Source organism: Athene noctua, chromosome 4, assembly GCF_965140245.1.
Source record: "Athene noctua chromosome 4, bAthNoc1.hap1.1, whole genome shotgun sequence".
Taxonomy (NCBI): domain Eukaryota; kingdom Metazoa; phylum Chordata; class Aves; order Strigiformes; family Strigidae; genus Athene; species Athene noctua.
This window is the reverse complement of record NC_134040.1, coordinates 48863443-49306323: the sequence shown is the minus strand read 5'-3', so window position 1 is coordinate 49306323 and position 442881 is coordinate 48863443. Positions and strand designations below refer to the sequence as shown.

Genomic DNA, 442881 nt, shown 5'->3' with positions numbered 1-442881 from the left:
TCGCGCTCTGCCGGGGACAGGCTGCGGGCGAGGCCGGAGCCACCGGCCGGAGACTGGCCCGGAGATGTGTGTGGGGAAAAGGTGAACTCATCATCAGGACGGCCCCTGCCCCATCGCCGCGAAGCCTTTCTCCGCTCGCTACCTGTGACTGCTCTGTTGTCACCGGGATTGACGTGCACGCCTATTTATGATACACTGTGTCTTGCTGCTGCTGTTTGGCAGGCGGCGGTCACTCAGTTCCACCCACAGCCGGTGCAAACTATGTGCATGATTTTAAGTCGCACTGAAATCCTGAAAGCACGCTGCCAGGATGGCTGTGGTCTCCTGTGCAGGCACCTCTTGCTCTGAGAAGGAAAACTTAAAACTTAAGGGTACTGTGGCAGGCACCCCTTGAGTTGAAGCAGGCCTGAGATGGCTGCCACCCTTTGCTGCCCAATTCAAATTAAGGTTTTTATCCAAGGTTGGGGCTTCCAACAATCTATCTGCTAATTTGCACGAGAGTACTCACCTGACTTTAAAGTTGTGGCAGCATTTTGGGTGAATTTTTCTTCATTTTTCCCTTCTGCCAGGACATTTAAGGCACCAGCTCCATTGCCAGCCCCAGCGATTGCCACTTGGTTAAGAGCTCACTGTGAGGTGGGCTACCCAGGGAGGGCCCTGACACTGGACGCACTCTATCCATTTTATACGAGAGCAATTAAAAATAGAGCACAAGTACCATCACCTACGAAATTCAGCATGTTATTATTTAACATAAACAATAAAAATTAATGTATTTGCTTACAGTCTGGTCTCAATTCATCTCACGGTCAGTCCTAAATTGCAACTGACCTGCAAACATTTCTATCTACTGCAGCATACCCAGCTCTTTATTTGATCTGCAAGTTTTGACTTGCTTTAGTGTCTCCTCTATACTAGTATGTAATTGTAATGTATAGTGATAACTGTGTACTAACTCTGGTTATGATGTTGCTAAGGTCTGGTGCACTAGGTACGCTCAAGTTCCAAGTGCCTGGCCCAGGCAGTGACAACCGGGATTTTAGGAGGTCACCAGTGGGAAACTTTTCTGGGATTTTTAACAGAATAAGTGAAGTCCCTATGGTGGTTTTTTCATGTCAGATGGAAAAGCTGAGAATCGCTGAGGACCTGCAAGGCTGTGTGGGTGTTCTTCTACTGGGAACGCCAAAGCTGGTGACAGTTTCCTTAATCCCCGATGGGTAAAGCAGCTGGACTTGTGGACTTCACCCTGACATGAAGGAGAAAATTCAAGGGTTCAAAACATCACATCCCTGAAGTAAACTTTCCAGCTAAAAGTACATTTAGCAAAGTAAAAGGGAGAAATATATGTAAAAAAATACGATTTTGTAGCTACTCCTAAAGACTGTTCATCTTTTGCCATTTCAGTACCCAGAAAAGATGCCTGCCAGGAATCATTTGCATACACCTGGATGTTTTATTTGCTCATTTGTTTCCAGCAGGTTATTTTTTAACCAAATTGCCCATGTTTGTGGCACTGCAGCAGAGAACTTAATGGGGTAAGGCAAAACCTCCAGTGAGGCAGTGGACAATAAATCTTTCCACCCGAGAGCTTCCCAAGGGCAGCACGCACCATGTGCCTCCAAGAGCCTAAGGCAGACCAATACTTGCCATAAAAATCATCCTATGGCTTCTCCAAAATGACCAAATAAAGTGCATATTGGGTCTCAGGAGGTTATGGTGCAGTGTTAAAACAAATGCTGAGCAGCTTTTATTTATGTCTTTCAAGTTTTTAAAGTTTCCTCATTATTTAATACAAGGAAACAAAATCAGAAAGAATGCCGTGTGTTAACATGGAAGTCTCACATCACTCCTGCTGGGAGAAATGCCATATTCCCCAAGGCTTGCAGCAAAATCAGAGCTGTTAGCAAGACAGTTAAGCTAGTTAGTTACATACTTGCTAATAAGTCTATTATTATCCTAAGTTTTAGATTGGCAGCAACTTTCCTGTAACTACTTGACAACCCCTTTCTATCCCAGTATGTGGAAACATATGTTTACGTATCCATGTATGCATACACTTTGGTGATGTTTTACTGGTTCCTTACCACCATTAAAATGTTTAATAGGAAAAGCCCCACTAGAAAGCTTGAATAGATATATTTCTCTTGGCTTCTTATCAGGAACTAAAGAGGTTTCTTAGGTATTGGTCCAAGATGGCGGGTCCTCTCCCCGCTGTCAGCAAAGGACCAGCAAAACCTCACACCTATGGCTGTTGCAGCCTGAACCAGGATAGTCCTCGGAGCAACCCAACAGACTGAGAGGAAGTGCATCTTAGCTCCTCGGCAGGAAAGAGAGGAGTTTGAGGTTGCATGCTGGGGTCTGAGACTTACCGATCCCTCCTTGGCCACCGGGCAGGTCAGCTGCCACGGTCCCCCTTATTTTGCAGTGGTGAATTTTCCTCCAGTTCCTCAGCTTTTGGTGGATGGGCAGTGAGGGGATAGAGCGCCCTTCCCTGGCACAGACAAACTTCATGTGCTCAGTGGTCTGACTCATTCTCACAATACGAGCCATTTTCCCCACATCTTTCCTGGCAGCTGACTTTAAACATCCAAGCAATCCCATAAACCAGCTGTGGCTGTGGTCTAGTTGGCTACTGGAGATGGTCAACGCACTTGTTCTTCACAAGGTCTCTCAAATGATCTTTCAGTAACGAGAAGGAAGCCGTTTGCTCTTGGCAGTGAAGTATCTTGGGGAGAAGTGATAAATCAAACCACAATAAGCTCCAAAATCTTTCTGACCCTACTTTTTTTGCTATTGAATATTTTAGGAAGCGAACCATTTCACACATCACGACTACCTCAACGTGAGTCTCAACAGCTTCAGGATTTATGGTGGCCTTACTAACGCTGCCTTTCTTCACCCAGTGCATTCTCATCAGCAATCAAAAGGGTGCTTACACCTTCCTCCTGCAAAATCTGATAATACTCGTTCAGGGTCTCAAAATGCTCCCTACATGTCACCATTAAGGATCTGCAGCTTCCTGAGATCTGCAGGGTGGGCTTCTTCCAGCATTCCTCCCAGGCAGCAAATACCGGGATGTGAAATCAGAATTTTCTTGGGTGTGACTTTCATAACAGCACAACACCGGGGCTTGGCATTTCTTATCCATCCTGTTATGGGGGTTCCCAGTTTTAAGCTGACAGATCTCACTGGGTTTGGACAGGGCCTCCTGTTCGAGTTCAGAGAGAAGCTGTCTCTTTTCCTCCTCATCAGCCTTTTTAGAAGACGTCCTTCTATCTTTCCCAAAAAGGCTTTTAGCCACCTCAAAAAATATATGCTGTGGGCCAAAGAATGACACCCTCAGGGCTGTGGATGCCAAGTCTTGGTGAAGGTTGCCTTTTGCAGAAAGCATTTCTGTTAGGAGCTGCAGCAGGCAGCAGCTCTGGCCCCTGATTTTTGGGGGACACCAGGCTCCCACCTCCCTCTGTCCAGAAACAGGGAATTTGCTTGGGATGCTGGGTGGCTTTTTTCCTTTTTTTTTTTTTTTTTATCATTTGCTCTGAGATTCCCCTGGCGTGACAGCCCCTGGCCCCTGGCGCTTTCCAGTGTTGAGTGAGTATATTTTTACCACCTTCTCTAAAATCTAGTAATTTCTGTGGTAAACCTGAAAAGTCAATGCTGATGAAAGTGGCATAAAAGGCCGCAAAAAATAGATAAATGCTGGCTCTGTAACATTAAACCACTTACTGGGTACCCTTGCTTTCTTATTTTTGTGATTTTTTCCACTGAAACTTGGTCTTCTAGGGTGTGATACAAACCACAAGGGAACCCAAATCAGAAATAATTACTTACTGCCACCACTGCCTATGGAATACATTGCCTGGTCTTATCCACTGCTTCCCAAAGAGTAATGTATGCCTAATAGTACACCTGCATTTTAGAGAGGAAAAATCACCCCGTGAAAAAAAAAAAAAAATCAGCAAAGTCCTTTCTTTTGTCAGCAGCTGAGGGTGCACAAACCAGGACATGTCCTCAGACTAGAATCACCACACAGCTTCTAGTAGCCACCCTTGTGTGGAGGCATAAAACCCATGAAGAAAAAAGGAGCTACTTGAATTTCCTTTTTTTTTTTTTTTTTTTCTTCCCTATTTGGGCCCATCCAAATTTCCCCTGATGCAACTTTTACTGCAGGGAAGTTAATCCACCCTGGAAAATAACAGCTCCTGGTGGCACTGTGCCCATCTCCATGGGTGGAGAGGTTGCCAGATGGATCTCAGATGGTCCCAGTGTGACCTGCTCTGGGTGCCCCCTGAAGAGCACCTGACCCCCTGGGAGGGTGCAGGGGAGCACCAGGGTGCCCAGGGGTGCAAGGATGAGGACCTACCTGCCCCGGCATGCACCCCCACTGTCCCTTTTCCCCTGACACCCACCCCATGTGTTATGTGCACCCTCACCCCAAGCCCCCTCCATGTACTCCAGGGCCTTACATGTGCAACCTGGGGCTCCTTGCACTGAACAACAGGGCACCTTGGCCCACGTGCCCCAAACCACCCCCCTGCCCCACATATCCCCCCTCCTCCATGAGCCTCTCACACCCTATGGTAGTGTACCCCATATCCCGCAACTTCACTCCATGCTGCATGGGCACCCTGGGGCCCCTCACATGCCACTGTGGGGCACCTCGTTCTCCCCTGTGCTCCCCTCATGTCCACATGCACCCCAGACCCCCTGCACCCCATGACAGGGCACCCCATACCCCTCCACATACCCTCACCCTGTGTCCCACACGGATCTGTGTCACCCCACAACCCCCCAAACTGACACAGCATCATCTCAGGCCCCATCACCCATACCCCCCTGTCACCCCACATCTCTTCCACAGCACCTGCTGCTGAGCTGAGCCCTGGCACTTTTGTGACAGTGGTGGCACAGTCACAGGAGAAGATGCACCAGCAGAGCTGCCCTGGGGAAGGGTGCAGCTGCCAAAAATCAACTGGGGAAGAAAATCTGCATCCTTTAGGGTGATGTGCCAATGCTCAGTGATCCCGGGGACTGAGCAGAGCCCACTGCTCCCTGATTTGAATCTAAAAGGCAACAAAGGAGTGTTTTGGGCTGTTTTGAGAATGGAAGACAGACCTACCCAATGGCACCCTGCACAAAGCCAAGTTTCTTGTTACCAGCTTCTCCCCACGGGATTCATCTCTGCTCCCTCCTTTACCTGCCAGCATCCATCACCATAGGCAGTGCCACTCATACAGCGAGAAGCAGCAGGAAACATCTACAAAACCTTGATAAACTGGGAAAAAAAGCCAGAGAGAGGTCAGAGGGCAGGAAAGAGGCAAAGAGAGGGGAGACAGTGCCTGAAGAGGGGGATAAATCACTGAAAATGGGCTCTGTGGTCATAACATATGCACAGGGGCAGTTACTGATGGGAAGGAAGGGTGAAAGCCCAAGCCCTTGCATGGACTCCCTGAAATGTTCCTCTTAGATAGAGAGACATCTTTAAGGGAATATAAAATGCCTTCTTGCAGCAGCCTGAAAGATTTTTAATCCAAAAATAGCCTTTTTGAGGGAAAAAACCCTCAAAACCTGAGAGTCTTGCAACAGATTTTGTTCGCAAGCACACGCAAATCTAGAATATTTGCTTATCCCTTTTATTGAACCCGCTGGCTGATTTGATTACGTCCCCGGAAACGCATGTGCAAATCAGTTTTCCAGCCTTCTGAGGGCACTGCCTTCCGCCGCGACGTCTCCAGCAACTGATGCCAGCTGCACGCTAATGCAATGTGCTGTAAGATTGAACCGGTGTTAGATGCTGATGTCCACAGCTTTCGGCCTCTCATTGCTTTCAGTGAGCTCATAGCCATAAATCCCTTCATTCTCAAATGTAAAATACTGCCTTCGGAAATGACTTACCCTCAAGAAATGCGTTAGCAACAATTTATTCTCTTAAATTAAGCGGGTTGAAGCACGGCCGTTCCTCTGTCGCACACTTACCAGATAGAAGGGTCTGATGATGAAAGACTGGGAAAAAAAAGGGCGTCAAATTGAAAAGCCCTCGGGAGATGAATGCATGATAACCGAGAGAGAAACATTTATAGTCTGAGCCTCAGCTGAAATGATTTCCCCTCCCGGGCAGACAGATTTCCTTCTCGCCTTCATGGGAAGCACCCAAAGGAGAGCCGCCATGCAGGCACGTTGAAGGGGCAATAAATCCGATTATAAGAATCAGAGCAGACAGTTAAGACTACACAAGTAAGCAAATTTATTTTAAGACAGAACAAATATTGTGGCAAACAACAATATGCAAATTCAGTTGAGAACAGGGGTAAATATCAGACTTTGTTTTCAAATCGATATAAAATATACTCAGATTTTATTTTGTCCAAAAAGCAGCTCGCATTGTTGGGGGGGGTTGGGAGGGAGTGAGTCTGTTCATGCCATCCGAGGTGTGTGTCACCTGCAAAACCTCAGGCTTGGGAGACGGCTCCTCTGCCAGCAGAGATGAGTGATGCCAGGAGGAGATGGAGGTGCCTTTGGGAGCAACAGCAACCCTTGACTCCAATTTTCTGCCTCCATTCTCAGAAAAAGCCTATTCTTGCCTCAAAGCAAGGAGCAGGTTCATCCCATCTGAGACCCTCGGTGCCCACCTACTACCTACGTATAGATAGGGCAGTCATGGGGATGCCAGCTGCTTTTTACAGTCAGGCATCTTTGAAGGCACCTGCACCTCCTCTTCCTCGCTGGCTCCTGATGGATTGACCTCCTGTGGCCAAGCCTGAAAAGCCAGTGAGGGAGCAGCTCACCTCAGATGTCAGAAAAGCTGCTGCGGCATGAACGGGACAAAATCCCCTCCCGGCAAGAAGGTGCTGGCGTGCTGCTTTCTAGAAAAGCCATCCCAAATAAAAGCAGACATAGAAAACATTAGATTGTCAATGATGCTTTGAAACAAATTCAAGTTTATCTTTTTTTTTTTTTTGTGAGCGTGTGTGTGAGTGTTGACTTAATACAAACAGACAAGAAAGACGTTGTGAACTTCAAGCTCTGGATCGGCATGTCGTCAGTTAGCATCCACAGAAGCACCATCGGATACGGAAGAGTTAGCACCAGAGAGTTTGGAGGACCTAACTGATAACATGCGTCATTTGGAAAACCTGGGGATGGGTTGGGAATGGGTGGTGGGGGGACATGGTACAGTCCATTAGAAACAATACAAGGCAATTCATGAGTTTTCATACAGTACAATACAGTCACTGATCAATTAACCCTTTCAGTACAGTACATGACAAGTAACACTTTGTACCCTGTTAACACTAGGACTTTGGGCTGGAGGGAGGTGGCTGGTAGTTTAACCCTTCTGCCTTTTAATTTCAGGGTCTGCAGATTGCTTCGTCGGCTTTTTAAACATGCCTCTGTCCCACCTCAGCTCAGACAGCCCACCCCCAGCCTGGCTCCCAGGGGGATGCGCTGGGGGACCGGGATGCCGCCAGTCCATCCACCCACAGCCAGGTCTTCACCCAAATTGTCCTGGTTTGGACAGGGAAATGGAGAGCCACCGCCCCTCTGCCCTGCACCAGCCACCGAACTGATGAGAAAACCTCAAATTTGAGTTTCCCCCTGACCAAGTCTGGTGCCAAAACATGCAGAAAGGATCCATAAGTCAAGTCCAGACTGCCCCACAGTCAAACCCACTTCTTCCCTTGGGTGTAGTGAGAACAGGGTCCACTGGAAAAGTGCTAAATTACAGTACATTGGCATTTCCATATGTCAACTACTGAACAGCAAAACAGATTGTTTGAAAACAGAATCAGTATCGTACAGTAAGTTCACACTTAATTCTTCACCGTTTCTACACTTGTAACACATGCATTTTATTTCCATTAGTTGAATGCCAGTATGACCAACATCCTCCAGAACAATGATCTAACATTAAACAAAACTTCCTAAGAAAAATATTAAGCATCACATAAAGTTTCAGAAAAACCTGTTAATTAGCATCACAAGTTACTCAGATTTACATTTAGGAGTTTTCATGCCATGACTTTAAAACACCTTTTGGTTAATATCCCGGGGGGTGGGAGGAAACAAACCCAAAAAACAAACCAAACCCCCCCCCCCCCCCCAAAAGGAACAGTTGGGAAATAATATATCTATCTATATGTATACACACACACACACATGCACGTACACACAGATAGGTGCATGGGTGCATGTGCATTTTGAGACTGCTTCCTGCAATGCACAATTTGTTTTGATAAACTTGACTCATTTCAAGGGCATTTGCATGGGTCCAAAAAGACTTTGAAGGAAATGAACTCTAAACTATTGAAGTAAATTAAAAAGTCTCTCTTGGAGAAAAAAGAAAAGGTTGGTAAAATATCACTTGTGTGTCATTACAATGCACTTCCCATGAGCTATCTTAAAACCCAAACAACTAAAAATCCCTACAAGAGCTTTTTTCCACCTAAAAGGTCCTTCCAAAGCAAGAGGTGCTGTGCTAGGCTTTGCATTCAGGCCTCATATGTGCCATGCAGGAGAAAAAGCTTACTTTTACCTTCCTGAAGGATGAGATGCCAACTCCAAGGGGCAAAAAACTACACCTGTGGGGGAAAATAAATTTTAAAAAAGGCCTGTTCCAGTGTTCTTGTTTCTTGTGACCTCAGTTTCCAAGGACTCAAGGAGACTGGTGAGCTCGTCTAGGATAGAATTTTTCAAAGGGTTCACCTATATCCTCGTGACACTGAGCGGTACGTAGACTCTGTGTCACTGAGGTACTTTCTGAAGAGGCTGTTCCCTTGGCCGCTATCATTTTGGGGGAGTCAGATATAGCAGTGACACTGCCAGGCACTATTTCTTTAAAGCTAGATTTGCATGGTTAATTTGGCTGGGGGGAGAAAGAAAAAGAAAAGAAAAATCTGGATTCAATTTACCTTTCCATTTTTAAATTCAATGATAGAGGATATAAGAGCATAATAGTTCTTGCAGCTGCTCAAAGTTCGTGTTTTTTAACCACCTTCAATTCCCACTGAATACCCAAACCCATGAAGGTCTATTGAAGAAGGAAGCTTGAATTGAACCCAAGCAAAAGCAGCCACCAAAACTGGAGTTGGTCAAGAAAAATACTTCATCTGCTGCAACAAGCAAACCCAATGCACCTATTGGTTTTGTTGCTGAAGGTTATTTCCATGATGTCTGCTTGCTAGCAGTGAACGAGAAGACCTAATTCATTTTCTCCATTCAAACTGATCATGCTGTAATGACAAGGTTTATCCATCAAGCATCACCAGGGAGAAACTCCCACCAAGCACTATTGCCAGAGAAGGACTTGGATCGACTATCAGCTCATCACTGAGAATGAGCAGGAGTCCCAAGTGTGGGTACCCCAGTGTGAAGGCAACACAGCACTCTCGCTACCACCGTGATTTATTTGCTGCTGTGGAAAATCCACGACGGCCCTTAAAGAAGCAAAACACCATCAGGTGGTTGAGAGTGGACGGTTTGGGACATCAAAACCCAAATTATTCTGCATCCCAGGGATCATCATCCCATTTCAAATCCTAGAGATTTATGACTGTGTTTACAACAAACTCTACCCTACCAATTTCTTGCTGGCAAGGGAGCTTTGGTCCCCAACCATCTGTACTGAAATACCACAGGAATTTAACAAGAATAGCAATGCACATCTGAATTGCCTCCTAACACAAGACCTGATCAATTCCTAACACCGCTTTTCAAATTCAACAGCAAACCCCATGGTTATTATGCTCCATCTTCTATGCTCCATCATCTGTAAATCTTTTTACTTAAAAATACCTTTTGTAGTTTAAGCCCACAATCAATCTCAACAGCATTTTCAGTACAGGCACAATGATGGCTTTTATTGCAATGGCTTGAGCGCAGTCTTTATTGATACCAGCATCTCCGACTGGTTTTAACTTCGCTATCCCGTGGACTCACTCTGCTAATGCAGACCAGGATCTCATACCAAAAACAAGAGCTTCTGCCCTATGCTTCTCACTCCAGGTCTGCTTTACATCCTGCGGTCTGCTCAATTCCAAGTGTAAATTAGACAATCTTGCACCATCCCAATCCCTTTTGAGATTTCTCCTGTATCTTTGGTGTTTTAAAAAGTCATGCGCTTGGGTCTCCAGATGACCTCAAAGTTTACAACAACCACGTCTGCCTGGACATCAGTGAATTAGATGTTCATTCTGTTGTGTAAAATAAGCTTGGATGGGTTTAGTTCTCTAATTTATAAAATTGCTAACGGATATGTAATGGAATTCAGGCACCAGACAGTTGTCACATACACCTCAAAATCATCTTCTGATGGCCCCTAAGAAATTAACACTGTGCCTAAGAGGCTAAATAGACTGGGGAAAATAAACAATTCAAAACTCAGTGCTAATAGTACTTACAAAAGTGCAGTGCTCAATATAGTCAGAAGCAAAGTGACTACTAGTACTTAAAGTGCTAGTTTCAAAGTTGGTTTGGTTCAGTGTCCGAAACACGGGTAGAACATGGGGGATAGCTAGGGGTGAAATTAAAAACAGACAGCACTGCAACTGCACATGCCACACCAAGAGTGCTTCAAATCACACCATTGCGGAGAGATGCATAATGCTACGGCTCAGCTTGTGAACACATACGAGCAAACGACTGACACCTTTTAGGTTACAATAAAGAACAGCTCCATTAACTCCATCACTACATACCCATTCAGAAAGCAAGTGGTCACAGCTTACAGAAAACAAAACAAAACAAAACAAAACACCCCAAAACCAAGAGTCTCTCAGAACATTTACGAGTCTTTGCAACTATGATACTCAAAGTCTAGCAAAAGCAACCCTGGAAAGCCTGCCCAGTGTCTGCAACAAGCTTCGCCAACGCTTATCATGCACTTTATAGAGGAGTCATGCTGCAGACTACCTCCTTTTACACGCTATCTTACAGTTAGCCTATTTACCTATTTATTTGTGGTTTGCTTTTTTTATTTTTTAGCTTTCTGACTATGCATTAAGCTGGCTTTTTTCTCTTAACCACCCTACCAGTCAAAGGACAATTAATGCAAGAACAAGACAACGAAGACAGTCTAGTAAACACTGACGTTCCTAATGTCCCGTCTTCATTTTCATGAAGAAAAATGGTCTGGAGAAGGACTTTGGATCAGCACGCTCCTGGAAAGAGGCTGGAAAAGGAGAATTCATTCTGATGAACGTTGGGCACTTCCCCTTTCTCTCTTGAAAAAACGCCCTTCCAACCAACTGCCTCATCGCCTATTCCAGCTGCTAACATCTGCTTTTTTTGTTCTTTTGTGTCAAACTGCAAGCCCAACCCTACCTTTATACTCATGCTGGAAAAGCAATGACTCTGCTTGCTGGAAACGGGGTGCAGGAAATCTCCCCATTAAGGTCTGTGTTGGTCCCAGTCCTCACCCTGGGCTGGAAGCAGCTCTTTGCAAGCTGGGACATGCTCCAGCAGTGCCCTTCTGTGCCCTTGCCTTGGGAGCTCAGCACTTGCGAAAATAGGGTGTTTTCTCCCAAAATGAAAGTGCCAGATGAAAAAGGGAAAAACAGACCTTAAATTCTCACTATGTTTCAGTAGGACCCCCCCCCAAGAAAAGGTCACTGAATAGCGTAAGTGGCTCCCCAGGCCCCACATGCATTGCTGTCAGCTCTCCCAAGTGTTATACAAGGCAACATCTGGCTGTCCAGCATCTGTTGTGTCTGAGACTGTTACAAATCTTTTTTATGGAGAAAGCTCTTTTTAAAACAAACAAAAGTATTGGCTTGCTGGAGTTGGCAGGGTATGTTGGGTATGCTTCAGGTACAGCTACAGACATTTTCCTAATCAGAGAGCAAGCACTAGGGAGATGTTTTTTCAGAAGCAGGTAACACTAATACTCCAGGGGAAAAAAAAAAAGAGTTACAAACCCGGGTCACTTATTTCCACTATTGCCACAAAGACCTCTCTTTAAACAAGCAAAAAGCAAGGCAACTATGGATCTAGAGCCACCTTTGCAGACATACAACTGTAAAGAAAGGAGCCTGTGGGAGCCTGAGAAGAGCAGTGTGAGATTGGCAGTGCCCCGCAGTGAGGAGGGCTTGTGATTTCTGCAGGCGTATGGTGGGAAAACACAACCATCTCAGTCCACAATCCAGATAAGAAAACTGCTGAAATGATACATCCAGTCTTGTTGCCAAAGCCAGCAAGGTCTGGGGAAAGTATATGAGCGTGTGTATGTAGTCACGACCCTGCCACCCAGCGAGGAACAAGTCCATCAGTAAAGGAGAGCGAGTGCTACAGGGAAGCCTGCCAGCTTGCACACCACAGCTTTATCGTAAATGATGGTGGAGTCTTGCGGGATTAAAGGCAATTGTTGATCATTATGCTGGGCAAAGCATCATCTTGCAGGATCATATGCAAGCCTGATCTTGCAAGACTGTCACATATCCTCATTTCCTATATGCAAGCATTGGGATAACATTTGGTTTAAGTACTGATGACCTCAGTGTCGGGACAAGACCAAACACTGTATGTACAGAAAACTCAGCACTGTGAAAACTCCTGTACCAAAATTTCTCATTTTCCAGGTCTCTTTATAACACGTTCTTTCCTGTCTTCCAATTGTAAAGATTTTTGGCAGATGAGTTGGAAATGGATAATAAATCTAATGCTAGGACAATGCATCAGATTGCACAGTAATTTCCTGCACCACTCTCACAGGGAAGTTTTCACATCGTGTTGTATTTTTGCCGCTTTAGTTTGTGCCAAGGACACACCATTGGCCACATCTGTGACTCCTTGCAAGTTTGCCTCCACCTGGACTGGCTGGCAACCCACTTAAATTTTTAAAAAGAAAAGCTATTACAGGTTTTCTGGGAGAAAAGGTTGCATGCTAGCCCATGACCTCACCTTCAGCCTGAGCTCTGGATTTTAAAGGCATTTGTAAAATCCTGCTTCAGCCGGCATGCTAGATTTTAATCTAAATATTCTTGGCAACTTTTCCAGTCTCCAAAAAACAACTCATTTGAAAGTTTATTAGAAGCAATGTTTTATTTTTGGAGGCAGAGGCTTTTGCTGTGTCAAAGCCTGCAGATATCTATGCACCACAATTAAATGCTGAATTTCAGTGGTGAATAAAGTGATTCCCAGACACAGCCTATTGCCGAGTAAAATGCAATCCCCAGATTGCTCAGTATCAGAGGCGTAATGCGAACTGGAGATGCGGGGCCATTTTTAATTCTATGCTAATTATCGCAACAAAAAACAGATCCTGCAGCGGAAGACCAATTCCGGGAAGAAATAATCATCCATCTTTTGTAGTCCTAGCTGTGCTGCTCAAGAAGCAGCTTATTTACAAAATGGCAATCTTCAGAAAAAGGCTGTGTTATCGTTGCCTGGAAAAGCTATATATTCAGATACGTACTGCTACTGTTCTGAGGGTGCTTTGCCTGGGAAATTCTGCTTTGAAACTAAATGCTACAAACTTCAAGTATGGGAAACTGCACCCTGTTCAACAAATACCAGCTGTAGGGCTAAGGCAATCCACCGTACCACAGAAATCATGCTTGGAGATCCCTGCTTTGAAATTCATGCTTTTGGTTTAGAGAAGGAAAATCGTATGACCTTTCAATTATTTGTATGTTAAAAGATGCTTTCAATAAAAGCATCAATGATGTGTAAACCAAAATGAAATTCTAAAAGGAGACTTTCTGCATTTTGTATAGTTACTTATTTGTGGACAAGAAGCATCTCCCCCCCCACCCCCCCACCCCCCGCACAAAAATATCCACTGTGCAGGATGACATTAAAATGCCCTTTTTTGTATGCAGGAAACAAAAAAACAATGTATAAAACCATGAACCTGCAGGGTAGTTGTGAAAGGGATGGAAAAAACCCTAAGTAGCAGGCATGCAATCTGTTTCTGTTCCCCCACGTACCATCATAGTCTCTGAAGAGGCTCTAACACAAGATTGCACTGCAAGACTATCTCATGGAGATGTGAACCTGCAATTTGGGTCACAGCCAAACAAGACACCAAGCACCTCAGCAAGCTTTCCCACTGCAGCAGTTTTTCCTTGACCATCAAGATACAGTCTTCACCAAAGAGCAAACATGTCCAGGGGGGCAGTGTGTACATGACAAATTTATTCATGGGGACCTCGCAACCACAGCTGCTGCTTCTACACAAGGATGCCACTACCACCAACTTGCCACTGCAGAAAGGGCTCTGCTCAGTGTTCTCCATCTCTCCTTGCTGAGTATCCACACGCACTGCTAGACATCGATGATGCCTGTGTCCAGCATTACGAGGCGCGTTCCTGGGGGGCAACAGAATGACTCCAATACATTGCCCTGCTGTAATGATGGTGCCTGAAGACGGGAACATTGGACCACAGGGACCGCATGTTGAAAGCAAAACATTTTATTACCATCGGTTAAGCTTCATAATGCACACTTATGAGTAAGACAGAGGTTATATGGAGATCACTTTGCTCACTACCAACTACAGCTTCTGGGATTAAATGCAGCAGCTGTTGAGCGGTGCATAACAGGACCAGTGGAAAGAAAAAAAGAGACTAATGTACAGTTGAAAAGGCGGGGGGGGGTGTAGCTTGGCAAGAAACAGTCCCCTAACAAAATTCAACCAGAAACCTTTTTTTTTTCTGCTGTACAGAAAGCCACAGCATCTTAAAACAACAGCTGGTGACCAAGCACTGCTCTCAAAATGCACCCTCCAACAAAACGCCCATCTCAGCATCTACCACCTTGTACGGGCACCACAGCCTGACACAACATGGGAAGATCGGAGGGGACTGCTTTCACTTGAGGGCGATGACACCTCTACAGTCAATGGATCGAGCCTAGGTGCAAAGCAGGATGCTGCAAATACAGGAGATCCTTGCTTGTCTAATTGCAACTCCTTCTCATGGTACACAGGTGTTTGTTGGAAATTTTGCATCGCCCTGAGGGCAGAAAGGTGGATTACAGCTCGTATATAACTCAAATTCAGTGTGATTGGCTAGCTCAGTGGCAATGCTCTGCAAACACTTGCCTGGTGTTGATTCAGATGTGTGATTTTTGGTTTGCTTTCTTTAAGTTTCCATGCCATGTGTTTGACAGTAAACGCCATCCTGAGATGGTTTCTAAGGAACATGTTTCTTCTAGCATGAATTATACCTTCAATCTAGGATCAAAAATGTGGTTATCTTTCCTAGAGGTCAGAGGTCACAAAAAAGCTATTTTGGACCATCTACTAAAGAATCACTAATATAGTTTAACAGCACCAGCTTTTTCAGCACAAATCAGTTTACCTTGCAGCCAATCTTCTACAAGCAGCTTCAAATTGCATCAAACCCTATCCAGAGGAACGCTCTGTTCTGATCTCCCCTTTCCCAATATTACAACTCTTATTTCACAGTAGTTTCTGCATTCATACAAAATTCAAAGGAGAGGGAGAAAATGCCTTCACTAGTAAAAGAGGACTCCAGCTAAAACAAAAGTACCGATTTTTCTTCTAGAAAACAAACTGCTTGGCTAGAAAGGAAACTCTTGGAAGACTGAAAGGCTGGGGGAGGCTGGTGTTTAGGCTGAGGCAAGTGAAAAATACCCATGGCTTAGCCTCTTGCTTGTTCTCTTTTGCACAGTACCTTCAGCCTTGCTGAGAGGAAGAGGTTGGCATAGGTTTTGAACAAAGACAGAGAGCATCTCTAGGCCTTATCACAACAGCTCAAGGGCTACAGTATGGAGGAGGAGGAGGAGGAGGAGGATGAGCTTCACTTTGTGGAGAGCCTGACAAGGTGAGGAAGTTAAGAGGACCTTCCAGTTGGTGCTCTCTCTTTCTCCTCCTGTGGCACAGAGGGGCTGAAAAGGCTGCATCTCTCTGTAGGAGGGAACTTCAGAGCCTATCTCAGGAGGAGGTGTGGAGACAAACAACGGGGGTGGTAGAGCAGTGTACCCCAGAGAGTCACCACGCTCTCCAGAACAGCCTGCAAAGTCCAAGCTGTGGCTCAGTCTTCACTGTTACCTCTTGGCTCATGCTTTACCTCTTGCTTCTCTAACTTTCTGCTCCTCTTTTGGGGGACTTGCAGAAATACTTTGGGGGTGCCATCTTCTTCTTGATAGGTTATCCAGCAAAAGCAACTGCATCTTTGCCAGGTTTGGAGTTGCAGTTCCTTCCTGTTCTTGGATCACCTCAGGAATGGTAAGAAGCCTGCTGTTGAAACCTTATGAGGCTGTGGGTTGTCTAAAAGAGGGATAAGCACACTTAGGGAGGTTATCCCCACTTTAGAGGGTGTCTCCTATGAGCAGAAAAGAGGTGAGAGAAGCAACAGGTTAAACTGCAGTTTGCTGCTGCAGGGAGAAGTAAGTGGGCATCACCTCTGCCTTACGCTCTGGATTGTGGGTTTTCTTGGGGATGCACACATATCAGCACAAAACACGCACTGCCAAATAAACTGACAGTTTTAAGCTGTTTTTCAAAGAAAAGCCTCTGTAATCTGCCTTCACCAAGATAACCCACAGTTAAAAGCTGGCAGCATCTGTGAAAATGTTCATCAGGTGACTCCAGCACCTCCCTCTTCTTTTTTTCTTTTTTTTTTTTTTCAGTCAGATAGCTACAAAGAACTCAGGGGCACCCCCAACAGCGCTGAGGGATAACTGTGCTGGCAGAAGCACAAAATGCAGTTACTGAGCATGGTGACCAGGATGCAGTAATCTTACATGCAGACTGCATGCTGGCATGTGCCAATCCCAGGTTAGAAATGTCTGTACACTCTCCAAAGTGACTTGCCTTACTTGAGCACCAGGCAAGTGTTAGAAGTCCCACAAGGCAGAAAAGGAAGGCTAAAATAGTTGGGCTCCTGCGGTATCCAGGATAATGCTGATTATACCTTCCTTTTGTAGTTATACTGTGACATCCTGGTGGCTCCCTGCATCGTCACCCACTGCAGCAACTAGAGCCAGCACAGGACTGTAAGAGAGTAGACAGGAGACTTGCCAGAGGCACAGGTCTTATCTTAACACTTTTGTAGCTACTTTGCTGTGGATATGCTCATCCCACGTACCTGAATTTACTAACCCACACCAAACCCTTAGGTCGATTCTCACAGTGATGTGGAAGCGCCTTGCTGTTACGCATGCATGAAAAAGCGACTCTAATTATTCTGTGACCACTTTAAATGTCCTGGGGAGGATGAAATCCTGGCAATGTTTAGCTCAAGACAATACTTCCAGACTGAAACCTACTTCTGTGTTCAAAGAAACAAAACTAAGGTCACATGTAACAAAGGATCCAGGCACAGCAACGAGTTGTGGCGAGCCCCACTGTCCATGCAATGGCTGCAGAAGCAGATGAGAGCCACAAAACAAGACGCCTTTGGTCCCTGGAATGGTTAAGGCCAAAACATACCAAAATAGACACAGAGGAAGATGACTGCCTGGGAAAAATATAACCAGCTATGTGTCTTTTTGTTCTACATTGGCTGCAGCAATGAGCAAACACATGGGGATGGAGGGAACCGAGGCACATCTCGGCTTTGCACATTTTCAGAGAGGTTCATAAGCAACGGCTTAAAAAACAGGTGGCAAACTTCTGAGGAAAAGCCTGATTTAGGGCTCTCGAGCCAGGCTGCCCATGAGACATGAACTGGACTGATAAATACTCTCAGTGGTCAAACTGAGGAAAGGAACAGCACAACCAGGATGAGGCCCTGCAAGCAAAGCGAGAGAAAAATGTACCTATACATAGAGCAATATAAACATCTGTAGGGGTTCCTACCCACACTGCTTGACATTTGCAACCAGACCGAGCCAGAAATAAGATGCCAGTTTAAAGGATATGCTCTGAGATAAGAAGCAGGAGGTTTGGTTCACCTCGTGAAACATGGTGCCTATTCTCAGCTTTATAAGTAAGTGTTTGAGCCAAAAAACTCTTTCCCTAATTTTACCAGGATGGGGGGACTATTAAAAATGTCTAAAGCAGAAAACTTCACCACTAACTACAGTGATGTGCACACAACCCTGGGAAGGGTTCAACAAAACTTTTTATATATCAGAAAGGAAAGTGATCACATCAACAAGAAACATGCTACAGCTTTAACAGACTTGAAAGTAAAATAATTGTGATGATTAGGGGTGGAACGGGAGATGGACATGTTAAATTGACACCAGCTGACAAAATCCCCTTGCCAGAGAGCTTTTAGAAGCTAGAAATGCATAAATGGTTTAGTCAAACAAACTTTTAGGACTGGCCCTTGGGTTTAGTTCTTCCCCTTGTATTTACTGTTGTGAATTTGCAAAAGCATTGGAGCTCAGAGAAACACAGAAGTCTGCCCCAAAATCCTTGGCAAATTGGAGGACTAACTCATAGACTCAGGCACACTAGTATAATCCTGCACCTGCCATGAAAGATGAAGAGGGAAGAAAGGCATTTGGCCTGCGTTAACTGAGTTACAGGATCTAGGGTAAATACTGCCGCAAAGAACTGAATCAAAGCCTTGCCCTCTGTTCTTGGCTGTCAATGGCCTCTGCTCATCCCTGCTGCGAGACCTAGCTGGGAAAAAACTCTTTTAAAAGTGGCACCAGCACAATGCTACAGTTTTCAAACTCTTTCAGAGTTTACTGGTGTCTCAGCGAAGTGACTGTCCTCAGAGGCAGCTCAGTTCCCTTGCAAATATCTGTTCTGACCAGCACTATAAAGATCTTGGGAGTGTTCAAAAACCCAGAAGAAAAGAAAAAGCAGCTATTGTGAATGCATCCCAAAGAGAAATACATCTGTTGACTGCACACTGAGTTTCATTTAATCCAGAGTACTGCTCCGTCACCTCTCCTCTGCCTGAACCGACATGCTGTCTCTGGCCTTAGATTCCCCCTGCAAGCTTCCCAGAGGAGAGATGGTCTTACTGCATCAGGTAGTTCCCAACCATGCAGCAGCACAGCAAACTCCTCTATGCTATGCTCAAAGCAAAAATGACAATTTGCAAAGCAGCAGTGGTCTAAGGGGAACTTCCAGGGACAAAACAGCTTCTGCTCAACACCAGTTACCGAAGGAAGCAGGGGGAGTGATGCAAACGTCAGACCTGGCCCCCTGCGAGCCCTGTAGTTTGCTCCCATGCTGTGAGGCTGTCGGGGTCTGCCGCTGCCAGCACATGACACGCTTCAGCTCACCCTATACAGCGTTAACATTGAACAGCAGGGATAATTAATTTATGTTGAAAATACCAGGACTGCATTGCCACATTCAGCCCTTCCCTGAGGAAGAGGAGGGAAGAAAGACCAACTGCTGCTTGACAGATGTTAGTCATATGCTTAAATGCACTTCTAGAAGGCGCTTGGATATGCGTGTCGAGCGATTATAAAGCAGTGTGAGAACCTGCATGGAACAGGAGGAACTTCTCTACAGTTATACCTACACAAAACTCTCAGATCTCCTTGCACTAAAAATGTTACTAAGGAAAATCCAATTAACTTTCAGCATGGTCAAAGCTTCTGGGAGTTGGAAAAAAACCTCCAAAACAGGGTTCTTCAGGCAGTTAGCTGGCACGGCTGTGTGGGCACCACTTGCAGCACAGCTGGGAAGGAGATGGTGACACAATCATATTAAGACAAGGCAGCTGAAGGGCTTTCTGAGCAGCATAACATATAGCTCCCCACCCAGGAAGTCAATAGAAGGGCTTAAAACTTTTCTGGAGGAAGGAGGGACATCCCTGTGGAAGGTTGAGCCACCCAGGACTGAATGCCAACACAGTGTCTTGCTCACTTGGGGATTTTTTTTTCCAGGTCCCCATAATGACCTGATCCTCTGACTCTTGTTCAAAGCAGAACGAGCTCTTCCTCTGCCAAGTGTTTTACTGCAGGCAAGACTGTGAAAACCTGAAATTCAAGTGCTGTCCACTTCTGCTTTGAGATCCAATTTGTAAGTGACGAGTAACAGCAGTGCCGAACTAATGCTGCAGAAAATCAGAAAGCCCATTAGATGTTAGAGGAGGGAAAGATGGAGCATGAGCACAAATGACAATGGTAGAGAGGAAATGGGAGAGGCAGAATGAGCAGAGAGAAGGGCCAATTCAACAAAATCATAGTTAAAGCTAGCGAAGTTCATGTAAATATTTTGGTGACTATTCACATTATTGCATGATGAAAACACACTTTGCAACAATCCTTATAGATTTGGGAACACAAGGGAAAGCTGATATTTCCAAATAAATTGGCATAGGGAGCTTATATTGTCACTAGATACATTCTCTACGTTTGTGTTTAAACAGGTATCTTGTAAGTGCTAGAGTTACTGCTTCTATGGTGAAGATGGAGAGAGTGTCATAACATTTAGTATTTAGGAGGGTATTTAATATTTAGGAGAATGCCTGTTGATGGGCTATTTTTTCCATGTCCAATTCAGAAATAAGCAGAGGAATGGATGATAGATGGTGTTCTGCCACTCCACCATGTACAGAAAAGATTTCTGTTACAAAGCTTTGTGAAAAATGTTTGCTCTGGTATTTTAATAGTCTGATTTTTCTAAAACTATTAAAGAAGTGCAAGAACTACAGTACAGACAGTGAGAAAGGACTGCCCTGGTAGTGGCTCTACCAAAGAGGACCTGGGAGGACACAGAGTTACAAACTGGTCTGGAGGCAGCACGTACGCTGTTGAAAAAACCCAGCATATTGGGTGTACAAAACCTTGTCTCATTTGCAATCCTTCCACTCGAAGCTGGTAAGATTGCAGAGAAAATACCTGTCCTGATTTTGGATTCTGTAATTCTGGATTCACGAAAAAGACAGACTCATCAGAAAGCAGCAAGAACATGACATGGGCTAAAAATTACCCTTAGTGGAAGGCTTTGTATTTGCTTAGACAAGGATGCAGAAGAGACCTGACAATGGTCTTTAATTATGTAAGAGAGCTGCAGCAAGGAAAAGAACAAACTGTTTCCATAACTCCTCTCAGGAGCATGGCCTCTAAGGCAAAAAGTGATAGAATTAAATGAAAGCAAGGGACACATGTGCTGGACAGCAGGAAAAGTATCTGAGAGTAAGCAGGGTGTACCACTGAAGCAGCTTGTGGAAGGAGGCTGGGAATATCAATCACTGGAGATTTAAAAGAACAGATTTTTCCCAGGTTGTTCAACTTGGGAAAAATATAGATGCTTTTTGCTGTGTGGACCCTGAAACGTACTGTTAGAGGCACCCTAATGCCTGCAAATTTAAGTTTAGAGTCAGGTAGGTTACTCCTTTGTAACTTTCAGCAGACTACTGAGCACCAGCCTGGCTGAAAATCAGTGTGAAAAACAGGGTGGGTTTAGCTAGTCCCAACTCTGAACAGGTGACCAAACACATCTGATGTTCTCCATAGGTCCTTGCCAACCCTACTGTAATACATCTTACACAGTGTCCTCTCATCCTCCTCGCCGTCAGACTTTGCTCTTTCCTCTTTCTCAGAGAGGGAGTCGGAGGTGGAGTTCTCGCAAGGCTTGTGAGACTCCATTCTGGACTGAAAACCCAAATCTATTGAACAACCTGGTGTTATTGAATAGTATGCCAATATAGCTTCATACAAAACAGCAGAGAAAAAAAGTTGGAAAACCGTGCAATCAAAGGTCAAGAAGTGCCAGAACTAAGGATTATCTGAGTAACCTCAGTTCCGACTGCTTCGGACACATGCATAGAGAGCTAAATTGCGCAATCTCTTACAACTTTCCCTCCTCCTCTAGCATATGGGTTTCTTTTTAATTCATCGTTCTGTATGCAGTCCAAGCCTTACCTATGCATACCTTTCAAACACTGCATACGTATCTATTCAGTACACTTTACAGAAAATATATTCTTGTTTTGCTTTTGGAGATCATCAGTATTGATCACCATCAAATCATCACAAAAACTCTTAACACCAAATGAACTCATCTTTATCAGACCCCTTTGAGGTAGGGAGGTATCATTCACCCCATTTTATCAGTGGGGAACATAGGCACAGGCAGAATAAAGCCAAAGTGATCTAGCCTCCATTATCAGGAGGCCCAGCTTGAGATACTGACAGCTTTTCCAGAGTCTTCGCAATTATTACAGCACTTCATTTGTTCAAAGCACAGCTTTCAACAGCTGTTAACACCGACCGTTTCTGTACATCAGGCCCCAGAGTACCAACGCTGGTGCCCAGAAAAACAAAGACGATAAAAGTGGTGATCATCTGCAAAGAGTCTTGTTAAAAATGACACAAACCCCTTTGCAAAGACAGGCACAGAGTTTGTTTCTTGAAAGCCACTTTCTTGCCCTCCGATCCCCACCAACCTTCACCAACACCTTTCTTCTGAAATGGAAAAAAGCTGCTGCCCCATCAATAACATAACCCTCCATCACGCAGCTCTGGCTAGTTCTTGGAGCAGGAGACAGTCAGAGCAGTGTGCAGAGCAAGGCTCCAGTGAAAAGCATGTGCAAGCATCCATGAATTGGGATGGCATAAGCAAACCTTACAGGCCACCAACACTTCTATGTACCCCTAAGCTTCTGCAGATATTCCTGGGCAAGCCTCCCCGCACAGTAAGAGCCAAGTCACTCGAGTCTTATAAAGCAAGCTGCAGAAGCTGCTTGGCCCCGATGGGTTTGTCGGCAAGACTCGATGCTTGCAGAGTGTGTTACTGCCAGACAGATGTGCCGCATGGAAGAAGACCCAGCCAAAGAGACCCACACTGGTGCCTGACAGGAGCGTTAGGATCCAGGCTTTCTGCCTCCTTCCCCAGCTCTGCAGGACTCCAGCACTGACAGTGCCACCTATTCCTCCTACCGCAGATAAAACCATCATCATGCTCTGCAACTCCCTGGAGCACGAATCTTGTCTTCACTTCCCTCCGCCTCCTCCTGCCTTTTCGTTCCTCTGCCTCGGTGGGAAGCGCTTATCTCTGCGCTTACTCCCCCTCTCCCTCCACACCGTGCCAACAACATGTGCTCGGAACAACGAGCAGATGGGAATACTTCTAAAAGCCTGAGGTTAACCCGTGTCTTTTATCCCACATACTCTCTGCTGTTTTGAAATGCAGATTCTATTGCACGCGATTTGTAGTATAAAGATTTTACATTAATAGTATAGTATGTTGATATTGCTTGTGAAATCTATCTCCCTGCTTGTATTGCACGTTGGAACATCTCTGATATGGAAAAGAGAAAAGACAGCTAACATTTCAACATCTCAAAAGGGAAGGACCTTTCGGAAATGGGAAAAAAATTACTATTTTCCATATGTATATGCATATATATATATATTTAATATTCCTCCATGTTAATTTGTGCATCACATAAATTCACAGATGTTATATCATCACTGTGCTTAGTGGTGTTGGGCAGAGAGCCTTAGCTTTAGCTGTCTTCCTGCAACTGACGTGAAGGGCGATCTTTTACTCCAATTAATCTCTGCATAGCAAATGATCAAGATGAACAAACAGCTAGATGAAGACTTCTGCCTGCAGGATGGATTTTCCCCACTGCAGTTAAGAAATCTGTCTGACCAGTTGCATCTCCAACAAACAACTCCAAGGCAGGAGCCATTATCCTGCCCCGTTGAATACTAGTATGTAGGATGGGTCTGAAACATCTAAAAGACAGAATATGTCTTTTTTTAATTTATGGTGGCTAATCTGTACAGAGCTAGCAATTTCCATGTGCCACTCCAAGCGTTGCGAGGTAGCCTATCAGTTAGGAAGATGAGTTGGGAAACCATTAATGACAATTTGATTGGGGTGGCAGCCAGGCACCTCAAGGCTAGGCCCATACCTCTGGGATAGAGTACAACACAGAACATGTCCAACAAGCATGAAAAGGCCAGAAGGTCATCCAGCATACACCTTTCTAGAAGTTAATGTACATAAGACAGCCCAGAGGCTGCAGATTCATGTTTCGCATGATGCCTCAGCATGTAGAAGGAACAATCTAATTACAACCATCAGAGAAATGCCAAAATGAAGTCTACCTTCTAAAACTTCAGTTTGTGCTTTGACATTTCTGGAAAAGCAATTTTTAATCCATGTTACTTTATTTTATCTTGATGCTTTAAAATACTGTTGCCTTTATGGAGGTACAGGTGGGGAAGTGATCATGGGCGTGACAAAATATTAGGAAGAAAAATCAGTGTCGGCCCGTGAAAGCTCCTTCAGATTTTGGAGAAACAAAGTGGGAAAAGATGTGGCTTCAGTTTTTTCCAAAACACCCAAGTCCGGAAGCACTTTATCCCCCGGCTGGGGATTTTTTTCTGCTGTCATGACAGAATTCAGACATTTTTAGGCAAGACTGGATCACCCCAAAACATCCCAAAAAGCCATGATTTTGCTGCACTGACTGGCAAAGCGATAACGAACTGCAAGCGTGTAGGATGCAGAGGGCAATGGTGACCCTTCACACAAACCACAGGTTTCACTTCTACAGAGGAGAAAAAAGCCCAATGGGTGAATCTTTTTTCTCCAGATACTTAAATTTGCTTGGTTTTGCATCTACACAATGAAATTTTAATGACTCCAGAAGAAAGTGAAAGGACAGAGAGGTTAACAGAAGACATCACCACACCAGCATTAATAATGTAAAGACAATACAGCCATTGCCCAATGGAGTATGCCCCACAGCCAGGAAAAAACTTGTGTATATGGCATCATCCACAGGTACGAGGATGGCTTAAACCTATTGCCACCTCAAGTCACTGCCAACATGTCCATCCAAGGGGACAAGGTCCATAGTCCCAGCCTGCCGGGCATCTATGAGGATGCATCATGCTCTCCCAGGAAACCTTGGGTATGCTGGACAAGCTTTGCTCCCCAATGCCAGCGTTCACACTGGCGGGATGATTTGTTTTGGCAAAGGCTATGGGGCAACAGCCTTGCTTGGGTTTATGCAAGTAGATTATGGTATGTCAAGTGTAGCCTTTATTTCCACTCTTACTTGGATAAACTCTTTATTTCAAATACAACCTTTACTTGAAAAGGTAGGGGAAAGGTGAATTTTAGACATGACAAAATGCTAAGTAATTAAAAATAAAGCGTATTTTAATTTTGGAGGAAGCTCCATAGAAAATTAAACAGAACATATACTTTTCTTTAAGAATTATTTTATAAATTGTATATATATATATATATATGTGGTATGTACAGCAAAAGTATGAAAGCCATGGAACTAGAACCACTTACTAATTAATTTTTGACCCGGTGCAAAATCTGCCTAATAAAAATACACAATAATAAACCCTTTTCTGCTATAAAAATTACTACACTTGGATAAAAGGGCTGCAAGTCAAGTAAGCAGTAGGCTTCCTAACCACTACCAACTCCCTTCCCTGTGAGTTTAGGGAAAAAAATGATCCAATCATTAGACTATGACATCTTTAGCAGAAAAAAAATGTGCTGACATTGATTTTGGTAATTGCTTGCGCTTTTTTTGTATAAAGGACAGGTTTTTAATACTCCTACTTGGGATTTTATGAACATGGTAGTACAGGTTTGCAGAGCCAGGGGACAGTAAGATGGCATTGAAACGCAGTGTGGCTGGCAGTACCTGCAGCTGCCTTTTTATAGCTCTCACCTCACCTCAACAACACCTCCAAGGAAGAGTTCTGCCTTCTTTTGACTACGTTTTCCCTTCCAGCCTTGCCAAAAACCTAAGAGATGAGAGTGCTTAAAAGCAGAAATCTTACAAGGGCTGTGACGAACAGCACGCAATCAGTCTCGGTGAAATAACGTGTTTATCCAGACTGGTAGTAGGAGAAAACTGCCCCCTCTTTAGACTGCGTACTTCAGATAAATAAGATTATTTTGCTACGAGCTACCACAGGCTACAATATACTCACATAAATATATTAATGCCTATATGTGAATATGAATTTGTATATATTGGATACAGATAAGAAACACGACGACGAGTAGATTACCAATAACCGCTGCAGCTCCTTGCTGGATACAGTCTGTCATCCAGACTTGATGTGAAGAACCCGCAACAGCAGGTTTTGCCATCTCCTCCAGAGTGCCTGGAGAGTTACCCTCACCACAACAGTGCAAAACACTTCCTGGCCCTTCACTAGCACACCCCTGCCTCCGTACTTTACAGAGAAGGACGGCTCAATGGGCTGGACTCAAAACAAAACCCCCAGCTGCAAGGCAGAGGAAGCCCCCACAGCCCCTTCCACCCGGGATAAGCTTTTTAGGGACTGCCCCAGCTTCTGCACCAGCAGTGGGGAAAGCCAAGTATGAAGGAGCTGCTGGACTTGACTTTGTTGAGACTGTATGTAAAAAGCTTGGGTTTAAGCCTCAACAGCAACACTGAGGGTCTGATTCGCAGAAGGGACGAGGAGCCGCAGCAATGGCAGAGCTGAGGATGCTCAGCAGCTCTGCAAATCACAACTTTTTTTTTTAAAAAAAAAATCATCCCACTCTTGGTGGTTTGAGAGGATCCTCAATATAGCGCCTGTCCTCCTCTAACATACGAGCGGAGCTGGACCAAGTAAGTACAATAGGTCTCTAACAGACACGTGCATGCAGGAGACGACTTCTTTCAGCATTAGACTATGTTACCGAAGCATCCCCTTACCAGAGCGGGAGCAGAAATGTGCTCCTAGTATTATTTACACAATATAAAGTGCATTACGATTTAATTATTGAACTGACAGACTTTCTGCCGGGACCATACAATTTTGAAACAGAGGTGAGGGCTTGAATAGGAAATTCTCTCATGAGAAAAAAGAGGTTCAGACTGGTGCTCTTCACCCTGTCCTCCTAAGGATTGTTTTTGGCCGTTCTTTCTAGTGCAAATAAGCTTGTGTTTTCTCAAGTTTAAGGGACATGGCAGTTTCAGGGCATCAGGAATGAACATTTAAAACGCATTATGGATTCAGCATTCCCGAGCATCTTGATGGGCCCTTTTGCACGCAAGCAGCCCGTCTTATCGCCACTCTCGGAAGCTGAAGATGCGCTGCCAAAAAGAACAAGGAATCCATTTCCAAATCTCACCATTAAAAGCCTTGCATTGCTACATTTCGAGTGAGTCTGTATTACCCTCCAGCGACATCTGCAAACATCGGTGCTTTCCACTGCAGTGGAAACCCGTGGCTAGTGGTTTACCCATGGGTGATAGGCTTATGAACGTGACGATCCCCATCCAGTTTTGGATACTAAGGTGCATCCCGCGTCAGGGGAGTAAACGCATTAGTGGATCCTATGGGATATCTGTGTGCCAGAACCAAGCCCAACCTGGTAGCCAGCAGACACTGAATTCCTGGGTGTTATTTACAATAAATGAATGCCATTGGAAGGCCAATTCATTAACAAAAGATAAAGGTTCGTTTTAAAACAATGGGCAGCAATAAGGAAAGCCATTTTGCATCTTTTTTTTCTTTTAAAACGGTGAAGAAACTATCCCTTTCCAATCACTTTGCCCGTTGCAAGTATTTTCCTCACCAACGCTACAGGAACACAGGGAAGGCATGATCACTTACAACACACGCGGTCACTCGGGCTAATTCCAACATAGGAGCTTTTACAATACCTTGAGACAAAGGTAGACTGGGACTGGGAGATGTCAAGATCGTAGGGGAGGAATGCCACACAGAAACGGGAAGAGTGTAAAAAGTTTGTACATTCATAGCTCCAGTTTGTTGGAATATAAGTTAATTTTTTACTCCAGGCACTGTGACGGGCAGCAGCAGTCAGCAATATGCTAACGTACACATCAAGGACTCATTCACTAAATTCTGGTTTCACACCAATAAAAGGATATAGTTATTTTAAAGTTGGTTTTGCTTTTTTTTTTTTAATTGACCTGTTAAAACCATTGGGACCAAAGCCCTAAGAGCGATGATGAACCAATATGTTTAACCTCCAGCTGATTCATCATGATCCGCTAACTGTTTGAGTGGTGGAGCGAGAACATCTCTCCGAGAGTTGAAAAAGTACCTAAAAGAATGATCCACACAGAAATAATGGGAGTTTTTGACACTAAGCCAAAAGCTTCGTTGCTGTAACCGTTATGTGTGGTTTTACCTAAAGGGGGAATCACCTAAAACAGTGAAATTAACTTTTCGTACTTCTTGTCACAACCGTAACATTTTCCTAAAGGTTCTTTGGTGACTTTGGTGCAAGCTTTTATTTTTTTTCTTTTTTCTTTTTTATCTTAAAGTTAAAACAGATTGACTAGTTTTAGTACCCAAACTAAAGTCCAGATTATCCTCTTGGTTCCCACCCCTGTCTCCCCAACTTTTCTCGTTATGGTTTATGATGTTAACAGGTAATAGCATTTGATTGAGTGTGGCCATTCAGCGTGCAGGTGGGTCCAGACTAAGATCGATGAATGGTCTGGTTGGAGATAAATACGTTTCTCAAGAGATTAAAAAAAAAAAAAACATTTAACAGTTGCATGGCAAAATAGCTGGTTCACGTGCACACTAGGCCACTCTGTAAAAAACTATTCAAATTATTATAAATATCTGATTAGACACAGTAATGCCTACTTAAAAAAGATCTTAAAGGTGGGCAACACGTTACTGGAAGTACTTGGAGCTCAACCAAATTCCCGCTGGTTTCAGAGGGGAAGGAGCTGGTCACCCCAAGGCTAGAAAAGCCCGTTATGTTTTAAGTATTCATGTTTTAAGAAATGACAAAAAATTTTCAAAATCTTTCGCCAACCTCCGAAACAGGTAATTGTACACATTTTCCCTCCAGGCAGAGAGTTTATACCACAAGATGTAAAATTTACATTACAGAGACTTTAGCGGGACAACACTGAAACCTGGGTGGGGGAGTTCGGGGATTGAATTGCTTGATGACAGTCCCAGTTCTGAGTGGGTGGGAAAAGGGTGATGGCAGGGCACAGATACTATCTCCTAACACCACCTGTAAAATCAGCATGACAGAAAACCCAACATGGTGTTAACCATGGTTTCTGAAATGCAATACAGGTAAGTATGAGACAGATGCCTTTTTACACATATCTAATGGTGCACCAAACCCCACAAAGGTCTTTCTCGCAGCAGGAGAAAAACACCCAGGTGTTCTCCTCACACGGGTAATATCACAACTGCATTAATCTCATGTCTGGGAGAGAAGCTGGGAGCATTGGTTGTGGTGGTCCCTCCACCTCCAAATACCCGCTCCACAGCTGCCTGCTGGAACCCATAACACCCCTAATACAAAAATACCTTTGGAAATTATGGACAAATGCATTAAAAATAAAAAAATCACCAGCCTCACATGGGCAGAACACATAGATGAGGAGTGGGTTATTCATTACTATTAACTCAGAAGGCTTAGCACTCGAGTAGAGCTTTGATATATTCTGGGATACTTGGGTTATATGGTCAGCACAAAACTATGAAATGAATAAGAAAACTTCCATTCTTCACCAGCACGTTATAAAGGTCTGACCAGTTATCAAGGTTTTACCCACACAGAACATCGTTTCAAACTCAGTAACCAGCAGATGCCAATTTTAAAACCTCTAACTCTCCTCATACACATACCAGCAATTCATGTGAAGTTGATTTTTGTCATAAATGCCCTAGAGCTGTGCTGCTCAGCCTTTTGACCAAGTACAGGCAGAATTCAGTCCTGGAAAACCCATCATAAGCAGAAACTGATACATTTCAGCATAAGGTTTGGGTTGGTTTTTTTTGTATCACGTTGAAGTGCAACACAAGCCTTATCTAGACTATTTAAAGGTCAGAGTGCTGGATTTTTTTTGTGCTGATACGTGTACTTCCATAGTCTTCAACACTCGAAGCAGCTGACTCATACGGACTCGGGAGGTTGGTACTTTCATAAGACATACGGAGATGTTTTGGGCATAATTTAACATGATAACCAGACTCCTATAGCATTACAGACTGGAGTTAGCAAGAACTACCAGAAAAGGACTTTACAAAAAAAAATGGGGCAACTTGAAATTACTATAGGTCAGTCCCTCTCACCAATTTCTACTTGTTTTGTTTATTTTGCCAGACAGCCAGTCCAATGCACTCTATTCGAGACCCTCTTGCTCTTCACCACTGTCCCCTCTGGCATCCATTCTTTTTTCTTTATGGCTGTTGTAAATTCTCCTCATCTCTTCTTCGTACTTGATAAAATTTTCCCCAAACCGTGTCCATGCTTTGTATGGAACCGTGATGGTGTTACGGTAGGGCGGCCTCACCTCACTTACCTTCAGGAAAATGCCGTACCTGTTGGATCCCACGTCGAAGTAGAAGCGCTTGTTGTCCACTCGAAAGGAGGTGCCCTCTGGGAGCTCCGGGGGCTCGTCATCTGCCCCCCGGCGATCCTCTATGTCCCCATCACCGTATTCTTCAATCAGCTGGACCAAAGCATCCCTGAACTCAATCATCCCTTGCGCTGGAAGGACAATTGTCTGCTCCTGTCCCAAGCTGTGGCCAAAATAACCCATCATGCCAGGTCCCCTACTCATGGTTTGTCTAATCCGCAAGAAGCGCCCCCGCTGATTCTCCTTCAGGTCCAGGTAATACTTTCTGTTGTCCCTCTCGATGTACTCTGTTTTGAGGACGCTGTGAGGGTGCTCTTCAGAGCCGACAGACATCGGAGGTGAAGGTGGCGGGTGCTGCTGTCGTCTCCGGGGATGCTGTTCTTTGCCATTGCTGTGCTCGTGCCGGTGACCGTGGCCGCCTTTCAGGCCCAGGTGGGCATAGTGCTCGATGAAGTCCCCCAGGCAGTCCTTCAGCTCAGCGGCCACAGACAAGGAGAGGGTCAGTTTGCTTTTCCTGATATTGTCCTGCCTGCCTCTTCCTATCCAGACCTCAGCAATCTTCAGGAAGCGGCCTCGGGAGCTCTGTTTCACATCCAGATAAAATCGCTTCTTCTGGATGTCCACCCTCTTGGAGGCCAGCTCCTGGATCTCCATGCAGCTCCCCTGGGAGGAGGCCGGGTAATGGTACTGCTGCTGGGACTGGGAATAAATGCTCCTGTGCAGGCCAGAGCTCCCCAGGTTCCTTCCTCCTCCTCCTCCTCCTCCTCTCCCTCTTTCCATCTTTACCAATCAGCTGGAAATAATACATAACAGAGACACAGATGACAACATCAGCATCAGGGGCCTGCTCGGCTTCTCAGCGGCGTCTCTGTTCAGCGCTGCTCTCCCTACAAAGACGCCTGCATCTATCTTGGCTGCCACAGCACGCAGCATCGCAGCAAAAGGATCTCGGGTGCTCTTCCCCTCCCCTGCTCCAGCTCCTGTCGGCCGGCCACGTCCTCCCAGACAAGGAAGCAGCACACTGGCCCGCTAGCCTCGCTGTCTGTTCCTCCCCCCCCGGCCCTGGCAGCCCTCCCTGCCCTGCAGCCCTCCCCATGCCCCCCTGGCCCAAGCACGGCAGCCTGCCTCCCAGCCCTGTTCCTCTGGCACTGCAGACCCCTCCAGCTGCTACACTGTCCGCTCCCCTGCAGTGGGGAGCCCCGGGGTGTGTGTGTGATGGATTGGGGTGCCCCCGCTGGGAGGTGGTGTCTACCCCCGACGGGGATCCCGCTCCCCGCTGCAGGGTCCTCCCCCATGCCGCTGTGTTTTCCCTACATCACCCGCCTCAGCCCTTCCTCCCCAGGGCACTGGGGGGGGGCATTGGAATCCTTTCCAGCACTGCCCTACTGCTCCCCAGTGCCCCCAGTACTGCCCCTCCAGTGCCCCCCATCGCTGCATCTCCTGTTCAGTATCCCCAGAGCTTCACCTCCTTCCCCCCGATCCTGCTCTCCCGCCGCCAGTACTGCCCTCCTGCCCCCGTCACTGACCCAGTATTGCTCGCCAGTGCCCCCCATCACCTTATCTCCTGCCTCAGTGCCGCCGGAGATTCACCTCCTGCCTCGCAGCGCTCCAGCACTGCCCCCCAGTTCCCCAACACTGCCTCCCAGTGCCCCCCATCATTGCATCTCCTGTCCCAGTATCCCCAGAGCTTAACCTCCTTCCCCCCCAAGTGCCACCAGCACTGCCCCCCTGCCACCCCAGTGCCCCCATACTGACCTCCTGCCCCCCCAGTGCTCCAATATTGTCCCCCAGTGCCCCGGGATTGTCCCTCCCGTGCCCCCCACACCGCATTTCCTGCCCCATCGCTGCCCCCCGCCCCCCCTCCGGTACCGACGATCCCCCCAGCACTGCTCCCCCGCTCGATAACTCACCCCACAGCGCCCATCGCCGCCGCCGTTGCCCTTCAGCCGCCACCGCCACCGCCGCCACCACCACCACCACCACCGCCGCCGCCGCCGCCGCCACCGCCGCCGCCGCCGCCACCGCCACCGCCCGCAGCCGGCGGCCCCGCCGCCCCCCCGCCGCGCAGAGCCACGGGCTGGCGCACCCCCGCCGCCCGCTCCGCCCCGCCCCGCCCCGCCCCGCCGGCCCGGCCCGGCCCCGCCCGGCCGAGGACGGCGGCGGCGGCGGCGGCGGCGGCGGCAGCGCGGTGGGCACCGTCGGCTCGCCGGAGGGTGCACGGCCCGCCCGGGCCCGGGACTACATTACCCACAATGCCCCGCGGCCGCCGGGCCCCCCCGCCCTACCGCGCATGCGCGTCACCTCGGGTAACCTCCCGCCGCCACTACTCGGGAAGACGGCGGGAGGGAGCCGGCGGTCTCGGTGACGTATTAATTGCGCGACGCGCCGTGACGCTGAAGGTGCGGGCCGCCGGCGTTCTGGAGATCGGTGCTCTCTGAGCCGAGGTCGTGTTGGGCCAGCACCGGACCGGGCGCCCCTGAGGGGCGGCTGAGGGCTTCTAGCCGCCGCCGCCTGTACTCGGCGCACGGTGCGGCCCGGGAGGAGGCCGGAGCGCCGGCGTGGGGGGTGGAACGGGCGGAGGTGGACGGCGCCTCGCTGCCTGTCCCGGCCTCCTGCGGGCACCTCCCGCACCCTTGGGGTGTCGGGGCATTTGTGCTCTGCTGTACCGGGAGGCGGGGGTGCAGGCGGATTGGCCTACCGGGGTGAAGCTGCCCCCCCCCGAAGGAGTTCCTGCTGCGGGGGTGGGCTGGGGGTGCTCACTTCTGCTCAGAGGTGAGGCGCGGTGAGACTAACATTTTCCTGTGAAGCAATGAGGCGTTTTGTCGCCTGTGTGGAGACTTTGCTGCGGCTCTGTGTCTGCTGCCGGTTGTCCCGAAGGGACCCATGTTAACTTGGAGCAGGTCTTGTCGTTGGTTGGCAGCTGCCCATGCAATGCTTAGTGCTTGCAAGTTCTTGCTTTAACGCTGGAAAGGTGGGTGATGACCCCGTGAGCAGCTCGTGTGGTGTAGTTACCAAAGGCACTCTTCAGTTCTGTCTTTTAGAAAATGTGTTGCTAGAGCTGTGTGGTGGGTGCTACAACTTTTTTGTTTGTTTCTCGCCTTTCTACTGTTTTATTTTGTTTACAGCAACTGCAGCTCCCAGGAACAGAGTGGCTTTGCTTAAGTCATCTTCCTAGTGGCTATTTTGTGACTGGTTTAGTATTCAAATACTTTTTGAAGTTGTCTTTAAGGTGGTGGTTTGTTATGCTACTGCAGAAGTAGACAGATAACCAAGGGAGAAATTCTGCCTAGCCTAGATAATCAAAAAATCAACAGGTGTTTTTGAATACTGAAGAACTGAAACAGCACAATTTGCCTAGGGTTTGTACTTTATCGTTGATGAGGAAGTGTAACTGAAAAGCATGTTCTTACTAAGACAGCAGTGGCATGATTTTGTTGTTAAAGTGCATTGAGCACCTGGGGACTAGTGGGAAGAAGCAGGATAGCATAAATTTCCTATGTGAACTGTTTTCCTCCATCTCCAGGAAGATTTCTAAATCACATTAGAAGCAGCCTAGGGAGAAGCTGGGACTTTCGATGCAGTCACTGTTTGCTCACAACTATAAAATCCTGCTCCACTTCCCTGAAAGAAAAGCCCAGTCATCTTCTAACTTCTCTGTGGAATGTGTTCCCATTTCAGGGGATGCACCCTGCTTCCTGATGTCCTGGAAATAGGCAGCCTCTGCTTGGTGAACTCATTTTGTTTGAATCCAGGGCTGGTAAATTCATAAGTAACCTCAGCAAGTCCGCACCAGACAGCATAGCAGCATGTGCCTAGCTGGCTTTAGTGTGCCCTAGAAATTTGGCATGTTTTTTCTTATCTTGGTTGTGGGCTCACAGCCCTGAGGCCCTGTGCAGGGAATTCAGGCCTAGGGGCAATGTTTCTGAGTCTGGTAATTGTTGTTTTGAATTTTTCTGACTGCATTTGTCAGTAAATGCAGCTGACTGCTTTTAAGCTAGGTGGCTGGTTCCTATGCTGTTACCTAGAACACCAGATACATTTGTCTGATGAGGGCTGTGTTGCCCAGAGGTGGCAGTAGGTATACTCTCCTGTTCTGAGTCACTGATCTCCATAAAAACTAGACAACTTTTTTCCCAGAAGGACTTCAAGAGGTTTTCATATATGTTTTATTCTTGGTTTTCTTACTGACGTGTGAACAAGAATATAATGCCTAAAGCCTTTCTGCCATTTAATGTGGGCAACTCTAAATACTTGTGCACAAAGCATTTTAAATTCAAGGTAGTGATCTTTCTTAACCTTCTTCTGGCCTGATGATAGCAACAGCTCATCTTTATACAAATTATTGACTATTCTGTTTTTTTGTTCTTTTTTTTAAATTCAAATGTAACAGAAATGTGGGGAAAATGAATAAAATGGATGTGCTAACTACTAGTCTGCAGAATAAATATCCACAGTGGATGCTTACACAAAACCAAGAGGGAGTTTTGGATGATAAAAAGGTATGTCATTGCATGGGAGAATTTTAGTTGTTGCAAGCTGCATAATTAAAGAATATTGGACCACATGGTTTTAGTTAGACCTGTGCCTCTGATATTTGTGAATATTTGCTGCTGTTTTGTCCTATGAATTGTAATTAAGTTTAGGTACTCTTGTGTTCTTTCTGGTTGTTAAAGTATCTTTTTTTTAATTAAAATATCATGCATCGACAACGGCTGTTGTTGTTACCTCTGTGGAGATTTATTCCAGATAATCTTGAATTTTGGTGACAAAATCACTGCAGTATAAGGGAGCTTTTGGTGCCTTGTTCACCCAGTATTGTGGGCTGTATAGCAGCAAGGACTGGGGATTTTTCATCTATGTAATTTGAGAGTTTGAGTTGTAGCCTGACAGCAGAATTTGTTCTGGTAAGGCCATCCAGCTTTCTGTGTTTGCATGTATTCAGTATTTCAAAAAGTTTTGCAACTCGGAGGTATCAGAAGAATTAATTGATCATCAAGATTATGTCAGTTTCTGGTGTTCCAAAAATGTTAATGTGTCCTTGGATGTTTTTTTGAATATATGAGCAGTTTCAGTATAAAATTTCCTGCTGGAAGGGACCTCCCCCCATAACATCTGAAACTGCTTTAAAAATTACAAAAGTAATTGATGAGAGAAAAGCAGATAATCCAGTTCAGCAATTTTCTTTCTATAAAGTGAGAGTAAAGAATTAGTAGCATGGGGAAAAAAAAAAGTCAGTTAAAACCAACATGACTTACTTTGGCTGTGGTGTACAACTTGTACTGCAGCACCCTGCCTCAACAAGCTCTTTGAGGAGGGTTTTGATTAAACTTTCACCCTTCATCAAATAGAGGAAATGTGGTGGTGAGCAAGCATTAAGTCAGCAGTATTTTTGTTTCAGAATCTCCCTCTTCCAGGCAACTTACTATTTCTGAAATTGTATTAAAACCTGTTTTTTGTATTGTGGCCTCTTTTGAGTGACAAGATTTTTTGTTTTTCAAGTGTGTGATACTTAACCCTATTTGTGATTACTGGCATTGTAGGTGCTTGCATATTTTTAACCAGACGGAAGGTTTTTCAGGTAGGGTGATGTAACTTGCAGTTCAAGTATATTTATCAGGCACTAACTTTTAGTAAATATGCTTCTGAAAAGGGGAAGAAAATAGTGTTACATTTCACCTTACCGTGTGTGCTTAAAACTTCAATTTGTAAACCAGTATTCATCAGCTGTTGGAGAATATTGGTCCTTTTAAATATTGCACATAGTTTTAAATCAGTGGAGTTTACTTAGACCTTTGAAGTTGTTCACACATATCTGGCAGGGCTAAGTGAAGTAGGCTGGCTGAAATGGGGGATGAAGGAAATGGGGAACAGCTATTTCACTACAGCTGTATGCAGTAGAGATACATCAGAGGGTTTTAGCCTGACCAGATTTGAATGACTTGAGAAATGACTCATCAAATTCATGTCCATTTTTTAATATCTTTTTTCCTCAAATTTGAGGCATGCAAGTGTGGTGCAGCATTTGAAGTAACGTTGAGGGGTTTCTGACACTCAAAAATGGATGTTTTCCCTCACCTTGTTCTTGGAAAGCTACTGAATCTCTTTGGTGGGAAGACTCCAACTAAATTAAATTGAGCTGAAAACTCAGCCTGCATGATTTCAGTCCAAGTGTTCAGAGTTCAACAAAGAAATTGGGGCATGAACCTGAATGTTTTTATTAAGGAGGGGGTGTCATGCTATTAGTTGACAGTGATACAGGCCCTGCATGTGGAGCACAGTTCTGCTGCAAGGTTTCAGTAACCACCAGTGCCAGCCTTGCTGGGATGCAGCTTTGAAGTCTCATGCAGCATTTGCAGTGCTGATGTATCTCTGTGGCTGGTAACAGAGCTTCTTCCAAATGTTGTTTGACAGAAGTCCACTGTTCAGAGGAGTGTTTTGGAAGATGGGCTGCCATTCCTAGAGTTCTGTGGCTCTATTGTTTACAGCTACGAAGCCAGTGACTGTTCCCTTATCTCAGAAGATATCAGGTAATAGCCCTTTTTTTTAATTTTTATTTTTGAAACGGACTTGGCTATTCTCTCTCTCTTTCTGGCTGTGCATTTGATGTGTCCAGAGGTCAACAGTTCAGCCAGAGAAAACATCTGGTCATGTTTGCTCTCTTGTTATGCATGGCAAATGTGTTGTACTGGTTGCAAGCACAAACTGAACCTATTTCTCATGATGGTGAATTATCCCTGTGAGAGAGATCCCTGGTTTCGCTACAGTGTGTGGTGGTTTAAAAACACCTCTTTGTGCTATGCAGTTAATAGTTTCCCATTTGGTCTTTTTATGAGAGATGCCATCACTGGATCTTGCAGTCCCTTTAAGCAGAAGCAGTAAAGGCTTGAATGCAAGTCATTTGCCTTTTGTGGTATGGATAATTCCATGAACTTCAGTGACTTCACGGGGAGTATGAGCTGTAAGAAATCAAGCATATGTGTTAGTTCATAACTGGGGACTGTATATTTGAAGAAAAGGTAGTAAATTCATTATGCAAACAGATTATTTTCTTACCACCTTTTTGCATAGCTTAGCTCATATTACTGGGAAAGAAAATCTGTACAAAACTTCCAGTGTGGTGGGATAAAGAACAAACTTTCAAGGGAATATAAACTATTCCATCACCTCCTGACTATTTCCTGAGGCTTGCTATGCTACTACTTGCATGCAGTAAGATCTGCTAAGGTTTGAAGGGTTTCTTGTAGCTTTTGGAACCAGCAGGGATTTCACCTCCTTATGGTCTTGGTTTTTTTGTATCTTGTATATGTGAAAGGAAACATGTGCTGGCTGAGATTCTCTTAATCATCTTTATGTAAGATGACTTAAGCTTGATATTTTAAATACAGGTAGAAGAACAGTTAAATGTGAAGAACATGCATTTCTTTTCAGGCAGAGTTTATCAGATGGGGCTGCAGTTGGATTTGATATGGAATGGCCACCATCATATACTAAAGGAAAAATGGCAAAAATAGCTGTAATACAGATATGTGTAACTGAGGAGAAATGTTACTTGTTTCATATCTCTTCAATGGCAGGTACAGTACTTCCTCCCTTCTTATTAATTACGGCATGAGTTGCCCTCTGTTTCTTGTGATTAAGTTTGAATTTAAGCCTTGATCAATAGCTGATATTTCATACTATGTTGGATAGTAGAAATCTGTTCTCCTCCCCTCTCCCACCTCTAATAAATGCATCTCTTCTTTGAGTATTGCCTATACATATCAAGGGGATCTTAGCCTAAGCCTTGCAACGTGTGCTGACATAGAGCATTTTGGGTTCTGAACAGAGCAAAAGAATCTTGGGATTATTTTTTCTCTTTGGTAAAGAATATTTTAATTCAGTTTTAAAAATTTAATTCCTGCTCATACAATGAGCTTTCTGTTAGCACCAAAATAAACAGACCTAAATTTAGCAGGCTGTATTTCTTTTTAATTTGGCTTCAGTAACAAAAACCCTCAAAAATGGTGGTGGTTGTGCTGTTCATTCCTAATACCTGCATTTTGTGACATTGGTTTTCAGGAAGAATACTGGATACCTGGTGTGATGCAGCTATGGGGAGAGAAGGGGGTGTGCTCATCAGAGTCTGAATTCATTATGGTTGTGAATAAAAGCTTCCAAATAGGAATGAGGGAAGGAGGCTGCAATTTTATAACCTTTGGTTTGAATGTTAGATTGAAACTATGCCTGTGAGATGTCTCTGATTTCCCTGGGGTATGCATGCTGAGATATAATAGCGATAATTTTAATGTTGGTGTTCAATCCTTTGTCATTTATAGCAAATGGGGTGGAAAATTTAATTGCTGGCAGCTATTCAGTCTGGGAGGCAGAAAGGTACAAGTGCACAAAAGAAAAAGATTTGAGGAAAGGAACCTAAGAGAAGAAGAGGCATAAGGAGCTGAAATGCTTTTGATTCTGAAAGTGAAGATGTTTGTGTGTTGATACTGAGTACGGTTGCATGTGGGCTACTGCGTGTTACAGCAGATGATGATTCCTTCCGAATAATTTTCTAAAATTTCTGTTCTTGCCAATGGGAGATGCATTTTGAACTGAGTAAGACATCAACATTTTTACAGGGACCACAGCCAATTTCTGCTTATTATGCAGAATACATTTGATACAGAAATGCAGATGTTGGCGGAATTAGTTAGGTGCATAAGATTTACCTTTTTTTGTGACAAATAATGCTTCCTTCTGAAGGAGGAAGAGTGGAGAGTTCTTGGACTTTGTGTGAAGGCCAAAATTATATGTAGTTACTGGGAAGGTTCTTGATAATTTTCTATGTCTTCCCTTTTTTTCCTTGTAGACTTCTAAGAAAATGTGGCATGTTTCTCAGATTGTAGCCTCTGTATAGTCTTGAACTCAGATTTTTCTAGTTTGTATGGTTACTTTTCTAGAAATGAGGTGGTGGAAATGGAGCACAAGTACTCTACTGGGAAGGTCCCATCCTTGAAGGTTTTCTTGATGATATTCTTAAGTGAAAATCACTTGTTCGGTAAATCAGCTGCATGTTGCAGGCTTTTATTCAGATCACCTATATTTATCTCCTCTGCAGAGAATTCTCCATATTGTGTTATGGCTGAGGTACTTTGACAGTGTTGTACTTTGTCTCCATCTTACAGCACCAGGCTACTACAGTTTTGTGAATTTTTAACAGTCGTTTTCTAATGGTTTGAATTGGACCTGCAGCTTCACAGTCCACAACACAGCTGGTGGTGGCTGTAGTTGCAAAAGTGTCTGTATAATGTGTAGCCATTGAAGTGTGGAGATAGTTCTGTAAAGATAAAATCAGTCATGCAAAGTGCTTGTTGAAGTATATACCCGTTACAGTAGTGAAAACATGAAATTTTTCAGAACCAAGGCAGATACAAAGTTCTATATTTTTGTGCAATACTGCATGTTTGTAGGTGCTGGAATCACACTTAAGGCTAATTTAGGGTGTCCAGCTGTGGGTTCCTGAAGGTATGTATTTAAATAAGATGCTCTGAATTTTAAATGCAAACACACATGGGGAGAGAACGGCTGCTTTTGTTCAAGTATAAAGTGTTGTGGCTGTTTCCTTCTGTAGAAAACCAGATATGAAAGCTGCATGCTTTTATTCAGTCCTGTAAACTTGAGAATATCCTTTGATCCAGGATTGCTGTGCCATCAGTTTGGGATAAATCAAAATATAATATTTAGCATCTGTGTATATCCTTGAATATTTTTTTCTTACTTACAGGACTGACTTGTCTGGGCTTGGTGGAGGATCTGGTTGGCAAATTCTGTTTTCCAGATGCTATTGTTGGATAAGCCTGTTGTTTGTTAGCACTGTGTGCCTCCACAGAATCGGTTTTCCTAGCGATTTCCCATGTGTACAGTTTAAACTGTTTCCCGGGAATGTGAAATAGCAAAAACTGGGAAGGAATTCCTGGGAAGGAATGTGGAAAATAGTGAAATAATACTGCATTTGGTTTCATGAGTGCCCAATTCTGAGAATTAAAATATATTTTTCAGTTAGAAGTTGGCTTCTTGTTATGTGATTTTAATGATCAGTAAGACAAATGAAATAAGGTTGTTGAATTTTTTTTCCTTGAACTGTTTTCAGATACAGAATAAATTTGTGTATTTCAAATATTTTATTCCTGTTTGTCTAGAGATGATAAATTACAATCTATTGATGTTTCCAGTCATTCCGGATTATTAACAGTCACATAAACAGAGCAACTTTGGGGGGCTCTTCCTCTAAAAGAACAGGTTTTTGCTGATGGCCTTTGTGCTAGGATTTTGTCATTTCTATTAGGCTTTCTGGCATCTTCCAGTATTTAGTTTCTCATGTTTGGGCTTAATCTATTTTAGGTTTTCCCAAGGGACTCAGAAGACTGCTTGAAGATGAAACAATTACAAAGGTTGGCGTAGGAATTGAGGGAGATCAATGGAAGCTGATGAGTGACTTTGAAATCAAACTGAAGAGCTTTGTGGAGCTGGCTGACGTTGCTAATGAGAAAGTAAAACTTAAAACCTTTTTGTTGTGGGAGGGGATCTTGTTATTCTGCTGTGCGAAAGGAGGCTTCCTTGTCTTCATAGCAATTTAATTCTAATAGCAAACATTCTGTAGAGTAAAGCAGAGATGTAACTTATTTTTAAAAATAAGTTCAGAAAGCACTTTCAAAGTCTGCAGAATAAGTTCTGGCTTTCAGTGAGCCAGTTCCTAATGAACCCTTGTCTCCTTTCAGGTCTCTTTGCCTTTTGCGTTTACAGGGTATGGCTTTTTAATTCAGCCACAGATGCATTTTCTTCTTAGTGATGAAAATTGTCAAATTGTGTTGTCAGAGTTCGCTGGTGATGGTGTACTTGTTCCAGCAATGGCTGAAGCTTTTGAAATAAGGTGCAAGAAATGCTGTGGAGGCAGTGAAGAACTGATGCCTGTTTGAATGAAGGTAGCCTTGCTACCATGGCTTGCTTAGTGCTGGAAGGAAGCATCAAGGTCTTCCCTGAAGTCTTTCATGCGGAGATGTTTCCGCATGATCTGGAGCCATAGAAATATCTTTTTTTTCCATGACTGAAGTTGGTGTTGCCTCTGCTGTCATGTGGGTGCAGTTGCCAGCACCTGATGACCAACTGTTTAGAAGTGGTGTTACATTTGGCACACCCTGAATTTCAGTTTAGTTGGATTTTTGTTAGATATTATTTGATATAAGGAGATATGTGTTGTCTTATTAGGGAGGAGAGCAAAAGGTTCATTACCTTCCAAATCATCCTGCTACTCTTTCTTTGTACCATGTCCCCTCAACTTTTTCTGGTTTTGTATCTGCAAGGCTTTTCCTTACCTGTACTCAGTCTCTCCATGAACTTCTCTTTCCTTCTGTGTGTGGGGTTTTTTTTTTTGTTTGGTAGGATAGTAGCAACAATTGTCATTTTCTGGTGGAGGACAGAGACTTATGCCCAGATATAATACTACTTACACCTTTTTCTGTTCTGTGCTTTATATACCCTGCATAATTAAATCACAATGGGGGAGCATGATATATCATCAGCATTTGGGGCAGTGCTCTCCATACGAGCCACCCTGAAGTTTCAGTTCCTAGTGGGTTGGAAGTTGTACAAATTAAACTGTTTTGCTCAAGCAATAGAAGGAGCTGTTTTCTTCTGAGTTGGAGTTTCCTCAGTTCATCCCCCTTCTTTTTCTCTTTTCCCAGCATCTGACTCCAGGATAATTTGTTATGAAGATGAGCAATGTGATTTCTGATAGCAGCTTTAAAGTCTTCTGCTAAAGAGCAAACCAAAAATAAACTTGAAAGTGAAGCTTGAGAGAATAAAGAATAGGGTTAGATATAATGGCACAATGCAGGGGGGAGGTCTAGGGGAACCTAAAACGAACAGTGGGTAGAGGGGTTTTTCTATACCAGATTTAAGGAGATGAGCTGATAATGCTGCACTGCTGCTGTTAGGCTTGTCAGTTCTGCATGTTTTTGCAAGTTGGAATAGCAGAAGGCTGTGCCTGTGATGTCCTGGATCCGTGGGGTCTGAAGGAAAGTTTCCCAAACTGGCCATTAAGACAATAGCATGTAGCAACTGTGATTGACAAATACAATTATAAAAACAATTGAAAACAGCAGTGTGGTGGGGTGACTTCTAAAGACTTATGAACTGCTTCCCAGCGGTTCATAATACTGAATGGTGGTTAGCATAGTCTGTAACTGTGTTCTTTTGCTTGTGCGTGGTTTCAGATTTGCAAAAATTTACAGGCAAAATTTAATCTTCCTGTATTTGTATTATATAAATTCCTGGTGTTTGACATCGAGATCCTCTAATTAGAAAGGCAAATAATATAAGAAAAATCTTGGAGGAGAGAAGGGTTGCTGTTGAAGTCTACAGCTTTGATTTTTATCAACCCAGACACTACACTGTACAGACTTCCTATTTTTGGCAATACCACCTCGCATTGTGTGAACTCATCTGGCCCTAATGCCATCTTTCCAGCTTGACAATGGAGGTTTCTCCTGTAACAGCGCAGTTTCAAGGCAGGGAAGTACAGCTTTGAATGGCCAAACTACCCTTTAATGTGATGTGAGCAGAATTAGGCCAGACAAACAGTCACTGCTTTGAGAAACTGATTTGTTCTGACTAACCCAGAGTCCTTTGCTTCTAACAAGGGATTAAGTGCACTTTGCCACTTCTAGGAATACATTCTGCTAGGTCTAGTTGCTTTCCCCATTTAAACAAGTCCTCTTTTTTTTTTTCTTTCCCCAGCTCAAGTGTAAGGAGATATGGAGTCTAAATGGTCTGGTAAAGCACCTTTTTGGCAAGCAGCTTTTGAAGGATAAGTCTGTCCGCTGTAGTAACTGGGAAGAGTTTCCACTCAATGAAGAGCAAAAATTGTATGCAGCCACAGATGCTTATGTACGTACAAGAAGGGATTGCCATTCCACCCATATTCATAAATTCCTTCTCTCATGCTGTTGGCTGCTTGTTTTAATGCCTTTCTGCTACAGAACATAATGAATGTAAGAAGACTCTGAGCTCCACTGTGGATATGGAATGCTTAAAGGTGGAAGTGCCACCGAGTAGGTGTCTGTCTTAATTTTTTTTAAACCTCAACGTTCATCCAGAGCTTCCTAATATCTTCTCTGTTGTTGAATATGGTGCTGCCTGTACCTGACTCTGTAATGTGTATTGTCGGTGAGATCACTTGAAGAGGATATTGTGTTGAACATTTCATGTAAAAAACTGAATGTAGGTGAGAGAAGGCAACATACCTTTCCACAGCATCCTTGAGCCTCCTATGAGTTCCTTACCTCTTAATATTTCATGCTGTTGCAAGATTTGCCTTTTTATTGAAGTTTACTCATGAAGCAGGGCTCCTGGAAATTCTGCTGTGATCCAAATGTGCCAAGTAACACAGGTCCTGACAAGTCTGAGGAGTATCTGTGTATTTGGATTCACTTCTAAGTTGTCACCTCAGGGAAGTGAGTTTTGATGGACCGATCAGGTGAATTTTATATCTGTATGGAGTAAACCTAGATTGTTGCAGCGTGATTATCCCATGTAGGTGTAACATGGCTGTTGTGTATTCAAGTACAGTAATTGCTTACAGAAGTGAAGTGGGTAATTTTTTTTGTTTCCTCTTCTGCAGGTATTAACTGTAGCTTGTTCGCACTTCTGGATGTGTTTTCTAATGGTATTTTGGTCATCTTTCTTGAGCTGCTTAAGAACCAAAACCCTGCTAAATATAATATGAGAGATAAAATTAATAAGCAGCTTTGAAGAAATACAACCTTCTCCAGTGGCTAATACAGCAGAACTAGTATGGATTACCAGGAAGAGTAATTTAGTTGCATATGAGTTTTTGTAGCTCTGTAGAAGTCTCTGCTTTTTCACTATTTTGGAAAGAGTGTAGTTTTTCCACACTTCTGTGAAGGGTTTCACCAATATGCTGCTGGGTACTCCCTGCTTCCTGGGAGAAAAGTGTTCTTTATGGTAGCAAAACAAAATCGCCTCAGGCTTTTATTTCTGTGATAAGGTTAGATAGAGGAAGGGAAGTCAGGCAGTGGTTTCTGTTTTCTGACTCAGGAAACACTGCATATTTTCTAGTTTAGGTAAATTTTAGGTAAATGTTAAACTCTGGAGGGCTTAGCACTTCTTAAGACCCAGACAAATAAGGACAGGAGCTGTATTTTTTTAGTGCCTGGTGCAGCTGCTGTAGCCAGCTTTTTCCAGGCAATGCCTCTTTATTGTTCTGTTCACCTGGCCTGCCTTTTGGAGCCTCACAGGAAAGCACGAGGGAGTAACTTGTTTCTTTCTGCTTCCTCTTTAAGACGTTTTGGTTAACATGTGTAGCCTAATTAGCACATTCCTAGCTTTAGGCTGCGTTTTCCTGTTAGAACTTATTATTCATATCAAGGGAAATATTAAGCACACAGAATCTATATTAGTAGGTTCATGGCTATTCACATGGAGCGCTACATAAAATCTGAATGAGGTGGAGCAGATGGTGAGAATTGGAGATCTCTTATTTGCAGCTTACTTTAATGTAACCATGCTGGGATCTGTATAAGAGTATCCACTGCAACATAGAACCGCAAGTCAGGACTTTAACTTTTGTGGAGCATTCTGTAAAACGTAATGTTGTTGTGATGAAAAATGCAGTAAGGCAGACCATTGCAGTTGTACAGCATGGGCGAACAACTCAGAATTTGATGTTCACAATTTATTCATGCCATGGTTTGAATTAAATCTTGGGTTTTTTGTTTATTGTCTAAGACGTTGTTTCTCTGCAGAGTACTGAGTACTAATTTTTTTCCTTCCTTTTGCAGGCTGGCTTAATCATTTATCAAAAACTGAAAAATATGAATAACAGTGACCGGAAATTATTTTGTGTAAGAAGAGGTAAATTATACATTCAAGTATAAGGCATTTATTCAATGTACATATGAATATTCTATTTCCCAACAGGTTTTTTCATAGTATCTCTGTCAGGATTGTCTGGCTTCTTGGTGATTAGAGATTGCTTCTAGAGGGAGCGGACTGTAAAGGCTCTTAGATGACCTGCATTACCATACTGTGTAACTATTTTCCATAGTAATGTAGGAGTGTAGTCTTGGTATGTAGTTTGTTTTTGCTGTATGCAGAAATGGTAAGAACTCCTGCTGTCATTCCAGTTTGTTTAGGGAAACACTTCAGTGAGTTAATTTAAATTCTGCTGATGCAGGAACAGAAATCTAGTTTAAGAAATAAGACCACAAAAAAACCCATGTTATGATGTTATGTTTTTCTTGAGGTGTACAAATAGGACCCAAATTTTTTAGAGCATCTTAGCATTATTTACTTGATTAGAAAAGTGATTCTAAAATCTTAGGTTTTATTCAGTTCCATGCTTCATCAGGAAAGCTAAGTATTGCATGTAGCCTATGGTTGCAAAAGAGGCAGGAGGGAAGTTTGTTTCCTTTTTGTACTGGCTGAATTTTAATTTTCTATCAGGCAGAAGTGGCAGTACTATCCCTTTAATATGAAGTGCCATTTTTTGGCTTTGGTTTAGTCAGCCTATGTGTGTTAGCAGCAATCTTACGGAAGCTGGAAGGGTATACTGGGGGAAGATGACTTCTTAATGGTCCTGTTCTGTATCCTTGTTCCATGAATGCATGTAACACGCCCCTGGAAGAGATGCAGTGCTGAAGTACATGGAGTCTTGGCCTGAGTCCGTGTACTTGGTTTTGAAGCACTGGAAAACACTGTCTTATCAGCTGTAGATATTGTAGAAATGCAGTTACTTGAATGGAACTTATTTATGTATAGATGTTAGACCTCAGTTATTGTGAAATAACTCTGATGGCCCTTCCTGTAGATGACATGATGTTAGAGGGTGTGAAAGAGCGCTTGACTTCACTAGCAGAAGAGATAAAGGATCTGGCTTCTCACATCCCTGACTCTTTTGGACAACTTGAAAATTTGCCAGCCAGGTTAGTTTTTTGTCAGCCTGTCTCTACTTTACCTGTAAGATCAGTGTTTTGGTTTTGATCCCTGAGGTTCCATGCAACAAAATATGTGTGTTAACAGCAATCTGTTACTTGTGTGTCCTTTTCCAAGAAAAGAAAGCATAGTACACTCAATGGGAAAATACTGGTTTTATACATAGGAACATAGGTTTTAACTGGTCTAATTGCAGTGGGTTTGGCACTGAACTTTGCTGCATCTGTTTCTTGCTGAAATGCACAGTGAGACCTTCTTTCATAAATACTCAGGACTCTTGCATGACTAGCGGTTAGAAGTCTGGACTCTTGATATGAGGAACATCATGTGGGAGCAGTATCACTGGGTTTTTGGAGAGTCTTTATAGATTTTCTTCAGTGTAAAGAAATTTAATTTTATTCCCGCCGAAGTGGAATGCCAATAGCATATGAGTGAGCCTATGAAGTTTTGGACAAATGCTATCTGAAGAAACAGACTACTTTACAATCCTCAGTTCTCCTTCTGGCTGAGATGTATGTAGTAACTACCTTTATCATTTTGGTTGAGCTTTCTTGCTTTACCTTCTAGGGCTACAGAAATAATAGCTGCCATATCGGAGAATGTAAATGCCTTAAGAAGCACACTGTTTGGTTCAGGTTCCCCTTCTGTACTGGAGAGGAGCTGTGGCACAACTCCAACAAATGTTGAAGCAGAGTCAGCAAATGTTGTAGCACAAAAAGTTGAAATGCCTGAATTTGCTAAACAACTTGAAGGTGACTTCAACATCTGCTCTGATGCTACACTAGCTGCCCTTTGCGAAGGTGATGGTAATGAAGAAAAGGCAGAGAGAGGTGACACTGTTGTGGAAGAGAGAGCTGCAGTAGCCAGCTCTAAGGACAGAGCAGATGGAGATGACTTCATGTCGCTAGACATTACTGAGCAAGAACTTCAGATGTTGGAACATCAGGCTGCAGAAGAATTGGTCAACAAAACTGTGCCTGAGGTAATAAGGAAAGTCCTTGTTAATCATGGACACTCAGCAGAGGAAGTGATCTCATCCTTAATTTCCCCCAAGAATTGAAAATTCTATTCCTGAGAGAGTATCAAGATGGGCTGGAAGAGAAGGGCTCAGTCTAGAAAATATTTGTGGAGGTAATCAAGCACTGAGCTGCTCTTCAGTTGTGGTTGGAAGGATTAATAGTGAATACAGAAACTCCAGATAGTCTAAATAGTTTTCTTCTTTCAGTTGTTAATATGTTATCAAAGAATTTCTTGCGGTATGGGAACAAATTCTGCACTTGAACATCTCCAAGTTGGTCATGAATAAAAAGCAGATCTTTTTCTAAGGGATCTATAAATAGCAGTCCTAGTGACTGCTGAATGTGAATTGATGCCTCCTAAATCAGACTATAATTTCCTTATGTTCCAAGTGTTTCACACATCTGGTGATACTACTGTTTTTGTCTTGTACTACAGGGCCTTGTATGTTCTAATATTTCTTTCAGATTTTTTTAATAGGTACATTTCAGAGCTGAATGTTGAGCTTAGTTATTTTTTGTAAGAAGTAAAAGCATACAGGGAAGTGGTTTATAGTATGTACAGGAGGTTGAAAGGTGGTAAGTGAAATAGGAATAATTTTGCTGGTAACAAGAAAATCTTTTATTTTTTAGGAGGCATACTCCACAGACAATGAACAAAATATTTCCTCTGTTATTGAAAGTGATGAAGAACTGGAAATGGAGATGCTTAAAGTGAGTACTTTGGGCTTTTGTTTTTACTTTTTTTTGCTAATGATGATGCTCTTGGGTCCCAGTGTAGTTGAGGGGAGGGAATATGAAGCAAAACAGTGTTGCTTACAGAAGGCAGACAGAAGACATGAATGTGTTGATACCTAAAGGATTCAATTTACTAGTGTTAGACTTTGAATATCACTTGCATCCTACCGCATCTTTACTATACCAGCTTTGACTTGATCCATCCCCTTACTGCATTTGTGTAGGTTCTAATTCATAAACTGATCTGCTCCAGGTGTCATGCTTCAAACCCTTGTCCAGGGGGTTGAGCCAGCAGGGTGGTTTGTGCACTGCAGGTGCTGCTAACCTTGGCTGTAGCTCAGATTGCTTTGTAGACATGTTTTGCAGGCCTCTTAAAGTGGTTTTACTGGTGTAACTTTTGTTTCCTGAAAAGATTTAGGTGTTGAGTCTTATTTTTCTTTATATTGGCTTTCTTACTGATCCACCAGAGTGTGCTATATGTATTTCAATTCAAGTGACTGAGCATTTCTGCCAGAGCAGTCACAAGTGTTTGTGTGCTTCTACACATGTGAAGGTTAAATGTGTTGCTTATACCTCAGCAGGAAGCAATACTCAAAGCTCTGAGAAAAGAGTTGAATTTTCTTCTAGGGAAGGACTGGGTCTCTTCTGGATGGTTCTCAGTGCTGCAGGTCAATGCTCTATAAATCAATTTTGGTTGAAAAAGTTAACGAGTACAAAAGGTTTAGTTAGTGTTACTCTGTGTACCGTGTTTTGGAAACAATGAATGTAATGTGACATTGGGATCCCATCCTTCCTGTCTCTGTTTTTTGTGACTGGCATCTTAAGTCACTTCTCAGTGAAATTTGTGCCTTCATCTAGTTGAAAGTAAAATAAACCCAAAAAACCCCAAAAAACAACCCTCAAAAAAACCAAAACAAAACCCAAGCAACCCCCCCCCCCCCCAACTGTTGGTTTTATTAAATAACAGACTTTAATGTCTTCAAGATGTTAAAAACTCTTTTGCAAAGAAGAAACAAAAGCTATTTTAATGGTACCCAGGAAATGGCTCCCGGAATTTGAATGCTACTGGTAAAGTATTTTGAACACTGTGCTTTTCTCTGTGCTGTGTGCCAATAGATCTAAGTGTTATGCATTAAGTAGGTCAAAATTCAAGTGTCCCAATATCATACTACCTCAGATATGTGTTTTATCTACCTTCTCATGTTCTAAAATTTTTTTCTCCTGATTTCTCAGTCTTTAGAAAATGTAGATGATTCCAAAGGAATTTTAACTGAAATAGAGTCCAATAAATCCAGGAGAACTCCTGACAAAGAATTGACCATTGCACCAGATGGTGATGAAGATGAAGGCATTGAAGAGGAAGAAGAATGTTTGGGTATGTTTTAAATTATAGTACATGATTAAATAAGAAAAAATCCATTGTCTACTGAAGGAAACGAGGAAGAACAGTGACACTTTGTGCTTGGTTTCTCAAAGCAGAAAGATTATGCAGGTTTTGAAAGAAGTATTTGTCTGTGTGTCAAGATGAAGATTTAAAGGTGTCCTTGGCAAAGCGTAGTTTTCTTCTGCCATGATCAGCAGACGTTATGTATGCTTAATGGGACTACAACTGATCTAGGGATGTGGAGGTCATGTGGAATTGAGGGGACTTATTCAGAACACAGCAGAGGGGAAGATGGTACCTCCACTACATGTTTTTGTTTTGTTGTTCCACTAGTGCTGCTTTGTGGTACATTTCTTAGGGAATTCTGGCTTGGGAGTGATCTTGACCTAATGCTTTGGAGGCAAATCAAATGGGGACAAGAGGCTGAAACGTGAGGTGAAATACACCTTGGCTTGTTTGGACCCATCGCTGTGTGAAGGCTTCCTTCCCTGGTTTTGTAAGTTAGACTGTGGACTTTGTCACTGAAAGTAACAGCATCAGTCAGGAGAAGACTTGCTTGCTTCTTCCAAGCAGAATGTGGGTGCTAGATAGGGATGAATGAGTTAATTGTTTCTTTGTTCAGTTCATCTCTTTAACAGTGACCACACAGACTGTTACAGGGAATGGGTGCCTGCCCAGCAGATACAAACTAGGTGGAAATGTCATGCTTTCTACTGCTCGATATTAATTATAAATTTCAGCAGAGATCTTGAATATGTTTCTTCAGTCTTCACAGCAAGGTCAGGATCCCCTTGTATGTCATTTTTGGACCATGACTTTCTTAGCAACTTGCAGTGTCAGGTATTGATTAGTGTAACTTCAGTAGGGTCTTTTAAAGGCATACTTAATAAAACATTAGTACCTCATCTGAACAAGTTCCAAATAATGCAGCTACGCATTACTGTACCTATTGCTTTATCTCATTAATCAGGATGTGTTCCCTTTGTCATGCAGGATCTCTGAGGAGCCTGTTTCCTGTTTTAGTCCTTTATTCTAGCCCATAAATATCTCTAGAACTTGGTGTATCTCTTTTCACTGGAATTGCCCAAATCCTAGGCCCTAGTCATCACTAACCATGACCAGACTGCTGTTTGTCAAGACAGTGCTTTGTCTCTTAAAAATTTAATCACAGATGAGGTTTTGTCTCCTCTCTCCTACTGAAGATCCATTGTTGCCAGAACCTACTGAAAGCCACATCACATGTCTGAAGACGTATTTTGGGCATTCTTCTTTTAAACCGTAAGTATATTTTCTGTTAGAATGTATGCTCTAAGATTCATTTTCTTTCTCTTCTTTCAACTTGGATGGTTTCTTTATTACTACTTAAAAAATCACTAACAGACCAAGACGTGTGCAAAATCACTAGGAAAAGAAAAGCAGCCTTTGCAATAAGATGATGTCAAATCTTGTGGAGCATTAACTACTATACTGTACTCTCACAGTAGTGGATGAGTTTCTTGACTTCTCTGGTGGCATACCACCTGTGGTTGGAGCTTTATTTTATTAGGTGTAGTTCAAGTGTTTTAAACAGCAAGCAACAAACAGCAAGCAACAAACTGCACAGATACTAATCTCAGTATGATAAACTGCCTGAGCCTGGTTATCCTTTGTTACGTGTCTCTAAGGAGGGACAAGCTTCTGTCTATCTAGTGTGGCATAATCTCAGTGTAGTATGTGCTTATGTACTCATGAGCATTGCTGTTACAGTTCTTAAGTTCATGAGAATGGGGTGAAATCTTTGTGGAAGACTAGTGGTGGAATGTTTTCTGTATGAGACACAGGCTAAGAGCAACACTTGAAGGGGAAGTTGGTTTTGGTCAGTTAAAATATTTGGTAAACTTTTGGAAATGGGAGTGGAGGGATTTTTTTTTAATTGACTGCAGTTATGTATACTTGTGAGGCCACAGAAGGAGGAAAATGCTTTGGCAAAATCAAGGTACTGTTTAGAATCTCTTGAATTGAAGGTAACTAGTTTTCACAGTGTTTGTGGATCAGTTATTAATGTATTGGAGACATGGTTTGTTTTGTGATCTTCTGTGAATGACTGCATCAAATGTTGATTGTGTTAGTCTTGTTAGAGATCCCCACTGTAACACTGGTGGGACTAGCTGCAGCAGTTGGAGTGGTTGCTGCGTGCAAAGACAACACCCTAAGGTAGCCAGAAGGGTTTCTTTTAACTGGAAATTCAACTGAATATGCAGTTTGACAAAACTTATATGTTGTGTGGTGGCAGAAATAAAATATTCCCCTTGGTTTATTTTAAAGGGTCCAGTGGAAAGTGATCAATTCTGTTTTAGAAGACAGAAGAGATAATCTTGTTGTCATGGCAACTGGTAAGTTACCTTTACATCCTAAGAAGTAGCAAAAAAATCTTTTTCGTTTTTGGGGAGAGTAGGACTCAGACTTGGAGACTGTCCATGTGGCTCATATGAGTGGGGTGCCCTGATTGAGACTGCGTAAATCTGAGCTAACTTTGCTGGCTATTTGTTTTTCTGTCACAGTCTTTGTCACTGACCTTGGTGTAGAAAGGGCTATCAAATTAATGCTGACCATGTTTATCTTTCACCTTTGTTCCTCTACTAGCAGAACAAACATACTTTTTTTTTTTTTTTTAGGGCTGAACAAGGTGTTAGAATTGTCTTCTATAGCTGTATGTTACAACTGCTTAGAAAGCATGATGCTTCACTTCTGTTGTCTTTTCTTTAAGGGTATGGAAAAAGCTTGTGCTACCAGTTTCCTCCTGTTTACACTGGATATACAGGAATTGTCATCTGTCCTCTTATCTCCTTGATGGAGGACCAGGTGCTGCAGCTGACGTAAGTAACACAGTAGTAACAAGCTGCTGCTGTATTTCCTGTGGAAACCCACGGATTCTGCATGTGGCATTTCTTGGTGTTTAAGGTTGCAGTTTTGTACAGCAAGCTGTTTGTGTGTTAGCTGGAAAGCATATGTTTCTTGAGGAACACATACAAACTGTGTAAATAGTCTAAGATGACTGGATTTGCTAGTTACGTGAACTGTAGGCTGAATTAGCAAATGATCTATGGTAGTGGGTGGTTCCTGAAGGTGGATCCTTCTCAAGTATTTCTGGATTCACAGGCCCTTTTTGCATAGACCAAACTGATGGTGGAGTTTCACAGACTGTTTCAGTCTGTGAGAGTTATTTCAGAATTTGGTAGGGCTTTCTTTGGGTCTGAGAACTAACATCTGAACAACGTACAGCTGGAAGCTGTAGGCCAGTCAGATCAAAGTTGTGACACAGACTTTTAAGACGGACAGTGTAGTAGGTCTCCTAACGCCTGGCCTCTTCACTTCTTAAAAGGTCTGATTGGGGAACTAGGGAGTGACTGAATCACTCTTACATGAGCCAGTTATAGGTGTTGTCAAGATAAATCTCTTTGATTTTAATATCTGATAATGCTTTCTCTTCATGTACTTGCTTTCTGTTATAACAGCTACTCACTTCTGACATTTTTTCATTTAAACTGTGGAAATCATGCTGAGTCTAGTTCGTTCCCGCCTTGCCTGACTTAGAAAGAACAAGTCTTTTGTGAAAAGGGGATATGAAGATTTTTTGAAGTAAGGAACATCAATTACGCATGGTATTTTCTGCTGCACATCATGACTGCAGTGAATGGCTGGACAGCCTATGCTGGTTATATAGCCAGCTCCTAGACTGAGTATTAATCAGCAGGGTGTCTGTATGTATTCAACTGCTTCTTTGACTTTTACACGTTTTCCTCAGTGGAAAGGGTTTATTCACTACCTTCTCAGTGGGTCATTCATTCTGAAGTCTTGGGAGACTGAATTTCTACAACCTAATGCTATTCAGTAATTGTCTGTCAGTCTGGGTGCAGTTCTGCCAAGGGCTGAAGCACAGAGGAATAAGAGGGGAGAAGCTATTGAAACGAAGGGCTGTAGTAAATGCAGTAAATAGCCAAGAGGACAGGGATTGCAGGGTCCTGAAAGAGGTCAGATATGAAGTGGCTGAGGTGGTAGGCATAATTATTGAATTTGTCATTAAAAAGCAGCCACCTGATTAGAAATTAGCAGATGCAGCACTAGTAGCTCACAAAAGATTGAAAGGTGAGACAAAAAATTGCAAGCTAGTAAGACTTAGGTCCAAATGTGATGAACTTCATAAGATAATAGCTAAAGAAAATACACTTACCCTATTTTCTTCTTTTGAATTTTTTGTTAGTAAACTTAACTCTTGCACAAGGAAAATGGTCTTTATTTCTCTGATTCCTTATTGCACTTACCAATTGTGTGTGTTGTGGGGAACAGCTGGAGGGGAAGTGGAAGAGCATTTGGGTGGCAGGAATAGGCACTGACCACTCTTGCTTCTTCAAGAGGTTTTTTCCACAAAGATCCTTGGAAGAAAGTAGTCTCTGACCTCACAGCTTGAACTTCCTTTATGAAGTGCTGGCATAGGCTGAAAGCTAAGACAGAAAGCATTGAGAGTAAATCTGTTCATAAGTGTGCTTTTTATTTCTGCAGAATGTCAGAGATTCCAGCTTGCTTGCTTGGTTCAGCTCAGTCGAAAAACATCAAAGAATGCATCAAAGCGTGAGTCTTAGCTAAGCTTTCTGGGACTTCAGGGTCTGATGTAGCTGTATTTGAGAGGTAGGATGTCTCCCTGATCTTTCGTTGCTGAAACTCTAGTTTCTGGCCCAGACCTGGAACCTGGCAGTCAGTGATACTGCTTGCATTCACCCAGGCTGAGTGTGTGGGAGGCAATAGCCACCCTATTGTGTCCTCTGAGGAGATGGTGCCTGTTGACTCAGCTTTATGTCGTGCTTTATACATGATTTGACATAGGTCTTAGACCTGTATTTGTCACCAAGTCATCACAACAGTCCCTCTTGTTCTAAAGGCTGGTAAATATCTGTGCTGTTTTTCCTTGTAATGCTGTGTACTGCCTTGCTTTCCTACTGCTCTGGAATGCTTTCTATAGTCTTCACTTCCTCTTGTTCCCTATCCAGAAGTCTGCACTTGTTCTCACTTATATCTTCTAGACAATAGTGGGTTTGTTTCATTTGGTTGAATTGCCAGGCTTTTCCTTCTGTGATAGTGTATTTTCTTGATGTTTCAGGGGTCGGTACAGAGTCATATATATGACTCCAGAGTTCTGTTCGGGGAACTTAGAGTTACTTCAGGATCTTGACCAAACTATTGGTAAGTTTGGAATAAGGTTGTGGATGAGTTGGCAGGCAGCTAAAATTGGTAATTATGTTTAAACCTTTTTTAATGCTTGAACATTTTTCACCGATTTCTTAACACTGGTGAGCTCAGAGGCTAGTGTAGTGATTGCCAATAAAAGGTGTCAGAAGATCTTGTCATTGATGAAAAAAGATCATATGTGAATAGTGACTTTAGTGTGGTCTTGGCATGGGAATATTAAACAGGCTACTGGGAAAAGAGGTGCTAAAACACTGATCCTTAAATCACAGGAAGTGAAATGTATATCACTAAATATTTTAGCCTTTTAAGTATTCCTATTCCAAGGTCTCTAATCTTTCTCAGGATGTAACAATGAAACAGTGTTTTGAAATGCTGTAGTGCGTCTTAAACTCTCTTTTCATGATGCAGATGATGCATCTCTTATAGTAGGGTAAATTCAAGGCATGTTCATGCAAATAACTTTTTTCTTACTAAGGAACTGAGTTTCTAGTGCTGTAGGCAGGGAGAAGATCAGCCAGCTGAGTTTCTGGAGTCCTGAGAAACTGTATGCTTGGTCTCTCTGACAATTAGGGCACTTTGAACATACAGATTAGAATGAGATATCTGTACTCAAGTGGAGGGCGTTTTCTGATGCAGAAAATTTAAGGTTATTTGCCAGGGGCATCTTTAGCCCCTCTCCCCTTGTATTTTTCTGGAGTTTCACTTACCTCTTCAGTGAAAACCTGAGACACTCAGGCTGTGTTTTACAATCCAGAAATAAAGCTAATGACATGTAAGCTGTATTTGTGACTATTGTTAAGGAAGTCTGGGGAGCAGGGTGTGGGAAAAGGTCCTGTCAGAGGTAGCTTGAGTTTTTGACCCATCATAAGGAGTGTTGGAGATTTGGAGCTGGGAGAAAGAAGTAGACTTGGGGGTGTGAAGAGTCTGTAAAAGCTCTTGGGCCTTTTTACAAAAGAGTCCGTTAGAAAAATGAGTTTGGGGAATTGATACAGCAGAACATGTTCTAGAAACAAAAATATAAGTAGACTGCTGGTGTCTTCTCAGGAAAGCTTGAAGTTGAGCAGAATAGGGTGTTCGTGTTTAGTCACCTCCCATGTTGCTTTGTGTTAATGTGTCTGTGCTGTGGTATTGTGCCCACCAGGTATTACCCTCATAGCTGTTGATGAAGCTCATTGCATTTCTGAATGGGGCCATGACTTCCGACATTCCTTTAGAAGTTTAGGCTCGTTAAAGAAGGCTCTGCCATCGGTGAGGTTTTGATATGTTTGATTTCCAGTATAAGAAAAGGATACTATCTCATTTTATGATAGTCTGAAATATCAATCTTTTGATGTTGCTCTCTGGGTGTACTGACCGTGCACGTTTGGAGTTTGTGCAGCCCCTGTCAGTAATTGAGCTTTGTGGGTTTTTTTCCAAATGCTTAAATGAATGGTATTCTGAACCTGGACTACCAGAAACTTCTGAAAATTAAATTACTTGATTGGATCCTTATGCTATAGAAGATGATGTCCGTAAGCTTCTGGTTTAATATTGAGGGACTTCAATTTTTTTTTTTTTTTTTCAACTGGCTGGGTGAGTGGCTTGCAAGAAGAAGCAACTCTGATTTCTAAACACTCCTCACGCATTTATCACATAAGCTTGAAAATTTATACCTGAAACTTACGTGCTGCTCTTGGAAGTTTTGTCCCATGCTCCCTATATTTAGCTGACCACATAAGAAAAATCACTGGAGATTCGTTGAAGATGTAACTAAAATAAGCACACAATCAGGAAAAAACAATGTTTTTCAACAGTGTTCTGTCCCTGTCTACTCTCCTGAATAATGTGGACCAAAGCTCTAGGAAACCAAGTATTAATTATGTTTTTCAAATAGGTTAGCTGATCCACTGATCATAAACAGATTAAGGTGCCTGTTTACATGCTATTTCAGTTTTGACTCGTGAGTTTTTAGTTAAATATCAGTGAGAGTTCTCAGACTTTTTCTTCTAATTTCATTGCAGGTTCCCATTGTTGCTTTAACTGCAACTGCAAGTCCATCGATTAGAGAAGATATAGTGAATTGTCTGAACCTGAAGAATCCCCAGGTCACATGTACTAATTTTGACAGACCTAACCTGTATTTAGAAGTTGGACGACGAAGTGGAGATATCCTTAGGGATTTGAAGCAGTTCCTTACTAGAAAAGGAAGGTAAGAATTTAAGCCTGTCTTTGTTGATCCCTCAGATATACTTCGGTGCTTTGGTAGTGTGTACTAAGAATTTGTAGTAGTCTTAAGCTGATTTGGTGAGGAGGAGCCTGCGCTTTGTCTGATAACATGCTAGTTGTGTCATGTCCCATGTTGTGCCTACCTCCCTCTCCCAGTTTAAAAAAAAATGGCTTTTGAGGCAAGGAGCGATGGACTCTTGCTGTTCACATGTTGCTAACATTAAGGATCTTCAGGATCTGCAGATCCTTGCAGGACCTGCTGGCACTGTGGCAATTTGAATAATGATCATGGATTGGCTAGTGGGTAACCTTCCAAACAGTATTGTGCAAAATGTGTGTGAATCAGTTATAAATCTGTGGTAAGATTATTATTTTGCAAAGCTAATCTGAGCAGGAGAATTGCAGTCGCTTTCTGTTAGCAGACCCAATGGTGTACCCATTCTGGCCCTGTTCTCCTTGTTGCAAGCTACAATGTGTGTCTCTCTCTAGGAATATAAATTAATTTCTTATTGTTCATTTCTGCCTTGTTACATAACTACAAACCTTTCAAAAGTGACAGATGTAAAAGTGTATTTCCGGATGATTTTAAGGAAATTCAGAGACATTATTCTGCTGCTTCTACAGAGACCAAAATCATCTGTGTTTTGCAAAATAAATTTAAGAGCACCAAATAACTTCCAAGTGCGTTCTTCCAAAGGACAGACAATTTTTGTATGAGTGGACTAATTAAAGTATCTTTCAATTTCTAAATCCTCAAGCAGGTGAAGTGCTGGAAAAGCTATGTTGTCTTTTTCAACTAAGTTTAGTTGGACTTTTTGCAGAAGGGTGACTTCTGTGACTTTACATGTTGCTATTATTTATAGCAGTTCTGTGTACGAGTTTGAAGGCCCCACTATCATCTACTGCCCTTCAAGAAAGGCCACCGAACAAGTTGTGTCTGAATTGATTAAACTCAATGTGACCTGTGGTGCATACCATGCTGGTATGGGAATCAAACAAAGGAGAGATACCCATCACCAGTTCATGAGGGATGAAATTCAGGTATGTAGGAAACTAAGTCCACTTGGTCCTATTTATAATCACAGAGTTTCTGTTAGAGGAAAGAATTTGGCAATATCATAATGTTTTCCCTGTTTACTCTATTTCCAGTTCTGGGCAAAGAAATAGCTGATCTATGCTGACAGTAATAGGATTCCTGGTTCATGTCTCAAATTCCTTTAAGTCTTAAAAATGCATAGCATCTGAGGAAAATAGTGGTAGCTGGAACAGTATTATTGCAAGTTCTGTGAGCGGCTTTCTTCCTTCTGCAGCTAAGCAGGCAAAGAGTTATCCTGGGACTTCTTGTATTCCTCTTCACAACAGATTTTGTGCATTTTGAGAATAATTGTTGGAAAATACTCTAGTATTTGCCACAAAACATGATTGCTGACGTGTTTATAATCCTGTGCTTTTGACCTGATGAAAATCAGACTTAACAGTACTGTGGAAGTTGAGTGTGAGTTTAAAGCCATTGTAATGTAGGCTGAATTTGGAGTCTGTAGCAAAAGGTTGTCGCCAAGTGTGTGACCATTAGTTCAGCCATATTCTTGATGTGCATTTCAAAACATTCAGCATGTGGCTCCTGTTTTGTAGTGTGTTGTGGCTACAGTGGCATTTGGAATGGGCATCAATAAAGCAGATGTCCGGATGATTATTCATTATGGTGCCCCTAAGGAAATGGAATCCTATTATCAAGAAATTGGAAGAGCTGGTCGTGATGGGCTTCCTGCTTCTTGTCATGTCTTGTGGACTGTGACAGATTTGACTTTTAACAGGTAAATAACTGAAGACAGCTGCTTTCACATGGATAGCCAAAACATACTGAAAGAAAGAGGAGGAGGGTGGGCTTTGAAAATGTGATTTATTTTTCATTATGGTTCCATGTCCTTCCCTGCATACACACAGTATGAAGTATGACACGCTTTTTCTGGAAGATAACCAACAAGTTCACTGATGTTAATGAGTTTGTTTTGTTCCAGTTCTGAAGATGCATTGTAAGACAGGCTGTAGTAAGACTTGATCACTTGTCTTATAAATTGTCTGACCTGGTTTTAGCCCTGGCTGACCTGGTTTTAGATCCATCATCACCCCTTAAGAGTGCTGATGCTTTAGAATGACTTTTTCTCTCTACTATTTAAGTGTCTAAGTAGAAAAATACATTTATTTTTTTCTGGTGGGGGAGTTCCAGTTGTAAAGATCTCCTGTTAGGTTTGTCTGTAGCTGGTATGAAAATGAAAACCACAGAAAAGTCTGAACTCAGTCATTTGAACTTGTGTCAGCAGATTGCCAGTCTCTGAAATAACATACTTCCCGACTCTTTCTTTTCCAGCCAGGCAAAAACTGTCTTAGCTTAACTTTGAGCTGGAATGGTATAGCTGCATTAATGTGGTGCCCAACACCTGTGGTATTGGCTTGTTTTCCATGCCATGTGGCACAGTGAGGGTGGTGCAGATGGTAGCTCAGGTTTGGCTCGTGCAGCAGCTCAGAGCATGGGCAGAGTGAGTGTTCCATACACACATCAAGTACTTGCATGCTATTTTTCAGTTGGATGCTTCCAGTGATTGCTATAAAGGATGTTAAATTAAGCAACAGGTAGTTGTGTCGACATACCACCTCTGAGTTTCTTGAAAGAGTGATGATATCCTAGCATGTTTTGTAAACTGGTGGTGGCATTAATGAAAACTTGCCAGAATTTGGAAAAATAGTGTGAGAGAAACTGCCCTCTGTCAATGCCCTCTGCCTGTTCTTCACCCCTCTGTGCCTTTTGGCATGGATTTCTGAAAATCAGTGGCCTGTGGGGTTGGAAGAAACAACCTGTCTCCTGCCCTGTTTAGAATAATCATTATATTTAGATGAATATGGATAAGGTGCTCTTCTGAGTATGCCCTGTGCTATAAGAATCAAGATTGTGGAGAAACAGGCAGGCGGTTTGGGTGTAGTTTTAGTGGGACATTTTTCTAGCTGTTTCTGGTTAATTTGAAACAGTTGTCTGGCATATTTGATTTCAGGTGTGGGCCAGGGGAACAGTGGTCAGTATTTAAGGCTGCTCTTTTTCTTTTCTTTTCTTTTGACTGACAGACATCTTCTAAGTGAGATACACAATGAAAAGTTCCGGTTGTACAAACTGAAGATGTTGGCAAAAATAGAGAAGTACCTCATATCAAAGAGCTGCAGGAGGAAGTGAGTACTGGAATCCATTTAATGCTTAATGTCATTTCAGTCAGCTTTGATAAGGGCCATTGTGACTTGGTTACAACTGGGCATTGTAACCAGAAGGCATCTTGTACTCGTGTTCTTCAAATTATGTTTTATATTAAAAAACAGCATAAAAAAGAAATGGCCCTCAGCATATTTATACGTATAAATCAACTGTTTCCTTATTTACTTTTCAAAAAAACCTCAACTTTTTCTTTAGAGGAATCGAGGCCAAATAATTGGCTCCCTGGTGGATTAATTAATGATGATGATTTCAACTGTTTTCTGCAATAAATTTAATGTATAAATTCTTGGTGTTTTATTTAATTCCCTGCATTCCCTTGGGTAGAGTCATCCTGTCTCATTTTGAAGACAAACGACTCCGAAAGGTTTCCTCTGGCATCATGGGCACAGAAAAATGCTGTGATAATTGCAGATACAGGTAAGCTTTCTTCCCTGAAGACTGATACAAGAGGTTACATTCTCTCAGGCTGACTTACAAGGCAAATTAGCTAAAAGAATTTACTTTTTATGCATCTGATCTACAGATGTTCAGCCTGAAGTTTATCTTTGAACAACTGTCTTAAACCTTCTAAATAGTTGAGCAAGCCATGAGGCAGTCTATGATCTCTAAATTAGGCTGTGGGAAAGCTTGTAAACAAAGTATGGTCACAGTTCCTAAAAGGCTTTAGAGCAACACTCTTAGACTGAAATACACTTTTCATCAGTTTAATTCCTTTTAGGTAATTAATCCCAAAAGAAAACACTTGTAAGTGGAGTGCGATACCATGTGTCTAAGGTTAAATTGCCCAAGTGTTAAGGGAGATGTTCCTGTTACAGCGTGTGCTGACATATGTTCTTTCTAGCATTACTAATAATTTCATGGATGTGCTGAAGGGAAGTCAGGGGGTTAGTAGTCACACAGATATGAGCAGAAACACCTTCCTCAGTTTCTTCTGTGTGCACATATGTGCTTCCCTTGAAGTTAAAGGATTTCTTGTTCTTGCTGGTAGCCTCATGCTTCCTGGTGTTCTGTGTTGCTTTCTGCTATCACTTCAGCTAAACTTACTGTATGCTCAAGGACCTTTGCCTGGCCTCTACTAAAACTAACAAAGAGAATTTGAGAGATTACAGTGTCAATCTTTGCAGTCATGTTGCTGTGCTAGTAAAGAGCCACATAGTAAATTTGTATCGTAGAACTGAAATCACTTGAAATAGATAATTGTTCTCCTCTTCTGAAGTGATTTATGCCAGTAATTATTTGATGGTTTCTTCCAGTCAGTAATAAATGCATTAACAAACCCTAGAAAATTTTTAATGGGGTTTCTCTTTCTTTCTGTGTTTTCCCTTTGTTGTTTTTTTTTCAAAAAGACAAAATCCTCTTTGCTATGAGGTGCAATTAAAGAAATGTCATGTATGCTTAAAACAGTCCAAATATTCAAATACTGAATTCAAAAGATTGCTGAGACAATGTTGTTCTGCCACAGCAAGTACCATGAAGAACTGCTTTTTGTTGGGTTGGGCAATTGTCTTAACTGCAAGTGATTTTGACTTGTTCTCATGTTTTCAGTCCTAGTTCTTTATACTTAAACATCTTTAATTGTTTGTATTCATGTAACTAAGTATTTATTTTATTCAGTTACCACCTGATAGACAATATTTGAATGAGGGGGAGAGGGCTTGATTTGTATGTGTGTTAAACTTGGTTTTCTTTGTGCATTTCAGAGCTACTTATCTTGCAGTCGCCAGTGACTCAGAAGGTGGTTTACAGGACTTTGGGAAGCAAGCATATCAGCTGCTGTCTGCAGTGAGTGCCCTGGAAGAGAAGTTTGGAATTACAGTTCCCATCCTGTTTCTTCGAGGGTCTGTAAGTGATAGTAAGAATCCTTGTATGTGTTGTGGAAGTGGAGGGACTGTTACAGTGTCCATCTTTATTGATACACCAATGAATACATTGATATACATACACATAAATGTGTGTAGACACACACACATATTTAGTACCTTTTTCTCAGGGAGCTGGATGTCTGTAGAGAGGTAGTCTAGACTTTCTAAAGCTGCTCAGCGACAGTTCCAATGCAGTGAACTAGACTGTTGTCTTTAAAGGTAATGGCCATAGAAATAGTGGACTTCCTAAGCATATTGTACTTAATTTCATGCACATACAGCAAAGGAATAGTTTCTGCCTTCAAGCTCTTGCCATCTTAGTTCTGTTTTTCCTAACAAGGCAATGTTCAGCCATCTATGGCCCAAGAGTTCAGCTTAGAAGTAGTACCTGTGATTTGCCTTGTCTGGAGCTGTCCTGTATTTTGTGGATTGGTTTGAGTTGGTTATTGACAATTGTGTGTTAAACACATGAATGCTAGCCCAAGTATTGGCAGAGGTTCTAAAGCCCTTCCTGTGAGGCTTGAGCTTTTGGTTTTTTCTGTGGTGAATTTGATGCTTTCATGGAGACAGTTAAGTGTTTTTTAATGAAGATGCATGGTTTCCATTATCCTGAAAGGAATAGCCTTTTCAGAACGAAGAATAAACACATCTTTGTTTGGTAATCGGTTAGATTTTATGTTTGAATAAAGCAAATAATGGCTTGCCTTCTAGCTTTGTATTGTTGGCTGACTTGGAGTAGTGAGATGGAAAGTAGGATACTAGAATGAATATAAATGACTTCTACATACCTTTACTTACAATGTTTTTTAAATACTAGGCAAGAAACTCATCAGAAATAAAATACGAGAATAAGAACAGAATTTGTTTTTGTGTTTACAACTTGGAAAAATCATCTGTAGTACTTCAAAAAAACTGGGTGAATGAGCTCCCTCTTTTTTCATTTTAATAAGAAAGTTAAGTTGCTAACTGTCATACAGGTGTCGAGGGGGAAAATATTCTGTTACAGATTTTAACATAGTCTTGGTTATTTGTTAGACATTACTGGAAGAAGTGAAGATGATGCTGAACTTGCACTGTAATACAAAATAACCTTTTACTGCCTACAAGAATAACTTTTCTGGGCTAACATAACTAAAAAAAAGTTTCTTCACTGCGTCAATGTGTAGTCTAGAACGAATGTCTGAAATAATTGATATCACTACAAGTTTACATGCTATATCTGACCGAGGCTGATAGATAAGTTGCTTAAAAAGCTTGTCAGTAGTTGATGGAGGATTTGTGCTCTTTTTAAGTTAATGCTATATTTTTGCAAAGTCCAGATGGTCTCCAGCAGACTTTGGGTAGACCACAAGGGAGACCACATTTCACTTAAGATCTGAAAACTGAGTTGGACCATGAAAGTGAACAAGGTCCTCTGGGAAACTGAATTAAAGCTGCATTGACAGAAATATTATACTAACCCTGCTAAGCAAAGAAAAATATGCAACTTTTAAAGTCTCCTATCAGCAAACAGGGGAATTAGTAACTATTCCAGCAGTTACTGTTAGTGGTCTCAGTGACTGAGTGGCTTTTAGTAGTACCTCTATCATTTAATAATTTGTATGAAGCTGAAATTGCTGGTTTGGTTTCTGTTGGTCAGACCTATGCCAAACTAATTACCAGTGTTTAGCCCAAACATGGACACACAGTTTACTCTTGCATCTTATTCCTTTTCTAGTTATTTCCATTTGTTCTGTCAAAACCATGCTCTAAAAATGTGCAGCCATTGGAGTAATTACTCCAGCATAACTGAAAATTTAGGAATGTAGTCATGCTTTAAAATTAATGCCTGTTAAAAGTTTAATGAGGGCTCTCTAGAAGAGAGGACATGAGACCTGGCACTTTCTCTTTGCCTGCTGAATAGGTGACTAACTTGTGTTGGCTACCAGGACTCTGTGCCCTGGTCCCATCTGGCAGCAAGCTGAGTCCCTCTTGCCTGTGGTTGGCTGCTGCAGCTTCCATTCTCTGCTGTGAAAGGTCTGAAACAAGCCTCTCCTCCTGCCGTTCCTCTCGCTATGTATGTATGATAGCAGCTCCTTGGCTGTCTGAAGTTCTTCAAATTGCTCCTCACTGAGATCACTGGAGATGGTATGGAGCTCAGCAGGCCACCATGTGCTGACTGCTGTCTGTCCTGGATTTCCTTTACTTGGCTTTCTCTTTTCTACATCAGCCTCTTCTATTTTCCTTTATGTGGAAAACTGCATTCTTGGGGATAGATGCTCTGTGTTTGCATATTGCCTAGCATGAAGAGATTCTGGTAGAAGTACTAACAAGAATTTGGAAAAGCTGCCTTAACCAGACATATTAATGGCAGGAGGTGAGCTTACTCCCCACTGTCTCTTGTTGTCCAAGATTATAATTGTTGGTCACATGCCCTGCTTTTCTTCCCACCACCCCTTCCTATGGGATGTCCTTATCTCACCAGCATCACACATACATATATGTATATATGCACATACATTCTCTGGATGGTATGATTGGTGTATATACATGCACATGTGTATATATAAAAAAATTACTTGTTTGACCATGGAGTTTCCCCAGTGGAGAGGGTTTCAGCAAGTCTACAAATAGCAGGGTCTATTTCATATTCTAGCAATACACTGAAACTTCTTTCTGTCTGAAGCACTTTTATGTGCTAATGCTTAATTCCTTGTTACTTCCCTGTTTTGGGAAAGTTCTCAAACTTCAGGCTCAGGCCAAGAGTTTTTCTTTATGAAAGGAACTCTAGCCCCTTGCCATCCATTTGGGCCCTGAGTTCAGGGTGGGATAAGAACCCATCAGACAAATTAATTGGCTTTTTTTTAGTATGACCCATTGGTAAGAGAGGAGTTGGTCAGCAACTTGTTTGTTAACATAATAAACAACATTTCACGATGAAGGAGGAGGAGGGGCAGAGCAGATAATTCTAGTGAGCTTGTTTCTGGCTTTGTACTCCTGTCCTGGGATTTAAACAGGATTTGTCAATTTACTTCTCTAGGCTCTTTTTAATTAAACAGAAAAAGTAACTGCTGCTGTTTGAACTCATGCAATGTAGGATTGATGTGAATTGGTTGAATACAAACTGCACTGGATGACTTTCTTTGCTGCTGTGGGTGGCTGGGTCATCCCTGCAACCTACTCTGTTATAGGAAGGGAGATATTTTAACGGTTCTGTGATCTAAGTGTAGGTTTGTCTGGGGTATTACTACAAAAGGTAGTCATGATCTTGTCACAGCCTTGGTAGAAAGCACAGGAGTGGATTAGGTTAATAAAGGTGAAACTGTTCTTCAGGTGACCTGAATGAGGCAATAGGCATGGTTTATTACCACTGAGGTGTGGTTATTGTAATGGGTATTATGTGAACTTGAATAAAATACTTCGGCTTGTGACTTACAGGGAAGTTCTTCTATAGAGAAATGTTCTTGAGGACATGCTCCTTGCATCTCCAGGTCTTTGATTTACTGGTTGGATTGGAAACTTTCTTCCATAAGAACTGGAGAAGCCCGACCAATTCTTTCTATAATTTCAGAGTTCTCAACGCTTACCAAACAGATACCGAAGACACCCTCTCTTTGGTAGCGGAAAAGACTGGCCAGAGAACTGGTGGAAATTGCTCTGCCAACAGTTGGTAATGGAAGGATTCCTCAAAGAAGTCTCTGGACATAGCAAGTTTGCAACCACATGTGCACTTACCCAGAAGGTACTTTTTGGTATGAAGCTACCTATCAGAAGCTTTTTGGAGTAATCTATAGCTAAGCTATATGTTTTATTTCTTACAGGGTAGAAACTGGCTATTAAAAGCTGGATCTGCCTCAAGTCCAAGTCTTCTGTTACAGTCCAGTGAAGACCTTAATCTGCAGAGACCTCTTAAAAGGTGATGATAGTATATGTGTTCTCTTGAGCACTTTTTAAATTAATTTAACATCAGATCAGTTTCTGAAGCCTGCTTCTGGAGGTATCTAGGTTGGACAGGAGACTTCTGCAGTTGATTTTTCTAGCTAAAGCTTTCCCTTAAGCAGTATCATAATACCAAAAAACCCTCAGTTGTCACGTCTGGCTAGACACCTTTCCTGACTGCTGATAGGCCATGTTGTCTAGTCCTTCTGGGAGTACATGGCTCACAGCTTAAATGTGACAGTGCCTCATCACCAAGGTCTTCAGTGGAACTAGCTGGATGGTTGTGTAACTGGGAAGGTTAATGGAGAAATGTATTTTGGAGAAACTATCAAAACTAGTCAGAAGGTGTGTCTTCATCAATGATTCTGGGTAGCCTGAAAGAATGTTGTGGTAATGCATCCTCATGGAGAAAGCAATCAGCTAAAACCAAGACATGGTAGAGGCAAATCTGTCAAGATTTATGTTACTTCTAGTGCTCATGAGTTAAACTGTGAGACTTTAAATAGAGCAGCTAACAGCTTGTTTTCCTCACTATGCATGTGACCTACTTTTTAATAAAATTTAAGCTGAGAATGGAACTCTTTCATTTTAATAAGAAGTGATTCAACACATGTGTTATAGTTTTTGTCTTTGTGTATTTCTTGGTGAGTATGTCTGTAAAAGTGGGGTGTTTCTTCAGTGGTGGTCAGGTATATGCTGTCAGAGTACATAGCTCCAAGAAAATAGCATGGCAAGTTTTGCTTCTAATCTTTTGCTTCTGGTTATATTTAATAAACAGTCTTGTGCTGGTCTTCACAAATACTAATTCTGACCAACCCTTTTGGAGTGAAAGATAATGAACTGGAGGTTGCAGAGGCTTTGCTATGACAAAAAATCATATTAGAACAAAGCTCTTCAGTGCTGGCCTTAGGAGCCTGTTATGGTGTAGATTGTCATTACCCGATTTACTTATTTTTTTAGCAATACTAAGACAAAGTACCAGTTTTCTTTTGCCTTCTAATATTCTACTGTTGGGGCTCTTTCAGCTACTGTCTACAGGTCTTCTAGAAAAAAAAAAAAAAATTGCTTATGACAAAACAGTAAGCAACTGCAGAAGCTGTATGCTTAATGCAAATCAGAAAGTTGATACTAATTTTTTTCCTCCAGTAATGGGATCTTTAAAATTGAATGTTTTTCAAGTGTTGTCACAAATTCCTTTTTGTCACCAAAATATTTCTTCTTTCCATAAGACAAGCTTCCTTTACTTGTTAAAGTTTTAGTATTAACAGGCTTTGAGGTCCTCAGTGTTTTTTCACAAATGGTGGTGATTCTAATAATTATAAAAAAAATCAGTAAGAACTTGTGATTTGCCAAAGATATCCCTGTACCAAGTTGAAATCAGTTTGCTTAAAGTGTTAATTTTTTTAAATGGCAGTGTCACTATACAAATGACTTGGTCTGGTTTAATTAAGATATATTTCATTTTATTACAGCAGTAGACCTTTACCTGTGCTCTCAACGCAGCGCTCCCCAGACATGAAAGGAACAACGCAGTCACCAGTCAAGCAGGTCTGTATGAGTACAGCTACTCTTGCACTCTGTGGTCAATCCTTGGTGGGTAAAAAAAAATCTTGCGAGTGTACCATAGCGTCCCAAATGAGTATTTTGCTGCAAACAGCAACTTCCCTGGAAAGACTGGTAAATCAGTATTTGTTTGTCTTGTTCTGCTATTTTTTTTTTATAGATGTGTCTCTATGATATGTTTTCAAATGAGAGAAAAGGGAAAACTCCTCCAAAAAACAATGTGTTTAACAGGTACAGTATTCTAAATTTAAACAGATTTACCTAATTTTGACTGTGCTAACAGGGATACTGTTTGTAGGATGATACTTAAAACCAGCATTCTCCTATATGAAGTGAAGGTAAAAATGTTTAATATATTAAAGTCAAGTGCTTAAAATTTGATGTATACTGCATTATATTTCGAAACATTGAACTATTAAAGCATTTAACAGGCTTTGCTGAATTTGACAAGTTCTGTATACTTGTAGTGTCACAGGCAAAGCAAGCTTTATTGTTGAAGTACAAACTTTCTCACTGAGAACTTTAAATCCAAGCAAGAAAAGTAGCAAATGTTGATAAAAATGAAGTAATAACAGATTTGTATTGGACACTTTTACTGGGCCCACGGTTAGGTTTTTTTCAGTCTGTCTTCGATGTGGTGATTGAAATTGTAATGGATTTTAATTTGTGATGATTTAAAATAAGAAATAGAGAATATCTCTTTTCCAACAGTTTGCAAAGATAATTCAGGCACACGAGTGACAAAGCTGTGACTCAATGTTAAAGCTGGAAAAAGCGAATGTATGCCTTGTGCAGGGACTGTAAATGAGCATGTAGGTTTCTGCTTTTCTATGCTAGTTGGGAGAAGGCTGAGATTAGTTGAGGTCCCCTCAGGTCAAAAGAAATAAAACAAGCTTTTGCAAAAAGCAGACCAAGTAATTTGTTTCCCTGGCTTGTGTGGTGCTTCAGATTAAACCCACCTTGCATTTCTGAGCTGTTTGATCCCTCCTTCAGGCAAGCAGCCTGATGCTGGCAGACAGGAAAATAGGGTATGTCACTTAAGCTGAATAATTGCCACTGTAGCCATGTGAAGAAAAATCCTTTTAGAGACAGCTACAATCCAAACCCAGTGTTATTTCACACTTTGCATAGGAAAGGATGCTTCTATTCCAGCTTGTCTGCTAAGAAATATTGCAGTATAATCATAGCAGTCTAATTTAGGGGTAAATATCCTGAAGTACATGAGCCCATGGACTGGTAACTGTGATGCTGCTCTCTAGGCAGGCATGCCTAGTGGTAACATGAGCTAATTCCGCTTACAGCGCAGCAGCTGTGTTCTTGTCACTGATGCTTTTGAAGTTATTATCTCCTTTTGACTGGGATTAATGTTATCAGCCATGGGGAAAAATGTAAGGTATTTCTCGTGGGATGCTGTCAGAATTATGTCATGAATGGACAAGTGCTTGCAAGAACATGCTTTTGTTAACAATAATGGGAATTCAGTTGCTGATAGGGATATTGATGGGTTGGTTTAGGTTTTTTTTCTACAAAACTGCAATTTCATCTGCTTGAGCTCTGTACAGTGGGAGGACCAGACACAGGAGTTCTGTTACATTAGGGATACTACTGATTCTGCTCCAACCAGCTCTAGTCCTGTATGAGTGTGGCGCTAGCATGAAGTGCCAGACCACAGTCTGATGGTGCTGTCAGAGCAGGCAGAATAAGCTGGGCTGCTGCTCTCCTGAAGCCTTATGTAAAGATCCTGAATAAATTGATCTAACACACAGCTTGCTTCACACTTCTTTTAGTGCTGCAGAGCACTCGCCAGTGAAATCTTCTCCTTTGAAGCCCCCAGAATCTGTTGTTTCATCCCAAGAAAAAGAACTAGAGGTAAGTTTTTGTAAGAGGGATGATATCTGTGAATTGCAGTCAACCTGTAGACCACAGTCTTCCTGTATTGGAGTGGCTGGCTTGGGCAGCTCTTAATATTTCAAAGATGTTTTGAACAGAATTCCCTGAAGAGGATTTAAATATGTTAAGATGGATTAATGGATTGCAGGTTTCTCATACGCTAGTGGAAAAATGAGTGAAATTATAACTTATCCTCTCATTAATTATACGTACATGAGTGATCTGGAGCTGCTTCATGAGAATTTGGCGCTCTTCTTCACAGACTGCTCTGTATGGCAAGTTGCTGACTGCTAGACAGAAGGTAGCTAATGAGAAGGCAATTCCTCCAGCTGTCTTGGCAACCAATAAGATCCTGGTGGACATGGCCCGAATAAGGTAAAGTCAGCACGCATACATGTTGTACAAACGGAGAAGGTTGCAAGCCAAGTCATAAATCCCTTTTCTGCTTCTGTTTAGAGAGTATGCCTCATTGGTAGAGGAGCAGCTCTTTTCCTCAGGAGCTTTGTTTGCTCTAATATCCTTGTACACCATTGACTGGTCTGTTTTGAACAGTTACTGACATAAGACTTCATTCTAGTTATTTAAAAAAAAACCCCCAAATGACAACTTTGCCTGTCTTTGTATCCAAACCTCCTGTCATGTTGACCAGTCAAAGGAGGGGAGGCGTGTGTTTTCTACTAATCCTTACCTTTCCATCTTCTCCAATGTGTGTTCATCATTTTAGAATGCCCTCATCCTGCTAAGGGTCGGCTACAGGTCAGCAGTTGTCCCTTACCTTGCATTAGTAGCTCTGTAGTGTAAAAGAATAAGCACAATTTAGTGTTGCTTTCAACTACTGAAAGCAGGGGGTGGAAATTCTTCATTGTCTTATTGTGTAAAAGGGTATTGTGGGGCAGCTCAGTTGGTAATGCATCTGAAGTGCCTTTGCCAGCTACACAATACTGCTTGTGTAATGTGTAAGTTATTCCATGGAATAGTTCTGGGTTTATGTGCTCTTCGGAGGTAAAAGCAAATAAAATGTATGTGGTAAACCAATCCTCCAAAGTATTAAGCAGCAAACTTGGAAGTATTTGCTGTGGTCAAGCTTCATATTCAGAAGTGACAATAGTGAACTTAATTAGTTGCAGAAATGCTGAAGGTATAGCTAATAACACTTTCAAGTATTGAATAATAGATCTGTAGTCCAAGCGTGTGTCCTCACGGACACTTGATGTTTCAGCATTGGCATAGGACTTTTTCATAGTTTTTATTACCCGTCCTAAATCAGGCCTACGAATGTTGAGAATGTGAAAAGAATTGATGGTGTATCTGAAGCAAAATCCACCATGTTGGTCCCTCTCCTGGCTGAAATTAAGGACTTCTGCCAAGTGAATGGTTTACAGGTATGACTTAATAAAGTGTCTGCTACTTTGTAAGAGCCTTACAGACATAGTTTTGTCTGTAGCTGTCAGATTTCTCCTTCAGAGTTTGTTCTAATCACAGCTATTCAGCCTAAGCATGGCAATGAATCTTGCTAGCCTTGTGAACAACTAGGCTTCCAAAATCTGAATATGCTACTTGGCAATGACATTGGGACCTGGCTGGGTGTTCCAGATTAGCATGGTCCTTTTGAAAGTACAGGATATTCTTATAAAGGTCTCCCATCTGGCCAGGCTGAGTGTCTAATAGATGCCATATTATTGAGAGCTTGCAGCTAGTTACTGATCTGGGGTGGAGACCAAGGGTATAGTAAGTGTTCCTTCACGATGGTTTATTGACTCTGGAGGGGGTAGGGCTTCGCTTCCTCTAAGTTTCTCCTTAGGAAACTGGCAAAAGAGCTTAGGTTTCCAGCTGTTGGAAATAGTCCTGTTCGGTTCTTTTTGCAGTTGATTTTCTTCTATCTGAGACTATAGAGTGGCTCCTCATCAGTCCCTATAGTGAGAGACACTGCTAGGGAGGGATCATGGAGCAGAGGATTAGAGGAACTATGAAGCAGTTTTGCTTTGTGGATCTTAATTTCTATGTAAATCTACGGTTAAAAGGATTTATCTAGCCTGGAAACCAGGTAGAGCAGCAATAATACTTCTCTGTAATGCTTCAGAACGTGCTGTGGAGTCTTCAGCTTCACAGAAAACTATCACAGTCTAGGAATGGGGACCAATAGCATTCTTAATTTGGTTTTGGTTTTTAAGAAATCTGTGTTGAGCAAAATATTAAATAGAGGAGTTTCCCATATTAAGTAGCAGACTGAATACTAGTTTTTGTTCTGCTGCAGTAGTTTTACATGTAGTAAGCAATACCTACGAAGTTGTGTTGACCTGGACACTATTCTTCTGGTTTGGTTTGGGTTTGGTTTTTTTGCAAGTCCCTTTAATCACATGCCGCTTTTAGGATGGGCAAATATGTGCGTGTCTGTCTGGATTCCCTAGTTGGTTTTGTGGAACATGGACTTGGTGTCAAAACCAACCTCCATAGAGATGAACGAGTCCACTTATGTTATTCTTTCAAACAACTTTGGATAATGGGAGGGTGATCCATTGGTTGTCACTGGGATAAAATTCTTCTAAATCCTCTTTATCTCACTTAGACTGACACATTCCCCACATCTGGAACTAAAGATCAGAAAGAAGCCTCTCCCTGGAAGTGTAATAGAATCCTCTCTCCCTCAGAGCATGTCACGTATGTCCTGTTTCAAGAGAAAAATCTCTCTGTGGTAAGGTCCCTTTTTTAAAGCTAACAGCAGAGATGCTTTGTCTAGAGGGAGGGGGATTTGTAGGTTCTCTTAAATCTACCCCAGCACTGGGCAGAAGGTTTCCTTTAAAACACTGAGTCAATATATTTCCTGGCAAATGGTAGCTCATCTAACTTATCTTTATGGACTGGTAAAAATATGAAAAATCTGGCTTGCTGTGAGGTAGGGTATGGTGAGATAAGATCCAGCTGCCTAATGGTCACTCTGCCTGCACAGCTTGGCAGGGCATCAGGCAGAATTGTTGCTGTTACTTCATTGGCCTGTTTCAGTACAGTTGTGCAGTGTGCTTTTCTATTGCTGGTGTTAGTTCTGCCTGCCTGTTTCTGTATGTTTGTCTTTACACAGTAGTAAGGGCATACAGGAAAAACTTCCTGATCTGGTAGCCTGCTGGCAAGGATACCAAGCATGGGGCTGTATCTAGACAGGTCTTTAAGGTTAATAACACTGGGATAAATGTCACTACACTGTTCCTGGTTTAGGTAGCAAATCCCTATTCCTTTCCCTATGCCATATCAATGCGTGAGACTTGCATGTCAAGAAACAAAGCTCATGGAAAGATTCAATGCAGAACTAAAAAGTGCTAAGTATTATTGTGGCTTTCTAGTTCAGATCTTTGAAAGCTGTGTTTCCTGTTAAGGAACAAAAGTTGAGCACGAGCACAAGTTACCTGACACATGTAAGTTGAAGTGCAACAGGCCATGTGCCCTGTGACGATGAGCCTCATGAGTTGATGTAGTTTTATTTAGTGCTTTTTAATTCTACAGTAGGAAACAGAAGTTGCTTTGAGTTTCGCTTTGCCTCTCCCAAGAGTACAGGTAAACCTTATTAGATAGTCCCCAACTTAAAAGCGTACCTAAAGAGTAATTAACAAGGAGCAGTTGTATAACTGTTAACAGGTAACTTGATGCTCTGTATCGCTAATCCTGCTCATTATATGCACAGTATATATAATATGTGGGGAGAAATGGATAGAAGATTGAAACCTGTTCTTTTGAGGAAGAAAAATAACCAGTTTGAAAGCTGTCCTTGAAAAGTACAGGTTTAGGTAGATAGAATTTGAGATGGTTTTTTTTCAAGGAAAATCTGTTGAGAGAAGATTTCATCTAACAGATGTGAAAATGAGGGCAATTTTTTTTCTGCCACTGTTACCCATGTTCTGCATAGATTTATTGAATCAAATGGGCTGCTGGAAGGTCAGATGCATCACAGCAACTTAGCAGGAGACATCTGAAGTTTTGACACAAATCTTGTGAAGGAGCTGGGCTGATACTCTGAGTTCACTGAAAGGCAAGAGCATCAGTTTCCTTTGTGGTGGAAATTGCTGGGACTCAGCTGCCACAGGGTGGAAAGGGGGTGGTAGTGAGTCTTGTGACACAAGGGATGTGAGCTATAAGCAGGCTCTAGTGAGCCTTTGAGGTGGCCACACAGCACCCTTCCGGTGCAGAACCTCTCTTCATCTGAAGTAAATTCAAGGTGAGATGTTGCACTTGAGTGGAGAAGAAGTAGCCTCAAGAGAAAAGGGCTCCTTACAAGCTGGAAAAGAAATGAGAACTGTTAAGAGTAACAAACCATTTTGGGGAGCCGCTTGGCACTGCTACGTGCCAGTATCCTTTGACTGCTTTTTCAGAATGGGAGGTTGACAGGTTTTGAGTTTTCAGTTGTAGTTCACTTATACCATCTTGGTTCCTTCTGCTTTTGTTTCCCTAGAGGACTATAAGTGAGACCAGATCTCTGCCTCTTTCTGAGGTTGGCACTCACCTCTTCCAGGCAATGAAAGCTGGCTACCCTGTCAACCTGGAGCGAGCAGGTTTGACTCCTGAAATTAAACAGATAATTTCCAATGTTATCCGTAATCCTCCCATTGACTCAGGTAAGCACTGCAGCTTCTATCTGAAGCTTCTTATGACAGTGGCATACAGATCAAAGGAATGAAAAACTGACAGCTCAGCTGCTTGTTTAGGTAGAACCCATAGTTTCTGAAAGGCCTGTGGCAAGGCAGAGCATAGCAATGATAGGGTCATTGCTTTCTTCTCAAGGTTAAGTTGTAAAATAAGGCAATTGTGACTTTATTAAAGAGCAAAAGAGGGTAACCGTTTACAGATCCCTTTACACTCAGTTGTATTGTATTTATATTTTTTTCCAAGACACCACTGAAATACAAGCTATTAGAAAACTTGTTCCTGCAAATATCGAACTGTATCTCATCAGGATGACTATTGCATTACTGGAGAAAGAGGATAGGACTAAGTCTCAGGATGGCTCAGGTGTCAAAAGGACGTTGGTGTGGTCAGATGGGCCGCAAGAAAAAACAAGAACGGATGAAGCAAGCAAGAAAGATACCATGTTGAGTAAAACAAAGGTTAGTAAAAGAAGGTATGAAACTGGTTTTGTGAAAATAATGTTTTCTCTTTGTAGGAACAGACTAAAAGCCCTTCTCAGCTGTTGCTTAGTGTCTCATCTTCACAGTCCCCTTTTACTTCCTCTTTGAGTAGAACTGCCTCACTCTGAAGTGCTTCACTCTGCTCAGAGGAAAACCAGAGGGTTCCTCTTGTCAAGTACTGACCCAGGAAGAGGGCTGCCCTGTGGAGCCTAACAGTGATCTGTTCAATGTGTCACCCAGGTTGGTCTGTTCTGACATGGGACTGTCAGCTTATCTCTGCCATAGTAAATCCTGGACATGCAGCTCAGGAAGATCAGGCACGTGATGGTCCATCACAAGTGCGGGTTCATAGTGGCCTTGGAGAGGGGGGATGAACACTTCATCCTGTTGTTCAGCCCTTCGGGATGTGGATGCAAAAGGTCCCCTGTAAAATCCCAGATTGACAATAGTTGGGCAGCAGAGGGAAAAATATGAATTTCCAAGTTTTCCCCAGAATGAAAACCTTGAGTAAGCTGGCAAACCATAGCCACAAAGTCCATGTTCTGCCCTTGTGTTGTTTCTGTACATTGGTATCTGATCACCAACCTGATATGGGAAAAGTGATTCTCTCAGTGTGCAGAAAGCTCTAAGATAGAAGGGAAGTTGAGTATATGAAAAAAAAGAGGCAGTGCCTGCCAGAAATGTGTCCCCAGTCTTTCATGGGTTCCTCTGTTGCTGAAACTGCTGGGTATAGCCACAATAACAAGAAAAGTATGCTGTAAGTCTGACTCACTGGGGAGAAATCTCAGGAAATAAGGAGCTCTTTGTTGCTGTTTGAGGAAGGCCAGGCTAGTCTTCTGAGCCCTTGGATGGCTTCTGTGTCTCCCAAGTCCCCATTTAGCACCTTGTACAAAAGATGACCCTGGACTGAGTGGCTCCTGGTGGGAATGATAAAAAGAATTCCACTCTATATCTTTCCACTGCCTGTGCTAGAATTTTGACTGTTCCTTACAGGGTTTGGGGTTGACTTCTTAAACTCTGGCTCAAGCCTTGCCATTTTGCCAAACTGAATGTTTCTTGCATCCCTGAGTGGTGTTTTGTTCCTACAATATCTGTGTCTGAGCCTTCTTTTTCCTGAAGTTGACCTCCTGGCAGTCCAATTGTGTGAGCTCTAATTACACTTTTTCTGCTACTGTTAGCTGCTGGAGCTAATAACAGGAATGACATGCTATTAGAAATCAAATTAATATTGTATAAATGAGCAAACTGCAATCCAAAAGCTAATCCAGATAGTCTTTATTTACTTCTCCTTCAGAAAGTATCCTGGTTCTAATAATTCCCTGTAGCAAACAGCTTTTAAATCTGCTAATGAATGTTCTTGGGTTTTAACAAGATTATATTACGCTGCTTTTACAGGGTAATTTGATCAATCCGATGTTGAAGGAAGGAGCAGAGAAAACCCATCTGCAGGTGCTGCCTTCAGCTTTGGTAAACAGATGTTCTTACTGTAATAGCAGTAGACTTGACATTAGTGATGCTCTCAGATGTGTAGCTAATCTGAAAAAATTACAGCTTGGCTCTTCCAACCTATGACCAGCAGGCATTATATAGAAGTGAGAAGTTAATATCTTTGTGTCTACTATGCAATTTTTACCTGATACCTTTGCTGTAAAAACACATTCGAAAACACAGGACTTAGGAGTCGGAAGCAAGCATTTCAAGTTCCCAGAGCCAAAGAGATGGAGGAAGTAGTCTTCTCCACTACAAGTTAAAATGAATTAAGTTCCAGTTCTCTTGTATTTGAGCGGATGTACTTCACTTGCTCAAATTTTATTGTGGTGAAATGGATAAGAAAGAGCTAGTGATATCATTAAGCAGTGGTATTCAAAGTCTGTCAGTTACACAAATTTAAAAAAAAAAAACCAGACACCTCCAAAATGAAGCCTTTGTGTTGAATCTGGTTTGTGCAGACTTAAGTTTTAATACTGTGATACACATAACAGCCAGCTTCTTTACTGTCACATGGAAAGGATGTGCAGAGAGTGGATGACAGCCAGCCAGGTAGCAGAGCAGCAGCAGGCCGCCTGAAGCCCGTCATGCTGGCCTCCTGGAATCAGCCTGCCCTCAATCCCAATGAGAAGGAACTGTTTGCTGACTCTCAGCCAAAGGTGAGACTGCCTGTAGCTCTGCTAGGAACAGAGCCCAGACCTGATGATCTGGGTGTTGATCTTTAACGAACTGGAATCCCAGCTTCTGTCCGGGTTCTTCACTGTGCCAAAAACCTGGCCTGGATTGCCACCCAACTTCTCTTAATATCCTTGATATAGTGACAACATGCTGCTTTTATTGCCCTTGCTATGCCTGAATATACCTCTCCACAGCATCAGCCTGCTGCAGAAATTTTTTTCCCCAGTACATCTTGTCAGCCATCTAGTGGCAAATGCTTTCAGCTCTTTAAGTGAACAGTTGGCTCCCTTTCCTCTTTCAGGTATAGGGTTGAGTGGTATTGTATGCTGTTCACAACAAGGATTTTTGCACAGATGTTTATATAAACACAAGTTGTATGGGCATACATACAGTGTTTTTCTAAAGGGAGCTTGTGTGGCTCTGACCAGCATGACTTGCTGTACAGCTTGCTTCAGTTTGAAGCCGGATATTGTTGTAAGTGCAAAACATGATGTAGACAAATCATTCTTTATCTGGTTCGTATTAGATAGCTGCTGTGTTATTTAGTATTTATACCTATCTTATTTGAACACTAAACATGTTACAACATTAGTTTTTTGATTGCTGGTGATAGCTTCAGAGAACTCCAGAACATCAATTCCAAGTCGAGCCACTTTGTTGTGACACAGGAACAAAGCACAATCTGTGTAATGGTCTCTGCATCCTTCCTCCTTCACCCGGCCTTGGGCTGGGAGTCCTGGTGTTGTGCACATACTTCTTGATGCAAGCATTGGAGCAGCCTCTTTCCTGACTATAGATCAGACTTCCTGATGTGTTTCCCAAGGGCACCTTGCTGCTTCACAATCTTGAAATGAGCATCCAACAGACACTGGTCTTCCATTATTTGAAAACTGGTGGCTAAAGGATGAGCAGAAACCCACTTATCATAAAATAGAATCACAGAATGGTTTGGGTTGGAAGGGACCTTAAAAACATCTGGTTCCAACTCCCCTGCCATGGGCAGGGACACCTTCCACTAGCCCAGGTTGCTCAAAGCCCTGTCCAACCTGGCCTGGAACCCTGCCAGGGAGGGGGCAGCCACAGCTGCTCTGGGCAACCTGTGCCAGTGTCTCACCACCCTCACAGTAAAGAATTTCTTCCTAATACCTAATCTAAATCTACCTTCTTTCAGTTTAAAACTGTTAACCCTTGTCTTATCTCTACACTCCCTGATAAGGAGTCCCTCCCCATCTTTCCTGTAGCCCCTTTTAAGCACTGGAAGGCCATTCTACCTGGAGCCTTCTCTTCTCCAGGCTGAACCATAACTTTCAACCTGTCTTCATAAGGGAGGTGCTCCAGCCCCCTGATCATCTTTTTGGCCTCCTCTGGACCCACTCATGCAGGTCTGTGTCCTTATGTTGGGGGCCCCTGAGCTGGACACAGGACCGCAGGCGGGGTCTCATGAGAGTGGAGGGGGAGAATCCCCTCCCTTGACCTGCTGGCCACACTTCTCTTGATGCAGCCCAGGACATGGCTGGCTTTCTGGGCTGTGGGTGCACATTGCTGGCTCAGTTTTCCATCCACTAATACCCCAAGTCCTTCTCCTCAGGGCTGCTCTCAATGCACTCATGGCCCAGCCTGTATTTGTGCTTGGAACTGCCTCAACCCATGTACAGAACTTTGCACTTGGCCTTGTTGATCTTCAGGATGGCCCACTACTCAGGCGTGTCCACGTCTCTCTGGATGGCATCCCTTCCCTCCAGCATGTCAACCATACCACACAGCTTGGCAAACTTGCTGAAAGTGCACTCAGTCCTGCTTGCTGTTATTCCCTGTGTGTAAGCTCTTACAGTAATTCATGGCTTTGTGTTGCCATAGTATCTCTTCCCACCCCAGTGCAAGAGATGCACTTAGCAGTCATGGAGAGCACTGTGTGTTCAGACTCTCCTTGGGGGACAAAAACCTGCAGAGCTCATGCCCCTTGTGAGGAGATGGAGAGAAGAAAAGGCGCCTTGCATTGTTGGTGATAGGCACCCACTGCTGCGTTTGTGGGTTTCAGAGTCTCTTTTCTCAAGCTGTAATTGGGGGAGGGGGTAGGTACTGCTGCTGTACTGTCAGTTTGGGGCATCCATCATTCCCTGTCTGGGGCTTTAGTTCTTTTATTTGAAGTCAGGGCTTTTTTGGGTTTGTTATTTAAAGGCAATTCCTGAAGGTCAGTGCAGTACTTCCAGGGTGTACCAGCCTCAGGTCAGACGTTTCCCAGCCTTGGTTCTTCCCACTGCCCTAGTTTGATTCTTAGTCCCTCAATTACTTGAACAAGGTGTTGCATTTAAGGGAGCCAAAACCTTCCATTAGTAATGCAGACAGTTCATGTCCTGTTGATGACCTTAATTTTGGGAAGTAGAGATGTGTAAATTTAGTCAGCCTCTACCTACTTGCTTTTTTTCACATTTGTTTTCTTTTTTCCAGAGCTCCCAGCCCCCTGGTAAGAGGAAGGTGCCAGAATGGTTTGGAACAGCCCCCGATACAGTTCTACCTCTAACCCAGATGAAGAAGGCCAAAGCCGAGACCAGAAAAGGGATTTTTAGTTGAATACAGGAATGAAAATTTATTTTTCTTACCTTCATTCTCCTTATAAAAATCTTTTTATGTACAGACTCCTCTTTTTCTGGTGTCATTACTCTTCCTTCCTTGTCCCTCCTGTCTTCCTTGCGTAAGGGGTGAGGGACAGGGTTCGGGCAGCACTTTTCAGTGTATAACAATAAAAATAAATTAAAAAGCAACCAGTCACCACGTTTTGCAGAGGGCTTCAGTACACTCTGGCTCCTGCCGTTAAGGGCAACAGGCTGCCGCCTCGTCAGGGCAAGGCCGCGCCCACTTCCGGGGCGGAGCGCGGGGCCTGCCGGGAAGGCGGCATGGCCCAATAGGCGGGGGGCGGCGGTGCTCGGCCTGCGGCTCGCGCTCCGGCGGGCGGGTGAGCGGGGGGTGCGCGGGGCCCTGAGGTGGGGGGAAAGGGCGGGCGGGGCCCGGCCCCCTGCCCGCTGTGGGACAGGCGCTGGGGAGGGCTGCGGGCAGGCTCCGGCCTTGGGAGGGGGGCGGCTTCCCCAGGCCCCTGCCCGCCCGGTGTGGGGTAGGCGCTGGGGAGGGATGGGGGTTAAGTTCCGGCATTGGGGGATAGGGGGGCGGCTTTCCCTGGCCCCCGCCCGCCGTCGGCGGTTCGTACTGTCCTCCTCTGCCGTGGGTGTCGGTAAACGGGGCGGCGGGGGCACTCTCGGGCTCGTTTCCGGGCGGGCGGTCGCCTTGCTGCCGAAGTTTCCTTTCGTGTCGGTGACTTGAAAGTTTCTCGTGAACGGTGGGTGCCTTTGAGACGGGCGTTCGGTTTCGGTGGGCGCTGAGACTGGGTGCGGAGCCCGCAGACTTCCCCAGCCGGTTTCCCACATTGACGTGGGTTTGGGGGCTGGTTCAGTAATCACATTCTCTACCTGCAGCTTCTTCCTTGGGGTTCAGGTTGTGTCCTGACGCTTTAAATCCTCAGCTAAGTTATTTCCTTAAAGTCCATGTGCACGAAGAGAAGGATACAAACAAGAAATAAACAACTTCATAAACTGATATCTCTACTCTTAAATATCTTATTAATTCTAATACTTATTCTGGACATTTTCTTCTTGCTTCTGGTAACAGAATTATGGATCCAAGCTTACTGAGAGAGCGAGAGCTATTCAAAAAGCGTGCCCTCTCCACACCCGCAGTAGAAAAACGTCCAGCGCCATCTTCTGACTCCTCCTCTTCCAAAAAGAAGAAAGCAAAGGTAGAACAAGGTGGCTCATCAAGCTCAAAACTAAACACAGGTTGGTGCAAGTCTCCCGTTCAACAGCTGTTTGGTATTTTCTACTGTCTGCCTCTAAGCTGCGGTTTACTAGTATGAATCAATCTATCTGTGCATTTCGCTGTTGAGTCTTGTCATTCTTTCTCTTGTCACTTTTTGTTAAGAATTCTTTTATGCGATGGGAAGAACCTTTTACAGGTAGGGCCTCATCAATGACTTGTTTGCTGTTACTTAGTTGGAGGAATTGCTACTGCTAAAATATTATTTTATATGAAGCTGATTTGTGGATTTTAGTACTTGCTGGACCCAGAAGGCAAGCAGTAACAGTGGTCTCATTCTTTTGGTCTCCTCTGTCTTTTTGGCAAGAGGGCGCCTAAAAATTTTGTTAACTGTAAGTTGTAGGCTGTCCATCTACGAGATGGATTTTGTAACTTGCAACTTGTCTGGCTAGCGTATTGTGATTAGCGGTTGTTCTTGTTTTATTTGGGAGCTGCTCTTTGTTCATGAATACCAGGGCTTCCTTAGGTTCTGGTCTGCTTCGGTCAGTTTTGTCATTTCCCTGGGGTGGTGGCACTGATAATGCATCTCTCAATATTAAATAAACAGCACCAAAATAGTGGGAGCAAATGAGAAGTGCAGAAGATTTGTGTGTATGCAGCATCATGCTCTGTGTTTGCTTCCACTGTGCAAGGCACATAACTTGGGGGGGCCTTTTCAGTTTTCTGAAAGCACTGACAGTTCTCCGATGCACCCTAAAGGTCAAATCAAATGTCAGGAGTTACTAAAACACAAAATACCCTGTTGTACAAATTCATTGCATGCTCGTATTTTGAATACCATGTGTGGCTCTCTTCTCAACTCCAAAACAAACAATAGAGTTAAAAACAACAGAGAAAAACATCAAGGACAATAGGAGGAGTGGAGCATCTTTTGTCTGAGGAGAAGAGTAGGGAGTTTGTTTATGTATCTCCAGCTTCTCAGGGTACCAAATAAAGTTATCAGTCAGGCATTTTAAAATATACCAAGGGAGGCCAGGTTTTCATCGGTCCCTTTGCCACACTCTCCTCTCCAAGTAAAATAAAATTCTATGTGGAATATCTTAAGCTGCGTATCCTGAGTGAGGGAGGTTTGCTGGGAAGGAGGGATGGGGAGGCAGGAAGAAGGCAGACAGTTTAAATGCAAGTCGGATCTGGAGGACTTGAGTATATATGTGGCCAAGTGGCAGAGCAGATAAAGTGTAGTTTCTTTTCCGTGCATTTGTGGTCTGGGTATTTCATTAAGTGCTTTTGCAGCTGTCAAATGATTAGCTTACACAAATAGGAATGCATGGATCTGAGGAAATATGCTTTATCTTTTATGCTGCTATCTTCATTCCAGACAGTATCAGACAGGTTTGGGGGTTTCTCTAACATTTTTATGCAGGATTGAGTTCAGTCTTCATTTTCCCCTGGAGAGTATTTACTCACTACTGAGGAACCAGTAAGGATGGGAGAAAAATAATGGAGACCGAGTGGACCAACTTCTTTCCTCTTGTTCTTAGGAACTGTCTCAGAACAAGTGTTCAGGTTGGCAAGCGACTGAATGGGCTAAGCAGCCACAAGCAGCACAAGTTGCCCTGTGTTGCTGCCGAGTCAAAGCCCTTTGCCTCAAAACACGCTTTTTGTTTCAGTCAACAGATTGTTAGGTGCCTGTCAGGATATGCGTGTGTCAGAGATGAGTCTTGGGGAGGTCGAGTAAAAACCTGGTCTTGGAGAAATCCCTGTCCCACCCACCCTGAAGAAATGAATATTAAGATGATCAGTTCTAGTTTTTTTGTATAGCAACCACAAAGACAATAAATTATATCACAGTGATTGTGTGTTGGCATTGATAGTCCCTGGGTGAGTAGCACCTGCCGGTTCTTCTCTTTCTGTGATTTTTATGGCTCAGAGAACCTGCCCTTGTCACTTTCTGGGTAGGAGAGGCATTGTGATCATGCTGATCTTCAAACGACTGCATAGCTAAATGTGGCCTGTGTGTGAACATGTATTGTGAGCTTTTCAGTGAGAATAGTTATTAGTATAGTTATTTGAAGTCATTGTTCAAACAAGTTATTTGAAAAAATTTGTTTGCTCAGTTCAGAATAGTAATTGGAAAAACAAATGAAATAGATCATATCTGTTTATTTATTTTTATTAACGAATAGTAAGTTGTGGCTAAGATCTTATTCTTTATCTGAAGACCTTAGTCTTGATGGTCTTAGCCAACAGTAATCAAGAGCTGAATCTCCAGGAGCTGTCTCACAACTTAGTCTACATGTAGGAAAGAGTCACCCTGAGGCTCTAGGGTGTGCAAGGGAAGATCTTTGTCTTCTGTTCCTTGTGCAGACACCCAGCTCCCTTTTTAGATCTGGGAAATAAATAGCTGGAGTGAGTCCCAAGATTTTTTGTTGTGTGTGCTTCTCGGGAAGGCATAATGACATGAAGCCAGTGTGGTAGAGGCTAGCCTTGGTTACTTCCTGCACACTGCCTTCTTGTGTGCATCCACGATGATTGTTTTGTAGGAACACTGCAAGTGGACAGCAGTCCTGCTGTTTGGAGTGTTTGCTTTCAGGAAGGAGGCATGTTAGTTAATTCAGTGCGTCATGATGACTACTCTTGCCTCTGTTGAGCAGGACACCAGTCTTTCAGGGCTTGATACTGTCAAATGCAGCAGAAGATAGAGGCATCTACTCAGTGTCCCTGACAGTGGAGGGCATTATCATCACTAATATTATCCTCATTGTATGTCTTGGTGTGAATGCTAAGTTGTCTTGTACCTGGGGTGTCAAATTCCATGAATTGTGCTTATAATTTGATTTTTAGCTGAAAACATCTTCACGTGGGACTGGTACTGACATTACTTCACTGTAATAAGTGTATCTGAGATGAATGGTTGCAGCAGTAGTTGTGTTGGTTTGTGATTGCAGAAGGCAGATTGCTTCTCCAGGTGAATCACTGGACCAGCTGTGCTGGTTAGTAGTGGCCTGGGTGTCTTGTGGCTCCATCTCACCAACCAGGAAGAGCATGAGTCAAATTAGCAAGTCCTTCATTGTGTCCAGATCTTCTGGAGTTTAGGCATACTGGTCTGATACAGGGAGTTTATGTATTAAAAAAAAAGGAGAGATAATTACAGATACTGGCCATAACAAAAAGGTATTTCTGACATGGATAGACTCTGAGATCAGTGTTGTAGCTTACTTGTCCGTTTGGCCATTAGGTGGGTTTTGTTTCCCTAGTGACAGGAATATTATTTGTGGTTTATATAGTTAAATATCTTGTCCCACATGTAGCTTTGGTCTAAGATGTTTCTTGCTGGCCTGCTTCTCTGGGTTCAGGAGTGTGAAAGACTTACTCATCATTACTGATGACCATGCTGTTGGACGACATTGTTACAGTTGTAATTTGTAACTGTGGAACTTCCATGGTTTTAAAAACCAGAGTCACAACACAGCTCCAGAAGAAAAATATTCTGGTGAGATAGAGGTCTGAGTGTTACACGGTCTGGTCAGTTTGCGAGAAAGCTGTGAGGGTGAACTCTCTGGGATGCATCGTCAGGCTGATGAAGGAAGCTGAGATTCTCTTGTGCAAAATGAAGTCACTTCTCACTGTGCATCCATCCTGCTGTCTCTAGTGCAGGCTTATCCTGGTGTGGCCTCTTTTATGAAGCATGTCGACACCTGAAAGCTGCATGCAGGCTGGGCAAAATCGCTGTCATTGGTGTGGGAGGTCTGCAACCCATTTGCTTGTGTTGCTTGGCAAGAACTCGGTCAGCTCCAGTTCAGCTCTGAAAAGTTAAGATGATATATCCAGCATGTCTGACTCCCTGTGGTGTTGTTACCATAGAGGCAGCAGCCTTGGGCAGAAAAATGTCCCTGTTTCTTCTAGAACATAGTACCACTGCAGTATGCTTTTGTGGAAATAGTCAGATATTCTTAAGGTAGTGCATTAGTCACATCTCGATACCCAGAAGTTATTAAACAGGTTGAATATGAAGTAAGGGGAGAGCTGCCCCTTGGAACTGGAGAAGGGGGCAGATTGTACCACAGAAGGTTAGAAAAGACCATTTTAGGGATACATTTCACGTTGGCTTACTTTTGTCCCACCACCCTCTCTTCTGAAAATGAGAAACCTGTAATAAGAGCTGCCGAAGGCAAGAATTCCCGTAAGCCCCTCTGTCTCATGGGATCTCTTGCCATTCAACCCTTCTATCTCATACATTTTTTCTCATCCCTTGTATGTCTTTCCTGTGTCTGTGTGGTTGACCTCAGTGGGAGGACACTGCTGTGTCTTTGCCCTGTGTATGATCAGATTGTTGAGCATTTTTATAAATGTTTTCTCCAGTTAAGCAACATAATTTTATGCGTTAGGCAACATTTGTTCTTTCAGGTAGACAAAGATCTATGCTAGTAAATCAATGTAAACAACAAAAGTTCATTTATAAACAAAAATCTTTTCTTCCCCCATAACATTACAACAGATCATGGTTCTGCTAAGCCTTTGCCAGTTATTCAAGTTCACATCCAGAGATAAAATGGTAACGGTTGCTGTTATATTTAAGTCCAAAAGAAAAAAAAGCATGTGACTTGCTCATTTGTAAGGTACAGGGGGCTTCATTCAAGGTGTTAAACATTCTTCAAATGCTGATGTTCAGTCCTTACTACACCACCTCTGTTTCATGCTTCCTGAAGCTGTTCATCATTGCTCTAACAGGATTGGGTTCGTTCTCCAAGTCTTTCACAGTTTTATTTTTCACACAGCAGCAACAGTCTAGCAGTTCATAGAGGAAAGCCAACACCACCAGAGAAACTACTGTAAAGATGAATATGATCAGAATAATAAAGCAGGCAGTGTTCCAGTTATCATGGAAAGGGTAAATTTTTTGCACTTGAAAGCCCAGATACTGGGAAATGGATGTAGTCTCATTCCAGTGCGTGGTGTTGAGGGTTGCCATTCTTGAAGAGTTGTCTTAGCGTGCTCACTGTCACTGTTATGGGGGCTGAAACAGAAAAACAAAGCTGTTGAGGACTCTATTGATCAAGAACATGCTGTGATTTTTATCCCAAACTGTAAGAACTTAAGCTCAGACTAAGTGCTCACACCTCCTACAAGCATGGGTTGTTGCATACGCGTATTTACTCACAAAAGTATCAAACTCCAAATGCACAACTTTGAATTTGTCTGGGACGTTTGTTTCAGTGATGACTGATCCATGCATGCATCATGTAGTATAAATTATTCTGGAATGAGAGAGAGCTTTGCTTCTTTATTTCAAGTATATACAAAGACAAAAAGATAATTTTCAAGGTATGCAGTGTTTTAAACAACATGTCCATCGTTAGTCTTGAGGTTGGTACTTACATGGTGTGAAAGCCCTCAGCGCTTTTTCGGCATTTTTAGAAAAACGGTGCATCTGTGTACCACCCTCCCATACCTGAGTGATTAGAAGAAGTTACTACATATTAATGTCATTGGAGTTTGCTTGCTTGTTTGTTGGGTTTTTTCCCCTATTTGGGAGAAAGACATAAATCACTCTTTACAAAAATGTGTAAATCATAACTATTTTGGAGGATGTTTTCAAAGAATGGGACTGAACTTTTGGTTCTTCTTCTAGCACAAAATAACAATCCTGGTTCCTTAAAACCCATTGTTTTACAATCGCCTGTTAGCACAGACTTGTTAACCCTGCAAAATGCTTTTGACTTAAGAAGGCCAGATTTCCTGACGTGTTCATTTCCCTGCTGTTCCACTGCTGAGTATAGAAGTTTGTAATCAAGAAATCCCAACTGCTTCATTCCGCTGCCTGAATGGCACTGAGCTCATGTGGAAATCTCAGCCCACTTGTGGTGTCATTGTCATTAGGATGGGTAAGAAGGAAAACCCAACTCTTTCTGAGGAGTTCTGATTTCTTATTTTCAACTACATTTTCTGCTTAACTGCTAGGAAAGGAATGTCGTCTTTGGTCCAATACTGTCTGTACCCAGCTGAAGAAAAGACTGCTTTGTGGTGTGGGGGAGAGATGAAGCAAGGAGTTGGCTGCCTTTGGCACGAATGGTGTTGCTGTCGAGACATGCTGTTTCAGAAAGACCATTGCTTTAAAGTGTGAAAGTAGGCTGTGCCTCAGCAATTTCTGTAGTATATCTAGAACAAAAAAGCAGTTTCGTCTGTCTCTGAATTTCTCTGTGAATTACGGATAAGTAGGCAGATGCGGTGTTTGGCAATAACATCTTTACAGTTATGTGTGTCTCTTTCCCCCGGTTTCCTTCTTTCCCTGGCTTTGCTTCCCAAAACTGAGGGAATGTACAGTACTTTTGGTATATAGTCTAATGTAGTAAAATATGTCCAAGGAGCCACACCAACTTCTGATTACCTGTCGTAGCATACTGTAGGACACCTTAATAACGTTTGAATCCTTCAGGCAATTTAAAACTGGGTGTGGGAGAAGATCGAGTCTAATCTCCATACTCCCTTGAGGAAACAGCAAGGAGCTTTTAGATGAAACTTGGTGGCAAGTAGCACTGGCAGACCAGCCTGTGCCCCACATGTAAGCCTGTTGGTGAGTGTGTGCTGGCTAAGGGGCATCTTGCAAAATGTGCTTTTGTCTTCTGAGATGCCCCAGATGATGTGGGAATATGGAAGGGGAAGAGAGAGACAAGATGGTAATTTTGTAGAAACCTGGAGTCTTATTTCCATGCCTCAGTGAAAGATTTTTTGCTTTGAACATAAAGCAAAAAGTGAAAACTTAACTATGTTAATTACAAAATGGTCCTGGCTATCCACATTTAGTTTAATTTCATACAGTAATCAAAGCTACAGAATGAAAGGACAACGCTGATGTTTTGTTTGTTAAACTGTGCTCGCAGGTAACACTTTAATGAACCTTGCGTATCCCAGATAAAATTCTGCAATCAACTTGTTTAGACAGTGAAAACTAGAAAATGCCTGAATAAATGGGAAGTGATAAAGTGTGATGGTATCTACTAAACCAGATTACTTAAAGCAATCTAAGCTACTGTCATTATTTTTGTGTCATTATTTTAAAAAAGTATATTGTGCAAACCAGGATGATGCAGCCAAACCTGCTTGCTTGCAATTTATGTCTTATTTTTACTGTTCAAATATTATACATTTTGTTCTTTATCCTTGTGTCTTTGATGGATTTAAAATGAAACAGAACACTTTTATTGTTGAGAAGATACCTGACATTAGCACTTGATACAGACAGTTATTGGAGCAGTTGCAGTAACTTACTGTTTTGTCTGTTAAATCTGTAACTGAATCCACAGATTTGTAATTGAGTACACAAAGTATGACTGAGGTGGGTAGGATTCATTAAATTGTTGGGTTTGCTGTTGTTTTTTTTTTCTTAAACAAAAGTTTACAGAGCAAATCCAAGCTAAAAATACTCCTGAGTTGAGTTGGGTCCTGGCTTTAAAAGTATGGCTTACTTTGGTCATGGTCTAGGAAGGAAACTCAGCTCCTGTTTTATGGAGATAAAAGTCAGAAGGGTTTTTGAAGGGGTTGTCTGAAGACTTACTTGAAAATCAGGGGTTAAGGGGGGGGGGGCGGGGAGATGAATAAAAGGATTTTTAGTCCCCTTTGAGGTGTAATTAAAACAAGCAGTATTTAAATGTGTATTTTAAATGGCAAGAGAATATCCTTGGGAAAGAAAGGAGGTTTGATTTGAACTTTTTAAACGGATTTCCAAGACCAAGGATTTTGTTGGAATCTGTTACACATAAGTTTGCTCACTCTGTAATCACCAGGCACAAAAATTAACTGGTTTTGCTGATGCAAAATTTAGTATTTTAGTCACTACTAAAAGTGATCAAGAACTGAGGCCAGTGAAGAGACTGGGCATGTTTACATTACGTAGCCAGGACCCTTTGCTGGCACAGCTCTCCGCCAAGGTGGTAGCTCTGTTCCCAAGAGCGAGAGGAGCATCTTTGGTGCTCCATGGCTCCCCAGGCAGGAGTCCCTGCTGCTCTGCTGCCAGCACAGTGCAGCAGCTGATTCCTTCCCACTCCACAGCCACCATTAGGGCAGCGGTTTGCACAGCATAGAGAAGCTTGTCATTATGCAAGGAGGTGGTATTTAATGTCGTGCTAGAGGTGGTTTGTGCTTCTTGAGGACGATGATGATGATATCCTTAGATCTGAATGAAGCAAGGCAGATAAATATCAGCTACTCGTTGCTGTAATTAGTAAAATACAAGACTGAAGTAGCCATTGCCAAGCCTTCAGAATTAACATATCACTAGTAAGGTTAGCGTCTTTGAAAGCTGTCAGAAATTCTGTGGTTTCATGCAGTTTTACCTGTTCTGTAATGGCACAATTTAAATTCATGTTGTAAGCTGATCTGATTTGAATGCAGTTCAGCTGTTGTATGCATTCAAAATGCAGTGAGTTAAATATTTAATGAATTGGCTTCTGTAATATCTGTATTAGGTTTTAATTTAAAAGCATCATCATCTTTAGGCTCTGCAGAGGAGCAGCTTTATTTGAAATCATATTCATGGAGCAGAGGGAAATGACTGGCAAAAAATCATTTCAATGCAGTACTGAGGAAGTCCTGTTTAAGAAACCACTGAATAGACATCTTGGGGTAATAGCATTTACAAATCTCAGATGGATTCTAACCTGTCGGTTTGTACTGTATTGATTACTGCCTCAGTATTTACAAGGACAATAATATGCAACGGGATTTTCTTCCTACTCTAATGTACCAAATTTCTAGAACAGGTTTCTAATGTATCCACGAACATAGATCTTTTTTAGGCAGCTTAATTGGTACAGTTTACAGAATACCCACTTGAGACATACATTTCTTAAATTTCAGGTTTAGCTGTCTTTGTTTTAAGGAAAATCCTTTCACTGTCATTTCTGTAAAAACATATAGAATCCAATTACAAGGAATGTGAGGCTGCAGGAAACAAGCTACCTCCCCAGTAAGCAGCATGAAATCCATTTTGTTTACTGAATCTTAGCTTGGTGTATTAGCTCTTCTGTAAGATGGAGTGGTCATCAATTTTCCATTAGTGCACAGATGGTGAAAGTGCTTGTCTGATAGTGCAAGACAAGCTCCTCTGTGTTCAGTGCAATAACATCCTGCTAAACCTAGAGAAAAATCATGCTGATTCTAAGAAGCTTTTTACAGGCTCATAGGTTACAGGCATATTTTCTTTCAGTAATCAAGATAAACCTAAGACAATGTTATAAAATGATACGCACCTACCTCTTGTCTGAAAGGATGCTGAAAGAGCGCTGTTCTGGTGCCTTTTTTTAACGCAGCCTATGGCACAGCTAAGATGGAGCTTGCCTGCCATTGGCCAGAGCATGATGCTGCTGACAACTTCCTTTATGCTCATTTGCATCAAGCCCTCGACCCCAGGCGTAAATCATTCATAAATTTGATTCTTACTGTCTTGAATAAGAAACAAATCCATTCCTGCTCTCATTTTTGGGATGTTCTTTGTGCGTAGTGAGCTTGTTAGTGGAGAAGCACATTGGGAGCGCGATGTGGCCGTGACCCTGCTTTGCTTTGCGCTGGAAAGCAGCCGGTCAAACCATGACGTTTGAAGTGTTAATATCTGCAGATTTCCAGCTTCACCATGTGGTTAGATTTACTTGTCATGAACTATAGCGGGCTGTAGCCAGGCAGATTAAACAAGATAATCTTCTTGATTCAGTTGACAGAAATACATGATAAGTCGTCTTAACTATTTGTTGTACTCTGAATTTATTTTAGTCACTTTAGACCTCTTCTTACATGTATGGTTTTTTATTTTATAAAATGTCCTGCATATATATTAATTTTTAATGATAAAAGGGGACCCTGTAGGGGAAAATCCCTATAGACTGTATTTTCAAGGGTAGAAGGCTTTTGTTTTTCTCTCTTTTTCCATCTTAATTTAGTAACCAGAACAAAATGTTCTTCTGTAGCTGGAGTTATTATGATTCTTCTATGTTAATTTTAGAATTGTGCTATGTAAAGCCTCTAATACAATGTCATGTAATAGCTTCACAATTACCAGTTGCAAGTTTTAAATTTGACATTTGTTCTTTCGGTATTATGTTTTTTACTATGCTAGCACCAGTTTCCATGAAGTCTTCCCAATAATTATCAAAAGTGGATGTGTTTGAAATTTGAATACATCCAAAATTTCCACTTTGTAGTTGCCTTTTGTAGTGACTTACAGATCAGTTTAGAAGTAAGTTGAGATGCAGTGGGACAGACATGAAAAAATTCACCTGAAGCATAGGGACTTTGGAAACTTAATTTGAGTTTCCTGTGAATAACTTGACAAGGATATCTAAATTTAAACACAGTGAATGTAGCAGACTTTCTCTAAGCCAGCCGCTTACTCAGTGGAGGTGATGGGTCTTTGTCGAACACCTTAGGTGCATTTTCTAGAATATGATGATTCTTTTTTCTTAACTTTTTTTGCTACCACAAACCCCTGAGCCATTCCACTCCTCCTTATCACCACTCATCCATATGTTCCAGCTGCCCAGTAAAAGCTTTGCTTAACAGCTCTGTTCAGCACCCATTGCAACTTCTCCCTCAATTAATGCACTAACTTTAATTGTTCTTTTCTGTCCCTCAACTGATTTTTCCACTCACGAGCTCAGTATCTCTGAGATACCTACTGTTCTGTCAAATGTGATTAGAAATCACCAGTGGATAAAAAAATTCCTGTGATGGCAAAGAGGAAATGTTCTTTTTCTGGAGTAGCTGAAATTCTGAAAAGCTGTTTCCATTAAGGTTGAGCCATGTTATGATGGTAATGGGCCTGTGGCTTTTGATAGTGGTTTGTGGATATTTCTATTCAGTGTGATGTTCCAATAGCTAAAGTTAATAAAACACTCATTAACAGCCTTGCCAGAATTTTTGAAACAAGATTAACACAGTAGCAAACCTCATGATACATTAAGACAGAACCAGATTTGACAACAGAGGGGATTCTGAATTGTTGTTCCAGTGGTGCAACACACCAAGTTGTGTTGTTTTGGATTTATGGGGGGTTTTTTAATACATTCTCTACTAGAGCTATTTTTATAAAAGCCCAGCACAACAAGCACAGCCTTCTTTTTTACCTGGTATATAACTGCTGAATACCGTTTGGGAGTAAGTGAAACTTTCTGCCCCTAGCTCAGCAGCATAAAGCTATCAGTAGAGCTAGTCACTGGGCAAAAATGCAGTGCATTATTTCAGTGTGAGTTAATGTAGTGTGAATGATTATGATATGTTAAGCCACAGAATTAAACATGTCCTCTTATGGTAGTAATGTTGCAGTTGTTTGCTATTTTCTTAAAGGTCGAAGTCCCCGTGACTGCATTTGTGGAGCTCTGCTTGGCAGTGTTCCAGAGCCATGTCTGTTGACAGGTAACTGCAGGTTTGGATCAACACATGTGCTAGCACAGTCCTCTGAGGGTGACCACTCCTGAAACACACATTTCTGTTCATTCTGAAAGCTTCTGGAAGTAGACTGAGAAAGAGATGGAGTGCCAACAGGTTGTTGTTGAAAGCATCATTTCGTTGTTTGTTTCCTCCTTTTGTAGATCACAGCAATGGATCATTTAACTTGAAAGCCCTTTCTGGAGGCTCTGGCTACAAGTTTGGAGTCCTTGCTAAAATAGTGAATTATATGAAGGTATGGAGTTTTGATGTAAAATTACAATGTTTTTAAATACTTTAGTTATTTATTCTCCTGTGGTACCTGAAAGATGCTGAATGTTTCAAACTCTCCAATTCTTTTACAGCAAGAGTGAGAATTTCAGGAATCATAGAATCACAGCATGGTTTGGGTTGGAAGGCACCTTAAAGATCATCTTGTTCCAACCCCCCTGCCACAGGCAGGGACACCTTCCACTAGGCCAGGTTGCTCAAAGCCCTGTCCAACCTGACCTGGAACAATTCCAGGGAGGGGGCAGCCACAGCTTCTCTGGGCAACCTGCACAGTAAAGAATTTCTTCCTTATATCTAACCTAAATCTACCCTCTTTCAGTTTAAAATCATTACCCCTTGTCCTATCCATATACCCCCTGATAAGGAGCCCCTCCCCATCTTTCTTGCAGGCCCCCTTTCAGTATTGGAAGGCCACTATAGGGTCTCCCCAGAGCCTTCTCTTTTCCAGGCTGAACAACCCCAACTCTCTCAGCCTGTGTTCATAAGGGAGGTGCTCCAGCCCCCAGATCACCTTTTTGGCCTCCTCTGGACCCGCTCAGAATCACAGGATCGTCTAGGTTGGAAAAGACCTTGAAGATCATCCAGTCCAACCATTAACCTAACATTGACAGTTCCCAACTACACCAGATCCCTCAGCGCTATGTCGACCCAACTCTTAAACACCTCCAGGGATGGGGACTCCACCAACTCCCTGGGCAGCACACTCCAACACCCAACAACCCCTTCTGTAAAGAAATGCTTCCTAATATCCAGTCTAAACCTTCCCTGAGGCAACTTGAGGCCATTAACTCTTGTCCTATTGCTTGTTACTTGGTTAAACAGACTCATCCCCAGCTCTCTGCACCCTCCTTTCAGGTAGCTGTAGAGGGTGATGAGGTCTCCCCTCAGCCTCCTCTTCTCCAGAATAAACACCCCCAGTTCCCTCAGCCGCTCCCCGTACGACCTGTGCTCCAGACCCTGCACCAGCTTCGTTGCCCTTCTCTGCACACGCTCGAGTCATTCAATGTCCTTTTTGTAGTGAGGGGCCCAAAACTGAACACAGGAATCGAGGGGCGGCCTCACCAGTGCCGAGGACAGGGGTCAGATCCCTTCCCTGTCCCTGCTGGCCACGCTATTGCTGACACAAGCCAGGATGCCATTGGCCTTCTTGGCCACCTGGGCACACTGCTGGCTCCTGTTCAGCCGGCTGTCAGTCAACCCCCCCAGGTCCCTCTCTGACTGGCAGCTCTCCAGCCACTCCTCCCCAAGCCTGTAGCGCTGCTGGGGGTTGTTGTGGCCCAAGGGCAGCCCCTGGCATTTGGCCTTATTGAAACTCCTCCAGTTGGCCTCAGCCCATGGCTCCAGCCTGTCCAGGTCTCTCTGCAGAGCCTCCCTACCCTCGAGCAGATCAACACTCCCACCCAACTTGGTGTCATCTGCAAACTGACTGAGGGTGTATTTGATCCCCTTACCTAGATCATCAATAAATATGTTAAACAGGAGTGGCCCCAAAACCGAGCCCTGGGGGACACCACTCGTGACCGGCCACCAACTGGATTTAACTCCGTTCACCACAACTCTCTGGGCCCGGCCATCCAGACAGTTTTTTACCCAGCAAAGCGTGTGCCCATCCAAGCCACAAGCAGCCAATTTTGCCAGGAAAATGCTGTGGGAAACAGTGTCAAAGGCCCTGCTAAAGTCAAGGTAGACAATATCCACAGCCTTTCCCTCATCCAATACGCAGGTCACTCTGTCATAGAAGGAGATCAGGTTTGTCAGGCAGCACCTGCCTTTCATAAACCCATGCTGACTGAGCCTGAGCATCTGGTTGTCCTGCATGTGTTGTGTGATGGTACTCAGGATGAGCTGCTCCATCAGCTTCCCAGGCACCGAAGTCAAGCTGACAGGCCTGTAATTTCCCAGATCAAACTTTTGACCCTTCTTATATATGGGTGTCACACTGGCCAATTTCCAATCAGTCGGGACCTCCCTGTTCAGCCAGGACTGCTGGTAAATGATGGAAAGTGGCTTGGTGAGCACCCCAGCCAGCTCCTTCAGCACCCTCGGGTGTATCCCGTCTGGTCCCATAGACTTGTGTGTGTCTCTGTGATGCAGTACATCACTGACTGTCTCCTCCTGGAATGTGGGGGGTCATTCTCCCAGTCTCTGTCTTCTGGCTGAGGAGGCTGGATTCCTTCAGTACAACTGGTCTTGCTATTAAAGTACTGAGGCAAAGAAGGCATTAAGCACCTCAGCCTTTTCCTCATCACTTGTTACCATGTTTCCTCCTGCATCTAGCAGGGGATGGAGGCTCTCCCTGGTCTTTCTTTGGCTGTTCACATACTTACAGAAACATTTCTTGTTGTCCTTGACTGCTTAAGCCAGATTAATTTCCAGCTAGGCTTTAGACCTCTTTGATTTCCACCCTGCATAGCCTCACAGCATCTTTGTAATCACTGTGAGTGGCTAGCCCCTTCTTCCAAAAGCCTTAAACTCTCCTTTTCTCCCTGAGTTGCAGCCAAAGCTCCCTGTTTATCCAGGGTGGTCTTTTCTGGTGCCGGTTTCTCTTCCAGCACCTGGGGACCGACTGCTCCTGAGCCATTAACACTTCCTTCTTAAAGAGCGTCCAGCCTTCCTGGACCCCTATACCCTTCAGGACTGTCTCCCAAGGGATCCTGTCAAGCAGGTGCCCAAACAAGACAAAGTCAGCCCTTTGGAAGTACAGTATGTCAGTTCTGCTGTCACCTCTTCTGGCCTCTCTAAGAGTAGAGAACTCTTATTATTTCATGATTGCTGTGCCCTAGTCGGCCTCCAACCGCCACATCATCCACCAGTCCCTCTCTGTTCACAAAGAGGAGGTCCAGCAGGGCACCTTCTCTGGTTGGTTCTCTCACCAGCTGTGTCAGGAAGTTGTCTGTCACACATTGCAGAAATCTCTGGGACTGGTCCAGCTCTGCTGTTGTATTTTCAGCAGATGTCTGGGAAGTTAAAGTCACCCACAAGAAGAAGGGCAAGCGATCGTGAGATTTCTCCTAAATGCCTATAGCATATTTCATCCACTTCGCTGTCCTGGGTGGGTGGCCTATAGTGGACTCCCACTACATCATCTGCCCTGATTCTAACGCCAAGACACTCCACCCTGTCTTCACCACACTTGTACTCAAAGCAATCATAACAGTCCCTAACATACAGCGCCACCCCACCACCTCTCCTTCCTTGTCTGTCCCTCCTAAAGAGCTTGTAGCCATCAATTGGCACACTCCAGTCATGGGAGACAACCCACCATGTTTCTGTAATAGCCACTACATCATAATTTTCCTTTTGCATCACGGCTTCAAGCACCTCATGTTTCTTACCCATACTGTGTGCGTTGGTATAGATGCACTTCAGATGGGCTGATGTTTTGTCCTCTTCCCCCTTCAGATCTAGTCTAAAGCTCTGTCAATGAGCCCAGCTAACTCCTGCCCCAAGATCCTCTTCCCCCTCTGGGACAGGTGCATCCCATCTCTAATGCCAAAAGGTCTGGTGCCCTCTATACCAACCCATGATTGAAGAATCCAAAGCCCTGACAGTAACACCAGTCTTGGAGCCACAAGTTCATCTGTTGAGTTCTCCGATATTGTTCTTCATCCATCCCCCCAACTGAAGGGATGGAGGAGAACACAATTTGTGCCCCCGACCCCTTAAGCAGTTTCTCCAAGGACCTGAAATCTCTCTTTATTGCTTTAGGCCTTCTCCTGATAATGTCATCACTACCTATCTGAAAAACCAGGAGAGGGCAGTAGTCCTTGGGTCTCACTAGAGCAGGGAGTTTTGCTGTGAGGTCCTTTACGCGGGCCCCAAGGGAGGCAGCAGAATTCCCTTTGGAGTGGGCCTGGTCTGCATATGGGGCATTCAACACCCCTCAGAATCGAGTCACCCACTACAATGACTCTTCTGGGGTTCTTTTTAGAACTGGTTTTAATACCTGGCCCAGAACCACCTAGCCTTCATGGACTTTTGTCTTCCTCTTCGTTTGTCTCATTTTCTTCCTCCTTCTCTTCTTCATTCAAAAGTTCCAGGGTCCCGAATCTGTTGTGAAGAGACACCATGGAGGGTGAGGGAGGTTGGGAGAGGATTTTCCTGCCTCCATGAGCAGACACCTGTTTCCAGGCTCCCTCGTCTCTTAGGGCCCCTCCTTCTGCCTGGTAGCAAGAGGATGAGGGATTACCTGCCTCGTTTGGAGCCTCCATTTGCTCCTGTTGCTTCATGGGTGCCAAGGTGCTACTCCATCAATCAATCTCCCTTTCACCCTCCCTAATACTTCTTAATCTTGTGACCTCTTCTTTGAGTTCCGCCACCAGACTGAGCAGGTCATCCAGCTGATCACAGTGCACACAAGCGTCGCAGCAGCCCGGGACCTGGACCGCTGCATGTTTGTGTGGCAGCTCCGTCTGGGTCACCACGTTCTTTCTGGTGGTGGTTTTGATGCAAATGGAGACCATGGTTCAGTCTACTCATGGAGGACATTAAGATGAAACTAGCTCAGATGAGTTCTAGACCCAGATGGACTGCTCCCTGCGCAAACTGACACACCACAACCTTCTGATGCGCCACACCTTGTTTGCTCGCCTTGTTCACCATGCTCCGGGTCGCTCGTGCTCGTGCTCCCTGGGGGCTGCTCTTGTATGTGAGGGGCGTGGGGCACCATTACTCCGGTCTCCACACACTCTGAGTCCCCGCTGCCCTTGTTCGCAGCTCACACTTCCCGCTCAGGGGGGAGGCGACTGGAGCAGGTCCATATCATTCTTCTGTTGGGGGCCCCACAGCTGGACACAGCACTGCAGGTGGAGTCTCACAAGAGTGGAGTAGAGGGGGAGTATCCCCTCCCTTGACCTGTTGGTCACACTTCTCTTAATGCAGCCCAGGATACAGTTGACTTTCTGGGCTGCAGGTGCACATTGCTGGCTCATAGTTTTCCATCCACTACCACCCCCAAGTCCTTCTCCACAGGGTTGCTCTCAATGCACTCATGGCCCAGCCTGTTTTTGTGCTTGGAATTGCCTCAGTCCATGTTCAGGACCTTGCACTTGGCCGTGTTGAACTTCATGAGGTTTGTGCAGGCCCGCTACTCAAGTGTGTCAGGGTCCCTCTAGATGGCATCCCTTCCCTCCAGCATGTCGACCGTACCACACAGCTTGGTGTCACTGGAAAACTTGCTGAGGGTGCACTCAATCCCACTGTCCATGTTTCCAACAAAGGTGTTTAACAGTGCTGGTCCCAGCACCAACCCATGAGGAACATCACTCATCACCATTCTCCACTTGGACATCAAGCTGTTGACTGCAACTCTTTGAGGGCAAACATCCAGCCAATTCCTTATCCACCAAGTGGTCAATCCGTCAAATCCATGTCTCTCTAATTTAGAGCCAAGGATGTCATGCAGGATAGTGTCAGATGCTTTGCACAAGTCGAGGTAGATGACATCGCTTGCTCTTCCCTTATCCACCAGTGCTGTAACCCCATCGTAGAAAGCCACCAAATTCGTCAGGCACAATTTGCCCTTAGTGAAGCCATATTGGCTGTCACCAATCACTTCTTTTTTTTTCATGTGCCCCACCATATTTTCCAGGAGGATCTGCTCCATGATCTCACCAGGCACAGAGGTGAGACTGGCTAGCCTGTAGTTCACTGGGTCTTCTTTATTTTCCTTTTTAAAAATAGGGGTTGCGTTTCCCCTCTTCCAGTCAGCGGACACTTCACCAGCCTGCCACAATTTCTCAAATATGATGGATAGTGGCTCAGCCGCTTCATCCACCACTTACCTTGACCCATGGATGCATCTCATCAGGTTCCTTAGATGGTCTTAAACCTGATCTCCTACAGTGGGCAGTTCCTCATTCTCCTAGTACCTGCCTTTGCCTTCTGTGTCTTGGGCAGTGTGTCTAGAGCCCTTGCCAGTGAAGATTTGGGCAAAAATGTCGTTGAGTACCTCAGCCTTCTCCATATCCCAGATAACCAAGTCTCTTCTTTCTTTTTGGAGAGGGCCCACATTTTTGCTAGTGTTCCTTTTATCACTGACATAGCTATAGAAGCTTTTCTCATTGCCCTTGATGTTCCTCACCAGATTTAATTCTATCAGGGCTTTGGCCTTCCTAACTTGATCCCGGAGTACTTGAACAGTTTCTCTATATTCCTCCCAGGCTACCTACTCTTGCTTCCACCCTCTGCAGGCTTCCTTTTTATGTTTGACTTTGTCCAGGAGGTTCTTGTTCATCCATCCAGGCCTCCTGGCATTCTTACCTGACTTCCTCTTTGTTGGGATGCATTGCTCCTGAGCTTGGAGGAGGTGATCCTTGAATATTAACCAGCTTTCTTGGGCCCCTCTTCCCTCCAGGGCTTTATCCCATGCTACTCTAACAAGCAGATCCCTGAAGAGGCCAAGGTCTACTCTCCTGAAGTCCAGGGTAACGAGCTTGCTGTGCACCCACCTCGCTGCCCTAAGGATCTTGAACTCTTGAACTACCATTTCATGGTCACTGCAGCCAAGGCTGCCCTTGAGCTTTACACTCCCCACCAGCCCTTCCTTGTTGGTGAGAACAAGATCCAGCCTAGCACCTCTCCTCGTTGGCTCCTCTATCACTCAGAGAAGGAAGCTACCATCAATGCATCCCAGGAACCTCCTGGATGGCTTATGTGCTGCTGTGTTGTCCCTCCAATAGATATAAGGATGGTTGAAGTCCACCATGAGGACCAGGGCTTGTGAATGTGAGGCTGCTCCTATCTGTGTATAGAGGACCTCATCTGATGGGTCCTTCTGGTTGGTTGGTCTGTAGCAGACCCCCACTATAACACTTCCTGTCCCTGCCCTCCCTTTAATCCTGACCCATAAGCTTTTGGTTGGCTCCTCACCCATCCCCAGACAGAGCTCCATGCACTCTAGCTGGTCAGTGACATATAGGGTGACCGCCCCACCCCTCCTCATCTCCCCTGCTTGTCATTCCTAAAGACCCTGTATCCTTCCATTTCAACACTCCAGTCATAGGAGACATCCCACCACATCTCCATGATGCCAATAAGATCGTAGCCCTGCAGGTGTGTGGACGTCTCTGGCTCCTCTTTGTTTATTCCCCATGCTACATGTGTTTGCTTAGAGGCATTTGAGTCGGGCCCCTATGAAGCTGATTTACTGCCTGGAATTCCTTTGTGCTGCTCTTTAAGTGATCTCCTGCTGAGCTGCGATCCCTCTCCAGGCTCTGGGCATCTATTGCTGGCACTGGTGTCAAGCTGGTGGGATGAATTGAGGTTCCCCTCCACCAGCAAGAAACTGCTTGTTAAATTCAAAATGCTTTACTAAGCAAAACAGTCAGCATATTGTTCCATTGCTGAAATCCTAATTATTCCAGGTCACTTTAAAACCAGGGCAATGTTTTTTATTTGCAGTAGATACGGGAATTGCAAGATGCTCTCAGCTTTTAGGCTTCATGAGCTATTTATCAAAATGTGTAATTTGGTGCTTGATGGATGACTTTGACATCAGTATTGGCTGGTAATAATTTATTTCTTCATATTCTCAAAACCCCTAAATTGAAACTCATATGCTATGTGTACTGTGTCTGTCCTGGTTTTGCAAAAGTTGTTTTGTCATCACATTATACCAGTTTTAGTTACTTTATGATAATTGAGTTGTTGAATAAAGTTCAGAACTCTAATAGATCCTATTTACTTTCCCAGACTCGACATCAGCGTGGTGATACACATCCATTAACCCTAGAAGAGATTTTGGATGAAACACAGCATTTAGATATTGGACTCAAACAGAAACAATGGTTAATGAGTGAGGTAAAGAAAACATAGGTCTAGATTTTAATTAGAGATAAAGGATTATGATAAACCTGAATTATACATGTTTATTTAATTACAAGCTCTATAAATATATAATCCTCCCTTTAAGAAACTGCATTGATTCACATGTCTGTCTGTTTTGTACCTCCTGCTGTTGAGGTAACTGTGAAATGAAAGCCATTCTGACATTTTTAAGGACTTGTTAGAATTGTTACACAGAGGGTATCTTTTATGTTATTAGTTATTGTGTATTTAGTTATTAGTTAAAAATAGTTATTTCATTACTAATTCTATATAAACAAGATGTTTTTCTTAGGGAATTTATTTTCTAAAAAATTTCAAGCAGAGAGCTCATCCAGTATCGAGGATGTTAAACTAAATAAACCAAAGGAGTATGGCACAAAATTCATAGGCTTATGGTTCTTTGTTACTTACTGAAATAAAGAATTCTGATGTGAAATTTATGTCTGAAATTGTGGGGTAATAGATTTGCAAATTCCACTGCTGGAGTTCATTAGTCTAACTCTATATGCTAGGTTTCATTGTTACAGATTCACCATAACTTGCCACCATACTCATCTTCATGCTTAATTGATCTGAATGTCTTAATGGAATTTAAAGATTAATAAATCAACAAAATCTGTTTTCAGTATTTATATTTGATTGGCGTACCTGGTTTCACTCATATCTTATTTTAAATCCTCGTAACAGGATGGTAAAGGCTGTTGAGACATGGGAAAAAAAATCTCTGCGTAGTAAAACTAGGATGGTTTTAAGTAATACAGCCAGTCACGTTCCTTTGCTGTACCAGTACTAATATTCTGGGGTATGGAAACTTCTAATCCGGCAGTGTTGGTTGTGATGGAAGCTTAACTTTGCTGAAGTCCTTTTGAAAAGTAGCTCCAGGTTGTTTCCATAATGAACCAGAATATCAAGATGGAATGAAAAAGGTCCTCCCAAGAAATATGTATAAAATTGTCACTGAATTGTTACTGGATGAGAAAAGGTGAACAATACCCTGCAGCACCAAAGTTAGTTACCTTCTCTGTTACAGTTTTTTTCTCCCTCCTTTCTTCTTTCTGTGTCTCTTCTCTTTCTCCTTTCAGGGTCAGGCTGGCATCTGCAGAAGAAACTAAGTAGAGTTGCCCTCTGTTACAGGTGAACATCCATTGTGATACTGGCTGCACAACATCCATTGTGATACTGGCTGCACAGCAGAACTGATTTGGAGCATATCTTAAATAGTTTCAGTTGTCCATGAACTTCTGGCCAGCCTCACTCTGAAGCTGGCATCATCAGTAAAATCCTACTGTGTAGGGAGGTCTGCTCTTCTCAATTTCTTCTACAGCTGCTGGTGCCAACTGACAGCAGTTGGGGTAGACTGACTCCTGTTTTATTCATCCCAGGTTAATGCCTTTCACGTTCGTAACATCCATATGACCTGAGCCTGATATGCTGCGTTGTGCGTTTGCACTTTATATTCAGCCAAAGCACACTTTTTTGTGTTTCCTCTTCTTTTTATTTTCATTCCTTTCTCAAAAAGGAACACATGCGGCTTTCTGCCATAAGAGGTTACATGGACCTTCGAGCCCAAAGGCATTAAGTGAATGATGTTAAGCCTTCTTTGGTGCTTTCTGCTTTATGTTGTGGTGAATTATGCCTAGGCTGGTAGATCTAGGATCCAAGGATTTAAAATCCATTTCAGACTCAAACCTCCAAATGGGCAGCTGTAATGTGTGGCTGATATGCTCTAACTGCTTTCGAGCGCACTAGGAAAAGACGTATTAGCATGTGCTCTTTTTAAAGGTTTAAAATTTATGTCCCTATTACAGGCTCTAGTCAACAATCCGAAAATAGAAGTTGTAGATGGGAAGTATGCTTTCAAACCCAAGTACAACTTGAAAGATAAAAAGGCTCTGCTCAGACTCTTGGACAAGCATGACCAACGAGGGCTGGGAGGAATCCTTTTAGAAGATATTGAGGAAGGGCTACCCAATGCACAGAAAGCTATAAAGGTGAGTAGCACATGTCTGTGGTTCAGCGAACCCATTCCGGTTAGCTTCTTAAAGGGGATGCAGAGGCTAAGGGAGAGTTTTCTCGTGAGTTAAACAACTGTTTCAGAAGATAATGTTGCACCTTTTTCTGTATTTCATCCTTTATTTTCTGCTTTGGCCTGATGTCTCAGCACAGCTGTCAAAGCTCTTTCTCACAAAACACTCTTGATCTCTCACATTCCATCTGTAGGCATTTGGTTCTGCTTTTATACCTTGATCTCAGTCCTCTGTATCTCATCTGTGATTTATTACTTGTTGTCAGTGTCCACTTTGGATGCTTTTCATTGCCAGTTACTTTGCTGCTTCTCTAGTGCTTTTTGTAGCACAAGATCTGGGTCTGTTGTTCAAGCTGGAATCCTTATTGTTGGAAGTGAAGTGATTTTGAGGTGTTCTTTTGCATTTGTTTTCAAGGCTTTAGGGGACCAGATCATCTTTGTTAATCGCCCTGATAAGAAGAAAATTCTCTTCTACAATGACAAGAGCTGTCAGTTTACTGTGGATGAAGGTAGGTGTTTGTTTATATATCTTGCTGTGATAGTTGATTTGAATTCATCTTAAGCACCTATATATATAAGCAGTCTTAAGGTATAGGAGTCTTTTAAGGTGGTAATGAAATATTAGGTATATCCAGATGTGGGGAGAATGGTTGACATCAACATGAGGCTAACAAGACTAATGAGTGAGTTCAGGGGTAACATCCTCTGTTTTATAGTAGATACACTAGACTGTGGCACCAGGAATCCAGCAATTCTCAAGTGTAGCAGTACAGACTAAAAATCAGTTGACTGTGACTAAAATGGCATCTAACATTTTGCATACAAAAAACCCCTAAAAGAATGGCTTCTCGGTGCAAGTTTGTTGGGTGGTTTTTTTACAGTTTATTAGTCATGTGCCTTTTATTGGTGTATACATAAGAAGCCACAAATGGAATAGAAGGAGGAAGCAAAAAGGGAAGAGATATGAGCAGAAGTCCTGAGAAGGGGTAGTTTACAACTGGGAGGAGAGCAGCGCAGTTGTGGGGTAGTGCTGTTGCCTAGAGCTGGAGAGGATTTGGGACTTCAAAAGTTCAGTATGTGTTTTCTGTCTAACAGGTAGTGCTAAAATCCTCTGGTGCAATGTGGCTGTTTATCCACAGAATTAATTACACAAACTGGGGTGTGTTCCAGTAATGACATTTATGCCAGCATCAGATGCCTGTAAGTAGAGAAAGGAGAAGGCCATCTGTGTCAAAAGATCTTATTTTAAATGACTCAACAACACTGAACGCTTTCTGTTGTTAACATAATTGTTCTTGTAACATGCCACATAAAGCCATCTTACCATATCACATTATGGTTAAAAAAAAGGGAAGAGTTTTGATAGAAACTTGGAACTGCTCTACTTACAGGACCATAGGACAAAGAATAAAGCCCTTTTTTTCTTTGACTAGCTCAGAGAGACTCTTTATTTTCAATAGAATTAAGCTACTGGAAATGTGTATCATTAACTTATTTGTTATGTATCACGCTTGTACTCAGTAATAATAGCTTTCTTCCACAGAGATAATTAAGTAGATGTGACATGTACAGCATTTAAAAATACAAAAATTGTTTCAAAATATTGAAGTGAATCTCTTTTTAAACCATAATTTCTGTCATTTCTTGGTAGTGGCAGTCAGAACTATATGTGAAATGCAGAATAATAAGCCTTTAGTCTGCATTCACTGGGGAATTTCTAACCTTCCAAATGCCTGTGGCCAAAACATTTAGAAATCAGTGCTGTTGCAGTAACTGTTAAGACAAAGCTTTTAAGTTTTTTAGCAGCTACTGTTTGTATTACAGTCATGATTGCTGGTCATTTCTTCTTGCACATTTTTTTCCAGATAACTGGCACCCAACCATCCGAAAAGAGGTATCAGGGGGAGATCACTACCTGTTGCTCTTAGCTTGTAATAGCCCCAGGATTAACTGTGGCATTTAATAAAAGAGCCCATTTTATTGAGATGTAGCAAGAGACATCTGCCAACTCTTCATCATGTAGTCAGTATAAATCCAAGGTGTTCATACATAATACATAATGCTTTAGCACACCCAGCACTGCTCTGTGTTTAAGAACAAGTAGGACAGGCTATTGCTATGAAAGGAGGGAAGGGGTTAAAAAAAAAAAAAAAAAGCCAGTCTAAAACCCCTTGAAACAAAACGTTTAAGCCGTTTGACTCAATCTCATGATGAAGGCAGAGATTTAGGCCTGCAGTGTCTAAAGGAGGGATTGCTTAGTGTGCAGTGTGTTTGTAGTTCAAGGTGGCTTTGCTTTCTTTCATCCGCAGGTGGCAGCATGTTCCTATCTGATCAAACAGGTTGGCGTTTTTTTTGGGTTTGTTTTTTTTTTTGTTCCTGCTGGTTTTGGTTTTTCTTTTGGTACGGTTGATAATGCTTTGTTCTGAGAGGGCATAAGAATACTTTCTCTTTTGTGCATTTTATGATCTGCCTGCATATGCCACAACTCTGAAAACATCCCTGAGTGGGTTCACTTACTTATTGCAGCTGGAACAGGTCCTTTTTCCAACCATGTTATCTTGTGATGAAGAAAACCTATCCTTCCTGAGCAGTTTTGCTTTACAATTCTTTCCAGAGCACCAGAAGCGTGTCTCTTAGGGAGTCATTGGCAGAATTGTCTGCATACAGGATGAGTTATGACACGTTTCTGCGTTAGCAGTGCTATTTCAGCTCATTATCTCCAGCAACATTAAAAGGAAGTTTTTAGAAGACTGCAAAATAAGCCTTGAAGTGTTGTCAGACTCTTTGATCTAGCAGCTGATGACAGTTCAAAATATGTTTCTAGTTTAATGTTTATCCTTAGAAATAAGAGCTCTGTGCTCCTTAGCACGTGATTCTGCCATATGACACTCTCCAGTTTCAAACGTGTGTTGGTTGGGAGTAACATCCTCTGAAAGTTAGGTGTCCTCTCCCATCACTTTCTGAGCGCCATCAGTAGTCAGTAAAGAAAGAGGAACTGCCAGGGCAATTTGGAGCTTGCAGTCTAAAGTAGTGTGAGGAACTGCTTTCTGGCAGTGCCTACCTCTGCCCTTGCTGCAGTTGTTTTGATGGCTGAACAAGCTTTTGTTTCTCCCCTTTTGAAAATAAATCCCAAGGTACTGCAGCAGTGATGCAGTACCTATATATCGTGATCTCAAGGGTACTGGAGAAGGTTTTCGCAGTAAGGAGCAGCTTTTGTTCTTCCTTTTATGTGATTAGCCAAGGAAGGTTCAGATTGCATGTGTTCCTTCTTGACTTCCTGACTAATTAATCTTCTGTCAGTAGTGTGTAGCTGAAAGCGTTTATAAAAGCCGGGCTAGATTTCAGGTGCTTCAGCCAAGGAAAGCACTGCTTTTTTGTGCTGGGGCTAAGCACTTTGCATGTGAACCAAGCTTTCACCCTGTGCGGCTGAATGCTGAAAGGCCGGTCTGATTGCTTAACTGTTGGAGATGCTATCTTTCACATCTGAATGCAATATAGGAAGTATTCTAATGCCTAGAAAGTTCAGATGCTTAATTATACATGTTTTTAATGTTCTTCCTAAGCACCTTTGAAGAGATTTAAAGAATGGCCAAAGCCTCTTAAATTTAACAGTATAAAAATTGCTTGGGATCAGCGTGATTTATGGCTCTGGCTTTGAATTCCAAGGTGGTTCAGGGGGCAGTACAGACTTAATATCAAAGCACCTTTTCTTTCTGGTGTAAATCTAGTACTGTGTTCCCTGGCACTATTAGGAAGCAGAACTCCATCTTCCCCACTACTTGGTTGTTTCTTCTCTTCTGCCCTGTTATTGTCTGTTGTTGTCCTGTGCTCAGCTCAATGAAGATTTTTAAACTGCTTTTAATATGTGGCAGATTTTATTACCAGTGTGATATAGCAGTTTATCTCCAGAAGCCATCTCAACCTTTTTGCAAGAGCAGGTGAGGCAGTTAGAAGTGCAGGATGAGCTGCACTGAAGTCACCATGCAACCATTTATCCATGACTTTGTTCCACAAATGTAAGCATTTATAGAAGGAGAGCATGTTAGTGTAATCACTCAGGGAATGTCAGTGCAAATTGGTTTTGTGTATAAGGCACCTCATGATGCAGTAAAGCTGAGGTAACTGTGCATTCTTACCCCTTGGGTATTTTGGAGAAAGAAGGTGTTTGCAAAACCTTTGTTAATGCTGCCCTCTGCTTTGCTGTGTGTAGGTTACTGCTGGTTAAAGCTCATTGCTTTAAGTCTGTGCATGCAGCCATCGTGATGCTGGAGACTTCAGCAAACATCTAAACTGGCCTTTCAATCAGCCCATGGTCCCACTCCTTCCTCTCATTACTTGAAAGACCAGAAGTTAGCTATCTGGAGGAGCAAGGGAGTAGCCTGTGAGTAGTGTTGATTCTGTTCAGGCTTCTGAGTCAGAATATTTTAGTCATGATATTGCATATAGGATTTGTTCATAGTCCAGGCAAGAGACCAAGCGCCTGCCTCAGGTACTGGGATTACAACATTCTGCCTCTTCTGGGGAAGATCTGCACTGGCATCAAGACTTAAAAGCTCTGCTGAAAATGCGCATGTCTCCTTGAGAGTTCACAGCACCTGTGCTTTGGCCAGAAAATCTTTGGAAATTTCTCCTCAGGGGACTTTTTTCTGGGTTCTGTCTTGTCATAGCAGCTGAAGCAGTAGGAGAAATTGTCAGCTTGGCTGAATGCAGCCTGCTGTAGCCAGGTGAAGCCTTACTGTCTTGACTACTGGACAGTTTTTTTCCTTCCGTAGCTATTATACGCCTGTTCTGGCTGATCTATCAAATAGTTTAGTGGCTCTGATAGAGTCTTTCACTTTCACTGTGTTCTGATGGTGTAGAGATCACCTAGTGGTTGATTGGACATGAAGGAGGAAAGTTGAATGTGCTCTCTAATCGTAATGGCTACATGCGCTGCAGGAATGTGTGCATCTGAACTGGTTCTCCGTGCCTGGCTGAAGCAGGCCAGCATGTGGTGAGCTTTCTGCTCCAACAGTCCCCTTACTGCTTCTCACACCAGTACCGAACTCTCTGTGCCCCGTCCACAGAGCAAAAAAAGGCATTGTGAAAAATGGATCTGGTGTATTGAAACCATCGTTCCTAGAGAACGTTCCTAGAGTGCTTTCCATCACTGTTGTCTGCTCTTCAGACACATCAGCTCATCACAGCATTTTTTCTTCCTCCTTCTCCCCGCCCCAGAGACAGACCATCCCACTGGATCCTTCTGCCTGGCCAACCATAGGTGTGGATGCTGCTCCAGAGGTGGTAGAGCACAGTAATCAGGTTGTTGTGTTCCATTTTCTCTGCTCTGACCCCTCTCATGAACTACTGCTTTTAACAAGTGCTGACCCCCTTTTCTTGGAGCCATACAGAAAAGGCTGAGGTGACAGTATTTCAAATTCCTCAAAGAAGCTGGAGAAATCTTTTTCTATCTTGGGTCAAGGGTATAAATTTTGATGTGCACAAATACCACAGCTACAAGTGCAGAGTGTTGTTTCTTAAGAGCTGTAGTTATTGCCAGCTTTTCCCATTGGCTCTCGTATTTCAGAGAGGATGTAGCAATAATTCAGATAGCATATTCCCAAGCTCTAAACTTTCACTAGCTGATAGGGGCATAGTCACTGGAGACTTCTGAATAAATCTGACAGGTTATGTGGAAATGATTCAGTGCCAGCCAGACAGCTGCACTCTTTTTTCAGTTCTTGCATTTAGTTCAGTGTGCGGTGTTACACCAAGTCAGTTTTGTGATGAGATGATAGGTGATTCTCCTTTTCCCTTTAGATGGCACCCTAAATGCAAAGCAACTCTCTATGTTTCCCCACCTTTATCCTGTGCTTTTAGTCCTGAACCAGTCCTTTAACAGCAAGTATTTCTGGGGCTGGGAGGGGATACACTGTGTTGTTGTGACTCCCCCCGCCCCGTTCCTAGACAATGTGAGGTATTTTAATGCCCTACATGGAGCCTCAGCATGAGAAGGTTTATTTGCAGTTGCCACAATCAAAGCAATAGCATTGAAAGCAGCCTGATTTATGAAGGAATTTTTAGATGGAGTTGCAGAAGACTGTATAGTGACTCTGGTGGGGCCAATTAGTGGATTAAATTATCTGTATGTAAAGCCCATTTTAGCTTTACCGTTTTGATTCTTGGTAACTGTTACATTCATATTTCTTGGCCAAGTTTAAAACGTGAATGTGAAGCTGTGATGATGGTATAACCGCTGCATTACAAGAAATGCAAAACTCTGTGGTTAGATATTAACTGTGATCTGTGCATGTTGATCCTTGAAGAGCTGACCATTTATTTTCTAGTGTTTAATTTTTCACTTCTGTTCCCCAGAAGAATGTAGACCAGTTTAACCTTAAGCACCTATCCTCAGCCAGCCTTTTTTTTTTTTTCCATTGGTGCATATTTGTCCATATATCATGAACTCTAATAAGGAGACCCATCATCTGTGTTTGTGGCAGAACATTATACATAAAAGGGACACTGTCATGTAAATGTTCAGAGTTATCAGGTCTCTCATCTGCTGTCTCCCCATGTATATGCGCCTGTTGTATATCTTGGAGGGCTGACCTGCATCTCTTAGCTCCCATGGGAGTCGTCTGTGTGAAGCCAAAGGCAGTATAGCACAACACAACCTCAAAGTGTCTCTAACCAGGATCTGTTTAATAGTCATGCCTTTATGTGTGGCCTTGCCACTTCACATGTGAGGTGCAGAAACATGGGATTTGAAATACGGTTCCTTGCAAAGTGCAATACTGCATTTGCGGACCCACTGCCTGATGGATCTTTCCAAGCACCACAGGGTCTTGGTGTCCAGCTCAGTCTAGCTTGGGTGTTCAGGACCGGGAGGGGACATGCACAGAAAGGAAATAGATTGAAAGAGCGTGTCCTGCTCAGTCTGGAGGATGCAGTAGGACCCTTAATTTGAGTGCTCATCACTGAGAAATCTCTCTTGCATGTTCAGCTTTGATCATAACACAGCCTGCTTCCATCTGCAGCAGTAGGATTAGGTCAGAGATGATCTGTGATAGCAGGCACTGCAAACTATGCTGAAAGCCTGGAATCACACTCAAAATGGATGAGCAGAGGGAGAATGTATTGACTACAGTCAGTCCTTGCATTAAGTTATCTGAAAACTGCAGTCTCAATGATCCCGCTGTGCTGTATAGTCTGAGAAACAAGCTGACTGCTGTCTCCACATAACCAAAAGTGGTGTTTTGACAGGATTTAATTCTCCTCAAAAACACTGCGTTACCAAAAATGAACATTATTGTTCTTTACTGGCAAAATTCCTTTCTTTTCTTTCCTGGAAAGCTTGGACAGCCCCTTATTGTTGGCAATGGGAAGAAAAGGAGAACCTGAGACTTAAAGCGTGTAGGTTCATAGAAAAACAAGATGCATTAGGAAGGGAATTGGTCCAAGTGCAGGAACCCAGTCTGTTATGTACAGTGCCATTTTGTTTCAGCGTGTCTAGAGGCAGTGTATCTGTGGCAGACTGTCACTGGAGTGTTTCATTGCCTGCTGCATAGGACAGCTTCTTAAGCATGCAGAAGTTGTGGTTGTTTTGACAACTGTATACTAAATTTATCTGGAAATAAAGGGAAAAATTTAGTCTTGCGTTGCTATGTGTGCCTCCTGTTTTATTTATAGTTTGTTAGCCAAACCTGCTGACAGGATATATCTAACTTACTGCCTGGGGAATGAAGGGAGGTAGGATTGTACCAGCCGCTGCCTGGAGAAGGCATTCCAGAGGCTCTGTGAAATTTTACATGAGGCAGAAAGTGTGCAGGCAGATGGCAGCTGCTCTAATTAAGACTTACTGTCTCTGTCTTTTTTCCCGCTGCTGTGGCTTTTAAGGTATCTCTCCTCTTTTTAACACCAGAGGAATTTTAGTAATTTATTATCTGTACAGCACGGTATGTATTATATTACAGTGATAAACGAGCTTAAACACACTGAAGTAAATGTCTTGAACCTTCAGTAAATTGGACTATGAGATGACAAGTCTCCCAAGGCAATGGCAGCTGAAGATGTGGAAATGAAGTTTCCATTTATGGTTAAGTACTACCCTTCACCAGGATCTTTTGAACTGAGGCTTATAAAACACGTTGACATTCTACACAGCTATACAGATGCTAGGCAAAAAGAGACTGTAGCAAATTAACATTAAAAGCACAGTGTGCCTGTGGGTGCTCCTGATGCTGGGATGCTGGAGCAAAGTTAGCACAGATGAGAATCAGCTCATCTTCTTCCATTACATGTTAGGGGTGTTTTGTTATTGTTTTGTTGGTTGGGGTTTGGGGTTTTTTCACTTGTGTGAGTTTTTTAGAAGTGCGTTCCGCATTTGGAGTGGGTAAAGGCTGTGCTAACTGGGTGCCTGCTGGCAGCAACCACTGCATCTGTACGGTCATGGACCAACATACCAGAATACTGCAGAGTTTGAAATCAAGCTTGTTTCTTTCCCTTCATTTGGGGGCTTTTCCCAGGGTTTGTTCACTGAGATATAAAATAAGGGTTTGTTTGGTGTTTCAGAATTTCAGAAGCTGTGGAGGAGCATTCCCGTGGATTCTATGGATGAGGAGAAAATTGAAGAGTATCTGAAACGACAGGGTATTTCTTCCATGCAAGAAACTGGACCAAAGAAAATAGTAAGAGATACAAATTACAGACCTTTCTAGGAGATTTCCCCTTCCTGACCCCCCAGTGTTAATGGCAAATCATGTAGGTGAGGTTATGCACAGCTGCTTTGTCTAGCTCATGGGAGTGTGACCGATTTTAAGAAGTTGCAGAAAACAATGCTGTAGCCAGCAGTCAGTGCTTTTATAACTTGTTTGAGCCAGTGTAATCCAAGCAGCATCAAGAAGAGGGCAAATGCCAGAAATCCCTGTGAGCTCTGAAGTGGAAGCTTCTGCTTGAAGCTGTACATTAGGAGTAGAAGAACAGTTACTTTTTCGGGGAGAATGATTTTTTTTTTAAAACTTTTTATTTTCTGATAAACAGTTTTGAAATCCTGATGGGAACTGTGTAATGTGCTTCTCACCACACACACACTGTTCTCCAAGCTGGGTGCAATATGCTTGTGTTTTACTGGGGGGGCAAAATGGCTGCAAGCTCTCCAAAGATGCTTTCTCCCTGGCTTCAAACAATTATTATTTTTTATAACATTTATTTGTATGTGATATACGATGTCTTTTCTCTTTTGCACTTGGCTTCAGACTGTCCTTTCCTGAGAACTTTTCTACCCAGGACTTGTTCTTGGTTTCTGCTTGTCCCTACACTAGATGGTTTAATGCCTGTCTTCATGTAGGCACTCCTCGTGGATTCCTTATAAGCTAAATGTGTCTTGGAGGATATAACTGTGGATAGAATTACGGGGCACGTACCTGCTTCTGTAGCTGTATGGGAGCATTTGGAAATTTCGCTTACAAACGCCAGCTTTACTACTGTGCATGGCTAACGGACTCTGCTCTTTCCCCAGGGTCATCTGCCTGCCTGGATTTGAATTGAATGCTGTTGCTTTTTGCAAAAAACAAGCAAGCACCTTCCCTGCCAGCCCACCCCTGGTTCAAGCAGGGCTCTTCTTCTCATAAGTGATGACTAGCACAGGGTCACACATCAGGTCAGATGTTGCAGCTGGAGGGCAGATCTTTTGACTATTGTTTATTTCTTCTTGTAGGCTCCTATTCAGAGGAGGAAGAAACCAGCTTCTCAGAAGAAACGTCGATTTAAGACTCACAATGACCACTTGGCTGGAGTATTAAAAGATTACTCCGATGTCGTTCCTGGCAAACAGTGACGGGCTGAATTCTGGAGTAAACGTGCATTTTTATACAGGCTTTTTGCCACTCGGGCTCAGTGTCTGCTCGCAGAAAGACTGACTGTATATAGTAATGTGATGTGTTTCCCCCATCCCAGCAACTGCCGAGATGAAACAGGTCAGTTTAAGAGCAAGTATGAACTACTAAATTTAATTTAATTAGCTAATGGGAAATGTGTCTTTAAGTAAGAGGTTCTCACTAGTTGTCTCTTGGCATAGAGTGATAAGTGGTGCTCAGCATGTAATGCAGGAGTTCCTGTTCAGTGCTTAACTCTGCTTTTACATTGCTTAATGGGTATTTACCTGGAATTACTTACAAGGGGCTTTCTAGTACAATTGAATACAGCATTTGTTTTACCTATTTCAGGAAAACCTTTTCCTGAAATCACTGCAGGCAAGTTTCTTTCACAGTCAAATACACCCACGGTTTGTATGCTTCTTCCCTGCCATGGGACTGAGCTTTACTGAACGTCAGTGATATCTGAGGCTCAAACTCAGAAAAAACCCTCTCCTGAACTCCCAGGAGGCTGCAGGATGGCACTGGAGCTGGAGCTTCCTAATGCAAATCAGAAATTGCCCTCGGCGATTTCTTGTCACTGTAGGGGTTGCACGCGTGTTGCACAGTTCTCTATGGACAGGAGGCAAATGAAATGACAGTGTAATACTGAAGCTTTTTTTTTTTAAAGTAATAAATTTACAATGCTGGTTTCCAGTGTTACTTCCTTAAAGAATGAGAGAATCAAAATCTTTCATGCTTGCTGCGTTTTCCTTTTCAAAGAGGTAGAGGAATCTTTATATTTTTTATATTTTTATCTTCTCAGTGACCTGTTGTTCTGGGCTAACACTCATCTTTTTATCATTCTTTGTTGGGGAGGGGGGAGGAACCACCTTAAATGAAAGCTCCCTGTAGATGCCTGATGTTCTGTGCAGTACAGACCAACATGGAATGTGGCCAAATTATGTCCTCTTGATAACTTATTTTTATGTACTAAACCAGAGTCGATCAATGCTGATACTGTTCTCATGGCACTGTGGGAGAGGAGCTCTTCTCTGCTCTTGTAGGGTTAGGATCAAAGATAAAACAGGTGACTGCAGTATCCCACTGACAGTAGATTACGTGCATGCTGTTGTCTTGCTTGATGTATCAGGGGTTGAAGCAGAGGCCATTGGCTCTGGACACATGAACAGATGAAGAATAAGGCTTTGTTGCTGTCGCACTGAACAAGTTATGTCTGCTTGGGGAAGTGCAGGAGGAGAAATATACTTCTGGACGTGTAGCATTTATTCTCCTGATTTTAAAGACTGCTCTTTTGAGATATGGACAATACTTCCAGCATTGCACATATCAGCCCTGTTTAAAGAGTTGCTAAATGCCTGTGGGAGGTTTCTTCTAATTTTTTTATGCTTTTTAAATATATATATATATGTGTGTGTATAAAAAAGCATGCTGCTCCAGCTGGTTTTGAAACTCTTTTTCTTTCCTCTATCTTCTAGGTCAGCACAAGCAATTCGTCTTGGAGCTTTTTAGTTTTGTGTTACAGCTCTGCTTTAAAGCACCCACGGCACACTTGCAAAACTATTCACCTCTCTTCTGTCATCTTCACTCAAAAAAAAAAAAGGTTCCCTTCCATCTGCTGCATTTTTGAGCAGTGATTTTTTGGGTGGTAGGACTCAGACAAAAGCAGAGCTCTTAGTGAGCTCTGAGTTGCCTTTCATACCTTTGGGGTGGTTTAACTTCCCAGTCATCTTACCTAGCATTACCTTTTCTCTATGAACCAAAGCTTGCAAAGCAGACCATAAGGTAGGCTACCTGTTTTGTTTCTCTGCTCAAGTAATTAAGGTAATAGGGGGTTCTAAAGAAAACGCCTCCAGCTACTTTCAAAGATGAAAAATATGTTAGGTCAGAAAATAGGAGAGCAGGAAAGGAAGACTGACTGCTGGCTCTGCGTGCTGTGCTGGCATTGTCAGGCTCCAATGTTCAAAGGAACAAAACGATCCAGTTGATGTGCAGTTGGAAAGACTGGATTAGATGCTTTGTCTCACTGGAGAAAGTCTTCTCTGCTGTACTAGCAGAGAGGGCATAATGAGTTTTACAGCTTGTTAGGGTACAGACTCAAAAATAGCTGAAGGGATGCTCACACTGGCCTGTTAGAGGTAATAGGGAATATCGACAAGCAGTCGTGAAGAAAACAAGTTCAGAAAATAAGCATGAGCTCCTCTCTTTTGTGTGGGTTTCAGGAGTTGGGTTTTGTTTCTCTGTCGAAGATGCTCTCAGCATTCCTTACATTTTTTTTCCAAGACCTCTTAAAAATCAAATGGTACAACTTGAAAACGTCTCAGACTATATCGATGGGAGTCTGTTTGTTGAAACCATTTTAGTACTGCTCCAGTCCACTTCAGTCTCTTCACAGCATAATATTCAAATCAGGCTTTTCAATGAAGTTCAGCATAAGAGTTCACAGCTGTTAAAATCTTAAACCTAATTCCTCTTCTTCCAAGGTATTCTCATGTATTTTGTGTCTGGCAAGATGGTTCTCCCAGTGGCCAAAACCATCATGCTCTCAGCTCACTGTCTTTGGCAAAATCCTTCTTCCCTCAGTCTGGCAGTGCCAAGGGCTGCTGAGAGGCATCATGCTCTCTCCAGGGGGCTGTGGGCCTCTTACTCCATTTTTCTTTTCATTCTCTGGAGGCATCTGCTGCTAACCAGGAAGATAAGGGGACTCAGGCTGCCCTTGACAAAGACAGAACATAGAATAGATTTCAGTTGGAAGGGACCTACAGTGATCATCTATTCCATGGCAGGCACCTTTGTTTCATGCATTTCAGGAAGGCTCTTTGGCAAACCCATCTCAATGCAGTATTTACCTGTCCGAGCCAGGTGAGGACTGGCCGCTTCCACTCTCCTGAGGCTCCTCGGGTGATGCATGTTCCCTTAGCTCCGGGATTTGGTGTGTCAGTCCTGGCAGGGCTGTCATTTGAGCCTTTCTAATCTTCTGGGGTGATGGAGGAATGCAGGCACTGATGAGCAGTTCTTCTGATGCAGCATCCTTCTCTTCTTGCCCTGCCCTATCAGCCAGGAGCAGAGAGACATCCATCTCCCACCCCTGGTGATGCTGATGAACATACAGACAGGGCTCTGGGGAAAAGACAAATGCTCTTTCTCAATGATGAAAGCTCTCTGAGCTGTATCTTAGCTGTCTTAGATTATCCTTTTGCTTGCACGATTACATCTTGAGCCTGTGGCTGCGAGGACAGTATCTGCAGCAGTTGCTAGAGCTATTCCCAAGAGAACACAGCTCTTGAGGTCTGCAAGCAGACAGAGACATGCACTCAGGCCTCTTGGCTGCTCAGTATTACACTAGTTCATCTTGTTGGGAGGGAGGTGTGCCAATTTCACTGTGATGAAACTGGAAGGAGTGAGCTGGTGGGGTAAGCAGGGTCACATCGCTGATAGCTTTTCCTCTCTAGCCGGGTGTTGCCGGTCTAGGATTTGCTTCTGAAAAGGTAACCTCATAGGTCATGTCAGCAAACATGCCCGTGGGGATGGGGGGCTGCACTGGCCCTTCAGGAGGAGCTCGTTAGGACTTCTTTGTGTCTGTCTATGTGAACGAGACCTTTTATTTTGTCTGTTCCTCCTCACCCCCAAAATAAAAGCACTCTTGTTTTTTGAAAGTACAAGCTGAATAGCCTATGGGTGTCACATCTCTAAAGACAGAGCTCTACTGGCTTCTCTCCTGAAAGTTGCTCTAACTGAAGAGTTATTCCACCTCCTCCTCAATTACGATGATCATTCTGGAAGGGGATGGAAAACAGCAGGATTTTGTATGGTTGAATGAGAAAACTGACATAAGGCAGTGTGTACCAGAGCTAATCTATAATTCATCATGATCATTCAAGGCTTTTAGAGAGCAGAGGAGGGAGAGGCAAGGGAGCCCTGACAAATGGTATAAAGACCCTGCACGTGGATGTAGCCAGCGAGGGCTGTCACTTCTGATGAGCATGGGCAGGCGGTGCGGGGCCACCAGGGAGAGCTGGGCTCCCGGTACCTGCTGCTGAGGAGGGGCTTGCATTTGCAGATGACTAGAAGCAACTCTGGTACTGACGTCTCATTATTTCCAGCTTGGTTGCTTGCTTTCCGGTCGCTGCTAATGTACCAGGCCCAAATTCCTTTGTGTGTTACTGCCTCGGGGGCCTCTGGCAGCTACTGCATCTGGGGGAGGATGTCCAGTAGAGTTGAGTGCTTACTCTTGACTGGTTAAGACCATCAAGGCTAACCACTAACAACATCAGGGAGAGGAGAGTACAGACCCCATTATGCTGGGTACTGGCTTTCTGGTGCTGGTAAAGTCAGTGATATGGCTGGATTGTTGAGGCCTGCTGCCAAGTTATCAGCAAGAGAGGGATCAGACTGAAAACAGCGTTCCCGGCCACCTCAGGTAGCTGGCACTGCTACAGCCCTGCCCACTCTGGCTCTAGAGATGCTTGCAGAAGGCAGCGTCATGCCAGCTGAGAGCCCTGGGCCGGCACTTTGTTGTAATGCAGAAGGCCAGGTGGTTTGGGGATCAATCTCCTCCCAGGGGAGAGAGGGGCTGCTTCTCGGGTCTGTTGTTCTGGCTTCGTAGGTGAGTTCCTAACCATGTCTGTCTTGTCAGTCCTGCACAGGCTCTCTGGACACATCCCCTTAAAGCAGATAAGGAAGAATGGCAGTTCCCCAGAAGAGAGGGCTTGTCTGGACACAGCAGGACTCTTGGCAGGAAGGCAGCTTCTCTGTTGTGCTGGGTATCGCATAGCTGTAGCTGCTCTCTTCCCCAGTGAGGCAAGTGCAGCCTGTGCCACTCCAGCAAGGGCCAGCAGAGCAAGGAGAGCTGTTGGCTCTCTGTTCAACACTGGGGAGGTCACACCTGGAAACGGTGTCCAGTTTGGGCCTCCTGCTGCCATTCAAGAGGGATGCAGGGATGCTGAGGAGGGTCTGGCTGAGGCTTCTGCGCCCATCAGAGCTGGGGACAGAGGGCCCAGGAGGAGACTGGGGAGCTGGAACAGCTTGGTGTGGTCAAGAGGTGGCTGGGAGCATATCTGATCACGGGTACAGCGATGTGAAGGGCAATTAGGAAGACGATGTGGTCAAACTCTTTTTGGCAGCCATGGCAGATGATATAATAGGGGAACGTGGGAAGTTTGGCTTGGTTATTAGGAAAAAAAAGCTGGTGGGGAGGTGACTCCATCCATGGAGGTTTCAAGCATTGCCCAGACAAGACCAGGCTGCTCAGATCTCTTACTCATGTTGCAAGAGGGAGGTTGCGTCAGATCCCTTGTGGCCCCTTTTACGCATGTGCTTCTGTGGGTCTGAGCCCTGGTTCCTTCAGTGCTGCCCAGCTTGGTGGAAGAGCAGTTCTTCTTGCTTCTCGCTGGCTTGCTTTCTGCTGCTTTGGTTTGCAAGTGTGTGCAGTAGCCTCTGTGTTACCTAGCAGCCCAGAAAAAAGCAGCTGTGACTGAAAACCCATCAGTGCCTCTGTGGTTGGGACCCACGTGTTAGACTCCCATCCTCAAGGGTTGGACATGGTGCAGAGTGCAAGCACAGCAGGGGAAAAGGATGGTTAAGGCAGGAGCTTGTTCTTCCATTAAGTTAATTTTTTGACTATACCTGCACTTCTGGGCTTATATCCAAGGCCTGAAGTACTTGTGCGATTTCCTCCTGCCTCCGTCAGTTAGGTTGTATTCTCCATTCCCTCCTGAGCTAGTTATTAATTATGGAGACTGCAGAGATGAAGTCCAGACTCTGCTAATGGTTGACTTGCCCATGTTTTACAAGAAGCATTTTGGGCATCTGATAATGGTATTTCTTAGCTTTGCTTTTTAAGCTCCACCATCATCTTGGTTTCTAGCATGAGCATGGCAGAGAGGCAGATAACAGCGTAGGGCACGCATCTGCAGCACCCTGCTCATCTTCCTGGGTTGAAATGTCTCCCTGGTGCAGGCACTGCCTGGCCTGGGAATTGGCTCTCAGCTGCAGGCACGATCCCAGGGCAAACTTCAGGCTTTTAGGTGCACTGTGCACGCTGTGTACAGTTATCCCCGTCCTTCCCAGGGCGGTGGGACGGACGATGCTCTAGCGGTGTGCTTTCGCCAGTGTGTACAGCATTTTCGTGCTGGCAGGGAGCACAGATCAGCCTTGCCTGGCAGCATTCAGGCAGGGCAGTGACCCTTGCTGGCTGACACCTCTCAATTTCCCCAAGCTTTGAGAATCTGGAGCAAATCCACGGTGAGTGCTGCACCCTCACCCTAGCCTCGGCTGTCCTCACAAAGCCATCTCTTTGCTCTTCACTGCCGGCTTCCCTCCCAGCCTGTGTCTCAGCCTCTAAAGCTGCCTGGCCAGACTCAAGTGCTATCTCATCTTTCCTCTCCCAGTCTTCTTACTGCTTCCCCCCACCTCTCCTGAGGAGGCCCTTGGATGCTAGGCTTGCTCCTCCTCCCCATCCTGTCCGGGCTGCGGGTGCTGCCGGCCGGCTTTGGCGCCGGCTCTGTCTGCCCTTTGCTCTCCCTGCCCCGGCTGGCCCGTCTTCATTCCCGCGGCAAGATCCCCTAGTCCCTGCCACTGCTGCTTGGCTGCCTGCCCCCCCATACAATCCTTTGGGAGATACAGCTCTCCTTCTCCTGTCTTGTTCCTGTTCCTCTGCTGCTCAGTTGTGTGTGTCTGATGTGGGGAGTTAGCGCTGTGTTTTTCTCTGCAGACTCTGCTGACCTGTTCCCTGCCTTGTCCGTTGCTTTCAGCCTGCTGCCTGCTGGGATACAGGGGTGGGTAGGAGGAAGCCGCTCGCATCCTGCATCCCTCCCCCCCTCCCCGAGTTTAGCCTTGGTGTTAGGGGGATGGGGAGAGAAAGGCTTGGGAAAGTGGAAACAATGAGAGTGCTACATTTTCCAGCTCTGCCTGTTCATACCCCCAGGGTTTACCCCTGGTATTGTATGCCAGCACTGGCCTGGCAGTCCCTGGTCCCGTTTTGCAATCTCCCTGTGTCAGCCAGCAGCTCAGGCCTTCCTGTAAGCGCCCTGGTGGTCACAGGGAAGGATTGTTCCCCTGGCCACATGGGGAAAGGTCACCGCGGGCAAAGGGGATGCTGGAGCCGGGTGAGTGGCTTGCCTTTCCCACCCCTCACCAATGAGGGCAATGCCAGTCAGCATGGAGCCAAAAACTTTTTGGCTTACAGGGGAAATTAAAAAAGAAAAAAGTTTCAAGATGTTAAATATTTTCAGCAAGGCCCCGCTTCCTTTTGCAGGGCAGATCTTAAAGCAGATGCTGTGCCCAAGCAGAGTCCCGGAGGATGTGTGCGTGTTTCATCGCTTTCGTAGCTGGAGGATGTTTGTTGTTGAATCCGCTCCCAAAAGCATCTGCGTGTCTTGCTGAAGCGGTGCCTGGGACAGTGGTGTCGGCCAGTTACCGCCGCTCTGAATAGCAGTTGGGCTGAGCAATATGTTCGCATTGCGCTCGCAGCTTGTCACTCTCTTCTCTTCCTACCCCGGGCCTGCCAACAAAGCTCTCCCCTGAATGCAACTCGGAAAGAAAGCTGTGACTTGGGGAGGCTGGGGGTGGATTAGCGTCCAACATTAAGGGCTTAACTCCCCAGCTCATCCCTGCCAGCCGGGGGTTTCGAGTGACACCACCATGCCTTTTTCTTCTGCTCTCAACAGTTTGCAGCCTGCTTTAATAATGTCCTTTGCACGCTGTTCTCTGGGCTGTGTTTGCTAAGCTGAAGCTTGCTCCTGGTACTTTGTTTTCGGAGTCTGGCCTGTTGGCTGAGGCTCCTGAGGACGCTGGTCACATTTATCAGGGCGGGGGCGGAGCGGAAGAAGGAGGAGGAATTTCTAGGTTGGGCTTAGGAACAGAGTTTTTCAAAAATTCTCAGCATGTTAAAAAAAAATAAAAAATCTGGCCATTCGTCTCTAGGTTACATTTGCCTCTGCTGTGGCTGAGCTCATGGAAAATCGCAGCTTAGCTCCTGTGCTCAGTGCCAAGATTAGTAGGTTTAAAAACTAACTGATAACATCTTTGTAAACTTGGAGACATTTCTGTAAATCCTGCTGATCCTTCCAGCCTGGATTTTGGAGCTTTCCTAGAGATCCAAGTGGGACGATGGTATCTGCCCTGAAAAATCACCCCATCCCTCAGGAGTGTTGCCTGCAAATACCCAAAGGGAGGAAGGAGGCTGCTGTTCCCCAAGGCCCCGAAGGGTGTGTGTTGGGATCCTTCTCCCTGTTCCTAACCAGATACACAGCACATGACAATGCTCTGCATGTAACTTATAATAATCACTGGTTTTATTTTTAAAAAATTACAATAGAAAAGTACCTTTAAACATATTTCCAAAAGCGAGTAGACAATGTGGAAGCTTCTCTCCTCTCCACAAGACAAAGTACAGGAAATAGTTTGCTAAAAGAGTTAGTCCGTTGCTTGGAAACGCTGGTATCGTTCCTTTTAGAGCTGCTCAGAGGTTTGTCTTGGAATTGATTTCTTCTCACGTTGCCTTTATCAATCCCACTTTTTACAGAAGACTCTAATGGGACAGTTTCCCATTGCACCATCTCACCCCCCACCCCGGCTTTGGCAGCCAAAATCTCAGCCGTCTTATTTTGGCCCACCCGCAGAACAACAGGAAGGAGGAAGAAAAAGGTTATTATGGTTAACAAGGCCATGAGCACCCTGTGTCTTCAGTGCAGCTGGGAAACCAGTTATGGCAAAGCCTGGGCAGCGGCTGAGCTGGGTCTACTCTGCAGCAGGGATGGGGTGGGGGGGAAAGGCAATGAAAGGAGAAGTTTTGTGCCTCCTTTTGCAAGAAACAGAAAAGAGGTTTTGGTTTGCTTTACTTTGCTCTTTTTCCAAATTCCTGCTGGAGCAAGGAGGAGAGACTAGTATATCAGGCAGTCTCTTTGCTGGTATGCTATCTCTGTAAAGGTTACAGTTACTACCCCAAGGGTGTTAGCAGCCTCCCTTCTTGTCTTTGCACATGGAAATGCTATACAGCAAGCCGCTAGACCGGCATAACCTTGACGCTAGAACCCCAGTTCAGCCCAGTACTTTGGCGTAATGGTAGGCACGTGTCTAAGCCCCTCGGCGTGCTCGGGACTCGTGCCCAACCTCCAGTAAGCTGGCGAACCGAGGGGTTTATTGTTTTTTTTTTTCATACAGCAGTTTATGTTGCCCGTAACAACTTCAAGCAGTCATGGCAGGAGGAGGAGGCAAATTGTCACCTTGCTACATGTGCGGGCTGTCTCTGCCCATCCCTGATCCGAGCCGTTGTACCATGCCGAAGCTTTGCGCAGCAAGCTAGTAACATAGCCCTAAGGTAAAAAAAATCACCATAAGAAAGTTTCTGATTGTCCTGCCTGGTTGTCATTTGGTGCAACTGGGAATAAAAGGGTAATACTGTAAGTGTCTGCAGAGGTCTTGCCGACACAGCCGGAGCACGATTCTTACAAACTCGAATCGTGCATCTCAACATCTGCACGTACGTGAATCAACATCATGCCTTCAACATGCAGATGGGGCGGGGGGGGTTGACAGTCTTAATTACACGCATTCGAAAGTCAAACACAAATCCTGTGGTCTGACCCAGTGTAAGATTGTCCTGTTCAGGAGGTTTGGTATAAAAATACTTGCTCTCATTTTGCTTTTTTTTGTAGTCTGCTTTCCTATGGTTCTGTTTGAAAAGACTTTTCAAACGCTACAGCAATGCCTGTCAAACCATGCTTTCAGAAGTAACACACTCTTTCTTACAAATATACAGTGTAAAAGAGGAAAATATTATTACTAGTTATGCTTTTCGTTTTTCTTCTAGGAGAGCAGATGTGTGATAGAGGCTGTGGGAAAGTCTTGGAGGAATCCAAACTTGTGTGAGGTGGTTTTTTTTTTCAAGCCTGTAACAACAGAGAGAGGTGTTAAAAGGAAAAAAAAAAAACAAAACACAACAAAAGCAGCCGTGATCTTGGGCTGAGACAAAGCAGAAAAGGGGCTGTGGTTAATCTCTCTGCCTTTGTGGGGAAGCGTGCCACAGCATCGGGAGAGGGAGGCTTGTTTTGGAAATGGAAGAGAGAGCAGCTCGTTCTGGCATTGTGCTCCAAGGACAGTTGTTTAACTGGGAAAGGTCAAGGTGGGAAATGCCTGTGGGGAGAGCTGGGTCTGTCAGCACCCCAGGGTGGGCCAGGCAGAGGGGAAGACCCCGCTGATCCCAGTTTGCTCCTCCCGCTGGCTGTAGCCCCTGGGGTTTTAACTTGAGGAGGCACCAGCTGGGAAGCTGAGAGTTAAGTCCCCAGGTGAATTTTGCACTTAAAGAGGAATTCAGTCTCTGTTGATCCAAGGCAGGAAAGGAAGCGAGGACGGCAGTGAGATGAGATTACCGGGGGTAATTCAAAGCCGAGAGGCATTCCTCGGCTGTAGAAACTCTGGCCCCAGATAACAGCGATAAACGCGGGAATGGCAGAGCCACGGTTTGGTCACGTCGTCCTGTAGCAGCAGCAATACCACCCTGCAGGGATAATCCCAGGGACACGCCCACCTCACTGCCCCTTTCCTTGGGTACATGGCGTTGGCTTCCTCAGCCCTCTACCCCCTCCCCAAAGCAGCAAAGCCCCAGGGGCTGCATCCCCCTGGCGCAGCCGGGCACCGTGCTGCAGCCTTACCAGCACACTGTGGTTTTGCGGAGAGCATGCCAACCCAGTAGCCGCCTTGGAAGACTCCGTTAATACCCACAAGACTGACTGTAGGCCACCATCACACACCTGAGACCTGTAAGAGGACACAGCAGAGGGTTAGGGACACTGGCAGGGGCAGCCAGGGGCTGAGGTTGCTGTGCTGCAGCAAGAGGTTATTTTGCAGTGACCAGGGTCAGCACTTCCTAACAGGGTAGTTTGCAGCTTAACCTTGCCCTGATGAGCTTTACATGGCAAATATGGGTGGGATGCAGGCAGGAGAGCCAGGAGGGCAGCAAAACCCATGGCTGCCTGGCTTGTAGCCCCTTCCTGGCTGGAGGAGCCTAGTGGGGAGCCAGGGGGTCCCCAACCCTCCATCCTTAACCACCCATTGCGACTACCAGGGTTGCTGCAGGCAGATGGATCTGTTCCAAGGGATTCACTCATCTCCACTTCCCAGATACGGCTCTGCTTACATTTTAGCTGAAAATATTGGCACGTTCCATATTCTGGAAGAACCACTGGTTCCCAAATCCTCATTGCTCCCTATTTGTATCTGCTGGGCTTAAAAAAGGCAGTGAATGCTTTGCGGATCCCAAGTCTTGGGTCGGCCACAGCCACAACCAGTCCTCCTGCTCTCCCCGCGTGAGTGAGCCTCATGGCCGCAGCGCAGGGCTGCAGGGGCCAGGCAGAGCAGTGGCATGGGAGCATGGGCAGCCGATGCCGGAGCCTCGCCACCTCCTTGGATCCGCAGGGGTTTCTCCGCAGGTGGGTGTGGACGTGGCGCAGGCTTCCCAGCAGGCAGCGGCAGCATGGGGGGATGGCAGCTGGGATGGTCCAGGCAGGCTGGGATCACAGGGCAAGCGATGTCAGCATCAACTGAGCCTCCTTCCCCTCTTCCATTTGAATCCTCTTTATTTATCCACGCAAGGCTGAGTTATTTGCAGAGCATATCTTGCAAGGCTTTTTCCATCTGAAGACATCCTAGGTTTCATCAAACTGGGCACTTGATAAGGCCATGCCTTTCATTTTGGCAGCCCCACCACCCCAGGCTGCCAGGAGAGTTTTCATGAAGGTTTAATGTTTGTGTTGCACTGGGAGGTGGAAGGTTGCCTTCAGCTGAGCAGCCCTGTCCTTCATTTGCAGGACCATGCCATTGCTACACTCCCTGGGCATGCAGCCTCCACTGCTGCAACAGCTTGGACCTGCCTTTCCATCCTGCCCCAGGATATCTGGGAAAGCTTTGGGGTAGACGGTGGCAGAGACGTCCCCTTCCTGGGGGCAAAGAGGGTGCCTGGACCTATGGTGCCTGCCAGAAATTGGCCTCACCAGTGTGGGCATAGGGTCTGGCCACCCACCCTGAGCTGCCAGAGACCCTGAGAGCTGTGGAGGGGGGAGCTCAGGGTAGGGATGGAGGTGGCCCCCAGCCCACCGTGCCAGCACAGGAGGACCGGAACAAGGACGTGACACTCACCCGGCATTCAGCAGAACTGACGGGACTTCCAGCCCTGAGAACCAGCCTCTGAGGGAGGGAGCCAGCGCATCTGCAAAGACAAGAGGGGCACAGGGTGAGAGGGGTGATGGCCACTCACCCTGGCAAGAGCAGGCTGCCCTTGGGCTCCCCTTTCCTGGCCTTCCCCAGGCACACGGTGGAGGGATGTTGAAGTGCAAACACTACAGCCACCCCAGCTCCAGTTCAGACAGTAACACTGGCAGGGGCCGAGTGCAGCCCCCGGCATCACTGCTTGCAGCAGGACCAAGTGGGGACGGCAGGGCAGCACTGTGGCCCCACTGCGCAGGCAGTGGGCTCATCCCCTCTTAACGCCTGCAAAGCCTGCATGAGATGGGGGGAAATGTCAGACGCCAAAACCCAGCGGCTCTCAGCACCTGCCCATGGGCGCTCAGTGCTTTGCTGGATAACGCCACGTCAGCCCTGCTGTCCCGAGGTTCTTGGTCCCGCCACTCTCTGCAGGACCTGGCTGGAGAGGCCACCCTGCAGCAAGCAGCTCCAGTTCAGGTGGCGGCACCCCTCTTCAACACTCCCCACCCAACCCGCAACGCTGGCAGCCATGTGGGGGACAGGGACAGGCTGCGGCCCCCAGCAGAGGAGCGCTGCGTGCTTTGCTGCAGCACCCTGGGGCAAGGGGGAAGGTGCTACCACCATCCTCCCCACCACACTGGCTCTATAACCATGACAGGTAATATTTCTTCTAACACTGTCTAGCATCAGGTCTCAACCTGGGTTTTCCCAGAGGGCCTTCAGAGCCTCTTCACGCCTCCATTTCCTTTGCTGGCCATTTCCCCAGCCCCCCAAGCAGCGCAGGTGCTGCCTGTTAGCGGTTATTTGACAAGGCAAGTATGTAGCTGCAATAATATTTACCACTGCTCTTCCTATAAACAGCAGGGCCTGAAAAGCTGGAGTTTCATCCAAAGGCTGCGGCTGGTTTGTACGCCAAGCGCTCTTCCTCACCCTCCCACTCAAGCCAGTCCCTGGCTGCCTCCGGCTCCCAGTGATGGCGGCTCCAGACAACCCAGCTCAATCCCAGTGGGCCAGGGCCAAAAGCCTTTCGGATGCAGCTTATCTGGCAAATCTGTTTCCGTGTGCTCATTTCCTCCTGCTCACAGCCAAGCCAGAGCTGGCAGTGAGAAGCGAAAACTGGGATGATGTCCGGCGTGGCTGCTGGGGAGGCAGCTGCCCATTCCTCCCCTCATGGTGCGCATCTCTTCCCGGTATCCCCGCGATGCTGCTCTGGGAAACATCCCAAGGGCTGGCACTACAAAGAAATCCTCCGACACCTCCATTTCCACTTCTCTTCTTTTCCCCTCTCCTCTCCCAGGGCAGGTAGTTAATTTTTAACAGCCACGTGCTGCCACTGGCGGTGGCAGCCAGCAGAAAAGCACTTGTGACAAGAGAGCGCCTCGTCAATAAAAGATGGGTCCTCCATTTGCGCTTCGCTTGCCCTCTCCTTCTGTCAGAGTCGCTTTGCTTCATGCCCCGCGTCCAGCAAGCCGCATCCCAGCGATGCTCAAGGGGCGGCCAGGGCCTCGGCAGCCCCCGTGCTGCACCACGCCGGCAGCCAGACTGGTCGTTGGGTGCCAGGAGCGATGGGGATGGTCCAGCGCCAGTGAGATCCCCCATCCCTCCCTCCCTGCCTGCTGCTGGCGTGGGCGAGAGTGAAGGTAGGAAGGCAGAGAGAGGTGTTTGGGGAGAGGCAGGCGCTGTCCGCTGCCAGCGCTCCGCTGGGCTTGGGTGCCATCCCTAAAATCTCAGGGAGGGGGCAGTGAGTGCCTGTTAGCGGGGCAGAGGTTAGTGGTGCTGCGAGCACCAAGGGGAAGGGGGTCTGGGGCGGGTGGGAGGGTGAGTGCAGTGGTGGCGGATGGGTCTGAATTACCTGGGCGTGCAGCGAAGCGGGATAGGTGAAAGCAGGAGGAGGTAGAGCAGGTGCTAACTCCGCTGGGTACAGAGGGTACGGCCCCCACACTTCAGGGCTACTGGGGTAAAGTGCAGGCACTGTGAGCTCATCTGCAAGAAAAGAAGAAGGAGAGTTAACGGTGACCAACGGGCGGCGGCCCACGCCATGCCACGCACTGCTCAGCAGCACAGCTGGTCCTTCCTTCTCCCTCCAAAGCAGGTGGGAGCAGGAGCAGAGCTTCCCCCGGAGAAGTGCAGCGTGCCAGTGCCACTGGCGAGAGCCGACCCACAAAGCCAACACGGGGCTCAGCTGGCCGCAAGCGATGCTGTGGGGCTGGATGCGTTGCCAGGGGAGGCTGGGCTGGGCTCCTTGTCTCTGAGAGGTTTAATTACCCCAGGGATCCAGCGTCGGCAGGCACAAGAGAGAGTGTGCGGCTCATGCCTGTGCGCAGCAGCAAGGAGAGGAACCAGCATCCGCACGAGAAATGCTCTTCCAGTAGCGGCAACAAGTACGACGCAACATTGCCAAGGTCTCTGCCAAGACCCCTAACCATGACTCGGAAACCCCGGCGCGGTGAAGCAGCACCACGGGTTCGTCCCACTCCTATGTGCTGTGCTGAGCCAGCTGTCACCTGCCCCTGGGTCCTCTCCAGCGCAGGCAAGCCACCTTTGAGGACCCTCGGCCACTGGCTGGCACATGCCACCAAGCTTGCGGCAAGTACATGCTGCTGCTTCCAATTTGACCTGGCATTCCCCATCACCACCACCCTGCTGCATCCCTGCTCCCTCCAGCATCCCGCCCTGGGGGCCTGGCATCACTCCTTCCACCCATAATCTCTGCACAAGATCAAACTGCCTGAATAAAGTGTTTTCCTGAGGCAAATGAGAATGGGGACAACCCCCACGCCTGCCACCCCAAAAACTGACGGCACTGCCGTGGTGGTGGGTCGGAGGGTACCGTGCAGGGCTCCCTCAGGAGAGCCAGAGCCAGTACTTACAGGGCTCCCGGGCGATGAACTGAGGTACAGCGGTGGGGAGAGGCGTGCTGGGGTTGGGGGTGCCCACCAACTTGCTCTTGGCCATCTTGGTGTTCGCCTTGGCAAACTCCAGCCGCAGTGTCTGGGGGATCTCGGGGTCGAAGCGGATGCCCTGCAGGAGGGAAGGAGGCACAGCGGGTGGGCAAGCACTGCCGCATGCCAGCCCCGCAGAAAAAATAACTCCCAATTTTTATTTTTTTTTTCTACTTTCAGCCTTGAAATGAGCTAATTTGCCGGGCCCCGAGGCAGCTCGCATTCCTCCGGCATCTTTAGCATCGGCACCATATTTGGCAGTCGGCATCCCGCAAGGCCGAACTCTTATCCAGAGGGATTAGTGGAGCCAAAAAAAAACCTTTTACATTGAAAATGAAGACAAGGGGAAAAAAAAAAAACAAAAAAACAAACCAACAAACCAAAACCCGGGGAGGAATTGGAGAACAGACTCCACGCGGTTCTCCCCGTGACTGTTTTCAGGCGGTTAACTCTGCAGAGGTAGGAGGGAGCTGCTAAAGGAAAAAGCTGATTTTTCTTTTGGAGCTTTACTTGGGATTTTTCCCACTGAAGAAACAGGAGAGGCTGGGAAAGGCGTCTCTCACTGATTCATATCTAAAGCTCTAATCCTGAGGGTTCAAGCCCTCCCAGATGGCCCTGGGAAAGGCAAAAGGGATACAGCCCCCCCAGGAGGGAGGATGCAGATGGAGATTGGCTGGAAGGATGGGGATGCGGTGAGGCCAGCTTGTGCGGGAGACATACGTTTCTGGGATGGAGAAATTTGGAGTATCCAGGCATGGGGAAATGAGGGGAAAAAAATCCTGAAAAAACGAAGCGGCTGGGCGCACTCACGTTCAGCGCGTTCTTCGCCGCCTCTGCCTCGGAGCGGCTGTCGAAGCTGACAAAGCCCACGGGCTGCGGAGGAAGGAGAGGAGGCACCATCAATCAGACTGGCAAGGAGCAGAGGGGGGACCCCCCCCGCCCTGCAGACTGGTGGTGCCGGGGGAGGGTGGGAGCATGGCGTGGGATGCTCAGCCTGTTTTGAGCAGCTCCTACCTGCTTGGAGGTGAGTTTGATGAGAGACCCTTCGTACCCCTGCAAGAAAAGAATAAAAAAGAATGTTTGGTGGAGATCCCTGCAATTCAGCTGCCCCTTGAAGAGAAACCTTCTGCATCCATCACCCAGCAGCCCCACGACTGGGGGGCATCAGGTGGGCACAGGGGGAGCTTGCCAGGGCTCAGCACCAGCATGGGGTCTCGCTGCTGCTAGATTTTTGTAGGGATGCTGAATGCCTGATAATGTCATCCTTCATGTTTGAAAAGCGATGGTGTCTGAGCTGCAGGTCTGGCAGGGTGAAGAGACTGGAAAAGTTTGCAGCCAACACACTTTTGCTGCTAAATGGGGTGCAAGTCAATGTGCAATTAAAATGCCAGTGTAATCGAAGTGCCCAATGACATTTTCCTATGGTTTACTGGGACAAAAAGGTGCAGAAACTTGTTTCTGTGAATAAAATGACTGAATTAGAATTTTGGGGGGAAACCAGCTGGCTCCCAGATCCCACCAAGGTTGGTGGGGCCATGGGGATGGGGCAGGGGGTCAGCCCCATGCTTCCAGCCCCTCTCTCCTGTCCCCAGTCTGGTACCTTAAAGGGCCTGAAGAGCAGGTAAAGTTCCCGAGGCTTGATGTCCAGAGGCAACCCGCTGACGAAGAGTGTCCTCACCTAGAAAAGAAGAAAGGAGGTTCCTGGGAACCCTCCCTCATCCCTAACTTAGGGATACCCCACGCCTCCCACAGCCTTAGGTGGCAGCACACCAGAGGGACAATGCCAGCCCGAGGGGAACCTCATGGGCAGCTAAAAGCCTTAAGGCACACTTGGGGGATGTAGCAGTTTGGGGAGAGGCATCCCCATCCTTCTAGTGACCGCAGAGCAAGCTGCTGAGACACCACAGAAAGGTAACCGAGACCCGTCCTCATGGCACTGAGCGCTCTCCAGGTGGAAAAGGCTGCCAGCATCCCAGCACTTTCCCACCCCTGTCTGGCAAACAGGATCTCTCCTGGCATCCCCAGCAGAGCCCTTACTCTGCAGACAATGCCTGTTGTCTCTCTTCAATTGCAGCAGCTCATTAAGGACCAGGAGAAGCAAACCCAAACTCTTCCTCCTGGAGGAATGGTCCTATTTTGGAAGAGGCTGATTTTAAGCAGCCTGTCCCTGATTTATAAAAGTCACCTTTTAAGGGGTTTTGACTCTTTTTGGGTGGATCTAATGTTTGCTGTGGTGCAGCATCCTCAAAGCTGGAGTTGCTCGCAAAAACACTGCTTCGGCTGACCCTGAAGGGGGATATGGGTCTCCTTGGGGATGGGCAAACCCCACCTGGGCAAGGTCTATGCTCAGACAGTTTTGCTTTACAACCAACTTGTAACTGAGGGAGCGGTGTGGGGCGAGAGAATAACGGCTGGATCTGCTGCCGGTCCCACTCTCCTCATCCCCAAAATCTCATCCAAACACTTTGGTGACCGATAGCCAGGGGCCTGCAGGAGCCTGGGGCTGATGATGGCCCCAACCAGTGCCACCTGAGCCCCCTCACCCACACACCCTGCCCACGATCCCTGCACTGTATTTAGGCTCAGACTTTACTGCAGGGGGAGCTGCTTACGTAGCAAGGCTGAAGCCTGTGTGTGGGTCTGACCCTGGCTGCTGTCACCTGGCAGCTCTGCTCTCCCTGCAGCACCCAAGGATGGTGCCTGTATCAGTGGCATCTCTGCCTCGCTGTCCCCCTCAGCTGCAGACTTGCTTGTGAGCCAGCCCAGCTCCTGCTGCTTCCCGTAGCATCTTACTGGGAGGTAATCTGTGGTATTTGATAGCTCTAGCTGATTTTTTCAGGCACCCAAATGCATTGTGAGAGCTTGTCTGGAGGGGCTAGACCAAGGTCACCCACCCTGGGTGCCAAGCTGACAGATTTGGCCCGAAGGAGGGGAAAACCTTGATTATTTTTATTTATTTTATTTTTGGCCAGGCACCCTGCCTCCCCCGTGAAACAGCCAGCCCAGGCCTATTCTTCTGCTGACATTTCTTCTTTCTCTTGCAGATAAGCTATCTACCCCATCTCCCAGCCTGGGAGCAGCAAACATTCCTGCTTTGTGTAACAAAACCTCTGGCTGACCTATATCTATTAAATAACAAAAGGTACTCGAGGCCGTTTGCATATAGCCCTTGTGTCAACAGCTCCAAGTGATACCCATCGCTGCTGGCACCCACGGCTGCTGGCACCCATTGCTGGGTGCATGGGGGCTGCCAGAAAACAAGCTAGCCATAAACGTATGTCCATCCTGTGCTTGGTGCTTGACTCCTCTCGGAAAGCAAGCCCTGCTCCGGCCAGGAAAGGATGCGCAGAGCCTTGCCCAGAGGGATGCTGAGAGCTCCACGCTGGATAGGATCAGCGTGGGCATGTCCTCCCCCTTTCCTGAGCCAGGGCTGCAGCTAGGCACAGCTGTGGTAGCCCACCCCTCTACTGGGACCATCCACAGTCGGCTGGAAGCCCCCCCCTCAAGGGGCCTTGGGGGACCCCTGCCAGTTTTCTGCCTATCTGAGGGAGGATCCCAAGGTGTTCAATGCTGCACAGTCTCCCAGTGGAGACACTGCCCGAATTTCTTCTGGCAGGGCCTGGGGAGGGATTAATCCGGAGGAGCTTCCCTTGCATCCATGAAATTGGACATATAGAAGGCAAATCTATCCTTTCCTAGGGAAAAAAATATTCCCCTTCAGACAGGTCTGCCTGAGCATGACTGCTATCCAGGGAATCAGCTCACCAGACACATCCCAGCTCCCAGCTGGGTTTGTCTCCCACAGAAGCTGATCATCCCTGCGTGGTGTGTGTCTCCCATCTCCATCATCCCTCGAGCCTCTGGTCCTGCCCAGCACACTGGCCTCCTGCCCCCCCTCTCCCCCAGGAGCTGCCTGAAACACCACAGACATCAGAGACAGCTCCAAGGGGAACCCACTGCCAATTTGCCTGAAATCCAAACCTCTACAAGCCCAGCTTGCTAGGTCATTTAGCCCCATAGCCATGTGGCAGAGAGATGGGAGAGATAAAAGACCCTGAAAAACCCTCCGAAATTCAGCCTCGCAAAGGAAGGGCTTCTCTTCGGTAATGACTTGTTTTCTTTGAAAGTTCAAATGTGGGTCGGCCAAGTTTTAAACCGTAAAATTATACAGCGGCGAGTGAGAGAGGGAGAAGGGCTCCAAAGGATCCCCCAGCTGGTTTCCAGCCCCAAAAGGACGTTTTGGGGCCAGGAGGGAGGGAGGGAGGGAGGAGATAAGAGATCATGGGTGCTTCCTGTCTGCACCCCACAGAAGGGTGCCAGGGGGCTGGCATACCCAGCCAGAGATGTTTGAGTAGGTCCTGCATAAACAGCATCCTTTTGCTGGGCTGGGTAACAAGCAGGTGGGAGGATTAGGGCTGCGTTAAAACGAGGTGGGACTGGCAGAGAAAAGGAGAGTCTTCGGGGATAATTCCCAGCAGGCTGGACGGATATCCTTTTGCCAAGGGAAAGATTTTAGGCGGAAATATTACTCCTGCCCTTAAATGGAAGAGGAGCTTCAGCCCGCAGGGAGCTGCTCCAGGCTTTCCTGTGCTGAGAGATCCCAGGGGCTCAGCCTCCATCCTCTACCAGAAAGGCTCCCAGGGCAAAATCCTGCCCTTGAGGGGGAAAAAAAAAGCCTTATCAGATAAGTTGCTGGCCATCAGGCAATCATATGTTCTTCCACAGAGAAAAATGACCCCTTCTCGGAGGTGGATCAGGCAAGACGTGCTCCCAAATGTCTTGCAGGACAGGGCCAGACCTACAGCTTCCAGAGCAAGGATTAGCAAAGGGCGCTCGAGCATGGCGGTGGGATTCCCGCAGCCCAGAGACCCCCAGTCTAGGACAGCCCCAGCCGTTTCATTTCAGTTCTGCTGTGCAGACATTTTTCAGTTTCTTCTTGGTGGAGCATTTCTCCATCTCTCCTTCTTGTTACAATTTGGAGTGAAAACAAAGGTTTCTTTCAGGTCAGAAGTGCTGATGTTTGCTCCAGGAAGCTGCTGGCCATGGGTGCAGGACCTTGCAGGTGACCACCACACTGATTTCCTTCAGCAGAGATGACAGCTACTGGATGGCACAAGGAGCACACAAACAAAGTCCCCTTGCTACGGTCCTCCTCTGCTCCTGCTGCTGTGCCCCACAGCTCCCAGATTTGCCAGGGGTGCTGGATCCCAACTCGGCCGCTTTGCTCCTATTTTGTCCTCTTCTGGCTTTTATTGTCCCCACAGAATGTCTTCTCTTAGCCTCTGTTACTCTGCTCTCCCTAGGAAGCCATCTCCATCCTGCTTCTGGCCTGTCCCTCTCAACTCTGCTCCTCTGTGTCCCACCATCACCTTAGGCTGTCCCCAAAATACCATGTCCCATCTGGGGCCAGTTTAAGGGGTGCTGGAGAAGGTCGGGGCAGGGGGGTTTGCTGGGACAGTCAGGGCTGGGGACACGCAAGGAGAGGTGTGGACCTGGGCCAAGAGGTGACTGGGGTCTCCAGACCACAGTTTAAGGATGGCCACAGCTTGGGGAGGTTCATGGCAGAGTGCTGGCAGCCCTCCTCCTCCCTCACATGAAGCCACAAGCCAGGTTTGTCTCCTGAAGGTAAGCAGGAACCAGGGAGGCATTTGCCTGCCTTGGACCCCCATCAGATGCCGGGTGCCCTGAGGGATGCCGGGTGCCCCACTGGCATGGTCACGCTCCCTTGCCCCTGCGCAAACCACCCCCAGTAAACGTTAACAGGCCAGGGGCCGGAGGGGAGAGGCAGAAGGCGTCCGGGTGATTCATTCACAAGGCATTTAATCGCCTCCTTCAGCCCCAGTTCCCTGTCCGCCACCTTTCAGCAGGGGCTCGCTTTTAATTCTCCACCAGCCGATTAGTCGCTTGACTGCCCGCCGCCGGGGAGGCACCGCCGGGCAGCCGGAGCAGGAAGGCGATGGCACGGGGCTGCGATCGAGCCGTAAAACAGGGCAAGCGGAGCTTCCCCCCGCCTCCCCGGCAAAGTGGGGTGCTGCCTCCCCCGCGGCAGGATTAGTCCTTGCGTAAATACTCTCTCTGCTAATGGAGCGTCCTCCTCAGCTGGGTTTAGATTCCCGGGCTGTGTGTACGCACGCCATCAACCCGCAAAACTCCCCGACATAAACAAGTCTGAGGCCAAGGGATGCTGGCTCTGGCTCCTCCACCCTGGGATGCGGGAGGAATGGGCTCAGCCTCCAACCCTGCCACCCGTAGCCATTTCTCCAAACCAGTAGCCAAACATCCAGCAGAGGACGGGGGGGAGAAGAGCAGCCCTTAGGGAAGAGCGAGTCCAGAGCTGCTGGGGCTGGAACGAGGAAGCAGCGGAGGAAAAGCCAGTGAGAAGCCAAGGGAGCAGATGGGGGATTGCAACAGAGCAGAGGAGCAGCGGGCACGGGTGGGGGTCACGCACGGCTGTGTCCCGCCCGGGGCTTGTTCCCAAACCCTCCAGACCCCGCGCTTAAAGGAGGAAAGAAAGCAGGGCATGGGCGGATGCCACACAGGGGTCATGGGGGCAAAGCTTATCTGCTCATTGGGCACCTTCTCCCCAGAAACTGTCCCTGGGGTTGCCTCCCCACACCCGGTCTCCCGGGATGATGGATCTGGCATGGGATGGGGACAAGGGCCACGAGCTGGGCTCTCCGGAGCCGCTCTGCTACCAAATAAGGCCTCCGTCGAGCCTTTTACGTGCTGTTGTCACCCGGCTGAAGTGACGTGACCTCCTTTCCAAATTGTTCTGCCTTCCCCCGACAGACTCCTCTGTTGGGAACCCTCCCCAGCAAACAGCTCCCCCGCACCGGGGGGGGTCCTTCCCGGTGTGGGGAGGCGAGAGGATGAGGAGGCCACCCTGGGGTGCTAGGAGCAGGCAGCAGGACTCCTGCCAGCCTGGGGAGGAGGCAGGAGGAACGGGGCCAAAGCCAGGACTTGTCCCACCTGGCAGCAGCCTGACTGACCTCCCTAGCACGGGTCCTGCTTGTCCCTCTTTTTTGGGGGGACATGAGGCTGGAAGGCAAGCCCCGGGGAGGGGAGAGGTAGGGCGCAGTAGCTGGGCAACCCCCTTTCCCTGTGCTTAAGCAAACACTCATCAGCACCGGCTCTTCCAGCCAGGACTAGCAAAAACTCGTGCGGGGAAAATACCTGCCTGGCACCAGAGGAGCCCAGTGTGCAAGCACGAGCGGCCATCGCCCTCCTAACACATCCCTGGCATGGCAGGGGACTATGGCACCTCACAGCTGTCCCCTCCAGGAGCTCCTCATGTCCAACTTTCCCCCGGGGCAAAGCTGCTCACAAGGTCAGGGGGTCCCCAAGGGCCAGCAGTGTGATAGCTGGCCGCTTGCCCCCCGGATCCAGCTGGGAGCAGGGCAAGGGTCACCCTTTGCCAGGGCAGCATGTGCCACGCCACTGTGAAAGGCAACAGGCCCCCATGGACATCTCCCACCGCCGTGCCTGTCTGAGCCACATCGCCATATCCCCCCCACAGACCTGGCAGCATCATCTGCCTTGCACCCGGGGAGGCCACCAGTGGAAAAATTCCCCATTATTGGCACGCTTTGGGAAAACTTTGGGAAGTTTCAGGCCGAAACTGCCTCTAGAATAAAAAAAATCAAGGTAGGTGACAGCAGGCAAGCGGAGCTGTGGCGCATCCCGACGTTGTGGATCAAGCTGAGACCCCACCGAGAGGCCGGTAGGGACGTGCCAGAGCAGCCCAGCGGGTGAAAGGCGAGGAGGAGATACTATCTGCCTGCTTTCACCCTCCCAAAGTCCAAATTCCCATCTCAAGGTCATGGGCAAAACCAGGAACTTGGCGGCTGCAAGGGAGAAATCCCGCTCTCGTCTCCGTGGCGGGGCGTGGGGTTTGTCTCCCGTGGGGACGAGAGCGTTTCGTACATCTTTGGGGTGAGAGACGCAAAGTCTTGCTGGACGCGCGGTACCCACCGTCACTGTCACCCCCACAAGCCACCCCGCCAGCGCCCAGCACCGGCCCCGGGTGCTGGGGGTGAGGCTGTTTTGCCCCCACCACCACCCCGGGGAGCTGCATATCTTGAGCGGGGCTCCCCTGCGCCCGGAGGGCTTCCCCGGGGAGGCGGAGGAGTGTTCGCGGGGAAACCCGAGGGGATGCGGTGGCCCCGCCGGGGGGGGTGTGGGTGTCCCCGGGAGCGGGAGATGCGCTGCCCGCCGTTCCTGTGTTTCCCCCCCCCGCCCCGCGAGCAGCCCCGGGTACCTGGGGTCGGGAAAACCGACGGGACCCCCCCGACGCGGCCCCACCCCCCGCCTGGGGTGCGCGGGCACCCGCGGAGCGCAGCCCCGGGATCGCGGGGGGGGCGGGAGGTGCCGGAAACTCTCCCCCCCCCCGAAACCCCCGACCCCCCCCCCAACCCCCCGCCCCCGCTACCTCCTCCTCGGGCAGGCCGGTGTCGGCGGGGCCGCCCTCCCGGTCGGCGGGGAGACTGCTCATGGTGCGTCCGGCCAGGCTCCTCGTCCCGCCGGCGGCAGCCGCGTCCGGGGCGGGCGGTGCGGAAGGCTGGCCGGCGGCGGGCAGCGGGGGGGCCGGGGCGGGGCGGCGGGGACCGGGGGAGGGCCGGGGCGGGGGCCGGGGACGGGGGAGGGACGGGAAGGAGGCGGCCGGAGGGGGCCGGGGGGACGAAGGAGCGATGGAGGGGCGCGGGGGTGGTGGGAGGGGGGTGCTGGGGACGAGGGACACGGGGTCACGGACACGGAATGTGGGAGATGGGGTGTGTGATGCAGGGCGAGGGACACGGGATGGAAGGCTGGGGACATGGGGGACAGTCTAGGACACAGCGTTGGGGACACGGGACACAGGCTGGGGACACTGGATGCAGGGTTGGGGATGCAGGACAGAAGGCTGGGAACACGGGACACAGTCCCAGGGACACGAGGCTGGGGAGATGGGACCCGGTTTTGGGGTCGTAAGACGTCTGGGGACGCGAGACACAGTCCCAGGGACAGGGCTGCAGCAGGGCTGTGGGGCAGAGGAGGGGACAGTGTTGGGGACACAGGGCACAGGAGGGGGGACACAGGGGCAGGGCTGGCTGTGGGCCAGGGAGCGGGGCACCAGGGGCTGGCCACGGTGGGAGGGAGGTGACATTAGAGGAGGGTCCCCACTGTGTCAGGGTGGTGGGGGCTCATCATCCCAACCAGCCTCACCCGGGCTCTGAGCCGCCCACAACCCCTCCCACCTGGCCCACGGCCACATTTAGGCTCCCACCCTGCTCCCTGCTTAGGCTGGGCTTTAGGTGAGCCTGAGGTGGGCCTTGCCTCCTCCTCACTTAATTTCCTATCTTGCTTTTGGGCTGATCATATCCCTGTTGCATCCCCATGGACAGGACTGTGGTCCTGAAGGGTTGTGCTCGGCTCTGGAGCAGCGTGACGGGGACCCTTGGGGCAAAAAACGTTTCACCAGTGGCTGCATCCGGAGCAGATGCTGCCCATGCACACCACACAGGGACCAGAGGTGACGCCAAGGACATCCTGCCCGTGGCAGAGGGCTCATAGCGAACGGGTGTTTAAGGTCATGGCTCGCCTTTCCACATCTCAGCGGCCAAAACAGATCTAGGGGCAGCTGCCCGCATGGACTCAGCCCGGCCGCCGGCTCAGAGCCGAGGGTTTCCAGGCTGCCAGCAGCGGTGATATACAGAGCAGAACCTCTTGTGCTGGGAGGGAGATGGACAGGAGCTGGGCTAGCGGGATCTGGGGGAATAGGAACCGGCTGGCTCCCAGGGCAGGCAGCCTGGAGAGGGAATCTAAGGCGCCAGGACTGATCTAGTTACCCAAATGGGAGCCTCTTGCTTTTGGGGTAAATTCCCAGCAAAAGATTGCCTTATCTTCTGGCAAGGGGAGAAGCTGGAGAAGAGAGATGTGTTTTCCCTTCCGTGGGTATCTCTGGAAAAAGCTTTGGCTGGGGCTGCTGGGGTGGGCCGGAGAGGCGGCGGTGGCTGGCACAATATCCGCAGCCCTCCTTTGGGCTTGGCTTTGGGGAAGAGCTGCAGTTGGATTCACAAAGCCAAAAAAAGGTGGGTTTTCATTTTTGGTATCCCTGCACCTGTACTCAGGGAGAAAATCCAGTTGGCTCCGGTGGGTGTTGCATCGCTTTTGTGCCTTGGTCTGTCCCTCCTGAAACCCCTGGTCCCAAACCAAAACCCCACAGCCTGCAGCCCAGCTGGTGTTTGGGCTTCCTCTGTGGGCGGCTGCTGATCATCTGCTCCTCTCTCTCTTTCCTACAGGAATTTCTGCTCCAACGTCAATTTCCTTCCGTGCAGAGACAAAACGTCAGGCTGTGTTGTAGGAGGATAGAAGGGGAAGTTGTAAACAACATCCCTGGGGAATCTCAGCCCGGCTGGGAAGCGGGGAAACATCCGAAGCTCACCAGAACGGCTGACGCCGGGAGGAGCTTCAACGCCGCTCTGGGAGGGGGAGGCTGAGCCAGAGGCAGCTTTCGGGGGCCAAGAGGGTGGCAGCAGTGCTGGAGCCTTTCCCACCCCACGACCCGCAGGGATTTGGGGGTGCAGGGCCAGGACACGCCTCCCTCTGAGGAGCACAGCTGTCCCCCGGTGTGGAGCCATCCCCCTCTGCCGGCAGGCTGGGGAAGGACTGGGACTGCCCCCGAGGGACAGGGACACCCGCCCCGAGGTGAGGGAAGGGGAAAGCGGCCATGTCAGCCCCTGTATGACAGGGCACAGCACCCTGCGGCCCCACCTCACCCAGAAAGGACTGCAGTCCCCCCTTGGCAGAAAAGCAGATGACATTTTATTCCCAAAAAGAAGCACGTACAGTGGAGTTAGCACAAGGAGCTCAGCTCTTGACAGGCGTGGACGTGGCCTTCATCGTTTTCTTTAGGTGATGGTAGTTTGGCAAGATCTTCATCAGGAAATCCAGCTGCAGCGTCTGGGGCTGGGAACAGAGGTAAGGGAGGTCAGGCAGCGGCCCCGCTGTCACAGCGAGGGCGGCCTGCAGAGGACGGGAGGGTGACAGCGTGTCACCCATGTGTCACACCCACCTGTGGCCGCTCGGTCTGGACACGGCGGAGGCAGTCGGCCCCGTAGATGACGGTGTTTTCAGGGATCACCTCGTAAGTGTTGATGTTGCAGCATGCCCCGATGATGCAGCCACTCGTCAGGATCACGTTCCTGCCGACAAATGCTGCCAGAGAAAGAGGAATCCCTGAGAGTCGTGCCCGGGGTGTGGTTAAACCCCGCAGCACCAAACACCAACACCACCAGCTGCTCAGTGCCAGAAGCCAGAGCTAGCTCAGCCCAGGTCCCACCAAGGCAGTATCAACACGTGGGTTCTGTGTGAAAATCACAGCTTTGTGACAAGCTGCGGTTTGGCCTCAGCTAGAGCAAGACAACCCCATGTGAGCCTCCGCTGTTCCCAGCATCTACAAGAGCAAGATGATAAGCCAAGACGTACCTTTGGATTCGATGACGTTGTTATCTCCCACCTTCATTGCTTGGGAATCTACAGATCCTTGTTAAAGAAAACTGTAACATGTTTTGCTTTTATTTCAAAAGATAAACCCCAACGCTGTTTTCAAAACAACACCCTGCATCTTAAATAACCCTCGGCTGTTTAAACCCCAAGAGAGCTCACACATGCTCCCCTTTGTACCGACCCAAGAGTGTGGTGTATCAGAGGGTCTGTCTCGCTGCGCAGCAAGGATACAACACCCAACTTCAAAAACATTGTTGGTGCCAATGACCATTGGTTTGGGCTCCACCTCTTCAGTTTCTGGCGTAATATTTTCTGGATACCTACAAAGACAGAAGAAGGTATTTCAAGTTTTGAGATCACAAAGACACTGTCCTGTTTGGCAACTCAATTTTGTGGGAACCACGTATATCCTATTCAATCCAGCCAGACTGTCAGGGTTGCGAGACTGCTTGCTCTTGCACAGGGTCTCTCACTCTCAGGATAACGATGCTTCTCCTCTGTCAGCAGGAGAAGGATTCACAGAGGGAGCACTTCTTCCCCAGGCACAGTGCCACATGCACAGCCAAGCTCACAGCAGTTGGTTTTGCTGTGCCAGGAGGGTTAGCGGTGTTGACTGCCCTAAAATGAGATGCTGGGCTGGGAAACGACCCCCCCTTGGAGAGCCCTGTGCGCACCGTGCAGCTTTTTACTGACCCATTTATGATGAGGGCCTGCTCCTCGATCAGGTTGCCCTCCCCGATGACGATGGGCCCGGCTTCGGCGATGATCCTGGCCTTGGGGTGGATCACGGTCCTGGGCCCTGCCGAGAGCAACAGCCCCGCGTCACCCCACGGCCGGCCCCGATGCCCACAGCAGCACATCCGGGTGGGCGGGAGGGGTCTTACCGATGGTCACGTCCCCGCGGATCTCGCTCTCCACGCACACCACGGCCCCCGGCGCGATCTTCACGCTGCGGGAACGGATGGGGGGTCTGTGAGGGGAACGGCCGGGGCGCCCGCGGCGGGGGACGGGGGCGTTAGGGCGGGATCCGCTGAGGGCAGCGGGCGGAGATGTGGGGAGGGAGAAACGGCGGGAACCTCGCCGCGTCCTGGGGGGGGTGTGGGGGCGGCACCGGGACTCACCTCTTCTGCACCTTCTCCGCCATGACAGCGATACCGGCGGCGGCGCCTGCGCGGTGCCGGGCGGCGGGTGGGGTGCGCCTGCGCTGGGCCGAGCAGCGGGGCGAGGACTGCGGCGCTCGGGGTCGTGCACCGCGGCCTTGCGCTCTGCCCTGGACGCGGGGGTCCCCCGTGAGCGGCCCTTCCCACCCCCCAACTCAAAGGCAGGCGGGGTTTGCCTGCACCGTCCTCGGCGCTGCCGGCGGGCGGGCGGGCGCTGGGACCCCGCAGCAGATGGGCCGCCCCGCCCCTGGACACGCCCCCGCTAGCCCCGCCCCGCCCGCAGGGCCCGCACCCGCGGACCCTCCTCCCCCCGGGCGTGGCCGGGCCCCAGAGTGGCTGCGTGGGGCGGGGCCCGGGGAGTTTTGGCCCCCGTCGGCCGCCGTCGCCCCCAGGCCCGGTGGGCGGGGCTGCGGCCAGGCGGTGTCCGCCCCCCAGGTGAGGGGGGGCGATCGGCCTGAAAGGGCGGGGCGGGGGCGGGGCCAGCGGGGCTGCTCCGGGACGCGGCCTGGCCCCGGTGGCGTAGTTGCTGCAGGGATGGGATGAGGAAGAGCGGGCGCGCTGCCGGTAGAGGAACCGGCGGGTCTCGGGGCGCCGGGGAATAAAGCCCAGAGGGCCGGAGCCCGGCGCCGCCCGAGCTGCCCGCAGCCACACGGGGCCGGGCCCGCCCCGCGGGTCCCCCCGGCCCGTTCCCGAGCACCGCCCGCCCCCGCCGGGGCTCCCGGGCCCGTCCCGCCGCCACACGCGGGCCCGGGGGGCTCGGGACTCAGCCGCGGGGTGTTGGGGACTCGAATCTTCGGGCCCGTTTGGGGTCACGGCAGCGGAGGCTGAGCGGTGGGTGCTGGGAGAGGAGACCCCCGGCCCGGGCCGGTCCTGGGGCTCGGAGCAGGCCCAGGGGGGTGGTTTGGGGCTCAGGGCCGGGCCCAGTCCTGGGTTTTCCCCGAGCAGGAGCTGGGCTGGGGAGACGGGAATGAGCTCAGGGGGCTCCAGAGGGAGGGGATCTCCTGGGTTTGGGGTGCAGAGGCTGAACCAAGGGGTTTCTCAGCTCAAATCCAGGCTCAGCTGGGGGCTCAGGGACTGTTAAAGGATCCCGTTAAAGGATTTCACCAGACTGGGGGTATCTCTAGGCTTGCTTTATTAACAACTCAGAGTTGGGCTATCACCTCGGTGAGTGACCAGTGTCCAAAGACTTGCAGTTTATGTACTATTTCTAAATCTATTACCTAAGTGTAAAGTCTTTGTAAGTTTCCACTCAGTCTTTTAGTTCTCGATTCTCATAATTTATTAAAGTTCACTACAGTCCCCTGTCTCAGCCAAATTCTTCTCTTCTGGTTCCAGTCCTTGCTTCAGTTTCGGGGTCATCTTTTGGGTCATCCTCTTCTTCATCTCTCTTCCACTAGTTTTCAGCTCACACAATTCTGAGAAAGACTTTGAGATGTTCTATTAAAATCTTAGGTAGAGCAAGCAGTTTCTAGATACTAAATTCTCTTAACCTAGCAAAACACCTGTGTTTAGTCAATTAATCATCCTTTGTTAACACTGTCTCTATATGATTAGCTTGGCTGGGTTTGAAACCAGCCTTGGTTGGGACTATACAAGCAGCAGGCTAAGAACACTTTTCAGACCTGTGGAGCAGCATTCTGGTTGCCTTGGTAATATTACAAGATAGCTAAATCCTGAACGCATTTCACTAGGCCTTAAAATCTATTTCAAATATGCCAGAGGTTATATTTAAAATTCTTCTACAGGTCAGATCCAGACACATGGGCTAAAACCTGTAAAATAGATGTTTTCAGGGCTTACAAAGGAAGACTAAGCCCTGCATTTCTGGAACTTGAAAACTCACTTCAGTGGCTCAAAATTAGAGACTAAGTCGTGCATTTTCAGGGCTTGAAAGCAGAGTTCAAGTCCTGCATGTGTTGGCCTTGAGAATAAGCTGAATGGGTAGGTTTGGGGGCTTGAAAAAGGTGACCAAGTCCTGTGTTTTGGGGATCAAAAAACAGTGATTGTGCTGCGTGTTCAGGATGTGAAGCCAGGCTCATGAGGCTTGAAACTGAGATTAAGTCCCGTGTTTTCCAGACTTGGACACAGGTTGGGGCGTTGCAAAACTCTGCTCACTTGACCCAGGGAGAAGTGAGGGCAAGTCATGGGGACTGGGGGTCAGAAACAGGCACGTTGGGGTGGGGCTGAGCTGGGCACCCCCCCACAGAGACTAGCCCGATGGTTTGGGGCTCAGAACCAGGCTCATCTGGCCAATTTGGGGTTTCTGAGATGGAGACTAAATCTGCGTGTGTGGAGTGCGAAACCAGGCTCATCTGGGCAGATTAAGGTCTTGAAAAGCAGCCCCAGCGCCGCCCGCGGTTTCCAGCCTTTATTCGGTGTCTGCGTGGGGCGCCCGGTGTCTCTTCCGTGACACTGACCTCAGCACCGGCAGAGCCCTGGCAGGGACCGTGCCCGGAGCTCCAGGCAGGAGCGGGCAGCGCCGGGAGGGACCGCGGGACTCCGGCCGCCGGTCCCCGCTCTCGGCCCGGGGCAGCTCCCAGCTCGGGCCCGCTCCCGGTCCCGGAGCGCGGCTCCTCCTGCCCGCGGCACCGGGACGGCGAGGGAGAGGCCGCGTCCAGGCCCGGTCCCAGCGCTGCCGGACCCATCGGCTCTGCGAGGCGGGACAAGAGCCCCCGTGCCCGCCCGCCCGGGGAGAGGCGGAGACCGGCCAGGACCGCCCTGCAGATTCCACGCACACGCGAGAGCCGGTCCCGTCCAAAGCCCCAGCGCTCCGCAGGGCCCCGAGAGAAGCCCCCGGGACTCCATCCCCCCGCTCCGAGCGACAGGTCCCGCATCCGCAGCGGAGAGTCCCGGCACCGCTCCGGCGGGGAAAAGACTGAGCGGGGCCTCGATGCGCCCGCGCGGGGCGGGGCCGGGCACGGGTGGGCGGGGCGAGCTGGCGGGATCTCGCTGCGCCTGCGCGGGGCGGGGCCCGATAGAGGTGCGAGGGGGCGGGTGGCCAGTGCGCGTGCGTGGGGCGGCCCGAGCTGGTCTGAGCCCGCGCGGCCGCGCCGGAGCCCTCAGTCGGTTCCTGCCCGCGGCGGCGGCGGCCGGTCCGGGCTCCCGCGGCGGGGCCAGGTGAGACGGGGGAGCCCGGCCCGGGAGCGCGGGGCCGGCCGGCGGGGAAGGGGCCGCGGCGCCGGAGCGGAGGCCGGAGGGCAGCTGCCGGCGGCTCCGCGGAGGCGCCGGCGGGTCTCGGGGCGCCGGGGAATAAAGCGCCGGAGCCCGGCGCCCCCCGGCCTCGGCGCAGCCGCCCGCGGCCGGGCCCGCCCCGCGGGTCCCTCCGGCCCGTTCCCGAGCACCGCCCGCCCCCGCCGGGGCTCCCGGGCCCGTCCCGCCGCCACACGCGGGCCCGGGGCGGTCGGGGCTCAGCCGCGGGGTGTTGGGGACTCGAATCCTCGGGCCCGTTTGGGGTCACGGCAGCGGAGGCTGAGCGGTGGGTGCTGGGAGAGGAGACCCCCGGCCCGGGCCGGTCCTGGGGCTCGGAGCAGGCCCAGGGGGGTGGTTTGGGGCTCAGGGCCGGGCCCAGTCCTGGGTTTTCCCCGAGCAGGAGCTGGGCTGGGGAGACGGGAATGAGCTCAGGGGGCTCCAGAGGGAGGGGAACTCCTGGGGGGGTGGAGGGCAGGAGGGGGGTGGGAGCAGAAGGGGGGGTGGGCAGGGGGCACAGACCCCCACCGGAGGTGGGGGGCAGGTCGTGTTGGTCCCCGAAGCCAGGGAGGCTGGGATGCACCAGGCCGAATTAAACGTCTGAGATAATCTCTGGGGCAAAAGACACTTTTCACACCATCTTTGCATGTCCAACTCTTTATTCAAGGAGTGTACAAACACCAGAATAGTCACTGAACAATAAACACAAAGTAATTAGTCAATGTGTCGACAGTTATGACAGTTCATATTCATATACAAGTTATGACAGTGATTGATTTGCAACCTTGCCAAAAGCCAAGGTGGTTTTAACAAGGACAAGCTGTTATGGCTGGAGCCAAAATGAGGTGAAGAGGAGCTGGAGCTTCAGGCAATCTGGAGCCGAAGTGAACTGGAGTCAAAACAGCTGGATCAGGAACAAACGGAAGCTGCAGAGGAGCTGGAGCCGTCCATGAGCTGGGCCTGAAACCAGAGCAGAAAAACTGGTACAGAAACAAACAGGAGCCAAAACTGAACTGGGGCTGAAACAAAGGAGGACAGAACCAAGCAGGAGTCTGAACAACCAACCAACAAAAGGGGACCCACAAATTGAGCTGGGCCCAAACAACTGACCTGGAGCTGCATGGTCCCCGCAGTGTCTCCGGGCAGGTGCAGACAGGGCTGTTCTCTGCCAGGAGTGGGCCTGTGAGTGGCGCAGGCAGCCCAGCTTCTTCCTGGGGCTCCACATGGCTCCTGGCCTGGCTGATGTTCTCTGTCCGTCCGTCCCTGCACATGGAGAGACGTGGGACATTCGGAGCTCCGGACTGCCCTGCAAACCCCGCTGCCTCCCGGGCACGGGCAGTTCTGATCGGCTTCTTGCTGGCTGGCACAGGCCCCAGCCCCACGGCAACCCACCGGCACCGAAGCTCCCCTTCCCCCCGCAGGGAGCCCTTCCCAGGGATGGCAGCTCCCCTCCCGTCCCTCAGTGGGTCCCACTGCACAGCTCTGTTTGGCCGAGACACTCACCCCACAGGGCACATCCTCCCTGTTAGCGTCCCCTGGCGCTTGCTGCCCTGGGATGAGCCCTCCCCACGCGCCGCCACGGCCACGCAGCATCGCCGGGGCCACCAACACCTCCCGAGGGACCGGCAGCGCCGGGACGGCCGCCGCTCCCTGTGCCCGGCCAGGCCGGCTTCGCCTTCTCACCGACGGGGCTGCGGGAGATGCTGCGGGTCCCTGGAGAGGCCTCTGCTCGCACTGCAGCGTCACTTGAGCTGAAAAAGAAGTTTTAAAGTGAAACAATGGTTCCAAACAGAGCCCAGAGCCATCCCCAAACGCCCTGCTGTGGGAGTCCCAGGGACTCCCCAGTGCAAACGCTTCTCCCCGTGTGACCAAGGAGGCGGCAGACCCCGTCCCCGCGGCAAACCCCACTTTCACGGGGAGCCCCCGTACTCACCTGGGTGGTGCCCGGTGTGCGAAGGCCCCTCCGCAGCGTCCCCATGGCTGCGGCCGGCAGCGAGGGGCAGGAGCCGCCGGGCTCTGCCCGCGGCCCCTCGGCGGCGGGTCCGGAGGCGGGACGGGAGCCCCGCTTGGGAACGGGACCGGGCAGGAGGCGCGGGGAGCGGAGCCCCCACGGCCGCTCCTGGCGGGAGCAGAGGCCGATCCTGCGGCTGAGTTCGGGAGCTGCCGGGACCCACCGGCCCCACCGGCCGAGCTGCAGCCGCTGCCCCCGAGAGGCGACCCCCGGGGGCCGGTGCCGAAACCCGCCGGGAACGTCAGCGGGCCCCAGCCGGGCACGCACGGGGCGTCCCGCACTGTGAGGGGAGGGAAACGCAACACTCACCCGCAGCAGGCAGCGACGGCAACTCCCGCCGCCGGGAATCCCGGGGGCGCGCAGCCCGCCGGCGCCTGCTAGGGGTCCCCCGCGGGTCCCGGCAAGAGCGCCCCGCCGAGAGCCGGGGCTCCGGCCCCGGGAGGGGACGGCGGCAGCACCCGCTGCCTGCGGGCAGAGGCAGGGCCCGCCCCGGCCCCGGCAGCTGCTTACGGCAGCGCGCCGGCGGGGGGAGAGGGGGCGAAACGGCCCCGGTTCGGCTCCACTCTTCCCCGGTTTCCCCCGTTTTCCTCGCCCGGACCCATCCCGGGACCCCGCGCCAGGACCGTGAGCGCCGCGACCGGAGCCGCCCCGGGGAGACGGGACACCCGGGCCCGGCGCGCCCGCAGCCGGCGGCCGTCACCGCGGCACCCTCGCCCCGGCCCCGGCCCGGAGCTCGCCCGGAGTCGCCGGTGTCTGCTCGGCCCCGGCGCGGAGACGCGGCGGCGGCGGCACCGGGAGCAGCCTCGGCGGGGAAGCGGGCTCAGCTCGGCCCCCGGGACTCCCGGAGCCGGGCCCCGAGCCCGGCAGGGGCCGCGGGAGCCGTACCCCGGGAGCCGGGACGCCCGGAGCCGGGAGCCCGGACCCGCTGCCGCTCCCGCCGCCCTTCCCGCCCCGCGGCGGCGCCCCCTGGCGGCCGCGAGGGGGTTTTGAAGCCTCGGGGGCCGCCGCGCACCTGCCCCGCACGGCGACGCCCCCTGTCAGCCTCCCGGGACTGGCACCGGTGAGACCGTTCCGTGTCCCGCCTGGGGAGCTCAGCGGCACGGCTGAGTCTGACCGCCCCCCCTCCACCGCGCTGGAGGGCGGCGATGGCGAGAGGGGCCCGTAAGGACCATGGCGGCATGCAGACACCTTTCCATCACCCCTTTATTCAAGCCGTTGTAAGTTTTAGCCCTCGCCCGTGGAGCCAGCCGGTGCCGCTGTCCGGGACCCGCCCGCAGGTACCTGGAGCTCCTGCGGAGAGAGGGGAGGCCTTCAGCCTCAGTGGGCACCCCCAAAAGGAGGTCTCCCAACACCTCGACCGTGTCCCGTCCCCAGCCCTGCACACCTTCACGCGATGCCCGTCTCCAGCACGTCCTCGCTTTTGGAAGGCAAATTCTTGTTTAACGTCTCCATCTCTTCTGCCTTCCTCTTCCTACGTTGCTTCCGACAGTGGCTTGAGGCAAGGGGGTAATAATTAAAACAAACAAAGCAGAATGAGGCATTGCAGCGATGCTGCTCCTCCTTTCCCTCTCTTTCACCTTGCAGAAGCTCTGGATGGGACCATGCATGGTTTCCAGCCCCAAAGTGGTGACCCATGCACCTCCCAGCACCCTCAGAGGTCGTGTCACACCTGGCTGGGGCAGCCCGAATTCAACCTGCCCCAAGCCAGCGGAGTTGGGCAGGATTAGCTCCCAATCTGCCCCTTCCCACCCCACCCCTTGCCCCGTCCCCCCCTCCACATACTGACTGCAAAGGCAGGCGCAGACGACAAGGACTATGAGGGTGACGATGGCAGCAATCAAGGAGATGATCACAATCTGGCCCCGGTCACCTCGCAGGTAGAAGATGTCCACCCTCTCACAGCGAGCTCCTGTGTAGCCTCGCTCGCACCTGCCCCGTGGCACAGGGGAGGCAGAGAGGGGGTCTGAAAAACCGTCATGGTGCCCGTGCCCGCCCTCCTCCCACTTGCCCAGGGAGGATGGGCACAGCATCCCCACCCCATGCCGCCGCGGCCCCGCCACCAGTGGCTTACACACAAGCTGGTGCCTTCTCAGCCACGAGGAAGCGGCATCTCCCTTTGACGCAGTAGTGCTTGTACTCCTCCGGGCACCTGGAGAAGTGACCGTGCCGCCTCAGCTGCGTCACGTTCCCTGGGGGTGACAAGGACAAAGAAATTCCCCCCTTCCGGGGGTTACGGCTCTGTTCAAAAGCAAGAGCATCCTGGACCTGGTCAGTCGCTGTGGCAGGTCTGAGCCTAGCCAGCTGCAAAGAGCTGCCAGTATGTGTGTCCTTGGCTGTGGCATGCTGGCCCTGACCCCTTTCCAGCTTGGTGGATGCCACATGGCTATGCTAGACAAAACACCCTGCCCGTCCTCCATTCCAGCCCTCTCCCCCACACTGTCCTGCTCCTGTCTAATGCTGCCAGCTCCCCCGAGCATCCTCACACCACTGCCTTACCCATGCAGCTCTCAGCTGTGCTGCAGGAGAGCCCCTGTGTGCTGTGGCTGGTGGTGACGTTGGCATCGGTGCCCACACAACTGACGAACACCAAACCTGAAACACAGCAGAGGCAGCTCAGAGGGGGAGCCCAGCCAGAGCCCTGACAACACCACCGCCCCACCGCAGCCGCTCTCCTGGCCCTTGCTGCAGGGAGGGGACTGGCAAAGGGCTCCACAGCTGTGCCCATGGCCCCCCTTCCCTGGCAACATCAGCTTTTCCCCAGGGGCAAGGAGAAGAGAAAGCCAGTCCCCGGCTGCCTCCTCCACCCACCAAGGCCCAGCACAGGGAGACAGGAGACAGCGGGGCAGGTTTTGTGGGGCACAGGCCTGTCTGCAGGCAGCCAGCTGCCTTTCCCCGGGGAGGATGCAGGGAGGGATCCCCAGGGAGGTCTGGCTCACTGCACCGTCCTTCTTGAAGAGCTTGTGTTTCAGAGCCACTGAAAAATGCACCAGCCATGGGAGTGAGGAGACAGCAGTGCTGCGATTCAGCACCCACCAAAGCCCAGTTGCTCCCAGTGTGCAAGTGTTAAATACCCATTACAACATCACTCACTGCTGCACCAGAGCATGGGATGCCTGGCATGGACCGAGCTGGGAAAGGGGTGACCATGCTCGCCATGGCCACGGGACAAAGCCGAGGGCCGGCTCAGCTGTGGCACGTCACACAGCAGTAACCGGATCGCTGGCATACCAGCACTGACTCAGCATGGCCCTGCTCCCAGCCCGGCCCTCCCCAGGGATTCACTCGGCTGTGGTGGCACCCAGGGGAGCAGGGACAGGTCCTGCCTGATGGGGCAGGGTGCTGGGTGGCTCTCACTGCAGTGGCACACTGAGGTGGGGGGGGTGTTTCCATCCTGAGTAGGTGCACTTTGCAGCTTGGCCATGCCAAGGCCTCCTGGAGAGGGGGGGAGTTTGAGCAGCCAAGCCTGGGCAGCCTTGTCCCCCCTGTCCCACAGCAGAGACGTATGTTCCCAGCAAACGCGTCCCTCCTGGCTATATATAGCCACCGCCACGCTGATGACGTGCTTTGGGTAACAGAGCTGCAGCGAGGCTGGGGCTGAGCTTTTGTTGAGGCTTCTCCCCCAGTGAGGATCCTCTCCCTGGCCGAAAAAGCCCGGCGGAGAGGAGATGGAGCCCACCGCCCAGTCTGGCCCAGGCAGCAGGGTGGGAGCTGCTCAGCAGGAGCCAGGGGATGAGCCACAGGGCAGCTGCCCCCAATGGGAATGAGCTGCGGGTGGCGTGGGCATGCGGCGGCGCAGGGCGGGAGGCTGACTTCACCCCTGGTGACCAAGTTTGCAGTTCGGCACGGAAAGATCCCCACCAAGACGAGATCCCCACCCTTATTGCAACCAGATGCAGAGCTTTGGCATCCCCCCGAGTTGGCATCCCCTTGGCGAGGACCGCCCCAGTGGCACTGCCAGCTCGGGGGGATGGGGTGTGCCCCCCCCCCCCCTTCCGACACCCAGATCTCAGCAGCCAGGAGCTGTGGGTGCAAACAACCTCATCTCTTTTATACACAGAGAGCCCGGCTCTGCTATCTAAGGCTGCACCCTTTCCTGAGCAGCTGGAGATAACCCAGGAAAGCATCCCAAACACCAGATTATTTTGCCATAACACCCCCAGGCTCTCCTGGGAAAGCCCTAATTGCAGGAGAGCAACGGCATGGGGCATTGCCTTGGTCTGATGGGCACCCCAGCCCCAAAACAGGTCGGCCACCCTTGATTTCCTCCTGCCAGCACAGGTTTGGCAGGTTTTGTCGAGTCCTGTTGCTAGCCCTGCCAAAGAGCCAAACCCAAACTGCTCCCGGCAGAGGGGAAGGCTCCCCCAAAACCCCGGGGCTGGCCCTCTCTGCCAGGGGGTATTGCCAAGCACGGCTGATGTTCAGTCCTACCTGTGGTTATCTTCTGCCATCCCTGAGCAGGCACCTGCCTGCAACTTTGCCCGCTTCCCACACACTTAGGAAATAACATGGGGACACTCATGCACTCGTTGAAAGATACCGGCTCCCCCCATATTCCCCCATCCCCGGCGCTGCTAAGGATGACAAAACATGGGCATGTGGGCATCCGTGAGCAGTGTCCCATCAACAGGTGGTAAAAGTATCCCAGCCTCACTCCAGGGTCCAGCCAGGACAACCCAGCCCCATGCTGGCCCCAAGGGACACACAGATTCAGAGCCAAGCCGGGACAGGCACAGGGGAACACTGGGATGGGATGGTGGGGAGTGCCAGGACAGGAACCGGGGGAGCACTGGGATGGGTACAGGGAAGCATGGGGGGGCACGGGGACAACACTAGGTAAACGCCAAGCTGGGCGTGGGGGAAGGACTGGGATGGGATTGTGAGGGGCTCACGGGAAGTCACCGGGATGGGGCTGGAGAAACACCAGGGTGGGCACGGTGAGCACTGGGATGGGACAGGGGCAGCATCGGGATGGAGTGGGAGAGCGGGGGGATACAGGGGAGCAGCGGGATGGGACCGGGGAAGCAGCGGGATGGAACAGGGGCGGCACCGGGACCAGAACGGGCTGGGGCAGAGAGAGGAAGGGGCCGGGACGGGGGGTGGCATCCAGCCGGGCAGGGGCAGCCCGGGACCGGGACCGGGACGGTGGCAGGGCAGGGGGACCCCCGTGCCGAGCCGCGCCGCCTCGGGTGCCCTGTGCTTACCGGAGGCGAGGGCCAGGCAGAGCAGCAGGGTACCGGGACCGCCGCCCGGGGCCGGGGCCGCCGCCGCCGCCTCCATGCGCGCCGCCGCCGCCGCCTCCGCCTGCCCGGTGCCCGGCGGCTGCGGCGGGGCGGGCCGCGGCGGGACGGGGGCGGCCGCTGCCGGCACCACCGCCCTCCTCCTCCTCCTCCTCCTCCTCCTCCTCTTGCTCCTGCTCCTCCTCCTCCCCAAGCTGCCCGGCTCGTACCCCGCCGGAGGCATCCCTTGGCAGTCCGGGGGTGCCCCCCCGCCTCCCGGCCCAGTCACCCCCTGCCACGCGTGTCCCCTCACGCGTGTGTCCCGTCCTCCCCACCCGCCTTAACGACGCCTGGCCCCGTCCTGCCCGGAGCAGCCAAGGCAGGAGGCGTCGAGCCGAAGCCTCGCCCCAGCATCCCTGGGGATTCAGGGAGCGAGGGGGGAACCCCCATCCCGGTTTCCGAGGGTGCTCCGGGCGTTCCCCTCCCCAGAGGGACAGAGGGCGTGTGGCCGGAGCCCAGCCTCACCTCCCCAGAGCTATTTATCCCTGGCTGTCGTGTTATGGAAAAGGAGATTTATTCATAGCGAGCTGCTAATAAAACACCCTCCCAAAGCCCTTGGCAGGGAATGACGGCAGCTACAAATTATTTTGCGAGGGGCTGTGCCTTGGCACAAGCCTTCTGCACGCTAGCCTTGGTTTGAGGGGTTCTTTTTTTGCCCTAGGGTGGCTGGAAGGATGTTTCTGGTTCTTCAAGTGATGCCCCGAGGAGGAGGAGAGCCCCGCGGGTCCCCCAGGATGCTGGCACATCCCCTCCTGGCATCTGGGAATGCTCAGTAGGGATGTGGTGCCATGAGCTGATGCTGTCCTGGCCCCAGGGAAAGCAGAAGAACTTCACCCGGCCAAGAGGAGTGCAGGCAGGGAGGGGTGGCAGAGCTGCTGCCTGCTCCGTGTCGTTACAGGCATGAAATAAGGGGGGGAGCAGGAAATGAAAGACTGGAAAGAACGGGTGACCTCAAACCGCAAGCTGGCAGCTATTAATGCAAGCGCTGGCAGCCACCCAGCCATGCCATTTGGCCACCAGCCACGGGGTGCGCGAGCTCCTGTGGCCCCAGCCAGCCAAAAAACCCAGCTGCAAGCTCCAGCACGCTGGTACCATCAGCCCCACGGCTCACGGCCACCCCAGCTCTCAGCTGACAGCAGGGGAAGAGCCCAGCCCCGGCCCCCTGAAAGCAAGCAGGGTGTGCTAAACTGCTGAAGAAACATTGCAGAGCTCCAGTGGGGACAGAGGGCCCTTGGGCAGGACCAGAGAAACTGCTGGCTGGCACATGGATGTGGTGCAGGGCCACTCAAGAGGAGTCGGCCTCATCCCTGTGGGGCAGACAAAGGCAGGGACAGGTAGCAGAAATCCTTGTGTCCACCAAAAGAAAATGGTCTCCCTTCTGCATCCTTCATATCTGGATAAAACTTGGGAGAAAAAAAAAACATTTAAAAGAGATTTTTAAAGAGCTGGATCCCCAAGGCAGTTGTCACCAGAGGCAACAGTTTCTGTTCTCCCAGAGGAACAGGGAAGGGCTGGCAGAAGGTACCTCCAAAAAAGGGACCTCTTGCTGGCCATACATCCTCTGCTCTCACTGTCACTGTGAGTACCACATCTTCCCTGGGGGAGGTCCAGGGACCTGTGTGGCCAAGGCAGATGTCACCTCCAGATGTGGCCAGGCAGGTGTGGCCCTGCCAACGAGAGCAGGCAGAGGTGGCCAGGCAGTTGAGACCAGGCAGGTAAGACCAGACAGAAGTGACCAGGCAAAGGTGGCCCTGCTGAGGTGACCGTGCTGATGAGACCAGGCAGAGGTGACCAGCAGATGTGGCCATGCCGATGAGACTAGGCAGAGATGGCCAGGCAGAGGTGGCCATGCAGGTATGGCTCTGCTGAGGTGACCATGCTGATGAAGTCCAGGCAGAGGTATCTAAGTGGAGGTGGCCATGCTGATGAGACCAGGCAGAGGTCGCCAGGCAGAGATGACCAGGCAGAGATGGCCATGCCGATGAGACCAGGCGGAGGTGGCCAGCAGATGGCAGCTTGAGCCCAAGGACAGTGCCCAGCAAGGCGTTCAAGGCCTCCCACAGCCCAGCCCTTGGCACCCCAGCACCCAGCTCAGGCATGGGCTTTGCACCCAGTGCCACGGTAGCAAGCGGTGGCTGTGCTCAGCCCTGTCCTCTCCTCGGAAACCTTCTGCCCGTGGAAACAAGCAGCACCTTCTGCAAAAGAAAGTCCAAAAAAAGATGGGAGACCAGCGGCAGGGAAATTATAATGCAGTTCCTACGGCGCCAAGTTCCTGCAGCAATAACAACATTATTTTTCCTCCTCCCAAGTGAAGGAAAGCTTCCAAGGAGATCTGAGATGTCGATGCAGCCCAATGTATGGCAAGGCAGAGGGCATCCCTGCCACTCCAGAAACACCAGCTGACTTGGATTTTGTGTCCTGATGTTTTAGGCCCAGAGCCAGGATTTGTCTAGAGAAAACGCCACACAATGCAACAGAATAGATGTCCGCGTAACCCCAGTTAAAGATAGCTCGGCCACAGCCCGGGTTTGATGACATCTTTTTCTGTAGCGGGCGTGAGAAAACTCGGAGAAGATGAGTTCAACCTGAAAGCATGCTGAAACCCACAGCAAAGTGTTTTTCAAAAGGAAAGAGGTAAAAATATGGCACTCATACCTCCCGCTGAGCCACAGGTGTCTGCTGGCTGGAGCCTTTGAGCACCGGGAGCTGCATCCTGGGAGTTGTTCACACTGTGGAAAGGCATGGCTCTGGCCTGGCTACCCCTGATGCACATAACCAGGGTGTTCCACTGCCACAGGCCCTGGACCCCCCAGATGTGACAGGCGATGCTCAGCAGTGAGGGCAGGCAGGGACAACCCCATCCTGCCACACAGGAGAGGGCCCCTTCCTCATGGAAAAGGGATGCCCTGGCAAGGTGCAAACAGCATTTTTTGCTTTACAAGCAGAAGTTATATCCAGGCAGGAGCCGGTGCGGCCCTGAGGAAGGAGAGGGGCGAGGGGCAGTGCCACTGGGTGCCCTGAGCCTGTGGGTGATATCACCCCACTGCCCGGTGCGTGATACCCGCTGACGATGTGCCACGCCTGGGCTGTGTCCTGGCACGGTGCTGGGTGCCCAGTGCCTCATCCCGGGCAGGGCGCTGGCACCACCACCCCACCCCAGTGCCCCTGCCCAGTATGGACCGCCCAGCGCGCGGTACCCTACGGACAGTCCCTTGATACCCACTGCTGATGCCCGGTCCCCTGCCTCTTAGCCCCGGTGTCCCATCCCGGAGCCCCGTCCCGGTCCCCGGTACCGGCAGGTGCCGCTGTGCGCGCGGCGCCGGGGTGGGGGGGCGGCGGCGGGGGCCGGACCGGGGCGGCGGCGGGGCCGGGCGGGCGGGCGGGCAGCGGGGCCGGGCGCTGCGTCCCTCCCGCCGCGGCTGCCAGCGCCGCCGGCACCATGGGCTACTGCTGCCGCCTCCTCTTCCTCGCCCTCCTCCTCCTCCCGGCAGGTAAGCGTCCGCCGCCGCACCGGGCTTGGGCGCGGAGGGGGGGGGGTAACCGGGGTTTGGGGGGGTAATGTGGCTGCCGGGGGAACCCCCGCTGCCGGGCTGGGAGCGATGCGATGGGGACAGGGGGGAAGGCAGCCCCCCGCCCTCCCTTGCCGGGGCCAGCCCGGCTGCCTCCCGGCAGCGGCAGGATGCTCGGAGATGGGCTCCGCAGAGCAACCCCCCCTGCAGCGGTCTCACTCACACCCCGACACGGTGGGGCCGGGTGAGAGGCCCCTCTTTTCCCCCACCCCTGCCCCGCAGAGGGCTCCCCAGCTGGGTCCCCCTGAAGCTGGGGCACAGGAGAACAACTCCAGGGGACCACCAGTGTCTCTTCGCGGGCAGCCCCCAGCCCTGCCCGGGCTGAAGCTCACCCCCTAACCCCGCATCCCCCTTCCCCGCACGGTCGCTGCTTTGAAGGAGCTTTTATCGCTGGCCCTGGCCTTGAGCAGAGGCTCCTGCTCACCCAGCACCCCGGGCTTTTCCCAACTGACTAAAGGCATCTCCCTCCGTCTGCCTCCCCCCAGCAATATCAACCTCCCCATTTCATAGGAACACCCAGTTTGACCTCTTTCCCCCACTACAACAGCCAGAGGAGACAGTTCAGTCCCTGGCCAGTGCAACAGCGAGCACTTTCAAATGACAGCATGCACAGGTTATCCCTCCGTCCAGGCTGGGTTATTAATAAACAACACGAAGAGCTGCTTGCTCAGAAACATGAAAAACACACTTGCATAACCAAGCAATGGGGACAAGCATAAGGGGAAATACATTGGGCAAAACTGTTATTATTAAATTGCTGTTGGTGCACAGCAGAGCAGTGCAAGGGGATGAGGCTGGGTGAGGTTTTGAGCTCCCTGCAAAAGCCCACAGCCAGCATTCATGTCCCTAGAACAGCAGCTGGGGAGGCCACATCTGCAGGAGCAGCAAACCCTCATCCTTGACCACATCAGCGTGTGGGAGATCTTCCTCTGTTTAAGTGACCCCACTAGTGCAAGAGGAGGGAGAGATGCCTAAATCCTTCTCCTTGCAAAGGGGGAGTTTGCCAACAACCTTTTGTTTCTGTACTTTCCAAGCAACTGCGTTTGGGAGGGATGGGGATGAACCTACGTTCTGCTCTGCAGGGGAACTGGGGATGCCACTCGCCTCCTTTGTGGGCTTCTGCCTGACCCCAGTTTGGCCATCACCTTGGCAAGCCACTTGAAAGCGGCCAGCCTCAGCTGGGAGTCAGCCCTCAGCTGCTTTAGCGTTGGGAGGCGGGTTTTTCCCAGCACCCAGGCCAAACCCAAAGCTGTTCCCACGACCATCCCTCTCTAAGGCACCACCACCAGTGAGGCTTGGCAGAAGAATCAGGAAAGATTTCCCTGGAGTATGGTCCTGTGGCTCCCAGGCTGTTCCCAAACACCCCCAAAACCCTGAATCTTTTGGATGCTTTCTACAAGTTTTTGTCCCCATAGAAATAATACTTTAAAATATATATTTATCACCCATGGGAGAACAAAAAGCATGATTTAAATATGCTTCAAGTTTATTCTTCAGGACTTAGTGACAGAAAGGACATCACTGGGCAGGAGTAAAATAAGACTGGGCTTTGCCTGGCCACATAATGAAATAATAGCATCTCACACGAGGAAGTTTTTATCCTATTATTACTTCTTACTCTGCATGTAAATTCTAACCTGCTTTCTTGACATGATGCCTGGTCCCATACAAACAAACACCTGGTTGCTGTGGCTCCAAGCCTTCTTTCCCCTTTAGCAATTCACCCTGCTCCTCAGCCGAGACATTTTAAAGGACCTGTAAGAGGCAGCTTTCAGCTTTAAAGGCTTTGGGTACTTCTGCAAGGAGCCTTTGGGGAAGAAAAGCTGTTTTTTGGGGGTCTTGGAGCCTGGCACCACAGGCTGCGTTGAGCTGCCACAGAGGAGACCATGCTTTGAGCACTCTTGGCCCTTGTCCCCCATAGGTGAGCTGAAGGACAGGGGAGATGGGTAGTTAATTATCCCCTCTCCCAGGCCAAATGAGCAAGCAACAGCTTTGGCCTCTAATACCAGAGGATGCTCAAAAATGCCTCTGCTCAACCTCATTGCTTCCTCTCCTAGGGAAGGCCAGGATGAGGCCAATGCATGTTGAATGCTGCACCTAGAAGCTGTAATTAGCAGCTAGCCAGGAAAATTATTTAGCTGGTGTGTTGTCACTTGAGCAGAGCTGCTGTTTGCAGCATGCCTGGCTGGCTTGAGAGTCACATCCAAGATATCCGCCTGGGAAAATGTATTGGTGAGGGGGCCTGAGCGCAGCTGTGTGGGCAGGCAGGTCCCTCTGCCAGCCTCACAGCTCAAAGAGCTGATAAATGATTTCTCCTCCAACAATCTAACATCCCAGGGAAATAAGAACAGTGTGACACACATTTCCATGTATCCAAAATGTAACATGCAGTATCTAAAGTATTTTTTTATTTAAATCAAGCAAAAATAATTTTAGAAAGAGCTGGTGCTGTAAACTACTGCTCTTAATGAGGGCAAAGCTCACACCAAGAGGAAAAGTTCCCACACTGCCCAGCAGCCTCATTATGGCCAGCAATCAGCTAAAGCTACCATGTGAAGTGACAGCCTGCTCACACACCCCAAGCGGGACACAGGGCCCTGCCAGCCAGGGGTTCTCCAGGAATGCAAAGGCTTTCCACCCCACGTCCTCATCAGACACCTCTGGCTGTGTGGGTTGACTGGTAGCCACAGGTTGCTTTGTCACACCCAGAAGGAGAAAGACCTCTAAAGATTCCTCTTCACTTTCTTTTCTGATATAATTTCATTGCAACTTCAGGATCAAGTGCTTCATCAACTGAATAATTAAGCAAAACTTAGCATTGGGGGGTGGTGGTGGTGTGGTGAAATGGGGACAGACAACATCGTGGTTTTTTTGAATGGAGGATGGCGTGGCCTCCCAATTCTGCAGCTGCTGCAAAGGGTGGGTTTGTTGTACAACCAACAGCCCTTGCTGCTGCGTTTGGAGATTAGGGCAGATGGTTGCCTGAGGAGGACTTGGACACCCACTCCAGGCTTCCTCAGGCAAGGAAAGAGTTGGTCATAGGGACCATGCAGCATGCAGGCAACCATCTTTATTTTAAAAGTTGGCATTATCATTGTTAGCTGGGAAAAGCAGAGATTGCAGGATGGTGAAGCTGTCTCTCTGGTTCCCCAAGAGCAACCTGTCTGCAACAGCTTTCCTCAGGGGATGAGAAGTGTGAATGAGTGAGCCAGGCCCCCATGTTAGCTCCTTCCTCCCATACAATAGCCTGGAGAAGAACAGCCACTGCTGCCAGGCCATAAGCCAGCAGCCAGTGAAGACCTCACTTGGAGCCTCTCCTTGCCAGCTTGCCAGAAGTCCTCAACTTGATGTATTTAGACACATGGATTTTGCTCTTGCCTTTTGCAAAAGGCAGGCCATATGTCTACAAGAGGTGCCGGTACAACCTCCAATATTCAGGGAGGTAGATGCTGCTGCGTTTGCTCAGCCACAACCCCTGGGGGGCTGCATCCGCAAGAAGGGCCACCAAGGGACATCTCCAGGGTGTCCTGGCCAGCTGCATGTTTGGGACAGCCTCTGTCCGAGGGATGGGGCCTCTGCATGGTGAGGGACCCATGGAGACAGCACACTGATTTCCATTGCATATGTTTCTCTTAGCTACAGAAAGAGTCAGGCTTCGGAGCAATTAGACATAAACCACTTAACAACCATGCAGCAGAAGAAAACTAATCATGCAGAAAGCCAGGTCAGCTTGCCAGTAAATCAGAGCAACTACAGGTTTATTTGATCTGATGGCCTTAGCTTCTTTATGCAGTTACTGGATTGCTTTGCTTTTTCTCTGTTGATGTTTCTGGCCCTTGGTTTTCTCACTTGGTTTCTTCCTCCTCTCACAGCCAGTTTTATACCATCAGCAGCACAACCTGGTATCAAAAAGAAAGGTGATACAGCAGAAGATGAGCAGGCAGCAAGGAAGCAGCACATCACCCAGGGGTGCTCCTCCTGTTACTAGCATTATAAACACACACATACAGTGCTGAAGCTTTGCTACAGGCCTGGAGAGCCACCATGTTGGCTCTGGTTTACACATTGAAGCTCAACAGCAGCTAGATATATCCTTGAGAGTTACTATTTCCCAGTACCAACCATCTGCGTGCTCCCTCTGTGATGGCATAGAAAACTTGCTGGGTCTCACACAGAGCTTAGACCCTGCAGAGCTGCTCCCAGACCACCCTGACATCCCTATTTCTTGGGGATAACAAGGAAGTGCCTTGCAACAGTTCCCTAGAAGAGCAGAGACACGAGTTCAAAGCCCTAGACAACCACCACATCCTCTCTCTTTCCTTTTCCATATCATTACAACACTTAGTCAGACCCTTGTTTACTGCAGATGGGGCCCTCCAACTAGAGAACAGAGAAATGAACAACACCAAAGCCCAAATTACATGGTGACAGAGAAGGTGAGGCAGCCCAGTGCTGAACAGCTTGAAAAACAAGTTGAGCCCAAAGCAAAAGCCAGTTTTATTTAGTTTTACCCACCACAAGGAGACCTGCCATCCACAGCTAGATGCTACCAGTTTTACAGCTTAAAAGCAACAGCACAATAAAAGTTATACCTGAGCATGAACAAGGAAGAAGAGAACTGCAGAAAACAGTACAAGGTATGGGAATCCCCAACCACAAAAACCAAAGCCAAGCCAACAAGGTCATGAACAGGAAGTCCTCAGCCTATATTTAAGCATAAATTGTTTTACTGTTCTGCATCTCTTAACCTGGTTATAAACCAAGACATGCTGCAGGCCCAGAGGAGTCAGAGTTGCTCTATCATCATTGCTTTGTGAAAACCAGCATAATATAGCATCTACAAAAGGTCAAAGAAGATTGTGCCCTACCAAAGACATCACCCAGAATGAGTGATGCTAACTTACCTCAGCTTTTAGGGTCTAGATACTCCTCTGAAAAAGCTGAAAAATGCCCCAACCCTTGCATACATGCTTTCTCTCACTAGTACCATCATTTACAATTAACTATCCATGTTTTCTCTATACTCCTAGCAATGCTATGTAACTAGGACACAGCTCCAGCCACCAGCTTCTGTATCAGAGCCCCTAAATGTGCCAATAGCCCCTAATCACCCTGACAAGCCCCACCTGGAACACCACCCCCCCCCCCTCTGCCCATTGGGCTGGGACCTCCATTCAAGCTTGGCTTCGGGTACCAGCTTTTTGTCTCACTTGTGTGGTGGGTGTATGTATCTGTGGTGTTGGGTGGTTCTCAGGTCTGTGTTGTGTCTTTTTTCTGTTGGATTGATGTTGTGATGCTGTTTCTAATTTTTTCTGTGTTGGCCCTCAGTCTAATGTATCCCCTTGTCTTGAGCAGAGGATGGGGCTGTATCAGCATCCTTTTTTGTCTACTTTAGATAGGTGTTGAGGGTATATAGGGTGGATCTTACTATGGACTTTTGCTTTATAATTTGATGCTTAGGTATGATCTTGGTCTTATGCTTTTATTAGTGTTTGCCTTGGAAGTAGCTTCTGAATTGACATGGAAAGTGGTGCTTGAGCTTGCTGCATGAGCACAGTCTGCCGTGGGTACCTAGCAGATCTCTTTGTTGCAGTGGCTTAACCTTTTGTCATATTTCTTGTTTAGAAAGGGTGATTAGATTCCCTGTGTAAGTACAGTCAGGATAAGCTGCTGGGAGGGAGGAAAAAATAATGGTACAAAAATTTTTATCCCTGGAGCTTTGGCTGCCAGAGGAACATCACCTACTGCAGCTAGGGTATGGGTGCCTTACTTAATTCAGGCTGAAAGCAGGCATGTGGTGTGTCAGTTAAGTCATGTGGACCTTTTGGTAATTACATCAGATATGATGAGTCATGAAGTGAAGCTTGTTAAAAAGCTCCATCTCTGCCTTATCAGTGGATGTTTGTTTGCTGTGGCATGGTTGCTCCATCTGATGTCATTCACTCAGGCTAGAGATGTTCTCTTGGGTTTTTTATGCTGCATTTCAGCTGGTAGAACAATTTAAAAGCTTGCTGCAATTGCTTCTGGAGTGCCTGAGAGAGACATTGTTGGAGATGCTGCCAGCCCAGGTCAGGCTGCTGTTTTCTAAGGAGGGTACAGGAAAAGTTCAGCTTCTGCAAGGGTGACACGTCCACCTTTATGTGGCTTGCAGTAGTCAGGAGAACAGCATGCAAAGAGGAGAGGGACATAACAATCCGGTGGATGGTTCATTTCTTAGGTTAGCAGGTGATGAGGGTTAATATTCCCTAAGAGCAAAATATATGAATTATAGGGATTTGGGTTTTTCTTGTCTTTGGTGTTTTCCATACTGCTAGAGAAGACAACCTAGGAAAAGGACCTTTCAAAGCTCCTGTGGGGCTGTGAAGTGTGACACTGCTGTTTTCTAGGTAGTTACCTTGTCCTGGCAGTCCCCCACCCACCTCTGCTCTGACCTGGATTCCAGTGGGGTGGTCAACTGCCTTAAGTGAATTAGATGGGTAAATTCCTCAGGACAGAACTATGCTTGGCATCCTTTGATAGCTAAAATCCCTTAGTCCCTCTGACAACCCCTGTCTGAGTTTTTTTTAGCTTTTGAAGTTATGTGGTTCCAAAAAGTTTTCTAGTGGATTTTTGTCCCTTATACTAGTGCACTACCCTGGTTCCTGCTCACAGCTGCAGGTCCTACGGATTAGGTGTGGAGAAATAAGGAAAACCCACCTTGGCTTTTTTCCTTTGCAGGTAGGTTGGTAGAGGACTGAGCCTGCAGACAAGCTGGGTGCTCTCCTGGCCACTCATCTCCCTGGGGACAGGTAGCACCCATTTTTGCAGGGTGGGCTGTGCACAAGCTGGGTGCAGTGGCATGAGGACAGGTGGAACTACTAGCCAAGGGGGTCCTCAGCCACTATTTTTTTTTTTTGTCCCTTCATCCTAACCTAGTTCAGAAGCAGCCTGCATTGCCTCTGGGATCCCAGCTGGGCTTTTCCTGCAGTGCAAAGGGGCACAGCCTGTGCGTGAGGGGGTGATGTGCTCTGGGTGAGACCTGGACCGCAAGTGGGCAGTTGCTGAGTCCAAGATAACCCAGTGGAGGTGATGACTTAGAGAAACAAGAGGATGGCAGAGGGCTGGCACAGGCAGGGTTTGCTAGAAGAGATTAATGCAGCACTATTGATCTGGAAACCAAAGCTTGGCTGGCAATAGCCATGCCGGAGCAGGGGGAGATGGGGGGTAAAAAAACAAGGCTTAAATGAGCAGTGTGCTGCCTTTGGCCATGCTTGCTGTCCTGGGAAATGTCCCTGTGACTTGTGACCTGCTTGGCTGTGAGTGCTCAGCCAGCGGTCAAGGATTGTTCCTGCATCCACTTTTGGCTCACTCTCTGCATTTATATCCCTTAGATATTATCGGAAACTTCCTGACTCATCCTGGCTAGCAGTATTGCCAGCTTTTAGAGGTTCCTATAAGTTTGCCTCTTGAAGCTCAAGCAGATCATGAGAACTTTGCTGACCCAAAGCACAAGCAAGCAGTATGGGATACCAGGGTGGCTTTGCACAGAGGTGGTAAGCTGCCTGTGTCCAAGGGTGGAAGCATCTACATTTACAGAGATGTGACACTTTCAAAGGGCTACCAGCCCTGCAAGGGTCCTGCTGTGCCTGATGTAACAGCAGCATGTCATGCTACAGGCTGCAGAGGCTGTCTGCTACCTGTTGAAGTCAAACATCTGAAATGCCACAGTGTGCTGGAAAAAGGATTATTTTACAGCAATACACATAAGTGTTGGACCCTGACCTGAAGAACACTAAGGGTCAGGAGATGCCCAGTCTGGGTTTGGCACTTCCAGCATCTTCTGCTATCACATGGCATCTGATTTCTGGCCTGGCTTGGTCATCTCCAGTGCCTCTTAAAACAGTTGATGAGTGCTCTGCTCAGGGCATGCATGAGCTGCAAGCTACTCCTGGCAATGCAATCTCAGGTTAGATGGGCACTTCAGGCAGTACTGTAGAGGTTGAGAGGTTTGCTGTTGCAATAGTACTTGCAGTGGGAAGCCTTGCATCACTGCTGATGAGGGAGGCTGATGGTGTTGTGTCTGTGGGGAAATAATCTAATTATCTGAGGTCGGAACTCTGGGTGCAGGGAGGCTGGTGGAGCTGGGGCAGGATATGATGGGCCAGAGTACTTGGATTCTTCACTCTGCCTTCTAGCACCTTGTATTGCTGATCCATCTTTCCACACACGCATCTCCAAAGCAGACCCTCTGCTCTCTGGCAGTGACCATGCCTCCTCTTGCATAAGGCCCAGGATGGCTGCATGGTGTTAAATCCTTGAGAAAGACCCTGTTTCTCAATGTTCCTTGTGAATCCAGACAGAGAGTTCATGTCCCGCCCTTGGCCATGAAAACCAGAGGGCTGATGTGGCTGATGACACCTTCAGTTCTTGTGATGTGGGAGGTTGTAGACTAACAGTACCTGCTAGAAATGGCTTTTATACCTTCTTTTAAAAAAGGTGATGTGGTTTTGGCAGCCTCCCTTTGTGCTCTGCCACCTACCCCCAAAAGTGAGTGTGCTGGCAAGACCATATGGGGATGCTTCAGCGTTGTCAAGAAAGGGCAACGGTTCAGTGTAAAAGAGAAAGAGTTCAGTGTAAAAGCAAAAAGGGAACAAATAAACCACTAGAACCTCAGTATCAACATGAAGAGGCAGGTTCTTGCAGATTGCTTCTGGACACTGGAAATGATGTACCAGATGGTGTTGGCCCCTAGCAGATGTTGCTGCAGGTGCTTTGCAGGTCCCACCACACTGGCAAGTGACTTGCCTGTGCTGTAGGAGACCTGGCACTTGCTGCCTGTGGCACGCTGGTGTGGAGAGAGCTATGCGAAGGGATGGAGAGGCACAGGGAGTATTTGGTTTTATGGTGTTGCAGTGCCTGAACTGAGCAAGGGAGCCACCTCCCTCTGCAGAAAGAGGGGACAGGATGAGTGGGGACCCATCAGGTCTGTTGGATGGAGCCAGCACTTTGGGCAGGCTTTGTCCTGGTAAGATACTGTGGGTGAAGCCAAGCTGTGGAAAACCAGTGTATTTATCTGAATTAGTGGCTTTTAAACTCAGGATTATCACAGTAATGCAGCTCAAGTTCACATGCCATTAACTTCCAGGTATTAAGCCTGAGATGAGGAGGCCTTGGGATGAGGAGACATCAGAGTACCCTGTTGACAGCAGAAGCCTTGTAGGAGCCCAGTATGCTTTGGAAAGATGTCTGTGGGATGTCTTCCCTGCTGCTGTGGTTGGGCTGGGTACAGAAACCATGCATGCTGAGCCAGGTGGGCTCATTTGGTAATCAGACTCCAGTTTATCATTCGTTTCCCCTCCCTTATCCTAAAGTCTGTCAGCCTTGTACCTCAGCAGATGAAGAGCTTGAGGAGGGTGAAGGTTCAGAGACATCTCCAAGTGCCTGTCCCTGGGAGAAGAGCACCCATGGCCTCACTCCCACCTCCCAGACCCTCCTGCTTGGGAAGTGGGGTCCATCACAGGTGTAAAAGCCCTTTGGGTCAAGCATGCTAGGGACTTGTGCTCTGAAATACCTTGGAATCTAGAAGTCATACCTCACAGCTGGATTTAAATCCCTGGCCAAGCATGTTTACAGTTTCTAGACAGAAAATGGCTTCATGAAACATGTGCTATGTACCCAGCACTCACTGCAGTGAGCCAGAGGTCTTTAGCTGAGATGTCCTTCTGCTGTCCTGCTCCGCTGCAGGTGTATGGGCTCAGTGAAGCCATATTAGACACCTGCAGCTTTCTGTTTGTGCTGATGTCTGAAAAAACCTAAACATGGTTTAGTGAGTCCATGCTCACCAGTGTTACATCCTGCCTTTTCTACACACAGGTGCTCAGTGTTTCCATCTCTCCTTCAGTACAAGGTGCTATCTGTGCCCTGGAAGCCTGTGGTTCTCTTGGGTGCTCAGCAGTGAGTGGTTTTGCTGGAGGAACCCTATGTTGCACAGCCCCTGCTCCCAAATTTGAGTCCTTCCCATGCCGTTATTTCTTGGTGCAGCTTTACATGCTATAAGAATTGCATGGTGGGCCAGCAATAGCTCTGTTCCATCTAAAGCATCTCTGGTGAAGGCTGGGTCCTTTCTTGCAGCCTTGGGTGTCACCTGCATGGGTGGCATTTCAGATTGACTTTGGGACAACAGCAAATTTGGCTGTGGTGTTTGGCAACATCTCCTTGAGGGGTGGCTTGGTGATGGGGAGGAGACCCTTGTGTTCCTACCAGTGATGCCCAGCTATTTATGATCTGCAAGCTCCTACTCATAAAGAGCTACCATAATAGTTGTCTGTGCCCTCGCTGCTGTTGTTTCTCATTTAGATAAGCACCAAACCCTTGTCTCTGGAGCTGAGGTGGGAGTTTGGCTGCAGGGTTCCAACAAATTCAGCATTTTGCTGAGTGTTTTTGTCCTCCACACTCATATAATAATTAGTTCATTGAGGCTTTTTGCACCAGAGCAAGTTCTTGCTCTTCCCAGTGCTGGGCTTGCGATGATCTGGGGGTGTAAATAAATGCATGGGAATAAAAATCCCTCCTGATGTCACTTAGTGTTGTCATGGTCTTCCCTCAGCCTGACCATGCTGAGGGAGTTAGCTGCTAGGGCTGGCCCAGTGCTGAGTTTAGCCCTGGAGATCAGAAAGGGGGGGTGGGGGGAAGCCCCAGCAGTCTGCTAGTGGGGATAGAGGAAAAAATGACTCATCTTCATGCTAAGAAATGAAAACGAATGAATGCACAAGGAAACGGGGGGAGAGGAAAAAGAGATGTCTTGTGTTATCATTCCCAGCTGTGTGGTGGTTACTGCTGAGAAGGAGCTTGCTCCCCTGCTGCTTTGCTGGCCTCTGGGAGGAGATGCTGGGAAGATGGAGAGGGTGTTTGGGGGTGGGGAGGATCCCAATTCTAGGGAAAAAATGGTTCTGACCCCTGCCAGGACAACTGGTCTGGTTTAAACATCACCTCTAGCTGTGCAGGGGTATTTCCCATCTCTTTATTTTAGATGACTTTGAGCATTTAAAAAAAAAACCAAACCTTTTTTCTAGCTTCATTCCCAAATCCTTTAGTGATCACCCAAACCCCAGGTTTCCCCAAGGGTTTCGCATTATCAGTACCTTTTTGTCTCAATTCTAGGACTGGGCGATGACTCCAGAACTGTGCTCCTCACCCCCACCAGCCCTTCCTTCCCCTCAGAGGGGATCCCAGCAGCGCCAGGCTCCAGGGATGCTGCTGTCCCCACTCCAGATCCTGGCCAGTCCTCACTGCCTGTGTCCACAGGACCTGCTGGAGACGAGGCATCCTCCAGGCCGGCTGAGGGGGATGGCCACAATACCACCCCTGTGGCAGCACTGTCCCCTGCTCTTGCCTCTGTCACTGTGAGCTCCATCACCACAGCCACCACCACCATAGCAGACAGGCCAGTCATAGCCTCCAAGCCCAGCTCGGTGTCACCAGCCTTGGAGACAACGCCAGGTCTTCGGACAGCAAACACCACCAGCTTGGCAAGAGGCACAATGGATCTGGGGGCAGCTCCCAGTCCCACGGGTATACCTACATCATCATCCTCCTCATCCCTCCCCACCAGTGACCTGTACTCTTCTCCTGGGATAGTCTTGTCCCCAACACCTGTCCTCCTGAGCCCTGGCACCACCCAGCCACCAGCGCTGACCAAGGACATCCCTTCCCTAGGGACGCTGGCCATGGCATCAAGCCTGGCCATGGAGCCAACATCCCCCCCAGTGACTGTGACAAGCCCCACTGCAGCTGAGGCCACAGCCACCGGCAAAACCACCCTCTCCACCGGAGTCACCATGGAAGAGGTCCCACGCGCCTTGAGCGCAGGTGAGCCCCAACTGCTCTCCATATGCATATATAGATATAATGTCAACCTCAAGGTGCATAGATAAGAGGGGCAGAGCCCCTGAATTGGGAGGGAAGGAAGAGGTGGCCAACTTTCCAAGAGCCCCATTCAGCAAAAGCTGAGCTTTCCTGAAGAAGCCTATGTTATCTGTCCCACCAGCGGAGACAAGGAGTAGTAGATACTAAACATCAGTTGCCCAGAGTTGTGAATAAAATCCTTAGTTGCAAATTTGACTTGAAAAACTTAAGGATGAGAGGAAACAAGTGCCTGGATAGTGGGTGCAGCCTGAATTAGGAAGACATAGGTTTTCTTTCTCCCTCCTAGAAACCTCACTAATCTGACACTAGCTTTCACCTGTCTTCTTCTGTAAGCTTAGATAGATTAAATGTGCTTTGTAAAGCCAGAAAAGGAGGGATCTGGAGAATTTTCTAGCCTTGGCTCAGCACTAAATGCTGCCTGATGCTGGGAGCAGCATCAAGGAGCAAGTCCATAGTCCTCAAGCAAAGCCCAGCTGTGTTTTCTCCCAAATCCACCTGCCCTGCCTTTATGGGAAGGGGGTCACTGCAAAAATACAGGGGTGCTCAGCATTCTCCACAGGAGTTTTAGGAAGTGGTGAGGGCATGCCCCCTCCCACCAGAGATGGCTAGCATGGGTGTATCAGGTGTGGGGTGGGTGCTATGGGGCTAGGACTTAGGGGCACTGAGCGCTGCCCTTTCTGATGGACCCTCTGCAGGGAGCATCGTGGCCATAACCGTGACAGTCATCGTGGTGGTGGTGCTGGTTTTCGGGGCAGCGGCGTACCTCAAGATCAGGTAAGGCTGCTTTTGGGGTGCTTGAGCTGAGGCTGCAGTATCTCTCACTACCACAAGGGTTATGCTCAGGGGCAAAGCCTTGGGGAGATGGTGTCCCCAAGCCTGGTGGGGTGATGGGCAGCCTCTAGTCCCAGCATGGCTGCGTCTTCTACCACATCTATAGTGAGAAGCAGAGTTTTGCTTCCTCTTTTTACAACAGCCTTGCTCAAATGCCAGAGATGCTGTTCAGCATAGTCATAACCAGTAATTATCCCTAGGGTAAGCTGCTGCCACGGGTCTTGCTGTGACTTAGACAATAAACAGCAGCACAGCCCAGCACTGAGCATCTGTAATGAGGCTTTGCCAACAACTGAGACGAGGTCTTGTTTTAATTCCATGGCATGTCCCAGTCTGGTTCAATGGGGGCAAAAGCCTGCCTGGGCTTATTTTCTGTCCTGGGGCTTCCTGCTAAAATATCCTAAAGCTCGATCCAGTGAAGACTTGCATGCATTTTTTTTTTTGCCCCATGGTAAAATAACAAATAAAGCACCAAATCAACTGGTAACACTGGGTTTGCTTTCCCCTGGCAGGCACTCCTCCTATGGCAGGCTTTTGGATGACCACGAGTATGGCTCTTGGGGCAACTACAACAACCCTCTCTATGATGACTCCTAGCATGGACGAGGAGGAAAAAAAAAAAAAAAAAAATTCCTTAATTTATAAGTGCTTCTGCAGCAGAGCATCCGCTCTTGAGGAGATGCCTGGGCGCCAAGCCACTGCTGCAGGCAGGATTACGGCGGGTCCGGTGGACAACAGGCAAGCGGAGGGTGGGCACACAGTGCCTGCAATAAACATGAATTTTGGCCTTTGTGTAGGAAACTCTGAGTCTAGGGGCACGTTGGCTACTTGGTTTTCCAGGCAAGGGAACCCAAATTCTCCATGGGGGAAGGGATGGGGGGAGGTAAAGGGAGAGGATTGAGGTTCAGCCAGCACCATGGGATCCTCTGAAATGCTGCTGCCCCATGGCTTGGGGTGGGTGGCGGAACACAGGGGCTGCTGAGCCAGAGCCAGAAATGTGCAGGGGGCTCCCATGCTTCATATTTTCCTTTCTCTGAAATTACCTCCCTGCATTATCCTGCTGTGAAATACTTCAGCTTGCCTCACTGTGGACCATGAGCAGTTATGAGGCTGCCCCATCACTGGTCCCTTCCTTTTTGTGCAGGTGCTTCTGTGCAGAAGCAGGTCACTTCATTTTCTTTTCTTTTTTCCATTTAATAGTGTTTTTTCCCCCAAACACAGCCAGGGAGCCTGTAGGAAAGTGCATTGACAACCCACGTTCCTGGGCTGAGAGGTGCCCCATTTCACACACATGGCTGCTTGCTCTGCAGCTTTATTTTTAAATCTTGAAAAATTTGGCTGCTAAGATACAGTGAAGCATATTTTAATCCACAGTTTACGTGTTCAGCTACTAGCACCTGAAGCTGGGGGGTGGCTGACAGGAAGGCTGGTTTGGGGAGGGGATTCTTGGCCACTTCTGCCTCCAGCTAAATCCCCAGGCTGTGAAAAGCAAAGTCCTCAGCCTGTGTGGCCTTGATAAATAAACCAGCACTACATGATGATGCAAAGGTTTGGGCATTCCATCAGGTCCCCAGAGCTGGTCACCATCACCCCAGAGGCTGAAGATGGCTGATTCCCACAGACCCTCGGCAAGATGGTGGCATGACTGAGTTTCTGGAGGGTTTGGGGGGAAAGCAGCACCCCTGTGGTGGTAGAGATGGGCCAGTTTGCAGTGTTTTATGTCCATGCTTTTAATTACCAACTGCTTTTGGGGAGGACATGAGGTTCATCAGGGTATCCTCCAAGCTACCTCTTTGCTAAAGCTGAAACCCTGAAGCAGCAGGGCATTTGCTGGTGTAGGGAGGGCAACCAAGAAGCAGCTGCCATTCCCTATGGGATGCAAACAGATGAGGCAGGAGAGCTGCCATCTCACCCGAAACACAGGCGTTGGTTTGCTTTGGGTTAATTGGCGTCAGCGGCACAGGCTGGGAAACAGGCTCTGCTGTTCGTCCCGGCTGCTAAACAAAGCGTCCTGGGGAACATCAAAGCTCAGGGCGTTTGCATGATTGCTTCCCGCAACAGATGCATCATCTCCTGATTTTCATCAAGTGAGCGTAATAAATGCGTCCAGCACCATAACAGCCACCTGAAAAGGTCAGGAGAAATGAGAGTATCTCCTCCAGCTCCACTTCCCAAAAAGAAATGCAATCATTATGCAACTTCCTTTTTGTTCCTAAACCTTTTTTAGCCTCTTCAGTGGCCCATCCTTTCACCTTCTCTTTCATATTAGTATTGGTCAGGTAGCTGAAGCCCAGCTCAACAGTGAGGCTTCCAGCGTGGGATTTGCTGGCACTAAGCCTGCCTGCTAAGGTGTGGATACCGAGCTGTTCCTCACCCTCTTTTAGCAAAAACAGGGTAAAAATGGAAACTAAAGCAGCAAATGGTTGCTGGCCTTTCAAACCACAGCCAGCCCAGGAAACTCGGGGTTTAGAGCATATATGAGGCGAGACTGATGGTAGGACTGCTCTGTATCCTGCTCGCTCGCTTCCCTGAGACAGCGTCCTGCCAACTGCTAGCTCTTCCCACCAGGCTCCAGAGAGACAGGATGCACTTAGGGAGGCAGGGGAAGAGAGGAGCATGCAATGCTGAGGCAGGAAACACTGTTGGCTACTCAGGATCCGAGGATGCTCAGGACAAGCAAAACTCCCTTTTACCTTTTTGGCAGCTAAGCAGCAGCAAATTAGGCCACCTTAGCTAAGAGGAACCACAAATTAAGCAAAAACACCCCCACCCTTCCTCTCTTGAAATAAATTGGATGGCATGGTGCTGCGCTCACCCTTCCCAAAACCATGCAGAAAAGTCTCCCCTTCACCCCTGCCAGCAAGAAGTTGCCCAGTAGGCAGTGCATCTGCTTTGCTCAGCTTTAAAACCCTTCCTGAGTTACAGCTCAGTATTTTTCCAGCAACAGCAAAGATCAGGCAATAAAAAAAAAAAAACCAACCACCACCCCAAGCTATTTAAAAACAAAAATCACTCACTTTGCTCAAATGCTTCTACTAAAATAACTGAGAGAATAAAGGGAGAGCTAAAGCCATCACCTTCACTTAAACATATTTCCCAGGGAAGTAAATTCCTTTTTAATGAAGGAGAACAGAAACTGGGTGTCATCTTCTGTAGGACACTGTGAGTTTCTAGGAGGAAGGCTTGGCCAAGAAACTAAACCAGACCTCATCAGCATGGGCTAATTTCACATGCAAATTCGCACTTCATCTCTGCATCAGTAGTGAAAACCAGAGATGCCATCTTGTCCTCAGCACTGCTGGCGTGTGGGGCCACAAGGCTGGCATATGGGGTCTGCTTTCCAGCTCAACCCTACACTTGGATGCTTAAAATGAACAAATGTCTCTTGTCTACGACACAAGGAAGAGGCTGTAGGTATCTGGGGGTATATTCCCGGGTAAAAAGAAATTCCTTGTTTCCTGCAAGAGTCTAGAACCAGAAACCATCCCCAGTGCCTTTTCTTTTCTCCTCAGCGTGATATAAGCATCAAGGCAGAGCCTCTGCCCCACAGTACTCACCTATCAGGTAAGGTAAAAGAAGAAAGGATGGACATCCCACCTCCTGACACAGCTCAGGCCTGTGGAAGGGAAGGCACACCCGCCACCAAAGTGGAGACCCTCGTTGGAGTGCCCTCTCCCCTGCAGCCAGCCCTCTGCACTGGCGTAGGGATGTTAAAGGGATCACTTTGCACAGAATAAAGAGCTGGGAGTTATTTCAGCTCACCCCACGTCTCTGCAAAGCATGCTGACCACTCCACTCAGCTCCGACAGCCCCATCACAGCCTGCCTGCCCAGAAACACATAGGCAAAAATCAGCTGCCTGCTGGATTTGGAGGCTTCAGGGGTACCAGATCAAGCCTGCTGTGCATGCAGCTCTGATACGGGGCAGAGGGAGCAGGTGCTGGGACCGCACCAAAGGCTTTCCTGGGTGACCACACCACAGCTACACCAGGCTTTACATTTCATTTATTCATAATGTATCCATGCTGCGACGTGGATGATGTGTTATGTCTACAGCACTGTGTGCCAGGAAGGGCCAAGGCACAAGACAGTCTAAAAATTAACAGATGCACTTGCCAAATGGAAAGAACACTTCAGTAGGGGGGGTGACAGCTGAAAACACCCCTCTCATCTTCCTAACTCAGACCCTCCAGCGTACCCAGGAATTTCTGTCTTTCCACACTACTATGGCAGGGAAGAAGGGAAAAAATCCTAGCAGGGACACGCCATAAAGACTTCATTTTTTTCCTTCTCTTTTTTTTAAAAAAAAGATGGGGAAAACTCTGCCACAAGCCTGTTTTATTTACAAAAAATCACAGCCCCCCATTTTTCCCAAAGACTTTTCACCTCCCCCCCTTTGGCTCAATTTAATCTCATAAATATTTTATTTATATAGAAAAAATAGCCCACATAGCTCTGTGCAGAACATCCCATTCCCCCAGCCTTTCAGGCAGCAGCAGAGTTTGGCAGCAGCACTGCTGATGACGTGATCCCTCTCTAGGTCTCCTGCCTTGCCCTCACTGGAGAGGTGGCAGGCTGCTTTCACCATCACTTCCAGAATCCCTCCATCCTCTCTAATTGAGCTTTTTTTTTTTTTCATTTGTGAATATGCTAATACCTCATCAACTCGTTTCCAAGTGTCGTCTTTTCTGACTCTTGGTGGAATTAATGGAGTATTAATGACTTATTAAAAGAGATAGCTCTTCGTTGCAGCCTTCAGGAGCAATAATGCCCGTTAGATGAAGTAATTACTTCCCAGGTATAGGGCAGAGCACATTAAGCACCCAGCAGCTCAGACCAGGGCTGAAGGCATTACTGTATCTTCTCACCACATGTTCCTACAGCTCCAGCCTCCAACAGTCACTTCTACCAGAAACCCACTGGAAAGTTTGCAATGCAAGAACCAAACGTCACCGAATTTGCTTCTGTAGCCCATTTAGCATGCATTGCTGGACTGCTGTCATTTTCAGGTGCCACTCCTATTCAAAGGTCATTTTTCAAACAACAGGCAGCTCAAGGGAAGCCCTCGCCTTCAGCTCTCATGGCTCACAACTACCTTCAATAAAACCACTTGGCCTTCAGCCCATCCAGCTTGTCTTTCTGGATGCTATAGAAAGATTTGTGCATTTTTATTTTTAGCCCTTTATTTTATTTACAAGCCAAGAGCAGCCTCAGGTGCCCAGCGCAAGCTAAGACCCAGCTGGGGAGGTCTTCTGCTTCCCATTGCCCCAGCACACCCAGGGCAGGGTGGAGGTCTGAGCTTTGGCCAGCAAACAGCGGCTCTGCCTGGGTCAAGGGGCACAACCAAGAGCCATCAGCCTCTGGTGGGACTTCACCCTTGGGGTGAAGTAACCTCCCAAGGGCATGCTGGAGCCCATACACTATCCTGCTACTTCCACCTCTCCCAAAAACCACTGCCACTTGCCAGCAGCTACAAACAGCCATGAGCTCCATCCAGGTGTTTAATTTCTTATTCTATTTTGCCAACAAAGCTACTTGCAAGACAACCAGAAAAAATAAGTGCTGATGGCCTAACTATTTCTCACAAGTTTTCAGGTAATCCATTATTTTGCAATTATTTCACAGGTTTAGAGAGGGGGTTTTTTTCCCCTAGAGCACCCAGACTTCTTCCACCCACCCTACCCCATTTGCTCAACCAGGCAGCACCTGTATTACAGGGACCTGGACTTGCAACTCTATCAGCCCTGAGGGACTCCTTTCCTCAAAAGCTGTAGGAGATGAGCGAGAGGAAGAAACGGGTGGGGCGGAGACTCCAAGGTCCCTCTGAGGCTCTGCTTCAGCCTCTGCCACACAGACTGGAGCCAGGTCCTTGCAAAAGACACAGGAATTGGTTCAGGTGTCAGAGAGCAACTATTTCATGACAGTGTAAAGTGACAAGTTACAAGTCCCACGTGCAAACTCCCCTCCCAACTCCAACTGGGACCATCAAGAAGAAAAAGCAAAGAAATCACCCTATTTCCAGTGCAGAGGTCCCAGCACACCCCTGGGCTAAGCCAGACCTTCTTGGAACTGGAGAGACAGATGCTCTGCTAGCCCTCCGAGTTATAAATAGCACAACACGACAAGCCTTTCTCTAACTGTGTTCCTTTCAGCTGGAAAGGAGCTACAGATGGTTTCTCTGCAGCCATGCAGGGGAAAGACACCAGCCTCAGCCCCAGGGAAGCCAGGGCTCTTCTACTGTGGGACAAGGGTTTTTAAGCGTGCACAACCAAGGAGCCTGCACAGCCTCAGGGAAGGGTTTTCTCCCACTCAAGAGGCAGGGGCCATCCACACAACATTCCCCATCTTTCCCCAAGCCCTCCCAGGGATGCACAGCAAAAACACACACTGCTGCTCCTTCAGTAGAGCTTAGGGTTGAGTTTCACAGCCACTGCCACCAGCTGATCATCCCAGCTCTGGGGTGCCACCCCAGTAACCTTCCAGCTCCAGCCTTTGCACTCACACACCCATCCCCAGGCATGCAGCCAGCTTGAGAGGAACTCATAGCAGGTGAAGGCTGTACAGGGCGTTTAATATGCAATATCCCTATTTCCCCCAAAATTGATGTTATTGGGTCCAAGGCCATCAGACCACATCAGCCAAAAACCACACCAGAGTCTTCAAACCCATCCTTCCAGCCCCAAATTAGGGATCTCCTTTCCCCATTCCTCCTGAGCCACTGCCCTGCACCTTCCTGCAGGGATGGAGGGCTTGGCCAAGCTCCCTAGTCCTGCATCACTTTGCTCTTTGGCTTAATGAGTCCCTCTCCTGAGTTTTGCATACTTCGGCAGGCACTGACTTTATTAATAGCTCTGCTGTCCTTGTTCGTGCCTGCAGCCCTTGCACCTGCTTCAACAGTACATTTTTCTCACAAGGCAGCAGTAATCCCATCTGCTCCCGATTTTGCCCCACGCCAGCGAGCAAGGCTCAATTTTGGGTGGCAGGCAGCGTGGGAGCTCCCTGCCGTGCCCTGCAGTGGACAGCTCTGCAACAGCTCCCTTAGCCAGGGGGCAAGCCCTGGCCAAGCCACCACTCTGCCTTCATCCTATGACCACCACCTCCCTCTGATCCAAGTATTCTTCCTGGTCCCGACAGTGCCTGCCTGCTTGGGCACATCCAAACTCAGGCAGCCCACAGTAGGATGGAAATGGGTGGCACTGTGCCTGCCCCAGGGAAGCACCCAAGGTCAATACCATGTCTCTTCTGTTGATGCCAGCCCACAGCAAGGACAGGGCAGCAAAGCACTGTGCAACACCTGCTGTCCCATATAGAAGCTCTTTGCCTATCTTTATGCACTACAATTATCTTTATCACCCCAGAAAGCCATTCGTTTTTCTGCTGTGTAATGCAATTTAACTCCCTTTGCCAGGGAAATAAGGGCTTGGTGCCAAACAAAATGCACAATACAGAGGTTCAGCTGGTGGCATCAGGTTCCCCAGCTGCCCCCCTCACTTTGCAGAAGCAAAATACCAAAAGCAGGAGAGCAAAAGGTCAAAATCAACTGGATCCCACCCCCAAGATCATTTTCCTTCTCAACCCAATGCAAAAGTCCAGCTGGAGGGAGCTGCTCTTCCAAAGCTCAGCTCAACTAAGGGTTTTCTTTCAGCCTCCTCTTATGGTTTGAACCCAAAAAGGAATATTGCCAGCTGGAATAAAATTAGCATCAAATCTGCTTGGTTGTGGACTTGATCAGCACGGGTTTACAATTAGCAACACAGTCAAAGGCTACTTTGCTATTGAATTTTCCAAAGTTGTTCTCCCAGCTGCACCATGATATTAGCTAAAGGAACTGACAGTACTTTTTGCAGGGAAAAAACCAAACCAAACTAAACCAAACCCAAAAGCCCACACCACAAACAGGAAACAATTTGCTGGTAATGAGCAGAGCGCTCTGGAAAGGATAGGTGCAAGATGCACAGAAATTCAGCCTTGACCTGGGCAAGCCACAAACCTGCGTTATCCCACTGTGCTCCCCACCCAGCAGCAATACCAATCACCCCTACATCCTTCAGCCCTAACTGATCAACTCCTCCGTTAGCTGTTCATATTTCTAAGACCACGACCTCTGCAGCAGTCCTGGAATAGCATATCTCTTTAAATATATATTTAATTGAGTTAATGAACAAGTTTCTGCATCTGTTTCTCCATAGCAGCTGCTCACAAGGAGAATTTGCTTGCTCTGGTTTTTGTTGTTGGGTTTTGTTTGTTTGTTTGTTGTTTTGTTGTTGTTGTTGTTGTTTAATTAAGGCTGGATTGCTGCTTCTAGCTGCCCCTCAGCAGTATCTGCTGGCTGCAGATGTTCATGTCCTGCATGACCCACCATCACCAGCAGCCTTCATGCTTTCATGGCCGCACAGTGCTTCTTTTGGAGGGAGAGACAAGAGGTCTGTTGGACCTGATGGGATAACAGCATCCTTGGCCAAAGGCTCTCCAGCACAGGCGTTGGGGTGGCGACACAGCCCCCAGTTAGGGTGGGCAAGCCCAGCCCTTCCCAAGGAGGTGGTGTGGACGTCAGTCTCCATTTTTGCACCTGCCAGTGCAAATCCTTAGAGACATGCAGAAGGCAAGTTACTACCCGTGTCCTCCACCTACAGCAGCACTTCAGATGTGCTCAGCATCTCACCACCTTCTGAAGGCAACAGCTACCAATGAAGCTGGGCTTGAGGCCCACCCGCACAGGAAGCACAAATAGTATCTATAACAACCCTGTGTAACACAAGACTTGCTTGCAAGGAACCCAGAAGAGTGTTTTACCACCTGCTTACAGAGCAACAGAAGGTGGGGGCACCTCTGCCATCAACCCAGAGCATGCGTCACCTAGCCAGAGACACTGCCACACTCATCTGCAGAGACAGCCTGCCCCAGTTTTGGAGCCCACAAGGACTAGACATAGCTATCCAGCCTTCCTCTGAGCATCCAGTCACTAGTAGCTTTTCTCATAGAAAAAAGGACTTTATTGTTTGTTCCTTTCCCAGCTATGCTGTAGGCCCTCAGCACATCTCCATGTCATCTCTGCTTCTCCCGCCATCACCAAAATCCCAGGCCTTGCTACCAGCACTGCCTATGGAAACGGTGTCTAACCCAGTATTTGCCATCAGTGAGCTTCTCGGGTGTCAACTAAGAGTGTGGTCAAGGGACTCTTTTTTTTTCCCTCCTCTTTGGGAGGAGAAGGACTGTAACTGCTTTAATAACACAGAAAAAACCAACATTCCTCCAATTCATCTCAAAAGCAACATTTGACATCACATTTTTATCCCATTTACAGTTCTTTTAACCCTGCTTGTCCTTTTAAAGCCAGAGGGAATTCACTTCTCAAGCAGTAACACTACCTTAAAAACATCTAAGTGGCATCACCTGAACTTTTTTATCCTGCTTCTGGGCTGCCCCAATCTCTGTGCCAAGCTGCTGGCAGTTGCCATGGGGCCAGAGCTGTTCGGGCAGCAGTAGCCTCTGAGTAAGACCCAGAGCAGCAGCAGAGGTGGTGATGGGGTAAGCTCTGCTGGCATCAGGCACCCAAACTCCTCTGCACACCCAGAGCTGCTGCTTCCTCCCCATTACAAAAACCCTCTGCATGGCCCCGTTACCTGAACAGGGCATCTCCCTACAGGACCACAAAGCTCTGAGATGACTGATATGAGCCCCACTGGCCCTCAGGGCTTACCTGGGAGCAGGTCTCCAGTGAGGGAAGGTAGTGAAGTCACCACCTGACAGCACACGTTTGGAGGGTGCTCCAAAGCAGCAGGGAATCTTGCTGGTAGTTTCCACGGAGGAACCAAAAGCATCATCCACAAGTGGGAGGAGAATCCTTCTTACCATCTACAGGAGTTTAAAGTCAAGCAGAGATGTCAGCACCATGGGAACACTTAGCTCCATAGGCCCGTGGCACGGGGTGTCACAGGGATTCAAACCAGCCCCTTCCCCCAGCCCTGTCCCCTCAGAGGCGCTCCCAGGATATCCAACCCCGAACCCCACTCACACAGCAAGGAGCCAAGCCATGCTCCTGCTGTGATTTCACTTCCAAAAACAACACAGTCCCCCCAGCTTTCCTCATTTTAACAGCAACCCCCAGGGGCAAACCACTCCTTGGTGCCCAGTGCAGCCCATAAGACCCCTGCCCTCAACACCTCCAAAAAACATCTTTCCCTAGAAGCACCCCCAAAGGCAAGGAGATGCTCCAACACAACCAAGGAAACAACCCTTACCTGCTCCTTCTCCAAACACCTGCTCTCCCCAGCACAGCCCCGAGCTCTCGATGAGCTGACACAGCCCACCTGGCCCCACACGTGGTTCCCCACCATGGGACTTGACCACATTGCCATGGAGAATAGAGAAAGCCCACCTCAACCCAAAGCACCTGTTCTGCCGTGCACATAGCTACAGCCAACCACGGCCCCTGGGCTGCAGTGCCGAAGGGTGGGATGGTGAGGGCAGGTCTGATGTGGGAGAGCAGAGACATGGACTGGGAACCTGGAAAAACTGGGTTTTGGCAGCTGCTCTATTCCTGGAGCAGCTTGCTGGGATCACACAAGCCCTTCCAGTACTGGGGAGCCCAGACTCGGACCAGTTCCCCCTGCTGCTGTGCTTAGGGGATGACCCCCTCCACCCCACCACAGAAATAAGTAAATACAGGGGCTGTGAAAACCACTATTTTTACCACAGAGACCCAGGGGTCACACATCCAGACATCTAACCCTCGTTTTTCAGCACTGAATCATAGCTTAAACTCAGCCAAGAATTTCCAGAGTACATGCGTAAAAGGAGAACACGTCACACATAGCATAATTTGTTTTAATAAAGAAGTTATTTTACATTTATTTATAGCAGTGAGAAAAGTGCTTCAGAAAAAGATACTCCAGTAAAGGCAAGCTACAGTAACGCTATCATCGGAGTCCTAATATTCATAAAGGGACATTGTCAGATTAAGAAAAGCTGTTGTTTTACAATAGAACAAGTTAAAACCAAGTAGTTGTATGGTGAAGAGTAACTGGCCTTTTCATTTCATTATTAGAAACTATTGGCATGTTCTCAAATTCTCAGGAACTAAGAACTTTAATATTTAGACTGCAAAACACTGGGCACAATATCACATGAAGAAGGGTGTGAAGGTCTGTTGTTTTTAAAAATACTCCTCCATCCTCTGTTCTCTCCCTCCAATGGAATCAGACACTATTAAAAACCCCCCAAACCACAGAAAATTGGTCCCTGCACTACGCGAGTGCCTCTATGAGCTGCTGTTACTTCAGCAAACATCTCAGGCCCAGCCTGAACTATTTGGCCCAATGTCAATCATGACAAGACAAGTATGTGCTTCACTTTGTGTACTTAACCATCAAAACATCAAGCTACATACACAGCTAAAACCCTAGGACACCTCGGCCTTTGTAACTGAATAATGCAAAAGGAGGAAGAAACGGGTGTAAATGCGACTGCAGCTGGCAAAGGAATCGGAGTGAAGACAGCAGGGCAGAAGGGTGCCTGGGGGAGAAGGGCGGCCTTGCCGCTTGATTTTTAGGCCGTTCACCGTGCACAGGCAGGCAGGCCGGCCAGCCTAGTTTCAAAATGGATTCGGTGTGCACACACGTCAACAGATCAAACCAAAGGATGCAATTTCTGCAAGCTCACCCTTCTCCAGCCACTTGCGCTGATGGCTCTGAGGCCCTAGAACAAACACGTCATTTAAAAGGAACAAAACATACTAACACTGAAACTTTGCAGATGTCAGCTTTATGTAAAAAGGCTGCTCTCAAAGCTACCAATTTTCCCCAACAGCTGCAACCAGCATAGCTGTACCTCCAACCTCCTGCTATGCTCACAACCTTCAGCTGCCCCAAAACATCTTCTGCTGTGTCAGCTGCTGAGCATTTCTCATTTTGCATCTCATTAGTTATTCTTCTAGGCTGTCTCTTCTCAGAGTAAATTACTCTTCTAAAGGGTACAGTTCTCTCCAGAAACTAACCTTTGATGGGCATCACACTTCTCGATGAGGAATTTCCTGAAGGGCCTGACTGTGCTGTGCCCCAGCTACCAGGGAGGGGGGCACAATTAGCAAAACTCCTTTGCACCTAACCATTTCATTGGTGCCACAATAACTTCAGAAAAAAGATTTTACTGACAAGTGAGGGTTCTTTTTAAATAGATAGTCTCTTCCATGACAGTTTTTCTTGCCCAGCTGAATGCAGCAGGTATCTTGGTCACTGCTCCTCCAAAGTCAGCCGGCATCTTCCATCTTGGGCGGTATTGTACGATTCACAGTTTTTGCACTTCATGCCTAGGAGATGGAACTGCACTGTAGACCGGGCATTGCAGTCATTGCAGAGGATCTACACTCACAGAAAAGAGAGAAAAGGGCTTTAGCATCAGCAGGACACCCAACAATATACTACAACCATGCCTCTAGCAACCACAGGACTGGTTTGCCATCAGGGGACAAAGCAGAAAATATCTTCCTTTTGAAGGCAGCAGGGCTGATTTAACTCTTCCATTTGTAACTACTCAGATTGCACTGTATAATCACAGAGAATTTACTTCTAGTATGACAAGGTGACTCCTTGCAAAGTCAGGAACAGACACACTCTGGCTTCTTCTCTTGGTGTAGGAGGAAACCACCAGAGAAAGCCTCAAGTGAAAATGACAGCAGATTGACAGCAGCTAGCAACATTAACTAGTCTGCTGTGCAAGACAGGCAAGTGAGCCTTCTTCTCAAAACAGGCAATAAAGAGATTTTTTTCAATATCCCGACTCCAGGAGTTGGTTAAGATGGGTTGTCTAAACCTTAAGAGATGCAGCTAGAACATTAATGACCAGCACTGTTTAATAGAGTGTTACCTGCAAACAGCAACCAGTTTCACAGTTCTGTGTTAACACAAAGAAACAGAAAGAAAACAGAAGAAGTCTCTACATGCTAGCCTGCACAGATCAGTAACTGAATATTTTGCAGAAAACCCATCATGTGTAGTCTGGAACATGAAGCTCCAAGCTGTTAAAAAACAAATGTTCCTGCTTTTTGCTATGACAGCACCTAATGCTACTGGAGAAAGTGAGATACTTCCAAAGACCAAGCCATTCCTGTGCTCTGTGATACTACTATCACTAAGAGGTTGTGGTTTTGGGGTTGGTTTCTGTTTGTAGTGCAGGTGGGGCATAGGGTTTTTTAGTGTGTTTATAAACCCAGTTGGTGAATACTGTAAGCCAATACAAAACATTTCTTCATCACTCCCTAACCATTAGGTTGACTTCTGATCCAGGACAAGTTCCTAGTGCCCTCTACTGCCAGTAATGCAAAGGCACAGATCTGCCAAGAAAAAAAGACATTGGCATCTCATCTCTTACCTCCACCATCATGTTCTGATACTCTGTGGGCATAGGAGTCTGCGCTACCTCATCATCCAGCTGACGCCAGTACCTTGTCATATCTAAAGCTGAGTGCATACACAAAGGACACCTGTAACCTCTGGCACAAAGGAAAAAAAAGTCTCAATCAGAAGATGGAGTAGGGCCGTGAAACAAGTCTACTCAAAAGGACAAGTTTCTTATCATGTCAGTCAAAGAGAAACACCACGAATCAAAAAGTTCTTGCACAGAACTGGAAATTAAGAGACCCCTTTCCCTTTAGGAGTTGGTTTAAAATTACTGGTTACAGGATTGGCATCATTATCTTCACCTCTCAAAATAATCTGGACTACAACAGTATTAAGAGAAGAGATGCTTAGAAATACTTACTCCTTTAGCATGTCCTCGTAACATGTTCTGAAAACACAATGAGAAGTTCAGTAAGAAGAATGCAATTACTGACCGGTAACACACTTGAACTGAACAACGGGAAAAGGTGCAGAGCTATCCCCAAACCAAAAGTTAAAAAATATCCTGAGTCCAAGCAAGAAGAAAGCTTCCTAGCAAAATCACTGGGTATTGAGGCAAAAATCCAGAGATGAAGCACATCTGATTCCATTTTAAGGTCTTCCAACTTAACACAAGGGAGCAGTCTCAACACTATGACAAGGATTGTGTGGTTCAAGTTTGCTTAAAAAATAGTGTGATACATCACGAGGTAAGTTTAAGATGGGAAAAAAGTTGAAGGAAGATTCCATCTGTGGAGATCTATATCAAACACAGAGACAATGGGGGTAAAACCAGGAGTCAATGGAGTAACAAAAACCTGCATCTGTAATACAAAACAGAAGCAGAAAGGGAAAATGGAAAGGAAATGTGGCACCCAGTGCTATATATCACATCACCTGAAAATCCCAATAAAGATGGCAGGTTTTTCAGTGCAACAGAGCAGTCCATTGTCTTGGGGGGGGGGGGGGGGCTGAATAAAACTTAACTGATGAGCTGCCATCAACCCCTTAATACCATTGCGCAACTGTTTTCTGCACCAAGGGGAGACTTCTCCACTTGAAATTTATGTAGGGATTCTTGAAATTTAAAGTAGCAACAGAAGGAAATTCAGCATGAGAAAATTTAGAATGAACAATATCTGGGTCCCTCCCCCACTGCCAAAATTCACTGTGGAAGGAAGGCAACCTTTCTAAAAAAAGTATTTCCTGATGAAACTGAGACTATCCCCTACAGTGCAAGTGTCTTAAAAAACAGCTGTAAAAAGCTGTTACAGACTAACCAGGCTTGTAGTGCCACTGAATAAACACCATACACAAGGCAACAGCTATTCCCAAGTATCTGCAATGCTTTACCTGTGAAGAAGGTGACCACATGGAAGAACATGAGCTCCAACACGAGATGTGTGAATATCCTGTTTCAAGGCAAGTAGCGGACAAAGGCAAGAAAATTAAATCAAACACAATAAAAACCACAGCCACACATAAGTCCAAGAAATGAAAAGCAGCTCACCTCCAAACATATTGGACAGTCCTGCCTGGAGACATTTTCAATACACTTCTCAAAGACAGAGGAAAAAAAGAAAAAAAAAAAGGTTGTTCAACTGTCTGGATACTTGTATTTTTCTAAATTCTCAAATTCCTTTAGAATGGTAAGATGAAACATTACTGCTTGCATTTAGATTTGAAGTTCTGAGAATTAACTGATGGCTTAGCATATTAAAAATCGAACAGTTTCAAAACATACATAAGAAACTCCCAGAACTCCCGCACCAAGATGCAGTCTAGCTTTTCCTATACTGCAGCAGGAACGGGAGCTCTAACTGACACTACTGTTAGATCTGCAATCAATAGCCCCTCTGAAACGAGAGAAGGAGACCAAGATGTTTATTTCCTATAGCTTTAACTGCGAGTAACACCAGCCCAGAAGCACTCTGTGTCGCGATTAGGTGCACTTAAGAGAGCCTGCCGCTCCGCCTGTCCGTACGGCCTTGGGTGGAGATAAGGCACCATCAGCTTTCACTTTCAATGATGGTTTGGTTGGTTGTTTTTTTAAGACACGGAGTTCAGCGGTGTATTCTCACCTTGTGCTTTCCTCGAAGACTCAAGCTTAGGCATAAATTGCATTTTGAACAGTGGAAAAAGTCTTCCTTTGGACCAATCCTGAAGAGAAATGCGTCAGTCAAGGCCAGTTCCCCCCGTTTCGGTACCGCCCCGCCGCGGGGCCCGAGCGCCCCTCACGCACCTGCAAATGCCACACTCGGCGCAGTGGTACTGCTTCTTGTCGCGGTCGAAGAGGTGGCAGATACCGCAGTAATACTCGCCGAAGAGGCTGTGGCAGCCCTCGCAGCGCTGCTGGGCCTGCCGCCGCAGCGCGGAGAAGAGAAGCGGGGAAACGGCCGTTCAGTGCGCGGCCGGCCCCCCACGCAACATGGCGGCGCGCCCCCCCCAAAATGGCGGCGCCCTCCGGCCACCCTACCGGACCCACCTTCTGCAGGAGGCGGCAGCGGGTGCACTGCACCTCGGCAACGCGGAAACGGTCCAGCCGGTGCCCCTCGGCGCCATCGTGGCACAGCCGGCAGGCGTACAGCTTCCCGCAGCACGGCGCCTGCGAAGGGCACGGCACACGCTCAGCGCCCGCAGCCGGCAACCCCCGCCGCCTGCACCCCCCTCCCCGCCACCGTCTCACCCGCAGCAGGCAGCCTCGCCGGTAGTGCTCGCAGCCCTCCTCCCCGCCCGCCGCCATGGCCGCGCCCGCCTCGCCCGGCCCGGCTCGCTGGCCCCGCCGCTTCCGCTTCCGCCGCGTCGCCGCCTGCCCGGCCGCGCCGGGGGGCTGCCGGCCGCAGCGGCGGCAGCGGGTAATGGTGCCGCTGCGCGCTTTCGAATTGCCTCACCGCCCCACATTTCTTACCCCACCCCCCAAAAAAAAACCTTTCTTCCCCCCCCCTTCCCTAAAACTTTTCCCTCCCCAAATAACAAAACCCAAAATCACGGCTGCCTGACGCAGCACGGGAGGTTTTCCAGGAGGAGACGTTTGCCGTTTCCGAGACCCACAGGTGCTGCGGCTGAGCATCTCGGAGCTGGTGCTGGGAGAGCGACCTGGTCCCAGCTGGGGCGCTGCTCCATCCACTGAAGCCGTGGTGATTTCCCAGTCGGTTTTAGGCAAGTAGCTTGCTTCATCTGCCCATGGCTAACTAAGTGACTGCTGTGGCCAGCTGGGGGCATTTGCTATGGGTACAACGGGTAGGTACCCTGGAGCGGTTCATGGTTGGTGGTGATGGAAAAGCAGGGCACTGGGAATGTAACAGTGCTATTGCCTGTAGGCCAGCCGGGCTGGGAAGGTAAAGGGCACACTGGGTGAGCATGGTTGGCTACGTGCTGTCTGGATGATGCTGAGAGGGACATTAGGAACCTGTGCTTGTAAATGGTTGCTAGAAACGTGTCAATGTTAAATAAAAACATTCAAAAGTCCTATTTTTTCAATGCAGGTAATGCCACCAATGTGAGTGAGCAGATGTAACACCAAGTCCAGGGGAGACTAAGTGCCTATATCTTAATTTGTAAGCACACACTAGTACCAAGAAATTTGGAATCTGAATACCCTTTTATTTACAAATTTTAAGATACATGTCAAAACACAGCATAGCCACAAAGCTCTAAAATACGATGACATTCATACTGTATTCTGCCATGACACATAGATGGGAAAGGGCGTACTTTGTGCAAAGACAAGTTCCAAAATTAATTCCACTGTACAGGGGTGTGAGCTGACAGCAGCTAAGTCAAAACGGTCTCGGAACAGTCCCAAGCAATGCCGTCTTTCCCAACAAGCCACTGTCAAGTTTTACACTTATATGTCCCATTCCCCCAGGAAACTGAGGGACTGATGACTTAAGTGAGTTACTGAGAGCTCACAGAAGCCATTTCACATGCCACTTGCTACACGGCTCAGGATTTTAAACCGATAATCGTCCTTCACCATTAATAGCAGCCAGAGATTCACCCAGCACAGCCAGACAACAGGCCCAGTGAAACACCCAAAAGACAACCACCCAAAGACTGGGGGACAAAAGCACGGAAGGAACTTAACACAAGGTCACACGTGCTGCTGAGCGTTAGCAAGGGTTTCAGAGAAACAGTTGGAAACATTGACACATTTAAACGTGTTTCTTGCAGATTTTCTTCACTGACATTTTTGTCAAGGCAAAGGTGCTTTCCAATACAGATTAGGTAGCCCACAAAAACATGGCAAATTTGGCAGCTATCTAATCTCTTCACCATTCCTTTAGAAAGAAAACCCTCAAGAGGGCAGCAGTTAAATAAAAGAAGGCCCAACTTCCTTCAAAACCCTCCAAACCACCTTCTGCCCTTGTCACACACCCATAATCACTATTTATCCCTGAGCGACCTCAGACAAGACCTGGCCCTAGGCCAGAAAGTCAACATTTCAGGAGCTGGTTTGGATGCAAGAAATCCAGCAGCAAGGGTAGTACGAGCTTGTCCTTGGGCTGGACCTGAGCCACCTCCCATGACAAGTCTGCTGCGCTAACAAGAGAGTAAGGGATCCTCCTCCCTCCTGCAGGGACTTTGCAGCTTTAGCACCTGGAAACTCAGGCAGATTCTTCCCACTGTTTCAGCCACCTGCATGAAGAGGAGAAAAGCAGAACTATGTTATGGACATGCTAACAAAACCACAGAGGTAGTCACTGATCATATGCTTCCTTTATTGTGATTCATTATATGACCTTATGCTGCTAAAGCTGTGCACTTACACCTCTGTGTTTCACAGATGAGACATCTTTAGTAAGGTTTATTTTTCCCCCACTTCTATTATCAGGATTGCTTCCCATCTCAATGGTTTTTCTTCTTTCTCCCTAGCAGCATTAAGCCATCACATCACATGAATATAAGTCAGTGACAAATCCACTCATATAGATTAAGAGCATGTGCAGCATTGGTGAAGAGATTTCAGAGTCAGCAGTTGCTCTCTCTCCTCAAAAAGGAAACACCAGAGCCCAAAAGAAGAAATGAAGATGCACAGTCTGCACCTGCATGTTAACAGTACTGCCATGACCTGCTCATGGCTATCTGTAACTAACACCGAGTAAGAGAGGAGGGAGGCTGCAGTGCCTGGTGGTCCCTGCGGCCACAGGGATAATCCCTGGAGGGGGGGTATGTGATCACATCCAGGCTGGCAGCACCAGTGTACCCAGGATATTGCATAAAGCCCATCTATGCAGGACACAAGGTTCCAATAGAGCCGATTAACATTTTGAAGCACAGCCTCTGAAGACCCTTCCAGAGCACCTTGTCTCCTTCCTTTATTGTCCTCAACTTCTGCTCCCTCTGGAAGGTGCAGCCCTTTTGCCCAGCCTCACGGAGGGAAGAGGGGAGATTGTGACAGTAAAAACCCTCAGCTAAACACTGCAGTTCTTGGTTTCAAGAGGATGAGACAAACTCCAAGACACACAGCAAACTCCCTGGAAGATGCTGAGCAACAACAGATAACAATATCCCAATAGAAAAACCACAAACAAAACCACGAATTTTTTTATATGAGTTTTCTTTCAGACAATATTGCTTAGAGAACCACCTGTCTTTCAATGGACAAGAAACTATTAAAACCACATTTAAAAGCCTCAGCTTTAAACAATATGGAATGCCAAGATGCAAGGCTAAGTGAAGGTGCAAATAGAATGGTGGAGTTGAAACTCAGCACTTCAATCTTAAGACTACAAGTCAACCACAAAGCCAGGACTTTTGCTAAACCTCCTCTCCCACTCCTCTCTTGTGCTTGGAGAGCACTGAGGTATCAACAGCTCCATTAAGTAAATTCAGATTGAATGACATAGTTACTAAAAATTTTCCCTGATGTTAAGCTTGACAAGCCCCCACAAATGCTTTTCTCCCCTCTTGCAAGAAAGTCCATTTTCTGTGATACACTTGACAGTGCTGTACATATAACCCATTTTTTCAACTCCCCATGTGAAGGCAGCCAGTTTCCCCTTTCTGTTATTCTATCAGCTTGCTCGACCCCCAACTTCATGAGCTTCTTAATTTGCAGCACATTAGCTCAGGAAAACAATTCACCTGCCACAGTAAACTTCAGTATCTGTAAAGAGAGTTGTGTGCTGCCCTCAGTAAGAAGCCTGTCTTAGCTAGGTGGCCTAACCAAGAATGTGAAGTGTAAAAGGATTTTCCCACTGCACCTCCTAACCAGGTAAAGTGTTCATGAAACTATCCACTTGAAAGACACCAGAAATTAAAGCCACCGTAAGATTACACTGCAGAAGTTAAAGCTTACCTTTCACAGACAGGTGTGATCTTCTCCATAAGGCTAGTGCTCAACTCTAGGGAAGCTGGCTTCTGTTGCATCGGGAATCAAGGTCCCTGACAACTGTAAATTGGGAAAGAAAAAAAGAGAGAGTGTCAATTTCCAAGTGTAGTATAATAAATAGAACAATCAAAAGCTGCCTTCTAGGGACATATGCAATGCCAACATGCAAGTTAAAACAAATCTGGTTTTTGATCAAATCAGATTTCAAAAATACTTCTCTCCCCATATAGTCTGTCAAATCTCATCTGGAAGCAAGGTAGCCGAAGTGACTGCCTGTGGAATTACTTACCTCTCAAACAACACCTCAATATTACTGAGGAACTAATCTTTAAAGAGAGTTGCAAGTTTTCCCCTTCTCTCCCTATGCCTGGCTCCTATGCTTTTTCCCTCCCTAGATGTTGAGGGGCCAGGTGAGCTAACACTAACTCTCCTCAAAACATGTGTCCCTCATGGACTCTCTTCAACTCTGGTAAATCAAGCTTACCTCCACCTTGATCCAGCCAGCTGAAACAGAAACAATTCAAGTTGTCTGAATCTAGTATTTAGCTAACCTCAGAGAGACAAATAGAGCCCCATGTTTCATCCATGACCCTTCTCTTTTCCCCTAGTGTAAGGCCTCAGGTCCTTTTATTTAGACAGTTAAGAAACCAAAGCAAGTTCTGCTTCTGTTAAGAGTCACACAGGAAATCTGTGGGTCATGCTGCTTAGAAAGTCCTGAACCAAACAAATACAGAGCAGCACGAACCATTGTATTGCTTTGCTACCTGCTGTGAGGCCAGACTTGGGTTATGGAGGTCAATAGCAGCAAGGGAGGGGACACGGGACTCCGAAACTGTTTTATTTTCCTTTCTCAGAAATCGGGGATGCCACGCTGCAAAACACAACCAATGCATGTTAAGGAAGCAAGAGGTGATTGTTTTAATGTAAGCTGCTTCATGCCACTTATTTAGTATCCATGTTTTATTTAGAGGACATCAAAGCTCATACCTTCCACTCCTCTCAGTTCAGGGAGATGATTTAGTTCTGGCAAACGCACATCTGTTCTGGAGAATTCCCATTTTTTCCTATTTGCGTGAAGGATGTTTTTTTCATTAGTAACCTGTAATCAAGGGCATAAGCACCAGCTCAGGAAAATACGGAAAAAACAAAGTTACTTTCAACTTAAAAATGAATCAACACAGAAATGTTCTGCTGTAGTTGGAACTTGCACAAGAGTAAAAGAAAAGACTCTGATGCGTGTGAAGGAATCCAATCTGCACAAGTGTCATTTATACAGTATAAATTATGGAACACGCACAGCAAAAAACCCCAGTCATCTAAGTGAGACTGCTTTCAGAGAGACCAAATACAACCCTTGGAGAATGGCTCGGATTAGCTATCTGTAAAAAGGCAAATGTTCCTGTTGGTGTGGAAACAGTATTGCCTAGGTAGTGAGGCGCAGTGGAAAGCTTTCCATTTCACTTGTTTTCATTATCAATTTTTAATGCATTTATGACAGGACTAAATAAGGCCCTGACCATGTTAAATCCAAATCCTCAATTCTGCTTCAGCAGCACAGCACACACCGTCTACTTTTCCTGGCTAGGCAGGAGGCCATGGATATATTTCACGTCTCACAAACATCCTGTGCTGGACTGCTCCCCTCATTTAAAATTGCCTTCTGAAACAAAATATGTTTCATATAAAAGATGACAGATCACACACCTGTAGGAAAAAAGGGGTAAAGAAAATAATATTTCTAGTTGGGTGTTATGGTGAAGACTGCAACAGATGGGATTCTTGACAATAAAACACATACTTGAGTTCAGAATTTATTTTTGCTTTGCCAAGGGGGAAAGACAGATGACTTACCGATGTCAAGCTTACACTGTAATGGCCTGCTGGAGAATGCTTCCGTTGCTTTAGAAATGGGTTCAAGTATTTTTTACTCTTTTCATCAACCCTGTAATCAAAAATGCCCCAAACTTTGTATTAACTGGGGTAACACGGTGAATATAAAAACAACAAATGCAAGACATCCAGAAACAGTCATTAAATGCTTAGAAAGAAGGCTCGGGGAGAATATCCTTCATGAGCTCAGTTAACAGAGAAGCTTGGTCCAAAGGACAAGACACAAGTCAAAGAAAGGCCAGTGTCACAGAAGCTGGCAAACTGCTGCTGTTCAGCAGAGCTTTGCCCCACGCAGAAACACAGGGACCCTCTGCCTGTGTGGACATGCACAGCTGCTCAAGGTGAAGCTGCCTTTTCTGATCCACACACAGTCCTCCACCCAAGAGCTGCTCCTAGCCTTGTCCTGTCCCAAACCCATATCCTGCCTTCCCACATCATCACCCTCCTTCTCTCTCAGGACATTACAGTTCCTTGACAACAGGGATGATGGATAAAAGCTCTTCTAGCTCTGCTCCCATACCTGTAATTAAGGTTCCCAGGAACAGGACCCATCCCAACCATAGTGGGAGAAAAGTTCTGGTTGATGGGCGGGATAACTATGCCTGCATTCCTGGCATAGTCCAAGCTGCTGCTGGAATCTTTTAGACTCGTTTGAGGGCTTATTTTAAATGGGTTGATTGCACTGTCGAAGAGGGAGCTCAGGTTGGAGGATCGGTCTGCTTTCTCCACAATAGCTTTAGAGCGCTTTGCCTTTAATAGCTTTGCATCTCTGCTCTTTGGGTCAATGCTGAGATCCTGTTTGGGAAGATAAGAATCATCTTTCTCTTACAGTCATGTTTAAAAAAATAGCTTAGAGCAGTGCATGCAGGAAAAAGAAATCAGAAGCCTAAACCTGCATGATTCTGCAAGGATCTGATGGAGGTGGTATTGGTTTTAGTAGAAAACTTGTTTTCCATCAAATGGGAAGAGACTTGTCAGGGTTCCAACACTCTCTGTAAATAAGTCACCTTAGAGTGGGATTGGAAATGATTAAGAACAGCCATATCCTGTGTCACTTCCAAAGATGTAAGAACTGAGCTCAATGTCACCCCAAAGTCACTCTGAAGCCTTTACATCTTAGTGTCTGATTGAAAGCAAAATATGTAATTTTGGTTACAGGGCTTTAACACAGGTTAAACAGCAGCATACAAGCACGTTTTTGTGATTCAACATGACTTATGCTTCCCAACCAATTCTCCCTTCAGCTCTGTATTTGCCAGTAACTGCATCACAATGTAGTTTACCTGCAAGGGACTGGCCAAACAACCACCTGCAGACTGCCAAGCCAAGCACTAGAGCAACCCTGTAGCAGCTGAAGAACCAGAAAAGGCACAGAACTTCTACACAATGGCCTGTGAGCTGTACTGCACCAAGTGCCAGAGCTGTTGGGGCGCAGGCCTAACATACTGCCCTGAACCAGGCAACAAGGTCTTCAGCGCTGTTCAGACTCACAGTGGCCTCCAAAGTTGAGCTTCTCTGGCACATCACACTTACCTAACCTTTTTTTAAAAAATGAAATAGACAACTAGGCTTGTATTTTTTTCTATGAACTTAAAATGCTGCACATACTTATATAATGATTTTAAAACATGAAAAAAAAATACAGGTTTGAAAAACAAAGTTGGACCAACCTGGACACCAAGCATCTTTCTTTCTTCTAAAATATCTTTGTCCCTTTTGCTGATTTTTGATTTTTTTTGTAATTGGTGGTCTCTGGCATCTTTCTGAATCTTTAATTTAAGCTCCTGAGCAAATCTACATTCCATATAAGGAGGAAAAAAAAAAAAAAAGAAAAAAAAGGCTTCAGTTAATCTCAGTGTCATCATCAATTGATGTTCAGTCCAGGCTCCTATAGCCTTTTAAGTAATCAAACACATCATGCCTTTTTAACTAACGAGAAGACAGCCAAATATGAGGTATCCATTAAAATAAATAAAATCTTACAGGCACATGCTTTTCACATTACATCAGTAAAGGTGTTTATATCTCAGTCTGGTGCAGATGTAGTGTGAGACTATACTACCCAATACAGCATGACACTGGGTGTCCACACTGATGAATTAATGTCATGACAAGGTAATGAGACAAACATGCTGCTGCAATGTGCTCCCTTTCAACTGTTCTCCTACTTCCAGGAAGACTGAAACCAAACAAAACCGAGGCATTCAGCAGCTGTCAGCTCTGCAAATCCAACATGCAATCTTCAAGTGCAACTGCTTAACTTCCTTCTAATATTAGCCTGCTTCGAGCAAGAAGTGAACTGTTTACCTTTCAGCAAATCCATCCTTGTTAAAGAAATCGCACTGCAAGAGTTCAGCACAGGATGGTCTTTTGTCTGGATCAATCTGCAAACACTTCTGTCAAATCAGCGTAAACATTAGAATGCAAATACATTAGAAATGACAAAAGACTTCAGCATTTCTGAATGATGTCAAGAAAAAAAGCTGCAAAACTTCCCCTTCTAGGGCCTGCTATACTGTGGCGAGCCCAAGAGACACCACCAGAAAAATTTAATCTTTGCTGGCTGTTTCCATTCCAATTACTAATGCTCACAAAGACTCACTGCATAGGGAATACCTGTCATACAGAGAGATCACTCTGCTCTCTGTACACCTCCCTTGTTTTCAGTTACATTTGCTTGTCTAAGGCTTTAGAATCTGTTAAGGTTGTTTTAGTTACCCAACATATCGGTGCTCCAGATGACTGTGTGAAAGCACAGAAGACACTTCCTGGAAGGATTCTTCAGAACCTATTTCAAAGTTGTAGGCTTCCTAACTCCCACACAGCAGACACAGCTCCAAGGGCAAAGGACACGTTTAGATGCCATCCCACCCAAGCCTACTTGCTTGCAGTGCCTCCACCAGCAGGTAGAGGGAGGGCTGGCAGAAAACGCTATACCCACACAGCTCTGCTAGTGAGAGGGAAGTAAGGGGACTGTCTATTACCTACAAAGCATCCACTTAAGTAGCAAACGAGGGGCAAAGCTTGTTGGGAGACCTTTCAAAAGATCAAGGGATGCAGTGAGGTGTATGGGGGGACGCTTTCAACACACAAGCCCTCCTTCATCTTTCAAATCTGCTTGGAAGACAATTAGTGGGGCACAATATGCTACCAATCCTCCCTGGAGGACATGCAGTCACCATTTTCCTCTGAAGATGAGTGGCTTAGTCTCCCCTGTCACCAAGGACAGTAGCTGTCATATCCCTGCAGTCCTCACTAAGCTACCAATCCAAGCAGTTCCTCATCGCATGGGTAACTGAGAGAAAGCTAGTTTAACAGCCTCAGCCTTCTCTGTAGGCTCTATTCAGCTCCCTAAGGTGAAGGACAAGTAAACAGAAAAACATTATTAGTAAACAATCAGTTAATTACCTTGGCTAAATCTAGCACCGAAGCAGAGAGCTTGGGATATCGTTTGTCAAGAGATTCAGCCTCCTTCACTTCAGGCAACCTCATACCAGCAAAGAGGGGATTTTTGTAGAATAACTCTTGGTGTCTTGGAATTAAATTACCTAGAATCATGCAAAGTAACCACACGGAAGAAACAGAACAGTCCCGTGAAACATCTGAGAGGCTGAAGTACTGGTTCGGCACTACTGTAAGGGGTACGGTCCAGCCTGTTCTCTTTCCACCAATGCACTGTGAATTGGTGCTGTACTCACAAGCTCATAACTCCCCCTTTGTAAAAGGCACTAAGAGTACACACTCTCAGAAATTGTACAGCACACACCACAGCCCTTCTCACCACACCCTCCTCCCTCCATCAAAATGTACTTGACCCCTTCATTATTTAAGTAGGCACTACGTGCTTGACAGGCTGTTCTTACCCAGGCACTTGGTGATATGGTAGAGCTGGTCAATGTCCGAATCTCCAGGGAAGAGGGGCTCTCCTGTAAGCATTTCTGTTATCAGAGAGCCAACAGCCCACACATCAACAGCCCTGGAAAAAAAAACAACAAACAACACCCCAGCTCAGCACAGCTTCATTTGTCTCTTTGATCTAAAGGCTGAGCCAGGCCAGCACACACAGCGTATCTTCAGCAGTTTACAAGGCCTGAGGGCAGCTTTGCCCCCCTAAACAGCAAAACAGCTGTTTTCCAAGCTTACAAGTGCTCTGATGAATGGCAAAGATTCAGCTCTTGAAGCAGACAAGTGCTAGCAGAAGCCTGACAGATGTAAAATCAGGTTCCAAACCCCAGTGCTTTAAATACAACCCAGCACATGAGTAGAATCTTGCACTTTAAAGAGCACAAAGGTAAGCAGCTACTTACTCTTTCTGCAAGCCTCTGCTCTTCAGGTATATTTACTGAATATTAAGTAATACAGAGACATACATAAAGCTGCACAATTGTACTAACAAGACCTGTGAATAACAGTTTAAGTTCTGACTTGCTTTTGTGGCACTGGGGATTCCCAGTAAGAAAAATCTCATTCCGCCCTCCTGAAAGGTCTGTCCAGAATTGTTTGGAGGGACTTTTCTGCCTTCCCTCCATGACTCCAGCTGCAGAGGAGTGAGGTCTATTATAGCCTCCCCCAGTACCAGCATGACAACTGAAAAGCTCCTCTAGACAAAGACCAGGAGTGCTGAGGGCTCTCCTTGCCTTTCGAGCCAGGAAAGCCTAGCACTGGCAGTAGTTAGCTGCAGAGTGGGACAGAGAAGAGGAAAGCTTAAACCTTTACAAGTGAATAACCAGGGAATGCTGAACAGCATCCCTTTCATGTGTTTGCCAAGCACTAGTCCCCTGCCTCCCCAAAAACCAGAGCAACCCCCCTCCACACGTCCCACAAGCCCACAACCCTTTTGCAGTCTCTCATGCCAGTCTTACTTGCCATACTTGCTATCTCCCACCAGCAGCTCCGGAGCTCTGTACCATCGAGTTGCCACATAGTCTGTGTAAGCTTCCCCAGAAGCTGCTAAGGTACGGGCAAATCCAAAGTCACATAGTTTTACAACTCCCGACTGGGAAACTAGTATGTTCTCTGGCTTAATGTCCCGATGTATTATCTGCACAGAGAAAAGCAAGTCAAGACAAAAAAAAATTCCCTGTTTCTACAATGTAAATTGACTGGCTCACCAGAAATAGTAGCTTTCTCACATCCAGGTAGAAAATTACATTTTTGCAAGCATGGGAAACCTAAGAAGTCTGTAAAAGACAGCTATGTGCACACAGTCAATGAACAAGTGCTGACCCATGTGCACACCTCACTTTTGCACACAGAAGTGCTTATTTTGTGTATCTCTCCACATATGTTCTGTGGGTGTATTTACTATAGGTATTTCAACAGGCACAATTTATTATGCTTGAGAATGTGGCCTCGACAAGTTTAAAAGCTGTTAAATATTACAAGGGCCATGGGCATGTCCTACAAGTTAAATGTAAAGAGTATTTTAGGAATTCATAAGATACACATTTCCCCAAACATAAAAATAAATAAATGCATGTGTTTATATATATAGTTATACAACTCGGATTAAATTGGCAAACCTGTTAGAAATCAGTTGAGAACAAAAACCTAAAAATATTGAAGAGAAAAAAGCAAGCCTGCATGTTTACACAGACTCTTATCACAATTAAACTTTTGAAAATAAGACTATCTCCCTCTGCGAGGTAAGCCAACTTGTAATAAGGCGCCATGAAGTACTGGATGCCCATGGACTTTTGGTCCCTTCCTTTGAAACACTCTCACAAATCAATCAATCAGAGACAGACTACTGGATTAGCTGACATCAAGTTCTGATTTTTCATACAAAATTCGGTCTGGCCCTTCTGCGCTGCCTCTTCCATTTCAGCCAAAGCTTTATTTCTCTGTCTTAACATATATCAGAAATATACACTTCTGTATCTATTCATTCAAGGTTAACTGCAGAGCTGACTTCTTGTGCATACTTACATTATGACTGTGACAAAATGCTATTCCTCTCATAATCTGAAATAAGTATTTCCGAACCCTGCTGTACTCTAGTCCATTTGGAAAGGCCTCAAGGTCATCAAGCACTGTGTGATCCACAAATTCAAACACCAGATACCACCGTTTCTTCTTTTTACACACTTCCAGCAGGTTCACGAGATTCTCATGTCTGAGTTGCTGTTATAAAACAAGAAATATGAGAGTCTGACAGCATGTAACAGGTAAACTAAGACCAGATACTTTTAACTGCAACCCAGCTGGTGCACTGCCCTGGAATGCTCTTCTTGTCACAGCACTTACTTGCATTTATTCTTAAAATCAGCACACTAACATTTTAGAATAAGTTTTATTTTGCCAATTTTATTTTATTAACATTATCTGGAGGATTTCTACCACCTCATATATGGAAACACTTCTTTTTATAACCTAAAAATAAAACACTGACTAAGGACATTTCTTGAGGATCCTCAAAATACACTGTTCTGTTGTTGGAAAAATCTCATGTGTTCTGCTTCTCACAGTGCTCTCCTCACATAAGAGGTGACACTAACTCATGCCCTGATCTCGACAAGCTTTAGAGCAAGCTTACGTTCCATATGAAAGAAATCGGAAGGAAGTCAAAAAGAACTCCAGAGGAGCATGACGTTAACATGTGAAAGACAGCAGGCACCTAACATCTCCCAGAAAGACTTTCCATGGCAAAGGAAAATCCAGAGGTCCCCAGGCTAGCAGGAAAGACAAAGCAGGACAGTTTGTACTGGAAAGTTCAGCGTATTGCCAAGCATGTCTCTGACCATGACAAGAACAACAACAGGGTATTTAACCATGACTGGTGAGCTGCAGAGACTCCTTGCTAGTCCCCTGGTTCTGCTTACAAACAGCAATAAACACAGCTTGTTCCCGTGTAACATTGGGCTGTATCTGTGACTCAAAACTCCTTTAGGAGAAATCCTCATCAAGGTGACCAAGTAACACTGTGCTACCCCGCCTTCTCCCTCAGGGCAGGGCACAAGGAGCAATGCTAGCTACCCCTTCCAGACACGACTCAAAGGATTGCTGAAGACAGCTCTCAGTGTTTTATTTTAAGAAAACTTTGCCTCTCCCAACAACCCCAAGCTGATTCATCTCTTTTCTCCCATATTTCCAGCAAGTTTTACTCTTCTTCTCTGTCATACCTTTCTCTAGGTTCTCTTTTTAAAAATCTCTTACATCCCAATTTAAAAGAAGAACAAAAGCAGCTGCAACACCTCTCTGTTCTACCTAGCTGACAATTCATCACCAACTACTCTGTGTATCTTAATTTCTTCTCATAAGGTCGATAGAAGACTTTTCATTTAAGCTCCTCCCAAACCCTCCCAAAGCATTTCTGTTGGCAATGCCATCTTATACCCACTTACAATAACTAACATGAGCCAAAATACAAGCATATTGAATGGATAAAAGGAAAGTCCATAATTCTTACCTATAATAGTGTTAACAATTAAACAGCTTCTATTAAACTGTGTTTAGTGGATTCAGAATGAAAACTGACCAGCCAAGGATTTGAAGATTTTTTTTTTTTTCCAATATTATGCAGAAGGGAAAGCTGAAGATAGTTTAGATGAAAAAATCCTCAACTTAAATGAAAAGAAAAACAAAGCTGTTGTATTTTCTAGTTATTTCATCATCACATTCTGACCAGTCAAGAATCCACCACGAATTCGTTACACATTTGTAACATTGGTTTATTGCACACCACTTTAACAAAACAAACCATGCTACAATGAGCAGTTACTTATTAGCTCAGAGCCTAGCAGGAAAATATCGTTGGAGGCTGCCTGAAGACAGCACCATAGCCCAGGGATTGCAACCAAGGAAGATGCAAAAGGACTGCACAGCACAGGGACTTGTCGGGGAAATGCTCTGCCAGTCCAGAGGGAGTGGCAGCCAACCTGCACCTGGGTCTGTCAAAGACCCAGGTTTCTTCAAAGGTCTGAAAAGTGCAGATTTAAAAAAAGATGATCAATTAGAAAAAAGCTCTTTTCTCAAGAATAATTTCTTCCCAGCACAGGAGACCTGAAGAGGTTTTTTGGTTTCAGCCACGAGGAAATTTCTGCCCAAACTCTGGAATAGGAGAAAAGAAAAAAAAGCACAACCAAACCAAACCTAAAACCACCCTAGTTTCATAGGGAGCATGCAAGTGAAGAAACTACAAAACCACAAAATCTCTAAGTATTCATTTTCACCATGAGAGGCCACATTTATTGAAATGTTCCCCTTGCTAAGTTCTCATTTACTCATAAAAACAAGTTAATTCCCAGTGCACCTGGGAGGTGGTACATGCTTTGGCTCAGTAAGTAAGTGAGCCTGGCCAACAGATCAAGTATGATCCAGGCTCACACAGATCCGCTTTAAAAGAGTTTGAGGGGACAATGCTTGGAGCTGCTGGATGTGTCTCAAGCTCCAGCACATGCATTTCTATTAATTCTAAGGGTCTGTGGCTCTTACAATGATGGCAGAGATCACTTTTTTTTTTCCTTCACAGCGCAGGGACTATAGCCTGGCAGACTTGCAGAGACACTCATGGCAGCCAAGAGGAGGGAGGCAGGCTTGCACAGAACACCCCACATCAGAGGAAAAGCCTAGATGCACTCCAACGACAATAAGAATTTCCTTCATTTCTTCGTAAGACACACCACTGGTATCCCAACTCTTAAAACTACCATGTGTGCCCACACACAGGGTCAAGCACTGCCCTGTGCATATCGCCTGAAGGACAAGGGAAGAAGTGAAATGCTGCAACTACTGTTAGAGGTTATGATGACAAACACAGGGACTGGAGGTGGTCAAAAGAGCAAGCAGAACAAGGAATGTATGTCCTGGCACGCCACCCTGAATGGCTGGCATCCTATTCATGAAGGAACGCAGCACAAACAACTGTCAGTGAAACAGTTTAGGAACGTGCAAAAGCTTCTATAAGCAGAACAAAGCAGAGAGAGGAAGCAGAAAAATTGTAGGACAAAACACTGAAAAGCACACACACAAACCCCTGTTTATCTAAAGTTCCTGGGTATTTTCCCAGATAGAATATCTACAGCCCATGAAGAGAAGTACCTTTAACAAACCAAGCCACACAATGAGGCTACACCACGTAACACCACCGATAAGAAGCCAGCAGGCTGAAGTACGACTGGCCATTTAGGTGAGCATAAAGCATCCACAATCATTACCAGGCAAATCATGCACTCAAACAGCAAAGGACCTTATGCCAGCTTCAGCCTAGGGGCTAGCCATCGATTGGTAAGGTTCAGGGGATTTGATACCTGTCCTCCTCCAGCCTCTCTCTGGCAGTACAAGCCTGACAGGAAATTAAATAAATAAGCCTGCCATTAATAAAGTAAAATAAAGTAAAACTTCCCTAGAAGCATTCTTCCGTATCAGGTAATACCGGTAGCCAGTCTGGTTAGGCACTCTGTCACACATCAGGTCACTATTCACCTGCAGGTTTTGTAAGTTCAGCATTTCTCCCATTTTCAGCAAATTCACAGCAGCAAGGTACTCAAATCTGGTACACAATGCAGGGGGACACAATTACCACCGGGAGGTAATGGAAACCTGTGGCTCCCTTCCTCATACCTTTCCCTGCTGAATACAGGGCACATAAACACACGAGATACTAAATCGAGTCAGGTTTAGCCAAGCGAATCCAGCCCAGCACCCAGCCAAAGCGAAAAGCAGCTCTGCAAGGCTACAACTCAAAGGCTAAATGAATCCACGATGGTTGCTCAAGAAAATACAAACAGGGCCTAATCAAGTCTTTTCGGGCTTGGACTTTGCTAGTTATGCTTTGTAAATTGTGTTCAGAAGTAACAGTGTTTCCCTTTCAAAACTGGCTCAACAGCTTAATTTTACACCTATCCTATAACTTCATTGGATAAACACCACTCCTGAAAGGACTATCAAGGACTCTCAAGAGGCAGTTTCCTCCCAAGAATCCATCAACTCCCTACAGGTAGATCTCACCCACACCCATCAGATCCAAACAAGTAAACACCTTTACCACAAGAAAACCTCAGCTATGAAGATTACTACTCTGCTCGAAGGAGACATTTGCCTTTATGAAGGTATTTAAACGCCTGACGGATTCAAAATACGCGGTGAAGAGGCACCTCGAGCAGAGCAGAGGCTGGACCCGCACACAGCTGCTCTCCCTCCCCAGGGAACACCCGTGCTGAGCTGCATCGTCCCCCCTGCTCACAGCGGGGCAGGTTGCTACAGTAGTCACTACAGGAGCTTCAAAATAAGAAGGTCACGCTCTGCATCAACCATCTCGGTGCACCGGCTCACGCCACACGTTGCACTTTCGAGGAGCTACGAATTTAAACACAAAGCCATTGATCTGGTCTGACTTTGCCGGAAAACGCAGGCCCGCTGCCCTCACAGCCCCTTGCTCACCTTCAGCAGTTTGATTTCCCTCACGGCGATCTTCCGTACCACCGCATCGTCCTCGCTTTCCAGGAACTTCTTGACGGCGACGATCTGCCCGCTCTCCTTGTTTCGGCACTTGGTCACCACCCCGTAGCTACCTTCCCCCACGAGGCCCAGCACTTGGTACTTCTCCATGGCGGCAGCTTTCCCCCCGCGGGAGGCCGGGGATGAGAGGAGCTCCGCTAGGACCGGGCGGGCTGAAGGGACCGGGCCCACCACCCCGTCACCAGAGTGACGGCCCGCCGTAAAGCGCAGCCGCCGTGCGCGCCCCACCTGTCGCAACAGCCGCACCGCACGCCCAGGCCGGCGGCCGTAAGGGAAGGCGGGCGGCGCGCGGGCTGCCGCAACCGGCGGTACCGGGAAGCGGCCGGTGGCCCCGCCGCAGCAGAGGAAGGGAGGAGGGTGGGCTGGGCGCCGTGAGGGAGGCAGGGCGGAGAGTGGTTCCGGGGGCGAGGCTCCTGAGGTTTGGAGTGGGTCTCGGGAGCGAGGGGCTGCGGTTTGTTATCGGTAGTCATCCGTCGGCACCTACGAGGTTTATTCGTTTATTATTTGCTCATGGGCCTCCCTCTGGTGTGTCTGTGCCAGCCTCCTGAGGGGGACTGATGTCACACCTGACCCAGTAACGCCACTCCTCTTCCTGGAAAATGTAACCCAGATATTTTACACTTAGAAAGAATTGGTAATTTACGTGAAAGCTAACTAAGGTACGGGTGTCAGCTGTACACAGTTCCTTAGCCATAAATAAATCATCAACATAGCCTATCAAAACAGATCCGTTTTTTTTAAACACGACATCCTGCTAATTTTTTACTGAAATTTTGGAAAAACTAGTGGAGGATGCAGTGTAGCCCTGAGGGGGCCTTGCCTATGTTACCTGTATCTTCCCCAAGTATGAAAAAAAAAGGTACTGAGAGCCTGGATAAATAAATCCACTACATTAAGAAAAAAAAAAAAAAAGCTGCTCCTGTATCAATTAGGGGCAATTATGTTCGTTAATTAAAAGGTTTAAAGACCAGATTATCATTAGAAGAAGGGGAAAACTTTGTATCCGTTAGTGACTGCACAAAAGGGAAGGATTGTACCAAGGGCTGAGCGGTCCTGCTGGGAAGCCCTTTAGTTGCACTGTGTGTTCTCTCCTGCAGTGACCTGGTTGTCCCCAGTAATTACCACAGTCTCCTCTTCCTCGAGGCCCATTGCTCCTAAAATGTCCTCCTCTGCTTTTGCTTCTGCATCCCTGTCTCCCCAGTCTACGACTGCTATTCAGTGTTAGGCCAAAGTATTGGGAATAGCCAGGAAACAAATTTGTGAGTTGATGGCACAAGAGACACCCGACTCCTTCCTAACAATGCTAGCCTAAGAGAGCCCAAGACATGCTGGAAATCTGTATGGCTGTAACAAGTAAAAAGGCCCTTATATGAAGTTCTTTCTTAAAGCCATTAAGAGACATAAAGAACAAATGACTAAGCAATTTATCTTGGCATGAAAATGTTTGGTGGGCAGGGTGCCAAGATAAAAAAACCAGTATGAATTCATTTAATGAATATTCCACGCCGGAGCAGCCGTGCGTTGTTGCGAGGCAGCTTGTGTTGCTAGGAATCTGGCAATGATAAAGGTGCAATAATTTGCTTTAAAAGGGACGTATCAGTGCCCGTGCTGTGCATTTTATTCTAAAAACATGGCCGTTCCTGCACATATTATGTGCAACTTAACACCAGGTATGAAGGTAAGCTGTTTCCTTCAAGCAAAGTTGAAGCATGTGTGTGTGTTCACCCATTGAGACTTAATCCAACATACTCTTTCCATGGCACACCAGTGAAGGAGAGAGCGAGTGATGTAGCAACCCGTGACAGTGAGTCTTTAGCTCACACTGACTTGTCTTGCTCCAGACAGTGGTGTGGCAAGATGCACGCAGGAGAAAGCAATTTTAGAGTTTTTTGTGGAAAAAAAGAGGTGAAAGCAACAGGGGGGTAAGAGAGACCAGCTGTGCCTGTTTGCAGGGTTGCAAAACTGTGTAACCCCTAACCCGTTGGGTTGCTAGGAAAATGTCACACCCCACAGCCATCGTGCAAGGGCTGAGCCCCTTTGCCTTTTATGGTTTTACCAATCAATTCCTAGACATTCTTTCCTCAGTTTGGCAGCCTATATTGCACAGTCTATGGTACTGTAGAAGAAAAGGTCTCCGATTGCCCTGAAGAAATTTATAAGCACCTGTCAGGCTTGACTACTGCAACATTTCTCTTTGGGAGAGGAGCAGTACATACCTTGCCAAAAAGCCAGTTCCCTGGAAAATAGCATCATGAGGCATATTCCAATAATACTTTCTGAAACCTTTATCATATTTCTTTTGAATCGATGTGCGTCACCTTCTGTAATTAATTTCTGGTTGTTTTTATTTCTCCTTCATCTTCATTCTCACTTCCTATATGCAATCACTGTAATGCACCTTTCAAGAAGGCTGACCTCACATTTCCAGGAAAAAAAAATCAGAGCTCAGTTGGCATCAAATTATAATATTCCTCCCACCTTCTACTGTTCATCATTATTGTAGCAAGTGCTTTCTCTGGGTCCTGGCATTTGTTCAGCACGGCTAACAGATAGCTAACTTGGCAACCAATTAACTCTTCCACCACTGAGACACCACTTTTGGCTTCATTAAATGAAAGACAGAAACGACAACCACGCATGCATAGCAGACTTTGAAAGCTCACTTTGTCAGTGCAGATGGTTCTTCAATTTTATTTTAATCATAGCAAACAATATGGGGAACCAGCCTTTCTCGTTTAAGGACAGTGTCCAGTGTCAATGGGCTCTCTGTTAACCAGAGATTCTAGCTGCCTCGCTGCCATGTGCATAATCCTGCTTTTTACCATCAGAAACTAACTTAAAGATGACAACAATTTCTTTTGGCTATGGGTTGCTTTGGGTTTGTTTTTTGAGTGACCTTTATTTTTATATATATAATGTCCTAAGTTAACAAACTTATGATGATGCATGTCGGTGTGGTGCTATAATTTAAAGCCAGAGAGATTGAAGGTGGTGAAGGACGAGTGAGGTATCTTGCTAAGCCATACCTGTGCTCCAGATATGGTTGACAGCCTGGTGGTATCTGAATGGCATTGGCTGAGTTAAGTCTTGATCATTTGAGAGAAACCCTTTTTTTTTCTTATAATTTGATGCCGATAGCCAACAGGGGCCTTGAACTGGATTCCTCTCCTCAAAAGTATAATTACTGGTGATGTTTTTTCATATTGGTCTTTGGAACCCTGGAATATTTTTCTTCTCTTAAATGAAGGCTACTGTGAGCTCTTCTGATGACCACAGGAATGGATATCTTCCAGGATAACAAGAAAGGGGTTGAGCAGTTTTAAAGTCAATAGCTAGAAGATCTTTCTTTTTCTAAGAATTAAAATGGTAGCCTCACAGTGAACACAGTCCTGTATCTAAAACAATGAATAACTGGATAGTTTCATATTCTACATATCTACAGTATAAGTTAGACATTTTCAGTGTTCTGAGTGCAACTGATATGATTTCTGTCAATGTGAATTTTGGATCCTTTGAATGTGGGGCAACGGCATTTTTTAAATATATTGTTTAGGTTTTTATACCAAATAACATGTGACTCTGCTGTGTGCCTTCCAAATCGTGTTTGTCTTGCTGTAGCTCTAGGAAATGTTAATCTAGAGCATGTCAACACAGTGTCAGTTCCAATTTAGTTTTTCTATTTTGTTTGCCAGAAATTTTCAGACATCGTGGTATCTGCCAGAATGATCCACCGTAGTTCTTGTAGTTAAACCTCAGGAAGACAAATAACGATAGCCCCTGTTGTTTCGATACTGGGTTTTAGATGAATCACACAATTAGTTACTTACTATTTTTTATAATGAAGTATCCAATGACTTAGAGAAGTTAGGGGTGAAGTAGTCTGATGCTCTGAATGAACTTTTAGAGCTGATATTACAACGGTGGGTTTGGGGGTTTTTTAGTTAAGGAATTTTTGTTTGCTTACAGCGTACAAGCTGTAGTTAATATGCCAAGACACAGAATTTCACAATATTCACTATTTCACTTCACTGCACAAAATGGAGGGGAATAAGTTTTTTTAAAAATATCACACCTGTGGCATGTGGTAACGATGATAGTTGATCATGAGATGTTACTGCCTCCTTTCCAAGGTAGTTTTGTGGTAAACTGCCTTATTTTTTGTACCCATCCTGTTTTCCCAGTGACAGATCCTCGGTAACCGCTTTGGTTTCACACAGCACCTTCCTACCCCCATCAGCGCCGCAGAAGACAACTCAGTCACCTCCACCTCACCTTCCTGTTAGGTTTCTTGCCTTGAAACGACGCCCGGAAGGGAAATAAATACCTCTGGCAACGGTCCTTAAAGCGAAGAGCCTTCATAATTTCCAGGTTTGACGGGATGCGGTCGTTCGGGGTTTTTTTGCAGCTTGAGGCGGTTCCAGGCGGGCCCGGACACCGCCACCTCCCCCCGCGCCCGGGAAGGGGCGGGGCGCTGCCGCCGGGGGCGGGGCCAGCGCTCGGGGCATGCGGCGTCCGCCTCTGCGCAGCGGCCGCGGCCATGAGGCTGTGGGCGCGGAGTTTCCGCCCGGCGCCCGGCCCTTTGTTCCGTAGGGTCAGCGCCTGCCCGTCCTCCTCTGTCCCCCGGCGCCTGTGATGGCAGGGGCGGCTTGAACCCGCCCGAAGGGAGGAGGAGGGAGAGGGAGGAGGAGCCGTGGCCGCCGCTGCCCAGGATGCGATGGGGAACTGCTGGGCGCAGTGGTGCTGCGGGCTCTTCTTCCGGAGGGAAGCCGGCCGGCTCCAGCGAGGCGGAGGGTAAGCAGCACCGCGGCTACCCCTTTCCCCTCCCCGGGGCGGGGAGGTGCTGGGACCGCCCGGCTCCGCCCTTCCCTCACCCTCCTCCTCCTTCTCGGCGGGAGGTGAGAAGTGGCGGCGCGTCCTCGGGCCCGGAGGCGGCTGGTCCAACCCAGCGAGACAGGGGTTGTCTTGGGGTAGGAGGGGGGATGGCATGGCCGGGGAGCTGTTGCACTGTCCGGTGTGGTCCCGGCAGAGAGGAGAGGGGGTCAGGAGGAGAGGGGGTCAGGAGGAGAGGGGGTCAGGAGGAGAGGGGGTCAGGAGGAGAGGGGGTCAGGAGGAGAGGGGGTCAGGAGGAGAGGGGGTCAGGAGGAGAGGGGGTCAGGAGGAGAGGGGAGAGGGAGGAGAGGGGAGAGGGAGGTTAGGAGGAGAAGAGGGGAGAGGGGGGGTCAGGAGGAGAAGAGGGGAGAGGGGGGGTCAGGAGGAGAAGAGGGGAGAGGGGGGGTCAGGAGGAGAAGAGGGGAGAGGGGGGGTCAGGAGGAGAAGAGGGGAGAGGGGGGGTCAGGAGGAGAAGAGGGGAGGAGGGGGGGGTCAGGAGGTGAGGGGGTCAGGAGGAGAAGAGGGGAGAGGGAGGTTAGGAGAAGAAGAGAGGAGGAGGGGGGGGTCAGGAGGTGAGGGGGTCAGGAGGAGAAGAGGGGAGAGGGAGGTTAGGAGAAGAAGAGAGGAGGAGGGGGGGTCAGGAGGTGAGGCAGACACCTGCCACCTCATGCAGGGTCTGGCTATGCCCAGGCTGCCCCCTTCACCCCTTCCTGCAGTAGCAGTGTGTGTAGACTGAAGAAAGGAGATAGGAAGAAAAGTTGTACATGTAGGGTCTACCTTAACAGCTAGAGCTGATGAAATGCCACGGAAAGGTTGCTTGGCTTTGTGCAGTTTGGATGGTTGAGGATGGTAAGGCGATTCCGGGGATGGCTTAGGTTAACTGGTTGTGGGGTCTTACTCCTCAGCCCTCTTTCTGGCTTGTTTTTCGAGAAGGAGCAGCTTAGAAAGGTTTTTCAGGTCAGTTGCCAAAATCTGCGCAGGCTGCTCTGTTTGTGCAAAGATGGAAGCCCACCAGATTTTCTGGAATATGATCTTGAGTTGGGGCCCGAGATTCTGTCGGGATAAAGGGTGACTACTACAGAAGATCAAGAGCAGAATGGTCTGAATAAACTTTCATATATATTGTAAATGTGTAATCAGTGTTTTGTTCTGCAACAATGAGTTCATGGAAAAGCAGTGTACAAATGGGAGGGATACATTATCTGTACAAGAACTTGGTTTTCTTCTATATACTTACAAGTATTTGACACTTACATGTCACTTATTTTTGTCTGATGTGTTAGGATTGAAGTAGTTCTAGACATATGCAGAGCATTTTACATGTTGCAAACTCACAGCATCTGATTTCACATCAGCTCTAGTAGGCAAGACTGAGGTTTTGCTTGTCCTGAAGACCTTTAGGAATACTTTTCAGAGAAATGGGTGAAAGATCAGAACAGCTTGTGTGGAGGATACCTGCTTGTGTTCTTAGGATTCTCTAGCAGAGGGTATGAGAACATCTGAAATGCCTGGACAGGACAGTATCTGTTTCTTGTACTATACTCTGAGAAAAACAGGTAATACTTGAAAGGTTCTTGCTTCACATGTGTTTTTTGCTGAGTCTCCGCTCATAGGCTAATACCCCCTCTTTTTTTAGGTATTAGTGACAATAAGTCTCCAGCATGTGTACTTACTTACCCTTTAAGTTACTGCTTTGGTTGTGGAGTCTCTTTGGTCTTTTATTTTCCCCCACGACTACATCTTTTATCTTTCCATCTGGTCTAAATTGACTATTACGTATTTTTGTTTGTTGTTGTTTTGTTTTGTTTTTTTCTTGTATTCTTTTTTTTTTTTCCTTGTATGTTTGCAATACTTTTGTTACCTTTTTGTATATTAATTGGTGTTTGCAGTGTCATCTGTCCTAGTACTTGGTTTTGGTGTATTTTTGATTCATGAAGCAACATTTGTTAGTTTCCTGCCACAAGGTCTCCAATTGGTTTTCAACAGACGGCTGCTGAAGTTACTGGCTGACTTGCAAGACTTCATCGTGTAACTACTGGCTTCCTGCTTGCTTGGGTTTTAGAGTGGCAAATATGAATGTCGATGCACAGAATTATGAGAAATGCCATTCTCTTAAATGCTGGGAATTAATGAAATTTTTATGAGCATACTCTCAAAGAAGTTTGCTTTTCATGATGGCTTGGCTACTATATGTGCATTCCATTAGTCCAATATCAGATTGTCCTTACCAGAGAAATAAATCTGTCAGCTGTTACAATGTTAAACTGTTACATACATTTTTCAGGTGTTGCATAGCCTGTAGTAAAAGTCTTAGAAAACTTAAATAATAGTACAGAAACCAGCCTTTTCCAGCTGAATGAGTTTTGAAGCCTGAACCTGACATATCGTACATAGGGATCAGTTTATGAAAAAACAATCATCAGTGCTACCTCTTGCAGATAGCTGGCACATGTCTCGGATCACCTTAGTTTTCTGGATGTGCTGGTACTTTACAGAACAGTATTGGATTGTTGAGCAATTCAGGTGTTTTCCTTCCACTGTGTGGTGGGAAGGGCAGGGAATTGTATTAAAATCTGTAAAATGTGTTGTACAAATATGCTAAGTTTACAAGTTAGATTGCTACCAAATTCTGCAAATTTGACTACTTCTGGAACAGCAGAATGTAGTAATGTAGTTTAAGTTAATTGTGATTATTTGAATCACTCAGATTCCCCCCCTGCTGCCCAAACTAGTGCTTCTAGTGCTTCATTATTCTTAGATGCTTCAAGATTTAACTGTAAGACAGAAACTGTGAATTGAATTAATTAAGTATATAATTTTTGACAAGTGTTTCAATATTCTGCAAGATTATGGATTGCCTTTGCTTGGAATTGTTCTTAAAATCTTAGAGATTTATGTATGAATTCCTGCAGTGATTTTAGAGTTCATGTTCAGCATGTGTAGAGAGAAATGCAACACCAAAACCTTCTTTAGTGTAGTATAAGTTTAACTTTCTGTAAAAATACAAACTTTCAGTTGGTAACTTTTATTTTTTTTAGGGAGCATCCTTATGCTTTGACTGAAAGTTCTGCTCGAAGTGCTACAAGCTGCAGCCATAATTAGAAAGTAGGTCATAGCTAATTTGTCACTATATTTGACCATAAGTATTCCTCTTTACTTCTAGAGGAATGTTTTAAAGAAGGAGAGGGGGAAGAGAGAAGAATAAATATAGTCTCTAGATTATTTGTTTGGATAGTTCAGGAGGGGTTATCATGTAGCAAAATTGAAACAATCCTTTTTGCCACTAGTGCAGAAAAGGTAATTTTAACTCATGCCTTGCTTTTAATGGATTAAATGTTCATTTTTAGTGACTTTTTTCAACATGTATGTCTTTGTTTTTTTAAATAAAAGACGATAACATGACTTTGCATAAAAGGAGAATAAAGCATATATATATATATATATATATATGTATGGAGTGCTGAAAAGTTAATCCCCTTAACAGCTTTAGATCTTTGAAGACTGATCTTGCAGTCTCTACAGGTTCTATGTCCCATTAGCTGAACTGTTTCCTCCAGTACCTGTCAAACCTAAATGTTTCTCAAGTCTGTTTTAGAAAATAATGAAACAGTAGAGTTTAAAGGAGAATAATAAAAGCTGTCAGCATTTTAATAGGTTACTGTTTGATTTCAGTTGAAGTTGTTATGTATGGGGGTGAAGTTGATGAGTCTTCCATCTCTGTCCCTAATGACCTCAATCTTCCCTAGTTGCTCTGGGATTTAAGGACTCAAACTCTGGCACAGAATTAGGTTTTCTGTTATTGAGTCCCTGGTTAGCAGGTAGCAGAAAGTGTAGATCTTCCTTGAAACGTCATTGCTCTTGAGCTATTTGTAATTACATTTAGTCAGCTTGCGTTGTCTTAGTTTTCTAAAGGTTCAACTGTTCAATTGTTGCTACTAATCTGACTGCAGCTCATGTGTCTGTAAAGTTGAGCACAATTTAGTGCCTGATGCTGTAAACTGGAATTATGCTTTTGTTAACAATTTCCTGCAACAGTTTTATTAAATCAGATTCTTAATAGTATTGACTCCTGCACACTGAAATGTTACACGGAGGGATAGCAGTAAAATTACTTTAAGTATTCATGCCACGTGACCCAATTGTCCTTGTGATGTAATGCATGACTTAAAGTGGCCTTTCACCTCTGGTTTTGTGGCAATGCATCAATTGAAAACAGTTGTGTGGTGGCAGCTGTGTACTGCAAGGTACCCTGCCGTATCCAAGGAAAAGGTTGCGCAACAAAGAAGAAGTGGGTTGTGCAACAAGTTGCCGAGGAGACATACCCTAACCGACTTCCAAAGAAAAACGCGATGGAGATGAAAAACGATATGATTAAAATAATTCAGGCTTTGGCTGGTGTGTTGCTTTTAGCATAGTAGAAGTAGGTGTTGGTTGCAAGTACAGAACAATCTTTTGTACAAGTATAGAAATGCCTGGGGCCCTGGGTTGTTTATTCCTGATATCACTCAGCACTTGGAACTGGAAACTCTGGTTTTTAAAGTAGTTTGATGAAATGGATGTTGTACTGAAGCACCAGTATCCATCTGAATGTTCTTTTGGGTGATAGCCAAACCTCTTTCACTGGGTAAACATGTATTTTGGTAACTTAATACTGTACTTTTTTTATAGAAGACAGTGTTAGAATAAAGAATCAAGGAGGAGACTGATTCCCTGTGTAAAACTACAGACTGTGAATAAATTTTTTGTAGTTGAAGAGTATTATCTTGACCTCTTTGTAGACGTTTTTCTGACATTCAACCTTGTAGCTGTGCCAAGCTGTCAAAATAAAATATATTGTTTGACATTGATGTTGTACAGGATGCTATGCTAGTAAAGAGTTAAGTGCCATGATGAGCAAATGTTTTAGAAATTGTCTGAAATGATGTTTTTCAGGAAAAATGTATTAAATGTGTTGCAGAACACTTTAAATGTGTACATGTGAAGTCCAGCTTCCTGATAAGTGATTATTTCTTACTTGAGGGTATTGGTCTTTTCTCCGGCTCTGTAGAACATGTTTACATGCTTTTGCCTCTCTCTGCTCTGGTATCAATGCAGGGCACAGGTTCACAAGTAAATGTGTTTAATACATGAATATTTTATGTTTATTTTACACTTACTTAACATATTTCAAAAGCTATTTAAAATTATCAGGCTTGTTTTTCTAGTGCTGTGAGTTGAAGACTATTCTGTAGTGTAACTGTAGACTTATTTTTCCAGATCAAAGTATTTTAGAACATGTTCGACGGGAGAACACTTCACTATAGAGGTGAGTGCTTACATTTCTAGTGATTAAAAAAAAAAAAGTGGAAAAAGCTGAATTCTAGTGATGTCTGCACTGGGTGGCAAGATGGTCGTTTTTACAGCACCTCTGAAAATTAATACATCGTCATTTTAATCTGTCATTTGGAAAGAAGAGAAGTATCTGTTGTGATTTGATACTCAGCACCAGAGTATTCTAAGGTCTGCCTATCGCATCTTTCATCACTTCTGTGTTGGGAGTGATTTTTATTTTCCACTTACATAAGTGCAAGATGTTTAATTCTTGATTGCAGGATCATGGATATGATTCTACAAAAAGCTAGAATCTGATGAGGTTACTTTCTAGTTAGTTGCATTTGTAGTCTACTTTATTCACTACAGAGGTCCTTCCTCAGCCCCTGAATGTCACCGTTTTTTGCTAAGGGTAGTGTAAGGTTAATTTGTATAAATCGAGATTTTCAGAATAACCTAGTTTACTTTCTCTGAGTGTTCCTTATGGTCTAAAAGTCCTAGACCTTTCAGATTGCCTCCATTACTGAGAAGAACATTACTAACTGTAATCATTGCCTTGGCTTTCAAGAAAGGAGGCAGACATATATGGTGTGGGAAATCTGTTATAGTGCACAACTTCCAGTTGTGAGAGTGTTTCTGCAGCAGAAATATGTTAGGGAAAATGAGGTTTTGTCCTCCTCCCAAATTATTATTCATGTTCTGCTTACAGCAGTTAGTCAGTATCCAGGTCAATGAGGAGTCTTGATGTCAGTACTGACCTCTGTGTTTGATGTATTGACTACATGTAAGATTATATACTGAAAATAGTATGGAGAATTTCCATTTGTTTTGTTTATACGTGCTAGCTGAACTTTTGCTGGATGAGTTTGTGCAGCTTGGAATGCTTTCTGTGTTCTTGCCTGGTTTGGGCTTTTTTTGGCTTCCTATCGTTAAGCATTACATTATCGACCTTTAGTTTCTTCTGTGCAAAGCTGGGAGGGGGGGGTGGTTGGTGCTAGGTTTTTTTTAGAGTTCTGGGTAGAAAGTAACTCTGTTTTCTGTAAACTAAATTCATTTTCAATACTTTTTGATAAGCATCACAGTTGCCATGTGAGGTAGAGGTTACATACAGTATACTCCTTACATCTTCTACATGTTTAATTGAGTGGGTGCTCTGGTGTATGTCAGCGCCATATTATTCCTTCCACTGTTTGTATTAGAATTCTCCAGAGACACAGAATTATTAGCAGTCTTTTAAGCTAATGAGGTTTCATTTTTATCTGGGCCCTCACATAAGCTGTAGTGAAATACATGAATGCTTTCTAATTTTGATTCTTCTCCTTTTAGAAGAATGTAATGTTTAAGAAAAGAAACATTGGTAAGATAGGTCCTACTCTAAAAGTAGTATTCTCTCTGAAAGTAGGGGCTTTCATAAATGGTATTACAGTCCCGCTGTTATCACTGAAGTAGTGGTTTTACAAAACAGATTAAATATGTAATAATATTTGCTGTATGTGTTTAGTGACTTGTTATATTGAATTGTAAAGAATGTTTACTTCTTTTTCTCTGCAGTTTGAGAACCTAGTGGAAAGTGATGAGGTACGTATTTGGACCATAATGGAAACTTGTTAGTACAACCCTTAAAAATGGTTCCAAGATCTATATCTTCTTCACACTTCATGCTATGTTGCAGACTTAAATTGCAAGGTTTTTTTTTACTTTGAGTTTTGCTTGCTCTGGGGATGAGTATTTAACACTTTGGGAGAGACAGAGACCTAAGAGAAGAGAAAACTGGTTGGGGGGATTATGGGAGTTAACCTTTTCAGGAAGAGAACACCATGGACATTAGGAAGGCAAAAAGAAAACAAGAAAAAAAAAAAGAGGGGAAAAAAAGGGAGGGTGGAAGACTTGAAGTGGAATTTGCTCCTGGTATAATTCTTGTTTAAGACTCAGCAAATGTTTTCTATCTGAGAACATAAATGGACCTGGGTTGCTTTGCTAAGGAAAGTTTTAGGAGTGCTCTGTCTTTACAATTATGAGTAAACTGTCTGAACAATAGTTCAGAAAAATAGAAGTTGGCCCTAAAACTTCACTCTTACAAATTTAATACAGCTTGGTAATGAGCGGGACACACACCGCATTTTCAATACCCTGTAATTAAAAACATGAGGACTAATAATTTGGTTCCTGTAATACACCACTGGAATATTTATTTTTAGTTGGAAGTACTACTTTTTTTATGTAGTCAGCTGCTTCAGTTGATTGCATAATAAGATTTTTTTTTCTTAATTCCACATTAAAACAGGGGATTTTTTCCCCCTAACTGTAAAACCAATATATGAGAGAAACTAGGTTTTCATATTGGTTTTTTTTTTTCCATCTTAAAATTGAATGATTGATTGGGATTCTCAAAAACTCAGACTCTTTTTTTTTTCTTTTTTTTTTTTTTTTTTTTTTTTAACAGGGGGAAAGCCCAGGAAGCAGTCACAGGTAAGAATTTGAGATTCGGGATATCTCCATCTCTCTGCTTGCCCACTGTGACTATTAAATTTTTAATTCGTTCCTGTCAAAACTCTTTCTGTCTTTCTAGTTGTCAAATACATGGAAAGAATACATATCAAACTATCCTTAATGCTTAACCATGTCAAAACATCTTAGATGATAACTCATCATGCAAAAACTATACAAGACAGTTAAAAAAGTATATTGCAGAGATAATATTTTTGTTCCCAGGGTCTGCATTGAAAGTTACAGGGCTGTTAGTGCTACAGCTCCAGTGAGTTTTTTGTGAGCATGTTAATAGTTATGTAAGCAGTAGAAATTTAGAGGTCTCCTCTACAGTAAATGTATGAAGAGCCCAAAGTGTATGCTTTGGTTGTCTAATTCTAGACAGTTTTGTATTATTTAATTTTGATAGTTCCCAAATGTTGTTCTGTGTCAGTGGTCCCAAAAAAGTAATATAGGAAACTTTATAATTATAATAATGCTTTTGTGGTCTTGTCTGTTAGATACATAAAAGTAGGAAGTTGATGAAAGCAAAACAATTTACAATTAGGGGACCAAAGCAAGTAAGAAAAAAAGTGATGTTCACACTGCAATGATACTAACCATTCTATTCCAATAGTTATGTTAGGAAATAATGTTTTGAAAATATGCTTTCTATAAAGATAGAATGCTCTGTAAGAGTAAGGAGAGGCAGTGTTGTCTTGAGTAAACTGGAACTTTGGAACTCTGTTCTCAGGAGGAGCAGGTGAAAATCACAGCGTAGTTAATTTGCATTAAAGGACCAGTCAAGGAAGACTATGGATATGTTTAAGTGCAACTTGGGGTTGTCATGCGTGAATAATAGATGGAGTCTTTTTGTGTTTCTCCCATGCTTTTAGACCTCTAACTGAGGAGGAAATTGCTGACTTGAAAGACAGACATTATGACTCCATTGCTGAAAAGCAGAGAGTTGTTGATATGAAACTTCAGTCAGAGGTAAGCAGTAATGACGACTACTAGTATGGTATGGATAGCTTTTCTTTTAAAGTAGTTACAATCAACTATGAACGCAAGGAGATTCCATTCACATGAACGAAACAATTGGGTTTTGTTCATTGGTTGGTATTTTTTAGTCTACAAAATGCACAAAGAGATTGCTGCTCAACTAAATTTGCATCAGAGATAGCTTCTTTTTAATAACCTCTTAGCTGAAAAATCAAATGAATAGGCTGGCTCTCTGAGATCTGTTAAATTTGAACTTTTTTTGGTTTTTTACAAAAGGCAAAATGGGGAGTATATTTGATTCAACTTTTCTTGTGCTCCGTTTTTTCCAGAGCTTTCTTAAGGAAAAAACATGTAACTTGTTTTGTTTTAGTGTGTTGCAGCAATTAATGGAATTTGATGTGGAATACAATTGGGAGTGATTTTTAATGAAGTATCAATGAAGTATGCAACTGAAAAGATTTAAGTCTTTCACTATGCAGTTCTTAATAAAATGCAGTGTGCATTTACATCAATTCATTAGTAAATATTTTTATTCAATAGGGTAATGTTTAGTTATCTAAATTTCATGGGATGTTGGGGGGAAGCTGTTAGATTCAGTTAATGAAGAAAAATGTTTTAGCTATAGTCAATTTTATTTTATTTTTATTTTCTAGTAGCTCTTTTGTTTTATTGAGCTTATGGGTTTATTCATAGGAAGATAGATAGGTTCTGCTTTTGTTAACCATTACTATTTTGTTCATATACAGTTAGCCTTACAAGAGGAGAAGTTAAGAATAGAAGAGGAGGCTTTATATGCTGCACAACGTGAAGCAGCCAGGGCAGCAAAGCAGAAAAAGCTCTTGGAGGTGAGGGGAAAAAGACCCCAATATATATCAGAGCTTCTGTTCTGTTTCTATGTATGCAGATTTTCCTAATATCCTTTACATCTCAGGAAATGTAATGAGGAAATTGCTTTGGCTTGTAACTTCCAATAGAGAAAGAAATATATGGTTTGAAAATACAGCTGACTGGAACAGCTGAAAATTATCAGAATTATTTGAAGCAGCTTGTGTTGCTGAGTATAGATTTTTTTCAATGAGATGTATGATTTGAATCTATAATTAGCTTTACAGACTTCTTGCATTATGTAGTTGCTGATCTTTAATGTAAACTGATCTGTGATGGTTTTCCAGTAAAAAAACCTGAAATTAAGCACACATTATAAATAATTTAGACTTATAAAATGTACTTTATATATTTGTGCACTTAACTGTTCCTTATCTCTCTGGTTTGTGTTAATGTGAAAATGTGTGTTTCCAAGTTGTCTGAATTTACTGTTGACCCTGCTTTGAGCAGGAGGTTGGACTACATGACCTCCTGAGGTCCCTTCCAACCTGAGTTGTTCTCTATCATTTTGTGATTTGTATGTGTAGCAGCCAAAGTCCAGTGATGACTTAACAGTAGTCTTTTTAATATATCTGTGCCTACTTTCAGATGTCTGGTGTCCATGCTTTTGGAGTTTGGTCAAGCAAAACAAAAGCCACGTTATGTTTTCCTGCTTTGTTTTTTTTTTTTTTTTTTTAAACAGATGCTCTTCTGTATCCCAATAGCATTTATTTCTGATTTTGCAGTTCAAAAAGTTACATATTACATATTATGCATTTAGTATTTTTGCCATCTTAATAAGCTCTGTCTTCTCACACAAATTTTAGGTTGCCAGAAATGTGTATGTTAAAAAGAACATTTTCACTTTGGTGTTTATCTATAATGTGTATGGCCGCAGCTGTAGCATGTTCAAGGAAACAGTCCACTAGACATGTGATGTGTGTTCAATTAGAAGTAAATTTTCTAAAGTTCAGATTCAGACTAACAGAAAAAGTCTGAAATCTACAATATGTATAGAGATCTTTAACCCTAGTGTATTGTCTATATTCAAAAGAGAATTAACTGAAAATTGTTATTTTCAGACTGATAGTGATGACTGAGTTTTCATCTAATATTGGTCTATATAAAGTCATCAAAAGTATGTTTTATGGCTTTAAGAGGTTTTTGTAGAAGTTCTGTGCAAGAAATGCTATTTTTCTTGTCTTTCAGTATTTTTAACATGTACCTTCTTTAGTCAGGACTTACGATACAATGCACTTTAGAGATTTTAAGTTCCTCCTCTTTGTAAAATTAGTACCACTTATCTCCTTTACAAATGATCCCCTACAAACCCCATAAGGATTATAAGGGTTTCTAAGGAAGCATTTTTGTATAGACACATCAAGCATTTAACTTTTCTAAATAAACTAGAATCCATTTATGACTACATAACTCATCTCTTCGCTGTTTGTGGGCAGAAGTCTTCTAAATGAGAAAATAACTTTTTCACTGCAAGTATGGCATCCCTTTAAAACTAATTTGGCTTGCTGATGTTGCCCTACTAAATGTCAGGGTTTTTAACAGTGGAGAATTTTAATGTATGTGTATCCTGGAACTTACAGTGCTAGATATTTGTGACCTGGCAAATGGGTAGATACTTTAAATTGGCTGTTATGTGGGTGTATGAATCTTAAAAGTGTTGAATATGTCAGTAATTGATTTTTACAGACTTGTTAACTATGTCGGTGCCAAATCCCTCTTTCTTTCTCCCTGCCTACTTAAGTCTTCTCACCTATAACCACCATTTTGTGATATTTCTACTTGTTCTATGCTTCCCATTTCCTTACTGGTTTCAGTCTGCTTTTTCTGGTACTTATTTAAATACCTGAAATGGAAAGTGTGCCAAGAGATGAAGCCATCATCGTTTTGGAAATGAAAAATGCTAGTTGACCCAATCCAGTCACCTCATGAGATTATTTACCCAGTGAAGAGCAATTTTTAGATTAAGTTAAAGTTGACATAAAAAATTCTGGTTAATTTACCTCTGCTTTTCTTTTGCAGAGACAGATCTATTAATGCTGAAAATAGATTGTTTCAGAAAATACAGTAGCTAGATTCATCTGCCTTGTCTGCAGAACTAGCTTGTTCCTTTTTATTTTAGTCTTTGTCATAATCAGTGAACAATTACTACTTCATAACTGATTTACCTTTAATCACATAGCTGATATGCCTAGTTTTTATGCTTTTATTTCTTCAAGGCAGGGAAAAGAAACTTGAGACAACTTAAAGTTGTTTAAACCCTAAAATTTAAGCAGAACCCTACTGCCATGACATCTGTTGTTTCTCTTGTAACTACAAAATAAATGCATTTATGGCTTATGTCTCGTATTTTTCATTTTGGTTTTGCCTAGTGATTAAAAAAAAATAAAATTAAAGCTTTCTACATTAAGAGTGTAGAGGCATTAATACTTTTTGCCTCATTTATATTAATAAGAGCAGAAAACAAAGCTCTTACTAATATAAATGAAGCACTTAGTGCTGATACACACAACCAGAGCTGATGGCTCTATTGCCAATAAGAGGACCTGAAGGAAATATTTCTTTTTAAATGGTAGGGTGACTGTTCTTGTGCACAGAGCAAAACAAATCAAATATAACCCAGGTGTTAGTTGTGTGTTGAAAGTGCCTGTGGCTTAAGAAGAGAAGATAATAGAGAAGAACAAATACAATCATGAATGAGGTGGTGTTCACATGTTTCTAGATGAATTGATGGGGGATTTTTTTTTGGTGCATGAAATAAGTTTAAAATGTCGAGAGCGCTATTTACAAGCTACTTTTAAGTGGAGAGATTTGAGATTAAAAACAATACCACTTGCATGTAACAGTCCCTTCAGTATCACAGAATTTGATGTCTATTTGAATGAAAGTCAGTCTTTTCCTGAGTTGTACTTAAACTGCGCCAAGGACCAGGACAATGCTCCTTCTAATGTTGCAGATAAGGGAATGCTTAATGTATTGAGTATATTACTCTGAGTGATTCTATTCAGCTTTTTAACGATTTACTTCTTCGATAGCAACGTAGACAGCAAAGGATAACACAGAGAGCACGTGCTGTTAATAATGGAGAATATCAGAGGTAAGATAAAAAATTTTGTTAGTGATAATCAAGAACCATGACTGTTTTAACTCCCATTCCTCATCTCCCCCACACCAAAAAAAATATCCATATTTTTCAGACCTGATGTACATAGCATTTCTAAGTCAGAGTTGTTTTCATTCACTGAAGTTTTCTTCACACCAAAGAGTTACTGAATGCAAACTAATTACCATTAATCTGCAGAATTAGAGGGTAGATTTCAATTGAACCTATTTCCAGCTGCTAATATATATTTATATTAAGAAGGTGCTTATGTGTAAAATCTTGGGCAATATGAAAATATTTTTATTATTTGAACTGTGTTTAAAATACCTAATAGAAATACATGCTAATGAAATGGGTAATTGAATGGTTTGTATAGTCTGTTTCTTCACTAATATTCTGAATTTAGTCTCTTCACTCCCACCTTCTGTGTTCAGTGTTGGGGGGAAAAACCCTCACAAAATTCCACCCCAGACCCCACCCCTCCCCAAAATTTATTGTGGTATGTTATTTGAGTTTAGAAAAAATCAAACATATATTTTTGTTTGGAAGAGAAGGGGTATAGGAGGGATTTTCAGTTAGGGAAGGACAGTTAGAAAAGGTGCTGTGAAAACAAGTTTTATGGCTTGAGTAGGAACTAGCCAGATTTTAGAAACAAAGGACTGCAGTAGCAGGATATGAATTAATTAGTTAAAAAGGAATTGAAAATTAAGGAGGCATTATCTAAAGTGACAAAGGATGAGAGAGAAAGAGTTGTTTGTTGACAGAGGTTAATTCATTTTTAACTGAAAATACTACTAAAAATTGAGCAGAAGCCCAGACTGGGAGAGAATGTGATGAGTAGGAATGGAAAGGCATTTTGCAGATAATTTTATAAAGATTTTAGTTAAAGGTGTATGTGCTTTGTAGCATAGAACTGGGGGCATGTGGATTAACATATCTATTATGGCATCCTTAGAGGTCTGTAATACTAAAACCAGTACGTGCATTTTTCTTACAGCTCTGTGACAGAGGAAGATTTTGATTCTTTCTTAAGAAATACAAAGTTCCAGTATGAAGCTTTTCGAAGTAGTAGTAAGTCTTCCTTTTCTTATGTTTTTAAATGTTAAGTGACTCTGAGGAGCACAGAATGCTGTTTCTTTTTCTAGATAAACTGCATTTATTTATGTTTTGATATTCACACACATATATATATATAAAATGTGTATACATATATTTGTATAAGAAAATCTGATAGGAACTTCTTACCATCTCTAATCCCCGATGCTTCAAGTGCTCAAAAAAACACAGCATACGCAACTTGTGCTACAGCCATTCCATTTCTGAAAAGCAAGTTCTGTAACCAAACAAGTTCTGTGCATAGATTTTATTTTACAAAGGCTTTCCAACCATTTTTGTGGAGGCAACATCAATGCAGTGAACTTTTTCTTGTAAAGCCTAACTGTGTATTAAAGGTGCGAATCTGTGTGTATAGCTTTTTTAATAATCTCTTAGCAAAATAATTAGAATCATACTAATGGTTAATTTTTTTTCTAACGAAGTGCAAGAGAAGATTTGGCTGCCTATATTTAAAAATTCCACTAACAATTTAGAGGAAAACAATTTTATAAACTTATATCCATAAATTTTGATGAAAGGATGTGATAGTCACGAAAAAGCTGGAGGATTGATGGTAATTCTTCTGTGAAGACTTGCAAAGAAACCAAAACCAACCCTTCTGCCCCCTCCCTCTGCACACACCGCCCCCCTCCCCCCAACCCAAGCTACAGGCAATGTTTCCCAAGACCAGCATAAAGCTTACTAAATTCCTCTGTAGTTCTAATTAGACAGTATTGCTAAATGTCCTTTTGTAATATCTTAGTGATGCTATTAAAAAGCTACTGTATGCTCAATGAAATACTTTTTCAAATGTTCCTGAGGTTTAAAGGCCACAAAACATAAGAAAACTTTATTTGAATGTTCAGTTTTGCATATTGACCTGAAATGTAACTATGTTTACAAAGTAAAAAAATGAATTTTTTTATATAGGGCTTTCATCTGATGCTACAGTGCTGACACCCAACACAGAGAGCAGTTGTGACTTAATGACAAAAACAAAATCAACGAGTGGAAATGATGATAGCACTTCATTAGACTTAGAGTGGGAAGATGAAGAAGGTATTTATTCTGCAGTTCAGTTTCATTCTGAACTTACAAGTTAAATGCTCACTGTAAAAGTTAAATGTTGATTGTAAATTTGTTGTTTTCAAAAGAGAAGGTGATTTAAAACTTAATTCTGATGGAATATTTTGATAAATGTGGTTATCTGTCTAATAAATTAATTAATTTCTTTGGATCCTTCAGTAAATGTCTTTTCCTGCATTTTGTGGAACTGACTTGTTAATTCACAACAAAACTAATGGTAAAGAAATGCTGCCCTCTTGTGTGCCAGTAGCAAAAGGAACAGCTTGTTCTTTGTTTTAGAATGTGGAAGCTGGTCAGGAGTCTGTCTGAAGTATTTCAGGAAGCATTGTTTCTTTAAACCCCAATTAGTTTTATTGACACTTCTTCTGGAAACTTAGGTGTGTGTTCCAGGTGAATATCCAACTATCCTAATTGCTCCTGCTGTTTGTTATAGATCTTTTCTATTCTCTTTAGGAAACCTGCAAAAGCTCATGTGTTTTTCATAGTTAATCCAGAATTTGGGGACCTTGATTCTTGAAAAACTTGACAAAATAAGCTTGGATTTCTTTTAACCAATGCATAACAGGATTTATTTGCTGTAATAGGCTGAGTTTTGCATGTAATTTAAATGTTTAGCACTGTCAAGGATACTAAAACATCTAGTTCAGAAACCTGGTTTGAAAGACTTAAATTTCACAGATTTACCCAGAAATATCCAGTATCTTTTTTTAGCTAGCATGTGCAAGAGCTATTAGCATTCTAGAGGAACTGAAGCTAGGGCAGGATCACTTATGTTGAAGCACACTCTATTTTATGTTTTGAGTAATTAGCACCAGTGCAGAAACAGTGTTCTGGGAACTCTGTATTCTACACCGTGTTGAAGAAACAGGAAAATTGCATTCTCTGCTTTTTTACAGATTGAGTCCTCCCACTCTTAGGAGTTATCTTAATGTAAAGTCTTTCTAAATAACTACGCTAAAACAAATGAGGCATACCTGCATGCAAAATTACCTTGCTCGTTTGACTCGTTGAGGGTCTTGTTGCATATGGGCTTGTATTACCCTTTTTGTTGGCAAATTTAATTCAGTGTACAGAATTAACTATCTGTGACGTTTGTATTCATTGTTCTTTTATCACTGTCACATTGATTTATCCCTAAGCATTCATCTGGTTTTGAGGTAACTAAATAGTAAGTACTGGGAAGTGCCAAAAACTATCTAAGCCCAGAGAAAAAAAAATGCTGCATAGTTCTATTTCTGATTCCTATTAGCCTGCATTCTACAAAGGGAAATAATTTTTAGAGTTGGTCATTGTGATGGAAGTGCATCTCTTCTCACTAGTAACCTCAGCTCTTGAGCAGAAGAGATGCTTGAGAACATGACCTGGTTTCATGGCTGCAAAAGGAAGGAATGTGGTAATTTGAAAGAAGCACTAATCAATATTGTAAGGACTTTGAGTAGTTTTTAGCACATTGATGGTAGATCTGGACCAACTTCAGTGTATTAAAGCCATCTCCCTGAAAGGGGTTGACTGCTTGCTTGAGGGAAGAGGTTTAGTTACTGTGTGTGCTGTCAAAATCTACTGTGGAGACTGAACAACTCCACAAAAGTGTGTGTGTGTGTTTGGGGATTTATTGCTCTGGGATATTCATTTATGGTCTAGTACACATTTTTACTATTAGTAGACAAAGTTGTATGGGGGCTGAACACAAAGTAGAGAACTCTACTGTTTTGAAAGTGTAAAACAACAACTAAGAATAGTAACAAAAGATTATATTGCTTGACTGAAAAGGTACCAAATTAGGAGGTTCTTAGCAGGGAGTGTCTAGATCCTGAGCAAGGCTTGATTGTGTACTACTGATGGTAGTGTCTAATCATGTAGTGGTAGTACTGAAATGGGATTGTGGATACGAGCTCTCTGAGTGCAGCAAATGCATAGTTTATGCCCTGCAATGTTGTAGTTTATAAAGAGTATTATACAAAAAGACAAAGGGTGTGGGGAGAAAATTGTAAATCCTCCTCTTTTTCCTTTCCAGTGGTTGTAGGAGGGTTTTGATACGCCATGAGAAAGTCTATAATTACTGACAAAATGAACAGCATCTCTGCTGTCTTGGTGCAGTTTGTGACCAATGTTTTGCCTTATTTTGTGTGAAATTAAATAACCTTTTCAGACAAACTGAAGACCTTTCCTAGACAAATGTACCCAAGATCTATCTAAACTTCAGCTGCTCTTTAAAATGGTTCATATGATGGTGTTTCATCTCTTTGCTACTAAGTTACTGCAGTATTACAGGGTTGCCCAGACATTTAGCTTTTCTGGAAATGCCACAGTACCAAAAGTCTTCTAATGTTTACATGCCCATAACGTAGGGCAGCAGGCTGCATATATAGGAGAAATAAATGCTGCTAGTGAGTTGTTTCATTATGTTGTCTGTCTTCCTTAGAACTCTGTGAAATAACATCACTGGCTGTGGTGTTCATTTGGGCCAAACTGACTGCAAACTATGGATTTCATTTGAAAATCGCCACCAGAAAAAATACAGGGGATGCTCAGGAGTGAAATTACCAGAGTCTGGGTCTCCTAAAGGATTTTTGTTTTTTTTTCTTCTAATGTTCTAATCCAAATGTAAAGGTACTTCCCTCAAGACTGTATCTATTTTTCTTAAAACATGTCTTTAATTGTAGGCATGAACAGAATGATTCCAATGAGAGAACGTTCCAGAACAGAAGAAGATATCCTCCGGGCGGCACTGAAATTTAATAGCAAGAAGACAGGAAGTAATCCAGCTTCAGCCTCTGACGATTCTAATGGATTGGAGTGGGAGAATGACTTTGTTAGTGCTGAAATGGATGATAATGGCAATTCAGAATATGCTGGATTTGTAAATCCTGTTTTAGATTTGTCTGCATCAGATGTAAGGATATCTGATTCTGATCGTCAAGACAGATAGTGAAACTGTGTGGCCCTTGTTTATGACCAAATTTTGGAAAGTGAAATAGAATGTATAAAACCAATTTGCTCTTTTATAACATGGTTCCCTTTTTTCATATAGATAGATCAGCAAGGAATGGGAATGACTTGCTATCTGAATTAATTCAGAATTAAGTGCAATTTTATCATCTACCTTCTAAACTTTTATGAAAACTGGGATGATTCTATTGTGTATATTTCTGGATATCTGGATTTAATATAAAATTATCTGCACTAATTTAAGCATCACAGCTTGACATACCTATGTTTTAACCAGCCTCTTTTTCGGGATGATGTTTCTACTGATTTTGTTTTTAAAATTCATCATTGGCCTAACATTTATCTCAGAAACAGTCTTATATAATTTATCTAATACTTGAATATAGAAAAATAATTTAAATATGTTTTTATTTCTAATATGTGGTTTTGGCTTGTTCTTTAGCTGTTTAGAGGGTGTGCTTAGCCAGCTGCAAAACAAATTTCACACATGGTAAATTGCATTTTTTTCCTTGTCTAGCTTATAGTCTTCCTAACCTTGCATTGTCCTCTTTCCATTGACTATATTTTTTTATTACTTTATGCTAAGCACAGTTAACCTCAATAAACATAGTATAAATCATCAGGTTAGATAAGATACTGTCATGTATTATATGCCAGACTTAGTTAAGTGTTTGCTAGATAGAAAACCAACTATAAAAATTCTTTGTGCGTCAAACTGGAAATTTTAATCAGTATCTAGTGGAGAACTGGAAGGACCAAAGTCTTGATTTCCCCGCCCCCCAAACAGACCAACTGTTACTACCTGGTCCTTAAACTCCTTTAGTTGTGGAAAACTTATAATTCAGCTTGACTGGGAAAAGCAACATTCTCTGAGCAAACTGGGGGAGGGGCGATTGCTCTGCTGCTGGGGTGGGAAGAAAAAGAACCTAAAGACTGAATTCCTATATCTGCTTTTTAAAAAGAAGAAAAAGTTCAAGATACAAAACATCATGTTTTAAGTGCTCTAGCTTTCCTGTGCCTCTAAACTGGATGGTTAATACTGCTGATACGGACTGAAAATCAAGGAGGTGTTCAGTTACTGCAAATCTGATGTAATGTATTGTGTGGTTTCCCCCAATATTAATGTAAGTTATACTTTTTAAAAAAAGCTCACTGAAGAGAACATGCAAACCACTTGTAGATCTCAAACTTTTCCCAAAGTTTCAGTAAAGCCATTTTACTCTCTGTTATTTTGTGTAGCTGTCTTGTTTTTCCCTGAAAAAGGGCATGTAACTTAACACAATGTGTTGCTTTGACTCCACAATGGTGAAGTAGTAAATCTGCCTCGTCAGAATAACAGAATTTGTCAGTGAAAGTTATGTCACTGTTTTAGGTCCACTGAGCCTATATATAATATTAGGGTCACTACAGTGTGGTCCTCTTCATGACTTGAAAAAAATACTGCACACTTGGCTTAAATATGTACAAATGTCAACACTAACGAACAGATAAATCTTGTTGTTAACATTCCGTTTCTTAATTTAAATTGTAGCTATGTCATTGAAAATATTTTAATGTAATTATCTATGTTTGCAATGCCTGTAATAAGCTTTAAAAATTTGTACACATCAAATGTATATTTTTGGTTTGCCATAAGATACTGCTGTGTAACTTCTCCTGAACATTTATTTGTATAATATATTCCTATGGAAATGAAGGCAACTTTCTCAACATGTAAATAACATGGTTTTTTTACCTGCTGAAACTGTAACTTACCCTGCCATGATCACTACTTTTCCTGACCAGTGAACGTGAGGTTAACTTGTCCTGACCATTCTTAGAGGAAGTAAACTGGCTGATAGTCCTGTTTGTAGAATGAACAAGCACTCAGGAAAAAGGAAGCTGATGCAGCTGAAGGCTTTTACTGTGATGGGTATGTTGTGTAGCCAGGGTTAATAGCATTCTGCTTTTCAGAGTTCAGTACACCACACTGAATGACTTAAATTATGGTTGGTATTTGTGGAAATTTAAGAAATTGAAAGATTATATAAATAGCTCATGTGGAACAATACACATTTTACAGTACTGTTGTATCTGCACAAATTTAAAAGTCATTAAAATTTTCAGTCAGTCTTATGTTTGTCAATGTTTAATCTGCTGCTAGTTTTGACTGCCATGTCGTGTATAGTGAAAACTTGTGTGAAGATGAATTGTTAAAACATTACCCAGAATTTACCTATGTGTTAGCTAACTGAGGAAGGTTTTAATAAGTAATTAGTCATGTCTTTACTGAATTTCCATAGCATCCCTTCTTGAGACATGTTGCTTTGGAAGGGAAGCTCTAACAAGCTGCGGTAACAGAGAACTTGAGGAACTTGGGAGTGTGGAGCGTTTCTTCTGTCAGCAATGAGCAGCTGTACCCTCATAATTCAAAGGTAAGATAACCTTCCTTGTGTAATGAAGGCAGCTTCCTAGTCTTCATGCTTGTCTGAGCTAGTGCACCGTTTTGTGTTGACTTAGCTGATTGTGCCTGTATATAGGAAATACAGTGTTTTTAATAGGAAACTATGATTTTTTAATTCCAGAGGAGTGTTTCACTACATCACTCATCTACAGGTTATACATATGTTTCTACGCTACAGCGTTTCTGGTGAACAGCGTGTTCTGGTGTGCCTATACTGAACTAACTTCTGGTCAAATCAACACAGTGATAGGATCCTCCTAGGAGAGGATTCATTTTTTAATGCGTATTTTGGGGTTGAGTCTTACCCCAGGAAAATATAGTTGTACTGATTATTAGTATTTGGAAGCCATGAAATTGCTCTGGATTTGTTTTTTCATTCCCAAGGTTTTCTCCTGGTGCCTGGAGATGTGCTGAAGGAATGCTTTGCTCTAGATCTGTGGATATCCATAGAGCTTCTCTGTACAGAGTGCATACAGAATCTACTGAGACGCACCACTCTGAACTCTGCAGACCAGACGGAAGGTTTTTCCCAGGTAAATACTGTTTGTAGATGCTTCTGTTTATGTACTGCACTTGAAAATGAGATTGGGGTTGTCACTTTTTCTTTAGATACATAGCCCAGAAACTGTAGTCAAATTAATATGATTGGTGCCATAGGTTAATGTGGTACATGACAAAGCTAGTGAATAGAAATTGGATAACAATACGGATTAGTGGCAGTATTAGCAACTTGTTTTTTAACCCAAAGCAGTGCAAAACAAAAACTTGCATGCTGTCTGTAATAATTTAAGCACGCTAATATGAAGAGAGCTGCTTGCTGGGAATGCAAAACTAACACTCCCTCCTCCCTCCCTTCTGAGCCAAATTAGTGAATGTAAGAAATCCCGTGCATTTTATGAGGTGATCTCATGTAAAAGCTTTCATATGTAAGAGCTTGTTTCAGATCGTATTTGCATCTTGTCCTCTTTTTCTAGACAGCTTGCATTTGCATTCTGTCTAAAAGAGTAGAAGACTGAGGTCAAAAGCATATAAAAGCTGAGCAGCCAACAACTACTGGAAATGTGCAACCAGTAGCACCATGCCTGGTGACACGGTGATACCTGCTCAGGTTTGTTTTGTTAAGCATAGGGGCTGGGTGTGTGACAGAGGCGTTTGTGCCACGAAGGCAGCTGAATTGCACATTTAGGCCAAAGACCATAAAAACTAAGTAAGTACTCGAGTCTAACTCAAAGAGTAGAAAACATGGGAACAAGGTATTTTTGGCAAGGATGAGGTGAATAGAGAAATAAAATCCTAGCTAAGCCTGTGCTTGAGTTTCATTGCCTCTCTTCTGAACTTTCTCTCACTTGTGGTTGTTTGCCTTAATCTCAGGTTACGTTGTGTAATTCAGCTGTCCTTCCCTCAGTTAAAATTCTGGTTTTGTTGTAATGATTAATGCTGAAATGCATCCTGATGTTTAGGGCTGATAGGATGGGTAACTTATGTATGCTCTGTTCTGATTCTTTCCAGTGTGTCTTTCAAGAAAACAAATACTTAACAAAAATCAAGTGCTCATGAAAAGCTGAGCCCCTAGCAAAGAAAAACTTAACCTGAGAAATACTTAAATGAAAAAAAAAATTGTAAGAGAGCTTGGAATGGTGGGTAGAGGTAGAAAACTTGTTGAAAGTATTTCTGTCACCTCTTGGAGCAATGCCACTTTTAGAAAGCCCAGACTAGTGCCAGTGAAAATTTCTTACCTGGATTGTCCTGGAAATAACTTTATTCACCATAAGTGCTTTTAGATTGTACTTGCAGAAGACAGTAAATCCTTACTAGGCAACCAAATGCTTTTATTACAAAATTTATCTGGATTTTTACATACTGTGATCACTGACACTGCATGCTTATTTACTTTCACAAGCAAAAGTAGTTAAAAAACATATTTTTTGGAAGTTAATTAATCTCAAAAATAGAAGAAAAATCTCACTGCAAAGTTAATAAAAACATTAACTTTAAAAGACTATACTGACAAAGTGTTTCTAAACTGCAAAATCTGGAAAGTTACAACCTAAGCTTGAAAACACTGTTTGGAATTTCATGGCTAAAGCAAAGCATGAAGTATAACAAATGTGCTGAGACATTATGTCTCTACTTAGCTAACCAATGCTGGGGCTAAAACACTGTTCTACATGCTCTATATTAATGCCTGTTAAGTATACCTTCAAGGCATGTGGTCACAGTTCTGGAACTGGAACTGCTAGAGTGGATTTGAGTGTCTCTGTGCCTCCCACATGTTTATGATGCAGACAGTGGTGATCTGAGAGCATGCATGGCTTGATGAAGACAGTGGCAGGAAACTGTTTCTGTTGAATGAAGTATGTTCTGGTATGCCTGAGCTGAAAACACCAAGTAAGAAGAATGATGTGCAGTGGTGAGCACCATCAAGAGCAGTGGACTGAGATAACAGCCTTCAGTTTCAGAAGTTGTGCAGGTTTCAAACGATCAAAATCTGATCCAGCCTCCTCCTCCCCACTAGCATGACTCGTTTTCATCAATCTCTATGGGGCTTTTGTCTTGGGAAGGAAACAAGGAAGAAGAAATGCCATTCTCTGGTATAGGTTGCAGTGATGGCAAGCATCTTTCCTGTAAGATTGGCACTTCAGCCAAGTGTAAGTGAGTCTCAAAATAATCCACGGACTCTCCTTCTTGAATCTCTGCTAAAATCTGGTAGTCCCCAAAACAAATTATGCACTTCCATGGCAGGTCAATTTTGTTTAAGTATCCTAGTTCTGTTTGGTCCACTATCAGTTTTGTTTTCTTGCTCATGTTCTTTATCTCAAAACAAAATTCTGAGCTGTTCAGTTTTCTGTAAAACTGCAGTGAGAACTGAATCCGAGAAACACGAGTATCCATTAAGTTGTAACGGCAGACATTAGAATCACGGCCAAATTTGGCCATTTCATCTGCCCTGACCTGTTCTCGCTTACAGAAATTCAAGCAACGAAACATCATCTTGTCTTCCTGGCAAGGATGGTAAAAGGTCATGTGGAGACACGTTACTGTTTCTTCAGTTTCAGCTTCTTCAAAAGAGGTCATGATGAAATGAGTCCTCAGAACTACAAGAAAGTAAAATCGCAACATGAAATCACTGTCGTACCAAAAAAACTGGCTTCAATGTGGCAATCATTAAAATACTTCATATACTATTGTATAGCAAGTATATAATTTACAGCAAATTGGCTGACAGTAAATGTAACGAAAACACTGGAACGAAGAAGTGGGAGTTGACCCTACTCAGTCCATGCCAACCATTGCTTCCCACCACCTTGCCAAAGGTGTGTTCGGTGACCACAGCTAAGCAACAGACCGCTCTGTGCTGAACTCTTCCCAGCAGTCAGTCTCCCATCTGTTGCAAGGGCTGCATAGCACTCCAGAAGTCTGAAACACCCACGACTGTAAATTGTTGCCGACTAGTTCTTCATGAGGGTCCTGCAGGTAGATTTATCTTTGGAAGAAATACGTCACTTAGCAGTGACGGTAAGCTTTACTTTATGGGCTTAAAAGTATTGTATTACTGTCTGGGCCTGCATGCTCTGTTTTACAGTGTAGTCCTTGGTCTAGAGGGTATCAGACAATCGACTTACAAGTGTAGTCTGACTGTAGGCAGTAATAGTTCAAATGTGTATAAAGCACTCTTGGCTCTTTATTCAGAATTTACCTCTTGTATGAAACCAAATACAGTGTTTAAAAGTGACTGATGTGACAGTATGTAAAATGAATGCAAAAGCTGGAATATCAGCAAGACCTAAAAGAGGAATTGTCACCAACTCTAGGTATTTCCCTGTTACCTATAAGAAAATCCCAGCTATCTGCTGCAGAAGTACCTACCTAGGCACTAAAAATAACAAATAACTTTTGCTGAGTTTTGGGTTTTGGGTGGTGGTTTTTTTTATTAAGCTCACATGCAGCACAGAGATGCTTGCTTGTGAACTAAATTCTGTTCCAAAGTTAACCGAGTTCCAAACAAAATCTATGAGACACTTGAGGAAACATTGTAATCTGGTCCTCCATACGTGTAAGGCCAGTAGTTTCTTGGACTGATACTTAGTCTAAAGAAAGAAAAGGCTAGGTAATTACTTACAGTAGGAACCAGAGTATGAATTCAGTTACTCACCAGAGAAATATGTGAGCAGCCATTTAACTGGAATCATGTAATGCAGATGTTTGTCATGTTTCTCCTTCTAGATTGCAGTAAGTTCCCAACATGTCACACACCGATCCTGAGCTTTCTCACCAGCTCTAATCAGTGAATGATGCTCTAAAGCACCTTATAATTTAATCTGTTTTTTTATGGGTAGGTGAATCACCACTGCAGTAAAGTATTCTGGCTTGTGTTTTTTTAAGGTGAAATTATATCACTGTACATAAACACCAAGCACAACAGTGGTATATCAGTGCATCACTTTGTGTGAAGCCTCAGAATTGCTTCCCTCTTGCACCTTTAACACTGTAACAGCAACAGTTCTGACACAGTAGTTTAGCAACCTCAGCTTGCTTACTGAAGTAGGCTACAACAGTGCTTCTATCAAGCTTAGATGATTAGAGAAATAGAAAATTTGAAGTAGCTCTCAGAGTTCGATTCAAAACAAGGTAGGAAATACCATCAGTGGATAGACTGTCTTTCTGTGCTTAGTTCTGCCCTTTGCTGTTTTGTGCCAGTAAGAGGATGTGAGATGGTCTATGAGGTCAGCTTTGGTTAAAGGGGAAAACCAAGTCATTTCACTTGGTTTACACATCAGCCTACAGAGACAGTTCTTCGGTCTCGAGACTTTGACTGACTTTGATAACAACTTAAGAGCATGTTCTGCTTCTGTTAGTATCTTCTTAACTGGTTTCTGAAATGCATCAGGACTGGGCAAAACACGGGAATATAAAGAAACATATTTTAAGAAATCTGCAGTATATACAACTGTGCATCGGATCAGTGCAAAAGGTTGGCTTTATTTGAATGTTTATGAATTCTAAAAATGGCTACATTTATTAATTAGGGAAGGGGAAGAACAGCCAGTGATAACTTCAGCAGCACCCACTGACCCTAGATCTCAGCAGCTCCCACAGACCCTGCTCTCTATTCATGATCTGTTTGTGTGCCACCTCCTCCATCCTCAGCTCAGCTGCCCTGTACTCTGTTAAAGGTTTATTGAGATTGGATTTAACATATTTTAATGTAAATACCGAAGGAGTTTCTATTTACTAGATTGGACAGGAGAAATATTTCAGAGAACCCCAACTGGAGAAAGAAACTTGCTATAGTTAAATGCTGAATTCTGCAACTGTAAGGTTGCACTGGTGTTGTCTGTACCTTAGTCAAAGTCTGATTTTACCTCTTTCCCTTCTTCTAGCATCATCTCCTTCAGTGTGCATCATTATCCCCATTTTTAGAGACAGGAAAATGCATTAAGACCAAGGACGCCGAACTTGAGAGCCACAGGGCTCCTACTTAAGTGTTTAACAATATACGCAAGACCTATAACTCTCTAGCTGGACCTTATTGCTCAGAGCTCTGCCAGTTTGCTTTTGCAAATCAAACCATAAGCGTTCAACCTACATATCAAGAAAGAATAACATCTGTTTTGTGATCTAACTTTCATTTTAAAGGACGATGAACTTTGAGGCGGGGCGGTGCGACATGAGTTTCAAGCACATTCCACAAGGACAGCTTGCCTTTTTGTGTCCCCAAAATGCTGTGTTGTGGTCGTGGGAATATCTTTCTCCCTCTGCAAGAGACTGTCGGAGGCTGGCAGACCACAGCTTGCATTTCAAACTCCGCTCATCCCCCGAGCAGGTTTGTCCCACGTGCTGCTGCACGTACACTGCCCAGAACAAGCCAAATGTACTTCTGACAGCTCCTCGCTTGGGAGCACGACTTCACTTTATCTCTAAAAATACCATTTTTGCTGGCGATACTGGAGAATATGCCCCAAAGTGTTGCCTACCCGCGGAGAACCCAGCCTCACGGAGCAGGGCGCTGTCCCACAGTCCCCTCCCGCTCCCAACTGCTCGGCGAGGGCAGGAGCCCCCCAAAGCCGCCATCTCCCTCTGAATTTAGTGAAGAAGCCCCGCTCCCCGCTGCGCCGGTACCCCAGGGCCCGGCCCGCCCCCTTCCCCTCACCTGCCGGCGGGCGGGAGCGCCCCCGGTCGTCTTCCGTCCCGCGGGGAGCGGCCTTCAGGCGCCTGCCGGAGGGTCCTCGGTCCCCAGCGGCTCCTCAGCGCCGGGCACCCCGCCGGTAAGCGCCGGGCGGGCAGGCGGGGAGCGGCCACGGCTGGCGGAGTGGCCGCGGCCCGGCCCTGCCGTCAGCGGGGCGGGGGCTGGCGGGGCGGGAAGGCGGGAGCAGCGGCCGCGCTGAGGCGGGAGGTGCCGGGGCTGCCTGGGCCGGCTTGCCTCAGCCTGGGTTGGTTTGCTGAGAAGTATACCCAGGTCTCCTTTTATTGTAGCGAATAAACCAAAATTAAAAATTAGCCTCAGCTCTGTCTGGGGCTTTATATGGACACATGAAAATCTCGTGCTCGTGAGTAACTTACTCAAAGCGGTAGTCACAGCAATGCCAAGGATGCGATCCAGAGTTTGCAGGGCTCAGTTTTCAGACAAATTCAGTTTCACTCCCCCCTCCTTTGAAGAGTAAAATGCTTTAGCAAGCAGCACATAGTAACAGTTGACTGCTGATGTTCTTAAATTGAGTATTTTCAAATATTTGGTTATTTAAGCAACAGCGGTTCAGCTTCATTGCACTGCCTTTGGGAATAAAACTAATCTTTTCTTGGCTGCTGATCTAAGCTGAGCTGAAAACTTCCCATTTTACTAGAAATCCTGAGGCAGCCCTGCCATCTGGTAGGAAAAACAATGAGCAATTCTCTCACATTCAGCTGCTTCATTTTTCTTACTAAGCAAGATTACTCCCAAGCACAGAACGAGAGACAGAAAAAAAACCTGTTTCATCTCGGTTTGAATCCTAGATACTCGGTGTCTGCCCTCACCTGTGCTTGTACAATGTTTTGACTAGCAAGGTGTTGATACATACTATAGGTTTGATTGCTTCGCCACGGGCAGTGAAATACTGCATTGGTTCACAGAAACTATTTTTAATTTGTGGGTTCATTTTAGTTATGCAACAAACAGGTAAATTACTCAAGGGTTGATAAATTCCTTTGTAGTTCTTGTAGAACAGCTTTTATCTGTACACAGGCTAATACGTCTGCTTTGTATGGCCTTCTCCCCTTACATCAGAAAAAAAAAGGGTTTGACTATGTTTTACAAGAAGTCACACTGAAAAGCAGAAAAGGAAAACAGATTCTTCCATGTTTCTCCCTTAGCAGAATGCCTTTCCTGCAGCAGGCAGGGCTGGGCGTGTGTGCTCATACAAAAGCACTTTGCTGCCTTATGGAAAAGCCAGAGTTGTGCAACCCTGCTATTTATTGCATCTTGATGGTTGTGATTCCTGTCAGCCCTTTGGTTCCGGAAACAGTCCACTTCCTGGGCTGCCAGAGAGCTTTTCTGGTTGGATTATTTCGATGCTGGTACCTCTTTGAGGTATGTATGTGCCCTTCCTTTTTTTCCTAGGATTATGTAACCTCGTATTAGCTACATATTCCGTATTAGTTTATGATTTAAATATAGCTTTGTGTGATTTCATACAGGAGAGGACAAGAACTGGATTTACTGCTCCTCTCTTCTGTAAGTTTTGAACTGATTGAAATGCTGCCAGCTTTAGGAAAACAACTCTAGGTTTGCCCTATACAAGAAAAAAATTGCAGGGACTCGGTGCTTACAGGGTTTTTAAGTGATATCCTGCGAAAATGAGTACGTGGTTTACTAGAGTTCATTCCTGTATTACAGTAACTTAATTGAAGTTTCTTTGGTCAAAAGCAAAACTGAAAATAAACGCATAAAGCTTTGTAGGGCTGAGCTGCACTGTGTGGTGAGCAATCTGCTGGGTCTTGGGTCAGGGAAGCCAGTGTCAATGTTAAGCTTGTAGCTCTTGCTGCTGTCCTGTTTTGTGTTGTCTGCACAACCCCTTCCTCTCCTGGTGTGATTTTTCCCTAGACATGCTTTCCTTTCCGGAGCATGAATATACTCTGTCATCACTGGAGTTATCCAACAGATAATCGAGGTGCTGGTAATTTTGAGCCTTCCCACACCAGACTGAAAAGCACACAGCGTTCTCCTGGATTACAAAGGATAAGGATATAAACAATAAAGGTGGAGCAGAACCATGCTCTCCTCTCAAGCTGCCTTCCAACTGACTGGTTTTCAGATACCTGCATTCGTTACCTTGCCAATCTCTAGAGAGGATGAAGGGCTAGGAAAAGTCATGCTTGTTACTTTAAATGGATGTTTCCTGGCTAGGTATGCCCAGTGTGGTGTCTCTGTAATTATTGGTGGCTCATTATTGACGCTAGCTGTTTGGGCTAATTAAGTATTTGTAATGCGTGGGCTTAAAGGCTGAGGTAGTTTTGGCTTGGCTGTGGGGGTGTATTGTTTTTCTAATAACTGATTTGTAAGGCTTTGGATACCTCCAGAGCCTAAATAGGCAAATCTGGAAAATGGGAAGATACTAGGAACTCTTACATTGCTTTCAGTCATGATTGGCTTTGAAAATCTGAGAATCATTGAGGGTAAATATATTGCTTTCTCTTTCTGGAAAGTTCATGGTAGGTCAGAATAGTTATAGAAAGTGTATTCTGAGTTAATGAGTGGGAGGACCATTTTTGGATATCTGTGTTCCGGCTAGTTCTTTCTGAATGACTCAAAGTGAAATGTTCCTCCACAAGCTTCCTTCCTATGGTTTAACACACTGTAAGAAACCTTACCAGAACATCCCCAGGGTTTTTTTGAGTGCTCTGGCACATGGTGCAGATGGCATAGCTGTTAATGGTCTGGTATGCTGGTCATGAGTTGGGAATACTGTGATAACATTTCTCAGACACTTGGGGATCATGTCCTTTACAGTTCCATCTCTCCTAGTGCATAAAAGCTGTTCTGCAGACATTTGAGGCAAGATATGAGAATATGAGACCAGCAGTAGTCTGGACCAGTCTGAAACTTTCTATTTCTCTTTGCTATCTAAATTATCATTATGAAAGTATCCATATCCTGTTGGATCAACAGCAAGTCTGACCTGATTTCAGTGTTGCTGAGATTTCACCACACTTCTGTCCTTCCCTCCTAAGGCCAGGTTTTACGTGTGGTTATCAAAGCTGCCGAGGTAGTGCCTAGGTGTGCCAGCTATGTGACAGGATGGATGCAGGTGTAAAAGGTGACTGCACTTGTAAATGTTGTGTAAGTATGATTTCTGTGGTTTTCTGATGGCCCTTTTTTTGGTTACTAGCTTTCCCACTCACTGGTGCAGCTCATTAATGGTGTCATCGTGTGAATAGCGAAGCAGACCTAGTGAGACTTTATATCTTATATTAAACTTTACATTAGAAATACTTGCAGTGGATTTGAACGCACTGGGGTTTGGTTTTGAGGCAAATATGTAGAGGTGCCATTTTTTTGTAGGATTAGCCCCTCACCACAGGGGGACATAAATAATGCTCTCCTGTTTCAACATCACGTGTGTGAAAGAAGCGAAGCGCAGCCTCTGCAGTGAGGTTAGCAGACAGTCTGTGAAGAGCGCAGTAGGTGAGCGAGTTGCCCACCCAGCCCTCTCTGTGTCCCCCTGGTTTGTGTAGCCCCATGGGCACAGCTCCTGATGGATGTGTACTCTGTTCACTGACTTTCTTCCCCAGCATTAAATGCCTTGCTCTGTCTTGCTGCGGCAGGCGCCTGCCTCGTGTGCCAGGACGTGCTGGGTGGCAGGGTACACACTGCCATTGTACCTCCCCTGCCCCAGGGCTTTCTCTCCTGGGGTGGCACAGGGGTGACCTGCGTCCTTCGCTCATTCAGGGATGAACGGACACGTAGGAGGAGGTCGGTGAGAGCTGATTGCTGCTTCAGAGCTACAAAATCTAGGCTGGTGGACATGTTTGCTTGTGCATAGGCTATGCTGGGTTATAATAATATACACTGTCTGCATAACACGTGTGATGGTTCAAATACCAACCTGTGCCCTCCTGCCGCTCTTCCTCTGTGCTTTACAGCCCGTTTCTTGATGCAAACCACCTTAGTGCTGTCGACGGTACAGGGATGGGAGCCGGTAGGTGGCAATGTGTGACCAGACATGGGGAATCACTATTTGTTTTGGGTTTTTTGGTGTTTTGTGGGCGTTTTTTGCTTGTTTGATTTTTTTTTTTTTTGTTTGGTTGTTTTTAAGTCAGAAACTTCATTTTGATATTTCAAGAGCTGTTGTGGTACTTGTAGGTTAATGATAATAATGGTAGTGGTAAATTCCAAGAGTTAGTTTGGGAAAGGTGTAACAAGAATGTACAATGACCTATAGCTAGGTTCTGCAATGAGTTATTATTACTGTGCAGGAACCAAGTGCCTCATGTTCAAAAGAAAATAAATACACCTTTTATTCCAAAGGCAAAGCAAGATCTTCAGCTGGATCTCAGTGTGAGAGGGAGGAGAGGTGCATGGGCAGGAGGTGTGTTCACTTGAGATCCCAGTGCCAAGAACAGCTCCATGCAGCAGAATGGAGGTCTTCCAAAGGAAAAAGAGAGAGCACAGTTCCCTCTATGTTTATTTGTTTCTTTGCTCCTCCTTTACTCAAGAGAAAAAGCTTTTTCATTTCCCATCTTGATTGACCTGAATAAACTGATGAGGAAGCTCACCTTGACTACTGAAGCGATTTCTGTCTTCCAAGATAGACTTTGTTTATGCCACTCTCCACGTTCTCATTATCTTTCTACATCATGGTCTGTCCATGGTCCTCCTGAACCTTTCTGGCTTCTCCCGTTTGCTTCTGTCTTTCCTGTCTGCTATCTCAGTTTCTCTTCCATCTTTCTGCCCCTCTTGCTGTCTGTTGTTGTTCTCTCTTGCATCCTCCTGCTTGTTATTCCTACCCGCTCTGTTGCTCCCTTCATCCTTTGTTTTTTCTCTGGGGCCTTTCTCCCTCCCTCTGGCTTTTCTCCCTTTCATCCAGCCCACTGCCCTTATTTCTGCTTTCTCCCCAGTCTGCTTTTGCTGCTGAGGACTAGACACCTGTGGAGTGACTTGCAGGACAAGTGAAACCATGCAGCCATGGGGCAGCAAAGAAGTAAACACCAGGAAGAGACTGGGAGGTGGAACAGATGGATCTGTCTGTTGGCATCACACAGCAAGACCCAGTAGTGGGTCCTCAGTGTTTCCCTTCTTATTCTGTTAAAAGGATGGCTACCTTCTCTATAAATAACTGGTAGGGATCCAGGGCTAGAGAAACGTAGTACAGCGGGGACACTGTGGAAAGAGGTGGAGGTGTTCCTTGTGACTTAGAGCCCCTTCTTATTGACAGCTATGGCTTTGGAGGAAGGGTCATGCAGCTTGGTGGGAGAGAAAGTCCTGTAATTCCAGCTGTCATGGGACAAGAAGCTGAAAAAGAGGAGTAAGGGATGTTCAATGCCATAGAGCAGGTGCTGGTTTCTTGCTTAAAATCAGAAGTAAATCATCTTTAAGCCCTGCTGTAGAAGAAGAATAGTCAGCTGTTCCCTGTTGTCTTTAAGTTGGAACAAAGACTGGACTCTTAAGCGGGTTGGAGTAACAAGTTTCTCAGAGAAGAGTGTCTTAATGAGTTTCAGTAGAGATGAAAATGAAAAATTGGTGCAACTTAAAAGCATGTTGGGGATGTCTGTGCACAGCTATTGATTGTAACTGTGCTTGCAGGATTCCCCTGTCCTCTAATAATACAAAACTGTGGGGTTTTTGTTGGTGAGCCCTGCTGGGGTCCTCTGTTTACAAATAACCACGAGTCTAGCTTTCAGTTACTTGGCGCTCATCACCCATCTTTGTATGTTGAGGTATTTTACCAGTTGAAGTTTTGTACCCCTAGTTGTACGTCACCACAGTTAGAGCTGGCATATACATCTCCCCACATATGTTATTTTGTGGAACTTCTCTCAAACTAGAAGAGAAAATACTTGGCATACAGATAAGGCTTCTCCTTCTATAATTGCTTCTGAGAAGTAGGTGATTCATGTGTGATTTTTTTTTTTCCCCCCTGCAGACACCCTGTGAACTTTGTACGTATGACCAATGATATCTTCATGACATCTCAGTTTTTGACCTTGTCAGATTCACAAGCTCTGTGAGACTAGACCCAATCAAAGCTTGCTTAAGAGAAGTCTGTGCTGCTGTGGGTAGCCCAGCATGCAGTGTGACACTTTGACTAGAGTTCTCTGTGATACAGGGCATGCCAGGAAGTGGAAGCTCTGTCTTTCACATCAAATCTCATGTTGAAGATCTGAAAAAGAGAAGTCTTAAACTGGTGTATTACAACCACTGAGTGAGGGTTTATCAACCTTTATAATCTCACTGATCAACAGTGACCATTAAGAGACCAACAGCATTCTTTGCAAGAACTGGAACAACAGTCCAGGTTTCCTGCAAAGATTACGGTAGAGGAAAGTATGTTCTCCCTAGGTCATAACCCTTGCATTTCAGTTTGATGTTCTCTGCTCTTCATTATTTCCTCTTCTAGAGAACTAAGCTGAGGCAGCTGCACTTTCTCAAAGTGGCCAGACACCAGCAGTAATCAAGGGCATCACAATACACACTTTGGCTAGTGGCAAGCATTTTAAGTATGGTATTGGGAATTGATAAGGTTCTAACAATGATAAAATCTATTTGCTGCATTAAAAAAAATCTGTTTCCTCTTCCCGTGAAGCAGATCCATGGGAGTGTATCAACCATGACAACTGATGCAGAATCCAGTGAAATGGTTTGGCTGAAAGCAGAAGCTTCACAACTTCAGCATGCTTTGGAATAGCCTCCAAAACACCATCTCTGTACTTATTTACATTCACCACATGAGGGATGATGTGGTCGTGTCTCCTATGTATATAATAGCAATTCTAAATGTTTTGGATTATCAACATTTTAGATGAGATACTATTTTGATAGCAAGGATCTTAAACATTGCCTTCACCAGGCCCAAGATTTTACCATGGAGACTGAATCTCCTCACTCTGTCTGGTTTGACAACATTTAGATGGAGATAATTTCATGTGTGCAATGCAGACTGAACAGAATCAACCTTTCCAGCTCCCTTCAAAAGCAGTCACTGAACAAAGGAGGTTATTTTGAAGAGTTAAAGATAAGCACTAAAATAAACTGTCTTTTGCTGTTACATAGCAGGATCCCTGAATTACTCCCCCCCCCTTTGATTTGTATAGATGCTAAGGTGTTAAACAGTCCACATTCTGTGCTGTGTGGCAATAAAAACTCTATTCCATTACCTCAGTTTATAGTGTTTAAGAGCACCCAACTGTGAGAGATGCGGCCTGCCTTGGAGGTTGTGACCCTTTTTTTTCTTTTTTATTTAAATATATATGATTGTGTCCCAAACTACTCTGTCTGCAATGTCTTTATGCTGTGGAGCTCACTGGCACAATACAACACTATGCCTTTTCCTCGGATGTAGGCTTGAATGGTAGTGAATCAGTTTGGTATTGCTCTTGCTTTCTAGCTGGCATCCTAAAACTAAGTGACCAAAAAATAGACCTGAAATAAATGTGAACCTTGCTGAAATAAGTGTGAGCCTTTCCACAGAAAGGGATCAAAGGGATAATAGAGGCAGAAAGAGAAGACAGGAAGGAACCACATTTCAGTAAATATTCTCACTTTGGCATCTTTTGGCTCACTCTGAGTTATACTGGCTGTCTCCCTTTCAGTGTGAGCCATTGCTGTATTTCAGAACCCTTGCTGGACTGTGAGAGAGAGGATTTGCCCAAGGAAGCAAGTGCCTGGTTCATCTTTACCTTTCATTGTTCTGGAAACCCTCCCTTGGAGCAGTTGCTGTCTGATATTTAGAAACAAGGCACTTGTGTTACTGTAGGCTCTGGTGGTAAATTGGTGTTGAGAAGTGGTGAAGGCAGCCGAGTATCTCTTCCCTCTTGTGCAGCCCCTTGCTTGGGACTAGGGAGGGTCTGTCCTTTACAGAAACTCTTGGTGATGAGAACAGTAGGATTTCACAGCACAGGGAGCATTGGTTTATGGCTCTGTGTATAGTCTCACAAGGGAACACTGTTCAATAGGCTTCAAAGTGATTCAGCCATGGCATAACCGTGGCTGTGGCCACATGTAATATAGCCTGTAGCTCTTTAAAGAGGATTAGCCTTAGATCAGGGACAGCATTCATTGCTGGATTTCATGTAAAGTAGAATATGCTAATGAAATGGAAATGTCTACAGCAAACATTGCATAATATTGTAAACCTCAAAACTGGGCATTGTGTCTTGGTATCTCTGCTGGAAGTCAAACTTTCATATTCTGTTTGTTACTTGGAGAAAAACTGATGCATGTAATACCACCAAAAGCTCTCTATAGTAAATTAAGATCTAGTTGGCAGTTTTACAAGCAAAGTTAAAAAGGTACTAACTAACATTTGAAGATAACTTTTCAAACGCTGTTAAATACTTTAATTATAGCTGTCCAGTAGAGACAAAATCCACCACATCTTAAAATGTCTTCATTTGGGTTTTCTGTAACAGGCTTAGGCTTGTTTTGGTCCTGCGTTCTCTGCCGATCTGTTGCTGTAAACACCTTGTTTGGGCTTACAATAATTTCATCATCAGTCCTGCAGAGACACAGTATTTCTGACATGCGTTTCTCAGCCATTTCTTCTTTTTAAGGCACTTTATGTCTATACATCAGCCTCAACTGGCAGTCCAGGAGGCTTAATTTGGCTCTCCAATTTCAGTTTCATGCCAGTCTTTCGAATGCTTGAAGCTTAGTGTTGCATATATGTTTAAAAAGCCCCTAAACTTCAAGGGGACCTGTGATTCAAAGTGTTTGACTTGAGATGTTGTGAAGGATTTTATTTCCAGGAGGTCATGAACATGTCTCAGAAAATTATTTTATTGGGAGCACTGGGAAATCACTGGCTGCTTCTGAAAGCCTCAGTTGTGGTGTCACATGTAAAGGCACCCATTCTTACTGTATTAGTGTGCTGTATGTAGTTTATTAAACCTAGAATCATCTTTTTTTTTTATGTGTATTTGTAAGCTTCACAGGGAATTTGTTACTCTGATATGAAGCTGAGTTGGTGCCTGGACTTGAAACCTTTGCCCAGGGAAGCATTTAAACCTGCTATGGGTGCTTTCCTCCTCACACAAGTAAGCAGGCCTTCATGTGAGGCATCTTACCAGCCCAGCACTGTGTATTCGTGCCCTGGGGTTTGATGTCCCCGCAAGTGCGTTCAGACAAACACTAGATATAAAATACAGTGGTAGACATTGTATACCCCAATGGGACATTTTGCTTTTGTGTACTTACAAGTGATGACTTGAAGTGCCTCATCCCAGTCTGTTGGGGAATAAAAGTCCAAAGAAAGCCTTTGGGACGAAGATCCTTCTGGCTCTGTTTCCAAAACGTGCACTTTCATCACTTAATAGTTTTTTTCTCTCTGGACAGCTCCACATTTTAGAATTTTGTTGTCCTGGGATTTATTTTTTTATGGTGGTGGGTAGAGTGGGTTTTTTTTAATTATTTTGTTGTTTGGAAGAGTTTTTTTCTGTAGATGTGGAGGGTGGTGATACATATTCATGAAAGAGAAGTCTTTCCAGCCCCTGCTCACATTGACAAAGACTTAGCTGTTTCACACAGCAAGCTGACTGGAATTGTGTGGGGCCTGCCCGACCAGATTAGAGCAAACAGCAAGCTTATTCCTCCAGTCGTCAGCCCTCCCCTTCCTAACAATTTCCCCAATTGTCATTTTGACAAGGCTGTCATTAGGTGATGGCTTCTTTTGGCCATTTTCAGATAAAGATAATTTCCTTAACTTCCATTTTATTTGACAAAAAGTAGTTTGGGAGAGAAAGGAAGTGCTTCAGTAGTTTATGGATTAAGGGTTTGTCACTTCAAAGACATCTTTGATCTAAAAATATGTGCTGTACCAAATTCATTATGTCTTTTTTTTTTTTTTTAAAGAACTTTTTAATTTATTGATCTGCCCCTCAATTATTCCCTTTTTTACGTCCCCTATTAGTACATGAGATAGCAGTGGTGAGGGGAAAGTGCCCAAATGGCCTCTCTGAAAAGTCATGACCAGGGCAAAACAACAGGTGCTTTTGTTCAGCACCCAGTGTCGGGTCCATTGCAGATGTGGTTTTAGCCAGAGGTCCTGCCCACTCCTGCCACGGCATGGGAGGGATGTGTGGCTGGGTGTAGAGCTCGGTTAAAAGCTGGGAGACAGAGAACAGGTTTTGTAAGGAACGGCTTTTATTGCACGTTTTGTATCTGTCTGGGTCACTCTTCTGGTCTAATTGAATGACCTGAAAACATGGATCTCGGGCAGTGAGTATTTAGCAAACTGGAGTTTGTGTAATTAGATTATCAGTTCTGACTCCCCGTTACCTGCTTCTGCCAGCTCTGTGCAGTGGGCAGTTGCCATGTGGTTTTGGCTTACGTGGCTTTCTGTGGGTGATCATCCTCCCCCCCTTGCCACCCCCCTGAGACCCTACAGCCTGACTACTCCTACAAAAGTGCTGGCAAACGCCTTCTCTGATTGAGGGTAGCTTTGAAGTCAAGCGCTGGAGCTCTTCTTTGTTTTGTTTTAATAGAAGTAACTTTACTGAAGCTCTGTTTTGTGTCTGTGCTGCACTAAGAAATCCCAAACCTCGTCCTAGCAAACTGTACCAGAAAAGCTCTTTTCCTGGTCTGTTTTCAGCCTAAATGCTCTTCCACAATGCACTAAGCCCAGCTTTGGAGCAGGTGCGGCAGCTGTTGAGTATGTTGCATACCTGACCCCATCCACCCAGGGAGGCATGCTTGGAGTTGGACTTCATGATCCCTATGGGTCTCTTTCAAGTTGTAATATTCTATGATTCCTAAGTGCAGGTCTGCACGGGCAGGGTTTCTCTTTGGGTACTTGGTTCACACTGCTGCAGGGAGAGCAGGATGTGGTGGAGGTTTGAATACAGATCAAGAATCGGGCCTCTGCAATGCCTGCATTAGCTGTGTCAGGCACCAGGTTTCACTTTGACCCCTCCTCTGCTTTTTTGGACTGACAAAACTCTGTTCTTTGCTATAGCAGTGTAAATCCATCATGGTAGCCCATTACACTGGTTTTATGCAGGCTTAGCTGAAGCTGGGATTTGTTCTGTATTAATATTAATATCTGGTCTACCTAATTACTTCAGCTTTTTCTGTAATGTTGCCTCCGTATTATACCCAGCCGGCTAACCACCTCCTTGCTGCTGGAGGCTGTTCTTGATCCCATTTCTAAACAGAAGCACTTCTGCTTCATCTCTGGCTATGGTAGCTGTGCAGAGGCTGGCTTTTTTTTTTTTTTTTTCCTTTTGCCTGCTAATTGGCTGAGACCACCAGAATTTGGAGGACACAGATGTCACTGATAGTTTGCCTAGGGAGCACATTCATGCCCATCTGTTGCAGTCTAGAAGGCTGTTCATATATCCACAAGGCCTTCATTTAATTCTTGTCAGAAAGTAATGTAAATCCAGTTTACCTCAGAGGTCACAGCCAAGATTTATGCCAATGAGCCCCCTGCAATTTACACACACTGTAGTTGTATAGGATGAAAAGAAAGCCTTTCATGTTGGTGCATATTAACAAGAAAGCTTGCCTTAGGAGAGGCTTTTTGATTGAGCTTCTTCCTTATTTTAATACAGCCAATGCCAGTTGGTATATCCAGCTTTACCAAAAGAAAACATCTAGTCTTTAAGCCAGAGAAGTAAAATAAATAAATAAATAAAGCTGCTAGCAAATCGATTTTTTTTTTTTTTTTTTTTTTATTTAAACCATCTTTTCTCTTTCATGTGGCAAAGCCTCTGTGCATTGAAAAGCAAGGTAAAGGCTCTAGGAAAACACAAGCATGTGTGCATTAAAGTAGTCAAGAAACCGAATTTGCTTTCTGTGGATGGTGGTATTAACTCAATCACTGAAACCTTTGCTAAATTATTGTAAGCATGTTTTCTTTTTCTGGTGTTTTTTTTTTTTTTTCCCCTTAAGTTGCCAAATCTGAAAATAAAAGTCGAGCCTGTTATTTTTGACTCATGTGATGGGAAGGACCCCAGAAGGATTGTGTGCAAATCCACAGGAGGGAGAGCAGCTGAGGGTGCTGTACGATGTGCATGCTCCCTGTTACCTGCTGAAGGGAAAAATACCAGCCTCAATGTTCAGTCACTCTTCTAGGGGCAATCTCTTGCAAGATTTCAGAAAGCAAATGGAAACAAAATATCATAATATGGAGTGAAGATGAGACCATAACTTGATCAGCTGCAGGAGGAGGTGCAGCTAGAATAGATTCAGCACTGCCTCCGTGTCATGATTTCACCCTATCCTTATCTCACAAGAGACCATACCGGCTTAAAAAGGTCCTGCAAAAATTAGTGTAACTTCATTGACCTCAGTGAAGCCACGTGTAGATAGGCCACAGTACACCACAAGCTGCTGTGTGCAGTCTTCATGTTGGGCAGTTAATTACTTGATTAGAACAAGGAAACTGGATTTCACAGAGTCAGAGGCAAGGATTCCTGCCCCAGCACGCATGAACAGTGCTGTCCCGCCCTGTGGTGTTGGCACGGCTAAAGGATATGGGAAAGCCTGTGGAATTAGACTGGAGGGAAAAGCTAGATGTGTAAGTGGTGCAGATATGGAAAATAACTTAGAAAAGAAATGCTCTGAAGTACTTTGGTTATTAAAATTGTTGGTAAGAGCAGGCAGAGAAAAGTAGCACACAAAGATGGATCAGGGTGTGCCAACAAGATTAGAAAGGGGTTTCAGAGTTGGACACCTCTGCTTCTTTAGTCCCAGTGTAGTTTAAGGGAGTTCCTTTCATTTATACAGGCTCTGCTCAGAGGGATCCTCCTCCCTTGTCTTCCTTCCTTTTCCCTACTTTGGCTGGCTGGTGGATTTTACCTTGGCAAATGCTTTCAAATGTTACAGGCATGAAAATCAGTATCATTTGCACGGTATTGTAATGACCAGAGTGGTTTGGGATTAGGAGGGAGGAGAGCAAGGCATCAAAATGAAAACAGGGCTCAGATTCTAAGTTCCAGTGTAGCACTTAAAATAATTAAAATGTTTATTTGAAAGTCAAAACAGCCCTGGTCATAAATAACTATCCATTCCTCGATTGATTGTGTTGAGTCCCAACCGAGAGCTCTGGGAATAAGGTTTATTTGCTCCCTGTTGGGATTAATCCATAAATGTAGTCTCCACATGGAACTCATCAGGTCTTTGCTTCCTCTTCATTAGTCTCCCTGGAACTGGAGGGTAGCTTGAATAACATGAAAATTAGGATAATATATTTTCAGAGAGAAAAGGTCTGGCGATCTCTAATTTGTGTTTCAGGACCATAATGCTGTGGAAAATTTCCCAAATGATGTTGTCTGAGAAACCAATGCTTGTTATGCTTGCCATATTTGAAGTTTGAATGCGGCAATTACATCTTCTTTTTCTTAAAGCCTCCAAAGCTAATTGCGGTCTTAAACTAGCTAGATTGACTCCCAGCCTTCCTTCTATCCACAGTAGAACTTAAAATTCCTTTCTCTTGACAGATCTTTTCGTCTTCTAGCCCAAGGGCTCTGAAATGTCACAGTATGGCCCATTTCTTATTAAAGAGATAATTTCACTGTAGCCCACCGAATTCCGCCTTCCCTTCCTCCCTCTTGTTCTGACCTCCAGCTCCGATTAGATGACAACCATAGAAATACACTTTCTCATCCACTGAGACCTCTGTAATTTTTTTTCATCATATTTGATGCAAGGAGTTATTTTAATCCAGGCTCCAACCAGAAAAGGCACAGATTATTTTTTTTTGTCATTTCTGTTTAAAAATTACATCAACCATTTAAAAACACTCTCTGCCCAAAGCTGGAGTAGAGGATCTTTCCTGTCACCAAAAAATGCTTAAATCCTCAATCTGATGCAAAATTGTTTTTATTATGTGTTTTGGAAGTGGTAGCTACAGCATTGGTTAGTGCATCCTTAGAGAACATTTTTGTCTGGACAGTTTTGCAGCATATGAAACTGCAGTTTTTATCACTTCACATCTGTAGTGTCCTTAAAGTACTGTTTGTTAGGATTTAACAGCACTTTAAGAGAGCTAATTAGTAAGCATTCAGAGGGTTCTAAAGGCCTCTAGAAGTTTTTGCTGGTTTTGCCATTCAACTTTAGTCTTAGGTCCTGCATTTACCCCAGGTCCATAAGCTGTGTGCTTGGTTATTTTCACATCCCAGCTGTCATTCAATGCTACAGCTGTCACAAAACACAACCTACAAAGTGGCATCTGTGTAAAGGATACTCCTATAGTTTAAAGCTCTTCGCTGCATTTTAAGCTGATTTTATGATGCAAGTCATGCCCTTAATGATGGGTCTCAAAAGGCTATCTTCCTTCTGAGTACTAATGTACAGTTTATTGCACTTTTCTATATGGTTCCAGCACTTTGTTGTCACTGCTGTTGTAAATCATTATTTATTAGTCTCAGTGTCCTTGCTGTTTATTCAGTTCTTTGGAAAAATGTACTTGAAAAATTTCTCGCTTGCTGACATTCATCTATCACTGTTATAGATCTGGCAGTTTCCTGGTGAGTTAAATCTTTACAATCCTAAGAAGCCAAGTGCGTACTTCGACACTAATTTAAGCTTCCCTGCTAAGCCCCATCAGTTCTTTGTGAGCCTGGCAGTCTGTGTGGCTCACAAAGCCACGGGGCCCTCCTGCTTACAGTAAAGATCCAATGTGATCTTCCAGGCTGTAGCACTGCTGCCCTCTCGCCTTTCCACGAGCGAGGTTTAAAAGACTAATTTTGGGCTCTGGACTGCAACATAGATAGATAAGTTGGAGCATGTCTGTAAGATCCCTTGGATGCTCTTAATGCCATGTTATTTTTTGTAGAGGCGAGTGTCCCAGCACTTGTTTATTTTAGTGCACCTTCACCGAAAATTGTGTTTATGAACATATATTTACCAGGGCTGTGAGGTGGCAGTTGAATGCAAGCTTTCTCCACCCAGCTTCTGCATGCTCTTGAAGCAGTCTCCTCCATTCAGTCAGACTAATGTTCACAGTGGGTCTGAGATAGGTGTATATGTGTGCAGCGGTTACTAGAGAAGACTCCCTAGAAAACGAGATTTTTGAGAAATCAATTACACAAAGAAATGGAGTCAGGGCCAGATGGCAGGGATGCTTCATTCCAACCTGGGAGGTACTCATGGGATGGCCACACGCTCCTTCCCACAGGGCTGGGTAATCAGATAAATCAATTAGCAGATGTCAGGGCAGTTAATGCAGCAAGCAATGCTAGCATAGGTGTGTTACTGTGATTACAGTAGAGGGGGCTGCTTTTCTTTTCCCTGGTGGGTAACCAGCAACTGGATCCACTTTTCTAGAGCTGGCAGGGAGAGGACTCTGCTTTTCCTAAGAGTCTACTTTCTGGGTGTTGTCACCAGGTTCAGATATCTGTCCTCGCTGACCTGGAGGTGCTTAGGGAGAGGGACCTTTGTGAACTAGGTTGTGGACTAGGACCCTGTGCTGTGAGCAAATCCCGTCAGTGTGGTGGGCTCTTTTTAGAATGATCTTTGTCAGTGACAGTTTAGCCTCGTCTCCTGGGTGGATTTTGGACCATGCTGTAGCTGTGTCACCAGCCCTGTCTCTGACTCTGTCTCCTTTTGCTCCTGATGGCAACCCCTAAACGGTCCCTGTGCCTGGTCCATCCCTTTGCCATGCAGGGGGCAATCTCAGCACCCTGTTACCAGCACCCAGCTCAAACCCTGTGGGATGGTGCCCTGCATGGAGTGGCCCTGTTTGCTCTTACTTGGAGCTTAAAAAGATGGAGAACCCTTTCTGGGTTTTCCTTCTGCTTTGTTTCTTAATGTCCTGTACCAGGCTGTAGAGAGAAGCACTAGGAGAGGTTTTCAGCTATAAATTCTGCATTTGTGGCTTTCTTTTAACTTTGCCATGCTTAGGAGTTGTATTCTTGAACTGTGTCAATACCTGTGTGTGCACCTGTTTTCTGAGAACACCTCTAAATCCTCTGCCAGGAAGGCAATTATAATAAAAAGTGATTGGAGAAAAGGAAAATAGAAATATCAGCTTGGGCAGAGCTGTAAAGGGGAGGGAAAACAGCAGAAATGCAGGAACTGAACCTTGAGTGCAGACTTTAACCTGCTCTCGTTATAAGAACTCTGACCTGTATTGTATATTTTATTTGATTGTTTTTCCTGGTGGGTTAATTTTTTAACAGCTTTCTGAGCACAGAGTTGGTTGGCTGAGAGTTGCAACCACAGCAATGAAACCTGTGCTGTTCCTCAGAGCATTTTTTCATTATATGGGCTTCTTATTCATTCATACAGTAGACATCTCACAGATCCTGACAAACTTGACTTCACAGCACCTGAGGTTGCTAGCTGTCCATTGAGAGGCGCAGCAAACAGACCTGATCTCAGATGGTATCTCTGTTCTGCTCTCTTGTATGTGACGAGGAGAAATGAGGCACAGCTTACATGACTTGACATAAACAGCAGACCTAAGAACTGAAGCTAGCTCCTCAGTCCGACACTGTACTCTTGAGATTCCCTATATAGGGAGTTGGACTTGATGATCCTTAGGGATCTCTTCCAGTTCAATATATTCTAAGATTCTATTCTGTGACTAATTCTTACTAGAGGGTGGCTTGTACCCTTCAGAATGTGAAGACTACAGTCTGCTTTTGCAGCTGGTCACGTACTGTGCCAGGACCTTCTTGTGTCGTGCTCTGGAGTGCAGCTGGAGTAGAAGGAAGTCCTGCTGAGGTGCTCCCCTGTGTGGGTTGCACAGAAAGGATCAACGCCAGCAAAACACCACTGTGATCACAAAGCCAAGCCTCAGATGCTAGAAAATGTTGAGCATTTAAGTGTTACTCTTGCCTTTTATCCATGGCTCTGCATGTAGACGATCTTTTGCTTGTCTACCCTGCTGTCCAGTTGTGCCTGTGCTCCTGCCCTTAGCCTTCCTTTTTTGGCTACTTTTAAAATTTCTTCTTTTTCTGGTGTTTGTCTGCAGAGTCATTCACAGCCCCACTGACCACCTTCTGCCTCCAGGCTCTTTGCTGATGAATCCCATCTTTTGCCCTGTTCCACCTGCCCTTCCACGACAGGCTCTCTGATCCTCTCTGCTTTCGCATGAGTGCATCTCTTTTGCCCTCTGCTTTTCAATCTGGCAGCTTGCTCTTACTTGGTGCTGTTGAGAAAACAGACTGTCTGCCACCAGCACTGGGATCCAGTGATCCCAGAGCTGCAACAGAAAGGAAAAAAAAAAGTCTGGAAATTTGGCTGCTAAAATGTAAGTCATTTCTTCTAGTCAGCAGAGCAAACTGTGTCTGTATGTGTGTCCCTTTGCGCTCCCCTTCCTCCTTCATAGCCTTACTGTTTCCCCAATGTCAGAAATATTTTCACAGAGGTCATTTCTGACTATATTGTTTCAAACTGTAGGAGTAGTTTGTGAGTGAGACCATCACCAAATTGGTGGAAAAAACCCAAAGTATTTCTTTCATGCTTCAGTTTTGAAAGCTGCTCAACTGTTTTGGCAGATGCTGAGCAGATACCTAGGATGGAAATGGTTGGTTTTTTAATTCGTCACTATTGGCAATGTCCTAAGCTCCTGAAGGGCTTGCAGTGGAAAAGTTATAGCAGACCAGACAGCCAGGTGAATGTACAGAGAGCCAGCCTTGGATAGAACCAGTTCAAGCAGACACTGACAGACCTCTGCTACTAGGGACTTCCCCCAAAATTACTGTAGGAACTGAAAAAGGATTTAGCATTGGTACACTGCACATGATGTGCAAGTTGCAGAGCCCACACCTGGCTGCTAACAGCTGATCTCCTCGGCCCTGAGCTGTGGGTGTCCCTGGCCTAAAGGATGCTTGGCAGCACCCAGGCAATGCTGGTGCCAGCAGCGCTTCCTGAGATTGGGGGCACAAGGTGGGCAGCCTGGGGAGGCAGAGGGATGGTGTGGGAGGTGGGAAATGGAGGTTATCAGGTTTGGAAAGGTTCTTAAGAGCTGATCTGATTGTGGGAGACCTGGCTGTGACAAAACCAAGCCTTGTGTGTTTAGGATGGTCGAAAGCCCCAGTCCTTTCTGTCTGTCACAGAGCTGGTGAAGCTGTGATCAACTGCAGTGCTTGTCCTGCAGGCCTGTGGCTTTGTGCTAGGTGAGTTCCTGCTACATGCTGCAGCATCAGGAAAAAGTCTTTTCGTTCTAGCGGGCTCCTTCAAAAACTATTTTTGCTCCACTGCCTCAACGAAACCATGGTAGGGCACCGTGTTTTGTGGCAGGAGCCAGGCTAGCATGAGAGGAGGTGAGGAAGCAATGTGCTCCCATGGCCCAGGGTAAAAGAGAGGGCCCCTGTGGTCTGGTAAACGCACGCAGCCTCCTCCACGAGTTCAGAGCACGCACGGCTCTGCCATTCAATCCTGGCTAACAGTGTGCGACAGCCTGAGCCTCCCAGGTGCAAAGGGCTTCGGCGCAGCCTGGCTAGTCACTTCCCTGCTTGGGATTTCACAGCTCCATTGAAGAGCCCGTCCTTTCTCCCTGGCACCTCGGAGATGTTCGCTTCACACAGTTTGTCACCGAGACCCTGCAGTAATTTCACACAGTCCTCTAATAAAGTCCTCCGAGGCTGTCATGTATTTTCATGTATTTCCCCTATTATTTCTCCCTGCTTGAGCCTTTCAGATAATTGATGATACTTTAGTTAATCATTTTCCCCCTCCTTTGTTCGCCAGGTACCTCAGCCTTGAAGGGATCCTTTTCATTTAGAATCCGTGTCTTCTCTTAAGTAATTGATCACTGTGCACCCGGGGACACCCAGTTCACAGCCGAGTGGGATCAGCCTTCATGAATAATCAAAATGCCGTGGCCACACTGCTGGAGGAGTGCAAGCGAGCTCTGGACACACTCCTGTTGGCGAAGGCTGACACGGGCGAGGAAGATGAGCGAGAATACTGTCAGTGCCAAGGTGAGGACCTCAGGAGAGGTGGCAGGACGACAGCAGCAACTGCCGGTCTTCAGCCCTGCCCTATTTTTCTTCTCCTGGCAGATGATTGTCAAGAGATGCCTGGATTTCGAAGCCATGAATGGGATGCAGGCTACAGGCAGGCAGAGAAAGAAGTCCACTTTGTTGCAGTGAATTGCTGTCAGTTCTAATTTTAGGCTTCAGTAAACATGAGGCTGTAAGGAACAGTTTAGTTTGGGAAGAACAATGCCCAAAAGTTTGCTGATGCACATAAATTTCAGTTATTAAAAAAAAAAAAAGAAAGAAAAAAAAGGATGCAACTTTTGAATAAGGGCACATATTTCCTCTCCTTTCATAGGAACTGGGGGAGGGCCTTTTCTGTTTGTCAGCTTCTCCTAATATATTAAAGAGCTCATTGCCTGAATCTTTATCTTGTAAAATGTGCGTGACCTCTATAAGTGGTGTCCAAAGAAAAAAAACTTGCAGTATTCCTCTTGAAAGGAAAATCCATGCCAGCTAATGGCTGGAATAAATAACTGAGAAAGGAGGCAGTATTTAGTAAGAGCTGTAATAGAAGTGTTCGTCATTTGTTTTAATGCTGGCATTACCTGCTGGAAACCAGCATTTATTTTGTTATTGCCATGGTGCTTTGAGAATCGTTTGTAAAAAAAAAAAAAAATTTTAATTCCAGTGGGAATCCAGTTCGTGTCAGACGTAAAAGGATGTAATGCATGGTTCAGTTTTCTCTAGGTTCAGACTTTCAGAAGGCTGCGTTACTTCGTTGCCACAGCTTATTTATCCATGAAATAAAAGCTGCGTTTGAATTTCTGAATTTGTTTGAGTTACACCTTTTTGGTACAGGGTAGGGAGGTTATGTACTCCTTTCTGCCACACAGAAAAATAACTTCAACAAGTACAGAAGGATATAGTAAAGGAAGAAGGTAAAATTTTTGGGAGGAAAAACAAAGCCATTAGCAAAAAAACATCAAAAAAACTCTTTATGCGGATCTTTTCCTTTGCATGACTCATCTGCAGTAATATCCGTTTTCCAGTTTAGTGTTAATAATGTTTAGTTTTGCTTTGCATGAATGACTCGGCCGTAACGTTAATTTGATCTTTAAAATCCTTTGTTTGTCTCAGAGAGCGGAGCCGTTGAGAATATGTTTTTCTGACCAACCCTGTTCTTGCTGGGAGGTCAGCTGCCTTTTTCTGAAGCACCTAAGTCTGTTTGAGGTGGAGAATGGCATATAGGTTTCTGTTATGGATACTGGAAGATTTTTCTCTTCTTTTTTTTTGTTTTCAGCAAAGAGTACTTTGTTTCCTCATCAAAAATTCTTTTAAGTTTTATTATGGCTCCTTAGAATAGGCTCTTGAACTCCTAATCAGGTAGCGCTTTTTTTCCCCCTCACGCTCCTCCCTCCTTTTCTCCTATTAAATACCACAAAGTATAAGAAATAATCAGTTTAGTTCCAGATAAGGTAAATCAGTGCCCTTATAATCACTTGATTAGACATGGTCCTTCAGGTAAACTGCTTCAGGAAATGGGCGATCAGAGCCTGAAGTGATGCTCTGTCTTTTCTGAGGACCGGGTTCCCATCAGCTGAAAGAAAAATACCCAGCAGCGGGGCGGTGACAGCAACATTAATAATTGCTGGGGCTCTCTGCCCAGCGAAGGCAGGGCCTCGCAGGTCAGCAGCTCTCAGCTTTCGGGGGAACCTTCCTGCTAGAGGGAGTTGCTTTGCCCCCCTCTCCTCCCACAGCTGCCTTTGTTCACCCCAGCTTTCTCAGACCAGGCACAGGAAGAACTGAAAGCCATATACCTATAAATGGAGGGAAGAGGGGAGAGGAGAAGTGCATCCTCATCTTGCTTTAGTTGAGGGGGCAGGAGAGGTAGTAGGTGGGTATGGATTGCTTTTTCATTTCTTTTTAGGCTAGAAATTGTTCCAATCAACTTCTGTGCCAGCTCAATGTCAATTTATGAATTTATATTGCCTGCGGTGAGAACAGCTATCTGTGACAAGAGTAAGCTCTCGTCCTGTAAGTTGGATTATAGCTGAAAGCTGCAGGACTGTTCATACGAGCTCCCCAACTGGTTGGTGTGGTTCTAGTGGATGTTCTTGTGATACAGCATCATTTTATTGTCATTAACACACTAATTGTGTTTATTTCTATGTGGTGACAACTAGATGTCACAGCAAGACTCGAAGCAGTATCCTGCTAGGCTTACACAAGTGTCCAACCCAAAGATGACTAAAGGCTCCTAGATTGCCAAATCCATCTGAAAATGTTAGCCTGATTTCCATTTCTAACCAGCTCTGCAGAGGTGACTGCTGAGGATGCCTCTTTAAAAATCAAAGTTCAATAGTAAAGAATTTGGCCATATTCTTTGTTCTTTAGTGCATCATGTAAGAGGGGGATTAAGGTTTAATTAAGGATATCACGGAAAACAGGAACAAGAGGACAGCAGTAATATGAGAGAATACCAGCATCCACATTATCCCACTGATTATTTTCATAGTTGCTGACACTTATTTTTTCCTGTTTCAGTGCAGTTAAGTAAGCATGAGTTTGTGTTGGAAAGACAGAAGAAGGTAGAGAAGGAGATAAACCTGTCTGTGTAAGCATCCTATTTCTCTAGATCCCTCCCCAAAAAGTCAAATGATAAAGTTCTTTGTCATTTTGCGTTCCTTGTGATGAGATGAGTATCCCTCCTCCTGCACTGATTTTGCAATGAGAGATGCGAGGGTGGGAGCACGATCTCCTCTTCCCTCCAGCTCTGCCACTTGACCCCCTTGCCACAGTGTGGAGGGCTGACCCCCTCCGAACACCACTTCAGAAGGGCTGCACCTGAACTGGGATGTGTAATGGGAAGCGTATCCAGAGCTACAGCAACAAGTGTGAAGATGCAGGTTGGAAAAAGTGATATCTTTTTAAAGGTGACTTTTTGGAAAAAGGACCCTAAATATCTGGCTTCCCGCTTTTTCCTAGGAAAAACGTGCCAGTGGATGTGCTGTAATATGAGCATGAAATAGACTTTTTATGTACTGCATTTTCTACAGTCATCTGTAAAGGACTGATTAAAAAATAGGTACTATACATTTATTGCATTGCCTCATGAAAGAAATGATGGTCTCTGAGCAGGGTTTTTTCTGGGGATTAATGGCCAGAAGGGGGTAGATCTGCAGCTGATGATCACTATTAACCCCATCTGGTCAATAATCCTTGTTAATCCACTTTTATTGGCCAGAGAGTCTGCCCAGCCGAGTGGTTAGCACAGCACAGCACACTCGGGCTCCAGCTTTACCCTTGTCTGAAGGAAAATTAAAATGTGGACTGTAGCTGAAAGGAAAGGACAAATCCAAGCTTGGCTCTCTAACTGTGTGCTTCTACTAGCAATTGCATCCTTAGTTCTGTCAGGTTGGAGATCCAACCGAAGCCAATGGTTAAATGGGAGGTGAAAGGCCAACCTGTGGAGGGAGCAGGGCCAAACTAAGCTCTTGCCTTGTGAGCTCTGGCACATCGCTGGAGTATCAGGGGCCAGGCGTGGGAGTTGGGAGTACTTTGCCCTCATCCAAAAGGAAAATCTTCCTTTTGACTTCTTTGTGCTTGGCCTTTGCAGCTGGGAGGGAAGCTGTGCTTTGAGTAGGTATTGGAAACCCTTGGGTGAAAGGTGTGAGGACTGGGGTTTCTGTGCGGCTCCATGTGCCTGGGTAGGAGCATGCCTGGACCAAGGGCACCGTGTCCTTTTAACTTCTGTTGCAATCTGCAAGAGAAATGCAGAAGCTCAGGCCAGATCCTCAACAAGTGTGAATTACTTGGCTAAGCCGGCTTTCAGAAAGATGCATCAGCTTCAAACAGGGTATCTCATAGCAAGGCTTCTGCTGGCATCTGCCATGCATCTGTGGGCACTGCCATGTTAATAGCATTTCTCAGGCATGTAGCTTAAAGTATTCTGTCTTGCTATAGCTCTTTTATGCTGAGGGAAATTTTGTCCTGTAGTCTACAGCTACTGCTCTGAGATCAGGTTGAGTAACTCAAGCCAACAATTTATTTTTTACTGAATTATCAGTCAAATAATTCTCAAGACTGTATGCTTGTTATTCATTATATCCCTTTAGATCTTTGTCTAATTGCTTTATATGGTCCAGGTTTATCTCCCAGTTTGGATGCAGTTTTTCAAGCTGGCTCTGTCACTGTCACCAGCAAGCCCTGAGCAAGAGGGTCAGTGTGTAGAGATTCAGTATGTGACTTCCTTGGTCTTATGTATTTGGTTTGTTGACTCAGTTGTCTCCTGTCCCTTCTATGGGAGACTGCATTTCACCATTTATTCCACCCATTGTTGGTCGTGCAGTGTCATTGTTGGGGTCAGTGGGATTGATGTCGATTATGTATAATCTGACTGACTTGTTTGTACGCCCAGCACTCACCCATGTACTGACCCTTTTGTATCAAATACAATTTGGTTATTGGTTCATCTTTATGCTGGATGTGTCCTGTATGCTAGGCCTGATAATTGGCAAAACAGACAGGTCTTCTGTGCTGTTGGCCCCATTTGCTCTGCCAGGCGTCCTCTCCTTACATGGGGGAACAGGTTTCCTCCTGTCTCTTAGAGTAGCTCTTCACACCCAGCCATCTACCAGTCAGTGTGACTTCCTGATAAAAGCCTTTTTAATGGCTGACAGCTCCCATTTACCTGGAGGGCAGAGCAGCCAAGGGTAACGGATGATGGTCAAGCTCATCTTCCCTCCCAATGAGGTTGGTGGCAAGAGCTAAGAGCTGGTAGCAACTGGGAGAAGGTCCGAGGGGGAGGGGAAGTATGCTTTTTACAGGGTAGGTGCTCTGTTGTAAGTGTTGTGCCTGAACTCACTGCAATAATCTTTACCTGCTCTTTGACCTTTTCAGCTTTGCTTCCTGAGGACTTGAAATCCCTTCTGGAAGAGGCAAAGGAAATGAAGTGGCCCTTTGTGCCGGAGAAGTGGCAATACAAACAAGACCTTGGCCCAGAAGACAAAACAAACCTGCAAGATATGATCAGCGCAAGGCTTCCTGATTTGCTGGTATGAAGTTCAACACATCTGTTGTGTAAAATGTCCCACTGAGGGGTACACAGAGCCTTGGTAGGTAGTATCACCTGTGGGTTCAGGGGCTTATTTTTCTGCATGGTGGCAGCAGCAGGTGAGGAACTGCTTGGTAAAGAGAGGTGAGTGAGTCTGCATTGGGATGGGGCTGCTCACAGAGGCCAAAGGGCCAAAGTGGAGATGTGACTTTTATTTGTTTCAGTCCTCAGACAAGAGAGGGACCCAGGAACTACATATAGCTTCTGATTTTTTTCATTAAAGTTGCTTTAAAGCAACATGTGTGAATCACGGTTTCCTCCTCTTTGTGAGACAGCTCATCTGCATGTCATCACTGCATCTTCTGAGGGAAGGAAAGTCCTGCCCTCTGCTGCCGCTGCAGCCCAGCCAAGGTTGTGAGATCAGTGGGAGCTCTGCCTCAGGGTTAGGCTTCTGCTCTGTTGGCTATGTAGTTTGCAGCAGATGGATGTGGAACACCACAAAAAGCTTCTGGTTTGAGGTCTTGCTGGTACCTGCAGTTTTATGTGGTTTTTACTTGATGCAGAAAAGATAAAATGGATTCATAGGATAAAGTTTTGAGTGTGTCCAGGCATTTGACTGCTGCTGTGAAAAAAAGTGCCTAGATAGTAATGATAAAAGACATTGCAGAGTGGAGGGCATTGTCACTGCCTTGTCTATAAGTGATCCTAGAGGTATATAGGGATTGTCCGTGCACTGAGCACCTTGCAGAACAACCACCTCGTTCACTGAAGCATGCAGTGATGACTTGGACTGTATTTATGCTGTTTCTGCTCATTTTCATGTTCAGTCCATGCTAGTTTGGGCGTGCTTTGTCCATTGGTTTCACAGGGCAGTTCTGTTTCTGTTTCCAGTAAGGTAATGTTTACCTCTTCCCTGCAGAACTGGCATTATAATAAAACTAAAATGCTGAATGTTTAAATAAAGTTTAAAAATCCCCATGAATTTGAAAAGAATGCTGCACCTTGTTTAATTCAGCACTGCTAGGAGGCAATGAGGATTACTCACTTTAGTAGGGCTTGCACAATTCATCACCTGCTTCTCTTTTTTTCAAGAAAATTACTTGATAGGAATCTTTTGAGGACCAAAGTTGGCCAAAACCTAGGCAGGAAAGGCAAGAATTTAATGTGACTTCTGCAAGTGAAGGATACTTGGCTGTGTAAGGAGCTGCAGGATCCAAACGGTGCTTGGTGATCCCATCCTGTAAGGGAATGAGTTTGAGCTTAAAGATTAGAAAGCAGTGAGAAATTTAGGTTCTTTTTGCTTTTCTGATTTTCTCAGAGGCATGTCAGATGTGACTTGTAGCAAATAGAGGACTCCCTTTTCAATGGTAAACATAATACCTAGGCTAGTAAGTATCCCTTTGGCAGGACAGACATAAAATACAGATGAGGTTTGTGAGGGTTTGGGAGTTTTTTTCTTTAATGTGGTGCACATCTGAAGCCAACACAGTCCCATTCCTCATGGGAAGGGGCAGTCTGGCGTGAAAATCTGGGGTTTGGGGCAAGGAGGTCTGGTCCTGCTGAAATCCCAGCTGCAAAGCTGCTCTTAACTCCAAGGTGGCCAGGAGATTTCACCTGCTTCAGAGAGAGCCCTGCCCAAGTAAGCCCAGCAAGTTTTGTTTGAGAATGACGATTACTTTGAATAGCACTGAGCAATGAGAAGCTCAGAAGAGCCAACTGCAGGGCTGGGAGGTGTCAGCCCTGCATCCCCTCACCAGCATCCCACGTTGCAGGGATCCTGAATTTGCTGGGGGGGCAGGGAGCGGCTGCTTCTTGGGTATTTATTTTCTTTTTCTCTTTGGTGTGTGTAGCCTTAGACAGAAATTTATGGCAGAGGTTGACCTCCTTTACAATCCCCACGCAGTGCTCTAACTTTGGAGCGTTTGTCTGCTCTCTCCCAGGATAAACACCTGCAGTAAACTCCCTGAGAGACCTGGCTAGATGGGAGATTAATGTGGCTGTAATAGTGGAGCAGTGTTTGCAGCATTATGCCTTCTCCCCAGGTAGATGGATCTTTTCTGAGATGATACCAATTATTTATTGCTGAAACATCTGTTGATAACTGCAGCTGCCCTTGTTAAACAAAGCATATCATGGGGTCATAGACTATAGGGACCTAAAATCCTACCGCATGCTAGTTTTAGACTATTCACTGACACCCCCTGAAGTCCATTGGTTACTGTTGTCTTCAATGTTTCATCCTGTGGTTGAAAATACTTTGTAAACGTTGTGCTGCCTTTCCCCATGTGCTTTGAAGTATTATTTCATCTTCATCAGTAATTTATATTCCAGTGCCATTGTACCATGGGAAAAAGGGAAAACCTTTTTTGTTTTCCATTTAATTGTAGATAGACTGACATTTTGACCTGTATTATTAGTATTAGTCAGGAAAAGGGATTTTTTTCCCCTTCATCCATTCCTTCCCCCCCTTCTTTTTTTTCTTTTTTAATAAAATTTCAAGGCAGAGCAAAGGCTGCTTCAGTTCTTTGAATAAAAAGCTGGGGGGGAAATGAGGCTGAAGAGAAATGATTACAGTGTGATGAGGAAAGATAAAAGTCTGAGCAACTTTTTTCTTCTTTTTTTTTTTTTTTTGTCATGAGGGACAGAAGATTAATTTAATTCCCTGGAGGAAAAAAAGTAAGTCTTTGTCGATTCATTGTTCAGAAAAACCTTTAAAATTTTTCATCTCTGTTTATTTTAATTTGCCATGCTTAGAATAAGCTCATAAACCGTAATTCATTACATTTAAAAAGTGCTTTGAGATCCATGAATGAAAGGCACTTCATTACCATAACACACTGGTGGTGTTACAAGCAGACAGAGCTGGCTACCAGGGCTCACCATGAGGATGTTTTACACTGTGAGTAGGCTGAAAAGCTCCATGAGACCAACACAGTGAGTAAGCGGATTAGGCTTTGGCTTCAAGAGTTTGCCTTAGTGTTGCACTTTAAAAAGTGGGATACCCATTGCTGGCGGCTGCATGCTACTCTGACACATCAAGAAGGCAAAGCCACCTGCACCTGCAGCCTTTTAGAGTGCTCTTCTTCGACTTTGCTGTGGGATGCTCATTACTTCTGCACGCTGGCTAAAGCAGTAGGCATGGCAAAACTGGCTTGGGGGGGGCAGGGGGTTGCAGCGAGCCAGGCTTTCCTTGGAGCTCTCTCGCTGCAGTCTCCATTCAATGGGAACCATGCTGCTGTTGGAGCAGGGCTCAGGGCGGATTCTGGCAATATATGCAAACTTTCCTGTTTTTTTTTCCCCCCTCTCTGTCCACTACATGAAATTGCTGAACCTCCCTAGGGATTTTAAGGCAACAGATTTACTGTAATCCTTGAGGCAAACCAGCCCTCCTTTGCATCTTACAGAAGGTGGGGTGTTCTGAGTTTGGTTTGGTTTGTTGTTTTTTTTTTCCTTGCTGGGGATTCACCAACCAATACAAAGGCCACCCCAGTTCAACGAGCTCAAGATACTGTTTTGCACATTTTTCTAGCAGGTTCTAAGAGAGCCTCCCGTTCAGCTGCCATCGGTTAGCAATCCAAGCCCATCCTGCAGCCCTCAGCCTGAATGCCCCTTTGGTGGGAGTCTGCACTAAGGCTTGAATGGCAATAACCAACATCAGCATCCAGAGTGAAAACTGGGAAGCACTGGGATTTTTGTTTTTAACAAATCAAAGCAAAATCAGAATTGTAACAGCATCCATCCTTGCTGACAAGAATAAATAAGGAGGGATTACTTTTTCTCTCTAAATATTACACCATATGCGCTGCGGAGCTTGGACTGGGGCTGCAGACCCAAAAGGGTGGCTGACAGGGGTTACCCTTCCTGCAGATCTTCCCTATTCCAAGGGATGGAAATAGCCTCATGCTCAGTGACCAGCCAATAGAGGGCAACATGCCCATGTACACGTAGGCTTTGATCCCACAAACCCTGTTGTGGGTTTCACTGAAGGACAACTCAACGCACAGAAGTATTTCTCCTGTGGGATGCTTCATGGCACATTAATATTTTAATTATTTTTTTGCAAGATCAAAGTCCGTTTGAAAACCCACTGTAATGATGTGGGGGTTGTCTTCATTTTTATCATATGTACCAACAGTTCCTGCATCCAGGCTCAGGCGTTCATCCATGACCAGGATCTTCTGGGATAGGTACAGTGTGAAACAATAGGTACAAAAGGAAAAGCCCCCAAGAGTAGGGCTCCTGCACGTCCCTCTGCACCTGCTGTAGGGAGCTGTGCAGCCTGACCCTTGCTCCATGCTGTGGATGGGGGCGTGTGGATCCTGGCACAGAATCTCATGGGACTTAATGGGAATATTGAAAAGAGAAGAAAATAAGGCCCTGCAGTCCTTGCCTGGGCCTTGGCTAATTACATGCTGATGGATTGCCATTAGGGAAACCATTCTGAGGGACATGCCCTAACTACCCTTAGGTGTGTGTGTGGCACTTAAGAGCTGGTGGCCTTTGAAAAAGAACTAAAGAGGGGGCTGAGGATTTAGTTTTCTCCTCCTTCCAACTGTTGGTGTGGTAACAGGAGAATTAAAGCCCTAAATCGTAGCCCTGGGATCTTGGTTGTTCAGGCTGACCTTTTGCTACCTGCCTCATAAGAACTCTTCTTGGGTGATCCCAGTGAAATGGAGAGTGACGTGAGAATTCAGCCTAAGAGGGAATCTGTGGCACCCCAGCCTCCCTTATGCTGCACAATCCCTGACGCTTTGTAAATTAGAAGTATCAGAGATCAGGTGCAGGCAGGAGAGCTTCAGCTGGCCAGGGTGACCGCCCTGATGCTGCCAGCCTGCAACACTGCAAAGCACTCGGTCTTCCACTGCCTGTATGGGAAAACTACAGCAGAATGTATGTGGAGCACCAAATAACAAAATGGGAAGTCTGATCCTGGGTACCTATAGGGCTGTCAGTTCACTTTACTCATGGGTAGTATTTCGTCTTCTCAGCTGCATCTTCATGGAGTATTTCCTCGCTGGAAAAGGCTTTAAATATTGCACTACTAAGATTGCTGTGTTGTGTTTTCCTTCCAAATTTAACTGCTTCTCAAGTGGATTGATGTTTTAAGGACAGAGTTAGTAAAGAGACTCTTGGATTTTTAGCTGATTATAGTGGTCTTTATGCCACCTTCTTGGGGGGGGGGGGGGGGTGTCTGTCACTGACAATATTTTTAAGTATTAAAATATCCCCTTCAACATAGTATTTTAATGTACCACAGGGAATCACCACAATAGTTTATAAATAGTCTAGAGCTTGAGCACAGGAGGACAAATCAGGGCCACAAAATGATTGTTGCGCCTATCCTTGGTAATAATTAAGAACAGGTACTCCTGCAGATGATTGTGGTCCCCCAAGTCCCTGCTGCCTTATCAGATACATGAGGCCCCCAGGAACTCACCCTCGAGGAGCTTCCTCAGCACTTTAAAGGGGTCCTGCTTCTGTCCTCACCCCAAAATGCTGCTGTACAGTACCCTGAGCCGCCTGCTGCTTTCCTCCCTCCTGAGACCACTCAAGTTCATCACGCAGATGGTTCTTCCACTTTCTCCCACGGGTAGGTGCACTCTTCATTACCGCTACCCTGTGCTGTGAGCTGCATGCCAGCAGCAGCTTGGTCAGGGATGGTGCCTTCTCTACATTGTGTTGATGGAATGTGGGAAGCCCTTTTCATCCTTCAAGGGCTGGAGCTGGTCCTGCCAGAGGGACTCTCCAGACACTGCTCTGCTGGAGCTCTGCATCCTGCAAACAGCAGTGACTCTCAGCTAGAGAGTGGAAACAGAGAGTAGCATGTGGAACATCCCAATAACAGTAAAATGAAATCAGGGGCCAGTTAAACTGCAAAAAAGGGGGGCTCTTGAGAAAAGCAGAAGTTATTCTCCCTCTCATACTTTCTTAGTTGGTGAAGCAAGATGTTGTAAAAAAATGACCCATTCTGTGGTGTTTTGAGCTGCTAATAATGGATCTAATGCTGCTCCCACTGATTAACACCCAACTCTCCATTGCCTTCAGGATGAATAACTTGAGCTAATTAACAGTTTCAGAAGCTCAAGCCATTAAATGGGATTCTCCACTGCCCTGAGCAGAGGAAAGTGTCCAGGAGCTGCTTATTCCTCAGTCTGCAGCTATTTACTCTGTGACTTGACTGTCCTGTGTTTCGAGCGTATCCGTCTGCACCTCATGGACATGCTTTCTTCTGCCCATCACAGAGGTGGTAGGAAGCTTAATTCCTTGTTATTTGTCTAGTGGGCTCTGATTGCCAGTTGAAAGGCAGAGACTGATAGAGAAGTCCTGTGTGGTGACAGCAGCTTTGGTCTCTTGGAAAGACAGGCTTTGCTAACAGTGTGTGGGGTAAAAGGGTGAAAGACTCCAGCAAAATCCATTGGTGTTGTGACTCTGTGTTTAATCTGACAGGGGACAAATGTAGAGGGAAAGAAAACCGGGCAATTTGTTAGGGTTCAGTGAAGTGCTAACTAGGAACAGCTCTTGGGAGAGAACTGAAGCACCTGGAAGTACATGCCACTGAAACTCCAGCCCTGTGCACAGGATTAGAAATTCTTTGTTGTCTACTCTTAGTTTTGGGGTTTTTTTTAAGTTTTTAAACTGCAACTGCAGTTACAAATGAAAGAAAGACTGAAGCAGTCTGAGAGGAATGGATATAAGCAAACACAGAAATCCAGAGTGTCTGCAAAACTGTGGGGACACTCTGCAAATGAAATGATTCCTGTCCCTGCTTTCTAACCTCTCTGCTTGCAGCGGCATTTTTCCAAAGGGGATCCTCCTGAGCCTGCAAGCTGGGGAGGGGGGGTTACCTTCAGGATCTGCACTTTATAAAGAGGGCAGAGAGAGTGGATTAAATCAATATTTCATTTATTTGGGCTTGTAATTCTTCTTACATCAGCTGCCACATAAAGATTTTCCCCTATTTTCTTCCCCTCCTCCTCATGCTCATTTACTATGCACCAATAATTTCCCTTTGACGCTTTCCTGCCAGTCCTAGTGCCAGATGGCCCTGGTTCTGAGCTTCTCCCCTCTCTTGGGAGCAGCCCCCATTGTCAATGCAAAGGAGGCGTCGTGGCTTTGAACCCAAAGCTGGGACCCAAACTTCAGCCCCGGCATGAGGAGGAGCTAACCCACTAATGCAGGAAACCATGCAAACAGCACACCCTCCCACTCATTGCCATTAAGGAAAAAAACCCTTCACTAAAGGCTGTTTTGCATTTTCCCCAATGGTCCATGTATAGAAATCTGGTGCAAATTTAATTCTCTCACCACCTGATTCCACTTCCCAGCCGCGAGGTTCCCTTTGTGTCATAAACTCAATTAGACATATGCATTTCACATCGTGGACACAGATGTGAAAACAAAGTGCGCACGTATCCCTCTCCCCCTCTCCCCCTCTCCCCCTCTCCCCCTCTCCCCCTCTCCCCCTCTCCCCCTCTCCCCCTCTCCCCCTCTCCCCCTCTCCCCCTCTCCCCCTCTCCCCCTCTCCCCCTCTCCCCCTCTCCCTGTAGATGCACCGACATTGGCTTTAAAGCAATAAAGAAAGTGAGTAAATCTGTTTAGGGCACTAGCCCGCTATGCAGAACAAAGTGTCCGGCTGCAGCGAGCAGCGACAAGTTTCTGATTGTGTTGGGGTAGGCTGTGACATCTTGGAAGTCAATAGGGTTTCCCTGGGTCTGGGCTGGGTGTCAGGGAGCCGCTTCCCCATTCCATTTCAGAGTGGCGTGGGGAGGGTCTTTGTGCATGGTTTGGGTGCGTGCCCAGCACGCTGGTGCATTAGCTGTAGGTGCTGAGGAATTTTCCAGCCACACGAGTTGGCAGGGAATGAAAGGAACGGGTATTAATTTCTCGGTGTACAGCTCGGAACAGGGGGGACGTAATTGCAAAGATTGACATCGAACTGTGTTTCTGTGTGCCACACAGCATGCAGCCCTGCCTTTTAAAAAAAAATAGCTGAATTTCTCTCCCTGGCTTGACTTTTCTACATTTTGTGTCCATTTGGGTTTGGAGAGGGACACAAGAGGTTTCGGCATTGAGCGGAGAGTTAAATTATGCAGCTGCAAGACTGCCAAGCCCTTCAGAATAGGATGCTTCGTTTAGATTTTCCACAATGCTATTGAAGTGCTTATTTTCCTCCTGAAGAGACACAAACAGATGCAAACTTCTGTAAACACTTTAGAAATGAATTCAGTGAGTTTGGCCTCTCAGCAGTGCTCAATAGCTGACAGAAAAATGTCTAATTAGTGCAAGTGGAAATAATAGGGCCACTTGGATTCCTTCCATCCTCCTCCAAGTCTACTTTTCCTAGGAACTCAAAGGCCCTTTTGTTTGGTAGGTCACCCTCTCTCAGGCTTTTGTGCTGCGATCTATTAAAGGAAGAAGGGGAGGAAAAAAAAATAGATTAGGCGATGCTCTGTGCTTAAATATATGGCCTGTTGATGAGCATTTCAAATAGCTGGTTGGCAGTGTCAGTTTACAGGTGCTTGGAGAGGGGGATTCCTCCATTGTTGGCCGGCATAAGCAAAGTTGTGCGTGCAGGGCTCCAGGAATCCTTTTCAAGTGCTATCCTCTTAGAAAATCCAGCTCTGGCTCAGGGAAAAAAAAAAAGGAAATTTGTACAAATCCGCCTCACCAAAGTGCGAACAAGCTAGCAAATGCTTGCAACAGGTTGGTGTTGCAAGTCATCCTTCAGGCCGTATACTGTAGGCTCTTCTCTAAACGGTTTGACACGGGCTTTCTCCTGCACACCTCAGACAGTGGTTATGCTGCTTAAAATCAAGTACGGGTCTTGCTGTCAGATTTCAGGCTTCTGAGCTAAAAGCAAAGAGAATAGAAATGAGGCTGAGGAGGAGTCCAGGAAACTGTCTGGTGTCTAAAGCAGTTCATGGACATTGCTGTCTCTCTGTCTCTGCCTGTGCATTTACACAGGGAAGATGAGGGAAGGAGGCTGGTGCCAAGACAGAAATGGGAGATAGCTGCTAAACTTGATGTCTTAGTGGGCATTTGGATAAAGTTTTCTTGGCAGTATCTCATCCTCTGATGATGCTGTGGGGTCTGATCCTGCCTCCCCTGTGTTGCTTTTCCTCTGTCATGAGTGGAGTTACTCACTGACATGAATGAGAAGCACATCATTTATGTGAGGAGGCTTTGTATGGTTTCAGGTGTTTTCTGTTTTTTGCTTTCTCTTGCGACTGACCACACCACAAAGCAGTACTCGACCATTGCCAGCTCCCAGGTGTTTGAGCCAGGCTCAAAATCAGGAATAATATCTATGGCTCAAGCAAAATAAACAGCTGAAACCTTCCTGTCTTAAAAAGGAAAATATTGTCAGGAATAGTCATAATTATAGGTTATAATAAATGCTATCTGATCACTGCCACAAAGACTTTCTCCATTATATAAATGCCTAGGAACATAAAGATTATAAGGTGAGTAGAAGTTTTGAGACAGCCTTTTAATTGCTAGTGAATATTTGCTTCTTGTAATGTTCAGTACTTCACTTGCTGTAAACCTGTGTAGCCACCTTACAGCAACTAAGAATATCCCATCTGTCCTAAAATGGTATGTAGGCAACACCATTAGTCAGAGGATTACTAAAGTTGAATATTTTCTGTAGACGCTTCACTGAGCCTTTGCAAGGTGAGTTTCTCCAAGACTGCCCCGTGACATTGGTGTTCTTTTCAGGTTTATTTGAAAGCCTCCATCATGGTCAAGGACTGCGCAACGGCAACTGCTATTGTGTTCCTGATTGACCGGTTCCTGTATTGGATTGATGCCTCAAAAAAACTTCTTCAGATTGCCAAGGGTCTGCACAGGCTGCAGCCCACCGTGCCGATCAGTCCTCAGGTGCTCATCCGCCAGGCTCGCCTCTCTGTCAACACAGGTATCTGTTTTCTCAGATCAAGCCCAATTAGGAACTACTTGACTTTGAAGAAGACACTTTGTCCCTTGCTGGAGATGACATGCTTACGGCCCGGTGCCATCTTTTCAAACGCACAGCCCACTCCCAGCCCCCTTGAGCCCTCCCAGCTCCTCTCACTAGCACAAAGGGGCTGGTATAAAGGGTTTCAGAGGCAAAAGCAGGAGAGAAAATTGTGAAAGGGTGTGGAAAATACTAATTGGAGCTTTTGTTCCTTAACAAATCTTCCCTGCTGGTTTCAAACAGGGATATCTGAATTGCTATACTTCTGACCAAGGGCCTTTAAAAAGTAAATTAGAATCCCAGCATTTTTCCTGCACTGTCCCAGCTGCTTTTTTTTTTTTTTTTTTTTTTTTCAGTGGGACCACTTGACTATGCAAAAAATGCGGCTTACAACCCCTTGAGGATAAACTGAACTTAAAAAAAAATATCATCATTCCATCATAATGTGGGCAACACCTGAAGGATTTTTAGTGTATCTTCCCACTGTCCTACTGGGGAGAACAAAGCCAGACAAACCTGCTCTGAAAAAGCCAGTTGAGGAATATTTTATTTGCAGAAAAATAGCCAATTTTCACTTGTGGCTGTGGACTTTTCATGCTCCCATTGCCGTGGTGTTTGGGTACTGGCGCTCCACTTGATGGGCTGGTTCAGCCAACACTTACACTGCTTCACTGGCTGGAGCAGCCTTCTTGAATTCAGCCAGACAATTGAGACAAATAGTAAGGTTTGACATGTATCAAACTGGTCAAATTAGAATTTAAGACATCTCCTGCAGCCCATCAAGCCTGCCATGGGTAACTCTGGCCGTGTGACAAAAGCTCTGAGCCATATGACTGGAGGCTGAAAGGCAGAATGTCCACTTTGTGTTGCATGCTGCATTCTTGCTATATATTCTGTGTTTAAGGTGCTTCTCAAAAGCTAATTAGAGAGTGACAAGGAGGCAGTGTAACCTGCAGCTATGTTTTCTGTGGTGGGATGCCAAGTCAGCTGTCTTCAAGGTGCATCTGCAGAGCTTCCCCTTCTGGTGAACTCCCTAGTGAGACCAAAATGGTTTCCAAAGGCCATGCTTCCTTGGGACAGAAACCAGCAGCTCTGTTGCTGAAGGAAGCAGACTGGACTACTTTCTCCTGGAAGAGAAATAAGAGCAGGGAATTCCAACCGGTGGGGTAGTCAGCAGCTTAGTGCTCACCCCAGTCTTGGTGCCACCTCCCCTGCTCTGAATCCTGCAGCAGCCCAAAGCATGGGAAGGAATAGAGTGAGAAATGTGTGCCTGGAGGCACCTGCCTACATCATGGGGCTTGGGTTTACTCTAAAACCAACACACAGCCTTAGCTTTGCCCATAAAGGCGAGGTATCTGTTGTTTTCTCCTTGCGGTTCGTTTGGTGAAGCTGCACTGTAGAATGGAGACAGCATTGCACAGAAATTCAACAGAAATACCGGAGCTTGACTCGAGGAAGATTTTCTCACATTTTAAGATTAAGCACTCTTCCAGAAATGTGTGTTAAGTAAAACAGATATATGGATAATTTCCTCTTACTGTGCAACCACATACTATAGAATGTAGTGCATGTATATTTATGACTATTGACAGCAATAAATCTGTGTGCAGGTAATATCAAGATGTATCATGTTAAATATCATACAGCTTTTTGATGAGATTTTTTTTGTCTGGCTAGAAACAGTTGCCTCATCGGCGTTTTCTGCAATATTTGTTGTATATGTGAAATAGCCAGTGTCAGACGTTCCTGAGTGGCATCTGCAGTGCATGCTTAATCGGAAAGTTTAGTCTAAGTGTAAACACACCGGCAGTGCTGGGAAGAAAAGTACAATTAGGGGCTTTCACTGATTAATATTTTTGTTCATGTCACATGAAACATTTCTGTATTCATTTTCTTTTCTTTTTTTTTTTTTTTTTCAATCAGGTAAACTTCTAAAAGCTGAATATATCCTAAGCAGTCTTATTAATGACAGTGGAGCAACAGGTACATATATATTTCTTTTACAATTTCATAGTTACTATTTGGTGGGATTTTTGATACTAATTTTAACAGTCACACAAGCTTCAAATACAGCCAGTTTGATCTCAGTAGTGGCTTTTTACATCACATTTCTCTTTTCTTCACCATTCTTTGCTAAAAATGTGGAAACTGCAACTTTGTTTGAAATTTCCATAATTCCTCCCTCTATATCTTCACCTAGGTGGGAAAATATTCTGGATTGACAGCCGTTATACTAATTTCTCTGCCCAGAGTATTTTAAAATGTGGACCAATTTTAAGCAATTGACTGATCTAGAAAACTAAGACAACTCCCTCCCTGCCAAAAAATCCAGATGATTAGAGTAATGCTTACCCTCCAAATTCACACTGATCCTACAAACTAAATGAATACTTTATCTAAACCTGTAGCAGACTGCAGTGCAGTTATTTAGTATCTTTTGGTGTTAAGGAAAAAAGAGAGTGAGTCCTGGTTCTTACAACACTTTTTTCTATTGCTGGATAGATGTGCAAAACTGTAAAAATGGGACCATTCTTTAATGCATGATAACGTTTGTAGAAATTACTTTTTTTTTCTTTTCCTTTCTGTCAAATTACTATACTGCTGGTGGTGTGGCTTGTTTCAGATCTGGAGGGATGTGTAGTATTTCTAATGGTAAGAATTCTTTAGTTTTGACAGACATCCATAATTATTATTTATTTATGTTTCTGAGAGAATATATTTTAGGATTTTATATCTGTTCTCCATTTTCTTAGCCTTCAGGTTTTATGTAGTCAGTACATTCAAGTTTCTCTACAACCATGAAACTTAAACATTTTAAGAAGCCTGTTGTGGGTTTTGTTGGTTTGTTTTTCGTGTGAAACTGAGGTACACATACAATAAGGGCTTTAAACAAAATACCTGCTATCACTATCCTATTAAGGTGCATTTCATCTCCTTGGGATTATGCTTTGCTTTTAAGATAATTTTCATAAAATTCAATATTAATACTTTTTTGTTTCCCACTGAAGATGTTTTGTTAACAGATGCTTCACACTGAGAATTGCAGTGAAATGCTCACAATACTTAGGAAAGCTTAGTGATTTTATTTCATATTCTATTCTTAAATCCGATATAGATTTGATAATGAAAGACTTTGTGTAACTAATCATACTGTGTTAACAGGAAAACTTCTGTTTTAATCTTCATGAGATACTGATATCTGAAAAGAAAACATGCTTTGCCAATGATATTTTACTCTTCTGTACATACTGGTGACCACAAAGATATCCCATATTAATCCTTTTGACTAGTTTTTAGTGGAACTCTATATATTTATATACAGTGACTTTTTGTCATGTCACAGGAGGGAGGTACCTTTCACATTTTAGATTGGTTTTATGCTCTATATAGCTGTCACTCAAGCTATATACGTCTGTCTACTTATATTCCTTAATGCACTGTCACTTTGTCATCTCTCTGACTCTAAGTCCTGACTCAAACCAGCTGAATTCAATGGGGAGAATCCTGACAATTTACTGGGATTTAGATTACCCTCAGAGGCTTAAAATGACAGCAATATTTTTCATTCTCTACTGAGTTTTTGCACTCTTTCTGCAGGTACCTGGCGATACGCTAAGGAAAGCGATAGGACTCTGGTTCAGTCAGTCTGCTTACAGATCAGAGGACAGATTCTGCAAAAGCTTGGTAAGGCTTTTTTCTATAAACGGCTGCTCAAGGTTTTCTCTTACTTTTTTTATGGTACATTTGGCATATCTCAGAATTTTAGCTTGTGTAGAACACCTGCCTGGTGCCTGTAACACAGCCCCAAAGATGGGTTGTACACCCATCTGTTTGTAGCAAGGACCTAGAGCTGTGTACCCAGCAAGCACATCTTAGAAATTATATTTTATATTTTATAAATATGTATAATATTTTATATTTTATTACTAATCTTACCAGAAGTTGAGGAGCATTCTGGAATGTTGTTCCCTTTTTCCCTGTGCTACTCCATGTTTGCTAATGCTTTTCCCAAATTCACTGTTCCCAGAGGCATGCAGTAGTTTATCACAGGTACATCACAGCAATTTCCTCTCTCAAGACAAGAAAATCCCTATACTTCAGCGTGATGGGCTTCTGTATTCAGGGCTTGGCACTTGAGGCCAACAACATTAATTTTATGCTTTTGATGTGACCTTCCATCTTTCCTGACTGTTGAGCTGAAATCTTTTATTAGCATAAAATGTGTGTTTATGCACAGCCAAAAGCTAAAGGAAACTAATAAATGTTCAGTGTCACCAAAGCAAAAAATGCCATGGTATGGTTTTATACTCTTTTGAGGGCTCCTGGCTTTAGGAGGTATAAAATAAACTATTAGAAAGCCATCTGTAACAGTAATCTGCTTAGTGACTATTTTTCTGATTTATTTCAGGGATGTGGTACGAGGCAGCAGAGTTGATTTGGGCTTCAGTTGTGGGATATTTCAAGCTTCCTCAACCGGATAAAAAGGTAGTATTTACTTTTCACTCTTTGCCAATCTAATAATCATTCCAGGTTAGCTTTTGTTTGTTTCAGAAAAGTCTATTAGCAATAATGTTTCAATTATGCACTTCAGACAAGGTTAACATGCAGGACAAATATGCTAGCCGAAGTCTGTATTGCACATTGTTTCCGCATGCATACACAGACTTATGGACACCTTTTTTCCTGCAGGGGAATGAAGGTAACAGTTTTCATTAAGCAGAATCATCTGAAGTGAACCATCACCTAGGATGTCACAGGTGCCTCTGGCAAGGACAGACTAACCCCAGAATGCAGCCGTAGATTTTATTTTTTGATTAGGACAAAGGCTAATTTTTTTTAAACTAGTAACCAAGCATGTCTACTTGCTGAGCTGCACTACACAATCTGTTGTGGGTGATGGATTTTCCCGACACTGCAGTATTTGAGCACCTTGCAACAGCTGCCTTATCTGTCTTTAACACCTTTGTGAGGCTTGGCCACACTAATCTCACTGTAGATGAAGCAGCAGTCACACCATGTGTCCATAGCTAAACAAGAATGTGAACCTAAGTCTTGCAAGTCCTAGGGTGATGCTTTAAGAAGTTTTGTAATTGTACCCCAGCATAAGATATGGCACAAAACCAGACCTTGTCACCTCTCCTCTGCGATACCTTAAAGCTTGACCTCAAGTTCAGAATGTTTCTGTGGGAGCAAGATAGGTAGTGAATTTTGTGGAAAGCATACAGCTACTTCCTTGCTTTCTGAACTATTTAGCTGGGCAGACCCTTAGCCAGCACATATGGATGAAATCTTCCAGAGAGAGAGATAATTAGCAAGTTTGTAGATCTATATGTTAAATGTTCATGTCCTATTTTTTAATTGGTTCTGTAGAACCAATTAAAAATTACCGAAAAAACTTCCCAATTATATCAACACCAAGAACTCTTGACTTTTGTCCAACTCTGTTTATTTGGTGAAATAAGCTAGAGAAGTGTGTTAAAATAGATTCTTGTTTTCTCAGGCTGTGTGATGAGCATTTATTACTTCTACCATCTCTCTAGACATTCACCATGGATTTTTTAGAAAGACTGGGATCAACTGGCCATTTCTTAAACATAGTTTTTGGCTTTCTGTAGTCTTTTCTCAAAAATAGTGGTAAAACAGATTGAGTCTTTTTTCAGATATGATTAGCCAAGGGTTTAATGCAGCTTTTGGTGATAACACGAGACTTCACCTTCGTTGTCACAAACAGAACCTTGGGAAAATGCAGTGCTAAGGAAAATGCAATGCTATTTAAGTTGAAACCTAGAACTAGTGGTAAGAGGGATAGCTGCCACTCATGGAAACTCATACATATCCACCAGGCTATACTTTCTGCAAGTTGAAATTATTAAAGCCCTCTCTTTGGATCTTGTTTGTTTGGTTTGGTTGCTTTCTGGTGTGTTCCACACAGAACCTACTTTATTGTGAGCAGTAAAATTCAAAATGCAAAGAAAAAACCACTATGATAATTTTCCATTTCTCTTCAGGGAATTGCTACTTCCTTAGGTATTATGGCAGATATCTTTGCCTCCATGAATGAGAAGGATTATGTACGTTTTAAAACCAGTGCTGAGATTGACCTGGTAAGACTTGATTTGGTATTTCTGTGTGTAGATTGTCAGATGGACGGTATGTTGTTGTCCCAAATTCACCTACGCTTTATTCTTCCTCCGGTTCCTCTCCTGTGCTGAGAGGGCTGAAGAAACTTCCATTGCTCCTGGTGGAAAAAGTTCATTAGCACCTAGATAGAAGAATGCCTTGCTTCAGGAAAAAGGAAGTATTAAGAGTATTTATAGAGCATGTATGTCTGTGTCTCTGTAACATATAGAGTACTTACAGGTCAGAAAGTGACACACTGATGGCAAATCTGAGCAAAAAGGCTCCTGCAGAAACAGACCTGGCTGTTGTTGTTTAAGATACGATGTCCTGCTCTATCAAAACTCAAAGGTCTCAGTGAGCTCAGGGAACCTACCACAGACACGAAACAAATCCCAAGCTGCCTTGCTTCAATCTAACAGGGTTGCTTACCAGGTAGACCCCCTCTCTTTGAAAAGAAAGCCTTTGAGATGAGGTTTTCCCTCTTGTTTTTTTTTTTTTTTCATTTCACTAGAGCCTTCTCCAAGAGTCCAGTCATCGCTTATTATCAGCTGCTGAGGCCTGCAAACTAGCAGCAGCTTACAGCCAGTACACCCCACTGTTTGTCCTCACAGCCGTGGTAAGTATTAGTCTTCACTCTGAAAGTGTTATTTGTGTAAGAGAAGAGTCCAGGCTATTAAATTTGGCACTAATCTGTCTTTTAAACATTGCATCATACAGGGTATTGTGTCTGTGTTGTGGGTGTGACACTGTATGTTACTCTGAACTCCAATCAAGCTAAGCAGACAGGCGGAAAGCAGTATCTGTCGACAGAGTGAGGATGGGCTTTCAAGCCCATCTGGGAATACTGCTTCTTCTATAACTACAGCTATATTTCAAAGGGAAAACAGCAAGGTTATTTTCTCCAGGAGACACAGCAGCAGGCAGTTAGCGCCAATGTTTGCTTCAAATTGTATAAAGGAAATAAACATTTTTTCTGCCTTTATTTATCTCTGACAGGTTCGGGTTTTTAATTCCTTCATTCCTCTTTCATCCCCTCCTAGAACATCCGTGGGGTGTGTTTGCTGTGCTATAGTCATTCCAAGGACTGTCCTCCAGAAAAGAGAAAGTTCTACTTGTCTGAAGCCAAAGAATCCTTTGAGATCGGCCTCCTCACCAAGAATGATAAGAGTCCTGTCACCAGCAAGCAGGAGCTCCATAGTTTTATTAAAGCTGCTTTCTGCCTCACAACCGTGCATCGATGGCTCTATGGGGAGGGTGAGAAACTCCGTGAGGTGAGTCAACTATGTAGAGAAGCCATGGAAAAACTGCATTCGTACAGTGCTCCATTTACAGAAGAGAAAGAGAAAGGAATGCTTGCCAAGGAGATCATGTCTCTGATCACGTCTGTGAAGAAGCGCCTGCAAGTGGAAAGCTTCCCTAATTCTGATGTCAGGTCTTACGTTCCAGATAGTTATAAAGGGAAAGTGGAAAAACCTATCCTGCAATGGGAAGCCAGCTTTGAGAAAATCCTTGCCATGCATTCTCAGCATCATCTGTCAGTGTGCGAAGTGTTTGAAAGTACTTGCAGGATTCATAAAACCACGCCGGGAGAAACCCAAGTAGGAGCTTGTATCACAACCTTAAAAACAGAAACCAGAAACATAGACACTGTGTGTGCTACTGAAGAAATAGTGTGCCAGAGGAAAGGCACTGCGAAAAGGCTGAATTCAGCAACAGCAGGAAGTAGCTCAGAGAGATTCAGTGGCCAGAGAAATAAATGCATTGGTTCTGATGTGATGAAAATGTCCTTAGAAGAAGAGATCAAGCCATTAGAAATAGAAGTAAGTGATGAAAACAGTGTTTCCAGCAGATGGCAAAACAGGAGTCCTACTTCAGAGAGCTCTTGGTGCAAGCTGTCAAAATCGAGTTACTCTTCCAGCTGGGAGGAACTAAACTGTAATAGCAGCAAAGGGTCTCCCAGGGAAGGGCAGCAGCAGGAAAAGGGCTCAGCAGAGGAAGAGTGTTGCACAACAGAATCTGATGAAAATGCTCAAGGTGCATACTTGCGCCCATTGCGCCCCAGAGCCTGGCCGCCTCCTCCTCGAGAGCCTGTACGTAGCTCCTGGGGATCTCCTCAGCCTCCCTTAGAGGTAGATGCACCTCTCGCTGGGAGGCTGGTAGAGAAGGCATCTCTTTGCGGAGGAGAGCTGCAGGAGGGAAGACACTGTGGAAGGAGCTCTTCAGAGAAGGAAGAAGGGGAGATGAAGAATGTGGTTCCTTCCCTCTCCACCCTTTACTCTGTTCCTACCAGGCCGAAGGAGGAGGAGATGAATTTCTCCTCCCGGGCAGAGCTGGGCTGCAGGACCAAGGACAGCGGCAGGGAGGGCGGTGGCGGAGCCCCCTTGTCCCGGCCCCGCAGCCGCTTTGAGGGTGCCCGCCCAGAAGCAGAAACTGCAGATAGCACAGAGGATCCCTCGTTGGAGGCACGTCCCCTCACAAATGGGGGGGCTTCCGTACTGTCGACGAGCATCGAGCCGAAAATGGCCAGCGACTCTGCGCGTGACTGGCTGAGGAAAACTGCTGTGGTGGGAAACGGATCTCTCAAAGTGCCTGAAGTTGACACTCAAGCAGAAACAATAGACGACACTGAATTTGATTTCATCAATACTGGAGACTTAATAAACAATTATCCTATGGCATCTGTTCCGAAGCATCAATCAACTCCCAGTGCACCAACAGCTTTGCCCTTGGGAGGAAAGATACCCTTAACCAAGCACTTTGACTGTATCACTACTGAAGAAGATGAAGAAAAGTCTTGGGACATGGTGAGCAGGAAGAGACAATCCAGTTCGTCTCTAAGTTCATGGTGCAAATCAGTGCAGATGCCCAGTAGTTCCCCTGAAGGTTCATTTCTGAACCCAAGTGGTTTTGTCTTCATGCCTGGGAGAATGAAGCAAGAAATCCTTGATGCTCGATTTCTGAGCGATGATGATTACATGAAGCTTCTGGCAGGGGTAGAACATAATTGGCTTGTCCAGAGACTGATGCCTACTGGAATTTTTAAATCTAAACAGCTTCGTAAATCATACTGTAAGTTTCCACACAGCAACAGCTACTCCCACAGACAACAGGCTTTATAACACAATGTTTTAGTCATCATTTATTATGACTTTTTTTGTAGTTGCTTTATGAGGTTTTGTGTAAGAATTTTAGAAATGGAAGGACACTCCCTTGACCCATTTTCTCCTGTTTCATCTTATTCATTTGCACATCTTCATGGATGTGCTTCATGGAAATGGGCTCCATCTCCATGTCTGCTCAGTCCTTCCTGCTTCAGTCCCTTCATGCAAGAGGTAACTTCAGCTGGTCTACCCCATTACTTGAGTCTTTGTTTTGTCGCCCATTTAGTTTCCCCATTTCACCCCTGCAAACTGTGTATTTAGGATAATGGTTATTAAGTTAATCATAAATAACAGCCATACCATTAATATGTAGACACTCGATCAATTCTCTAAGAAATGCAGAAGTTAGGAGCAACACCACTTGTAGGCTGCCTCACTGAGCTCATTAAGTGAAACCCACTTAGGGCTCATCCCATCTTGCATGTCTCAAGCCTGTTCGGCAATTTTTTTTGTCCTTAATGTAAAATATCCAACTCTTCACCTAGATACCTCATAGTATGTATTCTGTAGCCCTGTACTTTGCTTTCAGAGAATCATGGATATCTCCTGGGTGCTGGTTATTTCATCCCTCAGCACAGGCTTAGAGCAGTCCTGTGGAATTCTACTGTTTATTCTATTTGTGATGTTTTCTTTTTGTAGCTGCTCTTCTTTTAAAATACTCAAAGAAATCAGGCCTCTGGACAGGCCAAGAAACAGCTGTATTCATTGGGGACTACCTGAACGTGGCAAAGGAAGGCAAACAGAGAAGTGCATTTTGGATACACTTCCTGCACCAAGATGAAAGCCTGGGAAGGTATTGACCAAACCAATTTCTGAAACAAAATGTTATGCTATTTCTGTGTAAATAGCATAACATAGTGCTATTTCTGTGTAAATATGAAAATATATTTTTTGTGTAAATGCTATTTCTGTGTAAATATGAAGGAAAACTGTCTGGTAAGATTAGTCTTATACCTGTGATTCAGCTAGTCCAGTGCCCTGTTAGACAGGAGTTTTTATCAAGTGTTTTCAGAAGGCAGTACAAGGTTTTACCTGGACAACTACAGAAATCATAGTCACAGTGGGAGAAGATAGTTTCTTTAAGTCTGTTTCAACCTAGTTTACATTTGGTTAGATTTGGACTGATTTTCTGTAGCAAGAATTTTTTATGGCTTTCCCAAATCTCTTGGGCATTTTGTCAATCTTTCCCACCACTCCATGTAACTCTCTACTTTTTAATTTCTCGGAAGAAAAAGCTACTTCACTGTTGTGTTCTAACAGCCATTCTAATAACAGCCAGTTAATGTTCATTTGCTCATGACAACTCTTAGGCCTGACTTCACCTTTGTGTTGGGATAATGTTGCTTCCATTTTATATGACCTCTAGCTTTGCATTAGAGAATTAGCAATATATATATATATATATCTCAATACTTATAAGCAGAAAGGTGTTTCAGTTGCTTTTCTTTAATTTCAGCAGCAGGTTTATGCAATGGGGATGCATCTGCTCTGAAAGCAGGATTAAAATCACCTATTTGCTTCATAAAGGCCTCTGCACCAGGAGAGCTCTGCTAACTACTAATTGCAGACTCTGCATTGTTATTTGAAGTAGCTTATGAATTATTATGGGTTAAGAGCAGTATTTTAAGTACCTCTGAGTCAGGTCTCCCTTCAGAGTCAAGAAGAGTTGACTTTAAATATTCCAGTGTTACAAAACCTCCATCCTAGGATTTGATTGATCAGTACAGCATTTTATGCCTGTAACAGCTATAGGAGAAACCACAACTTTAATCATTGCCATTTTAAATGCATCACCAACAGCTGGCTTTGCTTCTGAACAGCCAAGCTCTGCTTTGTAGTGATGTTTCTGTATCACAAGTAGGGCTTCCCGAGTGCAGTCTGCTGCTACGCCAAACACTTCTCCTTTTGTTTAGGTATGTTGGGAAAGAATATAAGGAAGAAAAAGGACTACTTCATCATTTCAGTGACGTGGAGAGGCAAATGACTGCCCAGTACTATGTGACGGAATTCAACAAAAGGCTGTATGAGCAGAAGATCCCTACCCAAATCTTTTATATCCCATCTGCGGTACTCCTGGTAAGAACTGCCTTTTAAGCAAAACAAAGGAATTGATGGGAAGAATGTCTTAAGACAATTCTGATTTTAAAATAGTAGCAGTTAGGCCACCTATGACCTTACCTGGTAGCTGCATTTGCTTATTTCAGGACAGAAGACACCTACTTGCAGAGCTACAAGTTCATGGGTGCACTGGCAGAAAAGATGCCATGTACTGTTAGAAGTCAGAAACTCACTTCTAAATGAAGCTCAAGAGTTACCTGGCCTTTTATATCATCTAACAGTACATAAACATCTTTTTTCAGGGGGTAGTTATGAAATCTGAACAGCAAAGTGACCCATTTTGAGCACCACAAAAACGTCTAACCCTCACTAGAATCCAGCAAGTGAGGCTCTTGTAGACAAGTTGATTTGCTGCAGGACAACTTTGGGGCCTTTTCTGCATGATGCTGAATTTCAGGAACTGAAAGGAAACTGACTGGAAAGGACCACCTCATGACTCATCAGGTCCAGTGCCCTGATATCACAGACAGAAACTGCATAATCCCTTTTTATACCCATTAAGCCATGTCTTAAAAGCAGCCATGTTGCGTGTTGTGTTTTAACCTTCATTGCTTCCAATAAGAAATCATTTTAGAGCTGCTTTCTTGACATCTGGAAACTTTCTACTATTTTCTAACCTAAAATTAATGAGTTTCTATTTATTGTCTCTCACAACTTCTTTGAGGCCTAGATCTAAGGAAGGAGCAGCAATAACATCCCCTCATAGCCTCTGTTCTCTAGACTAGGGAAGCCAAGCTCATTTTAGCATTACCTCAAGATACAGGTCTCTCTTCCCCTGTTCATCTGTGAAGCCCTGAGCCTATTCTACTTTGAATTCCCATTTCTTGAACATCGATGATCTGAATTGTACAGTGTTCCCCTGAGACCCCTCCACGCCTTCTGCAGATGCAACAGGAAACCTTACTCTTAGTGAGACCCGCGTTTTTCATGGTCATATCACACTGGCAGCTCAGTCGTCCTTCACGTGGCTATCACAAAAAGCTCTTTTCCTCAGTAACAACCTCTTAGCATAGAATAGGACACCTTTAAACCACAGACACCTTTAAACCATGGTTCAATTAACTTGATGCAACCTCACCACTGATCCAAGGCCCAACAGCATGCTTCTTTTTTGCTTACCCCTGACAGCACAACCAGTGTTTATCTCTCCACCTGTGTGGGCTGTTCTCAGTCATGAGAAGGAAATGCCAATGTCTTCCTTGCAGCTGAGCATACATGGATGAGTGAAGAAAGACTGGTGGAATTGGCAGGGCCATGACCTTCAGCAAGGCCATGGATCTGTCAGGCACCTTTCAGTCAGGCCATTTGTGTCCCTCCATCCCAATGGTCCAGCCTCAGAGATGACCTGCTGAGAGCCACGAGAACCAAGTGGCTGAGAGGTGGCTGGGATGTGGAGTTATCTGAGGGAGCCTGGGAGGAGGGGCAGCAAAGTCACCAGAATGACTTTCTCTCTTGAGCGGGTTGCTTCTACCCTCTTCTGCATGACGGTTGTGAGGAAAGCATGCAAAGCTGTGAGACAAATGGCCCTGCTGTGCCAGCACCCAGCCTGATCATTAGAGGCAGGAGCTGCATCTGGGTGTCCTGGCACAGAGGTTAGAGCTGACATCCAACCCCCAGTGGGAAAGTAAAGGATCTTTTCTTTATTCTTATTCTTAACTTTCCATTTTGGCTTGTGTTTCAAATATGGAGAGCTACCCTCTAGGGTACAGAGCTGAATTCGCTGTTTCATTATGAGTAGGTATATGATAGCATGCTATGCGTATTACTATTTCTGTTAGCCATTCTGGCACTAGATCTGGCTCTATGCCACTCGCTAATAAGGCCTAATGAGAGTCTGGCATCAGTACTTACAAGTCTCTGAACACAGAAATTACTAAAACAACCCCCAGAACCTCCCACTGCTTATTTACACACTGAAGACGGACCAGGTGCCAGTTTAGCCAAATCTTTTCAGCTTTCTAGCTTATTCTTTATAGTCTCCTGAAAGAAGTTCCCTATTTGCTGGACAAACTAGATATTTGTAGAATTCATTGCTCGTGGAGCTTGGCCTGCCAGGCTGATTTTGTGTTGGATCTTGTTCCACCCTTTGTTCTAGTTAAATACAAGCTCCTCATATAAACAGCCTGTGTTCTGAATCAGCAGTGGGTTAACATGGAGACTCTTCTCATCCATCTTATGATGCAAAGTTCTAGGAGGAAAACACAAGACTTTAGTTAGAGCAGCTTTAGCATCCTTGTTTTCACATTTGTGCTTGCATGACTGTCATTAATGCTCTCTTTTCAGATACTGGAAGACAGAACTATAAAAGGATGTGTGAGCGTGGAGCCCTACATCCTTGGGGAGTTTGTGAAGCTGTCCAATAACACAAAGGTAGTAAAGCATGAGTACAAAGCCACAGAGTATGGTCTAGCCTACGGCCATTTCTCCTATGAGTTCTCCAATGGAGCAGATGTTGTTGTTGATCTGCAAGGTTTGTATTACAGTGAACTTCATTTCTTGAGTGTCCTCTCATGTTGCAGAATATGCTGTATAAAGGACATGCTGTCTCTAAGTGACGTAAAGTGAGGGAGGTATGTGCAGGTATGTCTTTGCCTTGAGCAGTGCTCGTGTTCTCCATTGCATCACAGCAAGAGCACGTAAGCTGTGTGCTCCCAAGTGTGCCACAGATTCATGCCATGGAGTGGTCTGCTGCATCCGATTAGACTAAAGCCAGTCTGCAAGGATGTGCCTTGTGGAACCATCTAAAGGAGAACCACTAAAAGAGGCAGCGGGTTTTGTCACGCTTTCTCCCTCCTAAAATTGGCAAGCCAAAATAGTCTCTTGTTCACCTAATGAAGTTGAGCTCTTGGTTAAGAGCCAACAATAAGATCTTTTGGACTCAACCTTGAGCCCACGGGTATCTTTGGGATATCCGTTTCATTAAATGCTCATTATGTACCTCTTAGGGTTCTGCTTTTGCTGAAATAGGCACAAAACGGGAATCACTGAAGTGTCGTTCACATAGTGTGGTCTGTGCCAAGCAGGCAGTCCTGAGTACAATAATACAAAGGCTGTGATGTTTGATACCAAGATGTGTCCTTTCTTCCACAGGTTGGGTGACAGGTAATGGGAAAGGCCTCATCTACCTCACAGACCCCCAGATTCATTCTCTTAATAGCAAAGATGTTTCACGCTCCAACTTTGGGAAGAAAGGAATTGATTACTTTTTTAATAATCAACACATGAAGTGCAACGAAATCTGTCGCTGTCTTTCTTTAACAAGACCCACGGTAGAGCTGCCACTGTAGACTCGCACAAGATAGTAATGCAAAGAATGACCCATAAGCTGGACAGTATTTTATCTTACACACTTTTAGGAGCATACTGTCTTTGTGAGAACAGAGCTGCTGAGACGATACTCATATAAGTCCAGCCATGAGTTTGGCAAGTTTGGGTCTTTGCATCCAGGCTGATAATACCATGTTACCAACTTGTGTACCATCTGAACCTCGTGCTGTTATAGCCATCTGTAAGAATGAACAGAACAGAGGAGTAAGAAAACAGCCTCCCAAATTCAGCTGGATGTGTCCTGCAAGACTGTATAAACTTTGCATCCATTCAGACCCAGTAAGGGCAATAGGCACCATCTGATCTTTGGAAATGGAATATGAAGTAGAGATAGAAGCGGAGAGCTGTATTTCAACCATCTCTGAAATTTTCAAGAACTTGTATAAATGCTTCAGGGAACAAATGGTAATGTTTTGGCTTGCTTAAAAAATATCAGGGTTTCTGTCAGAGGTGTGTATGTCTGTGTGCATACGTGATCACACAACATCTAAACAGATGGAAATAGGGTTTTAACTGTAATGCCAGGAAAGCTCTGCTGCTCTGCAAGGGAAAAATAGTGTTCTTGAATCAAGAGATGCTTCACATGAATAATTTAGGACTGCTACATTTAACAAACTCTCAGAAGACTTTCCCAAGAGAAGAACAGTTCCCACTTAAGGAGAGCATGTCTCTTCTGCCTGTAATGAAACTGTGAGCATCGTGGATTTGGTGAACAATTCTATAACTAATTCTCACAGATCATCTCACTGGATGTCAGTGTAACTTGCACAAAGGAGCAGTTCTGGGGGGAGATCAGCATCTAAGTAAGCAGCTTCAGTGCCGTTTTTGGTTCCAGTTAGGCAGGCAAAGCACCCCTTCCCTTTGAGCCTCTGTCGTCCAGCCTCACAGAGCTGCGAGGCGGAAGATTGTTCAGGGAAGAGAGGTGCCTTTCTCAGCCAGGTCCCTGGCAGAAGCGGACAGAAGGAGACTTGCAATTTGCAGCCAGTAGCAATGGGTTGTGCCTCAGTGCTGGTGGATGCACAGCCTGCAGAGAGAGCTTCAAACCCACTTCTTTTCTGGCACATCCCAGAAATATATTTTTGAAAGTAAAGCAGATGTCTGATAATATTTAAGTGATGTATTTACACTTGCCTCTACCAACAGCTCACACCAAGATCCTGATCCTCCCACCCCACTCTACTCATACAGCCAAAGACTAAATTTCTACCTACACGATGATTGGTTTTCTTGGCCTCTCTGCCTGTGCTGAGGACATGCTTTACCATCATTTTTTTACCGTCCTTTACCCCTGATTTTTAACACCAGGACTGAACAGCCCGTGGCAACATGTATACTGGCCACATGCTTCAGTAGTGCCTGCCTGGGTTAGAGGCAGCTGCAGCCTTTTACTTTTATGAAACAATCTTTTGTGGCTTTGTTTTATTTTGTTGTTTGTTTGTTTTTAAACTAAAGCTCGGGATTCATTCACATGACCTCCTTGGACACCTACAGCAATTCACATACTGATAAGCACTCACTCATCCACCTCCAAGAGATCCTACTGTTAGAGTTACTCTGTCACAGCAAATTTCAGAAGCACATAGAGGAGAGCAATACCCTCCTAATTTTGTGAATTCTAGCTGAAGAGCTGAATTTTTTTTTCTTTTTTTTCCCTGCACAGACATGTTAGCTAAAAAGAGTCAAACCTGCTGGCATGGTCAGATAATGTATACATGTGCTGTAAAGAAAAGAGAAAAAAAATAAAAGAGAGGATGGGAGCTCCTCACACAAAATGCTGTACCCCTTCAATGCTGAATTAAGCCAATTGGAGTGTCTGGGTGAGAAAAAAAAAAACCAAAAAAACAAAAAAAAAAACCACCAAAAACCCCAAACAAAGCAAAAAACGCTTGGCAACATTACCCAAAATCAGGCTGCGTTAAAGGTAGAATTTTCAAATCAAATACACTGACAAATGCATTTGACTCCTAAATAAATGCAACTGTCCATTTTACATCTACTGTGGACAGACTTTTAAGGAGTTACTTGGCCAGGATGAGTGGGCTTCAACCTTTATTTCCAAGGGATGATTAACCTGAATAAGCTTCCAGGACGATGCTTGTCTCAGCCTCTGTCAGGGGTGCATAGCAGATTTTGATTAAAAGCAGAGGGCATATCTTTGCATCTACAGGTTACAGATGATTTTCTATTCCGCAGGAGAAGGAAAGTGATCTTATATTCTTCCCGCACATCTTTCCTGGTGTTACTAGCCTAACCAGCAAGCAGAAAAGCTACTTCTGGGAAAGTTAAAGCAACAGTTAGACATATTCCCCTTAACAGTGCCACATATGACTGGAATAACAGACAGGACTGGAGCTAACATTTGTTGCTGCCTCTCCATCCAAAATAAACTATGGTGAGACCTAGGTTTTGCTCTTCCAAGACCATGTTAGCACCTCCAGAATATTTGTGTACGCCTGCATACGCATGTAAACTGCCATGTCTATTATGGGGCTCTTCATGTGAAACATGGTAAGTAGCTTTCCTGCTCTATCAGCAGTGAAAAGCTGCATTCATTTCAAATTCTCCTCTTCTCCTCCAAAGCCCTGATGTCCCAATGCCCCCGAGCTCAAAGGCTGGGATCGTTTCTTTGGGAAGACTTTTCTGGTGAGAAAGGGAACACAGCATCAAACTTCCACAAAAAGATGGGTCCCCAACAGAGAGTTAGCTTTAACAAAACCATCCGCTTTTGTTTCTGCAGCCAGCAGAGATTTTTAGGCTTTTGTTCCTGCTTTTTAGCAATGCTATTGTTTTCTAGGTGATGTTTGTGCCGAGTTGTTTGGAAGGATGCCCTATCACTGCACTGACTGATTAGAACTAGGTGTAAAGAGAGAGAAGCAAGAGAAGAAAAAAAAATTAAATCTCTTTATTATGGTGCATAAACCTTCAGTGTTGGGGAGCTGGGCAGCTGCGCAGGAAGAAAAATGCATTCAAAAATATAATGCTAGTGTGAATAATCCTTTCTCGAATGCTGCTTGCAGACTGCTTCAGCTTTGTCAGGTGAACTTGAACTGGGCCATCAGATTTGCTGCCGTTCCCATTGCACACTGTCTATCACCCCAGGGCATTCACCATCTTGACTGTTGTTAAAAGCGAGCAAACAATCCATCATTGAGCTGGGGAGTCACTCGCTCATAGAAAAGTAAAATCGGCATGTGACGGTACACTCAGCCCCAGTGTTTCGCAGATTAAAGTGATACATGAAAACTCACGTGTTACTGGGAAGATTAAGTCCGTTATCTTGTTCTGCAGCCAATAAAGGACAGCCTTGTCTTCAGCAGTAGGGAAATGCTGGCTTTAACCAAGTGACAAACGCTGTTCATACATAGCTTCGTGCTCCAGCAAAAGAGAGCGCCAAGCTCTAAAGAGGAAACAAAGCTAGTTAGCAAGATCTCTGGAATTAATAGGCGGCAGAGATGCTGTGTTAAAGCCTCTCTGCAGAGGCTTTCCCTTCTCTGTAGAGACAATTACAAGCAAAACAAAACCTCCCGGACAATCTCTGCAGAACAAAGTGTCCTAATACGCTGCCAACAGCCGGCCCTGCGATGCCTGCTCTAATAGCACAAGCAGTTTCGAGACCCCTGAGAAGTAATGCCTTTTTCAGCTTATGCCTCTTGTTCAAAGAAAGGAAAAAAACCCAATTTAGATATGCTCCTGAATAGATCAATCTGTGGGAAATTTTAATATTTTCATTTCTTCCTAATATTTGCATTTAGCAGCTGGTTTCTTTTGTTGGGTTGTAGCATACATTTTACTATGTCAGTCAAAGTTGTGGCTACTCACAGTTAAACATGAGTATCAGGTACCAGCTTTTCCAGTTTCCTGTTGAAAAAGGCATCATCATATTTAACCCTGCAGATTCTACTGGTCTTACTCTTCACAAGCTTGGACACAAATTCAAAGTTATCAGTCCTTCACAAATGCAAGCAGTGATCCAGGGCTTGGATACTAGAAGTCCTGCATTAATGTGCTCTATAACCTCATAAGCCTGAAGAACTTAGATACATACATGGCCTGAAACGCATAGAACTTAAATTATTTGTTCATATTTGTGGTATAAATAGATGATTATTTGGGGGAAATAAATAGTTGACTCCGACTGATGTTGAAGCATTTAATATTTTGCCTGGAAGTTTTATCTTGGAGCTACTCACCAAAAAAAATCCTGTCCTGCTATTTCCTCTGTTTTCAGAAGAAAGGAATAATTTTTTTCTTTTTTTTTTAAGAAGTTCAGTGGTTCGTATTAAGTAACTTTCTACCAGAGGTGCTTTTGGGGCTTGATTAATCATAACACACTCCAAAGTCCAGCATAAGAGCTCAGTATGACCATTAAGAGCCAGTCACCCTGCAATCTCTACAAAATGAGTGAAACTGTGCTGTGCCAGTGCAGTGAAATATTATCATTGGCTGCGGGGACGTAAAGTCTGAAGAAACATCTCTTCCTCTCGGCTAAAGCACCCAGCTCGACTTGAGTTTACACCCAGTGTAAGCACTGCAGTAAGTCAAGCACAAAAACATCCCACTCTTGACAAGGTGATGACACTTTCCTGTCCTTCAGGGAAGATATTCAATCAAAGAGGTTTTTCCCACTTACCTTTCTGTGGATATCCAGGTGAAAGGCAGAGGTCTTGTTTGCTGTGTGTCATGTACTTAAGCATGAAAGTCAGTAAATCTGATATCAAGAGGGAACAAGTTAATGCAGCCAAAGATATTAACCACAGGCAGAATGATTTTCTCACTCTTGCAATACCCAACATCTCTACAAAGTGCTTTGGGGAACTTCTCTCATAAAAGCTGCAGTGTAAAAGGGAGACCCTTGGTTATTCCGACAGCACGAGGCTGAGCCAGGTTTGGCTCTGATGCTCTCCCTCCGAGTCAGCAGCATCCTGGGCCGCTGAGGCTAGCAGCAGGCAGGAGTGGAGTGACCCCTCCAGCTGTGAGGCAGCCCCTGCACGCGAGGCAGCACGTCCCCGCCGCCCTGAGAGCCCAGCTGCTGGATTTAGGCATTGGTCCTTTACCAGAACGAGCTATTCATGGCTACTGAGGGGAAAGCCTCAAGTGAGCAAGCTCAGCAAGGCAGCCTGCGCTGCCAAATCTCTTCTGCTTGGCAAAACTCAGTGCCAATGCTGAACACACCAGCACCAGCCTCCTTGGCGATCTCCTTCCCGCCGTGCGATTGCTTTTCCAGGCACGGGACTGGCACCCAGCATGGGAGTTTTCCCAGCTCATCCTGCCCTCCTGCAGAGCTGTGGGGGGCTCCTGCGGATGCTGGGGGAGCCCCCAGGGGAAGGGAAACCAAACATGCACAGCTGTATCTCCTCCAGACATTGCATGCATGTTGGGGCAAGCATGCTCTTTACAGATGGTGTGGCGTACTACTGTAACCGCTGCTCCCTTGAAATAACCAGAACAGGGATATTTGCAGCAAAGTGTCAACTGGTAAGTGCCACTGTCACCTGCTGCCTTGGAGGGAAGTCCCTGCACCAGCACCCGGGTGCCTTCCCCAGCCCTGAAGGGAAGCCAGCAGCCTGGGGATGGCCCGGTGGCAGCAGCGTGCTGCTCTCACCCCTCTCCCGGGAATGGCACACACCACCCTCCCTCCTTTTTTCCACTTGGATGAAATCATCTCCCCTGTCCCCTCTGCAGAGCGGGAGCAGATGGGGCTGTTGGCCTCTGCAGCCGCCTGCCGCTCTGGCTTGTGTGAGCCCGTGGTGCCTCCAGCTCCCCCCGCCTGCCCATAGAACATTCTCCACATAGAACTTAATCCCATTCTTTAATCAGAAAACTTGGCCAAGCTATTCCTAAGAGAGAGCGTATCTGTCATCAAAAGTTACCAAGTTATTCACAGTTCGGTTATTGCTAGATCCTGCCGAATGCTTCCACTCGAAGCTGCGTGTGCTGCTGGACCAGAGCACTCACAGCACCAAGGTGGGGCCACAGGTCCCGTAGAGGCAGGTCCAGCATCCCCCGTTCCTTTCCCACCAAGGGGATGCAAGGGCGGTGTAGCCAGCACCCAGGGGTGCCCGGGCAGCCTGGCCGATGAAGGGCAGGGTAACGCCGGCTGGCAGCAGGTGCCTTCCCTCCCTCGGTAACAGCCAAGTGAAGCCCAAGCTGCCGTGCCGGCTACCGGGGCTGCCATTCCCTCCGAGCAGGCCATCACGTTAATAGAGGTTGATTTGCAAACGGCGTCGCCCCCCCCCCCCGCCCCCCCCAACACCCCCCTTTGCCTGACTCCCGCTTTTCTGCTCAATGGCACAGATGCTGCTTTGTGCTGCCCAGGACCAAGCAGCTATTAGCAGCAAATCCAGCGAGGGAAATTAATGAAGGCGACTACTAATAAAAGACAGCTCAGGACAGCCATACCAACTTGCTCCGAGCAGTAATTAACTTTTTTTAAAACTCATGAAGGTAAATATGCCATCAGCTTTGGTCCAGTCTCTTCTTTTTAATAAAGGGAGGGGGAGGGGAGGCGAGGGAAAGGGGACGGCTGTATGTCACAGCCGCCCCAGCACCGTCCTTATTCCCTCCCCACACACTGCTGGCTGCTGCGAAGCCCCGAGCAATCCTTCATCACAGGCATCAGTCCGAAGAATTTTTTTCTCCGATCGATATTTAAAGGCTTTATTTTAAATCTTAGCATTACCAGAGTGCTACTTCTCCTTAATCAGAAATCTGAATTTGGTACACGAAGTCAAAGGGATGAGAAGGTTGCCTGAAGTTTGCTGTACCTGCACAAATGTTGCAGCATCATAGGTGAAGGAAGGATATAACCTGAAGTTGAAGTTATCAGCTTGTCAGAGAAAAAGACTCTTAGACTTTAAGACACAAGATTTGGAAATAAGACAACAGCCTACACCAGGTAGAAAAAAAAAAATCCCTCCAGGACTTCTATTCATGCAAGTGGACTGCAGCAATGCAATTAATATATAAAAGATGGGTGCCTGAGACTTTTTTTTCCCATATAGTATGGGAATAAGGGCTGCATGGGCCAAACCCAGACATAATAAAGGCAAAATATTGTGAACCCAAAGCTCTTAGAGGATTTGGTGTGTACGATTCACCTCTTGGGGGATAAATTGCAACACCACCATGTCTATGCCCCTGCAGAGCCCCCCACAGTCTCTAGTGTGGCTCTGTACCCTATGTGCAACCCAGGGGTTCCCAAGATCATGAATTACTGTTTCACATTCACTCGGATTCATGTCTTATCCCAAACATCACTGAGAAACTGAGGCAAAGCTGCCCCTTAACACCATCGCCCAGCCTGGATGTGCCGCTGGCTGCAGCTGCCTGAGCTCGATGCTGAGATGGGCTCTCCCACTAAGCTTTCTAGCCTGCCTTGAAAAACACCGGCTTAGTTTCATGTCACCATTAGCCTTGCTCCTGGCTCACTTTTATTCCTTCACGCTGACTTTATCTGATTACTTTGGCCGAGGGAAACAGACGGCCTGTTGACGTCCCTGGGGAATGCTCAGATGTCCTCCCCAGGCAGGGAGCAGCTTGCGGGACAAGCCAGGGGGGCCCAGCAAGTCACAGGGGCTTTACCGCTGCCAGGCAAAGCAACACCCCAATTTCTACTGCAAAGTGAGAGGTTCAGGGACCTGGCTGCAAAGCTGGGGGTCCAAGCACCCCCATGGTCTAGGAGAGCTGGGACCTGGGATCACGTCCTGGTCCTTCCCCTAAATCAAATTGGGAAGAATGCTCTGCCAGGCTCCCACGGCGGCCAAGCCCCCCAGTGCTGAGGCCATGGCTGTGGGAGATTCAGATGTGCTTCTGCCAGTAACAGTGGGAAGCACCGGCATCCCCTGTTGATGCGCAGCCCCTTCAGCAAGGCCGGGCTCGTTCCCAGCCCACCTGGAGGACACGTGCCGTGTCTCGTCCTGTGAGAGCGTCGCAGGGAGAGCAAGCAGGGTATGAAACCCGACATCCCCCCAGCCACCTGCAGCCCCCTGGGCAAGATGGCCGGCAACTCCCTCCCTAGGGGGTTCCTGGCCCCCCCTGGGACCTCCCCTTGCCCCATGGCTAGAGCAGCAGCTGCTGCTCGTGCCTCCAGGGTGCCAGTCCCCCACCCCAATGTGTAGCCCCTCTGCCAGCTCCCCAAGCCCCCCACGTGCTTAAACTCCCCCCCCCCCGGGTGTGGAAAGAGCCCCCTCCCCTTCTTGTTCCCCTTGTTTTGGTAGGGGCTCTGTGAGGCGGCTGCGGGCATGGGACCTGAAGATGATAAAAATAAACCAGAGAGGACAAGTGTGGGCAACAGGACCCGCAGAGGCTGCGATGGAAACTGAGCTGGTAGGTGATGGACTTTCCCCCAGCAGCTGCTCTCAAATACTTCTTAAACATCATAAAACAGAAAATGTGATTTTTGTTTTGTTTTGTTTTGTTTTTGAGAGAGATCAGCTTAAAAGCTCTCAGTGTATTTAACGGCATTAAATCTGCCCAGGGAGAAGAGACTATGACATTGCAATCTGAGGAGTATGAGCCCAAAATTTGACGACTAGCCCTACTATGTAAAAAGCGAGCAAATGAAACCAGTGAAAAGCTGAGTCCCCGAGGAGGAAGTAGTGAAATGCAAAAAAACCCCCAACCCCAGCCCCTGGGGAAAGCCACAGCCTGAGGCGAGGCTGAGAATGTGTGCCCCATGGACATCTCCAGCCTGAAATGATGGAAGGTAAAACTTGCTTTCTCTGCAATGGAAATGAGAGATTGGGGAGGGAGTTAAAGGAGAGAGAGGGGACAGAGGCAGAGCACTGCCAGGCTGGAGACTGTCAGCAAAACGCCTGTCCTAGAAGGTAGCGACACAAAGATCGTGTGGGATCATGCTTTTCATCTGCAGAGGAACACATGCCCTTTCATGTACAAAAGTATATTTTACAAATATTTGGGGGTAGGATCTTATTATGTTTCCTTAGGTCTCATACATACTTTCTTCTGGCAATAAGATGCAACTGTTTAATATCCCAGATGATTGGTCCTTTTAATTGAAACAACATTATGTGATAACTAATGTAACCAATGTTAAAAAAAACAGCCAGTGTGCTTAATTACTTAATGTCATATACATTTCAATAACAAAATCATTAGAGAGCACCTCAGGATGTCCTGTAGCAGGTGAACCCTCACCTATTTGTTTCCCAGCATCATGAAAAGCACTTTTTCCCATCACTTTTCCCAGTGCTTCTTCACCATCAGGAATCCCAAGTGCCACTGGGACAATAAGATAATTTAATCCATAAAACCTGTGGAGTGGTGGACCCTGGACCCTGAACCTGAATTAGGCTTTGGGAATTTGGGGGGTTTTTTTAGCTAGGGCCTTCAAGCTGAGCCCAAGTGTCTTCAGATTTACCTAGAACGCTACCTAAGTTGGATTTACAGTCCTCGCGGGTCTTCTACCTTCATTTTGAATCTCGGCGAGCATCCAGGAGCTCAGCAGTGAGGTGTCTGAGACCAAAAGGCCAACTCTCTGCCTTGGCTCGTAGGTGTTCACCTAGGAGGGAGGGCTAAAGCTGCCCTTCAAATCCGCCAGCCAGATGACGGCTCTGTCGGGAACGTTCTTTTTAATTATGGTGATACGTTGCAAGATATATGTCTGACATGAAAGCAAGCCAGTGCAAGCCCTTGGGGTGCGGTTGCTGTCACACCGGCACTAGTTGGGCTTCTTGTCGCTATTCTTATGCCAAGGAGGGCTGTAAACCCCCGCGGGGGCCATAGAGCTGCCCCTCAAGCTCCGACGGTGCGGAGAAGCTTTTATGCCAAAATACAATCCTCAGAAGGATCATAAACACATGTTATTATGGCAAGGTGCTGCCATGGAAACCACCCCTCAGTTTTCCACTTCATCCAAAGAGGTGCTTTCCCATCCTGCAGCCCCCCGGCCCACTTCCAGGTTCACTGTAATTGTTTCTGGAGCCGCAGGCTCATTTCCCGGTGCTCTGGGGAGCTGCAGCTCCGGTTGGGGCTGGGACCTCCCATCACCTCCAAAAATCAATCTTCTGAGAGAAAAGAGGGAAATAAAAGGAGAAAAAAAAAAAAACAACAACAAACAAAAACAACAACAACAACAAAAAACACAAACAAAACCACCAAAAACAAAGAAAAAAGGAAAGAGGGAAATAAACTCTTTCAAGTTTAGGGGGAAGAAAGAGGGAGATAAACTCTTTTGCCCGCATTGAGAAGCAAAACTGTGTTGTGGGTGAATGGGTGAGGCAGCAAACCCAGCGCCCCTGGCTCACCCCTTGCCAGCGCTGCACTGCCTCCCCCTCCCCCGCCCGGCCTTCCTTTGAGGGCGTATCTGGCCCGGCCCAGCCTTGCCTGGGGACCAGGGAAGGTTCGGCCTGCCCCAGACCCCACGCTCGGCCACAGAAAGACCCTCTCCCACCCTCCCGCCGCATCCTCCGAGGCAACGCGTGCTTTTTCCCACGGTGGTTCCCGTTGCGGTAGCCTCAGCGGAACGGGGGAAGCTCCTGCTCCCGGGACAGAGGGAAATCCCTCCAGGATGACGAACGTGACAAGAAGCAGCGTCCCTCCCCGAGAAGAGTCGCGGGGAGCATCCCGGTGCTGAGCCACTGGAGACATCCCTCCTGCTCCTGCGTGGCTCGCCACCGAGAGGGGGGAAGCGCATCCCACCCATCCCAGCCTTTTGAAGAGCCCAAGGCACCTACTCCAGCGCCTCTCAAAAGCGGGAGAGAAACCGGGAAGGACGATGAGACCCGACCAGAAAAGACGGAGAGGGCGAGCGAGGCGCTAGCCGCCTTTTTGGCATTCCTGGAGTTTAATCATTAAAAGGGGTCGTTAAAAGAGAGCGAGAGTGAAAAACCCGCTCCCGACGGGCTGCCCCACACACTGCCAGCGGATTGAAAGGCTCCCTCTTGTTTTGTTCCTTCTGGCCCGTGGCAGATTTGGGGGACACAGCTTCATCTTGCTGGCCACATCAAAGCAGTGATTATGCAAATAAGCCCACTTTTTTTTTGAGGAATTATTTATCACACAATAACCCCCCTGCCAGGGGGGGAAACAATAGATCAGGCTAGATAGCGCTGCTCGCCCGAGGCTGCGGGGCCGGGGGAGGGCGAACCCCCGCACGTTTTATTGGCCTAACCTAATTTCACTAATTCTCTTTTCACACGTTTTGTTGTTGTTTTTTTTTTTTTTTTTTCTCTTCTCCCCCCCTCCCTTCCCCCCTCTTTCGAGGACGTTGCTCCGAGGGCCGAGTTTCACGCTCCCAGGATCCGGGGGGCAGTGGGCAGGATTCATGTGCCGCACATTTTATTTAATTAATACATTCAGGAGCCCCCCCTGGTTTTTAATGATTTCCAGGTGTTTGTACCCAGAAGTCACAAAGTGCTCCCGGGCGCAGGGGGAGGATGATTGAAGGGTCTGGGCAGCCTCCAGCATATCATCCCCCCCTCCCCCGTGGTGACATCCCTGGCCGGGTGCTGTTGGTACCCGGGCTGTGTGCTGGCCCCTGGCAGAGTCGAGGGGTGCTCTGAGCCATTGACCCCCCGGGACTTGCCTGTGACCTGGGTTCCATCCGTCCCTCAGAGAGACAGAGAAAAGAAATTCTTCATCTTTAAACCCACGTGGTTTTGTTGGGTTTTTTTTGGGTGGTGGTGGTGGTGGTTGTTTTTTTTTAACATTTATTTCCCACGGCCTTCTCTGCGAAACCCAGCAGCCTGAAGAATCGCAATAAAACAGTTTATCCATCGGTCACACGTTTGCTGTGCAGCATCTTCTGTAGCGAGAGGTAAAAGCAGATGATTGGTAAACTTCCACCAAACCTAAAGATTTATATATATACTGTGCTTAAAGCTGTTTGCCTTCACGATGTTATCAGCCACACGAGGAACCCCCGAACAAAAATGGAACGCCATGAAGAGAGGCAGAGGCTGAGCCGTGTGCGATGGGGCCTGGTGGTGCCTGTTCCCTCTAGAACCAGTCTGAGGCTTCACTTGGCTGGAAAAATAGGAGATTTTTCTTGGTTTGGATCCACTTCTCCCCAAGCAGCTCTACACCAAAACAATGCCTCCTGCCAGCCCTACCATTGGACGCAGCTGACGTCCCCAAGAGTTTAGTGTTAGTCTTATACTGCAGGGGGGAAAAAAAAAAAAAAGTGTTTTTTTTCTCTTTTAAGAAGCAAAAGGAAATTTCTGGAATGAAAACGTCCATGAGCCCACTGGAGGTCACACCCAGGCCCAGCCACAGCACCCACGCTCTGCTGCAGTTCTACCTGAAGAAGAAGCTGTTGTGCCCGGCGTGAGCAGCGTTTGTCACTGTTAAGGCCCTACGAGCACAGGCAGCTCCTGCCGAAGCCCAGTTTCACCAGAGGCGAGGACAGGCACCAGCCCCAGAGGCCCACAACTCCCATTAGATGGCAAGTAAAGCAGAAAAAGCAGCAACCCAAAAGTTACGAAAATTAGAGATTTTTATTTATATTTTATCACAAGAACAATCCGTTTGCTCTTCAGCTGTAAATACATACTAGAATAAACTCTGTAAATTATACAAAAAAATACATATTTTCCATGAAATCTTTCTTTATAATAAATAAATGTGAACACGTGTGTGGCTGATCGCTGTAATGTTCCGTGTCTGTTTAGGTTTTCAGTCTGTTGATTTATTTTTAATCTCCTGAAAGAAGGGGGGAGTTCCTCGTCCCCTAAAGGTCGAAATAAATAATGCATGAGGAGGTCCTCCCTCCCCATTTCACCCCCTCTACGATTTTTTCTTTTGATAGAGAGTTCAGCCTAAATTTCCACGCTTGCATTCAGCCCTCACAAAGCCTACAAATTATACAATGACTTCTAACCTGGACCCCTAACAAAACAATTTTTTTTCTTCCCCCCCGTTTCTCCACACACCCCACTCCCCCCCCCCCCCCGCCTATAAATCATAAGGGACAGATGGCAAAAGGGGGAGCGGGGAGAAGGGGGGACACACACAAAAGCCCTGGTGACAGATCTGGGAAACTGGACAAAGTGCACATCGGAGAGAGCGAGAGAGAAGAAGTTTGGTTTGGCAGGTGATGTTCCCACAGCTCGCCCTGGGAAACGGGCAGATGATGCCGCCGCCGCCACCCCCGGGGGGAAGCCCCGGGCCCGGTCGGGTCGGGTCGGGTCGGGTTAGAGGCAGCGGCGGGGCAGCGGCGGGGGCTGGGGGGGCGGCGGCGGCGGCGGGGCAAAGCGGCCCGGCCAGTGCTCGGCGTCCGAGGCGGAGCCGGCGGGGCTGGCGGGAGATAAAGTGCAGGCGTAGGGGGAGGCGGAGGGCGCGGGGCTGGCGGAGCCGCCGCTCCAGGAGGAAGCGGGCGAGGGGCTGCCGTCGGCCGGGCCGCCCCCCGCTCCGCCGCCTGCCCCCGCTCCCGCCGCCGCCTCGGGGCCGAGCCGCGCCGCCCCGGCCAGCCGCAGGGTCTCGGTGAGGGCCCAGATGTAGTTGTGGGCGAAGCGGAGGGTCTCGATCTTGGTGAGTTTGGCGTCCTCGGGGAAGGTGGGCAGCACGTCGCGGAGGGCGTCCAGCGCCGCGTTCAGGTTGTGCATTCGGTTGCGCTCCCGGTTGTTGGCCTTCAGCCGCCGGCTCCGCTTCAACCGCTGCGCCGTCTCCGCCGTCCGGGCCGGCCGCGGGGCCCCGCGGGACCGCCCCGGCCGCCGCTTCCCCTCCGCCCGCCGCAGCCCGCGCCCGCCCGCCGCCTCCGCGGGCCGCGCTGGTGAGGCGGCTCGCAGCTCCTCCTCCTCCTCCTCTTCCTCCTCGTCCTCCTCCTCCTCGGCGCTGGACGGCAGCGAGGGCGAGGGGGCGGGCGAGGCCAGGCCCAGCAGCAGCAGCTCCTCCTCGCCCGGCGGCGCCAGGCCCTCCGCCTTCACCAGCATCCTCCGGGCCGGCGCGACGGGCACCGGGCGGGACGGGGCTCGACGGCCGCGCTCCGCGGGCCTCACCGGACCGGCGGCTTCACAGAGCGGGGGGGAGGGGGTGGGGGAAGAAAGCTCGCGGGAGGGGGGGGGTGGGGTGGGGGGGCCGCGGCGCTGGCACGCGCCCCGGGGCGGCGGCAGCGGCGGCGGAGCGGCCCGGGCCCGGCGGCTGCGTGTCTGGCACACGACCCTCCTTAACACCCCTTATATACCCCGCGGGGAACAATCAAACCTACCCCCGGGGCCCCTGCCGCCCCGCCCGCGCCTCCCGCTTTTCTTTTCAGGGCGCCGCCGCACCCCCCTCCCCGGTCCCCCCCCCCCCCCCTCGGGGCCGGGGCCGCGCCATTGGCGCCTCGCGCTCGGCTGGAGCGTGCCGCTAATTTATTAATGAATGGGAGAGGGGCGGCGGGGGGCGGGGGGGCCGCGAGCCGCAGCTGGCCAATCAGGGCGCCCCGCGCGCCACGCGCGCCGCAGCCGGCTCCTTTCAGCCGCTCATTAAGAGGCGGCGGCGGCTTCGACACCCACCGCAACCCCCCACCCCACCCCGAGGGAGGGGGTCCCCTTCACAGACGCCCCCCACGCCCCCCCCTTTTTTTTTTTTTTTTTTTAAGGAGGGGGAGTCAAGAGAAATGCCGTGATCCGCGGGGAGCGCCTCTGCCCCGGGGAAGGTGGAGGTGGGCGCTGGAGGGAGCGGCGCGGGGGGGCGGTTTGCAGAGCGGCGCATGGGAGAGGAGCCTTGGTAAGGGCACGCAGGGAATACACAGCTGGGGAGGGGCCGGGGGGGGAAGCCGCCTTTTGTGGCCGTGAGCAGTGATACCGGGCTCTCCTGGAGGCAGCGTGACCCGGGGATGCATCAGCCCCCCGAGGACGGGGGCTGAAGCTCAGCCAGTCCACCGACACCCGGGCTGGCCTTGCCTTTTTCTCCTCCGTTTTCAGGAGGTTTTGCAAGGAGTTAAGCAAGCCCGGGGAGGGAAAAGCCACGTGCCTCCAACATCTGTGTTTTGGCGGTCAGGAGGGTCGTGGTCCTGGCACACAGCCTGCCCTCCTCGCTCAGTGCTGTCACATATAACTCTTGGGCTCAAGAAGACTTTAAAAAAAAACCCACAACTTGTCAATCCACCGGGAAAGCCTTCCTCCCTTCCAGACCACCCTCCGGGGCAGAAAGCTCCAGTGAATAGCTTAGGCCTGGCGACATGCCCCCGGGGTCAGCAGGCTCGCTCTGCCTGACAGACCCATGGGGAAGGAGTGACGGTGAGGACCTACGAACCGAAACCCTACCGAAAACTGTAGTGCGGTGTCCTCCCTGTGTGGGAACTCTGTCGCCGAGGCATGTTGGGGGAGTCGGGCTTTGAAACAGAATTTTATTTGCAACCCATAGCAACAGCCCAAATCAGATGAGAGAGCTACAACCTCAGCGAACGTCTGGCCAAGCACACTGCAAACACACCCACGATTCAATGCCCGGCTCTTGCTGCCCGCTGAGTTCGTGGCCCCCGTCTCGCTCCCTGTGCGAGCGATCGTGGCCGGGTGGCTGCCCCAAACGGCCTTGGATGTGCTCCAGTGTTGGCTTTTGCAGTACGGCTCCGTGTCCACCTCCTCTGTCTCTCCGCAGCTGAGGCTGCGTCTGGATACACCCTCCCCTCAGATCGGTGACTACCAACTCATTACGATTTAGTTGATCTGTTAGAAAAATCTGTGGCTCTACCAAGAGATTTTTAACACTCCCCTTGCCTCCTTTTGAAAAATGAGAAATCCGTAGGTCCCCATGGCATCCCAGGAGAGTGCCACAAAGGGATCTTCTTTCTTTTGCAGCACCTTAAAGTGTGGAGCAGTCACCTGTGACCAGGCCAGCCCATCCCTCTGCCCCCATCCCACTTACCGACATTTCTGTCCTTCCATCACCGATGTGAAAGTGATGGAGAGGTCAGGGGGAGGCAGGGAAGTGCTGGGGAAGGCGGCTGTAGTGCTGGGGAGTGGCAGGAGGGCCATCGGGGTGACTTTTCAGAGTTTGGCCTGATGCAGTGGTTTTCTCTGTGGGGTTGAGCACAAGGTGACTGAGGACGAGTTAGTTACTGAGTCCTCACAATCCTCCCGGCGTGGCAGGTCCGAGAGGTGCTTGTGTGGTCTGCGGCCAGCCCCGGCAGAGCGAGGGACAAGCTGCTTTGCCAAGAGCTGTGGGCCCGAGAGCCGTGGGGAGAGGGGGTGGCGGGGGGCAAGGGTGTGCTGCTGCTGCCCACTGCCTGAACTGTCCTCCAAGGGTCAAACTGTTCAACTTCAGCCCCTTTGCCAGACTCAATCCTACTTTATGGGAACAAAAGCCCAAAGTAGGCAACGATCAAGAAATGGGAGCACAATGATTTAAGCTTATCACACAGCCCAGAAATAAAGGACACTGAGCTTGTGTGCGGGAGAGGGGGAGACCTTCAGAAAGGCTTTGTTTGCTGTAAGAAGATTGAACTCTGAGGCGACCCAATAGCCCTAAAAGTTTAGGGTCTGTGATGCTGAGAGACCTTTGGATACAGCCCATCCACACTTCGACCTCACAAGTTGTGACCCAGCATTAATGGCCTGCCTGCCCCAGGTGAATGGGGGTGCGACACCCCCCCTAGGGAAAGGGGGGGGGGGACACACAAAGCTGCAGGGACAGGATGGCCTGACCCCCTCCAGCTCTGCCTCCCTTGTGGCTGAGGCCTCCTGTGGGTCTCATGAGGGTTTGGGGGACCAGGACTGCCCACACCCTGAATCCTGGGGTACCCAGCCCTATGGCAGCACCCACAAACCCCACGAGTGGGATGGTTCTGCTCTTAAACTGGGGGTCAGAATACGTTCCCCATCCAGCAGGGTACCAGGATGCTCTGTGGAGGGGAGAAATCAGAGGCTGCTGTGGTGTCTGCCCCCCTTCCCCACCAAGCCAGCTCCTTCCTGAACCCCCCATGCACGCTGCAGCAAAAAGTGCTGCAGGGAGGGATGGGATGGGATGGGGACCAGCCCCCCTGACTCCCAAGCTGCACTAGCAAGTTTGGGGTTTATTTTGGGATCAAGACAAGGAGGGCTGCCCCCCCCCCCCCCCGAGCACTGCCCCGGCATCCTTCCCTGCACCACCCCCCCCTCCCCCCCCAGGCGGACGAGCCCCTTGTCGGGGGCCGATTGTTCCCAGCAGATTTGCATGGCAGGTGCAGGCCTGCGGAGCGATTTTGCTGTCCCGAGCCCTGGCTGGGCCCCCCCCAAGAGGGTTTTCCTCCCCCCCCTTGTGAAAAAAGGCCGCCGGTGCCTTCCTTTCCCATGAAGAAGAGAAGAAGCTTGAGGATCGCGTGAACACGCTTCAGTTTTCTTATTCTTTTCTATAGATGTGGGGAAAAGAACAGCCGATTGTGTGAAAAACCCAGTGCCTGCAAAAAGGGACATTGGCCATCCAGGCGAAGGTGCGCGAGGGAGAGCACTAATCGCTGAACCAGGAGACAAATACGATTACCAGCTCCGAGCCTTGAGTCAGAAAGTCTCATAGACTTTAAGATGTTAATCCCCAACATAATCCTTCCTTTGGCGTGTAGGAATAGTGCAGCCACAAGAGTTGTTTTGTTATTTATATTGGCGTTTAATAAAACTCAGCCAGTGGTGAATGGGCTGCCCACTCTCCAATGGTAATTAATTCCCTATTTCAGTGACCCAATTGTGCTGGGATAGAGCAGTGGGACAGTCCCACTGCCCCAACCCGCCTTTGTGCAGCTACACGGCTCTCGTGCTTCAACAGCTATGGAAACTCATTCTTTTGATGTCATTCAATGAGTTTTCCTTGGGCATCTTCTAAACTTCAAGGACCCTTTTCTTTCTCAAACGCCTGAAAAGCAGGACTAGCTTGACCACCTCTGTAGAATTTAATGATTTGGTGAAAGGGCCTTTTTGGAGGTTTGTGTAAGGAAAGAGAGAAAGAAAATTTGGCAGGCTGCTATCAAACAGGGGGCTATCCAAACTTGAGCGCACCAAACTCATTCAGCTCCTAATTTATACAGGTCTTAAAAGCCACTTTTCCTTACTCAGAATACTTTGAGGCTTCTCTTAGCCGAGGCATTTCTAGAAAGGATTTGCTAGTAAGCAGAAAGCCTGTTTCACACACGCTACAAATTCGAACCGGGCTGTGGATGAGTACAAACGAAACAAATCATGTTTGAAGAAGGCATTTCTATCCACCAAAGAGAAAAATGACAAAATCCCCGGAACTGGTTGTGTTACTGTTAAAAAGCATGGCCGGGGCTTTATCTTTTGGCCCTTGGGCAGAGCGGTAGCGGTGAAGTGGCTGCAGGAGGAGTGTGTGAAATGAACACGTAAAGAACATGTAGTAACCCTGCAAAGCCGCCCCAGTATGGGCAGCCTCTTCTATGTCTTTATACACACTTCCAAAAAAAAAAAAAACCCAAAAAAACCCCCCACCCTTCGCAAGTCACAAACAATTCAGGATTCAACTAAGAAAACACAGAGTGAACCATATGGCCGGGGTGGCTCGAGTTGGCTGCATTTTCCCCCAGACAAAGAAGGGATTGAGAGTTGAAGGAAAGGAGAAAAAAACCAACTTTCCGGCTGATGAAGCTGTTGTCTGGAGGCAATGATCCCAAATCTCAAGGCTTTATTCCAGGCTCCGACTGAGACGTGATATGTCATATGATTAGCATCTTTCATATTTACAAGAGTAGTACGGGCTGCCAGTCTTTAGAGAAAGGCGAGAGAAAGAAGGGGCATATGCTGAAATGGATTTAGCATTTGAAAGAGAGAAAAGAGAGCGGATAAATACACTTAAACGAGGATTTAGTTTTACTCCTGTTGAGTTCTAATGGGTTGTTGATTGAGATTTTAGGGAGCTGTAACAGAGGTGTCAGCAGTAATTTAAAGGCGCTATTCAACCCTCCGCTGCTCCTTCTTTTTCCCCGCTTCGCTTCTCCGCGCCTCTCGCCACTCTCCGCGCCCTCCGGGGCGAGGAGCCGGAAAGCCGCCGGGTCCCTCCCGGTGCCGGCTCCCTCCCGGTCCCAGCTCCCTCCCGGTGCCGGGCTCCTGGTTCCCGGCTCCCTCCCCGTCTCGGGCTCCCCCACCCCCGCCGCCGGGGCCACCCCACCGCCGCTCCCCTCCCCTTCCCCCCCCCGCGGTACCTCCCGGTCCCGCCGCCCTGCGCGGGCTCCGCCGGGCCGGCAGCGCCACCTGGCGGCGGCGGGGGGAGGCGGCAGCCCAGCCCTGCCCAGCGCCGGGCCGGGAGTCACCGGGCAGCGCCAAACCTGGCAATTCTCGGGGGGTGTGTCACCGGGCAGCAGGGACACCTCCCACCAGCCCAGGCGGCTCCAAGCCCCGTCCAACCCGGCCTGGAACACTGCCAGGGAGGGGGCAGCCACAGCTGCTCTGGGCAACGCGTGCCAGTGTCTCACCACCTTCAGAGTACAAGAATTTCTTCCCAGTACCTCATCTGAATCTGCCCGCTTTCAGTTTAAAGCTGTTACCCCTCATCCTATCCCTACACTCCCTGATAAGGAGTCCCTCCCCATCTTTCCTGTAGCCCCTTTTAAGCACTGGAAGGCCATTCTACCTGGAACCTTCTCTTCTTCAGGCTGAACACCAACTCTCAGCCTGTCTTCATAAAGGAGGTGCTCCTGCCCCCGATCATCTTTTTGGCCTCCTCTGGACCCACTCAAGCAGGTCTGTGTCCTTATGTTGGGGGCCCCAGAGCTGGACACAGGACCGCAGGCGGGGTCTCATGAGAGTGGAGGGGGAGAATCCCCTCCCTTGACCTGCTGGCCACACTTCTCTTGATGCAGCCCAGGACATTGCTGGCTCATAGTTTTCCATCCACTACTATCCTAAGTCCTGCAGGGCTGCTCTCAATCCACTCATAACTCAGTCTGTGTTTGTGCTTGGAACTGCCTCAACCCATGTACAGAACTTTGCACTTGGCCTTGTTGATCTTCAGGATGGCCCACTACTCAGGCGTGTCCAGGTCTCTCTGGATGGCATCCCTTCCCTCCAGCGTGTCGGCCATACCGCACAGCTTGGCAAACTTGCTGAAAGTGCACTCAGTCCTGCTTGCTGTTATTCCCTGTGTGTAAGCTCTTACAGTAATTCGTGGCTTTGTGTTGCCATAGTATCTCTTCCCAATGGGCAATGCCAAAACTGGCAATTCTCAGGGCGTGTGTCACTGGGCAGCAGGGACACCTCCCAGTGAAAGAGATGCACCTAGCAGTCATGGAGAGCACTGTCTTCATACTCTCCTTGGGGGACAAAAACCTGCAGAACTCATGCCCCTTGTGAGGAGATGGAGAGAAGGCGCCTTGCATGGTTGGTGACAGGCACCCACTGCTGCGTCTGTGGGTTTCAGTCCCTCTTCTCCACAGAGTGGAGGGGGAAAATCTCCTCCTTTCTTTTTTTCTAGTCAGTCTAATAAAGTACAAGAATAAAGCAACAGGCTTTGTTTTTCGAAGGCAACCTCTGCAAAAGCACATGGGCAACAGCCTGGAAAAAAAAATCTTAAACTGACAGCTAAGAATGCAGATAGAATTTCAGGCAGATACTAAACAATGTGCTTTGCCTTTGTTCCCAAACCCAGCAGTGTTCAGAGTTTTTACACATCTGTTAGCCCTTGTGAAGAGTAGGTATGAAATTAAGCAGAAACTAAAATTTTTTTTCAAGTTAAGAATTCCTTGGAAACAACTACCATCTAAGATCAAAACCATAATCTATCTAAAATCCACTATCCTCTCCCTCAGCCAAGAACCATCAAAACAGTTAGAAGAAACGATAAAGAAACCAGAGGATATCCACCAGAGGATATGTAACTTGTCCCTCAGCAAGACTGCTCCTAGCCTGCTTCCCAGCAAGACCAGAGGAGGTGTCAACGTCCTTCCCAGGAACAACTGCATCACTGAATGAAACAAGCTCTTCGCTGGGCAATTTCTTTCAAAGCTGCATAAAAAGCAGCTTATTTTAGTAACTTTATGCTGTTGGGATCCCTGCTCTACAGCAGGCTCTCCAGAGGGCGTCTGCTCTAGATGTTTAAGAGCGTGGTAGCATCTAGAAATTCTATGATGTCCACCTTAGCCCTCTTCTCCCCATATTTTAATTGCTGAGCCTCCCCTATACACCTGTGAGACAGCCTACAGACAAACTGTTGCCATGGTAAAGATAATGAACTTGTTTTCTTGTCAGAATTTCTGACACAACAGCACTCTCTTTCCCAACAGAAATTATTCAGCTTTTTCTAGTTTTGAAACACAGGTGAGTGATCTTATCTTAAAACCTGTAAAAAACCCAGATACAGGTCAATAGTTTTTCATTTTGTTGGCATCCAAAAATTTGACCAAGGGTACTTAATATTTCTTTGAAGACATTATGTTTTATTTATCCTTCTAGTTGTTTTAGCCATGCTCCTTCCTAGATGTGACCGATTTATAAATACGCAATATGACAGAATTGTTCTAAGAGATGACGTTAGATGCATATCTAAGCTGAAGAACAATGAAACACTAATAATACAATTAGGAACTTTATAAGCATAAAAGTATTTCAGTTATCAAGCAGATAAAGTAACTTCATTTATTTTTAGTCATACAAACACGGGGTCAAAAATGTAGTATTGCACTGAGATACAAACAAAAATTTCCCACATAAAATATTAGATTTGCAGTCATTCTGATAATTTTTATAGACATAGTTCATATTTTCTTCATAAAATAGGCACACATTTTACTTTTCCTTTTTCTTCTTCTGTTCCTTTTCCTTCCGTTTCTCCAAATAACACTTAAGAATGTCATTTAGTTGCTGCTCACAGTGGCTTACATGTTGTAATCCATTTTCCAATCCTAAAAGCAGCAATAAACAGGATAATTGCATTTCGCTTTGTACAGCATCCATCATGTAATTAGTCTGTGTTGATGTGAACATGTTTTCCCAAGCCTATCAAATAGCTATAAGATTTCTACTTTTAAAAGTGTTGTTCAGAGTTCAACCACTAATGAGACGCTTCCCTTGATGTCAACTAAGTAGGTAAATAAAATAATTACTTTTGGTACGTATTCTTGCAGTGACCTGTTGCTTTAGAGATTGAGCACTCCCTTTGTAGTATCTGCTAAAGGTGAGGGAGGACCTACACCTGCCAAAAGGGGATGTGCTGCTCCAGAATGGAGCCTCAGGAATACCGGGGAGTCAGATTCAGCCAAAGTTTATTAAATGTACTTTAGAGATTTGGACACCATTTAATCTCTCACTTCTCTAGTTCAAAGAAAAATCACCCTGGAAGAATTTATGGTGAAATGCAACTAATGCTTTTGAGATACGAACTGTCCCATTTCAAAGGGGACTAAATCAAGTGCCAAGGAAGAGAGAAACTCTGACCTCTCTTTCCAAAGTGTACGTACTGCAAAGAAGAAAGAGAGACACAAAACTAAGGCTGTTCAGGCATTTTAAACCCCTTTTAGCAAAGTTGCAAGGGGTGGAGATAGGCACCATAAGTAGTTGGAGGTTGTTTTAAGCAGGATACTCAATGGCAATAAACGTCACAGCAAGTATGTGAAAACTGTAAAAAACTATTTCCCTCAGTGGTCCACTAAACAAACACATGACAGTGACCTGTAAACAAAGTAATCAGGAATTACTTGGTAGAGTTAGCTGATCTCCAATAGCACTGGGTTTTTTTCTAGCAGCAGAAAATTTATCTTCCATAAAAACAGTGAGGCCCTAGCTGCAGAAAGACACTAGGCATTTTTCTTTCCATTATTTAGCTACTATCCATTCAGAAATACAGCTGTATAGAACAATTTGTTTGTAACTCGTTTCTGCCTGGGTCTACTACATAAAAGCAAACTGGGAAAGGACTAGAAATGCAGCAAAGGGTTTCAACTCCCCTTACTAGTGTGCTCTCTGTGTAGCTATCTGATGGCATCACAAGAAAAAGAAGTCCTATTACTGGATAACAAATACCCTTCAAGTATAAAAATAGTTTGCAGATAAACTGCAAACATGCAACTTGCGTGCTTGCAAATACTTGCATTTTCCTGTGAAATACTGTATTTTAGTATGCACACTATATATATTATGTTGTACATATACATTAAAATATATTATACATATTTTAATTAAAGATGAGCTGCATTATTTCAAAAATAGAGGAAAACAAAACATTACCTTTGCAGTGATGGATTACTCTTCCCCACAGTCTGTTCCTACTTAAACAGGCCAGATTTCCAACAATTAACAAATGCCTCTTTGCTCTTGTTAGTGCAACGTTCATTCTCTTTTCCGAGTCTATGAACCCAATTTGTCTTGTTCTTACACATGACAAAACAATGATCTCCTTCTCAGCTCCTTGGAATGCATCTACGGTGGACACCTGGACAGCTTTAACTTCAAAAGCCTCTGAGTGTATGCCACTAAGCAAATTCTGAATCTGCAGACAAATGAGGATGGATGAGTTACACTACTCACAGTCCATCACTTGTCTTGAGCAAACACACTCAACAAGCCTGAGTCTACACAACATGCGAACTAAGAAGCTAGAGGGTGCAACGACAGTAAATCCTCAGCTCATCACAGGAACATACTACGCAATGAACCTGTGTTTGACAAGACACTGATGTGTTCAGTGCAGCAGAGAGTGCTTTTGCTTAGTAATCACAGCAGCCCATGTCAGGCCTTGCGTGACTGGCTGAGGTACAACTCCAACCATGCTAAGCAGGTGCCTCTGGAACCTGTTCTTGTCACACATACCAGTTTGTAACAAGCACCTCATTAATTTATCAAACTTACATACTGTTTAATTTGCCAATTTTCTGAGTGTGCATAGGGAAGGAAAAGAAATGGAAAGGTTTATTTTTTTTAATCATATATTTGAATTAAAATATTTTCTGTAATTTCTGAGGAAAAAGCACTTTTTTTTTTTTAATAAGAAAGAATTACGGTGAACTCTTAGTTTACTCAGACAGCATTTGTTGCTCACTTATAGTTGACTCTTCCTAGTTGAAATAGAGCCTATGTTTAGAATAAACAAATACATTTAAGGAAACTTTGATTGATGATACATGATACAAACCTTACACATCTGTGATTTATAAAGAGTAATCACACCAACTGCAGATCCTTCTATTCCACTTGCAACCAGACACTGGATGAGCTTGACCGTAAAATGAACTTCTGCCATGTTATAAAAGCTGTTGTCTCTTTCAATCTGGAAATAGGGAAGAAAACTTCCAGTCAAGCACTCGCAAACAGCAGAATGCAAAAAGAAATGGAAGAGGAAGAACTACGATATTGACTTTTTATACAAGAAATGTTTCAAAACTTACTTGCTCTACCCCATTAACACTATAAAAACATAGTGTTGGAAGCCAATCCAATAAAGGACTTCTATCTTGCTCAGAAACACCATCTGTGAGATTTCCTTCATAGAACAGCTCGTTGGCTATGGCACTAATAGCAGGGTGGCATCGGTACTGTGTCCGAAGAAGTATTGGTTTATGTCCCTAAAGAATTACGATATAGAAAGCGTGACTAGGAAAAGAATTAATAATATTTTGCAATGCTAGCTAGGTCAAATAAGTGAAAACAATTCCTGCAGTAAGCTGGTTTAACCTTCATACATTCACTTCAACAAAAGTTAGAACAAATACTGTAACCCCTGATTCTTCTACCTGGACCCAAAACTGCACAAAAAGATGAGAAGGCAGAATCTGTCATTGTTTTTCATATCCATTCTTGTTTTACATTTCTTATGCTTACAAATTTCCATACACTCTGAAAATAGCACGTACAGATAAATGCAGTAGAATGGAATGTGATTAAAAACCAGGCTGAAACACCGATCCTCCGACATCTAAACCAAAAGTCTTCTAGTGACTGCAGTGGACCTACAATTTCACCCTCCATCTTTTCTGAAGATGTGGTTAGTAGTACATACCATCAAGCAAAGCCGATCAAAGAGAGTCTGCTCCAATCCCATTTCATGAACACTCTCAGATCCTTGAATAGTTGGCGGTAACTGCTTAGGGTCTCCAACAAGGACTAGCTTTTCACATTGAAACCTAAATAAGAACATTAAAAAGTAAGATAAAAGTTCTAAAAAGGATGTCAAACTACTCCTAAGTCTGTGCTGTGTTCACATATCACAGATTGCTTTCCATCAGGCTCCCTTCTCCATCACCCTCTTTCCACAGTTAAAATAACATGGTAACTCAAAGAAGGCAGGTAAGAGCAGGCCTCAATTTAAAATTACTCTTGCTTTCTAAGGTGAGACCTCGGAGTTCATGTTCTTAAAAAGACGTGCAAATTTGGCAGTGAGGTTGTGTCACCGCTCACCAAAAGTTATTTGTCTGCTGAAACGCAAAGGAAAGGCTGTACCTTGCAATAGGAAGGAGAGAAGCAGGTTCAGTCATCTGACTGCACTCATCCAGCATCACGACAGGAAACTTAAGAGTATTCAGACAAGGGAATGGGCAGGCAGCACAGGTCACTCCAACCACTTTTACCTTTGTTATTAGTGAGGGGAAAATGGGTAGACAAAAAGTTAAGATCTTTTAATAGTTAATCTCTTTGCAGTACATAAATGTAGCTTTGACAGTAGAATACACCTAAGGTAATTTTTAGCAGTTCTGCTGTATGCTGTGTCATACGCACTGGGTCTCAAAAAATTATATTCTAACTTCCAGTAAAAGGCACTGTGTATGCACGGAGATGGATCTAACCATCTCTTACCATTTCTTACGCTTAGGGTGCTTATATGTTAGAATTGTTCACAGATTCATGTATTTTAAAACCAGATCTGGTCTGGTACAGAGAGAATTCAGGTTGCACAATCCTCCAAAACCTTCTGAGCCCCAGCAGCAAAAGTGGCAGCAATGATCACTAGGAGTAAGCACAAGAAACGAAGTGCTCAGATCTACTTTGTTAGAATTGCTCTACCACAAGCTGGATTTTTTGAGCCTAAGACTGAGGAGAAAAAGCAAGTAACTGGAAAGAGCAGAAATTGAAAAGATTTCTCTACAGGAAGTAGTAATCTTAAAAGGTAATACTGAAATGAAATGTTACTTAAAATAGATTTAGCTCAGTCCTATCTTTTACCTTTATGACTATATAAATTTTAGTTTCAAGGTGACAGTGCAGACTAGCTGTGCTCACAAATTTTTCTCTCCCCACTTTGTAAACTAGATTGGTAATATTAAATCAGATCACAATAGAGTTCAGAAAGGGTTTCTGTCACCTAATAATCGCTAAACAGGAACTGCAAGTTCAACTCAGAGTAGTCACACACAGGTCAGACACTAAGCTATACCTGTGGAATCAAACCTGTCCTAGTCCTAACAACATTCATTTTAATTTTTCAAAACTAGGAGCCTGGCAGGTGTGAGAGGGGATTCCCAGTTTCCATTTGCTGGGCCTTGTGGATAAGACACAGCGAATCCCCACTTTCCCATCCCATCACTTTGACTGTACCTGTTGCAGCATAGTTTTATTGGTCCCCAGTTTATGTTGCTCAATACTCTTCCTTACGTACATTTTTTCAACTGGAGTTAAATCTTCTTTCATTAGAGCAAGCAGCTCTTTTAACTGTTCATTCTCGTTTCCTGAGCCAGCATGTAAGCTTCAAAGAGATTTTATAACATGCATTACAATGACAGAAAACAACAGTGCTTTCAGTGTTTGGTGAACACCCAATATAGAAAAATAATCATACTGCATACATAACAGTACTTTAGTACTTTACAACAAATGTACCAATGTATCCTGAATCCAGCTGAGGTAAACTAATACCTCTTTTAAAACAGACATTTATCCCACCAGCTCAGGCCCAACCGGAGACACACATGTAGTAAATGACTTCTCCAATTACACAGCTGATTTCAGAGCAGAGTAGAACTGAGGAGATGTTTTTTATTCTCATACCATTTTATACCCTTGGGATGCTACTGACACCAAAGAAATTTAATCTTTATTCATCTTGAACTTTATTTTGTTCTCTCAAATTGTGTTGGAAGTACTATGCAGATTTCTTACTTTTAAATAGTTAAAGGACAAACCCCAGAACACTATAGCAAAGATAACTTGGGTAAATAGTACAGAATTCATGAGTTGTTACCATTAATTCTCTAAATATTCAATGTATGATTACTTCTCCCTAGTTCTTACCACTACAGCAGTACAAATCTATTTCAAGTCTGTCTGTTTTACTTTTCTCCTTTTGTAAACTCCCAAATCTGTAACCAGCATCATTTTGTTGCCCTCTACTACTTCCCATTTAAAAGCATTAACACTATTCAGCAACAAGTGACATTCCCAAATCAAGGTAAAATTTCTCTGCTGTGCAGGGGGGAAACCCTGAGATAGGTGTATTACAATCATATTTTGAAATACATCAAAATAGTAATTTTACAGCATGCAGACTATCATGAATCTTAGAATCGCTTCAGATCCCTCAGAGATTAAGATTCTTACCTGTAGGGAAGAATTGCTTTGGTGATTTTCCTAATACTTCCCACTCTGATAAAACCCTCAAATCCAAGATCAAGTAGACTTCAAAGAAAAAGAGATGACACATGTTACAAAAATGTAAAAAGAAATCCTGAAAAATTTCAAAGTGGTTCTATAAAAAGGCTAATGGACACATCAGAAAACGGAAGAACATAAATTTCTGCGATGAATCAGATGAAGTAACTCAGGCCACAACTGAGTAAACGGAAATAAACTACCTCATCGGGATTTGTCTCAAAAACACTTAAAGCCTTTATGATTCTGTTCTCATAAACTGTCTTCCATTTGTGCTTTCTCCTCCTTCCTTAATTCTTCCAAACCATGAGTTTTATTTCATGTTAGCTTCATGCTGAAGCTCCCCAAGTCTGACTCTCTCCGCCTCTCTCTCCATCCTTCCTTCCCTTTCTCCTGCTGCTACTTCCTAGAGATTCCTGACCAATACTACTTTGTCATGATGGATTTTAATAGTAAATTTGATGCTTACAGTCCTTTAGCACATGCATGCTGTGCAAAGGAGCAAGGGTTTAAAATTAAAGCCTCTGTGCTCTAGAACTTTCTAAAGAAAGAATACAGTCTTTTTTAAGTGTTACACTGGAAATATCAGCAAAATTATCTTTACCATATATGTGCATTATTGTTTTTGGAACACTAGTCTGTACTAATCTCAGTAACCTACCCCAGCAGTATCCTGTCAACAGCAACATTAGTGGAAGAAGCAATCAGAAGTTTCCATGGAGCTGCCCTTGGACCCTCTGTAGCTTCACTGCTCTCAAAGAGCTGTACTAGGAACAAGATCACAACAGACAGCAGGTAGCTCTTTCCAGCTCCAAAAACACCTGGTAATTTGGAATAAAAAAGCAAAGTTAAAGTGAAAACTTCCTAGAGAGTACTGTTTTAATCAACTATTATAACTTATCTTGTGAAATATTGTGATGTGATTCCTGTAAAAACCTTGCATGTTTGCTTCAGCAGCTCCAGGTACCCAGGGGCAACCTGTTGCCTTACACTTTGCATTTACTGCCTGCAGTAAGTTTACAAAAAATTACAGAAGGGAAGCTAAGGTATTTTTCCTAAATTTTCTGGTTGAATACATGCATTACTTGCTACGGCGAGTCATCAGTACATTAAAATAATAGAAATGCAAGTACCTGCATGCACATCCCTCATACCATGTCCTCATATACAGAATAAGGAGTTTGAGAGATTATTATTTTGGAATGACTATTAATTTCAGCTAGACTGACTAATCTTAACAAAAGCTCAGTACAGATACCACAGATTCAAATTGCCTAAGAGCATCATTATTGTCAATGTATTTACTTTGACAGGTTTATGGTAACTGCTTTTCAATCCTGATTTAAAAAAAAAAAAAAAAAAAAAGAGAAATCTTTGAACCAAGATCTTACTAGCCTTTTTGTACATGTTGAAAAGGGATAAAACAAAGATAGAGGGAAGTATAAAGCATCCAAGGAATAATATGTAATAGAAAAAATTTTATATGATAATTTAGCAAAGCTGATACATGACAAAATTTTTAATATGAAGAGAAATAAGCTGAAGACACTAGATAACACTGATTTTCTGTATAGATCTTGCTAGGAAAGAAATCTATACTTATGTAAAATCTGCAAAAGGGAGAATGCAAACTCAAGGATCAAAAGCTATGTGCTGATAGAATGGATGATACAATGTCAAGGTCATCAGAGGGGCCTCATCCAAGGAAAGAATTTCCAGGAAATATATGAAGTAGGTGAGGACAGCAGCATTACAACAGAGTTTAAAACTATATTCCATACATAGAGGCAAGTTCATTCAAGCTCATCTTTTGCACTACATTTTAAATAAGTCAACATTTACCTAGACATAAGAATCTCCCTTTCTGACCGGAATTGTAAATATATGATTAAAAGAAACAAGCCTATTGTTTCATCACTGAGAGAACTTTGGGATATTTCACTAACACTGGCATTACATATTAATTACCATTTTTGCAAAGATACAATAGCAGCAAATTTCAGAATTATTTTCTATATACCACGTATGATTGTGATAGGGAAGATTTGATGTTCTTTCACTGGTTTGGTATTTTCACAGGAAGTCATCATCTGAGCGATCTGAATCAGTGATGTAGCTTGATCTGGGTTCAATGAGAACGTTTGGATCATCTTTTTAGCTAGTCCCATTGCCACTTCAGTGCTGACAGGTCCATACATCATTGTGTGTTTCAGGCTGATGGCAGGTGGAATAAATTTTCTTTTGTTGACTCTATTAGTAGCATTTTCAGAATCAAAATTCCTAAAAAAAAATACAATGGTCAACAGTTGTGGTAGAATACTGCATATGTATCATTTGTACCTCATGGTTCTGATATTCTTACTCACATTGAAATGCTGAGGCCTTATGATTAACAGATGACAAAAGTTGCTGGCCCCTGCACCCTGACATACACCTGGGCTGTATATTCCTGCCCCTTATTACTTCCCTGGGTGAAAGCTGGATCAAATAAAACAGGTTTTGGGGTTTTATCATTCTTGCTGTATGTTAACGCTTTCAACCTGACTTACTCCAAGGCTGAGAGACTGACAAACTTGAGTGGTAGAAGAATGTAGTCAGAGGTAGCAGGGATCCATTTCATTACTTGTTTTATACAGTGAATTAAAAGCAGTCTTGAAAATATCCCTATATTGCTCTGATTCTCCAAGAAAATAGTTTATGTTTTGTCAAGTGATTCTAAAAATTGGGAAAGAAAAACAGTTCCACTGAACCCCTGTGAAACATAGACATTAACTTAGTACAGTCACTGACTGATCTGTATTATCAGTTTAACGGTCATAATAAATGCTCAATATTAATCTCTAGGTTGTAAAATGTGGGCTGCAGGTAAGTTTTAAGGAAAAAAAAACCCCACCTTACAATCGAGTAGAGTTAAGCAACCAATATATTTTCATTTCCACATAAATGAAAATTGCATTGTCAACAGTTCATTCCTTGCACTGTTCTGATTTTAGTTTTCCTCATCCACTTTTTAATAGGGCAAACAATGGTACTTTTGTTGAGATATTCTGTACCTATTGACATAATGTATGCTTATGTTATCACTGAAACAGTAACTTACATTTTTAGTAGATATGGTATTAGTGGTAACGTAGATGGATTGAAGTGCTCCTCCATATTTCTTAAGGATGTAAGCTCACCACTAGCATTACAAACCAGCAAGGCATGGACAAACACTGAAAACGCCACAGAAAAATTAAATTAGGAAAAAGTGAAATTAGCCAAAATTTCAAATCAGCTAGATAGATTAATTACAAAATGCCAGAAGAGTAACTGGCCTGTAACAGAAACCAAGTTAACTCAATTACCATGTCTGACTGACTATTATAAGATGAGGAGAGACCTATTAGCCCTTCTTTTCAAGGTGCTTTATTTTGAAGTATTTGTGATTCCAACATCAGGAATCTTTGCTTAGATAAAAATCCATACTTATTTTAGAAATACTCGAGATATTTAGAAAACTTTGGAATTTATGAGGTAAATTTTGGAAGTAAACTGTCTGTATCACAGTAGCTAAGCAGAGGTTTTCCTAAAAAAAGACAAGAGAGGAACATAACTCCTCCAGTGGGTCAGAGTTCCATCTAGCCTATTTCCAAAGTGTACAAAAGCCAATGCCTAGGGGAGAGTATAAGAACAGAACAAATTATATTCAATTATAAAAATAAACATTCAATTATATTTTTCCAAATTCACTGCCAGTTTCCTAAGGTTCTGGGGCTCAGGGACTGGCTAAATAACAGGTTTCTAATGTTTAGTAACCCACATGCCTCTATTTTGCTGCTGTTTATCACTGCCATCAGTGAAACATTAAAGCTGCATTTTCATACAACTTCAGGTTTTAGTTTTGTAACAGTTACAGAATTATGAAATAATCTGTGTTTATGATCACAAAGAAAGTTAAAACCAAAGATTTCCTAAGAAAGAAAAAAATGCCATGATTCAACAGCATTAAGACAGAAAAGCTACAGATTAACTCTTCCAGACCCTGACTGCTCGAGAGATCCTGTCCTGAAACTCGCTCTCAGGGAACAAACAAAACCAAACCTCCAACTATGTTTCAAGGGCTTTGATAGCATGTAAGCCCAGAAAGAACTTGTGTGATGTTGTATTTTTTGTATTTTTTCTCCTAGATTTTTTACTCTTCTGAATGTAATTCTGAACAGGAGTTTAGCATAGGGTCACTGAATAGTGCTTTGCAGGAATTCTGTCCCTAATGATTACACAGAAAGCCTGAAAAGACTAATTTGTTAACTTAAAACACTCAGTTGAACTGCTTGAGGTTAAGTGCTATGAATAAAGCCTTTTGTGATCAAGCACACATTTTTCTATTGCATTAAAAGAAAGTAAGCAGAGGTATATTATTACTAGCTTCAGAATGACTACATAATGCATTATTTTATATTACATCTTTCTTTCAGAAAAAACCAAACCGACCCAAAACTTTAGAACAATTCAACAGCAAAAATAAGCAACTTTTGCAACGGTTTCATCGCTTTTCTGTGATATCTATAGCACACGTATGCTATGTGCACATGTTCCTCTGTGCACTTAAGGCCCACTAACCTTACTGTTTCCAAAACACCAATGACAAAAATATTACAATACCTCAAACAAAAATGTTAAACCAAAAAGAAGGATGGCTGCAACTTAGTTCAGAATGGCTTGCTAAAAGACGAAAAGGTCAGCACATCATTAAAAACATTAAATCAGTGCTAGGTTGAGTAATATTTTCTTTTAAAAATACAATGATGAAAATAACTAAAACTAGACAGATGCATTCTTCTCGAATTCTGAAACACTCATTTTTTAGTCATTCTAGACTATAGCAACAAAGGCACAGAAAGGAACATCAGGACAGCCAAATCACAGATTTAACGTGGCTTTTTATATAAATTTTCTATGGCAAGTTGTTTGGGGTTGGTTTGTTTCTTTTTCAAGGATAGTGACCACATATTCCTGTTATCTACACTCTTAACAGACAATATGCATTCTGTATTACGTTATTTATTTTATCCTCATTTCTTCATCACCTATTTAGAATTTCTTACCAGCTACTTTGCAGGTTTAATTGCATTAAGTACTTTGTTCAAATTACATAATCAAAGATACAAGTAAAAAAAATACTGTGAATAAAATAGTGTATTAGATTTGAGAAATTCTGATCTCATCCTTCATTACTGTCCAGATTCTTCCCCCAATAGTTGTTTCCCGCAATTTTTAATTATTTGGTATAGAACTCACTATTTGATTGCCAGTTTGAGGGACAGTAGCCTTTCAGTGGTAGTAATTCTACTTCATTGTTGGAGGATGGTCCAAAGAAAGCACTACTTGCAATGAAAGTATCAAGGGGATCAAAGATCAGAGTCTTCGAAACAACCCAAATATCATCTGTCAAAAAAATACAGCAGTAGAAGAAGCTTATGAGAACTCTGTATTTTAAGGAAAATGAAGCTGGACAATAGTTCAGCATTTACTATGCTGCAAATTAAACCACCGCTAACGTGTAAGTACAGGGTTTTATAAAGTCCTAAATAAGTTAGTTCACTTCTAGAAGAATAAATACTTTGCAATTCTTCTAGTACTTACTGTCTGAAATTGATAGTAACTGTGAAATTCTCTCCTGGCGCACTTATCAGCATTTGACTTCCGACCAGTCTGAAGTCTTATCAATTTTGAGAGTATTTGGAACAAATCATTGAAGTATACTACAAATCTAGTTAACCACACTTTTGCCAAAGAATAACAAGTACTGAAATAAACACATATTTTCCCTTCCCTTTCAAAGTTTGTCACACCTGAAGAGACTAAAGCTTACTACACTACTCCTATACCAGGTCTTGCAGAGCACAGCAATGGAGATTTCAAAGTTAGGAGCAATAGTGCGTATATCATTTTCTATAACAAAAGTGATAGAAAATTATCACACACAAATAAAAGTTTTGCCCAGGTAGAGCTTCAAGATTTGAAGTTACAAACCCCCTGTTTGTTAGAACATTTCAGTCTGTGCATAAAGTGTGCACAAACACATTTGTTTCCACCTAATTTTCTTTGTATGATTTTCAACAGCAAAGTGAACGAATTATGAAAATATGGGTATCACTTCAAAAATTACTGAAGTTAAATGAGCTATTGAGACTACCTGGATCAAATCACGGAAAATCCTCCAACTTTGTGACATTTCACTAATTTAGAAGAGCAACAACTACCGAAACAGCAATTTTTACATCAAATTTTCCTTAAATATCATACTGGGCTGTCCTGAAACCACATGATTCACAGATTTAATACACTCTAAACCCAAGGACATAGAATTTATATTTTTCTAAGGCAGCTGAACATTTACAAGAAAAGACAAATTAATGAGATACTTGGTTGCCCTTCTAGAGTGAGAATTGAATTATCAATATTGTCAGGAGTTTAAAAATAGGATTCATTTTTTTTCTTCAGATTAGAAATTAAAACTTTTAAAAGGCACATGACATGGACAATTCTTCTGATGATTGAGATTTTCTTACCTTTGCTATAGAGAGAATAATGCTCCTTTCTACTTAATTTGAGGTATAATTTGGTTTTGGAGTCACCATCAAATCTGGCAGGTGTATTCATAAAGTTCTTGAACTTGCCACACCGCTTTGTCTGAATTTCAAAAGCTTTCCTGTTAAATTGTCATTTTTAAGAAGTATGTAAACAATTGGCACATTTTGGACTTGCCACCAAAAATAAAAAAGCTCCACAGATTGGACCAAATTACACAGCATAGATCATGGTGGTTGTTCATCATCTTGCATTACCAAGTTTTAAATACATTTACCTTGACAACAAAATACTTCTCTCATATTTAGCCATAATTAAATTGTTTCCCCTACAGTAAGCAGCACAGAATAGCTTTCGATACAACTTCTAACATTGAAACTAGAATCACTAACAGATTAAATCAAATTCTCTTATGAAAAATCAAACTAACAGTAACCCAAATGTAACAATCAAAGGATTTCATTAAGCAATTGATCAAATTGCTGGTAAGCAATTTTGATTCTTTCTGAAAAGAGTGCCGACCTGAAATGACATTGCTATGATTATTATTCCTTCACTAATTTGGCTTTTACGTTTCTACACAGAACTGTAGTCTCTTTAAACAGTTAGTGAAAGTGTCTGTTAAATGCTACTGAAATCCAGAGCCACTGGAATATTTATAAATCCTGCAATTCACACAGCACTTGTGAAAACTGCATAGTGTTTCAGAATACCTCACCAAAAGCTGGCATCCCTCATAGAGAGAAATCTTTTGACTTCTGAGGTATGTCCCAATACTTTTTATATCATGAAGCACTACACTAGGTCTGGATTTCATCTGTGCAGGGTTCACATCTTCTATCCATTTGAAAAATGAACACTGCTCAGCTTTTGGGGCATCACAGGTATAGAACAAACGACCCTAGGAAGAGGGGGATGGGTGGGGAAAGAAAAAAAAAATGGAGAGGGAAAAAAAAGAGACAGACCATTAGCACAGTAAAACAACCAAGGTGGGGTGTGTGTGGAAAAAAAGTAAAGCAATGGACCAGTACTTGCTACTACAAAAATAAATGAGATAAACACCTGTGTTTTCACTGTGTTTGGCTGAAAAACACAAGTGTGTTCCCAGAACTCTCAGCTTATGAAGACAGTGTGTGTAATTATACCTTACAGAAATCCCACTTAACCTAGAAAATTAAAAATTCAGGTTTTTACCTATAAAAAGCTGTTTCTGTATGGAGAAAACTATTAGCAATTCTGGACACTAGGGGATACTAAACTGATTTTCAGAGCCATCTCTATAACACATCACTTCAACCTGCAATTGTACATCATACAGAATTGCCCTGTTATTGTTCACACAATACAGACTATAAACCAAACAAACGCCCCAAACTAAACAAACAAAGAATAAACAGCACCTTGTTTTGACCTTCTTTCTTAACTGTAACAAGCTTAGCAGGATGCCTGTGATTGCAGAGTAGAACGCAGCTTTCTTTGCTCTCACTTTGCCCATCTTTCAATGAAGTGTAAAATGATACATCCACTTTTGAAAGAGCATTGTGTAATCTTTGTGACAACTCAAATAGCATGATGTTTAATTGCTCTTGACATAGAAAGGAGAATAAAAGAGTAATTAGCATAGCCTTAAAATGGCTACACAAGTACACAAGATTCAAACAAAATACATTTTCATTTGAAACTTTCAATCCCAAATCTAAATCAAAATATTTAACGAGTCCTAAAAGACACCATGTGACCTGCAAAATTCACATATTGCACATGCAATTAATTTGTTCTAACTGCCTTACTTTCATCCAAAACACATTCTAGTATGTGACTCCAAACAGTCCAAACACTAAATAACCGTTGAAATAATAAAAAAAACCCCTCAGATAGGAATGTAAATCCTGGTAAGCAGGCACAAGGTTACATAGTTGAACCAGAAGTGCATTGCTCTTTCGGTTTGCCTTTGCAATTTTGGGTATAGACTGAATATATTTCAGTATATATATCCAAACCAAATACACACAGTTGTTCCAACAGATAATGTTGATGATATCTGTCCCTCTCATCCTGCTTTGTGAAGCACCAGAAATACACTGTTTAAAAATGGTGGCATTTTACATAGCACTAGACATACCTGTCAGAGCAGCTTTAAAAATCTGTTTGTAATGAACATGAGATGGAAACACAGTTGGTATGGAAACCTTTCTTTTAGGAAGGTTAGCATATTTTACTTTATCCACATTAGGAAAGGACAACTCAGAAATTGTTACGTCCTAAAACCAGAAAAATAAACCATCAAAACTTGCAAAACTCTGAATAAGACAAATTTTGATAAATGGCTGCTTGTACAGACATGCCAAAACTTATGCATTTTTCTTCTCTTTTTCCTTTTTTGCTTTTATATATTGTGCTCTCATTAATAAGTACAACTAAACAGAAATATTTCAGGACTTCACATGCTGCAACCAGAAGTTTCAACATGAAGACTATGAATGAAGAGTCAGTCTTCTAGAAGCAAAATATAAATCTCCTTCACCACAAACGCTTGCAGACTTTGTTAACTGTAAGTACAGGAGCATGTATTCAACAGGACTGCCAACAGGAGTAAAATTAAGTACAGCTGGAGCTACAGCATAGAGCTTGGACTGCCATTTAACATGTACCAGGAAGTTAAAATTTGCCCCTTGACAAACAGTCTGCATTTGTTATAACACAGATAATACTTTTAAAAGCTTTACAGTAAATTATGTAATTCAGAATCGTGTTTTCAGCCCTAGACATGGGGAAGGAACACACAAACCCCATTTTTAACAGCATTTCTGCACGAAAATAAATCCATTGAATGAAACTCTAGCAAAGGCAATATAAGGCATGGGAAGGAAGAATGAGACTAGAATGCTTTGGGGAAAGCATACGTACCACAAGCTACCCCTGTGCCTCCTACCCTAACCCTAACCCAGCTAGTCCTGAAGAGCTGCTTCCATCTACCTTACACTGCAGTGGGCATCATAATGATAATTCTTTCCATAAAATTTTTAAAATCCAGTATATATTAATAATACACACAATGTGTATACCAGTCTATAAGTGAAATATACTACTTATTTCCACACCTCTATTCCACATTTTTTACTGTACAGTTTTAAAGAACTAGAAGACACAGCATACTAAGTTTGTTAGATTTTTCCTTTTTTCTTCTGATGCATTTTCATCAACTCTCAAACACAGTAATTTAAAAACTTTTAAAACTTGACTGGTGGTGGGTTTGGGTTTTTTTCCTATTTACTCCATTTGTTTAAGACAGTCTACTGGTCACAAACAGCTGTGCTAGTTTTTTAGGTGCTCATTCAATGCCATAAAATACTCTTCCACAATAATAACTGAAGAAATATAAAAAAAAAATTTAAAATCAGAGACTGAGACTATGCTTTGAAGCAAGATATGGGTGTTCATTAAAATTATGCTGATTTCACAATTGAGAAAAACATGCCTTGAAAATACATTTTTACCAATTATAGATAACAAAACAGACCAACAGCTTTTATTTCATCTTCCTGCCATCAACATTCAGATTAAAAATCTAAAGATGGCACTGTGTGTGCCAAGGAATTACCTTTACAAAGGATTATTCACAGCCCTTAAAAAAAATACATTAGCAGCTGCTAGTCTGTAGCTGAGACTCTTGTGTTACTACCTATGTAGAAACATTTCATCCAATCATACTGATATCATCTTGCAGGAAATCAGATAAATGTAGTTACTTTGTTCAGAAAAATGTGTTTCTGCCACTTATAACTGTATTTGCTTGAACGGTTACACACCTGGCCGTCTCCTGTTACAGCATGGCAGCTCAGATGACTTAACACCTTTTGTGTTGCTTCAGCCAAAGGTGTCTGACTTAAGTGCAGAGAAAGTAACTTCCTCTCTGAAATCAAATCTCTGTTGCTGGTATTTGCACAGCAATTACCAAGCATGTTCTTTGCTGTCAGCAGAGGTGCAAAGCCAGGAGCACTTTTATTCACAGCACTGCTCTCTTCTGTGTCACCCCACAGCATTCCAAGGACCTTCTCAGCACAGATATCATCAACCACCTCCCCATCATCGCTGTTTTGAGTTATCAAGTCACACTGAGCACTGTTTTGATATTTTAGCCACTTGCTTTGTCTATATTTTGAAGTCACATTAGGGAATACTGGTTGTGTGGATTCCCTTTCTCTATCTTCCATATACTCTCCAAACACAGAGGTTTCATAATTTCTGTCCTCAGGGCTAGAAGCACTAACAGGAAATACTGCTGACTTGTTGTCTAAATGGACTGCTGAAGAGCTGAAAGATTGGTGGACATCCTCCCTGTCAGTTGGATAAACTGTGTCAGAAATCTTCTCAGTGCCAGGAAGAGTGACAAATGGAGTTCGTGTTTTAATTGTGGGTTTGAATCTTGAGAGGCTGCATTCCTCTGGATAGCTGGATTTCTCCCGTGCTGTAGGGCAAATACATCTTACAAGCAACTTGTAGCACTTACAGACAGCACATTAACTTCAGATGTAAAAAAAAAAAAGGAAAAATATAAGAGAGAGTTCAAAGTTTTTCCTTTTACATCCTGTCTTCTAATTAGCAAGTTCTTTGTATCATGTCTGTGCAGTACCACACTAAGTTTCCATAAGACATGAGTGATTTCAACTGCCATTCCTTTAATACCTATATTAATTTACCATAATAAATTCCTATATTAAGAACACATTTCCGTAGGCCTCTACTTGTATAAAAGAAAATATTTGGTAGAAATTGTTTAAACATCATTGTATTTTGGAGGTCATTGATCTGCTATTGTTAGTAGGTCAGTGACAGCTGTTAACTGGAAAACAGCCAGCTTAACATTTGCTCCTTTTTCCAAAAATATCACCCACAGAACTGTGTAAATTAATATTAACCACTGTAGGTAAGTAGGCTTCTAGTACCACAAGCACCCTTTTGACTAAATTCACTATCAATAACAAATGACAGCCACTGATAGGTGTCAAATGGAAGTAGGTCAGAGGACAGCTGAATATGGAAAAAAACTGAAAGCAGATAAATAAATGAAAACATTAATATAAATTAGAAACTTAGCTTACAGCCTTTTTTTGTCCCCAAACTAGAAGCTGATTTTGCTTTATAAAATTAAATCATTCTACTGAAGTCTCTTTCAGGAGGATATAATTGGTAGGGGGGAGGCATGGAATACAAGGACAATTCGGCTGATTTTGAAAACATTGTTTAAAATTTTGCTTAAAAAAGTAACACAACCCCGCAAACAAATCAAACTCTGTAGTTACCCAGACATATCTCACTGTATTTCAGCACCCAGGGTAACTGTCTTTTATAGTGCAACTTACTGTACTTCAAAAATCCTCAAAGATTCTCTAGCAAAAAAACGTTATAAAGTGCAATTATAAACTATAATTTCTTACTGAAAAAAAATTCTGAAAGTTCTGGTTCACTTGGCAAGATCCTGGGTTCCTGGATGTCTCCAATAGCTTCCCCACTTCCTGAAGCTGGAGAAATTGTAGAGTCTGGATCAAGTGAGGAAGTCAGTTCTACTGATGAAATCACCTACAGGTGATGAGTTAACATGTAAAGTGAATGACTAGAAAAAAACCTTTTTGTCACTATTCTCTCTCTCCATCATTGTCAACAATTGAAGTATCTTTCAGAGTTGAGATAAAACGGTTTCAAAAAAGAAATTGCTACTATGAGCACACAGGAAATAAAGCCAAAATGATCTAGAAGAGACAGTAAGTTCACACCTTGTCAGGTTCCCATGAAGTCCTCTGTGTTTGCCTCAAATCAGAACAAGAAGGTGAATCTGACATTGTCCATGGTGGAACTTCAGAATACACATTCAATACCAATGCTAGGAAAAACACGCAAAGGACATCAGTCATTCAGAATAATTGTTCTAAGGCCAATGGCATCCATTCTACTGTTACTTTCACTTACAGGACTGATCTGGTCTCGACTCTTTAATAATGTTCGACTTCTCTTGAAAATTTTCTTCTCTGATAAATGTGATATCATCCTCATGATGACTTCTTGAACCTGGAGACTTTACCAAAAAAACCTATAAATAAAAGCTTGTTAGAAATTAAAATGTTCAACCTCTAAATAAATACTATCTTTGTGTGAATCTTATTTCTATATATAGTTCCTCATATCTCTGGCACAGTCTGAAAGTAAAAAATGAAAAATCAATTTTCTTCCACTACTTTAAATACTGAAATATATACTGCACTAGAAAAAAAAAAAAAATTAATCTTGTGCATCATGTTTCTTTGCATCCAGGAGGAACAGAATCAGAATCCAATAAAGAAAGGTTTAACCTTTGCTTTGGAACTCTCTAACAGTCGCAATACGTAATTTCACATCCAGCTGAGGTGAATGTTATACTACTACCACCAGGAAAGAATCACTGTAAAAGCTCTCTAACACTTTTCTCTGGAAAAAAATATCTGTTTAATATCACACATTATGACCATGTGCATTTTTCAAAGTGAAACAAATCAGAGGGAAGAAAAAAAGTTACATCTCGCAAATACATAGTCCTGTGACAAAGGTGAGTAAAAATAATTGCCCAACTGCAAAGTTTAAAACACAAAGCACTATGCTCAGTTCTTGGTGATTCTGATATGATTGCATTCTAAAAATGAACTCTTTTATCCTACATTTACAGAATGCTTTCTTGCACTAAGGTTAGTAAGAATAACTTTAAAAAAAAAAAAAACCACAAACATTTTACCTGTCTGAAGTCAGAAAGGTCATAATAGCTTGAAAACAGGGGTGACAAAAATCTCTCAGCTGCAAACTCCATATTATCTGGATACTGCAACCATCCTAGCTGCGAGTGAGGAGCTCTCAACATTATCTCACTAGCTGCTGATCCCTTTACTTGGTGCCCTTGAAACGCAACAGGCTACACGATATGTTGGAATTATCGTTAACTGAAAATAAGTACTGTTCTGGAACTAACTACAATCAATAAAGGCACTTTTCATACACACAACAAAAATAATCTGTTGGAAACTGCAGAAGAGAAAATCTATGCTTTTCTCTTTCTCTCTCTTGCACTCCTGCAGCTCAGCAGCCATAAAGTTTTTGCACAAATCTCTGTCAACAGAAAATCGATATTCTGATGTAGTACATTTAGTTTTGGTTTTATATTGTAAAATTTGAGTTTGAAACTCTCAGTGGAAAACTTTGTACAGACAGAAGTACTAAAAAGTGGTGAGAAGCCCATTATAAGGCTGGTTAAATATTTATTAGGACTTCTCGTAATATATTGCAAATAGTAAACCATTGAATCAAAACTTAAGAAACACTATTCATTATGCTTCAGTTCCACAGAAACGGTACCTTTGGTTGGCAATCAGATGTCCTAGCGTCCCTCTGGGCCACAGCTATTGGTAGAGTACATGCCTCTGTTTTTTTTAATAAATTGTCCACATAGTTGGGCTGCAAATAAAAGCATCAAAAGCTAGTTAGTCTAACAATTTAATAACTATTCAATGTGAAAAGTTAAGCTAAGAAATCTCTTGCATTTCTACAAGAAAAAGCATTTTAAATTACAGCCTTTTTATTTGGAAGATAGAATAATCCACAATAGGATAAAAAACTCTGTTTGCTTTTTAAATGAGACATGAAAAAGAGAATAATATAATCTGATATCTTTCTTTCACTTTGTATGGATTGAAAGCAAAAGACCATTAACAGCACTGAACAAAAATCAATGTGAAGCATCAGGCACAAACAGATTTGTCAGTATATTTCAATCCAAGTGCCAAAATTCCCAGGAAAGTCATGCATTCAAAAAGGTAGTGAAAGAGAAATAAAAATAGATGGTAAAAGAAGATGGGGTAGGAAAGAAGTACTAGACATACTAATGTGATATTCAACTTAACTAAATATTAAAATTTGCATTAAGTTTCTTGTCATGCATTAGGCCTCCTGAACATTCACTGGCAATAGGGTGTGCAAGAGGACATCTTCTTTTACTATCAGCTTCTGGGTCGATGCCTCTAAGCAATTTCTAGCTCAACCTCTATGGCATCATAAACCAGGAATTTTATTCAAGAAGCCTGGTGGAAAATGAATTTATCTTGTACAGATAGATATGCATAGTCAAAAATTGGTTACCATAAGGCCAGAAGAATCTAAGTATGAACAGGAAGATGCCTGTGTACTTTCTGAGTAAGACATTTCTGTAAGCTGCTTTATCGCTACAAGAAATGGAAAAGCATAATAAGTTAGTTATAATATTCTTTCTGCACGAAAACATCTGAATATTTACTGGGCTTGCAAACCTTACCCATGCACGTAAGTGCACAGTTAGAATCTAACTAAACTAAAACAAAGACACAGACTTGGAGCCCATATTGTTGTTTTAAACATTAAAAATTGCATGGGGGAACGTTCGTAACAGGTCACTCCAAAAGTATGATTTCTGCATAAGAATTGTGCAGTGCGAGAGGTTAGAGTACAGAAGTCAAATAGGTACAGTGATAAGAATTCGCTTTAAAAATAGAAGCTGACCTAACCTTCATCTTTCACAAGGGGTTCAAATATCTCTTTAGAAGTCTCTGATTCATATAATATGCTATTATTTTCCACCATCTTTTGTAAGCTTTCTAATGCTGTGCTATGTTGAGTCAAAGCTCTTAGAAGAGCAATATTGTTGGCCAAATCAGGAAGATCTGATGAATTCTCAGCCATTGCCATGCATTTCAGGCAATCCATTCCTATTCTTTCCCCTTCGCAGGCTTCATGAAAGGCATTTATGCTCTCTACATTTTCAAATGCAGTTTCACCTATTGCTGTTTCCTCTGGAGATGAAGGGTCTTTTCCTAAAGGATAGATAGAACTTCTGGAAATGAGAGTATTGTCCTCATGTGAAATGCCAAATACCTTTTGATGGTCTTCTGCAATATATTGGAGTGAGTCATAGCTAGGATCCAATTTTTGTGACAAAGCCAGCAAAGAACTACCCGGTTTAACGTCATCATGCTTAGTACCCCAAAAGTGTTCCAAATCAACATCTGGGGATTTCCTGCATCCAAGCTGTATAACACCTTCTTTGGTCCGTTCATTTATTGCAGAAATCATTCCGCTGGTAGAAACACATGACATACTTTCAGTTTTCTCAAACATATTGGTTTTAGGGTCACATTCATTAACATTTCTGTCACCAGGTAAAAGACCAGAGCGCCTGCTTTTTATCCATGACGTGCCATTAATAGTATGCACTGCACAGCCACCAAGATCTTTCTTATTGTTTGTAGCTTGAACACTTAACTGGCTTTCATTAATCTCTTTTACACTGCACCCATCACCCACAAGTTCCACTTCAATTCTGGTCTGGTTTGCAGAGTTTTCTGCAATTCTCCCTGTATCTCCAACATTGTGGTCACAAAGCTGAGGTGGTATACCCCCAGTGGGGTCATTTCCATCGTCCTCCCTGTCAAATGTTGAACATTTGACTGCTTTGGTTTTACCATGTGTCACTACTTCACAGCAAGAATGAAGTCTTAACACAGCATTTTGTGCTACATCTTCCTCCTTTAAGCAGTCTGGACTTTGTGAAAGCATGTCTCCTTCAGTGAGCTTATTCACATCTCTTTCACATAGGTCTTCATTGCCTGTATCAATAAAATCAAAAGCCTCCATTAGATTAAAGTTAACCTTCATCACCTGTTCATCTGTACCACAGTCTTTGTCATGCATACTTAATATTTCCTTTACAATTTCATTTTTAGTTGATGTTACATCCACAGAGAGCTCCAGGTCATAAGGCACTCTTTCTGAATTTTGTCTTGGTTCACTTTGCAATTTCACAGATGAAATCTCCTTAAGATCATTACTCACTGAATGCTCCCTGTATCTGGAGAGATTGTTTTCAACGGTGATTGGACTTGCCAAACATGAAATGTCACCTGAGGATGGGACAAACTGACTATAACTCATTCTACTTATAGTGGATTCAGGTAGGAAGCAACTATTTGTACTGCAGGGATCTTGTAAGTCTTGACTTATATTACTTGCCTTTTTATCATGTCTCTGTCCTGTGTCTTCTTTATCACAAGGTTGTTCAGCTGAATTTAGAAACATTCCAACATTCCACTCCTTTGTATCATTTACAGTTCCCTTCATAAAAGGCAGGTGCTGAGTATTTTGAACGAGTCTTTTGGCAGGATTGCCTGAAAAAGCAGGTAGGATTGTGCTTTTTTGGTTATACAAACCGTCTGTGTTTTCTGATGCCTGAAACCTGGAAGGACATTCTGTGACTTCAGATGTTGTTTGCTCTCTGCACCCTTGTGTTGGTTTAGAGTTCAGAAGAGCTATAATCTGTGCTGTGCTCCTGATGTTGTGTGACACTGCCCTGTGACCAGCTGCCTGATTACTAGATTTGGCAGGCCAAGTATTTAGAGGAGATTCTGGCTTCACAGTGGACTGATCACAGTTTTGGTTCTTTGTCTCCTCACATCTGTCAAGAAACGAAGCTGAAAGCAGTGAAGAGAGAGACATGTGTTCTCCATCATCTGTACATGAATCTTCAGGGACGTGTGCAGGTAGACTTGTTTCTGTATCCTTCTTGCAAACCATAGAAAATAATGGAGAGGTACTATAGAACTTGGATGGAAAAGTACCCTGACACTGCTTAGATAAAGGCAATATTGTTTTTTCTCCATCTTCCATGGTCGTTATTTTCTTTTCAACTTGACGTGGTCCTTGGAAACCCTAGGAGAGAAATTTTAAATTAATTCTATTCAGAAATCAACATCACATTTTGTAATCAAATATTAAAAACAGGGCACACTCCATAAAATCCATTCTGATCAAGTAGCACATGATTCCACAGGAGTACAGAAATAATCTCAAACCCTTGTGATTTTCACTGCAGCCTTAGCAATAGCAATCCTGCTAAATCAAACAGATTTGTAAACTCTGGAAAAAATAGCTACTGGTAACACATTCTGGCTTACAGTTCCAAACAACCAGGAAGACATTATCTACATATTTACCATTCATTAAAAGATGTGCCCTTTGTGTTTTAAAGTGCATGTTAACACTACACATAACTTTTGAAATTAAGACATACTGTAAACTTCCTTTTCAAACCGACAGACAGATGTCTTGGAGGCAGAACACAAGGTTTTACAGCATTTTTATCCACTGGTGGAGTTTCTGCTTTCCTTGGCTGATCTTCAAAAGATTTTTCATTCACTTTTACTGCTTCAACTGTTATCAAATATCGTTCACTTTCTAAATTATCTCCGGCATTCACCTAGAAAAAAGAAAGCATATACACACTGCTGCTATATAAGAAACAGTAACAGTCTTCTAAATAAACAGTCTTCTAAACACTTATTTGTAAAGATTTCAGAAATTTACACCCAGTTTATCACAGCTGCCATATAAATATTTAGATTAAAATATACATATACTAGAAGATATAAGCACTTAACTTCCAGTTATATTTATTTAATATATCACTGTGATACACTGCTTTTACCCAAAAGGAATAAAATTCACTAGAACCTCTATCTACATTGGTTCTGAAAAAAACAATAAGACTTATCAATAAACAGAAGCCGGTTTTGCTTTTCATTACTTGCAATGCAGCAGATTTTCATATCCTCAATGAGAAAAATTACTACCTTAGTTACCAAACACAAGTTTGAAATGCTTCCCAAAAATCAAGCACAAAATTTAAGAAAAACTCCAAACAAAATATACCTCAGATTTTATAAAAATACTCTCCAAACATTGTCCTTTATCATCAAACAAGATAGCCTGCAATGAAAAAACAGAATTTTTAATAACTAATTTTATTTCACAGATCAGCTGATTGCCACTGACAATCCATCAGTAGCAGAGAATATTAAGTCCAACGGTATTAAATCTGAGTTGTTCACCTTATTTCCACCAGTTCTAGTCCTCAGAATTCCATCTTGCCAAGTTTTTGATTTTTTAATTTTTTGGTGAGTGTATAATACCTGTTTTAAACACACAAAATGTTGAAATAATAAGTAAGAAAATGTTTAAATAAATATTGCACCTACAATGTATTTTAATTTATTTCTACTTCATTGTACATAGTGTTAAAAATCACTTACAGTAAATTCCTGAGAAGCCATTGCTCTAGCAAAACAGTCGTCCAACAGCTTATTTCACGAATACTCACATCTTCATACAGCCTGAGAGACAAGAATCCACCAGAGTTGTGAAGGAAATGTATTGGCAAAAAAAATAGATGCCAGTTCACTTTTTTTTTTCTCCCTCAAAAGAAGAGAGCTAGATGCAAAACAACGTCAAAACAGTGGGGTATAGCTGATGATGTGTTGTATTTACGTATCATGAAAATAATCTAATAGAAATACTGGTAAAAAGTGGCTTTTTTATAGATGCCAATGTATATTCTAACTTTAAGGGGAATTCATTCATTTAAACAAATAGCTGGCAACTCTGAAAACTCTAGTGATCATACCACTATTCAGAAATAACAAATTATCCCAAGCAGGTTTATTCACAGAAAAAAAAAAAATCAAAAAACAAAAGAACCAAACATAGAAGCTATTAACAGAATTATTTTGTTGCAAATTTATTGACTCTAGACTTGGTCATGCATGCTTAATTCATGTTAATGATAACTGACTCTCAAAACCAGTTACCCATGAAGTCAAGCTTCTTTACATATTTCAAGGTAGATCAAAATAACTTTTAAAATATCCTTTGATGATGAGACCAGGCACAAATCATTATAAAAGCAACTCATCTCTAGAAGATGTGACTTACTGCCTTATAGTATTAGATCAATGCTGCAATTTGCATCCGTGTCTGGAGCACTGCACCTGTGACCTTAATCCGTTAACAGCACTGCAATGAAAACGATCGCAAGAGACAAGTTAAGATGGGCAGCTCCTCTCATACTTTAAGCTAATGATGAACAGTTTAAATTGAGAGGAAGATTCACACTGCTTCTTACGGCTGCCACCTTCTTGGCCGTCCCCGGGTGTTTAGTAAGGTGCAAAACCTTGGAAATGGACACCCTGAATGGACACAGAACGACTCCTATAGCTATTAAAAGCCACTGGATGAATGCGAACACTTACTATACCTCAATACGGAGCCCCCTGGGAACAGGGATGAAGAAGAACGCTGCCAGCACACATTCATGCAAACACGCTATATCTCCTTTCTCCACACAGCCCAGAAAGGCCCCGCAAGTCCTTTTTACCCCATCAGCCACAAAAATTCCCTTCAGCACAAGCGGCGTTTGATCCAAGCCGCCCCCCAGAGGCTTCACCGAGTTCCAACGGGCGGGCCCCGGCGCGAAAACTGACCCCCCAGGCGCCCCCGCGACCACTGCCGCCCCCCCAACTCCCACAGGGGCTGTCGGCTCCGGCTGAGGGGCCGAGCAGACACCCCGGCCGTACCCACCTGCCCCGGGCGGGCGCGCAGGACCATGGCGGCCGCAGCGTTCCCTTCCCACGTTCGAAACTTCCCGCCGCAACCCCGCGTGACGTCACACCGCCCCGCCGCGAGCGGGCGATCACGTGCACGGAGCGAGGCGCGCCCGCTGCCGCGGTGCGCATGCGCAGGCGGCGCCGCGGAGCTTTTCTCCCTGCGGGGGTCGCGCGTCGCGCCGGGACTGACGGCAACGACGACGGCGGGGCTGCGGGCGGCGCGGGCCGGTGTCCCTGCGGTGACGTTGCCGGGCGAGCCCCTGCGGACGCGCCCCTGCGGGCGCGGCGACAGGTCAGTGGGGCGCGGCGGGGGCAGCTGGGCGCGGTGGTGGTGTTGGCGGCGGCGGTGGCGCAGGCAGGGGGCGCTGCAGCCCCCCGGCACCACCTCCGCCCCCCCCCCCCCCCCCGTCTCCTCTCTTTCAGGCGCATGCGCCGGGCGCGCCTCGTGCCGCTGAGTGAGGCGGCGGCCGCTGGGCTGAGGGGGCTTGCGTGTGCCGGGCGGTTGGTCGGGCACCTCAGGTGGATGGCGGGAGCCTTCTGGTCAGGGCAGCGTCGCTGTCGGCGTGTCGCCAGCGGGTACTGCCGCTCGTCCCCCTTAATCGTGCCCTGGCCTCGCCTGCGGTGGCCCTCGGCTCCTGGGCATCCTTTCGTCCCGGTGCCCACTCCCCCCGATGTGTGTGGTGCTTTCCTGGTGCTCTCTAACCGCCCCTTTCCCTCAGCGTCACCTGAGGCTCTGTGGTGACTTTGTTTTGAGGTGAAGTGCACAGGTTGTGGTGTTGGCTGGGGTGCCTTCACATGGGGTTCTGACCTGACACCTCGTGGGGGAGGAAAGGGTCTCATGTTGAGGGAGGGACACGGGGAGTGGCTGAGTTCGGGCCAGTGTGTGCACAGTCACTTTACTATTTTATGCGTACAAGGTCTGTGAGCAATCGCAGCAGCAGCGCTGAAACCTGCAGCGGTCAGTACCTGTGCAACGGGCAGATAGATGTATGGTGGTCGGCCTGCTCGGTAACTTGCATTCAGTTAGTTGCTGCACTGGCAAAGATCAAGTCGGGGCTGGAAAAATCTATTTCATGTTGTGTTTCTCCCCTTTGAGGCTAAAGAATATGAGATTCTCACAGTTGTGCAGTGTTTCTGGGCCAGTCTGTGTGCAGCTGCTAATAGGGCGGCAGAACGCCTTGCTTCTGTATCTACCGCTATCTTACTCCCAAGTGCATATTCCTACTGCTTCCCTTCACCAGCTCTGCTGCTTGTTCAGCTCCCTAATGCGTTGGTTTAGCCTACTTACCCGGAAAGGAAAGGACTAGAAAATAGCGACTTCTCGGGTCACAGAGTTGAACTGGCTTACCAGAGGGTGAGATACTGAGTAGCAAGGAAGATGAGGGATCTGGGCTGCCCTTTTGGTGTCAGTGAACTGTTGGCTCATATACCTGAATCCATCTAATCATAGTTTTGTACTGGGGACCTGCATTTTATTAAAACCCCACTTTCCTCCTCTTGTGATGACTGAGGAAGGGGTAACAAAGGCAGGACTGACACAGTGGGGTCTGCCTGTGTCTGGAAATGCCCATCACTGTCATGTGGAAGCAAAGTCTTTTCTGTTTGTGACCACACTGCTTTCGTGAGATCTATTGAATGCCTTAAATGTAGGTTTATATATTGGTTTCATTGCTTAGAATGGGGAAAAACCTGGAGGTTCTTGGGTTTTTTTAATTAAGAAAATTGTGCTGGTCCCCATGTATTTACTTCTTTCTTAGCTTGCTTTTTGTGGAGTGAAGTGACAAGGCAGGATAGGAACTCGCACAGAGGCATAGCTGCAGCAATTTATATTAGGTTATGAATCCCAAAGGTGGATTACAGAATGCATTTTTGAAAGTAGTTTCAAGTTTGCTGAATACTTGCATTTATTTTGAAGTAAATGCCCAGAAGAGGAAGCGTTGTCACTGACTATATGGAAACATTTTTATGGAATCATTGAAAAAACTTTTGATTCTTTCTCCTCCCTCCGCCCCCTCCTTGCTCTATTTTGCTATTTAAAATGCCCAAAGCAATTAAGCATTTGCATCAGTGCTTAATATAAAAGAATAAAGTATATTTTGTAACTGGAACTCTGTTTCTTCCAGACTGTGGATTACAGTTAGATTTGATTATGTTTTTCTAGATCTTTGTAACAGTAGAAGTAGGGTTTAGAACTCAGCTGTGTACAGGTTAGCACCAACATGTTTAATATTTGCCTTATAAAGTACAGGTAAGTTTATCTAGATTTGTGTGGGCCTGTATTATTTTGATTTACATTATCTTCGCTCTCTTAGAGTTGCCTCCCCCTGTTTAACTGTTCCTCCTTCAGTGTTCCACATAGAGACACTGTTTTTACTTCATTTGAGGAAAGCTAAGGGATGGCAGCTGTTTTGCTTTAACAGTGAAGTTTTGGGCCTGCTTTTACTTTCTTCTGATTTCAGTGGTTTATCAGAATAGTGCTTGCAGCTGTGGTGCTGACACTTGAGGTTTGCAAGAGTAATTGCAAATTAAGAGAATACCAACAAAAAAAGCAAGCGCTTACTTATAAATAGTGTTTTCTTAAATCCTCAATTTTAATCTACTGTTGTCTCAGGTATGAGTGTTTTACTACTAAATGTAAGATTGTATACAAATTTTAATTACAGATTCACAGCTGACATTTGCTCTGTGTATCTCCAAGCTCTTCCAAAGTAATTTTCTCAAAGCTTCATTTCTAAAGCAAGCAGCACAAAATGAGGTGTGGGGGGAGAAGCCCAGAATACAGCTTGCAGCAGTTTTTCTTTAAGCTTTAGTGAGAATGTCTGTCTCTCCTGGGAAGGAAGTCCCAAGGCTGAGTGACTCAAAATGCATGAAACACTTAGATGGCTTCTTAAAATAAAGCTTTGCAAGTATATAAACCACATTCATTATATGTCAGTGTGGTCATTTAATGCTGTTTAGCCATTAAAAGCATCCCATAATGATGCCTTACTTTTAATGGTGCAACTCACTATAGCCCTCAGCTAAATAGTATATTGTTCTGCAGATAGTTAATATAAATATCTTGCCGAAGGACTTGAACAGAGCTTGGAACTTCTGCTTCTGTTAGGTGTTTTACCTGGCTTATCTTTTCAAGGTAACCGTTGACCTTTCGCTATCTTGAGTGGTCAGCTCACAGCAGGGAGAGAAACTGATATCCGGCTAAGGAAGCCTGATTTGCACAATAATTTGAAGACCATTTCCATTTTTGTCATCCTGTTGTAGAGGTGGGCTTCCTCTGTGATGGCTGTACTCACTTTTCCTTCTATGTTGCCTTGGCAGAGAGCTGAGAAGTCTTTCATATGGTGATTGCTACATTAATTGCTTCGGTTTTTGTGTTAATTTCATTTTCAAGAAGCCGTCTGCTGTTGGCAGTATCGCCTTGTTTTGCACATGTAAAATCAAGTACTGTGGTGACTGGCAGTTTTCAAGGAGGGCTGACCAGCTACAGCAAATTGAAATGTGAACAAAAAAGATTAATCGATGCATTAAAAAGATTTTATATTTTTCAAGGTAAATCTGTACATTTAAGGCACTTCCCTCTAGTTATTCTGAAGTTCTGACAGAGCTTGGTTTGTCTTGCTTTTGTTGAGTGAAATCTCACGATCGCTTGTCCTTGTTCTTGTGGGCGACTTTTAACTTCCCAGACATCTGCTGGGAATACAACACAGCAGAACGAGACCAGTCCAGTCCCGGAGATTCCTAGAATGTGTGGGAGACAACTTCCTGACACAACTGCTGAGTAAACTGACCAGAGAAGGTGCCCTGCTGGATCTCCTCTTTGTGAACAGCGAAGGGCTGGTGGACGACATGGAGGCTGGAGGCCAACTAGGGCACAGCAGTCACAAAATAATAGAGTTCTCTATTCTTAGAGAGGTCAGGAGAGAGCTAAGCAGGACTGACATCCTGGACTTCAGACGGGCTGACTTTCTCTTGTCTAGGCACCTGCTTGAAAGGATCCCCTGGGAGACGATCCTGAAGGGTATAGGGGCCCAGGAAGGCTGGGCGCTCTTTAAGAAGGAAGTGTTAATGGCTCAGGAGCAGTCGGTCCCCAGGTGCTCTAAGAGAAGCTGATGACAGAGAAGACCACCCTGGCTGAACAGGGAGCTTTGGCTGCAACTCAGGGAGAAAAGGAGAGTTTACAGCTTATGGAAGAAGGGGCTAGCCACTCACAGTGATTACAAAGAGGCCATGAGGCTATGCAGGGTGGAAATCAGAAGGGCTAAAGCCCAACTTGAAATTAATTTGGCCTCAGCAATCAAGGATAACAAAAAGTTTCTATAAGTATGTAAGTAGCAAAAGAAAGTCCAGGGAGAGTCTCCATCCCCTGCTAGATGCAGGAGGAAATTTGGTAACAAGTGATGAGGAGAAGGCTGAGGTGCTTAATGCCTTATTTGCCTCAGTCTTCAATAGTAAGGTTAGTTGTACTGATGAAATCCAGCCTCCTCAGCCAGAATAAAGACTGGGAGAACGACCCCCCTGCAATCCAGGAGACAGTCAGTGACTACTGCATCACACAGACATACACAAGTCTATGGGACCGGATGGGATACACCCGAGGGTGCTGAAGGAGCTGGCTGGGGTGCTCGCCAAGTCACTTTCCATCATTTACCAGCAGTCCTGGCTGAACAGGGAGGTCCCGACAGGCTGGAAATTGGCCAATGTGACGCCCATCTATAAGAAGCGTTGGAAGAGCGATCCGGGAAACTAGAGGCCTGTCAGCTTGACTTCAGTACCTGGGAAGCTGATGGAGCAGCTCATCCTAAACACCATCATGCAACACATGAGGGACAACCAGATGCTCAGGCCCAGTCAGCATGGGTTTATGAAAGGCAGGTCCTGCCTGACAAACCTGATCTCCTTCTATGACAGGGTGACCTGCTTATTGGATGAGGGAAAGGCTGTGGATGTAATTTACCTTGACTTTAGCAAGGCCTTTGACACCATTTCCCACAGCATTCTCCTGGCAAAAATGGCTGCTTGAGGTTTGGACAATTGCACACTTTGCTGGGTAAAAAACTGTCTGGACGACTGGGCCCAGAGAGTTGTGGTGAATGGAGTTAAATCCAGCTGGTGGCTGGTCACGAGTGGTGTCCCCCAGGGCTCGGTTTTGGGGTCACTCCTGTTTATTGATGATCTGGATGAGGGGATCGAGTGCACCCTCAGTCACTTTGCAGATGACACCCAGTTGGGTGGGAGTGTTGATCTGCTCGAGGGTAGGGAGGCTCTGCAGGGAGACCTGGACAGGCTGGAGCCATGGGCTGAGGCCAGCTGGAGGAGTTTCAATCAGGCCAAATGCCGGGGGCTGCCCTTGGGCCACAACAACCCCCAGCAGCGCTACAGGCTTGGGGAGGAGTGGCTGGAGAGCTGCCAGTCAGAGAGGGACCTGGGGGGGTTGATTGACAGACAGCTGAACAGGAGCCAGCTGTGTGCCCAGGTGGCCAAGAAGGCCAATGGCATCCTGGCTTGTGTCAGCACTAGCGTGGCCAGCAGGGACAGGGAAGGGATCTGACCCCTGTACTCGGCACTGGTGAGGCCGCCCCTCGATTCCTGTGTTCAGTTTTGGGCCCCTCACTACAAAAAGGACATAGAGTTACTCGAACATGTCCAGAGAAGGGCTACAAAGCTGGTGCAGGGTCTGGAACATGTCCTGTGAGGAGCAGCTGAGGGAACTGGGATTGTTTAGTCTGGAGAAGAGGAGGCTGAGGGGAGACCTCATCGCCCTCTACAGCTCCCTGAAAGGAGGTTGCAGAGAGCTGGGTTTGAGCCTCTTTAGCCTAGTAGAAAGAGACAGGACAAGAGGGAATGGCATCAAGTTGCGCCAGGGAAATTTCAGACTAGATATTAGGAAGCATTTCTTTCCAGAAGGGGTTGTTAGGCATTGGATTGGGCTGCCCAGGGAGGTGGTGGAGTCCCCATCCCTGGAGGTGTTCAAGAGTAGGGTCAATTTGGAGCTTAAGGATATGCTATAGGTGGGAACTGTGCTAGGCGAACGGTTGGACTAGATGATCTCCAGGGTCCTTTCCAACCTAGATGATTCTGTGATTCTTTCATTAAAGTCAGTGACAGTTGATGAAAGACCCCTAACTAAAGAAAGAAAAAATGTCTTCAGTGTGGTACATACGTTTGACACAGGGACTTGCAAGTAAGAATGTGTTAGAATATGTTTTAAGGCAGGACTGGAAGATTTGTTTAATTACTGCTCTTTGGTAGGGCCTTGGCAATTGACAGAGTGAGTGAAAGACAGTTTTTAAAAAGAAACCTTATTATTATCAGACCCGCCATGAATATCAACTAGGTGTGTATCTTTATATTGTATTTATTTGTAAGAATTAATAGATAGTATTCTAATTTGGAGGTCATAGCATAAATTTTTGCAACGAGCTCTTCAGCTCCTGTATGTGTGTCAGCGTAAACTCTTTGCAACCACTGGATTTATGGATTTACGATATATGCCTGCTGAGTGCAGTCCTTTGGCCAGCCTTTTCAGAAGTCTTCTATATAATCCAACTTTTTTTTTGTTTCCTGCTTTCCCTTCTGCACAGAAGGGTAATTTCTGAAGTGTATAGTACTCCGGTTTTTTTTTTCCTGTGTTCATTCTGATGGTTTGTACTGGGAGATATGGGAAGTGGAAAACAAATTATTTCTGTCTTTTTTTCAAGTCTAAGAAAATGTGTGTTTTGGGAGGGATATTGTCTGCTTTTTAGATTTAGTTTCTGTAGGCTTTCTTTAGCAAGTACCTTGTTTTTCTGGTGGCAGGGTAGTTATGTATTATTAAAACGCACTTTGTGATGTGCACAAGCACTTTAAAGAATTCACTTATATATGTTTTTAATAGTGCTGCTTTTCTGATAACTCATAAAAGCAATTGGAACTGTAAATCCCATGACTGCTGCTGTTAGAAATCTAATGGGGAGGGCAGACTGTTCACAAAGTGCTCTGAATTAACACAGTAGTTCAAATTTTAAATGAAAACCCTGCAGTTTGGTATCAACATGCCTCCAGTGAATCTCTGTGGCTAAAGGGCAGTACTAGGTGCCATGAGACATGAGTTGTAGGTTAGACTTCACTGTACAGTTATTGTGTGATCTAATTTTTTCTCATCTTCTGTATGCTTTATATTTTTCTACACTAGAAATAATGAATGGCACATAATCTCACATGGGATGCATGAAGTTTTTAATGTAAGGTAAACCAAGAAAATTTACTCCTTGAAATAACAATATTTTAGTTTTTCTCAAAGGTTATATTTAACTCTCAGTTGACAGAATGACAGGAATGGAGACTGAAACAGCAAGAGACAAAGCCATGGAAGAAGAAAGCACTGAACAGAAAAAGGAGAAAGAGAAAAAGAAGAGGTCAAGGGTTAAACAGGTGCTGGCAGATATAGTGAAACAAGTGGATTTCTGGTTTGGCGATGTTAATCTCCACAAAGATCGATTTCTCCGAGAACAAATAGAAAAGTCCAGAGATGGGTGTAAGTTTATATTCAATATATTTCAGTAAACAGATATTTATAACTTTCCTCTTCACTATATTGCTGGCAACAGTTAAAAGTTATTTTGAGGTTCATGTCTACTCCTAGGGGAAGACAGTAGCTTCATGCTGGAAACCAGCGTTAGGATTAGCAGATCAGGAGGCGGAGCTTGGTACTAGTTTTTAGAAATTGTGTTTAGTGTTTCTTTTCCTTTCCTTTACTACCAGCTGTAAGTTAGAGGCATCTGCCAGGGTACAAATGACTGTTTGGTATATCTGATTTTCTTTTTTTAACTTTGTATGATTTTAAGAATAAGCATACAAATAAGGCTCATTTTGCCCTTGGAGATACAGTACTTGACTTGTAGGGTAGATACATGCAGAAATTAAAATGTCACTTGAATTTGCAGTTAGATATAGGTACTTTTTGTGTGTGTTTTCTGCACTAGTTTGGTATGTGAGAAATTGTGTATTTGCCTGTAGGGCTACTGTGGGTCTTTTTCCTTTAGACAATTTTCAACATGGTTGATTTGACTTCAGAGTAGGAAGTTGTGCTTGGTTCTGAAACTATTTGACTGTTTCGGAAGAAGAAATTAATTTACACAGCTGCAGTGACTAGTATGCTTTTGCTTTAAAAAGCAGTACATGCATGGTAAATAAAGTCTCTTGATATAATTGTTCAATTAACTGTGTTGTGCCAGATAGACTAGGACTGTGCTATATAAAAAGAGCTGGTCCTTTTCCACCAAACCCCCAAAAAAGCAAGTTTTCACAAGTGTTTATTTTTGTTTTCTTAAGGAGTCCATATTTATTTGAAGAGTAAGTCATTAGTCCAGTTGCATTGTGTGAAAAGTCTGACCTTTTCACTGCGTAGTGTAGTAGTCCTCAATTATATTGAACTTCAAGCCAGTTTTAAAAAAGGGCCTTCAGAGGAGTAAAATTTACCCTACATTTTGTACAGGTATTAGAGCTTGGGTGTCTTTAACTATTTTTATTAAGATTAATACCGCATAATTTTCTGTCGAGGTTTTAGCAGCATGACTCATTGCAACTGAAGTGCAAGCAGGGGCTCTTTTGTGTTGGGAAGGCTGGGTTAAAACACTTAATTGAGTGCTTGAAGGAGAGGCATGTTTTCAATGCAAATTGTTTTTGTATTGTAAAACTACATCAGAAAGGGGGTTTTCTTTCTTTTAAAATACAATAGTTATCAGTGGGGAGGTAAGAGAACAAAATTCCTTTGATAAGGTTAGCAGAAAAGAAAATTAAATGTAGGTTTACTTGAAACTTTAATTTTGATGTTAAAAATTTTCTGTAAATCCTTGGCAGCATGGTTACATACTGCACTTAGGCCTTACAGATGGTTTTACAAAAATACTAGAGGAGTCTTAATTAGCTCACATAACTAATGCTTTCTGGATTACCCTGATTTCATCATTTGCACCTTTTTTTATCCTTAGATGTTGACATATCACTTCTTGTTTCCTTCAACAAAATGAAAAAATTGACTACTGATGGAAAATTGATAGCTCGAGCTGTTAAAAGTTCATCTGTTGTAGAGGTATTTAATATTTCACTCTTATATTTGCTGATTCTGGAGTAATAACAATAGTGGTACTGAAGTAAGCAATTATCTCATGGAAAACGCTTGTTCATTTCTTGTTACTTTTAGTTGGATTTAGAAGAAACTAGAATCAGAAGACGCCAACCCCTGGGTGAGCAACCAAAGGATGTGGATAGTCGTACAGTCTATGTGGTAAGGTTGTACTTGTGTGTATGCCTTGTGTCTGGCAGAGTGCTTTATTTCTAGCTGAGGACGCTCTTTTAAACTTCATTGCTGTTAATTCTTTAAGAGTGCAAAACCCACTGTGCATTGTCTATGACAATCTAATTACATAGTATTATGTACTGTATTAAGAATAACAAGACCAACATAAATCAACCACAAAGTTTTATCAGAATTAGAAGGAAGATTTTTTTTGAGAATATCGTGGATTTACTACAAGAAACATTTACATAAAGTATAAAAGCTAATAGAATTTGATTTTTGCCTCTTTTTTCTCTCTCCAAAAGGACAGTGTGAGAGAGAGAAATGCGTTATAGGTGTACTGAACTTGTAATGCTAAGGCCCATGGGGTGGCTTCAATGTACCTATTTAATGAAGTAAATATTTTTTTGTATCAGAAATGTATCTGTGCATCGATATTCTTGTTAACACAGGGAGGGACTGGGCAGGTGGCTGGCTACTGTTGCTTGTGTAGTGTAGGTAGGGGAAATAAATTAAGCGAAATTAAGCACTGGTAGTGACCATGGCAAGAAAGGGATTAGTGTAGTACAGCAATTTCTTGTACAGTTTAAATCCATTTAAAATGCTGAGCAAAGAGCTGCTTCAGCTGCTAGTAGGAAAAGGTGCACTTTAATTTATTCATTACTGCTTTCACTGGGCTTTTCTAGTTAGTTAATGCCATTAGAGGAGCAACATTAGTACCAAGAAATATTTACAAATTACATTAATGCAGTTGAAGCTTTAGAATAACTTTATCAGTTTTATCAAACAGGATCTGGCTGAGTTTGCAAGATAATCAGGGGTACTTTCTAAAGTCCAGTCTGTTTACAACTGTTACAGAAAGTGCCTCTGATTTTATAAAATGCAAACATCATTCTCTTACAGGCAGAACATATCTAAATAAGCTAGTCTTATTTTTAGGGGGCTTTTTTAAAAAAAAAAAATATCCTAATAGCACATTATCCTTATGGCTACCTTGATACTGAAATGATTCATTCATTTAAATGAAAATGGCTTGTGCTGCTGGAAAAACACCTCATTTCAACATATTTCAGGTGTGTCAAACAGTTGTTATATTGGTGAGCCACTTAAGTGATAGTATGGAAAGAGAGCTGATGGTTGAAGTGTCACTTATTTAAAATCCTGTGCAATTTTTTAATAGATTTGAAGCCAGTGTGGAATTCCCTTTGTCTCTAAAGAAAGCTTTTCATGATTAATGTCAATTTAAGTATATACCTGTAGCTGTTAGCAGCTGAATTTCAAGCAGGCACCAAGCTTTCTGTGCTGAAGATAGATGATTATAATCATGCCCAAAATGCCAGCCCATCCAGATGAAGAGAAGCTTGGTTACTCTGATCGTCATGTTCATTAACAAAGACCCAGAAAAGGTTATTCGTTCTTTTAAGTACAATGTGCCAGTCATAGTATTTCCCTAACATGATTACGGGGACGCTTAGAAATTCTCAAATATTCTGTATCATTTTTGTAAAAGATACTCTAAATGTAATGAGCTATGTAGTCTATACATAGCTAAATGGATTTTAATTTTTTTTCTGTAAGACTAAAATAGATAACTGGTGTGTTTTGTAAGCTACTCAATTTGTAGAGATCTTATTAAGAGTATATGTAGTAACCCATTGTCTTCTCTAACTGCTACCAAAAAGGGTAGGGTTTATTTGTCCTTTTTAAAAGCTAGTGTATGAGGTATCTGCTTTCGGTACTGCACTTAGAGAAATGTGAAGCCATCTTAAATGACTGGTATGTAGGAGTTTGGGGGGAGTAGAAGTAGGCAAAGTGTTGGTAAGTTTTGTTTCATTCTGGAGGAGGTAAAGAGAGATTTCTGTGTTGAAATAATACAAAGGTTACAGTTAATTCCTCCATGGTAAAGGATTGTCTTCAACAGTAGTATGTTTTCTGAATTTATGCAGGAAATCAAAGCATTTCTGAACTAAGAGTTGAGACTTAAAATGTGTTTCTTTCAGGAATAGTTAACTTCATTATATTTTTTTACAGTCTCATTTAATTTAGAGAATGTTTAAATTTCTCTGAAATACTTATGCTTAATGGCTTTTTTAATATGCTTTAACATAAACTACACTTTGATATATGCTGTTATTTAGTTCTCATCCCATAATATTTATAAAGCTTCAAATAACTGGCTTTTCAACTTTATACCAAACCATAATGAAACATTTTTCTCAGGCAGGCAAAGTTCATGAAAAAACAGTTTTTCTACCTGAATGTTTTCCTACAAGTAAAACCATTTAGTGCAATAACTTGTGATGGGAAAAAAAAAAGTACTGCTGACTGTTGTTTAGGCATGAATTTGAGAGTAGGGTTTTAAAGTGTTCAGTTGGGTCTATTTAGAAATTGATCTGACAATTTCTTTGATTGGTCAAGGTAAATGTTTAGGAACTGATACATATGTCTGCAAGCTGCTAAAATGTGTTGCTATATTAAGGTGTTTATAGAAATAAAAATCAGACTATTTTATCATCCAAGAAGCTGGCTGAAAGCTTCTTCTACATCTGATGAAGTAGGCCATAAATACTAACTGCTAAGCTTTAAAATGTCAGCTACCAGCAGGAATTTATCAGTTTGAGTAGTGGCTCTTTACTGACCTACAAGAATTCTTCCTGTGATACCTGGATTACCAACAATAAATTAAAAAAAAAAAATCCTTGTGCTATGCACTGGATAGTTTGAGATAATGCAGAATTATGTTTACTCAGTGGTCTTAAATCTATGAAGGTATTTCATGTTCCAAAGATACAGCTGCAGGTGAGATCTTGATACCTGTCACAGGAAGAAGGTAAGCATCTAAATTAAATTTATAATGTGTTACAAGTATATGAATGATTAGAGATCCATTTCCAGATCACTGTTTTTACTACCTGAATACTGTGACCTCTTGACAAGAATACTTACTTACTGAAGTAAAAATTCCTCAACGTTATCGCATCAAACTTAAATAATTAGAAGATGCAGTTAATCATATGATACAATAGTAATACAGTAGTGATAGAATGACTTTTTTTTCTCTTTGTAGGAGCTGCTTCCCAAAAATGTCAATCACAGTTGGATTGAGCGGGTGTTTGGGAAGTGTGGTAATGTAGTTTACATCAGTATACCCCGCTATAGAAGTACTGGTGATCCAAAGGGATTTGCTTTTGTTGAATTTGAAACTAAAGAGCAAGCAGAGAAAGCTATTGAGGTGGGTAATGGTGCCTCTGCTCTGTTAACATTCTTCCTGCTTGTCCCTTTGTGGTATGGATGGTGTAGTCTTTACTAGTTCACCTACTGTATTTTAGAGAAATTCCTAAAATATCATAATTGGCAAACTTCACTTAGCAGGAGTTACATTGCTGTCTCCTACCCTCAGACCTCCAGTCAATTCCACAATTTTTTAAAAGTGTAATTTTGTTAATAACCTGGAGACTTAGAAGCATAGTGGATACTTTTTGAAATACATTGCCTGGCTGCTCTTGGCATCTTTTATGGAAATAGAGATCTCAGTGTAACAGTACAATGTCTGTTAAATCCCATAAGACAAGTGTGGTCATACCTGTATTTCTGTATTTAAATGTAATTTGAATGTTTAAAAACATTTATGTTTCAAGATCATAATGGTAACAGGTGCATAGAGATATCACACTAATAATGTGAAATCAAACAAGCTCTGCATTTAAAATGCAAACAACAACAAAACCCACAAAAACTACCACGCCATGAAAGTACTGAAAGAACAATGTATACCTCTGGAATCGTGAGGGATTCTTGAATGCATGTAGGACTGCTGGTTTTAAGTGGGGATGAAGATTCTTTAAAAATGAAAATATGATTTTTAGTAATGGTTGATGGATTTAATTTTTTTTTTAAGTTTCTGAATAATCCACCAGAAGAAGCGCCACGGAAACCTGGGATTTTCCCTAAAACAGTGAAGAATAAGCCTGTTCCTACACTGAATACAAGTAACAGCAGTGTAGTAGGTAAGCGCTATTGTTACTGGGACCAAGAAACAAACTGGGTTGTGCCTTAACTCCTGAAGAGAGAACTTTGAACTCTGGTCTCATCTCATGTTTCTCAAAAACTTTATATATAAATGCATGTTGCTGTTTGTGGCCAGTGTGAGCTTAACAGTGGAAGTGTAAAACAAAAATGCAGTAAGTTTCTGCCTTTTATGGTTTTCCTGCTTGATAAAGAACTTAATTTCTTTTTTCCCCTCTGTTGCCAGCTACCACCATTAGTCCTTATTAGACTGCCAGAGCAGCTTTCAGATGTACCATAAATCATTATCTAAGCATTTAGCATTAGAAAAAGACAAATTTGACATGGATTGTTTTTAAAATATTTAGTATTGAAGGAAAAAATACAGACTTAAGAACAAGATTATACTTAAACGTTAGTACTGTTCAGATAAGTTTGTGATCATCTGACATTTCAGAGCAAACCTTGTGGGCTTCTCTCTGCTGAAACTTTCTGAGAGAGAATTATGAAAACAGTGGATTTTTGCCATTCTTCCTTTTTGGAACTCTGCTTTTTCAGCAGAGCAGTCTATACTGGAATGAACTTTTTACAGCATATTTACAATTCCACTTTACATGTTTCATAATTATGTAAAAACCTGGATGATACTGCTCAGAAGAGAACCCTGCATTCATAGTTGAGCGTGTTCCCAATAAATACAATGTATTATAATGTACAAAGCAGCATCGCAGGATTATGTTACAATTTTGATCACTGAAACATTTTTCCTTGTTTCTGATGTAATGCAGTTTCCCAGACTTCAGACAACTTCTCGCTGTTTTCATAATGCAGTTTCCCAGACTTCAGACATCTTCTCGCTGTTTTCATAAGCAGAATGATGAATCATGTTATATTCCTCGTTATTATCACTAATTCTTTGTTACACCAGTAACTATTAGGACAAAAAAAAAAAGAAAAAAACATGCTTTTTAAACTGTGCTTTAAACCCACTTAAGATACTCTCTACTGCTTCATACTGCATTCTGCGTATGACAACTTTGAAGCAAGTAGAGAGTATTAAAAAGTGGGGTTTTTTCAACTCAGTTAACATTCTTTAATTTAGCAGGCAAATAGTTGTTTATTACATAAGTAGTATAATAGATTCATTGAGCTGAGTATCTTTTATTCTCAGAATACAAATTGTCAACGATGCGTTTCTTGTCTTTGTTGTTTGGCCTGGGAGGAGGAAGGTAGCCTCTTCTCAAAGAAAACACAAAAGTGTGCATTTGTTAAGGAGCAGCAAAGATCTCCTTTTTAATTTGAGAGTAAATACTTCAGGAATCCTGTCATCAAGCTGCCCTTATGACCCAGAGGTGGTCTTCACTTTGTGAGACTGAGTCGTATCTGTATTTTTTACTCTTACGCCTAAAATGCCAGGGAAGAACTTTGGGACAATGTATTGCAGCTCTTACGTAGTTAGAGATGTCGGAGACAGGTGTTTCCTTTTAACATCCCAGATTATCATATGCGGTATTGTGATTGTTTACTTAGGTCAGTTAATCTAATCTAGTTTTTAATCATTGGCAGTTTAAAATACTGTATTTTTAATACAGAAGAGAAGAAAAAGAAGAAAAAAAAGAAATCCAAAATCAAGAAAGAGAGCAGTGTACAGGCAGCTGTAGAAACAAAGGAATCGGACACAAACACTACAACAGAGCAAGTACCCAAGTCAAAAAGACATAGGACTTCATCGGAGTGTTCAGAAATGGAAGGAACTGAGACTCACAGGCAGCCTTCGAAGAGAGAAAAGAGGAAATGGGACAGAACAGAAAGCTCAGAGGTACCTTGGGAAAGCAGGCCAGGGAAGAGAAAAAGAACGAACTCTGGAGATGGTGAGACATCAACTCCAAAAGTCAAGAAAACTGTTCAAAAGGATGAAGTTCATCCTGTAAAAGAGGAAACAACAGAAGTTTCAAAGGATTCCAATGGTAAAGTTTGTTGCATGTTTTTTCAGTATTTTCATGATTTGTATGCCTGAATGAAATCAAATGGCAGGTTTAGTATTGAGGGAGAAGTCCAGATAAGGAGAAAAGCTTGAGTTAAAGAAACTGTGTTCTTTGAAGTTTAAATAGTATTTGTAGTGGTCTAAGTTAAGTAAATAGGAATCTTAGTATGCTAGAGGTAACAAGCGAGTAAAGGGGGGTTGGTTGCAAAGGAAATGACTGGAAAGCAACAAGGAATGTAACAAGTGTAATCTGTGTAATACAGATGCATTAGTGAAATGACTTTTGGAGGCTAATAGATTTATTACTTGAGTAAGCATTTGGACACTCAACTTCTGTCTTTGAAAGACTGAAAACTTAACTGCTTGGGCCAGTAGATGAAAAATGATTGATACGGTGGAGGCATATAACAGGGTCAGTTTAGGAATGTCATGTTCCCTGCAGTTAAATTTAAACCTGGTAAGAGTCATTCTTCCAAGGAGATAAGGTGCAGAAAAGAAGTTTCAACACTGAAGCAGGTAAATCTCATCAATAGAACTTCACTCACAGAGGTGAAGTATGGATTACAGCCTAGGCAAATGGCGACATATATAATCTAGATAAGCAAGATTGAGATAAAGGGGGGGGGGGGGGAGCAATAGATGGGATTAAAATGTGCATTGATACCACATTTGGGTTGACAAGAATCCATGATTAGAGTCTAAACTCAGGTAAGTTGAGAAAGTCGACTAGAAATAGGTAGGCTGATTTTGTGAAAAGCTTTTCACAAATACTATACCATTTTATGGAAATATTAAATCAGGCTGTGTATGTAAATATATATATATCTTTTGGACTTTCTAATGTAGACATTTCTGCAGAAGATGACAAAGATAAAAAAGACACATCCCTTTCAAAATCTAAAAGGAAACATAAGAAAAAGCACAAAGAAAGACACAAAATGGGTGAAGAAGTCATTCCACTCAGAGTACTCTCCAAGTAGGTTATGAAACTAATCTTTGTGACTGGTTTTATGGTACCTGGTGGATGGGGGAGGTATTTGTTTCTTTGCTCAGCGGTGCTGGGAACTAATGTGGAGTAATCCTTTCGTGTGCAGGGGTGGGCTGGCACAAAACCTACCTTAAAGGTGGGGCAGGGTGTGTGTGTACAGAAAACTTATTTCAATAATGAACACCAAAAAAAAAAAAAATCTGGTCCACAAGCTGATATTTTAGTTGTGTGGTACCTCGGGTTATTGTGTTTTCCTAAAGTATGCAGCTTTGTGAATTTGTCAAGTTACAGGAAACTTTTTTCAAAGTTACAAGTTTTTAATGGCTTATTGCATGACTTTTATTGTTTTGCAAGCTCACATACAATTATTTCAGTTTCCAACATTTGAAATTTTAAATGTTTGTGTGACTAACAGTCCATCACCATTGCTAAAGTGCAATTCCAATTTTTATAAAACAGAGTTGCAGATTAGCAACAGTATTAGCCTGTAGTTGAAAAGGTTCAAATACTAGTTTTCAAGTACGACTGCTTTGCAATTACACCTAGAATAGTCAATCACCAATTTTACACCTGGTTCCTCAATAATACATGGACCAAGTCATGGCATTCCAGAAGTTTTTTAACAAAAATTTCATGCCTCCAACTGTTGGGGTCTTAGGAGTCACCACAACTAAAACATGGAAGCACTTACTTTTCAGGCATCCAGCAAGTACCTCCATGTTAAAGTCGAGGGGGTCCTTGCCGTCTTGGACTATGTATACCATGATGCAAAATTGTGTTCCATGTTTAACACTGAGGGTACATGTGCATTGCAAATACATTTTTTGTTTTGGTACCCGGTTTGATATATTTCCTAGGAAGAGGGAAGTGCGTTGATAAAAAAGGATTCACCATCACTAAAACATGGAAGCACTTACTGTTCAGGAACAAAGCAAGTACATCCACATTTAAGTTGTGGGGGTCCTTAAGTGGAGAAACTTGCATAGTAACAAAAAGCGTGGTATACAGAGTTCTGATAATGCAACGATAAAAAACCATGCACATATATTACTTGCATTCCAAGAACATCAGGATCCACCGCCACTGAAACATGGAAGCACTTACTTTTTTTAGGCAGCAGGTACCTCCATGTTAAAGCGAAGGGAGCCCTTAATTTAAAAAAAATTTTATCATACAGGCTACTGAAAAACTGTCTTGCTCAGTAACAAGTTATACTCTTGCTGGAAAAGCACACCTTCCATCTCAATACAGCCAAAATTCTTCTCCTGGATCTAAAAAAAAAAAACAAAAAAAAAACCTGAAGCCAAAGTGTAGATGAAAGAAAAATCCCGGATGGTATTTCAGTATTGCGATCAGGATTCACCTCTACTAAAACATGGAAGCACTTACTTTTTTTAAATCACAGAAAGCACCTCCATGTTAAAGTAAAAGGGGTCCACAAAAAAAAAAAAAAAAAAAAAAAAAAAAAAAAAAAAAGGTAGTTAGCAACTACGCTTGTCTTCTTTCACTTGAAATTCCGAGACTCCTGTGTCAAATACAGAGAAAGTATTAAATTTTAGTTAACTGGTGAGGGGGTGGGGGGGCAGTTCAGTTTTAAAAGAGATTAAGCGTTACAAATACTTGCCTGACTCACTCCCATGGTCTTCTCTCCCTTCGAGTCAAGTTAACAGCAAGTACCTCCTTGAGCTTCTATTTATACCATACCTTGCTACGGGATGGTGTTGCCTTTTTATCTCAAAGAATCATTACGTGGGTCTTTTGTTATTTTAATGTCTTTGCTCTGTTGAGAATGTATGATCCTGGGTGAGTCTGGATGCTTTTTTGAAGTATACAGTTGTCAATGTTAACAGCTAAAACCATTACCACAAGATATCCTCCTCTTTAAAAATCCTCTATCAGCTTGTTTGATAGCACAGATTAGGGTAACAATGAGTCGTTCTCACAGTGGCACTATAGGCATTGTGTTTCTGTGGAGCAAAGCTCTAGCTGTTTGCAAAAACATCTCCATGTTAAATGTATGTAAATATATAAATTGCTTCCATGTGGTGGTATTTTTTAACCAAAATGCATTTGAATAGTAAGGAATGTTCTTATCTCAGTAGATTTTTGGTAAGTTTAACCAGTTGTTGATTTTCCATCAATGATTTTTCTAGAAAAGAAATGACTGATTCTTAATATAGTAACACGGGAGTGGGTTCACTGAACTAATTCAGTGAATTCAGAGTTCACTGTCTCTGAATTAACTCTGAATTTAGTGCCTATGCTCTGTCTAGTTCCAGTAGAAAACAGTTTACCAAGCTGTTCTATACTTCTCTGAATATAGGGCCACTCTATTTGAGTGATCTTGTTAGAACTTGCCTGGAATATTAAAAGCTAAAGCAAAATAATAAAAATGCAGGTAGTGACAAGGCTTAATTTAAGATAAGTGCAGGGAGATCTTTAATAGTAAGAATGGTCTGCACTGCTCACCAAGTTTTGCTGAAGCTATTTGTAAACTGTTCTGTCTTAACACTGAGTTTATAAATGTCATTTTCTTGTTTACATCTGACATCCTATTCCTGTGTTGCTGCTTATAGGACCGAATGGATGGATTTGAAGCAAGAATATTTGGCTCTTCAAAAAGCCAGTATGGCCTCCTTAAAGAAAACAATGTCTCAAATCAAATCTGAGTCTGTGGGAGAGATGGAAACAGAATCTTGGGCACAGAAGAAGTCTCAATTTGAATATAATAAATGTAATCCTGTTTGTGATGTTTTTTTGTCTTGTTTTCCTCATGATTCTAGTACACAAACAAGCAATTTAAGACACTGGTCCTCCAGAAATACTGCAAAATGTTTTTACGTTCTATAATGCTGGTGTTTTCTCTGAATGTCAAATATTATTAAAAGCAAACCCTTATTTAGAAAGCTTTGTGAATAAGGGATTCTATTTTATAAGTAAAGACTAAACAAGTACCTTCAGCATATTCCAGTAACACTTCTTAAGCTTAAGGATCTTTTCAGATTATAAAAGCCTCAGAGGTAAATCAAGAATCCACTTTTTTGATGATGTAACTTGGGCCTGATTTGCTCAGGCTTAACTGTACCTGCAGCAATTTACAAAACTCTCCTAAGTAAGGTAATTATCAGCCTTACGGTAACTGTAATCAATAGAATATAAATTATTCTTAAAAGGAGACCCTGTAGGCTGTAAAAACTTGTTTAAGTCTCTTGGAGCTATTTTCTTTTTTTTTAAACTCACATTGACATTACCTTGTGAGCAGTCTTGACCCTAGATTAAAAAAAAAAAAGTCTTAATCTGCAGCAGCAATATTTGATGCCTCTTGTTTCATTTCTTGTGTACATCATGTTGCTTATGACCTTTCATAGCATCTTTATTTTGTCAAACTTTTTTCTTCTTTTTTTTCCCCCCTCTTTTCAATCTGACCAGCCACCAGTGAAGATTCTGCCCCTCCTGCTAAGGCTAACACAATGAGACCCCAGTTCGTGAGTGGAGTAATTGTGAAGATCATTAGCACTGAGCCCCTGCCGGGCAGGAAGCAGATCAAGGTAATGCCTTTGTAACCTCAGGGTAGCTGTTAGCCTTTCCTCTTACAGTACCCCACAAATGTTTGAATATGGAATACCATTTAAACAAGTCTGACTGATTTTTTTTATTTTGTTTGGCCAGTAGCTGTGTACAGATTCTTCTCTAGTACCTGTTAATGGTAGATTTTACAACGGCAAAATAGCGTAAAGAGGATATGGCAAAGTAAGAATTAGCCTTTAGAGTGCTTCAAGCAATGTCAAGTTTATAGTGAAAATAATGACAAAAATAAATGATGCTCTAGAGGATGAGTAGTTCTTTCCAGTTTAAAAACAGAAGCTGAAGACTAAGCGGGCGCAGTGTTCTTTATTGGTCATCGTGTCAGTCATTCTGGCACGATTCAGATCAAGAAATCTGTAATAGTATATCAAGGGTTTTTACCATTAACAGGAATTTGGGCGCAAGAAAATGCTCTCAGCATGAGAAAACAATTGTCTCTTTTTCAGTAAGAAATTCACAATTACGAAAACCCAGTTCACTGAGAGTGACAGCAGTGGATCTTGTCCAGTAATCCATTCACCCATTTCTTCTTTTTTCCCTATGGCAAGTGCTCTTTTTCCTCAATGTATGTGTTTAGGGTAACTTGAATTGCATTTCATGTCATGATATGAAAGTTACACATGTTAAGTAGAATATTTTATTTTAAGGAAGATACCAGTTTTAACCTGCATCCTTTTAAAATGGAAATACTAAGTTTTCCAAAGTAAATAGCAGGCTTTCTCCAAATACTGAGTTTTCCATGAATCCAACACAGGACATTTTCTTTCACAAATTGCACTTTTGGATGAATGACAACTGGAAAGAATTTAAACACTTTAACTCATGTTGGGATAAATATTCAGACCACTTAGGACAATGAGAGAATGGTTCAGAATGCAAGTTCTGAGATGATTTATCAAACTACCTGTATTTATAACTGAGTAGTCCATTTGACTGGCTGCTTGCAAGTCTCTGAAGTTTAGTGTGTGCATAAATCTAAGCAAGATGAGAGATGTCTCTCTCACTATAAACAAACTGATGAGAGGGTTTCAACTTAGTCTTATCTGCTTGCGTATGTTTGTAGGCAGTCGTCTGAGTGCTGCAGACACTGAGAAAATGTAGTAGTTGTCACTGTAACATTTGAGGGCCTCTCACTGTGTTAAGTTTTTGTCACAACTTAACATCTTGTGGTCAGGAGGTAAGCTTACTGTTCCCACAGTAGATGAAAACAAACTTAGTTTGGTATTTCCAGTTACTCTTTTGGTTTAGTTTTAAGGAAGTGTTTCAGGGAAAACTAACATGTTATGAAAGTAAAGGGGAACAAAATAAGATCGGGGTGGTCTTTGACGTTATCAATCATGTCTTTGGTTCCTGTGAAATATTTTGCCTAACCACTTATTACAAACTCTTAGCAAACAAGTAAGGCAAGGTTTTTGGAGAGACATATAATTGCAGAATACAACTGTAGTTGGAAGAAGTAATAATCTTTAGGGTGCACCAGCTGTTTTTCAGGTCAGCAGTGGAAGCTGCAATCTGTGTTTGATGTTTATTGGATTTTTCTGGCCATACTAGTTGTTTTTATGAAAGGTGTAGCTCTTTGACAAAACCTTGTTTTGCCTGTCTTCCTGGACTGTTGCAGCTGCAGCAAATGCTGCCACAAAACAATGCATCTAGTTTTTTTTTTCCTTAATAAACTTCTAGAATTGATCTGTATTTCTGATTGTCTGGCAGGCTTAATTACTTCCATACACTGGAAAGGTCTTTGCAGAGTAGTTTTAATATTATTATGATGTTTTAATTTTTTACTTCACTACTCCCATATTTTGCTATAAAGGCACTTCTTGGATATCAGAATATTTGCCAACTCCAGTAAACTATTTGGATCGTTGTAATTTTCCATGTAGGCATGACTTTGGGTTACCAGAATTAAGAACGGAAAGTAGCTTTGGCTGGCTCTCAGATGGTCTCAACAGTATTGAGGCTTAATTTTTGTTTTGTTTTAAGGCCGTTCTTGGTAGTGGAGGGTTAAAAGCAGTCTGTAATTCTTGAATAGAAGCATTTTACTTGAGCTGCCTGCTGTGAACAAAATTGCCTAGGAATGTGTGGTCTTAGTTAATTTCCCTAACAGCAGGTATTGCCAGTGAAGTACTTAATCTGAAAGAGCATGTGACTCTTCTCCATTCAGCTGTCAGTGTAAATTTTTAGACAGAGGTCGCTTCATAAAGATAGGAATGGTTGGTGTACTACTACTCATTTCTCAAATAATCTACCATGAATGAGCTTGCTTTTATATATTTCATGCATAGAATGAAGTTAGGTATTTTTCTGTGTGACCAACATATATCAACGTTATAGTACACAAACAATTTTTATTTTTTAAAAAAAGTCTATACAGATACAGTACTGAAATAAATGGATAATTACTGATGCTTCATTAGTAAAAGTATTATGTTAAAAAAGAGCATCTTCAGGAATTACTGCTTTAAATAGTTCTTGGAGGGCAGGATGACAGATAAAGAGATGCTGTAGGCTCATAAATCAGAATTCAGTTATAATCTTGTTAGGAAGATACATAAATTCAAAACTATTTGACAAGAGATTCATTGATTAAGTTCAGTTATTGCCTTCTACTTCATTACTTTTTTTGAAAATGTCAGTCACCTACAAATTGAATGGTCAAAAAGTTGCTCTTTATATTATTTTTTTAAAGTCTGGTTTATGGTCTGTGTTCTGTGACAGAATGCTTTGGCAGTTCTGGCTGATGTTGCTTATGTTGACATGCTGGAGGGAGACACAGAATGTCATGTCCGTCTTAATACTCCTGAGGATGCGCAGACTGTATTGAAATCATACAAAGAAATACAGATCAAAACAAACTGGAAATTCGAAATTCTCACTGGTAAGACTTTTTTTTTTAAATGATAATACATAAGAAGACAAGTACTATGAAAAGGATGTATCGTATGGTAGTTTTGTGCATCTATTTAGATATCTGGCTTGGGGAAAATGCATTTTTTTTTTTTCTGTAAGTCTCATTTTTCCTATTATAGTGAAACTGGTAAAACTATGTGATTTTATGCCACTGTTCAGAGCAAAGTAGTGATTTTGCTTGCCTTTATCAACTTAATTCTGGTTTTTTGAAATGTATTTATGTCACTTCTAGTGGCAATGGACTATGGAACTTAATTCACATTTCAGCTTTAAGAATGTAATGTTCTGATGATGCAGAAGAATCTTAAATGAAGATTTTCTTGAAAATACTGAACTTATGTGTGAAATGACAGGACAAAGATCTAACAGCATGAATACGTAGAGTGGTTTTAGCACTTGCCTTCTAATTAATCTTCCTTTTTTTCAGGAAGCTGAATAATTTATGCCTTTTATAATTGTATTTGCACTAAAATTTTTTACTGGTTTACTTTAGAACTTTATCCTAATGTGTGTTACATTTTTCTGAAATTAGTCTGGTCTTCTAAATTTGTATCTTGTATTAGATTGGACTAGCCTTCTAAGTGTAGAAAAGCCACTATGAAAGTGAGGGGTAGAAGAATGGAGGAGGGGATAAGTCTCTCAAACTTTGTTTGTAAAATTTTAAAATTCTAGACATGCACTAAAAATCCCAAATGCACAGAAAACCCGGATAGAACAATCCAAATGAGGTTCTCTCATCTATGTATTTAAATATTTTACCACAGTCCTGCACAGATCCTCACATAGGGCCCAGTTCCATGCATGGAGGGATGTAAACCCTCATAAATGTCAGTTAAGGATTGCAGAAGGAAGAGCTATAAAGAAAGCATCAACCTTCATAATATCAAAGTTAATTTAAGTTTGAGACTCACTGAATGCTGCTAATGTCATTTGGAGATGATTTGTCTCCAGAGATCCACAACTAAATTGAAATACAGCATTGTACAGCTGTGTGCTCTGTGTGTATTTGTCTCTGGTTTTGCATCCTTATATAAAAGAGTGTAGTAGTACACTGGGAGGAAGTACCGACATTGCAGACCTTGTAGGATTGTTCCATTCATAGTCTTAAGAGAGTATTTTTTTTTCAAACTGGTTCATTGAAATGAGAATGGAAAGGCTTCTGAAGAACACAGAAGTGACTCAGTAAGGATTTCAGCTTTTCTTGGGGGCATAAAGTGAATACAGAGAATAAGAATAAGGGAAGAATCTTTAATGCTCCCTACTGCAGGGACTAAAGGTATCCTAGTAATATTTTACTTTTCAGGGTTTGTCTTTGACTAAATGTCTTCAGATTTTAATCTGACAAGATGGTAAATATGTATGGTAATGTTTAGATGCTATTGTGATTGAATGTATAAATAATGCTGTTTAAAAAGTATGCAAAACAGATTCCCAGAATTATTTATTCCATAACTTTTTTGGGAATCTTTACCAAGATCATTTGGAAACTTCTTGGTAACTGAAGATTTCCCATGAGATTGTACAACATTACATCACAAAATTCCCATCATAATAGTTGCAGCAGAAATCAGAGGAAACAGTGGCAAACTGCTTTTTATTGAAAAACGGCAGCTGAAAAAAGTTGCAAAATTATTTCCTCTTCTGTTTCCCCCCATGTTGAAGTATTCCTAACTGCTCATTAAGTCCCTAGACTTTGCTTCTAGCAGTGGTTTTGATGAAACAAAATAATCTCAGTCGTTCTTGCAGTAATTTTTTTTTTTGTTTGATAGTTGTTTAAAATTAGTCAGAGGTTGAGTACATCAGTAAATCAAAGGGCCTTCAAGAGCTATGGTGAAACTTAAGTTAAAGCTGAGCTCCTTCTGCTAATTACATGTAGAGAGTGGTGTTTGCATATTTCCTCAGTTTTTCTTGTAAAGTTTGTAAAACTCCTTGCTTGGAAAGCTTAGTTAAATACCTTGGCAATCCAGCCCTAAAGCTAATAAAATTCATAGGACCTTCATTCATGTCTTGTCCAGCTTATACAGAACGGAGACCTTGGTGGCAGTTTTCAGCTTCGGTGCACAGAAGCACTTTCTATTTGTTCACCTCAGTGTGTTGGTCAGATGTTGCAGTTGTAACTTCTCTGAGTATGAAATTTAAGACTAGTGGGGAAGTACTCACTTAGGTTTCCTCACAGGTACTTTCACATATGTTTATCTTAAAAGTTTCATCATCATCATCACAACTGAAAACACTGCATCCACTTTTATTGAATATTTTTATTCACGTACTGTAATGTTCATTTGTTTTTCGAGGTGATCACGAACAACGTTACTGGCAGAAGATTTTAGTGGACAGACAAGCTAAACTTAACCAGCCTCGAGAAAAGAAGCGGGGTACTGAGAAGGTAATCTGCAAGTCAGGTTTTTTTCCTGTACGGTCATGGTTGAAAAAATTACTGGGTTTGTGTAGGTCTCCATTTTTTTGATACTTAAACATTTGGCTCTGTATTTAAGCCAGTTAGATTATTTTCTACTGACCGCAGCAGGGTTTTTCGGCCACAAAGTAGAGAAAGGTGACTGTCCTGGTCCAATTGCCAAATGCAAGGCTTGTCTTTATGGAGACAATATGTGAAAGTGAAGTCCATAACTAAAGGCCTGAAGTTAATTTGTAAACTGGATTTCCTTTAAAACCCTGTCTGGATGAGCTCAGTAAAAAGTTAAGTATGCTTGATTTGCTCCAATATGATGAAGTCTAGTGCTTTAGTCTTAATTCCCTAGTATGATAAAGATTTTTTTCAGAATTATTTTTCTCACGATTTACACGATTTTTTTGGTGTACAGTTCTGTGCTATGGTGAACACTGGTGTGTTCCTAAGGTGATCAAGGGTCTCTGCACCAGTGTGTCTGTGTCCTGATCCAGACAAATTTGAGTGCTCTGTTGCAAGCATCCATACCTGAACATCTTCCAGACCAGAACTGCCTCACATCTAGTGAAATTTCCTTCCAGCCTTGATCTTGGTGCACCTGTCAAGCCACAGTGTTGAGGGATTGTTGCAATGAACTTGCAGGCTGCAGTCTCCACTTCTGCCCCAGAAGCACCTTCCAGGCACAAAGGGTTCTTGTTTAAGCCAGTCAGATCCTTTACCTGACAGAGAGGAGCCAAAGGGTATTTCACATTTTATTGCTGGGTTTACTTCACACACACTGCAGATAAGGTTTCTGAGGTGGCTTTAACTGGAATCTTTATGCTGTCGCTTGCAAAACTTCAAAATCATCTGACCTTAATTATTTGCTGGTGACTTTGGAGACTTAGTGTTTCCTAGACGCTCCAGTGATGCACACAATACCCAAAGTTTCCTAGTTGTTCTGTATAGAATTGAAAATAAATGTTACATTGACCTAAAGGAACAGCAGTTATACAGGTCAAAACCTTATCTTGTACAAGGCATATTTTGCATGTATTATCTCGTTTGTTTAAATGTTCTTTCGGAGATCCTGTGGAGAAATTAATCTAGTTTATTTAAACAAAGGTGTGCATAAAGAATTTCTCCAAATGACTGATTTAATTTTATGAAAAGCATAAAAATGACATTGGTTCTAGCCATTATTATGATAAGCAGTAAGGGATTGTTAAAACCTTCCAGCTTTAGAGCCATTTACTGAGTGCTGTCAGGGTTGGGGGATTTTTTTCATTTTTTTAAATGTACTTTTACTTTTTTAAACAAAAGATGCCAGTGGCACCTTTGACTGTAATTTGGATTGTAGGTGCCCTACTCTCAAGTTTGCGTTCTTCATCTTTTAAGGATTCGTATTTGTTGACTAAACTGGTGTAAATTGGCCAGTAACGTACCTCATCTAGGCTTACAAATATAAACTGTCTTCAGTTCTGCCTAACAATAACATCGGCAAGGATGCAAACTTCTGCTCCTCCCCCTTACCCATCACCTTGCAGCACTGGGAGGTGTTAACTTCAAAGCTAAGTGAATACTATTTAAATGCTAACACTGTTAAGCAAAACATCAAGAAAAGAATGCCTCGCTGTACTCTATAACTCTTAACTCTTTCGTTACTTTTGGGCAGTCTATATTCCAGAAATAGAGACTGATAATGAGAAAAAGTTTTTCTTTCTCTGTTCATTAATTTTCGTATTTTATTTAAAAACTCTTCCAAATTGCTCATAAGTTGACTTCTTTTGAAGGTCACAATAAAAAGAAGCAAAAAAGAAATATGATGATTCATAATTAAACATGTACAGCTGAATTTGCCATTAGTGTATCTTTCTGGTAAAGATCTATTCTATTATGGGGTTTTAAGTCCCTTACAGGATCTTTCTTGAAGATAAGCATTTGCCAATTAGCTGGTTTATGCTTATAATAAAGGCAGCATTTTATACTTTCTTTCAATTAGTGTTTAAATGTAGGCTTAAAAGTTAACATTCATATAAGCTATATAGCTGCAATGATGTCAATGTGAGTATTTATAGTAATAATGACCATATATATTGTTGCATGGACTGCATCATGGTACAGGCAGTACACAGTAACAGAGCACAGAGATAGTTTTGAATGTAACCTCAAGCAGTCTGAGATTCCGCTCTTCTATGTGTTACAAGTATAGGCTTGCTCGACTTTCCTGCAGTGGGCCCTGTGACGTGTGAGGATAGGGCTTTATGATCACTTCAGCAGAGGGTTTCTGGCTAATCCCTCCCCTCTGAAACAAAAGATAAAAGAAGTGGTAGAGTCTTTTACTTTCTCTGGCATAGTTCTTATAATAAAACTATATGTCCAAAAGAGACTAGATATCCCAAGGTTCCCCAGAACTTTTAACTAACGCCTAGCCATCCCTTGGAGTTAAAAGGGTTTTTCTTAGGCCTGGTTGTTGATTGTCATCTCTGTGCTCCCCTCTGCTGCCCCTTCTAAATCCATGTTCTTTTTCCTCTGTTTTTCAGCTGCATTATAAAACAACCTCAGTGATTTAATGGTACAGATTAAAAACTTTCTTGCCAGTACTGTTTCTTTAAGGCAGTGCCCGTTTATGCAGACCTAAAGCTATTCATCAGTGTGTAGCCTTTAACTCTCTAGATTGATTAAAGATCTTCTGTTCACAAAGAGGAGGTCTGAGTGCCTGCAAGCTTTCCACCTGAGGGTACTTGTCTTCTGGGTGGAGGTGCTGCTGAATCAAGTTTACACCTTGCACACCCCCATATACAGAAGGAAAGGAGGAGGATGGGAGTGGTGGTAGAAGTGAAAGGCATTTGCTGAGGAAGTGAGAATTGGGTATTTGGGAAGGGTGGAATAATTTGCAGAATATATGGAAAAGCAAGATAGTGGGAATGCATGGCCACAGCCCACACTATTCTCTTCTGATTATGCCTGGGTCCCGGGGCTGTGTCCTTGCAAGACTGAGCAGTTCTCTGTCTGTGTGCCCCTGGGGAGAGGTCACAAATAAGCTCCTTTCCCTGATTCTCTAAAGTTGGTATCTGTGGAGGGACTGGGTACATTTTTGGAGACATGAATAGTGGTATACATAGAAATAGGTGTGGATACTGGATTGAATCGCTGAAAATGTGAATCCTTGATGCCTCTTGCAAATTCCAAAGTGCTGGTATAGAAACACTGATACAAACCGGGCAGTTCTCATCCCTGAGCTTTCCTTCCAGTGTTTATTCTCCTTCCCATATGCTGAGCAAATGAATCACTGTACTCCTGCTTCTTTTTAGAGTTTAACTCATTTAGTCCATTTTTTCAGATACCAGAGAGTAAAAGTAGTGCTTAGTTAGATCTTTCAATCAATTTTATTTCTGGAGAATGGTTGAGAAAGTCACCTACCAGAATTTACAGTGTGATATTGTTGAGAAGATGTTAAGGATTGTAGTCAAGTTAAATGCTGGGGGAGGGCGCAGGGGGACGTACCAGTAAAACTGGTAGTGTAATTATATTGCAGCACAGCAAACAGTGCATCCATGCAACCTCAGTGTAAAGTGTCATTCCTTACTGCTATCATCAGTGGAGCAGCACACCTTGCACTTCCATGCTGTGTATGACGTGCAGTGTCTGCAGGACACAGCTGTGACCACACCATGTGCATAAATAGTACATAATTTGATTTATATGTGAAACTTGTCAAATCTAGCAAACTCTTCGCTGAACTGCCTGGTGAGCAAGTGCCCCTTTATCTCAGCATCAGCTAATATGTTTTAGTAGTCTCCATCAGATGAGCTGATGCTGATTTATGCTGGTGTGTTACAAATGTGCCTAGGTTCACAGGACTTTCCTGCTTTCTCAGTTCTTATTCAGAACAGGCAGCCTGTCTTGTTCCTTGCATTTTAGTTTGGTTGGTTCGGTTGGTTGGTTTTTTTCCCCTGATCTTATTCATGTACCAGTTACCTCATGAGCTCTTGCTTATGGTTAAGGAATCTTAGTGGGTTATTGCAGAAACACTGCTTTCACCTTCGCTTTTGGGTATTAGTAGGACATTTGTTGCAGTACTGTGGTTAAATCTGTGAATGTTCTAGTATGGATGCTTTAAAAACAAGTATGCTTTTAATGTTGTTCTCAGTGTTTTGTTTTCTGTCTGAAGATACAGTACACAGGAGTTGAAAATTAGATTAGTTATTTTCCACAAGAGCATTTCTTACTGCTCTGAATTGGGAGCAGGCTATCCAGGTACCCTAGTGATGAATCTCCCTAAAATGCAACTGGAAAGAAACAAATCCTTGGTCAGATGGGGTTTTGAGTTAGGAGTTCCTAGCATCAGTGTTCCTCCAAGCCGCACTGTTATTTCTTCAGGTTAATTCTCAGCAGGCTTGTGATACGATACATGTTGTACTGTTTTCCCAGCCTGAAGAATGGCCCCCATCTGGATTTCAGTGATTTTGTTTCTTTGCTGAGTGTAGAAAATGACACAATATTCATAAGGCATTTTTTATGTTCTAACCTTGTTTTTCTTACATCAGTAACACCATGAATCCAATAAAAGGGTAGAGGTTTCTTAACTTACTGTATGAGACTGTGTTTTGGGGATTTTTTTGTTCTCTTCAACCATGCTGGGAGGAAGAAGGGATGGAATGCAGTTGCTGCACTGTCCAGAGATTGAAGAGATGCCTTACTATTTTTGATGCATCTGAGGCAATACTGAAAGGACTACTTAACTTTTTTTTTGTCTGCTGTATAGCTTTGAACAGCTGTTCAAAGATTAACTTTTTCTTATTCTTTTCTTATTCTTTTTCTCTTCTTAAGTTTGGTAAATCAGTGAATAAATGTGAGATAAAACCATAACAGTATAATTTTCCTCTAATCTTTTCTACAATATTTTTCCTGTTTGCAGTTGATTGCTAAAGCTGAAAGAATGAGACTTGAAAAGACTCAACAAACAAGTAAACATATTCGCTTCACTGAAGATGACTAACCAAGACTAATTGTGATCTTGAAAGTGAACTAAGTATTTAAAAAAATCCAACCGAAAAATCCCACAGACACCACTGCTTACAGCAACTAAACTGTTTCTAAGAAGGCATCAAAGCCCGGTCCATTTGATTCATAATTCTGCAGACTGCAAGTATGAAGATTGTTCTGAATCACATTTTGAAATAGGCTGAATGTTTACTGCTTCTGAGCCTTTAGGTAAAGCTTTCTGGAGAAAATGTATTAAGAGATCTTGGTTTAGTTCACTTCTGGTTTTGTTGTTTTGTTTTGGTTTTTGTTTTTTTTTTTGGTATGTTGAAGTTTTATACACTAGGTTATGAAATAAAATGCTTAAGAAATTTTCATTTGTGCATCTCTAATTCTTCAGTCTGCTTTATGACACTATAAATAATAAAACTGGTTAATGCTAAATAAACCTCTCTAGGTCTCTGTTTAGTCCATCAGCTTCTTCAAAAATACAGTAGAATGACCCATTTTTAAGTGGATAGGACTGTCAGAAAATCTGTAATTGAGAAGTCTGGTAGAAAATTTACTTGCATGAAATGCACACTAAACTGAATTTAGACTTTTTTTTATAGAAGAATCTTTCAGGGGAAGAAATAAGACAACCTTTGTATGTTACATCTGTAACTAGCACCAGAAGTAATTCTCACAGATAAGTGTGTTGTTCACAAGTTAAGATGGTAACCTTAATGCACTTTAAGGTATTTAATTGTAGACTGGCAATTTAAAAAACCCCACAAACCTAAGCAAAGTAGGAGTTATATAAAAGGCTGTTAAAGCTCTCTCCATCAATGTAAAGATAAATTCACATGTTTATTTGTGAGATTGTTTTAGTGAATTTTATTTCAGAGCAAATAAGACACTAACACATTGGTTTATAAAAGTGTGAAACTTCCTTATAAATAGAAAGATGAGCAAGTTATTTTGAAACCAGAAGTACATTCCTAAAATACCATCAGAGTCTCTTGAAGAAAGCTGTCAGTGACACTAGGCGTTTTTACTGCTATATTTTGCCGGTAAAATAGGTTAACATATTTCAATTCTATGCTATCAAATTACTGGAGCGGTGTAGGTATTTTAATGATACATATTAAAATAAAGTTTGGTGACACTGGTATATTTTTGCTATCTAAGAAAATAATGCATTATTTCTGCTCAACTCTTGAAAGTAGTGTGGGTGTAATACGGTGGCTTTGCAGTCAGGGAGAACAGAAGGGGAAGGGGGGGGGCGGAGTTTCAAGAGACTGTACCACAGCATATTAACAGTAATCAAACTATCCAAAGTAAGAATAGTGTGGAGAAGCAGCACGGTAAGAGGGAGAAATGTTTATGGAGCACCATTTACGTGCTGCTACTGGTGACGTAGCCTAATGCAGCAGCAGTGGGAACTGTAGGCTTGTAGATTCGGTGGGCTCAAGTACCACCGGCGTGTCACTTGCCATCCTCCCCCCGCCAAAACTCGGATTAGCATTTGAGCCACCAGCACCAGCATCCCTCTCCTCGGGCGGCCAGCGAGTGAATGGAGAGGATTACTGCAAATCAATGGAGAGGGTATGGCGGTGATCAAACTCAAGATAGCAGAAATACAGAGGGGAAAAAGTGCAAGATAAGAGACAAACTTTCGGGGGTGGAGGGGAAGAGCTTGCTAATGGTTCTTGGAAATTGCGTAAGGACGATTCCTCCCAGGGGGCTGCAGGGGAAAGGTGGGGAGAAGGCTAGGAACTAACCTCTATGTGTGGCCTTCAGCAGTATGCAGATTTTTAGTCCAGTTGCAGGATTTTTTAATCATTATTTAATCTTCCACTCCTCTTTTATACTAGGAACGTAAGCTATTTGATGACACAGTAGAGAGAACTGAAATAGCTAGCTGTGAAAAATATTGATCAATGAATGTCTTCTAGGCATCCTGCCTGAAAGACAGGAGACTTTTTTTTTTTTTCCATTTCTGCTATGTGAAGGGAAAAAAAAAAAAACCAACAGAGCCTTCTCTGGGTAAAATGTTTTGGATTTTTCTGCTGAAATTCATTTAAGTCAAAAATTCATCCATGTTATAAATAATTCAGATCATAAATGATTCAGACCTTTTATGTTTTGTGGAGAGTGGAGCAGAATTGCAAGAGCACAAGTTTTGGAGTTTTGCTCTTTTATTAATAATTCCTGACTTGAATGCATAGCAAGAGAAGTCACCTTTCTATTCCTTTCCATATTTATATAGGTTAAGTATTTACAATTAAACATCAGTTTTCTTTTTCCCCTTTTTCCAAATTAGTGCAGAAATCTTCCGCAAGGAAGGATTGTGTTTAGTTCTGAAGAAGTTAATAATAGAATTTTCGCTGCTTGCTGCAGAAGTAACGTATGGAGAGTATGGTCTATATACTTTTATAAAAGAAACTTGGATTCTTAAGTATGCCAGAATGGTTGTGTATTTTTTTGTCTTTAAGCACGCATGACAGTTAATATCTGCTGCTGTTAGCCCTCCCTGTCAACATATGCTGAGGAGTCCATCTATTGAGTTTTACCATCCCAAGAGTTGCACCCCAAAAGGTACTTCATATTTGACATTGACAATGGAGGGTGCCTTTAGCGAAGTCTGGCACATTTACCTGCAGTGGTTTGGTTTGTTGCTTACAATTAAATTTTCTGATTTACAATTTTCCTCTAGGTTCATGTACTCCTAGGAACTTCGAACAGTGACTTTTCCCTCCCCCCTGGAATAGCACATTTTATTTAAAAATTCAGGATGATACTGTGAAATTATAAGAATTTGTAACCTTGAACTGCTCATTTGGTTTTGATGATTTTTGTCTCTTGACTGTTGAGTGCTCTGAAACACTTAAATCTGCCTGGAGCAAAAGCCAGCATTGATTCTGCTCTTCATGACCCAGCATAGGACTGAATCTGAAATTATTTTTAGGGCTTATATTTTTACCTCTCTTCCGCTGGTTGCAGACTCTGTGTGGCAGCAGCAGGCCTGTAAGTCTGACCTCTGTGAGGCCTTTGATGCCAGTAGATCATGAGTAATTTGGGTCTTCAATTAAAAAGGTTATGTTTTTTTTAAAAAAAAAAAAAAAAAGTAAAAGTAATGTTTCATGATTGTAGATCTCACCGTCCATGATCTTGTCTCTCTGAAGGCTTCTTCTATTTCTCCTCTGATGCAACATTTCCAATCTTACAGATTGGTCTCGTGAGTACTCTTGTCTTTTAGCAAGGACCGTTGCCGTTACCTTGGTGGTGCCAACTTGCTGACTGGGACCAGGACTCTGTTGGGCTTTGTACATATAAAGAGCTTGGAAGTATGGGGGACACGAGGAAGGGGAAGAGGATGTGAACAGAGGAGTGCAGTGGTGAGTGTGATGGCAAGAAAGAGTAATTTTTAATGAGTGAAGGACGTCAGTGGTGCAGAAAGAGGGCAGCAGGGCCTCCTTGCTCTCAGTGCAGAGCCACTGCACATCTCTAAGGGACACTCACACTACCTGCGTCTTCAGATATGGGACCTCCCATTTTGTGACTGTCTGCCTCCCACAAGCTGTGTTTCTGCAGTAAAAGTGCTAGAAGGAAGACTGTGGTTTTCATAAAACACCCATGCTCAAGAGCAGCAGCCCGATACTCCACGATTACTGGACCTGTGGGTTTTCAGTAGCCAGCATCTGCAATCAGTGCAGTACCCCACACATGGCATGATGCTTGTATGGTGTTGCCCTTTCTACCTGTCCTTGCAGCATAGAAAAGCTTCTTTACTTCTGATTTTTCACCTCGTGTTACTTTTTAAGTTTCTTGTTTGACTGTCCTCAATGTCACCTGGAGCAAGCAAAAAGTCTGGAACAAAAAATTTGCACTGAATTACAGTTCCCACAGGAGACTTGAGTTATCGTGAGATGCCAGAGTGTTCTTGTCTGGGGTGTATGTGTCTGCTGCAAGAGAACTTCCTAAATCTTTATCTGTCTCCTCTTTTGGCATGCAGTAGGTCCCAAAGGCTATGCCCTTCTCTTTGTTAACTTGATTCTTTCATTTTTTAACCGTCTGACCAAGTCTGATTTAACATTACCTGTTTAACCTGGTTTATCTTACACATCTAATACTGGTGTGTACATTTTATTGCTTTTTGTTCCCAAGATGTACTGTGTATCCTAGTTTAAATCAGACTTCAAGGCAGTCCTTGAAAGCTGGCAGGTAAGTAAATTATCTTTTTCTAGAGAGAGTCTAAATCAAATCAGAAAACTACCCTCTGATAAATGACAAAGACACTTGCCTGCCCAGGTCCCCTAGAACATAGGTCAGTGTCGTAATTGCTTACTTACGGTACCATAGTGTCTAATGATCTCAGACATGATTAAATCATGGGAATAATGCTGCATAATGCTGTAAAAAATAATTAGATAAGGTATGCTTGGGTGACTGAAATGGGCCTGAGTGGGGAAGTAATACGGTTATCTTACCTACAGGTGATTAGGTTTCTGTGGATGGTGTTAAAGAAGTTGCTCTATACCAAAAGTGGAATATTCTTCCTAGTATTAAATGCGCTTTCTTCATGTCAGCTGTGGTGCTGTAATGGAGAAATATGACTTGCTAACCTGGGATGTTTGGGGAGTGATCTAGCTGTATTAGTACCAGTGGTATTAAAGCATTATATTACGAATGCATTTCCTTCTCTTGTAGCAGAAGTTTGGTCCTGCAAGTATTGAAGAGCACTTGTTTTAAAAGCAAGTGCACAGCTGTCATCTTTTGTTTTTTCTGCCTTTACTTTGTGTTTTGTCAGGGTGTTAAGAGAAATGTCTGGGGGAACATGCTCGGTAAATTTTACAAAGGGGAAAAAAAAAATTTCTATCTGCTTTATGTTGTGTCATGAAGATGAGATTATCAGTCTGTCTCTTTGGCAGCAACGCTGGCCTAGAAGATTGTCCTGCCTCTCACCGGGGCTGCTCGTGCCCGCCCCTGAGCCCACAGGTCCTGCCGTGCTGCAGTCCCTGGGAGCCTGCTGTAAACCATCAAGGATCTGGACAGATAATGGTTAGAAATTTTAAGGTGACTTCATTGCTGAGGAAGCCATCCTGTGTAAGCATGCCCTACGTGCCTGGCTGAAGTACCCACCCTGGGTATATGTTGCCAGGCGTTGATCAGAAGAGCTGCAAAGGAGTAGTCGCTGCGTGGTGTAGTGCTTGGGCTTTGCAGAAAGTCACTGTGTCCTAAATCGCCGATGTTCAGATACCGGTTGAACGTGTAATCAAACCAACCCTTCAGATCTTCTGTTAGGGTCTTCATTGTCAAAGGGTCACTCCCTAATGGAGGTGTAAGTGACAGAGAGCTGCGGAGCTGGGGGGCTCTCAGACTGGCCTTCAAAGCGAGTGGTCGCTGTTACAGGGGTAGGTGAATCCTTTGAACTGGGGAGCTGCCAGTGCCGAGAGGCCGGGCAATTCTCCGGGGCCCTTGGCAACCCTCAGGTTTTTGTTAGTTTACAAGCAGAGCTGGGCCAGCTCTCCTATTCATGCCTCCCTTTGCTGGAAGCGGCATTGATGGCATACTTAGCATGCATAGCTGTTACCCCAGGCACGCCAATTGCTGCAAAACCAGGAGAATAGGAAGGCAGGAGAGCCTGGGAGAGCTTTGCTTGCTGTTGCCAAGGCGACTCGTTTTGAGCTAGATAAAACACTCTCACTCTCCACTGCTGCGGTTTTTATTGCCTTACCGCATTTTGAGTGGAACCAAACGAACACCCGAGGGTGCAAAGAAGTGGGAGAAAGGTAAAGGGAAGGGGCATACCAGCCCTGGCACTTGAAAGCGGAGGATGGCCGCGCCGCGTGGGCAGAGGTCCCGCAGGTTTCTGCAGCGCGTTTCTGTTCCCAACGTGTGTCGCAGCGCCCTGGCCCTGCGCACCCCTCGGCGGTAGCTGGCTGCAAGTGACGCCGTTTCCAAATGTCTAATTACATTGTTCAATCCTAACGATTTGTGCAAAAGACCTAGAATGAAGTGAGGAGTGTGATGAGTCTGAGAAACGCCTTCCAGTGTGGTGTGACTTTACCTTAAGGTCACTTAACCTACCCTGTTTTTCTCTCACCTTTTGCGGGGCTGGGACAGAGGTTCTGGCTTCATCAAATTTAGAGATTTTTATTCTACTCCTTTTCTAGACTTTTAGGTACAGCTGTTCCCTCTGAAGGGCCACTACCACAAGCTGACCACTCACCAAGTCCCTTGGTGTATCTAATCCTTGCTCTGCTGGCCTGGGGAAGACTGGGGTTGGGGTTGGCAGCCCCCGGGGCTGCCCGTAGAGTAGGGGGGCTCCTGCCCGGGACCGGGCTCCCGGGGACCCCGCGGAGGCTCTGGCCAGCAGAGGGCAAAGCTGCCACACGCTGCCCTGCGCGGCAGGCACAGTGCAAAGCTGTGTTTTGTTGTGCCTTACACCCCTGGCTCATCACGTAGATGAAGATGAAGCTATATACGTAATTTGTGGGGGGGAAAGAAGTCCTCCGTGTTCCCAGGGAACCTGAGGTGGCCTGGTGGTGGGACGCAGGGTCCTCAGGCACCAGCCACAAGCCCCAGCTCTCCTCTGCTGCCTCTGATGGACCAAAAAGATGCTTTTCTAGTATATACAGGAGAGATTTTCATCAAGCTGGGAAAATACTTCCCCAAGGGTGACTAAAACTACTTGCATCTGGGTTGAATACCTCCCCCTGTCTTTGATGGCAGAGCTATCTGCAGAGAAATTTGTGTAGTTTGGCACTAAATTACTCTTCACAGTCAATAACAGACCGGATAAATGTGGAAATTTCATCAACAGAGAGATCTCTGCTAACTGGATACATCATAATATGTGGGATGCAGGTTACACACGTTCTTCCTTGTCACCAAAAGCAAAATAGCATAATATAAAAGTAGGCAGCTCCCTGACTCCTTGTCTCTGCAGAGGGAGCATGTTCCAGTTCTCCCACCCTCTAAATAATTCATGTATGGAGTGGCAATGGTTGAATACCTTTTTGCCTTTGTGCTCTATGCAGTTTTCTCCTTTGTTTTGTTTTTCCCATCACGGCTGGTATTTCTGTTTGCTTTCTTTTCCCTTACCTGCTACACACTGAAATGTGGTTTTGTTATGAAAAGAGGGGTTTTGTTATCTAATGTTTTGTGTAATATTTCTTTGGTGAGTGTTTTGGGAATACAGCTGTTCCCTCAGGTCTTGTCCATCATATCTGGTGCCTCAGTAGATAACTTCTTGCAAGGTTTAGCCTAGAAGGCCTCTTTCACGTGCACAAATGCAAAGTGTACTTGACCTGTTGGCTCAGTTTAGTCAGACTAATAAAACCTGGTTCAGAAATGGCCTGTGCTGTCTAGTCTGAGCATCACACTCACTGAAAAGAGCCTTATTATAAAACCAAAACCCCTGAATTTCCTCCTTTATGGCAAGTAATATATATCAGTTATTCTTGTATAAAAATAAATTCAATTTTATTTTAAAGTAACTTACAAGGTGGGACTTTTCTCTCACCGATTATAAGCTAAAGTCTGTCTTCACAGTGGCTTTTACCTGGCATGGCCTTAAGAAAATGTGGTGTTTTTTCAGTGCAGACAAGTTCTGCATGGAGGTGGGCAGAGGTGAGCTCAGCCATACTGCGTGCTTGCTTCAGGGTCATCCACTGCTGTAAAACCAATTCAGTCAACACAGGCCCATCCTTTCACCTCTTTTCGCTGTCAGTGCAAAGTGTTAATGGAGCCCGTGTTTGAGTACAGCTCCAAAAGCAAAGTTAGGTCACTGTTAATGAAAAGGCAGAAGCCAGTTCCGTCTGCCTTTTATGTTACATTTTTCTTTGTTATTCTCCATGTTGTAGCTGTAGGCTTTCTTGCTTCTAGTGTCTTACACTATGGCAGATACAGAAACATCTATCCATTAATTTAGTGAAAAGTTTCAGGCATAATTAATCTCTTTCATACAATGCTGCTTTGATATATAAATATCTTTTTTCTTTCTTTTTTTTTTATTCTGACATTTAACATTCAAAACTGAAAGCTGAATTTTGAATCCACTGGAGTTCCTTGACTTGCACTGAAATATTAATTCAAAGCTTATTATTTATGCCTTCACAAATCATCCTCAAATAATTTCCCCCAATCTTTTCCCAACAGTAGCTCTGAGGTGTTTTCTGGTCTGTGTTGGATTCACCTCTTTTGTCAAATGTGAAGAGGTAGATTAAACTCTGTGCCAAACAACTGCATCTCCTGGATTTTCCACTTGACAGTGGTTTATTTTGCTCTTGGAACAGCCAGACGATTGAGATGAGCAGATGATTCAGTGTTTTATGCTTTTTGCTAAGGGTTGGTCTTCGAGACAGTGACAAGGGTCTCAGGCTGGCAGCTCTGGTCTGTGCCCTGATTCCACTCCCTGCCCTGCTTGTGGCCACCCAGCTGGGCACCCAACATCTGCATTTGTGCCAGAACTGCTCTTACACCAAAAATCACAACTGTGGGAAAACCACAGTGAGTCTCCTGAAAACTAAGCAAGAGGAAAGTAATTTCCCTTTTCCTATTGATTCACATAATGTTCTTTTTTTCTTTCCTGTTCTCCTTCTACGCCCGTTCCTTCTCTCTTTGTCACTGATTTCCTGTGGATGCCAATTAAAGGTGAACTCCTTTCCTTCTAGCGCTGTTACCATCTCCTGACCACAAGTGTGCCTGAAACCCTGAGCCAGGTCTGAGGTTCACACTGTCGGGTTCTTACACTGATGGAAAAAACAATAATACAATTTGAATCGGGAGCAAAATATTTAAAGTTATTTGGGTGTTGAGACATGCAGCTGCGCAGCCTAATTGGTTTTAGACTATATATATATATATATATATATATATAAAAAATTCTATAGCCATATATATCTCTCTCTCTTTGCAACTATATATAGATACAGCTGCAGTGGCAGAATGGGTCATCTGCAGCTTCCAGCAGGGAGAGACACATGGAGTCATTTTGCAGTTTTTAAGCCTGTTTGGCACTGTCCCCCATTTCAGATGCCCCGATTACAACTCCTGTGCTGTATTTTGTCCCATTTTTTGTAAAATTATTTCATCACGGCTGGGAACATGTTGCTTGCAGCTGGGTTGGACTCTTTCCTTTGGAGAAACCTGACAGCATGGCCCACTCTTAACTCCTACTTTCTTCCTTTGTTGGTCAGGTACTCTGTGTTTATTTTGTCCTAAATCGTCTATACTCACCTCTTTGTGTGAAAGCAACAGTTTTAAGGAATACATTCAAATAGATGAAAGCAGCTGATAGCTGGTAGGCATTGAATGGTGCAAGCAGAAGAAAGAGTCCCTTAGAGAGCTTTCTGTGGAGTTTGTATCGGAAAGGAACAGCTGACACTTTCACCACAGGGAGGTATGGCTGTGTTGGCTAATGCTGAGTGCAGTCACATCATATATGGAGGCAAGAACTTGGTGTTTGGATGTGAGGTGGCAATTTATGTGGGGAAATGGAGGTATTCCTGCTGCAGCTGGTGGTAGGTAAGGCTAAGAGAAGTTTTCTGCAACATTAGACTGGCATCCTGTGCTGGAAAAAGCTTGTCGCCTAGGAAAATCTTATTTCTCTCCACTAGCCTGATATGAAGGCTGCTGGGTGGCAGGCAATGTGTCCTACTGTGTGGGCAGATGTTAATCCAACTGTCTCACACCAGTTCTGCTATCAGCAATCACCGCCTTTCCAGATCGCGATGGCTGTCTCATCTGTTGCTTTGCCTCTTTGGAAAAGACATGGAACAGGCTTGGAAAGAGGTGCATTGATGTCAGACTGCCTGTGGCTGAATGGAGATGGAGTCAAACAAGCCGTGTCAAAAATTAAACTGAGAAGCAGAGAGTTCACTAGGAAAAGTTGGAGTACCTGGCTTGAAACACTTTCTAAATATAATGGCTTTTGCTACTTCAGTACAAGAGGTAGGAAAGCAAACACTGGTGCCCCTGTTGCGTACAGGTGGAGACTCAAATGCCGCAGGCAGCAGCATGTATATGTTGAACCTGGCAGTGGCAGAAGCAGGAGGACTGAGGGGTTTGGAGCTGCTGGCTGGCTGTGAACGGGAAGGTGGAAGCTGTTCCAGGGACAGTACTAGGAGGTCCCAACCCAGGTTAGAAGGGTTAATTTTAAAAACATTTTTTTCCCCAAGTCTCAGCACTGTCTGCTTTTAGCAGTGATGGGAATTAGAAGTGACAACATACCACAGGGAGCTGTTCTCATGGGGTTTGCATCACGCCTAAAGCTGGGTGTACCAGAAACCTCCCGAGAGAGAGGCTGGTCTGCCAGACCCTTGGACATCTCGGCTGATACCAGCCAGAGTTTGAGCATTTCAGATTCCCAAGTGAAAGGAGCTTTCTGGTTTTGTGGCGTTCACTTCTTTTAGCATACTGTTTTCTGAGCCAGACGTGATAGCGAGTGGCGAGCTGGTGTGACAGGCTCTGCTTTCCCCTGGCAGAGGCGGTGCAATCTTTTTCTCTCTTGCCATGATCTCCCTGGAGAAGCGTAGGGAAGGCATGACTCCCGGGGGAGTACTGGGACAGGCTTTCCTGGTCTCGGCAGCATCCCAGAGCCAAGGGAGACCTATGTGAGGGAGTGTCTACACATGAGGGTGGTGACTCGAAGCAGCATTGCAACACGACACGGCTAGAAAGGGCAACACACGGTGATGCAGAAAATTAAGTTACACGTATAGAATTGTAATAACACAAAAAAAGCCCAATAGCTAATTCCCACTGAACATATTTATAGTGGTGTTGTACTTCCCTGTTGTTTCTGATACACTTCTAGGTCTACCCTGCAAAAGAGGTGTGAGCATCCATAAAAGAGAGAGAGATGACCTGGGATTCACAGCTGCGAGGTGCTGAGCGCTGGGAGCTTCTGCCAGCCCCTCATGCCAGGCAGGACAGACCCTTCTGCAGGGGGCTGCATGTGCAGCCACAGGTCATGGAGAAGATGAATAATGTTCTTGCCCTCAGCAAGCTGACTTGGTTTTGTGACTGCAGTATTTCTTGGAAACATCCTATATCTGCTGTGGAAAAGACAAGGAGTAATTTTGTCAGAAAGACATTATTTTTCAGTGACATTGCTCTTCTGTAGGTGCTCACCAAAGAGCTTGCAGGGATCTCTTGGACTGAATGGAAATGTCAGAAGGGTTGCTATAGCCAAATGCAAAGAGGTATTTCCCAAGTAGTATGGCTATTAAATAATTATATTTGAGATAATATGTAAGAAGTACACTTGACAAAAATCTAGCAACATCTAATACTTGTTTTGGTCAAAATTTGAGGGTTTTGGTCTGATTTTAAATGCAGTGATTCAGAAAGCTTTTTCATGCAGCGAAGTGTCTCTTGCTGTTTTGAAGCTTACCACAGGAAGCTGATAGAGACACAAAAATATAGAGGCAGCTTCTTAAGCCTATCTTCTGCATGATGTCAAAATCAAACCAGGGATCCTGATATTAGGACAGGACAAGACAAAATACTAAAGCCACTCTGTGTCTTTTGATATCACAATACAAAGAGCAGCATTATGTGACACTAATCTATGCATTACCATGGGCAGCTTGAGGCCCATCGGGTCCATCTGATGAGGTTCTGCCACCATCCCATCTGTTTTGTATTCATCTGTCACTGATACTTGGAGCCACTGGAGAGGAAAAAGAACTGGCAATGTCATGCAGTGGCCTTTTGACATCAATACAAGCAGTGTGGGAATTGCTAGAGGTTTTTACCTGGTACTTATCACGGGCATCAAAATGTAACATGGGGGAAAACCCACAAGTTCTATAAACACCACATCATTTCCCGCTTACGAGTAAATATAATTGTCATTCTTCAAAATTTCTAGACCAAAAGCTACAGTTACATCATGTTTCAGCTGTTCCCTAACAAAAGGAGACAACATGTCAGACTTGGCATGTCAGCTTCCTGCCAGTACAATCTGAGTCCTCCTGTAGGCGGTGCTACAACCAGTAGATGAAAAAGGTATAGGGTCTGTTAGCTGAAATGAGCTGGTATTGCTCCATACAGTTGTCTTAAAATAAATTGGATCAAGATTTGGCGAAGAGCAGACATTAAAAAGAAGCACAAGTAAGAGCAGCCATATACCCAGTGGGACTGAGGTTTCTTTGAGCTCAGCACCCTTTCTCCAGCAGCATCAGCAGTTGGTACCCAGGGAAGAGGAAAAAAATGGATAAACAGATGTTGAAACTTCTCTGAAATGGCCCCTGAGCCTCTAGAGTGCAAAGTGCTTCTTTTAACTCCTACTTTATTATCCCTTTTCGTAGGCTCTTTTTCAGTCCTTGGCGACACCTGCTAAAGGGTAAATGCTCTTGCTCTGTATTTCCCACAGACTGCCTTTCTTTAAACCTTGGAGATAGAAAACATATTTCTGTGCAAAATCAGTATCTGCTTGTACCAGTTCCTGATTTGTTTTCATTATTGGAGACAAGGAGGTGAAACCCTGACCCCGCTGAACTCTCTGGGCAGGTTACAGTTCAGTTCTGTGTGGCAGGGGCTGTGGCTCTGGGAGCTGAACGCAAGGCAAAGAGAAGTACTTTGGGCATTCCTCGCAGGTCATGGCACAGCTCGCTGTTTCTACCATTTCTGCAGTGCCTTTGTTCTCGAGCAGTTTCCATGGCGCTCCTGCTTTGTCTGCAGACCTGTCTGCAGGCAGCACTCTTCTCGAACATGCCACGCAAGATGATTTTATGAGGCGGTGCATCGCGTTGGGTGGCTGCGCTGCAAGGCTGCTAGGCATCAGCCACCACAAATATCTCGCAGGCTGTCTCACTGGTGCATCTCTAGATAGTGCGGATTGATGTTTTTTAACTGAAGGGAGCGATATAGATGATGCAGCTCAGCCTTTTGCCAGTCATATTTGGCAAATTAAAAAAAAAAAACAAACAAGAGGAGAGCTCTTATCCAAAGGGATTGTTGCTGGCAATGTAGCATTGCTGTACAATAAAACCCCAACAATTCAGGGCATAACAAGCAAGAGCAGCCATGCTGCTTGCTGCAGCACTCTCCAAATATTATCTTCTTCTGATGAGTGTGTGAAAGTAGATGATCTGTATATGTAACACAGCATCAGTCCCCTCCAGTAGAGACTGACAAGGATGACCTCAAGCTCATTTATCTGTTACCCAGCTGTTAATTCTCTGCTAACTGTTCTGATAACCTCAGGGTCCTCCTGTCAGCTACAAAGTCAGAAGGGCTGAGTAATCTGGCTTTTTTTTTTTTTTTTTCCCCCCCCCCCCAGGAATAATATTCCTCAAGCAACCCTGAGGTTTGAAGGGTAGAGGCTGTTCAGAGGATAACGATAGAGTGCTCACAGCCCAATACTAGAAATATTTCAGTAAGAAAACTGGTCATATGAATCTTACAGGCTGTTCATCTAAAAAGAACTGGAGTGTAAAATCACTGCCCAAGTGAAAAAGCAGGCAAAAGGGCAGAGCTGTGCTAACGGGGGATTTTAACTCCCAGGCACAGCAGAGAGTTCATTAAATGGTGGAAATAAGGCTGGAGGTCTGTTAGCAGGCTGTGTACAGGAATGCAGTTTAATCTGGGACCTGGAGAGATCAATAAGAAATGGAACAATATTAGAGTTATTATCAAAGTATAGAGAGAATATAACTGAAGACTCAAGGGCAGCTTAGAAATAGAGATGTCCTAGTCACAAAAACTCAATCCTTTGAGCAGAAAAGAGGTTTCTTCATTAAGGTGAAGCTTGTACTGTGTGTTGGCATAAAACAGGCTGCTCCCCAAAGCTGGACATGAAAATTAATGGGTTGTAAGTCTTGGCAGAGGTTTTCAAAGATGCCTAGAAAATTATAATGCCCAATTAAATAGGAGTCAGTCATCCAAGTCCCTCGGGTGGTCCTGAAAATCACAACCACTCTGAACTGCATCTAATTTTCAGTCACATTTTCCCCCTCTGCTTCTCTCTGTGCTCCTCTTCCAGCACTCTCCCCAGCTCCTGCTGGCACAGGCCTCTGGCTGAAGCCAAAGCCAAGTAGCAGGTCTTTGAATCATGGCATCTGAGTAGCCTCGGTGGGGACATGAGAGAAGATCGTCCGTCCCTGCTGAGGCTATTCAGACCTGAATCTGTGGCAGCCATTACACACCAGCCAACTGCTGTTTTTCCACCAGACACCTCCCTCTCATTTTACGGCCATTTTTGTACCTCTGAGGTGGAAAGATAAAATTGGATATGCAGTGAAAAAAATGGGCTGTGCTGCAGTGAATTTAAGAAGTGTAAGATCTATTTTTTTTTCTTGGCTGATGTGCATGTATCTCACGTGCACATACCGTGCACTTGACCTGTTTGGGCTACAGCTTCTAATCTACGCATCGGATCTGGCAGAGATGACGGGGGTGTGTGTCCTTCAAGCTGGAGGATGCTCTGTGAAGGAGCATTAGGCGGAGGACAGCGCGCTGAGCACATCCTGCAGAGGGGGGGCACGTGGCACAGAAGGTGGACTGTAGAGAGGCAAGTCCTGAGCACACGTGATCCTCTGCTGAATCAAGGTCCCCAAAGAGCTTTAATTGACATAGATGAATGTCATCCTTTCATGCTCTCCTCAATTATTCCAAGCCAAGCAGCGCTGATTCACTACCTGCATCACTGTCAGTCCTCCTCTTCAAGCAAGGCACAGGCTGGCTGGGAAATGATGCCCAAAGTGATGTCGCCACAAGAAAGACAATAGAGGAATTGAGAAAATTGTGTCATTCTTTATATATCTGTATTGTTTCACCCTGTATGTTAGGGCCTTGTACTGGTCACTAGCAAACAGGCTGGTTTCCTCCTCCCTCCTTACTGCCAGAAGGCACTAACTAACTAGCTACCAGAGCTTTCTCTTTTTTGCCTCTGAGACATTTGTTGTAACCACAGAAACAAAATTAGGACAGGGTGAGTTGGGGATCTTCTGGGCTGTCCCCATGCCCAAGGTTGAACCTCTCTGGATTATTAGGGGTAAGAAGAGAGATTTTTCCACAATAACCTAGTGCTAAGGGTCGTATCAGAAAAAGACTATTAGGAGCTTCTCCTCACTAGATTAACTTCCTAAGACCCTATGGGGATTTCACTACCTCCTGGATTCTTCCCACCTGCCCCCAGGAAGTCCACACTGGGGATAGGCTGTACCCAAGCGCAGAGGTGAGGGAAGTCCTCCACCTGAGGCTTGGGTAAAAGGAAAGGAGAAAAAAAGTCTCATTTTGGAGTTAAGTGACAAAATGGTCTTGCAGGGAAACGGGAGGGAAAACTAGCCCTGAATGTGGGTAGGATCATGGGTGCCACTAAGACAGGAACAGCGTCACAAACATCCCTTGGAGCCACCCTATGCCAGCACCTCTGAATACCACAGACTTCATCCTGAAATTTAGTCATGGCCAGAGCACTGCTGTCCTCTTGCCTGTGTTGGTTTTCCGCTAATCCCTTCCACTCCACCCTTTTCATTGACTGAGTATCCAAGTCCCACCACTTACTATGAGTTATTATTGTCCCAGCCTTCTTTAGCCTCTGGATCCATCCAGTCTATCTATGGTCCTGGAGTTCCCAAGCTCCTCAGCTGTGGTGCCAGCCTGCAGCAGGCTGGAAATGTGCTGGTCGTTCCCAGGAATAAACCTGTTGGATGGGTGTGAGGCATTGTGGCACTGGGCACCCTGGTGGGATCCAAGGAGGAGACATGCCCTTGTGTGACAGCGGTGACATTGGCAGGCGTTGCTTCTGGAAATATTAGGAGATGGAGAGTGGTAATGAAGGAAGTGCAGGTAAGCAGGGTGAAGTCTCTTGTAGCGAACAGAAAGGTGTATCTTGTGGTGTTTGGCTTGAGTTTTGTGCTCCTCTAAGTCTGAACTTTCTTTTGTACAGGTTTGTAAAAATGTTGTATGTATGTGCAACATTCCAAAATGGGAAATAACAGCTTTTGCCATCAAACAGCTGGTGTCTCTTGTTCAGTAAAAGACACGCCGAGTGTTACAAAAAGCTGTGGTCCTCCTTTCAAATCTGCAGGAGCAGTTTCCAGTCTGCTCGGAAACACAGAGACTCTTTCAGCCTTTTTAAGTGGTAGGTGATGTTCAAGGGAAGATTATGGCACAGTCACAGCCTATGAGCTAGGTAAAAATCAAGAATGAGTGAAACAAATGTAATACGTGTGCAGGTTATGGGAGAAAGACAGATGGAGAGAGTGCCCGCTCCCCAGGCTGGCTGGAAGACATACATTTATTTGTGGTTCTGACAGGATAGGGCTGTGTTGTGTGTTGCTGTCTTTGCAGCCTAGCAAGATGTGATAATAACCTGAAACAAGTTTCCGTTCAAAGGGACGTTTTCTTCTTCCTCCACCCCGGGCTCCCACCACCTGCCTGGGGCCGGCACCAGCCTTCGCTCCTGCAGCAGGGCCCGGAGGTCCCTCGATGCAGCTGGCAAACAGCTCTCTGAAAAACATCATCCTGCAGCTGGATCCAGCTGACCCAGCTGCCAAAGTGCCAGCAAGGAAGGGATATGAAGCTGGAGGTGGGGTTAAAGGTATTGGCTAAATCCCAGCACAAATGAGACTAAGTAGTTTTCAACTTAAATAGCTGGTAGTAAATTTAGCATCTCCCTAATGCAATCGAAATCACGGTGATTGTTCAATCTGATTTTAGCCAATAGCACTCGAAAGCAGGAGGGCTGCTAAGATTACACAAACTGGAGCAGGTTCTTGAGCCTGGGGCAGGGTGAGAGTCCGAGTTTTGCAGAGGAATGCTTTTGATTAACAGTTTTCCTACACCTTGTAGTAAAGAACAAGACTTTCTTTGGACAGAAACTTGAGTGAAGCAGCGAGTTTCTTCTCTGCTGAAAAAGGGGATCACTTTTTAAAATACACAGATTGCTATATAACTGGACGGGTATTTTGGTGAGGATTTGTGACATGGTGCCGCACTTAAGTGCCCGTGAACACAAGGATTCCTTGGCCAGGCAGGCAGGTAGGGGTACAGCAAGCTCCTGTGGCTAAAATCTGGAGAGAAGTGGGTATAATTAACCGTTGGAATCACTTGCCTAAGGATATAATGGATTCATTGTAACTCCACGATTTCAAATCATCTTTCTGACATGTCTATTGTAGCTCCACCAGCTGTTTTGGGGTTTGCTATAGGAGTCACTGAGGGAAATTGTATTCCCAGAACTTCCTGTCCTATGTAGGAGATCAGGCTCTCTGATTATAGGGTCCATTGTGCCCTTCAAATATCTGCATGGAGGCAGCAGGGAGTGATGCTTCCCCCTTCGCGTTCCACCCAGACAAAGACCAAAAGGCATTCAGCACTTGAAAACCCCGTGTGCATTTCTGTGCAAACAGACGGTGGAGGATTATGGTAATTGCACCTAAAAATACCCACATTTTTCCAAAACCCTAAAGCCCACTTCTACCCCTGTATTGTGAAACGTGGAGCTTGAAGGGGAAGGTGTAAGAAGATGTCATAGTTTAAAGCCAAGCCCCTGTGGGTTCTGCCTGGGGCTGCGGCCCCTTGGCGCCGGGCGGGGCGCGGTCCGTGGGGAGAGCGTGGGTGCACGCGCGGGGGAGGCTGTGCGGGGTCAGGGTGGGTGTGGGAGCGCTGGGGGCGAGAGGGGAAGGGTGCGAGGGATGGCTGTGCGAGGCGGGTGTATGGGGTGGGGGGGGGTGCGAGGACGAGGCGGGTCCCTCCCGCCGTGCCCCCCCGCCGGCCGCGGCGGAGCCGTCCGTGATCTCATCGGGAGCGCGGCCCCCGCCCGCGCGCCCCTCCGCGCCCGCCCACGCACGCCCCCCCACCCGCGCAGGGGCCGGGCGCGCGGCCGCGCTGCAGCAGAGCCCGGGCAGCGGCACCGCCGCCGGCCGGCCCGGCAAGGTCACCCCCGCTCCCCCCTCCACACACCGCCCCCCTCCCGCGGCGGCCGCCGGGGCCGGGGCCGGGGCCGGGCCGTGGGGCCCCGCCATGGTAGCGGCCGCGGGGCGCCGCCGGCCGCGGGGCTGAGGAGAGGCGGGCGCCGGCGGGAAGGAGCCGCGGGGCGAGAAGATGGCTTCCCCCGCGCCCCCCGCGCCGGGAGGCGGGCCCTCGCCCCCCGCCGGCCCGCCGCGCCTTCGCCAGGTGGGTGCGCGCCGTGCCGGCGGCGACACGCGTGTCCGGGCTCAACCCCCCCGCCCGCTCCCGCGTGGGGCCGCGCCTGCGCGGGCGGCAGGTGCGGCCGCGAGGGGGGACGCGTGGCGGAGCCCGCCGTGGAGGGACCCCCCCCCCCACGGAGGGGGGCAGCGGCTCTCGCCGGGGCCGGGAGCCGGCGGGGCTGCGGCGGGAGGATCCCCCTCACCCCCCGCAGAGAGCGCGGGAGCGGGAAGACGGAGCCCCGGTGGAAAGGGGAGGGGGGGGGGGGGGGGCGGAAATACCGGGACCCCAGCGGCCCCAAAGTACAGGGGGAGGGAGGGGGTGCTTTGCTATTCAGTTTGTCGGTCAATAAAAAAAGCTCGCGTACAATAACAAAAAATCCCACAGCCGCCCCGAAATTGTTTGAGGCAGCGCACCTGCGCAGGTGTGCCGGGCGGCCACACGCACACGCGCGGGTGGAAGTTCACACGGTTGAGAGGTGGTGGTGCAGCGCGGTCTGTTTGTGCGGCGCGTTACTGCTGTAGCAGAGCGTATCGAAAGGCATGAATAAAATCTTAATTAACGTAATGCAGCAATTTTCAGGCGGCTGTTCCCGCTCTTGCTGCATGCAACGCTTTTCTGCTTGCATCTACCCCCTTGCAAGGCGAGAGCTCCGGTTTGCGGCGGCTGCTGCATGGATTTACATTTGGAACGGTGAAGTTGGTCGCAGGAGTAGTTCGACGTTTGCTGCCTGGCTGGGCCGGCATGGCCGAGCTGCTGGGGGTACTGGGGGGGTTCATGCCATGAGTACTTCGTGTCTCCTGAAAATGAGAGTCACAAATGGAGGGAAACGGTGCTGGCGTGTTCAATTTGCTCTTTCCTGCTAAGGCTGTGACATTACTGTGTTAAGATTAATAAAGAAAAAAACTGTCGCAAAGGAGGATTCCCGATGAGTAATCAGATTAGCATAGTATGTATGTACTCAAACCTAAATATACATCCCATCCTGGTTTTTTTTTGTTTTTTTTTTTTCCATTTTCACTGAGAATCTGGTGGTACCTTTGATGAGGAAGTCCCAGGGGTCTGCAGTTGGGACAGGCAACTGAAAGTTTGGAGGAGTATCTAAACTTGTAAAGCCCCTCACACGCTAGAAGTTTGGGCTGGGCAACTTAAGCAAAAAGGCCTTTGTGTGGGTTTGCTTCTGACCCCGGCTGGAAATGCCACAAGAACAGCCGCCCCCTTCACCCCCACACATTTTGCCACTTCCTGTTCCCTTCCCTGCTGGAAGCTGGAAGAAAAAATGCTGTCTGATTTTAGTAACTTAGTAAGTTTGGTTTTAGGAGGGAGAAAAGTGAACAGGGATCTCTCCGGTTTATTGGCGAGCTGTCCTAGGCGCAATCGGCAGTACCAGCAGGACAGATGAAGAACGTCAGAGAGGGAAAAGAAGTTCCATGTACTAAAGCAAAGGCCTGGTGATGAAGACCCCAGGCACCGGGATTCCTCCTGAAACCTGACTTCTCTTTGCATATAACTTACTCTGTGTGCTTATATTTGGAACCGGGTAGGCGGTATCCTTTCATGCGCTGACCGAGACCCTCAGTGACAGCTCCCTTCCTGTGATGGTCCTGCTTGTTTCAAACCTCCTCAAAAGCATGGGTGACACGAGGCTGCCAGTTATTTCTTTTTAACAGCAAGCAATTATCACCGTTAATAGGGCTTAATAACAAGCGGTTGCCACCAGTCGCTGAAGGACACAAAGGAACAGGAAGCCCTGCTAGACCAGCAAGCTGCTTTTGGTTTGCTAGTTTTAAATGCAGGGATAATTTGCTTTATTGAGAAAGTAATAGGGCAGCCAGGGGCAAAGCAGAGCAGCCCCTGCCCCGTACTGAAATACACTGCTGATGAAGGATCCAGCACATCCTGTGGCAAACCCAGACCTCTGCGTTGTGTGAAGTGTTCTGAATTGACTTCTCACAGGGTTATTCATTTTATATGAGAATGAAACAGCGAGGTAATAATCCTTTATTAGTATGCGGAAATTACTCATGAAAAAAATTGACTACTACAGGTTTTTTGCTGTCTTCCTATGCATTTTGTCCACTATATTTAGAAATATTTTTATTTGTGTATAGAAAGAAATCGCTCATCAGACATATATCTGAACTATGACTGTGGCAGAGTCTATTATTCATTTGGATTTTTGCTGCCCTTAACAAGGTAGCATACACAGAGCTTCTTCGTGGAACCTTGACGGGAATTTAAAAGTCCATGAATAAATGCACAGTGCTACTCAAGAGCAAGGTAAAGAACACAACAAGAGCTGAAGTCAAATCAATTTTTCTATAAATCACTAAAAGCCTCCCACTTTACCAAGCATCTCCTGCATCCTTAGGAGGGAAGGAGAGTAGGTTTGGGGGAGTACAAAACAAAAGGGAAGGGAACACATCTGCTTGAAACCATTGTACTGACTGTTTTGTTACTACAACGAGCTTACCACAATAGCCCTTAATGAAAATTGAAATCGGCAACATGCTGAATTCCCGCTACACTGGGGCCTCCCAGAGGTCCTTGAGGCTAGTCCGGTCTTGGAGCTTGCTAGTGAAAGTCACTGAAAAAGCCGTTTGAACTGAAATTATATTAGTGGAGTTTTTACTATTTCAGTTAATTTAAGAGATCTTTGAATCTGTTCTTCACATTAAATATATATTTGGGGTTACTTGCAGAGTTGAGGCCATTATTTGCATCTGTTAGCTGTGAATCTGTTTTAGCAAGAACTGTATTTTACCTTAAACACCTGAGTTGTCCTGTAAGCACAACTTAAATGGTAAACCTTGCAGAGTCAACTACCACAGTCAGATACCAGTGAAATTTGTGATGTAAAGCTCAAGAAGGTACTGAACAAGAAGACAAGCTATTGTAAATTACACCATTGGAGACCATTGTGTGTGGAATAGGATGGATCTTGTTTTCCTCATTGGTATTCTTGAATTATTTCCACTTTTTTTCCTTCTAGTTGTCAAGGCTGTACTTCTCTTGTCAAAAGAATATTTGAGCACTTATCCTCACATTAAAAAATACAACCATATTAATAAAATTTGCAAATCAAATACTAAGTGTCTTGCATCAGAATGCTTGATCTGTGGAAGAAACAAAACAACAAAAATAGTCTTGAAGGGAAGGACCGAGATGCTGAGTGATGTGACATGGACCCATGATTAAATGAAGCCTTTTCTGGCTCTCCCTTTGCCCATTTGACAGGCGGGTCCTTTCTTCCAGCCACTGTGGAAGCTATTCCAGTATTTGAACTCCACATGTGCAGCAGGGTCTCCTATGCCGGATGTCCTCCTCAGGCACCACAAGTGTATCCCCAAGGTGCATTGCCATTTCTGATGACCCTTCACATTGTAAAATCAAGTTGGCTTCAGAGCATCAGGTTCAGGTTACTGTATTAGGACCTGACTGATAGATTAAAAGCTGTTCAGAGTAAAAAAGATATGACTGAAGGTACAGAAGGATAGAGATCACATTAGGGTTCAGTTCTGGTCCTTTGAACAACCAAAATATTTCAATGGGGAATCCTGTTTAATTTGGCATTGTGATTTTATGTGAGTGTGTTTCTGTGAGGAAAATAAAGGGTACAGGGATAAACCCCTTCTCTTACGATCTGTTGTCTAAGAAATATTTTTAATCCATTGTAATTGCAGTCTGCCAAACTCATTAGCAGGAAAAATGTACAATAATAATAGAACTTGTTTACATGGCAATGTAAAATTAAGGTCATGTAGTGCTTTGGACTTGAGGTGAGTATTTGTCTGGTTAAGTAGAAACGGGTCAGCAATACTAAAATTTGTGAAGACTGTATCAGACAATGCTAGTTTCATGATTTAGTAAAGAATCTAAAGAACACTTTTACTAGAAGAGATGAAATATCCTCTCACTAATGTTGTTGATGCTTTCAAGGGCTGAATTGTATCTAGTGACTTTCCTGCATTCTAAAGAGAAAAATAAAAATTAAACTGAGGTACAGGTATCTGAATATATTGTACTGTGCAAGCAGTTCAGTGTACAGATAATTTAGACATGATAACATGCCAGCCATAGAAATAAAGTCAATGTTACAGCTAGGCAAGAAGTAGTTTTTCAGTTTTCAGTGAAGGTATTAGATGCTCCAGAGTTTTGCTGCATCACACACAAGGACAAATCTTTCAGCATTTTTCATGAAGAGAAGGATGCATAAACAGGTGTTGACCATCTTTCCTGGGCTGAGAGACGTGCAGCTGTAAACACCTTTTCTGTCTTGTTTGGAGTAAGAGACTGAGGCTGGGATTCCCACATCACTGACCCTCAGACTGTTCCTGGATCCTTGTTTGAGAACCAGGGCTCCTGTTATAAGTGTCCCACTCTGTTATCTGCCATGGCACTTAGGTACTGCTGTCCTACTGCACCTCTGAGCAGGCACAAATAAATACATGGTCTTAATCCATTGTCTGATATGAAAAGAAAGTGTGCAGGAGTGTCTTTTACTGTGACTTAACTGATCTCAGTCAAAGTTGCTTACAATCAAGCAATGTACCGCAGTCACACAGTAGATTTTTGTGGTGGCATGACATTATTGATCCCCCTGAAATCCCTTTATTCCATATAATTCTCTTTTGATAAAAGACCTGTCTGTAAAATGGTGCCTGGAACTGGAAGTCCTCCTTTTCATATTCAAGCTCTTTTTATATATGGTTGGATTTTTGTTGGAAATCCAAATATGTCCAAAAGGACATAAATGATTCTGGAATGCCGAACTCATGGCTTGATTTGAGAACCAAAACAGGAGAGAGAACACCCACTGTGGTATTCAGAAGAGTGCTGGTGTGGATGTGGGAAGTTGCAGAACAGACCTCCTCTCATTCTGTTTCTCTGAGATGTTTCTGTGGCAAAATTGTCCTGTATTGTCAATCTGTGAGAGCAAGACATTCACTTGAGCACTTAAGAGAGTGGAACATGAGACCTGCAGATTTTATTTGATGCCTCATTACTAGGAGAGCCAAGGGCACCACAAGCAGTTGAGACCACTGGAAATAAGAAGTATGTGTATTGTGCCAAACGTGACTCTTGTATGCAATAACAATTCATCTCTATGTTCAAATTACACCATTTTCCAGCTTGTCAGATTACATAAACTCCAACAAATGAGGTCTAATCAGTATGAGGTCTCCACCTAGGACTTGACAAAAACCTGTTACAGGGAACACTTCAATTGGTGTGTGGGACTGCAGGAACTAGTTTTCTTCTTTTTATTTTCTTTTCTCAAGGAGTTTCCCCCTGTAACTCTACTGGATTTTGTCTCTTACCATTTTATGCTTTTCTCCTGTAAAGGAGGAGAAAACAAACCCTCCTAAAAACTTGTATGCCACTGCAGTGTTAGAGGTCATCTTCTGGACCATTCATACTTCTGACTATTCATGTACTACTGGTGTGCTTTGATGCTGCCTTTTCTAGCCCACTGCTCTTTAGCCCACTTCCCAGGCTTTTCTTACTGCAGGATGTTCTTTGTCCCCTACTAACTGTTGGTGGGATTTGAGGATATTTGACCTTTCTTTTTCATGGGTGGTTTAGACTGATGCCCCTCCAAGGCCACCCTTGCAGTAGCTTTGGTTTGGACAGTATGTTGTTTGCCTTCACCTCTTTGTTGGCATGGATCCTAGTTCTGTAATTTCAAAAATTAGATGTGTTTGAATTCCACATTTTCAAGGTTTCTTTGAACTTTAATTCGGTTCAAGCCTATTTTAATTTTACCTTTTGCTGCTATGAAGGATTAGAAGTAATTTTCTCAAAACTAGAGTGACTTGAAAATCAGCATAGTGAAGTACTCGCTTAGGCATCACAGCAGTGAGTAAAGAGAACATCTATCAAAATGAACATTTCTGTTTCACTGAGCTGTGTATGCCATAATCAAAGGGAAAAGGGTGCTAGAAAATGTCTTCTCTCTGATTTGAAATGATGAAACATAATGCATAATGAACCTGTTGCATAATAGATGTAGGCTAATGTAGGAAAAAGTAATTACAGTTAGTGCGTAAATTACTACATGTATTTAGATTACATATAAAAATTACCATGCTATAGTGTTATTTTGGTTGCAGAATCAAGCACCTGGTAGTTACAAACTAATAGAATTAAGGACAGTGCAGTCTTAGTTCTCTTCCCGTGGCTGTCCTTTATACTGAATTGGGATCTGGGAATAAAAAAGCTTAAGTGATCATGTAATTAGAAACTGAATCACAATATATGATAACACACCATAGGATAACAAACATACTTGTGCCCCACTGCCCATATTTTTTAGGCCCACAATCAAGAAAGGGGAAATGGTAATTTTGGAAAACTTGCTTCCCAGCCAAACGTGGAGGGAATTTGCAAGCACAGATTAAAGGTACAGCTCTGGCTCCAGGTCTTTACCCCGGCAAAGTTCTATCACTTGGGGGCTGGGCCTTGGCATATGGCTGGACTGCATGGAGATTATCTGTTTCCTGGAGAAGAAGAGTGTATATATAAGGGAGGTGAAATCTTTTAAAATCCTTGCTTTCTGTAGCATTCAGCAAGTGAATCACAAATGATCATGGTAGGAAGAGGTATGTTGCAATGTATTGCACATGAAACACGTACGAGGATGGATGGCAAGAATAACCAAATTAATTGCTGATGCTGTGTAAAGCTGACATTTGGTGTAGAGAAAGACTAAGAGGGATATCTTCTGAAAGCAAATGCAACCTCAGCTAGAAGGTTAGTCTGCTGCTTAACGGTTTAGCTCAGTATTTGTGCTTCAGTCACCTGAATAAACAATCTTGAGGCAAGCAATAGACATACTGGAGCTTTTGAAAATGTAAAAAAAATTGTCCATAATAAAAATCTGGTGTATGCAAAATTACCGCCAGTGCTTGATATTCAGTCCTGTTTCCATGACATACTGTAACTGAAAAGTAGAACCTGCGAGACTGTGTGACTCTGGGTTGGTTGCATTTAGTCAAAGGAGCCCTCTGAAATCTTGAAAATTAGCAGATCCTTTTGAACGTACATGAGATTCTAAAATGAGGGAACTACAGTGAATTGTCCTGATCTATGCAGAAAAATGTGTGTGAAGATTTACCACTGTCATGACAACCACTTTAGTTTGAGCTAGCATTTTTACCCTGCTGTGGAGAGGAAAAATTAAGTTTTTAAATGCATTCATGTTTCAATCGAGTCTTTTATTGGTTTGCAAAAAAGAGTGTGGAAAAGCAAAAAAAAGAGAAAAAGTAAAGCAAGGGCATTGTCTGTCAGTGGGCATTAAACATGCTCCCAGACTAAGTTAATTTAGTAAATACCATCAGGTGCCCTGATGTATGCCTAATGTTGGAGTGTCTAAACCAGGTGGAAAGGAAAATAGACCAAGTGTCATTCAAATATTATGACTTACTCCTGGAGCATATAAAACCAGAAGTTGATGATTTTATAAGTATGAAAGGGACAGCACTCCTCTAGGAGGCCTTCCCCAGGTAGCCCTGGCAGCAGGCCTGCCGGGGCTTGGATACCCCCAAAAATAAACCCAGCAGGAGACTGTTTGCTGCTGAGCTGTGTTACAGTTCTGTGCTGGAAAGCAAACCCATTGAAACCCAGCCAGGCTGCTGCCAAAATGCAGACAGAGTTTCTGTGGGTAAGGTGTCCCTGAGGGTGATGGGCTCAGGGAGTGGACAGGCAGCCCTCAGAGGCCATTGAGCCTCACTCTGCTCCACCAGAAATCAATATATTGAAAGTAAAGATTATACTTTCTCACATATAAGCAAGCATTTACAGTTGGCAGGGATATTTAGGGATGTGAAGGGAGACTAGCTAGCGACCATGCAGAACAATAACTGACTGTGAAGGACATCATCCCTCCTAAAGCCCTAAGAAAAAGATTTCCTTAATCTCCTCACTCTTTTATTACCTTTCAGTTGGCCTGACCCCTACAGCTGCCAGCAGATCTGTGAGAATAACTATGACCACCTCCTCCACTCAGGAGCCTGCTTAACGGCTGTGGTAATTATGACCAGCTGGTGCTAATTGTGCAGCAGGTCCATCACATAAAGGTCCTGTAACTCACCTGGTTACCTCCCACCGCAACTCCATAGAAGGTACTAGAAACAGTAGAAGCGTTGTCTTGGTAAGGCTGCTGTTTTTCTGCCTTTAAAATGAAAGGCTGTTTTAGGTTTAGCTGCTCGGGGATGATCACAGATGTAGTAGTTTATTTTCTTTTTACTCTAAGTGTTTAAGAAACAGATGTTGAAATAAGGATTGTAACTTGTTTCTGAGTTCTGTGTCACTATTAATCTACATTTCTGATGCTCTGTGGTTGTTAGAGGGCTTCTTTGTATGCTTTCTAACTTATATAATAATAAAAAGAATAGAGTGGGAGAAGCTTGTTTTTTGGTGGTGGTTTTTTACTTTTTTTAATTGGGGGGGGTGTTGTTTTTGAGGGTGTGTGTTTTGTTTTCTGGTTTGTGTTTATTTTTTTTTTTTTCTTGGGATGTTCCCTTCTTTACAAGACTTGTATGTGATAGCGTTAGCAAGGGCTGATTTCTGACTGCTGGGGTTAAGCTTTTCTCTAGGGAGCCTGTGGGAATGCCCCTTACCCTAGGGGCTGGGGGGGGGTGGGGTATGGAACCTTCTGGGCTGAGGTGTGGCCTGCTATTTTATGTGGTAGCTCACCATTTTGCAAGGCAGGTTGTGGCTGCTTCCTCTGATTGGGGTGAGCTGAGGATGGATACGGGAACAAATACCATAATGTGGTTTGGAAAAAGTAGCTACCACATGCCTTATATCCAGGATGATTGGCTTCTTAACTTAGCTGTTAAATATTGAAGAAATAGCACTTCCTACTAGTCAGTAAGTAAGAAGAAAAAAACCCCACCCAACTGGAAGCAAACAAAAAAAGTTTAAAAAACCTCAACACAAACTGTGATCTTTTCTGTGCTAAATATTAATTGCCTTGTGTGCTGTGGAGAAACAACTTGTTGCTCTCGGTATCTGTAGCTTTGTTGCCTCCCAAGGTTACATCTCTGTATAGGAATAGTAGTGTTTGTTGTAACCAAAACTGGTATGGTGAATGTGCTGTGTCTGTATTTAGGTTTTGTTATGAAGTATTTGCTGTGAGGTTTTCTTTGTACAGGATTTTAGGCTTTGTATTAGGGTGACTTCTGTGTGATGTTGCCTCAGAAATCCTGATGAAGGTACTCTACACAGCTGTGTGTGTCCCTGTGAGGATGTAGGTGAGGGCTGTGTGGAGCTGCTGGTATCTGTGCCTTGGTGACTGCTGCTGGGGTACTTGAGCCTCTGAGCCATGTTTCTCCAGGGAATTGGAAGAGCTCCACTCAAATGGGTCACTATTTTGTGTTGTTATCATGCTACACTGTAATCTATTGCTGCATGTGATGTCACTACATGGGTGATAAGTGGAAAGGCTGATAGCAGCAGAGAAGTAACTTTGTCATTTGAGCTTACCTTCAGGCTTCAGTTTTGAGCTACAGTCACTGAGAATATGCCCCTTGAATCATAAAAAAAAGCTCTGCTGGGCCTCTTCTCTTCCTGCTGGTGTGTGTTTGTGTCAGAATAAATCTCTTATACATTTACAAACAATAACTGGTAAATGGGATTTAGAAGTCTCCTAGATAACTGGCAATAAAGAACTGACTGACTGACTAGGGAAACAGTTGACTAAACACAGTATGTTCTGTTCTGATGGCTGTCCTTTCTTTATATTTTATCTCTCTTAAATGCTTGATTGGCCTTACTGGGATGGTGAGTAATCTGGGAATTTAGAAACAACTGTCATATCTAGCAGGATGTAACTGTATTCTGTACCCTTTATTTACATTCTTCAAAAAATAAAAATATTTAAGTAAAGGGGAGATGAGCTAGAAATTGGTGCTCATTACCCTTTGGAGATTTATGAACTTGGGTGGGGAAAATTGGCTGTATTAAGAATATGTTTTTGATGTACAGAGTTTTTTTAGAGCAGTGCAAGTGGGTGGCTGGCTGAAACAATCTGATAAGATTTCTGTCAGCTTTAGAGCTGAAAGCTGGGCCATATTCACAAAAAGTGTCAGGAGTAATACTGTACAGAAAATGGGTTGAGAGTGCAGTGCTGCAGATTTTTCAAAACTTAGAATGCATTGAGATGAAATTTTTCAGTTTAGCAAAATTATTTCTTTTGTGATCATAATTAAGTAATGTGGAGTGCCTGATGTCCTGATGTTGTTCTGATAATTGGCTGCACACGCAAACTAGTCTAGTGGTTGCTAACCTCTCAGTGGACAGACAGCAGCAGTGGTATGGCAGTTCAGCTAATGAGATTATGGCAGTAATGTCAAGAGTCACGCTTCACTCTTCCCCTGCCTCGGAACACAGAATTGCAACTCCAAGAGCTGAAGTGTTTGTAAAAGTAACTTTGGGGAATACTGTTTAAATACATGCTTTTTGTATGGTGTCTAATAATATCCTAGAATAATATTTGTATCCATTTTTCCTCTTTCTGTGCCATAACTGCTGGTATCAATTATGTGTGACTGGTCTGCATTTTAAAATTTAATCAAGTTAAAGCTCTGGTGAACTTGTATGTCACATCTGAGATTCCCAACATGAAGAAAAAGGGATTGCCTTGAGCTGTGGGAATGCACAGTACTTACAGCACAATTATTTGTTGTCTCTGCTTGTATGGTTTGGGGTTTTTTTGTTGTTTTGGCAGTCTAGTCTTTAAGTGTTTTGATTTATCTGTGGAACTTGACTTTTTCTGTAGAGTATTAAGAGTACAGTATGTAATGGGGCAGTTACTTCAGACTTCCTATATTAAAGGAATCTTTAGGATTCATTTATCAACACCCCCTGTGGTGGTGTCCTTCAGTCCCGCCTCCCCCCACATTTTGTAAAAGTGTTTGTCTAGTTAACTCTTTGTTTTCTGTTCTACTGCTTATATAAAATGACAGCTACAGGAGATGAAGTTGCTGACCTGTTCCTTTCAGTGGTTCTTTCAGTGGTGTTTTGACCATTGATAACCAAGGTGTTTCCACAAATCACATGCTGTCTTTGGTATTAAAGTTGTGCTTGCCGGGAACCAGTAAGAAGCTTTATGAAATGCATCCCTTTCTTAATTTGAGCTTTATTTGTAAGTTGCCTTTTTATTAATATATTAAGTGTGTTTCAAGATTATGTACCTGGGGTAGGAAGAAGAGTACAGCCAAGAGGCCACTGTCCGCTTGTGGAGTTTACACATCTCCTTCTATGGAAGAGACACTGGTTCTTTTGTGCTGAGCTGCTAGTGCTAAGGTCTGAGCTGGTAACAGCATAACTGTCATCCTGTTTGCTTTTGATACTTGTATGTCTTTAGACATCCAGTTAGTTTTGCTGAAAACCTTGCATCAGGTATTACAGTCACTATTGCTTATTCTAAATGTGTTAAAGATCAGGAATTAAATAAAAATGGTAGATGTATTTCACAACAGACTAAACTGGAGAAGCATTTGATCCCTCTAGTGATTACTCTTTGCAAGGCAAGTTGAACATATGCATGAATATATTCACATGACTGTCATGAGTGGCATGACTTCATGTGGGGCACGTGTGTGAGGCACAGGTTCACATGAAATGGTGTGTGAAGTACTGGCAATCCTGCAAAAGGTGTAAAAGGTCTTGACACAAGTTGTATGTCCTATTGGAGAACTTTAATCTCATGGGACACTTGCAAATGTCTGATGGATGGGGATGTATTTCAAGCATTTAAACTGTCTAGATTCAAGCTAATGAAATAGTGCTGTAAACACAGTTATCACTTAAGTTGGCTTTAACGGTGTAGTACTGTTTCATGAGTTTAGGTCTCAAAGATTGGGGGTGCCCAGACTTAATCTTCTCCTACAATCTTTCTAAATGTCACAGTTCTTTTTGTTTAAGGGAAAAAAGTAAACCTTGGTTACTTACCTACCTATATCTGCATATTTGGAAAATAACAAAGTGAGGGCAATTTCCGTTTTACAGCTCCTAAGTACCATTAGACATAGCATGTGCTCAAAATCTTTGGCTTAAGAGAACAATACAAACACCTCCTCCTCCCAAATGCATCCTCCACATACAGAACTCCAGGAGGAGAAAATAAACTTTGCAGCTATTTATGAACTATGGTGTTTTGTATAGGATCTGATCTAGTAACTGGCTGTTAGATCAAGTGATCAGAACTCTTCTGAAGTATCCTTTGCACACTATTCTAGTGTGCTACAGCTATGTGAATCCTCAGAGACGTTTTTGTTTGTTTTATCTTTCTAAAATCTAGCTTTCCCTCCTCCTCCTGGTGTGGAATGACTGCCAATACTTGGTCATCTGTGACCTTCAGCTGCTGCTGCTCTTAGGAATGCATGTTTCGTTCCAGTGGCGGTGGATGACTGAGGCTGCGGTTCCCTCTGATGTGCTATGCATGTACGTGTGGGTGGCGCAGGGGCTGGCAGGGAAAGGGGCAAGACTTTGTTATGAGTAGAACTCTCTCGTGACTGTGCAAGAGCTTTCTGGGAACTTGAACTTGCTCAGGCTGCATGCTAATATCTTGGCCTCAATTCAAGACAATATTTTAGTTCTTGCCGAGAGCAGCAGCTGGTCAGTGCACAGAAGCCAAAGCCTGTTGGTTTGCCTGGGATAGTAGACGGGAGTCTCACATGCTGCATGTACATCTTTTGTAGCACTATAACCTTTGAGACCTTTTTAGATCCAGATCATGTCACTAATAATATAGTGTTAGACTTCCTACAGATAGCTTCTTGCATCTGAATCTGCCAGTTAATGAGACAATTTCTGAGAGTTATTTCTGTAGCAGTCAGTTTTGTACTGGAAATTCACTACCTTAAATCATTGCTGGATTCAGTGTTGTATTGGTATCCATTATCTGCTGTCTCCTGGCTGGCTGATACTTGTTTAGGTGGATGTTCCAAGCAATTTCAGGATTCTTTGATAGGGAGTGTTGGAATGTACCTGAAAATCAGGAAATAGGGCTGACAGCCCTCCTCCTGGTCTGAATTTTTCTAACTTTGCTCCCTTATACGTGCTCCTGGTCACTGATTGACTTTCCAGGTGACAATAATTGATGAAAAGATGCCACTGCAATCCTATTTAAATACCACAACCCCCAACCCCAAGTGAGTATGTGTCAGCACAACCTTCTTCAGAGAAGGATGGGATCTTCCTGAGGACTGTAATGGGCAACAGACTCTCCTTGTGCTGGGTCAAAACCTTGCATGAACAAACTGCAATTCTAAAGCTGAAAGTTTTGGAATAGCCTGTTTGAGCTGGCAGATCAAATTTTCTTGTGTATCTGTTTGCAAACAGCCATACGATTTTGAGAAGGTTCTTAGAGCAAGAGCCCACATTCCTGCTGCTAGCACTCATTGTCTCATTTGTGCTACAGGAATATTAAGCTGTTATGTGTGTCATCACACCATTAAAGGGGAAAATTTGTATTCAGCAAACCTTTGCTTTATATTAATCACCCCAATGGATCACTTGCTGAAACAAACAAAAACCCAAAAAACAAGCTTAATTTCTAGTAATTCTTGTATGATGAAGTTCTAAGGATGCAATTGGAGAAAACTATTTGTGTAAAAAAAAAAAAAAAAAAAAAAGGCGGGGAGGGAGGGGGAAGAACCACAGAGTATCTTAAAAGGGGAAGCCTTAGGGTTCTTATAATGATAGTTGGGTAAGTCAGAGCAAGTAGTGAGCGAGAAGAGTTGGGTATAAATATTTAGAAGTAAAAGTACCTCTGCAAAGCTCCTGTTGGCTTCAGTGGCTGCTAGTTCCCTTAAGTTTGTTCAGCTCAAGGGAATCTATATTTAGTAAAGCAAATGTGTATAAAATCTTTATAAATGTGTCTTGTCTGACATGGATGTGTTCTTAAGATTGGGTAAGTTGATGGGCGGGCACTGTAGAAAATGACAGTATCGGCACCTGTGTCTGAACTATGCTATTGCAGCTCCCTTGAAGTTAAGGCTAAAAGACCTTAACTTCTCAAGCTGTTTCTGTTTGACCTTGGTCTTTGCATCTTGCTGAGGATTCTATAAAACCTGTTAGAGTTCTGGGGAATCCTTTGTTGGGTGGAGGGGGTCTGATGCTTACGGAGTGCTTCTGACAGTGTTTTTGGACACTTTGGGTTATCTGTTTATGGTAGCACATGCATCCAGCAAAGCATGAATTGACACATCCCACCAGGCAGCCCAAGAGTGTTGTGTAGTGCCATATTCCCCACGTAAATTGTTCAGGGCTTCATGGCTCAGGCAGCAGAGGCCCCCTTGCTGTCTGGGCTTGCCTCTGCAGCTTTCCAGTCTTCTTTTCAGGTGACAGCCAGATGTACCAATGGGTACAAAAGTGTAAGAAGTTCTTGTCAAGTTTTGAAGTTATTGGCTGCACATGATAAATCTGGGGTCTCCTTTGTCTTTTTCTTAAAATACAAAAAGACAATTTCTTAATACTAGATTGCCTGAAAGGTTACTCTTAATATAGTATAGAGGTTAGGTGCAAACCTTGGCATGTACAAGTGTGGTGAGTGGGGGTGATAAAAAGCTCTGGTTGTCTGTAATGTGACCTGACAGAACCTTCACTGCAACTAAACATAGTTTGGTATTCTCTGCACCTGTCAGCCTGCTTGTTACTGTGCCCGTTTTGGAGGGGTGCATCTAAACCTAGACCTTTGCCTGGAGTTAGCTTCCACATGTATGAAAGCTAGTTGGCTTGCCTTTTAAAGTTTTTCTGATGTAAAATTATTCTGGCTGCTTGGAGGATCTGTCTTTTGAGGCATTTGGAAGTAGAGGAGATAGCCTACCTCTCTCCTGTTGTCTCATTGAGCTGTAATTTGACTAGAGCCTGTGGGAGCTTTTGACATTGAGCTTTACTGGTACGTCACCAATGTGCAGCAGTAATAAAGCATTCGCATCTCTTCCCATTAGCGGTTTCCCCTGAAAGTCTGGGTGTATTGCATCTGCATGTTTTTATTTTGTTTCTTTGTCAAGGTTTTGCAAAGTTAGTGTAGAGATTTTCAGTCATAGAAAATTACTGAGCAACAGAATCATGGGGGTTTTTTTGAGATTAATTAGTGTCAGAGTCATCAGAACACTCTATTATTATGGTCTATGAGTATGAAATACTGAAAATGCCATGTACTCTAAAAACAAGCTCCAGGTCATCTCTCTAGCTTCCTACAATAGTATTGCTATGACAAACAAACCCCAGAACATAAAACAATTATCAGTTCAGTCCCACTGCTAGTTAACAAGGAATTGAGGTAGTTGGTCACCTTAGTTTTAGCTACATCTTAAAATCCCTTATCTGTGTTGCTTCTGCAAAAGTCAGAAAAATCAGCATTGCTTAAGGGCAGCAAGTTTCAGGGCTCCATAAAGATGATGATAATAATTTTTAGTTAAGGTCTACTTGTGGAATACACTGCCAGTAATTACTTAGAATAAGAGGTGTGAGCTTATGTTGCAAAACACATCTTTGTGTATGCTGAATTTATGTAAGAGGTTGGAGACATAATAGTATACCAATACTAATTTTATCTTGAATTTCAATTCAGCTGGATTTCAAATGGAATTTCTAAGGCTTGTATGTACAACCTGAAGAATGAGTCTGTCAATGCATGGAGTGGCTCGTTGCAGAATATATAGTGTCCTTGTTTAAACAATTCCCAAGAGAAATTATTTTGTAATAATAAATGCTCTGAAGCTGGCTACTTAAAACAATGATTCAGCTGTAGAATATACATTATTGTAAAAAAGGCTATATCAGTCTTATTCAAAAGAACATAATGTGTTTTGTTGAAAGATATATGAAGGTTTACTTGATGCCTATTCTTTTGCTTTGCTAATACATGATTGTAAGGTTCTAATAGGAAGTGTATATGCCAAAGACTATACTTATTGAAGAAATTGTGATGAACTGTCTAGACTTATTTTTCTAGAAAAGTGGCTAGAGTAGCACATGATGACACACTTACCTGGAAGAAAAAAATTGGAAAATACTGGCTTAAGGTACATTCTAAAGAGACTTTTTTCATATTATAGAAAGTTGAAAGGTTTAGAGCAGGAGAAGTTAAGTACTGAAATACTGTGAAATCAAAGACAATAAAAATATATTACTGTAAACTTTCAGTATCTGCAGTTGTCATAATGACTGTAGTTGTCAAAAAATAATTCTGATCTAAATGCAATTGCAAAGATGTGTTTTCAGAAGTGCACTTTGATCCAGGAATGAAAAATTAAATCTTCTCATTTAGAGATGACACAAATATGTATTTTTGGCCCCTGTTTGTAGGAAGGTGGGATTATGTATGGCAGAAGGTTTACCATGGTAACATAGATTAAGATAGCTGAGCCACTGACTCTTTTTATACTGAAGATCCAGTGGAAGCCATGGAATAACAAAAAATGCAATAGAAACATCACCTTTTATAAATGTTAGTGGCTATATTTCACTCAATGCCCAGAGGTATAATTAAAATAATATTTAGGCCATCTAAGTATCAAATTTAGAATAACTTAAAAATGCACGTAGAAAGCAGTATGCATTTGGATAAATCCTTTTCTGACATGTAAGTACTGAATAATGGTTTGCACAGGGCCTTTTCTGTAGATGGAAAACCAATACAAACCGAACTGGAGATACAGTGTAGCCCTTGATTGCAATTAAATGTGTCTAAGGGTTATACTCTGCCAAAAGTGAAAAGTTTTGCATGTAGCATATATTACTTGTATTAAACCAGTCATTAGACCCAAGACTTTTCCTTCCACTGTGAGGCTGTAAAACTGATGTGAAAATTTTACACTGGTGACCAGAACAGTTGGAAAGAAGGAGTTGAGAAAGATGGGAACCTTCTCTCCTTTTTTTTTCCTAAGTCTAAATGAAATTTTGCAGACTGCAGGTAGGGTTAATTTTTGTCTTGGTTTAGGCAGGTTGAATGTGGTAAGTTGTTTATGTATCACAGAGGATACAATGAATGCAACTTTTAAAGGGTGGATCAGCATCTATGTCAATTTGAAACAGACTTCTTAAAATACTTTTTTTTAATTTTTTGAGATGAAGTGTCATCAATCATGATTCCCTGCCTCATGAAAACTCATGTGTCTCCTTCTTGAAGAAGGAACATTCAGTAATCCTGTTTTACCTGACAACTGATCTGCTCGGCTGGCATCAAGCTGCTGCTCTGAAGAGAACAGTGAGCTAGGTGTCAAAACCAGCTCTGAAATGTGGTGGAGAGCAGCAGCACATCTGGTACCCCAAATGCAAGCTTCCCGGAGTTTTGATTCTCTTAATTTTTAAAACTCCAGTGATGGAAGACCAGTTGGTGTCACTCTGAATACAGAAAAAAAAGCTTTCTTAAACAACAAAACCCCCATGCTTGGTGTTGCTACCAGAGCCCACTGTTTGTCTGTGTTGCCAGACAGAAATACTGCTGAAAACTGGTTACTGGTGTACGTGAGTTTGCAAGCCAAATACTTTACTTCTCATTACAAATTTACGTTATTGGGATTAGTCATGAAGAATTTGGACACCAGTAGAGGTGGGGAATGGTTGTGTTTATTCAGATGCATGAACTTCACAAGAAAAGTCATATAATGCAACTAGCTAAATACTTGAATAGGGTGCACATTTTGCATGTCCTCTGTATAAACATGTTTGTGTATCGTAGGCTGTCTTCTGTGCTCTCCTCAGGTTTTTAACTGCACTTGGAAAAGGACTATGTTTAAATAGCTCTGTTGCATTAAGAAGCCTCTGGGCACATGTGTAAGATTACCTTGTTTGTGTAGTTGGAGAGTCTCTGAAGAACTGACTCAATAGGACAAAACCCACTGTCTTTAGCTACTGAGCTGCAGAATTATTACATTTGGCCCTAAGTGCTTTTTAATTTGGTTTGGTTTTGTGTTTTTCATGTATTAGGTATCCCTATGGGAAGAGAAGTCTTCATTTACTGTAGCATTGCCAGAGCCAGTGGAAGTTGAACCTATTAAACCTACATGAGAAGACAACTGAGATAATGGGATCTTGACATTTAGTGACATGTTCTTCATTGTTGTTTCTTTTTTCATCTTGTGAGAGGTTGAATTTACAGCTATTGGAGACCACATCTTGATTTTGCATCTCTGCAAAAACTTGTCAGGTAGTCTGCTGCCTCTTTACACTGAGCAAAATTGCTATAGCTGAGGTATAGATGTTTTCAGACATCTCCATCTTGGCTGTGCTGTTTCCTGAGCATGCCCATTTGTATCCTTCGTGCATCTGGAAGTTGCCCTGGTATATTATCAGCCATTTGCAGGTGCCTTTGTATTGGAGCTGTGGTTAACTTTCACGTGCCATTTGTGAGATGGAAGTGTGAGATTAAAAAAATTGAGCTTTTTATGCTGGTATTGTATGCACTGATGGCTAAATAACTGAGATACAGGAGTAGTTTTAAACTTGCCATTTGTGGTTTTATAATAAAACTATGGTAAAACTAAATAAGCAGCTTCCAAAAAGTCAGTAGCACCATTTTCATATTGGTCACCCTGCTGGAGCATTGCTTATTCTAGAGCTTTTGTGTATTTGCTAGACATAACTACTATCTGATATATTGCTTGATTTTTTTTTTTTTTTTTTACAGAAACTGAACATTCAAATACTCTTAAAAAATGAAATTAGTGATTGAGAATTTGGGTGGTAAGTTCCAAGCAATATTTACTTAGGATGACTGACCTTTTCCACAGAGGAAGGAACAAACAAAATGCTTGGCTAAATGACCAAAAAACCAAACCTGATTGTGTTGGCTCTTTGGCTTCATGTTTTGAGTTACTGTGGTTGTCTGTTTGTTCTGTTTACCATATTCATTAGGACAGTGTTAGTGGTTGTAATGTAAATGTGTTCAGAGGATAAACTTTATTTAGCTGAAGATACAGTAATTATCTTGTTTTCTTGCATGTGCTTGACTGCTTTTTTTAGACTGACTCTTAGATGGCTTATCAGACAAATCAAAGTAACTTTTGAAAAAGGCACTTGAACTGTAGGCCATGCCTCTGTACATGCTTCCCCTCTTTCAGTCAATGTGAGCAACGAATCTGATCAGAGCATATTCCTCTTCAAATATTTGATATTGGGAAAGATTAAAGTTTCTAAAAGGAAATTATGACCAACTAGTAAAAATTTCTGAGAAAATGGAGCATATCTGTAACTCTTGACCTTAGCCTAGTGGGAATCTATGGGAACAAGAATGTCTATAGACACGTTTACTGTGGGGAACATTTTACTTGGAGTTTTTTCTTTATTAGACACCTAAGAACTTGTTTCAGTGTTTTTCCTGTACAGGTTCTTCTAAGGCTTAAGAGATGATTTCATGTTGCAACTTGAATGTGATTCAAATAATTTGGGCAGCTCCTAGAGCAGTTTTGGTGGTTGCAAACTGTATTTCTCTCATTTCCTTTTAGTGCTTTAGCAGTGAGGTGCTTTCTGTTGGGGCACACCCTAATGAGTCATGCCAGGCCAAGATGGTGATGTATTCGGACACCCCACTTTGTCAAAATGGTTGTTCTTTCCAACTGATGCTAAAGCAAACCTGAACTTTGTGAGCATCAGTACAGGAAGCCTAAATGGAAAGATTAGGGATTTAGAAGATGTCAGTGTGCAGTTTGATCTTGCAGACCAAATCTACTCCTGTTTGGGAAGTAGCACCTTTTGCCATACTGATATCGTGGTCAGGCAGGTGACTGTTAAAGCATCCAAACTCACCTGTCTTTTCTCTTTCTGGCACTGCCATGAGGAAGGTGGGGACTTTGCGGTGTAGAATGCATCTGATTATCAGAGACCTCCAAAATGAGACTTGGGATGGGGCAGCCTGTTAATTTGTTCACCAAGATAGAAAACTAGGACTTGAAGTGCTTTGAGAACTGTGGTGGTATTTGTCATGTACCTTACACAGGTCCAAACCCTATGAAATTCCTCTTTAAAATAAAAAGTAACTGGTAAACTGTTCTCTAAAATAAATGTTTTCTGGCTTGCTTTTGCACCCCCATGTGTGTTAAGAGGTTACTTAAGCATTGCTGAAGGCTGTACTCTTTGTGTAGAGGAGGCCATCTGTAAAAACTGCATTTAACTTGAAACAGTAGTAAACAGAAGGTAAGATGACTTTTGTACAGGGAAGTTGGGGAAGGCCCTTTTTTTTGTGGGAATTGAAAGAAACACAGAGGGAGAGAAAGAAGAGGAAAACAAAATTGGTAGAGTGGGAAAGAGGCAAGACAATGGAAAGCAACAAAGAAATTGAAATGAAAGCAGAACACTTTCTGCTTTGCCCAACATTCTACAAATTACAGCCCCAAATACCTTTCTCATATGTGAAAGCACAAATATTTAAAATATGCCGTCCTTTTATAAAGTAACTATGTGGAGGTGATACTTTCCTAATGAACAAATATATGAAAATCAGAGTGGCTGTTTTCACAAAAATATTTCCTTGACTTATTTTTCGTTGGTGGAGAGTAAATGAAATTGTGTTTTTATAGGTGTTGCAAAGTATTTTTTTGAGATTGCTAGGTGAGTTGCAGAATTAAAATACCAGAGAAAGGAATGGATTGTAATTTGCCTGCTTGTTGTTGTCTTACAGGTGGTGGTATCTGAGAAGAAACAGGGCATGGGCTGTTTTGGCTGAGATTGTAAGGTTAGCATCTCCTCAGCACATCTGATTCCCAGGGTGGTCTTTTGATCTCAAGTAACACAGTAAATAAGAACTCCGCAATGTTGTTTCTCCTCAAGTATTATTTTGCAGTGGAACTATTTAAGAACTGATTTTCTCATCCAGTCTTTGAAATCTGTAGTCTCAATACATCCTGTTAGCACAAACTGTGGATTTTGGAAAAAAAAAAACCCCATAGTTATTAGATTTAGTAGGAAATATTTATTAAGCCTGTCCTACTATACCTCCAAATGGCAAATAGAGATGGTTCAGGAGAAAGTCAGAATTGTGAGGAAGTTATGAATTGCTAGCCCGTGTTTATTTCCTTAATGTAAATAGCATGTGTTTTCAATCTTTGCTGTTGCTTAATATAGGTTTTCTGTCTGGGAGTACAAAAGTAAAGTAAATCAGATGTGTGAAATGTCTGCGGATACAGAAAGCATTTTCCCAGGGATATGCACATTTGGCTCAGACTACTTGTCCTTCCTCCCAGGTTCCTACATTGCTGAGCTCTGAACATATCCATGTCTTCATCCACAGTGCTTTACTTTCAAGTTTGTGTAAGTCAGCAGCAACCTTCACTCTTGGTGGTGTACTTGGTGCACCTTTGAGACACTTGAGTGAATTTGCTTCTACAGCGCACTGTGTTCGCACTGCTTCATTTTGGTCCCATGAACAATTAGAGCTCAACAGTAAGTGCAGTGGAGAGGGGGAAAATCTGAGATTTATTGTGGAGTCAGAGTTTGTTTTCCCAAAGCAGGAGCTTTCTCTTAGCGGTATTCAGCAAGTTCCCTTTCTCACAGGAACTGTGCCAGAAGATGGCATTGCTGTACGCAGAGCACTCATCTCCATTGCAACAAGTCATTAAGAGGAGTGGAAAAACTGCAGCTTCAAAGTCCATTAGACTGAGTCAGGCTGACAGGAAATGAATTCGCCTTGGTATCACATGTCAAGGACAGTTCCATTAAAATATATAATGTGCTGAGGAGGGTTTTTTTGTTTTTAATTGTTGCTGTTTAACAAGAAGCTTGTGTTTGAAAATACACATTAATCTGTAGGTTGAGGGGGTGTATCGCAATACTGAGAATTTTTTTTTTAATGGCAATAGAAGGCACTATGAAATCCACCCCTGCTCACACTGTCTTATGCCAGCATCTTACTCTTCAGCTTCAGGATCTGCTCATTTTCCTCAAAACACATTCTCTCAACTGTCCCTTAGGTGCAGTGGAAAAAGTATTCTCAAAACTCTGGCAGTTTGGTTTTGCTGTGGTCTGTGTGTGAGGGCAGGCAGCACTTGGCATGCTCCAAAGGCTTTTGCAGTGAGTTTAATCCCAAAAGATAGTAAACAGCCCTTTGGGGTAGGTGAAAGCCTGAGGAAAAGTTGTACTCAATTAGCAGAAATGTGGTGTGTGGGTTTTTTTTTTTTTCCCAACGTGGTGCTTCATAGCAAATTCTGTTCTCATGTACTGTAGCCCTGGTTTCCACAGTCCGTAGGATAAATTAATGTGATAACAGACTCTGGCTTTTCTTGGGAAAAAATCAGAATCCAAGTTTTGCTGCATATGGTAGAGCAGATTCAGTCTGTGTGTTAGTAAGGATTACAGTGTAGCCATCTCTGGGCATCTTGATGGAAGCAACCTGCTGTGGTTCCAGCTCCCTGGGGAGTTGTTAGGTTAGTTTGGAAGCTGCTTGTTCCTTTCATGAGCTCTGGAAAATCTTTAGGTTGGTTCATGCTGACGGCTGAGCTGTAGGAACCACCTCCTTCAATTATGTCCCAAACACTAAACAGAGATGCATGGAATTTAATTAGAAAGACATAATGATGGAAGTGAACAAATAGTAGAGAACTTCCTTTTGCCTACACTGTAAATGAAGTTAGATTCCCTTACCAATAAGGCTTTGAGGGGGAGGCAAGGCAAACAACAGTGATCAAAAATGGGAAGTATAGAACAAATCTTTCAAGTTACCCTTTTAACCAAAACATGAGTACCTAGCATCCTTGTCAATTTGTCTGTATTATGTTTCCCCATTCTTATCCCTTCAAAACCACCAGGCTTTGACAGAGGAAGTCAAGGTCATAAGTGCTTGTGCTTTTTCTTTGCTTTTCCCATTACCTGATGAAAGTGACTTGGTGGGAGTTGGTTTGGGGTTAGTGATGGATAGGAAAGGTAGGGACAGAATTTGCACCAAGAAACTATTTTTCAAGTGGGCTAGGACACAAATGGGTGGGTAGATGCCATCTTGATCTTTGTACAGGTAGAGGGTTCCCCAGGGTGAATATGGAACTGCTTGTCAATAAAACTTCTGATTGATCCCTTTAACAGCAGTTCCTTTTCAGAGGTATCTCTGGGCTTGCTGTTGTTGTTATCTTCATGAAGTAACTATTGTGAAGAATGGAACTCTAAAAACCCCCAAAATCCCCAACCCTCCCCCCAAAACAAAACCAAAAAAATCCCCAAACCAACAAACTTGCCTTTGAAATATCAAGGCTCTGATCTACAGTAATTCAAAGCTGTTATGTAGACATGGGCTAATGTGCATTTGGCAAGTGCTTCTTGCAGTCTGTGGCTTGTGCTGCCAGGAAGGTGGAAATTGTCCCTCTGTCTAGTGGTTTAGGAGATAACACTGAAAAGCTCTTCTCAGAGTTGGCCTTTGTTAGCTTCCTTCTGAAGTGATTAGTGCTGAAGAGAAATATTTTGCTTTGCTTTAGTAGTCTGTTACAATGCAGAAGATGACTCTTACTTTATAGTGAAACCCTCAAAGCATTCTCTAGGAGAGAACTGTTCCTTGTGCTTGTTGGTGATGGGTTGTTTCGGCCACTTCTTTTTTGCTAGTTATGTTGTAATGTAAGAAAGACTTCAACTCCATGATGGAAAAGACATTCTAAAGTTAAGACATTTAATGAGTGTCCTCCTTGAAACACATCTTTGGGTAGTAACCTTTTTCTTTAAAATTTGTTACTGAGCTGAGTCATAAATTCTCAGAGCCTCAAAAGCACAGCCTCTGGCTTGAGCTCAATGGCATGTTCCATTGGGCCCATGGCAAGGCAACTGCAACTGAGGTAGGCTGGACTGCTCAAATGTCAGAAAATGAAGCATGGAAGAACAGCTTTGATTAGTGAAATGGCTTGCTCTGCCCCACCCCACTCTCAGGCGAGAAGTTTCCTACTTCTCAGGCACTCAATGCAGTTCACTAAGAAGCATTGGAACATTGATGCTTTCTCCATCTTTTTCAGAGCCCAAATGTGTGTGTATACATATGTGTTTACTTATTAAAAAAACCCTATATGACTACATTGAATCTGTTCCAGCATTTCTTTTACACATGGGGCTTGCTCCTGTTTAATTCTGGAAAGGGTTAGATTTGAAAGGGGTGCAGCATTATGCTGAACTCTTTATGTACTCAGGGCTAAAAGCATTATTGATTTCATTTGCTATGAATGAAACAACTTAGATGGATCTGGAAAACAAGAGAAGGAGGAATAAGGAAAAAGAAATGAATGTTTCATGCCACATATTTCAATGCAGCAATTTCCTAGCTTTCTTTATTTCTGGCTTCCTTTGTATTATACTTGGTGCATGTTTTGTGCTGCATGATTCAAAATACCCTACCTCATCAGGCTGCACAAAGAATACTGCCACTTGCTTTGGTCTAGGAATGAAGTTATAGGTCACTTGAGTCATTTTATGTCAGCGGTGTGGAAGCATAACACAATTTAAAGGGGGGAGAAAAAAGTAGTGTTCCAACATACTATCTTAACTCTGTTTACAGTTTTAATGGGGGGAGTATTAAGAACTGTTAAAGCTTTCTCAGAATCAGTTCCAGTTAGCACTGACCAGAGCTAATGAATACAGCATCACAGAATAGCTTCTATTTTTGTGATTCTTTGTACTTCCTGTTTTCTTTAACCCTTGCTCCATCCAATCTTCTGATTTTAACAACACATCAAAGCCTATCTTCTGTTACTTCTTGATGTGTGGGTTTTCTTACTGAAATTATCAAACTATATATGTATGTGGATGAAACAATTCAGGCTTCAAGATCCATGTGTTTGCACTACAAGATTTTGTATGCTTAATGTAGAGCTTGCTTCTTGGTTGGAAAACTGCACAGCTAGGGAAAATACCTGGTACCCTTCACTGTTAGATCCTATTATTACACTGAGGGAACCCTGAAATTGTCAGAGCACCAAATTCTGTCCATTCTATGCTGAAGTGATAATATGCTAGAAGGAGAGGTGTTACCTGTTATCTAAATAATGGTATTTTCTAAAACCCTTCTAGAAAGAAAATTATCATGTTGCTGACCTAGAATATTTCCTTCTGTTTCACCGTGACCGTTACCTCACTGACCTGCTCTGTTCTCCACTGCAGCAGTGTTCTGCTAATTTGTGTGAACTCAAAAAGGAGACTTGCATCTGCACTTGTAATATGAAGGATCAGATTGAGTATCAAATTTATTTGAAAAACCCTGTTAATTGCTGTCTATGTGGTTATGAGAACATGGCCCTTGTTAAACTGGTAGGAAAACCAGCCATTTACTTAAATGAAACCTGGTTAGGTCTTGAACTGAAGATGACCTAGATCAAATTAGCTTCTGCTTTCCTGTATTAAACTTCCTCCTTTAAAGCTTTTAAAGTTCATTGGAAAAAAACCAAAGTAATTGACAGCAAGGCATGGAGGGGAAAAATTAAAAAGCCACTTTAATGAGACATTTATAAACTATCAAAAAGGTAATTTATGATGAAGGTACCACTGTGGTCTGTGCTTTTTGCAGGCAGTGTCACACCACTTGAATTAACATGTGGAGAAATACAGTGTGGAGCTGTTGAAGCCGGGGTCTCTATTGTGTTGCCTTTCCGTGGTGGTGACATGCTGTTTGCTTTCTGCCAGCCCTACCCCATTCCATGATGTGCCTTTCCTTCCGTCCCTAGTGCTCCCAGCCTTTCCAGGAGCTTGCCTTTGGATGCTACTTGAAGTAGTGGCTTAGACTGACTGTCTTACTCCAGCTTTGCACCTCAAGCATCGTGATAGCTTGATGATGCTTGAGGTGCAAGCTGAGCTGTACTCACAGCAGTGTGTTAGAAGGCAGCAGTAAAGCCAACTTAGATGTCTTTTTAAACCAAACGAGCATGGTTTGTCAGCTGGCCTCCTGATTGACAGGGGGGGAGAAGGGAGTCGGGGAACAAAAAGCAGCTGTCTGTCCGTGGTGTTCGTCGTCTGTCGGAGGCTGGTTTTACCGCCTCGGTGTGGCTCCCCTCTCCTCCCCCAGTAAGCGTTAGCACCCCAGAAGCGGCGCTCGGCTCAGGGCGGCAGAAGCCCGGCGGGTAGGGGGCGCGGTGGTGGAGCGCCCCACGCCTCTGCCGGTCGGGGCAGGGGGCCGCCCCGAGGAGCCCCCGCGCCCCACGCGTGTCCGTCTCGCCCGGGGCAGCGGCTCTGCCCCAGCGCCCCGCTGCGCACACGGGTGGGGGGCGGCACTGCCGGGGCCGCCCGCGCCGGTGTCACAGCGCGGGTGGGGAGCCCGGGAGCCGCCCTCGGGAGCGGGCGCGCTGCCGTCCTACGTGCTCGTGTTTCTGATCCGGCGTGAGGTGGCTTTGCTCATACCGGGGGAGGGGAAAAGGGAGGGCTTCCCTGCTCGGCGCTGTCACCGGCGAGGAGCGGCGGGAGGCGGGCTGTCCGCGCCCGCGGCTTGCGGCAGCCTGCGGTCAGGCGTTCTGTGCGGGGAGGCTTTCCAAAATGCGGCGCTGAGAAAGGGAACACCGGCGCGTAAGTTGTCCGGGGTCCCTTTGCGTCTAGAGCAGTTGTTGTCTGTGGTTTGTTGGTGTGCGTGGGTTGGTCGTGTCCCCCCCCTCCTCCGGGTATTTGTCGATGGCAACCCCAGAACTTGTGCTGTGTACGCAAACCATTGAAATAAATAGCGGGGGGGGGGGGGGGGGGGGGGCATGATAATCGGAACTTCTTTTTTCCCCAGTAGAAACAGGAAGCCTGCTTTCTGGCGAAGTAATACCCAGGCAGACGGGGGGCATCGGGTAGTAAGCCCCCGTTTGAGTTGGTAAATGAGGGGAGATTTTTCTGTGACATCCCGGAGCGGTCTAGGGATGGTAGACGCAGGTGCTCTTGCTGCATCTTTGGAAGAGCTGCATGGAAGGGGGGCTTGTCTCAGCTGTGCCAAACTCTGTGTTTCTGCAGTCCTTGGGTGAGAAGGATCATCGTGCTGATTGGGAAGATGCCGAGTGAGATTTGTCAGTGATTCCTGTATTGTCTGTAAAGAGTTGGCCAAAAGAAATTTTCCCTCAATTTGATGGGAGGGGGTTGCTAGAGGAGACTGTTGGGGTTTGTGTTTCTTCCGTTTAAATGAACGAGGGCTTGAGGGAAGCAAAATGTCCTCAGTTCCTGAGGTTTTCTTCCTTTCCCTTCTTTCTCCTCGAGGAGCCTGAATGGTAGACAGGCATGTTAAGTCCCTTGCTTCCTCTTGCATTTTCCTCAAAATATGATCAAGCAACACTACTTAAACAGCCAAATGTAGAGGCTGCTCATGTGAGGTGCTTTACCAGATGATTTACAGGCTTAGGGCTTCATTGGCAGCAGTGTACAGATTCTGACTGTGCACAAGCTGAGGATGGAGCATTGAATGAGGCCCTTGGGCGTGTCAGCTGTTCAAAATACAGATTGTTTTAACCTTTGCTTTTGCTTCTAGATTCATATCTTTTTGTACGGGGGAGGGGGGGGGGGAAGGAATTGCTGGTGCTGTAAAGTCATCTTTCCTGATTTAGCTTCTGTTTTTTAACTCTTTTCCTTTGTGGTAGAGTGTTGAAGAGGGAAAACACATTCTAAGAACTGTCATGAGTGACTTTATATGGGGTAGTGTCTGTGGAATGCTCCTGTTGCTATTTGTTTCTCTCTTTATTTTTTTTTTTCCCCAAAATGTGCTTGATCTTTGTGGAGGTGTTACTGGAAGCAAAGTAACATGTAGTAGCTTCTGGAAAATGTGTTTGAGTCTGTGTTGACTCTGCTCAGTAACCTCCACTTCTTTTGGTAGCACAAGGCAGAAGAGGTGGTTAGTACAAAAGAGCAGAAAAATGCATTTTAATAAGATCTTGCCATTTTGTGTTCTATGCTACTTTGTTTTTGCTTTGTATATAATTCTTATTTCTGCATCTATGTGCTTTGCAAAGGGCAGAAGCCATGCAAGGCTTGGCACCTGACCGTAATTATTGCTTGAGTTGAAAGGGTAAGCCAGTACTAGTCAGGTTAACAGACATTCTAGGGCTTGATCTGAAGGCTGCTGTGATTGATAAAAAGCTTTCCATTGACCTGGATAGATTTTTTTGGATTGGTTTCCTAGCTGCCCATCTGGGTAATTAGTGACTCTGGATTCCAGCACGGTGTCTTAGTAACAATTCCTGAACTTGTTTCTAGCACTTAAAAATAAAAATCGTATCTTATCTTTCTCTTATTTCACTAAAAAACAGAAAAAGCAAAGTGTGATTTTATTATAAACCTTGCTTATGGTTTTGTCAGATTATTTAATTGGATTGCAGCAATCTGCTTACTTTAGCCAGCTGTGGGTAATTCAGTGGTCTGGATACATTCCTTGACTTTTTAGTCTGTACATCAAGCTACATGGATATGGTCAATAAATTATCACTTTCCAGTGCTGCTTGGGTGTTCTGAGTGTAATTAGACCTCTCCTAGGCCTGCTACATGTGTAACTCTAAAGAAATAAGAAAGCCTCTTGTTACTGAATGATGTCCTCTCCCAGTGAGTGATTTACTCTAGTACCTGTATGGCTGTGTGGACTCCTACGGGTTTTTGGTGGTAGGTTTTTTTTCCTGTTTTCCTCTTTGGTGGCTTAAATTGAGGATGACTTCCATGTCATCTATACTCATACAGATGCCAAGACTGGAGTCACGTTAATCCATTTCTGAAGCAGCAGGAATGGACCCAGTTTCTAATGCTTTCTGAATCACTCTTTTGTGAAGGTTTTGGGTGTAAATCATGACAAGTCCCTGACTGAAAAAGGTGACTGTCAGACAGTAACGCTTTAGAGGAATACATATGAGCTGAAGTTTACTAAATTTTGTATTGGTGGGTAGCTTTAGTCTTAGGCTGTAAATGGGTCTAAGCTCTGTATGTGGGTCTCTGTTTAATTGATATCGGCTTCTGCTCTGTGCCTAAGTGATATCTCATATAGTAAACAAAGCAGCAGATTTAAGTTAATGCTAATGTGTTTACAGTCTGAGCCAAAAGCTTTTCAGGGTTATTATAACATGCTGGGCATACAGCCTGTCTCTCTTAAGTGTCTGAAGGAGACAAAAGTTATGCATTGACTCATTGTACAAATCAGCTCATCTGAAAGTCAGATTCTGCTGTTTGTTGCCATCTGTAATTTAGTTGTATTAAGTACTGCTGAGGACGCATGGCAGTGTGGCCAGAATATTGAGATGCGATTTCAGAGATTCCCAGGAGCTGTCACTGTAGATCTCCTGTGTGACCTGGGGCAAGTCATTAAATGTTTCAATAAACCAAGGTTGATGATACTTCCTTCTTTTTCCCAGGGTGCTGTGAAGATTAATGTGCTAAAACTATTTGAGGGGATCATGTAAATACAGTATCAAGCAAAACATTTGAAGAGTGCGTGCCCCATAAATAATTAGATAATATATACTTTGTAAACCTATCCTACAAATGTGCTTTGTACTGTAATACACTTACATGGAAGCACAGCTAAAGGGGCTCAGTTTTAATTTTGGCAATAAATCCTGAATATGGATTTGGAGCAACTGTGGGAAGAGGCCTTTGTTCATCCTCAGCTGTGAACTAGTATTCAGGGACCATTCTAGTCATTAAATGTGACCTTGAATTTGGTTGTGTGTTAACAATGACAAGATAATGCAGACTCTGACAAGGACTTAAGTATGAAATTTCCATGCACTGGGGATAATGGCATGCAAACTTTTCCTGTGACTGCTGCTATTGTAACCTAAAATTAGGCATTTAAGTTTTGGAAGGTTTATCTCCTGAAAGTTTCAGTCCCATACGTTGGGGCTGAATGCTCAACCAACTGTAAAGAGTTTGGTTATATAAACTCTGATATTCAAATTAATACATACATACAAAATTACATCTTAAGCTCCATAACCACAACCATTCCTTCTGAGAATAAACTCGACAAGATAGTGTAGATCTATAGGACATCTGTCTGATTAGAAGAAAAATACAATTTTATCAGGGCTGGTTAATTACACAGAACAGAAAGTTCTTAAACATGGTACAACAACTTTAATTATAAGTTAGGCCTCCTAAATGGGTCATGGTGCGCAGCAATTAGACATAGATGGTTTAAGATATTTTTATTATACCTAACATCTTTTTTTAAAATGGTGTTAGTTTTATGATCATACAAAATACATACTAGTCACGTAAATGATTTGCTTTTTTTTTCCTCTCTTCTATCCATTTCTTTTTCAGTGTGTATTCCCACTTCTGTCACAAAGCCAAGCAATATTGGCTGTGTGGCTGCTGCAGAGGGAAACCTCACACTTGGAGTGTTAATGTGTGCTGGGCATTTTGAGCAGGAGGTGGGATGGACATGGTTATGTCTGTCTGTCAGACTGTTGTGCTCTTGAAGTAGGATTCCAGCCCAGGGATTGCAGCAGTGAATGGGGTGCTGAGCCTTTGCAGCCTCCTCATCAGCACTGTGCTGGCTTTTTGGTGTCTTCCCCTCCTGACAGGCATAAACTGTCTCCTTTCAGCCAAGGCTGCTGTCATCATCATCCAAAATGAATTTACATTTTTATAGTTTCTATCTGAAAGAATATCAGTAACTTGTATCAGATATTTGGAGCTCAGTGCTCAATGTTTTTACTTGGCTAGTTGTGCTATCTTAGCTTTTCAGCAGAACACCTGTTCCACTTCAAGAGACAACCTTTTGCCTTTCCACCCCCCCAACATCTCTTCTCCATCCCATCTTCAACCTTTGCAATGAAACTAGAAACTGAGGCTTGTCACTTGACTGCCTTCCTGTGCTATTTCATTTGACCTTCATCTGGGCCCATAGGTTAAATTTCAGAGGCATTTATATATTTTGTTTTGGTTTAGGTTGCAGAAGTCTGTCTCTTATGAAACTAGTGGCCTAAAAATGCTTTTTGTGTTGTTTCTAAAAACTCATTTCAACTTATTTTGGAATATCTTCATCATCTCCCACTTTCTTTTTTTCTTGACAAAAGCTTTCACTTTTTCCCAACTTTGCAATGTGGTTTGGAGACAAGAAGCAAATAAGTTTTAAAAATATATCTATTTTTATATATACTATAAAAATACCTAAGTGTACATATATATGTAAATAGAAAATTTGACTCACCATCTCTTCACTCTGAGAATTAATTTTGGAAAGTAAGGGAGAGATCTTCTTAAAACAAGCAACATATCATTAAAACAGGCATTTAATTTTGAACCTTTTCTACAAAATTCAGAAGTCTCAGTTATCAAGTTGACTATTCTAAATCTAAAGCCATTTTTCATGTCTTAAGAAAAGCATAGGATGATGATCCCTTAGGCTTATTTTGTCCTGTGCGCCACTGATTCAACATAAGCTGTTAAAAATAGTTGAGCTCTATTGCGATTCTTATTTTGTGGCTCGGCACAGGTTTGAGGTTGTAGAAGTCCTGTAGTCCTACTCAAGTTCTTGAGCTTTACTGATAGCAGTATATTTTTTACTTGCATAAGAAACTATAAGGAAAAAAATGTATTTTCCCATCTGCTATATGAAGTTCTGGGGAGAGAACCTAATGCTCGCTGCTCTTGTTTTTTCTGGGAAAAGGTATAGGGCAGTGGTGGGATTTTAATGCATGCAGCTTACTTAAAATAAATCAGTTAGGTCTTACAATTATAATCTACCTAGAGGGAAACCACAAAATTAGCTGCGAAGGAATTTTGCCTTATATAGAAAATGTAGTTTTCAGGATGTTTTTGGTATTAAACAGGAAGCACCTATTTATAAGAGCTCCTATTGAGCTTTATTTTTCAAACAGAAAGTGGATGACGACTAGAGATATAAGTATTTAGCAATTTTTAAAAAGATGAATTGATTCAAGAGTTGGTTTGCAAGCAGAGAAATCAATGTTATGATTTGAGCTGAAGTAAACATGGCATTATGGGCTCTTTTCATTTCTCAGTCTTTTTAAATAGTGACAGTGACTTAAAATCTTAATTGCCTGCTGTTAGAGAGGGCTCTTATTTATACATCTGTGCTCTGACCTGCAGAACAGCTGGGCTGATTTCATACCACAGTTTGCTCTGTGGTTCTGATCTGATGATCATAAAGACAAAAAGGTACAGCTGATCCCACAGTAGGGAGCTCAGCCCTTTGCAGACAGCTGCTGGCTCTCGTGTTATCTGTGTTGAAATTCTCCTTGCTGTGTGGATGTTCTGTGTGCTTCCTCATGCTGAATTGAAACCACTGAAGACCATGCTGCAGGGATGGGTGTAGGTTGTTGCATGCCTGGAAAGGAAGATGTCAGTTAGGATGTCTCCCAGGATACTCCTCAGCTTTTATAGACACACTGCTTTGATTCAGAGAGATGGCAGAAATCTTTATAAATACAATTTAATCCATTAATCAAAGTGCTTCTTGCATTGGCGAGACTTGTTTCAGTAAGTCATCTTCGCTGGCTCCCTCCTTTGCGCTTTCATTATCCTGAGTGCTCGCTGCTCCCAGGCATTTGCACACTTGTCTGCTTCCTACAATTGACACATTAGGTTCTTTACTGTAACATTGTTTAGAAAGATAAAGCATTTCAGCTCTGTCTTTTTTTCCTCATAAAATGGATTTTGAACAATTGATTGAAAGGCAATAGATGGAGTGCATACACCCATGAAACAAAATTATTATGTACTATGGAACAAATTATTGGTTTAATTTTGAAAAAGAGTTGTTTTTTTGAGGTGAGCAGTGTTCAGCTGTTAGTGTTCTGTAATATCAGGTAATGCTGTACAAGTATTTTAAAGGAAAAGGCTTCTATTTCTAATCTTTGAAATGACTCACTAATAGCGTAGAGCTGCAGCTACTGGAATTCCTATGGCATAGTGTATGCTACGGCAGGAGATGTCTCTATTTGTCCCAAGGGATACAAAAATACCTTGTCTTTTCTACTGTGATTTCTACAGTTCTGTACCCTGAGGCAGTATAATGAGTGGTTCCCTTTTAAATTACCCCCAAGCCTCCCTGATCTCAGGCCAGCACAACATGCACAGTATACTTTTGGGTACCAGGGGCTGAGGGGTGTCCAGCAGGGAAGTGTGTGCAATGCAGACATGACTTACAAGGTCTTCCTCCTGTCCCTTGTCTCTTTTTGTCATTACACGTGAACGGTGGTTGAGTAGTAAATAAAAATGTTTTGGAATGTATTTAATTTCACAGATTTAATCTACAATTTGTGGGGGTGTTTTTTCTGTTTGTTTTTCAGTGCTTGAAGTGTGTGGCCTTTACTGGGGTCAAGGTAAAGTGCTAGATTCACTTAGACCTGATGCAGGGAAGCACATGTTTAAAGTGCAGCATATGCATAGGCTCACCGATTGGAGCTGGATTTTAGATTAAGCATCTGATTCTTAAGAATTCCCATGTCTGATTCTTCATCACCTCTGACTAGTTTTGCTGGGTTTTAGACAATCATTCTGTTATGTACTATTGTTAATTACCAGTTGCTAAGAGTTGTGTATAATCTTTGGCAGTGATTCTCTGAAAAGATCTTAGTGTTATCCAAGGATTTTATCTTACATCTTCTCTTAGGCTTTTTCCCTAATCAAAGTAGGGAAAAAACATCAAAACATTTGCTATGTTGGGTCTTTTCCTCACTTAATCTGTATGAGTTTAGAGTGATAGGTGCATCTTACACTTAATTTCTGCAAATTTTTGATCTGTTATCTGAGTGGTTCCTGAATGACTAGAGAGAAAATGTTTACAGTCATATTACTGAAACCACTTCCCAGCAATCTTGATTAGAACATGTTGCATTGCCAATTAACACAACATAGTATACTGGCTATAAAAAAAGAGGATAAACCAGTGAGGAGTTGATGAACAATACTTGAGGCCCTTTCTCTGAAGGAAGAGGAAGGAGTGTGAAACGGGTGGCAAAGCTTCCAGTGCATTTGATCAGTGACTGCAGTGGCCATCTGCTCTAATGGTGGTCAGAAAGTTTTACACTAAATGCATTTTCTTGAAAATATGCCATTTTCACTAGTTGTCTGTATTTGAAAGGAGCTTTTTGAAATTCCATATGTTCTGGTCTTGATGAAAGATGGGGACAATCTGTCATGATTTTCTTGACCTCCATTTATTTTATGGAAGCAAAACTTTATTATGACTGTATGTCATTAGTTGCTGTCTAAGGGGTTGTAGTATCTGTCTGGTCAGTCCTCTGCTTGTCAGACTTGTCCTGTGGCTGAAAACATCTTGTTTCTGTGTTCTATACCTTGAGTCTTAATTGCTGCAGCCTAAGCAAAAGGAAGAATGGCTCCAAGTTTTATAGGCTGCATGTATCCATCAAAGACTGATTTTTTTTTTTTTTTTTTTTTTTTGGGGGGGGGGGTATGTGTGGTTGTTTTAAATCATGTGGTTAACAGCAGTATATAGGTATTTTCACTGTTTTCCTAGTTGGCTAAAGCTGGGGTTTTGTTTTTAAAGGACTTGTTTGCAGCAAGAGTAATGGGAAAAATATTTGGACAACTTGATCATAAAATCTTACAAAAAATGTGAGAAAAACATGTTAAAACTAATTTCAAGAATTACATACTTGTAAACTGGCTAGATCATAAGTGACTCATATTCTTTCACTGCTTATAGAACGGTAAGCAGAGAAAGTGAATAGATGACAAACCTATTCTGTGATAATTGTCAAAGTTTCAATACTTGGGTTTATTTTATCGTGTTTTTATTACTGATAACTCAGCATTAACTTAAGTTTAATGGCAAAGGCAAGTGCTTAGGAGCATATTTGCTGTTATACCTTAAAAGGTTAAACTACACTTTCTCCACTTATGCCTTAAGAAGGAGAAATATTTATGTGTGTATATACACACATTTTTATATGAAACTTTGTGTGTATGTGTATGGAGCTGCAAGATGCAAAGGTAGTGCTTTATTCCCCTCTTACCTGTTTTTCATCACCTGTCTGCTAACAGACTTTATGTGCCTAGTTCATGCATTTTGTTGTCACAAAGGGAATCTTACCAGATGGATCTGGAATCATCTTTTCCACTAACAGAAATTTCATGTCTACTACTCTCATATGACCTACTTCTTGGAAATCACCGCAGTATTGTATGTGCAATCTGAGATGTATCCAAATACTAATATGTATTGTGCACAAAGTTACTGAATATTTATTAATTCACTTGTATTTTTTTTTTTAAAAATCACTGTTGTAGCAACTTTGCATTTTGAGGAAATGAAGAATAAATATTAATGTAATATGGAATGAAATAATGGTATCGATTCATCTTGTGAGAAATCCTTATGGTGGGAGTGATATGCAAGAATTGATGCGCTATCTTTTCTTTGACACCTTGGCTTATCTTCATTCTTATTATTGCCACCTGCCTACTCTGAGTGAGCATTTGATGTGGATGTTAGATTAGCTTTACTTCACTGCATTTGGAAGCAATCTCAGCTGGTTTATGGCTAGAAGGGACTATGTCTTTAAAGGTATGAATGACTATTTCATTAAATACTTGTCGATAAATGAGAAGTATATGCAGAATTTTAAGTCTGTGACATATCTGACCTCTGAAGTGTAAGTTAACATGTAGGTATACTGCAAACTGTTTGGGGCATAATAATTCAAGATGTGGTTTTGATCATAAGATTGTGGTCACTTTGGCAGGGAATAGTAAAGTGAAAGCTCAAAAGAACTTGGAAAATATTCCGATTCAGGTCTTTGGGGAAAAGCACAAAGACCTATTTGAAAATGATTTTAAATTGTTTCTGCTGAAAATTAAAATTACTTCTATAAAAACTGAATCAGTATTCAGATTAAGTTGCTGTTTGCGTTTGTTCATTCGGTGTAATTAATATCTAACACTGGCAGTACCAAGTGTGAAATTGTGAAATGTTTTTTTTGTTTTCTTTTACTTAGTTGATATTAGTTTTAACCCCCCCCCCCCCCCCAAAATAAAACACCTGAAACACAGTATTGAATGTTATTTGTGACAGAACTTGCTTTTTATGGTTGAATTACTGCTAAATAACAGTAACTTTTTTTCAGATTTTGCAGCATAGTCTATTGTTTATCAATATCGTGGTATTTCGTGTCTATGTTAACTCTAATGGGCATTTGGTAATGACCACTGTAGCACAACATATTCAAACTCTTTTTTACTCATCCTTTTCATTTTCTGGAAAAAAAAAAAATGTTTTCTATACTTATTTACCCCCCCCTGTACTTGAGTGCTTGTTATTTGATTTTTTTGAACCATTTTATGACTACAAGATACAAGAATATCCTTAAATATAGGGGACTTTAGCCTTTCTTGAGAGCAAAGAAAATACAAGCCATTTGTATTCTGAATTAGTTAAAATATTTTAGCTACTGTTTACATATTTCCTCACTTCAGTGAGAATTAACATAGGCATCACTGAAGTCTGGAATCTCTAAAACTTGCTGCAAAGCTTTTGCCACTGATCAACTAAGGGGTCCTAGAGAAAGCCCTGAAGGAGCTGAAGATGGTTTGACATCAAAATTTCCAAGCCAGTGAAGACGCTCATGCTTGCTTCATCAAACTGCTCAATTGTACGGTCTCTGTTGCAATTTACTGGCTTTGAGAGAGGTTGATGTGTTCTGCTTTAAATTATGACCCCTAGACAGCTGAAATAAAAGCCTGATAATTTTAGTATGCTGACTCACAAAGTTTTGTGAGAAGGGGCAATATTTGCAAGGCATTTTAAACATGAATAGTTTAGTTACTCAATATATTAAGCTGCTATTACAACTTTTAGCTGGCTTTTTCAGGCTGTTTTCGGCTTTCTAGTTGATTTAGGATGTAAAAACTTGAAACATGGCTTTAAGTTCTGTGCAGTGACAATTAACATGTCATGTAATTAACCCTTGTGAAATAAAATAACTTTAATTCTTTCAATGAGAAAGTAATCACTGGTTAAATGGTAACCTTGATGTTTCAGAAATTGTAGACCAAAGAATTTTTTCAACTAAAAATATTTTGGACTTCTAATAATTATTTGTTTAACATTTTTTTTGAAATGTCTGTCTGGTGTTTGGCTTCCTATATACCTGTCTGCTAAAAAATATAAATATTTAGAACCATCTATGGCAATATGAAAGATTGTTTTAAGTTAGATATTAGAACAGGTGGATTTTTCCAAGATACAGGGCTGTTTGTATGTAAACAAACACTGACTGTACCAATTGTTTTAACATCACAGAAGCAACTTGCACCTGCCCTTACCCTACTGACTCAGCTGTTTATGGACCCAGCTTCCTTATATCGGTCTTAATGACAGCACTGCGTTTACTCAGTTGCATCTTCAGCAGCTTTAAGACCTTTTTTTTCTTAAAGGGGTGTGTATGAAAGATTGCTATCTGAACTGTATTCTTGAAAATCATCATGAAATATTGATCTAAAAATGTAAATATTCGAAGTTGATGTGAAATTTTCATGTGTTTCTAAAGAGTAGAAAACAATAGGTTGTAAGGACTAAACTAATATAGTTGATAGAATGGTTGTACTTGTATCTGTGAAATTTGGATCAGATTTTTGGTTTAGCTTGGTGAAAAATGGGGGAAAACCATGGTGACTTCTCATCAACCTCTCAATTTCTGTAAACTGGACACAAGTTTAAGATGTGGAAAACCCAGAGTAGCTTATCTCCTCAGATAAAATGGAGACTCCTTTTGGGCTCATGACTGAGGGGTTTTGTGTATTAATCAATGGTCACAGTATCGGGACTCTCCTTTTGGATTAAAACCTGTATTTGGGCAGAAAGCAGGGATGCCAGGGCAATTCTGTACTTTGGAGGAGGGAGGGGGGACTTCTGAACAAAACTCCTGTAAGCTGTTGTTTCCTTCCTGGCCATTGGAAGTTAAGGAAACGTGATTTCTCTTTGTTTACTAAGACGAAATGTTATTTTCTTAAGGAATTTGAAGAAATATGTGTGAGAAGACAGATAAACAGTCATTCTTTTGACTGGATAAAGATGAGGTGTGATTATTTGGGCAGGCTTCTGTGTCAATATAGATCAGACATTTAATTTCTGAAACACTAAGGGAAGCAGCTGTACTCTAAAATCCCAGTTTTCCCAGTGCTGAAAAAATATATAAAGGGAACTGAAGAATAAACATTGGGGAAATGGGGAATAATATTTGGAGCAATAGTCTCACATCTTAATTTTTAAAAATCCATTCTGAAATTGTCAGTTATTTTTTGTCTGCAGTGTTAATGGTAGCTTAAGAGGAGATTCATTAAGACGTATTCTGTGTGGGTATCAAGAAGGTTTTTAAAGTGTGAAGTAAATGGTGCATTTTTGGGTAGGGGGGAATGCAAAATAAAGCACTTGACACAAGTGAGTTTGGAGGCATACATACCTGTCTCACAAGGAGAGCATGTGCTTCTCTTGTCAGAGCAGTTTGGTGCAGCTGGTGATTTAGGTGGAGTTACTCCTGGTTTTCATTTCTTCAGAGAAGTAAAACATTGCCAGCTTTATCCCTCCTTGGCTTTTTTGGCCTGATACTGTTCCTCCTACCTGGCCTTCTTTGCTTCTTGGTTGCCATCTTTGTTTACAGTCTCCCTTCACATTGCTTTCCTCTGAGATTCCCAAGGAGCTGGTCCTGGGATGCTTGGCTACCCTTTTGAAGAGGCTTCTGAAATCCTCATGTCAAGTCTACAAAACCTGACCTGCTTGCAAATATTTAAGTTACTGAGAGAAGGAAAATAAAATGCATTTTGTGTGCTAAGGAGAGGTGTGGTTGTAGTAGTTATTACCTTCCTGATAATATTCCTGCTCTCATTGCTTCTCCCATCCCATGTTTCAATTCATGTGTTGGCCTCTAAGGTTTTTAGAAGTGAGCATACTGTGTTTTTTGGTATTGATGCCAATTTACTGATGATATAAAACATCTGGGAGAAATTCAACTTTCAGCTTCAGTTTTTCTTCCCAGTAGGCTGGCTGCTATCGTAATCTGGAAAAAGCTCAATTTCAGAAGCATAAAATTTCATTAATAATGTAAGAACTATATGAATTTTTATTGAGTTGAAAAAGAAATTAGAGGCTTACAAATGAGTATTGGTTTATACTGCAGCAGAAGTGAAGTCTAGTGTTCAAATACCAGCTTGGCCAACTAAGCTGTGAAAACTAGTATCGGTGAAAATGGTGTATTTTAATATTCTGTTATGTAAAAATCAAAGTGCTAACTTGACTAGTTATGTTTTCTGTATTTTAAAATGCAGATGTAATAAATTGTCTTAAAGTGTTATGCTCTATTTGAATATTAACTTATAGAGCATCAACGCAAAACAACAAGGAAACTTTAAGTCTTATGTGTAATTTTCAAGCATAAAATTGTTACTACAAGTGTAAAAATCAAATGGGAAATTAGATTGGTTTTCAATCTGAAGGCATTGAAATAAATTGTATTATGATATTAATTTGCTGAGTATTCTTAATAAAAGTAGTGGTTTGTGTAATCTGCTAGTTGTAGAATGCTGCTTAATTAAAACAGTACAGCCAGGAAGAGTGATGCAGGAGGACATGCCACTATTGATAACAAGAGAATGCTCACCAAACAGTGGTGAAAGGCTTCACCTCCTTCACCAGGCAATGCAAGACAGCAGGAGATACTGCACTGAGATGTTAGTGGCAAGAGGATCAGACCCTCAGGCCTGTGCTACTGATCTGACTTGCCTGCTGTGCAGCTGAAATCAGAGACATGTGGCACTATACAACCAGAAGCACAGCAAGTGTTTTCCTTGGATGCAAATAAAGTATACCATGCTTATGGCATCACACAAGAATGCAGACATCTGATTTCCACATTTTCTAAGTTAATTTTAAAAATATCAGATTTTAGGTGGCTTTCTGGCCATTCAGGATAAATTAAATGGCAAGGCATTTCTGAAGTGGTTCTGATGTCTCTTCTAAAATTCAATTTCTCTGGTTTGAAATCAAGAAAAAACCTATAGAAGTTGCTGAGCCTCTTGCATTATAAATGTGAGCACCATTTTGGTGGGCCTGGATTCAGAAGCTGAATTGTCTGCAGGTGCAGTGAGGTTCCAAACACTTAAAGCCTCAATACAGCATCTAGCAGATTTTTTTAAATGCACACTTTCTGCAAGGTGCTTTGGAGGAGTTGCTTTGGGTATTGTGTTCTGCCTTGGTGTACTTGAGGATGTGTCCATATGAAATTGTATGCCAGTCAAAGCAGGTATCTACAGAAGTGAGTTAAGTTGTACAGTGCACATTCATCAGCTTCTGTAACTGTTGTGCCTCCTGGATTAAGGACTAGGTTAAGTCTAAATGGATGTTGATGCCTGTAGGTTGTCAAGTCAGAAAAAGGTTGTAAATCTTATCAAACTTTAATAAATACTGTCCTGCTTACAACCTGATTCTCAGAGGTAAGGGTAATCTGAGTGGATCAAAACAACCTGTACCTCTCTCTGAGTTAGCATAATTTGAGGACACACTGGACCTCTCCATGCTTTGTTCCAGTGGCTCTCTAATTAGCGGGGGAAAAAAGCAAATGGGAAATTCCTTTAGCACAGTTGGAGTGAATGTTGAAACACTTCATGCAGGGCTGAACTCCAATTCATTAATGCAGTGTAGGCAGCTTTCAATATAGTAATGCCAAAAACCAGGCGGTGTTGTGCCAAAGAACCAGCTATACCAGCGCACTCTAAACAAAATCCAGGCGCCTCTTTCTCTGACCTTTGGCAGCCAGTTAATTAAACCTGGGGGAGATTTAAACTGTCACTTTAAAATAATGCAAGAGAGTATCAGTTCATCAAGGCAATATTGTCAGTGTCCATCTCTTGGTAACTTAAAACATTTGGTTTCCTGTTCTCTCTCAGATGTGGGTGTCAAACTCTGAATTGTCACATGAGCAGATTAGATAATCTTCACATTAGAAAATATTCTCTAATTTGGGTGCCTTATTTTTCAGGTTGTGTCTTGTAGTCTAATTTTAGGAGAAGTTGTGTTTCTAGTCCTTTTAACAGATCAGAACCACAATTTGACTAAGTCATCTTAGTGGTGGGGCTCCTGTCTCTTGTACTAGCATCCTCTTAACAAGGCAGGAATTCATGAGACTGTATTAGGCTGATGTAAATCAGCAAAACTCCTAAAGTGGAGCTGTGGTTTCAAATGCTGAAGGTCTCCCACTTGATTTTTGCCTGTATTGGTTTATTATTGCTCTTCTGGATTTAAGTTGCTGCTGTAAATCTTCTGGAATGACTCTCACGTGAAAGAATGGAAAGAGTACTTGTTTTGGTGGCTACACAAAACAATGAAGATTTCCTTTTAGTGGTGTGGTTTATGTGGTCTCTGACATATCAGCTAAAAGAGATATGACATGTTTTGTTAGGACTTCCAAGGAATTTTGAGTCCTGATAGAGTACTTTGGAGGATCATCTCTGCAGTCTGGGCACTCCCATTCTGATTAACTTTTTTTTTTCAGCTTTATTGTGGAATGTGGCAGTTATTGGGTGATAGTTATTATTCTGGAAATATAAATATGTAGCAGTAGTGCACAGAAAACATTCTCTGTCTTGGTAACATTTGAAAGAGGGACATGGAGGTTGACTCTGTCAAAATTCCAACAACGGTGCTGTCAGCTGGTGGGAGCATCCTGCTGGTCACTTCAAGAACAGTTATTTTCTGGCTTAACTGTAACAAATATTCTCTTGCGTTCATTTTCTTCTCTTGAAATTTCTCCTTATGCATTCACAAAGATACACTGCTGCTCCCTGCCCAGACTCCCAGAGAGATAAATCCAGCTTTTGTTCTACCAAATTCTTTCAGCCTGGCACTGACGACTCTAGTGGCCTCATCTGATTAAATCTACTTCACTGCCATGCAACATGACAAATGCTTTTGGTTCAAGTTGAATGGTAAAGCTTTTGCAAACAGGAAAAACAGTTGTCAGCTGTCACTGTTGTGGTACCAAACATGCATTGTGTTAGAACAAGCAGACAAAAAAGCCTGTGAGGCGTACAGCAGATCAAATGGAAAACCTACTTAGGGTACATCCAGTTCTATTAAGATTTGAGTGTATTTTTATCAAGAGTTGTTTAACAACAGAGGGGAGAACATCTGTCAGCAATTCTTAATGTGGAAAAATACTTTCTTTTGCTCTCAAAGCCTAGAAATTGCAAGATTACATGATACGGTATCGTTTTCAAGATCGGAGGTCTTGAAATCTTCATTTGTTTTGCGTACAAATATAGCTTTTGACATAATTTTTTGGAAAAAAAAGGAAGGAAAAATGTTTAAAAGAAAATAACTATTTCAAGGAGCTCTGGAAAAAGTGATTTGGCTGCAGAGTGGTGGCTGTGCTTCTGAAAACAAGATAGATTGAAATGGGATTGATACCTGGATGTTTGGCATGACCCTGGTTATTGAGTTTCTTGTGCAAAAGCACACATGTGTTTTAAGATAATAGACTTATCTAAGCAGACCTATTTTTATGGCTAATGCAGAGTATTTATTTGCCAGTGTAACTAGTGCTTAGTCACATGTTATCACACGCTTCTGAAGTTCTGCTGTGGTAGTTAGTGGTACTGCTGTCAAACAAAAGGTCTCTAGTTTTTTTACTGTTCCACAGCCCTGGACCAAATCTTTCCAGTTTCTCCCATGTTCTTATTTGTTTGTGTCATGCCCCCTGCCCTGCTGAAGAGAGAAGTACAGAAAGTTTGTTTGTTACAGGACATGGGACAAATTGGGGTATTTCTGATTTGTACTTCTTTGTATGTGTTTCCTCCACTCTATTCCTTATTTTCTCCAAATAGATTAAAAGAAGACCAAATACTAGTGCTGTTTTTTGTAAATGACCTGTGTAAAAACAGGTAGCTTTTAAATTAGAGCTTGTTTTAAACTCTTTAATCTGCAGTATTATAGGTCAGCCTTAATGCTATGCCAAATTTATGTTTAATTCCCAAACCAGATGAGATTCAGTTGGGCACCTTATGCTTCATGCAGGAAGTTCCATGCATGGTACAGTGCATGCTCAACATTAGCTTTGGCAGCTATGCTTCTCAGAGGTTATCCATTCAGTCATTTTTTTTTAGTTAAATAAAGTCCAAATAATCAACTTCTGATAGAAGTTTCTGTTCTTAAAACTGAGTTGAACAGAAAATACTTCCCTGTGTGTGTTTTCTACAGGATTGCAGACTCGGAGATTTCATATCTGGAAGGTAGCAGGGAGCAGCACCATTCTTGAGTTATGGCCATCGCTCTGAATTTGGCCTTCCAAATATAGGCCCAGAAATTATTTGTGTAAATTGCTGTGCTGACCACTTTGTACAATCAGACTGTGGTCATGTCAGCTTTACCTTTTACAGGCAGACCTGTCTGCTCACTCCATTTTCCAGGCTGGCTGGACACCAGCCAGTTCTGACCCACAGGCATAATGTGGGAGCTAATATAATAAGTGTAGCTGAAAGCATGGGGTAACCTAATGAAACTGGCAGGGCTTCCAGAGCAGAGCTTGTTCCTGCTGCAGATGCGTCAAAACCGGGGGAGGCAGGCAGAGCATGGCAGACACAGTACACCTTTAAATATGACAGCTAATAGGCAGGCTGCCTAATGGTGAAGGATAGCTCCTTTTTCTAGAAGGCCAAAAGTAAGAAGAAAACATGTGACCTTTGCTTGAGCAGATTGTTCCACTTTTGTTCTAAAAGATAGTGGGTTTTTTTGTGAAAAACTTTTTCTGGGGAAGATGGAGGTGTGTTACTGCTGCTTGCTTGTTCCTTTCCTTTTGCCTCTATTCTTCCTCCTCATCTCTGTCTTAGGAAAAGATTTCCTTCTTTTTATTCTCTAGGAGGAGTACAAAACAAAAGAGGTGCTGCAGGTTTTAATCTGATTTTTCTCACACCTTTTTTTCCTCTTCTCATTATTGAAGGAAAGAAGAGTTATTAGTGTCCTTTGGAGGCCCCTTGTTTTTTTCAGCTTGCACAATAAAAATAAGGAATTAAAAGATGTTGAAAGAAAAATGACTGTGATGATGATGATTAAAAAAAATAAAAATAATTGTAATCTCTGTTTCTGCCCTGTGGCACTTGCCCGTTACACCTCTCCAGACTGTAAGGAAACTTTCTTTCACTAGGATTTTCATATTGAACAAGGAAATGTTGATCTGAGGGTCATAAGTGGCTTAATCCTCAAATTGTATTGCATGGAGCCATCTTCATGGCTATATTTTTATAATATGCTAATGGCTTAGTAACTGGCAAGAGGAGTGGAATACCTATGCCTGTTAGCTAAAGAGCACTAAAAGTCCTGTTTGGTCCTTAATATAGTAAGGACATAGCTTAATGTCTGGCATTCCTTCCTCCTCAGCTAGAGTGCTTTGTGACTTTCCGTTTGGTTTGTTTTATATTGCAGCTGTTCAGGAATTTATAAAGCTGCCAGCTCGGGGGGAATTGTATAACAAAATAGTGATTTTTGCTGTTGCCCCCTTGGCTTCATGAGGTGTCATGTCATCTCTCCCTGCTCCTCAGTAATCTCTTGTCGTAGGCAGTAACTTGCAAGTCTACCAAGACTCAGTAAGAAAGATGTTTTTTTTTCTCAAGCTACATTTATATTCTGCTTCCTTTTCAAGAAATCAGATCAGCATTTTAATTAAATAAAAGACTGCTAGCTAAAGTCTCTTCAGCATGTAGTGTAAAAAATAGGAAGGAAGCCAAGCAGAAATGACTGCTGAGAGAATTTTATCTTGCAAGTATGGGCCCCAACTGTGTGTCCTTCAGCTTAGTTTTCCAAACCATATATTGAAGTCTGAAGCTGCTTGGCACCCAGTGAATGTCACCCTGGTGCTCAGGAGTCCTTTCTGATGCCATGGGCATGGTCATCAGAGGACACCTGTTCTGAGAAAGCTAGTAAGAAAATCTTGGGTCACGTAGCAAGAAAGCTAGTGAGGTGTCTCAAAATGTGTCAGAATATATGAACGCTATAAACTTAATTAATAATTTGGAACTGAATTAGCAGTCATTCTTGCTAAGAGTTGTTTCAAATATTCTCAATGGTAATCTCTTTGCTCTCAGTGGAAGTCAATGGTGTGTATTTATGGTGGACAATTATCTGACTACTGGCCATTAATGAGTATCTGTAGTCTCTGACCCTACTCAGATGAGGAATGTCTGATTGTTTCCTATATTCTTTATCTCTTTTCTCTCCCTTGTTCAATATTACAGGCCAAGTTCTGCACTATATATTATAGGCAAGGAAAAAACACAGTTGCACTCCCTGTTGCTGAAAAGAATCCTCTCTGTGTGGGATTTGTTTTCTGACCTAACTGCTCAGGTCCTGAAGCTGGCCTTTGGCCGTTTGCTGCTTCTCTGTCAGGGATAACAGTCAGCACATCGGATCAGGACTTAAGCAGGAAAGGAAGGTAGACACAGTTTTTCACTACTGCACATGCCTTATCTTCCATGACTGAGTAGCTTTGTGGAGATCCTTGTTTGGCTTCATGTTCCAAAAGTCATTACCTTTGATGTAGTGATGGATGAGATCTCTCTTGCTGGAATGTCATTGTAGGAAAGAAAATGGCAGGCTTGGGGTTTTAATATTTCAAAGGAAAAAGATCAAATGGTCTGAGGAATAGCTGCCAGTTTTACATAGTCATCTTTCAAAAGAGAGTGTCGTGTAATGTAGAGACCCGAAAGGTGTAGAAAACACTGAGGTATTTATGATGTTGGGTCTCTAGTCCAAATTGAAATATGTCCTAGCTGCTTTTAGACACTTCGTCTATATTTGGATTGTCATGTTGACATGACTACAGTAGAGTTTCCACTTCTTCCTTTTCTCTTTAATTCCTCCACACTTGATTCCCCCCCACCCCCAATAACTTGGTTACATCTATGATTTTGCAATTAATGCCTGAAACTTCAGCACATCTTGCATTGGCGGTGGCTGTGTGGCTCTGTAGGTATGCCTCTTTTAGTGTCAGTCTGGACTTAAATATGTTTAACCCAGTTGTGTGATTAGAATCTGAATGCTCTTGATTTTTTTTTTTTTTTTTTTTTTTTCCCCAGGGCAATTTTGGCCTGTGCTTGCCTTGATCGTCCTCACAGCTCTTGTTCAAATTGTTATCGTGGTGTTGAATGTAGTGGTTGTTTTTGACAAAATTAGGCTTTTGGTGTAGTATGAAAGTAAAGTGTCAACATTAAATCAACTTTAAACTGTTCTCTTAACTTCTACTGACTCTATTTTTTCCTCTAGCATGCAATATAACAGGTATCATTTACAGAGTTTTTCAGAGCTTCTTCCCTTGCCATTGCAAAAGAATACCCTTTTGTTACTGTTGATTCTTCTCTCCAAGATCTTAATATGAATTTAGAATATTCTTTGTTCTTCAAACAGAGGCTTACGAGTGTTACCCTTCTGCTTTCTTTGTATGCAAACTTATGTAAAGCCATTTTTTTTGGCCAGCATTTTTCTGATGGTGTTTTAAAATGTTTCTTACTAAGTATGTTCTGTGACATCGTGTGTTCAGCCCTGTCCATTTGTTATGATGTTGAACAGTGCCACCTTGTTTCCTCATATTTTGCTATCACTGTCCTGTTCCAGTCTAGAATCAGTCCATGTCTGGAGCAGAGGTGGTGGTCTTCTGTGTATGTGTTAGGCGTGATGATGTGTTGGTCCTTAAATCTTCTGGTGCAATGCTCATAGAAATAGGATCAACTATAATAAGTCTTGTATCTTGCATTAGAAAAAACCCCAAACCTAAACAAACTCTGAAAGATGATGATGGTAGGGGTGAAGTAAGGATATTTTGCCCAAGGATCACCTTGAGGCATGTGAAAGAATTTGTCTTGAGGCAGGAAAAATAAGTGATTCAGAATGTTTTGTTAACTCCTGAAAGAGAACTCTGGAGGTGAGATGTTTCAGAAGTATCTGGTAGCAAACATAGGGTTGTTAGGTAGCCTGGACAAAGTCAACAGGTACTGTCCCTACACTAATGAAAGGTTAAGCTGAGGTGGAACTGCATCATGCAACTGTGCTGCTACTTAACACTAGATCTACTTGCATCAAAGTAAAAGTAGTATTAAACTAGACATCTCATAATGGTTCATGTCAGTATAACACTTGGTAAATGGTTTCTGGGTTTTCCCATGAAATCTCTTTTACTTAATGAATAGGTCTCATAAAGGAAAAATTGGAATTAGTTAAGCACTGTTCTATGTGAGGAGCAAGAAACTTCACATGGGTTCTTCATATCCGTTGCAAAAAGATGGTATGGTAGGAGAATTCAGAGCTGCTCTGAAAAGAAAGATGTAATGAGTTCTTCTCTCTTGCTTGTTCTTTCTTTTTTTTTATGGTTGAGGAGCAAAAATATTCTATCTCCCTTTGCCTAAAGGTTTAAATAGGTTACTTTGCTATTAATGCCTAGATTACTTCAGTTAGGTGCCTTGGATCCAGATATTAGACTCTTGCACTTCAGTGCTTTTAAGAACATTGATGTAATCACAGTACATTAAACCAAATACAAAATACATCATTATAAATTTATATATGTAGCATGTATATATTAAAAAAAGTATATTGGGTTGCCACCCCACCCTCAAGATTTAACTGGAGATTTAACTGGAATTTGCAAGACCGTTAAGTTGCTGTTAATACAAAACTTAGTCATTGTCTAAGGTAGACAGCTATAAGTACAGTGTGGATTTAAACTATTCAAAACGTATTAAAATATCTTTTGGTGATGCTTAGGGTTAGGAGGAAGAGAGAGGACATTACTATTTTGACGCAGTCGATATTCTTATAAATAGCACTGATGTCTTCAAAGAGTTTGCGCAATTGGGCTCTGTAATGCTAAATCTCCAGTTAGACACAAGGATTGGGGTGTGTTTGGTTTTTTTAATTTGAAAATTTTGAGAAGAGCTTTGAGCTTTAAAAGCTTGTGTCAAAGTGAAGGAGTTAATGCTGTCAATGCTTTGAATATCGGGCATGTTGTGCAATGGACACTGTCCCTGACAGTATTGCATCCGTGAGCCAAACTCTCACTGCCTTCCAAGGAACCTGCACAAAGGCAGTGTTTGTTCTCCTTCTCTGTGACCCCGGTGACTCAGTGCCCTGCCAGGGTGCTGAAACTGCTTGCTATAGAAAAAAAGAAGCTGGCTGTAGAGCTCTTGGAGGGGGATGCAGAGGCAGTTGGTTTGAAAGTGCTCCAGCAGAAAAACAGGCAAACTTTTAATGCATCACTTCTAACATTTTAGGCAGTGCATAGTAGAGTACAGATTAAGATTGCTGTTTGATGTTTACTGTACTCTCAGATTTAATATTGAACTTTATATGTTAGAAATAGTAACTAGGTGTGTATTTTCACCACTGTGAGTGGGTAAAGAACTGAGCCAACACTAAATTAAATCTCACTGGCTGTGTTTTCATTTGGAAAATACAAAGCAAAGGTTCTGACACCTAGTGCATTCTTATTCCTATGTGTCTGATACCTACGAGAAGAGTCCCCCACGCAAGTCCCCCAAGGACCATCCATTCAGTATTAGAAAGCTATATATAAGTTAAGATTGCTCTGTCTTCTGGTTGGCTATTATTTTGTGTTTCAGCTTGCTTTCCGTAATAGCTCTTTGGAATGAGTCAAATGCTCCCCATTGGAGGGAGGAAAAATTAGCACTCAATTTCTTAAGATTAGATCAAAATAAGGTTTGTGAACTCAATATATGTTACAGTGAAGGATAAAATTTACTAGGTTAAGAATGTGTCTTTTAATCACATTTTAATTTAAAAACCAAACCAAACTACAGCCTTTGCTTCTTGTATAAGGTGCTGTAAGCAGATGCAAAAACCTGGCATGAAAACCTAAGAACACAATTATTTCGTGGTCATGGGATGAGCTGTAGCAGTCAACAAGGAGGATCACTGTGAGACAGTAGTACTTTACCAGCCACTGCTGACTCTTGGAATGAGAGCCTTGAAGTTAAGGTAGCTTCTTATTAATCTAATTTTGTGGAGACAGATCCTGAAGGAAGGGGATTTGTCAATGTTCCACAGAGCAGATGGCAGTATACAGATTTGGACTAACCTATTTTCATTTCAAGTTCTCTGCTGGAATAAGAAAAATATGATTTCAGTCTGATAGCTGTATTTATGTCTGTAATTGCTGGCTAATATAATTCCAGTCACAGTGCTTGAAGGATCACTTCTAATTGTTAGACAGACAAGAGACAGGCTTCATCCATTAGCTCTAATCCCACTTCACAAGAAGCTCAGTGTTTAAGTTTTTATACTGACTTCCTCCCTAATTTATGGTAAGTGTTGCATCTTTACCCTCCTCTAAAATTGGAGGAAGGTGTGGCTTAGAGTCTTATGGATAGAGGCAGTATTGACACCTGCTACTAATGTGATCATTATATCTTTCTCTACAGTAGTAATCATGTTTCTCTTAAAAATTAATATTAGAGAACGAAAAAGCCATGCTTATAGAGTATGGTAACATTTCTGACAGTCCTGCTTGTAATATGCTGGTATGGTATTGAGAAAGTGGAGGTGAGTGTGGAAAGACACAATCACCTCTTCATACAAGTGGTGGAGCCTAACTTGCAGATTAGTCATTTTAACATCTTTTACCAGCACTGCTAGATTCACTTTAAATGCCTAAACCCCCAGTAACGTAGTTTTTAATGGCTTGTCCATTACCCTCATGCTTTCAATGCTGTATGATATGCTTGATATACATTATCTTTCCCCAACCCAGTAAATATTTAACTATACATAGTGGAGCAGCCCTATAGAAGAAACTGAGATGCCTGTCCAAAATAATTAATCGCTCGGTGATCAGGAAGGATTCTTACATGGTATGTTGGTATCGTAAAGCTTAAATGCTTGCTTTACCTGATTCATGGCAGGATCTTCAACATAGTCCCCTACAGCCTAATGTGAGTATGAAATCTCTGCTTGGCTGGTTCAGATGCAGAATGCTACCCAGGACCAAAGAAACTTTTTTTTTTTGTAAGCATGGTGGTGGGACGGAAGATGCTCTTCAAGACTTCAAGTGTTCTTGAAACAAATCTGTGGAGATATACTGCATGCTTTGGCACTGACTGAGTTACTGAGAGGTAGTTCTTCTGCAGGATAATGCACATAACTAATTTTTCAGGGTTTTTGTCAAGAAAGTGCTTAACTGCTTTCTTGAAAAAGTAGAGGTTCAAACCATGTCTATATCCCATTTAATCACATGTTTAAGTCACAGAATTGGGTTACTTTCACAAGTCAAATGCTTTAGCTGTTGCTGTCAACTAGGAGTAGTGACAATTGCAAAACTTGGTAATACTTGAGATATAATCATCTAGGAACAGTGGGCAACACCTGCCCTCAAGCAAGTATGCCTGCACCTTTACCTTGGCTTGGTGTTCCCTGAAGGAAGTGGTTGAGATGCCAAGGTCTAACAGCTTATGTCCTGTATCTGCACTAAACATTCCTGAATCAGTACTGCCTTAGATGTCTTGGGTTGCAAAGGTGCAAAAGGAAGGACATTACATAAAAGAAATGGTATGCGATTCATTATCTGCATTTGAGTCACCTCATTTGGAGTTTGTCTGATCAGTGAAAAGTAGTTATGTGGGAAACACTGATAAAAGAGAAACATACACCTCATTTGAGTGGAATGTTTGTGATCTGCAGCTAAATGGGCAAAGGACAGATGAAGTATGCGCATTCTTGATGGTTACTCTTAATGTACAACAAGGGGCGCTTGTCTTGATTTCAACTCTTCTGGTAAGCCTCAGGCAATTGAATCAGTGTAACACTTGCCAAATGGTAAAGGACAAAGATGTTTTTCCACAGAAATAAGCTTTAGCTGTGGTACTTGAAGTTTGATATGCACTTTTTGTGTGAGGCCCTCCCACCTTCTAAACTGCAAAGTAGGCATTGCAAAAAAGTCACTCAAGCTTTTGTTATCAGTTACCTCTAGAATGGGTATGTGGGCAATCATTGCAAACAACTGTAGGAAAACTAGCTATGAGAGTGCCTATAGCAAACAGGATTAATTTGTTTTATCACTAACATTAGGAACTACGCTGAGAACTATAAGGAAAAGGGGGGGGGGAAATGAACTAAACCTAAAACCCGGCACATTTCATTGGACAGTTCTAGTCAGATGGCAATAATACATTGAGCTGTTATTTTAAGGACAAAAGTATGTAGTAGTACTTTTAAAAAATCTAGTGAAGTACATCTTTTAGTTAAGCACAATAGCATTATAAATTCTGAAATGGGTTTATACTCTGAGAAGTATGAGTTATAGCTGGCAGTTACATTTTTCTTGAAAAAGACTAAACAGGCACATGCATATGGACTAGAGGATCAAAATTTTCTGCTTTGAAAGAGGATGATAATATGACTTCTGCCAGGGGAAAAAAAAAAAGCGTTCATTCAGAGGCATCACGGAGTAGGCTGACAGGAGGTGGAAGCAGCAGAACTTGTGCAGTACATGTCTGAATTTGGCAGTGATTTAAAATTCAGTCTAAAATAAAGTTAGTTGAGTACAGGCAGAATTAATGTTGAGCCTGTACACTCTGTTCAGTGTGAGCACATTATGTGAAAAAGTGAAATTTCTATCTGAAATTTTTCAGAAAGCTTGGGCAAGCATAATGCTGGAAAGTATAGGCTTACAATTTAGAGAAATTCAGAAGCTATTTGGTTGTTATGGGTTTTACCTATGTTACTTCTAATTTTCAACTTGTACTATTGGTTAAGAAAATATCTGAAAAGTCAGCATATGGCAAAAGTGGTGGTGTGGATGCAATATGAAATATTTTCAGAATCAGTACTTGTAAGGATATATTTGGGTAGTTTAAGGATCATTTAATCATACCTTCTATAGGATGCATTGTAAACTTTTATTTTCAGTTTGTGTATAGGAAGGAAGTAATAAATGCAATTCAGTCATAGAAGAGTGATGGGCCATGTATGTATGGATGGGAGAAATAAGAGTTTGAGGTTCATTTGAGTTTTGCAGATGTTGACAGCTGTGGTTATTGCCCTGTGACCTCCTATGGATTCTGGAGAAAAACAGATGCTGTAATCTAAATTTGAACACTGATGCCTCTGCCTGGGTAGTTGTGTTGGGCACCTCTGGGCTAATTCCAGGCTGTGCAGGAAACTTTTCCCATCTGGGTGCTTGGCCTTCAGGCAAGTGTTCCTGGGTGAGAAGGGGAGGGCAGGACTTCTGTGAGGTTCTGAACTCATGCCTGCCTTTTTTACAGGGCTGGTTTGGAAAGGTTTTGTTGAAAATAGATGCAGTGTATAATGATGTAGACAATCATGTTTCTGTGGAAGGGAACTGCAAGTCTCTAGTGTATATGCTGCTTTCACTTCCCCTGACAGAGGGGGTAGTTATGTTACTGGTTTTGGGGCCTTATATGCACTGTTGCTCTAGTGTCTTCTAGATGAAACTTAAATTTAGGAGTGGCATTAGCCTTTGCTGGGATTTCACCTAACACTTCATAGAGCCATACAACTCTTCCTCCCAGGAAGACTATATGACCATATGACTGCTTCAGATTTTGATTTTCAGATACGTTTTTAGTCATTTTCCCTTAAAGAGAAAGCCTGACAGACATGATCCTCATAAAGCAAGGAAGCAAGCAAAAACCAAAAATTAAACAAATTCAGGCCCTCTTAGACCAAACCCAGGTTTATGAGTTTGCAAACCAGCTCACCATTTTGACTTGTTGGAAGCGGGAGCCTAGTGGGACTCCTGCATAGCAAATACTGTGTGCTGGTCAGTCTGTTATTGTTGTTACATATTGTTTGCTAGTGTTGCCATGTACTTTCAAAAGCTGTCTATTCTGTCACAGAATTTGTTTTTTAATTTGCAGTCATTTCTAAAAGTGCTTTAGGACAGTAGTTAATGTTGTAAGTAACCAAAAGTGTTGCTTTACAGTGTGGAGAATGACAGGGCTGCAGAATGGGTTTGTTTATTTAATCATTTGGACAAACATATAAAGTACAGTTTTAAGCCCTTGTGATGACTTCAACTTAATCATTGAATTATAAAATTTTTGCTATTTCTGGATGTTGATGTGGTTATCATTAAGCATTTGAAGTTTGGAAGGGAAAAACCTTGAATACAACCATTCATTTCTAAAATGGAGCATGGTAAAACCAAGAAAAGAGCACTAACTTCTGAAATGGTTTTTATGGCTTGGGAGGGACAGTAAGGAAGATGAAATTACTGACTAGAGAATGAGTGAAAAGGCAAGCACTGTTGACAGTAAGCTTTTTCTTCTTTCTCAGTAGTAACTAGTTCCTTGGGCAGACAGTGGTACCTACTGTTATATACCATCATTTAATCTCCGAAGCCATGAGAGATTAATGACATAACTGTAAAGAAACTCAGTGGTTAAAATAAGGGTCTTATGGAGATTGGTGGGAAAGCTGTACTTGAGTTCATAGAACTACTCTGTTAACTAGAGTCTCATGGTTTGCTGTCCTGTGCTCTGTCTGCTCAAAGTATGTTTTCTTGCCAGTAACTGCTAAGAAGCTGCACAAATTTCTGTACTGAAGACCCTGTTAGGGTACTTTTGTAAGATGTTTTATATTTCCATTACTGTAACTGCAATTGTGACTGTTTTTCCAGAGTAAATACAAAGAATATAGAAATCCAATTATTGAGGGCATAGAGTAGCTTTTCTTTAGAAATCATTTACTGGAGAGGAAAGAAGCTATAATAAGAAAAAAATTTCATGAATTGAATTACTGAATGCTTAGCGGAAGCAAAATGAAAACACGTAATTAATGCAACTAAACTAATAATATAAACAAAACCCATTACCCTAATAGTCTTACCTAATTTATAACTGCTGAAAACTTCCTGGGGAGCTGTGGAGAGCAAGGTATGTATTCATGATAGATTTGAGAACATGTAAAATTAATGTATTTTTCCTTTTTTTTTTTTTTTTTAGGTAAGTAACTGAAGGGGACATGAAGAATTGACATTTAAATGGCCAGTATGTTGCAAAAGGTATTTCAATTCAGTTTGAAGAGAAATGCACAAATAATTCATTTGAGTACATATTTAATATATATTTTTTTAAAGATTGAATAAATCTTCTTTTGTTTGCTGAATGATTTTAAGTAGTAAAAATCAGTAAGCTCGTGTTTGGTGTTCATGCTATCCTTAGGTGATATCAGCATCTAATGGGAAATGATACTACTCTCCTGACTTTCTATCTATGTAACCCATGCCAATTGGCCAAGTGCCAACCTTCTATTTCTCTGGTTTTCAGTGACACTATTGAGCATGCAGGTAAAGTGTTTGTGGTGCTTCACAAGCAGGTTATTTCAAGGTAATGCATACTGCACTGTTCAATAGTGGGAAGTAACTGTGGACAGGGAGTCGTCTTGAACTCTGCTTGCTGTCCCTATATGGGAGTTTAATCCTTCTTCACTATCAAGTGATGTCTAGACTAGCAGGAGGTCTTCACTGTGTCCTTGCAGAAAAGAGAAAGGAACCTGGTTTTAGCTAGTTGGCTAAAATTATTTTAATTACTATAAAAGTAGTAGGAATAATAATACAATTAATGGACTATATATGTATCACACTCAGAATATTTTTCTGCCCGAGACTTTGCCTGAGGTCACATGAAGTGTTGCTAATTTTACTGTTGGTCACTAGAAAGCCTGCTTTAGATGCAGATCGTAAAGTTGGTAGATGTGTCACATCTGATTTCCAAAAGATGATCTCACCAAGTAACTTTGAGAAAGCTAAACTGGTATCTGATCTCTAAACAGCCACTTCCTTGCCAGCCAGATGGTTATGTAGGTATGTAAGGGCTTACCATGCATTGGGAAGTGGTATCTGTAAATATGCTGCTGACAAAATTCTTGAGCTTCTGCTGATAACACCCACACATAAGCTTCAAAGCACACCCTGCTGTGTTTTGTTAGCAATAGCTGTCCTGCTGATTATTTGATTATTTTTAAAATAGCTGATAATCGATTATAATTTTGTAGAATGTCTTTTGTCAAATGCAGTTGTCTGTGAAATCCATCAGAATAGTGTAGATTGGGAGAGCAATGGTTACATAGAGTAATTCCAGTTAATGCCTATTAGGAGTAGTGACACAAAGCTATTTGGAAGAATCTTCAGAAAGGCTGGTTAAAGAAAAAAAATTGTCTTACAAAAATGTCAGTCATTTCTATTAGAACGGAAGTTATACCAAATAGTTTTGACAGAAGAGTGGAAAGAGGAAGATAAACCTTTTGATTAGGGAATGTGCCTGGGATATGGAAGACAGACTCAATTTCTGACCTCAGTAAGGCAGAACTGAGGTTTAACTCTGAATTTCCTACTTGTGTAAAGGTTATGGAGACTGCTGGGTTTTTGGCTGTTCTCCTTCCCTAGGTTTTGAGTTAAAAAAATCAAAACTGTATTGGATACAAAAATCAAGTATTGTCTGACAAGATATTTAGCTGAAAAATTCTGACTGGTTTTGCCTTCTTTATAGACTTTCCATTGTTGGCTGCATATAACTATTTTATCAACTTGTTCTGCTGATTTTCTTCTCTCCACTGGGATTTTACCGACATAGAAATGTCATGGAGAAACAAAAGCTTCACCTGAAGCTGATCTAGTGAACTGGAATTTGGGAATATTTCAGCTTAAAAACCTGTCCAACTAAAACTTCAATTGCATTTCATTATTCTGATTTGCATTTTAAGCAAGAAGTGTTTTGAAAGATGGGGTATAAATCTGTTTCAGCTAGGCAAGAAATCAAAACAACTTTTTTTCTCTCCTGAAGCTTTCTGTAGTTTTTACTAGCTCAGAGCTCCATTTGAGCAGAAGCACAGACATCAACGTATAGAAGGTAGTGATGGCAGAGTTCTGCTTATTATCAGTGAATAAATATCTTTGTGGGAACTGAATATTCTTTTGTCTCCAGAGAATGCCACAATATTGTTTTAGCCTTTTAAAAGAGGAATTATTTGGCTAGCATTAAAACAAAATGCTACTAACTGTGACAGTTTTAGGTTTTTTTCTTCAATTTGAGCAGCTAAGCATTAAGAAAATCTCCAGTTGTGAATCAGAGGCAAAACTTTTCAGCAACTTGGGAATGATGGGTGGACCCTGCAGTGCAGTATAGTCGTTGCTTTCTAGAAGTGTGATTCTGAGCACCGCAGGTTATTTGCTTACTCTTGATGTTTACATTCCCCACTGTGTGGATGCTGGTGTGCAGGCCTGAGTGCATGAATGATACACGGTTGCTTAAAACTGGTTTCAGGCTTTGGAACAGCTAGGATTCCGTCTTCAAAGTTGATCCTTTCAGCAGGCTGAGATGCATCCTACTTTAAGGGAGTAATTCCCCTTTAGTCCATGAGATGAGTTTAGGATTCATAGTACAGTAGACACACAACTGCATGGAAAATACAGTAGAGTACAACTCTTGCATTACTGGGATTTTTTTTTTAAGCAGTTATTTGGAAATGATAAAATCTATGTTTAAAATCAGCATTAATTACTTGCACACTAGTTTCATATACCAAGCAAAAATATTTGATCTGATGCAGTTCTTATTGAATCCCTCATGTGTTTTATAAATGTAAAATTAATACAAGTTTGCCCCATGTAGATCAATGTCTCATGGGCTACATTAGGATACATAGTGGGGAAAGAGATATAATGATATAAAAAGATGATATTAGAGTGATTTGTTTCAGGCTATTTAGTTTATTACATTTGACATGTGATCAGGTCTCAGACATAACTAGAAGCTGCTTCTTGTAAACATGTCATGCCCTGTCTTAATATCATCTGCAGCGTGCTGTTACTCTTTTTATTGTAACTGTGTGCTTCTGTTAGAAGCCAGCAGAGACTTTGCTGCTGAGAAATACAGAATTCCTTTAATTTTTGTGGGAATAGTTATCAAATTTTATATTATGACTTTGAAAGTTTTCAGAGGTCATCTCTGTAAACCAAACATTGTTCTATGAGCTGCATAATTATCATCTCGAGCAACCTGCTATATTGGTTCTTGAAGTATAGATGTACTCTTTTTTTTTTTCCTCATTTCTGTCTGTTACATTGTATTCTTCTGTTGAGCCATATGCACAGGTTTGAGCCCTCAGAGGACTTCAGCTGTTATACTGAGATTGTACAGTTCATTTAGGTAATTGCCAAACAAGATGCTAAGGTCAGGGATTCTCAAAAGTAGGTCAGAATCCCCTTAAGATTTCAGTTTCCTTGTTCTCTGGTGATTTTGCCTTGTCTTTTAGACACAGAAGTTTCTAGTCTGTATGATTGTAGTTGTACCAGTGGAAGTATGAACTGCGTTCACATGAATTTCCCCAGTGCTCAACTGAGGTTTTATAGTGTCTGAAATGAGTGAGGTGTTCTCTTCTTTCTCAAGGCACTAAGGACTTAGCAGACCTCTGTGTATGTGTATATATATTTTGATATCGCAGAACAAAATGTGTTTATTTTCCATTGGCAGGTAACAAGGTGGCCAGTGTTGTGCTATGCAGCAGGGAAATGCTGCCATGTCTTTTACTCTTCAGACTTTTGATAAGAGACACTTATTGGGTTTATGGCACATGCTTTCCCCAGCTTTCCATGGAGCCTGGCAGCAGAACAGCCGTCACCCTTTTCTTTCTTTCTTGTCTGTTAACAGCCATGTTTTTTTCTCAGTGGTGATCATTAATGGAGGCAATTGCTACAGTGCCTGATAAAGTGCTGAGGGATGCAGTAATTTTTTTTTAAAACTGAGTCAACTGATGAGGCGGTCAACATCCAACTTTAGAAGAGATCTGCCTGGAATCTCTTAATGATCATCCTGATGGTTTTTCAACATGGGAGAATGAAAAACCTCTGCGAATAGTAGCTGAATGGCAAAATCTGCCAGATCCCATGGCTGGGATACATTTACAGTGTCTTATGATTGAGACGGGATAAAATAATCTCTTTGTAGTCAACTCAAAACTGTTATTTTCTCCAAGTGATGCAGTTATGTGTCTGATATGTCCAAACAAAGAACAGAGATACACTGGATTTCTGTTGTTCAGGGGTATCAGAAACTATTTTTCAGACTTCTCTAATACATTTCACTTTAGTACCATATTTTTGGAAACAGCAGAGATCAATAGATCTCCACTTCCTCATTAGTAATCTTACACAGGTGTATTGGAATGCAAAGGGGCTACTATGAGACCATGAAAAATCTGAAACTGTAAAAGTGGTCAACAGGACACCAGATCACACTGGAGTGGCTTTCTATCTACTCTGCAGGCAACACAGAGCTCAATGTCAAGAACTTGTGGTGTCTGCTCTCTAACTTCAGAGTGAAGCAAAGGCCAACATTTTGAAAATTTGTTTCTAGTTAGGGGGTGGGGGGAGAAGCGTTTGTTCTAGTGAGCAGAAGAAAATGAGGGAAAAAACCTATAAATTTTTCCAAACTGGTTTGGATTTTTTTTTCTTAATAAAATCCATTGAAGAGTGCTGCACTGTAATTGTTTGCATTGCAAATAATGTTCATAGAGGAAAGCAGAGACACTGTAAAGCAGGTCAATTCCTGAATAGGATTTACCTTTATTGGTTTTAACTTTTTCCAGATCCACAGCTAGGCAGTAGGAGTTTCCCTGCTGAATGATTTATAAGATACATGTAAAATACATTATTTAGTATTTTTTCTATTGCCCCCACCCTATTTTTTTTTCTTGTTAGGCTTCTTTTATGAATGTATGTATCCCTTTATGAACTAATACACTATACACGATAGTGTGCAAGTTCTACATGCTAAATATATTCACCTGCTATGATTTCTATTCCACACTCATATTATAATCTCTGCATCCACTGGAAAATATGGTATTAAAATCTGAGCAAGTCAGACATAGCAGGGAAAGAAAATTCTCCATTCAGTTTGATGCTGCAATATATGGTACAGATTTGATGGGTCAGCAGTAGTACTAAGTTCATCTCAGTGGAAGTTACTTGCTGAAGGATCTGTCCTGGATTCCTGAAGACGCAGATTACAGCTGTTTGCTGTGTCTTTTTGTTTTTTTGAAACATCTAGCAGATTCTGTAGCTTGACAGTACACTTCATATTCATGCCAATAAACTTTTAAAGAGTGATTTGGTGCTTGTAAGAATCACTGAATTATTGAGAAGTTTGGTACTTCTGTTAAATGCCAAGAATAGTGAACAATATTAGGTTAATACAACAGTAGTCAGTATCGATAACTTTGTTGGCAGCTTCAGGGATGTAAAAGTTTAAATGGGCATAATGAATAAATTACTCCTTGACTTCAGACTGTTCCTTCAAAATAAGAATGAAAAGATATATAGTGAGTTTGCACTCCTTTCTGCCTTCTTGTATTTCTTTGTAGGTATGCAAGAGGCTCATATTTTTCATGATTAATTTAATCCATCATGATCCGGCCTGTGTTATAAAATGCATGGAAAAGCACTGCTATTCTAACCAAAATGAGCATGGAGAAGTGATGGTTATTTTCTTTTGACCTTCTTGGGATCTGTGACTACAAAATGGGAGAAATTCCAGAGTGTCTATGAAGATTTAAAAGTATTTCACTCTTGCTATTGATTTTTACATGGAATGCTTTCAGATGCTGGGGCAATTAGGAGCTAAGCTAAATACACCCGAAGAGGGACTACTCTGTCAGAAATTGAAGCTAATGGGCTGTAAAAGCATACAGGATAATTCAAGTGCCCAGCACTAGGTTTGAAGCTAGACTGCCACCAGGAGTGGGAAGTTGGACATGTTGGCCTGGGGCTGAATGATGCACTGTGAATGAGTATTAGCTGTTTCAAGATGTTGTGGAGCCATGCTTGAAAATAGCTTTCAGTTTAGTAGCTGGGAAGAAAATGGGTGTGGAAAGCATCTCTTGCTTGAAGCAGTCACTGTTTAAGCAGCAGATTGTATATGGCCCTGCTGTGTGACTTGTTTTTTCTTTTCTATTTCCCTGGGCATAAAAGTAGAAGGAATAAGCCACTTCAGATAGGCTAAGATCTCCCAAAGTGACTTTGCTTTATTTAAAAAAGAGCTTGAAGTAGAAATCATAAGGGAGCATCTGATATAGTCCTAAGCCTTTCCACAGCTTATTTTCCAGATGTAAAGTAAAACATGATGTATAAAGCATTGACTGCAAAGAGCAACAGGTTGGCTGCCATTTCTTTTTTAAAATCTGTTTTAGCTTTTCTGCCAAAATCGTGTTTATTTTCCTTTACTACAAGCATGGCAGTCAAAAGGGCATTGTGTTTTCTCACTGAGAGAATGGGTAGTTCTTATCATCCAGACAAATTTTTTACATTCTGTTTATAAACATATGTTGAGAAAACACTTTGTTCCCTTGCTGTTTTTGCAGTTTCCTTATTGTGCCAGAAGAGATGAAAACATAGGTCTGGCCGCCTTGCAGAGATACTTTTAAAGATATTCTCCTTGTTTTAATGTTCAGATAATTATTGGCTGCATTTTTTCTCCTCCCGTGCACCATCCCCACACCCTCAGTTTGCAAATCCTTTCATGTATGCCAGTGTATCTCAGGAGGTGTTGCTATTTTTTAAAAAAATGTTTGTAAATGGTGATTTTTGGATGAGGATTTATGTCAAGAGCTGAATAAGAATGGGAAACCAAACTTTCTCCAAATACTCTGACAAATTAATTGGATACCAGTAGCTTTTTGGCATTGCGTGTTTCCTTTACATTTAATCAACAGCAGAGCTACCTTGGCAACTGGTCCTGCAAACATATCATATAATGTGTATCCAGCAGCATTACAAATGTTTATATGCCTCTGTAGCACTTAATAGATAAGCTCAGTAAATCAATACCTGTTGTCTTTTGGAAGTTGCAATTCAACTATTTTTTTACGCTGTTCTTGTCTCCAACTGGTCTCTTCTCCAGCTTCTCTCCTACCTTCTAGGAGGCTTTGCTACATCTTCTGCCTTGTATATTAACTTTTGTCTCAAGTGAAAGCTGGAATGTAGCTAATAACAATCTTAACCAGTAATGCACCATTTTGTTGCCTCTGCTTTTTTCCATCCATGTTCCAGGGCTATTTCTGGCACAGGTAGAGGTTGAAGATGGGGCCAAGATATAGAACTTGGTAAGGATTTAAATGCTACCAAAGATTTGGGGGTGTCCAAAGCCTGTGTCTAGCTTTAAGCATATTTGTATATTGCAGAAATTTTACTCGTCAGTCTTTGAGTGCCACTTAAATGCACATCTAATCTTATGTCGATCTGAGTGCTTCATGCATGTTCTCTTCTCTTTGAAGATTGTTTCATTGGCTGTATTTCAAGAGTCAATGCAAAACCAACTGGAATTGAGGTTTGTGTTGGATATAACTGTTCAGGGTTGAAAAGTTTACATTGACATGTTTGAAGGTGAACTATGTCAGTCTCATCACTCTTCTTGCCGTAATGGATAGGGTAGTTTTTTTCTTCATAAAGTATCACTGGCTTGTAGTTAATACCTGTTTTTATAAATCATTGGCATCCCTAGACTACTTTACAATGGCATGAAATAATAATGAGGAAAATTATAGTACCCCCAAACTTTTTCATCTATTAAAGGTGAGCAAGCTGAGGTAACAAAGTATTGCCCCCAATGTATGCCTCAGGTTAGGAGTGCAAAGCTTTTAATGAACTGTTATATAAGCGATCGATTTAATCCCTCACAAAATCCATTCTTCACATTTACTTGGGCAGGGGGAAGGAGGGAAAAGGCTGACATATATTGCATATATTTTCAAGTGACTGTGAACCTCCTCTGTGGTTTTTATAACCACCTGTGGCTGTAGTGTCTGTGGTTCAGAGGTCTGCATTGCTGCAGAGGTGAGCATGCAAAGGTAGAGGAAGTAATTTTTATTTCTTTTGTGTACTTGGAGCCTTTTAGTTAAAGAAGCTGATGAAAGCTGGGCTGCCGCATTGTCTGCTCTTGTTTTGCTCAGACTGTAATGCCACAGCAATTTGTCTCATTAATTTGTAGCCATGAGAACAAATTATGATCTGCTGTAACAGTAATTATATTAACTAAAAAGGTCATTAAATGATAGGAAGTTCTGTATTCTAAATATCAAAGCTGTGTAGTTAGCATTTTCCCCAAACATTTCTAATTAAAGAATGTATGGAAGTATGTGTCTACACCTATGTATATATATGCATGTGAACAGGTATAGGGTGTATAAGTGTATGTTAAACAAAGACCATATTAATTTGAGATTAACAAATGTTAACGAATCTCTACAAATTCTCAGAGGGGAGTCAGCTGGTATCAAAGTGCTCGAATAAAATCTTTCACAGTAGTAGGTAATAGACACTTTCTGCAATGTTTTAGCTCTTTAGCACTTAAACAGCCATTTTTCAGATGGGAACTGGGCACTTTCTGAAGAGTCTGTTTACAGTTCGTTATAGAAGAGATTAAGTGAATGCAAATAGTGGAATTAAAAAAACCCAAACCCACAACTAAGCAGTGCCTTTGAGTGATGCAGGTAGGTCGGTAGTTATGGAGTTGCTGAGAACCCACATCTGTGCCTTCTGACAGGAGAAATGGCTTGTGGCTGAATGTGAGGTAATGTGCAATGGAAGAAGTTGCTGGCATCCATATTTAGTAACTATCTGAGGAGTTAATTATAGTTAGTAATTATTCAAGCAGTTAATGATTTTTTTTAACTGAGCCATTTGTCTTCCAAAACTTGAAAATGGAGTATCAGCTGGAAAACCTGATTTCTGCCTTGTGTTAAGGATTCAACAAATATTGAAACAAAAGTTTGATGTAGAATCTTCTGTAAATAATGTTCAATATTGGACAGCTGTCCTAAAACACACATATCAGAAACAGAATAACAGAAGCTATCCAAGGAAGGCTAGTACCATCCCAGAGAGCACAGATGGTGTTTTCAGAGGAGGAGGAAGACATGAACTTCCCATTTAGAAACAGGTTAATGTGAGAGTATGTGACAATTTTATTTATATCTCCCTCTTTGGAGGGTTCGCTGGGAGCTGCCATTTGCTTCGTACCTTCTCATAATTCTACGAGAGTTAGTCTGTCTGAAGATTACAACCTCTAATGTGGACAAAAATTTACAAAACACTCTACTTTGTTCTCATTCTTCTTTCTATTTTTGTTAACTGCTGACGTTAAAATCACTTTAGTGGTAGTGATAGTCCTGAAACTGTAAATACACGGTTAACTGACTGCCTTATGCTTCAGACAGTCTGAAAGCATTAAATGAAATAAACTTTGGGCATTCAGATCCTAACCACGTTTGTCATCCGTAAAAGCTGCATTTCAAGATCAGACCTGAGGGTCTGTGTTTTTCAGTGTTTTCTCTTCAGCAATAGCCACAGCCTGGTGCTTGGGAAAGAGTAAGAATGGGGCAAGCTTATCTGATACTCCCCCCAAATTATCTCCCAGTCTCCAGCTGTTTGGCTTGGGTGATTTCCTGTGCTGGATATTGTCTCTGTGTATTCAATAGTCCTCAGCAGTTTTCTCTTTCACAAATTTGTCCCTTCTTGAGCTGAGGTAAACACCTTCCATCCTTGCTAAAGAAAGGGAAATTCTTGCCACCATCTCTGTTTCAGCTGCTGGAGTGGGTGGGACATAAAAAGCCTCCTGTTTTAGAATGTAGGATGTGTTCTTAAATTTAGGGAGGGGAAATAAAAGGTTTAAAAAAGACAGTGATGTTAGAGAATATGGGTTGTTATTGCTACAGTTGAAGTATTGTGCAGAATATGTGCATATCATCAGGAACAAAACACTAAAAAAAGAATACCATGTACCAAAGACAGAAATCCATATTCAAATGACTAGGCATTTGAGTCTTTGCAGTAGCTGACTGTTTGTCTTGTCAGTTCTTGTGCTCTCATAAGTATGGCTTTATAAAATATTAGCTTTCAAAAGGAAGCCATCAGGAAATGAATAACTTCGTAGTCACAGCTGGGTTTAAGAAGTAAAAATAAAATAGCAAGCTCTTACTGAGGCACTCCATTTTGCGTGCTGAATGATGCAGGAGTTCTGTGAAAAAGTGTCTGTTGATTCTGTAGCACAAGAAATTAATATACTATATTTTCTTTTTGGCATCATGTGTTGTTCCTGTCTTTCATTTGAAACATTGAAAATGGTACTGGTTTTGGTAGTTTCCTGATTTTTAAAGTAACTTTGTTAAAGCATGGAAACTTTTAAAAAGGCATCAAAAATGGGGGACAGAGCTTCATTCCATGGAGCCAAACCAATTGCCTTTAGGTAGGTCCTTGGCAAGGTAGAGCTTCTCAGCGGTATAGCACAGTTTTCTTCCATCTGCACTAACAGTACACCAGGAGCACTGGGGTGCTTCCACTCAGTCTGTGAGCCTGTAGCACTTGGCAGGGGGGAGTAAGACAGGAACTGTACGCCAGTTCAGGTTGTAGGGGAATATATAGGAGCATCTGTATGAGTGTATAACTTACTCTTCTTGCTTTCTACCCTGCCCTGGTCCTTGCACTTCCCCTGTGTGTTCTTCCCTTCCCTCTATTCCTCTTCAGCCCTTCACATGAAGGGTGGTCTGTCCTTTCCCTTGCTGTGTAGCACATGGTGAGAGTATTGAGAGACACCATCTTCCTGGGGCTCTCCTCTGCTGGAGCCCAGAGCTGTGAGAAGTGCTTGTCAGCTGTGTGTGCTGCTTGCAAGGGGCAACGCAGAGTGGTAGCACAAGCACAGTTCAGTAGTCAGCAGGGATAGAAGGGAGCAAATGATGCCAAATGCAAACTGAATCTTACAGAACGTTATTATTCACCCTTAAAGTTCAGTTTAAAGAAATGACAAAATGATAGCTAAGTGCTCATTTTGAAGTGTATCGAACTAGTGATCAAAGGTACTATACACATGAAAGACACTATAAATGTAAACTGTGTTTTTTAGCAGCTTATGACTTGTTCAGTTTTGGATAAATTTTCATGGGAATGGCAGAAAGCTTATTTCTAACATGGCCACCAGATTTTTAAGTCTGCTCCAAACCATGAATATTCTAGAGGCTTTCAGTGAAATGGTGGTAAGAGTTTTCTTGAAATAATCTGTTCTGCACAAACCATTTTTTTTATATGGCTAGATTGTCAGCCTGAGAGACCTCAAGCACTTGAAAGTGTTTTAAGTTTGGTATAATGACAAGCAACTTGCCCTTAAATTGTAAATTGTTAGACAATCTGCAAACATTGCTCTCTGCATTGCAGCAGTAACATCTGTTAGCAATAGAATTTGGTATAGTTTGTCTAGTTCCTAGTCAGGAACTCTTAAGATGGTGCTTTACTCTTCTTTAAACAATTTCTGCTTCAATTGCAAGTGTGAGAAATTGTGAAAAAGCTGAGAGCTGAATTTTTGTACTATCATAGCAATTTTAGAAGTAAGCAAAGCACAGTCCTTTAACCATGCATTTGGCCACTTGGACTACTGCATGTCCTCAACAGTAACAGTGCATGTGCACTGTTAAAAAAATACAACTTTTATCTATGTATGACATCTGATAATTTCTAGATCTCCTTGGCAGTGCTATAACAGTGGTAGGAATTGCTCAAATGCTGCTGTTCGTACACCCTGTGGAGTCATAATCTTATCCAGCAAAACTGGATGCTAATCTCGGTAAGAAAAAAGACTTTTGTTTAAATAGTTGGACATGTCAAGGTATCACCAATAAAATATTACTATTAAAATAAATATTGCCAAAAGACATCTGTATATAACAGGAATTGAGTTTGAATCATATGTGACAGTACCTTTCAAGGACTGTAGAGACAGTAGAATACAAGTCTGTGTATTTATGTAAATACCATGTTGATGTGAAAGTACCCACTCAACTAAAATGAAGTTTGATTCACTTGCATGCATGTATTGAGTATAAATGTTTTGACAGTTCTTCCATTACTGTTCCCATGAAACTTGTGCTATCAGGCTTTGGGATATGCTCTCAAAGATGAGCTGCTCTCTCCGAACAAATATGTCAGCTTCTTGTTTTGTTATGTCACTGGTGTAAAATCAGCTTGAAAATGATTATTTTCCAAGGTTTGGGGGGTGGTGTTTGGTCATTAAGTTTATTTTGGGGTGTGTGACAGTCTTTTCATGGCATGTAAGTCAATTTTAACTTACTGAAGAGATATGGACACAGAGAATTAAGAAAAACAATGTTTGAGCTATTAATTATTTTATTTTGAAAAGGAAATGTCTTTCATACCTTTCTTGTTATTTTTCATTTTGTTTTAATTAGTTTGTGCTGTTTAATCTACTTCATAGTTACCAACCACCAAAGAACAAAATGTATTTTACTCGTAATTTCCCTTAAACTGGACTCCCATATTAAGGCAATTACAGCATCTAATAACTACAGTTATAATGCCCAGATTGTGTCCAATTCCACGTTTCAAGGGGAAGCAAAGTTATTTGTATGGGACTAAAGTGCAACATTTCTCTGATAAAGGCCAGTGTTCTGGAATGAAGGTTCAATAGGAAAGATGGTTCCCTGCCAGTCTGTTGGAGAGCTGGGGTCATGTAATGTTGTCACTAGGCCAGACAACAAGCCAGGGCAAGAAATAGCTTCTGAATAATTTCTTTGTGTTAATCAGTCAGGAAGCTGTAGCTGTGATAGCAGTGAAGCTAAGTTATTTAAAAACATGGATAATTAAGAGATTTAGTAAGTGTTGGTTGCTATGCTATGTAGTTTATCCTTTAACTCTTTTGTAAAGAATATCCCATATTTAGTTTATTTCCCGTTTTACACTTTTGTTGCTTCATTTTGCTAAGTAGCATTAAGTTACTACTATTTAATCAAACCAGACTGTTTTGTTCAGAAATTATCTACTAATTTTATTATTTGCTGGTGAGGGGATCATTATCTCATGACTTTTTTTTTTAATTCCTTAATCTCAATGGAAGAAGTGTGTGCTATCTGGAGGAGGTTTTCAGCACCATGATGACAACATGGTCTTGAAATTGCCTATCTATTGATATGATTAATATCACATGAATAACTTGCCATAACTTCCTGATGCATACTGATTTGATTTTTTTTTTTTTTAGTTGGGACTTTATTTCATGAGGAGAAAAAAGGAAAAGACTAAGGTATTTCATAGTTGCAAAATTGGAAAGCTAAATTCATTCACAAATAATGGATGTATAAAATGATTCTAGGATAAAAAGTTGTATGTATGTGCTCTGGACCAAATTCATGGAGCTACGTTGATTTAACAGCAGCTGCTTCCAACCTCCCCCCTTATCAGAAAATTGGTATGCTAATAAGTATAATCAGTCAGAAGACTGCAGTGGGGTAACAGTGGTTTAAGTGTTGAGGATATCGGTGTGGAAAACAGTCTCCGAGGATACCTTAAAGAAATGCTTTCAGATATTTAAGTGCTCAGCAGTAACTGCGTAGCTTGAAATTGTGAGGGAGACGAGCACACTGCACGGCTGCTGCCGGGGTCCCCGTGCACCAGCAGGGCTGGGTGGGGTGCTGCTGTCCTTGGGCCGCCTCCCTGAGCGCACGCGTGCATGTGCATGAATCGGTGTTCTGGACTTAGTGTTTGAGCAAGCTGGAACTGTAGCTGCTAAGAGATATTTCTTTAATATTTTAGCAGAAAATGTACATGTGAATACCTAACAACAGCTTTTATATATGTTCATTTTCCCTCTGGTGCTTGTTCTGCAGGGCTTATCTCATGGCATTTAAATGGTCAATTTATAAACTGCATCAATACTAAAATACTGTTCTAAAGATTACTTTCAGGTATGTAGGTAGCTAGCCATGGATGCACTTAGATATTCAGTCACTGAGATCTTAACTGAGGATCTTTTTCTCTTTGCCACTTCAATAACTTTTGATAACATATTTAAGGTAGGCTTTTTAGGAAGTTATATATTTTGACTATTTCCAGTTGGTTGATTTTGTTGGATTTTTTGAAACCTGACCTTTTACAGTGACATAGAGAAAATGTGTCTAGCAGTGGATATGCCTCTCAGATCCTTTCTGTGGTGGATGAGCACTGACCACTTGCAAGTGTATTTATAGCTTGGTATTCACACAGATCCCCACCTGGCAGTGCTGGGGTGCTGCTATTCTTGCAGACCATTAGAGTTGTTGCCAGAAATGTTCACTTAGCACGTTATAATCACCGTACAGACACTAAGAAAGCCATTGTTGCTGCCCACGTGTATCAGTTTCCAGCATCAGGTGACTGATTGCAAGGATGGTGACCTGTCAGTCCCTGGCTGTGGTCACTGCTAGGTGAGCCAGGGAGTATTTCACTCTCACATTGCTTCTCAGTTCTCCCTGTTTGTTGTTTTGGTAGGAGGTTCAGCCACTGCCCCTCTTTAAACAGGCTGCTTTCATGTGCCCTGCTCCTCCTCTTCGGTGATATTGGCAGGTTGGCCTGTAGCAACCATGGTGTATGTACAAAGGGGAATGAATGTGTGTAACTAAGATACGCTGCTTGGGTTTCTGCTCCCGGTGCCTGTAACATTAGTTCTTAAACCTAAATAGTTGCTAGTAAGCATGGTTCTGTGGAGTTTAATTCTGTGCGGTTTGTCACACAAAATTCCCACGCTTCTCTTGTGGGAAGACTTGGGTCATTTAAAACCCTGAAGGGCTGGCTGGTGCTCAGCTGTGGCCAGTGTGTTGGGCAGGTACTGTGAGGACAGGGCTCTGGCCCAGGGCTGTGCTAGAAAGGCTTCTGTGTAATTACTGTCTTAAGACAAATCTGTATTTTGAGAGGTTTGAAACCAGAAAGCCTATGCAGGGCTTCAAAATAATAAAGTCAAATGTTTTGAAACTTCAACAAAACTGTTTTCTGTAATGCATGAAGATTGGTGTTTAAAAAAGGCTTATCTTTGCTTGCTCTGTAACATCTTGCGTCTTTGAAAC

The 442881-nt window shown here is 44.0% G+C and overlaps 17 protein-coding genes across 41 annotated transcripts; 6 read left to right on the top strand and 11 right to left on the bottom strand.

Moving 5' to 3' along the window:
* Nucleotides 1-29494: 29494 nt before the first annotated feature.
* On the bottom strand, nucleotides 29495-32123 carry PURG (purine rich element binding protein G). The gene is made up of 2 exons (XM_074905268.1): nucleotides 32105-32123; nucleotides 29495-30987 (listed from the first exon to the last, which is right to left on the bottom strand). Exon 2 carries the CDS (start codon nucleotides 30972-30974, stop codon nucleotides 29958-29960), a length of 1017 nt encoding a protein of 338 aa, XP_074761369.1. The 5' UTR covers nucleotides 30975-30987; nucleotides 32105-32123; the 3' UTR covers nucleotides 29495-29957.
* A 474-nt stretch (nucleotides 32124-32597) lies between these two features.
* WRN (WRN RecQ like helicase) lies at nucleotides 32598-79120 on the top strand. Of its 7 annotated transcripts, none has more exons than XM_074905264.1 (36): nucleotides 32598-32721; nucleotides 34585-34693; nucleotides 36606-36721; nucleotides 37623-37768; nucleotides 40569-40717; nucleotides 42963-43112; nucleotides 45026-45098; nucleotides 46054-46168; nucleotides 46746-47160; nucleotides 47828-47908; nucleotides 49166-49307; nucleotides 50519-50594; nucleotides 51621-51688; nucleotides 52063-52171; nucleotides 53856-53924; nucleotides 54451-54533; nucleotides 55681-55787; nucleotides 56540-56727; nucleotides 57608-57785; nucleotides 58377-58558; nucleotides 59862-59963; nucleotides 60328-60420; nucleotides 61704-61845; nucleotides 65416-65586; nucleotides 65666-65760; nucleotides 67259-67331; nucleotides 67507-67577; nucleotides 69134-69215; nucleotides 69499-69611; nucleotides 70504-70618; nucleotides 71803-71928; nucleotides 73675-73837; nucleotides 74112-74326; nucleotides 75743-75814; nucleotides 76330-76494; nucleotides 78962-79120. In XM_074905264.1, exons 2-36 carry the CDS (start codon nucleotides 34598-34600, stop codon nucleotides 79082-79084), a joined length of 4464 nt encoding a protein of 1487 aa, XP_074761365.1. In that variant the 5' UTR covers nucleotides 32598-32721; nucleotides 34585-34597; the 3' UTR covers nucleotides 79085-79120. The 7 variants fall into 7 exon arrangements, with proteins under 7 accessions (XP_074761365.1, XP_074761362.1, XP_074761366.1 ...); XM_074905261.1 differs by having other exon boundaries at nucleotides 67256-67331; XM_074905263.1 differs by lacking the exon at nucleotides 32598-32721 and adding an exon at nucleotides 33042-33165 and having other exon boundaries at nucleotides 67256-67331.
* A 263-nt stretch (nucleotides 79121-79383) lies between these two features.
* On the top strand, nucleotides 79384-123646 carry GTF2E2 (general transcription factor IIE subunit 2). 5 transcript variants are annotated; one of them, XM_074905259.1, is made up of 9 exons: nucleotides 79384-79466; nucleotides 80174-80340; nucleotides 91897-91988; nucleotides 99716-99823; nucleotides 101659-101841; nucleotides 102292-102385; nucleotides 110430-110545; nucleotides 111574-111832; nucleotides 123538-123646. In XM_074905259.1, exons 2-8 carry the CDS (start codon nucleotides 80178-80180, stop codon nucleotides 111691-111693), a joined length of 876 nt encoding a protein of 291 aa, XP_074761360.1. In that variant the 5' UTR covers nucleotides 79384-79466; nucleotides 80174-80177; the 3' UTR covers nucleotides 111694-111832; nucleotides 123538-123646. The 5 variants fall into 5 exon arrangements, with proteins under 5 accessions (XP_074761360.1, XP_074761359.1, XP_074761356.1 ...); XM_074905258.1 differs by lacking the exon at nucleotides 123538-123646 and adding an exon at nucleotides 120893-120977; XM_074905255.1 differs by lacking the exon at nucleotides 123538-123646 and adding an exon at nucleotides 113209-120977.
* SMIM18 (small integral membrane protein 18) lies at nucleotides 82484-89816 on the bottom strand. 2 transcript variants are annotated; one of them, XM_074903925.1, is made up of 2 exons: nucleotides 89566-89816; nucleotides 82484-85334 (listed from the first exon to the last, which is right to left on the bottom strand). In XM_074903925.1, the coding sequence occupies exon 2, from the start codon at nucleotides 85287-85289 to the stop codon at nucleotides 84996-84998; it is 294 nt and encodes a 97-aa protein (XP_074760026.1). In that variant the 5' UTR covers nucleotides 85290-85334; nucleotides 89566-89816; the 3' UTR covers nucleotides 82484-84995. The 2 variants fall into 2 exon arrangements, with proteins under 2 accessions (XP_074760026.1, XP_074760025.1); XM_074903924.1 differs by having other exon boundaries at nucleotides 89570-89816.
* Nucleotides 120908-135420, bottom strand: RBPMS (RNA binding protein, mRNA processing factor). Of its 6 annotated transcripts, none has more exons than XM_074905253.1 (9): nucleotides 135302-135420; nucleotides 128474-128551; nucleotides 127888-127926; nucleotides 127684-127746; nucleotides 126802-126952; nucleotides 123866-123935; nucleotides 122383-122488; nucleotides 121515-121620; nucleotides 120908-121044 (listed from the first exon to the last, which is right to left on the bottom strand). In XM_074905253.1, the coding sequence occupies exons 1-8, from the start codon at nucleotides 135362-135364 to the stop codon at nucleotides 121615-121617; spliced, it is 576 nt and encodes a 191-aa protein (XP_074761354.1). In that variant the 5' UTR covers nucleotides 135365-135420; the 3' UTR covers nucleotides 120908-121044; nucleotides 121515-121614. The 6 variants fall into 6 exon arrangements, with proteins under 6 accessions (XP_074761354.1, XP_074761351.1, XP_074761352.1 ...); XM_074905250.1 differs by lacking the exon at nucleotides 120908-121044 and adding an exon at nucleotides 125784-125914 and having other exon boundaries at nucleotides 121115-121620; XM_074905251.1 differs by lacking the exon at nucleotides 120908-121044 and having other exon boundaries at nucleotides 121115-121620.
* Nucleotides 135421-137656: 2236 nt separating this feature from the next.
* Nucleotides 137657-139758, bottom strand: DCTN6 (dynactin subunit 6). 2 transcript variants are annotated; one of them, XM_074903921.1, is made up of 7 exons: nucleotides 139479-139758; nucleotides 139242-139327; nucleotides 139051-139156; nucleotides 138589-138677; nucleotides 138337-138384; nucleotides 137924-138066; nucleotides 137657-137817 (listed from the first exon to the last, which is right to left on the bottom strand). In XM_074903921.1, exons 1-7 carry the CDS (start codon nucleotides 139499-139501, stop codon nucleotides 137719-137721), a joined length of 594 nt encoding a protein of 197 aa, XP_074760022.1. In that variant the 5' UTR covers nucleotides 139502-139758; the 3' UTR covers nucleotides 137657-137718. The 2 variants fall into 2 exon arrangements, with proteins under 2 accessions (XP_074760022.1, XP_074760023.1); XM_074903922.1 differs by having other exon boundaries at nucleotides 139242-139306; nucleotides 139479-139756.
* Nucleotides 139759-143261: 3503 nt separating this feature from the next.
* LOC141959964 (uncharacterized) lies at nucleotides 143262-145894 on the bottom strand. Its single transcript, XM_074904406.1, has 6 exons — nucleotides 145600-145894; nucleotides 145024-145533; nucleotides 144637-144822; nucleotides 144207-144454; nucleotides 143814-143966; nucleotides 143262-143663 (listed from the first exon to the last, which is right to left on the bottom strand). Exons 1-6 carry the CDS (start codon nucleotides 145892-145894, stop codon nucleotides 143613-143615), a joined length of 1443 nt encoding a protein of 480 aa, XP_074760507.1. The 3' UTR covers nucleotides 143262-143612.
* Nucleotides 145895-145899: 5 nt separating this feature from the next.
* Nucleotides 145900-150015, bottom strand: BTC (betacellulin). Its single transcript, XM_074903920.1, has 6 exons — nucleotides 149916-150015; nucleotides 147211-147306; nucleotides 146786-146903; nucleotides 146497-146643; nucleotides 146099-146206; nucleotides 145900-146004 (listed from the first exon to the last, which is right to left on the bottom strand). Exons 1-5 carry the CDS (start codon nucleotides 149989-149991, stop codon nucleotides 146101-146103), a joined length of 543 nt encoding a protein of 180 aa, XP_074760021.1. The 5' UTR covers nucleotides 149992-150015; the 3' UTR covers nucleotides 145900-146004; nucleotides 146099-146100.
* Nucleotides 150016-153376: 3361 nt separating this feature from the next.
* PARM1 (prostate androgen-regulated mucin-like protein 1) lies at nucleotides 153377-167069 on the top strand. Its single transcript, XM_074903919.1, has 4 exons — nucleotides 153377-153481; nucleotides 164699-165406; nucleotides 166159-166237; nucleotides 166807-167069. The coding sequence occupies exons 1-4, from the start codon at nucleotides 153430-153432 to the stop codon at nucleotides 166889-166891; spliced, it is 924 nt and encodes a 307-aa protein (XP_074760020.1). The 5' UTR covers nucleotides 153377-153429; the 3' UTR covers nucleotides 166892-167069.
* Nucleotides 167070-177104: 10035 nt separating this feature from the next.
* RCHY1 (ring finger and CHY zinc finger domain containing 1) lies at nucleotides 177105-182446 on the bottom strand. 2 transcript variants are annotated; one of them, XM_074905246.1, is made up of 9 exons: nucleotides 182356-182446; nucleotides 182155-182274; nucleotides 181912-182027; nucleotides 181751-181829; nucleotides 181180-181224; nucleotides 181023-181081; nucleotides 180052-180078; nucleotides 179662-179782; nucleotides 177105-178652 (listed from the first exon to the last, which is right to left on the bottom strand). In XM_074905246.1, the coding sequence occupies exons 1-9, from the start codon at nucleotides 182410-182412 to the stop codon at nucleotides 178524-178526; spliced, it is 753 nt and encodes a 250-aa protein (XP_074761347.1). In that variant the 5' UTR covers nucleotides 182413-182446; the 3' UTR covers nucleotides 177105-178523. The 2 variants fall into 2 exon arrangements, with proteins under 2 accessions (XP_074761347.1, XP_074761348.1); XM_074905247.1 differs by lacking the exon at nucleotides 180052-180078.
* An 818-nt stretch (nucleotides 182447-183264) lies between these two features.
* CDKL2 (cyclin dependent kinase like 2) lies at nucleotides 183265-198619 on the bottom strand. Of its 3 annotated transcripts, none has more exons than XM_074905244.1 (13): nucleotides 198274-198619; nucleotides 193822-194016; nucleotides 192756-192934; nucleotides 191757-191869; nucleotides 191302-191441; nucleotides 190201-190289; nucleotides 189564-189687; nucleotides 188414-188688; nucleotides 187855-187945; nucleotides 186991-187102; nucleotides 186749-186874; nucleotides 185971-186063; nucleotides 183265-184307 (listed from the first exon to the last, which is right to left on the bottom strand). In XM_074905244.1, exons 1-12 carry the CDS (start codon nucleotides 198439-198441, stop codon nucleotides 186017-186019), a joined length of 1659 nt encoding a protein of 552 aa, XP_074761345.1. In that variant the 5' UTR covers nucleotides 198442-198619; the 3' UTR covers nucleotides 183265-184307; nucleotides 185971-186016. The 3 variants fall into 3 exon arrangements, 2 of the variants coding, with proteins under 2 accessions (XP_074761345.1, XP_074761346.1); XM_074905245.1 differs by having other exon boundaries at nucleotides 186768-186874; nucleotides 198274-198616; XR_012633575.1 differs by lacking the exon at nucleotides 183265-184307 and having other exon boundaries at nucleotides 186488-186874.
* Nucleotides 198620-202391: 3772 nt separating this feature from the next.
* AP1AR (adaptor related protein complex 1 associated regulatory protein) lies at nucleotides 202392-222342 on the top strand. 4 transcript variants are annotated; one of them, XM_074905240.1, is made up of 11 exons: nucleotides 202392-203142; nucleotides 203255-203263; nucleotides 208477-208525; nucleotides 210082-210108; nucleotides 210974-210999; nucleotides 211893-211989; nucleotides 212745-212843; nucleotides 215916-215977; nucleotides 216981-217054; nucleotides 218009-218137; nucleotides 220828-222342. In XM_074905240.1, the coding sequence occupies exons 1-11, from the start codon at nucleotides 203066-203068 to the stop codon at nucleotides 221091-221093; spliced, it is 915 nt and encodes a 304-aa protein (XP_074761341.1). In that variant the 5' UTR covers nucleotides 202392-203065; the 3' UTR covers nucleotides 221094-222342. The 4 variants fall into 4 exon arrangements, with proteins under 4 accessions (XP_074761341.1, XP_074761340.1, XP_074761343.1 ...); XM_074905239.1 differs by lacking the exon at nucleotides 203255-203263; XM_074905242.1 differs by lacking the exon at nucleotides 212745-212843.
* A 3647-nt stretch (nucleotides 222343-225989) lies between these two features.
* TIFA (TRAF interacting protein with forkhead associated domain) lies at nucleotides 225990-229839 on the bottom strand. 2 transcript variants are annotated; one of them, XM_074903918.1, is made up of 2 exons: nucleotides 229708-229839; nucleotides 225990-226651 (listed from the first exon to the last, which is right to left on the bottom strand). In XM_074903918.1, exon 2 carries the CDS (start codon nucleotides 226629-226631, stop codon nucleotides 226068-226070), a length of 564 nt encoding a protein of 187 aa, XP_074760019.1. In that variant the 5' UTR covers nucleotides 226632-226651; nucleotides 229708-229839; the 3' UTR covers nucleotides 225990-226067. The 2 variants fall into 2 exon arrangements, with proteins under 2 accessions (XP_074760019.1, XP_074760018.1); XM_074903917.1 differs by lacking the exon at nucleotides 229708-229839 and adding an exon at nucleotides 227710-227732 and having other exon boundaries at nucleotides 225990-226644.
* ALPK1 (alpha kinase 1) lies at nucleotides 229808-278318 on the top strand. Its single transcript, XM_074903916.1, has 14 exons — nucleotides 229808-229822; nucleotides 248389-248621; nucleotides 253521-253675; nucleotides 263395-263593; nucleotides 265556-265615; nucleotides 267230-267316; nucleotides 268041-268117; nucleotides 269641-269736; nucleotides 270264-270368; nucleotides 270793-272821; nucleotides 273553-273706; nucleotides 274827-274989; nucleotides 277315-277501; nucleotides 278122-278318. The coding sequence occupies exons 2-14, from the start codon at nucleotides 248501-248503 to the stop codon at nucleotides 278316-278318; spliced, it is 3630 nt and encodes a 1209-aa protein (XP_074760017.1). The 5' UTR covers nucleotides 229808-229822; nucleotides 248389-248500.
* A 13004-nt stretch (nucleotides 278319-291322) lies between these two features.
* Nucleotides 291323-292247, bottom strand: NEUROG2 (neurogenin 2). The gene has a single exon (XM_074903915.1). The coding sequence runs from the start codon at nucleotides 292245-292247 to the stop codon at nucleotides 291510-291512; it is 738 nt and encodes a 245-aa protein (XP_074760016.1). The 3' UTR covers nucleotides 291323-291509.
* A 7755-nt stretch (nucleotides 292248-300002) lies between these two features.
* Nucleotides 300003-324517, bottom strand: ZGRF1 (zinc finger GRF-type containing 1). Its single transcript, XM_074903913.1, has 28 exons — nucleotides 324497-324517; nucleotides 324296-324376; nucleotides 324117-324173; nucleotides 323479-323664; nucleotides 320921-323117; nucleotides 320520-320602; nucleotides 319740-319838; nucleotides 319126-319299; nucleotides 318330-318435; nucleotides 318137-318243; nucleotides 317801-317942; nucleotides 316172-316830; nucleotides 314485-314623; nucleotides 313763-313947; nucleotides 313076-313263; nucleotides 312344-312483; nucleotides 311070-311216; nucleotides 308890-309004; nucleotides 307810-308069; nucleotides 306451-306610; nucleotides 305739-305816; nucleotides 304740-304887; nucleotides 303648-303775; nucleotides 303208-303331; nucleotides 302597-302773; nucleotides 302344-302478; nucleotides 301440-301701; nucleotides 300003-300118 (listed from the first exon to the last, which is right to left on the bottom strand). The coding sequence occupies exons 1-28, from the start codon at nucleotides 324515-324517 to the stop codon at nucleotides 300003-300005; spliced, it is 6414 nt and encodes a 2137-aa protein (XP_074760014.1).
* Nucleotides 324518-326015: 1498 nt separating this feature from the next.
* Nucleotides 326016-356344, top strand: LARP7 (La ribonucleoprotein 7, transcriptional regulator). The gene is made up of 13 exons (XM_074903912.1): nucleotides 326016-326138; nucleotides 333144-333359; nucleotides 334816-334916; nucleotides 335028-335111; nucleotides 338191-338355; nucleotides 339022-339130; nucleotides 340721-341095; nucleotides 341959-342088; nucleotides 344677-344834; nucleotides 345530-345648; nucleotides 348404-348563; nucleotides 350890-350981; nucleotides 355903-356344. The coding sequence occupies exons 2-13, from the start codon at nucleotides 333152-333154 to the stop codon at nucleotides 355981-355983; spliced, it is 1782 nt and encodes a 593-aa protein (XP_074760013.1). The 5' UTR covers nucleotides 326016-326138; nucleotides 333144-333151; the 3' UTR covers nucleotides 355984-356344.
* Nucleotides 356345-442881: the final 86537 nt, after the last annotated feature.

Coding starts and splice junctions, on each gene's coding strand:
- PURG (XM_074905268.1), bottom strand. CDS start 30,974: ATGGAAAGAGGGAGAGGAGGAGGAGGAGGAGGAGGAAGGAACCTGGGG.
- ALPK1 (XM_074903916.1), top strand. CDS start 248,501: ATGAATAATCAAAATGCCGTGGCCACACTGCTGGAGGAGTGCAAGCGA. Junction 248,622..253,520: donor AGAATACTGTCAGTGCCAAG/GTGAGGACCTCA, acceptor TGACCTTTTCAG/CTTTGCTTCCTGAGGACTTG. Junction 270,369..270,792: donor TGTTTGTCCTCACAGCCGTG/GTAAGTATTAGT, acceptor ATCCCCTCCTAG/AACATCCGTGGGGTGTGTTT.
- GTF2E2 (XM_074905259.1), top strand. CDS start 80,178: ATGGATCCAAGCTTACTGAGAGAGCGAGAGCTATTCAAAAAGCGTGCC. Junction 91,989..99,715: donor AAATAGTGAATTATATGAAG/GTATGGAGTTTT, acceptor TTACTTTCCCAG/ACTCGACATCAGCGTGGTGA. Junction 102,386..110,429: donor TCAGTTTACTGTGGATGAAG/GTAGGTGTTTGT, acceptor TTGGTGTTTCAG/AATTTCAGAAGCTGTGGAGG.
- WRN (XM_074905261.1), top strand. CDS start 34,598: ATGAATAAAATGGATGTGCTAACTACTAGTCTGCAGAATAAATATCCA. Junction 45,099..46,053: donor ATTATTTTGTGTAAGAAGAG/GTAAATTATACA, acceptor CCCTTCCTGTAG/ATGACATGATGTTAGAGGGT. Junction 47,161..47,827: donor TCAACAAAACTGTGCCTGAG/GTAATAAGGAAA, acceptor TTTATTTTTTAG/GAGGCATACTCCACAGACAA.
- AP1AR (XM_074905240.1), top strand. CDS start 203,066: ATGGGGAACTGCTGGGCGCAGTGGTGCTGCGGGCTCTTCTTCCGGAGG. Junction 208,526..210,081: donor GAGAACACTTCACTATAGAG/GTGAGTGCTTAC, acceptor TTTTCTCTGCAG/TTTGAGAACCTAGTGGAAAG. Junction 217,055..218,008: donor TGAAGCTTTTCGAAGTAGTA/GTAAGTCTTCCT, acceptor TTTTTTATATAG/GGCTTTCATCTGATGCTACA.
- RCHY1 (XM_074905246.1), bottom strand. CDS start 182,412: ATGGCGGCGGGCGGGGAGGAGGGCTGCGAGCACTACCGGCGAGGCTGC. Junction 181,830..181,911: donor GCCGAGTGTGGCATTTGCAG/GTGCGTGAGGGG, acceptor ATTTCTCTTCAG/GATTGGTCCAAAGGAAGACT. Junction 181,225..181,750: donor GTCTTCGAGGAAAGCACAAG/GTGAGAATACAC, acceptor GTCTTTGAGAAG/TGTATTGAAAATGTCTCCAG.
- ZGRF1 (XM_074903913.1), bottom strand. CDS start 324,517: ATGGCTTCTCAGGAATTTACT. Junction 313,264..313,762: donor AGAAAGAAGGTCAAAACAAG/GTGCTGTTTATT, acceptor CCCTCTTCCTAG/GGTCGTTTGTTCTATACCTG. Junction 312,484..313,075: donor GGATGCCAGCTTTTGGTGAG/GTATTCTGAAAC, acceptor ACAATTTAACAG/GAAAGCTTTTGAAATTCAGA.
- DCTN6 (XM_074903921.1), bottom strand. CDS start 139,501: ATGGCGGAGAAGGTGCAGAAGAG. Junction 139,328..139,478: donor GCGGAGAAGGTGCAGAAGAG/GTGAGTCCCGGT, acceptor TTCCCCTCACAG/ACCCCCCATCCGTTCCCGCA. Junction 138,678..139,050: donor CAGGCCCTCATCATAAATGG/GTCAGTAAAAAG, acceptor CTGTCTTTGTAG/GTATCCAGAAAATATTACGC.
- LARP7 (XM_074903912.1), top strand. CDS start 333,152: ATGACAGGAATGGAGACTGAAACAGCAAGAGACAAAGCCATGGAAGAA. Junction 341,096..341,958: donor AGTTTCAAAGGATTCCAATG/GTAAAGTTTGTT, acceptor TTTCTAATGTAG/ACATTTCTGCAGAAGATGAC. Junction 345,649..348,403: donor CGGGCAGGAAGCAGATCAAG/GTAATGCCTTTG, acceptor GTTCTGTGACAG/AATGCTTTGGCAGTTCTGGC.
- BTC (XM_074903920.1), bottom strand. CDS start 149,991: ATGGAGGCGGCGGCGGCGGCCCCGGCCCCGGGCGGCGGTCCCGGTACC. Junction 147,307..149,915: donor CTGCCTGGCCCTCGCCTCCG/GTAAGCACAGGG, acceptor GCTGTGTTTCAG/GTTTGGTGTTCGTCAGTTGT. Junction 146,207..146,496: donor TGCGCCTGCCTTTGCAGTCA/GTATGTGGAGGG, acceptor CCTTGCCTCAAG/CCACTGTCGGAAGCAACGTA.
- CDKL2 (XM_074905244.1), bottom strand. CDS start 198,441: ATGGAGAAGTACCAAGTGCTGGGCCTCGTGGGGGAAGGTAGCTACGGG. Junction 191,442..191,756: donor CCATATCACCAAGTGCCTGG/GTAAGAACAGCC, acceptor GCATGATTCTAG/GTAATTTAATTCCAAGACAC. Junction 190,290..191,301: donor CGGTGCTAGATTTAGCCAAG/GTAATTAACTGA, acceptor CTGATTTGACAG/AAGTGTTTGCAGATTGATCC.
- PARM1 (XM_074903919.1), top strand. CDS start 153,430: ATGGGCTACTGCTGCCGCCTCCTCTTCCTCGCCCTCCTCCTCCTCCCG. Junction 153,482..164,698: donor CCTCCTCCTCCTCCCGGCAG/GTAAGCGTCCGC, acceptor TCTCAATTCTAG/GACTGGGCGATGACTCCAGA. Junction 166,238..166,806: donor GCGGCGTACCTCAAGATCAG/GTAAGGCTGCTT, acceptor TTCCCCTGGCAG/GCACTCCTCCTATGGCAGGC.
- TIFA (XM_074903917.1), bottom strand. CDS start 227,732: ATGGCTGCTCACATATTTCTCTG. Junction 226,645..227,709: donor GCTGCTCACATATTTCTCTG/GTGAGTAACTGA, acceptor TGTAGTTCTGAG/GACTCATTTCATCATGACCT.
- LOC141959964 (XM_074904406.1), bottom strand. CDS start 145,894: ATGCCGCCATGGTCCTTACGGGCCCCTCTCGCCATCGCCGCCCTCCAG. Junction 144,823..145,023: donor GCCGTCGCTGCCTGCTGCGG/GTGAGTGTTGCG, acceptor TGCTCCCGCCAG/GAGCGGCCGTGGGGGCTCCG. Junction 143,967..144,206: donor GGGAGGATGTGCCCTGTGGG/GTGAGTGTCTCG, acceptor CTCCATGTGCAG/GGACGGACGGACAGAGAACA.
- NEUROG2 (XM_074903915.1), bottom strand. CDS start 292,247: ATGCTGGTGAAGGCGGAGGGCCTGGCGCCGCCGGGCGAGGAGGAGCTG.
- RBPMS (XM_074905248.1), bottom strand. CDS start 135,364: ATGAGCAGTCTCCCCGCCGACCGGGAGGGCGGCCCCGCCGACACCGGC. Junction 126,953..127,683: donor CGGCGAAGAACGCGCTGAAC/GTGAGTGCGCCC, acceptor TCCCTCCTGCAG/GGCATCCGCTTCGACCCCGA. Junction 125,915..126,801: donor GTTCATCGCCCGGGAGCCCT/GTAAGTACTGGC, acceptor CTTTTCTTGCAG/ATGAGCTCACAGTGCCTGCA.
- SMIM18 (XM_074903925.1), bottom strand. CDS start 85,289: ATGGCAACCCTCAACACCACGCACTGGAATGAGACTACATCCATTTCC.